Raw genomic sequence first — 576716 nt, forward strand, 5'->3', positions numbered from 1 at the left:
CCTTAGGGACAACTGGAGCCCAGGAGAAGATGAGAGATATCAAGAAAGGAGCCAGGAAGGGGAACTAGACTGGGTGTGCAAGGAGATGGACTTGGATGAGAAGCCTGAGGAGCGGAGACTGGATCTAAGTACATGACAAGAATGGGACTGAGATAAGGAGCTAGAGATGGGGAAGAAAAGGGACTGGGACTGGATGGGAGGGTACACAAAGGGTCAAGCTAAGGGGAACATGCAGAAGGGTCTGTGATCACTTAGAGTACACTGCCCTCCAGAGCCAAAGAGATTCTTGAGTTTCACCATTCCATTATGATCAAATATCTGAAACCTACTGGTAAAGTATATCATCCCCCTCTAGTGCTGATCTACATATAAGATGACAACCTGCTATTACAATAGATTTACTCTATCATCTCAAATCACAGAGGTCTGAGACAGCTAGTAGCAAATATCCCCAATCACTGGAGATGGGACACTAGATGGGGAGAGCTCTGAGTAACTACAGTGAATTCTTTCTCAGGCATCTGGCTGGTGGGTGTTGCCAACATGCTCATGGTCTACCTGATCACCATATTTGGGGTTGGAAAGGAATTTTTCTGCAGGTCAGATTGGCAGAGACCCTGGGGATGGTTCACCTTTCTCTGCAGCATAAGCCACAGATCACTAACTGGTTTCAACTACAGTAAATGATGCATTCTCTGTAATTTGAAGTATTAAAATCATAATTTGAAGACTTCAGTAACTCAGCCAGAAGTTAGGAGTCTATTACAGGAGTGGATAGATAAAACAGAGATCTTACAGGCAACCCTTCCCTACACAACCCCTACTCATCCCTAGACAGGTTAACATTCTGTGCACTGAAGGATAAAGGGGTCCTGTAGAAAAAACAGTGAGGGATGATGTGCAGGTTGTCAGACTAGATATTCACAATGGTCCATTCTTGCCTTAAAAGTGTATGAGTGTAAAGATTTCAACCCTACTGATGAACCATGTGGGTGTCATTATAAGGTTACATGATGAAATTTGTTTTTTTCAGTTTGGTTTTTAAAAACTATGTTAACAGGACAATAATGAGAAGCTGGTACTACAGCAATCTGTCATCAAGTTGCTCTGACTAATAGTCAGTTCCCGCACTGCTGCATTTCAGGGAGTGCAGGGCTTAATTGTTTTTTGCACTGAAGAGATCGCAACCTTTGAATGTGAGCTCCTCAGCTGTTGTCTGGACCTCCTTCAGTATCTTTAAAGATGGCAATTGTTCATGCCACTGTGTATGGTGTATCTAACATCAGTCAGCAACAACATAAATGTCACCAGTTGTTAATCACCAGTAATGGACTTACATTCTTCCCTGTTGTCTTGAGGGAGTTTTCCAACAAATTGAGATACCATGTCCCAGATAAGATAACTGTATTTGGCCAGGAGTGCTTGGTAATTAGCAATGTGCATTTGTTAACTTGACCACAAATAGATCTTTCTGCCAAATCTAATTTTTTGGGATCCTTTTCTTTTGAAATCATTTTCTGAGGCCCTTGTGGCCTGGATGGCTCATGCACTGTAGCTACCACCAAGGATCCAGGTATTGGGTGTGGGTAGAGAAATTCAAACCCAACTGAAACGACCTGAAACTGTCTCTCTGCCGTGTTAGAGGTAGGCACTGCTGATGCCACTATCTACCAGACACATCTTGCTGGCTCTAACACCAACTATTAGTTGGCATGGCCAATCTTCCAGGCATGGAGGACTTTAAGATACCTAGTATCTTGTGGCATTTTTTATGCACTATCTGCTGACACAGGCATTCCTGAAACATTTTGCAATCATCAGGCTGAAGTGGAGATCAGTCCAGCGAAGACAAAGAGATAGTTGCTGGTTTCAGCTATTCTTCTCACTTGATTCTCTAAAAGTTCTATATAATCCTTTTGAATAACCCTGTAAGTTTTGTTGGGGAGGGAGGTCTAACTCTCATGCCAGAATTTGAGAGGTGGGACAGGAAGTATAAGAGGCAGGGCCTCTGACTCTGTTGGAGGGGAGCCAGGGAAGGAGACAGACACCTCCCTCTCACATCACAACATCCAGAAAAATGTCTGGAGGACACAGACTATGAACTGGGGAAGTTTGGTCTCAGGCTGGAAAGTGGTCCAGTCTCTACCATCTGTTAGGGTGAGACATTCAAATCTTGCTTAGTCTGTTAACGTTAGAAACACGGTTTAAATTCTATTTTTATTTCTTGTGTAATCAGCTTTGATCTTTATGTCTGTTACTTATAATCACTTAAAATCTATCTTTCTGTAATTAATATGGTTTATGTTTTACCCTAAAACCATGTGTTTTGCTTGAAGTGCTTGGGAAAATCTCAACACAGGTTTGAAAGGCTGGTGCATGTCCATTTTCCTATGAAGAAGTGGCAAACTAAGTAATGAGCTTACACTGGCCAGACTTCTGACCAGTGCAAGACAGTACAGTTCTTGGTTGTAAGACTGGGAATCTGGGGTGGGCGAAACTGGCTGAAGCCTCCCTATTGATGGTTCATGAGTGGCTGGGAGGTAATCCATATAACTGAGTTGGGTGTGTCCCTGCCTATGGATATCTGTAAGTGCAAGACCTGTCAGAGGTTTGTAGCTTGATACCAGCACCACAGTGTTAGAGGCAGCCCAGGTTGGTGGGTTTGGAGGGCTCAGCAGTCCCACATTCCAGGTTGCACTTCAGGGACCCAGTCACAAGTGTAATCAGGTTCCAGTTACACAGCTCTGTATATGTTCCAGTGTGCCTTTTAGTTCACTATGTCTAACAAAAAAGCTTAGTGTCTAGTCTAACTGGTAAAGCCGGTCTGGGGTGCTATACCATCTAAACAATATTTAGTATTGGGTTTCTATAAACCTGAGAGATAATATTAAGACACTAGAATTTCATCCTGCAGGTGGCAGCATTGCTGAAACATCGCTACAATTAGTGTGACATTTTGTGTCACTTCTAACATAAGAATGGCCATAGTGGGCCAAAGGTCCATCCAGCCCAGTATCCTGTCTACTGACAGTGGCCAATGCCAGGTGCCCCAGAGGGAATGAACCTAACAGGTAATGATCAAGTGATCTCTCTCCTGCCATCCATCTCCACCTTCTGACAAACAGAGGCTAGGGACACCATTCCTTACCCATCCTGGCTAATAGCCATTAATAGATTTTACCTCCATGAATTCATCTAGTTCTCTTGTAAACCCTGTTATAGTCCTAGCCTTTACAACTTCCTCAGGCAAGGAGTTCCACAGGTTGACTGTGCGTTGTGTGAAGACCTTCCTTTTATTTGTTTTAATTAATTTCATTTGGTGGCCCCTAGTTCTTATATTATTATTCTGTATTGTGTGATTTTACTTACAGTTAAATTAATGATTTATTGATGTAGGATTTAATGGATTTCTTTTCTGACATGGAATAGCAATATAGAAGCAATGTTCACTCAAAAGTATTTGCATGTCTAAATACGATAGGCAAAATGTCCAGTTTAAAACTTATACTCATCTTAATAAAAATAGAGGCTGGGACGGTATTTATACAATCTGCCCTGCATAAGGAGTGGTGCATAGCTCTGTTGCCCACAGAAAGAAAGACAATTCTTTCCCATCACCCCTGGGATATTCCTCTGTTCCTCTTACTGACTAGTTCCAGATTAAGATAACCCTGCACTAGCTCAGATACAGTGGCCACTGCAATACAGAGGTTGAGCCAATGTTCTTTTCCACCACTCTGACTCACTTGCTAAAAGGTGAGTAGTAGGCACACAGAATTTGTTCACCCACACATGCCAGAAGACAAAGTCCAGGAAGGCCATGCAGGATAGTATGTCTATGGTCTTATGCCACCTTATGTCCCTGCCAAGTCCACGTAAACTAGGTTCTGATCTGGCCCCATGTATTTGGAGGATTTCAAACAAACAATGTGTTCCACATTTTTGTTCTCTGTATTGATAAATTCAAACAAGCTATCTTCATCAGCTCAATAAGCTTTCATAAAGAAAGTGGATCCTATTTTTAATACAAATTAATAATCTGAACACTTGGAAACAAGAGTTCCCTGTAGTTGCTAATATCTTTCATATGTAACTACCCTCTGTCACTAGCCAATGTTTGTTTCTAATTACATTTCAGAGGTTAAGGTACTACTGTAGTTATCCACCGGATAAGTGTGTACACAACAATACACATTCCTATTTCATTCTCGTGCATACAGCTTAATGATTACATCTCACATACAGAGACTGAGTGGACTTGATTACACTAAATCTACCCTGAAAATATTATTGCTGGCTCTGTTCAGCTGCATACTTTAACTCATCGTCTCATTTGACTTTGTGTGGGAATTTTGAACTAGAGTATGTTGACAAAATGGTACTGTAGAGGCAGAGTGATGCCTGGCCTAGGCCAGATTCACAAATACATATCAGTTGCTTTACATAGCTCCAACAATGCAAGGCCACTTTGTCACCAGAACAATGCAAAGCAGACAGAGTATACTGGTAAATCCAGACTTGAGTATTTTCAGCGTGTATGCCATGTTTTATGGTTGTGGTCTAGAGTGGCTCTACTTGGGCGTACTTAGTAAATCCCATCATATGTGATCTCTACAATCCTTTTGAAAGCATCAGGAGGAATTTGATTTTGTATCATAATGTAGTACCTGAGACAGTATCACCACCAATAGCATTGCTGCATAGCAGTTCAACAGGCAGGCTGATCAAAGTATGTTGAGTTACCTAATAAGTGAATATACTGGGGGAGATCCTCTGCTGCATACAGCTACCACTGGACACAATCCAAAAGGCCCCACAGCAGTGTGGGGATTTACAATTCCCTGGTTCACTGCCTCAGACCAGTGCAGATTGGATGAGCATGGAGGCTTGGGACAGGGTGTTCACCTTATACCAGCCTTGAAAGTGTTAATGAGGTGGAGAAGGAGCCAATTAAATTGAAAGGCTGCATCTCAGAAAGAATGGATGGAAAAGCTACCTGGAGATGGAGACCAGTTGAGAAGGAATGGGCAAGGCTGGTATAAAGACAGGAAGTTGTCAGCAGAAAGGAAGCTGTAGGGGAAGTAGTCTGCAGATATTCCACGGGAGAAGGGAATTTGGACTGGTAACCCAGAGAGTGGGAGAGCCAGAAGGTAGAGCTAAGAAATAGGAATGTGTAGGAAGGAGTCCAGAGGAAGTGCAACATGGTCTGGGAATAAGCAGGCTTCCATTGCTAGAGATTGGGTCCCTGGACTGGAAGACTGGAACCCAGAGTAGCGGGTGGGTGTGGGCTCCCCTACCAGCCACTGGAGGCATGGCACAGTCAGGGCAGTGAAGGAAGACTTCCATTTGGTATAAAGGGACTTTGATACTCTGGAAGGGGAAAACTTTAGTGACCTGGCTAGAGGGCTGATTCATGCAAGACACACCCAGTTCCAGAAAAAGAGAGAGACAACAGGGAGAGGAACAGACAGGGGTGTCGGACATGCAAATAACTAATCCCCAGAGCAACCAGGAGGAGGTGCCCTAGTGGTGAGTGGACCCCGTGACAAGGCTTCTCTAACTTGCACTATCAGAGTGTGGTCCTGTAGGATATATGCTGGATTATATGACAGCTATGTATAACCCAATTTCCAGCACAAAGGAGAGGATCAAGCTAAAAATATGTTCCACTGTCTTTCCATATCTGTAAGCAGTTGAAGCTGGTGAAACCTGGCAGAGCCATCTTTCATCTAACTTTTAGTTAAATCTAATATTTATTAAATTATGGGTACTGTAGCACTATACAGTCAATTCTAGGCTGTGGTTAACAAGAGATTTGCCTCAAATTCCTTATACCCAGTGGAAAAAAAGGTTGAATTTGAAGGTTTGAAAATTATTGAGCAAGAGGGAGCCAATGAGGCATTTCCTTGGGTTCACTGCCAGCTTCACTTTCCCTCAGTATAAATTGAGCTAGCTGTCTGGCAGATTGTGGGTTTTTAAAATTTTTTTTAAAGACTAACTGCTTCAGTCAAGTTACAATATCTGATGCTGTTAAAAAATTAGGTCAGTTCCATTCAGGGAAAAACTACTATTTTCCGTAAAAACAACATAGATCCTAAGATCTACAGAAATAATATAGATCCAATTGCCAAAGTTCAGCAGACACTGCCAAACACTGTGTTGACAGAGTTCAGTTAGTAAACCAATCCAGTGCAGTTCTAGGTTGTAAATTCACAAAATACTAGATCTGATTATTGTAAAATTGGTGAGGATTAAGTAATAATCCCTCTGAACAATTGTTCTAATTGCCTCGAAGTGGATTTGAAGATTTAGTAGAACGGTGTTCTCAAAATATCTGGCTTGCCACATAGGAGTATTATCAGTAACTGAAAAAGTAAAAGTGTCTAACATGAAGAAAGCTCAGTCATTCCGTTGTGAGAATGCAACTCTATATTGCCTCAAATGGCAAAATATGCTGCTTTCCCTTTTCGAAGTACATCTAGATAATGTAAGTGGAAATTCCTTCCTCAGCAGACAAGAGCTGTGAGATGAGAGAGAATTAGGATTGTTGGAACTAATAATGGCCCATAATAATGCCTGGCCAACAAAGAGGATAGCAACCTATTTTTGGATTGATAGTGTAGTCAGATTTAGAAGGGACCTGAACAGTAAGAATTAAACTTGATTTAGGAATAGATTTTGAATGTTTGTTCTCCCTCCAAAATCTTCTAAGTACTTCCTCTTCCACTGAAAATATTACAGACTACATCATACTATGACATCGCACATACCATAGATTTCACGGGTTATGATGTTACATGGTGGGATATCTTATTCAGTGGTCCCCAATGCAGTGCCCGTGGGCGCCATGGCTTTGCATTTATGTGCACCTGCCTAGTACCCAGCAGGGGAGAGAAGCCACTGCCCTGCACCTGACGGGGACAGAGAACTTAGGCTGTGGGCGTGGTGTTCTCTGTTCCTGGCAGGCGCGGAGCCCGACTAGTGCCCAACAGGGGAAAGAAGCTGTGACCCCATGCCTGCCGGTGAGTGAACTCCAGGGCTGCAGGCGCTGGTGTTATTGGTCCCTAGCAGGCACGGGGCTGCGGCTTAAGCTGGAGAGAAGCCGCGGCCCTGTGCTTACCGGGGACAGAGAGCTCTGGGGATGCAGGCTGCGGGCACCGGTGTTCTCTGTCCCCAGCAGGCACGAGGCCCACCTAGTGCCCAGCAGGTGAGAGAAGCCGGGCCCGCACTTGCTGGGGACAGAGTACTCCGGGACTGCAGGCAGCGGGTGCCAGAGTTCTCTGTCCTAGCGGCTTCTCTCTGGCTTATCTCTGCACTGCCCAGAACTGCCACCAAAAACACCCTCCGACTCCGTCATCCCACAGCATGTGCTGCCCCAGGCACGTGCTTGCTCCACTGGTGCCTGGAGCCAGCCCTGTATGCCCTGTATACTGTTGTTCTCTTGTGCTTTGTGATTTATTATTTTTTTAACATTTTGCCCCAAAATGAGTGGTTCAAATAAAAGACAACATACATATTATTTCAATGCAGAATGGGAAGAATCCTACTGTTTTACTGAAAATAAAGGGAAATGTGTTTGCTTATTGTGCAGGGGTGCCGTTGCAGTGCAGTGCAATGTCGAAAGCCATTTCCAAACTAATCACAGCTCTTTTGACATTGGCCATCCACTTAAATCTGAGTTGAGAAAGAAGAAAATCAATCAACTCAAATCAAACCTATCTGCCTAGCAACCTGTTTTCACTAGACAAGTGGTAAAGTGCAAAGGTGCTAGTATTGCTTCCTTTACAATTGCTCATCTGCCTGTAAAGAAGAAAAAACCCTTTCAAGATGGTGAATTGCTGAAGGAAGCATTTTTGACTGGTGCTGATTGCCTGTTTCAAGGACTTCCTTACAAGGGTGAGAGTTTGTTGGCAATACAAGACTTGCAGTTATCAGACAACACAGTTACAAGGAGGATACATGCAATTTCAAGAGACATGCAAACTCAGCTAAAGGATGACTTGGAAATAGGTGACTGGTTTTCACTGCAATTCAGTGAGTCGACAGATATATTGGATACAGCACAATTGGCAGTTATGGTGAGGATGGTATTTAGTGACTTCACAGTAAAAGAAGAGTTACTAAAAGAATTGCCTATGAAAGGGCGAACAAAGGGTGAGGACATCTATAATTTATTCAAATCATATGCAACATCAATTAGTAAGTCACTACACAAGCTGTCTGTGATCACCACTGATGGGGCACCAGCAATGATGGGCCTTGCCAACGGATTCATTGCACTTTGTAAGAAGAATGAATCCTTTCCGAACTTTGTCTTATCATTGCATTATCCACCAAGAAGCTTTGTGCATCAAAGTTCTTGCTTTTCAACATGTCATGAATGTTATTAAAATAATTAACTCTATTCGAGCGAAACCTTTGCAACACCAACTTCTTAAGGGCCTGTTGGAAGATATTAATGATAAACAATCTGATCTTATCTTGCACACAGAAGTACAATGGCTGAGCAAAAGTAAAGTTCTTGCACATTTTTTAAGTCTAATTTAAGAGATCAAAGAATTTCTGAAGTCCACAAATCAGAACTTCGAGCAACTAGAAGACTCCAGCTGGTTAACGGACTTGGCTTTCCTTGCCAAAATCACTGACAAATCAAACATTTTAAATCTTGAGCTCCAGGGAAAAGACAAACATGTGGCTCAAATGTAAAATCATTCAAAACAAAACTGATCTTGTGGATGTCACATATGAAGATGAAGTCTCTCGTACATTTCCCAAATTTGAAGAAAATGGTACGTGACAGTGATTTTAACCCATCACCATTTGTTATCCACATTCAGACACTTCTGGAACAATTTGAAAAGAGATTTCAACAGTTGGCCATCACTGAGCTTTCTTGTGAATCCTTTTACTTGCCAAATAGAGGTAACAAAAATGGCTACATCAATTGCAAGTCTCATTCAAGTCAGAACAGAAGATGTGGAACTTGAGATTTTGGACCTTCAAAATGATATTGTTCTAAAATCCTGTGCAGCAGATGAAAACTTTTGGAATCTGGTTGACCGAAAAAAGTTTCCTGCCTTAAAAAAATGTAGCATACAAAATAAAATCTTATTTCAGTTCCACTTATCTATGTGAAGTTCTGTTTTCAACAATGAACATCATAAAATCGAAATACAGATCTCGGCTTACAGATGCTGTCATAAATGGATAGTTAAGAGTTAATGGAACAGAAGTACTTCATATCTCTTTTGCCTGTAAAGGGTTAACAAGATCAGTGAGCCAGGCTATCACCTGACCAGAGGACCAATCAGGGGACAGGATACTTTCAAATCTTGATGGAGGGAAGTTTGTTTGTGTGCTGTTAGTTTTTGGTGGTTGTTCACTCTGGGGGCTCAGAGGGACCAGATGTGCAACCAGGTTTCTCTCCAATCTCCCTGATACAGGTTCTTATAGATTCAAAATAGTGAGTACTAGGTGATAAGGCGAGTTAGGCTTATGCTTGTTTTCTTTATTTGCAAATGTGTATTTGGTTGGAAGGAGTTCAAGTGTGTATTTGGCTGGAAGGAGTTCAAATTTATATTTTGCTGAAAGGATTTTAATTTGTACTTGAATACTTAGGCTGGGAGGGTATTCCCAGTGTCTATAGCTGAAAGACCCTGTACCTATTCCATTTATTTAAATTTACAAAGATAATTTTTACTGTTTTTCTCTCTTTAATTAAAAGTTTCTTGTTTGAGAGCCTGATTATTTTTTTATTCTGGTGAGACCCCAGGGGACTGGGTCTGCATTCACCAGGGAATTGGTGGGGAGAAAGGAGGGAAGGGGGAGAGAGAGGCTAATTTCTCTCGGTGTTAGGATTACTGTCTCTCTCAGGGAGAATCTGGGAGGGGAAGAGAGAAGGAGGGGGGAAGGTGCATTTTCCTCTCTGTTTTAAGATTCAAGGAGTTTGAATCACAGTGATCTTCCAGGGTAACGCAGGGAGGGGAAGCCTGGGAGAGGCAACGGTGAGGGAAAGGATTTACTTTCCTTGTGTTAAGATCCAGAGGGCCTGGGTTTAAGGGGTCCCCGGGCAAGGTTTTGGGGGGACCAGAGTGTACCAGGCACTGGAATTCCTGGTTGGTAGCAGCGCTACAGGTTCTAAGCTGGTAATTGAGCTTAGAGGAATTCATGCTGGTACCCCATCTTTTGGACGCTAAGGTTCAGAGTGGGGGATTATACCATGACAGGTGCCCATCCTGATGATTGCTTACGAATGGGAATATCATCCTACTCTCCCAACTAGGAAAAATTGGCTGAAGAAATGCAGTGCCAAAAATCACACTGACTTTATTAGAAAAACCTTGTGAATTAATGATAACTATTTTCCATTAAGTGCTGATGAGTGCATATGATTAACTTGTGTTTAACTTTTTTCATATTTGTTTATTGAAATCCAGATACAAGTAACAATACAAAGAATATTTTTAATTAACCATAACTGGGTATGTTAAAGTAAGAATAATAAATATATTTGGACCAGCAGTTCAACAATGTTTTACTTTTTTAAAATAAATACGATGAAAACTGTTTATGATGTTTATTTTATAAAAACGCCTTAATTTTTCTTACAGGTAGATAAAAAAGAGCAAATTCACATGGTAAGGTGAAAGAGTAATTGCCGAATAATTTAATTAATACCTTTTACGTGTAAAATTACCTTTTTGATCTTACGGATTCATATATTATGTAATATTAAATATGATGTTTTCATATAATTTAATGTACAAATACAAAATAAGCCTTGAAAAATTGTTGGCGCCCACCACACTCTTCTGAAAACATGAATGTGCTACTGGCCACAAAAAGGTTGGGGACCACTGTTTTATGTGCTGAATTTTCCCCACAGTCTAATTAGCATAACAAGTCATTCTTCATTGAAATCTTTGTTAAATTCGATGGTCCTTTGGTTTTGCAGTTCATACTGTCTCTTACATATTTATATAGTTCCTAGCACAACGCGGCCCCAGTCTTGACTGTTGCCTCTACATGCTACTGCAGTGTAAATAAAAACTATAATGATGATGCATGAAAAATGTATGTTATAGGAGCAACAGCCCTGTTTCCAAAAAGCAGGGAGACCAAATTAAAAACTGTCCTAGAAAATCTAAAATCTCTCAATTTTATTAATTGCTCTTGAAAAAGGCCCTGAAAAGTCTGTTCTGAGACTGAGCTAAGGCCAAATGGCTTCTGTTTGCAGCCTGTTGTATAATAGGACAAGTCTTGGGGATCTCTTAACAGTAAATTCAAGGAGGGTATGTAAAATCAGGAAGCCTGTAGCAACAGACAGCAAGAATTAGGCCTACGATTTAGGAATTCCCAGAGGGGAAATGGCAGCTTCCGCAATTCACTACATTTAGTACTGATTTTATCCAGAAGAGGTTCCTTAAGATGGCTCTAATGTGGTGCTATACCAAAGAAAGGTTGGGAAACTTTTGTTTAAATAGGAAAGTTACCAGAGAGGAAAAATGTCCTAAATATTTGATTAAAATGTTTGGGTACTGATAAAAATCACGTAGTGAGAGGTTGTGTTAAACTTTTTCCTGAAGGAATCAGAATAGATTTTCCTAACATTGGGCATAAACTAGTAAATGGGAGTAAAGTCCAAGTAAAAAGGCTTTGCTGATCAAAAAACTGACTGAAACACAGCAGAGTGGAGGAAAGAAATCCTCTCTCTCTGTACATATCTACACCCCCTACCTCAGGGTCACATTACACTGATAGTTGTTTAGTTGTATTCATACACACCTCTATATGTACAACCATAACTTGTAGTTCTAATGAAATCATTAAACGTGCTTATTAAGTTCATAAGATCATTGTGCTGTAACTTCCAAGGTGATCATCTGCCCAAGAATAACTTTAGTCTGTAAAGCTATTCACTGTCAGAGCTAAATCTATAGATATTCCAGAGAGCAGAAAGGGTACACAGAGCCTTTTCACATGTGCAGTGACTGAACCACATCTAATTGGGGAACACAGATACTACTCCCAGACATCACCACTAGCAGCTCCAGTCTCCCATTAGGTCAGGGCTCTGGCCTTTCCTTGCCCATACAGCAGACAACAAGCCCAGCCCATCGTTGAGGGGAAGCACACTCAAAATCCATTTAAAAGGAAACAAGCCTTATTCCCCCAGATTTCCCTTAAAGAATTAGGGCCCAGTCAACCGGAATTCCTCCTGAGACTCCTGCTGATGCATCACACCTCAGTTCTCTTCCCACTTCCAACCAGAGACTGTGGCTTAAAACTCACCATCTGGCTATATATTTATACAGATTGTGTTTATCCATATTTAGCTGTCTATTCAGAATCATCCATAAAGCTACAATGTTTATTTTTCTTCAACACAGATGGTGGAATGTGAAAATGAACAGGTATTTAATTGAACAGTTCACTTTTGTTTTGGTTTAATTTTTATCAGTTTTAGTTTAATGGAATCCAAAAACTTCAAAGGTTGTTATTATTCAACAGGATGAGATATTTGAGGTTTTAAATATAATAATGCCTTCTGATATCATTAATTTCAGTGTAATTTAAATTGTGATAACATAAATTGACCTATTGCCCTAAAACATTTCTTCCAAAAGCCAACATGCAATATATTGGTCTCTTTCCATTCCTCTATCACACCTCTTGCCTTTTTCAACAAACCTATGGGACACGTGTACCTGAAGGATTAACAAAAGATTCTTGTGAAACAAGTGACTAAGGTTCCTTTACAGTGAGTGAGAAAATGACTCAAGGATAAATCACATAGTACATGAACACAGGAGTTAAACACCTTTTCATCTAAGTTAGGGCCACAGGCGAAGTTTGACTTCTGAATTGGGCCAGGGGGGCAGATGGCTTTAATAAGTATAGCTCTGAATTTTCAATTTACTGATTATTAACAGTGTCACAGGGTGTGCCACTCACCACTAGTCTGGTTCCTTCTCCTGGTCATGCTGTGAATTAGCTCATCAGGTCAACATCCATTCCCATGGTCCCACCCTATCACACAGTCTCTCTCTCTCTCTCTCTCTCACATTTGTTGCTCCTCTCTCATCCCAGGAACCACAGCATCCTCTTCATGACTCAGCCCTCCAGATAGATGACTCAGCTTTTTCCCATTCTGGGCTATATCAAAGTCTTTCCTGCAGCAGTCCCAGGCAGTCTTCTCATTCATTGCCTTTGGTGCCACTCCTTCAGTTGCAGGCAGGGAAACTCAGGTCCACCCTCTACTCTGGGTTTCAGTTCAGGGACCATATACTTCTGGGCTCTCTTCTCCCAGCCCTAACTGCTCTTTCCCTGGACTGCTTCCTACTCTTCTGGTTCCCCACCTTTCTCTGGGTGTAACTGCTCCAAACTCATCTCCCAGGGAGTGACTACAGCCTACACATCACAGCAGTTGCCAAACACTCCTCCCTCTTCCCAAGGGGTGACTGCCCTTACCCAGAAGCAGTCCTGGCTGTTGCGAGTTTCCAGGATGTATAGGCCCTGCCTATTCCTGCACAGCTGAACCTGCTTATAATTAATTCCCTGCTCCCTGGGTCTTCCTCCAGGTGCAGTCTGTGGTGTTAATAGGCTACCTGGCAATACTCCTTCCAGTCCTGTGTGATGAGTATACCCCATCACAAGTGGTACTTAAATTACAATGTACTTGAAATCACAAATATAGTTTATTATTTAATTATCCTTCATTTTAATTTAATCATTGACATGCTTACCAGCTACCCCTAAACAGAACTGAGCACTTTCATATGACTATGAATCATGTCTCCCTAGTTTTAGAGATACGGAAATATTGTCTTCATATAGAAATAGATTGTTCTCTACAAATCACTTTGATTACAAAGTAATTTCCAGTGCTGTAGGAATAGTGTGAGCAGCTGGGCCAGACTCCTGATGGCTGCATCACTACTTAAGTCCGGTGAATTGTGGAATTAGCCTGGCAGGGCAGCAAACAGTCAGGAACTTAGGCCCTCAAGCAGGGGCTGAGCAAACAAACAGCTCCGAAGGACCAGGGAGATGGGGAGACTGCCACCCGCACGTTGGGTGGCAGGGGGACACCTGTCCATCCACTCCACTGCATCTGTCAAAGTTTCTTTCCGCACCTGAGCTTTAGGGTACAGATGTGGGGACTTGCATGGACACTTCTAAGCTTAATTACTAGCTTAGATCTGGTAACCTTGCCACCACCCAGAATTTTAGTGTCTGGGGCACTCTCTGTTTCCCCCAAAACTTCCCCCCTGCGTTGCCTTGAGGGACTTCACCAATTCCCTGGCGAACACAGATCCAAATCCCTTGGATCTTAAAACAAGCAGAATTTAACTATCCCCCCTCCTTTCCCCCCACCAATCCCTGGTGAGTCCAGATCCAATCCCCTTGGATCTTAAAACAAGGGAAAATTAATCAGGTTCTTAAAAAGAAAGCTTTTAATTAAAGAAAGAAAAGGTAAAATTATCTCTGTAAAATCAGGATGGAAAATGCTTTACAGGGTAATCAGATTCCTATAGACCAGAGGGGCCCCCCCTAGCCTTAGGTTCAAAGTTACAGCAAACAGCGGTAAAATCCTTCCAGCAAAAAGAAACATTTACAAGTTGAGGAAACAAAAATAAGACTAACACGCCTTGCCTGGCTAATTACTTACAAGTTTGAAACATGAGAGACTGATTCAGAAAGATTTGGAGAGCCGGGATGTATGTCTGGTCCCTCTTAGTCCCAAGAGCGAACAACAACAACACAAAGAGCACAAACAAAAGACTTCCCTCCACCGAGATTTGAAAGTATCTTGTTCCCCTATTGGTCCTCTGGTCAGGTGTCAGCCAGGTTTACTGAGCTTCTTAACCCTTTACAGGTAAAAGAGACATTAACCCTTAACTATCTGTTTATGACAGCATCCCAGGCCTGGGCCCTAGCAGCAGCAGCAGCAGCAGACCTTGAGAGTGGGGATCCTGACTGCAACACACTTACATCGGCTCTGGGTGTGCTGCAGCCAGATTAGGGTCGGCTGCCCCCGGGCTACTTCCTACCTCCCCTTCTAGAGGTACCTGCGTCATGATGGTGTCCTCAACGGAATCAAGCACCATGGGCTCCTTGGGGTATTCGGCGAGTGGTAAGCTTGGCAGCTCCTCTGGGTAGCTTGCTACTGGCAGGCTTAACAGCTTCTCCAGGGATCTGGTTGGCATCAGGCCTCAGCTGGTCTGGCCAGTCCTCGGGTCGATTGCAGACTGCAGAAGTCTGTCCACCAGGACTAGGCCACAGGCATTTGGCTTCTCTGGTGGCCGGGGCTCATAGACTCATAGACTCAAAGGTCAGAAGGGACCAATATGATCATCTAGTCTGACCTCCTGCACAAGGCAGGCCACAGAACCCTACCCGTCCACTTTTATAACAACCCCTAACCCAGGACTGAGTTATTGAAATCCTCAAAATTGGTTTGAAGACCTCAAGCTGCAGAGAATCCACCAGCAAGCGACCCATGCCCCACGCTGCAGGGGAAGGCAAAAAACCTCCAGGGCCCCTGCCAATCCGCCCTGGAGGAAAATTCCTTCCCGACCCCAAATATGGCGATCAGCTAAACCCTGAGCATGTGGGCAAGACTCACCAGCCAGCACCCAAGAAGGAATTCTCCGCAGTAACTCAGTTCCCATCCCATCCCACATCTCCCTGCAGACCATTGAGCAGACTTATCTGGTGATAATCCAAGATCGATTGCCCAAATTAAACTATCCTATCATAGCATCCCCTCCATATACTTATCAAGCTTAGTCTTAAAGCCAGATAAGTCTTTTGCCCCCACTACTTCCCTCGGAAGGCTGTTCCAGAAGTTCACTCTTCTAATGGTTAGAAACCTTCGTCTAATTTCAAGTCTAAACTTCCTAATATCCAGTTTGTACCCATTCGTCCTCGTGCCTACATTAGTACTAAACTTAAATAATTCCTCTCCCTCCCTAATGTTAACCCCCCTGATATATTTATATAGAGCAAGCATATCCCCCCGCAGTCTTCTTTTGGCCAGGCTAAACAAGCCAAGCTCTTTGAGTCTCCTTTCATAAGGAAGGTTTTCCATTCCTCGGATCATCCTAGTAGCCCATCTCTGGACCTGTTCCAGTTTGAATTCATCCTTCTTGAACATGGGACACCAAAACTGCACACAATATTCCAGATGGGGTCTCACCAGTGCCTTATATAACGGTACTAACACCTCCTTATCCTTGCTGGAAATACCTCGCCTGATGCATCCTAAAATCGCATTTGCTTTTTTAACAGCTGTATCACATTGGCGGCTCATAGTCATCCTGCCATCAACCAATACCCCAAGGTCCTTCTCCTCCTCTGTCGCTTCCAACTGATGCGTCCCCAACGTATATCTAAAATTCTTATTATTAATCCCTAAGTGCATGACTTTGCACTTTTCACTATTGTATTTCATCCTATTCCTATTACTCCAGTTTACAAGGTGGTCCAGATCTTCCTGAATAGTATCCCTGTCCTTCTCTGTGTTAGCAATACCCCCCAACTTTGTGTCATCCGCAAACTTTATTAGCACATTCCCGCTCTTTGTGCCAAGGTCAGTAATAAAAAGGTTAAATAAGATCGGTCCCAAAACCGATCCTTGAGGGACTCCACTAGTAACCTCCTTCCAGCCTGACAGTTCACCCTTCAATACGACCCGCTGGAGTCTCCCCTTTAACCAGTTCCTTATCCACCTTACAACTTTCATATTCATCCCCATCTTTTCCAATTTAACTAACAGTTCCCCATGCGGAACCGTGTCAAACGCCTTACTGAAATCGAGGTAAATTAGATCTACCGCATTTCCTTTATCTAAGTAATCCGTCACCTTCTCAAAGAAGGAGATCAGATTGGTTTGGCACGATCTACCTTTAGTAAATCCATGTTGCAATTCGTCCCAATTACCATTGACCTCTATGTCCTTAACTACTTTCTCCCTTAAAATTTTTTCCAAGACCTTACATACTACAGATGTCAAGCTAACAGGCCTATAATTACCCAGATCACTTTTATTCCCTTTCTTAAAAATAGGAACTACGTTAGCAATTCTCCAGTCGTATGGCACAACCCCTGAGTTTATCGATTGCTTAAAAATTCTCGCTAACGGGCTCGCAATTTCACGCGCCAGTTCCTTTAATATCCTCGGATGGAGATTATCCAGGCCCTCCGATTTTGTCCCATTAAACTGTTCAAGTTTGGCCTCTACCTCAGTTGCGGTAATATCCACCTCCATATCCACATTCCCGTTTATCATCCCTCCATCATCGCTAAACTCCTCACTAGTCTTATTAAAAACTGAGGCAAAGTACTGATTTAGATATTGGGCCATGCCTAGGTTATCCTTAACCTCCATTCCATCCTCAGTGTATAGCGGCCCCACTTCTTCTTTGTTTTCTTCTTATTTATGTGGCTGTAGAACCTTTTACTATTGGTTTTGATTCCCTTTGCAAGGTCCAGTTCAATGCGGCTTTTAGCCTTCCTCACTTTATCCCTACATGTTCTGAGCTCACCAAGGTAGCTTCCCTTGCTAATCCCGCCTTTCTTCCACTCCCTGTAAGCTTTCTGCTTTTTCCTAATCCCCTCTCTGAGTTGCTTGCTCATCCAGCTTGGCCTACAACTCCTACCCCTAGTGAACTCTGGGGTTGGACTTTTGTACTTCCTGTTCTGCGCTCTGACCTCTGCGGGGCGGGCGCAAGCTCCACTGGCTCTGCCCACTTCGGCGTCTGGAGGGGCTTGAGGGAGGTTGAGAACCAGGCCACCTCGCTACAGGCTCCCAAATGTTTAGGCTATTATTGAAATATTTAAATGATTGGTTGTTTTGATAAGATATTATATCTAATAATAAGAGCAGAATTTTCAACAGTACTGAGCATTAGAGATGGATGGGAAACAATTTTCCCACTCCAACTTGGACCAAAAATTTGAAATCTAAAAAAAAAAAAAAAGAAGTAAACCAAAAATCTGAAAAAACTCAAAATGCTTAATTTTGATCATTTCAAAAATCTTTGTTTAGATTTCAATCTTTTTTCTTCTTTTTATATTTTTACTATAAACTAACTTTAATCAAGAAACAAAAAATAATTTTGAACAGCAACAAAAAGACCCTAAACCTTTCAAAACAGGATATTTCAATAGTTTTTTGTATCTTTTTCTAAACAGAAAACTCATTGAAACTGACCCTTTCCTGCAAAAAACTTTGGTTTTGATGAATAGGCATTTTCCAACAACTGTTTCTTCAGGAAAAAAAACAAGCCTATCAGCTCGACCCTCCTCAGCACTGGCCTAGCTTGGCTCCTTTTCAAGTCAATGGGCAAAAGTGTTTAGCATTGGCTTTCCTCTGTTCTCATTGAAGTTTAGTGCTGAGCACTTTGAAAATCCTGCCCTAAATGTCTAAGAGCACGTTCTGTGCTCTTAGTAAAGAAACTATGACAGGACTTCTTCAGGAAAGGTTCATGGATATTTAGCACTGCCCGTGATTGAGGTTGTGAACCGCTAAACTATGTGATTGACAATAATGCAGGAGTGCAAGTGTTTGGGCATTTCTTTCTGCACACTCAATTTCCTTTCATTCCATAGCCTGGAGCTGAGCACAAGGGAATGGTGTGACTTTGTTTTGTGAATTGCAGTTTCATTATTATCTGAATAGTTTACAACAGTTGTGCTGTAGCGTTGACTACATCAATGATATATGTGTAAGGTCCTGTTTAGACTGCAGGAACTGCCATGTTTGACATCACTGTTTCAACACTAACTAAGGTCAGCAGCAGAGAAGGAGTTCCATGTTTGACACGTGGTGCCTATTGAAATCTATCAGAAAAATCCCATGGACTTCATTGATTTTAGTGGTGCAGGACTAGGGCCTTCATGTCAGTAGTGGTCAGTTTCTGTAGTATAAACAACACTCAAAGTGTGAGGTAAACCATGAAACTTTGTGGGGGAGTCAAAAACCCAATTATATTTTCCCTATGAAACGGCTGATGCAAACAGTGCCTACAAACTAAAAAGTGCTGTGAAAGTAGATGTGTGGTGGAAGTGTGTTAAGTTCTAGTTTTTCTTAGGAATCTATAATGAATGTGAAACTCAAACATGAGTGTGAAAATATCCTGAATGCTGAGAATGAGAATCAAAATCCCCAATATGAATGTGACAATGACAGTTTTAGTAAGAATGACAAAAAACAAAACTTACTACTGGCATCCTGATATCTGACATGGCCATTGAAGGATTTCACGAAGTATTCAGTGATATTTCAGCTTAAAAAACACGGGTGATAGGAGAAATTTCCTTTTACTCACATAGAAAGACTGTTTGCAATGTTGTTATAGCCATGTTAGTCCCAGGATATTAGAGAGAAAATGTAGGTGAGGTAAATATCTTTTATTGGACCATCTTCTGTTGGTGAATGAAACAAGCTTCTGAGCTTACAGAGAGCTGTTCTTCAGGTCTGAAAAGTACCTAGGAAAAGTACCTTTCCCAGACCTGAAGAAGACAAGCTCTGTGTAGCTCAAAAGCTTGTCTTCTTACCAGCAGAAGTTGATCCATTAGAAGATATTACCTCACCTGCCTTGTCTCAGTGAAAAGATTGTCATTTGTGCAAATGTAGGGGGCCTTTCTCATGAGGCAAAGGATTGGTTTGTGGCTGATGCGCTATACTGGGATGCAGTAAAGGTGGGTTCAATTAGGCCTTCCTTTCTTCTTTGGATGTTTCAGAAAGTCTCCCTCAGTTTCACATCTGAGATGGGTGTAATATGTACTTTATCTATCTTGTTTGTTTAGATTGTTAGTCCTTTGGAGCAAGAACTATGACTTGACATGGCTTTGTACAATGCCCCACAGATTGGGGCTCCAATCTCAGTGAGGCTCTAAATGCTACTGTAATACAAATATAAACAATGGGGTACAGAATAAAGTCTGAGGTGCTTCTCACACATATACCATGAAGGACCAACAAAAGCAGGAGTAAGTTGAACTAGGATGTTCAACTCTCACTCAAAAGTGATTGCTCCTTTTATGATTCATGATTGTTGTCTGCATATTGTCATGTCATGTGATGTGGTGTGCTACATGAGACCAGAAGCACTTAACAGAAAATTCAGTGTTTGAGTAGTGCCTTTTACATGCAACTTTTGCTGGAGTGTCACTCTGATGTGATTCTTTTTTTCTTTCCTCCCCAAACTCCAGCTATGCTTCATTTATACATCAGTCTTTCTTTCTTTCATTGCATGTTGGTTCCTCCCAAACTTCAGAGCACAGGCAATGCTGTATATACTGCAAGAAGAAACACAATGTTCACAGAAGTGATAAACTGCTAATGCAAAAAAAAATCACATTTTGGTATGTTACATGTACATAAATTCAGATGAAACTCTTCAGATTTCACAAGAGGCAAAACCCACCAAAACAACAACCTTAGGGGTGGGGACAATTGCACCCAGGGTGAGGGTATCCCATTATTTATACCTTTTTTCCATAATCAGACAGGCAGCGATTGGGTGGGGGGAGTCCTCATCATGTGGCCGCAATGGTCATTGTACTTACCTGATTGTTACATGCCTGGGGAAGTTTCACCTGCCTTTGGATGCCCCCTAATCCCACCCAGTTCCCAAGGAGTTTGCCCACGTGCACTCCAAGTGGCACGTGGGAATGCCCAGCTGAGGGAGGGAGCCCCTGGAGATCTGGCTGCCCTTCCCTCCCAGTGTGCACTGAGGGAACTCAGCTGCGGTGGGAGGATCCCATGTGCATTGCTACGATGGTGTATGTGACTCTGACAGGCTCTGAAGTGCTGCAATAAAAGCTCCCATGGCTGCCAACTTCCCTCCTTCCCTCCCCTTTTCTCTGCAAACCATGTCCCCCAACTCCCCTCCCCCCCCAGCAGAAAGGACACTGTGTGGCCAGCATGGGCCTCTTGTTGCCCATACCAGGACCAGTACACAGTTTTTTGGCAGGGGGAGGGGGGAATGCCCCTGTATGCCCCTGGCCAATCTCCGCCCATGTTTAGGGTTTGTCTATATGGAGACACAGTGTGGCAAACTATAGTATCAACCTATAGCACACTAACCTACTATGCATTAAGTCACCGTGTAGGACCCCTATGCCACGCAATAAAAGTTCTGTAGTGTATACTCTCGCTTGCTATGCACTAAATCTCCATATAGCCAAACAGTAACCATAACTCATCACAAATATTATACCTTAAATCAATCCCTCTACTAAGGAAAAAGTCTCTGGGGAATGCCCCTCTATACAAAATCCTGCAGAGTGAAATTCTTCCGGGGAATGTCTCTCAAGGCAAAACTCCTGCAAAGGAAAAAGATGGAGAGGTTACCCACCTTGTGCAATAACTAAAGTTCTTTGAGATGTATGTCCCTATGGGTGCTCTACTTCAGATGTGCATATGCCCATGTGCCTTTGATAGGAAATTTTAGGTAGGTGTGCTCGTTTGGCCTGTGTGTGCCCACCTCATTCTCCGCACTGTGGCTATATAGAGCTGTGCAGGCAAACTGCCCTCAGTTCCTTCTCTACCACAAAGCTTCATAACAGATAACTCCGAAGCAAAGGAAATAGAGGTCAGGTAGTGAGCTCCCATAGGGACATACTGAGAACTACAGTAAGTGCAAAGGGTGAGTAGCCTCTCTGTCTTCATAGAGTGTCCCTATGGGTGCCTCACTTCAGGTGACTACTGAGCAGTACCCTCTAAGGAGGGGAGGCTTCCGAGCTGAGTCCAAGAACAAAGAGTACAGTAGAGCCAAATAGCATCAGAAGCTGAGTCATGAATTCCTGCGTAATGCTCAGAAAATGTGTGTATGGGGATCCAAGTTGCGTCTCTACATATATCAGCAATGGGAACGTTCTTAGGAAAGACTACTGAAGTAGAACGAGATCTTGTTGAATGGTTTAGTACTTTAGAAGGAGGTGGGAGATCTTTAGACTGATTACAAAAGGTAATGCAGACAGATATCCATCTAAAGAGCCTTTGCTTGGAAATTGGAAATCCCTGAGATCTGTCCACAATAGACACAAACAACCAGGACTCAATGCCTTAGTCCTGTCCAAATAAAAGGCTAAAGCCCTCCAAACATAAAGTGTATATAAGATTGCATCCTTCTTATTCAGGTGTGGTTTAGGAAAGAAAATTGGAAAATGAATAGACTAGTTAATGTGGAAGTCAGATGATATAGATTACTAGGGTCAGAAGGGACCTTAAGAGATCATCTAGCCCAACACCTGATCAAAGCAGGACCAGTCCCCAAACTGCCCCCTTGAGAATTGAGCTCACAACTCTAGGTTTAGGAGGCCGATGCTCAAACCACTGAGCTATCCCTCCCCACATCTTTGATAAGAATCTGGGATGTATTTGTACTGTAACCTTGTTCTTGAAGAATACTGTGAATAGGGTTGCCAACCCTCCCGGTTTTGCTGGGAATCTCCTGGAATTGACTCTGTCTCCTGGAGGCTACTGATGCCAAACCAGGAGATTTTAGGTGCTAAAAGTCTGAAGGCGCAGTGGGGCTAAGGCAGGCTCCTTGTGTACCCTAGCCCCACACCACTCCCAGAAGCGAACGACACTTACTTGTGGCCCCTGAGGGAGGAGGGCCAAGGGGTCTCCACGAGCTGCCCCTGCCTCCAGTGCTGACTCCACAGCTCCCATTGGCTGGGAACTGCAGCCAATGGGAGCTGCAGGGGCAGAGTCTGCAGGCAGGGATAGTGCATGGAGACCTCCTGCCACCCTAGGGGCTGCAGGGATGTGCACTGACTCTGCAGTTCCTTGGCCATTGGGAGCTGCGGGGGTGGTGCCTGCAGGTAGGGGCAGTGCATGAAGACCCTGGATCTCTGCTTTGGAGCCGCTGCTAAAGGGATGTGCTGGTCGCTTTCAGGAGCCACCTGAGGTAAGCGCAGCTCCCACACCTCCTCCTGCACCCCAATCCCATGCCCCAGCCCTGAGTCCACACCCAAACTCCCTCCCAGACCCCATCTTGTAGGTCAAGGGCCAAGAACCAATCCTTTAGGCCACTGATGGTAGTATTGCTGCAAGTGTTACCAGTTTGAATTTCTGTATCTTCAAAAACCTGTTGAGGAGCCTTAGATCTAAAATGGGTCCCCACATACCATTCTTTTTGGAACCAGGAAAAACCTGGAGTAAAACTCCTTCCCGTAGGTAAGACATAAGAACATAAGAATACAAGAATGGACTGCTTCAGACCAAAGGTCCATCTAGCCCAGTATCCTGTCTTCCAACAGTGGCCAATGCCAGATGCACCAGAGGGAATGAGCAGAACAAGTAATGACCAAGTGATCCATCCCCTGTTGCCCATTCCCATCTCCTGGCAAACAGAGGCTAGGGACACCATCCCAGCCAATCTTGGCTAATAGCCATTGATTGATCTGTCCTCCATTAACGTATCTAGTTCTTTTTTGAATCCTGTTACAGACTTAGCCTTCACAACATCCTCTGGCAAGGAGTTCCACAGGTTGACTGTGCACGGTGTGAAAAAATACTTCTTTCTGTTTGTTTTAAACCTGTTGCCTATTAATTTCATTTGGTGACTCCTAGTTCTTGTGTTATGTAGAGTAAATAACACTTTCTTATTTACTTTCTCCATGTCAGTCATGATTTTATAGACCTCTATCATATCCCCCCTTAGTCGTCTCTTTTCCAAGCTGGAAAGTCCTAGTCTTATTAATCTCTCCATATGGCAGCTGTTCCATACACCTAATCATTTTTGTTCCCCTATTCTGAACCTTTTCCAATTCCAATATAGATGCTCCATGACTTACACAAGCGTTCTATTCCGGAACGCCTTGCATAAGTCAAATTTTGCGTAAGTCGGAACTTACAGTTGCGGGTTTGTGTAAATTGGGTTTGCATAACCCAGGGAGCATCTGTACATCTTTTTTTGAGATAGGGCAACCATATTTGTATGCAGTATTCAAGATGTGGACATACTCTGGATTTATATAGAGGCAATATGATATTTTCTGTCTTATTATCTATCCCTTTCTTAATGATTCCTAACATTCTGTTCATTTTTTTGACTGCCACTGCACATTGAGTGGATGTTTTCAGAGAACTATCCACAATGACTCCAAAATCTCTTTCTTGAGTGGTAAGAGCCAATTTTGACCCATCATTTTGTATGTATAGTTGGGATTATTCTTTCCAATGTGCATTACTTTGCATTTATCAACATTGAATTTCATCTGCCATTTTGTTGCTCAGTCAACCAGTTTTGAGATCCTTTTGTAGCTCTTCATGGTCTTCCTGGGACTCAACTATCTTCAGGAATTTTGTATCATCTGCAGATTTTGGCACCGGTTTACCCCTTTTCCAGATCATTTATGAATATATTGAATAGGACTTGGCCCAGTACAGACTCCTGGGGGACAACCCTATTTACCTCTCTCCATTTTGAAAACTGACTATTTATTCCTATCCTTTGTTTCCTATCTTTTTACCAGTTACCAATCCAGAGAGGACCTTCCCTCTTATCCCATGACAGCTTACTTTGCTTAAGAGCCTTTGGTGAGGGACCTTGTCAAAGGCTTTCAGAAAATCTAAGTACACTATATCCACTGGATTCCCTTTGTCCACATACTTGTTGACACCCTCAAAGAATTCTAGTTGATTGCATGATTTCCCTTTACAAAAACCATGTTGACTCTTCCCCAACAAATTATGTTCATCCATGTGTCTTACAGTTTTGTTCTTTACTATAATTTCAACTAGTTTGCCCAGTACTGAAGTCAGGCTTACCGGCCTGTGATTGCCGGGATCACCTCTGGAGCCTTTTAAAAAATTTGGTTGTATAGCACCTAAGTTCAGGAGAAAGTCTATTTCCTGTTGTAGAATATGCTTGTAAGAAGGGTCCTTGAAGCGGGACAGGGAAGAGGGAGGTGGGATGCAGGGAGAGAAGTAAAGGGAAAGGAGTATCCTGCTAACATGGTTTCCAAAATCCACTTGTCCTTAGCGATATGCTCCCACACTTGCCAGAAGTGAGAAGGCAACTCCTGAAGCAAAGAAGGTACATGAACTGTTGTAGCTGGTAACGAGAAAGGAGGAGGTAACTCAACTTTGACTACACAATCAAAATTGAGGTTGATGTCTGTGCAGATGGTCTCTTTTTTCTGGAACCTCTGCCTCTTTCTCTGGGGTTTATAAAGTTTCTGGAAGCTGAAGAATTGAACAGAATGAGACCTCTGTGGTATCTGGGACTTACTAATTTCTTTTTATGCACAAGTATGTAAATTCCCAGAGAATGAAGAGTTGCACTAGAACAGGGATCAGCAGCCTGGTACAGACCAATTTGTTTACCTGCCGTGTCTGCAGGTTCAGCCAATCATGGCTTCCACTGGCCACCATTTGCCTCTCCAGGCCAATGGAGGCAGCACATCTCTCAGCCTGCACCGCTTCCCTGGAGCAGCAAACCATGGCTAGTGGGAGCTGCGATCGGCCAAACCTGCGGATGCGGCAGGTAAACAAACCGGCCTGGCCCACCAAAGGGACGCAGGCCAAAGGTTGCCGATCCCTGCCCTAGAATCTTTGAATGTATGCAGAGACTCATTGGTAGTCTCTGCAAACCATTTTAACCTGTTGAAAGGTCCTCAGTTTCCCTTTGGTCTGACATGCCTCAGAAATCCAGCAAACTAAAGCCAGGAGGAGGCGTTCTCATGACTCTACTGTAGAAATAGAGCAAACAGTCATGTCAAGGACATGCAGAGAGGTCTTCAGGGATGTTTTGGCAAGAAGCTGACCCTCTGTAATAACTGCCTGAAATTGGTTCCTAGACTCTGATGTCAAGTATCAGAGGGGTAGCCGTGTTAGTCTGGATCTGTAAAAGCAGCAAAGAATCCTGTGGCACCTTATAGACTAACAGATGTTTTGGAGCATGAGCTTTCGTGGGTGAATACCCACTTCCTCAGATGCATATCTCTGATGGTAAATGCTCAATAAACTTACTGAACTTTGAGTAGTTGGTGTCATTGCATTTCACCATTAATGTCTGAAAGTTGGCAAATCTAAACTGCAGAGTCTCAGACCAAATACTTCAAGATGCTTCTGATCTTTATCGTACGGCATTGATTTAGTATGGTGCTACCTTCGACGTTCATTTGCAACCTCAACAACTAGGGAGTTTGGGAGAGGGATGAGAAAACAGAATCTTTGGATGAAACATAGTATTTCTTATCAGCCCTTTTACAGGTGGGTGGTATTGTCACTAGAGTACGCTGGACTACTTTTGCAGAATCCAGCTGAGCTTCATTAATAGGTAGCATAATTTGGGCAGAGATGCTGTTTTCAGAGTAACTAGCAGTTTATGTAGTGACTCCTTAACTTCCTCAAGTGGTACTTTTATGGAGTCTGCTATCTTTTTAACAAGGTCCTGGAACTGTTTGAAGTTGTCAGCCAGGGATGGTGGAGGAGGCATGACTGTTTCATCTAGGGATGAAGAAGACATTTTGGTTAGTAGGGTGACCTCTTTATCTACTCTTGCCTTCAGCTCCTTGCAAGTCTCTTCTTGTGGTTCAGGCCTCCTGAATGGTGCGAAGGAGGACTGCTTACCCCTATTTTGGTGATGAGTAATGCTAGAGGTCCTAAATAAATTATGGCGGTATGCTGCCCATGTATCCTAGTATGGCCACTGAGGGGGCTCATACAATATAGGTGGGAGCATCCAAGAGTGCTCATACCACCAGGATAGAGTCTGAAGGTGTCTTTCTTTAATATGTTCTATCTTCCAAGAAGTCTCCAGAAAAATACCCCTCTGATAGTGAGATGGGGAGCCCTGAATTGAAATTTGAGAAATCCCCACCATCATCTTCAATACACTTTGTAGAAGTGGAACACTGGGAGAAAAAGGTAGTGATTCCATTGGAACTGATGAATTTCTTGTAATCTAGAGATCCTCAGTACCGAGAACAGATTGGGACCGTACAAAGAGGAGTCAGGAATCTGTCATCATGAGATCTTGTAAAAATCTAAACTGCCGCAGTACTGACATAGTACCCTGAGCAGAGGTGATTGTGGCAGAGGGAGCAGACAGTACCAAAGACATTTTCAACACCGAGGAGTGATTGCGAGATGATAGTCTGGTCTTCTGCAGTACCAAAATGGTAGGTAATGAGAGCCTGGCTGATTGTACCATTACTGACTTAGAAGAGGTAGTCTTCTTCTCCTTGTTGTCTCAATCCCCAGATAGTATCAGAACCCTTAGATTCTGCAGTACCTGAGAAACTTGCAGCCTGAAAAGTACTGAATTGAGAACCAGTCAGTGCTGAAGTAGTTGTTTCAATTGGCAGCTAGGGTTTCTTTGAGGTAGATTCCCTGCCTGGGCAACACAAGCTTCATTTCCTAGAGTCTTTTTGAAAGTTTCTTGAGTTTTCATCTTAGAAGCTCTAAAGGAGTATGGCATGAAAGTGGTTGAGGTACTTGACTTGATCAGAGACCAGTGTATGGTAGGGAGCCCTGGCATGGGTCAGAAGCTGGATGGAGGGAGCTCTCCCTGATGAGAAGGTGCAATTTAATCTAGTTATTTCTGGATCTCAGTTTTAATGCCAAGCAAAAATTACACTTTAGGGGGGATGTGTGATTCCCCAAGGCAACAGATGCACCCTGAGTGCCCATTACTCACCAGGATAGCCTTCCAGCATGAAAGGCAATGTTTAAAACCCAGCAATATGGGCATACCTTCCTAGCAATCTAAAGTTCTTACAGGGAAAAAAAATGAAAGTACAATAGCCCTTACAAAAAACCCAAAAAGTATGTATTTATTGTTTTACTATTACTAACTACTATTATTACAACTAACTAAGTAAAGCTATGAGGGGAAAAACCCTACAGTTGCGGTACGCTCAACTCGAATACTGCTGAGACTCCATCTCAGGCTGAGATTGTTGAGAAGAAACTGAGAGCGATTTGCCTGTGCAGCTCTACATAGCCACAGTGCAGAGCATGAGGAAGAGAAGACCGCATGTGTAGGCCAAATGTATTGCTACCTAAAATCTTCCATCAAAGACACATTCACACCTGAAGCAGAGCACCCATAGGGTTGCTACTTGAAGAAGAATTCAGACAATTTATCTCTAGTCAAAACCCTTGCAAGAGAAAATACCCTGCAAGGAAAATACTTCTTGTAATATGCTTCTGGTGAATGCTTCTCTCAAAATTCCCATTAGCTATTTCTGTCCCTGAGCTCCCAAAAGTGAGGCTTTTATGATTGTATACAGAGTCTTAACAGCCTTAACAGATGAATTAATTATCTGTTATTACACCATGCAATTAGGCCCAACAACCTAGCTATTAGTTTTGTCTTCTGTGGATCTTACGTAGCTGTTCTGCTGCAGGCTTATGAATGGTAGATAGCCCATCTTGCGTAAGGTTAGCTTTTGGCCAATCTTTTTAAAAGTATGTTATTTGCATATTTAGGGAAATATCCTATGTGTTTTCCATCAGATCTTCTGCTTTTGGAGTTGGATTATGCTTTGAGTAACACAGTAGAACAAAGGTTTCAAGGGAGTATTTTATGTGCAAAAAATTCATGAATTATTTTGGGTATACACCTTTGTCTCTAGTAATAGGAAGTTGAAATTACATTAATATAGAGCCACAGGGATACAGTCTTGTTACTTGCAAGAACAATCATGTCTACAGCAACTGAAAGATGCTTATGTAAAACAACTGGAATTACAAGTGCACAAAAGCAAAAGGGACTTGGGTAATTCATTTCAAACTGATCTAGGATGGATATCATGTTGCTTGTTTTTCTGTCACTTTGTTGACTGTTTATCACTCCTCTAACCGCCACTGTGTGGCACACTATCAGTTCTGTCACTTGCAAGTTGCCTAGAAATTGCAAATCTTGCTTTATTTAGTTCCCTAGCAGCAAGTCAACTAACTTGTCACCAGGGAAATGGAGAATTACTTCTTAGCCTTAAAAACCTCAACACTAGTTTTCATAGATTTGTGTTGCCTTATTGTGACGGCAACACTGAAGACAGGAAGGTTTCTATTTTCTTTTAATCATCAAAACTTTTTTTGCAGGTAGGGAACAAAAAGGGACAGCAACACAGCACACTAGATCTTTGTTACCAAGGAAGAGCACCAGAGACTGAGACAGTGGGAGTATCCCATATGATTGATTTCCTGTGATAGTAGAGCTGGCCTTGATGTCACCTGGATGCCATTTCATCTTGTCTTCTGTTTTCACAGGATAGGATGTGGAGACTCTACCAGTTACCAAGCACACAAAGAAATAACTTCACTTTCTGCTCCTGTTGCAAAGCAACAGAAGAAAGGGGCTGCTGGAGAGATACCAGGAAGGCAAAGGTTTACACTCATATTCTGGGTAAAGTCCAGGTTTGGGGGTCTATTTGTTCTGTATGTTTTTGCTTATGGCAATATGTTTTTGCTCCTGCTGATTATTACTGTTTTATTTCTGCTGAGTCACACCATCAGCTTACATATGTAACCTTTCTGCTAGGTGGTGTCAGAAACAAGAAAGGCTAGGTTCAACAGCTAGGTGTTCCTCTAAACATTGCAAAACAGAACTGTCTCAAATCCCCACCCAGTAATCTGGGAAAACTAAACACCATCCAGGGTGCCTCTATGAGGCAGTACTTCCCCACTTGTAAGCAATGAGTTAGTGTATAGCAAAAGAAAACTTTTATTAAAAACAGAGAGGAATCCAGCATTAGTTTGGGAGGACACCACAGCAATGATTCAAAAACATATAAATTATAGGCAAACATCTACTCAACAGTATGTTGGGCAGTGTCCTTTGTCTGTTTCCCACCTTACAGTGTCAAAGTCTGATGGATGAATGTCCCTTGAACACCCTACTCTGCATTCCCTGTACTCAGCTTAACTGAGGTAATGAAAGAGGTGCCGGAGCTCAAGCAGTTAGGTGCTGGGGGTTCAAGTAATTATTTTACATTCATAACTGATGCAGCAAACCCAGAAGTGCTGATGTTAGGAGCTGCCAAGCCTAGAAGTGTTGGGACTCAGCCCTGGCACAGATTAAGCACAGGGTGCACCTCACTCACAGCTGATTGTCCAGGGTCAGCAAAGTCTCTAAATTCAGGGGTGCATTCATGTGAGTTCACCTCCCACCCCTGAAAAGGAGGAGCAATTGAGTAATGCCTCTGCTGTTGCTGCCACCTCTGCAACATCTACTGCTCTCTGCTGCCACTTGGTGTTGCTATCTCTACCTCTGTTATAAGTTTCAGAGTGGTAGCCGTGTTAGTCTGTATCAACAAAAAGAACAAGGAGTACCTGTGGCACCTTAGGGACTAACAAATTTATTTGGGCATAAGTTTTCATGAGCTAAAACCCACTTCATTGGATGCATGCTCTATTATAAGTCTGTTATAAGTGCTACTGCTTGCTACTACCTCTGCAATGCCATGTGCTGCCACTTAGCCCCAGTTCTCAGTGATTTCACTGGATAATGGGGAAGATCACTGCAACTGCAGACTCTGTGGTGTCTTTCACTGCACCACTGTGCTCACATCATAGCTAAAGCTCGGTCCCTAGACCTGCTCTCCAGTGATTTCAGCTCTAGTAACAAGGACTTTCAGTTGGAGTTTGGCTGGATTACAGGAATGTTGTCTGAACCATCTTTCCCAAACGTCCACACAAAAGCCTCTCCCTTCTCCTTTGAGAAGAACTTAAAAATTATTTAAGTTTCTCTAAACAAACAGTTATGGGGGAAATGAGGGTTACGGTTCCAAATCTCTTCCCTTGCTCTTGTTATTTCTTTTCAATCCTGCAACAACTATTGGGGCATCTCCTTGTTGTCAATATCCGGCAACATTTTTGCCAGAATTCTGCAACACATTGAACAAGGGCTCCTGTCTGAATCAGTATGGCTTCAGGAAAGGACACGGGACCTTAAACATGGTATTTTGCAGCTCGTCAACTTGAGGAGAAATGCCAGGAACAGAACTCCAACCTTTATATGACTTTCATTGACTTGAAAAGAGTATTTGATAGTCAGTTGGGAGGGCCTTTGGGAGATCATGGCAAAATGTGGTTGCCTGGAGAAATCCATTGCAATGGTTCGGCAATTCCATGATGGCATGCTTGCTTGCATTATGGACGACGGTGAATCCTCTTAACCATTCCCCATCATCAGTGGAGTCAAGCAGGGCTGTGTGTTGGCCCAACCCTCTTTAGAATGATGTTTTCTGTCATGCTTACAAATGCCTTTTGTGACTGTGACACCGGGATTGGCATCAGATACTGGATTGATGGCAAGCTTTTCAACCTGAAACTACAGGCAAAGACAAAAGTACAGGAAGTGACTGTGGTCTTCTGTTTGCTGATGACTGTTCCTTGAATGCCAGCTCTAAGTCTGACATGCAGAAGAGTATGGACTATTTCTCTTCAGCTTGTGACATTTTGGTTTCGTAATCCACATCAAGAAGACAGAAGTGATGTACCAGTCTGCATCAGGAAAGCCAGCTATCACAGTGAATGGCCAAACCCTCCAGGCAGTGGACAAGTTCACCTACTTTGGCAGTACACTGTCATGTGCAGTTCACATCGATGATGAAATCAGACTATATGTAAATGTGTGGGAGCACAGAGGCATTAGTCAACAAACAAAATTGAAAGTCTACAGAGCCATCATGTTGCCAACGTTCATGTATGCATGCAAAACCTGGACAGTGTACAGACAACGTGTTATGAAGCTGAATCACTTTCACATGGGCTTTCTAAGGAAACTGACGAAGATAAGATGGCAAGACAAAGTTCCAGAAACTGAGGTTCTCATATGGGCAGGTATTCCAAGCATCCATACTATGTTGAAGAAATCACAGATGAGATGGGTAGGTCATGTCACCAGTATGTCAGTTGAGCGACTGCCAAAGAAGATCTTTTATGGTGAGCTAAAATAGGGAAAGCACTCTCAGGGAGGACAGAATAAATGCTGCAAAGACTCCCTCAAGTTATCTTTGAGGTGTGTCAACACTGTTTTGGGAAAATCTCACTCATGATTGTTCTAACCTGGTGAAGTCTCATCCATACTGGCTGCAGTCTATGAGCAGAGGAGAATTACTGAGGCAGAGCAGGAGTGCCAGCAGTGTAAATCTCACAACCACAGCATGCCTGCTATTAATCAAGTAACCCACAGTGGCACGTCTTGTTCAGTGTGCCACAGACAGTTCAATGCTCAAATTGGCCTGATCAGCCACTCACGTGGTCATAGAAACCAAACCAATCAGTGATGTCATGATCATCTTCAAACTTGAAGGACAACCAACAATACCCATTGTCAAATGAACTACACTAAAAACCTCCATTTTTTAGGTTTGCATGAACTACCAGGGTTTCAGACTATGTAGACTTAATCTGCCACATCATCTTTTGTGCAGACACATGCCCTGCACCAGTATTATTGAAATATTGTATCCTTAGTTTAGAAGGGAACACATTTCAAAGATCCTGTTTTATTTATGCAAAATGTGTGTGGTAATCATACACCTGATTTGCATGCATACATTCTTGGGTGTGGTGCATTGACACAGATATGCTCTTTTGAAATTAGGGCAATAGAATATAACTAAGATATTAATTTTAGTTTTGTGTAAAACCAAATAATTTTACTGGGCCTTGCAAAGTAGAGTGTATCTGTAATCAGACTGCTTAATAAATTGTATTAGTTCCCCAAAAGGTATTCTCCTCACTGAGTCTCTTAAAAATGTTGATACTATACACTCATTCTTACATTCATATATCTAAGCATTAGCTCATATGTTTGTGAACTCTTTTCCCAAGTCAGTAAACAAGGGGGAGATAGAATGATCTGGTGGTTAAGTCCCTGATCTGGAACCCAGGAGATTTCAATTAAATTATTGGCTGTGCCGGATAATTATTTTCTGGCTTGGGCAACTCACATTGTGGCTCATCTTTTCTGTAAAAAAATGAGGACAGTACTTTACTATCTCACAGGAGGATTGTGAGGATAATTCCATAAATATTTGGGAAGCGCTCATGTGACACTCTCCCCCCTGCCCCATTACTATAGTATCTAAGTTCTTAGGTAGGAAAAAAACCACACAATCCAGACTCCAATGTCTGGCAACCAGTGGGCAGGATCAAGTGGGTGAAACTACAACATTAAAAATAAAGGGTATTGGAGGCTGGAGTATTTTAAAAGCACCAGGACAAACTCATCCTTAATTTAACTAAATTGGCTTTACATCAAGAATTACATCAAGAATGAATTTGGCCCATTATGGAATTACATCAAGGATGAATTTGGCCCATTATGATTAAAATGCATTTTTCAAATGTATTGAAGAAGAAAATAAGAAGCAGCTAATAAAGGACTAAAGCCAGTAATGGTTTTATAAATGACTGCTCAGGGAAATTAAATCAAAGAACAATAGAACAATAGAGCTGGCTGTATTTTAAAGAATCCTTATTGAGGTTGCAGGAAAAAATCATCCCAATATGTAGAAAGAATAGTAAATATGGCAGGTGACCATCTTGGCTTAACAGTGAAATCCTTGCTGATCTTAAATGCAAAAAAAGGAAGCCTACAAGAAGTGGAAGATTGAACAAATGCCCAGGGAGGAGTATAAAAATATTGCTCAGGCATGCAGGAGTGAAATCAGGAAGGCCAAATCACACTTGGAATTGCAGCTAGCAAGAGATGTTGAGTAACAAGAAGGGTTTCTCCAGGTATGTTAGCAACAAGAAGAAAGTCAAGGAAAGTGTGGGCCCCTTACTGAATGAGGGAGGCAACCTAGTGACGGAGGATGTGGAAAAAGCTAATGTACTCAATGATTTTTTGCCTCTGTCTTCACAAACAAGGTCAGCTCCCAGATTGCTGCACTGGGCAGCACAGTAGGGGGAGAAGGTGAACAGCCCTCCGTGGAGAAAGAAGTCGTTTGGGACTATTTAGAAAAACTGGACGAGCACAAGTCCACAGGGCCGGATGCACTGCATCTGAGGGTGCTAAAGGAGTTGGTGGGATGTGACTGCAGAGCCATTGGCCATTATCTTTGAAAACTCATGGTGATCAGGGGAGGTCCTAGGTTACTGGAAAAATCATGGAGCAGGTCCTCAAGGAATCAATTCTGAAGCACTTAGAAGAAAGGAAAGTGATCAGGAACAGTCAGCATGGATTCACCAAGGGCAAGTCATGCCTCACTAACCTAATTGCCTTCTATGAGGAGACAACTGGGTCTGTGGATGAGGGGAAAGCAGTGGATGTGTTATTCCTTGACTTTAGCAAAGTTTTTGATACAGTCTCCCACAGTATTCTTGCTGGCAAGTTAAAGAAGTATGGGCTGGATGAATAGACTATAAGGTGGATAGAAAGCTGGCTAGATCGTCGGGCTCAATAGGTAGTGATCAACAGCTCCATGTCTAGTTGGCAGCCGGTTTCAAGTGGAGTGCCCCAAGGGTGGGTCCTGGGGCCGGTTTTGTTTAATATCTTCATTAATGATCTGGAGGATGGCACAGACTGCACTCTCAGCAAGATTGCAGATGACACTAAACTGGGAGGAGTGGTAGATACGCTGGAGGGTAGAGATGGGATACAGAGGGACCTAGACAAATTAGAGGATTGGACCAATGATAAAGTTCAACAAAGACAAGTGCAGAGTCCTGCACTTAGGACGGAAGAATCCCATTAACTGTTACAGACTAGGGACTGAATGGCTAGGCAGCAGTTCTGCAGAAAAGGACCTAGGGGTTATAGTGGACAAGAAGTTGGATATGAGTCAAGAGCGTGCCCTTGTTGCCAAGAAGGCTAACAGCATTTTGGGCTGTATAAGTAGGGGCATTGCCAGCAGGTCTAGGGACATGATCATTCCCCTCTATTCGACATTGGTGAGGCCTCATCTGGAGTACTGTGTCCAGTTTGGGGCCCCACACTACAAGAAGGATGTAGAAAAATTGGAAAGAGTCCAGTGGAGGGCAACTAAAATGATTAGGGGGCTGGAGCACATGACTTATGAGGAGAGGCTGAGGGAACTGGGAATGTTTAGTCTGCAGAAGAGAAGAATGAGGGGGGATTTGATAGCTGCTTTCAACTACCTGAAAGGGGGTTCCAAAGAGGATGGATCTAGACTGTTCTCAGTGGTACCTGATGTCAGAACAAGGAATAATGATCTCAAGTTGCAGTGTGGGAGGTTTAGGTTGGATATTAGGAAAAACTTTTTCACTAAGAGGGTGGTGAAGCACTGGAATGGGTTCCCTAGGGAGGTGGTGGACTCTCCTTCCTTAGAGGTTTTTAAGGTCAGGCTTGACAAAGCCCTGGCTGGAATGATTTAGTTGGGAATTGGCCCTACTTTGAGCAGGGGGTTGGACTAGATGACCTTCTGAAGTCCCTTCCAACCCTGATTTTCTATGATTCTATGAAAATGGAGGACCAAATGAAATGAGAATTTACAGAGTAGAGTCAGCTAAGGCTTGCGGGAAAAGGATAAGAGATAAACAGTACAGTAAGTTATGGCTACTTAAATAGTTATAAGAAAAACTTTATAAATGCATACTGCTAATTTTTGAAGGGTGGGGAAGGTTTGACAGGATGCTTCTCTCACAGCTTTGGGGTAAGGAGAGAGACCAGTTCCTCTTTTTCACTTCAACTTTCAGCCCACTGTGCAGGGGTCAGAGAAAAGAAGAACTGAGAAGGTAAAGGAGCCCAGTAGTTGAACAGTCTCTGGTGGGGCTCAATCTCTCTTTCTCTTCCCTATTGTCAGCTATTGGGAAGGAGAGGCAATGCTCCACATTCAGCAGCAGAAAGAGAGGCTACCATTGATCTCCCTCTGCTAATATATGGCCAAATTCTGCAGGCCTTATGCAGACAAAACCTCCTTTGACTTCACTCAGGGAACGTCCTTGATAAAGAACTGCAGGATTGGGCTCCTAGAGAAAAAAAGATCTCGCTAATCAATAAGGAGAATAAGCAAATTTATGAGAATATATGAATGATAGAACAGTTATTTCTTATCATGAGAGCATGGATTGATGGATATGCCATTGGAGTAGTAGTGAATAGTTCTTTTGGGGAGTGTTCACTAGATTTGGGTGCCTCAGTTTTTGAGTTGCAAAGTTTGGCAACATTTTCAATCTTGGTGTCTAAAGTTAGGCACCAAAATTCATAATAAGGCACTTAATTAAGTGGAACAATTTTCAAAGATGCATAACACTCACAACATTATTTGAACTTTAGAAAGTGAACAGGCCTTAAATATCTTAACTTGTGCAGCCAAAAATTGAGGGACCCAAAGTAGCATGAACTTTTGAAAACGACGGCTTTAAATTTTCTCCACCTCATTTTCTCTCATATGTATGAAACTGAGCAACTGAAAACTTAAAGGTTGGGAGTTAGGGAAAAATCCAAATCCCCTTTTCTGGAGTTATCTGGTTTTGGGAATGTTCTGTATGCAACAGTCCTCATAATACTGGTAGGGGAGTAGATTGAATAGATTTAGTTTTTCATCTATAGCTCCTGTGGGACAAATCTTGATATTCTTATTCAGTTTTTATTCAGTCTTAACTCAGAGAGAGTTTGCATGAGTAGAGACTAAATAAAACTGAGCAATAATTAAAGACTTCTGACTTTGTCCCTATGAATCTATAAATGGTGGAGATGGGAATAACCAGAAACTGAACCCAAATGACAATTTGAACTTCATAAAAAGATTCAGTGAGTTTCAGACCTGGGATTTTTGTCCAGGCCCATCAGTTAATAACAGAAAAGCCTGAAGGTCTTAGAACACACGTTTGTTTATTCAGGAGTTGTTATGAATTTCCTTCTGTAAAACTTCATCCTTTTCATTAAAAGAGATGGATACACTTAAAGAATGGTTGACTCATCCAAATCAAGCACGAAGGCCAACTTAGAAGGCTGTTCAGTGAATATTTACCTCTTCTCCTTACCACTTTATTTTACAATAGAGAAGAAACAAAGATGAACTTATTCTATAATTGTGAAGTAGCCATTCCTGCTACTGTTTACTCCATCCGTGCACTTTGTTTCCTCATTTTTAATATTGGGAAGGAAATATAGGGCAGTGTTTTAAAATAATTGTTGTGTTAAAGATACATTGTTTTTAAATCTGGTACAGGGCAATGATGGTTTCTACTAGTATTTGATGGTTGCTCATTTATTATCTGATATGAAACAGTAATCACTGTCCCATTTCTTCTGGACATGCCCACACCACAACAGATCACCACATAACTGGTGCTCTTGTTAGCAGTCTCAGTAGAAAGAACCTGAGGACTGAACTGTCCGCAATAATGGTAGTCCCTCAAGGTTAGTATTGAAGAATAGAGAGGGCAGCAGGGTGGAAGTCTGCATAACCATTGATCTGCTTACCTATTCTCAGAGTGGTAGCCGTGTTAGTCTGTATCAGTAAAAAGAATGAGGAGTACTTGTGGCACCTTAGAGACTAACACATTTGAGCATAAGCTTTTGTGGACTAAAATGATGAAGTGGGTTTTGGCCCACAAAAGCTCATGCTCAAATAAATGTGTTAGTTTCTAAGGTGCTACAAGTACTCCTCATTCTTTTTACCTATTCTGTGGATCAATATGGCAGTTTTCTAGGGATCTCAGCCCAGAATATTTCAAGGACACTAAACTTGCTTTTATATTTAAAAAAAAGACAGTTTTATGGTTTTTTACCTTCCTGTTATTAAACAATTCATAATCTTGTAACTATGTGCCACTTATAAGCTTCTATAGTACTGTGCCTGAAGCTATTTAGATGCAGTAATAACACAAAATCAGAAATATACTGTAATGGCACTGTTTGTTATAAAGGAGAAAATGTAACTAAGAGACAAAAATGAAAACTAAGAAATAATTGTGGAATTCATTTTTCCATATACATTTTTCCATAATTCTAGGTGATCTATTTGATTATTAACTTACTTAAAGTCACAATTCATATAATTCTGAATTAATTAAAATGATTGCACTTAGATATTTCGGACGTTGGTAAGATTATATTTGCCCTAGGTTTTGTGTTTGTTTTTTTAATAGCCTAACTTTAGGCTCCTAAATCCATATTAGGATTCCTGGGGGGCTTACCCCCCAGTCTTGTCATGGACACTTAGGACTAGGACTAGGACTAGGGTTCCCCAGTCCAGGGTATTCTCCCCATATCGGCCACTTTCTTGACTCACCAACCACTACATTAAGTTTAAACCAAACAACTTACTAAACAGCAACTAAGAAAAATAAAGGAAAAATTGAAAATGTTAAAGGAACAAGAGGACCTGACCCAGGGGCATGGAGAACATGACAAAGCATAGTCTCTGGAATTTAAGAAAATTTTAGAGTCTGTTCCTCACATATCCCAAGTTCCCCCTTCCAGGATCTGGACACACTGCCGTGATACCATGGCTAAGACACCTGCCATGGTGGCAGCTACACTCCCTCAGGCTCTAGGTGGCAGGACCCTTTTCCCAGCATCAAATCTCCCGTTGAGCTGATGTCCTCCTTCTGAATTTGGCCTTCAAGGCCCTCTTGCCTGGTGGCATCTCCCCCTGCTGGGCCCTTGCTTCCCAAGATCCCCACCTCGCTCTTGCCAGCTGCTCACTGCTCTCAGATCCAATATTACTTGTGGCATGGCCCTGCTGCTCCTTGATGTAGCTCAGCCCTGGCTCACCTCAGCTCATGCAGCTCCAGCTCTGCTCAGTGCTGCTGCTGTTTTGGCTCCATACACAGCTCTGCTTTCTGGACTGCTTCTCTGGCCCCTCGGGTTCTGGCTGCTGTTGCTCTGCCTCCAACCCAGCTCTGGTTGCTGCTTTTTCCTCAGCTCTGCCCTACTCTAGCTCACGTGGAGGATGGGCCCTCATTGGCCAGCCTGCCTGCCCTGTCAGTCTGGCTGACTTGAACCACTGCCATCTCCCCGTTCTTCTGCTATTGGGAGAAGGCCAGCCAAAAAACCCACTGAGTTTCAATACGGGGCTAACAGCCCCCTTACATTGAGAAGAGATCTGGGCCCCAAATTTTCCTGCATGCCCAGGCTAGTCAATTTTAATCTAGTTTTATTAGAGCTTTCACTGTATTTTGGTTCAAAAATCCGATCATTCCAAATACTAACTGTTCAATATTCAGTCACAGAACCAAACAAATGCCATTTATTCTAGTTACTGAAAGACTAACTCTATAATCCTGATTTTTTTCTTTTTAAGGCCCCTTTGCCATAGCACTTAGATGGAAACTAATGTCCACTCTAGTTTTAATTGACTCAAAAGTCATGCAATTACCACCATTTCTCTTGGGAGACTGTTTTTTTTTTTTTCTGAAAAGTCCTTTGAAAAATAATCATGTAGTAGCACAGTGAGGAAATCTCATAGCACGCTCTATAAATAGCACACTGAAGAGAGGAAGACAGAAGAGGAGAAAGAACACAAAAGGGACAAGTAGTACTATTTTGAATTACATAACTTCCATTATCTTTCTTAGTCACACTGGTCTGGGTGCAAAGAGTATTTAGGTTCCTAACTTCCACTGAAATCAGTGGAAGTTGGAGTCTAAATTAGGGCTGTCGATTAATCGGAGTTAACTCATGCGATTAACTCAAAAAAAGTAATTGTGATTTAAAAAATTAATCGCAGTTAATAGCAGTTTTAATTGCACTGTTAAACAATAGAATACCAATTGAAATTTATTAACTAGTTTGGATGTTTTTCTACATTTTCAAATATATTTCTTTCAGTTGCAACACAGAAAACAAAGTGTATAGTACTCGCTTTAAATTATTTTTATTACAAATATTTGCACTTTAAATATGATAAACAAAAGAAGTAGTATTTTTCAATTCACCTCATACAAGTACCATAGTGCAATCTCTTTATTGTGAAAGTGCAACTTACAAATGTAGATTTTTTTGTTACATAACAGCACCCTTCATGCTTTGGCCACCATTCCAGAGGACATACTTCCATGCTGATGACGCTCATTAAAAAAAAATGCATTATTTAAATTTGTGACTGAACTCCTTTGGGGAGAATTGTATGTTGCCTGCTCTGTTTTTTACCCACATTCTGCCATATATTTCATGGTACAGCAGTCTCAGATGATGACCCAGCATGTTGTTCGTTTTAAGAACACTTTCACTGCAGATTTGACAAAACGCAAAGAGGGTACCAATGTGAGATGTCTAAAGATAACTACAGCACTCAACCCTAGATTTAAGAATCTGAAGTGCCTTCCAAAATCTGATTGGGATGGGGTGTGGAGCATGCTGTCAGAAGTCTTAAAAGAGCAACGCTCTGATGCAGAAGCTACAGAACCCGAACCACCAAAAGAAAAAATCAACCTTCTGCTGGTGACATCTGACTCAGATCATGAAAATGAACATGAGTTGGTCTGCACAGCTTTGGATTATTATCAAGCAGACCCATCATCAGCATGGATGCATGTCCTCTGGAATGGTGGTTGAGGCATGAAGAGACATATAAATGTTTAGCGCATCTGGCACGTAAATATCTTGCAACACCAGCTACAACAGTGGCATGCGAATGCCTGTTCTCACAATCAGGTGACACTGTAAACAAGAAACCAGTAGCATTGTCTCCTGCAAATGTAAACAAACTTGTTTGTCTGAGCGATTGACTGAACAAGAAGTAGGACTGAGTGGACTTGTAAGTTTTAAAGTTTTACATTGTTTATTTTTGAATGCATAATTCTACATTTGTAGTTTCAACTTTCACGATAAAGAGATTGCACAACAATACTTGTATTAAGTGAATTGAAAAATACTTTTATTTTTACAGGGCAAATATTTGTAATAAAAAATATAAAGTGAGCACCTTACACATTGTATTCTATGTTGTAATTGAAATCAATATATTTGAAAATGTGGAAAACATCAAAAAATATTTATATAAATAGTATTCTATTATTGTTTAACAGTGCAGTTAATCACATGATTAATCACGATTTTTTAATCACATGATTAATAGCGATTAATTTTTTTAATTGTTTGACAGCCCTAGTCTAAATATATTTGTGGATCTGGCCACTCACACTTACATTAAAAGAAGCAGTGTGACAGGGTTTTATTATATGTGAAAGAAACATACAGAAAAGCTGGAAAATATAGTGCAACCTATTTCCCAATCTGTAACAAGATTGACCAAAAAGATTGTGGCGGACTTGAGGTCCTTTTCATTTGTAAAGATTGAGGGTTTCACGAACAGATGAATTATAACCATATGCAGATAGCCAGAGCAGTCTGATGGATTCAGCACAAAGATGGGATCAGATTACTCTTGAATTCTAATCCTAGCTCTTCCACCAACTGGTTGGGTGATTCTGAGGAAGTCCTGAGAGGTAGCAGAATCAATGCCCGCATTCTCCACCAAAAATGTAACAGCAGTAATTTTGGGACTGCTCCCATGTCACTCAAAGAAAGCAAAAATGCATTAGTACCCCAGCCCTAACCCACTTTCATACTCACACATGCACAACATGAGGCTGGCCAAGCCTGGGTGTAATGTTTAAAAAAAAAGGGGGGGGAAGGGGTGAACGGGAGTTCTTGTCCTGTGCATGGTTCGTCCAGGGTCTGCTGTGATCTCTGACCTGCTCTGGCTCTTGGGAGGGTTTTTAAGTCCTGGGTTCTTTGGGGGGTGTTTTCATTTAGGGCCCTCTGTTCCTGGTGCTCTTTGTACCAGTCCAAACCGGCTCCCTGTGGCCTCCTCAGCATTCCCAAAACACATCGGCTCCAAAGACTTTGTTTTTCCCCCAGTTGGCCGTCACCATCTCATTCGCTCTCACTGTTCTTACTGCAATCTCTTCAGCCCTGCACCACTTAGTTCTCCTCTTCCCATGGCTGGGCAGCTGCAGACTTCTCCTCCAGCCCATAACCTTGGACCGGGGCCAGCATCTTATCTTCAGACAGAGCTAGCTAAAGTGTCAAGTTACCCATTCTCTGCTTTCTTCCTCCCTCCCTCTTTTGGCATCTTGCAACCTGCAAAGAAATCCTCCATTCTGCACTCACACTTTTGACCCTCCCACAAAATGCCTTGCGATGCTTGCAACCACGTTCAGGGCTGGCTTTAGGCCGATTTGCCCGATTCCCAGGAATCGGGCCCTGCACCTTAGACATTTTTTATTTTTTTAAAAACTTATCCTGAGTCCCTGGCTGCGATCTGCTCAGGGGTCTTCCGTGGTCCCGCTCCCTTGAGCGAAGCTCAGGCGGGAGTGCAGCAAGCCCCGCGGCCCCGCTCTCCCGGCTGAAGCTCCGGCTGGAGTGCTGCAAGCCCCGAGGCTCCGCTCTCCCGGCTGGAGCCCCTGCCAGAGCGCGGCAAGCCCCGAAGCTCCTCTCTCCCGGCTGGAGCTCCGGCCGGAGCGCGGCAAGCCCCGAAGCTCCGCTCTCCCGGCTGGAGCTCCGGCTGGAGCGCGGCAAGTCCCGCTCTCCCGGCTGGAGCCCCGGCCGGAGTGCGGCAAGCCCCGAGGCTCCGCTCTCCGGCTGGAGCTCCGGCCGGAGCGCTGCAAGCCCCGAGGCTCCGCTCTCCCGGCTGGAGCTCCGGCCGGAGCGCGGCAAGCCCCGCTCTCCCGGCTGGAGCCCTGGCCGGAGCACGGCAAGCCCTGAGGCTCCGCTCTCCCGGCTGGAGACCCTGCCGGAGCGCAGCAAGCCCCGAGGCTCCGCTCTCCCGGCTGGAGCCCCGGCCGGAGCGCGGCAAGCCCCGCGGCTCCGCTCTCCCGGCTGGAGCCCCGGCCGGACCGCAGCAAGCCCCGCTCTCCCGGCTGGAGCTCCGGCCGGAGCCCTACAAGCCCCGCTCTTCCGGCCGGAGCCCCCGCTGGAGCTCCAGCCAGAGCACGACAAGCCCCGAGGCCCTGCTCTCCTGGCTGGAGCCCCAGCCAGAGTGCTGCAAGCCCCGAGGCCCCGCTCTCCTGGCTGGAGCGCGGCAAGCCCCGTGGCCCTGCTCTCCTGGCTGGAGCTCTGGGCCTTTAAATAGCATCCAGAGCCCTGGGGTAGTGAGGGGCTCCGGGGGCTATTTAAAGAGCCAGGGCTCCAGCTGCCTCTGCCACCCCGGTCCTTTAAATAGTCGCCACCCCCATGCATTCCCCAGGGCTCCCGCAGCTATTTAGAAGGTCCGGGGCGGGGCCTGGGATAGCAGGGAGCTTGGGGGCTATTTAAAGGGCTGGGGCTCCAGCTGCCTCTGCTGCACCCCGTGCCCTGCCCATACCAGCCCCGCTCCCCCTGCCTGCAGCCAGCTCTGCACTCCGTGCCCACAGCCAGTCCCTGACAAACCCCCTGCCGTGTCTCCAGTCAACCCCTGCCACACACCCCTATGGCCCTGCCCAAAGCCAGCCAGCCCCACACACACTGCTGCCCGCACCAGCCCTGCACACCCTGCCTTGTCTCCAGCCAACCCCTGCTGCACCCCCCTGCCTGAAGCCAGCCAGTCTCACACTCCTCTGTCTCCAGTCCTGCCAACCCCTGCTGCATCCCCCCGCGGCCCTGCCTGAAGCCAGCCCACCCTACACACCCCTATCTCCAACCAGTCCCACACCCCTTGCCCTGCGTGCAGCCAGACCCTACCTCCATTCAGCCCCTGCCCTGCCTCCAGCCAGCCCCATGTCCACTTGTGCCCTGCAGTTCCCAGGGCAGTAACCCTGCACACCTGCTTCAATGAGGGGGGCAGGGAGCAGCTGGGACCCACACATGTGAAACGGCAGTCATTAATAACCAATCAACAGCATATATGATGCAATGTACAGAATATATAATTTTATTTATATAGTTATGGAAAGTAAATAATACATGAAAGAAATGAAAGGCTTTTTTTTTCCTGCTTTTTTTTTTAAGTCATCCCTGCCAGGGCCTCGCTGAAAATGTTTGAATTGGGTCCCACATTTCCTAAAGCCGGCCCTGACCACGTTAGCAACTTACAATGCTAAGTAAGGAAGGGGGCCACTGGGGGTGTGACTTAACTTAACCTCTTTGGGCCTGTTTCTACATCTGTAGAAGAGAGATAATAGTACTTATATTCCTCCCGAGTCTGTTGTGAGAAGTAATTAATGTTTGTACAGTGATTTAAAACAATTTAAAGTGTTCTTATTGTACTAGATAATAAATTGGACTTCTATAGCAACTTTCATCTGACAATCGTAAAGTACTGTATAAAAAGATTAATTGATTAAAAATTAACACCCTAACATACGAAGACTCAAACTAGTTAATCCTCAAGTTTGTTGATTAAAGGCATGAAAAGATGGCCATATAAATAGAAGAGGTTACTCACCTTGTTCAGTAACTGAAGTTCTCAGAGATGTGTCTCTGTGGGTGTTCCACTTTAGGTGTTAGTGCATCCCTGCACCTTTGATCAGAGAATTTCAGCAGTGCCTGTTCGGGTCACACATGTACTGTCCCCATACTCGGGAACAGGACAAGCATCCCATAAGTAATGTCGATGGTGTATGTCCAAGTGGGATTTTGGAGAATATACATGGTGCTGTTGAAAGACCAAAAGGCAAGACTTTGTATTAGTGATTATCAGTTCCCAGAGTAAATCTGAGAAACCTTCCATAAGCAGGATGTATTGTTATGTAGAAATACGCATCTTGAAGGTCGAGAGCTGAGAATCAGTCCCCTCATTCTAGTGCTGGTATTATCATTGCTAGTGTGACCATCCTGAATTGTTGGACCCTTGTGAATTTGTTGAGCTTTCCGAGATCTAAGTTAGAAGAAAAATGGAAGATGGAGCCTGAGTTAAGAGGTAATGGGAGTAGAAGCCCTTTCCCATGAGTTGTGAAGGTATTTGTTGCACTGCATTGAGATGTAGAAGGTATTTACTTCTTGCCATAGAAGGTGCTTGTGAGAAGGGTCCCTGAAGAGGGAAGTGAAGGCAGGTTGGGTAGGGGAGGATAAAGGTAAATGGGATCAAGTAGCCTGTGTGCATTATTTCCTAGGGTTCATATGTCTGTGGTGATGGAAGCCCACGCAAACTAGAAGGGGGTCAAACATTATTCAAAGTGGGAGATGGTCAATGTTGTCAGCTCTGGTGGATGGCAGAGGTCATTCAGACCCTTGCCCAAACTAAAATCTATTGTTTCCCAGAGAATGATTGAGACGCTGATGATTGCGGCGGAGGAGGCTGATCTCTCTGTGGTCTCTCTCTCTCATATTATCGCTGTTGGGCATAAGGGATGTACCTGGTGTGCTGATAGGGTTTTCACTTGGTTGAAAGCGTGTATATTCCCAATGTGTGGAAAGTCACTTGGGAGTCCTTTATGGTGTGGAGGACTTCATCTGTCTTCAAAGTGAACAGTTTCTAGTCATCAGCGGGAAGATCCTCCACCATAGATTGTATTTCTCTGGGGAAACCAGAGGAGTGGAACCAGGATGCTCGGCGCATGAGAACTGCAGTGGCCGTGGATACCACATCTAAGGATGCCTGTAGTGTGGTTCTGGCTACAAGCTGTCCTTTGGCCAAAATTGATTTAAATATGGTCCCTTTTTTCTTCCGGGATGTCATTAATAAAGTCTGCAAGTTTAGAGTAATTGACATGGCTGTATTTTGCCATTAGTACCGCATAGTTGGCAACCCTAAATTGAAAAGCTATTGATGAGTAGACCCTTTAGCCCAAAAGGTCTAGTCATTTCCTCTCCTTGTCATTTTGAGTGGCTCTAAATTGATGTCGCCTGCTGCGCTGGTTGGTGGCATCAATAACCAAAGGTTAGTGCGGGCTGAGAAAAAAGGAAGTCCATGCCTTTTGAAGGGGCATAATACTTTTTATCAGCCCTCTTGCAGGTGGGTGGTATTGTTGCCATGGTCTGCCAAATGTTTTTGGCTGGTTCCATGAGCACATCATTAATTGGAAGTGTTATCTTTGAAGTCGAAGAGGTCTGCAGGATGTCCAACAGTTTATGTTGGACTCTGGGACCTTCCTCGAGAGGAATCTCCAGTCATTCTGCCACTCATTAAAAAAGTTCCTGAAGCTGTTTAAAATCATCCGTGCTGTCAGTGATGGAGGCATTATGGCTTCGTCTAGGGAAGAGTAGGAATTATTGGTAGGTGGTGTACTGTCCTGATCCAGGGTCTCCTCCCGTTCTTCATATGTCTCCTCAAAGGACTCTGTTGGTGCAGCACCGAGGATGGTAGTAGAGATCTAATCCCTTCCCTATAGGGCCTGAGGGGCCTGCTGTATCACCTTCTATAAGGGTCTCAATAAAGTTACTGTGTGGGGAAAGGCATAGGTGGGTCCATCTATGAATGACCATATCATGGCTGAATGTCCTGTCTGTAATGACACCTCTACCGTTGCTGTCAGTCGGTCGGGGTGGTGTAATGAGAAAACACCCTTCTCCTCATTATCTTCCTCATTGCTGGAAAATGGAGGGCTCAGTGTCTGATACTGTGCACATTAGATACCTGTTGGTGACGATTCCAATAAGTCTTTATGGTGAAGGAAGTGGTCAGTGCCGCTATTTTCAGTACCACAGAAGTCAGTGCCAATGGTTTCAGCAGCAAAGTAGTCAGTGCCGATGGAGCCATTACAGTTGCAGCCATCAGTGCCAATATGGAGGTCGGAGCAGGTGGAGGTGGCATAGTCTGTGGTGAAGGTATCGCTGCTGCCTCTTTAGGCAGTTCCAGCGGTGCCACAGCAGAGGAGATCAGAGGCAAGAACAAACCTAACTCCGAACCTGTGCACTTGGGATCAGCAGAGGCCATGGTGCGGTCAGTACTGAGGAAAGAATGAGCTGGGGACCATTTCTTTTTTGTCAGATCTTTGGGAGGAGAAGTTGCTGCTTTTTTCCTCGTCACCTTCTTTGTCCAGAGGGGGTCTGCTGGCCAAGATCTGATGCTGGTCTCAGGGACTTTGCCATGAGTATGAGTTTAAAATGCAGGTGTCTGTCTCTCCTGGCTCAAGCTTTTAAGTTGCTGTAAAGAGCGCATTTTTGAGGAATGTGCGACTCACCAAGGCAGCGGACACATTGAGAGTGCCTGTCCAATACTGGAATAACCTCCTGACATGAAAGGCAGTGTTTGAAGCATGGCTTCGAACAGCAGTGGTTCACCCTAACTAATCTATGGATGAGGGAATAGAAAAAAGAAGGAAGAAAAAAAACATTTTTTAACATTAGAATAAATGGGGAAGAAAAAAAGTAAGTAATCTAACTACTAAGCTAAAGCTACTCTGACCTAGCTATTTTAAGCTCTAAATGAGCTAATTGTGACACTGCTGGGAGCTCCGTGTCAGGCGGAGGACAGTTGAGAAGGAACTGAGAGGGGTCGGGATGTGCACTCTGGATGAGGCACCAATGGCACTGCAAGATGGTTACAGCACATGTATGATCTGAACAGGCACTGCTGCTGAAATTCTCAGATCAAAGACACAGGGAGGGCACAAACACCTGAAGAGGAACACCTACAGGGACATCATTCGAAGAAGAAATTGACAATATTAAGACTGTTTAGTTTGGAGAAAAGATGAATAAGAGGGGACATGAAAGTATACAAAATTATGACAGGTATAGAGTAGGTAAACCATAATACAATATCAATGGGACCATCAATAAAATTGAAAGGCAGCAAATTTAAAATTGACAAGAGAAAAATTTTCTCTAGAATACATATTTAACCTGTGGAACTCAATACCTCAAGCATCCCCAGCCTTCTGGCCAAAACCTTTTTGGATCCTCTTTCCTTTTCTCTCTGCTTTGTGTAGGAGATGGCCATAGCAACCAAGCAGTAGTAGGACTGTAAGAAGGCATAACTTTACAACTCACATTATCTACAGCTGATGTCACTCACCCGCTGATCTCGTTACTGAGGAACTAGTAACTTGCTGTTGTCTTAGGTCCAGATCCACAAAGGTATTATAGGCACCTAAACTCTAGATTTAGACACCCAAGTTCTAGTTTTAGGTGCCACTACAATCCACAAAACCCTCACTAAGCTGCTGCTTAATTCCGTAAATACCTACATTCACTTGGTGCTTAAATTTTTGCTATAAAAGTTCCTTAAGTGCCTACGTTTCTGCCTCTGTTACATGTATGCTGCTGCCTTGCTCAAAATGCCCAGATGACTATTGCCCACCTAAGTCCCAATGCAATCCACAAACCAGGAGAAGATAGGCAGAGAAGAGCCATCTTGCTCATGGGGCTCTATCTGGCACGTGTGCTCAGACTGATGATGGTAGTACCCCAACTTACAACTTTTATTTCAGTATTTAGAGTACTCATCAGAGATGGGAAGAAAGGATTTGAATGGAGGGTCTCCTACACCACAGAAGAATGCCCTAACCACTGGGCTATGGCATATGCTGATATAGAGCTCCCTCAATCTCTCCTGTTGAAGCTGTTCCACTTTGGACAAATAGGCACTGGAACAGGGCAACTGGATCTGGCTATAGGATCTGTAGTGAAGCAGACTCACCCCTGTGGGACCTCCTCCTGGTCTTCTCTGGGAATTAGCTCAATTTCCAGCTCTGGAGCACCCTCTGCAGGCTGGTGATCTACCTGTCTTCTGGCCCCGTGTCCCTCCCTGGACCCGGTGCCCTTTTACCTGGAGTGCTACCCCCTGGCAGTAACTTTCTCTCAGGGTATCCTCCTCCCAGGGGAAGCCCCACCCACTATCCCCACCTTGCCTCAGTATCAGGCTACTGCCAGTCATCATCTAGCCCCCACACCCTGGGGCAGACTGCAGTATCACCCTACTCATCACTGGCAAGGTTGGGTTTGGACCTGCTGCCTTGGCCTACCCCTGGGCTGCCCTCTGCAACCCCCAGTACTCATTGGCCTTATGCTAGGCCACAGCCTGGGGCTTTCCAGGCTGGAGATCCCCAGCGCCTTTGCCTTTCCCCAGCCCTGCTTCACTCAGCTACCCTATCTCTAGCGCCCTACAATCAGGCCCTTCTCCCTCTACAGGCAGAGGGAAACTGGTCCTTCTGGCTTCCCCGTCCTCCTTATAAGGCCCAGTTAGTTTGGGGCATGGCCCCAGCTGCAGCCACTTCCCCTAATCAGCCAGGGTTTTACCTTGCCCAGCCCCAGCCCTCTGCAGGGCTTTTCCAACCCCTCCAGGATCAGAACAGGTGCTCACCCCGCTACAGGATCTCTCTCTCTCTCCCTCTCTCTCTCTGTGGTCCAACGACTATATACGTATTTATCCTGAGAAGTAGGAGACTCCTCTGTTCAAATCCTTTCTCCCCATCAGGCAGAGGGGGGAAATCACCACTAGGTCTTCCACTTCCAAAGTGTATGCTCTAACCACTGGGCTAAAGATTATAATGCAGCGGGTGTCAGTACCATGACCATCTCCTCTGGTTCTTACAAGAAATGGCTTAGTCACCTAAGCTACCTGACTCCAGGAAAGAGGTTCCTGGTTGTAGCTCCTAAGCAAGATGGATGACTACGTCCAGGCTGCAGGAAGGCACCTATCTCCCTAGGAAAAGAAGGGCTTGACCCTCTGATCAGCATTTCCCATTGGCTAGCTTATGCAGCTTCACATCTAGTGGATTGAGTTTTGCAGATCCCATTCAATCTCTCCCCATTCATTGCACAGGGAGCCTATAGCCCAGATCCTCAAAAGGTATTTATGCTTGTAACAGGATTGACTGATTCTGTGCATCTCCTTATTGCCAGAAGTCCCTCTGCGGCATCCACACTGTTTTGCCTCTTAAGAACCCCTTACACAGACTCCACACTCTTTTTCTGTGGTCAGAATACCCCTCCTAGGGGTCTGGATTTATTCACATAAGAAGCTCAAAATAAAACCCAAAGTCCCAAATTAAAGTCCAACAAACAAATATTTCTTTTCCTCCTCCCAGACTTTCCTGCCTGGGAACTTTCCTGTGTTGGCAAGGCATTCCCAAACTCAAGTCCTATCTGGCTGGAGTCTCACATCTAACTCCCAGAACCCTTTACTAGAGCTCACTCACTCCTAGCAGTCTCTGATCCACGAGCATTCCCCCTCCCTCCAGCTTCTCTTTATATGCAAAGCACCTGATCCCTCTAAGGTATGCCTTTTTCAGCAATCAGGGTTAGCTAGCTCCAGGCCCTCCAGCTCTTATAGGCCAAGCCACCCTGTTACAAGGTTCTGAAGTTCCACTGAAATCAATGGAGGTTAGGATCTTTGAGGAGCTGGGTCTATGTGTCTAGCCCAGGCTTTGTAGATCCCATTGTTGTTCCAGTGATTCTCTAGACATGCTTTGGTTGCCAACCCTCCAGGATTGGCCTGGAGTGTCCTGGAATCAGCATTGATCTCCCAGTGACTATTGAAGGCAATCCAGGCGATTTTAAGAGAATATTTTAAGAAAATGACATTACGTCATGTTGGGCGGGAGGGGAGGGGAATCTCATGGAATAGCTTCAGTCAGCGTTGGCAACCATCTAGGCACCTAAAAGTTTGGCATTGCAATGCCTAAGTCCCTTTGTGGCGCCTGGCCTTATTGCTTGCCTATTATGTCCATTCTGGGTTTAAATGGCCTGCTCTATATTTGATTCTTTGTGCTATTGCTTATCTACATATTGATTAATTTCTTATAGATGCAATTCTCTGCATAACTGATATGTTCCATAGCTGATACATTGTGTAATTAATTTGTTGCCTAATAGATTCACCCTCATTCTAACTCATCGTTTAACTGATTTTTCTGCATAGTCTGATACAAATTATGGCCATCTGCTTCTAAAAAGACCTCCATATGTAGCTGGGTGGAATTCATCAAACCAGTGCATTTTGTATTTTTAAAGTGCATCATAAATATTCCTTTCCGCTTATTATTTTTAGGCATTTATTGCTATCTGTTTTGTGGTGTTATATTCTATAGCACCTTGATACACATGACAGATGCACTATAAACCAATAAAGAACAATTTATGTTAAAGTGCTGCTTGACCACAACACGGCCATTTTTCTTTCTTTAAAGAAGTGAAAATTTTCTCAGAGGAAGAGTAAAACATAATAGTGTTGTCATGAAAGTGAGAAAAAAGATCAGGCGTCCTCTAATTTCTGGGAATAAGAATAATATGTATTACTTGGTTCTGTCAATCTGTCATGCAAGTTTGCTTTCTAGTGATAATTTAAAAAAATAAAGCTTTTGATAAAAGATAAGGAAGTTTCTTATTTTTTTACCCATTCGTATCTTGTTCTTTAATATAAAAGTATTCTAAAGTTTGTTGCTTGGCTTTATTATTTTTTTCTACAACCTATTGAGTATCTCATGAATTGTTGAGAGAGGTAAGGGAGGTTTATTGTACAGAAAAAAAATAGACTTTTCACAAAAACATTTGCCAAATAAGTACAAACTCTGCAACCACTAGATCTCAGTGTTATTATCTGGCACACTAACTATTCTGTAAGCTTCTCATCAGACACCTATTTTAAAACCAATGCTAAACAGTGTCATATAATAAAAACAAACTAGCCATAGTGTAACTTTAACAACTGACTAATCTTGCCATAGCATATATGTATATTACCAAGCTGAAGTTATTGAACAATTTACAGTTGAATGTATACACAGTACCACAGCTTTTGTATTTGTAGTACAGAATTTATAACTGATTCATTTATTAAGGTCAAAGGAGATGTCTCTGAATCGCCTGGTCTAGAGAACACCTGAAATGATAATAATGGCTGCAACTACAGATAGGTTTTGTATTGGATTACCTACAGTTTATTGTTACTGTGATGCTAGCAGACCAAGTGCCAGCTCAGGCCAAGGTCCCCATGCCTCAGCTGAATACAGACAAATACATAGCTGAAATCAGTCTGGCTCACCTGTATGTCTCACCTTTTAGTATTATTAAAATATGTATTAAAATTATAAGAATGTGTTTAGTATTTAGACTTTATTGAATGCTTGTGACTTGGTGCATGCATTAATCTCACGTAGAAGTATCCCATATTATAAGGAAATATTTGAACATTTGCATTGAAAGCCTTTGTAACTGTATAAATCATCAGACAGCAGGGAGACAATTAGTGTGAAATGCTGGTCTCCAACAAAAGGAAAGCCTTTTAGGTACCCCTTTAGGGTCCCTAATCCCTTTAGGGTCCCTTAAAAAGAGTGCAGGCCTACTCAGGGAGAACAAGGGTTTAAAAAGCCAGCTCCTAAGCAACCAGAGCAGCTAGTAAACTTGAGCAGGAACAGGGGGATTTTGCAAGGGAGTGTAGAGAGGGAGTGTGAGAGCCAGATACACCTAACATTTGCTAACCTCGAGCCAATATCCCTCTCCCCAATAAAAAATAAAAACAAAAAGCTGCAAGAGTAACAATAATGCAGGCAGGAGTCCAGCAGCAGAATGGGGACTATCCAGTTTATTTAATTGAATGCAACATGCATGATTACGTACCTAGTGGACAGGGCCTGGGGCATATGTGTGCAATCAGTACAAGCAACTCATGGCCCTCAGAGACAGAGTATGCATTTGTGAGGCCAGAGTAGCTGAACTGGAGGAGCTATGAGAGACAGAGAGGTACATTGATAAGACTTTCTGGGACACAGTAGAGGGGTCCCACCCTGCGTCTGGCAGCCTCTGTGCTGCTGAGGAGCATGAAAGTCTTGGGAAAGGAAAACAGCAAACTAGAGCAGAGGGAAACAATCCCACAGTTAGACCCTCCTTTCGGATGATACCATGGTATCCTCTCACACTGAGGCTACCCCTCCGGAGGAGGGGACCCCGGCTGTTAGGAAGAGACAGATAGTAGTAATGGGGATTTGATTATTAGGAATATAGACAGTTGGGTCCTTGATGAACAAGACAACTGCATGATGAATTGTCTGCCAGGTGCAAAGATTGAGGATCTCTTGAGACATCTAGACAGACTTATCTGAAGTGCTGGGAAGGAACCAGTGGTTGTGGTACATGTACGTATCAATGACACAGGAAAAAGTAAGAGAGAGGTCCGGGAGGCCAAATAGAGGTTGCTAGGTAAGTGATTAAAGTCCATTAGAGTTAATAGAACAGAAGTGCTTCATATCTCTTTGCCTGGAAAGGGTTAACAAGAACAGTGAGCCTGGCTGTCACCTGACCAGAGGACCAATCAGAGGACAGGATACTTTCAAATCTTGAGGGAGGGAAGTTTTTGTATGTGCTGTTAGTGTTTGGTTGTTGTTCACTCTGGGGGCTCAGAGGGATCAGATGTGCAACCAGGTTTCTCTCCAATCTCTCCAATACAGGCTCTTATAAGTTCAGACTAGTGAGTACTAGATAGATAAAGCGAGTTAGGCTTATGGTTGTTTTCTTTATTTGCAAATGTGTATTTGGTTGGAAGAAGTTCAAATGTGTATTTGGCTGAAAGGAATTCAAATTGGTATTTTGCTGAAAAGATTTTAATTTGTACTTGTATACTTAGGCTGGGAGGGTGTTCCCAGTGTCTATAGCTGAAAAGGACCCTGTACCTATTCCATTTTTTTTAAATTTACAAAGATAATTTTTACTGTTTTTTCTTTCTTTAATTAAAAGCTTTTCTTGTTTAAGAACCTGATTGTTTTTTTATTCTGGTGAGACCCCAGGGGACTGGGTCTGGATTCACCAAGGAATTGGTGGGGAGAAAGGTGGGAAGAGGGAGAGAGAGGCTGATTTCTCTCTGTGCCAGGATTACTTTCTCTCAGGAAGAGTCTGGGAGGGGGAAAGAGAAGGAGGGAGGAAGGTGAATTTTCCTCTCTGTTCAAGGAGTTTGAATCACAGTGATCTTCCAGGGTAACCCAGGGAGGGGAAGCCTGGGAGAGGCAACGGTGAGGGAAAGGGTTTACTTTCCTTCTGTTAAGATCCAGAGGGTCTGGGTCTTGGGGGGTCCCCGGGCAAGGTTTTGTGGGGACCAGAGTGTACCAGGCACTGGAATTCCTGGTTGGTGGCAGCGCTACAGGTTCTAAGCTGGTAATCGAGCTTAGAAGAATTCATGCTGGTACCCCATCTTTTGGATGCTAAGGTTCAGAGTGGGGAATTGTACCATGACAGTAGCATTCTCTGAAATGGCTGCAGTTCCATGTGGAGGGCCAATTAGTCAGGAAGAACTGCAGGCTTTCAATGCATGGATGAAATTATGGCATAGGGAGGAGGAATTTAGGTTTATTAGGAACTGGAGAACCTTGTGGGAAAGGAGGAGCCTATATAGGAAGGATGGATTGCACCTAAACCTAAATGGAACCAGAATGCAGGTAAATAAAATTTAAAAGGTTGTAGAGGAGTTTTTAAAGTAAGGGCTGGGGGAAAGCCAACAGGTGTGGAGAAGTATGTGGTCTGGTCAATGACATCCTTTGGGGAGGATCTTTTAATGGGGATTCTCTATATCTTAGTACAGAGGAGAGAATAGACGCCGACAAAGTACAGGTAAGAACTGAAGAGAAACAGTCAAATGAAAACGAATTACATTCTGTTACATCACATGAAGGCAACAACTAAATATTGACAAATTTTGTAAGTGTTTGTATACAAATGCAAGTGTAAATATTAAAATGGGTGAACTTGAATGCCTGGTATTAAATGAGGATATTGATATAATAGGGATCAGAAAAACTGGGTGGAATGATGATAAACAATGGGACATGGTAATACCAGGATGTGACATTGTGCTCCATACGCTTTTTGAAAATATGCTTGTAATGTGAATATAATGTAACTGGAATATGCTTTATGCAAAAGGTCTCTTGTAAGGTATCATTACGAAGCTTATAATCTACTGAGTGTGTTCATCCTATTTGTATGTATGTATCATTCTTGTATCTAAAATTAGAAATATGAAGTTAACTCTGAGGTCCTATTGTATCTAAAACTAGAAATATGGAGTCCTATTTGTGCTATGTCTCTGAGATACATAGCTTTGCCAACCTAAACCTTGGTGTAGATAGTGCTAGGGCGATGGAAAAAGTCTTCTGTTGACCTAGCTACTGCTCCTTGGGGAGGTGGATTAACTACAGCAACAAGAACTGTGTCCCACCCCTGCATCACTGTAGTATCTACACTGCAGCACTATAGCGGTGCACCTGCAGCTATGCCGCTGTAGGGTTTTAAGTGTAAACATACCCTTACATTAAGGTAGGTTGCCATAACGAGATATCCAGATAGGTACTCTTGAAATTCATCAATCCAGGCCTTAGTGTAAACGACCATCAGATGTAACTTGTGACGTTGCACTCTATATGTTTATGCAAATATGCTTATAAGTGTAAATATAACTGGAATATTCTTTGTGCTAGATATGCCATGTAACATATCTTTGCAAAGGTTATGATCTACTGAATATATTCATCCTATTTGTATGCATGTATCATTTTTATATCTACCATTATGAGCATTGGCTCTATGCCTGTATTTGAAGCGTTTGCTGTAGGAAATCCATAAGGGAGATTTGGCCAATATATTGTGAAGAGGCTATTCAAGTAATTGGGATTACTTAACTAACAATGGACTTTGGGAGACGCCAATCCACATTTGAGCTTTCCTGGGAACAGTTCAAACTAACATGTAAACAATGGTGCTGTCCTACAAAAAACTGAATCATTCATGGACATGTGACTTGCCCAGGTGGCTACAAACTCTATCTTGGTGCTCTGATTTTGCATAGAAGAAGAGGTTTCCACCCACAAGAGAGAGAATATAAAAGTCCCTGGAAGCCTCTCCATATGGTCTTCAGCTGGCTCAAGAGATGCCCTCTTCACCCCAAAGAGATGCCTGAAAGGAACTGGAACAAAGGACTGTAACTGCAAGGGTGTGAGTAATTGCTGGACCCAGACCATAAATTACAATGTTGGTCTGAAAAAGATTGTACCTGAGATGACATTTAGAGTGAAAAGTTAGTATCTGTAACTAGATCCTTAGTGTATTAAGTTACTTACATATTTTGATTTTACTTAGTGACTTACCTTGTTCTCTCTGTTACTACTTGAAACCACTTAAATCCTACTTTTTATACTTAATAAAATCACTTTTGTTTATTAATTAATCCAGAGTAAGTAATTAATACCTGGTGGAGCAAACAGCTGTGCATCTCTCTCTATCAGTGTTATAGAAGGCGGAAAATTTATGAGCTGTATAAGCTTTATACAGATTAAAACGGATTTATTGAGGGTTTAGTCTCCCAAAAAGACTGACTACCGGGTGCTGGGGAAAGTCCCTGTTAACTGAGAAGCTGGGCTAAGTGAATCTTAATTTCTGTGAACTGCAGGTGGGTGTGGCCCAACCTCTTGGTCTGTGCTGGAGCTGACTGGTGTGTCTAGCTCAGCAAGAGGGGAGCGGAGAGAAGCCTTTTCTGGCAGGGTGGGTTGTTCTCAGTGGTATCCCAGCAGATCTGGTGACAGTCCTGAGGTAGATTCTGTGACCCGACCCATCACATAATTTATGTCACATTTATCACTAAAGTAATCATAAGAATGGCCGTACTGGGTCAGACCAAAAGTCCATCTAGCCCAGTATCCTGTCTACTGACAGTGGCCTATGCTAGGTGTCCCAGAGGGAGTGAAATTAACAAGTAATGATCAAGTGATCTCTCTTCTGCCATCCATCTCCACCCTCTGACAAACAGAGGATAGGGACACCATTCCTTACCCATTCTGGCTAATAGCCATTAATGGACTTAACCTCCATGAATTTATCCAGTTCTCTTTTACACGCTATTATAGTCCTAGCCTTCACAACCTCTTCAGGCAAGGAGTTCCACAAGTTGACTGCACTGTGTGAAGAACTTCCTTTTATTTGTTTTAAACCTGCTGCCCATTAATTTCATTTGGTGAGCCCTAGTTCTTGTATTATGGGAATAAGTAAATAACTTTTCCTTATCTACTTTCTCCACATCATTCATGATTTTATATACCTCTATCATATCCCTCCTTAGTCGCCCCTTTTCCAAGCTGAAAAGTCCTAGTCTCTTTAATCTCTCCTCATATGGGACCCGTTCCAAACCCCTAATCATTTTAGTTGTCCTTTTCTGAACCTTTTCTAGTGCTAGAATATTTTTTTTGAGATGAGAAGAACACATCTGTACACAGTATTCGAGATGTGGGCATACCATCGATTTATACAAGAGCAATAATATATTCTCCTTCTTATTCTCTATCCCCTTTTTAATGATTCCTAACATTCTGTTTGCTTTTTTGACCACCTCTGCACACTGCATGGACATCTTCAGAGAACTATCCACGATGACGCCAAGATTTTTTCCTGATTCGTTGTAGCTAAATTAGCCCCCATCATATTGTATGTATAGTTGGGGTTATTTTTTCCAATGTGCATTATTTTACATTTATCCACATTAAATTTCATTTGCCATTTTGTTGCCCAATCACTTAGTTTTGTGAGATCTTTCTGAAGTTCTTCACAGTCTGCTTTGGTCTTAACTATCTTGAGCAGTTTAGTATCATCTGCAAACTTTACCACCTCACTGTTTGCCCCTTTCTCCAGATCATTTATGAATAAGTTGAATAGGATTGGTCCTAGGACTGACCCTTGGGGAACACCACTAGTTATCCCTCTCCAGTTTGAGAATTTACCTTTAATTCCTACCCTTTGTTCTCGGTCTTTTAACCAGTTCTCAATCCATGAAAGGACCTTCCTTCTTACCCTATGACAATTTAATTTACGTAAGAGCCTTTGGTGAGGGACCTTGTCAAAGGCTTTCTGGAAGTCTAAGTACACTATGTCCACCGGATCCCCCTTGTCCACATGTCTAATCCCTTCAAAGATCTCTAATAGATTAGTAAGACACAATTTCCCTTTACAGAAATCATGTTGACTTTTGCCCAACAATTTATGTTCTTCTAGGTGTTTGACAATTTTATTCTTTACTATTGTTTTGACTAATTTGCCTGGTACTGAGGTTAGACTTACTGGTCTGTAATTGCCGGGGTCACCTCTAGAGCCCTTTTTAAATATTGGCATTAGAGTAGCTATCTTCCCATCATTGGGTACATAGGCCAATTTAAAGGACAGGTTACAAACCCTAGTTAATAGGTCTGCAACTTCACATTTGAGTTCTTTCAGAACTCTTGGGTGTATGCCATCTGGCCCCGGTGACTTGTTAATGTTAAGTTCATCAATTAATTCCAATCAGATATAACCGCAAATATGCATAACAAATTCTGTTGAATAAAAAGATGTCATTTTACATAGCTAAATTTCCAGTCATAGCCAAATTTATTATTTATTTATTTGTTAAGCACTAATAATAACCTTTAGATATTATTTCTTTTGATCACCTTCCAAAGCACTTTTCAATACAACTTAGCCTTGGCTAATTAAGATCTACATGAAGTCCTACCTTCTTGGTTAAAGCTACTATGGAGGTTTTACTGAAATCACTGAGTTCACTTATGGTAATACCTCAGAAGAAACACTGAGGAGCCTTCATATTTAGTTCTCCAACTCTCACAACACTCCTGTCAAGGCTGCTCTGTCACTCCCACTGCAGAAAGTGGGGGGCCCGCAAGAATTCTAAAAATTAATACTTGCCACTCCAGACTTGTATTAAACTCCCAAGGCTACAGCTTTTCTCTGACCTTGGCTTGATAAATGCTGCCACCACTCAAATGCAGAAAATCCCCTTTGAACTCAGGAAGGAGCACTTGGGAATTCCTCCCTGTGGGGTACCCTCAAGCCCTTTCACCTCAGTCCCAGGAAGAGCTGAGAAAGAAAACAAAGGAAATTAGCTGTGACCACCAGCTAATTAAACAACTTATGCAGAAGCCTCTTAGGACACCAAAAATACAATCCTGTTCTTAAAAAAGGTAAATTATATTAAAAACAAAAAGAAAGAAAATACATCTGGAACTTAGGCTTTTGCCAGATTTAAAAAAGCAATTCCAAAAATTAAGCACCCAAAATAGCTTTCTTGGGGGTTCAGCTTAAATGTTACAAGCAAACAAAAGCATCTGGGGTTAATACAGAGGAGATCCACAAGCCAAAATAAAGAATAAACCTGATCATATTTATCTAAACATTCCCTAACCAAATGATTCCTTCAAGGTACGGAAGATAATTTTTCATACTTAGTTCAAAACCTACACAGCATTCTTGCTTATAGCATGGCTGCTCTGCCCCTGCTTCTCTGGAGAACAAGAGACAAAGGGAAAGTTTCTTTCCCATTTTCAAAAGTTCTACCTTCCCATTGGCTTTTCTGGTCGGTGCCCACTCCTTTTCTTTTACCTATGGGCTTGTTAACCCTTTACAGGTAAAGCAAGCAGAGAACAGACCAAGAGGGATTTTACAGCTAACTGGCTGGCTGAGTGTCCATCAAAGGGAGCTACTCTCCTCCGCTCTCCCTCTGTATCACAACTCCAAATGGATTTAATATTTCATTTCTCATTGCAGACAAAAATCAAGATATAAAGAAAATGAATATTATGAAATAACATCATGTCACAACCAGATGTAAGTCATACTTGAAGCTTTGTTGGACAGGATGGACACAGTCAGCACAGACGTGTGTTAAGTATAGCAATGAAGACAACAAAACGACAGTAGTTACAACAAAACTCAACAACAGGAAATGTTTATCACGCAATGATAATCTTTTTAATCAGGAAATGTTGTTAAGCTATTCAAAATATTTCCTGACTGTACATTTTTTGTGTGGACAAACTATTACCTGTTGGGATAAGAATAGCATTTTGCAAAGAATGAGATAACAGGATATTTACAGAATGGTTATTTTCTTAGTAAATTTCCCCTCCAGTTACCTGTTTCTTGAACTATGCTCTTTGTATACATTTTGAGGTCTAGTTCCTTTAATAAACAAAAGACGTTTGCAAAATTTACCATAGTATTCCTTGAAGTTTGCTGTACGAATGTTAAAATCAGAATTTTAAGGAAGTCCTGGGTTTTTCCTTTATATTAACCAATTTATTCAACCTATGCAATGATGCATGGAATTAGCCCCTGCTTCCACTGAAGTCAATAGTAAAACTCCCATTAACTTTAATGATGCAGGATCAACCCATCGCTGAAACATATATTAGTGCAAAAGTTCAAAAAGGATAGAGTCAGACTAAAGACTTAAAAATCCGTAAAAGTATCAAAATAGATATATTCAAAGAAGGGGAGAAATCAGGAAATTTTCCATTGTGACATTTTTCCCAAACTAAAATATTAAAGAATTTTATTTCTTTGAATTATAATTGTAATTTCAAAACAGTAATAGGAAAAGTTTCATTAGGTCTAAATATAATGGGTAATATTACACAGTTACAGGCTGTTCCACTACAAAAGCAGTTAATGAGACAAAGACCTTGTTAAAGACTAAAATTATGAGACATCTCTGAACCAGACAGTAGAACATATGGTTCTTGTCCATACATATTGCTTTATAAATCATACTAAATAAATCATAACCAGGTGTTCTGTTTTCATAATGTACCTCTCAAAAAATAGGATGGATGTTTCATGGATTCCAAGGCCAGAAAGTCTCATGGTGATCATCTAGTCTGACTTCCTGAATAAAATAGGCCATAGATCTTTCTCAAAATAATTCCAAGATCATATCTTTTAGAAAAACATCCAATCTAGAAAGAATACCTGTGATCTGTCAGGTTCAGTTGGTCTGTGTTAACCATTTTCCACAAGAGCCAGGGTTCCTAGGTGTATAAATTTTTTATTAGTGGTAGTGTTTGTCTTGTCTTTATTGATCGCATTTTAGAGATGTAGAAACTGAAACAAAGAAGTCAGTTGCCTGATGCTATAGAGGGAGCCAGAGTGAGATCCACAAAGGGACAAAGGCATATAAACCCCAGATATAGGCATCTAGGCCCAGATTTTTAAAGGTACAGATGCCTATCCCAAGCCTAAGTGTGAAGTGAGGAAGAATGGTGCTGTAGAACTACCCTGGCATCAGCACCAAGGATGACAAAAAAGACAGTACCGAAGGCATCGATACTGATGGCTGGTCAACATTAAACCATTTTGAATGGTACAGGTCAGCACCAAGGAGTCTGGTGGTGATGGTACCAGCTTCACCCCTGCTCACTTAGGAAAGTGAATTATGACTCTGTTCTCTTTTTTTTTTTTGGTATTGGAAACTATGATCAGCAGCAGTTGTCAGACTTGGTGCTGTGCTCCTTCCTTCCATGGGCAGTGCGGGTAATTGACTGCTCGGAGGGCATCTGAAGTCTTAGAAAATTTGGAAGAGGAATAAGAGCTCTTCATTCCCCAGGAACCCAGAGTGACATTTCTCATTGAGGGAGCACTCAGTGAGTGGGGTTTTGATAACGAAACATGAGACTCTTCTCTTGGAAAAACTTCAGAGCCAGACGCTCCTCTCCTGGATTTCTCCATTATAAATAGGATCAAATGCATCTCTCTGGATTTTTGGGTGTGTTTTGATTTGCAAACTACATATCTTGAGGTAGTGTGAGGGTCCCCTAAACAAAAAAGACATTTAACATACCCCCCCCCCTTTTAAAGGCATGGCAGTATTGCACGATGGGCAGGTATTTAAATTGCATGATTTTGATTCAGCTCTGGTATTGGGACTGACTAAATCTAACTACATAGATATATCTATTTCAAATAGGCTAAAATAAGTATAAAAGAAAAATCTACATCTGAATTCAGTGACTACCTTAACTATGTAACTATAAAGACTACAGTAGCTAAGAGGACGCTGAGGGTGTGCTCCTCGCTTCCACGGAAGGTAAGAAGGAATTGGGTGGAGGTTGGGGCCATGCTGCCCTTTATGCCATCAGAAGAGGAGTGTGAAAGCATATAGGGGGTATGTAACAACCCCAAGAGACACTGCTAGGCAAAAAAAATTGGAACTCCTATGAGTGGGGCACATGTGCAGCAAGACCAGGATGCACATGTACAGATACTTGAAGAACCAATCCTTTTGGAACCCCACTAAAAATACCCTCATTCAGTGATGATTCCCCATTAACTACTTTCTGAGATCTACTAAGTAGCCTGTTCTTAGTCTATTTTATGTGGGCTTCATTTTGTATAGTGCTATTTTTTTAATAAACAAAGAGGAAGCAGAACCTTGTGGGGAATGCCATAGTGTTTTCCTGATTAGAATGCCCACAAAATTTTATGGTTTTTATCTTGCAGCTTTACCTTGTACAAGCCATGTGAGCAGTTCTTAAAAGCAAGCAACTTTTTATACCCATACATCACTCTCTCTCAATTTCTCTAGTAGGAACCAATGTGAGTGAGCAGATTGCTTAAAGTCATTGGGTCACAGAATAAGAGGGTTAGCGAGTGAATGACTTTATAGTCTGGTGGTTACACAGGAAGTAGGAGACTCAGGGACCACGCCCCTGATCCAATTACTTTAATTATTTATACATAATTAGTGGAACTGTTTCAATAGAATAGACTGAGGGAACCTCACATCAAAACATCCCATAGCTCAGTGATTAGAGCATTTTCCTGAGAGGTGGGAAACATCCTGTTCAAATCGTTTCTTCCCACCAGGCAGATAGGAAGGAATTGAATCCCGACTCCACACATCCCAAGTGAGTGGTCTAACTAGGGTGCTAAAACTTATAGAGTGAGCATGGGAACCGGCACCACCTCCTGTGGTGGCCTGATTTTGAATTGGACCTAATCTGGTGTGCAGCCTCAGAGCATGCCTACCAAATTGGGCCCCACAGGCAGGGGTGAAAGTAATTTATAGGATTCACCAGTACTGCCGGAGTCCTGAGGGGGTGTGGCCTCATCCAGAAGAGGCATGGCCTCAAGCAGAAGAGGCGGAGCCTCTCAAGATTTAAAGGCCCTGGAGCACCAGCTGTGGCTGGGAGCCCCAGGGCCTTTAAATCAACCACGGGCTCCCAGCTGAAGAGGTGACTGGGAGCCACCCGGGGCTCAAGGGCAAATTAAAGGGCTGGGGCTCCGGCTGCCGCGGGGAACCCCGAGCTGTGCCAGGCTGGGGCCAGGATTTAAAGGGCCTGGATCTCCTGCCGCTTCGGAGAACCCTCAAGCCCTTTAAATCCTGGCCCCAGCCCAGCCGCCGGAGCTGTGGGTGGGATTTAAAGGGCTCAGGACTGCCCGCAGCTGCGGGAGCTCTGAGCCCTTTAAATCCCGGCCCCAGCCTGGCCGCCGGAGCCGTGGCAGGGATTTAAAGAGCCCTGGGCTGCCCACAGTGGCGGGGAACTCTGAGCCCTTTAAATCCCGGCCCCAGCCCGGCCGCCAGAGTTGCGGCTGGGATTCAAAGGGCTCTGGGCTGCCTGCAGGGGCGGGGAGCTCTAAGCCCTTTAAATCCCGGCCCCAACTCGGCCGCCAGAGCCGTGGCGGGGATTTAAAGGGCTCTGGGTATACATCCAGGTGGCTATAGGGCAGTAGCAGAGCCTATACCTAGGAAGAAATACTGCAGAGAGGGATCTGGAGGGTCATAGTGGATCACAACAGGGGCCTTGGCTACACTGACGCTTTACAGCACTGCAACTTTCTCACTCAGGGATGTAAAAAAACACCCCCCTGAGCGCAGCAAGTTACAGCGCTGTAAAGTGCCAGTGTAAACAGTGCCCCAGCGCTGGGAGCCATGCTCCCAGCACTGTAAGCTAATCCCCTCGGGGAGGTGGAATACCTGCAGCACTGGGAGAGCTCTCTCCCAGCGCTGGCCCCACGATCACACTCGCACTTCAAAGCGCTGCCGTGGAAGCGCTCCCGCGGCAGCACTTTGGAGTTTCAAGTGTAGTCAAGCTCTAAGTATCCGTGAACATCCAACATTTTTGTAACACTGTTGCAAAAAAAAGCAAACATCATTCTGGGATGTATTAGCAGGAGTGTTGTAAGCAAGACAAGAAATAATTCTTACTCTACTCCTTGCTGATTTGGCCTCAACTGGAGTATTGTGTCCATTTCTGGGCACCACATATCTCTAAACTGGGGACAGTCCAGAGAAGAGCAATCAAAATTATTAAAGGTCTAAAAAACATGACCTATGATGGGAGATGGGAAAAACTGGGTTTGTTTAGTCTGGAGAAGAGGCGACTGAAAGGGGACATAGCCTTTTATGTACTTAAAAACTGTTACAAGGGAGAGAGGAAGGAAGAAAAATTGTTCTTGTTAATCTTTGAGAAGCAACGTCAGCAAGGGTGGTGTAGGTTTAAATTATATATTAGGAAAAACTTCCTGTCAGGATGGTTAAACACTGGAATAAATTGCCTCGGAGGGTTGTGGAATCTCCATCATTGTAGATTTTTAAGAGTGGGTTAGACAAACACCTGTCAGGGATGGTTTAGATCAGGGTCGGAAACTTTTCAGAAGTGGTGTGCCGAGTCTTCATTTATTCACTCTGATTTAAGGTTTTGCGTGCCAGTAATACATTTTAACGTTTTTATAAGGTCTCTTTCTATAACTCTATAATATATAACTAAAAGATTATGATATGTAAAATAAATGAGGTTTTAAAAATGTTTAAGAAGCTTCATTTAAAATTTAATTTAAACATGGAGGCCCCTGGACTGGAGGCCAGGATCCAGGCGGTGTGACTGCCACTGAAAATCAGCTTGCGTGCCATAGGTTGCCTACCCCTGGTTTAGATAATATTTAATTCTGCCACGTATGAAGGGGAATGGACTAGATGACCTCTCAAGGTCCCCTCCAATGCTAGGACTCTTTGATTCTATGTCCAGAGGTTGACGCGTAGGCACTTTAGGAACTTTTACAGAAAAAATTAGTTGCTGAGTGAGTTTACGTGTCCACAGGGTTGGGCAGCAGCCGAATGGGGGGATTATGGATCACAGTGGCTCCTAAAACTGGGCTGCTGGCACCTAAATTGGGGGGGGGCTAGGTGCCTAAACACCTTGTGGATCATCTGGGGCTGGGTCCTACATCCCACCCCTAAGTAGTGTCCCTCCCATTTCTTGTTGCCAAAGCTGTTTCCTTGGCCCCCCACAGCATTTTGTTTCTTGGGGGGGATACATTGTAGTCCCCACCCACATTTGGAGCCTCTCTGACTTGGGCTTCACCCACCATTTCGACCCTGGGAGCTGGGAAAGTGTTGAGAGACGCTGACTGTACCCCAGAGCCCAGGGGATGCCCTCCCCATCCCCCATGGCACAGGGTGAGCCCTGGCAACAACCATCCCTGAGCCTGCAGCCAAGAGCTGGTACCCACCTAACAGGGCCAGACGGCTGGGGGAGCCGGGGCTCGTTCTCTCCGCCTTGCTCTCTCCCCATTGGCGCACCGGGGGCGGTTGGGCGGGCGTGCCCCGGGCAGAGGGGCAGGCTCCTTGCACGCAGGCACTGGCAGAGCTGGGCCGGTCTGCTGAGGCCGATACCCTCCCCGGCTAGTGGGGTTTAAAGGCTCTGCCGCTGCCAGCCTGTGAACAGTGGGAGGCGCCAAAACGCTCCCTCCCGCCTCCCTCGCGGGCTGAGGAAGCGCCTAAGCAGAGCGGCACCTACCCTGGTCTCACTGACGGGGGAGGAGGAGGAGCAGCGGCCTGGGTGGAAGGTAAACTATGGGGAAGGGGGGGGCGGGGTCCTGGAAGCGCCTCACGCCCCGACTTGGGCTGCGGCGAGAGAAGCCTGCGCGCGCCTTGCTCTGGAGACAGGCGCTGAGGCCGCGGCGCGGTGACCGTTAGCGTTTTGAGAGCAGCAGCGCAGAACGTTCAGTTTGACAGGAACGTTTCCCCGCCCCCTCTCGAGCCGCCCGCTGCTGCGCCAGCGCCACCCGAGGGGGTGGGGGGGAGCAACGGTCGCGACACATGGGCGTGGGTGGCTGCGCCGTTGCTGGAAGGCGGGGCGGGGGCTGCAGCTGAAGCGGTCATCTCAGCCTGTCTCGCTCGGGCCTGGCCTCGGCCTGCTACAGCAGAGAGCTTCTTAGGGAGTCCCCCCCTCTCCCCTTCAGCGAGGGGAGAGTCGCGGTGGCTGGGCCGTACGGTCAGTGAGCGGGTCTGCGGGCAGCCCTCGGGGCCGTGTTTCCGAGGTGCCGGGCCCTGCCATGGCGGGGCGCACCGCCAAAGAGGGCGTCGCGTGCAGGGCTCCTCCCTGGCTGCAGGATTTCGCTCCTCCAAACCAACCGCTTCCCAGTTCGAAGGTGCCATGTGAAGTGGAGGTCAGGAAGCCCCTGCACTGTGCTAGGGAGGGACTGGGATGCACTATGGTTACTGCGGCTCAAGCTGATTCTCTGCCTCTGCACAGGAAGGTGAGGAGCCCAATGAGGGGCTCTGGGCCGTTGCAGCACCTCACTGAATACTTCTGCCTTTCAGGGTGTGTGTGGAGGAGGCTGCTTGGCCTCTGCCCATTTGGGATATTGTAGAGTGGCAGACAGCCAGTAATGTAACAATATTGTTCCTTTGCAGCTCTAATACATGTGTTTTCTAAGGGAGACTACTGTTTATTTTTATGTGGCTGATGCTGCAACTTTTTTAGAGGTCCAGCTTGAGAAGCCAGTTCCAACTCCACTGTTTGTCAGTTTCAAAACAGCCTCTTTCTCATCACCTGTAATCCACTCTGCAATGAAACAGAACTATAATAATACTGATCTTTGGAGCAGTTATTCTGTTTTAGCTTTCGTACACCTGGTCCATTGCTAAGCACTGTGTAAACTTGCAGCACAATATAAAGGATTTTGGCGTGTTGGAGTTTAACTGTATATTGACTCTCCTGCTCTATTTCATGGCTTTTAGTTAATTTAGGCATGTTTTTCCCCTATTGGCAATGTTTTGCGTTACACAGCTGTAATGTGTGGGAGGCCTTCACAGTTGGCCCTAGTTGTGATAGTCATGTTACCCAGCCTGAACCTCACAAAGGGCTAGATTACAATGGCTTGGGCTCAGTCCACCAGAAGAGGGTGAAGCTTTCTTGACAGTCATATGGGAACACATTTTGTGACATTACTGCTATCTCAGAGTCCAGGATCAGAGATGGGGAAAACAGGAATTGCCATACTGCATCAGATCCATTGGTCCATGCAGTCCATTAGCCTCTGACACTGGCCAGTACTAGATACTTCAGAATAATATTAACAAAATCCTCAAATGGGCAATTATAGAATAATTTACACATGGGAAGTGCTTCTTGTCCCCTTGCTTAGCTTCTGGCCTGTGTCCTGAAGGATAAGAATGTCAGCTGTTTCACACAAACAAAATTCTTTTATTTCTAAAAATGTCCAATCCTTCTAAGCTCTTGGCATCAGAGGCTCCAGCTAGATTCTGACATTTCACATCTTGATAAAGAGGAGTAGAGTAAATGCCGTCCATTGAAGGGAGTAAGCACAAACACTGCTGTTGACTTCAAAGGTGTTGTTATAGTATAGCACACAGAATTTAGGTAGTACTTCAGTTACTTGTTGGTCACACAGTGAACTGTAGTAAATAAATAGTATTGTTAGCATCTCAAATGCCCTACCCAGTCCTATGGCTCTTACGCTTGCCTAGCTCCCACTGAAGTCATTGTGAGTTTTGCATGCATAAAGGCATCAGGATCAGGACCTGTGCTAATATAGATTTGTCCAATAAATATCTAGTAAGACAACTTTAATATGATTAAACAAAAAATAATTCATATTTGAGGTGATCCACCCATTGAGTCTAGATTTTGCAGGGCTCAGATGTTTGGAATTAAAGTATTGACAGATCATATGAGAACCGATATGCCCTGATACAAAGGGTTTAGTAAATGCAATCTTCAGAACATTGCAGAGACCTGAAATACTGATATTTTTACTTCTTCTGAAATACTGATATTCCTAAAAATTATTTTCTTTTGGACCACTGGCAATTTAAATGTGAAGTTTGAAGCATGGCATCTGGAGTTAAAGCAGTCATGTTCTTGAAAACAAAGGTCCTGATAGTTGAGGGAGCTGCACGTTAGCAGACATTTAGGACCATGCAGAGCCTCCCTGAATGCTTCTAAAGATTGAAAGCCTAGAGAGTACTTCTGTTTATATTAATCTGAAATAACATTAAAGCAAACGAGGATTAAATATTTCTTTTTAATTTTCAAATAGGAGCAAATATTAATATTGATTGATACTTTATAATTAATTAAATAAAAGTTTAACTAAGCTCGCCACTAAGATTAAAGGGTAAAAACAATATAGTTGTTTGCATTTTCAAGTAGTAGAACCAGAAAGATAAACATATTTAAAAAAAAAAAGAAGGAAAAAAATGAAACAGCATAAAACAGCTGCCAACTGGGGGGAAAAATTGTCAATGGGGGGGAAACCAGGCCTAAATTAATTAAAAGCCATGAAATAGAGCGAGAGAGTCAATCTACAGTTAAATTCCAACAAGTCAAATCCTTTATATTGTGCTGCAAGTTTACACAGTGCTTAGCAATAGGCAAGGTATACTAAAGCAAAAATAGAATATCTGCCCCAAAGATCAGTATTATTATAGTTCTGTTTCATTGCAGAGTGGATTACAGGTGATGAGGAAGAGGCTGTTATGAAATTGACGAACAGTGGAGTCGGAACTGTCTTCTCAAGTTAGGCCTCTAAACATTTTATAGCATCAGCCACATAAAAATAAACAGTATTTCCCTTAAGATCAGATGTATTAGAGCTGAGTACAGGAACAATATTGTTACATTATTTTCCCAAAAGGCAGATCTTACATTAATAAAAGATTTATTTTTATTCCGTGACATTTAAGAAAGATCTGAATAAATAAGGTTCCTGGACTAATCATCATAACCCTTTTTCTCACTGCTGGGGTCACTCACTAATTATCTGAAAATGGCCCTTTTGTAACCCCCAAATATTCTCTTACATGTTAAAATCATTCTTGCCTTCAACTCTCACCATCTGAAACACTGCCTTCAGAAATAATGTTTACTCTTGTAGAAAGAGGTTTTGATATTTTAATTTGAATCTTGTAACTTTTAGCAATATGAGATTTGTCTAATTGTAATTTTCCAGACCTTCAGATATTTACCTGGAATTGTCTGTGGATCTGCTTCCTCAGACAGACCCACAATTTCTATACAAGCTTTGTTACTATTTTCAATAGCCTCTGTACATTTATATTGCCTTTTTTACATTATTCATCTTCTGCTTGGTAGTGATTAATTGATTATCATTTTCTTTTAAAGCTTCATATTTATTACCAAATGTATCTTTAATTTTTGCCACAGTCAAGTAGGCGGAAATCTATTACTTAATCATATAATATCAGGGTTGGAATGGACCTCAGGAGGTCATCTAGTCCAATCCCTTGCTCAAAGCAGGACCAGTCCCCAGACCAATATTTGCCCCAGATCCCTAAATGGCCCCCTTGACGACTGAACTCACAACCCTGTGTTTAGCAGGCCAATGTTCAAACCACTGAACTATCCCTCCCCATTTGACTAGAGGTGGTTAAAGAATTCAAAAAAATTCTACACTCTGAATATAAATAACTTGCCTCATCTCAGTTTCTGCTACCCATACATGTAAGTCAAGTAATGAAAATCAGTTTAGATAAATCACCTCTCTGACTCTTACTCTTTCTTTTAAGAGTTTTTTCTCTTAAAGCAACATTATTTCTTCTGGCCTTAAATGTAGCACCACAAACTGATATTTCTTTGTAAACTGTAAAAGAAGGGAAAGGGGGGGGGGGAAAGGATTGTTCACAACATTGAGTTTTAAAATCTTATTCTTAGCTCTCTTCCTGTCCTGTTGTTTCTTGGGTTCAAAATATTAGTAGCCTCTAACATCTTCAAACCATTTCTAATATGTTTGTGATATTTCTAACATGCCTTTCAGAGCAGTATCTAAGGGTATGTCTACGCATGGAGCTAGCTAGGATTGTGGTTCTTTGCTTGCATAGACATATGTGCACTAGCTCTCATCAAGCTAGCGTGCTAAAAATAGGCTAGCTCCCTGGATATGTGACCACAGGGTCCTGGGATGCGGGGGGATTGCACTCAGGTCAGCTAACCCGTGCCACCACTCACTGCTGACTGCTCTACTGCAGCTATGCTACTATTTTTAGTGTGCTAGCATGTCTACATAAGCTGGGAATCGCACCCCTAGCTCCAAGTGTAGATGTAGCCCATATGGTAAAACAAAGATAGCACTGAGCATGCCTTAAAGGGCAATATTTTGACAGTATTCCTTGTTCCTGGTGTGCATATGTATTTTCGTCTGTTTGTTCTTTTCACTGTGTCTCTCTCTTTCTCTCCCCTTGCCCCGCTTCAGTTTCCCTAGCTACTGGTTCATCCTTGGAAAAAGTGTTTTCAGATAGGTGAGTCTTGCAATAAGTTGCTGGTTCATGGCCTATACCCACATTGACTTCTGTGGATCTGTTCACAGGAATCAGCCCACATAATCAATAGTAAGATCAGGGCCTTACATTTGAATACAGTCAGGATTGGGCTCCATCTGATCTCTGACAAGATATTCTGCAGCTGAGGTCTTGCTTCTGGAAAAAATAGATTGTGCCCCTAAACCTGTCTTATCCTGGTCCATCCTAATTTTAGCATCCCTGTAGCTTGTAGCTGTCTTGCAAGGTAAAGGATGGATATGTTGTATTTGAAGTATCTTAGATGTCCCTTTCCAGATTCATTTTAAAGACAGTTTACAGGCTACAACTAGCCAGGGGAGATTGTGAATTAGTGGCTTCTTGCCACTGATCCAGTCTGTGTCCAGGAACAGTAAGGAATTCAAAAAGTCCCCATGACTTTGTACTTTCTTGACGAATGATGTTTGGATGATCTCAGTCAAGGGTGAGATCACTGTTCCAGTAAGTTTGTCACGTTTTCCCCCTCTTTCTAGTAGCATCACTTCCATCTTGTCAAGATTCAGTTTGAGCTAGCTGCTTGCTCTTCAACCAATTGTTTATTTCTTCCAGGCTCTGAAACATCTTGGTAATGGAAATGTCATGTTAGTGGAAAAGCAAATGAAGAGCTGTGTATTGTCAGCTTATTGTTGACATTGGAATCATGGCATTTCGCTATCTCCTCAAGTGTTATCATGTTGTATGTTAAAGATGCAAGATAATATTGAAAAGGGAACCCCAAAATGAGTTGTCTAGGAAAGGAGCCCCTCATTCTCTATGATATGTTCAATAGGAATGAATGAATGAAGCCACCCGAGTACTATTCTATCTGCTCCTGACATGTCCTTTATATAAGCCAGCAGCACTTCATGATCAAAGGATGCATAGAAATCAAGAAGTATTGGAATAGAGGTTTGGCCCCTCTTTAAGGACATCAGTAGGCTATTAATTATGGCTTTTTCCTCATACTTCTCTCTCTCCCAACTCTCATCCAGTGGTTATAGGCTCTATATAAATAAACTGCAATCTTGTATGTTTTAGGAACCATCTATAGAGACACCTAGGTGTGATCAGTGGTATTCACAAACACTTCAAACAAGTGAGAGGAAAGACTAAACTGTATATCAAAAAATTCTGCTCACAAGAAACACGCATAGAGGGATAATTTATAAAAATTGCATTACAAATAGAAATTAGCTCAATGGACCTGATCAAATATATATAGTAAAATGGTGTTTTATGCTCCCAATTGGAACTACCTTGTACTTGGGTCCCCAAACTCAATCTTATCTGGTGTGTAGAAGGCCTATAAGTAACTTGTCTAAGGCCACATGGTGAGTCAAGGACAGACCCAAGATTAGAACGTAGCAATTCCCAGCCCTAAGATCAGTCCACAAGAACATGCTGGCTCTGGAATTATACATTGTAGTTGTGTTCCAGATAGGAGTGTTTATGTGAGAGACTAAAATATATAAATACATCTTTTTGTATATGTGTTTCTGTTAAAATAAAATGCTCGTGTGTTCGCTTAAGAACTGAGTCTTTAGAATAAAGTTTGCTGTTTCCTGCTCCCAGCCCCCATGTTCTACATAATTTATTGGGAAAACTGAAAGTTAAATTGTGACTAGATCTTAAACCATAGATCATTTTTCCCTGCATCTTTAGGCATTCTCTTATGTTGGTTACTTTTATCGTAACAAAAACTAGTATGCAAACAAATGTCTTCTCGATACTTGTTTTAAAGTAAGAGATCTCAATTGTTTTATGCATATTTTAAGATTTGATAGGTGAGGATCTCTGATAACATCTCAGCAACAGCTAAAATTGTATTTTTCTGCTGTAACTATGGTTCTTGAATATTCTTGATTAAAGTATTTTTTTCTTCTCTGTCTTATTTTGAGTATTTAGTATTTATTTTTCAGCAACAGTAATCTTGCTCTGGTAATCTGACTTCCTAAGAACACACAAGACATGTGGTTACACATGGATCATCAGTAGTACTTTAAAAATATACAGGTAAAATAATTTTTGACCAAAGTGATGGCTCCATGTTACACTTTTTTTTTTTTTTAGGACTCAAGTGAAACAGTTACACTGAAATATAATATTATACAAAGAACACCTTTCATACAAATATCTAGAGACCAGGGTGTATTTTTTTTCACTAAACTTTTCTAAAGGGATTCTGATAAAGGAACAACCCCCTTGTAGTTGGGGGAACCTACGGCACTCCAGGAGGGCTCTGTACAGGGGCTTGCAGAACAGCTTGCAGAATTTGTCCCCAGAGTAAAACTTCCTCACAGATATTTAGGGTAAAAAAAAAAATTTCTGCATGGTGAGGAGGAGTTTGTGTACTCCTTTTTCCTGGAAATGAGTTGAAAGGTTTTCTACCTCACTGATCTTCTCTTAAAGATGAAGAAGACGGGGGAGTGGAGAATCTCTTTCCTCCACTGAATTAGAATAATGGTAATTGAAATGGATCATCCTAACGTATGTGGACCTTCACTAATAAATAGAAATGAACTTGAAGACAAAAGCGCAATGCTTTGTTCTAAACATAATCAAATTACAATATTCCAATCCAGTTGATGAATAGCATTGATTTATAGGTTTTAGTTCAATCAGAACAAAGGCTGAGGGGATATTATTGCTCTGTATAAATACATCAGGATGGCAAACACCAGGGAGGGAGAAGAGCTGTTTAAATTACAGGGCAATGTTGACACAGGAACAAATGGGTATAAGCTGTCCATGAATAAATTTAGCATGGAAATTAGAAGAAGGTTTCTAACCATTAAAGAAGTAAGATTCTGAAACAGCCTTTCAATAGAAATAATGAGGGTAAACAACCCACGTAGTTTTAAGATTGAGTTTGTAAGATTGTGACAGGATTACCTGTGATAGCAAAGGTCTGGACTTGATGACCCAGGAGATCTCTTCCAGTCCTATGTTCTTAACCTTTCCAAAATGTAGAGTTCCATTTTCACACTTAAATTGGAAAATCCAGTCCATAATTCATGACTGTACTCTTAGGAAACCTGTCAGTAGTATAAATGTACTGTATTCTAGGGAAGCCCTAAATGTATTCTGTGGCACATATGCCAGGGTTGCTAAGGAGAGTTGGAAGATCGGAAGGCTAAATACTAATAAGGTCCAGAATTAGCAAGTTACTCTAAGCATCTGAGTAGTCCCATTGGATTCAGTGTGACTACTTGCATGCTTGAGGTTAGGCATGTTCTTAAGTTAAATGTTCACATATGTGGCATCCTTCACAAACATAATGTACTACTGTTTGTTTGTGCATTGGCAGCACACACAGTTTTAATCAGGATAGATGCCCTGTTGTGTTATGTGATGATATACAAACAGTGGAAAATTCAACAGACAAGCATAAAGTTAACTGCTTCTGTTTTACCCGATTATGAATGGAAAAAGGAGATGGGGGGAGATGAGACGAGGCTAAAGTGGAAATAATAGGCTATCCTATGAAACATAGGATGAAAGTCACATTGGGCAAATGAAGATAAGTTCTTAACATATGTTTAATTTATTATGTTTGAGATGTTAAATGCATAAAATCAAGAAATTCAAAATGATAGTTTCCAAAGTAGATGTAATTCATTCATTTTACATATACAGCATTTATATTTGCTGTTAAATGTATACCTTAAATGTAATATGCCTAAGCAATAGTTATTGTGCCATTTTAATTTTATTTGGGATTTGTTCTGGAGAGAATACAATTTTTTACCTCTCTATAATTCGATTCCATACATACTTCAAATGTATATCTTTGGCTTGAGTATTAGTTTACAGATTTTGAAATTAGAAGTATTTATGTTTAGCAGAAAGGTAGCTAGCTCTCTAGAACGTCTTTTGATGCCGCCTTTAAGGTGTAGTACTCGCCTAAAAAGTGATTATGTAAAAGTGGAACCTTATTACTCAGCAGATCTACTCCCTATTTGTTTCAGAATTCTATTGACTTTCTGTATTGGAAACAGTAAAATTGTTATTACTGTCTGACCTGCAGAATCAGCACACCTTTGAGAAAATGAAATAGATTATTTTTTGGTTTGTTCAGTAAATAATTTTTAAAACAGTTTCAATAGCATGCCCATCTGTACAACCTCACTAAGGGCAAGAGGGTTGCATATATTGTAGTTAAGGGAAAAAATTTAGGATAGAGGTGTTGTACTAGTTTATCTGAAGGCGGCATTCGATCTGTACAATCTGTTCTTATTGTTGATGCAAGAGTTGGAAAGCGCGTATCTTGACATTCGGATACCAGGTTGAGTTACAGAGCTGTTGATTTTCCTTGTAAACTGAGAAAATGTTAAGGGAATCATTGAACAATAAAATCGGAAACCCAAAAAGCCATTTTATATCCGTAAAGTCACTTTTCAGAGGAGAGCTGTAGGGATCAGTATCTGAGGGGGTTATGCTAAACAGGGCATAATATGTGCAATAAACTATCTTTTTTACATCATCATATTTTTGTTTCCTGGTCAGCTTTATTCAGCTTTAGAATAGCACATAACTATCACTTTAAGCATTTGTATTAGCCAAGTTTTAAATTCATTATTTCTATTAGAGTGCATAAAGGACCTAGAAAATTACTGTAAGCATTAAATACACTTTTTCCTTCCTATTCCGAGTCAGATACCTGAAAAACAGATTAAAATTTGACTATTTCCTTCCCGCCCTCCCCCACAAAGCACCATTGGGCTAAAAACTAGCCTGAGAATATTCAACTCAACTTATTGGAAAGTTGCCTTAAGCCAATTTCAGGCAGTTTTGAAAAACTTTTCAGTGGGAGAGCAGCAGGCCACGGTCCCTCTTTGTAATTTTAGAAACCAAATGCCAAGAAATTTGTCCTGTCCTTGATCTCCTTCTTAACACACACATTTTAATTGAACTAAACCACTTAAAATGTAGATAATTCCATAACATATAGTCACAAGGAATATGGTATCTTGATTTTAACCAAAATTATTTCTCTGCAGGCCGGTGGTACGGGATCAGGTCCATATGGAGGCTGAATCTCCTGTTTCTTATGGAGTCACTGGCAAGGTCAGAGTTGAGCATCACAACAGAATATGAGTTTATTTTGTGCACATCATCTACATTACTTGTAGATAAAGAAGTTTAGTTGGCTGCATTATAGTAGTGCTTTACTAAAGGTTATGAGAGTATCACAAGACCAAGAATTTAGATAAGCAGCATTTCTCTCACAAGTGTTAATGTTCTTATCTAATTCAAGAGAACGTTAAACAGAGAAGCAGTATATTTTCATTAAGTAGTTTTGACTTGTTCCGCTGGTCTACAGAATCACTTTAATTTATCATGTAAAAGCAGCAAAGAGTCCTCTGGCACCTTCTAGACTAACAGAAGTTTTGGAGCATGAGCTTTCGTGGGTGAATACCCACTTCGCTGGATGCATTCACTCACGAAAGCTCATGCTCCAGAACTTCTGTTAGTCTATAAGGTGCCACAGGACTCTTTGCTGCTTTTACAGATCCAGACTAACACGGCTACCCCTCTGATACTTAATTTATCATGAAGCTCCACACTAATTGATTCCGGCCTAGTGTTTTGGCAACACGCATCTGTAGGAATTTAATTATTCTACAGTGATGTGATAACTTCCCCCTCAGCCATTTTTTCATCCTAGGAGTGTAAAACTGAATAAAACACTTAATTCAAGTTTGGGAGCATAATAGTGAATTTTTTAAATTAACTATCCTAGAAAGAAAACTGGGCTAGCCAGTTTCTATATAAGTTGTTAAGATCAGATGGTTTGAAGAAGTATTGAATGATCCAAGCCTGCACTGATTGTGGAGCAGTGAATATGAAAACTATGTTCACAAAGATAAAATTTCCCTTAGTGTTTGAACTTGCTTGCAATGTTGGTCTTTAGACTCCTCAACAGCACAGTGGGTGGGCAGTCAGAGTCCTGCTAATATCATCGTCTTCAAGTAGTGTACGTATAGGCTCTCAACGTCAGCTGTGCATGTGACCCATGCGTCTTTGATTGGAGATTTTTGGTAGCAATGCTCATATGGCCTGCACATGTGCCCTACGCAACCGCATGCCCTGTATCCAGGATGTATAGAGCTGCTCGGGCAACCTCCCCATCCCCCAGTTCCTTCTCAACACTTTGGCCTGGGATGGAACATTTAGCACGCCTGCTTTTATTGTTCAAAATTTAGCTTCTGCCTTTAAGTTTAGTTAGTGCAGTTTAGTTAGTGCAGTTATTTACTTTTATACTTTTTATCTGTTTCATTTTGTGTGAGGGGCTTGTTTTATGCTTCTGATCATCTAACCTTACCCAATCATCACCATAACATCGGATGTATCTCTTTTGGACCGGAGAAGGGGTTGCATTTAGAGGGACACACTATTCAGGGCAAATGGTCTGCCCACGAAGCGCTTTTACACATCAATCTTTTGGAGCTGTGGGCAGTCAGGAATGCTTGTGTTCACTTCCTGCCATTAATCAAGGGGAAAATCTGAGAAGGTCATGACAGACAACATAGTCTGCATGTTCTCCATCACCTGTCAGGGAAGGGGGGAAGATCCTTTTCTCTTTTGTAACAAAACAATATAGCTGTGGAACAGGTGTATAGCCAATCATACCCTCATTTCAGCCACTTACTTTTCAGGTGTACAAAACACCATGGATGACAATCTCAGCAAACACTTCTTCCAAGATTACAAATAGGGGTTGGACTCTCAGATTCTTAGTCACAGATTACTGACCTCAGGGTTTCTGCGGGTTTCTTGTCACCATTACCAACAGGAAGTGCAAACAATTCTGCTTGAGCAGAGGGTTGAGCCTCCATTCACTTGAGATGCCTTCTTTGCTCCGTGAATTAAGAGTCTCTTGTATGTGTTTCCTCCAACATATTTCGTCCTCAAATTGGTAAACAAGATTAAGCAAGATAAAGCCAAGACCACATTAGTGGTTCCAATGTGGCCCAGACACGTCTGGAACCCTTACTAAATTCACTTTACTGTCTCTCCACTGTTGACTCTTCCGTCCATTTCCCACCTGCTCTCTCAGATCTCCAGTCAGACTCTCCATTCCAATCTGGGAGTTCTTCATTTCAAGGCTTGGCTGCTCAATAGTTCTCAGGAATAGACTCTTCCTGTTCTGCAGAGGTATCACAGGTGTTATTAAACAACAGGAAAATGTCTACCCAAAGTACTTACCTTCAGAATGGAAGAGAATTCAACACTGGTGTGTCCGACAACAATTTTCATGCATTAATTCTTCCCTCTCTGCTAATCTTGACTATCTGTTGGAATGATAAATTTCAGGATTATCTATGAGTTCCATCAGAGTTCACTGGTGGCTATAAAGGCCTTCTGTTCCTCTGAGGGATTCTCAGTGTATGCTTATTCAAGGGACTGAGAAACCTTTTTTCTTACGTTAGGTAGGCCAGTCCTGTGTAGGATCTAAACTTGATAATTAATTGTCTTATGAAACCCCTTCTGAGCCAATGGCCACTTGTACCCTTCTTCACCTATCCATGAAAATGAACTTTTTGGTGGCCATCTCTTCCACCCAGAAGAGTCAGGGGCTTTAATGGCAGATACAGGGAGCCCTTGACTTACGACATTTGAGTTACGATGAATGGCACTTATGATGTTTATAAATTGTCATCGTGTTTTGATTTATATGATGTTGGCTTTGACTTTACGATGCTTGATGCGACATTGTTCCTATGGGAAATTCGAGTTATGACTTTTTTGACTTACGATGCGATATTCAGGAACCAATTGTGTCATAAGTCTGAGGATTGCCAGTACTCCTTTAACACTATTCCTCAAGGACAAAGTTTGACTATGACTACATCTTAAGTTCCTTTCTACCGTGATTTCTGCATTTCACATCCACCAAGTCATCCATTTCCCAAGTTTATTTTCCCAAACCCATACCAGTTTAAGGAAGATGCTGCCTTCTACACTTTGGACATTAGGAGGGTTTTATCTGGACAGAATCAAACCATGTGGAAAGTCTCTCAAGCTATTTGTTTGGATTGTGAACAGATACAAGGGGTCCACAGTCTCCACCCAGATGCTCTGGAGGTGGCTTTCAGGATGTATCCTCATATTTAACCTCCTTCTAGGGCATTAGTTCATTCTACGAGATCTCTGTCTACATCTGTGGTGTTATTTAAACATGTTCATGTTGAGATTTGCAAGGCTACGACCTGGACTTCGATACATAGCTTTTCCAAACATTATGTGGTGGTTCATTTTTCTAGATCAGTATTGTCTTCAATATTAGACTCAGCTCTGATGGGGAGTATGGAAGGTAAGGAGATAAAAAAATTGAGAATAAGGGAGCCACAAATATCATCTCAGTCCCTTAGTGGGTCAAACTTATCTGTTAATTCCTAAGACAGATTTCTAATTAATTCATGAGTGTTAATAAATTGTGTTAAAGCATCTTTATTTTTATATTTTAAAAGGATTTTAATATAACAATATTTTATTGGGCAGTTTTGGTAATGCTTTTTTCCCCCCATTGTTTCCTATAATGTATGATTTTTAGTTTTGTAAGTAACGTTAAAGAAATGCTGTAATTTTCATTACTTTTTATATAAGGATATTTTTGAGTGTCTCTAGACTAGGGATGTTATTGAAGAGAAAACCACACTGTTATTCGTTCTGACCCATCAGTTGGGCAGATAGGAGAGAACTGAAACACAGAATCTAAATCTTTAAGAAACCAGTTTCTGTTTTCAAGAAAGCTAGGAAATTGGTGCAGATGGATATAAACCTTTGCTGTCCTTTAGAACTTCAGACTACATCACATCAGCTTGGAGAACAGTTGGTGACACTGTGAAAAGCAGTTACTTCAAGAGTCTGTGATATTTTAAAAAAAGAAACAAACAAAACTAAAAAACTGCACATCAACCAAATATTGACATTGAAGTATTACCATTCTGACCTAATTGGACAAACATTTCATTGGTTTGTGTCCATAAACAAATGTTAAACAGTACCAAACAAGGAATGTAGACCACTGAGGAAGGCATTTGGCCAATGTATTTATTTATGGATGCATTCAATATTATTTTGACTTACTGGTCAGTGAATGTCTTTAGGTGAGGTGCATTGAAAAATAAATAAGTCTTTTAATCAGTTCTTCTTTGAGTACATGCAGACCTGTACTCCAAGTAGGTGTTTGCGTGTGCCAGAGGCAGATACTTTTGCCTAGCATACCCATAGACGGCAGTGCTTGTGCCTCATGCTTGTAGCCTCTCTTCAGCTGTATAAGGTGGTGCTGGCACGAGTCCCCTCCGTTCCATCTCACTGGCTGTTGGCTGTAGTTGGAGCTCTCTGTGGATGTTGCGTCGCAGTCTTGCAATTTATCTTCTGAGCCTAGTGTCAAGGTTCCTTCTCCACTCTAAACTTTAGGGTAGAGATGTGGGGGACCTGCATGAGAAGCTCTAAGCTTAACTACCAGCTTAGATCTGGTCTTGCTGCCACCATCCAGATTTCTCAGTGTCTGGAACACCCTCTTTCCCCCCCAAACCTTCCCCTCCCTAGGTAGCCTTGAGAGACTTCCTCACCAAGTCCCTGGTGAACACCGATCCACCCTCTTGGATCTTAACACAAGGAGAATTTAACCATCCCCTCTCCTTTCCCCCACCAATTCCTGGTGAGTCCAGATCCAAACCCCTTGGATCTAAAAACAAGGAAAAAATCAATCAGGATATTAAGAAGAAGGCTTTTAATTAAAGAAAAGAAAGGTAAAAGAAAACCCTCTGGGAGAGATTAGCATACCAGCTACTCTCACAGACAACAGATTCAAAACACAGAGGATGTTCCCCTGGGCAAAAATCTTAATACACACAAGAATACCCAAATTTGATAATTCCCTTAATGGTATCAAGACAAGTTACAAAGAAACTAAACATAAACCTATTTATCCCTTTGTAAAACTTACCACTCTGATAAGAGGCTGGTTCCTTGATCTTTTTCACTCCAGCTGAAACTGAAACTGACTAAAATAAAGGAAAACTTCCCTCCTTCCTTTTGAAACATTTTGTTCCCCCATTGGTTCCTGTGGTCAGGTGTCAGCTAGGCTACGTGAACTTCTTAACCTTTTACAGGTAAAAGAGGCATTAACCCTTAACTATCTGTTTATGACAAGCCCCCCAAATCTCAGACAGTGTTGAACCACACTGGCAGTGATTTCTTCCTAAAACTTTAGAATAAACAGATTAATAAAACACATGCACCTTTGCATATACTACTAATTATGTAAAACTACAAGATCTTTTACATTTTAAGAACAATTTAACCAGTCAAATCTGGGAAACTTTCACACAGGAGAGTGCATCAGCTACTTTGTTAGAAGCTTTTGGAATGTGTTGAATTTCAAAATCAAAATCTTGGAGAGCTAAACTCCATCGAAGAAGTTTTTTGTTGTTTCCCTTGGCAGTATGAAGCCACTTTAGCGCAGCATGGTCTGTTTGTAGCTGGAAATGCCGTCCCCAATCGTATGGGCGTAGCTTTTCCAGGGCATACACAATGGCTTACCATTCTTTTTCACTGATTGACCAGTGGCTTTCCCTCTCAGACAGTTTCTTGCTGAGAAACACGACAGGATGGAATTCTTGATCCGGTCCTTCCTGCATTAAAACTGTTTCTACACCACGCTCAGATGCATCTGTGGTTACTAGGAATGGTTTGTCAAAGACTGGGACCCTTAGCACAGTGTCAGACATGAGTGTCGCTTTAAGCTGGTTAAAGGCCTTCTGACACTCATCAGTCCACTTAACTGCATTTGGCTGTGTCTTTCTGGTCAGGTCCGTCAGTGGGGCAGCGATTTGGCTGTAGTGTGGTACAAATCGCCTGTAATATCCGGCCAAGCGTAAGAAGGATTGGACCTGTTTCTTTGACTTTGCGATAGGCCACTTTTGGAGAGCATCCACTTTGGCCTGTAGAGGATTTATCGTTCCTTAATGCAGTTTTAGGATGCATCAGGCGAGGTATTTCCAGCAAAGATAAGGAGGTGTTAGTACCGTTATATAAGGCACTGGTGAGACCTCACCTGGAATACTGTGTGCAGTTCTGGTCTCCCATGTTTAAGAAGGATGAATTCAAACTGGAACAGGTTCAGAAACGGGCTACTAGGATGATCCGAGGAATGGAAAACCTATCCTATGAAAGGAGACTCAAAGAGCTTGGCTTGTTTAGTCTAGCCAAAAGAAGGCTGAGGGGGGATATGCTTGTTCTTTATAAATATGTCAGAGGGATTAATATTAGGGAGGGAGAGGAATTATTTAAGTTTAGTACCAATGTAGACACAAGAACGAATGGGTATAAACTGGACACTAGGAAGTTTAGACTTGAAATTAGACGAAGGTTTCTAACCATTAGAGGAGTGACGTTCTGGAACAGCCTTCCAAGGGGAGTAGTGGGGGCAAAAAACATATCTGGCTTTAAGACTAAGCTTGATAAGTTTATGGAAGGGATGGTATGATGGGATAGCTTAATTTTGGCAATTGATCTTTGATTACCAGCAGATAAGTATGCCCAGTAGTCGGTGATGGGATGGGATGGGATCTGAGTTACTGCAGAGAATTCTTTCCTGAGTGCTGGCTTGTGAGTCTTGCCCACATGCTCAAGGTTTAGCTGATTGCCATATTTGGGGTCGGGAAGGAATTTTCCTCCGGGGCAGATTGGCAGAGGCCCTGGAGGTTTTTCGCCTTCCTCTGCAGCATGGGGCATGGGTCACTTGCTGGTGGATTCTCTGCAGCTTGAGGTCTTCAAACCACAATTTGAAGACTTCAATAACTCGGACATAGGTTAGGGGTTTGTTATAGAAGTGGATAGGTAGGGTTCTGTGGCCTGCTTTGTGCAGGAGGTCAGACTAGATGATCACATTGGTCCCTTCTGACCCTAAAGTCTATGAGTCACCTGGTGTCCAAGGTAAGTCACTCTGTTTTGGCCTATTTGACACTTTTTAGCCTTAACAGTTAGTCCTGCCTGCCTGATGCACTCGAAGACTTTTTCCAGGTGTTCTGCCCATGAATCAGAAAAAATGGCCACATCATCGAAGTAGGCAACTGCAGATTCTCCCAATCCTGCTAGGAGACCATCTACAAGTCTTTGGAAGGTGGCGGGTGCATTTCGCAGCCCGAAAGGAAGTACATTAAATTCATATACCCCTGCATGGGTGATGAAGGCTGACCTTTCCTTTGCGGGTTCATCTAGCGGTACTTGCCAGTACCCATTGGTTAAGTCTAATGTAGAGATGAACTGGTACATCCCAATTTCTCCAGTAGCTCATCGGTGCATGGCACTGGATAGTTGTCGGTACGAGTTACAGCATTTAGCTTATGGTAGTCCAGGCAAAAGTGTATTTCCCCATCTTGTTTGGGAACTAGAACCACTGGAGATGCCCATGCACTATTAGAGGGGTGGATTATACCTGTCTGTAGCATGTTTTGGATCTCCCATTCTATAGCAGCATGGGCATGAGGAGACACTTGGTAGGGTGGGGTTCTAATTGGATGAGCATTACCTGTGTCAATGGAGTGGTATGCCCGTTCACTCCATCCTGGGGTGGCTGAGAACATTGGTGCTAAGCTAGTGCACAGCTCCTTGATCTGTTGCTGCTGCAGACATCCCAGGGTTGTGGAGAGGTTCACCTCTTCCACGCCACCGTCACTTTTTCCTTCGTAGTAGACACCGTCAGGCCACTCAGCGTCATCTCCTCCTTGGGCTGTAAACTGACAAACCTTTAAGTCTCTGGAATAAAAGGGCTTTAGAGAATTAACATGGTACACTTTAGGGTTGAGGTGGGGAATGCTATGAGATAGGTAACATCTCCTACGCGCTCCTGGACCGTGAATGGTCCTTCCCACGACGCTTCCATTTTATGGGCCTGGAGTGCCTTTAAGACTATGACTTGGTCTCTTACTTTGAAGAACCGTTCTCTGGAATGTTTATCATACCAGGCCTTTTGCTCTTTTTGAGCATCCTTTAGGTTTTCTTTAGCAAGGGCTAAAGAGTGTCGGAGGGTGCTTTGTAGGTTGCTTATAAAGTCTAGAATGTTAGTTCCTGGAGAAGGCATAAACCCCTCCCATTGCTGCTTAACCAACTGTAATCGCCCCTTAATCTCATGGCCATACACAAATTCAAATGGTGAAAACCTTAAACTGGGATGTGGTACAGACCTTTAGGCAAAAAGCAACTGCGGCAACACTAGGTCCCAATCATTGGAGTGTTCATTTACGAATATACGTATCATGGCTCCCAAAGTTCCATTAAACCTCTCCACCAGGCCATTGGTTTGATGGTGGTAAGGAGTGGCAACCAAGTGATTCACCCCATGAGCTTCCGACAGGTTTTTCATGGTCCCTGCCGGGACATTAGTTCCCAAATCAGTAAGGATGTCAGAGGGCCAACCTACCCTGGCAAAAATGTCTGCTAATGCCTGGCATACACTTTCAGCCAGAGTTTTACCTTGTCCAGCTCCAGCCCTCTGCAGGGCTTTTCCAACCCCTCCAGGGTCAGAGCGGGTGCTCACCCTGCTACAGGATCTCTCTCTCCTCTCTCTCTCTCTGTGGTCCAGTGACTATATAAGTATAACCCTTCTGCCCCTCTCAGTTGGCAGCAACAAGGGCCGGGTTCAGTATCCAGGGGTTCCGTTTCAATAACGCAATGCAAAATTGGCTCGAGCTCCCACCCAGTGACCTGGGACAATTACATACCACCTCCCTGGGCACCTCTAGGAGGCAATACTTCCCCTCTCGCAAGCACAGAATCTAAGTGTAGCAAAATCCTTTTAATAAAGGAGGGAAACAATGTGGCATCATATTGGGGAAACACCACAAACAGGATTCATAATGTAAACCATGAGCAAAAGACCCACCAAGTAAGCTTTGGCAATGTCCTTTTCCCATTAAGGTCTTAAGTCCAATCACCCCAAAGTCCAACAACCCAAAAGTCTCTATCCCTGGTCAGTACTGCCCCAGAGTTCAAAAGTTTATCTGCAGAGTTTTACCTCTCCAGCCCGGGTGGAAATGGGGGGGGGCACACAGGGTGTTAAGGGGCACCTTACGTGGGCCAGGGCCGACTACTTCGCCTCTCCATGGAGTTCTGCTTCAGCCTTCACTGTGACCGCTTCGCTCCACTCCACTCATTCTGTGCCGCTTCTCCAGCTGACCCGTGAGCCGATCCAGCCATCCCCGCAAACTGCTCCACTCCGCTCTGCTCCACATGCTGTTCCATGGGCTGCTCCAACCATGCCACAAACTGCTCCACTTTGCCAGCCGCTTAGCAATAGATCTTCAGGCTCCCCCACTAGTTAACACAGCACTCAGTAATCTCAGCTCAGTAAGTTTAGCTCTTTTAGTGATTTCAGCTCTTAGTGATTTCAGCTTGTAGTAGGGGAGACCCAGTGCTAGTGCACCATTGACCAAAGTGAATTCAGCTCAGCAACCTCTAGATGGACTCCTAATGGAATCAAATTAGCTCTGCTCTTTAACAGTGGAGAGAGGAGGATATGCAATTGGTGTTCCAGGCTCTCAAAAGGGGCCCATACCATCAGGTACACACACCAGTCCCCAACCTCTCTCAAGTCACTAGGTTTTGGCACCCATGTCTCTTGTCTACTTAATTAATAGTGAGACTCTCTGTCATAAAGCAGTTTCATAGTTCCTCATTCACATAATCAGAGTGACAACACTTTATTCCTCCTACCTCAATAACAAAGAAATTGGGGATCCCAGAGCTGTCAGAATAACCATCCCAGGCTGCCATGGGCTATGCTAGGCAGGGTCAGTGTGCTGATGCAAACACTTGAAATTCCTTTCCACACTCCCACACTCCCCATAATTCACCACCAGATGTCACGGTAGAGCTCATCCTGCCTCTGCTTACATAAGTATTTATCCTGAGAAACTGGAGAGTCCTCTGTTCAAATCCTTTTTCCTCATCAGGCAGAGGCAGGAAATCTCCACTAGGTCTTCCACTTCCAAGGTGTGTGCTCTAACCACTGGGCTAAAAATTATAATGCAGCGGATGTCAGTACCATGACGATCTCCTCTTGTTCTTACAAGAAATGGCTTAGTCACCAAAGCTACCTGACTCCAGGAAAGAGGTTCCTGGTTGTGGCTCATAAGCAAGATAGATGCCTACGTCCAGGCTGCAGGAAGGCACCTATCTCCCTAGGAAGAGAAGGGCTTAGGACATGACCCTCTGATCAGCATTTCCCATTGGCTAGCTTATGCAGTTTCACATCTAGTGGAGTGGGTTTTGCAGATCCCATTCAATCTCTCCCCATTCATTGCATAGGGAGCCTATAGCCCAGATCCTCAAAAGGTATTTATGCTTGTAACAGGATTGACTGATTCTGTGCATCTCCTTATTGCCAGAAGTCCCTCTGTGGCATCCACACTGTTTTGCCTCTTAAGAACCCCTTACACAGACTCCACACACTTTTTCTGTGGTCAGAATACCCCTCCCAGGGGTCTGGATTTATTCACATAAGAAGCTCAAAATAAAACCCAAAGTCCTAAATTAAAGTCCAACAGACAAACATTTCTTTTCCTCCTCTCAGGCTTTCCTGCCTGGGAACTTTCCTGTGTTGGCAGGGCATTCCCAAACTCAAGTCTTATCTGGCTGGAGTCTCACATCTAACTCCCAGAACCCTTTACGAGAGCCCACTCACTGCTAGCAGTCTCTGATCCATGAGCATTTCCCCTCCCTCCAGCTTCTCTTTATAAGCAAAGCACCTGATCCCTCTAAGGTATGCCTTTTTCAGCAATCAGGGTTGGCTAGCTCCAGGCCCTCCAGCTCTTATAGGCCAAGCCACCCTGTTACAAAGTTCCAAAGTTCCACTGAAATCAATGGAGGTTAGGATCTTTGAGGAGCTGGGTCTATGTGTCTAGGCCAGGCTTTGTAGATCTCATTGTTGTTCCAGTGATTTTCTAGACATGCAATGGTTGCCAACCCTCCAGGATTGGCCTGGAGTGTCCTGGAATCAGCATTGATCTCCCAGTGACTATTGAAGGCAATCCAGGAGATTTTAATAGCATATTTTAAGAAAATGACATTACGTCATGTTGAGGGGCAAAAAATCTCATGGAATAGCTTCAGTCAGCGTTGGCAACTCTCTAGGCACCTAAAAGTTTGGCACTGCAATGCCTAAGTCCCTTTGTGGCGCCTAGCCTTATTGCTTACCTATTATTTCCATTCTGGGTTTAAACGGCCTGCTCTATATTTGATTCTTTGTGCTATTGCTTATCTACATATTGATTCATTTCTTATAGATGCGATTCTCTGCGTAACTGATATGTTCCATAGCTGATACATTGTGTAATTAATTTGTTGCCTAATAGATTCACCCTCATTCTGACTCACCATTTAACTGATTTTTCTGCACAGTCTATTACTAATTAGCTGCTAATGCCAAGTCTGCTAATGCCTAGCACACAATTTTAGCCCTGGTGTTGCTTAGAGCTATTGCTTCCGGCCATCGGGTAGCAAAATCCATGAAAGTCAGTATGTACTGTTTTCCTCTGGTGGTCTTCTTTGGGAAAGGACCCAGAATATCCACAGCTACTCGCTGAAATGGGACCTCAATTATGGGGAGTGGCTGAAGAGGGGCTTTGACCTGGTCTTGGGGCTTTCCCACTCTTTGGCACACCTCACAAGACCGTACATAATTAGCAATGTCCTTGCCCATTCCCTCCCAGTGGAAGGATTTCCCCAACCGGTCTTTGGTTTTGTTCACCCCAGAATGGCCACTGGGATGATCATGGGCTAAGCTTAAGAACTTTACCCGATAATTAGTTGGAACTACAACTGTCTCTGAGGATGCCAGTCTTCCTGGTGTCCACCAGAAAGAGTGTCCTTGTATAAAAGTCCTTGTTCTACAACAAACTGGGATTGGTTAGAAGAGCTGAGAGGTGGTGGGGTGCTCCGTGCCACCACCCAAGCTTTCTGAAGGCTGTCATCTGCTTCTTGCTCAGCCTAGAACTCTTCCTTGATGCTGGAGACATCAGTTCCTCCTTAGACTGTGGACTTGGGCTTGGTCCCTCTGGAAGCGATGTAGATAATGGGGTTGTTTTCGTTAATTGTGAACCACTCTCCGCTGGTGCACTATGTGATATTTCAGGCTCTGGCTGACCCTCTTGGGTAGAGTTGTCTGCTGCTTCTGCCAGTTCAGGCCCGCTGGTGCCCTCTGGCGTTGGAGTTGTAGATGGGTTTGCAAGCGCTGGAGTCAGTGCTGGCAGTGGTTCTGGTGCTGGTTGCTTTGCCAGTTCTGGTTCTGGGACTGGATTCACTACGGCTGTAGCCTTCATGGGTAGAAGATCCGGTTCCACCACCTGTTTCTGGGTCTCTGGTAACACAGACGGGGCCCTGGGGGACGGCTCAGGAACAGGGATGGGTGTGGAAGCTTGCTTGGCCTGGCTGCGTGTGACCATTCCCACCCTCTTGGCTAGCTTCGCCTGGTTGACCAAGTCTTCCCCCAGTAGCATGGGGATGGGATAATTGTCTTAGACTGCAAAAGTCCACATTCCAGACCAGCCCTTGTACTGGACAGGCAACTCAGCTGTAGGCAAGTTTAAAGATTTTGACATGAATGGATGAATTGTCACTTGGGCCTCTGAGTTGATGAATTGGGGATCCACTAAGGATTGGTGGATAGCTGACACTTGTGCCCCAGTGTCCCTCCACGAGATAACCTTCTTTCCGCCTACTCTCAAGGTTTCCCTTCGCTCCGAGGGTATTTGAGAGGCATCTGGGCCTGGGGATCTTTGGTGTGATTGTGGTGTAATGAACTGTAATCGGTTGGGGTTCTTGGGGCAGTGGGCCTTTATATGTCCCAGTTCATTACATTTAAAACATCACCCAGCTGACTGGTCACTGGGCCGAGGTGGGTTGCCGGAGACTGGTGAGGTGGGACAATAAGGTGCCTGGGGCTTTCCTTGGGTTGTAGGTGGGGCCTTGGGTTGCCCACGGTGGTAGGGTTTGGTTTCGATTTTCCCCCTCTAATATTCGCTCCAACTGCTAGTAGTTTTTTTCTTTTCTGCCACTTCCACCCATTTGTCTCCAATCTCCCCTGCCTCGGTTACAGTTTTGGGCTTCCCATCTAGGATGTACCTTTTTGTTTCCTCAGGAACACCCTCTAGGAACTGCTCCATTTGCATTAGAAAGGACAGAGCTTCCAGAGATTCAGCACTTACTCCTGACATCCAGGCATCCCAATTCTTTCCAATGTGGTAGGCGTGTCGGGTAAATGACACAACTGGTTTCCACCTTAGGGCTCGGAACTTCCTACAGGCATGCTCCGGTGTTAGCCCCATTCTGATTCTGGCCTTGGTTTTGAAAAAGTTTATAATCGTTCATGCGTTCCTTAGGCATTTCAGCCGCCAACTCTGCTAAGCGTCCACTGAGCTGTGGCCTCAGCTCTATCATGTATTGGTCTGCAGAGATGCTGTACCCAAGGCAGGCCCTTTAGAAATTTTCTAAGAAGGCCTCAGTATCATCACCTGCCATGTAGGTGGGGAATTTTCTGGGATGGGAAGCAGTGCCTGGAGAAGGGTTATTAGGGTTGGCTGGTACATCTTGCTTAGCCCTTGCTAATTCCAGTTCATGCTTTCTCTTTCTTTTCCTCTCCTCCATCTCTTTTTGTCTTGCCTCCATCTCATTTTGGTTCTCCTCCATAGCTCTTTTGTGGGCAGCCTCAGCCCTGGCCATCTGTCTGTCATGTTCCTTTTGGCTCTCCTCAGCCTGGGGTTTGGCTAATTCTAGCTGCTGTTGTGTGGGTTTTTTTTTCTTTGCCTGACATTTTCCCCCTTAGCTATCAGGGGAGAGGGGAACAGCTTGGAATCTTTGGTTACTGTAATGTGACTCTTTAGGGGAAAAAAACAAGTAAAAGAGGTTTTTGTGACTTGCCTTGGCAATGTTAATGACCCTCCAGTGATCACAGCTGGAGCTTCCCTTCTAACAAAAAGTCCTCTGTTAGAATCTCTTATCTGTTTGCTTTCCGAGTATCTCTCCTTCACTGCTTCCCCAGCGTCTCAAAGGAGGAAAAATAATCTGGCTTTTGGTTCCTAAAAAATCCCTCACCGCTGTTCACCATGTCAAGGTTCTTTCTCCACTTTGAACGTTAGGGTACAGATGTGAGGGACCTGCATGAGAAGCTCTAAGCTTAACTACCAGCTTAGATCTGGTCTTGCTGCCACCATCCAGATTTCTCAGTGTCTGGAACACCCTCTTTCCCCCCAAAACCTTCCCCTCCCTGGGTGGCCTTGAGAGACTTCCTCACCAAGTCCCTGGTGAACACCAATCCACTCCCTTGGATCTTAACACAAGGAGAATTTAACCATCCCTGCTCTTTTCCCCCACCAATTTCTGGTGAGTCCAGATCCAATCCTCTTGGATCTAAAAACAAGGAAAAAATCAGTCAGGTATTAAGAAGAAGGCTTTTAATTAAAGAAAAGAAAGGTAAAAGAAAACCCTCTGGGAGAGATTAGCATACCAGCTACTCTCACAGACAACAGATTCAAAACACAGAGGATGTTCCCCTGGGCAAAAATCTTAATACACACAAGAATACCCAAATTTGATAATTCCCTTAATGGTACCAAGACAAGTTACAAAGAAACTAAACATAAACCTATTTATCCCTTTCTAAAACTTACTACTCTGATAAGAGGCTGGTTCCTTGATCTTTTTCACTCCAGCTGAAACTGAAACTGACTAAAATAAAGGAAAACTTCCCTCCTTCCTTTTGAAACATTTTATTCCCCCATTGGTTCCTGTGGTCAGGTGTTAGCTAGGCTAGGTGAACTTCTTAACGTTTTACAGATAAAAGAGGCATTAACCCTTAACTATCTGTTTATGACACCTAGTATTATTGAACATAGTTAATAGTCAGTAGTGTTAGAGTAAAAGTTATAGACTGTAGCATAGTGGTAATGGTAGTTCTCCTCTGGGATGCAGGCATTGCACTTTATGTGAATTAGCGATTCCCAACAGTGACCCCCACATGCGGTGCTTGCTCTGCCTTGGCAAAGGCAAGTTTAAAGAGTGCTATTCAATCTGTAGGTCATTTTAAAAAGAGGACTCAGGTGACAAAGGACCTTTGCCTGAAGCAGCACCTGCTTGAACAGGCCATGAGGCCTGACCCAGTACTGAGGACTTCCTTAGGCTGCAGATTAACCTCAGGCTTCGAAAGTGCTGCTGCTTTCCCGTTCTGGGGCACAGGCCTTTCTGAAGAAGTTCTCTGCCATGAGCACCAAAGAAGAGATCGCATATGATGGATTGTGAGTGCTGCAACTCCCAGGGTCATTCTTCTGGCATACAGGATGGCATGGGTGCCTCCGACCCTCCTTAGGTAAAGGTTAGGGAGGGCAGACACCTTGTGCTGTTGACTGTGCTTCCGGCCTCTGAGCATCCGTTGAGTCTGGTGCCAATGGGAAAAATGCTGGTAGCAACAGTGTCAGTAATGTTGGCGTAACATGCTGTGGTTGACTTCCTTTGCCTTTCAGTCCTGTCCTCACTGCTAGTCCAAGTCTTTGTGAGGTTGGTGTCTGCAATGGCCCCCCAGTCAGAGCATGCCGTTGAACTCTTCAGCCCTCTGGCACAGCACCAGGAAGCATCCCTTCCAGTACAAGACTTTATTACTGGGCCCGCCCTTGGCACCAATGCAATCGATGCTGCAGATGGTTCCATGGAGGTTGTCACCACCCTCAACGTCAAGGCATGTGGGTGCTCTGGTACAGTTGTTTGCATTGGGACTGACCTTGCCTTCGGCACCAGTGGTGCCGACTACAATGGGAGGGCCAATTTCAACCTCATTCTGGGCCATGGATGAGTCGAACTGCCTGTTGGTTCCCTCTAGAGTTGCTCCTCCTATTTCTGTGAGATCCTGGGACACCTCTGCTTCAGAGTCAGGATCCTCGTCCTCCCATTCCACATCACCGGAGGAAGTCTGAAGGCCACCAGTAGACCAATACAGCTACCAAGGATGGCATGCACCCCTGAAGCCAGGATGGAGGCCCCTGGTGTGGCACCTACTGGCCACCAATGCCTTACCTATACCAGTGGCCCCCTTGGGCTCAGTGGGAGCTCAGGACTTGCTTGTCATCCAAATCAAAAACAAGATCACCAGCTTGTGTGGTGTTGATGGTTGCAGATAAGCTGCAAGTCCAGATGCCCGCAGTTCCCCTTCCTGCAGAACTGCTGGAGTTTTCCCATCCAGAGACTTTGCCTTGTCCCCAGACAATGCAGTGTTACCTGGTTCATCCTCCCCTTCCATCGTGGAGGACTTCAAGGCCTAACAAGACCTTTTATGTCATGTGACCTTGTCCCTTGAAATTCAGGTGGAGTTTCTGCAGGAGAATACCCATAAATTTGTGGTCATTCTCCAGCCCTCTGACCCTGAGAGAGTGGCTTTCCAGTTAATGAGACGCTCCTTGAGCCTCTGAGGGCTCTTTGAGCTTTGCTGGTCTCAGCACCACCACTTGAAGTGTTATACTGTGCCTCTACAGAGATTCGAGGGGTTCTATTCCCACCTAGCCCTGAATTCCCTGATGGTCATGGTGTTGAATGACAGAGCACATCAGGGCAGATTCAAGTTCTTCCCCAAAGACTTGAAGTGCTTGGATCTTTTGGGAAAGTGAAAAGTGATTTTATTAAATACTGAAAGTAGGATTTAAGTGGTTCCGAGTACTAACAGACAGAACAAAGTAAGTCACCAAGCAAAATAAAATAAAATGCGCAAATCTATGTCTAATCAAACTGAATACAGATAATCTCGCCCTCAGAGATGCTTCAGTAAGGTTTTTCCTCAGACTGGACACCTTCCAGGCCTAGGCAAAATTCTTTCCCCTGGTACAGCTCTTGTTCCAGCTCAGGTGGTAGCTAGGGGATTCTTCATGATGGCTCCTTTTTCTTTGTTCTGTTCCACCCCTTTATATATCTTTTGCATAAGGCGGGAATCCTTTGTCCCTCTCTGGGTTCCCACCCCTCTTTCTCAATGGAAAGACACCAGGTTAAAGATGGATTCCAGTTCATGATCACATGTCATTGCAAGACTTCATTGCCCACTTGCCAGCACACACCTATACAGGAAGACTTACAGGTAAAACACAGCCATCTGCAGACAATTGTCCTGGTTAATGGGAGTCATCAAGATTCCAAACCATCATTAATGGCCCTCACTTTGCATAATTACAGTAGGCCCTCAGAGTTCTATTTCATATTTCTAGTTTCAGATACAAGAGTGGTACATTTATACAAATAGGATGATCACAATCAGTAGATTGTAAGCTTTGTAATGGTACCTTACAAGAGACCTTTTGCATGAAGCATATTCCAGTTACGTTATATTCACTCATTAGCATATTTTTATAAAACCATATAGACTGCAACATCATACCTACCCCTCAGTGCTTGTTTCCCTAGCTCAGTACCAGTGGTCCACCGTGGCAAGCTGTCCCGTGAGTGCCAGCAGCAATCTTTAATTATTTGTTTCCGTGGCAGACAATAGGGCAGGCATCTCTGAATCATTCTCTGTTTCGCAGCTCATGAAATAATGCTGGACCAGTGCATTGTGTTCATAGCACTCATCACCAGATTGGTCAGCAGCTCAGGATCCATGCTGTCAGACACACAGTTTACAATGGAAGTTGAAAAATGGTGCGAAATGAAGTAGGAAGCCCATGGAATGGTTGGATGGAAAAAACTGCATGGATAAAAATTTTCCTTATTGTCTTAAAAAACATGGACTATATCCTGTGTTTCTTGCACATCCAAAGTTCCTTTTGATTCCAGTGAGGAAATTTTTGTGGGCAATAGTCAGGCCCCATAATCAGAAAGTTTATTGTTTTTGTTTTAGGTCAGTGTAGCTTTGGAGAAACAAGTTGTACTCTGTTTTATGCAAAATTTTATGAAAACTTTGAATTCTACAATCTTTACTGATAAATAGTCACTGATAACATACAAATCAGAGGGTATTTTCTGTGGGTTTCTTTGTCACCATCATCAACAGGAAGTGCAAACAATTCTGCTTGACCAGAAGGTTGAACCTCCATTCACTTGAGATGCCTTCTTTGTTCCATTAATTAAAGGTCTTTTGTATGCGTTTCCTCCAACATATTTCATTCTCAAATTGGTAAACAAGATCAAGAAAGATAAAGCCAAGACCACATTAGTGGTTTCAACATAGCCCAGACAGGTCTGGTACCCTTGCCTGATTCACTTTGCTGTCTTTCCACTGTTGACTCTTCTGTCCATTCCTCACCTGCTCTCTCAGATCTCCGGTCAGACTCTCCATTCCAGTGTGGGAGTTCTTCATTTCAAGGCTTGGCTGCTCAATAGTTCTCAGGAATAGACTCTTCCTGTTCTGCAGAGGTATCACAGGTGTTATTAAACAACAGGAAAATGTCTACCCAAAGAACTTACCTTCAGAATGGAAGAGAATTCAACACTGGTGTGTCCGATAACAATTTTCATCCATTAATTCTTCCCTCTCTGCTAATCTTGACTGTCTGTTGGAACGATAAAAATCAGGATTCTCTGAGTTCCATCAGGAACTACGGCCAGTGGGTGCTGTAAAGGCGTTTCGTTCCTTTGTTGAGGGATTCTCAGTGTATGCTCATCCAAGGGACTGAGAAACCATTTTTCGTACGTTAGGTAGGCCAGTCCTGTATAGGATCTAACCTGGATAATTAATTGTCTTATGAAACCCTCTCTGAACCAATGGCCACTTGTTCTCTTCTTCACCTATCCATGAATATGACCTTTTTGGTGGCCATCTCTTCCCCTCTAAAGAGTCAAGGGCTTTAATGGCAGATACAGGCCATCCTCGACTTTACGACATTCGAGTTACGACGAATGGCACTTATGTTGTTTATAAATTGTCATCGTGTTTTGACTTTACAATGCTCGATGCTACATTGTTCCTATGGGAAATTCGAGTACTGAGGACTTCCTTAGGCTGCAGATTGCCCTCCGGCTTGGAAAGTACTGCTGCTTCCCGTTCTGGCACACAGGCCTTTCTGAAGAAGTGCAGGAATTGTTCTCTGCCTCGAGCACTAAAGAAGAGATTGCATATGATGGATTGTGAGTGCTCCAACTCTTGAGGTGACTCTTCTGGTGCCGTCTCTGGTGCACGGGATGGCATGGGTGCCTCCGACCCTTCCTAGGTAGACGGTATGGAGGGCAGATACCTTGAACTGTTGACTCTGGTTCTGGCCTCTGAATGTCCGTTGAGTCTGGTACCAATAGGAAGAATGCCGGTAGTGACAGTGTCAGTAACGTTGGCATAACAGGCTCCAGTGGACTTCCTCTGCCTTTCAGTCCTGACATTTGATTGCGGTTCAGACACTATTTCAGTAGGAAGTCTTGCTGGAGAGTTGTTTGTGTTTGCAGGTTTATACAACAAATTTGTTATGAGGTCATTGGCTTGTGCTGAATGGCAGGATTTTATCCTTATTCGAAAGACTTTTTTATACTTACATGTGGAAGTCTAAATGATAACTAAATTCATATAGATTATATATTTAGTGATCTGAAGCAGTGTTGAAACAGATACATCTGAAACCACAAAGGAGGATTATAATGAAGCCTTTGTTATTTCAGATGCCTGAAAATACATTTGGATATTTTTCAAGCGCACGAGTGTTCTTGGGTAGACTTTTAAAGGAGTTTTTCTTTTTTCATCAGTAGATTTGGTAACATAATGGGGATTATGAATTTTTAAAAAGTTTTTAATATCTTGTAGTATATAATCGGGGAGTTATATGATGAATAGGTTTGAAATGCTTGTTCAAAAATGAATATTTAGTAATAAATGTGGGTTTTTAAAAATGCCTATTATAAAATTCTTTCCCTTTCTACCTCCCCTTAATAAAGAACTGAATTCTATTTTAATCTCTCTGATGGACTAATTTGTATGAAGTACATTTTACTTTAAAACATTTTATTTGACTATTTTAGAATTGTTGTCTTAAGATGAAATCTATTTAAGTTCTTTCCTTTAAAAACTAATACATAAAAAAATAAGAAACGAGGTGAAATTCTCACTCTTTTTTGCCATTTACTTTAGTGGATCTAGGCTATTACTTAAGGTTTTATTGTTTGCCACAAATTGTAACTAACATCCAGATTAGACTAAACTGAAACACTAGGTCTTTACAAATATTGCAGAGATGTCATAGCTAAGAATTTGAAATTAATTCTTTTCATCAGGGTTGATTTGATTTAAATCAAATTGATTTAAATCATGATTAAAATTGATTTAAATCACTAGTCAGGAAGACTCGATTTAATCATGGATTTTTACATACAAGTGCATTTGGTTGTTATAACCTTAATACTGGTGTTGGCAACCTCTGGCATGTGGCTTGCCAGAGTAAGCACCCTGGCGGGCCTGGTCAGTTTGTTTACATGCCGCATCGGCAGGTTCGGCCAATCACGGCTCCCTCTGGCCATGGTTCACCATCCCAGGCCAATGGGGGCTGCGAGAAGCCACAGCCAGCACATCCCTCACCTACACTGCTTATGGCACTTATATGTTTATACATTGTCATCGAGTTTTGATTTTACAATATCGGTTTCGATTTTACAATGCTCGATGCGATGTTATCTCTGGAGACACAAATCCACAGTTTGAGAGCTGCAAAACTAAGCATTTCTGATGGTATCTTCTAGACCAGAGGTGGTCACACTACGTCCCGCGGGCCACATCCGGCCCGTGGGACACTCCTGCCTGGTCCCTGAGCTCCTGGCTAGGAGGCTACCCCCGGCACCTCCTCCGCTATTCTCCCTCCCCCGCAGCCTCAGCTAACTCCGCGGCTGGCACAATGCTCTGGGCGGCAGAGCTGCGAACTTCTGAGGCAGTGCAGCTGCAGAGCCCAGCCTGACTCAGTGCTGTGCAGTGGCGATGGCGTGGCTGGCTCCTGCCGGGTGGCACGGCTGTAGCACCGCCAGCTACTAATGCTCCAGGCAGCGCAGTAAGGGGGCAGGAAGCGAGGGGGTTGGATAGAGGGCAGGGGAGTTTGGGAGAGTGGTCAGGGGGCAGGGGTATAGATACGGGTCAGGGCAATCAGAGGGTGGGGAACAGGGGGGTTGAATGGGGGCAGGGGTCCTGCAGGGGCAGTCAGAAATGAGAGTAGGGGTTGAATGGGGCAGTGGGGGGCAATCAGGGGCAGGGGTTCCTGGGGCAGTCAGGGGACAGGGTGCGGAGGGGGTGGATGGGGCAGGGCTTCTGGGGGGGCAGTCAGGAATGAGAGGGGGGGTTGGATGGGCCAGCAAGGGGCAGGGGCAGGGGCAGAGGTTCCAGGGGCGGTCAGGGGACAGGGTGCAGGGGTGTGGTGGTGGTGGATGGGGCAGGCATCCCGGGGGGACAATCAGGGAATGGGGGGGTTGGATGGGGCAGGAGTCCTGGGAGGGGGCAAATAGGGGGTGGAGGCCAGGCCACGACCCCTTCCCCTAACCAGCCCTTCATACAATTTCTGAAACCCAATGTGGCCCCCAGGCCAAAATGTTTTCCCGCCCCTGTTCTAGACTGAGCACTGAGTCCCATTGGGTAGATAGAAAGATTAACCTAAATAATATGTACAGAAGCCTTGGAAAGCCCGTAAGATTGGGTCCCTAATCCATGAACTATTGGAACTCATTTACAAAACTTTTCTTAAACATTATATGAATATATTGTCTCATACTACAGAATTAGAATTTATAATCCCTATTCCATGATGAGATATCTTTGAGCTATAATGTATCTTAATTAAAACTATCTTCAGATAGGTTTTTTCCTCAAAAAGCATTTTATCAAAAAAATCCGATTTAAATAAAAAAAATCAGATTGTTGTTTTTATTTTTTTTTAAATCATTGATTTTTATCCACCCTGGTTTTCTTTAGAGATCTATTTGAGGGCTGGTTCATCCACCATCACAGGACTGGGCAGCCCAAAAGACTAATTTCTGCCCTTGTTGCAGTGGCCTGTAGGGGCCATTGCACTGGTATAGAATTGCCAGGGTGTAGGGTCATTACAGTCACTCCCTCATCCTTGCAGAATACCCCCAGAGCCTCAGCAGGTGATACAGTGTCCTATGTGTGTGAAGGGTATAAAGTTTGCTCTCTGGCTCCTGCGCTGGGCCTACTGTGCACATGTATTCCCCATGGAGAGGGGCAGGGGAAATCCTTTATGGGTCCTATGCACTAGCTGGCACAAAGGGGCCACAAGCCATGGGTGAATTGCCCTATTCAGTAGCATATACTGCATATAGTCTCACCTTTAATGGAGTTTTTCAAGCACTTATGACCCTTATTTAGACCTTCATTTAGCAAGGCACTTAAGCATGTGCTTAGCTTTCATGATGAATAGCTACATTGACTACAGTTGGCCTATTGTCATGCCTCTAGTTAGACATGTTCTTAAGTGTCTTACTGAATAGTGGCTGCTAACAAACATTGTTCTTAGTGCTGTACAGACATTGGAAAGAAAGCTAGATCCTGCAAACTCTTACAACCAGGTGTAGTCCCACTGAAGTAAGACTTAGACTCCAAAGCCCATTGAAATCAATGAATGTCTTTCCATTGACTTCAGTGGGGTTTGGATCAGAATCTAAATTTTGTGGAATAAGGGCCTAAATTAGTCATAGGTAATACAGTTCAACCATGCATAACATATTGAAAGGGAAAACTATTAATTATGTTTGTCCTAGTCCAAGAAACAGAACATTGAACTTGAGCTGCACAAGCTACGTCTCTCTTGGAAGCCAGGAAATTTAATTTCAGAAATATAAATTTTGGAAAACTAGAGACAGAACTGGTTGTCTCAGAATGTCTACACATTATTTGGTGCTTTTCTCTATTTTTTCTTTTGGTCTTCATCATGATGTGTATGGATTCTTTTTTAATCATTGTCCGTCCAAAACCTACTTTTGAAATAAGACATTGTTTTGTGCTTGGGCAAGAAAGTAATACCCTTTCTTATCTACTGTTTAATTTTTCTTTAGATTTAGCCCTTTCATTGTATAAGGTTGAACATTTTCCTTTTTTCTAAATATCTGATATCATTTTTTAATCTCAGCAGGTGATACATGCTACTTTCTTTTCAGCTCTGAAGATGTTGGATGTTGGAAAATGGCCAATTTTTGCACTCTGCTCTCAAGAAGAACTGAAGTTAATTCGTCAAGCCTGTATATTTGGCAGTGCTGGTAATGAAGTGTTGTATGCAACTGAAAATGATGAGGTAATTATCAGAAAAAGCGTATATTAGTGGAATATTATTTGATAACTATTTGATTCATTATTAATTCAGGATAGATTAGCATTGAAGCCAGAATTATGATAATAGACCCTAGAGAAGTATCATACATTAATTATTGAATAAAGAAAGTATAGGATGGATTATTTTTCATTTAAATGGTAAATGTCACAGTGTAATAAATAACTTGCTACATTAACAATAAGATTTTATAACAGGTGTTTGTGCTTGGCACCAACTGCAGTGGCTGTTTGGGAACAGGCGACATTCAGAGCACAATTGAACCACAGAGATTAGATACTTTATGTGGCAAAAAGATAGCCTGTCTGAGCTATGGAAGTGGTCCTCATGTTGTTATTACTACTGCAGGTAATGTGTGATGAGAATATGGTATTTTTAAAATGTGTGCCTTCTTCAGTCGGCCTGATAATTTGTCAGAGACCTGAGTTGTGAGAGTGAAATGGACAATCCTGCTTCTTAGACTGATATAGTATTAATGAAAATGCAAGGGTATAGATTCTGTGGAAGGATTAATAATTATTCTATAGTTCATATCTAAATAGATATCTGATGAAGTGGTACATCAAACATTTGTTTAACCTTCCTGATAGGATGCTATGGCTCCTAAAACACTTCAAAATATACTTTTCAAGGATACAAAGTGGAAATGCATATTTCAAGAATACTACTTCTATTACTAATAATTAATAATATTTTCTTAATAGTATTATTTATTAATAAATAATGACAGTGTCATCTGAGGAACTCCAAAGTACTTTTCAAAGAATGCAAAGTATCATTATTCTGCTTTTGATGAGAAAACCAAGGCACAGAGACAAATTACTTGACCAGGGCCAGAAGTGGCAGAGCTAGGAATTGAATTCAGGTCTCATCTAACTCCCATTCCTATGTCGTCTCTTCTGGACCACACTACTTCCTATCACTTTCTTTTAAAGTGATTCTCTTGCTATTGCCCTTTTAGACATTTATTGAACACTGGGAGAATAATAGCATTCTTGTGTACACAGGACTAATAGCCTAGGGGACATATAAATACTTAGATAGGAAGTGTGCATCATTGTTGAACTTGACTTTTTCATTTTCTGTCATCTTGTGATGAATCGTCATTAGATAAGTAGATGTTTTAAAGTTGATTTTTCACACTTTTATTATAGAAGGAGAAGTGTACACATGGGGCCATAATGCTTATAGTCAGCTGGGCAATGGTACAACAAATCATGGTTTAGTTCCCTGTCAAGTCTCTACTAACTTGGTAAACAAGAAAGTAATTGAAGTCGCCTGTGGCTCTCACCATTCCATGGTGTTAACATCTGATGGAGAGGTGAGAATACTTAGCATAAATCTGCATAAACCGCATTTTTCCTTTGTATTGAATTTATATAGGACGCCAGAAATAGAAAAACATACAATGCCTAGCACAATGGGACCTGGCCTGGCTGTGCTCTAGGTGCTGCTGTGATATAAATATTTAATAATAATAATTGGAAGATCTATCAATGTTCGTCCACCTACAATTGCAGGAAGTTACTTATGGGATAGCTGATCTTAATGAAAGAATAGCACTTGGTATTGCAAGGGATGTCTAAAAATATCTGTGACCTCTCCCATTATGCCCTGCTGTGAAAATTTGTTCACATCGTTAAATTTGGCTGTAAATTAAGCTCCGTGCATATGTGGAAGGATCACCACAGTTAAATATCTAAATCCATTGAGGTATAAAGTATTGTCCTGTTACACTCTGAGATATTGTTGGTGTCCAATTACTTGTCCTATTTTGTTTTCTTCCAGTAACTCTGTAGACAAAGAATCACAAGCATACCCCACAGGATACATTATCTTTGATAGTAGGGAAGGATTTCTTCTTGTGTTTTTTTTAGCTAGTCGAGCATTAGAAATCAGAGTTGAAAGGAGTGACAGATTTCTGGAAGAAAATAAAAAAGGAAACAAACATTTCTATGTCTTTCCTAGATGCACAGAAAATAATTGCTGCAGTCCTGTAATCCACATATGTTTAGAAAGTATTTTTTTTTAATATGTGCAGTTTATATAACTTGGACATTTGGTTAAAGTAATATGTTACAGTCTTATTCTGTTAATGACTCTTCTATAACAGGTGTATGCATGGGGTTATAATAATTCAGGACAGGTTGGATCTGGTTCAACAGCTAATCAGCCAATTCCTCGAAGAGTTACCAGCTGCCTACAAAATAAGATAGCTGTTAATATAGCTTGTGGACAGATGTGTTCAATGGCTGTTGTAGAAAATGGGGAGGTAAGAATGTTCTTAAAGTTAAAGTTAATTTTTCTGACTGAATTTTATTTTATTCAGCATTATTGGCTACAAATTGTTGATAGTATCTACCTTTGCAAGCACTATCACAGTTAAAACTGCTGAGAAAAGTAATATTAATCTGTAACTTCCAAAATCTGGTAATCTGTACTGTTATAAGAAAGTTTTCATCAAATTGTTGTACTTGTTCCCACTGTCCCCACCACACACATAAACATATCATCTGAGAGATACTTTACCCAAATTAGCTAAATTTACCCCTTTCAGAACAAATCTCTGCAGTAAATGGAAAAGAATTCATTTAAAATTAATTAATTACATTCTTTTAAGAATAAATATTTGAACCCAACATTAATTTTGTGCAGGAGAAGCCGCAGGGATATGGGAGTTGGAAAGTAAGCTTGCAGTGGTGTCTCCTGTCCCACTGGGCATGACTCCTCAATCCTGAAACATGGGGTCTCAGCACCACTCAGGTTTGGTCTGGCCACCTATCCATCATGACAGAGAGGTGGCTTGGCCTAATTTGAGTGAGTGACATTGCAAACTGTGTGCTAGGGTGCAATCCTTGGAGCTATTTAAAAAAACTGATAGACTTATTGCCTGGACAGGTTTATTTCCTGGAGGCATTTTTGCTGTTACCTTTCATAATTTCCCATTTCAGCTACTCAGATAATGAACATTCTGCTAGTAAGTCAGCATACACCATTCAGAAATCCATACAGAGTGATCTGATAACCATCCAGCATATTTTCTATCTTAAGAACTTGTGCGGCTGAGCTTTCATATGGCTCTTTTTTCCCCTGTTACTCCTGTTGCTTGTACTAGACCTAGTTCTCCCAGTTATACCTTCCATTCGATTACTAGAGAGTATGTATAGTGTCCCTTTGTCATTCAAGTGGTTCATTGCTTGCTCACCTGGAGGTGTTACAAGAAGCAATTCTTTGGGCCATAGGGAGAAATATATCAGGCCTGGCTCTTTCTGAAGCAACTCTCAACCATGTGCTGCTTTTCACAGCAGAAGAGTCAGGCGGGGAGATTTTTTTCAAACCTCTGTCATTGCCAGATTCTTTTCTCTGCCCCACCTCCCCATAGGTTACCTCCCCTCCCCCCCCCTTGGGGACTTCAGTAGCCTAACCTCTGCTTCTCTGGAGGAAAGGGGAGGAGCATTGTTCCCCCCACCCTATGGGAGAGACCTAATGTTCCCCACAGGCTGAGTCAAAGTGAACAGAATTCCCTCTCCCACCTTGCTCAGGGTCTATTACACTTTTACAGACCATCAGTCAATCAATGATTGCAGGAAAATGTCTCCCCTCCTTCCTGGCAACAATTACCTTTGTCATCTCCCAAGCAGGTGTCTTTACACCCTACTTGGGTATTTCCCATTCTAGGATGGATGTCATAGTTTTTGCAGTATACCAGAGCTGCCGCAGTGTCCCTATTTTTGGATGGAAATACTGCATTCACCATGCTCTGTACTTCCCCCGAGTGCCTGGTAAGGGTAGGCAGAGAGCTTATTTCCCTGATCTAGGCTTTATGACCAAGAGAATTCCACTTCAAATCAGTAGGTCTTATCAATCCTGCTGCTCAGGTATTTGTTTGCATACACTGAGAAAGTAACTTGATTCCTCTTGGATACTGATAGGGAAGATCCATCCCTGTCAGCTATCCTATTAGCATTTTGGCTAACACAATCTCTTGTGTTATTCCTCATTCTTTTTGCTGATACAGACTAACATGGCTACCATTCTAAAACAATCTCTTGCCACTTTGGGACTAAGAGAGGAGACTTGATATATTCTTTCTGCTTTGAAACCACAATATCATTCCCCCAAAAGCAAACAATATGGAATATGTTACAATATACCTGCAACCAGCATCTCAGGTCCTTCCTGGGTCTGTACAGAAATCTGCATGTAGAGTGAAGGCTTTTATACCACCCAAGTGTCACGGAGTCCCCAGGCGATGCTCTGGAACTGCTCCGCACAAAACTAGTCAGGACTTTGGGGAGCCTCCTCTCCCTTGGAGCAGACTGTCTTCAGGGCAAGAATCTCACACGGCTTCACCTTCCTGGGTCTATCATTGGACAATTCAGCATATGCCCCTCCTGGCGCTTCCCACAGTGAGTCCATCCAGGTGGGGTCCTGGGGAAGTCAGAGGGTCCTGCACACACCCCAGCTTCACAGACATGACTCTTAGCCAGCCAGTAAAACAGAGGTTTATTAGATGACAGGAACGCGGTCTAAAACAGGTACAGAGAACAAGACCCCTCAGCTGGGTCCATTCTGGGGCCCAGCGAGGCAGACAACCCCGTCTGCCCTCACTTCCTGTCCCCAGCCAGCTCCCAATTGCCACCCCGTCCAGCCCCTCCTTTCTGGCCTTTGTCTCTTTCCCGGGCCAGGAGGTCACCTGATCTCTTTGTTCACCTTTAACTATTGCCTTGCAGGGGGGAAGGGCCCCAGCCATTTGTTGCCAGGGTACAGAGTGTTGGCGATTTATGCACACTGGAGACTTAAGAAATGCATAGGGGAAACTGAGGCACCCACACATTATTCAGAGGAAGCATTAAGGACAGTCCCATTTCATCACACCAGGTCAGATATGATGAGGATTACTGATAATCTTATTCATCATATAAAAAAGTCCTACCAATCCCAAAGGATCGGACACATTACTTCCCAGGTTAATGACTGTTCCAGATTTTACCCAACTACACGCTTACAGCCAATTCTTATTAACTAAACCAAAATTTATTAAAAAAGAAAAGAGAGAGAGTGTTGGTTAGAAGATCAGTATACATACAGACATGAGTACAATTCTTGAGATTCAGATTCATAGCAGAGATGGTGAGCTTTGTAGTTGCAAAGAGTTCTTTCATAATTAGTTCATAGGTTATAGTCCAATGTTTATATTCAGGGTGATTCCAGGTTAGGACTGGAGATCTCAATCTTGGGCTTAAGCTTCCCCTGCATGAAGCGTCAAGCAGATCTGAGATAAGAAGGATCAGGACCCAGGGGTCTTTATACATTTTTCTAGCAGCTCCTTGACCATACAGTCCTGGGTGAACAATAGGCTTTTGATGTAACCTTCTGTTTCCCAAACCTCACCGGTAATTAACTACATGGATTAACATAAAGTTATTAATCTGTTAAGCAGTTTATGATAAACTTTAAAGAGACATATAGACAATGACATTATTTCACCCAAGATTCATTTAAATATTAATATTCCCTTTTGATCTCAGAATCAACAGCTATAGTGACAGATAGCCATGTAAACAGACAGTTCCTATCATTTAACAAAATATGAGTACACACATACAATTAGTATCACCTCTAATTTCTAACAATATAGGTTTGCCTTTCGAAGTTCTAGGGTATCTACCATGGAACAGCCCTAATTGCCATTCACATACTCTTCTAATGTGACTCTAAAGGTTGGCTTTGGGTCATTTAGCCTGCAAACTGCTTAACCCTTTCTGGCCATGTGTCACACTTTGTATAAGATTCGCTGCCATTATACAACAGTGGTAGCAACAATGGTTTGCATGGTCATACTTTAATCAGATAACGTCACAACTGCTTTATGCAAACCTCTCCGGCAGGGAGGGGGAGTGCTTCTCTGGAGACGTTACAACCTGAGTGGCATTGACTGATCACACCCCACTGTTCTCAGTTCCTGGAGGAGATAGATTAACCCTTCCCATGGAAATATGTACTATACCTGGCTCACAATAACACACAAACAATTGAATTTGAATACAATAGATCACAAAGGTATTAAACGTCACTCCCAGTGCTCTAGAGGGGGGGTTCCAGGAACGCTGCAGGGGCTTAGGTGGAGGAGGCGGTGTGTGGCCTTCTACCCCTGCCTGCCTTCTGGAGACTGACTCTTCCACTCTTTTAACTACTAGGAAACCATCACTGTGGACAAGTGGATCCTCAAAATAGTGTAAGAAGATTACTCAATATGTTTTGGTTCCATCCCTCCACCCAACCCTCCTCATCTCTCTCAATTCAAGGACCCCACCCCCTTATGAGAGCCTACTAAAATCAGAGGTTCACAGGCCACTGAGAAGCTACCAAAGGAAGTCAAAGGCAAGGGATTTTATTCCAGCTACTTTCTGATACTGAAGAAGGATTGGGGACTTGCAGCCCATCCTGGATTTGAGACAACTCAATTTGTTCATCAGGAACTTCAGGTTTCACATGGTGATGCTTATATCCATGTCTCCTTTCCTTTCCTTTCCTTTCCACCTAAGATTAGTTTGGAGCACTATACTTTAACAGTATGGTCGAGAAATGCTTGTTCATCAGGCATGCAATGCATGCTACTGAACTCCAGAAAGCAATCTATTCATAAGTGCTGTGACCTCCAGTGAATAAGAATTGTCTTTTGGGCATCAGATAAAAACATATCTCCATCATCAGCATTAATTCAGTCCATACTTGAATACTTGCTACACCAGAAGCTGTTCGACCTATTGGTATCCTTGCTGAAAGTCTTTCAGCCTTCCAGTGGACAGCAGACTGAATTTATCCATGACTCAGTTAAGAGATTTATGAAGGGTACAGTGAACATCTGTCCACCAGACGACAAACTCCCCCATCATCATGGGATTTTAGTCTAGTCCTTATTCAACTTTATGAGACCATCCTTTGAACCAATGAATGAGTGTTCACTGTTTCACCTGTCAATCAAGACAGTATTTGTTATAGCAACAATAGCTGCCAGAAGTATAAGCAAACTGCAAACCTTGATGGTGTCTCCGCCATTCACAGTGTTCCACAAGGACAGAGTGATCCTCCACACACATTCTAAATTTCTTCCCAGCGTAATAACTGATTTCAATCTTAAGTGAATAATTAGTCTACCAATATCCTTTCCAGACCTTGTGCATTTAAGTGAGTCAGAACTCTATATCCTAGATGCTAAAAGGTGAGAGGCATTCTCTTTAGGTAGTCTCTACAGCTCTTTATATCTTACAGAGAGAATAGTTAAGGCTAGGCTATTTCATCTCAATGCTTGCCTAATGGTTTAGACTGTATATTAAGGAGAGCCACAAAGCCTCTGTCCCTCTTCCTGTAAAGTTTAGTACACATTCCGCTAGGGCTAAGGCAGGTTCTTTGGCATGACTTAGACATATTTCTGTTATTGAAATCTGCAGAGCTGAAACAGGGAGTTCTATACACACATTTACTAAACATTGCTTTCCCTTGATTTAGCATCCAGATCTGATGCACAGATTGTTAGGGCAGTACCCAAGACACTGTTTAATTAAGACTATGTGTCCCAGCTGTGTCCTCAGTAAATGGTATTGCTTATCAAACTATCCCAAGAGTGGGAAGATATACAGAGTACTTGAAGAAGAAATGAAGGCTGCTCACCTTTAAGTGGAGTTCTTTGAGAATTGTACAGTGCATAGAACTGGACTCTACACATTCTCACTCCATGTTCCCCTTTACGTCTTCCTTGAAGTCTTAATTATATTCTTGAATCTGAGGAGGCAGTGCAGGAACTGAGCTGGCTGAAAAACCACACTCTCTTGTCCTCAGAAAGTTCAGGAACAAAAATGAGAGGAGGGGAAGGAGGGGGTGCAAGAGCCAAGTGCAAGTGCAACAGGCACGGCTATGAAGCATTCTACCCAAGATCGTAAATGCATAGAGTCCATCTTTGAGACCTCTAGTTACAAGTGAGCAACTGTCATTTTCCCCTATGGAATTTTTGTTTAGATCTCAGTAAAAGAGACTGAAAAAATCTTACGCATCCATTTATGCAGGATTTACTCTTGTTTCTAATTCACATGTTTGATCTTTTCCACTTTGCCTGGAAATATCTAAAAGGCTTTTCAAAACAGATGCTGTAGGGACAATGCTTTTTTCTTTCTCCATAATTGGTTGCCATTTAAAATAGGTTATGTTTATTAATGTGCTAAAACTCATCAAACCTGCAGTTTGGTGTATAAAACATGAATGGAACACTTTTCACTAAAGAGGTGGCAGAGTAGGAAAATATGGTTTCCCAAATGCTTTTTTGAGGTAGTCAGAATAATATCCTTAATAGTTTACTCAAACTATATCACGTGTGTTTAAGACCTGCTTCTTCCATTTCAAGATATTTTTGTTTGTTTTCTTTTGGGATCGCTTTTTAATCAAGAGATGAGCTCTATGACAAAGGAAACTAGAAGCAGAACTTACTTTGCATACCAGGGAACAGAACAGTTATTGGTAGTCCACTATGTAATAAAAATTCTAAGTATTGAACGATATGTTCCTTGAAGACTTGGACTGGGCAAACAGAATACATAGGGGTAGAATTTTAGTGCACTTTATAGTGATATTATCAACAGGAACTGTGGGTGCGACCTGCCATATAATGTGCAAAAATGTTTTTATAAATCACTAGACGACGAGAGTTTCTTTGGAGGTGTCATTGTAGAGAATTGCACATTACAGCACTATAAAATACATATTTTTTTCAAGAGAACTGGAGAAAATACATAGTAAACTAATTTAAAATCTCATCTTCCTTTTGTAGGTCTATGTCTGGGGTTACAATGGTAATGGCCAGCTTGGATTGGGCAGCAGTGGTAATCAGCCAACGCCTTGTAGAATAGCTGCTTTGCAAGGCATTCGTGTGCAGCGGGTATGTTTATTATGTCACGTCAAGCCCTTTATGAACAGAAGAAATAGCATGTGGCAAATGCAGATTCTAAAGGGAATATTCTGCACTCAATGAAGGCACGGTGTTAGTGGTTCGGTTAAAGCCCTAAACGTAATAATGAAAATATACATCTGAAAAATGAACTTTCCCCTCCACTAGACAGAAGGATGAAAATGTAGCCCAATTGAAGTTAATCGGAGTTTTGCTGTTGACTTCAGTGGAGCCAGGATTTCATCTGAGGAATTTTAGGGATCTTTATATTTAGTTCCTCTTGAAAGGTAATTGGCACTCTCATCTTTCATTGACATCTATTTTTGTTTGTCAAAGCCAAAGTTTGTTGACTACCAGGCCACACTCCAAGGCTCCTCCTAGGAAGAAGAAAATGAATTTACAAGAGATAGTGCTGGAGAAATCTGTCAGTGGAGGGTTATGAGGGATTTAGGAAAGCAGTCTTTTGAAGATTGGTTCCTAATTGTAACAATGGATGGATATTTTTTATCAATTGAAATAAATAAACAGCTTTCTATCCAATTCTCATTCACAGGTAAGATCTCTCACAAGAGATAGCTTAGCTGGGAGGGGATGCTAATGGAGAAAGAGGTCCCTAGCATAATTAAGAAAAAATATTATTTCCTACTCTCCATTATCTTTTTCTCCTTTTAAGAAAGTGTTGCTTTAATAACAAGTACTGATTTAGGTCCCAAGTATTTACAGTTAGATATAGGCCTTGATTCAACAAAGGACTTAAGTATATGTTTAACTGTAAGCACATAACTAGTCCTGTAGAAGTCAGTGGGACTACTCACATGCTTTAAACACTTAAGTCTTAAGCTCTTAGCTGGATGGAAGCCATAGCGTTTAATACTATAGTTAAATTGGACTATTTATAGTAGTTAGCACTATACTTGTAGCAAGCGCTTACAGCATCAGGCCCATCGTTTCAAACTTTAATTTATGCCATGATATGAGTTTTACTGCAAAATTTGTAAAGTTCTCCTAGTTCTCTCTCACTTCACCTGCATCTGAGGTCCGCTTGTGTTTCAATGTGCTTCTGTTATTTCTTCTTTTGTACATTTTTCATTAACTCTTACTGTGCTCTTAAAAGGTTATTGGCGTGTGAATTTTTTAAAAATATAAGCAGGTTTTCTCACATGCATTTCTCTCACCCTCTTTCTGTTCCCGATTATGGTGTGATCTGTGTTTGTTATTTTTGTAAGTTGTATTGCCTGTGTGTAGAGCCCTACCAAGTTCACGGTCATGAAAAACGCATCACGGACTGTAAAATATGGTTTTTTTTGTGCTTTTACACTATCTGATACAGATTTCACAGGGAGGCCAGCGTTTCTCAGATTGGGGGTCCTGACCGAAAAGAGAGTTGCAAGGGGGTTGCAAAGTAAATTTAGAGGGGTTGCAGTATTGCCACCCTTACTTCTGTGCTGCCTTCAAACCTGGGCAGCCGGAGAGTGGCAGCTGCTGACTGAAGGCCAGCTCTGCAGGCAGCAGCACAGAAGTAAGGGTGACAATATCATACCGTGTCATCCTTACTTCTGTGCTGCTGGTGGTGGTGGCTCTGCCTTCAAAGCTGGACTCCCAGCCAGCAGCTGGCACTCTCCAGCTGCCCAGCTCTGAAAGCAATGCCACCGCCAGCAGTAGTGCACAAGTAGCAGTACTGCAACCTCCCCTACAATAACCTTGAAAACCCCTGCCGCCCCCCCCACTCCGTTTTGGGTGAGGACCCCTACTGTTACAACACTTGTGAAGTTTCAGATTTAAATAGCTGAAATCATGAAATTTGCAATTTTTAAAATCCTATGACCATGAAATTGACCAAAATGGACCCTGAATTTGGTACAGCCCTACCCATGTGTTTATCCTCTTGGATATAGAATCAACAATATGGAAATATATTTATTTGTCTGAATTAATTTGCTGGTAAGTAAGATGAGATTTTTTTTTTTTATTCACTGTAGGTTGCCTGTGGCTATGCACATACATTAGTGCTAACAGATGAAGGTCAGCTGTATGCATGGGGAGCCAATTCATATGGTCAGTTAGGCACTGGCAATAAAAGTAACCAGTCTTACCCTGCACCAGTTACTGTTGATAAGGACAGGTAATATTTACACTATAATATTCAGGTATTAATCAAAATAATCATGGAAGTGCTGTGCAAAATCACAGTGACTTTTTTTGGTAGAAATCACTTGTAATTGCTAGCTATGGTTATTTCACAGACCTAAACCTGAAGAGATTCTAATGCTAGCTGACATTTACATCTGTAAGTTAAAATTTGACCTCACTAGAAATATGTGCATTGCCAAGATAAATAGATGTGAAAGGGAGACTACATATTCTGGGGCTGGCCATTTCCTGCCTCTCTCTCTCCTTCAGCTGCATCCTACTTCTCAGAGTATTTTATGAGTTTTAATTGTATGCTGTCATTGGTGCTATGCTGCAACTTCATTATACTGAGTCAACCAAAAACAAGGCTTATCTTTTTATAATTTACTTGCTATGTTAATAATAGTTTACCGTTAAAATTGATCAGACAAAAAATGTGGAAAGAGTCATAAGAGTGGATATTTACAATTTGCTCTTACATTAAATACTGCTTATATGTTTTTATAGTCCTAGATTAGTAAGGCGAAGGCTGGAGGGAATAAAATTATATTTCTGCCTGAAAATTTAGCTTTTACAGATTTCTCAGTCTTAGTTCCTGATAATCAGTAATAGAATAATTGCTATGGCTATCAGTGGAAATGTGTATGTGTTCCTTACTAGACTATATTAGGGTCTTGTTGAATAAACCATTTTGGTTTTTCTGCTGTTAAAGACTTTAAAAAAGTGTAGTGCTACTCTTACAGTTGTTTCTGTCTCCAACTGCTAGAAAGAAGAGGTAATTGCTATATACTTTTGTGTGGTGTTATTTCCTCTTAATGTGTTGCTTTTTTCAAACATCAGTATTTATTTTTTGCTTAAAATATTTTTGATGCAGTCTAAATATATTTAGTACCTTTTAATATATTGCCTTCATTGGTTGTTGGCCAGATCCTGTGTTCTTTATGACAATGGGAGTGTTACCTCACACTAAGGGCTGCAAGATTTTATCTTAAATATATATATACACAACTTCACCACTAATCAAACAAGTTGTACTTCAGACTGCAAAACAGTGGATTGTGTAACAATTAATGTGATGGGGTTTTGAAAACCTAAAAATCAACCTCTAGGGTTAGTGAAGCATCTTAACATAGCTAAAGTGAGAGGGGTAATGTTCTTTAATTAGTGCTTTCCTTGGGTCTAGGTCCTTCATTTAGAACATGTTCTAAAAAATGGCCTACAGAATAATTTACTACATGTGCATACATATTAGTTAGAAGTAACGCTAAGAATAGGTGTAATATTGTAATGGTTGCACTTTGATGTGATTTTAATTAAATAGTAAAATATCCTATGATAAATCTGATTTGCTGTTTTCAGGGTGAAAATTGAGAGGAGTAACTAGATGTCGTATATGTACAAATAATGAACAATGTTATTTTCAGTTGTCTTGCGTGCTATGGAAATATTTTGTCATCTATGGGGGGAGGAGAATGGATGGAGGGTGGGAATATATTCCATAAAACTTGAAATGCATGCAAACCTACAGAAGTAGATATGTGGGATTAAACTTTCTCACTGCACTTTGTCCTTATGCCCATGTTTTTGTTTGCTTGTGAATTTAGAGTTATAGAAATTGCAGCCTGCCATTCTGTTCACACTTCTGCTGCTAAAACCCAGGGTGGCCATGTGTATATGTGGGGTCAGTGCCGTGGCCAGTCTGTGATTCTTCCACACCTTACGCACTTTGCCTGCACAGATGATGTGTTTGCTTGTTTTGCTACTCCTGCTGTGACATGGCGTCTCCTATCAGTAGGTGAGCTTACCATGTTTGTTGTTGTTGTTGCATACTAATCTTTTTTTTCTTTTCTTTTTTTTAAATTTGGTGCATAAGAAAGGATAAATGCATTTGAAAAATACACTTTAGTTGTATTTTCCAGTTTAAAAATTTTAAATTAACCTACAGCCTGTGGAGCTTTTAGTTGGCTTTGCCCTGGTTTCTCATTGTCTCTCTCCCCAGGTCTATCTACTTAGAGTGCATGTAGCAGTCTCAGCCTTGGCTGATCACGGTCTCTCTCTCAGGCCTCTCTGCACAGAAAGATTTCACAGTCTTCACCTGTTCTCCTTGTGGGTTCTTTACTGTCAGCTTGTGGCTTTTGTGGGAATGTCCGTGTGCACTGACATCTCAGCAAGATTTGTGTCTACGATCACAGTTATTTCATTCACTGTCTCTAGTGCCAGTGCTGGTGCATGCACCTCCTATACATTTGTGCTATCAGACAACTTCTTCTCCTGCCCATTCTTGGAACTCCTGCATTTCTTCCTGCAGTGTGTCCACCTAATCCAAGGGCAAAATCTTTTTATATTGCCTGTAACAGGTCGAGCACTCCTGCTGGTCAGGCCGGGAATTAGCTCATTCCAGCCCCAGAGCACCTCCAGCTGGTCAGTGTCTCTCCTGCTGTCATTACTTGTCTTTCATTATCAATCTCCACCACTATATTTCAGGCCTCGTGTCCCTCCCGGCCCATGGTGCCCCTTCTAGGTACTCCCCGCAGCAGTACTCCCACACTCGGGATCCTCCCCTCCCCAGGGAACCACAAGTCCCTAATCCCACCTTGACTTAATGACCCACTGTCAGTCTTCATCTAGCCCAGGGATTGGCGACCTTTGGCATGTGGCTCTCCAGGGTAAGCACCCCGGTGGGCTGGGCCAGTTTGTTTACCTGCCGAGTCCGCAGGTTCGGCCGATCGCAGCTACCGCTGGCCTGAGATGATGAACCGCAGCTAGTGGGAGCTGCGATTGGCCAAACCTGCAGATGTGACAGGTAAACAAACCGGCCCGGCCCGCCAGGGTGCTTACCCTGGCAAGCTGTGTGCAAAAGGTTGCCAATCTCTGATCTAGCCCCTTCCCTCAGAGGCAAACTGCAGTCTGAAGTGGTCACTCATCATTGGCAGGGGGTTGGACCTGTTGCCTCTTCCTCCCTTGGCTGCCTCCCCACAGCCCTAGTACCTCCTCCGGCCTGGACAGCAAGGCCTCAGCCTGGGGATTTTCCAGGTGGGAGCTCGCCCAGCTCCTCCTGCCCTACCCCAGCACTGCACTGTCCAAGGTACCCATTTCCTCTTTCAGGCAGCCAAGTCCATCCCTCTCTAAGGCTGGAGAAAGACCTTCTGGAGAAAGATCCAGCCTGGCCCTGATTGACTGCCTCTCAGCCTTTTCTGATTGTCTCCCAGCCCTAGCCCTCTCCAAGAGCTGGCTTTTAACTCTTTCAGGGCTGGAGTGGGGTAACCGCCCTGCTACATGGCCCACCTCTCCACAATAAAATCAATTAAGCCTTTTTCATCCTTTGCCTGGTGGGGTTTCTGTGGCTCTTCCTGCAATTAGCCCCAGCAACTCTGTCTTTTTCCCCCATCTGTACAGAACCATAACGTCTTCTCAGCCAGGCCTCCAGCCCACTAGATCCCTCTTGTCTGCCCAGTACCTCTAAGTGTTGCCACTTCTTTCCTGCAGGATTTGTAACAGGTTCTGTTGCTGCTACTATCGCCTAGCTAGCTGCTGTTGCAGTTCCAGCTGTTCCTGCAAAATGAATGTCTGCTCTACAATCTCCTTAATAAAATTCTTGCCCTACATATACCCTGAGATCCTTAGGACCCCACGTTTCTTCACCCTGAGGCCCTTGCTTCCTTTTCCCCCAAGTGTTGGGCTCTCTTTCTACATGAGACTTTTTTGGCTGCTGCCTCCTGCACTTCACACTTTTGAAACTCTTCTGCCCCATGACTAAAGGAGGGATCACCAAATCCCTGCTAAATTGAGAGGAGGGTGAACCCTGTGTCCAGCTCCGGCCCTGGTTACTATACTCCAAGTTTGCTGTTTTCCACCTCTCACATCCCCCATGGTGTGGTTTCCTCTGTTTACAGGTCAAAGATCTTCCCCTCTTTATGTTCCCCAGCTCCCCACACTTCAAACACCCTACCCCTGGGACTTCACTCTTCTTGGCCTCAGGCTGTGTTTTATCAGTCTGTTTAACTACCACTGGAGTCTGTGGCATCTGAATGCAGAAGTCCTATGTAACCCAGACCACCCTGGATGTCTCATTACTCAGGACCTGCCAGTAATCCCCCTTGTCTCTGTTACTCTAGGGGCAAACTGTACGTGCATGCCCCTCTTTTCCACAGTATCTGCATCCCCTTAGTGCAGTGGTCCCCAAACTTTTGAGGTTCATGCCCCCCCTTACCCTGTCTGCACTCCCCACCTCCCAAGAGCTGGGAGCAAGGGTATGGCTCCAGGGGGTGAGGAGGACATGGACAGATGTAAAGAGGTTGAGGCTGGGGCCATAGTTGGGGGCAGGGCGAGGCCGGGAGCAGAGCTAGGGGAAGGACAAAGCTAGGTGGTGCTCCCTTCCCACCCCCCATTGGGGCTGGCCCCCCCCCAAAGGTGCGCCCCATAGTTTGTGGACCTCTGCCTTAGTGGGACCATCTGACCCTTTTCCCTTCAGCATCTGTGATGGCCAGGCTTATTTGGGCACTGCTGTGGCTGTGAGTTCTCTTGTTGCCCTTCAGTCAGGAGTTGAGTTTCAGCAGAGCTGTGCTGCTGCTGGGCTAGAACGCTTATTAATTCCTCTGTTGTCCCCTTGTTTTAGGGGTTGGTTTGAAAAGACCCCACTTCTAGTACCAAGTTGTGATGGGAGACGCTCACCTCTCGTGGTACTGCTGTCTTTTTTCTCCTGCTGCCCTCTTCGGTTGTTGACCTTGCCTAGTAGGTCTTCAGGGCTCAGCCCTCTGGCAGCCTTCTGCCCTTCAGTGCAGCCTTTCTAGGAGGACCTACCTCCACTGCTTCTTTTATGTTAGTAACTGCTACAGTTACCTCAACAACATGTCAATAGAAGAAAATACATTAAGCAAGTACTTTTTAAGCAGTTAGTTATACAGATGTGTTTTTGCAGAGTCCGCAGTCTCATGGACTCTGACACACACACACCAGAAGTCAAATATAGATAGACTTCCTGTTTTTCAGAGACACATATCCCAGCATATCAGAGAGGACACAGTCAGGCCTACTCCTCATGATCACCCCTCCCTCTTGGCTTTGCCTTAGTGATGCTAAGGCTGGTAAAAAGGCCTTACAGGTGCTACTGTTGGCAATGAGCAATATAATTGATAGTCCATCCCAGAAGTTTTCAGTGCCTTGAGCACCTGGTTGGATGCTAAAAATGCCCCTCGTTGTATCTTGAACATCCTCTAGGGTCATGTACTTCAGTATGGCAGTTCAGAACCTCCCTTTGGTTGAAGGGATTTCTTGGTGTTCTACTTTTAAACCTACAATCTCAGTGTTGTCCTTCATTTGGAAATGAGTCTGTTGATCAACCATAGCATTTTGTCCAAGGGTTTTTGGTGCAGGGTATGGAATCACCTTGGCTCAGGCAATCATATCTACTAAGTTTTTTCTCTGCTGCTTTTTTTCAATCATACTTTTTTCAGGAAAAAAACAGCTAGCCCAAGCAGAGTCTCGGGCTTTGAAGTATACTTGGAGCACTGGCTACATTTTTCATAGTGCTGAAACACTCTTAGAGTGCTTCAGCATTAGAAATGTGACAACCTTTTGTAACTATTTTCTGCTTGAGGAGCTCCAGTAATCTAGACAGTGGGTTGTCCTCCCCTTCTGCATAAACAGATAGCTCCACCAATTAGCTTCAAAAAGATTTTTGGTGCTCAAATTTCCAGTTAGTAAACTGTCTTCTCTCTCTCTCCAATGTCTTTTCTGCCTTCAAAAGGATTGGCTACAAGATGCCCTCTGGAGTTAGATGCTTGCCATGTGAAGCAGGAATGATCCAAGGGGTAGCAAATCCCGCGTACTACTATTACTACTATCTGGGCCCCTCTCTCTTTTGGGAAAAGAGCGATTCATTGAAAAATCTCCTGAGTAGGCAGTGGGGTTTACTGGAGGGTACTGCTGAGCTCCATCTGATCCTGAGGGCTGGAGATAGCGACCTGGAGGTATAATAAGAGGGACTAGGAGATAGTTCCCCCATCCAGCCCTACCCGAACTTCTTGTCAGGCTCATGAATTTAGCCTTGTCAGAAGCCAGGTCAGAAAGAAGCTTCTCTCTGTCTCTTTGGATGGACCTAGGCTGACAGGACTCTCCACATTGGCAAGCCTGCTCCCAGTGAAAAAGGTTTGTTCTTTACACGACTCTGTTTGCCTTCTCTCTCCCTCACCGCCTTCCACTGAACTAGCAGAGGGCAGCATTGCAGGAGCAGGCTGAGGATCAATCAGGAGCTCTCTCTACATATCTACTGCATTCCCTTTTCCTGGATCTTTCAGCCTAAGTGGTCCATGTGTAGGTTATACTCCATCCACATACCCTTTAGAGCTTAAAGGAATGAGGAGTGTTCCTCATACAAGGGACACATACAAGGACCCTGAGGTGTGGGAAATAAAGAATTTGTTACCCCTGCACAGTAGTATGCCAAGCCATTATTTATAGGTTGTCAAACTATTAAAAAAATAATTACAGTTATGAGATTTAAAAAAATAGCTGTGGTTAATTGCAGTTTTAATCTCACTGTTAAACAATAATGGTATGCATCCAATGAATTGGGCTTATGCTTATGCTCAAATAAATTTGTTAGTCTCTAAGGTGCCACAAGTACTCCTGCGCTTTTTGCAGATACAGACTAACACAGCTGCTACTCTGAAACCAATAATAGAATATGAGTTTAATTTTATTATAAATATTTTGGATTTTTTTTTACATTTTCAGATACATATTTCAACACAGAATACAAAGTGTACAGTGCTCACTTTATATTATTATTTTTATTACAAATATTAGCACTGCAAAAAAGAGGATAGACTTCATCAGAGCTACTGTGGACTCCCTAACTGCCAGAGCCTACCTGCCCATGAAGAGATTCCATAGTATGTCCAGCCTAATCTCTACAATACAGTGGAGCCAGCGGATAACCGCAAGGGCCTGCTTACAACTCCTGGGCCATATGTTGGCTGTTTGTCACTTCTTATGTGAAACTGCACCTCCAGTGTCTTCAGATGTGACTAAGGACTGTGTGCACCCCAAACAGAGAGTGTCTCAAAATGCATCACAGTACTTCTGGCCTCTCTCAGGTGATGGAAAGTCTGTGTGGGAACCCCATTTTCACATTACCCACTCAAATATCCGCACAATAGATACTCCCTTTTTGGGATTGGGGGCTCACCTCCAAGGGGCCACAGCCCAGGACAGATGGTCCACACAATGGTCCACAGGCCACATTCCACATCAACATCTTAGAGCTATGAGCAGTTCGATATGCTTGTCAACACTTCCTTCATGGTAATGCTGGACAAAAGGGCAACAATGTATTATATCAACCACCAGGGTGGACCAAGATCCCAGTCCTTATGTGTAGAATTGCTAAAACTCTGGAACTGATGCATTTTCCATCAGACAGAAATCTCAGCAGTCTGTCTACCAGGCCTCCAGAGTACAGCTGCAGACTCCTTGAGCAGGAATTTCTGTCAGGGCAATGAATGGGAGCTCAATGATTCTGTCTTCATGTCATCTGACATGGGGTCTCCCAGAAGCAGACCTCTTTGCTACCCTAATCAACATGAAATGTTACCTTTTCTGCTCCAAAAAACGATATGGCCTCAACTCACTGGGATATGCCCTGATAACACATTAGCCCCATATCCTGCTATGTGCTTACCTGCCTCTTCCTCTAATTCTTAAGACCTTGCTCAACTGTGACAAGAAAGTGTAAGGGTTATCCTCATAACACTTGGCCAAAACAAGTGTGCCACTCAGACCTCCTTCACCGCTCTGTGGCAGCACCTCTTTACTTTGACAGGAGATCCCTCCTGAGGGGAAACCAGGGACCTGCATCCATCCCAGTCCCTCATCTTTGAACCCAAGAGCATGGTTCGCAAGTGTGGAGTTAACCTGTTCAGATAGTGTCCAGTCAGTTCTCCTATCTAATAGGAAACCCACTACTCACAGATCTTACCTTCAAAATTGGAATCACTTCCATTCCTGGTGTTCTCTTCACTCTTCTCAGGAATCATAAGCTTTGTTTTCCAAGATCCTAGACTATCTGTTGGATTTAAAGACACAAGGTCTTTCAATGGGCTCAGTCAGACTACATTTTGCCTGTATCACAACCTTCCACTCACTCATCAAAAGTGTCTCAGTTTTTGCTTACCCTACTATGACCAGATTCCTTGAAGGCTTACACAATGTATTTCTTCCTGTATGGAACCCAGCCCTCCAGTGGGACCTTAATTTGTTTCTCAGAGTTCTGAGGAAATCCCCCTCCAAACCAATAGCTACCTGCTCTCTCCTTCACCTCTTCCTCAAGACTTCATTCCTTATAGCCATTGTTCAGCTAGGCGAATGGGAAAACTAGGTGCTCTCATTGCAAACCCACCATCTTCTACAGAGATAAGGTTTACTACATCCCCATCCTTGCTTTCTCCCTATAGTCTCCTTGGAATAACATATTAATCAGGAGATCCATCTACCAGTGTTCTATCCAAAGCCTCATACCTCCAGGGAGGAAACCAGCCTACAGACACTAGTTGTCAGGAGGGCTCTCACCTTATCTTTTGCAAAAAGGATGAAGGGACAGCCCATTTCCACGCAAAGACTGTCGAAGTGGGTCTTGGGTTTGCATCCTAATATGCTGTGAGATTGCTGGAATCCCCCTTATTGAGTGACAGCACACTCCACATCTATAGCTCTCTTAAAAGATGTTCCCATAGCTGAAATCTGCAGGACTTCAATTTGGTCCTCCGTCCATACGCTTACCAAGAATTACACTTTCTTACCTGCTTCCAGAGCTGACATGATGTGGTCCTCTGAATGGTCTTGGATCTGCCTCATCGGCACCCACCTTCACGTTAAGTTTCTGTTTGGGATTCTCCTATAATGTAGCATCCATAGGGACATATACTTGAGGGAAAGGGAGAGGTTACTTACCTATACAGTAATTTCTGTTTTTCAAGATGTTTTGTCCTTATGGGTGCTCCACCTCCTTCCCTCTTTCCTCTCTGCTGAGGAGCCTCTGGTTTCGCAATTGAGAAGGAACTGAGTGATGGCAGGTCTGCACCTCCCTATATGCCCTTGTATGGGAGCATGAAGAACTGCTCTGCCCAGGCATGGGCCCACGGACATTGATTTACAGTCTCCATTCAAGAGTACATGGGAGCATGCTCATCCCATGGTGGAGCACCCACAGGGACAAAACATCTTGAGGAAATCAAGGTACAGATAAAAAATCTCACTGTCAACCTAGCTATTGCCTGTCAAGGGGGTTGATTGACTACAGCGGCGGAAATACCCTTTCCGTCTCTGTAGCAAGCATCTACACTACAGCAATGCAGTAGCACAGCTGCAGTGCCATAGCTGTGCTGCTGTAGCATCTGTAATGTAGACAAGAACTTAGTTGTATGGAGTCTACATGATGCCCAGGAGTCAATGATTTAAGTACACTTAATGATTTCATAATACCTCCACAGTGGGTTTGACCACAGAGAGGGTGTTCTGAATAGGTCTTAATTTATTTGCTGGGAATATCAGTGCATTTGATTGCTCTTAAGCATGCAAGAAGGTAGAAACCATAAAATGAATCCTTTGCTCTGTGATTTTTGTGTTAGTAAATTATGAACAAATATTAAACTCTGACTGTATCATACTTAAGGGTACATCCTCTCAGCACTGGGATGTGGCCCTAGAGAGAATAGATATGTTACAGAAAGATGCATCTAATTCCTACTAGCAGAGCTGATCAAGCACAGATCTAGGTGTATAACCTTTGTCTTACAGCCTGTACCGTAAGGGGGCAACCTTAGGTGTTCATTAGAGCATTGCCTAAACAATGAATTTAGAGAGGCCAGATGGGTGAGGTAACATCTTTTGTTAGACCAGCCTCCGCTGGTGAGAGAGACAAGCTTTCGAACCGCACAGGGCTCTTCTTCAAGTCTGGTAAGGATACTCTGAGCATCACAGCTAAATGCAAGGTGAAACAGATTGTTTAGCATAAGTAGTTAGCGCACATTTGACATGGATCAGGGTAAGCACTTATCGACAGTGAAAATACCTTATTTTTTAATTGAGAACATTACATTTTAGTATATTTGTATGCATTACTTCCTTTTTTAAAAAGTGTAACTGTGTAGTCTTTTAGTCTGCAGAACTATAGAAGATACTTGTCTTTACACAATCACAATTCAGAGGAAAACAAACTCTCCCTAATGTGCTAGCTTTAAATTTTTATGCTCATGCCCTCTACCTTGAAGTATCAAGGCCAAGTTTAAATGTAAAATTAGTTTATACTTGAAAACTACATTATGCTGTAATATCTCATGTGCCCACATTACTATTAAATACAGATGCCGCAGTTCTTTTGAGAGAGGCCATATTTTAAGATATATGCAAAATAGGTTTTTGTGTCTATATATAAAATCTCTGACTTTTTCAGGCATGTGTATCATAGTCTTCATTCTGGAAATTACCAGAATATCTTGCTTGGCTCCTTAATTTACTCATATCAGGAAGTATAGCACACATAACACAACCATCCCTCAGCCCTGCCTTATATCTAAATAGCTATTTTCTATACTCTTGTTCTCCTGTTGCTGAGTATCTCTGACAAAAGTCCTGCAGTCACACTGACTTTCTACACTACAGATTCACTCTTTTTCCTCTTCTAGTTCTGCCACCTTCTTAGCCAAACAGCTTTCTTTCTCCTCTTATTGAGTCTTGCACTTACAATCCCAAATACTTTTTCACCACATTTGACTCCTTCTTTAAACCTCCACCCTTCTGTTTCCTGCTCACTTTCAGGAAAAAATCTTGGGGATATCTTCAAAGAAAAAAATCAGTAAGATACAGAGGAATCTCTCCACTCCACTTTTTCCACTATATCCATAATGGACTCACCTCTGTCACTGTTGCCCTGCTCCTCCAACCCCTCTTTCTGCCCAGGTGACCCCATCTCTTCTCCTCTTGTAACTTTCCCAGCTCTGCTCTCACTCCCTCTTTTGGTGTTCTCCTCAACTTCTCTTTCTCATCCAGTTCCTTTTTCTCCCAGTACAAACATACTTTGGTCTTCCCTATTTAAAAAAAACAAAAACAACCACTCTGGACTCTTCTCCTATTCATCATCACACTAATTGAACGTGCTTTCTGCAACCGCTGTCTGGAGTTTTTTAATTTCCATCTTGACCATCTATAGTCTGCCTTCCATCCTCTATACTCCACTGAAACTACTCTCACTAAAGTCTCTCATGACCTCTTTCTGGTCAAATCTCATGGATTGTGTTCTGTCTTTGGGTTTGTCTACAATTCCGGCTAAATTGGCACTGTTGCGATTGATGCAGTAGTGTTGATTTAGTGGGTCTCGTGAAGTCAAGCTAAGTCAATGGCAGTGCACTCTCCCTTCAACGTCTGTACTCCACCTCCCCAAGAGGCAGAAGGTAAGTCAGTGGGAGAGCGTCTTCCGTTGATATAGTGCAGTGTAGACACCGCTGTACGTCAACCTAAGTTACATTGACTTCAATTACGTAACTTATATAACTGAAGTAGTGTGACTTAGGTCTACTTACAGCATTAGTGTAGACCAGCCCTTTATCTTCCTTGACCTCTCTGTGGCTTTTGACACCATCGACTGCTCCCTACGTCTTGAAATGTTGTCCTCTGTTGACTTTTGTGGTTCTGTCCTCTCATAGTTCTCCTTTTACCTCTCTGATTACTCTTTCAGAGTCTCATTTGATGAGTCATTCTCCTACCCTCCCCATGCTCTATCTGTGGGTGACCCTCAAAGCTCTGTCTTTAGTCTCTTTCTCTTCTTCCCATCTTTATCTGTTCTTAACTGCAAGCATGGTTTTAACTACCATCTTTGTGTGATGACCTGCAGATCTTCAGTTCTACTGATGAACTATTTCCCTAGCCTGTCTTTCTGACATCTTTTTGGATGTTCAGTCATTCTCTTAAGTGAAACGTGTCCAAAACTGAGTTATTAATCTTTTTTCAATCTCTCTTCTATCTGCACTTTTGCCATCATTGTGGACAACACCACAGTCCTTTTCACTTGGGCATGTACCTTGAGTGTCAATTTTGGCTTAGCCCTCTCACCTAGACCCACATATTCAGATAATCTCTAAAGCTTGCTGCTTTTTCTTTCATGACATTTCATGGCTTTTCCTCTGCTCACACAACTAAACTCTTGTCCAAGCCCTCATCATTTCACATCTTGACTATTGCAGCCTCCTCTTTTGAATGATGCAAACTTGCTCCCTTCAACTCTTTTTCAAAATGCTGCTGCTAAAATAATTTTCCTGGCTCATTTCTGTGACCACATCATCCCCCTCTTTGTGTCCTTCCACTGACTCCCTCTTCACCTGTGCATCAAATACAAGGTTCTTGTCTTTATCTTTAAAATGCTTCATAACTTAACCCTACCTTTGCTTCCTCTGGCTGACCAATTCTATAGAGGTCAGCAGGTAATATTTTAATGACACACATTTATATTTGCAAATAACTCTATTGTTCTGGCTTCCACAACAAAATGCTGCAGGCATTGTTTTGATCTATAACATATCAGTTGAACATCAACCCTTCCAAGGGGATGTACTTGTTACATCAGACAACAGTGAAGGTGTGTTTTGTCCTATTCACTAAGTTGATGAGGAAATAGCAAAGCAGGCAAAGTGTGTGGTATTTTTAAATGTTGTGATAAATCTGCTTAATGCACTAAGTTATATGAATTTCAAACTCAATCTTCTAAAACCATTTGAGTTTTCCTTTACCAATAAACATCTACTTTCAGCTTGTCAGTTCTTTTAAAACATAAACATATGCAGATACTAGCTGTAAAAAGTTGAGCAATTATTTATTTTAATCTTGCAAAGAAAGTATACACTGTATTTTTTCATCTATTACTGGCATATATTCTAGGAAAAGGTGAGGAAGTGTAAAGTTTTTATTTGTATGAGTTTTAGCTGATGGTATTTGCTCACAAGTAGTAGAGACCTGAGTGAACTATGCAGGCCATCCTAAATGAGAGCCAGTAAAACTTTTAATCACACTGTCATATAATATATATGCCACATTACAGAAAAACTATTTTAGAAATGTTTTATTTTAAAAACATCATTTGGAATTTTTTATTTATTTTTCTACTTGTAAATCCAGGTGCCTTAGTTACCTTGAAGTCCAACTGTATAAATCCAGAGGTTGCCATAACATCCTTTAAAAATAACCTAGAATACTACTTCTAGATATCAAAATGTCCTAATAATATCATAATATCAAATCCTGTGTCTCAGGCCCTTCCAGAGCTAATATTAAGTCTTTAGGTCCCATTGGGGAAACTGGGTATCTCCCATTTCCAAAAATATAAAATTCCTACTTGCCTTGTAGGCTGCAAGATATCAGACTTCAAATCTGTGACATTTATGTAGAGAAAAGCTGTTACTATCCCTGGGAAGAGGAGGAAATATTTTTATGACAGGTTTGTTTGGGTTTTTTTTTAAATGGCTATTTGAGGCTGCTGAAGGGCTGAAGTATTAGAATTAGTCCATGAGAAATGGATTTGTGGACAGACAGCAGATGAGGATATCAAGGCTATATGATAGACTTGTCACAGAGGTATCACAGAGGACTGTAGTGTGTGTACACACACACACACACACGCATAGACATACAGAATTTAATATATGCAATGCTTTAAATACAATCACAGAAGCAAGCTCATTGTTCCAATAGCTGTATAGAATTGTTAATGTTTATCTGTAAGGCTGTTATATTGAGGACACTTTACCTGCACTTACGGATGTATTCACTTGTTTTGCTACTCTTGATGTGAAATGGCTTCTCTCATAATGGAAGTATTTAAAACAGTGATTTTTTTCTTTTTTAGGCAGATCCCAATATGATTTTATGTAGCTGGTACATAAAAATAATAAATAATTTGAAAAATAAACATTTTTCTGATAAAATAATATTTTAAACAAGTAAAAGTAACTGGTAATATGTACTACCGATTGTAACATTAAACTTCTAAGACTGTTGAGTGTTTTTCTGGATGGTAGGAAATATTCCTATGGTATGGTGAAACTTATCTGAGAGATACTAGGTGAACCTCTTTTTAGGTTGAGATACGTATTTGTTTGGAGTGGATAGTCATGTAGGAATTGTAGTGACATAGCCTTTACTCCCTGTTCTAGAGGTCCATAATCTAACACAGGGGTCGGCAACCTACGGCATACGTGCCAAACGTGGCACGCAAGCCGATTTTTGATGGTACGCGCTGCTCTGGGGTTCTGGCTGCTGGCCCGTTGCCAGCCGGGGTCCCAGCCATCAGCCCCCCTCAGCCCGCTACCCACCTGAGGTTCTGCTCACCGAGGCTGGCAGGAGGCTGAGCGGGACCAGCTGCTGGGACCCCAGCTGGCAAGGGGCCGGCAGCCAGAACCCTAGGCCGGCAGCAGGCTGAGTGCTACTGGCACCCCAGACTAGCAGCAGACTGAGCCACTCAGTCCCCCCAGCGGCCCTGCTCAGTCTGCCACCAGCCCGCTCAGCCCGCTGCTGGCTGAGTAAATGGAACCCCAGACCGGCAGCAGGGTTGGTGGCTGGAACCCCAGACAAGGATCCCAGGGAGGGATCACACTAAATTGATAAGATCTGCATTTTAATTTTATTTTAAATGAAGCTTGTTAAATATTTTTATAACCTTATTTACTTTAAACACAACAATAGTTTATTGATATAATATAGACAGAGCGAGACCTTCTACAAATGTTAAGGCACGGAAAACCTTAAATTACAGTGAATTTGGCACACCACTTCTGAAAGGTTGCCAACCCCTGCTCTAACATTATTGTTGTGTTACCAGTCTTGAGTGGAAGGTTGTGTTTATGAACAGAATTGGTTTCATTGATATGCTGCCTTAAAGCCAGGAATCATGAGATATGGAACGTTGTTATTTATTCATCAATAACTCTTAAATACCATTGTTATCTTAGAACCTGATGACCACCTAACAGTAGCCCAATCACTGAAGAAGGAATTTGACAACCCTGACACTGCAGACTTAAAGTTTCTAGTGGATGGAAAATATATTCATGTTCATAAAGTCCTTCTCAAAATTAGGTAAGGAATAACATCAACACTTTACTCATGCTGAGTAATACTGTTTAATGCTGTTGTTCTTTCCTGTATGATTGTGAGCAGGCCTTATGCTGAAAACCAACTGCTTTTCTAAGTATTAGCCTAATTTCCTCCTCCTGTTCCTTTAGATCCAAAAATTTCATAGCACACTGCCTAATCCTGTTGCCTTTATTCTTTAGTTGCTCTCCTCCGGTCTGGCTTCCACTCTCTTCACCACATCTAAACTGTCCTGATCAAGCTTGTTAAGACCTTTTCCTTGCTAGGAAAAAGGAGCACTTATCTGTCTTCTTTCTCTGCTGCTTTCTCCTTAGTTGATCACTTTCTCCTCTTTCCTTTCTTGGCTTCAACACTTGGGGCCCTCTGATTCTGTCTTCCTTCATCTCTTCTTTGCCACCTTCATTGGTAGCTCTGCATCCTCCCCTCTCACCCAAGAGTTCATGTTTTTCAGGTTTCTGTCCTTGGTCCCTTCTATCCTCTATATCCACCTGGCAACATCATCACCTCCAATTGTTTCAAGTGCTTCTTCTCTGGATGCTTCCCAAATGTACATTTCTACTTCCAACCTATCCCCTACTGTCCAATCTCATATCCTGTATATGTTAGTTATTTCTTTGACTAACTTGGTGGGCCTGAATTTCAGACTGACCTCCCTTTTTGTGTCCACAACTATCTGCAGGTTCCAAGCTAACTGATTGATGTGCAGATGTTGTTATTAAGTTGTGTAAATTCCATTAAATGAGTCTGCATGTTATTGTTAGAACAGATTTTCATATGATGTTATTTGTGGAAGCAAAAAGCATAGCAAATTTTCAGAATATCTCCAAAACTGGTCACACAGTAAGTTAGTGGCAAAACTGGAAATAAAATCCAGGTCTCCTGACTCCCACCCCAGTGTCCGGTTCACTTAGAATACCAAGTGTCATAAACAGTTGGTTAAAGGGTTAATGCCTCTTTTACCTGTAAAGGGTTAAAAAGTTCACCTAGCCTAGCTAACACCTGACCAGAGGAACCAATGAAGGAACAAGATATTTCAAAAGGAAGGGGAGAAGTTTTTCCTTTGTTTAGTGTTTCAGTTTCAGCCAGAGTGAAAAAGATCGAGGAACCAGCCTCTTATCAGAGTAGTAAGTTTTAGAAAGGAATAAGTAGGTTTATGTTTATTTCTTTGTAACCTGTCTTATGCAATTAGAGGTAGAATCGAATTGGGTATTTGGGTATTTTTTTTGTGTAACTAAATTTGTGCCCAGGGGCACATCCTCTGTGTTTTGAATCTGTTGTCTGTGAGAGTAGCTGGTATGCTAATCTCTCCCAGAGGGTTTTCTTTTACCTTTTTTTTCTTTAATTAAAAGACTTTTTCTTAATACTTGATTGATTTTTCCTTGTTTTTTAGATCCAAGGGGATTGGATCTGGACTCACCAGGGATTGGTGGGGGAAGGGAAGGGGGATGGTTAATTTCTCCTTGTTTTAAGATCCAAGGGGTTTGGATCTGTGTTCACCAGGGAATTGGTGAAGTCCCTCAAAACTACCCAGGGAAAAAAGTAGTGCTTGGGGGATGGTGGCAGCGATACCAGATCTAAGCTGGTAATTAAGCTTAGAAGTGTCCATGCAGGTCCCCACATCTGTACCCTAAAGTTCAGAGTGAGGAAGAAACCTTGACACCAGGGTTGGAAGGGATCTCAGGAGGTCATCTAGTCCAACCCCCTGCTCAAAGCAGGACCAGTCCCCAGACAGATTTTTGCCCCAGATCCCTAAATGGCCCCCTTAAGGATTGAGCTCACAACCCTGGGTTTAGCAGGCCAATGCTCAAACCACAGAGCTATCCCTCTCCCATGACCGTACTATTTCTCATCCCATCTCCACTCTCTTGCTAACTCTTTTTTGCTTCATCCTCTTTAATTTTACAATAATTTGCCCCTTCCTGACTAATGTACCTCCTAGGCTAAAACCTGCTTCTTGCCTTGATTGCCATCGTCGCGTCTCCATCTTCCTTTTCCTCATCTTGAATCCTTTCACTGATTTCCTGGATGTTACTGCATCAGATTGAAGCTCCTTGGCTTCACCTTAATTAATCTTGCCTCAACTTACGTCTCTGCTCTCATTTCCTAGTACTCCACTACTTCCGTACGTTGTTATCTTTTCTCCATGTGCTCCCTTCATCTCCTGCACTCTGATACACACCTTCATTCTGCCATCTTTGCTTGAAATGACTTGTTCTTCTTCGAGGAATGTTGTCCACACAGATTCCACTCTAGGTATGCATGTGGGATCAGATTCTTTTGAAAACCATGTCTGCTGGGGCTGCACCCCAGCATGCCCTTGCATCCACCAAAGCCAAGGGTATGTGCTCAGCCGCCATTCACTTCCATCTTACCACCTGTGACTGTGAGATGGAAAGCCTTCAGTGCCCATGCCTCTTGACTATTTGATGCACCTTGCTTTAGGAAGTGTTTTCATGAAAAGTAGTTGGTTAAGAGTTTAGAGTTTTGTCAAAGACAAAAGTGTTATAACCTTTCTGAATTCTTTGTAGATTTTTGTAAATAATTGCCTTTTCTTTCTCTCCTTCAGGCTCAAGATAACTGCTTGTTAATCGCCTAGAGTGGAATCTGTGTGGACAATCACTTAAATGAGAAAGAACAGTTAACCTGCAGTAACTGTGGTTCTTTTTCGAGTGCTTGTTCATGTTGATTCCAGTCAGATGTGCGCACGTCACGTGCACAGTTGCCAGAAATTTTTCCCCCAGCAGCTCCTATCAGGTCGGCTGTGGAGCCTCCTGGAGTGGCGCCTTCATGGCACTCAATATATGACCCTGCTGACCCAGCGTCTCCTCAGTTCCCTCTTACCACCTGTGACGGTTGTTGGAACCGCGAGTGGCTTTCTTACAAGTTCTACTCGCTTCCCCTAACTTTCTAGTGTAGGGTATGTTAGTAATTTATAGTTCTGGTTTTTATTAGTTAGCAGTAGTTCTGTTAGGAGTGGAGGATTTCCCTTCCACCCTGACCTTTCCCCTTGGGGACCTCGAGGCATGCCTTGATCCCTGGGGTTCAAGGCCTGCAAGTCCTGCAATAAGCCCATGCCAATGGGCGACCTCCACAATGCTTGTGTAAAGTGTCCAGGGGAGGCTCACCAAGCCATTAGGTGCAGGATTTGCAAGGTTTTTCGACCAAGGACCAGAACGGAGCAGGATTTCAGGTTGAAACAGCTCCCTATGGAGGTGGCTCTTAAACCACAGCCAACCTCAGCGCAACAAAACCCGACACAGAGCACAGAGACTCACAGCACCGCCAACCCCTGTACCTAAGACTGTGGGAACTGCCTGGCACCTGTCCCACTCTCTGGCACTGCATAAGAAGCATGCCAAGCAGGGTAGAGGCGGATCTCCTGAGAGACCCTCCCCTGCAGTCTCGGTCAATGGGGCACGTCCCAGAGAGGAACACCTGGCCCCAAGACCTGTGAAGTGGCTCTGGGGACTTCAGACATGCAAGGTGTACCATTGTGCCCGGGACAGTTGGATTCCTCAGTCCATATGGTAGAGGAGGTGGGGCCACTCTGGACACCTTCGAGGCCCCATAGGACTTCATTGCCATGACAGCACTGTGGTCTCTGAGTCTCCATGACAAGTCTGCTGCACTGCCGAGGGTGCTACTGTCCCGCGACAAGCAACAATGGTGTGCCCACCTGTAGCTCCAGGTCACCGATCCCCGGCACCAACCAAACTCGCGGCACTGGTCCCATGATTGTTGGAGGTCCCGCTCCCGGCACTGATCATCATCGTGTCTCTGATCCCGTCGATACAGACTGAGGTCTCAGCACCGCTCCCCTTCCTCACAGCACCACTCACCTGCTCAACTCCAGTTGGCAACACCTGGCCCTCTAGATCCCGGTCCCTGTCCTCAGAACGCGGGGTCTAGGTACTCACGCCAGAGCCAGCACCATTCAACACATTGACAGCCCAACACGGGTACGATGCCATGGTCACCTCAATTGCAAGGACTGGCACAATGGTCTTTTTGGACCTCCTGGGCATATCACCAGTCCCAAGGTACCTTGTCCAAGGGCTCCTGGTAGTTGGCATCCAAGCCCAAGCTGCCAATGGTCGTAGCCACTGTCCCACACCCAGAAGTGCTGAAGGGATTCCGGTTACAGCACCTTCACCAGCATAGACCCCTGCCCCTACAGTGGAACAGGGGATCATTGACCCAGAACAGCAGGTCGAGCAGGAGGTCCCCATGGACCAACAGGCCCAGGATGACCCAGTTCCCCTGCCTGAATCCTCATCCTCTTCCCCGGACGAGGCAGTAGCAGAAACTTCAGTCTCAGGATGACCATCCATAGATAGTCGCGCCCACCAGGACCTACTCTGCAAGGTGGCGCGCAACATGGGCTTGCAAGCTGAGGAGGTGGTGGAACACAAGGACCCAATAGTTGACATTTTGGCCCCACCAGGTCCATCTCGAGTGGTGCTGCAACTCATTAGGACCATTCAAAACAACACCAAAACTTATGTGGCAGACCCAGGCCTCCATCCCCCCAGTGGTCAAGGGAGTACAACGCAAATACTTCATTCCCTCCAAGGGTTACGAGTATCTATACACCCACCCACAGCCCTGCTCCTTGGTTGTGTTTGCGGTTAATGAATGTGAAAGGCAGGGACAGCAGGGACCCATGACTAAGTCCAAGGACTCTAAAAAACTTGACCTTTTTGGTAAAAAGGTGTACTCCATGGGGGGGCCTACAGCTCAGGATTGCTAATCAGTTGGCAGTCCTGAGCAGATATAATTTTAACTCATGGAACTCCATGCTCAAATTTAAGGAGCTAATACCATCAGAGTCCAGGGATGAGTTTGGGGCCATTGTGGAGGAGGGCAGGACAGTGGAAAGGACCGCTTTACAGGTCTCACTGGAAGCTGCTGACTCAGCAGTGAGTGCCTTGGCCTCTGGCATAGCCATGAGGAGACCTCATGGCTTCAAGTTTCGGGTCTGCGCCCTGAGGTCCAACAGATCCTGCAGGACCTGCCCTTTGATGGGACAGGATTATTTGCGGAGCAAACAGACTCCAGGCTACACAACCTAAAGGATTCGAGAGTAATGATGAAGTCACTGGAAATGCATACCCCAGCTATTCAGTGAAAACACTTTAAACCTCAACCTCACCCTAGGCAAGACTATTCTAGAAGACAAGGTTGGAACGGGAGGCATAAGCCGTCCCAGCCCTCACCATCACAGGGCCAGGCAAGCACCTCCTTGGCCTCCAAGTGGACATTTTCAAGGTGTGCCCGGGACTGATGTGCCAGACCGTATACCTGAACTTCAACCCTGCTTTCAGAATTGTCTATCCCACTTCTACTGTGCATGGTCCCAAATAACATCGGATCGCTGGGTTCTCTGCATGGTAGAAGTGGGATATTCTCTCCAATTCTGCTCTTTCCCTCCCTCCCATTCCACTTTCCCATCCCTCTTCAGGGACTCTTCTCATGAGCAGCTCCTTATCCAGGAAGTGCAATTACTCCTCACCATAGAAGCAGTGGAGGAAGTTCCTCAGGAGCTAAAGGGGAAGGGATTCTACTACCGCTATTTCCTAATACCCAAGGCAAAGGGGGGTCTCAGACACATTCTAGACCTGCGCAGCCTCAACAGATTCATGGTGAAGTTGAAGTTCTGCATCGTTTCCCTGAGCATGATTATTCCTTCCCTGGATCCGGAAGACTGGTATGCCGCCCTCGACATGAAAGCCGCGTACTTTCACAAAGCTATTCAGCCCGCGCCCAGACGATTTCTGCGCCAGCCACAAATACCATCAGTTCATGGTCAACAGCCCCTGAGCATTCACCAAGTGTATGTCATTCGTAGCAGCCTTCCTCTGCAGGAGGCAAGTGCAGGTATACCCTTACCTCGATGACTGGCTACTTAGGGGACACACCAGGGAGCAGGTGGAGTCTCAAGTCTGACTAGTCAGAGCGACTTTCGAGAGGCTGGGTCTCCTGCTCAGCATGAACAAGTCAACATGAACAAGTTGTCACTGACTCAAAGAATAGAATTGTGTGGTGCTGGACTCGGTGCACACAAGGGCGCTCCTGCCAGAGACCTGATTTCAGGCTATGACAGACATTATCCAAAACCTCAAGAGGTACCTGACCACTACCACAAGGGGATGCCTAAGTCTCCTTGGTCACATGGCAGCCTGCACTTATGTGGCACGGCATGCCAGACTGAGGCTCAGACCACTTCAAGCATGGCTCGTGTCTGTATACCACCTGGGGCGCAACAGCCTGGAATCAGTGGTCATGGTGCCAGAACAAGTATTTGAGCCCCTCCAATGGTGGCTCAACCCTCTCACAGCCTACAAGGGAGTCCCCTTCAACAGCCCCCAGTTCTTCTTGTCTCTAGTAACGGACATGTCAGCTCTGGGTTGGGGGGCACATCTGGGAGAGCTCCAGACACAAGGATTATGGTCGCAAGATGAGCTCTCCCTGCATATCAACATCAGAGAGCTCAGAGCAGTATGGCTAACATGCCAAACCTTCCTATCCCGGCTCCAAGGCTAGTGTGTGCCGGTAATAACAGACAACACCATGGCCGTGTTTTACATCAAGTATGGTGGAGCCTGCTCCTCCATCCTATGTCGAGAGGCCTTCAGCTATGGGAGTTCTGCATAGCCCATTCCATTCACCTGGAGGCATTCTATCTCCCAGGTGTGCAGAATGAACTAGTGGACCATCTCAGCAGATTGTTTCACAGTCAGAGTGGGCCATGCATCTGGATGTCATATATTCCATCTTCCAAAAGTGGAGATTTCCCCAGGTCAATCAGTTTGCCACCAGGAACAACGGGAGGTGCCCAATCTTCTGCTCCTTTTAGAAACACAACCCAGGTTCGATCTCAGATGTGTTCCTGCTCCCTTGGGCAGACCATCTCATGTATGCCTTTCCACCATTCCCACTCGTGCACAGAGTACTGCTGAAAATCCGCAGAGATAGAGCTGTAATAATTCTGCTGGTTCTTTCTAGACTCATGGGCTAACCCTTTGAGCCTATGGGCTCCTGCTCCCTTTCTCATCAGTCATGGGATGTCGCTTTCCTTGTGGCGATAACATTGGCGAGACAAGTGTCGGAGATTAATGCTTGACATCAGAGCCACCATATATGGTGTTCTACAAGGACAAAATCCAACTGCGACCCCATCCGGCCTTTCTGCTGAACGTGGTGTCTTCCTTCCTAAGTTAAATATTTTCCTCCTACTAATTATTGCTTGTTCATAAAATAAACATCAACTTCTTTACAGGTAAGTAATCCACAGATCCATACATTTGGCTACAAGACAATGGAACATCAGATTAGTAGCTTCATTAAGCCATATTAACTCAAGGTATAACTATTATCACACTTGGCTAAGAGGATAACATGCATTAAACACACCATTGCTGAATGCTTCCCTTTGCCTTACTTTTAAGAGATCCTTTTTATTGCTGAATTTTTGTAACTCGGTGGGATTTTTTTTTGCCTTGTTCTGTAAGTACTCCTAAAACTAAATTGTGAGATTGATGGCTACTAGCATGTGGTGGATCTGGCCAGGAACTAGAATGAGGGAGGGGGCTCAGGGTTGGGACAGGAGATTTGGGTGTGGGGCACTTACCTAAGCTACTCCCATTTGATGCTAGGGGTGCAGGTGGGAATGTGGGGGGGCGTGAAGGAGCTCTTGTTTGGTGCTCAGAGTGGGGGTTGGGATGGGGAGTGTATGGGGTGTGGGAGGGGCTGGGTATGTGAGGGGGTGCAAGAGTGAGGGCAGATGGCTGGGGGCATGTGAGGGGGTGCAGGTGTCAGGGCAGAGTGGGGGCTGGGTATGTGTGGGGGTGCTGGAGTCAGGGCTGGGGTAATGGGGTGGGGTGAAGGAGTCAAGCAGAGGTCTGGGTGTGTATGAGGAAGGTACAGGGCTCAGGGCAGAGGGCTGGGTGTGTGTGGGGCTTGGGTCATGGCTAAGGGCAGAGGGCTGGGTGACTGCCCCCCTCAGAACCCTCAAGCCCCCCCCCGCTCATTGTCCCCTGACTACCTCCTCCTGGGATCCCTGCCCTTAACTGCCCCCCAAGACCCCACCCCCTATCTAAGCCTCCCTGATCCTTGTCCCCTGACTGCCCCCCTAGGACCCTACCCCCTACCTGTCCCTTGACTGCCCTGACCCTTATCCATACCCCTGCCCCCAGCCAGACCCCTGGGACTCCCATGCCTATCCAACCACTCCCCGCCCCCTGACAGGACCCCCAGAACTCCCGACTCATCCAACCCCCCCAGCTTCTTGTCTCCTGACCACCCCTCCAGAGACCCCCCCCCACACCCTAACTGCCTCCCTCAGGACCCTCCTTACTCCCTGCCCCTCTGACCCCTATCCACCTCCCACCCCCTGACAGACCCCTGGACTCTCATGCCTCATCCAACACCTCCCTGCTCCCTTACTGCCCCCTCCAGAGACCCCCTGCCCCTAACCACCCCACCCGGGATCCCACCCCCATCCAACTCACCCTGCTCCCTGTCCCCTAACTGCCCCCACCCTTTATTTAACTCCAGACCCCTTATCATGAAGCTCCAAGCAGAGCCAGATACGCTGTCCTGTGGGAGAGCGCAACCTCGCCCCTCAGAGCGCTGTGCGCGCAGCGACAGGGCTCCAGTTGACCAGGGAGCATGTCTGCCTCCCCGCAGAGCCAAACACTGCCCCGCAGGAGCGTGCAGCCCCAGCCCCCAGAGTGCTGCGCATGCAGCGGCAGGGCTTATGGCGAGGGGCCAGTGGCTTGCTCCGCTTGGCTGGGCGCTCCAGCCCGGGAGTGCGGACCCCGCGACTTGCCGTGCCAGGAGAGTGGGGCCATTTGCCCACCCCATGCGCACGCCTATGCTTCTGCTCCCTGCCCCTGTGGGGGGAGCGGAGGGCAGAGGAGAGCAGGCTGGGCTGGGCAGGATTTTTAATGGCATGCTGAAGTCCCGGCAGGCAGCAGCGTGCCATTAAAAATTGGCTCATGTGCCATCTTTGGCAAGCGTGCCATAGGTTGCCCACCCCTGATCTGGATTTTTAAATGTAAGTATTAAGGCTGGTTATTGTAACGAAAAGATGGTCAAGGATCTGTCTAAGACTGGTTTTAATATTTTAAACATGGAGAATGAGGGGTTTAAATTTAAATTTAGAAGCAAGGGCTAGATGATGACATCAGAATAAATGTAATCTACAGTACTGATAATATGATGTAGCTAGAGGGTACAGAAGTTATGGAAAAACAGATCTTCAAAAATAAGAATTGTCTTAATCCTAAAATGTATTTGCAAAAGGAGGCAGGGAATAGAATCAGTATAATATTTAATATATAAATCACCTAAAAGAATTACAATGAGTTTAATGGACTCCTCCCTACCTCATCAAAAAAAATTTGATGTTATCATATCACTATATATTTTATTCTCCATCTTTGATTGATATAGACACATTACTTGTGTTAATTTACCAAACTTAACTATTCACTGTGTGTCTTATTTTTGTTCATTAGGTGTGAGCATTTTCGTTCCATATTAAATAACAATGATGATGATGTTATAGAAATGAGTGAATTCTCTTATCAAGTTTACCGAGCCTTCCTGGAATATCTGTACACAGACTGCATCAGTCTCCCTCCTGAGGATGCAATAGGTAATTGGCATAAATTCAAATAATGTCAAGTTACTGTTAGGAGAGAATTTAAAGTTTGTTTTAACGGGTTCTAGAAAGATGAAGTTGATCATGTTCATTGTTATTTTACTATTCTTTAAACCTTCTTTTATGCTCCATCGCATGTACATGGATGAGGTGGCCCATGCAGCAGAGAATCGTGCAGGAGAAGGAGGATGGCAAAGATGCAGTGGAAGAAAGGGACAGAATGAATGGGAGGGGAGGATGAAGTGAATAGCAAATGTACACTGTATTCAAAAAGGACCATCATTTCTCATATTTAAAACAGTTTTAAAAAGACCCTGATACCTTCCTAATATTATCTTTCCATTTGATGTAGTTGCCACAGACATTATTTGACCACAAATGGGAAGGGAGCTGGCCCAGATCATCACCGAAGAGAGGGGAGATGGTTCACTAAATAATCTCTATTAAAATGTGATGCAAACTGCAAAAAAGGTGGAGAACTTGTGTCTTAATAAGTGTGAACTCTTCAATCCGTATAAAGCCTTTTTGGAGGTTTTATGTATAAGTGGATCATGGAATCATAGAGAAACAAACGGATAAATCTGAAATACAAGTTTATATGGCTTGCATAAAGACAACCAAATATGTGTGAATTTTCTACCTACTTCTCAACAGGGCTGCTAGATTTGGCAACATTCTATAGAGAAAATAGATTGAAAAAGCTTTGCCAGCAAACTATCAAACAAAGCATTTGTGAGGAGAATGCAATTGCTCTTCTTTCAGCTGCAGTCAAATATGAAGCTGAGGTATGGAAAACTTTTATTTGTACTAGAAGTTCTTTACTGAGAGAACTGTTTTTCAGGACATGGAACTATTTATGGTAACTATTTTTTGCAATTAATGAACCATCACACATGAATATTGTAATCAACTTCTCTGGCTTCCCTAAGCATGGACATTTCCCCTTTCAGTCCCTACAAAATCAGGATGCTAATGTCATCCTCTTTCCCCGCTGACTCGATTGTGTCAGTCTCCTCTTTGAATTCTTTCACTGTCTCATCCGCTCTGACATGACATTTAAGCTTCTCATCACCACTTAGTACATAACTCTGCCAATGCCACTTATTCACCTTTGAGTTTTGCATCACCTTCTGACCATGTTCTTCCAATGTACCTTCACTGTCCATTTGTCAGCTTTTTTGCACAATCCTCTCTCTACCTTCCACATGGTCCCCTACACAGGATATGACCTCCTTGGGCTGTCTTGTAAGGCCCTTCTCTGTATGCATTTGTTCTTCTCTCAAAGATTGACTTTTCCTATGCTGCTTACAGTCAATCATGTTTACATGTAAACCAATTGCCCATTGTTCCTTTTCCCCAACCTGTGTCTTCTCATCTGTCTATTCTTGGATTGTGAGCAGGGAACGTCATTCTAGAATGTCTGGAAAGCACCAATAGTGTAATGGGCTCTACTTTAAAAAAAAAAAATTATTTGCAGTTATGCTAACATTTTATTTTGTGAAAGAAGTTTGCCTTTTCTTAATTTTACAGTACTATTTGGTCTGCAAAATATCTGTAGTTTGGTATTTACAAGAGATTTGAATATTAATTTTAGATTTAATATATCATTTCAACCTAGTCAAGGAAGGTCCCTTCATGAATACATCAAACTCCCACAGATACTAACACAAGTTAAATATGTGCATTGAGACTAAATTTGTTACGGGCCAAAACATTGCCAATTCATTGATTCCAGTATAATAGCAGTCTGTGTAATCCAGTGGTGAATTTAACCCATCTGGTTGGTAGGGAACCACATATGTGAGTAAATGGGTGTGCTGACTGAACAGCAAAAATATTCAGTAGTGCTATATCTTGGTTTATTAATTACTTGCAAAACCAGTTAAATCTGTCAGTTTGGCAGGTTTTTATAATGTACAGCTTCCCCCTTATTAAGAAATCAAGTCACACTGGGAGACCCAAAGGATGGCACTGAACTGAGAACTTTTTAAAATGTTTATTATTTCTTTTGTTTTGTTTTGCCTTTCTAAAAAAGCCTGAAGGGAGGGATTTAAATGAGAAGAATGAACATGTCTGGCAAGGCTGGATTGGTAGTCTGTTCCATGCATAGAGGGCAGTGAGGGAAAAGGGGCAAAAATGGAAGTAGAAGAAGGGAGTGTTGAAACTGTCATCATTGATGATATAAGTATGACAGGATAAAAAATGAGCTATAAATTGGGATGCATTTGTGCACAGCTTGAAGATGAGGAGACAAGAAGTGTACATTCAATATGGAGGGGTTGGAAGATGCGGGTGGAGGTAACATGGTCGGATTGACAAAAAGATAATTTTGGCTAGAGGCAGAGCAATGTGGGGAGATAGTGGCATCTCCACCAACCTCACTAAGTAATAAAAGCAGAAGATGACCAGGGCATTAATAATTGTAACATTAGGGACAGAAAAGAAAGGTCAGATTTTTAGTGTTGTGGACACTGAAGTGAAAGATACTGTGGTGTGGGGAAGCGCAGCAACATTTACTCTTAATAGGATAGGTTTTCATTTGAAGTTTGTTATGGAAACTTCAAAATAGATTGCCTCACCTTAAAAATATTCTACACCTTTAATTCTACTTGTCAACACCAGAAAAGGCTTTGATCAACCTGTTTCACTTGGAACTATTACAAGTGAAATTATGTGTCATGCAACACATAAAACTAGCCTGGACAAAGCGCCTGTGAATATATTGTAGGAAACAGGTGGTGATGGGGATGGACTGGATAACCTCATGCATGTTTTCCAGCTCTGCCTTCTATGATTCAGTTTTAATTAGCAACTGTAATATTCTTTCAGAAATTTTGTATTGTCCTTTAGCACAGCCATTGATTATAAACTGAAGGAGGTAAGCACTGTTAAAATTGCAGAAATAGTGAAAGTATAGGATAGTGTGTCAGCACCTTAGCTGCAAACGCTTTGTAAGACTACAAGGTGCAGAAATGTAAAACATGAAATTTCTCTCTAGAAATTATCAGTTCATAAAATAAGTCTATATGTAGCAGTTTGAAAAGGTACCAATGTTCAGTTTCTAATTTATTTTCACTTTATGTAATCAACACAAGTAAAAGATGTGAATATGCTGCAGTTCTCAGCCCTAATATGAAAAATAAATTGACTCAACTGACTTTACCAAAGATAAATTCATCCAGAAGTAATAGTCACAAAAAGGCACCTTCGAAAATTTTGTGGAAATGCTTGCTGAGGTATTGTCTGTTTGTAGGAGTAGTTCTATGCAATTGCTATTTTTATAGCACATTTCTAATGTACTGTGGGCTGGATTGAAGATTAATTAGCTGTTATTTATACTACAAATTAAAACTTACGATTTCCTTACTAGCAAAATTATTAAACATCGTTTCCCGACTGGCCAGTGAAGAGAATTTTTTTTCAGTATAGCACAGAAGCAACCTCCCTTAATTTTCTTTTAGACAAAGATTGTAGTACTCCTAGGATTCCTGGAATCTGGAATGAAATTTAAGATGTCATTACATTTCCCAGGCACTTTTACCCCCTACCTGTGCCACTTCTGTATTTTTGGCATTTCCTTTTTAATTGTTGTGTCCCCCACCACACACACGCTTTTTTGTGGTTCCATGCCTTTTCCCTCTGGGCATTTTTTTCATTTCATTCCCTTTTTCTTGTTAAGACCATTTTTATAGCTGTTGGTTTCCTTTTTTGGCTTTAATTGCATCTCTGCAGAGGCAGCAGGCTAGAAGCATTTAACCCATGGAAGGGACTACAAAGGGAAATGAACTAGCATCTTCTAAAGTTCCCCTCTTCCCTCCTGCCCAGTGTGCAATACTTGTATACTTCACACAGAGGGAAACTGACTAGGATTAGTACATTTCTTTTTGCAGCAAGCTTCAAAGAGCTTTCAGATTGTGAATCATGATGTCAAAATATTGCCTTGCAGCTAACTCTGTGTCTGTAATGTGCTTGCTGCAAAGGACAGGCTAATTCCTTTTCCTTCTGCAGAAGTTGTTTATACAGGAACAAGCTGCAAAAGGGACAGGTCTCAGTGCATAAAGAAAGGGAATACTGCTAGAAGGTTGATTGGGCAAGACTGATTGCATGGTCTACAGAACATATGACAGTCATCCACACTGGACCTATGCTGAGAATTTTCAGAAAATCTTACTATTGATCTAACACTTGTACTAGTAAGTCTAGAACAAGACAGTTATTTTTACCATCATGTCTAATCCAGCTGCTGCACATGTTGCAAAACACACATTCAGATGTCAACATGTATATCTACATCCTTGTGAGGTGAACGTGTCCTTAAATTAAGTTAAATATTCAGGGTAGTGGAGGCAGTTAATTTGGGGTTCCACAATGGCTAGAAAATAAATTGTATTTTTGACAAATTTTGCAGATGGCCACTTTTGAAGTTAATGTGGGTAAAGAAGGGAAGGAATCATTAGCCTTTTTCCAGGCATACACTAGGAAAATTGAAGGCTCTATTGTTATATGATGCATTTATTTATTTTTGACTGTACAAATAATTTTAAGACTAATTGCATATGGTTGCACCTTTTGCATTTTTATATTGTGTCTACCTTCAAGTTGAAATACAGAGCTGATCAAAGTATGTTCACTGTCTCCTGTTCACGTTTGTGACGTGATCCTGATTTCTGGTCATGCATAAGGATTCATCATATAGTTCATATGAATAAATTTCATCCTGTTGTTTTTGAGGTGGTCACTTAGATTACCAAACCCACTGCAGACTAGTCAGCCACAGGGTATGCTATCTGGTTGGATGACTGAAACTTTTAAACAGGAGAATAATGAATGACACATTTTCAGTATCAATCATTTCTACTAAAATTCAGAAACTTTCCAAATTCATAAACATTTTTGCAGTCTTCCACATATTCTAAAAGCAACCCCATGAACAACAGAGGAGTGAAGAGAAACAGTTACTTACTTTAATTGTGATTTTTTGAGATGTGATGCAGATGTATATTCCACTTAGGCATGTGCTCATCCTGTGCACCAGAGCTGGAGAATTTTGCCAAGCAGTACCCATAGGAGGGCAGCATTGGCACCTCATGGCCAGAGCCCTCCCCTGGCTATATGAGGCAGCACCATCCGACCCTCCTCAGTTCCTTCACACTGAACAGCCAGAGAGTAGACTCTGATGCAGAGGAGACAGAGGGTGGGTCGTGGAATAACAGCTGCATCAAATTTTGAAGAACCACAGTTACAGTAAGTAACAGCTGCTTCTTCAAATAGATGCAGCCACGTATTCCCTTTAGGTGACTCACAAGCAGTACTCCCACAGCATTGGGCTCAGAGTCTAGGTAAACAAGGACCAAAGGACCGCCTTCCCAAAGTTTGCATCTGCTCTGGATGCCACGGTAATGCCATCATGGTTTGTTAACATATGTATCAACAACCATGGATCAGTCCTGCAAATATCCAACAGCAAGATGTCACTTAAAAACACTATTGACATAGCTTGTGCTCTTCTAGAATGTTCTCACTCTCGGAGTGGGCGCGTAGCCAAAACTATTCATATGCAGTCTCGATGCAGGATGTTATCCACTTAGAAATCCTCTGGGAGGAGACTGCCTGTCCCTTCATACCGTCTGCATGTGACATAAACAGATGAGGTGAAACCAGAAGGAGTTTAATCCTATGCAGATAGAAGGCCAGAATTGTCTAACGTCCAGTGTGTGAAGACACTGTTCCTTCTCTGGCGATGAATGCAGCTTAGGAAAAAATACAAGTAAATATACCACCTCGTTTCGGTTAAATGGGGAAACCACTTTAGACACATGAATGGATGGATGCAAGACTGAGAGTGCCGATAGATGCTCCCTCAGTGAGCTAAGCAAAAGGCCCAACCACTGAAGATGCAGCAAATACTCCAAGATGACTATATTGAGAAACATTGCCACTTTGTCAAATAGGCTATCCTAGTAAAGAGTTTTCCACTACTGAGTAGGACCCTGTCAACCAACCACTGAGCATTTCTCTTCCTTATTCAACCACAGAGCAGCCACACCATGAGATGTAGAGAGCTGAGCGTGGGATGCAGTGTGACTGTGATTCTGCATGAGCAGGTCAGAATGGATAGGAAAGGATATGGGAGGCTGAATCGACAGTATGAGGAGGTCGGAAAATCAGCACTGCTTTGGCCATGCCGAGGCAATGAGGATGAGCTTGGATCCTTCTGCTTTCAGCTTGAAGATGACCTATGGAATGGTTGGAGTTGGAGGAAAAGCTCATAGAAGAGCCGACTACAGCTGAGGTGGAAGGCATTGGTCACAAAGCCTGGACTGAGGCTCCCTTGAGAGCAGAACAGCTAGCATTTCCTGTTGACCCTTGTAGCAAACAGGTCGCTCGATGGGAAGCACCACCCTGAAAATATGACTCACAGAACACTGGGCTTCAAAGACCACTTGTTGAGGGAAAACTTCCTGCTGAGATGGTCTGCAAGATGATTCTGGACCCCAGGCAAGTGATCGGCTATTGGAGTTCTACTCCTGTCAATGCAGAACTGCCACAAGCTGATTGCCTCTTGGCAGAGTACCCTGGAGTGTGCTACCCTTTGCCTGCTCACATACTACATTCCGGGTACCAAGTATGCCAGTGCCAGAAGTGGTGTGGACCCCAAAGTCTACAGCAGTACCAAAACAGCTGATGGTGCCGAGGTGGAAGATGGTGAAAGTCACTTGGTAACATCTGCAGTGCCAGCTGCAATGGTGCTGAGAAGTTTCCTGGTGCCCAGGACTCTTGCAATAAGCCCGGTACTGGCCCTGTTTCCACAGACTGTTGAAGGGGAAATTTCAGGCTGCAGTGCCAACAGCCCCAAGGGTTCAGTGGCCCATCCAGTCAATGGATCTATAAACAATGCAGTCCTCGCCAAGTCCTGGACCAAAGAAGAGGTCAGGATGGAAAGTCAGGGGAGGACGGTAACCACTTGGTACGATGCTAACATGAAAACAGTCCGTGCTGGTATCTCCGTCATCAGTACCGAACTCAATAGATACCTTGGGGCCAGAACTAGAGTTGACAATACAGGTCTCTAATGCCCCTGCTCAGTGCCAGGGAGCAGTTAGAGGAACCCACATCATCCCACGCGCCGGCACTAACTCCATGCCAATCCACGCTCTTCCTGGGGGAGGCAGGAGAGTCCACAAGACCTGGCACAGTCTCAGTTGGTCTTATGTGAACTTTTTCCTCAGCACGCTCAACAAAGAATGGCTCCTTCCTCCCTCCACCCTGTACTTCAGAGCATGAGGCAGTAGCACTCTTGGAACCAAGAGCAACAACCTCTGATCTGACAAGGCCCCCAGTGCTGAAGCAGGCCGCATGGCCTGTTTGCTTAAAACAGCACATGTTCGCAGTTCCCTGTCCACCTTAGTCCGTTTCATGAACAATTTACAGACCGAACACTGCTTCTTGACATGGGCCTCACCCAAGCACAGCAAAGACTGTATGTGGGGATCATTATTAGGAATCGCTCCCCCTACACAACAGGCAATGTGTAAACCCTGGTGAGGGCATCACAGGGAAATACTTAACTACATACAACTAACATTAAACTAATGGTATGACTAATTACGTATAACTAGAAAAAACACAAAATTAGTGGCAGAATGTGAGGTTAAGAGCACACAGAGCTCTAACTCCAGCCATTGGTAGTAAGAAGGCTCTAAGGCAGGTTGGAATGGTGCCGCCACACATAACCAGATAAGGGACTATGGCTGCAAGGTGCAAGTGGTGCCCCTGTACGGCTCCTGCTAGGCAAAAATCTCCAGTTCCAGTGGCCTTGGCACACTCACACCAAAGTGGGATACATCACTGCAGCTACTCTAAGAAGAACCCCAAGTTTACGCATGACATCATTTGCAAATATTTTCATATTTGTCTTTCTACTTTGAAATCTAAGAGTAGGAGTGCCTTCCTTCCCTTCACCAACTCTTCCCTTCCCATCCATCTTGTGTCCTAGGTCGGGCACCCCTTCACTCTACCCCTTCTCCAACATACTTTTACTGTGCTACTATTGCTTCAATCATCTTGCTGTTTTCAGTAGATTAGGGTTGATATGGGCAGCCTCCTCTTTTGATAGTTAACTGAGGTTTTCAGGAAGCATGGCCTTGAGTTGAGCTTTAGGAAGAAGGATAGCCAGATGTCAGCTCCGTAACCAATCAAAACAGTGGCAGCTGCCTTGACAAGTTTCTGGCCTTGCTATTGTAATGTTTTGTTCTAGGTATTATTTAGCATTTGTAAACATTCATGTGGATATTGTTGGGATGAAAGACAGCCAAGATGTGAATGCTCACTTAAATTTGTAATATCTTATTGAATAACTCATAACCTTATTTTGTTCCTAGGACTTAGAAGAATTTTGCTTCAGGTTTTGTATAAACCACTTGACTGTAGTTACACAAACTACAGGCTTTGCAGAAATGGACCATGACCTCTTGAAGAACTTCATTAGCAAAGCAAGCAAAGTAGGAGCATTTAAAAATTGAAGAATGCTTGCTGCAAAGGAAGATTCTTTCATCATGGGAACAGTTCCCCTTTGAAAAACTTATCAGCACTCAGAATGCCTGAAAGAAAAGAGGACAACATCCTTTAAAGTCAGTGTCACTGTCAATGGGCAGATTTAGTAAGCTTCCAAGTAATGCACAAGCTTTGTGAAGATGGGTGTTTATATCTATTGTTTATTCTATATTATAATCTGCCAACAACTTAGGTTTAAAAAAAAATCCTAATGGAATAATTGTTTTCTGTTAAAATCAAGTGGAATGGTCACTATTTTCCATTTGTAGTCCTTGTTTTTTTTTTGCATGAAATATTTTCAAAAACAGCTCTTTAACATCTTCATCTGAGTTTACTGGATAACATGAAGCTGGCTGTTGCTAAAGCTTCATTATGCACCTTTAAGGTCAATGAAAGTAAATGTACTAAAGGAAGGTTCCTTTCTGGTTAATTTATCACACCCTCTAGAGAAGTGTTGAGATAGAAGCTTGTTTTGCTAAATATAGGATAAAGGAATACATCATAAAAATCCCTCTTAAAAGAACCAGTAATACAAAGGAAAAGCCACAGAATGGATACTTTGTAAATTAGGAGCAGCAAAGGCTCAAGAGAAGACTATGCTGAATTTATTTAAATATGAAGGACTTATTTTAAAGGGCTAGTTGTTAGTTCTTGGCTCTTAAAGTCATTTTCTCAGACAAAAAACACTTTGTTCTTTTTTCCAAGGACTTTACGTCACCTTTCCAGTGGAACAGTAACTTCTAATTGGTTTTGTCACGTAATGAGTTATTTCACTGTTAGTTTTGCTGCTCAGAAATGCACCTCTTCACCTGCCATGAAAAAGAAACTCAACAAAAAGGAATTATCCGTTGACTTTTCTGCCAGTGTTTACAGATAAGACAGGTGCTCGACATGAATTTATGTGTGTGGGAGGAGGGATGGGGAAGTTATAAATCAATTCAATGATTAAATCATGAAAGTTAAAATCAGTCTTTTCAAGTGGTAACCAGGTGCCATTCAAACACTTATAGACTCATAGACTCATAGGTCAGAAGGGACCAATATGATCACCTAGTCTGACCACCTGCACAAGGCAGGCCACAGAACCCTACCCATCCACTTTTATAACAACCCCTAACCCAGGACTGAGTTATTGAAATCCTCAAAATTGGTTCGAAGACCTCAAGCTGCAGAGAATCCACCAGCAAGCGACCCATGCCCCACGCTGCAGGGGAAGGCAAAAAACCTCCAGGGCCCCTGCCAATCCGCCCTGGAGGAAAATTCCTTCCCGACCCCAAATATGGCGATCAGCTAAACCCTGAGCATGTGGGCAAGACTCACCAGCCAGCACTCAAGAAGGAATTCTCTGCAGTAACTCAGTTCCCATCCCATCCAACATCTCCCCGCAGACCATTGAGCAGACTTATCTGGTGATAATCCAAGATCAATTGCCCAAATTAAACTATCCTATCATAACATCCCCTCCATATACTTATCAAGCTTAGTCTTAAAGCCAGATAAGTCTTTTGCCCCCACTACTTCCCTCGGAAGGCTGTTCCAGAACTTCACTCCCCTAATGGTTAGAAACCTTCGTCTAATTTCAAGTCTAAACTTCCTAATATCCAGTTTGTACCCATTCGTCCTCGTGCCTACATTAGTACTAAACTTAAATAATTCCTCTCCCTCCCTAATGTTAACCCCCCTGATATATTTATATAGAGCAAGCATATCCCCCCGCAGCCTTCTTTTGGCCAGGCTAAACAAGCCAAGCTCTTTGAGTCTCCTTTCATAAGGCAGGTTTTCCATTCCTCGGATCATCCTAGTAGCCCATCTCTGGACCTGTTCCAGTTTGAATTCATCCTTCTTGAACATGGGACACCAGAACTGCACACAATATTCCAGATGAGGTCTCACCAATGCCTTATATAACGGTACTAACACCTCCTTATCCTTGCTGGAAATCTCACCTGATGTATCCTAAAATTGCATTTGCTTTTTTAACAGCCGTATCACATTGGCGGCTCATAGTCATCCTGCTATCAACCAATACCCCAAGGTCCTTCTCCTCCTCTGTCACTTCCAACTGATGCGTCCCCAACGTATATCTAAAGCAATAGGTGGAGGAGGTTTCAGTATGCTATGCTTGGAAAGACTTTTGCACTGTGACACAGGATGTGGAGATTATAAAATATTTATCAGTTTTGGTTTCTGTTATGATACAGAAGACTAATTTGCATGTAAATTACTTAATCTAATTTCTGTTAAAAGAAGAGGTGAACTGGTTTCAAAAACTGATGGTCTAGTGGTTAGGATGCCACACTAGCCTTGCTCTGTCATAGACATCCTTTGTACCCTTGGGAACGTCTACACAGCAGCTGGGAGATGTAATTCCTAGTTCTGTTTCCATACATCTGCTAGCTCTGTTCCAGTTAGCACCTAAAAACTGCAGCGTGACCATCCTGGTGTTACCCCAAAACCAGACCTACGGTACCACCAGAATAGCTTATCTATTGCCCCCTCCTGGGTTTAGCAGAGGTTCCCTTCCAGGTAGCCTCCTAACTTATTACTTTGTTTCTGCAGAGTGAAAGGGGACCCGTTCTAGAGGAATTACTCAGGTTTACTAGAAGTTTCTTTTTAGAAAAACTCCCCAGAATATCTTAGACCAGTTACCCTTGGGAGGACTCGGATACAGCCTTCCAATAGAATTGGTAGATACATAGGCAGTACTTTTCCAAAAGAAAGTATCTTTTATTACAGTAGCACACTGATGATCCCTGGCTACAATGTAATCTAAGCATAAAGCTCTGGAAATAAATCCCTTAACACAATTTCTTAATACAGATTTAAAAATATCCCAACTGCAATGTTATACAATTAGAACAGTATTAAGTGTTGCACCCTGCAAACTCATGCCCTGCAAAATTGCGCAGAGCTAGTGCATGTACAGCTACCCAAGCTGGAAATAACATCTCTCAGCTGCTGGGTACAGGTACCTTTAGCCTATGTCTCAGTTCTGCCTCTGTTAGGAGGGGATAATAGCACTTCCCTACCTTCCAGGGGGTTTGTGAGGGTAAGTCTATTAACTTGTGAGGTGCTTAGAAATGATGGTAGATAGACCAGATTCAACCCACCACTAGAAATATTCTTTAATCTGCTGTGTTACTATTGTCTAACTAGTACAGCTGGTCAAAAGTTTTTCTGATGGGACTTTTTAATGGAATGGAAAATGCCCTTTTGTAAAAACAAACACACCAGTTTCATTTAGAAATTGTTGAAAACGCATTTTGATGAGGCCAAAACATTATTTTGACACGTTTGGAACAAAATATTTCAACTTTTGGTTTTGGGACCACTGGTTCATACGAAATTTTGAAACAGTAAATGAAACATTTTCAGCTGAGATAAAACAGGTTTTCATAAAGCTCAGTTTGCAAGAAACTTCAAAATTACAATTTCCTGTGAAATGAAAATTTAAGCATCTGTATTCTACTAAATAGTCTGCATGGAATGACTAAGGAAACAAGGATGCGTTTGTAGATGAGTCTGACAGGAAAACCAATTCTGAGCAGTGTTTATCACCCTTTAGTCTCTTTGCCATGAGCATTATTTCAGGTCATGCTGTGCACACCAAAGATTGGGCTGTTTTCTTTCAGGCAGCTTTTTATTTTTGTAGTAGTGACCCTGGGGGACTAACTCTTGGAGAGAACTTCTCTGCAATGAGGTCTGTTTTGAGGATAAAATGCAGACATCTTGGTTTGTTCATTCAATGAGGATTTTATGCATTTAATTCTTGACCCGGACAATTTAATAGTATTTTTATACACTGCTATATGCACATGTAGTAAAAATATATTTATTTAGCTTTCATTCACATTACTCGTTAAATAAGTTACTTTCCTTTGCACTTAAGGGTCCAGCGTTCAGAAGTGTACTGACCTGATGCTTGGAAACCAAAATGCATGTGTGTTTATACAGGTGCGTGCTTCAACAGCAGTGTGAGGACACTGAATCCAGCCTGGGCGGTAACGGTTTTATATTTTTTTGTTTTTGATGATTGAGGATGCTGCCACCACCACTCCTCTTGACCTTGGAATGGGATCCATTGTTAGCCAGTATTAAATGTGTTTCCGGAGACTCCAGTTCAGACAGCAATGAAAAAATATTTGTAGACATTTTGGACTGTAATCCTACACAGGTGAGGTATTCATTCAAAAACTTGACTGATGGCCTAAAATATCCTTGGAGAGCTAAACAAGAGACTCCTCCAACTAATCACTGGGGAAAACAGGCAAATAAATATTTCTTGAATTAAATGGAACATAAAAGGAATAAAAATAAACTACTACAATAAAGGGGCTATCACAGTGATTGATGTTAGTAGGTTCAGCCTCATGGTGTTTTCTGGGACCCACCTTTGGAATGATGGAGCTTTATTACAAAGCTTGTTCACTGTGTAAATTGCTGTAGTATATAAATGCTTTTTATATAAACTGAAGATAATTGTTTCCTTGGGATTACTTTGTAAAATAAAACTTTTATCCATTAGCATGACAAATTTTGCTTGACCCCTAAGGATGTATAATATTTGTAGCCCTATCATAATATATCCAGCCAACTTCAGATTTTTGTAAAAACTCATATGGCTTAATAGACAACTAATAAAACGGTTATATTTAGGATCTTCGCCTTTGACCTATTTACTTTTTATTACAATCTAAAGCCTACATTGAATTGCTTCGACCATTCTTAAACAGCTGTTTATTACTTCTTTATCAGCACGTTGTGGGGATGAGGGGAGAGAAATAGGTAACCTACAGGATAAAGATTATAGTTTAAAGACCACAGTCTTTTTCTAAGGGCTCATTTACATGCGGCAAGCTGGGGTGAAAATCTACCCGTGCACTAGCCTGCTGCACACTAGGTATCGGTGCAGACCCTGCTGTTATGCACTAGAAGTTCCATAGTGCCCTTTGAACTACTCCTCTTTCAAAGCAGGGTAGGATCACTGAGTACTACAGAACTTTAGTGCCCAGCAGCAGACTAGGGAGGGGTAGATTTATAGCTCAGCTTCCAGGGGGGCAGGAGGGAGGGAAATGACTAAGTGTTTGTATAGACAAGCCTTTAAAGAAATGACTGTTAGACTCATAAGCAGCAATAAAACCAATGTCTGCACAAAAATGGGGGGAATTTGATATGAAAACAGATTTCAAGCCTTTCAAAGAAGTTAATGCAGTAGTGAAAAAGAGTGATTGCAACTAGATGAAATGCCTTCTGTGTTTTTGACATACCACTTCTACTTGGTAAAGACGGTTTGTTTGTTTTTTTCAAAACTATATAAACTAAACTTGTTACATTTTAAACTATTCAAATTGTATCGTGTGCTGGTTTCTTACAACAACACAACCTTCTACAGATTTCACACCGTTTCGTGCACTTTTATAATTGGCTTCTTTCTTGGCCTGCAAATAACTGCAGTAACTCTCACATCCTCTAGCGGGTGCACATGCTGTTTACTTAGACTTGTCTAGAGTACCAGTGTTTTGGAAATACAAAATTCTTCATGTATGCATCTACATGAAAGAGCTGAAGTTGCACTGTTGAAGAAGTTGCACTGTTGAACCTGAATACAGGTTTTTTTATATTCTGTTTCAGTAATAATTAATCAGAGAAGTTACTCTGACCTTTAAAATACATCATATCAGGAAATAAGAGGACATAAGGAAGGGACCCAGACATGGTTAAAACTGCAGGGAGAAAAGGTCTCTAGTACTATTGTTTGTCCAACTTTGGATCCTTCAGGCAGCTGGATTTCCCTTTCTGGAATAAAATTTCAAAAACACTAGATCATTTTGAAGAACTGTGTGTGAGGCAGTAATAAAAGTACTAATCTCAAATGTCAAACTTTCAAAATCCTCTAATGGCAATTGCAGCATTTACTGTAACTCACCAGAAATATCAAATGTACTGCTTGGAAATTGTATTCTGACAGTTAATATGGTCGTTTCTGTAAACTGGAGATAAGATATTTTGCTGAAAACGTTTATGTTGTTAGGTGAAGGTTTGGGTTAAAGCAGTAAGAAGAAAAGGGACAAATTTTGCTTATAGCACCCAGGTGCAATTTAAAGTCATATATACTGATTTTACAAACATTCTGGTCAGCACTGCAAAGCTAACATAGCAACAAACTTTGTATCCAGTAAAACCTCTAGGGTAGGCCTAGACTGAGTAGCTGGAGACTTGAGTTCTCTTCCCATCTCTGTCCCTGCCATTGACCAATTTTATTTCACCCCTGTGCCTCATGGTCCCCTCCTGCCCATTGTCTATTTAGATTGTAAGTTCCTCAAAGCAGCAACTGTATATGTTTTGTACAGTGTTTAATACAAGGGGGTCCTGATCTTCGCTGAGGCCTTGTGTGCTACTGTAATACAAATAATGATAATGCTGGTAGAAAATATAATTAGAAAAATCTAAAATGAACTCAGACTGAGGGCACTAATGGAAATTTTGTAGATGGGTAAGGGCCCAATTGTGTATTTAGATCTAGATCCCTGCACATGTACAGAGCTTCACTGAAATCGATGGGGCTCTGCTCACACCAGTTGTAGGATTGCAGGCTAAGCATGAAACAGAAGCATGTTATTTCCACATAATACTTTCTTATTAACTTTATAGCTAATAAAAAAGGAAGTTACAATGATCACCAATAAATCTTTTTAAAGCTGTTTTATTTATCTTGAAAGGAATGAAATCCATTAGTTGTACAATATGCAACCATACACTTTTAAATGTAGTCTTCAGTCTACCTGAACAAAAAAAGTACATTGTCACAGTAGAGAAAGGATAGCCTGTCTAAGTACTGAACTCTGCAGCGTACTACTCCTTGCAGTTCTCTAGGCAGCAAAGTTAATATCTGGGTACTATTCGAACTGCAACTGTGGAGCTTAAAGTCAGTGTATCTCATTATTTGTAGTATATTTCATCTGTAAACTCTGCAAAAAATAATAATAATAAGCAAAGAAACCTAAGATGCTAACACTTCTGTACATCCTTCAGGAAGTTGAAACTATATTCAGACTTAAAACTTAAGGTAACTGTTTTGTTTCAAAGTTCATCAAAATATTTCCAAATCAATATACTGTTGTACAGTTTTTAAAAATTGCTCTATGATTAGATTTTGACTGACAAAAACTGATCTTTAAAAAAACCAGATGACCCTACCAAAAGTGTTTTCTATTTTCAACTAAGAGATTTCTAAATAAGTTACCCACACAAGATTTTTTTTAAAAAAACATGTTTCTGTGTAATAAAACCCAGGTGCTTTTTTTCTACTGTACCTACTTTAATTTAAGCAGTTGCACAAAACTAAATCTTCATAAAAATGAATGGATAATTCTAAAGGCAGCAGTCATCAGAAAGCTCTGCTAGAGCTGCTTTTTAGACTGCTAGAAGTAAAAAAATGTTTATACCTTTATACTAGCAAAACATCCACAACTGAGTACCTAATTTAAAAATGTATTTGTTTAGCAATAATTCAAGTAGCCTTAAAAGTTGTGCCTTTTTATGGAGAGAGGGAGGACTTTGACCAAATTTTCAGATCTGGATGCTTCACATGTTAAACTTGATCTAAATATGAATTTGGGTGTACTTTGGAAGTCAGGCTATGCATTCTTAGGAGGCCAACTTGAGGCACACAGGTTTAAGTTACTAAAAGTAGGGTTCTGTTCCCATTTCTTGGCAAAATTGAGTAAGCTAAATCATTGACTTCAAGCAAATCAGTAGTTGCAGAGGTCATTGTAAGAAACTCCAGATTGATAATAGTATGATTGCATTTCATGTGCATTTTTCTTATTTTTCAGGATCCAGAAATATCAGAAAGTGCACTTTGAGTGTTTTGTAACAGATGACCAGCGGTGTAACTGTCCACTCAAACTGTGAGGGGGAAAAAGTACTAGAAGATGTTAAGAATCTGAGGTATCTGTTATTTGTTTCAGTAGTATGGCTATGTGAGTTTACTTTACACTTTGTTTGCATGTTATACTTACAATGGCCAGGCCTAATCCTGCAACAGTGATGACTGCATGTATAGTAAAGTTAATGGGCCTTAGCATGGTAATTCTGTAGTCTGAAGTCGTTGCAGTATCTGGCCCCTAATTCACAAAATATGCAAATAGTGCATAAAATTCCAACATTAAAATGAAATCTAATGAACAAAAGAATTAGTGCATTTCAAATCATTCTTTCTAACTTTATTTTTGATAGAAAAGTTCAAAATAAGTGGAATGAATTGGCATTAAATGAACAATGTTGCAATAGGAAACTGAAAAACTCTTCCAAATCCTCAAAAATATATAAATTAATAAACTCAGTGGCTTACACTGTGTACATGCTACATCATACGGCATAATATAATGAAAAACACTGAAGTAAAAAAAAAAAAGCCAAACATTTTAAACTAGCAATTGATCATAAAAAAGTAATTAACATGGTGGCTGAAAAAGAAAGACAAATGCAGAGAAGCATGCATGGCACCGCATGGTCCTGAGAAGATGTTCACTTTTCTTCAGTGGCTGATGTATCAGTTCCATCATTTAGTTTTTGCTTTTGCATTCTTGTTCGAGTAGACGCTAGAGAAAAGTTACAGTAACTTTATCACCTTTTACAGTAAATCAACTTGTGCAAAACAATTTAAGGGTGTATTTATTCATGATACAAAGAATTTAACTTTTAGCCTAACAACTTTTCTAAAAAAGTTAAACCCTAATTTGAACCACAAGTACTCAAATATTTACTTCTGAATTACTTGGATAATTCTGACTTGCCAGTTTATTTTACAGCCTTGAAAAACTGTACTTACATTGGCTCCCATTACTGTAATATTCAAACTCTTTATCTATCTCTTTCCTGAGATAAGGCAGGTCAACTGAGCCCTATATGTGGGTTAAATCCTTTTGTTGCTCAGAGATAGCTAATACCTCGATCAGAAAAGAGCTCACTATCGGAAGCCTGACTCACCAACTTCCTCTAAAAGGAATTTTTCGAAAACATCAGTAGCTAAATAACCACACAGTAATAAAAAGTAACTAGATATAATACTAGAACATCAACTCTTAAACTTTGCAACTAGTAAACTACAAACAGGACTGAACCAAATTTTAGTTCCCTACCCTAATTTAACAAAGAGATATGTAGAAGTGTTTGTTTCAGCAGACATACCTGTCTTAGAGAAGAACACAACTGTTTTTGGTGGGGATAGGAGAGGGCATAGCCACTGATTTATACACAAGATGTGACAAGCAGTAAAAAACTATACAGTTAAACCAATGCTGAGAGCAGTGTTCTCAACCTTTCCCGGTTACTTTACCCCTTTCTGGAGTCTGAAGCCCAAGTCCCACTGCCTGGGGCCGAAGCATGTAACTTAGCTTCACGGGGCCCCAGGCAATTTCCCTGCTTGCCACCTCTTAATGCTGGCCCTGCACTTGCGCCCCCCAGAAACATTGATCTAGATCAGCGGCTCTCAAACTGTGAGTTGGGACCTCAAAGTGGGTCACAATACCATTTTAATGGGGTTGCCAGGGCCCAGGGCTGAAGCCGAAGCCTGGGTGGCGGGGCTCAGGTTACAGTTCCACTACCTGGGGCGATGGGGCTTGGGCTTCGGGATCCCCACCCAGGGTGGCAGTGCTTGGGCTTTAATCCCCCTACCCAGGGTGGCAGCACTCAGGCTTTGACCACACCCTCCCCTCCTGGGGTCATGTAGTAATTTTTGTTGTCAGAAAGGGATCATGAGTGTAATGAAGTTTGAGCGCGCCTGATGTAGATGAGTAGATGTACCTCCTGGAAGACCTCTGTATAACCAGAGGTACTGGCTGAGAATGACTGGCTTAGAGGACTGACAAGATGTGGTCTCAAGAGGGAGGTTTTTTTAATTTTGGTAGGTGAAAATTTTACTTGAAAAGCTGAAGGGAACCCTGTAAAAGAAGAAAGAAATGTTGATCTGACTGCCTGTAACCACATCCAAGGGAACATAAAATGTTTATTATAGATGATCTGTGGTGTTTCAGTATTAAAACAAGGCGACGTACAAAACTATGCAAAATGCAGTCTTCTGTGCATATACAGTTAATGGAGCACATGCCTTCCATGTACTGAAATCCAAAGCAGTTCACCTGGTCTCTTTTAATTCATAGTAATTTAGTACAGGTGACTTTCCACTGGAAAATGTTTAGAAATATACCTCGTTGTAACTGCTTTAAAAGGTGGATTTTAATACAGATTTCACCGCATGGCTATATGAAACAAGCAAAGATAGAAGATGGTGAAAAGATAAAGCACATTAAGGTGTAGCCTAAAGAGTACCGCTCTACCAACAACTGCATCTGAGACCTGCCATCGAATGTCATATGTAGCCACATAACTTCTCAGCCCAGGAAGCCTTCTGATCTTGAGTGTCCTCCTTTATCTTCTGAGGTGTGAGTCCTCCGTAGGCATTTTTAATGTAGTTAAAGCCATTTGGAAATGGTGTCTTTATAGGCTTTTTTGCTGCTGAGTCTGGGATTAAAACAGGATGAGACGCAAGCATTTTATCAACTGTTCTATCCTTTTCTTGGGTATCATGAATCTTCTCTTGAAATCCAGTGTGTATAGCTGATTTTTTCTTTTCATACTTGAAGTCATATTTAAAAAAAACAGCTACTTTCTAGGATGAATTCTTCCTCTGTATTATTTTGTCCCTGTGGAATATGCAGTATAGTGGCTTGCTGGAGCATGCTATACAGCCCCAATCCTGCCAAGATAACAGGTCACTGATGGTTAAGAAGTGTGACAGACCCAGACCAGTGGGATACAGGAGTCTGGTAGAGGGCAAATATATTGGTCACTGGATGAGTAGTTTTCTGTTCCCTGAGTGACCAGAGCAGGGGCTGCACTAGAGTAATCAGGAACCTGCTAGAATCAGTTAAGGCAGATAGGCTGATTAGAACACCTGCAGCCAATCAAGGCAGGCTAATCAAGGCACCTGGGTTAAAAAGGAGCTCACTCCAGTCAGGCTGGAGGGAGTCAGTGGAGAGGAAGTGCATGTGAGGAGCTGGGAGCAAGAGGCACAAGGCGCTGAGAGTGAGCTGCTGGAGGACTAAGGAGTACAAGTGTTATCAGACACCAGGAGGAAGGTCCTGCGGTGAGAATAAAGAAGGTATTTGGAGGAGGCCATGGGGAAGTAGCCCAGGGAGTTGTAGCTGTCATGCAGCTGTTACAAGAGGCACTATAGACAGCTGCAGTCTACAGGGCTCTGGGCTGGTACCTGGAGTAGAGGGCGGGCCCGGGTTCCCCCTAAACCTCTCAACTCCTGATCAGACACAGGAGGAGTTGACCCAGGCTGTGGCGAAGATCACTGAGGTGAGCAAATCTGCCAATAAGTGCAGGACCCACCAGAGAAGAAGAGGAACTTTGTCACAGAAGGTAATACCGTTGAGTGCCTGCAGCACTAAAATAAGGGTAGGATCTTCAAACGTGTCCCACATTGGCCTAACTGTTCCTCTTGAACTTGAGGAATTGTACCATTCACTTCAATGGGAACAGAGTTAGGCCAACTCTAAGCACTTTTGAAAATCCCACTCAAATCCCGTCAGACATCTCATTTTAGGTCTAATGCTTTCAACAGGTATGTGAATATGATCTGCCAAAGAGGCCCTCTGGGAACAAAGGACTGAATACTAATGAAATCTGCACTTTAAGAACTATGCACCAGTTTCCGTGACTATGAGATGAAAGAACTAATGGGATGTGAATTGTTTTATACCTGCAACCTCTCTCTCCACCAAAAACTGAAAAAGGTTCCAAATAAAAATGTAAGCCTTAAAGGATGATTCCTTCCTGGCCAATAGGAGTGTTCTCTTTTCCTACACAGCCTGTTTTCTTTAGCTCTTCCTATTCAGAAGCATCATGGACTTTGTGTTCAGCTTCTGCAAGAACATTGAGAGAGTAGGTTATTCCTCCTTGATGACAAATACAATATAGCCTGGGATGTCAGATACGTCAGCTCTGACAACTTCTGACTCATGATCCAGTGGAGAGCAATCAACATCATACTGTCCTGTTTGATCTTCTATACCACTCTGGACAGTAGTGGAATTGGACAGAAGGTATAATAGGGAATTGGGATGAACAGTCCAAGGACAGAGATCCACTGTTGCCACTTTCTGGAGGTCCTTTCTCTGGAGAGGTTTTGCAACCTTTGCTGACACTGAATACTATTTACTAAACCAAAAGGGACGATTTGTGTAAGTAAGTACCATTTGATTGAGTAAAGAGTGAAAAATCTGGCACTACAGTGGTATGCTGGTTTTCTGCAAAGGTGAAAGGTTATCTAGGATGTTATTAGTTTGAAAACTCAGGGTGCAGACTCCATTTCTTGGGATCTCTGGTCTCCACAGATCCTGAGTCAAACTGAAGATGCTTCACTGTCTGCCCCTGTATGAACTAATGATGAGAGAATGTCTCTTCATAGACGGGGATGATGCCAAAATCAGTCTCTCTTTTTAGCTTTCCATATTTTGTGCATTTGTTGAGTGCCATGAGATTCAAAACAATTCTGATTTTTTCTAAGTCTCTTTAGGCCCAGGATAAGGATGGATTATGTTCCAGAGAATCTCTCTTTAAAGAGCATTGGTTTGGCTGGCCTTATCAAGAGGACACTGTCTGATGCTGCCTGCATTGTCAGTTTCTCAGGGTTCTTTGCTGTCCTTAGTTGTATGAAGCAAATGTAGGGATTCCTCCAACTAAAATTTTAGTAATTTTTAAAGACTTATTGATCTGAGAACTTTTGTATGCGGGGAAAAAAAAACGTTATATGCCCACTACATAGAGAGTATACCTCTTGCTCAAGAGCGTATTTTATGCAGTTCAATTTGTGAATTTCAAAGGTGGGTGTTTCAGGTCCTCATCTTCTGAAGGTTCTGTTTCCAAATGAACCTCTGGATGTTCCTTTAAACCTGTTGTAACTAAAAGCCTAAAAGGAGGGGCAACTTTAAGTGTGTGTATGCCTACTTGCTTGAAATGGTGAATGAGTAGCATACAGTTATGTGCTTGGCAGCCACATTACTAAAAAAATCCTCTGAAGGATCTCTCTCTTGGAAGCGAGCTGAGGCTACCAAGAGCATGGGTTGGTGCTTAGTTTTGCATGCACACTATCTTTCTGCTATACTGATAACTACCGTGGACCTTTATTGAGAATATGATGATCTCCATGGTAGCATGAAGAAAGATGATATCAAGATCTTGTTCAACAGTGCTTGTGCTCACAAGTCACTTGTGGAGTGGAGTTTCTTAAGTATTTTGTCAAGGTTGGCTTTGTTGAAGTGAATTGTTGAGATGGATCCTCAGGCTGCTTTCTATCTAAGTTTATAATTTCAGCATCTAGCACCCTTTTACTTTCCACCCAATTCTGGGAAGGTGAATCCCCCTCTGTTGGGATGACAGATTTCTTTGTCTCAGCTGCCTCTGCTGCCTGATTTTCTTTTAGGTATTTGTACCATCTGTTGGTAGCTTGGCTGTTAGTTGTAAAGTTTCATGATCTACCTGTTTTGATATCTGCCCTTGGAAAGCTGGCCCAATGCTGAGTTGATTAAATCTTTTATGGCTATGTTGATTGTGAATTTAGAATTTCTTTTGTTAGTGGATCAGAAACATTTGTATATCAGCAAGGATGGTTCTGGCTTGGTCTTTTAATGGGGCTGTTTCTAAACTCAGTGACAGTAGGTCTCTTTGAACCATAGTAGTATAGTCCTTACTGTGACCCTTTGAGAGATGGAATTTCCAGGGTCCCCACTTGGGTTTTTTGGCTATCTTGTATTTTCGTGGTTGCAAGGAGCTTCAGTCACAAGATCTGTATAATTCTGGGTCCAGTTCTCTTTGGACTGACCCCAGCTTTTTTTTTTTTTTTTAATTATTTTCAGAAGGGTATTAAGGGATGATTCCAACTCGTCTTCAAATATCCAGCAGAGAACTTCAGTGGGCATGTCTGAGAGAAGAGGATCAATGAGAAACTGAATATGGGCAAAATTCAGCTAGTGAAAGGAGGACTGAGTTTATCTTAGGCAAGGGAGCCTCCTCCCCCCAATTTTCCCTTGGAAGGTATTTCTGTGATTAGTGGAGTACCAATACAGTAGCTCTGTCTCTCTCTGATGTGACAGCACTGCTGGGCAGTGGGTTTTTTTATATTTTGGTGGGTCTCCTGCTGCTTCTGGTCTCTCAAGGGGCCCAGCCACTTCCTAAACTTCTGCTCTTTCTTCATTTAGCTCATTCAGTTCCCAGTCCAATTGAGAAATCTGTGAGCAGAAGAGGCATCATGGTCCTGCAGAAGAAGAGGGCCCCGGAGTGCAGATTGTCTCCATACTTTCTGCAAACATTTGCTCCAATACTCAGCTAGAAAACATGGAAGTCTGTACTGGGAAGCAAGCGGGGACAGAAGACGAATTAAAGTAGAGCTAGCTACTGCTGGTGAAATTCCAAGATAGAATTTAGCAGATGGAAAGATGTTTTGAGCTCCAGTCTCTACAATGGATCCAGACACTTGAAGGAACATAGATGGGGGTAGCTCTCAAATGAAAGGGTCTCCCTGCCTCCACTGACCAAACGAAAGGGGAGCCAGACCACGTATAGGGATCACTGGACATATCCTATGTAAACTCTAGTAAATTTTAGAGGAGTGGGGGGTAGGAGTGGCAGCTTTCCTTACACAAAAACGATGTCATGGATGGTCTTAGGCTTTTTTGTGTGTGTTGTAGGGGGCCTGGAAGGGAGGCAGTAGTTGGGAGCAGTGGTACTCTAGAATTTCCCCCAAATCTGCCTCCATACTAAAACCTTTTCCACCCTAGCATGGTAACTGCAGTTGTTTCTGAGACAGCATTGCTACTGAACCATCAGGCAGCTGGAAACACTTGTTTACCAGAGCACCTCTGGTGGATTGTATTTTGGGTTTTGTACATGTATTTTATTTTTATTTTTGTGTATTACAGCATTTATCAGCAAAACCAACAGTTCCAAAAGAAACTAGCACAGCAACACTTATTTACCAGACTACAAAAACTGCTTAAGCACTACAAACACCACTGTTTAACATTCACTGTACTGGGCAGTTTATTTCTGTAACTAACTTAGAAAGATTAGATCAGTTACCAAATCAATTTAAATGCAACTCTTTTGAGGTTAAGTGCAATTTTTATAACCGGTAAACCATGCTTACAGTTAAATAATTTAAGAGGAGAGGCTAAACATCCATTTTCATATTCAGTATAAAGCTTTCAGTTTAATACTCTTTAATAGGTCAGACTCACACAAGTTGTCACAAACAACATCTGAAGGTCTGAAAAGAAAGTTAGCACTAATTCGGCTGTAACACAGTTATGTCTTGCCCTCAAGCCTCACCAAATCCCCCAGACATCTACCATGAGAGTTCTGTTGTATGTCCAGGGCAGTATATGGTATGATTCCGCCTATCCTCTTCAAAAATGTACCATACAACTCCATATGCTAGATCCCAACTACAGACTGAGCACATACTATACATCTCTTAAGATCCCCTTTCTATCCAGAAGCAAATGATAAATTTACTACAACAAATCTTTTGCATATTACTTGGAACTGTATTAAGACCAGTATTTATTCAGAAAGCTTCAGTCTAAGAATTCCAATTTTAAGAAAAATGTGTCATGTTCATACACTTACCTATGGGAAATGTCTATCTTACATTACATCTATGTCAGTTAGCACACTTGAAATGTTGGCCCAGTATTTCTGTTTTAAACTACATTTTCAAGATCGGATGGAAACTCTGTAAAACTGAGTAACATAATAAATGTACCCAGTAATTTCTGCTGTTACTGAAATTATGTATTTGTTTACCAAGGTTTTTATTCAGAGAAGTTGGCATGCAGGGAAATGACCTTTTTTATCCAAGACTATCATTTCTACTCATTTACTACAGTAGACAATACTTACTCATTTCTGCAAGCTTCTGCTGGAATTTGGACTCCCCAGGTAGGTGTTTGCTGCGGACAGAAAACATTTCATTGAAGCAAGTAGCATGTTCTTTTTATTTTGTCTAAATAAAGCAAGTTACTAACTGTGGTTAGTTCACGTCAGCACCGTCACCACCTCTTTCTGGTTTCTTGTAAAAAATGCAAACCTAGCCCTAGTATTTTTTTCTGCATACTAAAGCTGATTCAAGAGTTATTAGCTTTCTGATATTCAATTTTATCTTCAATTTTGCTAAGTATGAGACAGTAGTTTAATGTCCAGTTCTGGTCTACCACCCAGTACTGTACTTGCTGTCAGCAAGAGAGACTCTTGCTCCTGACACTAGAGAGGTTCAGGTTCAAGAAGCACTAGGCTAAAATCTGTCACTAAAGATGTTATATTATTCCATATATTAGGTAAGAGAGGTAATATATTTTATTGGACCAATAAACTTCTGTTAGTGAGAGAGACACACTTTCATGCTTACGCAGAGCTCTACTTCAGGTCTGAGAAACAAAACAGTGGAAAATACTGAATTTTGACAACAACAGCGACAACAACACTGCATACTTACATTAGCTAAGACATAGTACCTATCTATGATAGTAGCTTGATTCCTTTGTTATTATTTTGCTAACCCTTATGTTATAGGCCTCCAGAAATAAAGTACATGTAGCTTCATGACAAGTTAAAGACTATAGCCTACCTTCCATCTGCCTCATCCTGTCCTTCTATATCAAAGCGAAGTCTCTTCAGCGGTTTAGGGGCAGTGCTTACTTCAGCACTGCGTTTCAGCTGATGATCACTGCTACCAACCATTTGGTTTATTTTCTGAAACTTCTCAGAAGTCTGGGGTTACAAGAAGATCATAAAAAACATTCCCAGTTACCTATGTACATTTTCCAGACTACTAGCCAAAAATCAATTTTTCAGTGTTCTGTATATCTGCTGTCTTTTAAGAGCTCTTTAAAACTTTCCCAAACTACTCTAATAATAACATGGAAGATTTTTTTATAAATTCAGGTTATTTCAGAGATGCTAGCAAGTGCCCCAGCAATCTTTGTGTTTACAAATTCCACAACACACTCAACTAAAGCAGTGACACTGACCAGTTCTACAAAACAGAAAACTGCACTTTCCTTCCAAATGTTTTTTTTACATATGCAAGAATTGACATTCAAAAACTTACGCTCACCCCAAATGATTCACCAATTGACACCAGGATTCTGTCAAGACAAACAAGAAGACGACCTTTAAAGATAAAGCCTTATTTATCAGTGAAAAGACACAAACACTCACAAACTTGCACAATTTGGCATGAAGACTAGTGAAGAGAACATATGCTTTCTAAGACATTGGCATATTCAACTAAAGAAATATCTCCCTTATCTCTTAGCATAAAAATATGCTAAGCATTCAATAAGGGCAAAACATTCACCACAGCCTTAACAATTTCTTCTGAAATATTTACAATTCTAGACAGAATGAGGAAGTGCTGAATCACCAAATTAGAATCACCTTGAAGTGAACGTGGAAGAGAAATTGTGGAATTGGAGAGAATTAGAGGCCCGCTTAGTCCATCCCATGCTTTTTGACAGGAACACCCACCTTTTCAGTAGGTGGATAGCCCCGACATGCCCTTCCTTTGAGCGTTACCTTTAGATGTTTGCTAACCAAAATCATAGCAGGAGTTTAACCTAAAACATACAATGATATTTGTAACTTTTTCGATGTCCATGCCCATGCAATCCTTGGCCGCTGTGCTGAGCCTGCCCTCAAGGAGGCCTGTTGTGATGGTGTTCACTAGGCACTAGACTAAGACAACAAACTTATTTTGCATAGGCCAAACAGCCAGAGTGTGGCAACGAATGATGTTCAATTGCTACCATCCTTGGCGGAATCAAAAACTACACCTCTACCCCAATATAACGCTGTCCCTGGGAGCCAAAAAATCTTACTGTGTTATAGGTGAAACCGTGTTATATCAAACTTGCTTTGATCTGCTGGCATGTGCAGCCCCACCACCCCGGAGTGCTGCTTTACCGTGTTATATCCGAATTTGTGTTATATCAGGTCGCATTATATCGGGGTAGAGGTGTAGTAGCATAAAGCTAGACTGCTGACCCATTACAAGTCCTCTGAGCCATCAGTGCACATGCTGCTTGCACTCAAGTAGTTCACATTTTACATGAATATGATATACATAGTGAAAATATAAGATCAAATAAGGCACATCTAAGAAGCGATGTTTCTATTTCATACCAAATCCATCTTCCAGTGGATGGTTACAAAGTAAAAGGCCTCATTCTAAGTAAAGGTTGCAAAATAGAGCTCAGACTTTGGACCAAAAGAAAGAGCTATAGCCATTGATATCTAACACAATCACAGTGTATAATTTCCTAACTTGCTTGAATTAAATACTTATTTGTTATTGTCACCAGTTCAGAGAATTGTTTATTACCAACCTAGATCTTGGAGTCATCTTTGTGGGTGACAACATCCCTTCAGAGAATTTGTATGGACTCTTCAAGGGTGAGATGTAGATGTTATTTCCAGCAGGGACACGTAAGGGAGAATTAGAAAACTTGTATGGACTTCGAGGAATGTGGGGGATGGGTGACAAGGTGGGAGGCTATGACAAAAGAGTAAGTAGGATATTTAATAATTACAATATAATATTTGAAGTCAGTTAACTGATTAACTTTCAGCACAACAAATATATAGGAGATCAACAACTCACCCTATTGGAGGCATACTGCAAAATGTTAGTTTTCAGTTTCTGCATAAACACTAAGTTGTAGAAGACTATAATGGAGTCGTATTGTCCTTCCCTGATCAGCACTCGTTTGAAAGTCTACAAAGGGTTAAAAATTATATATTAAAAGTAATCTTAAATTTGAATTTCAGTCCAGTTCCCACAGCATGCAGCATTTATTTAAATCAGCACTGGCCAATATTTAAGGGTGTTTGTGTCTTGTGTGCTAGCTGCCAGCACTGCCGCTCAGGGCTTTTCTACACTCAGTTTTTGCAGATTTAAGTAAATCGGTAGAAAAACTGACTTAGTTACCTTGGTGCAACCCCCTAATCAGACACAGCTATACCAATATTAATGTGTTTGTATCAGAAGAACTGCATTCACAGTCACAAGCTGTACCAATTTAACTGAATTGGCTTTTCTACCAATTTAGTTACGTCAGTGCAACATTTTAGGCTTTGTCTTTACTTGGAGCAAGAGGTGCTATTCCCAGCTCATGAACACATACACTAGCTCTGGTCAAGTCAGTATGCTAAAAATAGTAGTGCAGTCATGGTAGCACAGGCAGCGGCGAGCAGTGGCGGCACAGGATAGCCACCCAGAGTATATACGCACAGTTTGTACTCAGGATGGCTAGCCCGTCCTGCGGCTTGCCACTGCCTGTGCTACTGTGGTGACACTATTATTTTAAGCATACTATCTTGATGACAGGTAGTGTGAAAATGTGTATGTGAGCTGTGAATCACACATCTAGCTCCAAGTACCCTCAGTGCAGACTACCCCATGAAGGCAAAGGGAATTCCTTTATGTCTGATGCTGGAACCATGAAACCCAAGTATGAGAATCTTCTCTGTATGATATTGTTAAAGAACTTTTCATCTGTATTTTAAAATATAAAGACTTTTTTTAGACAATCAGGTTTTTAAAATAAATTTACAGTGAAACTCGTGCGATAGCCCACTTGGCCACAACAACTACCCAAAGGTAACCCTTAGCGTGTTACAGCCCCAATTCAGCAAAACATATGTGCTTATATCCCACTTGCTATAATTCTGACTGAAATCAATGGGACTTAAGCACATGCATAAACTATTAGAATAATCAGAACTTAATCATCTTTCCAACCTCACCAACTGGTTCTCACCTACAGCGACACCCTATTCTAAAAGACTAATTTATCTGCTCTTAACATCAGTGCTTATAAGGCCACATGATGCATACACCCAGTTCATGAACAGGAAACAGTACGCCTTGCATAGTCCTGTGCATTCTTTTAAGTTTTCCACTGAAATATCCAGCAGCTTAATATAACAAACCTTACATTTTTATTTCATCTACATCGAAGGCAATTAGTGGACAACTGCCTTGGCTATAAATGATTTTTCATAAATAAAAAAATCTTTAAACATTTATATTTTAAACTCTTTGAACCAATGAAATAATCTTTGCTATCAGGTAAGTATGATTTAATGTATTGGATCCCCTTTGGCTGTTCAAGTAAGGTTCTCAATCACATTTTAGTGAAAGAATCACCTCCCCTAAAACACCCCTTTGTTGGTTACTCAAGTAGTCATTTAGACAGGTTTAACCATACTGCTGTTTTGTTAAAGAAGACACAGACACATTTTGAGCAATATTGTTTATTTGGGGCCAAATGCTGCTCTGTTCACCTCAATGGAATTTTTTCCAGAAGTAAGAAGAGCAAGATGTGGCCACTAAACAGAACAGAGTACGTACAGAAAACAAAGATTTTAAAACTGAAAATATTGCAAAAATAGTTCACTCTTTTGAAAGAAAAAATATAACAATCACCATACTTGGATTTGTGCTATCAAATGACAGTTGATAGCATCAGCTAATTTAGGCAAACATTTGCTCTTTGAGATGCAATGTAATCTAGTGGCTAGAGCACAGGAGAAAGCTGCAGGATCCCCTGAGTTCTAATCACAGTTTCACCACTGACTGTTAATGTGGACAAGCCTCTTCACCTGTTTGTTTCAACACTTTGAAGATGTAAAGCACTGCATAAGTACTTATGATTACAGCCTAAAACTACACTAAAGCACTGTCAAGATTGAATTCAAAAGGTAGGAAATGTTAGAATTAAGTTTGCCCAAGCATCCTTATTTAGGCTCTCATGTGCATGTGTATTGTGAACACAGGACCAGATTTACAAATATACTTCGTATCTATCTAAAGTTACATATAGACACCTAATGAGATTTTCAAAAGCACTTCAACATGCTAGGCGCTAATCTTCTATTTTTTCCACGGGAGGAGTATCTTTAATAAAAATTATGGTTTGCTTCTTTGAAGAGAGTTATCAAAATAAATGTGTTTGCCACATACTTTGTGTGACCCTGGTAAGTCATTTAACCTCCGAGTGTCAGTTCCCTCACAGGTAGAATGAAGATGACACGCTGGACTTGGAGATCCTTGGAGGGACATGCGCAACACTGTAACAAAATTTTTATGGATGACTCTTCTTCAGCTATCCCTTGATGCGAGGATGATGTCTTGCAAGGGGGTTCATTGATGGGTTTTTAAGTGGCTGAAGAGCCCAATTCGTGCCCTGCAGATTTTCCCACAGAAATGACAGATGTAATCTTGAAGACAACAGTTGTTGGCTGGACAGTTGTGCCCTTTTTTCCTCTCCTTTGTCACTTCTCTGTCTCATAAGCACATCTGTTCTCCTCAAAGTGAGCAGTGGTGCCACTGTGTTCTGTTCTGTGTTGAGTCCTTCCAGTTTGTTGGGTTGATGCCACCCTTTTTTAGGTGCACTTTCAGTATGTCTTTGAAGTGCGTCTGCTGCCCTCTGCAAGCCCTTCTTCCCTAACTTAACTGAGAGAAGAGTACTTGCTTCAGGAGGTGAGTGTCAAGCCTACGTACACAGTGACCAGCCCAGCGGAGAAGACGGTTACTCACCTTTGTAACTGTTGTTCTTCGAGATGTGTTGCTCATATCCATTCCAGTTAGGTGTACGCGCCGCGCGTGCACATTCGTCGGAAAACTTTTACCCTAGCAACTCAGTGGGCCGGCAGGTCGCCCCCTAGAGTGGCGCCACCATGGCGCTCCATATATACTCCTGCCGGCCCACCCGCTCCTCAGTTCCTTCTTGCCGGCTACTCCGACAGTGGGGAAGGAGGGCGGGTGCGGAATGGATATGAGCAACACATCTCGAAGAACAACAGTTACAAAGGTGAGTAACCGTCTTTTCTTCTTCGAGTGATTGCTCATATCCATTCCAGTTAGGTGAATCCCAAGCCTTACAAAGGCGGTGGGGTCGGAGTGAAATGTGGCAGAATAAAACTGCCGAGCCAGAGGCTACAGCCTCTCTTGACTGCTGAACCAGGGCATACTGCGAAGCAAAGGTAAGGACCGAGGACCAATGGAGCTTCGCGACAGGTCTCGTGGGTAGAAACACGAGCCAGCAAGGCGGCAGATGAAGCCTGAGCCCTGGTAGAATGCACGGTGATGTGGCTTGGTGAAATATGAGCCAAATCAGAACAAGTGGGGATGTCCGCCATCACCCAAGATGAGATCCTCTGAGAGGAAAACAAGCAAGCCCTCCCTTTGGCCCGCTCCAGGGCAGAGCTGGGGCACCTTAGGAAATGATTCTGTCAGCACAAGATAATGCGAGCACTCCACAGATGTCCAAGGAGTGCAAAGGTTATGCCCATTGCGTTGAGCTGTGGGTAACATGAAAGGCCAAAACACCTTAGGGAGGAAAGCCGGGTGCGGTCAACTGCACCTTGTCTTTGTGGAACCTTCGTAAGAGCTCTGATCTCAGAGACCCGTCTGGCCAAGACTAGGTTGAGGCCCCAGGGCGGGGCTGGGCGGCGCACCCGAGGGTGCAAGCGCTCCAAGCCCTTGAGGGACCTCGAACCCATAGAGCGTGGGACACTGAACGTCCATCTAAGCCTGCTGGAAGGTAGGGACGGCTGCTGAGAGTATCCTCAGCGATGATACCGCCAGATCCTGCCGCTGAAGGCCAGAGGCAGGCCAGATAGAGGGGATCGAGACCTCAGCAGGAGCAAGATCGAGCGTACTGCAGCTGTAAAGGAAACGCTTCCACCTGGCTCGGTACGTTGACCAGGTGGAAGGCTGCCTGTCACCCCAACTCAGGTACGCAGGAGCCACCGTGAGGCGAAGAGGCTGCAGGTCCGAGTGACGAAGCCTGTCATTGCCCTGAGTGATGAGGTCTGGGCTGACAGGCCGAGCAACGTGGTATGTCAGTGCTGCCTGGACCACTCTGGAGTGATCATGATGACGCACGCTCCGCCCCTGCGGAATTTGAGCAGGACGTAACGAACCAGTGGGAACAGCGGGAAGGCATAATGCAGTTGGCCGTTCCACGGTAGCAGGAATGCGTCCAAGATCGATTCCGAGGAGAGACCTTGGAAGGAGCAGGACACCTGGCATTTCCCGCACTCGCGGTGAGCGAACAGGTCTGTGTGAGGAACCATTTCCACTTCCGGAAAGCGGGACGCCTCACATGGGGCAGAGTGATGACTCGTAAGACAGGAAAGACCTGCTGAGTCAAAGAGATAAGACGTTCCGAACGCCTGGGAGAAAGGACGTCGCCAGCTCCATCGAGCGGGCCATGCAAAAGACCCGGAAATGGATGGCCTCCTGACAAAAAAGGGGGGAGGACTATGTCCCCCCTGAATGCTTATGAAGCACCTGGCCATTGTGTTGGCTGTAAACACCGAGATACAACGGCCTCGCAGCTGCCGCTGGAACCCCTGGCACGCCAGGCGGACTACTCTGATTTTTGGGGCATTAATGAGGAATGCCAGCTCTCTAGAAGACCGAAGGCCTTAAGCTCGGAGGTGACCATGAGCACTCGAGCAGAGAGATGATGCGTCCGCCGTCAGGGGCAGTGAGGGCTGGGGCGGATGAAACCGCATCCTGTCCACACCAAGGAGGGGGTTAGCCACCACTCTAGGGAGCCTAAGGCGTTCGAGGGAACGGTGACTACCATGACCATTGGCTCCCTGTCCAAGCGGTACGCCGAGGTGGGCCAGACTTGGAGAGGACGGAGGCGGAGCTTGGCGTGTTTGGTTACAAACTTGCGGGCAACCATGGACCCAGGAGACTGAGACAAGAACGAGCTGAGGTCGTTGGGAAAGCCTTCAGACCTCAGATGATTGATGCCATCGCCTAAAACCGCAGTTGCGATAAGCAGGCTCCGGCTAGGTAGGAGACCAAGATAGCCCCTAGGAAGCCCAACCTCTGCGTGGGAACCAGAGTGGATTGCTCTATAGTAATCATCAGGCCTTGATCTGTGAATAAGACCGTGACGATGCCCACGGCTGAGTGGGTTGTGTGTCAGAGTCTCCTCGGATAAGCGAATCGTCCCAATACGGAAAAACGCATATCCGACATAGCTACGGTAGGCGGCGACTATGGCCGTAAACCGGGAGTATTCACCGCTGGCTATAAAGCGGAGGCATCTCCCGTGCGGAGGGAAGATGGCATTGCTAAAGTACGCGTCCTTCCTATCCAGGGCGGCATAGTAGCCCCCAGGAGGCAAGGATGGAATAATGGTTCCCAGGGATACCATGCAGAACTTCAACCTTATCCCCAACCGGCTGAGTCCATGCAGGACCAGGGAGGTCTGAGACCTGTGTTCGAGTGGGGAACTAGGGCATAACGGGAGTAAAACCCCTAGCCCCTTTCGTCCGCTGAAGGGGGACAGGGCTGGAGCAATTTAAAGGTGGTACCTATGCTCCATCGTGCGCAGGACCCAGCGATCTAAAAGTAACTGGGGCCATGCCAGGAGAAAGCGGGATCAGGATCCCGTCTTGCGACTGGTACACCGCCCTCCGACGAACCTTGGAAGGTCCGTCTTTGGTCCCAGTGGTAATTGCGAGGGACCTGGTAACATCTCCGGCGCGCAGGGAACAGCAGGCTCAACCACAGTGCGTACTGGGGAGCTGTCAGGCACCGGATTCGACGGCCCTCGTGGGGCCGGGATCCACGGTACCGAGGTCATCAGAGCTTCGGTAGGTGCCGGTGCCGGGAGAACCGAGTTATATAAGCCGTCTGGCTGGGGTGCCGTCAGCACTGAAGCAGCGGGAGTAATACGCTCAACCACGGCGCGTGCCGGGGAGCCGTCGGGCACCGGATTCGATAGCCCTTGTGGGACTGGAATCGACGGCGCCGATGGAAGCAGCCGGAACAGGAGCTCAACCACGGCGCGTGCCTGGGAGCCGTCAGGCACCGGATTCTACGGCCCTTGCGGGACCGGGATCGACGGTGCCGACGTCATCGGTGCCGCAGCAGGTGTCGGTGCCGGGCGATCCGACTTAAACTAGCCCTCTGGCCACGGTGCCGTTGGCACGGAAGCAGCCGGAAAATTAGCTCGACCACGGCGCGTGCCGGGGAGCCGTCAGGCACCGGATACTACGGCCCTTTTGGGACCGGGATCGACGGTGCCGACGTCATCGGTGCCGCAGCAGGTGTCGGTGCCGGGCGATCCGACGTAGACGAGCTCTCTGGCTGCGGTGCCGTTGGCACGGAAGCAGCCGGAGCAATACGCTCAACCACGGCGCGCGCCGGGGAGCCGTCAGGCACCGGATCCTACGGCCCTTGTGGGACCGGGATCGACGGTGCCGACGTCATCGGTGCCGCAGCAGGTGTCGGTGCCGGGCGATCCGACGTAGACGAGCCCTCTGGCTGCGGTGCCGCTGGCACGGAAGCAGCAGGAGCAATACGCTCAACCACGGCGCGTGCCGGGGAGCCGTCAGGCACCGGATTCCACGGCCCTTGCGGGACCGGGATCGACGGTGACGACGTCATCGGTGCCGTAGCAGGCGTCAGCGCCGGGCGATCCGACTAGACGAGCTCTCTGGCTGCGGTGCCGCTGGCACGGAAGCAGCAGGAGCAATACGCTCAACCACGGCGTGTGCCGGGGAGCCGTCAGGCACCGGATTCTACGGCCCTTATGGGACCGGGATCGACGGTGACGACGTCATCGGTGCCGTAGTAGGTGTCGGCGCCGGGCGATCCGACTAGACGAGCTCTCTGGCTGCGGTGCCGCTGGCACGGAAGCAGCAGGAGCAATAAGCTCTACCACGGCGCGAGCCGGGGAGCTGCCAGGCACCGGAGTCCCTGGTCCTGGGGGACTGGAATCGACGGAGCCGAAGTCATCGGTGCCTCTGCAGGCCGGATAACGCAACTGAGGCGAGCTCTCTGGCTGCGATGCAGGTGGCACGGAAGTAGCGGGAGCAGGGGGCTCAACCACGGCGCGTGCCGGGGAGCCGCCAGGCACCAGCAGGAATCGTAGACTCTCTCGACCTCGGAAGAAGGGAACGGTGTCGAGTCGACATCGGTGCCGGCGACGGTCGGTGCCGAAAGGCCTTGGTGGTACCGGCGGGGTCCGGTGCCGAGGAGGCGCTTCTGCCCGCCGCTTGAACATCGCTCCGCGCCCAAGGTGGAGGGGCAAGTGAAAGTCCCGCACCTTTTTGTTCTCGGCTTAAAAGCCTTGCAAATGGGGCACTTATCTGTCAAGTGTGATTCCCTGAGGCACTTCAAACAGGAGTCATGTAGGTCTCTCTTCGGCCGCGGCTTCTGGCAAGCCGGGCCCCTTTTGAAAACCCGGTGAGCCATTCATGGCTCCGGCACTGGGCTCATGGAAGGGGCTACTTCCTGAACCCCGCTAACTAAACTAACCATGTTAGCAAAGAAACACGTATAACCATACAAATATATATATAAAAGTGTTATAACTGCATAATTATATACGAGAAAACGAGTAGCTAGGGAAGTGGAGGTCAGCTAAGCCGCGCTCCACTGTTCCAACGACCGACACGGGCGGTAAGAAGGAACTGAGGAGCGGGTGGGCCGGCAGGAGTATATATGGAGCGCCATGGTGGCGCCACTCTAGGGGGCGACCTGCCGGCCCACTGAGTTGCTAGGGTAAAAGTTTTCCGACGAATGTGCACGCGCGGCGCGTACACCTAACTGGAATGGATATGAGCAATCACTCGAAGAAGAACTGGTGTTTCATGACCTGCCCTTCTACACTGCTGACATTGACTGCAGAGAGAACGCTGATGTTAGTGCATCGGTCTTCCCAGCTGATCTTGGAAATCCTCCTGAGGCAGCGCTGCTGGAACCAATTCAGCCACTTAAGATGTCATCTATAGGTTACCCAGGTCTCACACATATAGAGAAGAGTGGGGATGACAAATGCTTTGTAAACCAAGATCTTGGTGCCTGTTTAGAGATCCCTATCACTGAAAACTTGTTTGAGTAGTCTTCCAGAGGATGTACTGGCACAGCGAATTAGGTATACAATTTCTATGTCAATGCTGGCTGTTTGGGAGATGTGGCTGCCAAGGTATGGAAGATGGTTCACATTTTCCAGGGGTTCTCCGCTGATGGTGATTTGTGTAGTACGAATAGTAGTTTGTGCAGATGAGGGCTGGTAGAGTACCTTGGTTTTCCCAACGTTGAGAGAGAGAGAGAGAGGGAGATCCAGATAGGCATCTGCAAAAAGATTTAGGGTATTTTGGAGGTCGGCCTCTGTGTGTGTGAGAATGACACAGTCATCTGTATACTGAAGGTCAGTGATGCTGATTCTTGTGATCTTAGAGTTTGTTTGGAGATGTCAGAGATTAAGGAGTTGACCATCCATATGATACTCAATCCCAATTCCACCAGGAAAGCAATCACAGATGAGAATCAGGATCACAGCAAGGTAAATGGAGAGGGTTGGTGCAATGACACAGCCTTGCTTGACACCAGTGTGAATGATGAATGGTTCGGTCTCTGAACCGTTGCACAGAATGGTGGCAATCATCCCATCATGGAGTAGTCTGATGATGGAAATTAATTTCTGTGGACAGGCAAACCTACACAGCACCTTCCATAGGGCATTACAATTGGTAGAGTCAAAGGCCTCGGTTAGATAAACGAATGCCATGAACAGTTCCTGGTGTTGCTCTCTACATTTCTCCTGAATCTGTCATACCACGAAGATCATGTCAATTGTGCCTCAGGATGGCCTGAAGCCATACTGTGATTCAGGGAGGAATTCCTAAGCAAGGGGGAGAAAGTGAGTTAATAGGATCCAGACAAGGATCTTCTGTGCAACGGAGAGGAGGACAATATCTCTGTAGTTCCTGCACAAAGATCTCAGCCCAGTGAATGCCAGAAAGAAGAACTTCCATAACTGCTAGAGAACTGGCAAGACTCAACATTGACATTGCAACTCTTAGTGAGACTTTCTGGGGTGATGAGAACCAATTTAAAGAGGATGGTCGTCGCTACACCTTCTTTTGGAAAGAAAAGCCACCTGAAGAGAGACACGTTCATGGGATTGGCTTTGTCATCAAAAATAAGATCACCAGTCAGCTTTTGGAGCTTCCCATGGGGATCAACGAGCATCTCATGACTTGGCTTAAGCTCAGCAACATCAATATGCCACAGTCATCAGTGCATATGTCCCAACACTTGATGATGAGGAAGACAACAAGGAGCAGTTTTATAGTGCTCTCAATGCAATCCTCACAGCCACACCTAAGTCAGACAAACTTATCCTCCTGGAAGATTTCAATGCCCGAGTCAGACAGGACTCCCAACTCTGGAGCAGCACAATAGGCAAAGAAGGGCTGGCAAATGTAAACCCCAATGGTATTCTCCTCCCCCAGCAAATGCGTGGAACATGACCTGCTCATCGTAAATACAATCTTTAGGCAGAGTAACAAATATACCACCTGGAAACATCCTCGGTCCAAACATTGGCACTTCCTTGACTATGTTATAGTCAGAACCCAAAATTATGCCAATATCTATATCACACAAGCCATGAGAGGTACAGATGACTGTTGGACAGACCATCGATTAGTAAGATCAATCATGTACCTGCAGCTCACTCCACGACACCGCAAACACCCAAAGACTAAGCAAAAGTGGTACAACGTCAAAGCACTTCAAGACCAAGCCAGTTGTGAGATGTTCTAGCAACACCTGTCTGAGAAACTCTCTAACTTGCCTGGTAACATCATTGACATTCAAGAGCACTGGAATCAACTTAAAAATACCATTCACAGTGCATGTGCTGAAACTATAGGATATTCTACTCATCAGCACCAAGACTAGTTTGATGAAAACAATGAGAAAATCCTAGCATTAATTCAACAGAAAAGAACTCCATTTTGTAACTGGAAAATAATTCCTCTAAACAATGAAAACATGAGCCTTATCACCTGCTTGAAGCTGAAGTCCAAGCTATGTGACATCAAAAATAAGTGGTGGCAAGAGAAGACCTCTGAGATTCAGGATTTCGTAGACCAGGATGACATGAAAAGCTTCTTCCAAGCAACAAAGGCCAGGCTCCAAAGGCCCAACCCCTTTACGTTCCCAGTATGGCTTCACTCTCCTCAAGGACTATGCAGCCATTAAACAACACTGGAAGGAGCACTTTGAGAACCTACTAAACCGTGAATCCATGGTATCTGAAGACACCATAGAGCAGTGGTGGGCAACCTGTGGCCCATCAGGGTAAATTGATTGCGGCCTGCGAGACATTTTGCGGACATGGACTGTCTGCAGCATGGCCCCCCTGCGGCAACCAGTGGCCACAGTTTGCTGTTCCCAGCCAGTGGGAGCTGCAGGAAGCGGCAGGCCGCAGGGACGTTCTGGCTGCCACTTACTGCAGCTCCCATTGGCCAGGAACAGCAAACCACGGCCACTGGGAGCTGCAAAATGTCTTGTGGCCCGCAATCAGCTTACCCTGCTGGGCCATAGATTGCCCACCACTGCCATAGTCTATATTCCACAATGCTCAGCAATGGAACACCTTGCTGATCCCTCATCTTCTGAGGAAGTCTGGCGTGCCATCACCCAGAAAAAAAATCACAAGGCACCAGGCCCAGACAGCATCCCAGCTGAGGTTTTTAAAGCTGGTGGAACAATGCTCCAGGACAAACTTTGCCCACTCCTCAACAAAACCTGGACCTGCGAAGAAATTCCACCTGACTTTAAAAACGCCGTTGTTACAATATTCATGGATGACTAATACTTAAAGATTTTACATACCTCTTGATTTGTATTGGTTAGCTCCTTGTATGCTGTAACAATGATTTTAAACCTAAGATCTACATTCTTTACTTTGCATATGCCATACATGGAACACATCATGATCTATTAAAGAAACAAGAAGAAGAATCAGAAATGCAGAAATTGTTATATTTCAGATTGAGAAAGCACCTATCCCTCCTCCCCTATATTCTAACGTTTTTCTATTTACATGGGGTGCAGTCCAGCTGCATGGAGGTCAATGAGAGTTTTGGAATTGACTTCAGTGAAGTCAGGATTGGTTACTAGGAAATGAAGGTGAAGATCAGTAGCTCTAGAATTCCTATACTGAGCTAAATCAATTATCTACATGCCATTCCAACCCATACCAATCCTTGGAGGAGACAACAAAAACCAAAATGGCAAACCAATGTCCCCTTCTTTTTGCAAAAAAGTTCACTAAACAAAAATGGTAATATTTTTCAAGTTCATATTTAGACACAGTATAAAGCTGAAATGTTAGGGTAGAAAGACAAAATGTGGATTAGTTACTATTGACTGCCCTAGGCAAAATTAATGTATTCACAGTAAGCTTCAGGCTTTACAAACTACTTTTCAAAGATTTTTTAATGACATATGCTATGCCTTTGATGTTACAGCATAAATAACTTTCAGTAGTTAAAAGTAAATTGAGGCCTTCTTAAATACACCAGTTCATTGTATTAAACTAATTTCTGCTTTGAATAATCTGCCTCCTGTGGGAAATAAAAACCTCATACCAGAATTTAACAGTTGAAAAACTGAAAAGCAACGTTTTGCCAAAAAGCAAACATAAATCTCATTGATTTATAGTACCTGGTCTAAGTGCCTGTCTTTCATAAGTTCATATTCATTTTGCAATGTGTGCTGAAAAAGGGTCCAGATCAAGTGTTCTAGTTCGGGGTGGTCAAACAGAAGCCGTAAGCAGAGGGTATTTAATCGAAGATATGCCAGCCGATACACTTGAGAGAAGAGAAGAAAAATTAATCACATTAGTAATAGAGAAACTTGTACTGGCCACTGTTCAGAATGCCTGCCTTTAATTGCTGTACCAGAGGATGAGTGACTTCTCTAGCAGGTAGAGTTTCTCTTTTAGCTCAAGTAGGGATGGCTCATGCTTTTAGCAAAGGAGGTCCAGATTTAATCTCCAGTAATGAGCCATGATGTCAGAAGCATATGCCAGAAGAAGACACATGGTGGAGATGATTTCCATTTGCAAAGCACATGATCTGTCATTGTATTGCTGCTACACTGAAGGTTTCAATACACTGGCATTATTCATGACCATCACACATTAAGAACAAAACCGATTTGGTAGACAAGGTTATTTCATTGAGGGGGTTGGGATTTTCCTTGTATTTGCTTGCATATTATGTCTGATGAGATTAGTATGTGCCTGTATAGAACATGTGGTATATGCACCAATATTTCCTGTTGGTTGGTTTATAGGAATTTTCAATCCAAATTAACATTCTGGCAACTACACTTAATTAGACTAAATTTTGCAAGCATCATATTACAATAGCTCAAAGCCTAAATCAATGTGAGACTGCACAAGTCTGCCTGCTTGTAAATTAGTTTTTACCTTTAGGCTACAATATGTGTAGAGCACACTTATTAATCTACTGGTATTGTACTAAGACTTTCCTAATACTAACTTGCTCAGAGTGCTTTAATGCTTTCCCTAATGAAAGAATGACAGCTGACAGTTCGTACAGTGTGTTTATTACAGTTTCCTGATATATTTTTATGACCTCCATTAAAACAAGGGATAGATGATGATAGGTTACTTTGCAGTTTCTACATATATGTGTTCTACATATAAATGCTCTCGTTAACATGATCTACAAACCTTTTTTGTAAAATAGTGAAAGGGAGGTAGATTTCTGTGGTTTCTGAGTTTGGGGTGCCAAAACAGGCTGAGCATCTATTATAGGAGTGGGGTTTAAAGAAGCTGTGGAGCCTTTCTTCTTAGGAGATCTCACAGGAGAAAGATACCTGCATATACAGCATAAACAAAAATATTAAGATAAAAACAAAAATGACACTTCAAAATAAAAAACACGTGAACAAAGGTAAATATACAATACACATGCATACTTTTCCATTCGCCTTGCTAGAAGGGAAGAGCCTTCATTGAAACAAGTCATTCCTAAAATTGAGAACTGAAAATCAGAGGTATTGAAGCTCATCCATATTTCTCCTCTTCTCCACCTCAGGACCAGGGACTGGTGAAACTAGCATCTTTCCCAAAAGTCTAGACAATCACAGCATATAAGAGGAGGTTACTTACCTGTAATGGAAGGTTCTTCAATATGTGTAGTCCCTATCTGTATTTCACTGAGGGTTATGTGCATTCACTATGCGCCCAGAGCCAGAGCTTTTCAAAGTAGTATTGCTCGGCAGTCCATGCAGGTGCCCTTGTATTGCCTTGTGGTTTCACCTGAGGTGATAAAGGGTACAGCAGACTGACTGCATCTCCACTACATTCTTCACTGCCGACCTACAGAGCTGCAGCAGAGGGGAAGGAATGTTGTATTGGAATACAAATAGGGACCACACATCTTGAAGAACTTCCAGTTACAGGTGAGTAACCTCTTCTTCTTCGAGTGATGGTCCCTATTGTATTTCACTGAGGGTGATTGATAAGCAGTACCTAGATAGGAGGAGGGTGCGAGGAAGATGGCAAAACCATATAACAGAGGATCACTATGCCAAATGAGGCATTTGTTGCAGAATCATATACTAGACCACAGTCAGAGAAAAAGGTGTGTACGGAACTCCATGTGGCCGCCTTACATATGACCACGAGAGGCATGTCATGAAGTGCGGCTATGATTGATGCTTGCCTTCTTGTGGATCAGGTAGGGCCAACAAGAGGGGGGGGAAGCTGGTACAAATTACCGGAGCCTGGCGGTCCGGAAGGGGTCCCGGGCCCAGCTTCCTCCGCCCTGTTTAGCTGGTCCGCCCTTGCTGGGGGGGCCCGAAATTTTTTTTTTATCAGGGCCCAAACCTGCTCTCGGCGGCCCTGGGAATGGGCTTGTGTCCCATCTGGTGGACAGTGCCCTGACAATTGATAGCAACACATAATGCACTCTGAGACCCACTTGGAGATTCTCTGCGTAGAAATGACCTTTCCTTTTATTCTCACCACTATGGCGATAAATAGCCTAGAAGACTTCTGGAACGGCTTTCTCCTTTATAGGTAAAAAGACAAAGGCCTACACACGTTGAAGGAATAAAGCCACCCTTCCTCATTTGAGACATACAGTTTTGAAAAAAAAGGTAGGCAGATGTATACATTGGTTGAAGTGAAATTGGGAATCCATCTTTGGCAGAAACTTGGGATGCTGTCGCAGCGAGATCTTGTGCTTATGGAACCTGGTGAGCGGGCGGGGGGTGGGGAGGGGTGTTTGCCAGCTCCCCAACCCTCCTCACTGAGGAAATAGCAAGAAGGAAAGCAGAGAAGAGAGAGAGGGCAGGAGGACAGCAGTTTGAAGGGAGAGTTCATTAAGGACTAGGTTAGTGGTTTCCAAACTGGGGTTCGTGAACCCCTGAGGGTTCACAAAATGTTACAAGGGGTTCTCAGGAAAAAATTCCCTAATGGCGGACAGAGCTGTCCCTAGGCACTCTGAGCAGCCTGGGGCCAGCAGCCTGGAGTCCCTGGACTTCCAAGAGCTAAGCAGATCAAAACAAGCATATCTGTTACCGTGAAGAGATTTAAACTTCAAGACTCCTTATAAGAAATGGAAAAGGGAGGTGGATATTTTTTGCTGTTTTTAAAATTAAATAGGCAGCTAGTATTGTTTTTTAAATTATTATGAAGAACAAGTTTAAGCTTTGTGGTAATGTGCGTTGTTTGCCTGGACTGCTCAAGACCAGAATGCTTGTATAGGAAGAACTCTTGAGTTGGCTTCTTAAATACCTTCATGCTATTTCACATCTGATACTCCTTGATGAAACATAGGACCCTTGTCTTATAACAGGCTTATTCAAAGTGATACAAGCTATGAAAGTGAGATCCTGTAAAAGTGCCGTTTTCATAATGTAATAAAAATACTGTAATTAAATAATAATAAATAGTGTGTAATAAGCATGTCATAAAACAAATTTTACATTTCCAAGATTATCATTTATACTCAGGTAAAGGAGAAAATCCCTGGAAATATTAATTTTTAGTAGGGGTTCGCGAGACTTGACATTTTAGTAAAAGGGGTTCACAGGTTGTTAAAGTTCACAGGTCTAGATAATACTCAGTCCTGCCATGTAGGCCCTTTGCAGTCCTACAATTCTATGAAAAACTGAATGCCCTTCCACTGGAGGATGGAAAGCACTGGTGGCAACTGCATGCCTCTGATAGAGCTGAAAGCAAGTTCCCAGGTTTTCAGGTGGAGGAAATAGTCTAAGAGCACAGGGATGCCCACAGTTTCAGGAGCAAGACCTCGCTGTTGGGTCCAGGAGATAAAAAGAGCCCATTTGGCCTGACAGGATCACCTTGGGGGATCCTTTTAGCTACTGGACAGGACGTCTTGTACTGCCAATGAGCATTCTCATGCTAATGGAAGTGTCCATGCAAAAACCATGCTGTGAGGTGTAATGTCCATGGATCTTGATGCCTGAGTCTGCTGTTGTTTTGTGTCAGCAGTTCTGGAAATGTATGGAGCAGGAGTGGAGGTAGTTTTGACATGCGGAGAAGAAGAGGGAACCAGAATTGGCAAGACCATAATGAAGCAATCAGAATGGCCATCACTATCTCCCTCTGGAGTTTGCAGAGGACATGAGGTTGGAGCGGTAGGAGGGGGAAGGCATAGTTCATCCAGTCTGACTAACTGTCAACCAGAGCATTGCCCAGTGAGTGGGCACGAGTCCTCCCCTAGTAAGTGCACCGGAACTTGCAGAGAACTTTGTCCTACCAGGACAGTTTGTGAGGTCTAGAAGCACTTCCAAGTCTCCCCGGAGTCAATGGTATCCAGTCTATTAATGGGACCAGAACCTGTAAAGGCATCTGTTTCAGGACCAACAATTCATGGGATACCAGCAGAGTCGAAGCAGGAGAGATATGCGGATCCGGCATGCAGTGTGGCCTCTGACTGCTCATGTGCCTTGTAGTGCATAGCTCATGTGTGGCCAGAACTCATGGACAGTTCAGTGTCCTTGGATTTGGAGGAAAATGTACTGCCATGCTAATGCACATGTTTCCATGGTTCATGGCTAGGAACGAACGCAGGGTCCATAGCACTGGTACTGATGGGTCCAGATAGAGGCTCTGCAATAGGAGGAGTGCTCCTGGATTGCTCAGGCCAACATGCAGGGGGGTTCCCCAGCCAGGATCCATTTTAAGCCCATGACTACCTCCAAGAGCTGCTTCTTGAGGTGGAGAGCTCAGCCTTCCCATGTATGGGCAGGGAAGGAGAGGAAGATGCTGCACCTGGAGGTGATGTGGGCTGTCCCCAAACAGTACAAACAGTGTTCGTGTTCATCGCTGGTGGAGAATGAGCAAGGGCAGGAATCCCAGCATCATCTGCATAATCCAGTAACCAGACACAAGAGCAGGTGGCGGTGAGAAGGAACTGGAGACCTGGTCTGTCTGAGCTGCCTTTTATTGCCTTGGGCAAAACTACAAGGCAATAAAAAGGTGCATGCATGGACCACCAAGCAATACTACTTTGAAAAACTCTGGCTCTGGGAGCATAGTGCATGCGCATAACCCTCAGTGGAAAACAATAGAGACCATCACTCAAGGAAGAAACAAAGCTTCTCTCTGCTCTGCCACATTGTTGGCTGCAGGCATTTTTTTCCACCTCTGGCACTATTGGGTGTGGATATTACCCCACTTGCCCATGTCTGGTGGGGCCAGTGAGGAGCTGCTGCTGGCAGACCAGATCAAGGGAGTTGGGAAGAAATGCTTGTTGTGGCATTGAGTAGCAGCTGTAATCACACATGCTGGCTTATGGCATCACACACTCACTCACTCATGCCCGTCACCCCAATCGGGGTATGGGCCGCCAACAACAGATCTCCAGAGTCCTCTATCCTGGGCCATTCGTTCTAACTGGTTCCAGGTATAGCCCATTTTTTTGCTATCAGCCTGAAGGTCACATCGCCAGGTGTTTCTTGGACGGCCTCTCTTCCGCTTGCCTTGGGGGTTCCACCGCAGTGCCTGTCTGGTGATGTTAGTTGGCTGCTTGCGTAGTGTATGTCCTATCCAACCCCACCTTCTCCTTCTGATTTCTTCCTCTGCTGGGAGTTGACAGGTCCTCTCCAAGAGGTGGATGTTACTGATAGTGTCTGGCCAGCGGTTCTGGAGAATCCTTCTGAGGCAACTATTTATGAAGGTCTGGATCTTCCTGATGTTTGTTTTTGTTGTCCTCCAGGTTTCAGCTCCATACAGTAGTACTGATTTCACACTGGAGTTGAACAGTCGAATTTTTATTGCCAAAGACAGCTCTCTGGAGCTCCAGATGTTCTTGAGCTGTAAGAAGGCTGCTCTTGCCTTACCAATCCTTACTTTGATGTCTGCGTCTGGGCCACCCTGCTGGTTGATGATGCTACCTAGGTAGGTGAAGAACTGCACTTCTTCCAAGGGGCTTCCATTCAGTGTGACTGGGTCATTGCTGGTGGAGTTAATCCTAAGGATCTTGGTCTTGTTCTTGTGAATGTTGAGGCCAACCTGTGATGACGTGGCTGCCACTACATTGATCTTCTCTTGCATCTGCTGTTTACTGTGAGAAAGGAGTGCAAGGTCATCAGCATAGTCCAGGTCATCAAGCTGGGTCCACAACGTCCACTGGATTCCGTTCCTACGCTCGTAGGTGGGTGTCTTCATAATCCAATTGATGACGAGGAGAAAGAGAAGTGGTGACAACAAGCATCCTTGCCTGACTCCAGTTTGCACCTGGAAGCTGTTAGTAAGCTGCCCTCCATGGATCACTCTACAGTGTATACTGTCATATGAGTTCTTGATCAGATTGACCACCTTTGCTGGGATGCCGTAGTGCCGAAGGAGCTTCCAAAAAGTCTCTCGATCCACGCTATCGAACGCTTTCTCATAGTCAACAAAATTGATGTACAATGAGGAGTTCCACTCTATAGACTGCTTGACTATGATGCGAAGCGTTGCTATTTGGTCCATGCATGATCTGTTCTGCCGGAAACCTGCCTTTTCATCTCATAGCTGTGGATCGACAGCATCCTTCATTCTCTCTAAGAGGACTCCGTTAAAGACCTTCCCTGGCACCGACAGGAGTGTGATTCCTCTATAATTGGCACAGTTGCTAAGGTCTCCTTTCTTGGGGATTTTGATGAGATATCCCTCTTTCCAGTCTACTGGAATCACTTCTTCTTCCCATATCTTCTCAAAGAGGGGATACAACATTTCCACTGAAGCATTCAGATCTGCTTTCAGGGCCTCTGCTGGGATGTCATCAGGTCCAGCCGTCTTCCTATTCTTCATCATGGTGATGGCTTTTCTGATCTCATCTCTGGTTGGTTTATCACAAATAATTGGGAGGTCCTCGTTAACTGAGTTGATATCTGGTGGATTTGGTGGTGCTGGTCTGTTCAGGAGTTCCTCAAAGTGCTCCACCCATCTGTTCATCTGTTGTTCTATTCCTGTTATAGACTTTCCCTGCTTGTCTTTAACGGGACGTTCTGGCTTGCTGAACTTTCCAGACAGTCGCTTGGTAGTATCATACAGCTGTTTCATATTACCGCTGTATGCTGCCTGCTCCGCTTCTGCTGCCACATACTCTCTCTTGTCCTTCCTGATATTCCTCTTCACTGCTCTGTGGGCTTCAGCATACTCTTTTTGAGCTTTGGCCTTTGCTGCTCTAGTCCTGCTGTTGTTGACTGCTGCCTTCTTCTTCTTTCTGTCTTCTATCTTGATCAAGGTCTCTGCTGTGATCCACTCTTTCTGCTGGTGTTTCTTAATTCCAAGCACTTCCTGGCATACTGACCCAAGTGTCTCTCTCACTTTCTGCCATCTGTTTAGTACATTGTCTTCCTCTTCCTCACACTGATCCTGTAATACTGAAAACTTATTCTTCAGCCTCAGTCCAAAATCTTCCTTGGTCTTATGGTCCTTCAGAAGGCTGACGTTGTACTTCACTCTTCTGTCTGACACGTCTATCCAGTTCTTTTTCAGCTTCTGCTTCAATCTGGCCACCACTAAGTGATGGTCGGATGCCGCGTCTGCTCCTCTTCTAACTCTAACGTCCTGCAAGGATCTTCTAAACTTCTTGCTAATGCAGACATGATCGATCTGATTTTCTGTCGTGCCTGCTGGTGATACCCAGGTACTCTTGTGGATCTGCTTGTGAGGAAAGATGCTACCTCCTATGACCAGGTTGTTAAGTGCACACAAATCCACAAATCTCTCTCCCAGAGCATGGGTCTCCATGACTTGTTCATATCCTGTGTTGTCAGGTCCAATTTTGGCATTAAAGTCTCCCATAAGGATGATGATGTCTTTGTCTTGGAGAATCTCTAATATTTTCTGGAGTCTGTTGTAAAAATAATCTTTGTCCTCCTCTTCGCTGTCGTTAGTTGGAGCATGGCATCACAAACCTTTTTGAAAATATGGGCATACTAAGAAGTTTTGTCAATGTATTTAAGTAAAAAGGAGTATATCTATCCCTACACAGATGAAGTCATGCCATGTAACACAACAATTTGCAGGGAAATCCTGGTAAACAGAAATGACATTAGAAGTATAAGTTGATGGAGTTTGAGAAAAGATATTTTAAAATTTGGTTGAGGATAGCCTGTTTTTAGTATGAGTCCCAGCAAATGTAATGCACAATTCAGCATAACTTTAGTACCAAGTCCAACAAGGAAAAATGCACTATATAAATAAATAGTTAAAAAACATTGTGGAAGGAATTAACTCCACACAGCACTTATCTCCATGCATGCACGTTACTTACAGATCTGCTGCAGTGTGATTATGCTGGAGAGGAAAGTTAAAAGTGCAGGTGGGCTCAGGTTGATCAACTTGGCCTTCTCGTTCCTTGGATTGCTTTATAAGATCAAATAGGGACGAATCCTAAAAGAGAAAATCATAGTAACAGAACATTAGCAAAGGAAACTGACTATCTGACAAGAGTCACATCAACAATTGGGGCACTGCTCAAGTGCTCTGTGTTTCTGTTTATTTCTAGTGTTCACTCTGCACTTCCTCTGGCAATGGCTTCAGTTAGCCAGTTCAAGGACATTCTGCCTCCTCCATAACCCTCAGTTGGCATTTGAAAAGGCCATTGTGATGGACCTGTGCTCCTCCTCCTTTTTTGACTAATCCTGTTCCAGTTCAAGTGCTTCCTGGCTTACTTTAGCTGCTATGTGTTAAATACAGGAAGACTCAAGAGCATCAAGTTGCAGTTCACAGGCACTTAAGATCTCCTTTTGGATTGGAGGTTGATTACTGGAACTTTTGGCTAAGGAATCCTGCTAAGATCAAAGATAACAGAGAAGTGATGGGGAAGGGCAGTGGGAGACGGTTACAAGTGGAGTGGAGAAGATGGATGAAGCAAGGATCTCACATTGTCATCATCAATAGCAGAACCTCAGGTTCCTCGCAGCTCATCTGTGAAGTTGTTGGTAGAACTATATAGAAATGCATGAAAAACATATTCTTGCTTCACACCATAGTACTAAACTAGTCTTGAAAATACAGAATTGCTGGATTTTTTGTTTATGTCTACTTCAGCAGGGGGCTCCTGCTTAGCAATAATACTCTTTCAGTAATGTGACACCAAAACCTAGCCACCAATATTAAGTCAGGAATAATGGGGAGAAGAGAGATGTATCTATTTATGTGGTGTTAAGCTTTGTATTGGGAGTAAAAAGGCATTATTAGTCAGGTAGTAAACAGGGGCAGATATGGAATCATAGACTTTGCAATTCTAAGGAAGGGTAGAAGGGAGTACAGCAGAATAGAGACAATGGATTTCAGGAAGGCGGATTTTGGTAAGTTCAGAGAGCTGATAGGTAAGGTCCCATGGGAATTAAGACTGAGGGGAAAAACAACTGAGGAAAGTTGGCAGTTTTTCAAAGGGACACTATTAAGGGCCCAAAAGCAAGTTATTCCGATGGTTAGGAAAGATAGAAAATGTGGCAAAAGACCACCTTGGCTTACCCTTGAGATCTTGCGTGACCTACAAAATAAAAAGGCGTCATATAAAAAATGGAAACTAGGGGTATGTCTACATCTAAAATTTTGCAGCGTTGGTTGTTACAGCTGTATTAGTACAGCTGTATAGGGCCAGCGCTGCAGAGTGGCCACACTTACAGCAACCAGCGCTGCAAGTGGTGTTAGATGTGGCCATACTGCAGCGCTGTTGGGCGGCTTCAAGGGGGGTTCGGGGAATGCGAGAGCAAACCGGGGAAGGAGACCAGCTTTGCCGCGGTTTGCTCTCGCGTTCCCCGAACCCCCCTGCAAACCGCAGGGAAGGAGACCTGCTTGCACGGAGGTTCGGGGAACGTGAGAGCAAACCGGGGAAGGAGACCAGCTTTGCCGCGGTTTGCTCTCGCGTTCCCCGAACCACCCTGCAAACCGCAGGGAAGGAGACCTGCTTGTTCGGGGAACGCGAGAGCAAACCGGGGAAGGAGACCAGCTTCGCCGCGGTTTGCTCTTGCGTTCTCCGAACCACCCTGCAAACCGCAGGGAAGGAGACCTGTTTGCTCGGGGTTCGGGGAACGCGAGAGCAAACCGGGGAAGGAGACCAGCTTGATTACCAGAGGCTTCCTCAGGTATGCTGGGATACCTGCTTATTCCACGGAGGTCAAGAAAAGCGCTGGTAAGTGTCTACACTTGATTACCAGCGCTGGATCACCAGCGCTGGATCCTCTACACCCGAGACAAAACGGGAGTACGGCCAGCGCTGCAAACAGGGAGTTGCAGCGCTGGTGATGCCCTGCAGATGTGTACACCTCCTAAATTGCAGCACTGTAACCCCCTCACCAGCGCTGCAACTTTGTGATGTAGACAAGCCCTAGGTCAGATCACGAAGGATGAATATAGGCAAATAACACAGGAAGGCAGAGGCAAGATTAGAAAAGCAAAGGCACAAAATGAACTCAAACTAGCTATGGGAATAAAGGGAAACAAAAAGACTTTTTATCAATACATTAGAAGCAAGAGGAAGATTAAGGACAGGGTAGGCCCACTGCTCAATGAGGAGGGGGAAACAGTAACGGGAGACTTGGAAATGGCAGAGATGCTTAATGACTTCTTTGTTTCGGTCTTCACTGAGAAGTCTGAAGGAATGTCTAGTATAGTGAATGCTTACGGGAAGAGGGTAGGTTTAGAAGAGAAAATAAGAAAAGAGCAAGTAAAAAATCACTTAGAAAAGTTAGATGCCTGCAAGTCACCAGGGCCTGATGAAATGCATCCTAGAATACTCAAGGAGTTAATAGAAGAGGTATCTGAGCCTCTAGCTATTATCTTTGGGAAATCATGGGAGACGGGGGAGATTCCAGAAGACTGGAAGGGGGCAAATATAGTGCCCATCTATAAAAAGGGAAATAAAAACAACCCAGGAAACTGCAGACCAGTTAGTTTAACTTCTGTGCCAGGGAAGATAATGGAGCAGGTAATCAAAGAAATCATCTGCAAACACTTGGAAGGTGGTAAGGTGATAGGGAATAGCCAGCATGGATTTGTAAAGAACAAATCGTGTCAAACTAATCTGACAGCATTCTTTGATAGGATAACGAGCCTTGTGGATAAGGGAGAAGCGGTGGATGTGATATACCTAGACTTTAGTAAGGCATTTGATACGGTCTCGCATGATATTCTTATAGATAAACTAGGAAAGTACAATTTAGATGGGGCTACTATAAGGTGGGTGCATAACTGGCTGGATAACCGTACTCAGAGAGTAGTTGTTAATGGCTCCCAATCCTGCTAGAAAGGTATAACAAGTGGGGTTCCGCAGGGGTCTGTTTTGGGACCGGTTCTGTTCAATATCTTCATCAACGATTTAGATGTTGGCATAGAAAGTACGCTTATTAAGTTTGCGGACGATACCAAACTGGGAGGGATTGCAACTGCTTTGGAGGACAGGGTCAAAATTCAAAATGATCTGGACAAATTGGAGAAATGGTCTGAGGTAAACAGGATGAAGTTCAATAAAGATAAATGCCAAGTGCTCCACCCAGGAAGGAACAATCAGTTTCACACATACAAAATGGGAAGAGACTGTCTAGGAAGGAGTATGGAAGAAAGAGATCTAGGGGTCATAGTAGACCACAAGCTTAATATGAGTCAACAGTGTGATACTGTTGCAAAAAAAGCAAACATGATTCTGGGATGCATTAACAGGTGTGTTGTAAACAAGACACGAGAAGTCATTCTTCCGCTTTACTCTGCGCTGGCTAGGCCTCAACTGGAGTATTGTGTCCAGTTCTGGGCACCGCATTTCAAGAAAGATGTGGAGAAATTGGAGAGGGTCCAGAGAAGAGCAACAAGAATGATTAAAGGTCTTGAGAACATGACCTATGAAGGAAGGCTGAAGAAATTGGGTTTGTTTAGTTTGGAAAAGAGAAGACTGAGAGGGGACATGATAGCAGTTTTCAGGTATCTAAAAGGGTGTGTCATCAGGAGGAGGAAGAAAACTTGTTCACCTTAGCCTCTAGTGATAGAACAAGAAGCAACAGGCTTAAACTGCAGCAAGGGAGATTTAGGTTGGACATTAGGAAAAAGTTCCTAACTGTCAGGGTAGTTAAACACTGAAAAAGATTGCCTAGGGAAGTTGTGGAATCTCCATCTCTGGAGATATTTAAGAGTAGGTTAGATAAATGTCTATTAGGGATGGTCTAGACAGTATTTAGTTCTGCCATGAGGGCAGGGGACTGGACTCGATGACTTCTCGAGGTCCCTTCCAGTCCTAGAGTCTATGAGTCTATGGATGAGCAAAAAGTGGAAAGTCGGCATTTTCCTACCCCAATCTGAAGCAGAGAGCATCAACACTGATGGACCGAACATTTTACATATAATGAATGTGGTGTTTGTCTGCTCAAGGTCCATCAGATTCTGTGGATGAATGTGTTACTTATAAATATACATGAAAAGACTGTAAACGTATTTATAATAGCAAAATTGACAAAGGAGTCTGTAACGTGAACACAGCACTGAATTGTAAGTTCACAAGCAAATGTAAAGTAAACTGGTCATCCCAGCTGCACCAGTCTCGCATAAAGGCAAAAAACTTCAAACACTGGTATTCAGTTTTTTCCCTACAGCTCTATTATTCTGAATGGGAATTGCAGCGTTGCAAACTCTTGAGATTGTATTGTAAATCTCAGGATAGTTGGGGGATTTTCTCAAACCCTAGCATCTGGAATGAGGTGACCCCAATGGAATCTCAATTTTCATTAAACAAACAAACAAAAAATTCTAGTCCTCATCATTGTGGAGAGGAGATTGAAAACATGAATCCTGCAGGTTCAAAAACCAGAAGACAAAAAGAACCAAGCACATATTTTTCTTACAATCTCATAATTTCCAAGCCATGATTTTTGGCAGTACCGGCACTATCTAAGCCACAGCAGAGAAATGATGTACAGTTACTGGCTCACAACCGCAATTATTTCTCAGTTATACAAGTACCTGCAGACCAACCAGGTGACAGGGGCTGGTTTGCATGACTTTTCTCAGTAACTACAAGTATTTACATGAATGTATGATTTGCTTGCCTATTACACCTTCAGAACTCCCACACGTCCAAACAGACAACTGTTACCTCAGCTTCTCACTCTTCCATCTACATCATGCCTCACTTCCTCTCAACAGTCGCTCCTGCTGTCAATGCTGCTCCTGTCTCCTAAAGAAGGCTAAATCACTCATTTTTCAAGCCCCTCATCCCTTGATATGAGTAACAGCTCCATTAGCCAAGGGGGATGGGAGATTCCTGTACCCATTCAATTCAGATTTTAAATATCTATGATGAGGAAAATATTCTTCCTGATGAAAAAGAAGTAAGAAAAATGTATTAATGCAAACAGCTAGTCTGGGGGTGGAGAGGTGTGAGAGATGGAAGGAAAACAGAAAAACAGAAGACCAAATTTCAGCATAATAAGAGCGTCTAGTGCTGTGCATCCGAAGAAGTGGGCTGTAGCCCACGAAAGCTTATGCTCAAATAAATTTGTTAGTCTCTAAGAGTACGTCTACACTATGGGATTATTCTGATTTTACATAAACCAGTTTTGTAAAACAGATTGTATAAAGTCGAGTGCACGCGGCTACACAAGGCACATTAATTCGGCAGTGTGCATCCATGGTCCGAGGCTAGCGTAGATTTCCGGAGCATTGCACTGTGGGTAGCTATTCCATACCTATCCCATAGTTCCTGCAGTCTCCTCCGCCCCTTGGAATTCTGGGTCGAGATCCCAGTGGCTGATGGGGCAAAAATCATTGTCGCTGGTGGTTCTGGGTAAATGTCGTCACTCATTCCTTCCTCCGGGAAAGCAACGGCAGACAATCATTCCGCGCCCTTTTTCCCTGGATTTCCCTGGCAGATGCCATAGTATGGCAACCATGGAGCCTGTTTTGCCTTTTGTCACTGTCACCGTATGTGTACTGGATGCCGCTGACAGAGGCGGTACTGCAGTGCTACACAGCAGCATTCATTTGCCTTTGCATGATAGCAGAGATGGTTATCAGTCGTTCTATACCGTCTGCTGTGCCATTGTAAATTGGCAATGAGATGACGGTTATCTGTCGTTCTGTACTGTCTGCTGCTGTCATGGGTGCCCCTGGCTGAGGTGGGCTGGGGGTGCAAAGACAAAAATGGGAATGACTCACCGGGTCATTCCCTCCTTTATGTTGTATCTAAAAATAGAGTCAGTCCTGCCTAGAATATGGGGCAAGCGTACTAGAGAACCAGAGAGCACAGCCGCTCCGTGTCAGATCCCGCAAAAATGATGAGCTACATGCCATTCTAGGGGGTGCCCCTGCAACAACCGCACCCATTGCTTCCCTGCTCCCTCAACCCTCCTGGGCTACCGTTGCAGTGTCCCCCCATTTGTGTGATGAAACAATAAAGAATGCAATAAGAAACACTGACTTGTTAGTGAGATAAAATGAGGGGGAGGCAGCCTCCAGCTGCTATTAGTCCAGGCAGGACATTAAACGGTGCGGGGGAGAGGAGCCCAGCATCCCGCTGCTATGATAGTCCAGGCAGTACAGAATCTTTTCTTTTCACATGAAAGGGAGGGGGCTGATGGAGCTCAGCCCCCACTTGCTATGATGAAGACGGTTACCAGCCGTTCTGTACCATCTACTGGGAATGACCAGGAATCATTCCTATTTTTACCCAGGCGCCCCCGGCCAGCCTCACCTGAGGCCAGCCAGGAGCACTCACAGGCTGATGATGACTACAGATATCAGTCATATTGTACCGTCTGCCACTAGGGAGAGGAGGGGAGTGGATACTGCTCTTCACTGCCGCAGCATTGCGTCTACCAGAAGCATTCAGTAGACATAGGCTGACATTGAAAAAAGTTAAGAAACAATTTTTTTTCCCCTTTTCTTTCACGGTGGGGGGAGCTACACCCTGAACCACCCCGGACAATGTGTTTGACCCTACAGGCATTGGGAGCTCAGCCAAGAATGCAAATGCTTTTCGGAGACTGCTGGGGACTGTGGGATAGCTGGAATCCTCAGTACCCCCTCCCTCCCTCCATGAGCGTCCATTTGATTCTTTGGCTTTCCGTTACGCTTGTCACGCATAGCCTGGAGATTTTTTTCAAATGCTTTGGCATTTCGTCTTCTGTAACGGAGCTCTGATACAACAGATTTGTCTCCGCATACAGCAATCAGATCCAGTATGTCCCGTACGGTCCATGCTCAAGCTCTTTTTGGATTTGGGACTGCATCGCCACCTGTGCTGATCAGAGCTCCACGGTGGGCAAACAGGAAATGAAATTCAAAAGTTCGCGGGGCTTTTCCTGTCTACCTGGCCACTGCATCCGAGTTCGGATTGCTGTCCAAAGCGGTCACAATGGTGCACTGTGGGATACCGCCCGGAGGCCAATACCGTCGATTTGCAGCCACACTAACCCTAATCCGATATGGTAATACCGATTTTAGCGCTACTCGTCTCATAGACTCATAGACTCTAGGACTGGAAGGGACCTCGTTGGGAAGGAGTACAGAAACCGATTTAAAGAGCCCTTTATATCGATATAAAGGGCCTCGTTGTGTGAACGGGTACAGCGTTAAATCGGTTTAACACTGCTAAAATCGGTTTGAACGCGTAGTGTAGACCAGGCCTTAGGTACCACAAGTACTCCTTTTTAGTGGTTAAGCACATGAAAACAGGATTTCTGGGTTCTTTCCAAGTAGGCTGCTTCTCTACTAGTTTTCCATCCCTTTAAATGTATTTGAATTGACTTTGGTTATAGAAAGACTTAAGTTATGTATTTGCCTTTGTTTTTCTCTATTTTCAAAAAATGAAATTTTTATCAAATTATTTCTTTGGGGAACCAGATCTCTTGAATGCTAATTTTTTGAGACAAGATATGAGCCACTGAATACAGGGGTTAATAGTGCAAGCACTGAGACCTAGAGTACAATAATATTCTAAAACTAGGGACTTTTCTTGAATGTGCAAAAACTGAGGTCATTATCCACGAGTTCCAGTTGGAGTAATCAATGCTTAAAAAAAGAACTTTGTACCCAAAACTCAGTTTTATCTATTGATAAGGTTTATCTAAGTGACTTTTGTTTGTAAAGTAACTTTACTCACATTATCTGAGATGTTATATTGCTTCTCAAATCTTTTAAACAGTATTTCAGATCAGTAGCCTCTCCACCCATGAATACTCTTCACAGGAACAGTTTTAGTGCACACATTTTTTAAAATGCCCACATAAATTTATTGCTCAAGAATCTGAGTGATGTCACTGGATACATAGTACAAATTGAAATAACAAAATAATAACATTGCCTTTCTTTTGGGGATCTTAAAGTGCTAACTAAGATAGATAATACCGCCCCATTTTATTGAGGTGGAAATGGAGACATGATCTAGTACCACTAACTTGCCCAAGGAGACACAGCAATCCACGACAGAGTCAGGAATAGAGCCGAAGTTTGATTCTCAGTTGTCCTCCCCTGACTCTAACCATTAGACCATGCTGTCATGGTAATACCACTTTACTGAGTTCAGAAACTGAGTTTTAAGAAAAAAAGTTTAACATATGCACCCAGCCAAAATTCAAATAGCCTTTAAGTATCAGTAGCTTTCTGAACCAGATGTACACAACTCAGAATTGCATTCATGAGGACTGGGTTTTCATAGATTCATAGACTCTAGGACTGGAAGGGACCTCGAGAGGTCATCAAGTCCAGTCCCCTGCCCTCATGGCAGGACCAAATACTGTCTAGACCATCCCTGATAGACATTTATCTAACTTACTCTTAAATATCTCCAGAGATGGAGATTCCACAACCTCCCTAGGCAATTTATTCCAGTGTTTAACCACCCTGACAGTTAGGAACTTTTTTCTAATGTCCAACCTAAAACTCCCTTGCTGCAGTTTAAGCCCATTGCGTCTTGTTCTATCTTTAGAGGTTAAGATGAACAAGTTTTCTCCCACCTCCTTATGACACCCTTTTAGATACCTGAAAACTGCTATCATGTCCCCTCTCAGTCTTCTCTTTTCCAAACTAAACAAACCCAATTTTTTCAGCTTTCCTTCATAGAGCATGTTCTCAAGACCTTTAATCATTCTTGTTGCTCTTCTCTGGACCCTCTCCAATTTCTCCACATCTTTCTTGAAATGCGGTGCCCAGAACTGGACACAATACTCCAGCAGAGGCCTGACCAGCGCAGAGTAGAGAGGAAGAATGATTTCTTGTGTCTAGCTCACAACATACCTGTTAATGCATCCCAGAATCACATTTGCTTTTTTTGCAACAGTATCACACTGTTGACTCATATTTGGCTTGTGGTCCACTATAACCCCTCGATCCCTTTCTGCCGTACTCCGTCCTTGACAGTCTCTTCCCATTCTGTATGTGTGAAACTGATTGTTCCTTCCTAAGTGGAGCACTTTGCATTTGTCTTTATTAAATTTCATCCTGTTTACCTCAGACCATTTCTCCAATTTGTCTAGATCATTTTGAATTTTGACCCTATCCTCCAAAGCAGTTGCAATCCCTCCCAGTTTGGTATCATCTTGTTTTGGTTTCAGAGTCCACCAATTACAACAACAATGCTTAATCTTCTTTTAGGTAATTTGACAAAGAAATCAAATATTTTTGAGTCTCTGTGAGGCTCAGAGTAAGAACAAGTAAATCTGTGAGATCTTTCACCTTAAAAAAAAGTTTCCAATTCTTTAGGTACTACTTTTATCTTTGTTTTAGATTTCTTAACATTTAAATAATTTCCTAACACAGTTTCAAGGTTTGACTCCATAATGCACCTTAGTACTATGGCTGTTGCTAAACTATCTGAAATATATAATGTAACCAAACTTTTAAGCAACAAAAAATAATAATGAAATTGGTAAATTAAATCAGATATTTTAATATTAAGAAGCTATGAAATCTTTGGAAAATATTAAATAATTGGATGTGTTCCTTTCATCCAAAGCAAGAATAGATCTGAAATTAACAGCTTTAAAAAGAAGCTGCAAGAACTTGCTTCTAGCTACCATTTTGTATTCACTCTGCTAGAAGTGGAAATCCCTGAGGCAGTTGTAAGGGTTTAGAACAGTGGTGGGCAACCTGTGGCCCATCAGAGTAGTCTGCTGGCGGGCCGTGAGAGAGTCTGTTTACATCAACCATCCACAGGCACGGCCACCTGCAGCTCTCAGTGGCCGCGGTTCGCCATTCCCAAACATTGGGAACTGCGTGAAGCAGTGAAGGCCAGCTGCTGCTTGCCGGAGCTCCCGTTGGCCAGGAACGGTGAACCACAGCCACTGGGAGCTGTGTGGGCAGCCAATGTAAACAAATTGTCTTGCGGCCACCAGCAGATTACCTTGATGGGCCCCATGAGGCCCATAGGTTGCCCAGCACTGGTGGAAGCTTCATTTTCATTTGCAAAGGCGCTTCGAAAAGCCTAACACCCTTCTCGGCTCTCTGTGAGCTAAGATCAAGCGTGAGTAGTCTTTTGGCTTCCCCAAGGCCGTGATCAAGTGTCTTGATGTTTTTGGTCTTTTAGCCTCAAGACGAAAACCTTGTCTGTGTCTCTGGGACCTTGAAGTCAAAACGTTATCTGTTCTTATCAGTTTAATATCTGATGTGTCCTTTATTTGAGGACTGTATATTAAATAAAGAAAAAAATCACTAGCATTCAGAACAATGAAACAATTTAGGCCTGCTAAAACAAAATCCTGACTAACTCAATGATAACTTAATTCTCCAAACCACATATCCCATAAAAGAATTGAAGATTACGGATCATAATTTCCAACCGATTGGATAGACCTTATCATGGTTTCATTGATTTAATGTCTGCCTATCTTCAACTCTAGTTTAGTGACTCTACACACAACTGGGAGTGAATAGAGTGAATAGAAGTTGGATGCATGCAAAATATGATCCTATTTGGGCTTGCTTTCTGTATGGTTTCAGGCAAAGGAACAATAACAAAAGCAATTCTGAGGATTTCATTCAGATGTTAATACAGTCTGATTTGTTTTAATAATTTAACTCAAAATGTGCATATTGCTTATTTATTTAACAGGACAGGTTTTTTTGTACTTTATTGATGTGTTGGAATAATACTATAACTTGATTTCCTCTGTTTAACATTAACACAACATTAATTTCAAAAACAGAATACCACTATAAAGCTGTGTGGGAGCCTGTCCTGTAAAGAATTTTAATCCCTTCGGCTAGAAGCTGCCCATGGCAGATGGGTTAAAAAATAAAAACGAGAGACAAAGAAGCAGAAGATATAATAATTATGATTGCTCATCAGCTCAGACTAGATGAGAGAAGTCTTTTTCATGAGATTTTATTCCAAATACCAGTATCACATATTTGTTATGCAAAAGTGAAAAATGGCTAATTTGCGCTACATCCCCAGTTTAACTCCAGCATAGCAATACCTGCTTTTACCAGTGCTGAATTTGGCTGCCCATAACTTTTCATTAACCTCCTTACTTTTCTCAAATGTGAATACAGAGTTGCTAAACTACACTTGAAGATCGGCAGACATGTTAAACCAATGATACCACAGTAAGTGCTATCTATCTATTTGGTACGTATGTAAGCACTAAATACAATTTATTTTTCAGTTATTTTCAAGTATCCAAAACTGTACTAGACATCCCCCAATAAAATATGATCAGCGTCCCAAAAAGCTTACAGTCCAAATTCAATTTGGCACTAGAAGTAAAGGTCAAACAACAAAGGAAGGAGACAATACCTATCAGAGAATGTTGTAATACAGAAATTGTTCTTGTTTCACTTGTTTTCTTTTCTTCACATTCATGTCTTGTAGGTGAGATAACAGAGTGATTTTTAGGGTGGATATAAAGAAAGGAAGATTGATGAAGAGCTCTGGAGAAGGCATTCCAAGTATAATGGGAACTACAGAAGCAAGAGGCTCAAATTCATAGTTGCCCTATGTGATTTTTAGCAGCTAGACTGATGCAAAGGGGCAGTAGGGAGGTATAATAATCACCTCACCATTTCTTAGGAATAGCCCTAGAACTGGGGGTGGGCCAGAGGAGGGGAATGCAGTTTGGAAATGAGAGGTGGTATAGCCGGGCTGGTATGTCCCAGCAGTTCTGCACCCATAAATAGAGGCCACTGCAACACGGTGGAAGTTAGTGCTACCACCAAGCTGCCCTCGCCTACGCTGGGGACACCAGCAGCTCCTGAACAAGGGAATGTGCAAGGTGCACCTTGCATGTATCTAGCCTGAAGACATCTGAGAAACGAGACAAAAGGCTAGCAGCATTAGCACAGTGAAGGCAAACATTTGTAGGCAGCAATTGATGAGAAAAGTCATAGTTGCTACAACTAAAAAAAGGGGATCTATAAAATACTATGTGCTTTTCCTGAAATTCATGGAATAGGGAATCCAAACTCATTTCACTAGCCACCTTGCAAACCATTTTTTTGCACATTTAAAGTTTAACCACAAAGGTATGTTGTAGACCTTTAGTGCAAGGATAGTGACCTTAGTTCTAAGTGGTAAGCACTAATGGGGCTAGCTCAAAGATATTAAGCAAACCGGTGATAGCATTCTGCAAACAATTTAGATAATGATTCAGCTGCCCTGTAGCTCTCAACATGTAAGCCAACCTTCCACACGAATAATTAAAAGAAAAGCAATGGTCAGTTGTAGCTCTTTCTAGACTAGTTTGCCCTGACTAAAATCCGAGCCCCAAACATCTTTTTAAAAAACAATTTCAAGCTAACATAGTTGCATCAATTGTGTATTTAACCTGTGTTAAACCCGTTTCTAAAAGCCATTCAAGATTACTTCTGTACATGTTCTAATAAATGGCTCAGAATGTCCCCATAGCAGTTATGCAGAAGTTTTTCTGTGTAGGACTCAATACATTTTATAAGAGTCTTTAGCACAAAGAAAAATCATTCCCAGGAACTAAAGGGTTAATATTCAGTGCCTACGAGTAAATGAAACTCAGAAAAAAATAGATGTGTTCCTACTATCATCAGAGAGAAACGTTTGTACCTGAAATAATTAGATTTGTCATCTGGATCTCCACAGTATTTATATTTCAGTGTGACTGTACAGTATTTGTGCAAGTCTCATGCAGTATTACTTTCCTTTTTAAATTAAAGGCAAGAGGCTTCAGAAGAAACAACCTGATTTCCTATCAGTAATTTCTCAAAGTGAAAAATCCAGCTCAGTAAGTACACTGTGCCTTACCTAGTCTGAACCATGCCTCTTGGAAATTATAATAATGAAACAGACTTTAAAATAGATTTTAAAAAAGCAACATATAGTAACAATTATAGTTTTTAAAGAATGAACCAATTAAGTTACAGGAGAAAATAAATTCTTAAAGATTCAGTATGTCCCTTTATTTTCAAGTAGGGTGACCAGGTGTCTGGTTTTCAACTGGAACACTAAGTCAAAAAGGGGTCCTGGTGGCCATTGACTGTCCATTTGGCGGTGCCATGCAGCAAGACTGGCAGGCTCTCTGCTAGTCTCCACGCCACGCAGCTCCTGGAGCCAGCATATCCCCCCTCTGGCTCCTACACATAGGGGTAGCCAGGAGGCTCCGCATTCTGCCCCAGCCCCAAGCGCCACCCCCACAGCTCCCATTGGCTGGGAACTGCGGCCATGGTGAGCTGCGGGGGCAATGCCTGTGGATGGGGCAGCGCACATAGCTGCCTGGCTGTGCCTTCACATAGGAGCCAGAGGGGGGACATACCACTGCTTCTGGAGTTGCTTGAGGTAAGCGCCACCCAGAGCCTGTACCCCTGAAGCCCCTCCCCATGCTCCAAACCCCTTGGTCCCAGCCCAGAGCCCTCCCTATACCTTAAATCCCTCATTCCCAGCCCCATATCAGAGCCCACATCCCCAGACGTAGCTCTCACCCCCTCCCATGCCCCAACCTCCTGCCCCAGCCCTGACCCCTTTCCCACTCTCTGAGCCCCTCAGTCCCAGCCCGGAGCACTATCCTACACTCCAAACCCATCATCCCCAGCCCCACCCCAGTCTGCACCTCCAGCTAGAGCCCTCGCACACACTCCACTCCCCAACCCTGCCCCCCTGTCTGGAGTCCCCTCCCGCGCCCTGAACGCCTCATTTCTGGCCCCACCCAAGAACCCGCGTTCCTAACCCAGAGCCCATACCTTCTCCCACACCCCAACCCTCTGCCTCAGCCCAGAGCCCTCTCCCATACTCCAAACCCCTCGGTTTCACCTCCATCCTGGAGCCCACTCCTGCAACCCAATCTCCAGGCCCCACCCCAGAGTCCACATCCCCAGACAGAGCCCTCACCCCCTCCTGCACCCTAACCACCTGAGCCAGCCCAGTGAACATGCGTGAGTGAGTGAGGGTGGGCAGAGCAAGTGACAGAGGAAGGGGGGAATGGAGTGAGCAGGGGTAGGGCTTCAGAGAAGCCGTGGGGCAGGGATGGGGCATGGGTGCTCGGTTTTGTGTAAGTAGAAAATTGGCAACCCTATTTTCAAGTATATTTCTCTGCAGCCTAAGTTGGGAGATAAGTAACAAAACTTGAGCTCATTTTTTGAACCACACACATACCCAAAGAACACTGCTATTATACTAGAAAATTCTAATTTTGACTGTTTAAAAAATTGAGACTGTGTGTATCCTTCAAATTAAAAAGCACTTAGGATAGTATTTTTCTTCAGCTGTTGGCTAGATATGGCACCTCTTTCTATTTAGATTTTTGGTTAAAGCTTCCTGCTGTGTAACGTCATTTCAAGTCTCAGGTGTTTTTAATTTCTTGGAAGAGCAAGCCTACATATTTAGGGTGACCAGACAGCAAGTGTGAAAAATTGGGACGGGGGGGGGGGGGGGAGGGAGAGGGTAGTAGGAGCCTATATAAGAAAAAGACCCAAAAATTGGGACTGTCCCTATAAAATTGGGACATCTGGTCACCCTATACATATTGCATATGTAAGGAAATTGTTATTCTTGGAAACTTTGCAGTCAGCAGTTTTTAGAAAGAAGGCAGTCACAGTCTGTTTCTAAGTTCTCTGAAAAGCCTTGATTATTCTGGAAACACGCAAAACCCAAAAACACATACCCAGTACGCCTACAAAGGAACAAGGCGCCAACACGAATTTCCAGGCTGCATTGCACATATGGGAGGCAGAGGGAGGGCTCAATTCTAGAGACAGGAAAGCGATCTGATTTCCTAACATAAGCAAGGATGTCAAAAATTACACTATTTAAATACTAGCAATATCTAACTCCTCCAACACTTCCTGACTCTAGACCCCAGAATATAAATACATCCTAAAAATGCGTCATATTTTCTAAAACAAAAAAATATTAGAGTGAAGTTTGGCCTATAGGAAATACGTTGTTGGCATGGTACTATATCAAGGCTTGGAAGGAAAAATGCACAAAGCGTTTTATGCAAATCTTTATTATGGTTATTTGCTTTAAAAAGTATTTGAGTCTAAAAATTGTGTGGAAATGAGAGAAACAAGAAAAATTAAAGATACTGGCAACGTTTCCAGTGGAGTTATACATTTTATACCTCTACTTCATTCTTTCTGCAAGGCCAGGGTTCTGATTTTGACACTTTTGTGTCTGACATATTATTGAATGTGTCAAGCTTACTTATCTCCACCTAATATTCGCTTATGGCAGGCAAAAATCTGATAATCATATTCTGAGTAGCTTTCAAAGCAGAAACATCTGTGTGGCTTCTGAGCAGTTTGCTGACAGAGTTTAATAAGATGTCTACAGCTAATCAATTTTATTTTACAAGCAGTTATTCAACAATCAAGATAAAATACTCCATGAGAGCTGGAGGTGGTAATTCAGTCAGAATTAGGTTAACCAAAAAGGCATGAAAAAAATGTTTTGGCCGGTGACAATGTTAGTCTGTTTTCTCTGAAGAAGAACAAGACATTTCAAGATACAGGCAGAGAGATTCTATACACAGAACTGTGTATTCTTAAAATTACAGAGTAAAGCTCAAAGAATTGGAAAACAATAAATACACTTTATCTTGACATACTGAAATTAATTTCTTAATATTTTCTCATTTCATACCAATTTGATTTATATTAAAATATATTTTAGTTAACATTTTCTAACATCTACTAAATATATTTTTCTCCATTGTACTCCCAATTTATCATTCTCTTGGGGATGTTACTGTTGCTACTCTTTACACAATGCTGCAAAAAGCTGATCTCTCAACCTTTCTCCCAGCTACAACTTCACTCCCTCCAACTCTTGAAGGCAAACTCACTAACAACCAATCTACTCTTTTAATCTGCTGGGTCAAACACAAGCTGTAATTCTGTAACCCAACCCTAGAGTCATGCTAGAATTAGTGTTTCATCATGAATCTGCATTAACTGTTTATATCTTACAGAGATTTGAGAAATACCACAGAACAGAAGGAACATACTAATCTTCATTCTTTATATAGTATGGATTTGCCCAAGTAAGTGATGGAGTAAAAAAATATGATATATTGAAATATGAGTTAGGGCATCCTGGATTCTCAAAGAGGCTAAAGGAATCTTGTTAATTACTGAAGCATGCTGTGCAATGCTTACGTGTTACTTTTTGATGACAGAATTAAGATATTCAGCTACAAGCAAGGTCAAGAAGTCCACCCGATCATAATTTATCTATATAACCTGAATTATGATGAAGTTGTAACCTAGCAGTACACATCTTTGTTAGGGTTGCCAACTGTCTAATCGCACAAACCCAAACACCCTTGCCCTGCTCCCCACCCCAACCCTTCCCTGAGAACATGCCCCCATTCACTCCATCCCCCTCCCTCTGTTGATCACTCCCCCCCACCCTCACTCACTTTTACCAGGCTGAGGCAGAGGGTGGGGGTGCAGGCTCTGGGCTGGGGGGTGGGGCCGAGGGATATGGAATGCCAGAGCGGGCTTTGGGCTGAGCCTGAGGCAGGGAGGTGGGGTGTGGGAGGGGGTGAGCAGTGCAGGCTCCAGGAAGGAGTTTGGGTGCAGGAGGGGACTCAGGGCTGGGGTAGGGGGTTGCGATGGATGCAAGAGAAGGTGCAGTCTCCAGCCAGGCAGCACTTACCTCGGGCAGCTCCCAGAAGCAGCTGGCATGTTCAGCTCCTAGGTTCGGGACAGCCAGGCAGCTCTGCGTGCTGCCCCTGACTGCAGGCACTGCCCCCACAGTTCCCATTGGCCACGGTTCCTGGCCAATGGGAGCTTTGGAGTCAGTGCTTGGGGGGACAGCATGCAGAGACCCCTGGCCATCCCTGCACCTAAAAGCCGGACATACCAGCCACTTCCGGAAGCCATGTGGAGCCAGGGCAGGCAGGGAGCCTGCCTTAGCCCCACTGTGCCGCTGGATTTTTGGCAGCCTAAAATCTCCCAGATTGGCTTCAGTAGCGTCCGGGAGATCAGCATGATCCCAGGAGATTTCCTGCCAATTTGGGAAGGTTGGCAACCCTAATCTTTATCTGAACCTCCATACCACCGGCAACAGGCTTCATGCAATATTTCCTCCAGCAATCTTGAATATTTTTCAGAAAAAGATTTAAAACAGTGGTTCTTAAATTACATCTGCAAAGCCCTTCTTGGTAGTCCACACAAATACATCTTTTGAGAAGCAAACAATAGAGCAGTAGTACTGGAACAAGAGGTAGTTCTATGGGAGGACATTTCTCTTTAACCACAGAAGTTTGAGAACCTCCAATTGGCAGGTACCTTTAAAAATGCTATTTTTCTTTAAAGGGACAAGGTGGGTGAGCTACTAACTTCTCTTGGTGAAAAAGAGCTCTGCATAAGCCTGAAAGCTTGTCTCTCTCACCCACAGAAGTTGGTCCAATAAAGGATATTACCTCACCCACCCTGTTTCTCTAATATCCTGGGACTGACATGGCTACAACACTGCGTATAACATTTTTCTTTAAGTATCAGAGGGGTAGCGGTGTTAGTCTGGATCTGTAAAAGCAGCAAAGAATCCTGTGGCACCTTATAGACTAACAGACATTTTGGAGCATGAGCTTTCGTGGGTGAAGTGGGTATTCACCCACAAAAGCTCATGCTCCAAAACGTCTGTTAGTCTATAAGGTGCCACAGGATTCTTCGCTGATTTTTCTTTAAAACAGCAGTGAGTGTATATACCTTCTTAAGTGAGTGAATGAACTAAACTAATACACAAATATTGGTTACCTTGAAGGCACATAAAACAATTATTAAATGTTATCTTAGAAGTAATGACCTATTTAAATGGGATATTTGCTCATATAATTCTAGTTAGCTTCAACTTTCAGGAAGACATTAGAAAAAATGCCTGCAAATAATTAAGCATTGTCATTCTGAATTATCTGATAAATGAAGAGGAGAGAATAGTGATTCCAAAGCTGTGGAATGTTGCTGCACAACTATGCCATAACTGATCCTTATTGTTTATAGCTGAACTTTATCCCATTTTAGTCTCCTCTTAGCTTCTTAAAGATTTGATCCAGCTATTAGTAAATTTCGCTAGTTGCCTGAAAATTAGGATGTCTATGATGCTGAATTTAAAGGTAAAAAATGTTCAAATACAGGATGCCTGACGTTAAACTCCTAAATGAAAATAGCCTGATTTCTGGAAGTGCCAAGTACTTGTGAATCCCACTGAAGCTGCAGGGCTTACCATCTTTCGAAGTTTGGCCACTTCTATTCAGGTGCCCAAATATGGATTTTGGAGTCTGATTTTAGCTTACCCAAGTTTGTAAATTTTGGCCATAAGGAAGAGAGAAAACAGAGTTATTGTAACTGTGGTTTCTGAAGATAACACATCAGATTTCCCACTTTTGCATTTATCCTCCTGAGTAGGCTGGTCAGAATTTCCCAATGAAATACTGATTCATCAAGTCCAAAATGTTTTGCAGATATTCCTTATTATGTTACTAGCACCATCTTCTAATTATCAAAATTGCATTTTTAAAAATCTGTGCTAATATGCTTTTTGCTATTTATGTTGTTTACTTTTGGCATTTCATTCAATTTGGACAATGAAAATAGCCTAGTCAGTTTCAGTTTTGTTTCTCTCCAGTTGTCATGCACTAGTACAGGGGTCGGCAAACTCTGGCACACGGCTCGCTAGGGTAAGCACCCTGGCGGGCTAGATCAGTTTGGTTACCTGCCGCCTCCGCTGGTTCAGCCAATCGCGGCTCCCACTGGCCGCAGTTCGCTGCTCCGGGCCAATGGGGGCTGCGGGAAGCGACGGTCAGCACATCCCTCGGCCCAAGCCACTTCCTGCTGCCCCCATTGGCCTGGAGCGGCAAACTGTGGCCAGTGGGAGCCGTAATCGACCGAACCTGTGGAGGCAGCAGGTAAACAAACTGGTCCGGCCCGCCAGGGTACTTACCCTGGCGAGCTGCGTGCCAGAAGTTGCCGACCCCTGCATTTGGGTTTAAAAACTAAAGGGAAATGCTCACATCCACACAAAAATTTGTTGTAATTGGTCAGTCTGAAGACATCACAGAAATATTTCCAATGAATTTTTTTAAAATGGTTTTTACAAATCCTCCTCCTTTTTTGGCCTAAATTGAGTTGTCAGTGTCCCCATAGACACTGTCAACTTGATTTTTTATTTTAATTGACTAATTAAACAAGTGAATTTCTGGATGGAGCACCTTTTAAACAGCATTTCCTAAAAAGAGTTAATACCTTTACAGGCTTTTTTGTTCTTTGTTGTTTTTAAATGGGGATGGGGGGAAGGCACAGACCTGAATGTAAAACCACCATACTTGGGCCTCCTCCCTTCACTCCTTCCTCTGTGCAAACACGTGCCTGCTACCCCGCAAATGTTCAGCTTCAGTAATGCTGCTACTAACAATCAAATATAGCAGCACCTCGAAAAGACCATGTGAGTTTCCCTGAAAGCAATGAATAAGTGATATGAAATTGAAAAAACAGAATATATCTTTTTTTCTTCTAATCTCTTTCAGTTAGTGTAGGTTCTGGTTGTAAAAAAAATACATAATTTGCAACTGGCAATGTAATTTTCAATAGAGCTGACTGAAACTAGGAATTTATGTTCCACAGGAAATACTGATATTTCAAAATTAATTTTCATTCCAAATAGGAACAAAACCAAAAAATGTCTATGAACAAATGTAATAAAAATTGTTTGGGATCCACGGAAATGTTTCATTCTTGTCTTTTTGTATTTTATTTTATAATAAAACATTTCAAAATGAAAAGTGGTTTCAAAATAAAAAAATCAAAACATTCTGTTTGACCATATGAAAATGCTTTTCTTCAATTTTTTTCTTAACAAAATTTCATCCCACGGAAGGTTTAGATTTCGATGAAATGGCATTTTCTGATGGAAAAGCTTTCTGTCAGAAAATTTTCAACCAACTCTAGTTTTCAAGTTTACAATGTCCTTTTTAATACTGTCCTTTTTAACTAAAAGGATACTGATTAGTGTTTTTAAAAAGCCATGATTTTGATAAAATCCCATCAACACTGTGCTATATAGTACAATATATATGTTGTAATTATGATGTTTTTACATGCAATTATGTCAAACTCGGTCAGTACTGTTTACATTCCACTGAATAAGTAGGTCATGGGTGTGGGCTTTAAGACTTGCATATGTTGAAAGTGTTTATCTCACTTAGTAAAAGATCTTTAACACTGGAGTACACTCTTTTTAATCTCTCAATGTAGTGTCCCAAAACCCAGAGTATAAAATTCTCAAAATGAGTAGGGAATACTGTGTAAAGAGCTCTGTGAATGTAAGAAATATAGAGAGTATATCCCTTAGTATTTGAAATGGGCCAATACATTTTAGATAAGTTGTAAATTATATATTTCTCTTAATACTATTTTTCAGTTGTGTTCTATTTTGATATTTTCCTGCCATAAATGTGGTGTCCAATACTGATGATCAACATCCGGAGATGACATCCACATGGAGTAACAGGTAAAACTCTTGTCTCATAGAAAGTAAGTTTGGCAAAAGTAACTTCACATCTTTCCTGTATACATGAAACTTTTACCATTTGTTTCCAGGATCTAAAGATCCTATTACCAAAGTTACTACTAATTCTATATTCAAAAAGAATCTCTCAAAAACCTTAAAGTTAACAGTGAAACCTAAATAAATCTAAAATACATAGATACCCTAATACTGTGTGGAGAATATTTAAATATTTATATTTTCTTCAGATACTCCAAGAATTTTAAATAACTGGACAAGCAGCAAATGAAACCCAAGATGACCTTCAAATTTCAACATGCAATGCCACTGGCAAGTGGTAAGGAAAAACAGACCATTTCCAAATTGACTCAATTTCAGGTATATGGAATAAAAATATTCTTCACTTCTGCATATTCTAACACCTCACCATCTCAAAGCAAAATAGGCCAAAAAAGCCACAAGATACCATTCCTTTGAAATGAAGTAGCAGAGTAATGACTTTAAGTTCCAAGTGGAGTTGTGTTCTTTTTATTCTGGTTGTGTTCTTCAGTTATGCTGGTATACATCATGAGTAACCATATTGAAGTCAATGGAAATACCAGTGTAAAACTGATACAAAATCATAATTGGGGCAGAATATTAAGTTCTGTAAATCTATCATTTCTGTATTTTTCAGAACCCAGAGCACTCTTTGTGGGCTCTGAAGGAGGATGTGTATATGTACATGCTCAGTGCAGACAGCCAGGAGAAACTGGGATCCCTAGTGCGCTGTATCATTTCTAGAAAATACACTTATACCATTCATAGCAATTCAGATGAGACAATTTGTAGTTGTAAATCTGGCAGTCTGATTGGTTTTTAAGTTTAAATAGTGAAGACTTCGCCCTCTGTCCTTCAATCTCGATTTTCCATAGTCACCATAAAGCACACAAACCAACAATATGCCCTGTTCTGTTCACAGTGAAGTCAATGGATGTTTTGCCATTAACACCAATGAGAAAAATCTGAGCTAGGAGATTTCATATCAGCTACTATCTATGGGACTTCAGAACTTTCTTGATTTACAGTATATTTTATCTTCCTGATAGCACTCTTTCAGTTCCTCCAGTTGAGTTTGTCAACTCCAGGCTACAGAGATCTTGTGGAGATTTCATATCTGTCCTTAACACTTAAAAGGTCTCACTGGCAGGCCACAGCACAACACATGAAACAGGAACAGAGAACAGGGTGGATATCTAAAACTGAAGTCAATAGTAAAATTTCCATTGACTTCACTGAGGTCAAGATTTCACCTTACTGCTCATTTTCCCAGCTTCTGTCATCCAAACCTTTCCCACAGAAAAGCAGCGCTAGTGCATAATTTATCACTACTCTGCTCATTTTCATCCTCATTTATGGGTAAATTAATGAGAGCTCCATCTGCTGGAATGGGTTTCCTTCAGGATTGCACTGGCTGAAATGTATATCAGGCTGAGCTCGCAGCTCCACAAAAGCTACTAAGCACCATATGGCTGAGCTAAGGTCTTTCAAGAACAGAGGTCCTTTTGCAGAGTTGCACTGCAGAAGCTTGGTTTCAGCCCTTCTAAGATTGAGGTGTTGTACAGGCCTGACAGTCCCTGTGCTGTGCAGCCCTGAAGGTCCTGGGACAGGAATAAAATTGATGTTTCCTGTAATAATGGTTTTCACTGACAGAGATTTTCATAAGTACCTTAAAAAACAATTTTATGTAGTAGGCTGTCTTTGGTATTAGCCTGATCAGTACTACACATTCTCCCATTTCCCTGTTTTGACCCCTTTCTCCCCTACCCCGTTCCAGAAGTATGCCTGCTCTAGTCAAGAATCCAGGATTCTATGAGGGAAAAATGTGAGAGTTGGGAAAGCATCATCCTAGTCCTCCCCACTCCCCCCGCCTTCCCTTTTTTTTTTTTTTTTTTTTTTTGCCTGCTGTTAGGCAGATGATTGCCAGACACTGGAAACATAACTTCTGATTAAGCTACAGTCAGCAACAAAACCTGGATACACCAAAAAATGTGTTCCCAAAAATGTTCAGAATATGGGTAGGGGAAAAAAAAATCAGCTGCTATGCTTTTAGTGCTGTTAGGGCCGGCTCTAGGCACCAGCAAACCAAGCACATGCTTGGGGTGGCACAATTCCAGGGGTGGCATTTGGATGGGGTTTTTTTTGCGCTCTCGGAAGTTTTGGGGTTTTTTTTGCTTGGGGCAGCAAAAAACCTAGAGCCAGCCCTGAGTGCAGTATACTTTTTTCCTTTGTTTTTACTTTTATAATGACAACAATTAATTTGACTGCAGCTGTTAATCATGTAGCTGGTCACTTATCTTGTAATGTAGAATTTAACTGTTTGTTTTTTACATTTTAGAAAGTAATGTTGCATAGCCTTTTTTTTTTAATGAAAGTGAAAGTCAAGTTCTGCTTTCATTCCACTTTATACCTGTCCTCTTCCAAAGAGCAACTCTCCTCTCTAGTGCCTCTAGCCTGATGTCTGTTTCATTTAGTGAATCTGCTTCCAGACCATACAGTAATACTGTAAGTACACTAGTTTGATATAGTTTGCACTTTGGTACCAAACACAATCTTTTCATCAGTCCCTGATTCCATCAACTTCTTTGCAGCACTTATAGTTGAAGCACATCTTTTAACCTCATTCTTTTGCACCGATCCAGCTTCCTGTGTACACACAAGATTTTAATAAATGCCAAGAAGACAAAGTAGCTGTATCTTGGAAAAGGGACAATAGATGGAGAACTAAAATGCAGCAGTGATGAAGTTGTAGAACAATTTCATAATACTGTATTTTAAGAAAAACACAGTATAGGAATATGACTGCGTGCACTTCACACTATAACTGGTAAGCAGGAGTTAAAACCCTCTAATGTTAAATCAGAGGCTCCTGCAAGTGCTGTCAGGATTGCAAGAGGCTGCAAGCACTTAATTCAGTGACTGCAAGTAACCAGGTAGGAAGACCTAATAGCTCAGTAAGAACTATATGGAAGAATATCAATGATGCTAACAAGCAGCCAGCAAGTAGCTAGTCCTCACAAGAGTAGGAACAGATGCTGAAAAGAAGCTTAGGCAGAATGAAGATTTGAGAACCAGCAAGCAATTACCTTGGCACCCTTGTCCTTTTGACTATGGCTACCGGAAGCTTTCCCCAGTATATTTCAGTTTCTGCTGCAGGAAACTCTTTTGCTCCATATCCTGTATTGGAATAAACTACACTTCAAACCCAGGTACAGCAGCATCCCTGTTTTAGCCACCACCACATTTGCAAGACTATCACAAAACACTGTTTACATTGGCAAGGAAGCCATGCTAACTAGTATTAAAACCTTTGGATACTGCAAACTTATTCTTGACTCCTTATTTAAATTACTTTCCCATTCCCAACAGCAGGGCCGGCTCTAGCGTTTTTGCCGCCCCCAACCACAAAAAAAAAAAGAAAAAATAGCCGCGATCGCGATCGGCAGCAATTTGATGGCAGGTCCTTCGCTCCGAGAGGGAATGACAGCCCTACTGCCAAATTGCCGCCAAAAAGCCGGATGTGCCACCCCCCTCTATATTGGCCACCCCAGGCACCTGCTTGCTACGCTGATGCTTGGGGCCGACCCTGCCCATCAGAAACTCCGGTATTTGAAGGAATTTTCAATTATATGGTTTTAATTGTGATTGTACTTACTTTGTTGTGCACTATGCCTCAAGCACTTTGGAAAGATGGCATTTGGGAAACAGATTTTATTTCCTCTTCTCCACAGCTACCTAATCACTAAAATGAAATGCTGCCTGAGCACGGAATTAGGTGACAATCAGCTTCATATTTTCTACATTTTTTTATCGTGTTACCATAGCACCTAGGAGCATTTGTAGTTGTAAGAACACCTTTTCCTTTCCTAGTTAATTGCATTGTCTGTCCTCATCTCAGTCACCCTTCATCCAGGTCTAAACTTCCCACACCCTGATATTTAAAAGTCTACACAACTCCACCTCTACCTACAATTCATCTGATATCTTTCTAACACTATCTCTTCTACCCAAGCCCCTCTTCTGACAGCTCCTTTTTTCTATACAGTGTTTTTTTCCCTCTCACCAACTATGTTTGGAATAGCCTCCCAATTACTTAATTAAGTGTCTTCCACTTCCTTCTTAAAATTCCTAAAATGTCACCTATACACAGCATTTGTGGTCCTAATTTTTTTCTTAAATGACCAGATTTCCAGTTGATTGAGTCCCTTGTAAAAGTCTTTTGAATTAAAACTTTTTAAAAACCCACAAACACGACTCTGCTTTAATTGTTTAGGGTAAATTGTCCAAAATTAGGCATAGCAGTCCAAATACGGCATAACACAAGGGTGGGCAAACTACGGCCCATGGGCCACATCCGGCCCGCCCTCCGATTTAATCCAGCCCTCGAGCTTCCACAGGGGAGCAGGGTCAGAGGCCGCTCCGTGTACACATGCCACCGCTCCGCGTGGTTCCCAGAAGCAGCAGCATGTCCCCCCCGGCTCCTATGTGTAGGCGTAGTCAGGGGGCTTCGCGTGCTGCCCCTACCCCAAGCACTTCCCCCACGCCAATGGGACTGCAGGGGCAGCGTCTGCTGAAGGGACAGCACATAGAGCCGGCTGGCCACACCTCTGCTTAGGAGCTGAAGGAGGGACATGCTGCTGCTTCTGGGAGCTGCCTGAGGTAAGCGACACCTGGAGTCTGCACCCCTGACCCCTTCCCAGGCCCAACCTCCTGTGCCCCTGCCCTAATCCCTCTCCCACCCTCCGAAACCCTTGGCCCCAGGCCGAAGCATCCTCCTGTACCCCAAGTCCCTCATCCCCAGTCCAGCCCAGAGCCTTCACTCCCAGCCAGAGACCTCATCTCCCCTTCCCCCCGTATCCTAATCCCCTGTCCTAGCCCTGAGCCCCCTCCCACATTCCAAACCCCTCAGTCCCAGCCTGGAGCACCCACCTACACCCCAAACCCGTCATCTTGAGCTCCACCCCAGAGCCCGCACCCCTAGCCAGAGCCCTCACTCCCTCCAGCACCCCAACCCTGATTTCATGATTTTCATTGTAGGGTAGGCATTCAAGGCCTACCATACAATTTCCATACCCAGATGTGGTCTTTGGGCCAAAAAGTTTGCCAAACCCTGGCTTAACACATATTTGCCACAGTGCTAGAAGACCTTTATTTGTATATCCCTGGATCAAAAACATGAGGATCCTGTTAGCAAAAACGTTATATCACTCTATAGTTAGGCAAGAGAAAAGAGAAATCGGTTCCTCTTTCCATGAGAAGTTGAGAAATAGTGGTGGTTTTTTTATGACGATTCAAGTCATTCCAGAAAGGACAAAAGAGAAGTAGCATCAAAGTCACACAACTATAAGCACCAAACAGAGGGCTGAAACACTCTAATTTCAATCTAAACTTCCTTTTTATTTTTAAATAACTTTGCTTAAACTTCTATTGAATTTACTGGCACTAAAAGATTCCCAGCCCAAGTACTTGTGCTTCCAACGTCAATGTTTTACATTTGAAATATTTTGGGGAATATATGTATTAGAACATAGCTAGCAAGATGTGAATATAGCCCACGGGAGTAAGTATTCTATAGGAAATATTTAGAATCTTACAAGTTTTACACACAAGACTTTTAATCAAAGTTTTGAGCTATGGAACAGGATGTCAAAGGAAGTAATAGAGGCTACAATCACTCAGAAATGATCAGCGTTGCCAACTCTCACAATTTTATCACAAGGTTTGTGATTTGGTGTTTTTCTTAAAGCCCCAGCTTGAGAGAATCAAGTGCTCTCTCATTTTTGTTTAAAAAGTTTCTAGCTCTCATGGTTTCAGAAAAAAGCTTGAAAATTTTAAGGGATCAAAAACCAGAAGGCAAATACAAGGAACCTAAAATATATTATTTTTAAAGTCTCATGACTTTTAAGGCAATCATCATGATTTTTGCAGAGGGTTAAGAGAGGAACCTGACTATTTAAAATGTTAGGGGTTGGCAATGGTAATGCTGTACAATGGATGGGAATCTGGGGACTCAGCATTTCTAGGCATAATTAATGAAATACTGGCTGGTTCAACAGATCCTAATCATCCAAATTTCCTCTTCCCTACATATAAACAAAGAATAACAGATTATACTACAGAACTGTATTAAGTCAAACTTTCCATTATAAAAAACAATAAGCCCACTTTGAAATCTATGATTAGCCTGAGTTTTACATGGTCCTATGTGTAAACTAAGTTACTGTGTCCAACTTCAATACAAATTTGTCTGTAATGGGACTTGTGGCTGTCAACAGCAGTTTCTTGAACTTACTGGGATGACAATGAAGAGAGGAAAAAGACTGACATTTTTCTATTCTCAGAGTTGCAGTTAGCACTTCTGCAAACACTTTGGATATCCTTGTAAATCATACGAGAAATCTGCACTGTAGCAGCTATTATTCCTGTACTGATTAGAGATCAGAAAGTAAAGATATGCTGCCATCAAGTCTAGTGATGTGAGTGAGTCCTTCAAGCCCAGAGATGACTAAATACTGTGCTTGTGCAGACATCAGTCTCCATTCTGAACATGCATACTTGTTCAGGGCCTTTAGATTTGCATAACTCTGGTCCCATTTTATCCAAAATCATATATAGTAGTTGTGACACTGCACCTCATATTCTTCACAGTGATATTATGACATGAGTATTGCATAATTATGCATTTTGCACAAGATGGATCATGTGAGGTGTCACTGGAAAAGTTATGATTTGCTGAATATGATTATCCTATTTGTATGCATGTATCATTTTTTTATCTAAAGCTATGAATATTGACTATGTATCTGTATCTCAAATGTGCTTACTCTATGTGACACCCACAACTAGCCTTTCTGGTACAACAATGAAGAAGCTAAACAGTGCTGATAACCCGTTAGCAAAGACAACGGACCCTGGAAGAACTTAACCTTCCTATAAACATTCCAGACAGCCTGTAAGTAATGGCTGCTATGACTCAGTAAGGTTTGCAAGGGAATGTGACCAGGGCACATGACTCTGGACTCCATCTTGAGATATCACTATTTTTCCACAAAGTTTTGAAACAAATGCTAAAGTTATATAAGGCAGAGAGTGTTTCTTCACTCCCCACACAAGAGGACTCCTCGAAACACCTGAGGAACAAAGACTAAACTGGGGAAAGTGCTGGACCCAGACTAAAGGGATTTCTATCCTGTGTATTAAAACCTGGGAAACCCAAGCTGCAAAGCAAGTGCAGCTTGTACCTTAAGAATCTGCAAGTCTGCTTATACCATAACTCAGGGTGAGAGACTGCTAATTCATATCCAATCAATCGAGTATGCTAAGATTAGTTTGCATTTTTGTTTATTTGCTAGGTAATCTGCTTTGATCTGTTTGCTATTCCTTATAATCACTTAAAATCTATCTTTTGTAGTTAATAAACTTGTTTTATGTTTCAGTCTAAACCAAGTGTGCAGTTAAGTGAAGTGTCTGGGGAAAAATCTCAGCTTCGTTTAACACAGGTTTGTTGCATATTTCTCTCCACATTGAGGGAGGGGTGAACCGGGTAATACATTCATACTGGTCGGTGTTTTGACCAGGGCAGGATGGTACAGCTCAGGGTCCTAGGCTGAGGAACTGGTGGTTATTTTGTCTATGTAGCCTTTCTGTTGTTGGTTCATGCAGTGGTTGGTCAGAGAGCCTGCAAGTAACTGCAGCTGGGTGTGTCCCTAACTGTGTGACTGCCAGAGGATGTATAGTATCGGGAGGGGGTCTGCAGCTTGCCACAGCAGCATAGTGTGACAGTGAGCCTAGGGTGGTGAGCCACAGGTCTCACTGGTACCCCAGTTCCAGGTGGCACCCTGGGGGGAACCTGTCACAGTAGTAGGTACTGGAGAGTATGGCTTCACTGCCACCTGCTTTTCTATAGCTGGTGGGAATGGCAACTGAATATATGTTGGTTTTCATTATTTTACCAGCTTGCTGCACATCCTATTCTTTAAAAAGCAACAATGAGTCCTGTGGCACCTTAAATACTAACAGATGCATTGGAGCATGAGCTTTCATGGGTGAATACCCACTTTGTCAGATGCATATCCTATTCTTTGATCATTTCAAGACTCATCTGTCCTAATCTGATTTCAGTTGCCGCTCCATAAAAATTAATTTCCATCCTATTTTACAAGTTCTCTTGGACAGACTTCCTCTTGAAATAATGAATGTTTAGTTTCTACCTAGACCTAATCTTTCTATGTATTTAGTTACCTGACAATACTCTAGGATTACTAGTATAGTCTTTCCTCTGACCAAGGCTACCCTACCACACAGTCAAAACAAGTGATCCTACACTTCCGCTAAATCTTTAGATGTCATTTATGTGAAAGAACTACTTTTTCTCCAAGTTACCCTAGGACAGAAAGCTCTATAAAAGTGACAGGTCCTATAGGGTTTGTTATGAGAGAAGGGATAAAAGAATGTCTTCTCCTATTTCCTCTTTCTAACTAACTGTCTGGAATATGGCAAAGATTGCTTTTCCTTATCTGCTAAACCTTTCTAGACTGTCGAACAACTTGCCTCAGGAATATTTTGCCATAACTAGCATGTGCTTGGCTAGAGGGTCCTTCTTCCACTACTTTTCCATAAATATCTGCGTGCCACTACATTAGAGGTCAATCTGAAAACCACAGGTTACAGGTCTACTGAGGTGTCAGCAGAAAAGGATAAGGCCAATGACATCTTGTATGTGAGGGCTCCTAATTGAAGCAAACTTTGCTTTATAAAATAACTTAGCTCATTGGTCCAGGCAACAATGATATTGGAGAGCCATAGAGTCACAGAAATGTAGGGCTGAAAGGGTCCACAAAAGGTTATCTAGTCCATTCCTTTGCACTAAGGCTGGGCCAAATATACCTAGAACATCCCTGACAGGTGTCTCTCTAACTTGTTCTAAAAACCATGAATGAAAGGGATTCCACAGCCCCGCTTAGTAACCTATTGCAGTGCTTAACTAGCCTTATAGTTAGAAAGTTTTTTCTAATATCATTTAGCTGGAGATCCAATTCCTGAAAGAGAGAGTATGTCTAGGTGGAAGTTAGTACTGCTTCCTAAGACTGGCCCTTGAGTAGTCATCAAGATACAGAAAGACAAAAATTGCTTCTCATTGAAAGTAAGCAGCTACTATTCCTAGAACCTTTGTGAACATCGTTGGGGCTAAGGAGAGGCTGAAGGAAAGTACTCGGTGTAGACAGAGGTTTGGCTGCGTGTGTTCCCTCTGTATGCTATCCCAGCTCTGCACAGGTAACTGGTCCAGCAGACCGTGAGTGAAGCGCCCAATGACCACAAGATCCGTTACAATACGAAGGCACCCAGCAAAGTTTAGTGTCGACAAAGCATGGTACTAGTATCCCATAGACTCTACCAGATCACTAATACATGTATGCCCGTAACAATGGACCAGCTCAGTGAAAGGCGGGACTTTTAGTTCCTCTCTAGGCCAGACAGAGACACTCCCTCTAAGAAACCTCTTCATACCCCAATGCAAACAACTTATACATTGCCCCACTGACATAGCTAGGTGCCACCTTCTTACATAGCAAACCACCATCCATTACCTTGTACTTGTTGGTTCAGTCAAAATATCTCTATCCATCATATTGTCATCCTGACTTCATCTTTAGGAAAGGTCAATGTGTTACTGTTATCTTTGGGGAATGTGTTTGGTCTCAAGGTGTTCTGGTACCACCCTTCTGGAATGTCTTTGTGTGAGTGACTAGCACTACTTAGGAATGTATATTTCTCCAATATCAACCCTGTTCTTGCCAGATTCTGTGAGCAGGACCTGCCTCTTGCTCATAACTTAACTTTGCTTTATATGAGCAAAGCTTTGACCACTACTTCTAGTCCAGGCCTCAGGCCTCATACCAAGCCTCTGATATAAGGCCTTATGTTTCAGGTTCTCTTTCTACTACATTCTCCCAGTTTTTGTCTTTTTATGGGGAGGATGTTTACCCGTTGTCCCGGAAAAGCATAATGCATGGACTCAAGATGACCCAGTGGGCTAAACACATATGTGGTCACTTTACCATCCACACATTCATGCTCCATCTGTCTCTTAGTCTGCACATTCCCTCATACTACTGATGGAGAGATTTTATTTTCCAGTATTGTCTAGTCCCTTATGGTGAGCCTGGGAATGTTAGGTCCATGACCATGACTGATATGTGGGGTCTAGAGTTGTTCTCTGATAACTTTTTGGGTGCCCTGAGGCCTTTATACTCAGTTGGTCATCGATGAGAAGGGCTTTGGTCAGGATTATAAATGTATTATGCTTATATTTTATAGAGTAATATAGGGCTATATATATGAGGGATTACATGATCACTTCCTTGAATAGATGAATACCATATACATTCCCAATATAACTTGCGATCAATGATAATATATGAGAAATGTGAATAGTTGGTATACATATGTAGATAATATACATATATGTATATGCTTGTATATGTATATATATATATATGCTTGTACCTTAAACATTCCTCATAGGACACATTTGGTTCAACACACCTCACAAAGTATCAAAGTATACAGATATCCAGCCACCCTCATGAACGATATATGTACCAACATTTACATTTAAAACACTGATAAGCATTTGATTATTCCTTATAATGATTATTCATAACTACAGCAGTGTTGATAGCTAGTTCCGTTCCTTTCTCAACCCGGTGTTGTACTGTGGCTTTTTTGGTTTGACGTTGCATGTAGCAACACATTACCATCAGAGCAATTACTGTTATAGGTTGTATTCCCATCAATATTACACTAAGTAATGTGACTATTGGGTGCAGAGTAACAGCCTCTGGGATTGCCCACCAAAGTGTTTCCACCTCTCTTTGTGCGCATTCTACTTCTTCTATTTGTTGTTGGATAAGATGAGCTATGGATATTAAGACTTCCTCGGTTCTTGCCATCAAATCGTGTATGTCCAATTATAATTGCTCCAGTAAGGGGTTTCCAGGAGCAGTAATAATTTGAGTGGCAGTGCTGACACTGCTTGTTTGCCAAAAGGCCTGAGTTCCAGTTTGGACTGTGCCAGTGACTTTCACACAAAATCCTGTATTGTTTCTAGGGCAAGTTGTTCCATGTATAGAAAAACTGGAATATCCTAGGGCGCATACCACATCTTGTATTCATACCACCTCACTGACTAATTATTTTTGTATCAATTAGGGCCAGCCTCTTTTTGTGTTGTTGGTATCAACTGTAGCATAACATTCACACAGGCACCATTCATTATGTTTTGTACAACAAGCCTGATTAATCTCCAGGCCAGTTTCAGTTACTAGGTGGCACAATGGGATATTGAAAATGATTCTAGCCCAAAGTGAAACATGAGTATTTCGTGGGATGGGGAATGTGCAAGGGAGGATGCATATTGCTACAATAGAAATAGTCCTCCTATAGGTCAAGGACCAAAAAACAATCTCCTGCCTCTAGGGAAGGGAATATAGCTGCCAAAGTCACCATCCTGAACTTCTGAGACTCTAAAAAATTCATTCAGTTGTCTTAGACTTAAAATCAGTCTCCACCCTCCATCCTTCTTTGGCATGAGAAAATACTTTGAGTAAAACCCTTTCCACCTGTGAAGGAATGGGACCAGTCCTGTCGCTCCTAAATGAAGGAGAGAGTGTATCTCTTGACTCAGCATAGTCTCATGAGATGGGGTCCCTGAAGAGAGATGGGGAATTCGGGTGGGAGAGAGGGAGGCAGGGATGTGAAGTGGCTAGTGTAGTCCAATATTATAACTTCCATAACCCACCTGTCTGCTGTAACATACTACCAGACCTGCTGGAAATGGGAAAGGTGGTTTCCAAAAGAGGGAAGGTGTGCGAAAGGTTGCAGCTTGCAAACTAGAGGTGAGAAAGGAGTCAAGCCCTTGACTAACCCATCAAAATTGTTGTTTTGATGATGACTGGGTGTCGCTGAAGGAGGGTGAGAAGCTCTTTTCCTCTGGAATTTTTGTCTCTTTATAGTGGGTTCAATGGATCTGTGAAATCCAGAGAACTGGGCTGGGAGTGATCTCTGGGCAGTTTGAGACCTGATAAATCTTCTCTTATTCATAGAATTGTATATACCCAGAGACCACAATGTGGCCCCAGAGTCCTTCAGTGTGTGCTGGGACTCATCTGTAGTCCCCAAGAAGAGCTTCTGACCATCAAACAGGAGGTCTTCAAAAGTATTCTGAACCTCTCTAGGAACCACAACAGCTGGAGCCATAATGCTAACTGCTGTGGAGATGGATTAGCAGCCATGTCCAGGACATCTGAGGATGCTTGGAGAGGGGTTCTAGCTAATCATCAACCCTCCTTAATGATGGCCTGGAAATGCTCTCTTGCTCCTGTGAAAGATGGTCTATAAGGGTTACAAAGTTGTTGCAATTTGTGAAATCAGACTTGGCCATGATTGCCTGATGAATTTGCAATCTGAAATTGTAGGGTTGTGGATGAGTATGCCTTTCGGCCAAAAAGATCTAACCTCTTCTGGTAAGTAATGCTGTTTATGATGCTTATTTATGGCATCCATCACCAAGGAATTAAGTGCAGGGTGAGGAAACAAAAATTCTGAATTGCTGGGGAACACTTTTTACAAATTGGCAGGCTGGTGGCAGGAATTTGCCACACAGTCTTTGCTGGATCTAGGAGTGCAATCCTGATGGATGTTGCCAATGGCAGAACTTCCAGGAGCTTGTGTTCTGAGTCTTCAACTTCCTCAAGAGGTATCTGGAGGGTGTCAGCCATCCTCTTCACAAGTTCCAAGAACTGGTGGAAATTGTCATATGTAGATAGTGGTGGAGGCATGACTGCCTCATCCGGATATGAGAATGAAATAGAAGTTTGAGTGGTGACCTCTTTGTCTCCCCTAGCCTCCTGTTCCTCAAAGTTCTCCACATGTTGGGAGTTTGGTGAAGGAGACTATGTAACCCTAGTCTCCTGGTACAATGGAGCTGGAGGTCTGGCAAACTGCTTCCACTACACTGCCCAAAGATCCCAGCATGGCCATTGGGAGGGCTCATATGGGAAAAGGGTTGGTATCCAGAACTGATCCCACCATCCCTGATGTGAATAAGAATCCTTGTCAAAGTATGGGTTTCTGTAATGATGTGAAGGGGAACACCACACTGATAAGGAGGAGACTGACTGAACGTCTCCTTCATCCTCCTCAATGTCCTCCAATGGGGTGGGGGGAGAGGACAGTAGAAAAGGTTGGAGAATCCTGTGGTACCAGGAAGCAATAGTAATCCAAAGACCAGGGTCTCGGTACTGAGAGTTATTCAGTAACCATAAGCAGTAGGAATTCCCACTTTTCTAACACGGACAAGTCCCTGGAGGAGCAGAATTCCTCTGGTACTGAGCTGTCAGTACCAATGCAACAGTTGAAGTGGATGGTACTATTGATTTGAGCATGCAGGTGATAGGCCCAAAGGTGTCTGTCTGGCACTTCAATTTTGCAAGTACCAATGGAGTCAAATATGAAGGCACCAAGTCTGAAGTAGTTGGTACTTTTCTAGAGGAGCATCTGTCCTGGGTCTCCCTGTCCTTCACCAATGGTACCAGGGCCCTGCTGGAGCCAAACTTCTCTGAAGTGCTCTGGGATCTCCCAGCCCTGCCAGTACCAAAGGAAGAGTCCGTCACTTTCATGGTACCGAGTCTAGACATCAATGTACCTGACACCATAGACTTAGTGGGAGATTGGGGCCTTCTGGGAACAATCTCCTTGTGGTGGGAGACAAAGCCCATCTTCTTTGGAGCCTTTCCTGAGTACTCTGAAGTCTTCCATCTTTTAGTGGAGACCTCAGTTGAGGCTGAAGGAGCACTGGATCTGTCTAGAGATACATGTACAAGGGGCAGTCTCCTTACCTGACTTGGAAATGGCTCGAAGGGAATGCGCCATCATCAGAAGCTTCAATTCAACCAGGCGGACAATACTAGAGTGCTGTCTCAGGCCGAGACCACAGAGAAGGAACTTTGGAATTCTGTGAGGTTCTCAACAAATATGTGAACATGGGTGATCCAATTGATAGAGTGTACTTGGACTTTGATAAAGCCTTTGACTTGATAAAGATTGATAAAGCCTCACAAAAGGGTCACAAAGTAAGTAGTGATGGGATAAGAGGGAAGATCCTCTCATGGATCTCCCACGCACCTCTATATACTCTGTATGTACAGCATGAGATTGTACAGAGCGTATGGCACAGGCCAAATGGAATGGAAAATCTCTAATCAAAGGATCGAGAGGTGCATGTGCACCTGAAGTGGAACAAACACAGGGACACAACTGAAAGAAGAACCATTGATCTCTATTCTTTGAGTATGTTTTTTCAACCAGTTGTGCACTCACCTTATAGTAATTTCATAGACCACAGTTCCCTAGACAACTAGTTCCCTAGTTGCTTATGAGAATGTCATGCAGGCTTGCGTCAAAAGCCTCACTAAAATCAGGATACATCACATCTACTTCTTCTGGCCAGCCACTAGGCAAGTAACCTTGTCAAAGAAGGAAATTCGGTTGGTTACTTGTTCTTGACAAACCCACAGTACCTATTACTTATCACGCTATTAATTTCCAGGTGCTTCACTATTAACCTCTAGGTCAAGCCCGCACAATGTGCAGCCCGCAGGCAAGCAGCGGCGTGGGACTGTTGGGTTCGCCCAGGGCCGCTGCAACCGTCTGGGATTTTTCCTCCCTCCTCTCCCTTCCCCTCACACAGAGTGCAGCGCGGCTGATTGGGTGCCTGGTCCTGATTTAGCTGCTCCCATTGGCCTCCAGCAAGCAGAGTCCCTCCCCCACTCCTCTCCTCCCCTCCCCCTGCCTCAGCATTGCGTCGCAGCACTCTGCAAGGGAGGGGTTGTGTGCTCGGCAGCTTGTTTGGTTGGCTCCACGTGGAGCCAGCAGCTAGAGCGGCGTGGTGGTAAGGGGAGTCCCGGGGGGCAGTCAGGGAGCAGGAGGAGGGTTGGATGGGTCGGGAGTTCTGGGGGGACTGTCAGGGGGCAAGGGTGTGGAGACAGATTGGAGCAGTCAGGGGATAGGGAGCAGAGGAAGGGTTGGATGGGTCAGGAGTTCTGGGGGAGATGTCAGGGGGCGAGGGTATGGAGACAGATTGGAGCAGTCAGGGGATAGGGAGCAGAGGAAGGGTTGGATGGGTCAGGAGTTCTGGGGGAGATGTCAGGGGGCGAGGGTATGGAGACAGATCTGAGCAGTCAGAGGATAGGGAGCAGGGCGAGGGTTGGATGGGTCGGAAGTTCTGGGGGGGGCTGTGAGGTGGCAGAGGGAGAGTTGGATGGGTCAGGAGTTCTGAGGGGGGCTGTTAGGGGGAAGTGGGAGGGTTGGATGAGTTGGGAGTTCTGGAGGAGCTGTCAGGGGGCAGGGGTGTGGACAGGCATCAGAGCAGTCGGGGACAGGGAGCAGAGCCGGTAAGTGCCGAGAGAGGAGAGGAGCACCTGGCCTGAGCTCGAGCTGCAGCTCAGGAGAGGGGGAGGAGGAGGGCTGGGCTAAGACCCCTCTTTGTGGGGGGCAAGGCAGCTGCTGCGCTGGTTGCTCCCAGGGTGGCTTCCATAGTGATGGGCGCAGGGGGCGGGGTTGAACTGTCTGTGGGCAGCCAGGAAATCCCCGGGGGAGAGACGTGTGTGTGTGTTGCACATGCCCTGTCCCAACTGCTGCCCCCTTCCCTGGACCAAGGACCTCCCTCTCCCAGGGCTCCCTGTGGCCCCTGTGTTTGTGTGATGGACTGTCACATCCAATCCCTTCACACTGCCCCCCTCTCCCTTCCCCTCGTTAGTTCATAGCCCCAGAAAATCCCTTCAAACTGTCCCCCTTTTCCCCTCCCCTTATTTCATGGGGGGATGATGAACCAAGCAGGCGGGCGGCGCTGAGGCAGGCGAGGTGGTGTTTGGGGGGTGCTGGTGTTTTGACAGCGCGGGGGGGGGGATTGGCCCTCAGCTGTTTTCTTTGGAATAATATGGCCCTTGCCACTTTATGAGTTGTGCAGGCCTGCGCTACGTGCTTACATATTGATAGTTTAACAATTTGTTCCAGTAACTTTCGAGATATCAAAGTTACACTGACTAGTCTATAATTCTCTGGTTCCTCTTTGTTTCCCTTTTTAAAGATAGGTACTATATTTTCCCTTGTCCAGTCCCTCTGAGAAGAAGGTAGCTGATGCAAATACTTATAAAAGAGTACCCTTTGCTTTAATTTTCCTCGGTGCTATATTTGTTTTATTGTTAGATTACTGTCAGTGGGAACTATTTAGTTCCCAAAAGCTACAAAAGTGATGAATTTTGTAAAGTAATAATGGAGTTAAGTTTTTTTGCTTGTTTTGCAAACAGATCCATACAATGAATTCTGAAGTTTCTAAAACCTCAAACTGCTGATTGGGTATGCAAGTATTAATGGATTTTTCTCATTAATCTGTGATTATGTATTCCTAAAACTGAATTAATGGTGCCACTATGCCCTTGTCTGAAGATATGAGGAAACAGTCACATGCAGATTTTAACTTTTTCTTCCTATAGTTCTAAATCTATTATTTTAATCACTCTTTTCACCACTGTGCCAAACAAATCTAGAGATTCCATCTATTTTTCCGGATTCTGCATCTCTTCTTCTTTCAGAACTCCTTTGAATAAAAGATATTCTTTATAATTTTTTGCAATATTTGGATTTTTCTTCTCTCTCTTTTTCTATTTGACCATGAGTAAAAACTACTTTGTTTATGCTGAGTTCTTGCCTTTGCTATTCCCAACCTACTATTTAATTTAATATTTTTAGATGCTCTTTTGTTAGCATACCATCAATATCTTACAATCTTGCAGGTTCTGAAGGATCCTTCATGCTTCCATTTTCCTACTAACAATGACTTCTTTAACAGTTATTCACTTTAAAATGTCACTACAAGTAGATCCCTGTCATAAACAGATAGTTAAGGGTTAATAAAACAGGAGTACTTCATGTCTCTTTTGACTGTAAAGGGTTAACAAGTTCAGTGAGCCTGGCTGTCACCTGACCAGAGGACCAATCAGGGGACAGGATACTTTCAAATCTTGAGGGAGGGAAGTTTTTGTGTGTGCTGTCAGTGTTTGGTGGTTGTTCTCTCTGGGTTCTGAGAGTGACCCGATGTGTAACCAGGTTTCTCTCCAATCTCTCTGATACAGTCTCTTATATGTCCAGAATAGTAAGTACTAGGTAGATAAAGCGAGTTAGGCTTATGTTTGTTTTCTTTATTTGCAAATGTGTATATGGCTGGAAGCAGTTCAAATTTGTACTTTGCTGAAAGGATTTTTATTTGTACTTGTATACTTAGGCTGGGAGGGTATTCCCAGTGTCTATAGCTGACAGACCCTGTAACATATTCCATCTTAAATTTACAAAGATAATTTTTACTGTTTTCTCTTTCTTTAATTAAAAGCTTTTCTTGTTTAAGAACCTGATTGTTTTTTTATTCTGGTGAGACCCCAGGGGGCCTGGGTCTGGATCCACCAGAAATTGGTGGGGAGAAAGGAGGGAAGGGGGAGAGAAAGGTTAATTTTCTCTCTGTGTTAGGATTACTTTCTCTCTCAGGGAGAGTCTGGGAGGGGAAGAGAGAAGGAGGGGGAAGGTGAATTTTCCTCTCTGTTTAAGATTCAAGGAGTTTGAATCACAGTGATCTTCCAGGGTAACTCAGGGAGGGAAAGCCTGGGAGAGGCAATGGTGAGGGAAAGGGTTTACTTTCCTTGTGTTAAGATCCAGAGGGACTGGATCTTGGGGGTCCCCGGGCAAGGTTTTGGGGGGACTAGAGTGTACCAGGCACTGGAATTCCTGGTTGGTGGCAGCGCTACAAGTACTAAGTTGGTAATTGAGCTTAGAGGAATTCATGCTGGTAGTCCATCTTTTGGACGCTAAGGTTCAGAGTGGGGGTTTATACCATGACAACCACATTGTAAAATCAATTTTTCAGCAGAACTCTAAATCAGTGACAAGTGCTACTTAAAAAACGATGGCAGACTAAAACCCTGCATGGAACTGGTGGATAACCATTTTCATCATTAGTTTTTGATGTGCAGCACTGTTCTCTGTAGCTTTATTAGTTATCTCCACTTGCTCTGCAACTTCTAGCAAATCTTTCAAATTAATAAAAGAAACTATTCATCTGTAAACTCTAAAAATATCCCAAACTTTAGATATGAACATAACATAGGAACGGCCATACTGGGTCAGACCAAAAGTTCATCTAGCCCAGTATCCTGTCTTCCGACAGTGGCCAATGCCAGATGCCCCAGAGGGAATGAACAGAAGGGCAATCATCAAGTAATTCATCTCCTGTCTCCCATTCTCAGCGTCTGGCAAACAGAAGCCATCCCTGCCCATCCTGGCTAACAGCCATTGATGGACCTATCCTCCAGGAACTTATCTAGTTCTTAACACTGCCTATTGCTTTTTTAAATCAAAGAGCAACATTTTATAGTGTTGCCCTTTTGCCGAAGCCCTTTCTCTTCAATCTTTAAAGCTCTGCTGAAAGTTGTTCCACTGTGTGGTTTAGCTATGAGAAAAGCACTTTTTATCTTTGCAATTAAGCAGTTCACCCCAAGGGGTGGAGGGAGTGGGGGGGGAAACCAGAGGAAATTAGGAAATAAAGGAACATACCCAAAGCTGTCTGAAATTTATCTGAACTAGAGATCTAAAAAGTTATTCTAACATCCTGGTTTTGAAAATAGAATGTTTTGGAGGCTTTCAGGGATTGGCGATAGTTCCTGATGACTGCCAGTCACTCAGTTTGATTCCACATCTATCTCTATGAATCAAAGATCATAACTCAGTGGTGAACAATGCGCACAGCTAATTTTTCTGTACTAAATACAACACACAAATATAAACTAGTACAATTCCATGAAGATTTTTTTTGCTATTTTATATAAAAATCTATTCGTAAAACACGTTTACCTAGCAATTTATTTAACTACATACTTTGACCTTTAGAATTGTCCATTTTATTTAGCTAAATTAACTGAAATCCTTTAACAATTCCTCTCCCCTTGTCAATAATCTATGCTTCCAAATGTGCAAACTTCGAATTTTCCTTAAAAACATTTTCCTACTCACTCTGCTTTTTAATGATCATACTAATTAGCAATTATTTAGTGGGCTCCATCCAGGCATCTCAAAGCACTTTACAACAATTATTAAGGTTGCCTAATATATCTTTGTGATAACCATATAATCCCCATTTCATTCAGAGAAACTAAGGCACAGAAAGTGTACGCAGATTGTTCAAGGTTAGTATAGGAAGTTTGTGGCACAGGAATAGTTCTAGTGACTCACAGTCTCATGTCTTAACCATAACAAATGTCTTCCTCTTTTTACATATCTATATATTAAAAAGAAACATTTATATAATTTGTGTTTAACTATAGATACAATACTTCCTACTGCCATCTCATCTGTGGAAAATAACTAGACGATAAATGCTTGCAAGAAATTCCTATGCGAAGAACCTGGTGGACTATTAGTTTTTTCAAACAAGTCTACATGCAAACAGGTATATTCCAGAATCATGGTTTAATAATTATTTCTCAGCAGTAACATATTCATCTTCCTATCTCTCCTCCAATATTTGGGAAATTTCATAATACAGGAAACAGGAATGACTTCAAACATGCCAAATCATATCGCATGATGGCAATGTATTTTGATATAAAGAAAACTTCAATACAAAACCACATCATTGCTCTAACTAATCAAAGTTCTTGAGCATAGTTTCAAAGGGCTATTAAACTTTGAAATAAATTAATTTCACAATAAAACTATTTAGTAGAGTAGCCAGAATACAGCTGAAATCACTATTCATCACCAAAGACATCAACTTAACAGTAAAGATTTAAACGTCTATAAAAGCATCTCATTCTGAGTCTGTGGCAGCCATGGTTGATGACGAGCTAAGTAGCAAATACATAAAACACTACATGAAATTTTAATGACACAGTTTAAGGCACCTAGGGTACACAGATTCCCATGGCGGTGAGTCACCTATCAGCAAATTAAGTTTGTTATAACAGCATGTTGAATTCTATTGGCTTAAATAGTCTTAAAGGACAGAGAGAGTTACAGTAGTGTTGTCACTATCAGAATAAATAAGATTAAAAAAACATGTCTAGGATTCAATTTGTTTATATTTGATACTAAGGGTACATCTACACTATCCGCTATCAGCAGGTAATGATCACTTTATCGGGGATCGATTTATCGCATCTAGTGTAGGTGCAATACAATCGATCCCCGAGTGCTCTCCTGTCAACTCCGGTACTCCACCGCCGCAAGAGGTGCAAGCAGAGTCAATGGGGGAGCAGCAGCAGTCGACTCAGCACCATGCATGCGCTGTAGTAAGTAGACCTAAATACGTCAACTTAAGCAACACTATTCTCGTAACTGAAGTTGCATATCGTAGGTCGATTCCCCTCCTCAGTGTAGACCAGGGCTTTCTGGCAACTGGTTTGCTACTTACCACAACAAAGACTATTACACATATTTATGCTGTTGCTCTTATGGCCAAAACGACTTCGAAAATTTGGAAAGCTTTCAGTAATGAAAGCCCTACATTGTTTTATTTCAATAAAATGTTTAATTACCCATTCACTTTTAGGTGGACATTAGGATTTAATGACCCTATTCATTTCCTTATAGAGGGCAAGGTGCCCTCTGGGGTAGGAGGAAGCAGAAGCTGTAGCAGCTGTGGCTGGCAGGCAGTCTCCCAGCTGTGATACTGGGAGCCTGTTATAGATAGAAATTTCCCACCTGTCTCCCTGCTCCATTACTGTAGCTGGCATACATGTTCCACCCACAAGTGGCTATCAACAGGCCAGTGTACATTAAGTACAAGTGAGAGTGACAGAAGCAGTGCTGCCACTAAAGCCAGCTAAAGAGATGTGCAAATCCATTCTCTGCTAAACCATGGGATGATTCATAGTCTTTAATCTGATGTTGGTAAAAGCAGGGATGGGCTCCCCCTAATTCCTCCCCTCTGCCTCCTCCCCATCTGGAGACACCACGAGGCTTGCTGATGGAAGTTCAATCTTTGCTAGTACTGGCAGTTGCTCAAGGGCCCAAACTCAACCCTCACTCTAGCAGAGGACTAGGTTACACATGTATGCTCCAGCCTACCTTCAGTCTTGAAGCCAGGATACAGATTGAGAGAAAAATCTCTTATAACTATATCAGCCTCCCAGCAGCTGTTTCCTCCTGCCCCAGACATCAAAGTACGCCCAAGAAAAACTTGCCCTCACTAAGGAAGTGGAGGCAAGGTCATTAAAAGACAAACTCTTTCCACAAATTAACTGGTAAAGAAACATTTTTTTAAAATGGGGCTTATTTAATGGCTTTCCACATTTGAAAAGCTGTTTGGACCAACACTTTGAAACTTAATACAATAAAAAAGAGGAAAACACTGGAAGGTTGGCAAAGTGCTGAATCATGAGGACTCCAAGAATAACTGACATTCTAGTTCTGTGGTTTTCAAACTGCAGTCGCAACCCAGTACTGAGTTGCAGAATGTAAGGCACTGGGTCGCGGCAGCTATGGTCAGCACCCCCGACCGGGCCGTTAAAAGTCCCATTGGTGGTGCTGCTTGGCTAAGGCAGGCTAGTCCCTAACTGTTCTGACACTGAGCTGCTCTCCAGAAGCAGCCAGCAGAAGGTCTGGCTTCTAGGCAGAGGAGCCTAGGGGCTCCATATGCTGCCCCCTGCCCCAAGCATCGGCTTCACACTCCCATTGGCCGGGAACCATGGGAGGACGGTGTCTGCAGGCAAGAACTGTGTGGAGCCACTTGCACACTTCCGACTAGGAGCTGGACCTGCTGCTGGCTGCTTCCAGGGTGCAGCATGGTCCGCAGTGCCAGGACAGGAAGGAAGCCTGCCTTAGCACTCTCACTGCGCTGCTGGCTGGGAGCCACCTGAAGTAAGCCCGTGCCCCAACTCTGTGCCCCAATCCCCTGCCCTAGCCCTGAGCCCCCCCAACCTGAAGCCCCTTCCTGCACCCCAAACCCCCCATATCCCCAGCCCCATCCCAAAGTCTGCATCCCCAGCCCAGAGTCCTACCCCCTCCCACACCCTAACTCTCTGCTGCAGCCCTGAACCCGCCCCCCCATCCCAAACCCCTCCTCCCCAGCCCCACCCCAGAGCCTGCACCTCCTCCCACACCCCAACCCCCTGCCCCAGACCTGACTCCCCCCCAAACCCAGAGCCCCCTCCTGCACCCAAACCCATCATCCCCAGGCCCTCACAGCCCTCACCCTCACACTCCAACCCTCTGCCCCAGCCCTGAGCCCCTTCCACACCATAAACCCCTCATCCTCAGCTCCATTGGGTTGTGGGCATCAACAATTTTCTTCAACTAGGTCACCAGAAAAAAAGTTTGAAAACCACTGGTCTAGTCTGGATGCCCTAGCTGAGGAAATATAAATAACACTATGAAAATGACAAGGGCTAAAAGAAATTGTGTTAGCTATAAGGAAGAAAAATGTTCATTATTTCTCCCTTATGATCCAAGATCATGTCAGTCTGCCTGAACAGGATGGAGATATTCACATAGCAAGTCAGTGAAGTTTATATATAACTGAAAACTTGACAGCACATTTAAAATTGGGGCTTTCCAACTATTGTTTCTACAGGAAGTCACCTTCTGCAGCGTAAGATAAGGACACTGCTTCTAGTGTGGTACGAAATGCCCCATTTCAACTATGTGAATTGCCTGGGTTAAAAGTGAGGGCTTTCCAGTGACTGTGTAGATGGAAGTGGCTAAGAAATTTGTTTCAGTTCTGAAGTTCAGGGGACCCTAAAAATTGTTTATCTGCTCAGCCCAATTGTGTAAGGACTTCTTGCACTGCCAGACAGGAGAAACTTATTAGTTGTCTGTCTGCAGGGTCTACTTGAGGTCAGGCACAACCAGTAGAGCAGTGATCCCAGTGGGAAATAAAAAGTTTCATGGAGTTAAGGAAAGGAAAATTCATGCCACATTGCTGTTTATCTCCCACTTATGAAACATACAAAAAGAAACCAGAGGTCTTGTATGTCTTGCTACAGATCAGATACCCGAGCTGCTGGATGAGTCCTCTCACCATCAAAGATAGCAACATGAGTCATATGCATCAAACGCTATCCTCACTTGATACCTTATATACTGGAGTATCTCCTTCTGGAAGTCCTCCAGTTTGTCCTCTACATACAATCCTGGATAGGCCTCAAAGCCATGTAAAGAGAAGGAGCAGTGGATGAGGCCAGACAGAGACCCTCAGCGTGCCCCAACAGCAGCAGTAGCATTCATCCCAACCCACCAGAGGACAACTCATGTGGGTAGCCATCAGTACCTTTCAAGCAGGTGTGAGGACCACAGTAGGGTATGGCTAGGGTCCTGACTGCCTTAAATCAACATTTACCGTCTATTTAAGAGAAATTAGTCTAGCTATGACAGTTGAGGCAAATCTATTACACGATTTATTTTTCAAAAATGAGAAGCAAAATGCTATACCGGGGTAGGCAACTTATGGCAAGTGTGCCAAAGGTGGCACATAAGCTGATTTTCAGTGGCACTCACACTGCTCAGGTACTGGCCACTGGTCCAGGGTCTCTGCAGTGTCTTAAATTTTAAAAACCTTATTTATTTTACATACAACAATAGTTTAGTTGTATATTATAGATTTATAAAAAGAGACCTTCTAAAAACGTTAAAATGTATTACTGGCACATGGAACCTTAAATTAGAGTGAATAAATGAAGACTTGGCACACCACTTCTGAAAGGTTGTCAGCTCTGTGCTATACCGAAGTATATCACTTAAGCTAAAGTGGAAAATGCAGTACAAATGCAAACACAGTATGTCACAAAGGAATTGAACCAATGTGACACACGAGAAGAGAATTTTTTCAGCTGCTTATATACCAATGCTAGGAGTCAGGGTATCAATGCAAAGGAATTGGAAACGCTGATTGATTAAAAGAAATTTGATATAATTGGTATTACTGTAACTGGCATGATTGCCATGTTAAAATTGGTAGTTATAACTTGTTTATGAAGGATAGTGTGTGAAAAAGAGGTGGGGGAGGGTACTCTATGCTAAAGCCTCTATTACCTATTTCAGAGTTACTGATAACTCAGAACCACAGGATCCTGAATGCATATGGATCAATATGCTCGCTAACGAAGTCCAGGAGGAGATATCAGTGGAAGTCTATTACAGACCACTGAATTAAGTCAGACACAGGATGAAATATTCATTAAGCAACTGTCTCTGTGAGGAAAGAAAAGTGTTTTGGGTACTTCAGTTTGGGAGACATATGCTGGAAGTCTCATTCAGCCAGTAGTAAAACATCATTAGTTTCCAATAATTATAGATGACGATTTTCTAACACAAAAAGGTATTGAACCAAATACAAGGTAACTATTTTGAATCTCTTTGTGGATGCAAATGAATCAATCACTGGACTGGAAGTTGGTGGTGGCTGCCCAGGGACCAATGATCATGACCTGATTACATTCAATCTGAGAAAACAGTGATTCAAAAAGGCTAGTTTCCCAAAGATTAGGAAAATTATGAGAAAAAATATTGGGAGGTAAAATTTGGATTAAAAAGGTGAATGAAATTTGGGAGTTCTTTAAGAGGAATTTATTAGATGGCCAAAAAGCCAGAATCAAGACAGAGGGCAACTTTGGCAAGAAACTCATCCTGGTTTAGTAGTGAAGATAGCAATTAAACATTTTAAAAAGCAATATATAAAAAATGGAAAAAGAGGGAAATAGCAAACAATATATATTAGAAGTTATGAAGTATAGAAAATTTAAGAAAAACTTAAGACATTGGGAAAATTGGATGGACAGCGGTACTAGGGATAATACAAAGGATTTTTTTTAAAGTCTATTAGGAACAGAAGAAATTCTGTCAATGGTATATGACCATTACTAAATGGAGAGGGCAAAATTGTTAATGATGCAGAAAAGATAGAAGTTGTCAATAAATATTTCTGTTCTGTATTTGGAAAGAAACACAGATGTGCTTGTATTACATGATGATAGATTACTTTAAACCAATGCTTCTCAAAGCCAGTCTGCCGCTCATGCAAGGAAAGCCTCTGGCGGTCCAGGCCGGTTTGTTTACCTGCCGCGTCCGTGGGTTCGGGCGATTGCTGCTCCCACTGGCCATGGTTCGCTGTTCCAGGCCAATGGGGGCTGTGGGAAGGGCGGCCAGCACATCCCTCGATCCACGCCGCTTCTCACAACCCCCATTGGCCTGAAACAGCAAACCACAGCCAGTGGGAGCTGCAATCGGCCGAACCTGTGGACGCGGCAGGTAAACAAACCAGTCTGGACGCCAGGGGCTTTCCCTGCACAAGCAGCGGACCGGCTTTGAGAAGCACTACTTTAAACATCATCTTCCAGAGATAAACATTTTTAAATAGGCATGCCCAAATAACTTGTACACAAGAGACCTAAAAGAGTTGGCTGAGGAGATCTTTGGACAGCTGATGTTAATTTTTAATAGAACTTGGAATACCAGTGAAATTCCAGAAGACTGAAAGAGTGGTAATGTTGTGCCACTGTTCAAAAAGGCAAGTGAGATGACCTGGGGAACTATAGGCCTGTTAGCCAAGCAAAATAATGAAGAGCTGATACAGGATTCATTTCATAAAGGATTAAAGAATAGGAATATTATTGTCAACAAGGTTTTATAAAAAATAAATACCTGAGATCATTCTTTGATGAGATTACAAGATTTGTTGATAAATGTAACTAGATATAATATATTTTGATTTTTGTAAGACATTTGACTCAGTACCACTCAACATTCTGATTTAAAAATTAGCATATACAATACCAACTAAATACACATTAAGAACTTGCTAACTGACCAATCTAAAAAGTAGTTCTCAATCATCATCCAATGAAGGTGTTTCCAGTGGGATTGCACAGAGATCAGTTCTAGGCTTGATTTCATCAGTGATCTGGAAGTAAATATCAAATTACTGCTAAAAAATCTGAGGATGACATAAAGTCTGGCAGAATGGTAAACAGTGATGAGGACAGGGCTGTCATACAGAACAAACTGGATCACTTGGTAAACTACATCCATTCAAACAGTATGTGTTTAAATACAGCCAGATGGAAAGTTATCTAGGAACAAGGAATGCAGGCCATACTTGCAGACTGGGGGACTGTACCCTGAAAAGCAGAGACTGAAGACTATTTAGTGGTCATAGTGGACAAACAATTCAATATGAGCTTCCACTGCAATGGTATCGCCAAAAGGACTAACGCCATTCTTGGGCATATGAAGAAAGGAGTATTAAAGTAGGAGTTGAGAAATGATTTTACTTCTGTATACAGTGTGGATGAGACAGATACTGGAATACCACCTCCAGTTCTGGAGTCCACATTTAAAAAAGGAATGTTGAAAAATGGGAGAGCACGCAGAAAAAGAGTTAAAAAAATATTTGAGGTTGGAGAAAATGCCTTACGGTGAGAGATTTAAGGAGCTCAATCTGTTTAGTTTATCAGAAAGAAGATTGAGAGGTGATTGTTTACAATGCATAAGTATTTTCATGTGGGAAAAAAACACTAGGTGCTCAATGGCGCTTTAATCTAGAAGAAAAAGGCATAACAAGAACCAACAGCTGGAAGCTGAAGCTAGACAAATTCAAATTAGAAATTAGGCACACATTTTTAACAAGGGTGATTAACTGTTGGAATAAACTACCAAGGGAAGTGGTGGATTCTCGATCTTTCAGTGTCTTCAAATCAAGACTGAATCCTTTCTGGAATATATGACTTAGTCCTGTATCAAGCCTAATAGCTTGTGTTTGGCTAACTGCGTGAAATTTAAATGCCTGGGATATCAGAAGTATACAATATCAGGAGATCAGACTAGATCAGGGGTGGGCAAACTCTTTGGCCTGAATTGGGGAATATAAATTGTATGGCAGGCCATAAATGCTCACAAAATTGGGGTTGGGGTCCAGGAGGGGATGAGGGTTTTGGTTGGGAGTGCAGGCTCTGGGGATGAGGAGTTTGGGGTGCAGGAAGGTTCTCTGGGCTGGGATCGAGGGTGTTTGAAGAGTGGGAGGGGGATCAGGGCTGGGGCAAGGGGTTGGGGGTGTTGGGAGAGGCTCAGGGGTGCAGGCTCCAAGCAACGTTTACCTCAAGCATCTCCCGGAAGCAGTGGCATGTCCCTTCTCCATCTCCTACATGGCGGTACAGCCAGGTGGCTCTGCATGCTGCCCCGGCCGCAGGCACTGCCCCTGCAGCTCCCATTGGAGGGCCGGAGGAGGCCATTGGAGCATATAGGAGCTGGAACGGGGCCATGCCGTGGCTTCCAGGAGCCGCATGGTGCGCCCCCCTCAACCCAGTGCCCCAGCTGGAGCACAGGAGCAGGGCTGAGTTGTGTGGTGCGGCCCCTCCCTGACTCAGTGCAATGGCTGGAGTGCAGGAGCAGGGCCGAGCCACATGGTGCGGCCCTCGACCCACTGCCCCGGCAGGAGCACCGGAGCGGGGCAAGCTCCAGACTCTGCTCCCCAGTGGGAGCTTGTGGGCCAGCTTAAAACGGCTCATGGACTGTAGTTTGCCCACACCTGGACTAGATGCTCAAAGGGCGGGTCACTTCTGGCCTTAAAACCTACAGATTCACACTGGTCTTTTACAGAAGTAGTTATGCAATGGAACTGCATTTGTATCACAACTACGTTTTGCGAGCCAGTGTCTATGAGAAAAATGTTTCAATGGTTTTTAAGGTTTGAAAAATCACATTCAAGAGAGACTTTTGGTGGATGATGTGTGTCTCTTGGACACATTTTATAAGGATGCAATCATAAAAATAGGTGATTGCAGTGCTCAAGTACTGCTGGAACAGTCCAGAACACTGTTCCGCAACTTTTGGGGGGCGCTGGAATGGAATCATGCGGCACTTTCAGTACTTGTTTTCTGGCACTCGGAACCCTTTGTATCACTAAGAAATGCCTCAGAGAAAACACCACACTAACAGTATGTCTACACTATGGGATTATTCCGATTTTACAGAAACCAGTTTTTCGACACAGAAAGTATGAAGTCAAGTACATGCAGCCATACTAAACACATTAATTCAGCGATGTGCGTCCATGTACCGAGGCTAGTGTTGACTTCCGGAGTGTTGCACTGTGGGTAGCTATCCCATAGTTCCCGCAGTCTCCCCCGCCCATTGGAATTCTAGGTTGAGATCCCAATGCATGATGGGGCAAAACCAGGTGATTCTGGGTAAATGTTGTCAGTCAATCCTCCCTCCGTGAAAGCACGGCAATCATGGAGCCCATTCAGCCTTTTTTTAATGTCACCCTATGTCTACTGGATGTTTCTAACAGATACGGTACTACAGTGCTACACAGCAGCATCCCTTTGCCTTTTGCAAGTTAGCAAAGACGGTTACCAGCCCTACTGTACCGACTGCTGCTTTGCAAGTTGACAATGACGGTTGCCAGTCACACTGTACCGTTTGCTGCTGTCATGGGTGCTCCTGGCCGACCTCAGTGAGGTCGGCCGGGGGCACCTGGACAAAAATAGGAATGACGCCCCAGGTCATTCTCTTCTTTAAGTTTTGTCTAATGGAGAGTCAGCCCTGCCTAGAATATCAGACAAGCCTACTAAAGAACCAGAGAGGCAAACAGCCGCTCCAGGTCAGAGCCCCAGACATCTTGCAGAAATGATGAGCTGCATGCCATTCTAGGGGGTGCCCCTGCAACAACACCATCCGTTGATTCCCTCCTCCCCCCCGCCCACCGGGCTACCATGGCACTTATCCCCCCATTTGTGTGATGAAGTAATAAAGAATGCATGAAGAAGAAACAACACTGACTTTATTGCCTCTGCAAGCAGAGATCAAAGAGAGGAGAGGAGGGCAGCTTCCAGCTGCTATAATATTTCAAGCAGGAATGAATCTCCATTAGACAAAGTTTAAAGAAGAGAATGACCTGGAAGTCATTCCCATTTTTGCCCAGGTGCCCCCAGCCACCCTCACCGAGGCCAGCCAGGAGCACTCACGGGACGATGATGATGGCTGTCAATCCTACTGTACTGTCTGCCATCCACAAGGCATAGGAAAGGGATGCTGCTGTATAGCGCTGCAGCACCATGTCTGCCAGCAGCATCCAGTAGACACAGGGTGACACTGAAAAAAGGCGAGAAACATTTTTTTCCCTTTGCTTTCACACGACATATACCCTGAACCACTCGCAACAATGTTTTTGACCCTTCAGGCTTTGGGAGCCCAGCCAAGAATTCAAATGGTTTTCAGAGAGTGCGAGAACTGTGGGATAGCTACAGTCATCAGTCGCCCCTCCCTCCATGAGCGTCCATTTCATTCTTTGGCTTTCTGGTACGCTTGTCTCAGCTCCTTAAGTTTCAGCACTGTGTTGAGTCCCTGTTGTGGCCTCTGTCCATCATAGCCTTGGAGATTTTTTCAAATGTTTTGGCATTTCGTCTATTGGAATGGAGTTCTGATAGAACAGATTCATCTCCCCATACAGAGATCAGATTCAGTATCTCCCACACGGTCCATAATGGAGCTCTTTTTTGATTCCAGGACTGCATGGTCTCTGGTGCTGATCAGCACTCTATGCTGGGCAAACAGGAAATGAAATTCAAAAGTTCGCAGGGCTTTTCCTGTCTACCTGGCCAGTGCATCTGAGTTCAGATTGCTGTCCAGAGCGGTCATGATGGTGCATTGTGGGATAGCTCCCGGAGGCCAATACCGTCGAATTGCGGCCACACTAACCCTAATTCGAAATGGCAATACCAATTTCAGCGCTACTCCCCTCGTCGGGGTGGAGTACAGATATCGATATTAAGAGCCCTTTATATCAAAATAAAAGGCTTCGTTGTGTGGACAGACGCAGAGTTAATTCGGTTTAATGCTGCTAAAATCGAGATAAACTTGTAGTGTAGACCAGGCTTAAAATCTACAATTAGTGTCTGATGAGAAGCAGAAAATAAGTTAATCAAAAGGCATCCAGAATTAACAGAAGCTTGTTACTTAACTTACTCAGCATTTATTATTCTACAAATAGAATATTTTGCAGTCCATTTTTAAACACTTCTAAAATGCAAATTTAAATCATCTAAACATGAACATCAAATTGGTGCCAACAGTTGCTAATTGAATTCCAATTTGGCTATTAAACTCTACAAAGAAGCTCAGATCAACAAAACAAAATATGAGTTGAAGGAGAAAGATGTTTGGGTTTTCTAATCAAGAGCTTTCATAACCAGAAAGTACAAAAGTCCATGTAAGTAACATAACCTTTCTGGAGGTAAATATAAAGCAGATTGCAACTGTTCATTACAAGATGCACTTGGGAATGGAGAAATTTAAAACATTCCAAAATAAACAGAGACTAGAATATTTGAACACAAACTCTTTGTAGTCAGACAGTTGAACCTCTCCAAATTCAACACTGCTATCACCAATGTGTTAATTTCATACACTAACTAGGGAGCACAAGACAGGACCACAGTGTAGTCAGTGCTTTCTACAACAGGGCAATTTTTAGCACTTTTCTGTCGGTAAAGTGAAGTGCAGAGAGTTAGTGACTACGCTGATTTGGGGTCTGCTTCAAAGCCCACTGAAATAAGTGTAAGGTTTATCTTGGTCTTCAGTGGGCTTTGGATCATGTCTTTTCAGCCACAGATCTGAAACTGCTTTACAAGATGGAGAAACTGAGGCACAGAGAGGTGACATGACTTGCCCAAGGTCACCCAGCAGGTCACTGGCCAAGCCAGGAACAGAACCTAGGCCTTCCAAACCCCAGTCCAGTGCTCTATGCACTAGGCATTACTGCCTATACACTGACATCCTAGCTGAATAAAACAGGTCTAGAAATCAGGTGACCAGAGATCTGTTACTTCCTGAGTGATCTTTGACAAGTCATTTATGCAAAAACTGTCAGACTTACGTGCCTTTGTGATGCATCTAAATCCACAGTTATGCATTTACATCATTGGTGCTTAATCTCATAGATGAGTTGGTTTCCGTTAGTAAATTTATTTAGGTGCTTAAAATGTGGATCTAGAGCAGGGGTGGGCAAACTACGGCCCGTGGGCTCCCTGCCTGCCCTGACCCCACGTCGCTCCCAGCACCATATCCCTGAGGTCTCTGGGGGAGGCGGAAGAGGGCTCTGTGCACTGCCCTTGCTTGCAGGCACCCCCTCCCCTGCAGCTCCCATTGGCTAGGAACAGGGAACCGTGGCCAACAGGAGCTTCAGGGGAGGTACCCACAGGCAAGGGCAGTGTGTGGAGCCCTCTGCCTCCTGGGGCTGCAGGGACGTGGTGCCGGCCGCTTCCGGGAATGGCACAGGGTCAGGCAGAAAGCCTGCCTTAGCCCTGCTGCATGCTGCTGCCACCCTAGAGCTACTCAATATAAGCGATGCTGGGCCGGAGCCCACACCCCAACCCCCTACCTTGAGCCACCTGCTGCACCCTGTACCTATCCTGCACCCCAACTCCCAGCCCTATGCCCCTGCCGCACCCCTCCTGCACCTCAAGCCCCCTGCCCTAAGCCCCCCAACCCCCTGCCCCGAGCCCCCTGCCCCATGCCTCCTGCACCTCAACCCCCTGCCCTGAGCCCCCTCGTGCACCCTGCACCCCAACTCCTTGCCCTGAGCCCCTTCCTGCACACATCCCCTCCCTCACACCACACTCCCTCCCACACCCAACCCCCTGCCCCAGCCCTACATTCATGGCCCTGCATGCAATTTCCCACCCTGGCCCTCAGGCTAAATGGTTTGCCCGCCCCGATCTAGGGGCTTAACTTAAGACACCCAAGTTTGTAAGTTTTGGGTTACATATTTGTGCCATAGTTTTCTTTTACTAAGAAAGTGACTTAATCACAGTCCATACTAAGAAGAGGACCTAACCCCTTAGTAGAGAAGTGAGCTCAGGACTCCTAGGGCCTGAACCGTTGAAGCCAATGCAAAGATTTCCATTTACTTCAGTGGGCTGTGGATCAGTCCCCTAAGGCATAAGAAAGTGAAAACACAAATATAACTATATATAGTCGTGCTTACAGTAAGGGCTTGTCTACATCACAAAGTTGCAGCGCTGGTGAGGGGGTTACAGCGCTGCAACTTAAGTGGTGTACACATCTGCAGGGCATCACCAGCGCTGCAACTCCCTGTTTGCAGCGCTGGCCGTACTCCCGTTTTGTCTCGGGTGTAGAGGATCCAGCGCTGGTGATCCAGCACTGGTAATCAAGTGTAAACACTTACCAGCGCTTTTCTTGACCTCCGTGGAATAAGCAGGTATCCCAGCATACCTGAGGAAGCCTCTCTGGTAATCAAGCTGGTCTCCTTCCCCGGTTTGCTCTCGCGTTCCCCGAACCCCAGTGAAAGCAGGTCTCCTTCCCTGCGGTTTGCTCTCGCGTTCCCCAAACCCCTGAGCAAGCAGGTCTCCTTCCCTGCGGTTTGCAGGGGGGTTCGGGGAACGCGAGAGCAAACCGCGGGGAAGCTGGTCTCCTTCCCTGGTTTGCTCTCGCGTTCCCCGAACCCCAGTGCAAGCAGGTCTCCTTCCCTGCGGTTTGCTCTCGCGTTCCCCGAACCCCCCTTGAAGCTGCCCAACAGCGCTGCAGTGTGGCCACATCTAACACCACTTGCAGCGCTGGTTGCTGTAAGTGTGGCCACTCTGCAGCGCTGGCTCTATACAGCTGTACTAATACAGCTGTAACAACCAGCGCTGCAAAATTGTAGATGTAGACATACCCAAAGCAAGACAACTGGTTGCTTTTAGCAACAATATGAAGTAAAATCTACGCTGTGATTGAAAGTTAACAGTGCACACATAGCCACACTCTGCTGAGTTCACCTTTTCAGCTCCAATATATTTAGAAATTGAAAACTGAGTATGTTTCTTGGTTTAACAGGAGTCTCCAAGTGTGGACATTTAGCAGGTCATAAATGTGAGGAAGTAGAGCTCAACTGCTTCACTTCCATCATGAAATCAGGGTAAAACTGTTTGGAGGGAAAGAGAAATTTGCCAATAAGCCTTATCCCATGCATTTCTGACTTCTGCTTGCTAAGCTTCACATTGCAAAACCAGGCCACACCCCTGTGAATAAAGTTCTCTAATACCTACGGTCATTTACAATGGGAATAGACTATACACTATTTGCTAACCAAGCCATGGCTTAGGTGTGATTGCTTAACATTTAGCTTGAAAGAACTGCATCAGTCATACATATGCACAAGGATTTCCTCTTTTAAGACTGTGAAATACACATTTTTGGCACCAGGAAGAGACTAGCCTATCTAAACTGAGGGCCTCCTCATGCGATCCTGTAAAGGAGTTCTCTTTAAAATTTACAAAGTATTTTAATAAGCAGAAATTTATTTATTGTATTAGGCGGTGACTAGTAGGAATAATTACAGAAAGTACAAATAAGTGATTCACTTCATAAAATTATCAGAACAGGTATATTACTTATATTGCGGTACAACCGAAAATGTATTAGGTGCTTTACCAACAGAGGAAAATGATTTCCCTGCCCCACAGAATGTACAATTTAAAAAGACAAAGGCAAGTGAAAAGGAATATAACATACATGCACAGTGATCGAGGTGATAATAGGCATGTCTTATTAGTTAGAAATTTAGTGGTCTGTGATTTTGATTGTTAGGCTCACTAAATTCTCCTTCCCAATCCCACAACATATTGCTTTATTCTCCCCTTTGCTTCCCCCTTTTCCTCCCAGTAATCCCCAGATTCAATTCCACTGTCTTTCTAATCTTCCATTCACATAAATTAACAGTTCTCATAGGAAAAATAAATAAAATATGCCCCATTGACTTTCTCTGACTTCAAAAAGGGCTGCTCACATGAGGAAAGTTACACATCTGCTGAAGTGGTTAGAGAATTAAGATCAGCTAGTCTCTGTTTCTTGATGAGCATTATGTACCATCACAAGGAAGGATACTTTTTACAAAAATACATCTTTAAGAAAATTTCAGAGGTAGCCATTAAGAATTTCAAAATGTAAATAATAATTTTACTAAGAAAATGAAACGTTTAGGAGGTGGGAGTTATTCTGCCAGCCCAAAAGTCTTTCACAACTAAAATTGAAAAAAAAAAAAAAGATTTTGTACTGAATTTGTCAAATAATTAAAAAAAATTAAAAGCACTTTTGAGGACAAGGGCCTTTTTCCTGCTACATAAAGAGTTAATGGCAGACTACTCCACCATTCTGAACATTTGCATGCCTCAGAGGTATATTTCCTGCAGACCCATTATCTGATTAAAGAAAGGCAAACAAACTGAATTGAAACCATTCTGTCTTTAAGTCCAGCCTCTTCTTCCTGTGATGTCATATTACAAATTGATCGAGCTTTTTTTTCCCCCTCTCTTCAGAATACTCAAGGCATACTACACACTCAGCATCTGAGAGGGAGATCTAAATACAGCAAGAACAAACACGCTTTGGAACTGTATGTCTGAATTTCTAAGCAGCCTGCTCTTCGCCCTGTGGGGTTAGCATGCAGACAAGTTGAAAAGCTTGTTTCACAGCAAGGCGGCAGTGAAAGAGGTGGAAACTCCTACATCTTACAGAGCCCAGGAAATCTTTTCCTAAGGAACCTCAGTTACACATTCCCAGCTAAACAACTTTGGAAAGTGTGCATTTAAAGTACTTCTCTGCTTTTTGACTTGCAGTTGAACATAAAGCAGCAAGTTCTGTATCAGCTTCATTAACAACTGGGAAAACAAGAGCGTGGAATTAAATGTAAGGATGACCTCATCTGTTGCCTGTAAGCCTGTGTTTATTATCGCCCAGGACTGGATGTGTGACTATTGTGGCATTTGGAAGAAAAGAATGATCTCCGGGTGATTCCCAGAGCAGTATCTTCCTACTGCAACATTCATGTTTCAGCTTGGAAGTTTTAAAGTAAAATGGAAAACCTATGAAATCATTCATAGACCAAATTCATCTGCAAGCTACCCAGAGATTTTAAAGCAGTTACTGCAGAAGGGCTGCTAACAACGAAAGGAATTCAACATTGTAAATTTAAATTGCCATTATAATGGTAAGCGCTAATTGCTCCACTGAGGACTCCTTTAAGTATATTTTATACGGATGTACGTTTAGCATGGTGTTTGTCCTTGGTCTAATATCAAATTGCGTTGCTATATACATTTTTACATTCACATTAAAAATGCGAAATGAAACAACAACTTACATGCTTAATTTAGCAATATCTGATCTGCTTTTTGTACTTACATTACCATTCAGGATTTATTACTTTGCAATAAGAAACTGGCCATTTGGAGATATACTTTGCAAGATTTCTGTCACCATGTTTTATACAAACATGTATGGAAGCATTTTATTCTTAACTTGTATAAGCATAGATCGCTTTTTAGCCATAGTGCACCCTTTTTGGTCTAAGACTCTTAGAACCAAAAGAAATGCAAAAATTGTCTGTGTTGCAGTATGGATAACTGTACTAGCAGGAAGCATGCCAGCAAGCTTTTTTCCATCTACTGGCACTCGAAATGACACTGGACAAAACACATGTTTTGAAAACTTTCCTGATACCACATGGAAAACCTATATATCAAGGATTGTTATCTTCATTGAAATTGTGGGATTTTTTATTCCACTAATCTTAAATGTGACCTGTTCTACAATGGTTTTAAGGACTTTGAATAAACCAGTTACTTTAAGCCGGAACAAGTTAAGCAAAAAGAAGGTACTCAAAATGATTTTTGTCCATTTGGTGATATTCTGTTTCTGTTTTGTGCCATATAACGTTACCCTAATACTTTATTCTCTTATGAGAACACAAATATGGATTAATTGTTCATTAGTAACTGCTGTGAGGACTATGTATCCTATCACTTTATGCATTGCAGTTTCAAATTGTTGTTTTGACCCTATAATATACTATTTTACATCAGACACTATTCAAAACTCAATAAGGAACAGATCAGCTAGAACACGCAATTCCCGATTCTCGGAAATTCAAGTTACTGAAAATTTTATTCAACATAGCCTCCAGACTTTAAAAGCTAAAATATTTGACAATGAATCTACAATATAAATGGAGAGAAAATACTGGGACTGAAATGCACCTTTCTTCAGCTGTGAAAATGTTTTCTTGTACACTGAATAAACTTTCTTCACTTAGAAAACTGTTTACATAATGATTAAAAATGGGAAAAAGTTAAATGTCACTTCTAAACATACTTTATAGAAAAATGTAGTTCCTGCAAGAATTACAAATATTTTTATAGTTGTCGAAGTTTTCTCTCTTCTGTCTTTATGTCACAGATTCCATGGACTTATTACAGAGTCCCTCCTGTGTCTCTTTACAATTTTGAACCACACAAAAAAACCTGATATTTGGAAACTGAAGTTGATACTAACACGGCCCAAAAGTGTTTTACAATTCAACATATTATGAAGTTAGAAGAGCAAGTCTTCACATTGTTTGTGTTAACAGGTTAAAACACTTTAAATTAAAAAATTAAATTGTGAAGACATTATTTTAGGCTGCAACTATTTTGTTTACATGCTGATTTCTTAATGTCTGGATTCTTCAAAGCATTGATCAAGTTATTGCAACTCTGGTGTCAGTTCCACAGGTTCCACACCCATCATTTTTTGTAGGATTTGTTGACAAAAGTTAAGCTATTCCTTTGTAAAAACAAATTTACATACTTTTTAATCCATCTGTAAAGTTACTGAAACAAGATTTGTCAGTTATTTGATAAGAATATTGCTGACAAAACAAACTCAAAGCTGTTCCTAAGAAACTATAGCAAAGAAGACTAAAACAAAGACTAAAATCTTAAAATAAGTGTTCTGTGTGGGTTGTGTAATTTAACTTCAAAAGTGCTGCTTTGCTATTGAAAAAACATCAAGTATTTCTCACATGAACAAAGATATCCTGGGTGACATATTAAATATTCTTTTCCAAGAAGACAAGAAATGGCAGTTAGCTGTTTATTGTAAAGTACCCTCTCCTAGATGTTCTGTACGTCACATAAGCGCCATAATTTTGTTGTCCAGATTTTTAAATGTGAGTGCCTTACACATTTAGAGATAATAAAAATATTTATTTATTTGAGATGCCTGAAAACTGCTGCAATAAATCCAGGAATTTTTAAGAAGTAAGAGTTTATATGAAGCAAGATGCAACTTTGTTTAAAAGTGCCATGTGTTTCATACATTCTTCAGAAGCTGGAGTATTGTGCATATTTTGCTCAGAATTTACCTTTACTGTAAAATAATAAATATTTAGAAAGTTAAGGAAGTGTCAAGTGGTGGTTCTCCCAAAGATGATAAAGTCTGGAATAAAAATTGAACTAAAGTATATTTGTGTTCTGGATTTCTCTGTTCAGTTATAATATGTAGATATGTGACTAGCAATTCAAGCACTCTTACTTCTGGGCAATCTGAGGAAGGCCGAGTTCATGCTACAGAAAGCATGTACTACACTTGCAGTTTGATGTTCAACTATATCGTCCAATTGTGTCTATCACTATGTAAGTGTTATTCAAATTTCACTTTAGGATAGAAATGCATATTGGTTACTGTTATAGAAAATGTACATTTGTGCTACTTAAAGAGCTTACCTTATCAGAATTTGATTCTGAACGACTTTGGCAGCCTAACCATACTGCAATATTACTAACATAACATTCCCAGCCAGCGGGGAAAGGGCTGGACTGGCTGGGAATGTTAAGGGCTGGTGGAAGCCCATATTACAACGATGCGCTCAAAAGTCTCCTGGGGGAGGATAGCTCAGTGGTTTAGCCTGCTAAACCCAGTGTTGTGAGTTCAATCCTTGAGGGGGCCATTTAGAGAACTGGGGTTAAAAAAAAAAGTCTGGGGATTTGTCCTGCTTTGAGCAGGGCTTGGACTAGATGATCTCCTGAGATCCCTTCCAACCCTGATATTCTATGATTCTATCCCACAGTCATATAGAAAGGAAAACTCAAAAGTATCACAAACTGAAATACTACAAATGTGGGATAGAATTCAGTGGATAATGGCCTTGGGTAATCCTCCATGATGAGAGGAAAGCTTGAATGCATTCTCATAAGAAAAGTTTGCCATAAACATAAATGCTAAGGGTGAGTTTATAAAATGAAATGGGGGATCCAGAGAAAAATAAAAGCGAAATACAAATACTGTAACAAATACAATCAGAACTTGTATGTCACCCTTGACATTAACTCTAACTCCTAAAAAGCACCGTATAACATACAGTTTCATAGTAAATTCTTATTTACAGTAGAGTTTGACTCTGCAAAACAAAATTTTAAAACTTGTGCCTTACAATACAGGCACGGCTTACATCAAGTGCTACAAAAGATCTCAGCGGGCAACCTTGAAATATTTCTTTGGTTCATACCAGACTTTAGAAAAAGACAAAACCCAGAAAGTTATTGGAATATATCTGTTTGCAGTGTTGTAGCCGTGATGGTCCCAGGATATGACACACATAAGGTGGGTGAAACAGTAACTTTTACTCAGCCAACTTATATTCACCAACAGAAGCTGGTCCAGTAAAAGATACTGCTTTACCGACCTTGTTTTAGAAATGCATTCAACAGTTTTACATATGCTATTCAGATTAATAAAGTCACTGGCAAATCTGTGCAGTTAAAACTAGTTATACATCTTGTTTCATTGCAGCTATTCAAAGAGCTTTTTAACTTAATGATATAATAATGGCATCTATAAAATAGCATTAAAAATATAATTTAACTGAAATTTATAATCAATTATACTTATGATGAATAATCTAAATCACTTATTTCACTTTAGCTTGTAAACTCAGATTTTTTTTAGTTGTTCTAAGTTATTTTACATAACTGTTTGCCTACTAGCAGATGCACAGATAACTTTCAAAGTTAGTTCATCACTGCACAAGCACACATAAAAAGAACAAGGATAGAGGAGTAAAATTTAAAATTACTTGTTAGTGCAGTAGCTTTGTTACTTTTTTAACTGAAAGACCTTTAATTTTGTTTTTTTCTTGCTCTCCTCACAAGATGCTTAGAATGATGTTCTGAGAGTTTCATTCTTGGTGTGTGCGTATGTGCACACACTTACCAGCCTGTCATCAGCCACCATCCTTCTACCAAAAGAAAATGATGGCTGAGGTTCTCAGCTAGGCAAAGCTATTCAATTCACTGGAAGGTGAACTGTGGCACGACACCCCTACATCATAGAAGTTAAGCACAATGAACCCACTCCCAATTCCTCCCAGAATTTGGTAGGGTGAAGTGGGGTAGCTTTTTCAAAGATTACATAAATACAGAATCACTGGCCCAGAGGCCAGAACAGGCTGAGGAGATAAAATTGCACAAAGGGTACTGCCCTTTAAAACAGGCTTTCCAAGGCATCATTTAAAAAACAAAGCCAAACACTAAGGGAGTAGCTACATTGCAATCAGAAGTGTGACTGCAGCAATTGTGGACATACCCAAGCTAGCTTTGATCTAGCTAGCTCAAACAACAATAGCTGTGAAGCAATGGCAGCACTAGTTGCACAACCCTGCCTAAGACCCAAGGTCTGTGTACTCCAGGTACCACGAGCTATACAGCTCCACCCAGGACTCTTGAGTATACACAGGAGCAGCTAATAACTGAGGCTTCACTGCTATTGTTATCCAGGTTAGCTGGATCTAAGAGTACTGCAGTCACATCTCTGACTGCATGTACACATACCCTAACTGTACAGTCTCCCACATTGTACTCTCAGGATTTTCACTGCAGCATGGTCTAAGCCAGTGTTTCTCAAATGTAGCCACCAGCAGATTTTTCTGAAGCCACAACAGCCTCCTGCCCCAGGAGTCCTGGGTGGAAATGGCTGGAAAGGAACAGCAGCCCCTCCCTGCAGTAACCAGCTGTTGCTCCTAGATGCATTGCCTTGGTGTTTGCTGGTGTCACCAGCAGGGGATCGGTGCCCTGCACTGCACAGCCCCCTGTGGGCTCTGGGCAGTGCCTCTGCATACACATGGGGCTGGTGTGCACAAGACAGGAAGAAACTTGGACTCCACAGGCAGCTGGTGATTTCCCAACCCACCTTTGGGGCTTCAGCCACAGGGCTCTGGCTCTGGGCTTCAATCCCAGGACAAAGGCGCTTCAGCAGGACCAGCCTTATAGGTGAGCTGTGGTCAAGAGGCAAGGAGTGTGGTGGGCCCGGGGTGTGAGGCCATGGAAGGCAGCTCAGGGCAATGGGGGGTTGGGGGACAATAAAGCAGGGCCTGGCCGCAATAGGGGGGTGGGAAGCCCAGTGAGGCAGTGAGGAATGGGGGAGGCAGCAGGGGCCAGAGGGGATGTTTCTGTTGTGTTTAGGTCCAGTAAAGAATAAAAGACAACTGTATATTATTTTTATTATTGAGTCTGCAAAGAAACCCTACATAAATAAATTACAATTGGGACATGTATATGTGCATGTTTGTTTTTTTCTAAAAGTTAATTATTTTAGAAAAACTGGTCAGAACAGCCACCAGCAAGAATTGCTGGCCATACTCTGAGGCCACTAAAAAATTTGTTGCAAGAACCGTAGGCCTAAGCACACGACTAGGAGTTCTTGAATTCCAATCCTGACCTTGGCACCAACTCCTCACTGTGTCCCCGAGGCAAGATTCTTAGGCCAAAAGTTTTAAACCAGTGTGCAAAAAAAGTTAGCTTACTAAAATCGTACTTAGCCACCTAAATAAAGTTACCTGATTTTTAGAAGTGCTGTTCATCTGCAGCTCCCATTTGTGAGTGCTCAGCAATTTTTAAAATTTAGACACCTAAGCACAGATTTAGGCCATATCTACCCTAGCAAGCTTACAGTCATTTTAACTTCATATCAATGCCTTTACTTGATTGTCTTAAAAATTTGCACATGGGACTAAAAACAAGAAAATATTCATTTTTGTTACCTGTGCTTCACAATGGCAAGAATATCTTTAGCTCTGGCCATAATTTAAACTTTTAGAAAATATGAATATTAGATGCCAGAGTCATTTCACAAGGAAGAGACTTTTGCTTTCTAGGTATTGTAAGAATTAGAATAGTAATAAAGAAAGTATTGTGTGTGTATAGATATAGATAAAGTATATATTATTTAGATCTCAGATGAGGCGAAATCTACCGTCGGCAGAGTTATCACATCTCAAACACAGCTAGAATAAGTGCAGATTTATAGGTACATTGGCCAAAGTTTTCCAAAATAAGAGCCTAACTTGAGGCTCTTAAGTCCATATTTAGGCACCGATGAGGGGGGTTGCCAAAAGTTCCTATTTTGGAAAATGTTGCCATTGCTTTTCAAGGATCTGCATGATCACTTTTATAGTTTAATGAATGCCAAAACTCACAGCGGCCAAAATACAGCAGAAAAGAACAGAGGAAGTTGCTCAAATGCAGTCTTAACATGTAAAAGTGGTGTCCTTATGGTCAGATTTGTGAATAAAAACAATAGTTAGCTAAGACAACTTCTTCCTGGGCTAATTCAGAGTCAGATGCTTTCTTTAATGACAAAAGTAAGTTTTAAATTACTTTCCTCCTAGGAGTACCGCACAGCCAAAAAGCTAAGAGACAGTACTAGACACTATTCGGGCTCATACATCAAACATTCATTGAATGAAGAATGTTTTTGAGTGATTAATTGTGATCCAGAGATAAATCAACTTGAGTTTCAGATTCCAGGCTGAATTTGCAGGACAAGGAGTTAGAAAAACATTTTTATTTGTAAACGAATAAGCTTATACGGACCAATTAAAAGGCAATAAATATAGAAGCTCACAAGGGCATTTTAAGAGTTATTTTTCAATGCTCAAAAAGCATTTTGAAAGTTAAAGCAAGGTTTATACTCTTGGCCTGTTTTATCTCTTCCCCTCCAACCCCCTTCCCCATTCAGGTAAGAAAATATAGTGGTTCTGCAATGTAAGCAAAGCCTTTAGAATTAAAAAAATATTTTTCACTTGTGACCCAAACCTGCATATTGATTACTTAGGTGCTTTCAAAAATCCCAAAGTGATTTTGGAGAAAAACTCCAACAAAAAAGTCAATACGACATTTGAGCCTATGTTGCTTTTGAAAATCACACCATATTGTATTAACCCAATCTACCATCTTGTCATCAAAATTATTTTCTATAGTAATTTTACAGCTGAAATTTAATTTGTTCATTGAATTCCCAATGGTCAATATATCTTAAGGTCTATACACCTCAATAGATCTGAAAAATTAGACAAGTTCTAATTTTGTTAGATCTAATAATTTGTACCTTAGGGTACTAGCATTTGAGTGTTGGAATGGAAATCTAAGGACAACACTCTCCCCACATTTAAAAAGCCAAGATCAATAGAAATGTTTCTGTAGTTGATTTAGAATGAAATGGAAACTGTTTAGAAATTATTAGCACAGCTGTGCTGAGTTTGCTACCCCCAAACATTGCAGCATTGAGAATCTGAAGTAAAAATAACAAATTTGAAAGTAAATTAATTTTGCTTGAAAATCAATTAAACTTTTTTTTAATTTTGCTTTCGCAGTCTAAGGTTTGGTCAGAAGCAAGGATCAGTACAATGATTTGTTTTGAGTTTGATTTTTATCTTGACAATAACCATTTAATATTTCAAATTGTATGTATGGGGGATTTAAAATGCTTCTCAGCTGAAGACAAGATAATGCATATGTGAGTGGTATGAAGGCTGCTTCAATCTGAACCACACCTTCCCTTACCTCTTTCTCTGTAGGATCAGTAAACTTTTGTAATATGTTCGATGTAGTACATCAAACATGGATGAAACTTTGAGAACAGAGCCTTGTCTGTAAAAGGACATTTTTGGGAGAGACTGGACAGTCTTCCTTCCATTTCAGACATATGACCTTAGTCACAAATAACAAAGAATGAGGAAGTTCAGAATTCTAATCCATGCTTTGACACTGAAACCTTCTGTGGCCTCAAACTGCAAAAAATTTCACCTCTTTTTTTGAGGTTCCCCTTCTATAATGGGGATTACAGATAGAACTGGTCAAAAAAATTCCATCAGAACTGTGACTGAAAATTGAGTTTTTGCCTAAAAGAAATATTTTGCAGAAAAAAATCTGCTTTACTCAGATTAGATTTTTTTGTTGTTGTTGGAAAACTGAAAAGCCAAAACCTGCACGGTTTTTAATTTTACATAGGGGAAAACAAAAAACATTTTCTGGCTAGCTCTGATATGCATCTATGCACCTCACACAGCTGTGAGTTGGATTAGATATGTTAAGTACTTTGAACATGAAAATCTCTGTGTCATAGTGTGTCCAACTCATACAGGACTGGAAGGGGGTTAAGATGGCCAGGTGAACCAATTAACTCCATAGTCTGCACCTGGAGGAGAAGCCAGGGAGCAGGGAATTCATTGGAAGCAGGCTCAGGTGGAGAGGCCTGCAGAAAGCCCAGAAGCTGAGAGCAAAAGGGACTGCTGGGAAAGTCTACAGTCACTCCCTGGGAGAAGGGGAGGTGCATTTGGGCTCACCAATCCAGAGAGGGAGGAGGCCAGGTAGGTAGGATAGGACTCAGGGAAAAGCAGTAAGGTCTAGACAGGAACAGACCTTGACTGCTGGCTATAGGTCCATGAGCCAGAAGGTGGAGTAGAGGGCAGGCCTGGGTTACATAAGAACAGCCAGTTTGGGTCAGACCAAAGGTCCATCCAGCCCAGTATCCTGTCTACTGACAGTGGCCAATGCCAGGTGCCCCAGAGGGAGTGAAGCTAACAGGCAATGATCAAGTGATCTCTCTCCTGCCATCCACCTCCACCCTCTGACAAACAGAGGCTAGGGACACCATTCCTTACCCATCCTGGCTAATAGCCATTAATAGACTTAACCTCCATGAATTTATCTAGTTCTCTTTTAAACCCTGTTACAGTCCTAGCCTTCACAACCTCCTCAGGCAAGAAGTTCCACAAGTTGACTGTGCACTATGTGAAGAACTTCCTTTTATTTGTTTTAAACCTTCTGCCCGTTAATTTCATTTGGTGGCCCCTAGTTCTTACATTATGGGAACAAGCGATAAAGAGTCCTGTGGCATCTTATTGACTAACGGACGGATTGGAGCATAAGCTTTCGTGGGTAAATACCCACTTCATCAGATGCATGTATCTGACGAAGTGGGTATTCACCCATGAAAGCTTATGCTCCAATCCGTCTGTTAGTCTATAAGGCGCCACAGGACTCTCTGTCCCACTTTTTACAGATCCAGACTAACACAGCTACCCCTCTGATTATGGGAAAAAGTAAATAACTTTTCCTTATTCACCTTCTCCACACCACTCATGATTTTATAGACCTCTATCATATCCCCCCTTAGTCTCCTCTTTTCCAAGCTGAGAAGTCCTAGCCTCTTTAATCTCTCCTCATATGGGACCCATTCCAAACCCCTAATCATTTTAGTTGCCCTTTTCTGAACTTTTTTTAATGTCAGTATATCTTTTTTGAGATGAGGAGACCACATCCATTGGGAATACAATGCTAACTCCATTTCACATGCAGCAGTTGCTATCCTCCAATGAAAAAATGCAACATTGAGCCTACTGGTTCCATACCTTACAGTCTTTTGTTTGTTTTTGGCAGGGACTCTAACACACAGCATCTATTACTCTAGATCAGTAGTTCTCAACCTATTGGCCATTGTGGGCTGCATCCAATATTATCTGCCTGGCCCTGCGGATGTCACATGGACCGCAGCTGTGTGCTGATAGGGCTGCAGGTTGAGAACCCCTGCTCTAGATTTACACAAAAAGCGCAGCAAAGAGTAAGCAAATCCAGGCCAGTGAGTGAGTCGAGAGCTGTAACAGCAGTATGTTGCAGACCTTGTTATTCCAGTGTAGCGGGTCTTGGCAATAAAATGACAGTAATGGTGGCAGAGACCGAGTGTGGAAGCCTTTGCACTCCCACATCTGAAGATGAGGAACTGCTTTGACTATGTGGCTCAAAGCCCTTCAGAATTTCTATTTATTGTGGTCAGAAGGATTTTTTTTGGTTTTTTTTAAACTACTTTTCATTTTGCAACATTTAGAAATGCAAGATTTATTTAATAATATAACTATTACTGGTGTGGGATGACGACAAGTGGATTTTTGCATATAAAATTTTGCACTCTGACTCTCCTCCATTGAAAGGTAGGTAATGACAAAGCTACCATCTTACACAGGGGGTTTTGTTTAGAAATATTTATACTTCCATGTAAATCTAATGCAAATTGTTCAAATTTTCATTTCTTAACGTTATAAAAATAAAAGGGAATTTAAGAATTCTGTTAGCTGAAATAGTTAAAGTAGCAAACAATGGAGTTGGCTGGACACAAAAGGAAGAAATATGCTGCATCTTATTATGCTGCATCGTTTAAAATGATGATGCAGCAAATTCTCAGTGGAAGGTGTCCTAGTCCAGAACTATTTTCTAGACGGGAACCCAACTATACATTGCCCTATATTCAGGGAGGAATCTAAAGGCTCAATTTAGCCCATAATACTTTATATTTAATGTATATTATGGGTATCAATAAATGCTGGTTCTAAATATAATATCCTCCTAAAGCAGCTGAATAAATGTTTGTTCAACACAATAGGATTTTTGTCTTCCTCTAATAAGAATAATTTAAGAGTTCCTTTAAAGCTTCCATGCTACTGTACAAAGGAATTATATTATGATGAAATGAAACAAACAGTTGTCAGAGTATTGTGAGCAACCACAGTACTGAATTTTCCTTTTGCATCAGCCCATAGACATGTCTCCTGTAAGCTTTTTCCCCCCGACACACAGGCAAAGTTTCACATGCTATTAACACTGCTGATATTTACATGGGCGGGGTAGAAATCGTGGTCTCACTTTGTTTGGATCAGACATGTGAGGGAAGATACAGGAAACACCGAGTGGTGTTCGGGCTATTCAGAGTGGGGGATGGAGGAAGGGAGAAAAAAATGAATAGCTGAAATAAACACAGTGTGGTTATGATTACTTTCCATGTGTAATACATTATTAGAAACAATGTATATAAAGAGCCTACCATAATGGGGTCCTGATTCCTAACTGGGGGCCTCTGAGCACTACCACAGTATTTTAAAATAGTAAAACATTTGATATTTTTAATTTATAATTATCAGCTTAATTGGTACAAAAAGGATAAGTAATTCATATAACGGAGAACGAAAAAATATAAGCAATTTCAAAACAATTATCCAAAGGTTACCACAACATACATTGAAACAATACCACTTATACATGAAATATTATTAGTAATGCACTTAATAGGGTAAACACAGCAATGCCACAAATTTTGAAACACGTGCACTTTATGACTACGGCATTACATGTCTGGGTACTCAGGGAAAGAAAGAAAATACCATCAAGAAGGAAACCCAAATTCAAGCAACAAGTGGTAACATTTCAGCTGGACAATCAGGTACTGCATTCCCACTGAATAGAGCTTGTCAGAAATTTTCCAACTGAATGGTTTTCCATTAGGAACTGCGAATTTGCTGAAAACTAACCATTCTGTGGAAATGCCAATTTTGACTAAACCTCCAATGGAACACAGGCCAGGTTCAAAACTTGCCTGCAAGCTCACCTGCCCAACTCCTCAGCGGCCCACCAAAAGGACTGATGTAGAGTTGGGAGCCCAGGCCATCAGATTCCTGGGGCAACTCCTGCAGCCTAGAGAGCCAGCTGGCCTGTGAGTTAAGCAGCTCAGTAAGCCAGCTGGCCCATGAATATGGAAGATCTAGGGTCACTGGGCTGTCCTGAAGCCAAGGGCCCAGGAAACCCTGGCAGTTGCTGACTGAAACTGATATTATTCTTCTCAGAGACAAAGTGGGTGAGGTAATATCTTTTATTGGATCAGCTCCTGTTGACGTAAGAGCCAAGCTTTTGAGCTACACAGAGCAGGTCTATTTCACACCTTGTCTCTCTGATATCCTGCGACCAACATGGCAACAACAACAATGCAAATAATTGTCAGTTTCACTGCTGCTATTCAAGTCAGGAGCTGCTAGGGAACCTGGGGAACACACAGTTTTAGAGAACATGTTGCAGTGTTTTCAAAATGAAAAAAGTTTACAAACGTTCAATTTGCAGGAAATTCTGAAAATATTTATTTCCATTCTGAATCAGAACAGAACCAAAATTCAAAATGGTGAAATTTCCACTGGAAATTCTGACCCGCTTACACCTTGAGTGCTAGAAAAGAATGAATATGGCTGAATAAAAAGCATACTAAAAAAAGTTAATTTGGACTCCTGCCTTGCTGATTAGTGGAAATTTCTTTTTGACTTCCATAGGAAAGTAAAGCACAAAATGGCTCAGATCACAATGCAGCAATAAATAGTGTCAACTTCTGAGACAGTTATTTGGGGCTGTGGTTCAGATCTATAGATAACCTGTATCAGAGGGGTAGCCGTATTAGTCTGGATCTGTAAAAGCAGTAAAGAATCCTGTGGCACCTTATAGACTAACAGACATTTTGGAGCATGAGCTTTCATGGGTGGATGTAGTGGAAATTGCCAGGGGCAGGTATATATATGCAAGCAAGAAGCAGGCTAGAGATAACGAGGTTAGTTCTAGCAGCTGAGGTGTGAAAACCAAGGGAGGAGAAGAGGGCCTCATCCTCCCTGATTGCTGCTTTTATTAGATAACCTGTGTAACTGAGCATAATTTCACCTAGTGGAGCTGCACTAATAGAATTTGGTCCAGGTGTTATTTAACTTTCATATTTAAAGAGACAGTCACATCAAACTTAAGATATGTCTACAATGGCAAGTTTCTGTGCCATAAATTATACCACTTTTATTAAAATGCTGGATTAAACCGCTGTTGCGCATCCACACTGTGCTGCTTGTGACACTGGAGTGCATCCACATTAGCAGCTCTTGCAATGGCAAAGACAGCAGTGCATTGTGGTAGCTATCCCACTATGCAACTGGCTACAGGGTGCTTTTGGAAGGGTTTGCAATACCTCATGGGGCAGGTATAGTGTCACATGATGCAGGTTTCCCAATCCCATTGTTCCATGGGCATCCTACTACGTTGCCAGCTACTTTTTCAACTGAAAAGTGTGTGTGTGTGTGTGTGTGTGTGTGTGTGTGTGTGTGTGTGTGTGTGTGTGTGTGTGTGTGTGTGTGTGAGAGAGAAAGAGAGAGAGAGAGACACACACACACACACTGTATGTGTATGGGAGAGGAGAGAATGCGTTTTGGGGGACAGAGAGTGTGTCTGCATGCTGTCTTGGAATTTCAGGCAGCGTCATGAAGCAACCAGTTCTGAGGCGGGGAGAGGAACCGGACATCAGCCCCCGCCTCCCTCCCTGGGCTCTTTGCAAAGCAATCACACACACACACACACACACACGCTTCTGTGTTCAACAGCACAAGCATTCCACATTAATGGTTTGCTGTGTGTCCCGGAGCAGATCAGCACAGCACACAATAGCTGTTAGAAAAGGTGCTTTGAAAGGGGTGGGCTGCATGTCTCCAGGGCAACTGAGTTCAAAACAATGAGCAGAGCAGTCACTTGAGGCATTATGGTCCAGCTCCGGAGGCCAATTACACTGCAGAAAGCAATCAAGTGTTCACACTGGCAATGGAGCACTGGAACCTCTGCACAAATAGCTTTACAACTCTCATTGAGGTGGGTTTTTTTGCAGCACTGCAACTGAAGAGTTTCTGCACACAAAGTGGCTTGGCAGTGTGTACACATCTGCAGGTTGAGCGCAAACAGCTGCTTTACTATGCAGAAACTTGCCAGTGTAGACAAGCCCTTAGTCAAAATTGAGGATTTGCAAAACCAAACTTTTACAAGACTTAAGGGCAACAAATTTGTTTCCATGAAATTTAAATAAGAATTCCAGTAGCAACTTTAAAAACATTCCCCTAAAGCATCTGCAGAACATATTTCAAAATCTGTGGTAGTATATAAAAAGCTGAAACTGACCAGAAACAGACCAGAAATTAAAGTTAAGCTTTTTCATGTCCATTTTACAAGCTGCAAGAAACACAAAATAGTAAATACACAGAACACAATAAATTCTTAAAATTCTGTTTTAATGTTTGCATTGCAGATAATCTCTCTTTAAGGGGAAGAGTTAGGTTAAAAATCAGAAGCGAGTCCAGTGAGAATTGCTTCCAAGAAGTAGCGTAAAGGAAATCTGACAACACTTATTGATTAATTTTAGCATGCTAACAAACCCCTTAATTTGTCTTTTCATGACTAGCTGAAATTCTTTTACTCAGAGGCAAACGAATTCTGAACTTGTGCATACAAAAAGTAGTACAATTAGGTAAAAAACTGAACAATCATCATACATTATGAAGTGCTGCACTGTACAGTTGCTGATGGCTATTCAGTACTCATTTCTGGTTGTGTTTGTACTTGAATCAAAATTATATCATGATGGCTGCACCTTTTAACAGGGTTGGGCTGAGATGATTCATTATTACTGCAATATATGAATGTTGTGTTAATGTTAACATGACCAATTCCACTTCTGGCTTAATGCATGTCAAACTTCCTGGGGAAACAATGGGGTTTCATTTGCACTTGACAGCTTCTTTCCATAGACTGGATTTTGAAAGTTAGAAATATATTTAACAACTAAGTTCCAAAGACTAATTTCTGGAAACATGATGATTTTAACTAAGTTTGACACATAGTTATACTGTTTTAATTCAATTAATTATCTGATATCTTTCAATGAATTATCTAATAGCAGAAGTGAATGCAATCACAACATTATAATATATAATTATTTCCATTCTAACTATGTTTTCAGTTGCTAATAACCTTCCAAAACTTTCAGCTATGGGGTTCAAGTTTTCTAGGCTCAGGGCTTGTCTACATCAGAAAGTTGCAGCGCTGGTGAGGGAGTTACAGCGCTGCAACTTAGGAGGTGTACACATCTGCAGGGCACCACCAGCGCTGCAACTCCTTGTTTGCAGCGCTGGCCGTACTCCCGTTTTGTCTCGGGTGTAGAGGATCCAGCGCTGGTGATCCAGCGCTGGTAATCAAGTATAGACACTTACCAGCGCTTTTCTTGACCTCCGTGGAATAAGCAGGTATCCCAGCATACCTGAGGAAGCCTCTGGTAATCAAGCTGGTCTCCTTCCCCGGCTTGCTCTCGCGTTCCCCGAACAAGCAGGTCTCCTTCCCTGAGGTTTGCTGGGTGGTTCCGGGAACGCGAGAGCAAACCGCGGCGAAGCTGGTCTCCTTTCCCGGTTTGCTCTCTCGTTCCCCGAACCCCCGAGCAAGCAGGTCTCCTTCCCTGCGGTTTGCAGGGTGGTTCGGGGAACGCGAGAGCAAACCGCGGTGAAGCTGGTCTCCTTTCCCGGTTTGCTCTCTCGTTCCCCGAGCCCCCGAGCAAGCAGGTCTCCTTCCCTGCGGTTTGCAGGGGGGTTCGGGGAACGCGAGAGCAAACCGCGGCGAAGCTGGTCTCCTTTCCCGGTTTGCTCTCGCGTTCCCCGAACCCCCCTTGAAGCCGCCCAACAGCGCTGCAGTGTGGCCACATCTAACACCACTTGCAGCGCTGGTTGCTGTAAGTGTGGCCACTCTGCAGCGCTGGCCCTATACAGCTGTACTAATACAGCTGTAACAACCAGCGCTGCAAAATTGTAGATGTAGACATGGCCTCAGTCTGTGCCTCTTTTGGGGGGAAGGATGCCAGGGGGGAAGAGAGCATTTGGGGGTCAAACAGAGAAAAATGTGGCTGTTTTGGAGTACTAAGCAGGTGAAAAAAATCTCTTTCCATAATAAAAATATCTTGCAGACTCTTCTGTGGGACCACAATTGCTGAGGACAGAAAGCTGAAATTTGGCATGGAAATACTTGTAATTTGACAGAGCTTTTCAGTGTAGCCAGAGGCGGCTCCAGGCCCCAGCACGCCAAGCACGTGCTTGGGGCAGCAAACTGCGGGGGGCGCTCTGCCGGTTCCACGAGGGCAGCAGGTAGGCTGCCTTCGGTGGTTTGCCTGCGGAGGGTCCGCTGGTCCCACGGCTTCGGCGGACCTCCCGCAGGTGTGCCTGCGGCGGGTCCGCTGGTCCTGCGGCTTCTGCCGAAGCCACGGGACCAGCAGACCCTCCGCAGGCACACCTGCGGGAGGTCCACCGAAGCCGCGGGACCAGCGGACCCTCCGCAGGCAAGCCACTGAAGGCAGCCTGCCTGCCGTGCTTGGGGCGGCAAAATGCCTAGAGCCGTCCCTGAGTGTACCAGTAAAAATTGGTATTGATCAGCTTAGTTCTGAACCTTTGAAAACTGAGCATGTGCAGTATAACTGGTATAATATTTGTAGCAACTTATGCAGCACTGCCTTCCATTGCTCCAAAAGCGTGTGGCTAGCCTAACCGTGTAATTAAAAACGTACTAAGTGCATACAATGACAGCAGCCTTTACTCAGTGTTTCTTTTGTACGGTTAAAGTTGTACAGCTCCTGAGGTCTCCAGGAGACAGAAGCATCTAAGGTGTGTGGAACAATATATTCTGGCAGCATTTAGCCCAATAGTGCAACATCATGGAATTACTACCACCCCATCCTAATTTAAGAAAAACAATATTGAGAATGTTTCAGTTGTATACTTAGCACATAGTAAAGTCTGAAAACAATAATGTTAAGATTGCAAAAACAACTTTAAGTCTGCTCCCTCATGCATTACCATGGTCTTTAAAATTACATACTATTTCATATAGTTTTTTTACTTCAACCTTACTATAATCCAAAAATATTGATATACGCGTCTGTGCTTAAATTGGTTTCATTGACATACTGGTCAAGTATATGCTCAGTGAAGAAATTCTTTTCTCTCAGGGGTATTTTAATAATGTATTCAGCAGCAATTTACTGTGCAATTACATTTTACCCACAGTACAGCCTTCTTTTAAAGGATGCGGCAGTTAACTACTAAACTAGTTTTAAGACAGCTAAATATACATATAATGTGCCAGCAAATATTCACTATTACATTAACCTGTAGTATGCTGTGTAAAAAGAGGAATACACTTCAATTAAATGGCTTTAATGGAATATATGGTATACACACAGACTGCAATCACTATATGTTTATTAGAAGTTATGGAAAGAAGCGTCAGATTTGAAGGAGGGGAAGAGAAGACATTGCATAAGGGGTTCTAGGCATAGCTGCATGAAAGAAGTTAGAGACCTGGTAAGGGTACTCATCCCCATAAGAACAATATTCTAGTAAACCAACTCTATCTTATGGACATTTTACATTACTCTTGACTAGGGCTCCGTGTCTGTCTCAGAAATCATGGATTCCGTGAGTTTCCGCAACCACCGTGACATCTGCAGCAGCCAGTGTGGCTGACCCCAGGGCCACTCAATCAGCTGGTCCAGACGGCCACACTGGCCTCTGCTGGAGTGGCTCTACAGACAGCCGCCAAGGCAGCCCCAGGGCCAGCTGCACCAACCGCTGCTCAGACAACCCCACACGGATGGGCTGGGGACTGCCCAACCAGCTGCCAGTGTGGCTGGTTCCCAGGATTGGCTAAGCAGCAGTCCCGGGGGGGTGGCGAGAGCTGCTGTAGCTCACTGGCCTCCGGCAGCAGTCCCAGGGTGCCCCCCAAACCCTTCCTAAGGCAGCGAGCCCCCAACTAAGATTTAGTCAGGGGGTATTTACAATACAAGTCATGGACAGGTCAAGGGCCATGAATTTTTGTTTACTGACCGTGAGACCTGTCCATGACTTAAATACCCATGATTAAATCGTAGCCTTACTCATGACACTTGTCAAAATACAACAATTTTTCACATTCCTAAATAAATCAGGGTAGAGTGTCAAACTAAAAAGCAACATATTTAATTCTGTACAGTGTTTAATTACTGACTTCCTTTAGTCACAAGCTATCCACAAACTATCCACTCTGTCCCCCCAAAAAAGGTCTGTCATGTCAGATGGATTAAAAATCTGCTGAAAGTGGTTTAGATCACATGTGCATGCCACGCTCGTCTCCTGCTGTACTCAAACAGAGCACTAGCATTTACAGGAACCCTATTCTGTAGCAAATAAATCACGCAGATTTCAATAACCTATCTGATCATAAGCACTAAGTAAGCAGGCACAAAGTGCAGGTTAAGAGACAGGAAATGCTATTGTGTGCGCTTGCGCATACCTGCAGAGAATCCCAGTGCCTTCGGTTTCTTTGGCCTGGTCCACACTACACAGTTAAATCGATTTAAACAGCGTTAAATCGATTTAACTCTGTACCCGTCCACACTACAAGGCACTTTAAATTGATTTTAAGGGCTCTTAAAATAGATTTCTGTACTCCTCCCCAACGAGAGGAGTAACCCTAAAATCGATATTATATATCGATTTAGGGTTACTGTGGACGGAAATCGAAGTTATTGGTCTCATTCCTTTAATGTGTCTACCCAGAGTGCACCGCTCCAGAAATCAATGCTAGCCTAGGAACCATGGACGCACACCACCGATTTAATGTGCCCTAGTGTGGACGCATAAAATCAATTTTATAATATCGGTTTTATAAAACCGGTTTTAGTAATTTCGATTTTATGCTGTAACGTAGACGTAGCCTTTTTGTAGAATCACTCACTCAAAGTAACCCTTGCTCTAAATCACCTGGTAACCCTTGTATCCAGAAAGAAATACATTTTCAGTTATTAGGAAGTGAGAAAAAAAGAAATACATGTAATTTTCATGCCAGATCAAATATGGGTTTTATCAAACTTTCAAGCGTTTAACGGTGTGGTAAGAATGCCTCTCTGAGTGCCATACTGCCACAGCTGTGGTAAGCAGAGGCACTCAAACTAGATCCCCCTCATTACCAGAAAGGGGGCAGCAGACAGGATGCTCTTTGCCAGGGCTCTGAGACTCTGGAACTTACTCCCCTACCCTGGATCTGAAATAGCCCAAATTTGGTGATTTTCCAGGTACAATGCAAAAGATGCATTTGAAAGGGTCTCTGAAGAATGCTAAGAGTGTGCTTCCGAGGTGAAGAAGGGAACAGGGCCCAGTTTGCCAGCCAGATTCCTATAGAGCTGATTTTAATGCTGTTGAGATTTAATTTAATTTTATGTTAGGACTCCTAGAATCTTGGATAGGTGTATCTCTTAGTTTAAATCAAAATAAAAAATTAAAATTAGATCTTCATGCCATTCAATCTGAACACATTTATCAAATTGAAATCAGTCTATACATACACTTCACTGGCATTTTTGATGTAGTACGAGCAAACCTTATAAAAAGAGTATTGTGGGCCACATCAGTGATCCCATTGTCTTAATAAGGAATTAAGAAGCTACATTAATGGTTTCCAAAATTATTTCCAAACAGTCTGCATCTAGAAGGATCCTGGTCTCAACATAGGAGGGGTTTCAAGTAAGTAAAACAAGGGTATCCTTTAGCACTTTGGTAAGGATATAACACAGAGGAGGGAAAATATTCTCATCATGAATGAATCAAATGTAGAGCAGGACACCTTTTCAAAACTTAGTTCTGAAAGCAACCCTGCAAGCTTTTCACTCCTCTCTTCTGGCAGACAACCCTCTGATGTTCAAACAGGAGATGACCTACATGTCCTTCCTAAGTACAGATGACTAAATTAGATAACTGTGAAAGTGATAAACACTTTTACTAGGACTAATCATGAGACTGGTGTATAACAGGATATATATATTATCTCCCAATAAGATAGAAACAAAACTCTAATTTAAACATTTTTACACTGCATGAAAAATATGAGAGAGATCAGATACACACTTCATATTTTTCCCCTCAATAAAATTCTGCAAGATGCCTTTAATTGTGCATCTCAGGAAGTTAACTAACTTCAGACAATGAAGCTATTTAGTTATTCTGTACCCAGTTTGTCACCAAAAAATAAATTTTACCAGATTCCTCTTTGAAATTGACCCTTATGAATCAATTTTCAAAAGTAGACAATGCGATGAGTAAAAAGCCTGAACCAAAAAGAAAAGCCAGGATAAAGTAAGACTATTTACTATAAATAGCTAAAGAAAGCCAACTACTGACTAGGTTTGGCCATTCAGTGAAGTAGAATCTAAGCAGAGTTTCACTCCAAATTACCGAATATAAAAGATGATGTAAGATTTGTAAAAAACTTTTTCTATTATTTTTAAAACCTAATCTGTAATAGTTTACTTTCACTCAAGTTTCTTTCATAGTAGCAGAGTACATTGTACCGCTAATAAAGAAATTTTTGCTTTTAGCACAAAGAAATATTTCAGTGTCCTGAGATTCCATTTTCTATGAATTAAAAAAAAAAATTAACCAATATGAAGAGGGTAAGAGAAGATTGCTTTCTTGCTAGCCATTACACTGACTTCCAGAAAAGCATGGTCACACTTGTGCTCAATTATCCTTACACCAGTTTTACACTAGTGAAACTCCACCGACTTCAGTGGACGGAAAGGACCAAGGTAACAGTAATAAAACCCATGTGGTTATTGAGGTTAGCTAATGCACAGCTTAAAGGGTTATGAATGAAATAGGTAAACTTAAAGAAAAGAATGCTTATGTAAACCAACATCAGTACTCCCTAATGACCTTCTCTCTAGTTCATGGAATCTATTCCCCCATCATGTAATGCCCCCTGTGAAACTTCCATTAACATTTAGGGTAGCTACACATGCATAATGATTTAATAATGATGGTTGGCTCAAATTTTCCACCACACCAAGTTCTGAATAATCAGTACATTCTAACACTTCATACATTTTGTTTAAGAGAGTCTTTAAGATGAGAGTAAGGAAATCGAACTATTTCCTGTGTGGCTGATGTGGAATCAAAAGGCAAATCAAGTGGTTTGTTAAAATTAAGAGTAACCTAGCATTTAACATAGTGTGCTCTTTATGACAAACCACAAGTCAAATGGCTTTGTACTGCTTTTGCAAAGTATTTAAAACTTAAAAAATATTTACAGGTCTGAACTAGATCTTTCACATTATCCACCCTTTCTGAAGAGACCTTCTAGTGATGTGCATAATTTATCTATCTCATACATACACAGCAAAAACAACTAGGAGTCCTTTTGGCACCTTAGAGACTAACAAATTTATTTGAGCATAAGCTTTCGTGGGCTAAAACTCACTTCATCAGATGCACGGAGTGAAAAATATAGTAAGCAGTATATATATTATAGCCACAAGGACTCCTCGTTGTTTTGGCTGATACAGACTAACATGGCTATCACTCTGAAATCTGTATACATACACAGGACTCTTGTGTGGAGGCGCTACGCAGGTAATGAACTGCACAGGAGCGTGATATTTATCACTCATCTTTGACCTCATTACCTACCCTTGATCACAAATCAGTTTTCCCACTACTACTGAAATATTTAAACACCTCAACAACTTTGAACCCATTTCTTATTTTAAATCCATATGATACAGAAATGTTTCCTTCGCCCCACAAATTACGCTTGCTCAGAGCCCAGGACAAGCAAGATTTAGATTTAAGCTTGTGACAAGTTTTCAGTATCTAAAAATGCCATAGCTTTAAATTCTGTTGCCCTGCAAAATCAGAAATAGGAGCTTTACAGTATTAGAAAGAGGAGACTCCCAAGTTCCCAATGGAACCCACCACTCATTTCCTAGCCCTTGAAAAGCCCAACATATCAGACTTGAAATTTGGAACATGGAAAAAAAAAAAAGCTGTATTAGGTCATTTTTAAGAGGTGTTTAACATTAGTTTTTTCCTGTCTTGGAGGCCTGCACAGTTGGACTCAAAGTAACTAAAGTCTGATTCTTCAATCAATATTGTGTGGGAGGATTGCTGTGCCCCAAGAATAGGATGACCAGGTGTCCGGTTTTCGACCGGAACACCTAGTCGAAAAGGGACCCTGCTGGCTTCCGCCAGCACTGCCTACTGGGCTGTTAAAGGTCCGGTCAGCAGTGCTGCGGAGCTAAGGCAGACTAGTCCCTACCTGTCCTGGGGCACTGTGCTGATTTCTCTGGGAGTTGGATCAGGCTCAATGTGACCAGTATCAAAGTGTTAAGTCCCACATCATGTACCCCTTATTCACAATCGTGAACAGTTACATGAGTAATTCCATTGTGAACAAGAGATTTACAATCTGCCCCTTAGACTCCAGTTCACGAAGTACTTAACTTTAACCCTCTGTCTGGCCCCACTGAAGCCAGTGGGTCTACTCACATGCTTGAAGTTAGGAACTTGCTTAAGTACCTTGTTGAATCAGGACCCTAATGATTCATTTTCATGAGCAGGCAATTTTTCAGTTTGGAAGGCTTTCCTCAATTTTTTGTTTTTGGCATGTGAACAATTCTAGACAAAGCTTAACACCTTTGGCTTAATACATGTCAAGCTTCCTGGGGAAGCAATGCAGTTTCACTTGAACTTGACAGCCTGTTTCCACAGCCTGGATTTTGAATATTAGCAATATATTTAACAACTAAGTACTAAAGACCGATTTCTGGAAACATGATGATTGTAACTAAGCTTTACATACAGTTATACTATTTTTAATTGTTAAAAACATTCCTTTCAATGAATTATCTGATAGCAGGAGTGGATGCAATCACTACACTACAATTAAGATTATATATAAGTATTTCCATTATAACCTCTGTGACATCTGCAACAGCCAATGTGGCTGACCCCAGGGCCACCCAAGCAGCTGGTCTCGACAGACACACTGGCCACTGCTGGAGCGGCTCCACAGCCGGCCACTGCTCAGGCAGCCCCAGAGCCAGCTGCACCGGCCGCTGCTCAGGCAGCCCTACGCAGCTGGGCCCACGGACTGCCCAAGCAGTGACCGGTGCAGTTGGCTCCCGGGATTGGCGACTGCCCAAGCAGCAGCCAGCATGACTGGCTCCTCAGATCGGCTAAGCAGCAGTCCCGGGGGCAGCAGGAGTAGCCGCAGGTCGTCGGCCCTTGGCAGCGGTCCCAGGGGCGCGCGCGCGCGCACACACACACACACACACACCCAGAACCCCTCTTTAGGTAGCGAGCCCCAAGCTAAGATTTAGTCAGGGGGTATTTATAATACAAGTTATGGACAGGTCAAGGGCCATGAATTTTTGTTTATTGACCATGAGCCCTGTTCATGACTTCTACTAAAAATACCCATGATTAAATCGTAGCCTTACTCATGACACTTGTCAAAATACAACTTTTTTTTTTTAAATTTCTTAAATCAATCAGGATAGCAAGTGTCAAAATAAAAACACAACATATTTAAAGGAAGTTAGTAATTAAACACTATACAGAATTAGTCACAAGCTATCCTCAAACTACCCGGTTTCTCTCCCCAAAAAAGTTCTGTCATATCAGATGGATTAAAAATCTGCTGAAAGGGGTTTAGATCACATGTGCTGCCACGCCCGTCTCCTGCTGTACTCAAACAAGCAGAGAAGTAGCTATTTACAGGAACCCTATTCTGTAGGGTTCCTGTAAACGGAATCATGCAGATTTCAATAACCTGTCTGATCATAAGCACTAAGTAAGCAGGCACAAAGTGCAAGTTAAGAGACAGGAAATGCTACTGTGTGTGCTTGCGCATACCTGCAGAGAATCCCAGTGCCTTCAGTTTCTTTTTGTAGAATCACTCAAAGTAACCCTTACTCTAAATCACCTGGTAACCCTTGTATCCAGAAGGAAATGCATTTTCAGTTATTAGGAAGTGAGAAAAATAGAAATACATGTAATTTTTATGCCAGATCACATGTGGGTTTTATCAAACTTTCAAGCGTTTAACGGTGTGGTAAGAATGCCTCTCTGAGTGCCATACTGCCACAGCTGTGGTAAGCAGAGGCACTCAAACTAGATCCCCCTCATTACCAGAAAGGGGGCAACAGGCAGGATGCTCTTTGCCAGGACTCTGAGACTCTGGAACTTATTCCCCTACCCTGGGTCTGAAATAGCCCAAATTTGGTGATTTTCCAGGCACAATGCAAAAGATGCATTTGAAAGGGTCTCTGAAGAATGCTAAGTGTGTGCTTCTGAGGTGAAGCAGGGAACAGGGCCCAGCTGGCCAGCTAGGTTCCTATGGAACTGATTTCAATGCCGTTGAGATTTAATGTAATCACATTAGGGCTCCTAGATTCTTGGATAGGTGTATTTCTTAGATCAAATCTAAATACAAATTAATGCCATTCAATCTGAACACATTTATCAGATTGAAATCAATCTATACATACATCAAAAATATGTCAGTGAAGTGTAGCATGAACAAACCTTAGAAAAAAGTATCATGGGGCATATCAGTGATCCCTTTGTCTTAATAAGGAGTTAAGAAGCCATAACAATGGTTTCCAAAATTATCTTCAAACAGTCTGTGTCCCAGAAGTGGCCAGCAGGTCTGGCTGCTAGGCCAGGAACAGTGAACCACGCCCCCTGCGAGCTGTGGGGGACTGTGCAAATGTAAACAAGCTGTCTGGCAGCCCGCCAGCAGACTACCCTGCCCATTACTGGGTTAACTTGTAAACATTAGGCTTACAGGTTAACCAACCTTAACAGTTAACCCCCACCGGCCAGCCCTGGCGCCACTGGGCCCACCAGGCCCCGGCCCCCACCTCGCCCAGCCAGAGCAACCCCAGCCCCTCTCCCTTTAATCAGTTAGCCGTTTAAACAATATAATTTTAATCGTTTAAAAGGTAAACTTTTTAAACTATATTTACATCCCTATGAAGAACAGAACTGTCAAGGTATTATATATAGTTAGAATATACACTTGCTGCATACTCAATTTTAGCATATTACAACTAAATTCAGATTTGTATGTACAGCATTGTGGACTAGTGTTCTCTTTTCCAGACACTGCAATTGCACCTGGACTACTTAGTCATTTTGGGGCAAGAGACAAATTTGAGAGAGTTAAAGGAAAAAATTACACAAAATGGAAGACAATAATTTGGATTTGCTATAAAATTGATAACACGGGTTGGTATTGTATAAAATGTAAACTACTGGATCTAAAGTTTTCATTACAAAAGAAAGTGTGGTATCTCAGTACTTGCCTATCTTTGCTCCAATTGAGATTAATAGTAATCATCTCCAATGTAAACAGTTAAGCCAATGATCAGCACTTCTGAATTTTCTATCTTTACCACATAACTAATGAAATTACTACTTTTCTCAGTGTTCGGTAACCTCAGCCCCAAATAGCATCTTCAAAGGTCAGCCATTTCTTTGTTCCTCATCTCAACTGACATGTCTTTTTTTTTTTAAATATACAAGGTTCATAGATTACTCACTTTAAGGTCTGCTGTGATAACTGGGTCTACAATTTACCCTAATTGTGAGCTCAACTGTAAAAAGCGAATAAAAGTTCATAAAATGTCACAACCTACAACAACAAATGCCAATGGGAAAAGGTGCAAAGAAAAAGACTAAATTGGTACAAACAAAAGGGTTCATTAATGTAATTCAAGGACTGTGTTAAGAGTATGCCTGGTAAACAAGACAGTTTAAAACCAAAAAAAAACAAAGAACTAAAACTGGTGTTGGAAATTAGGCCTATTAATCCACAAAATAATAAGAGGATGGAATAACCTGCCCAAAACTCCCTGTTGGGTCCATAAAAGAGAGAGAGAGAGAGACAGACAGACAGACAAACTTTGATAGGAAAATATGGATGAATGGACAGAGGCCACCACTACGCCAGTTAACTAAAAGAAGGCGAGGGAACAAGCTTTATCATCAGGCTGCCGTCCCCACTGTCTCCCGGGACCCTGGACCTTCTTCATTCTAATCCTGAAAAATGTACTGACCTGACCCGACCAGAGCAAAGAAGCCAGATGACATTGCCACCTCCATCAGCTTTGGCTAAATGCCAAATATCACCTGGATGTGAGAATGTCTCCTCCACCTCCCCTTTGTATGTTCTCTTTTTTCCTCACCTTAATTATTCTCTTTCCTATCCTTCTCTTTTTTTCCTTCTGTCTAATAAGAGTCTGGCTTAGCCAGCCAAGACTGCATATTTTGCAACATGGCTGTAAACCTGCGACCAGAAAGAGGCAGCTAAAAGCAATGCCCTGAACTGCCAAATACAGGTACATGTTTGCCAGATCTCAGAGTGGCTGATAACACCATGTGCGTGCCCATGTTTTTTAGCAGCAAGGTTGCAAGTGAGTGAACATCAGAGACAGAAGCTGCATTTTCTGTCTTTGCCATTCTTCTCTCTTCCTTTTTGTGTCTGTGTTTGTCTTCTTTTAAATAACCTTGGATTTTAACAGCAGTAGTTCCAGTCCACCTCAACTATCTTTTTATCTATTCCTCAAGAGGACAGTTATTACCATCTTTGATATCTAAAAGACTGTCAAAGCAAGATAATTTTTCATTCACAAAACTCTCTCCAGCTGCAGAGAAAAAGAACAAGGGATGTAGTTAAAATGAAAGCCTTATTTAATAATAATGCTTTAACTGTTCTTTCTTTTTTTAATCTTTCATAAAAGGTTAAAAGGATTTTTAATGGTGTTAAAACCTAGTTTAATGTTGGACAGTGACTGGGTCATGTTAACACCTTTAATTCTTTGAGCCACTTTATTCCATCTAAACTAATATACCACCTCCTGCATAATACTGCTCACAGAATGTCACCAAGTGATTCCTGTATCAAAGCAGTAACTTCTAGTTGAATTAGAGCAGGGGTCGGCAACCTTTCAGAAGTGGCGTGCCGAGTCTTCATTTATTCACTCTAATTTAAGGTTTTGCATGCCAGTAATATATTTTAATGTTTTTAGGTCTCTTTCTATAAGTCTATAATATATAACTAAACTATTGTTGTATGTAAAGTAAATAAGATTTTTAAAATGTTTAAAACGCTTCATTTATAATTAAATTAAAATGCAGAGCCCCCCAGACCAGTGGCCAGGACCCGGGCAGTGAGAGTGCCGCTGAAAATCAGCTCACTACCGCCTTCGGCACGCATGCCACAGGTTGCCTACCCCTGAGCTAGAGCATATCTTCTAGAAAAACATCCAACCTTGATTTAAAGACTTCAAATGAGAATCCACAACATCCCTCTAGATAAATTGTTCCAACTGTTAATTTGCTAAAAACTTGCATCATACGCCTACTCTGAATTTATCTAGCTTCATCTTTCAGACTTTGGAAGTTCAAAAACTCAAAGGAGTTTAACGCCAGAAAGGATTGACCAGTGGATCATCTAGTTTGACCATCTGTACATCACAGGCCATTACATTTCACTCATAGCTTGTCACATGGCACTGCAGCCCAGACTGCAGGGATTTGATTGTAGATCGTTCTAATGCGTTGCGCTCTAACTGCCCCATGTAAACCCTGCTAGCACAAACTAAAAGGTATCTAGTCTGTTAAAGCATATCTTCTAGAAAAGTATCCAGTCTTGATCTGAAGACACTAGGAGGTGGAGAATCCAACATTTCCCTTGGTAGTCTGTTCCAATGGCGAATCACCATCATTTACAAATCTGCTCCTTATTTCTAATTTGAATTTATCTGACTTCAGCTTCTAGCCATTGTCATGCTTTTGTCTAATAGACTGAAGAGCCCTCTAAGTCATCGCCTTTTAAAACTTTCTCTTAAATAAATTAAGTTTCTTTAGTCTCTCACTGTAAAGCAGGTTTTCAAGACTTCAAAGCATTCGCCTCACTCTTTTCTGAATCCCTCCCAGTTTCTCAACATCCTTTTAAAGTGTTATCAGAATTTAATGCAATATTTCAGTACAGTTCTCACTGATTTCTTATACAGTGGAAATAACACCTCCCTACTTCTACTCTACACTCCTTCAGTTATACATCCAAGGATAATATTCATTGTAATGGGCAAATTCTGCAACACTGTAAAGGAAAGAGCTGCAGGTTTATGATTCATTTAAAACAAGCTACACAAAGTTGTTCATCAGACATTAACTTTCAGTGAACAGACTCCTCCATAGTCGTCCTCATCCCTTGACATATTAAGCTGACTCTTCATTACAAGCCTGAAACATGTACCAAATATCACAAGTTTATTACCATTGACCAGTTTGCTCAAGATCAGGTCAGCACAGAGCTACCAAGAAATCTAAACTGATCCAAGTGCGGGGACAAGGAAACTCAGTATTCAGCAACACTAATATCCAAGTACTGTACTAACACTCTTGCTCTGAATAGGAGCAACCAGTGTCAAGAAAGAAAAACATGAATTAATAAATGTTATGCTTTTATTTTGTGTCTGTTTCTATTGGCACCAAAATAGTATGTATAGTTTTGGAGTAGTGCATTTAAAATATTCTGAGCCAGATCCTCAGATGTTTGTAAACCAGCATATGTTCATTGAAGTCAATTAAGCTAAATTGATTTATACCAGTGAGAATTTGGCCCTCTGTTTATCATTTATGACATGTATAAATCAAGATGATTTTGGTTTTGTGATTTATTTTATTACTAATAACTCTAAATAATACAATTTTATGTATAATCTAATGGAGTTGGGTATAATTTTTTTTCTCTATACAGGCACACTAAGTGGACAAACACATTTTTACTTATTTTAAAACATTACTTACTGATTGCCATGCAAGGGATTCCATAATTCGATGTTCACAGCGTTCTAGATGTTTTATCATCTCTCTTGTCAAGCTTGGTTCTGCTTTAATAAAGCTTTCAATCACCTTGTAGAAGTCAAAGGCTTTTAAATCAAGTACATTGAGAATCCATGGAAAAGACAAATCTGTTTCAGTACTGGTGCCATCACTTTGTGAAGCATTCCCTGAAGTAAAAAAGACCATAACTAGTTATTCTATACTAAAGTGATACGATCTCCTGTCAATTTTTCCCTCTGTATTTACTGATTTACTGCTGCTTGTCAGTTTCAGATATTTAAATTTAAAGTGCATACGTAATTACTAATGTAACGAATTCTATATAGTTATTACTACTAATAAACAGCAGCAATGGTATCTTGCACTTCTAGATTCAACTTACTGCCGTATGTAGCCATGACAACCTCAACAGCACAGGCCAGAAGAGATGTGTGGAAGATATTATTGTTCAGAAGTTTGCTGGGGGGGGGGAAAAATGCAGACTTTAATTCTAGTCTTAGCACACAAATAATGGTTTTCTATTATGAGTTAGGAACATATACCTAAAATTGTGAACTGACAGGCGCTCTTCCTCCTGAAATAGATGAACAAACACAAGGTTATGAAATACTGCTCAAAAAGAAGCAAAATATTAAGAGTAATGCATCCTCATTAAACTTACCGACTTTAACATGGATTCCATTACTCTGTAGTATAGCCTTACACCAAGCTTATATCTCTAAAAATGAAGAAAGTCAAGAACATTACACAAAGTTAATGCAAGTCAAAATAAAAGATGTGTCAGATTTCAATGACAAAGCCAAAATACACTTCCATCCTTTGGAAAGAAACTGCATGTTGGGACCACTTTAAAAAAATCTGATTTGTCCCAGCGAAGTTGGCCAGTGGTGCTACGGTGGTCTCCAAGGATTACTGGGGACTGTGACTGACTGAAGTTGCCAAGATGAGATAGCAGATCTGACAGCTGGAACATATTGAGCTTCTAAGTTGGGTGAACTTGCTATGCAAGTCACTGTAGGGAAATACAAGTGGCCTCATGACTGGATGAGAAAACAGGCCACCAGCTCCATTTAAAGGTTCAGTAATCCTATTCATGAGGGCAGATTAATGGGTAACTATACAAGTACAGTTTCAACTATATTAAAATACTTTGTGGTAATTTTCCTATGCTTCATTAAAAAAATGTTATTTTAAAATATTTAAGTGTATTTATTTTTTTTCTTTCTAGACCTTCCTATGTATGCTAAATTGTTTGTCAAATAGCATCTTAGAGCCTTGCCAGAGTTACATGCCCAGTTTCCCAGGTTGAGAAAATATTACTTTATCACTCCCAATCTCCACAGTAAAAGGCTGGTAAGTACATTTTGTCTCACATTAGCTAATGTTGATAGCATTCAAATGAATAATATGAAATCAAAATATTAGTTGCCTGTGAGCCAATTTCAGCACATCCCTGTCCAACTGCTTCAGCAAATTTCTCTTTGAAGATGTTCCCAAGATTTTCCACTCTTGCCAGGATACCTTCTTTAGGGTTCACTGTACAGTTCTAAAACATATTAGACAAAAAGGATATTTTGTTTAACTAGGTATACTGAAACATGTTTTTACAAGTTAACCAAGAATATTTTTCCACTTCAGCTTTGTAGCACACCATTATATTAATTAGGTCATCAGTATGGTTACGGAAGAAGTTACTCACCTTGCCCGGTAACGGTGGTTCCTGAAGATGTGTATCCCTAGATGTGCTCCAGTGTAGGTGTGCTTGTGTCCCTGTGCTGCTGACTGGAGAACTTTGGTAGCAGTGTCTGTTAAGCCTGCGCATGAGCTCTCTCTCCTCATGCCCTACCACAAGGCTAGCCAGCGGGTGTGGGCTAACCCCCCTCAGTTCCTTCTCTCCCATAGAGAGACTGACAGAAACTCTGAAGTAGAGGAGACGAGGGTGGGTTGTGAAGCACCCATAGACACAGACATTTTGAAGAAACATTGTTACTGCAGAAGGTAACTACTACTTCAAGTAGTGTCCCTATGCGTGCTCCTCTATAGCCGACTACCAAGCAGCATACATTCCACATCTTCCCTCTGGAGGGCTGGGACGTCAAAGTTGGGTCAGTTACAGATGACAGCATTGTGGAGCTGCAGGCGGCATCCCCAGCAATCACATAATGTTCTGCAAAAGTGTGGACTGACGCTCATGTCGCTGCTCTACAGACCTCTGAGATAGGGACACTCTTGAAGGCGGCGATGGATGAGAAGTTTGACCTTGTGGAATGTATCCAAAGGGGTCATACTGCAAACATTGAAATGTATCAGACAATGTTACGAGACTGCACGGGAAGTCTTTTGACTGATATTGCCAAACCCTTGGATCATTCTGCAATGGAAGGTAAAAGTCTGGGCGACTTCCTGAAGGCCTTTGTCCTGTCCAGGTAGAAGACTAGGGCTCTTTTGACATCTAGGGTAATATAGTGTCTGTTGTCTCGGTGAGGCTTGGGATAGAAGGTTGGAAGGGAGTATCAGAGGGGTAGCCGTGTTAGTCTGGATCTGTAAAAGCAGCAAAGAATCCTGTGGCACCTTATAGACTAACAGACGTTTTGGAGCATGAGCTTTCATGGGTGAATACCCACTTCGTCAGATTGGAAGGTTGGAAGGTGAATCAATTGATTCATGTGAAACGGGGAGGTTACCTTGGGAACGAATTTTGGATTTTGTCCGAGGGTAACTTTGTCCCAAAGAATACTGAATATGGGGAATGTACATTCAGAGCCACTATTTCCCCTATTCTACCAGCCAAAGTAATCATTATCAGGAAGGCCATTTTCATGAAGAGGTAAATAAGCAAAGAGTTGGTCTGGGTTCAAAGGGAGCCCAGTCAGCCCTTTCAGTACTAGGTTTAAGTGGGAGTAGGAGGCCGAGCTTGTGGGAAGAGGTTTACAATACCCTGGAGGAAACTTTTGGTGGTCAGGTGTGACAGCACTGAGTACCCCTCCACTGGATGATGGAAGGCTGTTATTGCCACTAGGTAGACTCTAAAAGGGTTTATGGACTGCCACGATCTTTTCAGTGCCAGTGCATAGTCGAGGATGTGTGGAAGTATAAGGCTGAGGCCTTTTTCTGCGGCCATATTGTAAGGTCTGAGGCCTTTTTCTGCAGCCATATTAGGAGAGCAGCAGCCATGAGCCCAGAAGCAGAAAGTCACACCCTCACATTCCATCTAAATTACATTAAAACAATGTAATATCGGGCTGTTAAGAAGGCAATCCTGTCCTAATGATACCCATCATCACCGGATAAAGAAACAGATCTTAAGATGATTAAAGAAAACTTTGATAGCATTCTGTCTGGCAAGAAATCACTTATCAACAGTTGTGTTGTGAGATCTCTACTTATTGTTTTGTCTTTATGGTCCCCACTTCTCTACTGTTCATCTATATGGTCTTTGTCTGGTTCTTGGATTGTTTCTGTCTGTTACTTAACTAATTTTGCTAGGTGTAAATCAAGGAAGAGGGCAGGGTATAATTGGTTAAAGAATTGTTTTACAATGTGTTAGGATTGGTTAGAAAATTGTTTAGCAATATTTCAGTAAAATGATTGGCTAAGGTACAGCTAAGCAAGACTCAAGTTTCACTATATAAACTGGGTTCCAAAAGGAAGTTATTTGGAACGAACTCCAGGACACAGCCCCAAGATCAGAGCTGCAGACGTCAACACTTTGCCAATCATAATCGTGCAGAAGGTGGAATCCCTAGATGACCTGATCCTGACTGGCCATTAGAAAAAGTACATCTGACTGATTGGGAATGGTGAGCACTGTATGCTTAATGTGTGCATTCTGTTTTGGTGATTGTTAATAAATAGAGGTTAAATAAGATATTGGTCAGATTATGGTCAGGCCCCATAAACTTGCAAAGGATCAAGCCCTGAGTCCACAGGGAATGGATGTTTGCAGTGAGTCCACAGAGAAGTAGAGCCTGGAGCCCACGGAAGGGTAAAGTTAGGTGCCTTTTGCCTGGAGCCCTAGGAACTGGGAAAGATTGGGGGTGCCGAAATCAACTGGGCGACGCCTTGAGCCCTAGGAACTAGGTAGAGTTGGAACCCTGGAACCCTAGGAACTAGGTAGAGGTGGGCTGTCCAAGAGTGTACTGGCAACAAATTGAGGGTAAAGTTGGGTGCCTTAGGGTGTGTGTAACAGAGAATTTTGTGTGTGTAACAGAAGAGTCATGGAGATTTGTTGGGACATACACCAAATCCAAAATCTGGACCATGATGTACTTACCTACAAAAATATCAAGAATTTTCTGTTGTATAATACCACCTCTTGCATCACCATTGAACAGGAGCTCTCTAGGGATTGGAACCAAGAAGGAGCCATACCGTGAGGTGAAGACTTGCCAGGTTGGGATGTAGGCTGTGTCCTCTGTTCTGTGAGAGGAGATGTGGAGGAGAGAGATTGGTGGGCACATTGTGAGCTGTGACAGATAGGGATGCTATGTCTGTCTTGGTCACGCTGGGGCAATCAGAAGGACATGTACTCCAGCTCTATCTTCGGTAGGACCTTTGATATTAGTGGAAAGGAAGGGAAGGCGTAAAGGAAGGCATACTTGTCCTGGGGGGGAGAAGAGCATCACTTAAGGAGTGATGTTATATCCCCACTCTGGAGCAGCAGCATGGACATTTCTTGTTCAGGTAAGTGACAAATAAGTCTGTGGTCAGTGTCCCCCACCACCTGAATAGATTATGAAGTACTGCTGGTTCTAGCTCTCACTTGTAGTCATGAGGGAATTTGCAACAGACTGTCCTCCATCAAGTTCTGTGTACCTGGGAGTTAGGCCACTGACGACGTGGAAGATATACCAGTTCCATAGTCTCATCACTTTCCCACCAAGGAAAGGAAATCAGGCTCCCCCTTGTTGGTTTATGTAGAACATACAGGCAACGTTGTCTGTTAGAACTTTCATGTTTGACCCTTTGATCAGTGGGAAGAAATGGGTACAGGCATTCCTGACTGCCCTTAGCTCAAAGAGGTTGATGTAGAGGGAACTCTCTGTGGGAGACCATTTCCCATGTATCATAAAGGCCATTTAGATGCGCATCCCACCCCCTAAGTAATGCAACAGTGGTGAGAAGCAACAATGGAGGATTATGCGCAAAAGGGATCCCTTTGCAAATGTTGGCTGAGTCTTTCTACCAGTTTAGGGAGGTTTCTATCCTGGTGAGCAGTGACAGGGATTTGTCTAGTTTGTCCCTGTTTGGTCTGTAAATTGAGCTGAATCACATATGAAGGCACCGCATGAGAAGTCTGGTGTGTGATATTACCGTTGTGCCCACTACCATATGTCTCCAGCGTTTGTAAGCAATATCTGGCTGATATTTGTGGGCTGTTTTCGATGGTCTCTGTTAGTGAGGCCAGAGAGAAATTTGTGCTGAAGTACGAGGGCCCTGACACAGAGTCAAGGCTGGTGCCCATAAACTCCAGGCAAGGTATAGGAGTAAGGGTTGATGTGTAAACAAGCTCTGTAAACAAGTACAACACGATTTTGATGACTAGTTGAGCCTCTTGGAGAGATCAGGTTCTGCCCATCCAGGCAAAGGTAAATCATGATTCCTTGAGAGCATAAGTGGGTGGCCACTACTGAGAGAACCTTGGAAAACATTTTGAAGACAACGTGAAGGGGAGTAACCTGTCCTGGTCATGATCTTGTCCCAGATGAATCTGAGAAGTCATCTGTGAGTTGGTAAGATTGAGATGTGAAAATACATGCCCTAGAGGTCAAGGGCCAAAAACTAGTCTCCCTGTTCCAACACCAGAATGATCATTGCTAAAATGACCATCTTGAATTTCTGAGCGTTGACAAACTTTTTGAGAGCGCTGCGGTCTAATATAGGTCTCAGGAAATACCAAGGGTAGAACGCTTTGCCTCATAGATGCTGAGGTACTGGTTCTATGGCTCCTAACTGGAACCTCATGATAAGGATCCCTGAAGAGGGACATGGAACAGTGCTGCGGAGGGGGCAGCGAGTAAAATAAGGGGTGTTGTGGAGGGGGCCAGGCAAACAAACAATCTCTAGGACCCATTGGTCCAATGTTATGCACCCCAGGTACTGCACAATGCTGCTAGACGGTGGCAAAATAGGTGGATTAGCAATGGACAGATGTAGCAGTTGTAGGGTATGGTCTATTGGAACCTTAACCAACGTGACAAAATTGATATTTGGATGTGGAAGGCTAGGACAAGAAAGATTGCTGGCTGGATGTTTACATCTGGAGAATTTAGTCTTTTTCCTCTGTGGCTCTTAGTATTGTTGAGCTGGGTATTGGGAAGTGCATGACTTATGCTGGGGCTGTGGACTAAATTTTCTCTTTTGTCCCAGTGTGTAGATGCCCAGCAAATGGAGAGTGCTTGAGAATCCTTCAGAGGGTGAAGTGAGGCATAGCTCAGTGGCTTAAGCATTGGCCTGCTAAACCCAGGGTTGTGAGTTCAATCCTTGAGAGGGCTACTTAGGGATCTGGGGCAAAAATTGATCCTGCTAGTGAAGGCAGGGGGCTGGACTCGATGACCTTTCGAGATCCCTTCCAGCTCTAGGAGATTGACATATCTCCAATTATTACCTTACCTATCAGTTTTCTCCACGAAGAGCTTAGTGCCCTCAAAGGAAAGATCTTTCACGGTTACCTGCACCTCCTTCAGGAAACTCAAGAGGCATATTTCATCACCACCATCATGAAAATGGATCTGGCTGCATCAATGGTAGATTGTAGCGATGTCTTTGCTACTAGTTTCCCTTCTTGGATGATGGCCTTAAATTGTTTGTGATGAGACTTGGGCAGCTGCTCAACAAAATTGTTCAGTTTTGAGTAATTCCCATACTCATATTTCACTACAAGCACTTGGTAACTGGCAATTCAAAACTGATCCATGACAGAGGAGTATGCCTTCCTCCCAAATAGTTCCAGACGCTTCCAGTCCCTATCATAGGATGTGGACTTCATGTGGTGTTGATGGCCATGAGAACTGACAGCATCCACCACAACAGAGTTAGGTGGAGGGCTGAAGAAAAGAGACTCTGTTTCACTTGCCAGGACACAGTACTTTTTGTCTGCTCACTTGCAAGTCAGTGCGACCGATGCTGGGGTCTGCCATATGGTTCTTGCGAGACTGAGAAGGGCTTCATTGATAGGGAGGGCCACTTTGGAGGAAGAAGATGACTGCAGGATGTCCAGGAACTTATGGTGCATGTCCTTGACTTCCTTCAGAGGTATCTGGAGAGAGTCAACCACTCTCCTTGTGAAGTCCTGGAACAGGGATGGTAGGGAGGCAAGACTTCCTCCTCCCCAGACGAGGCTGATATGGTTTTTGGGGTCACCACCTCCTTGACATCATTCTCACACTCCAAGACTACTTCTGGGAGCTACAAAGACCTGGATGCCGTGGTCGAGGAAGTGTGTCTTGGGAGCTCATGGGTGGGACTAGAAGTCCGAGAGTCCTGGGGATGGCCGGCAGCCCAGGGGATGGTCATACAAGAATGGCAGCGGTGGGGCCATCTGGGGTTATGTCTGGGGCCCTGCTGGTATCAGACACTGTTAGGGGCTTGGGTGGAATACTGAGATATTCCCTCCTCCAATTCACTATTTGAGTCTGCACTGGAGAGTGCGGGGATGTGGCAAGGCAGAAGGGAAGACTCCTGTGTTGGGCAGGGACTCAGTGCAGAGGTCCCAGGGCCCAGGAGAGGAGACTCTTGTCTGCACTGGCCATTCAGGTACTGGAGGAAGCATCTGTACTGATGGGACATCACGTACCAGTGTGTCGTTGAATGTTTGCTCCTCCTCTTCTTACGTGCCGTTGACTTGGTGTCTGTGCCCAATGGGTCTGTAGGTGCGTCAACAGTACCTGCCACTATAGTCTTCCTTGGGCCGTGGGTACCGGGCTTGGTCTATCTCAGTACCGATGGTACCCAGAATATTAAGCATGCTGGGGATTGTTTGTGGCTAGCTTGCGGCACTCTGTGGGGACTTCCCTCTCATAAGTTGAAAGAGAGAGCAGGGTCAGCGGCTGATTTCTTCACCCAATGGCTCTTGGATGTTGAGGGCTCTGGGGAAGACTTACATCTGCATGGAGAGTCTTGGTGCAGGTCTGGAGATCGTCTGAGAGCTGCCTTCATAAATATGATTTTCTGCTCTAGCTCTCTGTCCTTACAAGACTGAGGTCTAAGCTGGTGACAGAGTGCACTTTTGAGGAATGTGTCCTTTCCCGAGGCAACGAATGTACTGTGAATGCACGTCTGCAACAGGGATAGCCTTGTTGCAAGGAAGGCACTTCTTGAATCCCAGAGGATCAGGCATACCCCTTGTGGGGGATGGGCCCCCAATGGAAAGGGCAGGAAGAAAAAACTATTGGGGGGGGGCATAATATCAAAAATGAAAGACGCTAGACTAACTACTACTAAAAACTAGGCTCTAGGCTACAAAGAAAGCACAAGGTAATAGTCGCTAACAGAATGCTAATAGCTCCATCTCTAGCCAGGGATGGTTGAGAAGGAACTGAGTGGGGTTAGCCCACGCACACTGACTAGCCTCGTGGAACAGCACAAAGAGAGAGAGCACATGTGCAGGCATAATGGACACTGCTATTGAAGTTCTCTGATCAGCAGTGCAGTGATGTAAGCATGCCTACAGTGGAGAACCCGTAGGGTTACTACACAAAGAATTAGTTCTGAGTCTTTAAGAGAGAGATTAGGAGGTGGTCATATTCTTATGCTCAGCAATATCCACTAGCTGTAGCCTGATTCAGCAAAAAGCATCTGTGATAGGGCATCTGCCACACACTGGCGGGACAACTGACTGCAGTGACTGCTGGGGAACTGGCTGTACTAGGAGCCGAAACTCCCCTAGAACAGGTGGGGGGGAACATGGATAGTAACACAGCTGGAGAGCCGAGCCATGAAGAGGATGCTGTGGTTCCTGATGCTGTGAGAGGGGTTTCAGGCAGATTGCCCAGAAGAAGGAGTGACAGTGTGCAGACCACGGACTGGGACATCAGCCTCTTCCCAATTCCCAGAACAACAAGGAGGAGATGCCAGTCTGAAGGTGAGTGCGCTCTGACAGCCTCTTAGCACGTACTTAATTCTAAACATTGGAACTACTCACACAAAGTTAATGCGACTACTTAAGTGCTTTAAGATAGGTACATGCTTAACAGCTTGTCCACAAGGGGAATTCAAGGTGAAATTAGTGCAAAGTAACTAGGGTATGAATTTAAAAGCACAAGAGCCATTCTGCAGTAACTCCTCATGTGGACACTTATTCCACAAAAAGCATGCCTTTGTGTGCTTTAGCTTAATCTACCTTCCTCATTTAAATTGCACAAAGGCCCTCTTACCGCAGAATAAGTGTGTCCACATGGGGAGTTAGTGAATAGTAGCTATTTACCATTAGCTATTCCTGGCTTCCCCTTCCCTCCCATGTACACGAACCCTAAATATCTTGCTGAACAGGAGACAGTTAGGTCCTGATTCATAATACAGCCTCTAGCAATACATTTGGCTTTTTCCTCCTAAACAAAGTAATCTTAGTAGAGTTGAAGGACCTTAAGATTTCCAGCAAAATATCAACCATTTGTTAAATGCTTGTAAAATTCACACAGACAAGTGCTCTTTCAAAGAACAGTACTAATGCATGTTTAAACTGTCATAAGTCCTTCACAAGCTGTGTACTAAAAATCTTATTTTTATAAAAACTTATGGTAGGTACAAGTGCTGTTGCATTCCTGTGTCCTTGTTGGTTTTACAATGCACTGAACATCAGGATATTTTAAACATAAATCTTGAACTGATCCTCCATCAAAAACTATGAAGATCAGAGTTGACATTCTTGATATTTCTAAGGTAAAAAATAAGCAGAAAAGAAATTTCTTTCACACCTTTATAAACCATAAAGAAGAAAAAGAGGGCACAATCCCCACTATTTTTAAGAAGTCCTTTCTAGGTCTCTTTTAGTAAAGGATACATGCTATTTATTTGGTTGATAATCCGGAGGATATAATTTCATAGGTACTTCCTCATAAATGCTTACTCTAGTTTAAAAAAACCCTAGTCACTTACATTAAAATATGAGAGGAGATTATCTGATGGTTTATCACTTGCTGAATTTAAAATCATCATTAACTGCTGGATAGTATTCATTGCAGCCCTGAAAAAAAATGCAAAAAGATATATGTTAAAACACTTATTTTGTATACCTTCAATATCAGGCAAGAATTTTCTAATTGTTCCCCGACTCAATTTCCTGACGGGCACACAGCAAATCTATAAACAGATTAACAAATCAACACATAATTAACTGAGTAATAAAACAAACTGGTGGAGAAATTAACTATACTTCTTGGACTTAAGTTATGAATATTCAACATCAACAAAGTGAAGTAACAACAGAACGGTAACAAGCTAACATTAGTATCTGACAAACAAGATGTGCAAATAGCACCATATTATAATTAAAACTGAGGTTCTGCAAATTAAAACATTTTTCTCTTTACTCTTATCTACAAAAGTAGATGCTGCAGCATCATCTATAGATCCAGGAACTAAAATTAATTCTGCACTGTACTGTCAGGCTTGCAGTGTCATAAGAAATTACAGAATTTTGATGCAGATATTTTGAAGGAGAACATTTGTTTCCATATTATGACCACCACCATCACTCCCCTAGGTCTGCCAATAGGCAGAAAAGTGCATTAAATACATGTCTTTTCATTTTACAGATTCAAAATCAGAAAGTGGCCATGTTAAACCTGAAACCACTCCCCCTTCCTGTTTTATTGAGAAGCTGTATGTGTCTGGAAGTCCCACTCCCACCTTCCATCGCTCTAGCTAGACCAGGTGAATTATCTTAAAATGCATAAGTTAGGATTTGTAGTATTACATAAAATGGGTCATGAAGAAGAGCTGATTAAATTACATGAAGATACTAAATATTGGGATGTACAGCTCTACTGATATTTAAGTTTCTTTTCTTATTAGGCAAAGTGAGCAGAATCCCTTGTCACTCACTATTTTGATTAAAATGTTTAAAATACTATCCGAGTTATTTACAAGTTCACACATTTTCCTCCTTTTCAGACACTTTACATAATAAAAAATTCTCCAGGAACTGTCTTGTTAGAACTGTTTCTACAGACACAAAATGTGAAAGCAATAACTCCACCATCTATTTAGGTTCTTATACTCAAGCCTACAGGTTTCTTGCCAAAAATGGATTTTGAACCAATGGACAGCATCTGTGTAGGTTTAAGTCCAATGCCGTAACTTAGAAAGCTGTCAAAAAAGGTATCTCCTGTGACTACGAGGCCTTTTTTCTTTATAGACTGATAATGTTTAAAAGGCAGTGAAAATACCTGAGTCCTGCTCCTCCCAGAAAAATGATGAAATTAAAAGCAGCCCAAGAGGCTACTTCTTGTTACACTAAATTAAAAAAAATTTCCCTTCAGGAAGCCCAGCCCTAATGCGAGAAGAAGGACTCCTCTCAGATAACGTGTAATTGCAGGGATGGTGATGGAACTGCCTTTTTTTTTTTTAATTATTAAAAAATTATCCTGTAAAATCAAGACAGGTGCTTGTTTCTGTGCGTCAATGCCTGACCATTTCACATTTCCAGATTATTGAGCTGTTACATACATCCTCCTGCCTGATAACATATGAATATACATATAGATCTGGGCACATAGCCAACATGAATTAAACCTAAGAGCACTGACATGCAAACCTTCTACATCATGCCATATTTCAGGAAAATGTCTTTATGTAGCTTGTATTTTCTATTTATGGTTTTACAGGTGATGTATTAAAAAAAACTTTTAAAGAGAACAAATGTATGATTGATTTAGCTATTTATCCTCAAGCTAATGAGCAGCTTGACAAGTGTCAGTAGTTTATATTTCCATCTCACTATGTTCCTGAGAAATGATTAGGTTCTGAAGTGAATGAATTGTAAAGTTCGTTTTCTCCCCAGTGTTTAAATGTAAACATATTAAACATACAGCATCATCAAATTGTTGCCAGTACTAACAATCACTGTGGTAGGTGTTCGGGCACTGAGTAAAAAACGATTATGCTGTAAAAAGCACATTAGAGATCTAAGATAAGCATACTCACTCAGAATGGTATAAATAGGCATCTGGGTATGTGCAACCTTCTGATGAATGACAGACTAGTGTAGTCAAATTATAATCCAATAATGTATAGATAATTTGTACAGATGTTATGCCATATATGTGCTCAGGTAAGATTAGTAACCAGAACTGAAGCTTGTTCATGACTTAAAGTATGCTAAATAAAACTAGCCATATATAAAATACCTATTAATAAAGTGGAATATTTGTTTAATAATTTACCCTTATTTATCAAAGCCTTTTTAAACCTGCCAGACAGTCTTACGGTTCTTTAATTGAAAGTCTGTAGTCTCATTGTTTATAAAACAGGGACTGAAAGAGGATTGGGTATGCCCAGCTATTACATTTATATAGGCATCAGAGTGGCTAAGAAGTTAGAGCACTAGCCCTAGGCTACAGTTCCCATCTCTGGTATTTTTTTTCCCATTATTGTTTATTGTAAAGCTATTTTTCAAAACACTACCCAAAGGGCCTGATCCAAAAGCCATTAAAGTTAATGGAAAGACTCCCCCTGACCTTAATGGGCTTTGGCTCAAACACAAACTGTCAAATAGGGAGAATCTACGGTAAGCTTAAAAGTAAACACCAAGTTTTCATAATAAACCTTATGAGCCATCAGCTAGTTGCATACAATCACCTCTGGGTCATAAGTGACCAAAAGTTTACTGCCATCTGCTGGCAGTTTGGTAGTCTATGCAAAATGAGTTGCTGGTCCCAGTCCAGTTCCTAGTGGACAGGTGCCTAGGTTTGTGTAACTGTCAGCTGGCACCCATCTGATAGTTGGAGAAGAGAGGCAAAGGACTGAACAGGCATAAAGTCTCAACTTCCCCCTTTGCTCCTAGAATGGCTCTTAGCAGGTCAGAGTACAGGCACACCAGCAAAGCTTTGTGCAAGCTTGGACTGCTACTGCTGCCTATCTTCTATCTGTTTCTGGGAATAAAAAGGTTCCACGCTTCATGGATGTGAATCTTAACCTTTCACAAGCCCTGTACTTTGTTTTAAAATGCTGTTGTAATTTGAAAAGTGATGACACCATGAAGAGTGTCTGTCAACGACTTCTTTACAAAATATGCTGAGTTTATAAATTAAGAGACAGTCTAACTCACAAAACTGCAAAACTAGACCTGGGAACTGAAAGTCAAGCTGAGTTCTTTCTGGTTAGAAAATCATAACAAGTAATAAAGATTCTTCAATTTGCTTTTAGTTGCATTTTATTCCAGATGTGCAAATCTAACCCTCCAGTTTCTCTCCCACAACTATATAGCTTCTGCAACAGTAAAGAGTAGCAAGAATTTATTTCTTGTCAGTGCTGTATCTTTACTAGCATGTGAAAATGAAACTAGTAAGTATGAAGTAGTGTATGATACTTTAAATTCTCTCCCCACAGAATACTAAAGAATCATAAATCTTTACACAGCAAGCATGGAAGAAAATGTTTAATTAAAATGCACTTCAGTGATGCAGAGAATGAGATAATGAGCAGCACATTTAAGGAACTTCATTTTCATACTTTCAGGCACACTGATCTGTTTTACACACAACTCATGCTCCCTTTATGTTTAGGGTATCAAATCTGCAATGTACTCAGAGTTGCCCAAGTGCTCTCTACTCCCATGGATTTCAAGGGAAATGGAAGTTGAAGGCACTCGGCACTTCTCAGGAGGCTGTCAGCACCTTATAGGAATGGGGCCTTTGTTTTAAAGCAGGGATCGGCAACCTTTGGCACACGGCTTGCCAGCATAAGCCCCCAGGTGGGCCGGGCCAGTTTGTTTATCTGCTGCGGAAAGTGGCCAAGGTCGAGGGATATGCTGGCTGCCACTTCCCGCCGCCCCCATTGGCCTGGAGCAGCGAACTGTGTCCAGTGGGAGCCACAATCGGCCGAACCTGCGGACACAGCAGGTAAACAAACCGGCCTGGCCTGCCAGGGGATTTACCCTGGCAAACCAAAGATTGTCAATCCTTATTTTAAAGTGATCTTAAAATCAGAATTGCTAAATTCTTCAGTTCAACAATTTTTAGAAAATTCCAATTCAAGTAAAAACAAATGGATGCAACTTTTTTTAAATGCTTCATACCTAACTGGAGTCTGTGGAAGTATAAGATTAAGCTCCTCATCTGGGTTGTTTTTCCTTGGTGTTCGTTCCAACTGCAAGCTGTAGAAGGGGAAAAAGCAAAAACTTTATGGAGTACTGATCTTTGAATATCTCAATTAAAGTCTCAATTAAAAAGAGGTTTTCTAAAATAACTTTAAGCTGCTGAAAAAAAAAATCTGTGCGCCAGATTTTCAGGAGAGCTCAGTACTGCGCAGCTCCCATTTTTCATTGTCTGTAAATTACTGATTTAAGCTAAATAGTTTAAACCTGTTTTTTAATCTATTTATGTGCAGCTGTATTAAGGGTTTTCCCTGGTTTAACTATGTCAATTTAGTCCATTTAGTTAAACCAGGGCATTCTTTAGGCACACCCACTGCTTTAGAGGATGCATATTGCAAGCTCTCACACCTTCACTGAAGGAACAGTGCTGAACTCGTAAAGACGTCCTTTCTTCAAAACATTAACCATAGAAGTTCAACAGGAGTTAACTAACAAAGTCTGAGACAGTGTAACTAAAGGTTTTGTATACACGATCATGCAGTTCAGCTTGGTGGGGTGTAAATAACAGGGCACACCCAAGTGCTGCACTATAACTCCCGGTTGTGGGCACTGTGAGCATGAACTAAAACTCATGCCTTCAGAGTCCACATGGAGGAGACAGTGCAGCACTTTGGTGTGCACTCAGTCCCGCAGGCCAAAACTGTGGGGCAATGTAGACAAGCCCTGAGAACCCATTCCTCTCTCAATTGCTCAACTTGCACTCATGACTCCAGGGACTTGTGTAGAATGGGAAAATGTTAAAATATGTTAGTGAATATGTTAACATGTTTTTAAATATCAGTTAGCACCTAGTTTAGACCGGCCAGAACAGTGATTAAAAATGTGTTACCAGACTAACAAACTTTAAAAAAAGGCTTTCAGATTAGACAGGACCTGAATTTCCAGTGTAAAAAGTGACCAGACAGAACAGTAAAAACTTTTAGGCTATCTTTATATATCATATAGAAGTAAAAATAATTAAGAAGAGAGTGTTACCATTCTATGTGATTACGCTGTAAAGTTTCATCATTATCCAGAAATAATCGTGCATCTATATCTTTATTTTTCAGGTAAAGCTCTTCATATTGTTTCGAGAGATCCTCAACCTAAAAAATGTGAAAGTTGTATTCTTATAGGATCAATTCTGACAATGTATTGAATATTGTATTCATGAACTAGGGAGAGGAAGGTTTCATTCTGTATTTTAATATAGATATTTAATTTATTTTGACACAAATTTCTCAATTCCCAAAGTCATTTCACCATACATATAATTAGGGCTCCGTGTCTGTCATGGAAGTTGCAGAAGTCACGGATTCCGTGACTTGTGCAGCGGCCAGTGTGGCTGACTCGGGGTCCGCTGCTCAAGTGGCCCCAGGAACCACAACACCGGCCACTGCTCAGGCCGCCCTGGGCAGCTGGCCCCAGGGACTGCCAGAGCAGCGGCTGGCGCAGTTGGTCCCAGGGACTGCCTGAGCAGCAGCCCTCGGGGCATATGGAGCAGCCACTGCTCCGGCAGCGGGTCCCCAGGCAGCTGGGCTTTGGCAGCTGATGTTATTGGCCCTAGCCCCCACAGCAGCCTATTACGAGATGGAAATATTCAAGTTTGGTGCTCACATTGCCTCAGAAATTTCTCCTGGAGCCCTGAAAATAGCTGAAATATCATTGAAATGGGCCAAGTCTTTTAGAGAGCAAGAGTGGTGTGGAATTTTTTAAATACATTGACTCCTGGAAAGACTTTTCTACTTATATGGAGCTTTGTGCTGTGAGAGCAGGGTCTGGCTGGATAGAGAAAGAGGCAATCACAGATTCAATTCAAATCTCCAAAGCACTTAGGTTTGGAGCTCCAAAATACACTGGTGCCTCAGAGGTCAGGAAGTTTGAAATCCATGACCCAAGAGCAAGTTTTCTGGCAGCTATTAGATCTCTCCACTGCATGAGCTCGTCTTATTTCTGTTAAAAAATCCCTAGGCAATTATATGCAGTATGTTTATGAAGTTCCAAAGACTGCAGAGGGGTTTTTTTGCATTTTTTTTAACCGAGCATGAACATAGGAGTTGGGGGAGGAGGGATTAAACTTACTGGCCAGATACTAGTCCCCACTCCTGTTTTTGCACTGCTCCTATATAGCTATAAACACAGCTTAGGCAGCTATCAGAGGATGCTCCCAGGTGGCATATAGTCAGCTCAACTGGCTCTATGCCACCTACCCCCATCATATGCTTCAGCATGCTGGAGGCAGGATGTGTGCCCAGACTGCTGCCATGCTCTACCAATCCCAAGGTAGCATAGAAGACGGACCACTCTAAGACTAAGGCTCCATAGTGTAGACAATGTCAATGACAACATAGCCTCCTAGTGTAGACAGAGCTTACATCAGTAGCTTTTCCTGTTGCTGTAGGGACACTATCTCCCTGAGTAACACAGCTATGTCCATAGAAGCATTCTTCCATCAACATAGTGGCTTGTATGCTGAGGGTTTTATCAGCATAGCTATGTCAGTCAAAGGTGTGTTTTTTGCACACCCCTGACCAATGTAGCTATAGCAATATAATTTGAGTGGAGACCAAACTTAAGCTGCACATAAGGCTGAGATACGCCCAGCCAGTCCCAAGATTGGGATGCTTAGAGCCACTTTTAAATTCTCCACTCTTAGCTGCTCCATGCAAATCTCAGCTGTAACACATCATTTATCCCCATGATTATACAATTATACGTTTTACTCTAGTCAGATTATCTTCAAAGTCCCATTATAACCCCCTCTTTTCATACAGTATGTTCATAACTTGTTCAACATGTGTCTTTTGGCAGGAAAGCGTTTTCTACCCCATAATTTTAAGGTTTTTTAAAATAGATTTCTTTTCCATTTCAGAAATCAGCCTTGCAACATAAACCAGTCAGCTGCTGCTACAGCTGTCACCTTGTTCACCTAGCACAAATCTTTACCAAAACCAGCAGCTATAAGTGTGAATTCACCTCCAACGCCAATATTTACCACAAGTATGAATGTCACATGCACACCTATAGGGGGATTTAAACATTAACGTTAAGCAGCCCAGGCAGTTTTGCTTTCTTCTGAAACAAGAATTTTAGTCTAAATATATTTATATCCAGTGCTAATGGCTATTTGTGCAAATGACACATGCTACTAGGTCCTAGACCACTGATCACAACTAAGGCTGAAAATTCTGAGAGAAATATTTGTTGCGAGTTTTGTACAGGCCTTCATTTGCCTATTGCACTGTGTATAGTCCTTTATTTTGGGATCTCTCTGAAGTTTCTCACTCTGGAAGAGAGAATCCAGTGACGATGGTATTTTTAAAGAAAGCAGAATTTATAATCTTGCAGTAATCTGAAGGTACCATCTCATATGATTCTCATCCACATAGTTTGGGAGATATGTTTTTCAGGTGGTTTCAATGTTAAAATTCTGTGAGAGAGAGGTTTTTATAGAACTAGCAATAGTTAACAACTGGATTTGTTTTGTAGGTAGGTTGCATTAATCTGTCAGTTAGGAACTATGTAGTGTGCTAACTTTGCCTGAGTGTGACTGGAAGTTCAGCCAGACCTGGAAGGCGTGAGTCTCCTATACTCAGGGACTGTTTTTCTTGTAAGTTTACTGTTGGTAAAGACTATCAAAGTAATAGTGGGCTTGAAACTCAAGACAGAAAAGGTCTGTAGCGGGTCTTATGTTTTTGCTTTGTTTATTCTTGTTAAGAACCTGAATAAAATTTAGCTCTCCAGGAAGTGTGGAGATTCTGATTTACACAACAGCTTCAATAAAAATTTTTCCAGTTACCAGCTTTTCCATGAATACAGATTGATTCACAGTAGGTTTAATTGCATAAAGGCCATTTTTAATCCAATTTAAAAAAAAAAGTTAATCCATTTTATGCTTCATAAATGCTTACTGCTTAAGGCCTCAGTCAAGCAACTGTAATACATGTAGATAGACTGCTACACCCACACTGAGCTCCAGTGAAGTGAAGAGGGCTCTCAGAGGTACAACAGTCCACTGTTTAGTCAATTGCAAGAGTACAGCCTAAATCTTGAGGATATTTATATATCCAAGAGCAGATTAACCGACCTGAATTAAATTTAAAATTGAGAAGGTGTAGTACTAATTTTAAGATTTGCTTGATTTTGCAGCCTTTATATTGCTGCAGCATTAATACAAGTAAATAACCTATTGAAATCAAGAGGGATGAAGCACGGTTTAAAATTCTACTTCATTTTGAGAAGAGTAACAAGTTCATCCCCAGGAAGTTCATTTTTTAAATTTTATTTAAACTTTAAGAAACAACTGTATATCCTATATTAAGAAAACACTTTTAAACAAAAGGTATGTTGTGAATCTTGGAAATCCCATTAAGTCACTCCTTCTTGTGAAACACACCTTAATCCATTATAGGCTTCTTCTAAAGTTGTCACTGGAACTGCAGTACAGTGAAAGGACACTTATGTGATCTTAAACATTTTAGAATGAACCACAGTATATTTAACAAATATTTTTAATTAATTACTCTAATTACCTCTGGAAGTCCATTTGAAGTTACAATACCAACAGAATTCAAGAATGGAATAAAGCTTGTGAAATATACATTTTTGACCTGGAAAAAGTAAAATGACATAACATTACCAAAGTACTAAACATACATTATTTTTACAAACAAGACAGCAAAACAAATTGACTGTGTTAAGCTTATTATAAGCTATTCTTAAATTACCTCAGATAGTACATACTTTCAAACCTTCAGTCAGAAATAAAGAACTATCCACACAGCTGAAGATTTAAGTTAAATTACTAAACTGTGTGTGAACATCTACATCCACTGCTAAAAAAATTGAAGGGTCAAACTGGGAAATAAAATAAAATAAAAGGTACTCTTTCAAGCTCCAGTCTCTTCAGTTTCTGCTCACACTAGACTGCAGATATTTATCCTCTCTCTCTCTTACATGCTTATATGCTGATTAAAAGAGCAGTTACCTTATAGTGTCTGTGGCTCTTTAAGATGTCTTCACATGTACATCCTATTCACAGTGTGTGAGCGCCCCAGCAGAGTAGCTTGGTATTTCCACTATCAGCATCCTGTAAGAGTCATGCTCACACTTCAAGTCCTTGCACTCCCTCTCCTGAGGGCATAAAATGAACAACGACCCCAAATGCCACCCAGTTTCTTCATCGCTCAGAATCCAAGACTCCAAGCTCCAGGAAAGGGAGGGGAACGACTTGGGATCCACACATGCAGACATCTTGAAGAATCAGTTACTATTAGATAAAAGTGATGTTCCTCCTTTGTACTTCACATGTGGATCCCAATGTTGGTGATCAGCTAGAAGTAACCTCAAATGGAGGTGGGAGCTCAGAGTTATTTGGGGAAGAGGGGGGAAAAGATTACAGAATCATCCTTCCAAAATGGGCACCTGTACTAGAAGCATTCACTAATAAATAATGTTTTGTAAACATCTGAGCTAAAAAGTTCAGATAACTGCTCTGCAAGTCTCCAGTATTGGTACCTGACTTAGATATGCTATTGAGGTCTCTTCTGCTCTGGTAGAATGAGTTCAAATGTTTGAAAGGGGACTTAATATTTAGACATCAAATACAATCAGATACCCATTTTGAGATGAAGTCTTTGAGATGAAGCAGCCATTCCCTGGGATTTACTACCATAAGCAATAAAAAATCTTGAAGTTTTACAAGAAGATTTAGTTCTATCCAGAGAGTAGAACAATGAATCTTTTCACAGCCAAGGTATGTAATTTAGCTTCAGCTGGAGACTAACGAAGTCTTGGAAAGAAAATTGGTAAAAGAAGAAATTGATATGACAGTCCAACAATATTTTTGGAATAAAAGATGGATGACATCTCAGTTACCCTGTCCATATGAAAATGTGTAAGGAAGGTTAATCATTAATGCCTGTAATTCATTTATCCTACGTGCTATGGTAATTGCCGCTAATAATGCCACCTTCATTGATTAAAAGTGAATTGGACAGATTGATAAGTATTCAAAAGGGAGTTCCATTAGAGGGAGGAAGCACTAGATTTAAATCTCATGTTGGAGCAATCTTTTTTTTTTCCCCTTCTATTAAAAAAGGGCCTCTCAGAAATCTGCTCATTGATGAGAGAAAACCAAAACCTTCTCTAAGCAGATGAAAAGTTGCTAGCACTGCCAAATCTACCTTAATTGAAGAATCAAACTGGAATGTTTTAAATATAACATAACACCTAAGATTTTTGGACTAGAACACTGAGAAATAATGTGACCCTTCAATAATACCCATAAGGAGATATGCTTCCATTCTGAAGCATATGTAATTCTTGCAGACTATTTCCTGCTCTGAAGTAAGCTATTCTGTACTTCTGAAGAATATTCTCTACCTAATGAAGACATCCAGAAACCACCCAAGCCATGAGATGTAGTAATGCTGGATTTGGGTGAAAACTAAGCCGTGGTTCTGCAATATTATGTTGTACTGAAACAGAAGCATGATAAACTGATGATCGGACAAAATCAGAAGTTACAAAAACCAGAACTGGCTAGGACAAGTGGGAGCTATCAGTATAAGCTCAAGCTTCCTTGCCTTATCTTTCTTAACACGCCTGCAGTTAGAGAAAATGGAGGAAAGGCATACATCAAATGGAGTGACTGGCAAATCATGAAAGCTTCCACTAAAGATCCCAGACTTTCTCCTGCTTGAGAACAAAACAGATGCTTTGAAGCAACAGGTCTATCTGGAGAAAACCTCTCACCTTTAGAAGATTTGGCAAATAATGAATAATTTAACTCCACTCACGACACAGGCACTTTTCTGCTTAGTGAGTCTAAGCCAAGCCACTGTTCTCCCCTGCAAGGTGGAGAGTTATCAAATTGATAGAATTCTGGATACACCATTCTTGCAGATCTGTGACTTCTTGACATAGATCTGATCTGGCACCTCTCTGTTTACGTAGTGGGCTGTTGGGCAATTGTTAATGAGAATTTGGATGAGAAAATTTTTGATCAGTGGTAAAAATGCCTTGCTAGCTAGACTCAAACATTTATGTGTATGTACTACTCCCCATGAGGTCAGATACTGAGTTGGCACCAGACCAATATGCACTCCCCAGTGCTTCTCGGATACACCAGAATTGTGGATGGTATTGGAACAGCACATGGTATTCCCACGTGTACATTTTCTTTTGTTGTCCCATCACTTCAAAGAGTTTAAAACTGGTCACTGAAAGTGAGGAGTCCAAATCATGTTGTGCATTTTTGGTTTGTATGTGACTTGATTCAAGCTTTAAAAGGTCAATCACAGATGGGCAAAGTAGTCAAAGCTACATGACACCATACAGTCTAGAAGTTTGAGAAATATCTTCCCTGATGCCTGAGTGTGATTGTGAAAGTAGAGGATAAACTGCCTTATGGTCTGAAATCTGTGGAAGAAATGCACTTGTTGCTATTGAATCTAGTGGAGCCCCTACAAATTCCATCAGCTAGACCTGAACCAGATTCTATTTTTTTTAATTGATTTTCAAACCTAGGGATGAAAAAAGGATCTTCTTCACTTCCAAGGTCACCTGTTCCTGAGATTTGCCTCATACCCAGATGAAGGAAAATGTGTAATCTCTGAGGGGTAACCGTGTTAGTCTGTATCCACAAAAAGGAGGAGTCTGGTGGCACCTTAAAGACTAATATATTTATTTGAGCATAAGTTTCTCAGTAAATTTGAAGATCATATACTTAACAACATGCTCTTCTCCTGGGCTGTAAAGAGACCTGTCATGAGCATCTGTTGGGGGAATAGCCTCTCCCCCACCCCCACATAATTTAGAAGCCTGAGGGTTCAACTGTTCATGTGACTAAACACCTACTAATTGACTGGGAACAAAAAAAAATATTTTTTTTATTAGAGGCAACACACACTAGTAAACACTAAAGCCACAGTAACTCAGTATTAAACTATCCTAACAAGTAACTATAAATAGGACATCAACGTTGTTCCATTTGCTAGACTTAGGGTGGTCTGAAGGAATTGAATGGCAGTTGGGGTTGTTGAGCTTGTTATACCCTAGGGAAGGAGAACACAACCCTTACTGGAATCTACTAATGAAAAAACATTGCAAGCGGCTGCACTGGGGCACACCATGAGTAGAATCCACATGTCAAATACTCGAAGAAAAACTAAGTTCGATGCTTTATTTCCCAGTTTAGTCTCCCATATCAAAAGTGAGATGTTTAAACAGAGGATGAAATATTGAGAAAGGGATAACACTACCGACCATTTAAGCAGACAGATGATCAGGTAAAAAAAAATTAAAAAATTGTTTACTACTGCCTCAACGAATAAGATCAGGTTTTAATCATACTTTTGGATATCGCCTTGCTTGATGGACATTACACCAAGATCCAATATAGTGAGTTTTTCAAAAAGCACAAATCTTACCTCATCTAAGTTACAACCATATTCTTTACAAAGGACTTCAATAACTTTTGTATCTGTGTCAGTTTGTTTTGATGTACGTGTACTCCTGCTCTGACCTCGCCTTGGAGCTCGAGTTGAGCCATTAACAGACATTGCACTCACATGAGATTCTGTAAAAGACAGTCAGCATTACCACAGGATTTAAAACACACGAACAAGTAACTAAAAAGCAAAGAATACTTCTGACCTTTACATTTAAGCCACAAAAGAGGGTGATGTGGTTTTAAGAAGAGAGTCTACATATGCTATACAGTAGAACAGGAAGCATATTTATGATTTATATGCCAAGAAAGGGGAAATGCATCATACAAAATCCACATGAACAGAAAACTAATGAGACTGTCTGTATAAGTCTTTGGACATTATGTGTTTAAAGCTACTTATGTATGGAATTTAACACTACTCAGCACTTTTCATCCACAACTTCCAAATCATTTTGCAAATGAGGAGTAAGCATTAGTTTCCTGTAACATCCAGAGTTAGGCCACAAGTGAAGACTACACTTCCTCAAAGCTCCACAAAGAAGGTAACTTATTTATAACCAGAGTTCTTCGAGGTGGACTTTGCATATTCACACTCCTGGAATGTACCCACTGAGTGTAGCAAGACAGTGGTACCTTTTAGTTGTGGTGCCTGTTAGGGAGTGGATCACCCCTCCCTGTCTCCTCCCACCGGCAACACTCATGTAGACTTAAGGGGCATTGCATGGCCACCTCAGTTCCTTCCAACTTCTAAAGTGCAATACCAAGTAAATACAGAATTAGGACTCAACAGGAGCAGAAAAGACAGGCAGGGAGAGTGAATATGCAGAATGCATCTCAGAGAACTCCAGCTACAAGTAACCAACCTTCATTTGTTCTTTCAGTGTCCTCTGCATATTTCTACTCTTGGGATAGTTTAACAAGCAGTACATCAATAAAGGCAGGAGAAAGCAGAGTCTTAACTGAATAATGATTGAAGAACTCTGTCAAAATGAACTTCAGATCTGGATCAAGATCCAGTACTTAATTTGTGCCAGGGCTTGCCAAGGCCACCCGATTAACAGTATTACTTATGTGCGAAAGAAATACCTTGAGAGCCAGATGGATCACCCTCAATTCTCCGAGGATATTCTGTGGATGTAACCACCACATTACAGAAAGCCGAATGTCGTTCAGAACTCTATTTTAAGCCACTTTTGCTGCTGCCTCATTCTGAGCCTGGTACATAGAATTACGTTATGTTGTAGAGGCCATGAGACCCAATAACTTCAGAAAATACATTTGAATGGGCGGTAGCCCCAGCATCTGTATGGAAATGGTTATTTTCAAAAACCTCTCAAGAAAAAAAAGCTTTTCTTTCACAGAGTTGAAGACTGACTGAAAAAGGGACTTCTGGTTTATAAAGACACAAGATTTTGAAATGAGAGCAAGTCACCTCAATGGCTTCTTCTAATCCTTCTTTGGACGGGCCCTTCAGTAGTCAATTGTCTAAGTAAGAGAAGATAAAACCCTTGCTTCCTCAGATGAGATGCTAGCGGAGCCAAACATATGGTAAAAACTCAGGACGCAGCAGAGAGGCCAAAAGGTAAGACGCTGTATTGAAGTGGTCTGAATCAAGGCCAAAAGGTCGATATTTGCAGTGGGATATCCTTATAGAGATATGGAAATATGCCCCTTTGAGGTCAAGAGCAGCAAACTTATCTAGAGCAGACAGAGATAAAATGATTAACAGCAAAGACAGCCTTCTGAAGTTGGTTGATTCATCTGTTTAGAGCTCTGAAGCCGTTGGGGATTAGAAATTAACAGGATTACAACCCTTTGTTTCCGAAGTTCAGAGGTACTTGTTCTATAGCACTCAGATGAGCCTGTACTCCCTTTGTTAATAGCACCTCCTGAAAAGGGAGGGGGACATGGGAGTTGCATGGAGGAAGGACTTTAACTTTGATGTATAGCCTCTCTTTACTGTATCTAAAACCCATTTGTAATACCCTATTAGTTTCCATGCACTGTAAAACTTGGACAGTCTCCAAAACCACAGATAGGATCTTCCAAGATTGGTTTGAAGCTGTTGACTAACATGTCAAACCTGTGGCCTGACATTCAGTTAGGAAGATGTGACTGAGGAATTCTTTGACCTGTCTTGTGTCTGCAAAGATATTTGCTGTTTAGAATACTGTTAAGAACAGCCATGCAGGGTGAGATCAATGGTCCATCTAGCTCAGTATCCTATCTTCCACCAGTGGCCAATGACAGATGCTTCAGAAGGAATTAACAGAACAGGGCATTTATTATGAGATCCATTCCCTGTTATCCAGTCCCAGCTTCTAGCAATCAAAGGTTTAGGGACACCCACAGCATGGTCTTGCGTCCATGACCATCTTGGCTAATAACCACTGATGGACCTATCTTCCATGAACTTACCTCATTCTTTTTTGAGCCCAATTATAGTTTTAGCCTTCACAACAGCCCCTGGCAACAAGTTCCACATGTTGACTATGTGTTGTGTGAAGCAGTACTTTCTTTTGGTTGTTTTAAACATGCTGCCTATTCATTTCAGTGGGTGACCCTTGGTTTTTGTGTTATATGAAAAAGTAAATAACATTTCCTTATTCATTTTCTCCACCCTATTAATCATTTTATAGACCTCTATTATATTCCCACTTACTCATCTCTTTTCCAAGCTGAAAAGACCCAGTCTTTTTAATTTCTCCCCATATGGAAGCTGTTCCATACCCTTAATCATTTTTGTTGCCCTTCTCTGTACCTTTTTCAATGCTAATATACCTTTTTAGAGAGGGAGCAACCAGAATGGCACACAGTATTCAAGGTGGGGGTGTACCATAGATTTATATACAGGCCTACCTAATGATATTTACACTTAATTTGCCATAGTTTATGCTCCTTTTTATTTCCCTCACTGGGATTTGAGGTCCAGTTTTAAAAAGATGTCTTTTGTCTCTAACCACCTCTTTCACTCTAGTTAGCCATGGTGGCATTTTTTTGGTCCTGGTGCTGTTTTTTTTATTAATTATTATTAGGGATATACATTTAGTTAGATACTCTATTATGGTGTTTTTAAATAGTTTTCATGTAGTCTGTAGGCATTTCGCTGTTCCTTTTAATTTCCATTTAACTAGCCTCCATTTTTGTGTAATTCACCTTTTTTAAGTTAAATACTACTGTACTGGATTTCTTTAGTATTTACATTTTGATCACTATTACCAAGAGGTTCAGCTATATTCACCTCTTGGACCAGATTCTGTGTACCACTAAGGACTAAGTCAAGAATTGCCTCTCCCCTTGAGGGTTCCAGGGCTATCTGATCCATGAAGGAGTCATTAGTGGTGTCTAAAAATTTCATCTCGGCATCCAATCCTGGCTACAAACACAGAAAACACAATAAAAAATTGAGATTACGGTTAGAATATACAAAACCAAGGATAGGAATAAATGGTCAGAAGGGGGAGAGGTAAATAATGGTGTTCCCCAGGGGTCTGTTCTGGGACCAGTCCTATTCAGTATATTCGTAAATCATCTGGAAAAAGGAGAAAACACAGTGGGGTGGCAAAATTTGCAGATGATACAAAACTACTCAAGATGGTTAAGTCCAAAGCAGACTGAGAAGAGCTACAAAAGAATCTCACAAAACTGAGTGACTAGGTAATAAAATGGGAGATGAAATTCAGTGTTGATAAATGCCAACTAATGCACATTGGAAAACATAATCCCAACTATGCATACAAAATGATGGGGTCTAAATTGGCTGTTACCACTCAAGAAAGATCTTGGGAGTCATTGTGGATAGTCTCTGAAAACATCCACTCAATGTGCAGCGGCAGTCAAAAAAAGCTAAGAGAATATTGGGAATCATTAAGAAAGGGATAGATAAGAAGACAGAAAATATCAGATTGTCTCTCTATAAATCCATGGTACACCCACAACTTGAATACTGCAGGCAAATATGGCCAACCTATCTCAAAAAAGATATTGGAATTGGAAAAGATTTAGAAAAGGGAAACAAAATTAGAGGTATGGAACAGCATCCATATGAGGAGAGATTAATACGATTGGGACTTTTCAGCTTGGAAAACAGATGACTAAGGGGGATATAACTGAGGTCTATAAAATCATGACCCGTGTGGGAAAAGTGTTATTTACTCCTTCTCATAAAACAAGAAATAGGGGTCACCAAACAAATTTAAAACAAACAAAAGGAAGTATTTCTTCACACAATGCACAGTCAACCTGCGGAACTCCTTGCCAGAGGACATTGTGAAGGCCAAGACACTAACAGGGTTCAAAAAAACTAGATAAATTCATGGAGGATAGGTCCATCAATGGCCATTAGCCAGGATGGGCAGGGATGGTGTCCCTAGCCTCTGTTTGCCAGAAGCTGGGAATGGGCACAGGGGATGGATCACTTGATGATTACCTGTTCTTGTCATAAACAGATAGCTAAGGGTTAATGTCTCTTTCACCTGTAAAGGGTTAACAAACCGTGACCTGCAACACCTGACCAGAGGACCAGTCAGGAGACAAGATACTTTCAAACCTTGGTGGAGGGAAACCTTTGTTTGTGTTTTTGGGTTTGGCGTTGTTCTCTCTGAGTCCTGGAAGAGACTAGACATGCAACCAGGTTTCTTGCCAATCTCCCTGCTACAGTCTCTTATATATTCAGAATAGTAAGTATTTAGTAAGGAAGGTGGCTTTAGTCTTTTGATTGTTTTTTCCTTTATTTGCAAAAGTGTATCTGGCTGGTAGAGTTCTAACGTGTATTTGGCTGAAAGTATTTTAAATTGTATTTCTGTTGGAGGAGGCTTTTTTCTCCAGTTTAAGCTGAAAGACCCTGTAATATTCCATCTTGAATTTACAGTGATTTTTTTAATTCTCTTTTCTTTTTATTAAAAGTTTTGTTTTTAAGACCTGTATGATTTTTTTTTTCCTTGTTGAGGCTCAAGGGCATTGAGTCTGTACTTAACAGGGAAGAAAGAGAAGGGAGGGGAGAGGGGTGGAATCCCTTTGTTTTAGGTTCACGGAGCTTGAATCTGTATTGCCTCTGGGTGAGGGAGAAGGGGAGGGGGGAAGGAACATCCCTCCCTGTTTTAAGATTCAAGGGGTTTGAATCACAGTCATCTTCCAGGGTAACCCAGGGAGGGAAGCCTAGGAAAAGCACTGGTGAAGGAAAGAGTTTACTTTCCTTGTGTTGAGATCCAGGGGGTCTGGGTCTTGGGGGTCCCCAGGGAAGGTTTTGGGGGGACCAGAGTGTATCAGGCACTAGAATTCCTGATTAGTAGTACCATCACAGTTCTGTTCATTCCCTCTGGGGCACCTGGCATTGGCCACTGATGGAAGACAGAATACTAGGCTAAATGGACCTTTGGTCTGACCCAGTATGGTCGTTCTTATGTTATTTAAACTATCCTCATGTTGACTGGGAACATTTCACTTTGCCCTGAGAATTTCACAATTGCTATCACCATCCTGGTCAGGTGGTCGGTAGCATAATCCTACTGCTATACTCTTATTAATGAAACATGGAATTTCTACCCATGGAGATTCTATAATACTGTTTGATTCATTTAAGATTTTATTTATATTCGACTAGGCTCTCTTTCACATATAGTGCCACTCCCTGACCAGTGCGACCTGCTCTGTCATTCCTACATATTCTGTACCCTGGTATTACTATGTCTCATGGATTATCAACATAGCACCAGGTTTCTGTGATGCCTATTATATCAATATCTTAATTTTATACCAGGCACTCAACTTCCCAGATATCAGTATTTTGAATTCTTGCATTTCTATACAAGTTCTTACAAAAATTTTTATATTTAAAATGGTCTGCCTTCATGTGATATAAGGTTATTTTCTCTAATTATAATAAGAGAAAGATGAAGATGGGATATTGCCTCTGATTCCTGAACACAGGTGTTTACATCCTCCTCCTATAGGAATTCTGCCTCAAAGATCTTGCTGTGGATCACATCTTTCAGTTTTCCCAGCGTCTGCTCCATTAAGTAAATCATCCCCTTCACAGTGTACGTCTTCTATTTTAAATCCGGTATTCAATGGGAGAGAAGGTAAACATAACCAAATATGTTTCTGCAGAGCTATTGCAGATGCCAATGATCTTGAGGCAGTAGCAGGAACATCTGATGATGCCTTAAGAGCGTGCTTGGCCACGTTTTGGCCCTCTTTATCAAGGTCTGATATTTTCTTTTGCTCTTCTGATAAAATGTTTAGTAAAGACAGACATTGTCTCCCATAGCAAACTGATATCTATCCATAACTGCTTAGTAGCTAGCTATGCACGTGTTTAAAGAAGAAGGAAGAAAAATTATTTTCTGCCAGAGAATCTATTTTTTCCCCTTCTTTATCCATGTGGGTGGAAAGTTGAAAAGCTGGTCCAGAATTTTGCTGTATTGCTGCTATAATGAGTTTGGCTGAGAGTACACATGAAAACAACAAAATCCATCCTGTGGTATCAGACATAATTTCTCTGCCTTTTTAGAGACTGGACGACACAAAGACGATTTGGAACAACGGATTTTGCAGTTGCCACAGCCATTCTAATACAAGCAAGGAGAATTTAGCATTGGCAGTAGACCCCAGAATATGAAAAAAATGGATGTGAGTTCTTCTCTAAACCTACTGATGACAATTTTTAAGCTGATGCCATCCTATCAACCGATTCATGAAACTGAACTGAATCCTCAGAGGGAGAAGATGCTGTTGCTACACTGAAGTCATCAGAAGATGAGCCACTCTGTATCTCTGTGACATATTGATGAAAGTCATCCTCTTCTAAGAATAGGTCCTGTTCTAATGCGGGTGGGGAGAGGAGGCATTCTGTAACTCATATCCACAGATTGTGTTGGAAGATGCTCTGGCACCAGAGAATTCAACATTCTAGATTGGTAAGGGGAAGGAGAAGAAAACATCCAAAGAGGCACAGGCCAGTCCTGCCAAGTTCTCCAAGCTGGTATCATATTCTCCTGAAGGATAGAGCAGGAATCTGGCATTACCTCATGTACAACAACTTTGCTGGGGGAAGGCTCTCTTTGGCCTGGTCCACACTACAGCGTTAAATCGATTTAACGCTGTACCTGTCCACACTACAAGGCACTTTAAATCGATTTTAAGGGCTCTTAAAATCGATTGCTGTACTCCTGCCTAATGAGAGGAGTAACCCTAAAATCGATATTACTAAATCGATTTAGGGTTAGTGTGGACGGAAATCGAAGTTATTGGCCTCCAGGAGGTATCCCACAGTGCACCAGTGGCCGCTATGGACAGGTAAATGAACTCTACTGCACTGGCCAGGTATACAGGAAAAGCCCCACGAGCTTTTGAATTGCATTTCCTGTTTGGCCAGCGTGGAGCTCTCAGCAGCACAGGTAACAATGCAGTCTCCTGAGAATAGGAAAAGAGCTCCAGTGTGGACCACACAGGAGTTATTGGATCTGATCGCTGTATGGGGAGAAGATTCTGTGCTATCAGAACTGCGTTCCAGAAGACAAAATGAAAAAACTTTTGAAAAAATTTCTAATGCCATGAGGCAGAGAGGCCACAGCAGGGACTCAGTGCAGTACAGAGTTAAAGTAAAGGAGCTCAGACAAGCCTACCAGAAAACCAAAGCAGCAAATGGCAGATCCGGATCTGGGCCAAAAACATGCTGCTTCTACGCTGAGCTGCATACAATTTTAGGGGGCTGCGCCACGACAAGCCCCCCCTGGTCCGTGGATTCCAAGGTGGAGGTAATAATCTCACCTATGGCTGAGGATTCAGCGGAGGGGGAAGATTACGAGGAGGAAGAGGACGACCTTGCTGAAAGCACACAGCACTCCATTCTCCCCAACAGCCAGGAGCTTTTCGTGACCCAGACAGAATTAAACTCCCAGCCCTCCCAAGCCACTAGCCCAGACAGTGAAGCCATGGAAGCGACCTCTGGTGAGTGTACCTTTGTAAATATAAAACATAGTTTAAAAGCAAGCGTTTTTTAATGATTGATTTGCCATGAGGGCTTGCATGCATTAGCTGGCATTAAAGTTACTTGAAAAGTCTGTTAACATGTCTGGGGATGGAGCGGAAATCCTCCAGGGACATCTCTATGAAGCACTCCTGGAGGTACCCCAAAAGCCTTTTCAGAAGGTTTCTGGGCAGGGCAGCCTTATTCCGTCCACCATGGTACGAAACTTTACCACGCCATGCCTGGAGCACGTAATCGGGTATCATTGCATGACAAAGCCTAGCTGCGTATGGTCCCGGGGATTGCTGGCATTCAAGAAGCATAATTTCTTTTTCTCTGTCTGTAATCCTCAGGAGAGTGATATCGTTCATGGTCACCTGGTAAAAATTAATGTATTTTATTAAGGGGACAGAGATGACCATTCCTACGGTGATGCTTTCCTGCGGCTTAAAAGAAATCCTTCCCTTGCAATTAGCCATGCGGGGGGAAGGGAAAAAGTTGCCCATTCCTACAGGGAGGTGTCTTTAATGGCGCTGAGCTTTTTAGCATTTGGCCAGCAGGAATTTTCCCTGCTAATAACCACATGGAGGGGGAGGGGATAAGGTTTCATTGATCTGCCATTATAGCAGACATGCGGAGTGGGGAGGAACACAATTCACAGTATTTCCTCTGCTGCTCCTTCTGAAGGCATAAGAAAAAAAGCAAAAGATGTGCTTTTTAGCAGTTGGCTGGCCAGCATGAATTTTACCTGCTAATAGCCACGCGGGGGGGTGGTGCAGGGAGAAGGGAGAGAGTGATCTGCCATTTTAGATGTAAGCCTTACCATGACCGCCTGCAAGCTAAATTGTAATCCCCGGACCTGCGTCTGTGTTGATCTGTTACACCACAGCCGCAGGCACTAAATACTAAAAGAATCCAAAGGCAACCTTGTAGTGAAGTGACATGTGCTACATACGGTGAATAGTGTAGTTCACTGTGAAAGAGTATAACCATTGTTCTGTGAAATGTATCTCTTATGATCCTTTTATCACTCTTTTCCCCCACTCATGCAGCTGCAAATTTTTCAAGCCTCCCTACTCCAGCCTGAAGGCTAGCTCAGATAAGGAGGAGGAAGAAGAGGACACGGGATGAAATGTTCACAGAAATCATGGCAGTAACCCGCAATGAAAGAGCTCATCTGGGGGAGTGGAAGGACGTGGTAGCAAACTACAGGAAAGATGCCAGTGAATGTGAGGACAGGAGGGACGCTCGAGATGAGATGTGGCGGCAGGAAGATCGGAGGTGTAGGCAGGAAGATCAGCGGTGGCGGGATGCAATGCTGCAGCTGCTGAGCAATCAAACTGACATCCTCCGAAGTCTGGTGGAAGAGCTGCGGGGTCACAGAGTGCCATTCCAGCCCATGTTTAACCTCCCTCAGTACTCACCATGTTCCATATCTTCCACACCCAGACTGTAAGAACGCGTGGGGGAAGGCTTTCTGCACCCGCCCACTCCACCCCCCGTGGACAGTCCAACCAAAAGGCTGTCATTACATTGAAATGTCCTTAATGGCCTTTTTCTTCCCTCCTATCTTCCTCCCAAACCACTCCCAGGGTACCTTTTAATTTCTCTTACTCTTCTTATAATTACATGCTTTTCAAAGCAAGTGGGAGGGTGAGTTGGTTAGAGGGAATGACTATTTCCATAAGCAAGCTGTAATGGAAGGGCGGAGGGTAGGTTGCTTGCAGCAGGAGTCAATACAGGGGGGAGGTTCAAGAAGGGGAAACAAACACAGCAGTCACACCGTACCCTGGCCCATGATGAAACTCGTTTTCAAGGCTTCTCTAATGCGCACCGCTTCCTGGTGTGATCTTCTAATTGCCCTGGTGTCTGGCTGCGCGTAATCAGCGGCCAGGTGATTTGCCTCAGCCTCCCACCACGCCATAAAGGTCTCCCCCTTACTCTCACAGAGATTGTGGAGCACACAGCAAGCAGCAATAACAAAGGGGACATTGGTTTGGCTGAGGTCTGAGCGAGTAAGTGAAGTTCTCCAGCGCCCTTTTAGACAGCCAAATGCACATTCTACCACCATTCTGCACTTGCTCAGCCTGTAGTTAAACAGCTCCTGACCACTGTCCAGGCTGCCTGTGTATGGCTTCATGAGCCATGGCATCAAGGGGTAGGCTGGGTCCCCCAGGATAACTACAGGCATTTCAACATCCCCAACTGTTATTTTCTGGTCTGGGAAGTAAGTCCCTTGCTGCAGCCGTTTAAACAGAGTAGTGCTTCTGAAGACATGAGTGTCATGAACCCTTCCTGGCCATCCCACGTGGATGTTGGTGAAACGTCCCTTGTGATCCACCAGTGCTTGCCGCACCATTGAAAAGTACCCCTTGCGGTTTATGTACTGGGTGCCCTGGTGCTCCGTTGCCAAGATAGGAATATGGGTTCCATCTATGGCCCCCCCCCCCCCAGTTAGGGAATCCCACTGCAGCAAAGCCATCCACTATGACCTGCACGTTTCCCAGAGTCACAACCTTTCGTAGCAGCAGCTTAATGATTGCTTTGGCTACTTGCAACACAGCAGCCCCCACAGTAGATTTTCCCACTCCAAATTGATTCCCGACTGACCGGTAGCTGTCTGGCGTTGCAAGCTTCCAGAGAGCTATTGCCACTCGCTTCTCCACTGTGAGTGCTGCTCTCATCCTGGTATTATGACGTTTCAGGACAGGGGAAAACAAGTCACAAAGTTCAAAGAAAGTGCTCTGACGCATGCGAAAGTTCCGCAGCCACTGCGAATCGTCCCACACCTGCAAAACTATGTGGTCCCACCAGTCTGTGCTTGTTTCCCGGGCCCAAAATCGGCGAGCAATGGGTAGAACCTCCCCCATTACCATCAGGAGCTCCAAAGCGCGGGGGCCTGCAGTTAGGGAGAAATCAGTCTCCAGGTCCTCATCACTCTCGTCGCCGCGCTGCCGTAGCTGCCTCCTCCTCTCCTGCGTTTGCAGTTCATGGTTCACCATAGACAGCACGAGAATGCGTGAGCTGTTTACAACGTCCACGGCCGCGCTACTGATCAGAGCAGGGTCCATGCTTGCTGTGCTATGGCGTTTGCTCTCAGTTCACCCAGTAAAAAAGGCGTGAAATGGCTGTCTGCTGCTTTCAGGAAGGGAGGGGGTGAGGCTGTACCCAGAACCACCCACGACAGTGATTTTTGCCCCATCAGGCACTGGGGTAGTAACCCATAATTCCAAGGGTCAGGGGAGACTGCAGGAACTATGGGATAGGTACCCACAGTGCAACGCTCCAGAAATCGATGGTAGCCTGGGACCATGGATGCACACCACCGAAGTAATGTGCCCTAGTGTGGACGCGTAAAATCGATTTTATAAAACCTGTTTTATAAAATCGATTTTAATAATTTCGATTTTATTCTGTAGTGTGGACGTGGCCTTTGACAATCATAGGACCCAGTTCAACCTCCAATTGTAGACGACATACTGAAGCCTTCGGCGCACCCTAAGAGTGGGAATATGCAGAAGATGCTCAAAGAAGAACCTGGAATTTCCATTCAAAGGACAATTTAAAATTTATTTAATTTTATTTATTTTACACAATTTGGAACAAAAAACCTGACTTGAAATTTTCCACAGAGGAAAATTAGATTTTTGTTTCATATAAGTCAAAACCATGTTTTTTCTAATAAAGGTCAAAGTAGTTTAATTTAATCTTTACTGAATTCTCTTTTATAGTTATATGTTGCATTATATCAATATATAAAGTATTATACTATAAATTAAAAATTAAAATATCAAATTTTACATTTTAAAATTGGTAGATTGGTAATTGTCAATTTGGTGATTGGTAACTGTTCAAAGTTTTTGCCCAGTTCTACTTTGGAAGTCTCATCTTAGTCCCCTTTTGTTTTATTCATATAATAATTTAGCACAATTTAAAGTCTTTCCACTGTCATCAGGACTTGAATACTACAGTGTGTTACTGATCAGAATTGAGAAGCTCTGCCAGATTTGTGAGAGAGCTTAAACTGTGCCTGTGCAAACTGTGGCTGGCACTCATCTGGAATATTAATGTAATACCTTGCATATTGTCAACTCACTATTTTTCTTAAAGATCCAGCTTCTGGAGTCAGGTGATATCAGAATCTCACCTTTCATATTAAAACAAGTTTCTAGTTCTCATAGTTGCATTACAAAACAAAAAAAACAAAAACAGAAAATGTGAACTCTTAAGATTCAAAGGTGGCATTGTTTGTTTGTTTTTTCAATCTCAACTTTTGGGGCCAGACTCAGGATTTCTGAATGTTTGCGCTTGGCAGTACTATGTATAGTGTCTATCCTACAGCAGTACACTTTACAAAAGATTAAATTAAACTCCTATCAGTTTTGGGGAGCCATATCTTAACCCCAAGGCTATTCTTTCTCCAGTAGTTATTTACATGGAAGTTAAAATTGTCCTCATTTTAGAATAAAAAGGGAGAGAAATAGTATTTTTTGACAATTAAAGTTCAAATGGAGTAGGGTCAACAACAAGACCACCAATAATCTATCCATTTGAAGCTATTCATCAATGAATAATCAGATAAATTCAGGTTATCCATATGAGTTATGGATCAAGAAGAAAAAAAAAAAAGCCAAGGACATTACTGATGATATCCTTCCCCAATCCTGTTAAAGGAAAAACCCAATTAACTCCAGCTTTTTTCTTTGTTCAATATATCATTAAAATATATTCCCCTGGTGGAAGATACCCAACATAAAAATGAAGTACTATCCAAAGTTACACAAGACTTATTTGTGACACCACTTTTAGTGTTCTTAGCACATTTCCCAAGTTTTAAATGTACAAGGAGTACATACTAAAAGTTACTGTTTAGAGAAGTTTATGATTTTCAAACAGGAATGAACATTTACTTATGTAAGAGTAAGTCAGCTAAAAGTCAAAGCAAGGAAAGAGGAGGTTACTTACTTGTAACTGGAAGGTCTTCGAGATGTGCGGTCTCTATCTGTATTCCACTGAGAGTTTATGCATGCACACATGTCCAGAGCCAAAGAATTTGAAAGCAGTAGTGTCCGTTGGTCCACACATGCACACTTGGCTCGCCTCATGGTTTTGTCACAGGTAATAAAAGGTGAGGAGGACTGACTGCATCTCCAGTTACTTCTCCACCACATATCCAACAGATCCATAGAAGAGGAGGAGGAGGGGAGTGGAGTAGAATACTGATAGGGAACACACATCTCAAAGAACCTCCAATTACAGGTAAATAACATCCTGTTCTTCTTCATGTGATGTTACTTATTGTATTCCACTGAGTGTGATTAACAAGCACTACCTAAGTCAAAGGAGGTTGCGAGGATGAAGATGGAATGGCTGAACAGAGGACAGCCACATCAAAGGAGGCATCATTAAAAAGGGGACAGAGAATAAGACTGAGAATATATTATTGCCCTTATATAAATCCATGGAATGCCCACATCTCGAATACTGTGTACAGATGTGGTCTCCTCACCTCAAAAAAGATATACTGGCACTAGAAAAGGTTCAGAAAAGGACAATTAAAATGATTAGTGGTTTGGAGAGGGTCCCATATGAGGAAAGATTAAAGAGGCTAGGACTCTTCAGCTTGGAAAAGAGGAGACTAAGGGGGGGGTATGATAGAGATATATAAAATCATGAGTGATGTGGAGAAAGTAGATAAGGAAAAAAGTTATTTACTTATTCCCATAATACAAGAACTAGGGGTCATCAAATGAAATTAATAGGCAGTTGAAAACAAATAAAAGGAAGTTCTTCTTCACACAGCGCACAGTCAAGCTGTGGAACTCTTTACCTGAGGAGGTTGTGAAGGCAGGGACCATAACAGCGTTTAAAAGGAAACTCGATAAATTCATGGTGGCTAAGTCCATAAATGGCTATTAGCCAGGATGGGTAAGGAATAGTGCCCCTAGCCTCTGTTCACCAGAGGATGGAGATGGATGGCAGGAGAGTGATCACTTGATCATTGCCTGTTAGGTTCATTCCCTCTGGGGCACCTGGCATTGGCCACTGTCGGTAGATAGATACTGGGCTAGATGGACCTTTGGTCTGACCTGGTATGGTCGTTCTTATCCACCACTGAGTCCTGCACCAAGGCGCAATGCATAGCAAAAGGTGTGGACTGAACTCCAAGTGGCTGCTCTATATATGTCCCAGAGTGGCACATCATGGAAGGAGGCTAGAGTCAAAGCCTGGGCTCGTGTGAAATGGGCCTGCATCCAAAGCAGGTCTGATAACAGAGAGTGTAATGAACCCCGAAATCCACTTGGAGATTCTCTGTGTGGAGATTGCCTGCCCTTTAACTCTTTCAGCTATTATGACAGTTGGGAGGGGGGAGGGATTTCCTGCTTGGCTTTCCACCTGCAGAAGACAAGACCAAGGACCGATGGACATCGAGGGAGTGGAGTTGCCATTCCTTTTCCGAGGAGTGAGGCTTCAGAAAGAAAGAAAGAAAGCAAATGGATTGATTAAACACAAAACTAGAAGATGACTTTTGGCCAGAATTTGGGATGCAGGTGCAGGAAGACAATCTTTATGGAAAGTCGTGAAAGGAAGGTCCGCCATCATGATCTCAAATTCACCAACCCTTCTTGCCAAAGGGCAGGCAGGGTTTCCAAAAAGGAAAGTGACTTTCATGAAAAGGAGGGACACAGAGCACAATGTCAGCAGTTCGAAGGGTGATTACATTAGGCTGAGGTCCCATTGGAGAGTGACAAGTGGGGAGATTCTCATGAGGCCTTTCCAAACCTAGCAGTCAACGGAAGTAGAAAGATGGAATTTTCTTCCACAGGGGGTGGACAGTGCTATCTGCTGCTTAGTGGATCTTGGGTCTCACTCTCAACTCTCTCAAGGTCCTCAAGGACAGGAGGTAGTCCAGAAGAAGGGAAATCCCCATCACTTATGGGGAAAGCCCCTTTTGTTGGGCCCAGAAGGCAAAGTGTTTCCACTTGGCCTGGTAACAATGTCTAGTGGACTCTTTCTTGCTGCTAGAGAGGATGTTTTGCATCTCTGATGAACATGCCAGTTCTAGAGAAGCTGTTCATACAAATACAATGCTCTGAGAAGCACTTGTGAACTGGGATGTCTGATCTTGTGCTGCGTCAGCAGATTAGGAAAATAGGAATGGAAACTGGGGGATGGGCAGTCATGCAGAGGAGGTTGGGAAGCCAGAATTGTCTGGGCCATCAAGGGGCGATCAGGATGACTGTCACTCTGTCTCATCTGATCTTGTGGTGTACTCATGGTAGGAGCGGAAGAGGTAAGGCATAGTTGATCTGGTCTGACCAGGGGAGTATGAGAGCATCACCCTGAAAAGGGAGATCAAGACATCCTCCGTCCCCGCAATAGCATGTGCTTACATTTGTTGACAACGGGGGGAGGCAAAAAGGTCTCTGGTCAGAGTCTCCCACTGGTCAAAGATGTCACATACCACAGTGTCATGGAGTTCCCACTCATGGTCGATCACAAAATGTCTGCTGAGCAAGTCTGCAATCACACTGTGTCCCCAGGAGATAGACTGCAGATAAGAGAATCTAGTGGTTGATGCACCAATTCCAGAGGTGACTGTGTCTGTACACAGTTGCCATAGTAAACACCGGCAGTGTTGTCCAACATAAGAACAAAATGGGAACAGATGAACGGGAGAAATACTTGGCATGCCTTGCTTATAGCCTTGAGCTCCAGAACGTTGATGTGCATCCTGGATTCCCACGGAGTCCATGCTCCCTGTATCATGTCATTGCCCATAGGCGCTCCTCAACCTACAAGGAATGAGATGGTGATGATCGTCTTGTCCAGGGAACAGGGGAGAAAGGGAACCCCTATGCAAACCTATCATGGTTCTGTCCACCAGTGGAGGGAAGAGAGTAGGACATGAGGTCGATGGTATGATGCATGGATGAGTAAATCTTCTGGAGCGACATCTGAAAGCAGTGAAGGTAGAGGCAATTGAGGGCTGTGATGTGCACAAAGCCATGTGGCCAAGGAGGGATAGGTAGGTCCTGGCTGGGACAGAATTGTTGACAACATGGGCTGTGAGTTCGTGCAGAGTCTGGAACCTGTCCACTGGTAGGCAGGCTCATGCTGTGACTGAGTTAACAAAGGCCCCATAAAGTCTAGGGCAGGGGTCCCCAACACAGTGCCCGTAGGCACCATGGCACCCGCAGGACATCTAAATGCACCCACGTACTGGCTGGTGAACAAGCATCTGCCAAAATGCCACCAAGAAGCAGTGTCTTCTAGAGGTATCACTGCCAAAACGCCACCAATACCTCTGGATGACGCTGCTTGTCGGAGGCATTTTGGCAGTGACGCCTATTGACGTTGCCGCTTGTCAGCGGCATTTCAGCGGATGCTCATCTGCTGCCACAGTCCTCCATGGCTCATCATCTGGTGCCCACCAGATGGAAAAGATTGAGGACCACTGGTCTAGGGGTTTAGTCCCAGGTTGATTTTTCAACACTGATGCTGACTCCAAGGGAGGAAAGGACGCTGAGCTACATGGAGGCTGAAACTTGGGTTTAGCGTCTGGATCGTGCTGCCAGGAGCCAATTGTCAAGATAAGGGAACACAAGGACCCCATAATGCCTGAGGTATGCCACCATGACTGAGAAAACCTTGGTGAAGACCCTGGGAGCAGTGGTGAGGCCTCATGCAAGGACTCTGTACTGAAAATGGTGCCAGCTGAACTTCAGGTACTGTCTATGGGCTGCATGAAAGTCTAAGTGAAAGCAGGCATCTTGCATACTGAGAGCTGTTAACTATATGCCTTTTTCTAATGATGGGATGATCGCTGCTAGCTTGATCATACAAAACTTGGACATGAGGATGAAGTGACTGAAAAGGTACAGGTACAGAACAGGTCTCCATCCACCTTTCTTTTTGGATATTAGGAAGTTGAATAGGAACCCCATCCCTTGGTATTCCAGAGAAACCCAGTATGTAGCTCCTCTTTGTAGTAAGGAATTCAGCTGTAGGGTGAGGATGTTGTCATGAGAGTGATCTCTGAGGAGGGATGGGGGAGAGGCTGTGGATGAGATAGCATGATGAATTAGATTGTTGAGCCATGTGGATGACATTTTTCACCCATTTGTCCATTGTTATTGCACTCCAAGCTGATAGAAAGAGTGCTAGATGACCCCTGAAAGGAGTGGGATGGTTATATGGCAGTAAGTGAGGCTCTCTAAAGTAGTGGTTCTCAACCAGAGGTCTGGGGCCCACTGAGGGGGCCATGAACAGGTTTCAGGGGGTCAGCCATACAGGGCCGCCATTAGACTTGCTGGGGCCCAGGGCAGAAAGCCTAAGCTGCACCGCCTGGAGCTGAAGCCCAGGGCTCCAAGCCCTGCTACCCAGGGCTGAAGCCGAAGCCTGAGCAAATTAACTTTGCAGGGCTCCCTGTGGCATGGGGCCCCTGGCAATTGCTCTGCTTGCTACTCCTTAATGCTGGACCTGGCTTTTATATGCAGAAAAACAGCTGTTGTAGCACAAGTACGCCATGGATTTTTTAGAGCATGTTAGGCAGATGGGGCTGGAGGGGACAAGAAAGCAAAAGTTTGAGAACCCCTGCTCTAGAGTTCCTCAGAAAGATCTTTTCCGTAGGAATTGCATCTAGTAGGAAGAAGGTCATGAAGGTGGACCTGGAGAACAATATCTGAGTCTTTTGACACTTCCGTGGTGATTCATACAGCCTCTGATTGAAAAACTGGAGGTTCTGTAACATTGTGTGGGTGGTGGACAGTAGAATTTATGCTTGGGAGCAGGTATAGAAATACCCAAGGTACGAAGTGTAGCCTTCTAATCTTTGAGGGCGTGCAATCATCCATTTTCTGGTTAAAAAGATGAGATTCATTGAAAGGCAGGTTTTCAGTGGTATTTTGCAATTCCCTGAGGAAACCAGAGGAACAGAGCCACAATTCCCTCCACATGACTATGCCTGAAGCCACAGAGCGCGATGAAGTATCTACCACATCCACAGCTGATTGAAGAGTTGTCCTTGCTACCAGTTTCCCTTCCTCTATTGCGTAGAAGAGGGTCCTGTCTTGCTGCGGCAATTTTGCAGCAAAGTTCTCTAGTGGGATATTGCCACAAAATCGAAGGCTCTTTGGATATTCATAGTGGTGGTAATGGATGGACAGTCCCTGCCCCCATCTTACTCTTCCGATGATGAAGACTTGGACATCTGTTCCATCAGCAGTACCACTGGAGCTGGTGGAAGCATATAGGCCATCGGAGCATGGGGTGCCTCAGCTGTGGCATGTCATGAGTGGGAGATATAGTCTCCCTAAACATAGAAGGCTCCAGACGGTGTGGAGACCTCAGCTTTCCTAGAACAAATACTTCCTGGGGGTGCTGGTACTTTTCCTGACCTCCCTGGTATTAAGGGTACTCTTTCTTCACCAGGAACCAGAGCGGTGGTTTTCCCCAGAGCCGAGGTTTTCCCCAGAGCCGACAGTTCTCGCAATCTACGGGGCGCTGATACTGACAGGATATGCAGTTTGGTATCTGATACTGGCAGATCCATCAGCTTGTGCTGTCTCTTCTTGTGTTTTAGAGCACGATCCCTCCCCATGACTGGAATTCATGGAAGGAGTTGTCCCCTCTTAGGTTTGGGGGAAAACTTACTGCCATCCTTATGTGCATGCTTCCCTACCTCTCGACTAGGCCCCAGCACAGGGTCCACAGGGGTGGTCTGTGGGGGCCAGACTCAGATTCTGTAGCTGGACACACACTCCTAGCTCCCTCTCAGGCCAATGTACCGGGGAGCTGCCCAGCCTAGGTCAGAATGAGGTCTCATGGCAACTTCCATGAGGTGCTTCCAGAAGTGGACAGCCTAGCCTTCTCAGGTAAGGCTGGGGAAAGACTGCACCTGAATGCAATGTGGTGAAAAGGAATTGGAGATGCGGCTGGTCCGTCCCACCATCACCTCAGACGAAACCATGAGATAAAGCCAAGGGCACATGCACGGACCAATGGACACTACTACTTTCAAATTCTCCAGCTACAGATGCATGGTGCACATGTGTAAATCCTCAGTGGACTACAATTGGGACCATCACTCGAAGAACAACAATGGTACCTATATAGCAACATTCTGTATACACCTTGTCATTCTGAGTTACGATTCCAACCACCGTTTACTCCATCTAGCCACCTCTCTTTCCTTCTCCTCTTCATGGCTGCATATTCTGTCCCCTATGCTCTTAGACTGGACCGTAGTTGAAAATTCTGCGGTGAGGTGATTCCATCACATTACTATACATCAAGAAAGCTCTGTAAATTCATGTCACTGTCCACCTTTCTTTCACTTATGTAATATCCCAATCAAAATTTAAATAATGCTTTCCAATCCATTTTCTCAAGTCTTTTGTATATTCGGTAGCAGTATTGCTGATATACTACCAAGCCATTACACTATTCCTGTGTGGGTGAGGAGGCAGTAAAGGGAGGGCAGGGATAGTAATAATGAAAGACTTTTAATACATTAAATATATTGCCATGTTCTGTTTCATTCAATAACCCAAAATTTAAACACAATTGTGAAGTAAGTTAAGATAGAACAGAGAATTTATTGCATTTAGTGTGGGCAGTGTTGAAGGCCCTAAGGAGACTGAAGTTGACTTCTTTATGAACTTAAAGCTTCTGAACACAAAATTAAAATCCTTACTGTATGGCTCGTTGAGCAATGAAGGTGGTGATAGTTTGATAAAATAATCAAGGACACATAACAGTAACTGGAAAGAGATCACCAGGTCATCTTCCATCTGCAATACTTTTCCTGAAAATGTAAATAAAAAGAAGGACTGAGTCAATACTTGGAGTTTAAAATAAAATTATTCCTGACAGAAAGAATATTTGGATGTTTCACCTCAAAACCACAGTTAATGGATTCTAGAAAACATAACCTAGGATGTAACCATGTCTGAAGTTTGATGTATTTAGCCATGCATGATTTGTAAGGATTTATCACTCTGGAAAGAACATACATCACTAATTCATATTTTTTTCCTTAAACTCTGAATGAAGTTCTTATTTTCCAGCACGACTTCCCCCCCCAACACACGTTTTACTCAAGAATGACACCGTAGACAACTACTTTGCCTTCATGCATCACTATTTTCTATTTATGTAATTTTTCCCCCTTTTCTGTTCTCCAATTACTACTAAAACTTGGTTTTACAAAAAATACACAATTTCTCTTCATTTATACAGTCAGTTAAAAAGCACAACAATTGTTATATTCCAAGCTCAGGTTAGTCAGGCTGTCCAAATAGTCTTTGTGATAGATGATATACTGACAAGTCATAGAAGTAGAAGAATTATCAGCACTTGAAAAATTAACAATAGATGGTGCATACGGTTTAACGGTTATCCTTACCACTAGGACTAGGTTATCACCTAGGCTCGTTTCCAGCCTCAGTTTGACTGAGTTCATCTACTTCCAGCCTCTTACAGAACTTTTTTATTGACCTTCCTATACCTGGTAGAATTTTACCCCTTCCTCGTGACTCTCAAAAAGGCAAGCATAAAACCTCCCCTAGCCTTACTTTATGACTATACTCAAGAATTTTAGGAGGAAACAAAAACTCCATTGTTTCAGCTGCTCCTAAGCAGGTTTTATTGACAGTTGTCAACACAGGAGCTTTGTATACATTAGGGCTCCCACTGGTGCAAAGGAACTAATTCTGAACCAATGAGGATTTTTTAAATAAATTCCTTAGTGTAGAAGAGGCTTTAGATGCTGATTGTACTGCTATAACAATATGGTGTTGGCCTCCTATCCTTAACTAAGGCCCAAGCCCTTCACAGAGTGAGTCTTACCACAGTGAAGAAACAATCTTACAAACTTCTCCAGGTCAATTAAAAATATAAAATAAAAAAAAATACTGGTCACTTTCAGGCAGCGACTTCCATGAAATAGGGGCATTATTTAAAAAACAAACACCCCACACATTCCACCCTTAAATCCAAGTGGCCAGAACAGCAACAGCTTCTTAAGTGGCAGGAAAGATATCACATACCATATTCAAACTTCCCAGTCCATAATACCAGCTGAGAGAACAGTTAAACAAGGTCTTGCTTCTTGTATTGGAGATATGAAACAAAAAGTTTATAAATTCACTCCATTAAAAGAAATGGAAATAATTCTACTATAAACATAATTTACCTTTCGCCAACAAAAAAGTGATCCAGGAAGTTTTCAGAACTAATGGCAAACTCAATTCAGCAGAAGTCCTATACACAGACAACAAAGTAGTAAAAATTTCACAGCAACAGTTCTACAATAATTCTGAATATAGTCTCTGGAGAATCACTTGAGTCTGTGGACTCATTAATTTAGGGCAACGCAGAAAGTTTCCCCACACACTTTAAGGTTTATTAGTTATCACAATACATTCTGAATGGAATTAAAACTACAAACAAATTTTGAAATGGAAAGGTTAATTGTTCTTATTCCATTCAAGAAATTCTAAGCATTAATGTCTGGGTGAAGGAAGAGAACGTTGATAATTTACTCAAATTATTGTAAGTAGTTTTCTCTTGCTCATGTCTTTGACAAAAAAGGTCCTATTCTCCAGTCACAGCCTTAACTCAATCTAATTTTGAGAGCAGCCAATATTTCCTCTCATCTAATACTATGTTTATGAAGCTCATCCTGCCACTGTTAGTTTCTTCCATGCTGATTCATAAACCAGCAGGTGGAGATATTCATGGTGCAAGTGGCACCATCAATACACTGACCAAGTATATCACTTCTGCAACTTTCTTCATTTCCCACTGAAACTCCCCAAGTGCCTGCTAAATCTAAACTAGTCATATGACATGTTGGTGCCATCAATAGATTGGGGGGGAGGGGTGTATACACTTTAGAAACAAGTAGTTAGAAAAGTAAAATACTAACATATGTTTTGGATCGCCTCCTAAATTTTATATATATATATATATAAAAGTCCAACTTACTGACTGCTGGCTTGTATCATGTAGATAAGTGCACAAGTCCTAGAAAAAAAATTCAGTTCCTTACTTCACATACCTTTCTCAACGCAAAACAAGTGTGTAGCATTCTTTGTTTCAGCTAAATACAGCAGAAATGCACGCCACTTCAGAAAATGTCAGTTATCGTAATTAAAGAACATTGTCAATCCATTTTACAAGTGTCACAAACAGACACAATGGGCTGGTTATAACTAGTACCTCTACAAGGAGCAGCTCTTGTTGGAATGCTTATATCAAACCTCACATAATAAAGCAATTTAAAAATGTGATCTATTGAGTAATCATATTTTCCAGAAAGCCAAGATGTACATGCACGTTATTTTCCAATGTCTTGTAAATAAGTAGTAGAGTCTGTAATACACTCTCAAACCATTGGATGAAATGTGTCATGAGACTGTTTCACAGCCTTTATTGCATCAGTGTTATCTCATGAATCTGTTGAAAGTGTCTTACCATATCAATTTCTTCTTAAAACCACAGGCTCTTGGAGCTAAGCAATTGAAAGAGACTCACAACTCTAATTTTAAAAATAAGTTGCCCGAGCCCTCATGGTTGAGGGACAGAATAGAAACCACTAAAACATGACCCAAATGTGCAACCTAAAGGCTCAGAAATCAGAAGTCAAAAACCTTAAAAAAAAAAAATTGTAAAGCCTTATGACTGCGTCAGACTCAAGTTTTTGAATGCTTGAGGTTGGCAGTACTGTTTTAAATTTTATCTTTGTAATTTGCCTCACAGTCTCTTCTTCTGTAATATCACTGTACGAACATTTTACAGAAAAAAGGTCAGAGGGGAAAAAAAGGAAAAAATGGGGAATGGGTGAGGAAAGACATCTGACAAATATACAGGGGCAAGATTTAAAAGGAAAAAGGGAATATGCAGATAAAGTGACATTTTTATACTTCATAAAAGACCTATGGTTAGGGTTGCCAACTATTTAATTGCACAAATGCAAGCACCCTTACCCTGCTCTGTCTTGCCCCTTCCCCAAGGCCACACCCCTGCCCCACCACTCCACTTACTCCAGCCCCCCTCCTTCAGTCGCTTACTCTCCCCCACCCTCACTCATTTTCATGGGACTGGGGCCGGGGTGCAGGCTCTGGGCTGGGGCTGAAGGGTTCAGATTGTTGGAGGGGGAGGCCTCCGGACTGAGCCTAGGGTAGAGCATTGAGCTACGGGGGAGGATTCAGGGTGCAGGCTCCAGGAGGGAGTTTGGGTGTGGGAGGGGGCTAGGGTGTGGGAGGGGGTTTGGGGTTGGGGGAGAAGGTTGGGGTGCAGAAGGGGCTTCGGGATGCAGGCTCCAGCCGGGGGTGTTTACCTCAGGCGGCTCCCAGAAGCGGCGGCATGTCCGACAAGCAGCTCCTAGGCTCAGCATGCAGAGATGACCAGCAGTGCCTCCTCCTAGGAGGCGTTGCCGGACACGTCACCACTTCCGGGAGTGGCGTGGAGCCAGGGCAGGTAGGGAGCCTGCCTTAACCCCGCTGCTCCATCAGACTTTTAGTGGCCTAAAATCTCCCGGATTGGCTTCAGTAGCCTCCAGGAGATCAAGCCCGATTCTTGGTGACTCCTGGCCAAACCAGGATAGTTGGCAACCCTACCTATAGTAGGTCTGAGAAAAAAATGTTTTACGACTTTCCATCTTCTATACTGACCATCAATGCAATGATAAACTGGATTAGATTTAAAGAACAAACCCATTTAGGAAAGCAAATCTATCATGTCCCTTTAGGCAATGTGGAGTATCACTAGGACATGCAGCAGCAAAACCTGCTGGAGTGTTGCTAAGCACTGAAAATAATTTGTTTACATGAAAGGAATAGTTGCCTATACTTCATTCAGCCAGCAACCAGGCTATCAGGTGTAAAGACGCTGGGTCATTATTCTAAGAGACTGTCAGGTGGAATGGGTAAGGTGACTGGGGTCTGCGTTGACCAGTAAATCTAATACCAGAATTGCCTGGCTCATGCTGGAGCTATCATGATACACCCTGCATCCTTGCTTCAAGACCCTCAAATCTCAACATTTTTCTCAGGCATTTGGGGAAAGGATGGGATGTGAACTGAATGGGATTACTTGGGTGGTGAGGTTTTCAGGGGCAGTTTATCTGTACCATGCCTAAAATAGGAGGCTGGAGGCCCCTGGTGTTACCATAGTAGCAACAGAAGCAACAACAGGATGGCCTTATAATACAGTATAATAGTTATGGTGTAAACATTGTAGTGTTTCTGTATAACCAATTTTAAGATACTGGGGAAAATGCCTAAAGTTTAGGATGGGCACTTCTAGTACATATATTTTAGAAATCAAAATAAATGTTGTCAGCTAAAAATGAATCCAACAATTCAAACAAAAAAATTGTGCATTTTACCTTTCAAATTTGTGATATAGTGCAGATAATACATCATACTTCTTATTCAGTCGTGATACATTACTATCAACTTTAGTGCTTATGGTATCCATGTTAACATCCATCTCTCTCAGCAACTGAAAACATGTGCACACCCTGTAAGGAAGAAGACAGTTCAGAGATTATGCGATCTTGTTTCTTTAAAATGAAAAAAATAACATTTACCTTATAGTTACTGGTTCTTTAAGAGATGTTGTGTACACACATTTCACTTTTGGTGTACATACTTTTCATATGCTCAAGAAGTTCTTTTTATCTAGCAGTGTCTAATGGGACCAGGATTGCACCTTTTATGCCCTCATATTTCCCTCTCCCCCAGAATATGAAGAACAGAGTGGGCCTAACCTTGCCTCAGTTTCTTTTCAAATACAGACTCTCAAGAGTAGAGACGGAGAGCAGGTGTGGAATCAGTGTAGGCAACATATCTTGAAGAACCAGTGTTACTGTAGGGCAGGGGTCAGCAACTTACAGCACACGAGCCGATTTTAAGTGGCACGCAGCTGCCTGCTGCAGTCCCAGCCCCCCGCCCACCGCTCTCCCCGTGGGGGCAGGAGGCAGAAGCTTGGTTCTGTGGCAGCCAAGCTTCACCTTCCCCACTTCTTCCCTCAGCGTAGTGCTTTCCTGCCCCGCCCCCTCTCCTTCCCTGCGCCAATCAGCTGATGGCCCTAGTAAGGGGAAGGGGAAAGAGCAGCAGTGGGCACACAGCTCGTAGAGGACACAGAGAAGTAGGGATGGGGCCCTGGGGAGGGGGGTGAACAGGGCATATCCCTTCCAGCCCCCTGTCATGAGAGGCTCACCCCTACAAGCCGAGCACCTCAGCCCTGACCCCTCACACACAGTCAGCCTTCTGCCCTGCAGCCCCATACCGCCAGCCCTCAACCCCCTGCCCGCACCCCATATATAGACTTATAGAAAGAAACCTTCTAAAAAGTTTTAAATGTATTACCAGCATGCGAAATCTTAAATTAGAGTGAATAAATGATGACTCGGCACACCACTTCTGAAATGTTGCTGACCCCTGCTATAGGGCAAGCATCTGCTCTCTGAACGATTGCTACACAGATTCAACTCTTTGTGATTAACAAACAGTTGTCTATTTACCTGCAGGTGGGTATAAGAAGTCTATCAGAAGGCAGCCCTGCCTGGAGTGCTATCCTATGGCATGTCACAGCACAACCTAGGCTTCTGCCTCCATTTCCCTTTCAGTGGTTCCCAAAAATATACAAAAGCATTCCAAGTATACATACGCTCCCTTACAGGGTTAATTTATTACAAAAGCAAACTCCATGCTATAAACCAACTCACCAACATTCCATCAAACAGTCCCAATGTGTCTCACCACAATCTGAATCTCAGTACATCTCCAGCATCCCACACCATGCCTCACTCCCAGGTATTGTTCTGGGGTCATTAACCATGTTTCACCCAAGCCTTCAGCCTTCGTTGGCCCTATGGTTTCAGCTCTCCAGCTCAGAGAGCCAGCAGGCTCTCCCTCTGATGCTCTCAGCCTTCAAGCCCTCTCCTGCCTTCTTTAGCCATGGCTCTCTGGCTCAGGAAGGCCAGCAAGCTAGCTCATCCAGTGATTTCTTGCAATTTCTCCCTCTTTCCAGGGAGGGCCAGCAGAAAGCTTTGTTCTCTGCAACTTTCCCCAACCTCCTCCAGTCTCCTGACTCCCAGAGAACCCTCACACTTGCCCTTTTCCTGCCTGAACCAAGCAGCTCTCACCTGCTCCTTTCCTGAGTGACCCCTGCTAGCTGCTCTCCCACTTACTAGGCCCAAGTACCCTCTTTTAAGCACATATAGGAGGCAGCTGATGAGTCACACATGTACTAGACACCCCCTTCCACTTAAAGGGGCCAGTCACCCTGTGACAGTCTTTTTTAACTAGTGATGCAGGACAGCCCCACGGAAATGGTATCCAAACATCTGGTCTGCGCTCGGGCTTCTTGGTTTCTGATAATAAAAGAAGTGAGTAGTAAATGTGTGGACCAAGCTCCACATTGCCTGAAATGAGTAGAACAGCATGGAAACTACCCAAACAGGCAGCCAAGGCAGCTTGAGCCTTAATGGAACGAGCACTAGTATGGCAGGGAATTTTTCCTCACTAATTGATAAGTTCTTATGCAGTCAAAAAGCCACCTGGATAACCTCTGAGCAAATGGTGGTGCCCATTGACTGTCAAATATCATTAATAGCCTAGGTGTGTTCCTGAACAATTTTAGTTTATCTAAATAAAATGACACTGTCTAGCATGCAAAGCTTTGGAAAGAAAGTCAGTTGGTGAACAGACCAGTTTATATAGAATTTTGAGACTACCTTGAGCAGAAACTTTGGGTTAGGTCTAAGGGTAACCTCATCATTCTGAAATACCATAGACAGGGGACCTGACATACAAGCCTGTATCTCTCCTACCCACCTAGCTGATGTAACATCCACTAGAAAATCTGTTTTCATTGAGAGGTGGTAAAGGGAGCAGGTTACTAAGGGCTCAAAGAAGGGACCCATCACCACTGCTAGTCCTATATTCAGATTAAAGAAGGGAGGCAGTACCCAAACCAGGAGGCAGGGGGAAAATACATGCATGAATCCCTCAGGAATTTTGTTACTGGAGGATGTGAAGACAGCATGGCTTACAGATAGTTCTGCAAAATGAACTCTTATTTTCAGTTGATGAAGAGTCCAGATTGTTTTCAAGCAAGTTGCCCAGTACTGTTGAAACTGGAGATGTCAGTGGTGAAAGCTGTTGCTGAGATATCTTGATGGAAAAAATCTCAGTTTAGTTCAGTAAGTCAATTTGATTAAAAGGTTTCCTGTTCTGGAGTAGAATGTTCTGAACCTCAGCTGTACAGCGTCTTTCAGTATACTTCATTCAGCCAGCAACCAGGCTATCAGGTGTAAAGATGCTGGGTCATTGTTCTAAGAGACTGTCAGGTGGAATGGGTAAGGTGACGGCGGTCTGTGTTGATCAGATAAATCTAATACCAGAATTGCCTGGCTCATGCTGGGGCTATCATGATACACCCTGCATCAGGACCCTCAGAGGATAAGACTAGAAGGAACCACCATCCCATCTAGTCCAGTGGCTCTCAACAATGGGTACACATACCCGTGGAGGTACACAGAGATCTTCTGGCAGGGACTCAGCTCATCTAGATCCATGTTTCTCAACCTGTGGGTCACAGCCCCCAGGGGGTCATGGGACAGGTTTAGGGTGATTGTAAGTACAGGGTTGGCATTAGGGGTGGCAAGCAGGGCAACTGCCCAGACCCCCAGACCCCAGGGAGCCCTGCAAAGCTAAGTTACATATTTCAGCCCTGCCATCTGGGGTTCAGGCTTCAGACAAGGCTCACAAGTGAAAAACAATTTCAAGTATCATACTGAAATGTAAATATTAATTATAAAATAAATCGATTTGGAATACAAATATGTGGTAAAAATGAGAAAATAAGAAATTTTTCAGTAATAGTGTGCTGTGACCCTTTGTATTTTTATGTCTGATTTTCTAAGCAAGTAGTTTAAGTGATGCGAAACTTATGGTATGCAAGACATAGACTCCTGAAAGGGGGACAGTAGTCTGGAAAAGTTGAGAACCACTAATCTAATCTGACCTCCTGTATACCACAGGCTACCAACACTACCCAGCACCTGCACACTAAACCCAACAACCAAAATTACACAATATTACAGCCCACAGGAGACTGAACTATTATCTGCCACAGGCAGAGAACAGGAGGGGCCAAGGAGCACCAGTAAGTGAGGCCTCCATAACAGCAGGGAAATTAAGTTATATATATCCAGATGATCCTGCAAGCAACCTGCATCAGCTGCAGAGGAAGGCAAAAACCTCTAAAGTCATTGCAAAAATTCCTTCCCAATCCCACATATTGTCATCAGTTAGACACTAAGCATATGAGCAAAAACCAGCCAGCCAAGTCCCTGAGACAGAGAATAAGCTCAGTACAATCTCAGAACACTGGCCCTCCTCATTCCATGTCCTATCTCTAGCTAGGGCCATCCCTGATGCTTCAAAAGGAAGGATATTCAAAAACAGAATACACAGAGGGATGGAAATCCTTTCTAAACCCCGCATGTGGCTCGCTGAAATCCTGAAGTATAAGCATTTAGGAACGGAAGACATCCCAGATACCCTAGATCAGGGATGTCATAAACAGATAGCTAAGGGTTAATGTTCTTTTACCTGTAAAGGGTTAACACAGGGAACCAAACACCTGACCAGAGGACCAATCAGGAAACAAGACTTTTTCAAATCTGGGTGGAGGGAAGTTTTGGGTGTGAGTTCTTTGTCTTAGGTCTGACCCTCTCGGCTCTGAGAGTGATTTTTCTATCTCCTGGCTTCCTAATCTTCTGTTTCCAAGTTGTAAGTACAAGGATAGTAAAACAATAGGTTTATATTGTTTTCTTTTGTATTTACATGTGTGTAGTTGCTGGAATGTGTTAAATTGTATTCTTTTTGAATAAGGCTGTTTATTCACTTTTTTTTTCTTAAGCAATTGACCCTGTATATTGTCACCTTATACAGAGAATATTTTTAATGTATTTTTCTTTCTTTTTATAAAGCTTTCTTTTTAAGACCTGTTGGAGTTTTTCTTTAGTGGGGACTCCAGGGAATTGAGTCTGCAGCTCACCAGGGAATTGGTGGGAGGAAGAAGTCAGGGGGAAAATCTCTTTGTGTTAGATTTACTAAGCCTGACTTTGCATACCCTCTGGGTGAGGGGGGAAGAGAGATTAGCTCTCTCGGTACTTGTATTTCCAGGACTTGAAACAGGGAGGGTAGAATCCCTTTGTTTAGATTCACGGAGCTTGCTTCTGTATCTCTCTCCAGGAACCCAGGGAGGGAACACCTGGGGGAAAGGAGGGGGAAGGGAAATGGTTTATTCCCCTTTGTTGTGAGACTCAAGGAATCTGAATCTTGGGGTCCCCCAGGGAAGGTTTTGGGGAGACCACAGTGAGCTAGGCACTGTATAATTCTTAGCTGGCGGCAGCAATTACCAGGTCCAAGCTGGTAACTAAGCTTGGAGGTTTTCATGCTAACACCCATATTTTGGATGCTAAGGTCCAGATCTGGGAAGAAATGTTAGGACAAGGAGTCAGCAACCTCTGGCATGCGGCCCACCAGGGAAAGCACCCTGGCAGGCCGGGCCAGTTTGTTTACCTGCCGCATCGGCATGTTTGGCCGACCATGACTCCCACTGGCCACGGTTTGCTGTCCCAGGCCAATGGGGGCGGCACAAAGTGGTGCAGGCCGAGGGATGTGCTGGCTGCAGCTTCTCATCACCCCCATTGGCCTGGGATGGCAAACCGCGGCTAGTGGGAGCCACGGTAGGACAGACCTATTGACGCAGCAGGTAAACAAACTGGCCCAGCTGCCAGGGTGCTTACCCTGGTGAGCCGTGTGCCAGAGGTTGCCAATCCCTGCCCTAGATACACCCCCATATACACACTAGTGCAATATTTGTATAAAATAGGCCTTATGTGGTATATGGAAGCTAACATGCTTGTTATTGATATAATTGTTAAATGTGTGTGTTAATGTTATATAGGAAGCTGTGGATTTTCTCCATATGATGTTACTAAAACAAAGTTTAAGATCAGAAAGTCTAGCCTGGGTAAAAAGTGATAAACAGGTCTGTCCTAGCCAAGGACTGTGGGTTTACCTCAATTTATGTATTAGCTATAAACAAAGCTATCAAGCTAAACCAGCAGGGGTTATCCTGAGTCTGATGAGAGACAGAGATGTAGAGTTAAAATGGCTCCAGCACTCCCAAGGAGATTTAATCCCCAGGAGGCCTTTCAGACTTGTAAGACAAAGACAGCCCCTTAGGAATATAATGAACACAGAGAGAGAATCCATCCTGATCCTTCACATTAATGAGACAAAGAAACCAAATAATTTAATTTCTGCGATGGCTCCTGGCCAGGAAAAAGCTAGAAAGTAGATGCAGAGTGCCCCCATCCCCACCACGGAAACCATCTTGAATAAAGACTATTGTGCTAAATAACATTTTACATGCTTAGATGCATGTTTTCACTGTTGCTTGTAACCATCTACCCTTTATCTCCTTTACTGGGTATTATTTAATCCATGCTATTTTGTTAATAAACTTATTAATTTTACCATAAACCAATTCAGTGCTGTGTTTGAAGGGAAGGGTGTATTTACCCCAGTTAAAGTTCATGACAGTTTATTAATAGATCAGCAAACTCTAACATCTGTGAATGCACAGTGGTAGGGACTGTGCACTACACAGAAACATCTCTGAGGAGCTGAAGTTCACCAACGGTCACCTGCTAGGCAAGGTCTGGTTCAGGAGAGCCTTGAGGAGTTCGCTGCTGAGGAAAACAGACTGGTATGGAAGAAAACTGACAGTTTAATCGCCAGCAAAACTTATGCTTGCTGAGTCAAAGAGAACACAGTGGCTCACAGGTCTGGGTATCCCCAGAAGCATGTTTCAAACACAAACCAGAAGCAAGGCCCAAGGCTGCTGAGCCCTGCCCTTTACAATCACAAGCAACCCTATCATACAATCACATTCATATATTTGTCCAGCTCTCTCAAAACTAATTGTTTGCCCTCACTGTCATAGGTATCTATGGAAAGGCATACATGAGTCCTAGTGTCCAGGGGATGAGGAAGGTGTTGAAAGGGAGCCTGGACTTGTGTCTTCATTGCAGCAGGTATCAGTTAGCAATGTGCTCTGGTTCAGGATGCACCACACAGATGTCTGACTTCCCGACAGAATGGGAATGATCTAGCTCCCACTTGCCTGTAAATATAGTGCACTACTGTAGCGTTGTCAGCCAGCACTTAACTTGCTGATTCCTGAAGGTGTAGCAAAGCCTTTTCATGCCACGCCAATTGTATTAACGTCTAAAGTGTTTATGTGCAAGCAGGCTTCTTAAGGAGACCACAAACCCTGAACTGCCAGTTGATCCAGATAAGCCCACTCACCCCCACACAGAGGAATCTGTTACCAAGGTTTTTGGAAGTAGAGACATGGATTAGGGAAATTCCTCTCCACATCTGAAGTTGCTCTGTCCACCCAGTTTAACAAAGAGGGCTTCTAATGGGATTATGACCAACATGTTGTCAGGAAACCCCAGTCTCAAACCCAGGCCCACTGCGTTCCTGAGAAGCAGCCTTGGCCGTCATGCCACACCAACTCAAATTATCAGTGTATTCACAGACTTCAGTGGGTCAGCTTCCAGGATTTCATGATCAGCTTCCTGACTTGCTTGTAACCAACACAAACTCCCTGCTTCCTTTCTGGCCTTGTCTGAGCAACAAGCCATTACCCATTAGCTGCTACTTGGACCCTGTTTGACCCTGTCTTGACACCCCACCTGATCCTGCCTTGCTGCCTCACGCAACCCCACCAGATACCTCAGTGTACCTTCCCCTTAGATTAGCTTTCTTGGCTATCATATCCCGTGTGTAGAATAAATATAAAAAAAAAAAAAAATCAAAGAATTAAATTTTGCTTGAGTTTGGTTAAAATAGTGTGTTATAAAGAAAAGACTTGAAAATAATGAGTTAAGGCCAGAAGGAATGCAGTAGAAAGAATTCCTGGTTTAAAAAAAAAACGAGAAGTTTCTAAAAAGAAGGCCCTGACTGATAAAGGTTATTGCAGATGGTTTTAAATAAGACAGATAATCTGTTTTAGAATGAGCCAACATGAACCTTGGCACCTCATATACTTCCTTGTTATCTCAAAAGTTAGGGCCTATGTGAACCCAGATGCAAACAAAGAACCGTTGGTCAGCAAAGAAAGGGGAAGAAATAGGGAGGAAAAGCCTTGGTAAATCTTATCTGGATTAAAACTGGAAATAAGAGTAATCTGTCTCAAATTGGTTTTTAGCTGAAGTCAGTAATTGACAATGACATCACTTGTTTGTTAAAGGATTCAAAAAGTAAACTCTTAAAGGGTTCATTGCTAATACCTTGCAGGGCCAAGTTGCAGCCAATCAATATGGGTCTAAGCATTCCTGGGTGTAGTCTATTTGCATCTATATTTATCAAATACTTATAAATGTTTTATTACTGTCATTACACAATAAATTGATTATTATTTAGGCTTTTGTGGTATGTTTAGAGCAATTGTATAAATACCATTCAGCCTTTAGTTTTAATAAAGGAATTTATGTTTAAATTAGTGTTGTGGTAATACCTTGCATAAATAATAATTCCAACATCTTGCATGAACTGACTACTGATCTGGACCACTCTAACTCACTTGATCCCTGGGCATTACATGTCTGCATGTAGCATCTGGTAGGTAGATATACTGATCTCAACCCCTTTTGCATGGATCAAAGGTGAAGTGTGGCGTGCTGTGTGATATAAGTGTATACTGCAAAGCATACAAGTATAAGACAGTTCTTAGATAGGCATGAAGTTGACTGATGAGATCTGTCACAGTCTGACACCATCACTGTGGAAGTTAGGCCCTCACTGATCTGAAGTCTCATCCTGCAGCTCTGAATTCTGTGCTCTGAGCTGGATTTAGTTTTGGTTTCTGACATTGAAACCCAGCAACGTAAGAAGTTTTAGGATTGATTGTACCAAGTTACTCACCTGTTGTGGCTGTTCTCCTTGAATTAGCCATTCAGCTTCTTGGTGATGAAAACTTTCGGATGAAGAGGTCAAAAGGAAGGCCTCTATACAGATAGCATAATGTTCATACCACGAATTTCAGGTATTTTCTGTGAGCTGGATGTAAGGAAATGTTAAAACAGGCATCTGGCAGGTCAAAAGCTACAAACCAGTCCACAGGATCTAGTAAACAGACTGTAGAAACTGAGATTGCCATTCTGAATTTGAAACGGAGGTTGAAGGTGGTGAGGTGATGAAGACAGGGGGTTGGAGACCCATTCTCTTACTTTGTGAAAAAAGTGGGAGTGGGAACAACAAGGACCCTGGGTCTGTACCCCAGTGGCACTTTCTTCACTACTCCCACCTGAAAAAAAAAAAAAAGAGTCTACCTCCCGCTTCAACAGTCTCCTGTGAAAAGGGTTCCTGAAGAAGAATATGGGCAGAGGGGAAGGTGATTGGAAGGGACTAAAACTGGATGTATAGTCCCTGTTTAAGATCGAGGGCCCACTGGTTCAGGGTAATCATACCCCAAGCTTTTTGAAAATGGGAGACAGTTGCCATGGTAGAACAAAATAAAAAAAAAAGATTCTGTGAGGTGCCAGCCAAGTTCCCAATGTTGGTGACAAATGTGCTGCCCATTCAAAGCTCCAGACTCAAGTGATGGCAGAGGGTTGTCTCCAGTGAATTATCTGCCTCTTCCTCAGTGGCTCAGAGGATCTTCGATGGCTGACCATAACACTGAGTCAAGGAACACCACTTGAAATACAGCTGTTGTGTTGTCTGCTTTCTTTTTTGGAGTTCAGAGAGAGCCCCAAGGAATGCAAAGTTGCCCTGGAATTTTTCAGAGTATGATCTGCCTCACCAGTGCCACTGCTAAAGAGGTTGTAGCTCTGAAATGTAAGGTCCTTGGTTGTTGCATAGGCCTTCCAATAGATTCCTGCAGACTGAAGCCATGACAGTCTTCTTCTGGCAATTGCGTGCACTGCCTTGTCAGATGTGTCCAGTGCAGCCTGCAAGGATATTCTAGCAGTCAATTGGACCTCAGCCAGGAGGGCTTTCAATTCTTCTTGATGCTCCTTGAATAGCTTATCCACAAAATTAGTTTGTCCCAGCTGAAGAAATCACTGACAGCAGAGCTTGGTAATTTGCAACCCACATTTGGAGGATAGCAGATAAACAGACCTTCCAGCAAAAGAGATCCGTTTGAGGATCCTCTTCGGCAGTGGATTCCAGAGGACCTTGCTGCTTTGTCCTCTACTATCTCAACCAGAGCAAGCCAGGGGAAAGATGCTGATAAAAATATTCAAATATTTTGCAAGGACTTCTTTTGTCCACTCTCAGAGGCAGAGTCAATGCAGATGTGTGTCAAATTACAGGTTCCAGCAGACTGTCATTTATCAGCATGATTAATCTCCCCGGAGTTGCAGATTGAACTATGTCCAGTAATGTGTGTTTCTTGTACAGTGTCAAGGGGAATATCTAAGATTCTGCCATGTGTTTTATAATGTCTTAGAAAACTGCAAATTCATCTGCAGAAGCTGATGTACGTGGGTTCACCACCTCCCACAAAGAAAAGATTATTAAAGCCAGGACAGGGTGCTTCTACTCTGGAGAACGTTGTTCCTCTTGACTCTCCTCTTTTTGCCCCTCCAGCAGCCATGGATGAAAGATATTCTATGGAGACTAACCTTGTTACCTCTTCAGAGAAGGAGACCTAGGACACAGAGGATGCTGGCTTCCTGGAGTAGCGCTGAATGCGCCAGGGAGCCCAATATTGCCAGGGCATATATGAGTAATGCTGTGGAAGGTGCCTTGGGGAATAGCAGATGGAGTATCTCTGTATGGTCCTGATTTTTGGAACTCCCTTCACTGACTGGTCCCTGAAATCTCTCCCTGACTCCTACTGAGCTACCCCATGGTGAGATGCAGGACAAGTAGGAGATGATTCCCTGCTGAGTTAAGAGAAAGAGAAGAAAAAGAAATGTTCCCTCTCTAGGGAAAGAGACAGTTGTATCAAGAGAAACCTGCCTGCAAACCAAGGACTGTGATACATGACACCTCTTTGGCCAGATGTGGATACTCTAAAGCAGTGTTTTTCAAACTATTTAGGGTGAGTACCCCTTTCCAAATAATATAGTCTTCTGTGTACCCTGATCTGAGATAGGGACATAATATGCCTATGATTACATTACCAAGTCTTACTAAATAAAATACATTGTCTGCCATTACAGGATTTCTCTCACATACCCCCGATGAGGCCTCACGTAACCTAGTGATATTCACACCTCAGTTTGAAAACCACTGTTCTAAAAGTAAGGGGGTTTGTATTGGCCTCCCTAAGCCTCTCTCCAGTAAAAGTGACTTTGGTACCTGAACCACAGACAGTGGATGAGTGAGGTCTCTGAAGGGAAGTAGCTCTGAACAGATTCGTATCTCACTAGGCCACTTGTTTCAGATGGCAACTTGAAAAGCAGCATTAAAAGTTAATGGCTTCCACTGATATGGAATCAATCAAAACTGTCCCTTGGGAGAAGGATCTTAAAGCAGTTCACTAGGTATTCTATGGTTTGGATGTCTTCGCCAGATTTGTAATCAGACCATCCTTAGTTTTCCATTAGTGCAGTAAATGACTGCAATACCTGTCTGATGTTCTAATGTGGTTTGCTGTGATCCATATCATATGATGCACGGTTTAGCCAGGTGACCATGTCTTGATTCTTGACCCTGCTTATTTTCTCACAGCCTTCACACTGCTGTTTGGTGACAGTCCTCAGTTTTTGTGGGTTTTGGCTGCTAACCAGACCCAGACTTAAGGTGGCAGCTCAGGGGGATATGGAGATCTTCATAACTCTGCAAGTGAGTTCATTTATTGTGCAGTCATATTCTCATATTATTGCTGGCTGAATCTCTTTGGAAGAATGTTGGCAAGATATGCACAAAGACAGGAAACCAGACTGTCCATAAAGGTTGACTTCAGAACTACTGTGACAATTCTCACAGCAGTGTTCAACTGCATATCAACAATTTTCATATGTATATTACCTGCCCATACTGACATACAATATTCAGCAGCCGAAGCCCAAGGCGGCTGTCTGCAAGGTTAGAAGTGTCTTCTCCACAAGTGGTCTGTGTCAGATATTGGCACTATGTGAGGTTACAGACTAGAATCACTTCAAGGTATCTTGCAGTACCAGGGTGCTGAACAAGGGGACTGACCTTCTGGTTGAGGTTTTGCTGAAGATCTCCATTTGAGGAGGCCTGCATCAACTTCTGCAGCAGGAGAGTTTCAGTATCGCCTCCCTCCCTGTCTGGAGGCACTTGGAGAAAACACACAACATCCTGTAATAGATTCATAGCTTCTAGGACTGGAAGGGACCTTGAGAGATCATCGAGTCCAGTCCCCTGCCCTCATGGCAGGACCAAATACTGTCTAGACCATCCCAGATAGACATTTATCTAACCTACTCTTACATATCTCCAGAGATGGAGATTCCACAGCCTCCCTAGGCAATTTGTTCCAGTGTTTAACACCACCCTGACACAGTTAAGAACTTTTTCCTAATGTCCAATCTAAACTCCCTTGCTGCAGTTTAAGCCCATTGCTTCTTGTTCTATCCTTAGAGGCTAAAGTGAACAAGTTTTCTCCCTCCTCATGACACTCTTTTAGATACCCGAAAACGGCTATCATGTCCCCTCTCAGTCTTCTCTTTTCCAAACTAAACAAACCCAATTATTTCAGCCTTCTTATATAGGTCACATTCTCAAGACCTTTACTCCTTCTTGCTGCTCTTCTCTGGACCCTCTCCATGTCCTTCCCCCATGACATATGTTCATTGGTATAGCAGGGCCACATAAGGAACAGCAATTAAACCCAAATGATTTAGCTTCTGCTATGATCCTAAGTCCCTGTGGGGAGTGGAGAGTAGAAGCTTTCTTTGTTAGCCTAGACAAGTTACTTAAAAAAAACAACACCACATAAACCAGTGGACATAAGGAACCCTAAACAAACTTAATTATATTAATTCTTATAAGTTAAGCTAAATCACACAATGAGCAAGAAAAGCAGACACTGCCAAGGGCTCTGTCCTGCACCCTTGGGCAGTAAGAAAAACTGAAGAGCAGGAGAGACCCCACTCCATCCTTTATGCCCTCCACCTGAGGGCATAAGAGCACAGGCATAGACCCAACAGACACTGCTAGCCAAAAAACAATCTCATTTTGTGCACATCATGAGTGGAATTTGTGTGGACAATTACCCAGAGAAGAATTTAAGTTTAAGTTGTTTTTTTTTGTTGCTTTATTTTTTGTTGTTTGTTTTTCAAGTATTTCTCCATGTGGTCCAAAATATTTCAACTAAAGACAATGACACAGGATGGTTACAATATTTATAAGAAAAATGTTAATATATTTCCCCTTGATTTTAGCCATATTATACACTTTGTCTATAAAAGATGACTGCAGATCTCAGGAGAGCAAAACGACAGTAAATACAATGCTCCAGAGTGCAAGAACAATCCACTAGTCTAGTAATACATACACATGCTCTACCTATGGAAAAGTGATTAGACAAAATTTATTACAAATCTAGTTCATCCACCAAAAGACGACAATCATGCAAACTCTACAATTATCTGGATGATTAAAATATTTTTTTGCTTTTATCTTAATTTCATAAGCCACAGGCCCTAAAGAAGTTAGCGGGGTGTCATGGTACAATTCCCCACTCTGAACCTTAGCGTCCAAAAGATGGGGTACCAACATGAATTCCTCTAAGCTCAATTACCAGCTTAGAACCCGTAGCACTGCCACCAACCAAGAATTCCAGTGCCTGGTACACTCTGGTCCCCCCCAAAACCTTGCCCGGGGACCCCCAAGACCCAGACCCTCTGGATCTAAACACAGGGAAAGTAAACCCTTTCCCTCACCGTTGCCTTTCCCAGCCTTCCCCTCCCTGGGTTACCCTGGAAGATCACTGTGATTCAAACTCCTTGAATCCTGAAACAGAGAGGAAAATGCACCTTCCTCCCTCCTTCTCTCTTCCCCTCCCAGATTCTCCCTGAGAGAGACAGTAATCCTAACAGAGAGAAATCAGCCTCTCTCTCCCTCTTCCCTCCTTTCTCCCCACCAACTCCCTGGTGAATCCAGACCCAGTCCCCTGGGGTCTCACCAGAATAAAAAAACAATTAGGTTCTTAAACAAGAAAAGTTTTTAATTTCTTAATTAAAGAAAGAAAAAAACAGTAAAAATTATCTTTGTAAATTTAAAAAAAAAAAAATGGAATAGGTACAGGGTTTTTTTTAGCTATAGACACTGGGAATACCCTCCCAGCCTAAGTATTCAAGTACAAATTAAAATCCTTTCAGCAAAAATACAAATTTGAACTCCTTTCAGCCAAATACACAATTAAACTCCTTTCAGCCAAATGCACATTTGCAAATAAAGAAAACAAACATAAGCCTAACTCGCTTTATCTATCTAGTACTCACTACTTTGAACTTATAAGAGCCTGTATCAGGGAGATTGGAGAGAAACCTGGTTGCACGTCTGGTCACTCTGAGCCCCCAGAGTGAACAACCACCAAATTCTAACAGCACACACAGAAACTTCCCTCCCTCAAGATTTGAAAGTATCCTGTCCCCTGATTGGTCCTCTGGTCAGGTGACAGCCAGGCTTACTGAACTTGTTAACTCTTTATAGTCAAAGATATAAAGTACTTCTGTGCTATTAACTTTTCTTATCTGTTTATGACACGGGGTTTCAAATACAATTGAAGATTTGTTGAGGAGTCATAGTACCAATGTCACAGTTCACCTATCCTCTGCTGTAAAGCAGGTAGAAAGGTGCAGAGTTTAAACTGAGGCTAGATCATTAAAAATGAGCAGTGTGTTGGGAAGCTGTTAAAAAGCTTAAATGAGATTTCAGATTTATGCATTTAAAATTTGAATTTCACTTTGTTGGTGAAAAGGGGAGAGCTAGAGATTCAGTATAGTTTATGCCTGGATCAAAATGATAAACCTTTGCATGGCTGCCTTTGTTTGGTAAGTCATATATACAAAGGCTCGAGTTGAATAAAAACAAGAATCTTGGTAATCTTACCTGCCCCCAGTTTATTGCAGGCGTTTCAATTCACACAAAACCTACCTCATACCTATACTTTTCAGAAGCTCCGTAAAAGTGAATGTCATCTCATCCAAGTCAACTGCTGCAATAAAGATACAGATCCCCCACATGTCCTTTTTCTTTTCACTGTACCCCACCTAGTGGAAGAGAGAACACAGTTTTAGCTTGCTTTTGAGTTATCACCTGAGTATTATATATAGAACACTACTCTGTTAAACAAATGCCAGCAAACACCCAAAGCTATGATTTCTAATTACTGGACAAGTCAAGAGTTCCAAATATTTACATCTTTTAGATGAAAGTGCAAAGACACTCCAATACTCATTCCTGCAGTGCAAGCTTAATTTTCCCTGTAAATGTCAAAATAGCCTTAGAATGGGAATGATGTTTCTTTCCACTGAAAAACACAGTGATGTGCTTCGGTCATGCATAAGCAATACATTTTCATGAAGGTACATTAATACTGTAAGTGCCTCAAACTTTGCAGACAAGACAGATCACACCTTTCAGCTTTTTTTTTTTAAAAAAAAGTCTTAAAGGTTGGCACAAATTCACAAAGGAAGGAAATGTATAATTAGACTTGTGTGAAAAGAGGGTTCACAATGTTGTTATGCAGCCAATTCTGCTTAGTAGTTGGATGTTTAAAACCTTAAAATTGTTTTTGGCAATGCTGATACTCAATAGTTTCTTGGGATCTGCCTACTGTCCATTGGATGTTCCCGAATATTCTTCCCATTGTACTTTTTATTAGGCCTATTGACAAATTCTCATGTCATTCCCTATGCAACATAACTCCCAGTGACAAGCAAACCTGAAGAAGCAGTGCCATCTAAATTCAATGTTTGTTAAGTGTCATTTTGTCAGTGGAGCTAGTCCTCTTGCAACCAGCATGCAACTAAAGGTTCATGTAGTGTTAAAGCCAAAAAATCCCAATATATACCTCCATTCCCAGAACCTCAAATTTAGAGTTAAACTTCCCACAGAAAACTGAGTTTAAAAGTTTTCTACATGTTGGCCAGTCTGACCTAAGCTGTTCGATGATAGCATCTGGGAAATCTGAAGGATGAGGGCTTGACATTTCAATGCGTGGCTGTTAGTCAACTCAAAAACTGACTTCAACTAGTAATTGAACATCAATTGCCAACCTAAAGGTACTTTAGCACATGATACTCTACACATATATTAAAAATTAATGTAGCACTGAAGCAGTGTTACTGAAGCTACCCTTAAGTTACTACTCAAAATGCATGTTAGTTTGAGTTAGTAATTTACTTTAATTCTTTTTAAAAGAAATTCTACATAAAAATCAACATTTCCATAAGAAATCTTAGTCCTACAAACAAGAATTTTAATCCCAAACAATTGTTATTGCATTACTTTGTCTACTTTCAAAATACAAATTTAGCAAATAAAAAACATGAAAATCATATAGCCTAGATGTCAGGAAAAAGACCTACAAGACATTTACACTGTGACAGCTTAAAGAGTCACAACTTTGAAATATAAAAATGGTAAGTTTTCTTTTCCCCTTCCAAAAGAAGTTTAACAAAGGCTATAATACAAATTGAAGATAACCGATTTTTAAAATCATGTAAGCTGAAACCAGTCATAGCCAGGTTGTGTTATGTACTTTACAGATACAGAAGAAGAGAGCTGCAAGTAACTGGAGGGGGACAGGTCTTCATTTAAGACACGACATAACAGTTGGGTGAAGCAAGAGGGAGGAACTAAGGGGAAAAGGGATAAAAGTAATAAGCATGTTTTACATACATTAGCCGGTTGTACAATTTGTAAGCACAGACTCTTGACTGGTTAATGGAGATAAATAAGCAGCTCAATAGCAGTAGTCTTCCACTCAACCCCTGACTAGCCATCATTAGCTGGCAGTGTACTGTAGACATCATGGCAAGAGATTCTTAGGAAGAAAGTTGAAGTATAGAAAGAGTTTTTATTGGGGGGAGGGGAAGGAGGCAAGTGGCCCTTGCACAAGGGGCAGCATAAAAGATGTGCAAAGATGACTGTTAATGAAGAGGTTCTTAATTTATTTCCTTTAACATATCAAATACTCATTCTCAAGGAGTTATTTCCTCTCATCCCCACTGTTTCCATGATCTGCATTTAAAAAAAAAATCAGCATGCAGTTAGCACTACTAGTACCTTCAAATCAAGATCAGTTATGCATCTAAGCAAGAGTTGAGAGTGAAGCTGACAGACTAAGGTTCCTGTTCTATAAGAGAACAAACCACCCTAGACTCTCAAAAAAACAAACAAAAAAAAAAAACAAAGCCACAACTCAACAACTTTATTGGGATTAGAACAGGAGTACTTGTGACACCTTAGAGACCAACAAATTTATTTGAGCATAAGCTTTTGTGGGCTACAGCCCACTTCATCAGATGCACAGAATGGAACATATAGTAAGAAGATATATATACACATACAGAGAACATGAAAAGGTGGAAGTTGCCATACTGGAGCAGAATGGGGTCCCTGTTTACTAAGTGGGGCTTCAGCATACAAACTCTGTTCAGCATCAGCTTCTCGTTTAGACTCTCTCAGAGCACATTACTGTAAACTCATTTTAAGGAGAGAAACTCAGAAAATTTTAATTGATATCCCTTATTTAGGTTTTATTGCTATTTAGCGAAGATGGCTCCCTATATGGAGAAAATCCTTACTAAATTAGAGTACCAGAAAGAAAGTCACATGAAGTCTAAAACAGGCTGTTTTAGAATATAAATAAATAGCACATCTTTCTCCTTGTTGGTTCTTTCCTACTGCACCTAGTAACTGGACCTATCATGAAGTGGGATCACTGTCACTGTTCTCCCCACACAGTTTTGCAGGCCATTAAGGCACTTAAATAGCAGACAAAAAGCCCTGGATACTCTGCCTCATGAGTAAGGCTAAGATTGTGTCATGGTTATTTTTTAGTAAGAGTCATGGACAGGTCATGGGCAATAAACAAAATATTCATGGAAGCCGTGATCTGTGACTTTTGCTGCTGCAGCTGCATGGTTTCCCCCACCACATGGGAGCTGTGGGGTTGCCCCTCTGCCCACAGCGGCTGGGAGCTGCAGGGTGACCACATTTCCCAGAGAGAAAATGGGACATCCCAGCCGCTCACCTGACGCGTCCCCCTTTCCCCATGCAGGGCTGTTGCCTGTTGCTGGAACCTTAAGAAGGGCCCCCTCAGGAGTCTGTCACCTGTCGCTGGAACTTTGCATGGGGGGCCCTGTTGCTGGAATCCTGCCAGAGTCACACTGGCTGTCAGCTCCAGAGTCCTGCAGCCCCTGGGGCTGAAGAAGAGAATGTCAAGGAGGTCTCTGGAAGTCACAGATTCCGTGACTTCCATGACCTCTGTGACATAAACCTAGCCTTACTCATGAGTTTTCAGAATGGTGAATCAGATAAGACAATGAGAAAGTAACTGGCAATCTGAACCTTGGTTTGGGTAATACTGAAAATTTATTTAGTCATTTAGAGTTAAGGAGAATAGTTTAAAGCAGAGTAAAACCAGGAAAAAAGTAAACCAAAAGCAGTAATTTAAGATCTCATGGCATCAAAGGAGGAAGTTGAACCAGGATGAGGAATCTCCTTGAAACTGGCCAGAACTATATCTGATCCAGTACACATGAACAAGTTCTAGTAGGTAGATGGCAAAATGCCTAAACTTAGATCAAGCTAAAATCTACTCACAAACTTTATACAATTACTTCTTTGCAGTTTGACTGCAACCAAGTTTTTATTAAAAATAAACATCTATATCAAAATGTGCATGCTTCCAGCTGTCTCAAGGCAAACCCAGATGGGAAGACAAACTAAAACTAGCAATGAAATAAAACTGGGGTACTAGCTGCCATACTTTTAAAGTAACCTCATCAACATTTAAAGGAAGATTTGGAACTTGTTTGGACCATCTTACCTAGTAATAAGCAAGTTATAGAACTGTCTAGAAGCCTAGAGAGACAATGTGGATGCGGTAATCTCTTTTATTGGTCCAACTTCTGTTGGTGAAAGAGACAAGCTTTTTGAGCTACACAACTCCAGGTCTGGGAAAGGAACTAAGAGTGTCACAGCTAAATATAAGATTGAACAGACAGTACATATTCTAAGCTAAGAAACCATTCAAGGTGAAATGGCCCATTAACACTCCTGTAGTCATAGGACAAAAAAGGGGGCTAGTGGGTTACAGATTGTGCCCATAAATCCAGTGTCTTTATTAAGACCATGATTTTTAGTGTCTAGCATAGCTATGAAGCTTTCTAGCAGAGAAAAGAAATTGGATGGAATTATTGGTGATTTGAGGAAAGGGGATAAGGAGGTGATAACATGGGAGTGGGTGGGGTTGGAAACTGTTAAGGGGTTTGGTTTGCTGGAATGCAGAAACTGGAAAGTGAATATAATATCTAAGATTCTCTATAAAATAGATTCTCTATTTTTCAGTTTTCATATTAGGCTTTATTAATGGGCTGTTTCTCACTAGTTGAAATTTGGAAGCTACTGATCAATGTTTCAAATGGATGATTAGTGCTCAGCGATTACCAGTGTTTGAATTTATGTCTAAGGCTATGTCTACAAGAGTTTACAGCGGCACAGCTAAACAGATGCAGCTGCATCAGTGCAAAATCTCTCATATAGCCACTCTGTTAACAGGAGTGAGCTCTCCCATTGACATAATTAAGCCAACCCCAAGGAGTGGCAGGAGCTATGTCAGTGAGAAGCTCTCCCGCCAACGTAGCTCTGTGCACACTACCACTTACGCCGATGAAACTTATGTCGCTTGGGGTGATGGGGTGTTTTCATACTTGAGTGACAAATTTTGCTGACATAAGTGGTAGTGTAGATATGGCCTAAGTGTGACTACCATTAAAAGGACGTAGTAGGAAAAAATTGTGGAACAGACTAAAATAATGAAGGTGAATTCTTCTGAAGAATTTTTCACTATGGTTATAGTATCAGAGAGGTAGCCGTGTTAGTCTGGATCTGTAAAAAGTAACAAAGAGTCCTGTGGCACCTTATAGACTAAGACGTATTGGAGCATAAGCTTTCATGGGTGAATACCCACTTCGTCAGATGAATGTGACAAAGTCTGAAGAGGTTATTCAAAAGTGTAAGACCAAACACGCTCTGTTTATGGTTGTCATGGGGCAAATTAATATTTAACTTTCAAGGGCACAGGATATTTTTTCTACTCTTTTTTTTTTTAATGTTTCTATTTTATAGGAAACTAGCAATACAAGGGATGTCCTAAAATGGTTCACATAATACTGAAATTCTTTGGCATTTTCTATTGCAAACAAAAATTCATTTTTCATTTGGATTCTTATTTAGAACTATTGCTACTTAAATGCTTGAATCTAATAAAATTTATTATGATTGGTTCTGTTTTACCCACAGTGAAGGCTGAATTCTGCAGCTGTGTTGGGGCGGGGGGGTGGGGGGGACGGGGAATTACTCCCTCTTATGCTCCTGGATCCTAGCTCCAGTTGAGAATGAGGCCCCTGGTGCAAACTAGAAAAAAGTCAGTTGAACTGGCTGGCAATGTCTTCCAAGGGGCCATTTTACCAGCTAGGAATCTACCTGGTATAAGCTGTGCTCAGAACACTGTCTTTTCTCTAATGCACCCTTAATGCTGGATCAGAGAGACGAGGCACTTCTGCTGCCTCTTTGATACTGCCATGCTGAGATTCCTCTTTTGAAAGGGAGTCCACAACTGGCTGTTTAATCAGACTTTATCTTGCTTGAGCAAACCAGTTGGAATAAGAGACTAGGGTTTGCCCCTGAAAATTAATGAAATTTTAGCTATGATATTCATGTATAGGCAATACAGACATTAGCAAAGGAGTAACATTGGGGAATCATCCCTTGAATATCCATGTGTGGAGGGCTGAAGTTGGTCACCTGCATAGCACCATTCCTACAGAATCTGTAGAGTTTCCTTCTGTACTCGTCAGCACCAATGGAACCCCTATCACACGGATCCCAAAGCAACCACTCCCAAAAGTGGACCAGGCAATATGATTTCATGGCCAGCCATGCTGGCAGGGAGCAGAGGATGGCTCTGCAGGGTCCTTGAGCCAGCGTAGAGGCACACAGCCTCTACATGTATATCCCTTTGCCTCTGCCAGATTCCCTGAGGTCTGAGGGGTTTGGGTTCTGAATCCCCAACTTCGTCTGTGTCACAGCAAGAACATGATAGAGGAATTCAGGGGAAAGTATGAGAGGAGAAACCTGACAGACTGTTTCTCCCTCTGGGCCAATCCAATGGGCTTTCCAATAGGAGGGCATAATCTAGCGCGTAAAAATGTCCACGCTCGACCAGACCACTGGCCCATTTAGCCAAGCATTATATTTCTGACAGTGGGCTGTACCACATGCTTCAGAGGAAGATGTAAAGTCTCCACAGTGGATAATTATGCAGTACCATGTCTATGGGTGAAATTTTGTCCTAATCTCACTGAGTTAGTGGTTGGTTTATGCCCTAGAGAATGAGGGCTTGTACTCCCTAAATGCTTTTATCCTAGCCAGTTTAATTGTAGATAGAATTATTATTCATATAAATGTCTAGTCCTTTTTTTAATCCTATTATGACCTTGGACACAGTAAAGGTACATCTACACTGCAGCTGGAGGTGTAATTGCCACTTCAGGTAGATATACACATGCTAACCTTAGTCAAGCAAGAGTGCTAAAAAATGGTGCAATTCTGGTGACACAAGTTTGCTGCCCAATACATATCTATAATCTCAGATGGTACGGTACTTGGGTGGCAAGCTTGTGCTACAGCACAGGTGTTTATATCAATTCTATTGTTTCATCCAGTATACAGACTCAGGAACAGTACTGCACTGGTTCATAATTGGAATATTTTATAACCAGAAACTTAGTTTTTAGACGTTTGTCTTCTACAAAGGCTGGATGTCATATTGAAAGACTAAATCATCTCCACTTAACAATATATAACAAGGACAAAAAACTTTTATCCTTTCCACTTGATATTTGTGGTTCTTAAGTGTAGGCAGAGGAACTGCTTAAGACTTCAATCCTGGCCCCACACACACACAAAAAAAAGGCAGTTTCGGGCTTTGCTGAGAGAGGGGTTTTTATTTTAAGCTGCTAATTGTTAACAAAAAGACAGACAGATTGATTTTTAATTATGTCAGGGTTCTAAAATTTGACATGAATAGTAAAGACACTAGTCATATAGAACAGCAGGGCCCAGGAACATCACCCTGTGTAAAGTCAACCCAGTTTCTGAACTCCCCACTACTATGAAGAGAAAGGTGCTAACATTCCTACCAGAATGTTGTCTCTGGACCTTACATAGCAGCTCCTAGAAAAGAGAAGCTACTGACATGTATGAACTTTAGAGAGCCCCTTCCTCCTCCTCCCCGCCCACCTAGACTAGAAGCAGTCTCTGCTACTCCATTCTTCTATCCAAAGAACTTTTTTGATAAATGGTTTCAATACCCGTCTCCACTCACAGAAGTCTGTGACTTTAGTTTTAAGTCTCTCAATCTATTCAAACTACATGCTATTCTTTGGAAAAATGGATTTACCAGATCTTCAGTGGCAAATAGGAAATAGCCCTGGTAATTTGAGAAAGGACACTAATTCAATACCTTGGACCAGCAGAATTTAATTCTGGCTCTCAGAGGTCTAAGATTTTTAACTCCTACTTAGAAAAGCCGGAAGACAGCAGGCACTTGGAATGAAAGTGCCGCCTCAGCCATGACTAGACACAGAACCAACATTAATGTATAATGAAATCTGAAAAGCTGTGTTTTAAAAAAAAAAAAAAAAGGAGTTTGTTTTTATTAGTACTATTCCTACTGTTTTTATATTTATGAGGACTACTCTTACTGTTTTTATCCTCTACCGATGCCCTCACATACTATGGTTGATAAAAAAGGGTCACAAGACAGAAGCCATAAAAAACTGACTATTATAATGCTTATAAGTAGTAATCGGTGGTCTGGAGAGTTGACTGTTCACATAGTGCTGGTTTAACTATCATTCACAGTAAATGTGAAATCAGATTTGTTTTTTCTAAATCAGTATATTTATCAACTATATAGAACAAAGATGAGGTTATGCAAGTTAATTTATACCGATATGTACACACAGCAACCTTTGTACTTTTTGATCTTGATATAAACCTGCATAAGAATGATGGTACTATAGCATTTTATTTTAAAATAATGTGCAATTTTTATCAATTTCCTTGTTGGATGGGCTAAGGCAACACGTTAGGCTAAGCACTGATACAGAGCTCAGTATTTGGAATCAAATATAATTGCGAGCATTAACTATACCGAGTACTCACTAGAGTTCCATCAGCAGATGACACTTTTTCATATGTCTTCCAAGCATTTGCTCTTACAGTGTCTGACACTCGTAAAGTGTCACAAAGTGCAACAAAGTCAATTTCTCCAAACTCAAGCCTAGGAGAGAGGGTGAAAAAGACTATTAGTCTGGTCTATAAGTAACAGGTTATTTTAAATGAAAATGTATCTCTGACATGGTTATAAAGTATAAAACATTAGATATCTGACACTTCACTAGATACAAAGCCCATTCTGTTGAGCATCCTGCAAAAAAGCTGGAAAAGTTACCTTGTACATACAGAAAATAATATTTAGCCATTTTAATGTACAATATTTACATAACTAAAACCTGGAAGTCACTTATAATTAGAGCCCTGTGCAGATATAGAATTTGTATCCGCATCTGACCCACAAACACAGTCCACGATATAAAGCTGATATCTGCAGATTTGCAGGGCTTTACTTATAACACCAAAAGCCCAGGAATGGGTTGAAGGAAGGTCATAGCCTAAAACTAGTAACTAACAGAGTACCAGGATTGGAATAGCCCTAACAAAAATCAGAATTAAGACTCGGGAACCAGCCTTACATTAGAACTTCTAATCTAATCCTGAAATTCTTGATACATGTACATCAGCTACCTGTACCAGAGATAGAGGCAAATCCTTTTGTAGTGTGAAAAACTGCTCTGTCTTAATTTGCTATTTAGGGAGTACTGAGAATGCTCAGTAACATCTGCTAAAGTCACTGCCCTTCCTTGGCATCAGAGTCTGCGGACTGCTTTTTGCAGGAGTTAAACAGGGGCAAAGGGGGCAAACTGGAGGAGGGGGTGGCCAGGGTGTGAGCAGGGGTCAGAAATTGACTGGGTGGGGGGTTCAAGCAGCTGGAGGCAGGGTTAGGATAAGGGCTGAAGAGCAAAATCAGGGACAGGGAGAAGGGATAATAGGAGCCAGGGGTTAAGCCCACCAATGAGGTGCTGCCAGAAGGTAACAGAGGGCAAAACCCTGGCACAGTCAGAAGGCGTAACAGTTACCCGGGTGGACTGAGACACAAGTGTTTGCAAAAATACAGGGGGGGAATGGGGGAGTCAGAAGGGCTTTTTTATTTCCTCTCCCATGGGACAATATGTCTCAGCATGGGCTTCCCAGGGCTGGGTTCTTAAAGGCACAGGCATCCCAATGCCTAGTCATTGCAGCTCCTCTGTCTGATGTAACCTACTGAGGTGCTGCAGGAGACTTGAATCAGTGAAGTATTTTACCTATACCCCCTCAAAAACTAAGATTCACTTATCAGTATATATGACCACAAAGTCTCATAGCAGTTCACAAATTTGTCTTACCGGCTGCTGGGATTCCCTAAGTTACTTTTAGCACCTCATCATTTACCTTTGCTATTGTGCAGATGCATGTAATTGTGATATTAAATTTATATTTTAACAACAAATACTCACTGAAAATATGTATAAGTACTTGCTAGTAGTTTTAGCATTAATATCTGCGTTTCTAGTACTGCACTAGCAATGACTTTTACCATGATTTCTAATTTGGAATTTTTCATTCTCACTTTTTCTTCTGTACCAGAAGATGGGAAAGGCAAGACGCAGCAAATTAGGACAAGTCTGCAAATAAGAACAGTCTTACACATCAGTAACTATTACTTGTAACAATTTGCTATCCGTGTTCCCTTAGAAGATTTGATCAGATAATAGTTCAATATCAATAACTTGCTACTGGAAGCAAATTACACTAGATAGCAGGGTTTTTTGTAATACCTTATGTATCAGTAACCGCTACTGGTAGCGAATTAAGACAGATGGCAGTTTTTCACACTATCCAGGCTGGAGCTGTCCTTGGGAAGCATGGGGGCCAAAAAGCTGGAAGTGATCAGGAACCCAGGTAGGCCCCAGCCTTACATTCTGGGTTTGCACTGCCCGACTCTTTGAGCTGTTAACAAGTCAACACTTAAGGTTACACCAGCATTAATTGCTTGACACTCGACACTACACGTGTCTCCAGTCAGAGCCAGGTCTGCAGCCGTTACGTTTCACGCCGGTGAGGTGGGTGTTTAGCTGCCCACAGCTGACACGTGCAGCACCAGCCAGGCTAAGGGAGCCTCCCACCTGGAGGACACTGTCCGTTTGGCGGACAGCGGCGCCGGCTGCGTCTACACAGCCAGGGAAACCTCTGGCACGGGAGCGCCACCTGAGCCATCACGCCCGGGACACGACAAGCTTCCGCGTCCGCCCGAGCGGAGCTGCCCGAAGCAGCGGGAGGAGGTGGCAGCGCCGCCGGAGCTAGAGCCCCGGGCAGGCAGCGGGGCGCCGAGGATGCCGGGCTGGGAAGAGGCGGCGGAGGCGGCTGGCCGAGAGAGGGGCGCTGCGACTCTCACCTGGCGGCGGCAGGCGGTGAGGTGCCCCCGGTGCCGCGGTCCGGGCTGGCTCGCTGGCCCTTGGCGGCGGCTCCCCCCTTCCGGGGGGGCTTGGGCGGCATGTCGGGCCCGCGCGCGGAGCCACCGCAACTGCCGGGTCAGAAGTTTAAACGTCCACCGAGGCGGGGAGAAGGGAAACGGACAAACCGGTTCCCCGTCGCAGCCACAACCGCTCAAACCGCGGGAAAAACGTCACGTCCGACTCGCGTCACTTCCCAGCCCTCGCTCGTTTCAGAGCAGGGAGAGCCAGAGCGTATTCAAAAGGGGGCGGCGCCTGCGTACAAGAATGAGGCTGAGAACCCGGAAGAGGAATTCAGAGTCTTGGCAACAGAAGCTCCAGCGCGAGCCATTCAGCCAATAAGCTCACCCGCTTTTCTTAGCCAATGGGGGAGCTGCTGCCGTCTCTGTGTTGTCTGGGCGTCCCAGCGGGTGGAGTGGCTGCCTGAGCTTGAGCCCTGCCGGTAACTAGGAGCTGGGCCTCGCCCTGACTGTCGCCTTAACGGCGACTCCTCCTCCTGTGTGGGCTGGGGCGCTCCTGGCTGCTGCCGCCCGGGGGAGGCGCAGCAGGCGTTGGTCCTTTTGGTCAGTTAGTTTTTCCTGCCAGTTTGGAGCATGAGAAGTGTAAATCTCATCTGCCGCGGCAGGTGATGGAGAAACGAGACAGAAAGCAGAGAGGTGGCGTGGAGAAGGGAACCAGAGTCAAACCGCTGAAGGGGTCTGGGGTCGGTTGGCAGAGGGGTAGCCGTGTTAGTCTGGATCTGTAAAAAGCAACAGAGAGTCCTGGGGCACCTTATAGACTAACAGACGTATTGGAGCATGAGCTTTCCTGGGTGGATACCCATTTTGTCAGACACGGGTTTTTTTATTGTCATGTAACACCAGTGGTTACTGGCCCCGTGGAAGAAGTGACATCTTTGTCCAAGGTTTGACACTGACAGCTCTTCAAATAGGGGAATTGTGCTCACAATACACTCCACTAAGAGGCCAAGAAGTCCTCCAGCAGACCCAAAGGAGACCAGGCTTTATATTCATGCTATTTTGGACGTAAACAACAAGCGGGAAAACAACAAATTTTAAAAAGTTTTACAGGTCTTCATTATATATTATAATTGAATTTCCCCTCCCACCCCCTGATCTTCATGAGAGCAATGTCTTATATTGACTGTAAATATAGCATCAAAGACATAAGCCTCCGTTTACCTGTGCGCGCCTGTGGCTGCTTTCACTGCTCTGGTGGCAGAGACTGAAACCTCAGAGCTAGAAGATCTGACCATTGGAGGAGTCCCTAGCAGAGAGGAATCCTCGGTTGGCATAGTGCCACCAGAATAGGAAGTGAGGCCACAAAACCTTGGTATGGCTAAGATGTTCCTGCTGTGGAGATCTTTGCCTAAAAGCTAATTGAGTAAGGGAATGTCTACAGTACGGGATTACTCCAATTTTACAGAATTTGATTTTTGGAAACAGATTGTATAAAATCAAGTGCATGCGGCCACACTAAGCACATTAATTCGGCGTTGTGCGTCCATAGTACTGAGGCTAGTGTCAACTTTCAGAGCGTTGCACTGTGGGTAGCTATCCCATAGCTATCACATAATTCCCGCCCATTGGAATTCTGGATTGAGATCTCAATGCCTGATGGGGCCAAAAACATTGTCGCGGGTGGTTCTGGGTACATGTTGTCAGTCCCCCCTCTTCCTCCTCCGTGAAAGCAACAGCAGACAACAGTTTTGCACCTTTTTTCCTGGGTTACCTGTGTAGACGCCATACCATGGCAAGCATGGAGCCCGCTCAGCTCAACACAGCAGTCATGAACATTATAAACACCTCGCGCATTATTGTGCAGTTTATGCTGAACCAGAACCTGCAAAACCAGGCAAGGAGGAGGTAGCAGCATGGCAACAAGAGTGATGAGGAAATGAACACAGAATTCTCTCAAACCATGGGTCCCGGTGCTTTGGAGATCATGGTGTTAATGAGGCAGGTTCATGCTGTGGAATGCCAATTCTGGGCCCAGGAAACAAGCACAGATTGGTGGGACCGCATAATGTTGCACGTGTGGGATGATTCCTAGTGGCTGCAACTTTTGTATGCATAGGGCCACTTTCATGGAACTTTGTGATTTGCTTTCCCCTGCCCTGAAGCGCCAGAATACCAAGATGAGAGCAGCCCTCACAGTTGAGAAGCGAGTGGTGATAGCCCTGTGGAAGCTTGCAACACCAGACAGCTACCAGTCAGTTGGGAATCAATTTGGAGTGGGCAAATCTACTGTGGGGGCTGCTGTTATGCAAGTAGCCAAAGCAGTCACTGAGCTGCTGCTACCAAAGGTAGTGACTCTGGGACATGTAGAGGTCATAGTGAATGGCTTTGCTGCAATGGGATTCCCTAAGTGTGGTGGGGCGATAGATGGAACCCATATCCCTATCTTGGCACCGGAGCACCAGGGCAGCCAGTACATAAACCGCAAGGGGTACTTTTCAATGGTTCTTCAAACACTGGTGGATCACAAGGGACGTTTCACCAATGTCAACATGGGATTGCGGGGAAGGGTTCATGACGCTCACATCTTCAGGAACATTAATCTGTTTAAATGGCTGCAGCAAGGGATTTACTTCCCAGACCAGAATATAACTGTTGGGTGTTGAAATGCCTATAGTTATCCTTGGGGACCTGGCCAACCCCTTAATGCCATTGCTCATGAAGCCATACACTGGCAGTCTGGACAGTAGTCAGGAGCTGTTCAACTATAGGCTAAGCAAGTGCACAATAGTGGTAGAATGTGCATTTGAACGTTTAAAGGGACAATGGTGCACTTTACTGACTCACTCAGACCTCAGCCAAACCAATATTCCCATTGTTATTGCTGCTTGCTGTGTGCTCCACAATCTCTGTGAGAGTAAGGGGGAGACGTTTATGGTGGGGTGGGAGGTTGAGGCAAATCACCTAGCCACTGATTACACCCAGCCAAACACCAGGATGATTAGAAGAGCACACCAGGAAGCACTGCGCATCAGAGAAGCTTTGAAAACCAGTTTCATGACTGGCCAGGCTACAGTGTGAGAGTTCTGTTTGTTTCTCCTTGATGAAAACCTGCCCCTTGATTGACTCATTCCATTTAAGCCACCCACCCTCCCCCCTTCGACCACAGCTTGCTTTCAAAGGAAATAAAGTCACTGTTTAAAAACCATGTATTCTTTATCATTTGATTATAAAAAGAGGGAGAGAACTGACAAGGTAGCCCAGGTGGGGTGTAGGAGGAGGGAAGGAAGGAAAAGGCCACTTCAAAACTTGTTGAATGACAGCCTTTTGCTTGGGCTGTCCACTGGGGTAGAGTGGCAGGGTGCACGGAGCCTCCCCCTCACATTCTTGGTCATCTGGGTGAGGAGGCTATGGAACATGGGGAGGAGGGAGTGGGCAAGGGGGAGGGCAGTTATACAGGGGCTGCAGCAGCACTCTGATCCTGTTGCCATTCCTGAAGCTCCACCAGATGCCGGAGCATGTCCATTTGATCCCGCAGTAGCTGCAGCATTGCATCCTGCCTCCTCTGATCTTCCTGCCGCCACTTCTCATCTCGAGCGTCCCTCCTGTCCTCACATTCGTTGGCCGCTTTCCTGTACTGTGATACTGTGTCCTTCCAATCATTCAAATTAGCTTTCACTGCGGGTCGACTGCATGATCTCAGAGAACATTTCATCTTGCTTGCATTTTTTTGCCACCTTATCTGAGATCACCTTCCCAATGGACGAGGGAGGCTTGAAAAATTTGCAGCTGTGGGAGGGAAAAAAGGGAGAGAAGTATTTTTAAAAAGATACATTTTAGAGAACAATGATCATACTCTTTCACGGTGAACAACACTATTCACATTACATAGCACATGTGATTTCGGTACAAGGTCGCATTTTGCATCTTAATATTTAGTGCCTGCAGCTTTGGTCTTAGAGATCACAGATGCAGGGCCGAGCAACAGAATTTGGCTTGTATGTGGCCATGGTAAGCCATTGTTTTTTGGCTTCTGCAACCTTCATAAAAGCAGCACCCTCCTTTGCCAGACCAAGCAAAGCCTGTTGAGTGCTGCGGTTTCCATGTTAACGTGCAGCAGCAGAAACCAAACTAACCCCTCCTTCCAATTATCTGAGATAATCACTTTGCCCCTCCCCCACCACATGACTGGTATCAGGGAAGATCCCTGCTAGCCAAACACGAACAGCTCAGCGCCAATCACATCACACACCCACACACTGTTTGGCTAACTGCGGGGCTGATTTCTTTTCAGCCACAGGCAAACAGCCCTGTAGGAATGGCCACCTCTGTCCTCTTAATTAAATTCCCATATTTCAACCAGGTTACCGTGAACTATATCACTCTCCTGAGGATAACACAGCGAGATAAAGAACAGATGTTGCTTGAATGCCAGCAAACACGGGACCATACGCTGCCAGGTTTTGTCATGCAATGATACCAAATTACTTGCTACTAGCATGACTTAGTAAAGTGTTCTACCACAGAGGACGGAATAAGGCTGCCCTGCTCAGAAACCTTCTGTAAAGGCTTTTGGAGTACCTCCAGGAGAGCTTCATGGAGATGTCCCTGGTGGATTTCCGCTCCATCCCCAGACACGTTAACAGACTTTTCCAGTAGCTGTATTGGCTGCGAATGTATCCCAAGTCCTCAGGGCAAATTAATCATTAAAAAACATTTGCTTTTAAACCATGTTTTATATTTACAAAGGTCCCTTCTATGGCTCCATGGTACGGATACCACCTTGGGAGGGTTGGGAGGCTACTTCAGTCAGACTGAGAAAAAGAGTCTGGCTGTTGGGGAGAATGATGTGCTGTGTGCTCTCTGCAAGCTTGTCCTCCTCCTCCTCATCTTCCCTGTCCACAAAATCCTCAGGCATGGCTGAGGTTACCCCCACCTTGGAATCCATGGTCAGGGGTGGGGTAGTGGTGGCGGTGCCCCCTAGAATTGCATGCAGCTCAGCGTAGAAGCGGCATGTCTGCGGCTCTGCACTGGACATATGCTTCTTTGGTTTTCTGGTATGCTTGTCTGAGCTCCTTAACTTTCATGCAGCACTGTAGTGAGTCCCTATTGTGTCCTCTCTCCATCATGCCCTCGGAGACTTTTTCAAATGTTTTGACATTCCGTCTTTTGGAACATAGTTCTGCTAGCATAGAATCCTCTCCCCATACAGCGATCAGATCAAGTATCTCCCGTACAGTCCACACTGAACCTCTTTTTCAATTATTGGACTGCATAGTTACCTGTGCTGATCAACTGTCCAGGCTGGGCAAACAGGAAATGAAATTCAAAAGTTTCCAGGGCTTTTCCTGTCTACCTGGCCAGTGCATCCAAGTTCAGATTGCTGTCCAGAGAGGTCACAATGGTGCACTGTGTAATAGGAGTACAGAAATCGATTTTATCGAAGTAAATGGCTTTGTTGTGTGGATGAGTGCAGGGTTAATTCAGTTTAGCGCTGCTAAATTCGACCTAAACTCGTAGTATAGACCAGGTCTAAAAGACAGCAGAAGTAGGCTCTTAGCCTCCATAGTGACTGGTTCACAGAGGGGGATGAGGATTTTGCTAGTGTGATACACAGCTGTTTGCTACACAGTGCAGAATATTGTGATGTAGAAGGCCTGTGTTCTATTCCAGGTGAGAAAAAGTGCAGTTTGCACATACTCAGAGACTTGATTATATTTGTATTAAGCATGCTCCAGAATTTTAGCTGCCAAACTTTAACAAAAGCAGCAAAGAGTCCTGTGGCGCCTTATAGATTAACAGACATATTGGAGCATCAGCTTTCGTGGGTGAATACCCACTTCGTCAGATGCATGCATCCAACAAAGGGGGTATTCACCCACGAAAGCTCATGCTCCAATATGTCTGAGTCTATAAGCTGCCACGGCACTCTTCGCTGCTTTTACAGATCCAGACTAACACAGCTACCCCTCTGATACTTGAAACTTTAACAAGCCTCTACTGCGCATCTATGAATACAATTTAAATCTGGCCAGATTTGGGTAGTGTTTCATGGGGACACCAAAGGCACTAGACACTAGAGTGCCCCAGTGCTAAATTTCAAGTCCCTGCTCCAAAGATGTATAAAGAGAGAAATCTCAAGTAGGAGTAGAGAGTTTATTTTACCTCTGTATTTGGCACTGGTGTGACCACTGCTGGAATACGGTGTCATGTTCTGGTGCCCACAGTTCAAGATGTTGATAAATTGGATTCAGATGAGCCACAAGAACAATTAAAGGATTAGAAAACATGCCTTACAAACTTTTTCTGGTGACCCAGTTGAAGAAAATTGTTGATACCCTTTAACCAACGGAGCTGGGGATGAGAGGTTGGGGTGCAGGGGTGAAGACTGGAGCTGGGAATGAGGGGTTCAAGGTGTGGGAGGGGGCTGTGGGCTAGGACAGGGAGTTGTGGTGTGGGAGAGGGTCAGGGCTCAGTGCAGGCTCTGGGGATGAGGGATTTGGGATGCAGGAGGTGGCTCTGGGTTTGGGGGAGTGCTCAGGGCTGGGGATTGTGGCACAAGCTTAACTCAGGTGTCTCCTGGTCAGTGGCACAGTGGGGGTACTAAGGCAAGCTTCCTCCCTGTCCTGGCACCATGGACAGTGCTACACCCAGAAGCAGCCAGCAGCAGGCCCAGCTCTTAGGCAGAAGTGTGCACGTGGCTCCGTGTGGCTTTTGACTGCAGGCACTGTTGTCCTTCCCTCCCTCCCTCCTCCCCCCCGGCCAGTGTTTGGGGCAGGGGCAGCGTACAGAGCCCTGTGGGCCCCCACCACCCAGGAGCTGGACCTGCTGCTGGCTGCTTCTGGGGCACAGCATGGTGTCAGAACAGGTAGGGACTAGCCTGCCGTAGCTGGGCAGCACAGGTAACGAGACTTTTAATGGCCCGGTCAGCAGTGCTGACCAGAGCTGCTGCAACCCAGTGCCTTACATTCCATGCTGGAGAATTTGAAAAAAAACTTCTGTAGAAGCACTATAGCAGTGCAGTGAGCGGTAAGGATCCATCTGCATAGACCAGCTTTCTGGCCTTTGGTCTTAGATTGTCAGCTCCTTAAGCCAGGGATGATGACTTCATGTGTCTGTATAGCTCCAAGCACAATGACCAATCAGATTTGGAGTTTCTAGCCCCCACTGTAGTTAGGCTGTGAATTAGCAGACAATCATAAAATCTCACTGGGGGTGAATCTAGGTGAAGCAGAAACAAGCTAAAGATGAATGTTTTGTTTGGCTCCTGATCCTGATCTCACTGAAGTTCTTGACAAAGCTCCCCTCATAGTGTGTGTTTGATGGTAGAGCAGTTAAGTAATGCTGTTTTACCTCTCCAGTGCACTATTCTTAATTTTAAGATTGCTAGCATATTGTTTTGATAATAATACACTGAGACGACTTTGGTTTGTGTTATAAAGCTGTTTGTTATTTCTGTATTGCTAGTGATGACACTGCATATGGTACCCTGATATCCTAGATCTTGGGATGGGGGAAGAAGGAAGTAGTAGCAGCACGTATTTCTAAGATGCAGAGCAGGATAGTTCAGATTCAGCCCTGATGCCTTGACTTTGAGAGTTACACTTGCTTACACCAGAGCTAAATTTGGCCCTTTATGCTAAAGTCTCCCACATAGCTATTCAAAATAGGTGGGATATGGACAGGTCCTAATAAAGGAATTTTCTAGAGTAAGAATAAAGCTAATCTGCAGGAGACAGAATTTCTTAGGGGCTGGGCCAAGACTGTGGAAGGAACTTCCTTAAGAACTAAGGACCATCACAAACCTCACCACTTTCCGTTCCAGGTAGAAGGTGCATTTCTTAGACTTGTCTTCTCTAACAAACACATAGCAATATCCATTATATATTAACTGTTATAGATTTATAAACATTCTAAAACAAGATACTGTACTGCACATTTTACCCCTTGGGAAAGTATGAGAACAAAAGCACATGATAGTGTCTGTAGCTTCTAACTGACTAACAGCTATGGTGATAAGAAATATAGGATAGGTTGAAAAGAATATAGGATAGGTTTTGTTTTTTTAACTCTATTATTGACACATCTGAAGTAAAGCTTAGCCATTTACTCACCATTCTCATGTGCACTGATCATCATTCAACCCAGAGAGCTGGAATAACATCACAACTAGCTCTGCAAGTAAGCAACTCACATACATGTATACTCCATCCACTGGAACAGTGGTACACATATGCACAAGCCAGTCCATTACTTTGCCACAGCCAGGTCTCTTCTCTCAGGCCTCATCTATACAGTTTTTGTACCAGTATTACTATTTTGGTTGGAGGTGGGTGTTGTTTTGTTTTTAAACACTGAAATAGTTATACTAGTAGACCCCCTTGGTATGGACAGTTATATTGGCATAAAGGTGCCATATACCAGTGTATCTTACTCCCTTGCCTGTATGGGAATAGCTATACCATTGATTCAGTAGGATGCAGTTATATTGGGTATAAGTTTTCACATGGACTGTCTGAGGAACCTGATAAGATGGCAAGACAAGGTTCCAGATACTGAGGTTCTCCTATAGGCAGGTATTCAAAGCATCCATACTTTGTTGATGAAATCACAGATGAGATGGGCAGGCCATAACACCAGAATGTCAAATGAACAACTGACAGAGACATATACTAAAATTGAAATGATACAGAGATGATGAGCGTAGTCCTTGTGCAAAGATGACACGCAAATTCGTGAAGCGTTCCATATTAAATAGTTGTGGCCAAGTGGTTAAGGTGATGGTACTAGCAATCGATTAGGGTCTCCCTGCACAGGTTTGAATCCTGCCAACTATGGAAACATTAGAGTGATCTCATTGCGGGTGGGAGAGATAGCTCAGTGGTTTAAGCATTGGCCTGTTAAACCCAGGGTTGTGAGCTCAATCCTTGAGGAGGCCATTTAAGGAACTGGGGTAAAAAACTGTCTTGGGATTGGTCCTGCTGGGAGCAGGGGGTTGGACTAGTTGACCTCCTGAGGCCCCTTCCAACCCTGATATTCTATGATCTTTTATGATGAGGAAAAGGGCTCTTAAGGAGGCCAGAAGAAATGTTTCAAGGATTCTCTCAAGTTATCCTTGAGGCGTTTCAACACTGACACAGAGTTTTGGAGAGATCTCGCTCATGATTGTTCTACCTGGCGAAGCCTCATCATTGCTGGAGCTACAGTCTCTGAGGAGAACTACTGAGGCAGAGCAGAAGCGCCAGCAATGTAAATCACGCAAAAGCAGCATGTCCGCTGTTAATCAAGTAATCCATGGCGGCATCTCTTGTTCAGTGTGCTACAGACAGTTCAAAGCTGAAATTGGCCTGATCAGCCATTCACGTGCTCACAGAAACCAAACTAACCAGCGATGTCATGGTCATCTTTGAATGTGAAGGACAAACATCACCCCCTACACTAGGGGGAATTGAACCACTTTATATACTGCTTTAACTATGTTAGTATAACTATAGACAAAACTTAAGATATCTCATGGCTTTCTTCAAAGTTGCAAAATTTGAATTATAGGTTGGAGGAAGATTTGAAGCTCTTTAAATTTACAAATCCAGTGCGATATTTAATTGCTGCCAATAAATTACCTGGTGTGAATAGTTATTGGACATCAGGAAGTTGAATGGAACATACTAGAGTGTAATGCAGGCCTCACCACAAAATAAACACTGCAGCACTTAGCCATGGTAATACTTCTGTGGTCCTAATATATTAATCTCAAAGTATGTTATGACAATGGGATTATTTTTGGTTAAAACGGAAGCTTTCAAAACATTCAGGTATGTTTCCAACTTTTAGTAAGAAAATCAAACCCACGTTAAGCCAGAGAGGGGTGGTTGGTGGACAAGAATGGTGAGTTCAGTCTCGGGACAGTTTTAAAAACTAGAGTTTTAATAAACTTAGTATTAAAAAAATACATAACCAGCCAACCAAGCACAGCTTGCACAAGCCCCATTGCTTCTCAGTCCTTTCAGAGTGAAGCAAACTCTGCTGCTGCAACCAAAGCTGACCCTTTCGATCCCCTCAGCAGATCTTCAACCCTTAGAGGCACAGGGTGCAGGTAAACCTAGACCTGATATTCGCTTAAGAGTATTACATGTACACATTACATAAGTGAAAGTGTTGCATGCTTCAGGTATATAATTAAAAGTTACAGTAAAAATGGTCGGTTTTACTCATTTTCCTGGGAATAATTTTGAAATAAATGTGTTTTGCTCAGTATAGCACAGCATTCATGCTCATCCTTAGAAAACAGCAACTGTGGTTCCTACTGTTCTGGCTATAGTTTTGCTTAGTTAAAACAAAACAAAACATATTTGATTAGAGGCATTGTGCACCGATGGGTCTATTTAAGGTGACATCAGGAATCAAAATTTATAACATATCATCCCCAAAATCTGAAGTCAAAAGAAAGCTCCAGACACTGAATAACAACCAAGAAGGGACATGTGCTGTTCAACATAATCATAAATCATCTGGAAAAGGCGTAAAGAGTGGAGTGGCAAAATTTGCAGATGACACAAAATTATGTCCAAAGCACACTGAAAGGCATTACAAAACTGGGTGACTGGACAACAAAATGGCAGATGAAATTCAATGTTGATAAATGCAAAGTAATGCACATTGGAAATCATAATCCCAACTATACATAATGGGATAACTATACATGATGGGATCTAAATTAGCTGTTACCGCTCAAGAGAGATCTTGGAGTCATTGTGGCTAGTTCTCTGAAAACATCCACTCACTGTGCAGTGGCAATCAAACAGGCTAATAATGTTAGGAACCATTAGGAAAGGGATAAATAATACAATAAATATCATAATTCTACTATATAAATCCATGATATGCCAACACCTAGAAAACTGCATGCAGTTCTAGTCACCCCATTTCAAAAAAAGAATTGGAAAAGTTACCAAGAAGGGCAACAAAAATGATTAAGGGTATGGAACAGCTTCCATATGAGAAGAGATTAAAAAGGCTGGGTCTTTTCAGCTTGGAAAAGAGATGACTAAGGGGAAATATGATAGAAGTCTATAAAATCATGAATAGGGTGGAGAAAATTAATAAGGAAAAAAGTTATTTACTCCTTCACGTAACACAAGAACTAGTGGTCACCCAATTAAATGAATAGGCAGCAGGTTTAAAACAAACAAAAGGAAGTATTTCTTCACACAATGCACAGTCAACCTGAGGAACTTGTTGCCAGGGGATGTTGTGATGGCCAAAACTATAACTAGGTTAAAAAAAATATTAGATAAATTCATGGAGGACAGATCCATCAATGACTATTCGCCAAGGTGGTCAAGGGACGCAACATCATGCTCTCGGTGTCCCTAAACCTCGGACTTCCAGATGCTGAATGATGGGATGGCTCACTCAATGATTAACAGTTCTGTTCATTTGCTCTGAAGCAACTGACATTGGCCACTGCTAGAAGACAGGATACTGGGTAAGATGGACCATAGATCTGATGCAGTATGGCCGTTCTTATGTTCTTACAAGGTTAACCATTATCTTTTGTGGAAAATGGAAACAATATGCACGTGAATCAGCACGAGACATGCTTCCAAGCACATCAACATGACTCATGAAAAAAACAGTTCCAAGAATGAACCATTAGCCGTTTCCTGGCATTTATTTAATTTTTTTTTGTAAATGCACAAAATACAACATCCTGAAAGATTTTAAGTTAAATTATCCTTACTGGGTTTTTTACTAATTTTCATGTTTGCCTTATAGCATCAAAAACAGGCAAAATTTCTTTTCAGATGTCATTATTATTTAGATTTCTTACCACATATGAACATATCCATTCTAAAAATAAACTGTCAATTAAACCAACTGTAGAATGAACAGATTACATTGTATACTTAAGGGAACCTTCCTCTGCAGCAAATATTTTTCCCTGACCCAAAGCAGTCACAATAGCAGGAACCTTGCTTGCAGAGTGTTTACAATAGCAGGAAGCTGTTCTGAATCCACATAATGTATCCTCCCACAGCATTAATAAAAGATCATTTAAGAGATAGAAAGTAAGAGAGAACTCAGTTCAGTTAAGAAACTTTATATTAATGTAAGATACAGACTCCGATAATATTACATTATTTTTAAAAATAGGCATACATCAAGCAGCTAAACATTGGCATATTTTCCCTAAGTATTCCTGCTTTCTAATATATCAATGTCCAAAAATCAATATAGTAAATAGGGTCCAGTTCCCTTGCCCATGCCACAGCTCAAAAATGGATCTCTGGAGGTTCTCCTAATGACCTTTTGTATGGGAGGTTGCATACTTTTTTAACCTTAATCCAGCCTTGAAATAGCAGCAAGGAAAACAAATAAAAGTCTTGGGCCAGAAATTTGAAACTTATATGCTTAGAGTTCATATTTGAGCACCTAAATAAAAGTGACCTGATTTTTAAGGATTATGAGAACCTACAGTTTCTATCAGTTTCTCTGGGAATTGTGAGTGCAACACTCATGGAGAAGGGAAGAGAAAATTAGGCCACTTTTACTTTAGGTGACTAATTATGAATTTAAGGACCACGTCCTCAGCTGGCATACATCAGTCTATCTCCAATGACCTTAATGGAGCTAAGCCAATTTACACCAGTTGAGGACGTGGGCTTAGGTGTCTAACTTTGGGCTCCTAAAGTTAGAAGTTTTATTCTTAGTTTTTAGAATTCAAGTTTTTCGTTTGTCTGTGATAAATATAATATATACATACATAAAAAACAGTTCTTAAAAAACAGCTTTAGAAAATGTTAACATCTTAGGTAATCTTATACTAAGATGTTTTTATATGAGGGAAAAGTCATCACAGCTTCTTTTGCAGGGAATCTTTGTATTTGTATTTTATCAAAGCTGCAAACATATCAAGGCTTAATGTGCTTTATTAAAAACTGATCATTATATAAAGCAGTTTCACACTGATGACCAACAACTTTGCTAATATATTTGCATACCTTTGCCATGGCTGACACAATCCTATCTCCACAGTTAGTATGAATGCTTTGTATTATAAAGCTATTGAATGCAATATGCAGATTTACAAATATACAATGACAGTAAATTATGGTGATAGAACAAGAGTTTATTAAAAATTAACCAACTATGATGAGTAAGCCAACCTTAGGTCTTCTCTTATTATGGTATGTGCAGTGTAAAAAACACAATTTAAATGGGTAGCACAATACTCATTTTAAATGAACAGCCAAAATGAACAGTGTGCTTCTTATTGACCTTCCATATTACAATAATGTACTGTATTTTGATTTAAGTTCACCACTCATTTAAGAAAGCTATTGGTGGAACAAATCATCTAATTCTGTCAAATTTCTGGAGAATATATGGCTTCATTCATGTGGAACAAGCATTAATTTTTCCCTAAATTAATTATAGCAAAAGAGAACCCAAGAAGACTTTTAGACAAACAGGTTTGTAAGATTTATTTTCCATTGCACATACATGGATTATATAAAAGTTAGTAACAAGTTACTGCTTGATTTCCTTACATTTTCTAAAGATAGGTACAGCAGACACTTGCCATATTAAAACATCAAGTTAGAAATCAATTTGAAAAAGGTAAATATGACAATATTTAAAAAAAACAAATTGCACATTTTAGTAAGGGGAAATTCAAATATATGTTATCTATATGCTGTAACAAACTATATAGCTTAGAATATTACAGTTAGAAATAGTTCTTTCAGTCCATGTGTACATATTTTTCTCCAGATTAATAATTCTTTTCAATTTTACTTAATTAAAACTGGCAGATATTTCAGAGACTTTATCTTCCTCGCAGTATTCAAGATTCATCACATGAAATGCACTAGTAACTAAGACATTACACAATTGCTATTCAAATATAAAAAGGGCACCACACTTGAAAATAAGAAAAAACCCTAAAACATATTTAAAATTTATGAGATGAAAAGTTTAAGATGTTCAGCAATAAAGCCCTGTCCACTACTTACGTCAAAGATTTTAAAAAATAATCACTGCACACAATACAAAGTGGGATCATACTGTAATCTTTCAGTCTTCTGTTACAGTAATATTCTCCATTACTGTTCACAAATGAGTGTTTCTATAGCAAACCTATTCTCAAAGTGTCGAATCTTTCGGCAATTGGTGGCTTCACGCTTTTGAATTCCTGTTTAGAGTTTGGAGAAAAGGGGGAGGGAGGGATGACAAATGAGATAGAGTGATGCATATTAGGAAGAATTAAAGTATTAGTCCATTTACTGTAATAAGAAGGTACCAGAGGTTCCTCTCAATTCACTTTCAAATCAGAAACAAATAGAGGAATATCAAATTTATCAACACTTTAGGGATCTATTATTTACTTGTGTCCCTTATTTATCATGGGATCAATTAAAGTGTTCATGTTTTTTAAAAAGGATTGTTTGTAATCATTTTTACAAAATAGTTAATTTTTCCCCATCTGCCACCTTCCCAAACACAGTCAGCAATCTGACTAAGTTACTCAATTAATTTAGTTCAGTGTATGCTTCTAAACTTCTCCTTCCACATTAAACAAATGCTGAACAACTATGCGTCTGACAAAGTGGGTATTCACCCACAAAAGCTTATGCTCCAATACGTCTGTTAGTCTATAAGGTGCCACAGGACTCTGTTGCTTTTTACAGATCCAGACTAACACGACTACCCCTCTTATACCTAACAATTATAATACTTCACTTCTCTAGGCTCTTGAATCTGAGATTTTCAAAGAGCTTTCCACAGACAAATAATATAAAAGTTTTACAAGATCCCTGTAAGGTAGACAAGTATTATTCCTATTTCACAGATGCAGATTAGGAGGTACAGAGCAGTTAAGTGACATGGCCAAATTTACACAAAACATGTAGGACAAATTAATCAGACCATAAGACCATCCTTTCGATACATGAAAAATTGAACCATAAAGCGTGTACATGTTTAACTATTCTGACAGTTATAATTACTGATGGTAAAAGCCACTATTATTAGCTTTGTGTTATTTATATTGCAGCTGACTGAAAATCTTCTGCCAAAATACTTTTTCCAACACAAAATGTTTTTTCAACTAAACAAACTGAGAAAATTTTCATTTACTTAAAAATCCTTTTCAACTTTGAGGGTGGGGGATTCAAGGAAAATGTAAAGAAAAATTAATGGGGAAAAAGGTCATTTTATATTGCATTCATGTTTCAAGTCCTCAAATTTTTTAAGGTCAGGCTTGACAAAGCCCTGGCTGGGATGATTTAGCTGGGAATTGGTCTGCTTTGAGCAGGGGGTTGGACTGGATGACCTCCTGAGGTCCCTTCCAGCCCTGATATTCTATGATTCAGGATTAATACCCCATCATGCTAATCTCTGTGTAAACAGGAACTTCAAAGAGCCAATGACAGCAAGACCACTCTAAATTTTAATCTGAGAGGTATTGTCTTCAACGTATCCGGCTATTTATTGACTAGAAACATTAACTTTTCCATCAAACACAAGATAACATTCTCAAGAGACTTTACCTTTCATGGTTTCTTTGCGCTGTAGTTTATAGGTTTCCTTGCCACGGCACAGACGATAAATAAAGAACCCCAACTGATCCACATTTTCAATGCGATCAGTAACAATCATCTGTTCATGAATCAGATAGGACTGAGGCAAGTATGTTCCAGCCTACATTAACAAAAAGGCAACAGTTCATTATTAGAAGTGCAATCATCATTCTTCTGCTAAGTACACACAAGATAATTCAAATCAATTTTATATACTCTCAAACAGCAGCAGTTCTATGCAAACGAGGATTTGCAGACTTTCAAAATACATAGTACATACAGAATTTTCTTTTAAACATCAGGAATGTGACTGCATTTTAGTGCAGATATTTAAGAGAGAATAAAATAATCATAAAATATCACAACATTTTCACAACAGGAAACATTGACGTATAGTGCCTTCCATTACAATAATTAAATCTATATCATTTTTTTCCACACAAGAAAAGCAAATTATCTCCAATTAAGGTTCATTACTGTGGGCCAAATCTTGCAGTCTTTACTGACCAAACACAATCACTTACTAGGGAGTCAACTGTTTCCAATACAAGCTTTGTCCAAGTAAAGACTGCAGAAACATGCATGAGGTTAGTACTACCTTGCTGACTGACGGAGGCCCCAGGGATCAGTAGTTTACTACTATCCTTCTGCATTCTGTTAACTTTAAAATAGGCGGATCCCAAACATTTTGATAGCACAGGCCACAACTTAATGGACTGTGAATGGGAGGATAGATGGTCCACAAGACAATCACATAACATCCTTGTGGCAACTTTACCAATTGTTTAAATAAAAATATATTCGAAAGTATTTTTTCCTGTATGTTTCCTTTAAGGTCAGCTATTACCAGAAAGTAAGGAAAGCCCAAATAATGTGACTATTGAGCTCTTCAGAGACCCCCAGCAAAAACTCTGCAGACAACAGTTCAGAAAGCTGGTTCAGAAAACAGAACTAGGGCCCCATTCCTCATCCATCTGGAGTCCAAAAGAGTTTTGCCATTGATTTAAAAGAGAGAGTACAATCAGGCTCTATTGCATGTTTCTGTCAGAGTAGAATATTCACAGGAACAAAAATTGGCAACTCTTTTAAAAGTTGACTTTATTAAAACGTTATCCACAAATAAATCAATCGGTCTTTCTAAAATGTGACTGAGTGGAAAGAGATTCCATTTAGCATAATTCCTATTTCTGACATTAATGAAGAGGGAGTTTTTAATCTATTTTTCACTTGTGAGTTCAAACACGTAAGTTACTTTTAAAAAAGCACCTTGGAATCCGAAGAAACAGCTGCACTGCATCCAGAAAATTACATTAGCATAGAATATAGTGTAGCTGGCTAAAGATTTTTATTTTTATTGTCGTTAAGCCACTTACGAGTTTCTATTACAAACCAGAGATTAAGGACAACAATATTTTTTCAGTCCAAGCAGCATGTTTAAACAAGCTGATTAAGAGCTGTTCTTTTTAGCACCAGGGTAGTGATTATATAATATTTACTTTGAAATGTAAAAATATTCCTGACCCCATCTGAAGAGGCAAACATAAGTGAATTGTTTTTTTTAGCTGACCTTGTAGTTCATTAAACAATGAACAGCCTTGTTATTTAAACAAATAATTTATAAGTTCAGGTGAAAAAAAAAGTTTGTTTTCCACAGAAAGAAAATAAAGATTGTTACAGTAGAGACACTGCATATTAAAAGTACACCATATCGTAAACTGCAATCTAAAATAATATAGAACATAAGAAAAACAGATTACTCTCTACTGTAGTTGAAGGAAATTCTACATTCTCACTTAAGTGTTTTAATTGCATACTACAGATGGGGAATATCATAGCTATAAATTATTCCTGCAGCATATTTGTCCATATACATAGATGTACGGAGTTTAAAGCCAAAAGGGACCACTGGATCATTTAATTAGACCTCCTGTATATCACAAGCCATTAAGTTTCATGCAGTTTTATCCCTGTACTGATCCCACCAATTTGGAGTTGGCTAAAGTAGATCTTTCAGAAAGGCATCTAGTCTTCCCTTGAAGAGATCAAAAGATGAAGTATCCCTCCCTTGGTATTTTGTTCCAATAGTCAGTCACTCTCACTGTTAAAAATGTGTGTCTTATTTTGACTTTTTCTGGCTTTAACTTCCAGCCATTGGTTCTCATTAGGTTTTCTCCATTAAGTTAAAGACCCAAGGCTTAGCAGAATTCTATTTATAATTTGAACAGACAGTATCTAAGGTTTTTTTTAAAAGTTTTTATTTTTATCTATTTAAATTTTCACAGTCGTGGGAAATTATGGGAGCGTCCAACAATAATTATTTAATGACAATAAGTGTTGATTCAAATATTTAAAGCTTTTTACCTGTTAAAACACAAAGTTGTCAACATCACATGTAAAATATACAAAGTAAATATCCTTAAAATCAGATTCTAATAAGTTTTCAAGAAGTATTTTTTTTACTTTGCCTATCTGAAAATTTTATCATTGATGGAAATATTTTTGTTGGTTTGTGTGCGTGCTGAAATCGATGTTTACTGATAAAAATCTAATCCTTCCAAGTTTAACTGTAATCAAGTCACCTCTCAGTCTTCTTTCTGATAAACTAAACATATTGAGTTCCTTACTTCTTTCAATGGAGGGCACTTTTCTCCAGCCCTTGAATAAATTTTTTTGTGAAGACTAGAACTCTATAGAGTATCCCAGTATGAGCCTCACCAATGCCATGTACAGAAATAAAATCATCTCTCTGCTTCTACTCCTCCGTTTATACATACAAGGATTGCATTAGCCCTTTTACCCCACATCTTCACACTAGGATCTTATATTGAGTTGCTTTCCAGGGATGCAGTCCCCCATTCTGTAGGTCTAGATTGCATTCCTTGTTCTAAATGTATAACTGCATTTAGCTGTATTAAAATAAACACTTTTTGTTTGAATGGGCCCAGCGTACCAAGCGGACCAGATCGCTTTGTATTACTGCCTTGCCCTCATTGTTATTTACCAGTCTGCCAATCTTTATGTCATCCGCAGATTTTATTAGAGATGACTTTATATTTATTTCCAGATCATTGATGAAAATGTTGATTAGCATCAGACCTAGTACCAATCTTTGCAGAAATCCCCTTGAAATACCCTCATTCAAAGATTTCCCATTGACAACTACTTTTTGAGATCTGTCTGTTAGCCTACTCTTACTCCATTTAACATGTGCTTTATCAATACTGTATAGTGCTATTTTTTTAATCAGACTGTCATGCAGTATTAAGTCAAATGCCTCATAAAAGTCTAAGTACACTACATCTCTGCAGTTACCTTTAATCAACCAAATATGTAATCTCAAAGAATGACACTCTCTATTCCCAAATCTGTAAATCCTTTAAACTGAACTCCTCTGAAGATTTAAGTTCTTTAATGGGGAGTTAATTTTTCAAAAGCACTTCTGACATGTGAACTCCAGTGCTTGTGAAAATAATATAAACATGTTTCTCTTTATTATATATAACAAAACCACCTGCAGTTCAACCATACCTTTATGTTGATCAGCAACTCCATGAAATTTTTTGGTGGCATAACAATTGAAGTGTTCAGAGGAATCACATAGCACTTATCCAAGCTAAGGTCGAGGTAGGCTGTCAGTCTCTGGTGAAGAAATGCATATTCTAATCAAAATCATTTAAATAATTCTAGGGTTAGCAACACTGTGTTAATATGCTCAATTACTGGCATATACTTGTTCTTCCTGTAAGTTGCAGTACTGTTAGTTATAAAGTGTGTTCTAATTTATTGAGTTTGGTGGTGGGATACAAAGAAAAAGGCAATCCCAATATCAGGTTAGCTAGAACAGAAATTTCTGCAAGTCAATAGGTACAAGGTAGTTCAGACTTTTCAGTGCATCTGAGCTGTCTGAGGTTAAGTGCGGTATTTATTTAGTCTTGTTGCTTGTATTTTAAAATTTGAGGGAGAAATCTTAAAGTACAAATCTCCCTTTCAGAGTTCAGTGAAACATGACTGGAAGAGAACACACAATAGAAAATACCTGATGCTATACATACAAATATTTTATTCTTCCAAAATACTGTGCAGTTAGAATGCTAGTTTACTGATATATTTGGGAAATACTAGCAATCTCAAAAATACAAAAGTGTCAAACTTGCAGAATCTACATTTTAAACCAGTAATTTATGGTCTCTGGATTATCCAAAGGGTAATATTTGCAATAGTTTATTAAACTATAAGGCTAACAGATTCTTGAACTAGAAGGTCTTGAGGCACCATTAACTAAAATTGTTTTTGCTAAGGAAGGGCAATATATTATGTTCAAGTGTTCAGTCTTGCAACATCCAACATTTTTTGTGAGTCATGTATTAAATACAAAGAACTAAGGGCCCCAATCCTGCAAATACTATTCAGCATAATGGATTACTACTATGACTAGTCTATCTGTCAAAGTACTTATAGCAAAAGTTTGTAGCATTGGACTTTAAGTTAACAAAGCATTAAGGCTTAAGAATAATGAAGTATAAAATGTGAGGTTCTTACAGTCACATTACATTTTATTTTCTATTGCTATTTTTTCCTCACACAGCTTCACATTTCTTATAGCCTGATCCAATGCCTAATGAAATCAATAGGAATCTTTCTATTATCTTCAGTGGACATTGGATTAGACCTTAAATGCATACTACAAAATATATTTTATCACCTATTATATATTTCTACGGCTCCTCTCACCATGGTAGCACATCTGTGTAGGATTTGCATTATGCCAACTTATCATTGCTGTGGGAAATACCTTTGTCTTTCCTATTTTTATTTTAATTATGCAACATTACTATTATACAGAATTGATAAGGGCATTGAAGGTCAGATCTCACTTTGGTATATGAGGTGCCAGCCTTTATTTCTGTCATGCCAAGTAGAGAAAGTGTGAAGTGTGATGTGAAAGAAGCTCTGCTGCAAATCTTAAATATTTACTGAACATATTTAGAAATAAATTTTTCTAATCACATGATTATTTAACCAATGTTTTTCCCAAACTTACTTATGAATGTTAGGCAAAATGAGCACTAACTATTAAATTCATATTTAGACATGTTTGAGTTCCTACAAAAAAAACACATGGCAATGATTTTACACAGTAGGAAAGTGTTCTTTTTTTCAGCCTTGCACAACGCAAAAATAGCTCAATAGTTTTTCTTCAAGCGTTGAGCAGCAGCAGCAGCAAGAGTCACATTTCAGTGAAACCAGGCGTGGACTATTTAAGCATAATGGGATAATTTTCAGAAAGCGGAAAGAAAGAAAATGGGTTTTTCCAACTAACTATGATCACTGAGAGAAAGCTATAGCATTACAGAGATGTCTTGCAAAAATTTTACTCCTACGATGTGCAACAAAGATACTTATTGACAAAAGATAGAATAAAAGTACTTCAGTAGTGCTCAGTCATGCCTTTAAAAGCAGTGGGTGGCCTGTGATGGAAGCAGAGTGTTTCCCGAGAGCTCCCAAATGCCCAGGCTGGGGTCTGGCTGCTGCCATGCATCTTAAAGTGAATACAGAAAGTACTGCCCTCCACAGCCCATCAGCCGTATCCTTGCCTTTTCACGGTCCCCTTTGGAATGGTTAGCTTCATTGAAAGCACTACTGGATGATAGTCTTTGAGCTTAGGTGAATACGACTGTGAATATGACCAGCCGCTGCACATGGAATGAAGGCTTCTTCTACCCTACATTCATCACTACTGTTGCTGATCACAATATGGCTTCATGTATTTTCAGCAATAAGATTAAAATTTTCTTCACGTTCTTGTATTATGACAAGGAAATGGATGTGTTTGGGTTTTTTCCCCCTCTCTTTTCATGAACAAGAACACTTTATAAATGGTGGCTTACAGACCAGGAGAACAGTAAGATTATCATCAAATGTGCACTCTGTACACAAGGTTTAATAATTACTTCCAGTTTCTGAATACCAAAATATTGCAGAGCTCACACTTTCACACCAGTAAAATAACTGAAATAATTAGAAACCACACAGATTAAGTTGATAAAAAAAAGCATTTTGAAATTTTTTTTGTTTTGTTTTTAAATGGTTTCAAGGATTCTCGGCAGACGTTCCTTACCCGGTGGAAATCATGAACAATATCTGCTGGATCACTGTCAGCAAATTCCGGGACAGGCACACTGATGAATTCAACATCCTCCTCCTCAAGGATCTGAATGTTTTGCTCAATTGTCTGGTAGAGAGCTGCTGGAGCACGTCCATCAGGCTCAGTTAGAGTTAAGTCATCTTCAATATATTTTATTCCACAGAAATACACACCACCTTGCTAAAAAAAATAAATAAAATAATCCCAAAACAAACATCATTTCAGCAGGTTTATAAAAAATTGTAAATGTGATCAACGGCTATGCAAGCTTCCTCAGATAGCGATGTCACTGCACCTTAAACACTACTCTACACTCACACGGCTCTTCCATTCTCAAACTTCTCCTGAGCAGACACTCCCCAGCATCAAGCCATCATTATGCCAATTTATTTAGTTCATAAGCCTACACTGGATCAATTTTAGACAGCACAGGTATTCTAGATAGCTTGAGTAAGAGATTAAGGGCCTAAAGTGAAATCCTGGCCCCTCTGAAGTCAATCGGAATTTTGCCATTGACTTCAGGGAAGCCAGGATTTCATACCTGGTTTTTAACCTGGCCTTACATTTGCACTAACAAAATACTGCAGGTGCAAATAAGACATGCATACCTCTAATTACATTATTTGTGAGCAGAATAAGGTACTTAAAAGTTTTCATGCCTAAACTTGTGCTAAAATTGTAGCATTCAATAATCAGGTCCTTAAATATTATATTTGATTATGTTTTATGTTCTAGCCTAAATCCTTTCTAATTCATTTATTCTGACTATCCAAAACATGTTCAGGAAGTCCTTTATAATCTTGAAAGTTTCCTAAATTTAAGACTTTTTAAGTTTGTTTATAAATGAATTCATTTCTGATGTTTTAAACTACAGCTGTCTTCACTCACAAGCTGTAGCCTGTCAGCTATATACATTATTTGCAGCATGACCACTCTCACCTGAGCTACGCTAATTCCACAGGAGTTAACTTGGGTGTAGATAACTCAGGGTATGTCTACACTACGGGATTATTCCGATTTTACATAAACTGGTTTTGTAAAACAGATTGTATAAAGTCGAGTGCACGCGGCCACACTAAGCACATTAATTCGGTGGTGTGCGTCCATGTACCAAGGCTAGCGTCGATTTCTGAAGCGTTGCACTGTGGGTAGCTATCCCGTAGCTATCCCACAGTCTCCCATGCCCAATGAAATTCTGGGTTGAGCTCCCAATGCATGATGGTGCAAAAACAGTATCGCGGGTGATTCTGGGTAAATGTCGTCACTCAATCCGTGAAAACAGCGGCAGACAATCATTTCACGCCCTTTTTCCCCTGGATTGCCCTGGCAGATGCCATAGCATGGCAACCATGGAGCCTGTTTTGCCTTTTGTCACTGTCACCGTATGTGTACTCAATGCTGCTGACAGAGGCGGTACTGCAGTGCTACACAGCAGCATACATTTGCCTTTGGAAGGTAGCAGAGATGGTTACCATCCCTATTGCACCATCTGCCATTGTAAATTGGCGATGAGATGATGGTTATCAATCAATCATTCTGTACCATATGCAATTGGAAATTGGTGATGACGGTTATCAATCATTTTGTACCGTCTGCTGCTGTCATGGGTGCTCCTGGCTGGCCTCGCTGAGGTCGGCCGGGGGCGCATGGACAAAAATGGGAATGACTCCCAGGGTCATTCCCTTCTTATGTTTTGTCTAAAAATAGAGTCAGTCCTGCCTAGAATATGGGGCAAGTCTACTAGAGAGCCAGAGAGCACAGCCGCTTCGGGTCAGAGTCCCAGAGATCCCACAGAAATGATGAGCTGCATGCCATTCTAGAGGGTGCCCCTGCAACAACCCCACCCGTTGCTTCCCTCCTCCCCCAACCCTCCTGGGCTACCATTGCAATGTCCCCCCATTTGTGTGATGAAGTAATAAAGAATGCAGGAATAAGAAACATTGACTTTTTAAGCGAGATAAAATGAGGGGGAGGCAGCCTCCAGCTGCTGTGATAGTCCAGGCAAGACATTAAAGGGTAGGGGGAGAGGAGCACAGCCTCATGCTGCTATGATAGTCCAGGGAGTACAAAATCTTTTCTTTAGACATGAAAGCGGGGGGGGCTCCAGCTGCTATGATGACGACGGTTACCAAGCATTTTGTACCGTCTGCCAGGAATGACAGGGAGTCATTCCCATTTTTACCCAGGCGCCCCCGGCCGACCTCACCAAGGCCAGCCAGAAGCACTCACGGGATGATGATGGTTTTCCCCCATTTTGTACCGTCTGCCATCAGGAAAGGAAGGGGAGGGGATGCTGCTGTTCAGCGCCGCAGCACCGTGACCAGCAGCATGCAGTAGACATACGGCGACATTAAAAAATGACAAGAAACTATTTTTTTCCCTTTTCTTTTGGGGGGGAGGGGGGCTAAATTGACGAGATATACCCTGAACCACCCTGGACAATGTTTTTGACCCTACAGGCATTGGGAGCTCAGCCAAGAATGCAAATGCTTTTCGGAGACTGCAGGATAGCTGGACTCCTCAGTCCCCCCTCCCTCCCTGAGTGTCCATTTGATTCTTTGGCTTTCCGTTACGCTTGTCACACAGCACCGTGCTATGGACTCTGTATCATAGCCTGGAGATTTTTTCAAATGCTTTATCATTTTGTCTTCTGTAACGAAGGTCTGATAGAACAGATGTGTCTCCCCATACAGCGATCAGATCCAGTATCTCCTGTACGTCCATGCTGGAGCTCTTTTTGGATTTGAGACTGCATGGCCACCCGTACTGATCAGAGCTCCGCGCTGGGCAAACAGGAAATGAAATTCAAAAGTTCGCGGGGCTTTTCCTGTCTACCTGGCCAGTGCATCCGAGTTCAGATTGCTTTCCAGAGCGGTTACAATGGTGCACTGTGGGATACCGCTCAGAGGCCAATACTGTCGATTTGCGGCCACGCTAACCCTAATCCGACATGGCAATACCGATTTCAGCGCTACTCCTCTCGTCGGGGAGGAGTACAGAAATCAGTTTAAAGAGCCCTTTATATCGATATAAAGGGCCTCATTGTGTGGACGGGTGCAGGGTTAAATCAGTTTAATGCTACTAAATTCAGTTTAAACGTGCAGTGTAGACCAGGCCTCAAGCTAACACTGTAGTGCAGACAAGCTCTTAGACTTGCTCCTGGTAACCATAATATAGCTTACATCACTCTGAATTTCATCTGCTGAATCAGATAAAGTCTAAATTGGTACAATTCACAGAGAAAGCCAGGATCCAGAACAGAACAGTAAGAACAGAATAGAAAGAAGATGCAAGTTAAACTAGACTCCTCCAGCTCCTCTGTGCTGTTTGATCAGTTTAGACTTCTGTAGACATTAGCAAATGGATGTAAATAGGTCCAAAAGGATCAAGTGTCTGGAAATCAGGCTGTCAGGGAATGGGATTTTCCTGGGAACCCTCCATGCACAGATTTTGCCCCTCCCACAAATAGAAAGGAAGAGTGTCAGCTGCCGCCACGGCACTGTTTCCCACCCTTGGCCAAACACAGTGTGTTCCACATGGCTGGAGTCTGTTTCGGGGGTGGGGAGGGATTGGATGTTAGGCAGACAGACACATTAGCTACCCCACCAACCCCATGAAATTCAGGGTCTGTATTATCATAATTCTCACAGAATCCCCATGAAGTCACAGGGCCGTCCCTTGTAGCAGAGCTCCAATGGAACTGCACTGCCAAGGAGTCAGAGCCAATGCAGGGTGTAAGGCCTCTGTAGAGATAGCTCTGGAGTCCTGCAGATCCCAGGTTCAGGGGCTTGCTCAATGGCCTACTTCACAGGGGGATGCGGGCAAACCGCTCTCCCCAACTGAACAATAGGGGAGAATTTTGTAGAATTTCCTGCCCCAGAAGTCTCTCTGAGTGTTTCCTGTGGGAGCAATAATCTGGCATAAGGAGTCTTATACCACCTTACACATTCCCTCTGAATCTGGTCATACGTGGAGGAGAGTAATTTATCCCAGAGTGAAACTGCCAAAGACACCACTCTTCATGAATTCCCAAATGGCCTATCAAAGGAGGAGGATTGAAAATAATTTCTGAAAAAGCTATACATCCGGCCCTTAAACCTATAGAAGGGTAAATGTAAAGAGAGAGAACCAGTAGCACTCTCTCACTAACTCTCTACTAAACGCAGTGCATACAGTCCTTTACTACACAAAATGTATGTAGCTTACCTGGAATGCAAAATATTTGTACAGATAGGCACCACCAAGTATCACACCAGCAAGCATAAAAGCCACTCCAAAGCACATACACCAACACCAAGCCCTCCTCTGTCCAACAGGCACCACAGCTTCAGGGTCCTAGAAACATATCAAAGGGAAATTGTCAACATAATATTCCAAAAGACATAAAAGATTGTGGCTGTTCCTGTCTATTTAGTGTAAACATTTCCAGCATCATTAGAAAATATTGGGTAATTTTATTTCATATTTGGAAAAAAATACTTTAAACTTATTCCATATTAAGGTTTACAGCAACACCACCGATGGTGAGGTTATGATGAGATAAAACCAGCTATAAATGCCGCAATCTCTTACTGACATCTTCTTGGGCTGACCCATCAACTGGTTACTAACGTCAAAAGCATACAAGCTGAGGAGTCATGGGGAGAGTTCAGGAATGGTGAAGTCATTTGATGCATCATTTCTCTCACAGCTGAGCTTTTCACAGGTTGTGTCCAGAAAAGTATCCATTTTTAGGTTAATTTTTGTGAAACAATAGCATGTAAGGGACCTGGATTCAGAAGAAGCATTAGGACACACTTCAGTATGGTACCATTTAAGAGATTTGAGGAATAAGAAGCTTAGGGCAAAATCTGGCCCCGTGATATATGACTGTGATAGGTGAAGAAGAGGGAAATGCATACTAGAACTCTTTTGAGCAACAGATTGCCAACTAAGGCAGTAGCCAGTTCCCTATACTACCAGCACAACAGAGCATTGTTAGGCCCCACTCTGTACATACTGCACTACATGTGAGGGATGCACAATGCTCCTCTTTGGAGCAGTAGTAAGGAGTACCATATCATGCAATTCCTCCTCAAGCCATCTGGAGCTGGTGCTTGCAGGAGGACGCCTATGTCTATATCACATGATCAACATCTGGTCATATGTGGAGGAGAGTACTTTATCCCAAAGTGAAACTGCCAAAGACATCACTCGTCATGAATTCCCAAATGATCTATCAAAGGATGAGGACTGAAAATAATTTCTGAAAAAGCTATACATTCAGCCATTTGCATTTGTGGGGAGGGATAGCTCAGTGGTTTGAGTGTTGGCCTGCTAAACCCAGGGTTGAGAGCTCAATCCTTGAGGGAGCCACTTAAGGACCTAGGGCAAAAATCAGTACTTGGTCCTGCTAGTGAAGGCAGCGGGATGGACTCAATGACCTTTCAAGGTCCCTTCCAGTTCTAGGAGATAGGTATATCTCCAATTATTTATTTTATTTTAACACCTTTCACTTCTCTCATTTCTGCATAATTCAGGTAAATGACGGCAGGATTTTGCCCTTGGTTTCTTAGGGTACATCTACACTGCCAAAAAACATCTGTAGCAGCAAGTCTCAGAACTCGGGTTTACAGGTTCGGGCTCGCACTAGGGCACTACAAATAGCTGTGTAGATGTTCCCACTCAGTCTGGAGCTTGGGCTCTGAAACATCCAGCTCCTCAGGTTTTAGAGCCCAAGCTCCAGCTGAGCAGGAACATCTACACAGCTATTTGTAGTGCCACAGCGTGACCCGAGAGACTCTGCTGGGGAGTTGGGGTTTTTTGCAGTGTAGGTGTACTCAGAGTCTAACCTCTTCCAATCCATAACGCTGACAGATAAATGTCAGAGTTTGCACCAGCAGAATGCAATTCATTATACCATTATACCATTCCTACTGGAGACAACAAGAAATCATGACAATCAGGAAGACCAAAAATAGTAGTGAAAAATAAAAGTGGAAAAACTCTAGACACCCCATTTGCTAAGAGGAAGAAAAAGTTTTGTTTCAGAGTGATGGATATATACTCTTATATTTCAACAGATACTTTTCATGGCTTTTGGGTTTGTTTTCAGAGGACCCCAGGCAATTATTACAACAAGCTGTTATAGCATTTAATAACTAAATAAAATGTTGAATTTTTAAACATCAAAGTTCTAACTGTAACCTATTCTCTATGTTACTTTAATAGTAGTGTACAAATCAGTCACTCGCAATATATAGCAAGCTTCCATACCCACTTTTCTGCAAGGTGACAGCTGTCAACAGCAGGTTAGAAGCATTAACAGGATCAAAACTTTTCAAAAATAATTCACAGCTTATGCTTCATTAATAAAAAAGCTTTTTATATTAACTTGCAGAGTGCTGCAAGAAGCAAAATAAGTGTATCTTTCTTTTGGCAGGTTTTCCATTTGTTACAGCTAGATATCTCAGTGGTTTCTGTTCCAAATACAGAACACTGTGAGCTCCTGGAAGATACATTCTCTTCACCTGAAATGTAGGTGTTATAAACATAAGCTATCATCAAACCTTCTAGACCAATGCAAATGTTTCTATGGAAAGCATAAACAAATTCTAACTGAAGCACAGTTTTTAACTGATAAAAATTCCCCTGCAGCATTTGCAAGGTGTAACCTCTGTGCTAATACAGAAGGCTCTGAAAGTGAAAATGGCTAGAAAACAGTATTAAAAATGAAACTGACTCACCACAGCATAAACAGTGAAATGTAGGTAGCAATTTTAAAAATCCTTTCAGTTTTAATTGTTACTTATCTAAGGATTTTTTCATTAGCTACATGATTTTTAAACGGACATTGTTCCTTCAAATGAAAGGCCGGGGATGAAGTTTAATACAACTGAATTATCATGGGTATTAAATTTCAGGTCAGTTTCTGATTCACTGTTGATTCTTCAGTCAAGTGTGTTCAATTATAACTCTAAGTCAGGTAAAGCAAGGATTTTTATTATTTTTATATTGTCCCTGTACTAGCAGGTAAATTTCATATTCTAAGACTTTTCAAACTATGAAGGACATCTATATACAACTTGTTTTTTTTTTAAAATGCTGCCATTGAAATTGCTGTAGATTAATGAGGAAAATAGACAGCAAATGAGGATTCAACACTCAGGAGAGAGGGATATTACATAAAAAATATAGCATATCCTTATTTTTAAATTATCTCAAAACAAACTGATACTTAAGTTTGTTTTAAAGAGAGTAGGGGGGAAATCCAAACAGCATTGAGAGAGAACAGTCACTTGTTTACAGAAAACAAAGAATATTCCAAAATAGCTATTCAATTCAATTGATATAACAATGAAAAAACTGTGGAGGAGGATTTTCCATTATGTACACCTACCCCCTAGGAATTGGACTTACACCACAAACTAATTTCTCATACACCAAAAGAACCTCCAAATAGATTCAAATTACTTTCAAACTTCTTCCAAGATAGTGTGAAGTTAAGACAGGTGTTATTAATATTCCTAACCTAAATATTTTTGCTTTGATGTATGAATGATAGATGTAAACTTAACAGTCAATACATTCCCATAATCCTTCAATGTATAATCGCTGCCATATATACTCGTTCATTAGCCCGTTTGTTTATAAGCCGACCCCTCAAGATGGTTAGGTAAAAATAGCAGAAACTGTATGACCTTTTCATAAGCCAACCCTATATTTCAGGGGTTGGCAAACTTTGGCTCTTGGCCGTCAGGGTAAGAAGCTGGCGGGTCGGAACGTTTTGTTTACTTGGAGCGTTTGCAGGCATGGTGCCCCTCAGCTCCCTGTGGCCACGGTTTGCCAATGGGAGCCAAGGGGCTCCATGCCTGCAGGTGCTCCAGGTAAACAAAACAACAGTGTATCAGATATTAAATTCAATGACTCCATAGAGTTTAAAATCATCAAATTTTGGTGTAGAGCCATTTATAAGCCGACCCTCACTCTTTGATGCATCACTTCTTTACCAAAAATATTCAGCATGTGAACGAGTATATACGGTAAGTATTATCATTTGTGAATACATGCCTAGCAATGCTGTACTGAGATATTTCACATGTATGAATTGATTTGTAGCACTAATTTGCTCACAATCTGTTGCCAATTTTAGTGCATAGTTTCAAGTACAGTTTGCTTATTATTTAGGATAGCACATGAGATTATCACATCTCAGTAGAGCTAAACCACAAGTATCAAGCAACACTGAAAAACACTCTGTTAACTTAATGAATAATATTGATCTAATTTCCCTTTTTGAAGTGAATAATTACATACATCAATTAGGTATTAAATGGAAGCACTTAATATTTATAGTTTTGGTTATGTATAATTTCATTAATCCCACAATGCTAGATTATATTACTACTAATTGCTTGCTACCCTATGACCAAGTGAAGTTCCTGGAACACAATACCGTTTATGCTAAACTAGAATGACCCAAGAGCAAACTGCATCTCCCTATTCCGGAATAGACCCCTGCACCTCAGGATCAATACACCTTGAATACGAAATGGTGTTGTTGATGCCCACCCTCTGTTAGGGTGGTTCCCGCTTTGAAAGGAAAGCATTCATTTAGAGCAGTGGTTCCCAAACTTTAACAACCTGTGAACCCCTTTCACTAAAATGCCAAGTCTCGTGAATCCCCTCCTAAAAATAAATATTTCCAGGGATTTTCTCCTTTACTTGAGTATAAATTATAAAAGCAGTAATCTTGGAAATATCATTTTTGACATGATTATTACACAGTATTTATTATTATTAATCACTGCAGTATTTTTATTACGTTATGAAAATGGCAACACTTCCAAGATCTCACTTTCAAGCTTGTATCACTTTGAATAAGTCTGTTATAAGACAAGGCTCCTATGTTTCATCAAGGAGTATCAGATTTGAAACAGCATGAAGGTATTTAAAAAGCCAACTCAAGAGTTCCTCCTACACAGGCATTCAGGTCTCGAGCAGTCCAGGCAAACAACGCATGTTATAACAAAGCCTAAACTTGTTCTTCATAATAATTTTAAAAACAATACTAGCTGCTTATTTAATTTTAAAAACAGCAAAAAATATCCACCTCCCTTTCCATTTCTTATAAGGAGTCTTGAAGTTTAAATCTCCTCATGGTTGCTCTGCTTTGATCGGCTTAGCTCTTGGAAGTCCAGGGGCTCTGGGCTGCTGGCCCTGTGCTGCCTGGGGTCCCCAGGGACAGCTCTGTCCACCATTGGGAAATTTTTTCCCCCAAGAACCCCCTGCAACACTGCTGTTATAATTTATACTCAAGTAATGGAGAAATATGGAGAGAAAGTGTTTTTGTACACATTTAAGTGTCTGTAGTGTTTGTCTACTATATATCAATTATATACAGAGCCAGCAAGTATACCATTACTGCTACTTTATTAAATTTCCAAAGAGTAATCAAAAACATTATTGGATCCAAAATAAATATCAACAGCATTCCTCAGAAAAGCCAAATGCTAAGTAAGCACCACCAGAATATATTAAACAAATGATGTGCTATTGGAAACGGGGAAAAAAACAATTATAAAAATAGTGAAATATTTATCTGTTTATAAGATTTGGTTGAAAATTTTTTTTTTATAGAGCAGTTTTCCACTGGAAAATTAAGTTTCTTTGAAATCAAAGCATTTCACAGGAACATGTCAATTTTGAAGAATTTTTCCAACAGGAAAAGTCAAAACAAATAATTTTGACACTCTAATTTCAAGACAGTAAAAAATGTTTCATAATGACACGGTAAAAGTTTCAATTTCATTTTTATTTGTTTCAACTTTTATATATTAAACTAGTAATTTTATTATACTCTACATATACATATTAATTATAATTTATAATGTTATACTTTTGACTATCAGAATGATATGATTTGATAGTTTCAAACTGAAGTTTTCTGGAACTTTTGTTTTGCAGGAAATTTCAGCTTTTCACTCTGATTCAAAACAAAAACAAAGTTTCAAATGTTAGAATTTCTCACAGAACAGCAACTGCAGATTCTAAACAGCTCTACTATTTACAGAGTACATTATATAGTTGTATAATGTTTACATTGAAGCAAAGTTCTTTAAAGCTTATTAGGAAAATATATATACACACACACACACATCAAAAAGTGTACTTAGGGATATGATAGATCGGTGATTTTCAACATTTTTTTAATTTTCAGATCCCTACAAAATTTCAAATGGAGGTGCAGACCCCTTTGGTAATCTTAAAATAGTCAGCGGACCCTCAGGGGTCTGCGGACCATAGGCTGAAACCGCTGTGATAGAACATATGTGAATGTTTGTAGAAACATGCATTTCAAAATTATTTTATGTCATCACCCGTAATGGCACATTATAGTACAATGCATGTTATTTTTCTAAGCACTGCATACTGTAAGGGCATAATTACTTATGGGAACACTATTTATATAACATAATTTTATGCAAAAAACAGTCCTCCAAATACATTTGAGAGAAAAAAAAAAAAAAACTTACCCAAGTATCAGTTTGTTAATCTGACAACAGAGAAAACACTTAGAAATAGTCTATGTAAAACAATCTTCCCTTCCATGTACTGAATTGACTTATCCTGAAATGGCATTCATGGACATCAACATCATTTTGTGGCTGGTAAGACAAAACTGCCAAGGTAGTTATTGTAGTAGTGTAGTACAAATATCTTGTTTAAAATATAATATCAGTGTACTGGAAATGAGGGAAACAGTATTTCACCATCGCAAAGTTTCATATTTACCATTCAAGTCAGGAAGAGATTTAAAACGAGAGAAACACAAAAGGAAGTCAGATATGGACCATTTCCAAGAGCTCCTCTGCTCCAATATGTTCATTTCTACTGCTTGAAGAAAGATTTGCAACCAATGTTCCCAGCTCAAGGTCGGAAAGTTCAAGAAATGAATCCCAAGTTTCCAAGCTATATCATTAACAGCAATGGTTTTTGGTAGCGTTCCAGTGAAACAAGTTTTGATTGTTTTTTTTGTTTTTGTTCTTTTTTAATTTGTAATTACTTTGTGTGTATTGTTCACTCAATTGTTGGCAACATCCTCAAAGGAGCTTCAGAGGCAACTGTGCAAAGACCATCATGATGATGTTTCTAAGCAGATATATTATTTAATCAGTAGTACAGATGACCATGCAAGAATTTACCTCAAAGGGTGGAAACTAGCCACTCATTTCCCTTTATTCCCTTTCCCAAGAATCTCAAAGTTAAAATAAATCTAAGATTCCTCATGCAGAAAAACTTTGCTAATGTAAAAGTCAACAACCTTGCCCCTCCCTCCTGCACTCATTCGAGGACAGCTGAACCGGACGGCCAAACAAGGAAGCAAGAGATTTGCACAACCTTTGGACCTGAACTGGAAGGTTAGTTATTTTCTTTTGAGGTCTGGGACAAGTTCAGTAACACCCCCATCAAAACAGTGGGAGAGGAAGAGAGAAGTCAGCCTGCTCCAATTCTCTCTCTTATGTCTCTTTAATACTGGCACCCTAAAATACACAGCAGATAAATCTATCATACTCCTGAGGCAGGCACAAACTGTCCAGTTTAGCCATCTACGTTGTCAGGGGAAGGCTGGCAGAATTGCCTATCAAAGGCTTCTCCCTCCCTTTGGAGAGAGGTCAAATGAGTCCCTACAGAAAAAACTTCTGCTGACAGGGATAGAGTTGCCAGACCTCCACCAAAAAATGATGCTACCAGGGAAAAGAAGGAAATCTCTGTGGAATAAAAAGTAGCTACGTAAACTGCCCTATATATTTAAAATGAGTAAATTAAGTTTTCCTGACACCAAAACAAGCACCATGACGTAGTATACAATGCCAATGCACCTTTATCTGTAATCTTAGAAGTACAGTGGTCTAAGATCAAAGACACGCTTATCCAAATCTAAGGTAACCAAAGACTGGCTATGACCCTCCAAGGTGTGACTTCATCAAATATGGCTTGATGTGGTGAAGTTATGAAGACCTACAGCCTTGAATAAGTCAGGTTGATGTCTGGTATTGAAGGAATTGACCAACAGACTTTAAAATTTGCTGAGGATCCAGAATCCTTTAGTGGGGACTTATTCCACTGAGCAAGCTCTGTCAAATATCAGAAGGTTTCAGGCACCTCCATAAAACTTAAATCAGAGGTTCCGAATGGAATTCCTCCAGCAACTGTAAGTATTTTGCAATTCCAAAATAATATCTTGATAGCTAACTATGCAGACACAGAGATTAGAACTTTTAACTTGTTAAAAAAATTCTTTATTTATTGATGTAACTGTTCAAACACATTATTGTAAAAGCATTACACGTGGGATCTCTTCTGTAAGAGAAGTTCAACAAAACATTAGCATAAATTTCTATTTAAAACATATCTCTCCCCTCTGCTACCTCCTGCAACTACATTTCTCATCATTCCCTTCTTCACAGGTTATTGGCTAGGTCCTCAGGTGTGCCTTGGCTGTTCTGTGCCACATTGCCAGCATACTTTGGCTGCAAACCCTGTGTAACCAGCCCAGGGAGGATTACCCACCAGGTGATCTTGCAATAAAATACAGCTGAGGTAGAGAGCTGCTCCAGTACAATGCAATGAAGATGGCATGCAGCAGAGCAAGGCAATGCAAAAGGCGTTTTATGCCACCTTTGTGTACTACCATTCCTCCTGGCTTCAGCTTCTGTCCCTTTTGGTCATACCAGAGGATCTACTTTTGTACTTGAAGACCATCTGGTTTGGTATCATCTCTCCTTGGAGTCTGGGAGTAAATGCTCACCAAACAATTACATATGCTTACCTCTGCCAATCTTCTTCCACTTTCCCCTTCCTTATTTTTTTTTTTTAAACCTGAGACCAGAATGTCTCCCAGGACTTTTTCAAATAAATAAATAAATAAATAAATAAAATTTAAAAAATTACAGCCGTGTATATTTTAGGTCTGTACTTGGGTTCTAGACCTATTGTTATCCTGCAATATAAGCTCAATATGTTACAAAATACTGGCTTAATATACATGTTCTCATAACGCCCTCATCTCCTTAGTAACTAAGCGCCTTTCAGCACTGCATTAAACAATGTGACTAACATTTGTCATGTGTGGTTTATTCTCTCTCTCATCCTCTCCCTAGAGAGAATTGTGTGTGCAGTGTAGTTTTTTGTTTTGGTATGGTTTGGGTTGGTAATGTTTTAATGTGCATGTTGCTGTGTTTCTAATAAAGATGACAAGGTTGAAGAAGTGAAAGTGGAAGGGAGATTTCTGGTGGTTCTCAGATCCTGTGAGAGTTCAATTAGAAAACAGCATTTATCTCAATTCTGACAAGTCCGCAGGTGGGTCTTGGGCAACTTCCCTCTCCCAAAACCTCAGATTACATATACTTTACTTAGAATTTCTTTTACTTCTGCTTTCAAACATGCTTGAAAAGGCCATTTCAGGAAAATTCCTTGAGGCATGCCATTGAGAATGGGGACCAGTTCTGACAACTAACAGAAGCGTGTCCAGGGCAGATTCAAAGTCCCACCATCCCTGAAGAAAGCTCATCTGCTGCTGGAATTATTGCCTGGACAGCATCCTTTCCAAGCACTTTTTTTAAAACTGTTTTTTAAGCTCTCGTCAGACAGGTTTTGGTCAGTACATCTGGTAACAAGCAGAGGAACTTATAAGTAGCTACACTGAAACTAGACAACCTTTTAATCTGTCTAGTAAATGTTTGATATTTCTGTTTCCAGACACGCAAAACAGTGATAAACAGAGCAAAATTAATTTCTAATCCTGTACCTTACTCAGCTGAAACTACTAAACTCTACAGGAATGAACTCTTGGTCCCATTCATGTCAACATGAAAACTCCCATTGACTTCAATAAGGTAGAGTTTCAGCTCAGAAGTTTTGCCTGAGAAAGACTGGCCCTTAATTTGTACCACAAATATTTTCTTAAACAGCTATAGGTTTAGAAAACTGACAAACAGTATACTTCCAACAGACTCAATTACACAATTCAGATGTGCAACGCATAAAAGATTATGAATGCATATGAAAACTGAAAGATGTTTATGATTAAGTGCATTATGCAATTTTAAAAGTCTGTCAGTTTTGGTTTTTGTGTTTTTTTAATGTGCAAAGTTTCAGCCCAGACAGACACAAACTCCACCTCCGAAATTAAGACACAGCAGAAATATAATCAGATTTCCAATAACAGATCCACTGTCATAAAAAAGGAATAAATATCTAAAGCAATTTCCCACATGTATCAATGCACTCCAACACTGTTCATCTGATTGTCATCAGGTGGATTAATGGTTCATTCTGTCTTGCTGGACCCTTTGCGTTTTTTCCATCCAACCTGTTAATATTTTGTAACTGATTAAACACACACAGGACGCTCTAACCTTGTCACTTTTGCCCTACTGCAGAAGAGACGTTTGGCTACGATCAAATACAGTTTAATATCGGATTCGTTCTCTATCCTTGAGCTAGTATATGTTGCATTTGCAGAGGGACGGACTCAATCTAATATATTTTCCCCTAGGACTAACTACGCGGTTCCTAAACAAGAAACCAGCAGCCCCTTGCTGTCCTACCCCCTAGCGAACTTCAACGACGAATCCGGACTGGCCACCACAAAAGGAGAAGAACGCAACATAAAAAAGCCAAGTTGGCCGTAATCCAAGCGCTGTCGGGCTACAAAAAACCCCAAAGTACAGGGAAACAGAGCTGTAAAGCTTGTTCTCACGTCAGCCATTTTAGAAGCCTGATCTGGCAAGGGGCTTGCTGGCCCCAGCTTTGCAGCTCCTGCTGTTCCCCTCGCCCTGCATTTGGACATGTATCGTTAGCCGGCACCTTATTTGTCTTTCCCCAGGAGGCCTCGCGTCTCCCATCAATAAATCAGAGGCGGATGTGTTTGCAAAGTGTCCAGGCTGCAAAGCTCCCGTTCAACTCCCCCCCCCCCCCCCGTTTTCATTTCCAGCTCTCAACGGGGCTTTAGCTAACCCCCCGCGGGACAAAGCCCCTCGCCCCCGGATCTGACCAATGTGATTACTGATCACTCGCCTCCCCCTCTAAGCGGGATCCCCCGCTCCCCAGCCCGTCCACACACACACACACCCGCGCGCAGCTGGAGCAGGCCGCGGCCTCCCCCGCCCCGCGGCTCACCTTGGGGTCCGGGCCCAGGATGAGCACCTGGTTGTTCTCCTCGTCCTTCTTGGCTGCCTCCTTCTGCGCCAAGGCGGAGTTAAACGACACTTTCACCATGTTGGCGGCGGCGGCGGCCCCAGCTACTGGAGGGACAGGACGGGGGGGGGAGAGGAGAGGAGGGGAGAGCGAGCCTGGGCGGCGGCGGGTTAAAGGGGTTCAAGGCTCGGGGCTGCTGCGCCTCAGGCTGGGACCAGCTCCCCTCGCGGTCCGGTCCGAGCGCTGAGGTGCGGGGCACTGCCGGAGCCTCCCGTGGGGGCGGAGAAAGGAGGCGGGGCCTGGCGGGGGGACGGGACGGGACAGGCTGGGCCCAGCCGCTGCGGTGGGCGGGGGCGCTGCCTGTGTGGGGGCGCGGCGGTGTCCTCTGCTGCCTGCCCCGGCCCCAAAGTGCGGGCACGGTCAGCGGGGTGCGCCCGCCCTGCTCCCCCAGATCTGACAGCCCTGCACGGGGCCGGGAACCCCGCTTCAGGGGAGCAAATCCCGCTTCAGGGGCCCTGGGTGGGAGTCCTGCTGCCGCCAGGCTTCTTGCTGCTTGGGCAGCCCCGTTATTGCTGTCTCTCCCCCTCACCCGATCCGATTGTTAAATCTTGTCTTTCAGGCCATGGACCTGCAGGGCGGGGCGGGGTGGGGGCCCGAGTCTGCACAAAGCCCGTTTAAAGGAGGGGGGCTACGACGGAGATGTGTTTACAAGCTGCAGCCCTAGACTCTAGGGCAGAGACTGTGCAGTTGTAGTGCCTGGGTTGGTCAAGGTCTCTAGGCACAACTGTGATACAGATAACTAATGGGTCAGTGGTTCCCAAACTGGGATGCGTGAACCCCTGGGCGTTCACAGGGGGTTCGGGGGGTGGGGGGAAATTGCTAATGGCAGACAGAGCAGTCCCTGGCTATTCCGGGGCCAGCAGTCTGGAGCCCCTGAACTTCAAAGAGCTAAGCAGACCAAAGCAAGCATATCACACTGAGGAGATTTAAACTTCAAGACTCCTTATAAGAAATGGAAAGGGAGATGAATATTTTTCGCTGTTTTTAAAATTAAAAAGGCAGCTAGTATTGTTTTTAAAATTATTATGAAGAACAAGTTTAAGCTTTGTTGTAATGTGCGTTGTTTGCCTGAACTGCTCAAGACCTGAATGCTTGTGTAGGAGGAACTCTGATCTGGCTTCTTAAATACCTTCATGCTGTTTCACATCTCATACTCCTTGAGGAGACATAGAGGTCTTGTCTTATAACAGGCTTATTCAAAGTGATACAAGCTATGAAAATGAGATCTTGGAAAAGTGTTGCTATTTTCCTACTGTAATAAAAATACTATAACATAATAATAAATCATGTGTAATCATCATTTCATTAAAAACAAATTTTACATTTCCAAGATCACTGCTTTTATAATTTATACTCTGGTAAAGGACAAAATTGCTGGAAATATTCATTTTTAGGAGAGGGTTCACAAGACTTGATGTTTTCGTGAAAGGGGTTCACAGGTTGTTAAACCACTGGTTTAGGTCCTGTAATAGAGATGGAGTCAGTTTGTGCACTGACTTACCATCCTCTCCAGCAACCCCTAAGAAGTAAATGCCCATGGGATCAGAGCTCAGAAATACATGGTACAGGCCTGTGCATTGTACTGATAGCAATCTCAAACTGTTATTTTAGTTTCCAGAATCTCAGCTCTCATGAAAAAGAATTAAGAGTAAAGGTAAGCCTCTAGGTGTCATGGATGGTAAGAAAACCTCAAAAATGTGAGTGTAAAACTGTAAACCATGTGGAAATGGGTCTGCAGAGAGCCTGCAACAATAGCTCTGAGGGATGTGAACTGCCCCATTCATCTCACTGAGGTGTGGTGATATAGCTACAGAGCTATGGTGCTGTCATGGTAGGGCCCATGAGCTTCTGGAGGATCAACCAGATGGAGCAGTGCTCTAGCACTTCAAGTGGCATATGGGGTCTCAACACCACTCATTCAAATTTGGCCCTGCTGCCCATCCATTTGGCCAAATTTCAGTTGTCCTGTGACCATGTGTGGAGGGGTTGCAGCATAACTCAAGTGTGGCCCAGTCACCTCTCCATTATGGCAGATGGGCCAAAGTTGAGTGAATGGTGCTGCAACTTGGCATGCAGGATCATGGGTCAAAACCAAAGTGGTACTGTGAACCCATGAACCAGGTTGCAATGTAACTTATCACTCACATTTGGCTTGTGCAGTGTGAGTGTGGGGTGGGCAATGGGAGCAAATGGAGTCACTCGGTGGCTGGAATCAGGAGGAGCTTCCCTAGTCCGATGACAGTGAAGGGCTGAGCCAGAGTGCGCTAGTGAATGGCCAGGAAAGTCCTGAGAGCAGCAGTTGAGGGGCTGGGGATGAATCATTGGTGAGCTATACAGTGAATGGGGAGTGTTGGAAGCTAAGGGGTTGGGGACGGTTGGAGGATGTTGGGGAGTAATGGAGTAAGTTGTGGGGAGATTAGGAGCCAAGATGTTGGGAGTGAGTGGTTGATATTGGGGCTGTGGCTGGTGGGGCTGAGGTGAGCAGGATGTATGTCAGGGCTGCTGGGATGTGTGTGGGGACTGTTCAAGAGTTGCTAGGGGGTCTATGTGAGGAGGAGAGGGGCATTTTGGGGTCTGTTTGGGATGGGGTATGTGTCGGACAGGAGCACTTTGTTGGGCAGCCCCTGATCAGAATTAATCTCTTTACTCTGTAAGGTAAGCAAAATTTTAGTTTTCGGAATCAGGAAGGAGGCCTCTATCCTATTCTTGCACCAGGGCACTCTGGGATCTTGTTACATCACTGTTAAAGTGATAACTCAGATGCTAAGTAATGATAATTTAAAATTCAACAGTGCTAACAAGTGTCATTGCTCCTGTAAGAAATGAGAGGAAAGGTTATAGATGTACGCAGGTTTCTGTGAGTAAGTTCTCATTTTGATGCCACAAGCAGGTGATATTTAGGAGATACCATCACTTTTTTTCCCCCAGCCAAGAAGTAGCCAAATCCAAGAAACTTAGCAGAACCCATGGGCATGTTCACACCCTACTAAGAAGTGCGAAATTCAAGGAACCCAGTGGAACTAAGTGGCATACGCCATTATATTTTTAATTTATCTTCATAATCTACTGTGAGCAGCATCTCATTTTGGCAACTCACATGAGTGGAGTTTACTTGGTTTGCATAGATGGTTTCTTTTTTCCAATGAAGTAAAGACCTCAAAGCAAAACTCTGCTCAAAACCACCAAGTTGTTCGTAATTTCAGGATAAAATAACCGTTCACATGCTTCACACTCATTTGGTGATGAATCTTGGGCATGTGCCGCCTGAGGCACGTTGTGCATAGGCTAAGAAGAAGACACCTAAAACCATTACTTGCCCCAGGCTTGCTCAAAACATGATCAGGGTCCATTTGAAACTCAGCCAATTTTCACTGAACGATTTGCAGATGTTTCAGAAAACCTGAGTTGAGTCTGTAATGGAACCAGATAAGTATTACCTGATTTCATTATGAAAATGTTGCTTCACTCAAGTGGCAATAGCCATAAAAATCATTACAATATTCCACATTAATACCATGAAATATTATAGTAAGGCTATTCTAAGCTACAGTGTGAAGGGCCATAACTGGAGTATGCTTCCATAAGGGAAAACTAAAACCCCAATCCTACACATTGGTGGACCACGTTCCTTCTCCTTTGGGGCTCAACGCAGGTGCAGGGGCCTGCCCAGGCAGTTCTTAATACAGAATCAGGGTCCAAAAATAAAACATTTCAAAGGTTACAGTTCTCCTCTGTGACCAAAGTTCTTTTTAGACAAAAATTCTCCTAACTCAGTGAGTGATTTTATGAGTCTCAAGGTTTAGTCTGGGTGCTCTAGATCGGTATTTCTCAACTGATGGGTCATTTTTGCAGTTAAGGAGTAGTCATGAAAAGGCACTGACAATTTCAATACAGTCAAAAGCAAAGAAAATCTTGCTCCCCTACATTTAACACCCTTCTAAGTCAAGTATTCCTTGTCAACCTCTTGAAAAAACACACACAAAAATAAATTATATAGACTTGTCATAGACATGTTTTCACTCTTACTTTTATAGTGTTGCCCTTTTTGAGCCAAGTGGTTAGCCAAATTTTGGGGTCTTGCTGGTTGTTTCCATTAGGAAAAGAAATTAATGATGGAGTCAAGTATATCTTTGATGCAATCCTGTTTATTTACAAAGAACGTACACAAAGTCCTGTTTCTCTAAACTCTAAACTCAGTAGGACTCAAAATGTAGGAAATAGTTTCTTTGTCCTGTCCCAAGCCTCTTTCTAGCCAGAGCTGTACCCAAAAGTTCTCTCTCAACTTTTCTCAGGGTTACTGGACAGTTGCATCTCTAGCTGTATCTTGGCTTCCATCTGCCATCCCTGGTGTTCTGCTGCTTCTCTCTGACACACACAGAAGATGGCTGTGATGCCCAGCAGCTTGAAAGAGGTGGTTGTGATTGCCCAACTCTCAGTACAACAATGGCAAATGGAAGGGAACTCTCAGGGAAGAGAAGTCTCAGAAGAGGGAGTAACTTGGAGGGATTTTTCTCTTTTCCCTCAAACTCTTCTTCAGTTACTATGGAAAACACCATAATCATCCCTGCCATATGGATGTCATTTTTGACTTGTCTTTAATTACTGCAAAGGTCATCTTCTAGGATCCTTGCACCAACCCTGGAAACTGCCTATTTCTTTGCAATCTTCCACTGGCTCTCCGTTTTCCATTACATCAAATACAAATGATGTAACTTCATGGCATTATATGGTATAAAGCTGTTGGCCTTGACCTCTACTCTGCCAGTGCATCCAGCCTTTATCATCCACTAGTCCAACTTCCTTATAAACATCTTCCCACTTTCTGATGTGCTGACCCTTATCCATCGGAGGATCTCCCTGTGAAAATCCACAAAGCCTCCTTCAAATGCTTGTGATGTAATGCCTACACAACACTCAGTAATGGGTAGGCAGCTGGTGTGTTGTGACCATGGCTACTAATCAGAATATCCTCACTGTTACCTTGTGCTCCCCCATCTATTCATTGTAGCCATCTGTTCTCTCTCATCTTATATTTACACTGTAAGCTCTTTGGGGCAGAGCCTGTCTTTTTTGTTGTATGTGTAACAGTAGAGGCCTCTAGGCACTGTCTTATGCATATCATTTACATAGCATTCCAGTCAGGGTGAGAGAATCCAGAGTTCTAGGCCAATTGAGAAGGCACCATGATGTCAGGAATAAAATTCCTAAGTAGCAAATTTGTTCAATTTTAAATGTCCAATTCTTTTTTAAAGCCTTTGTTCCACACTCCTCTGAGTTCTTCTGTGCTTAGGAGTATTTGGCAGAGAGACAGTGAACTGACCTTTCTAGCTTGAAGCCTTAAATCCTACTCTACCTAGCAACTATTGTTTTTTTAGGATAAACTTTGCAAAGCTGCATTCGTTACACAATAGAAAGAATTAAGAACTCTATCCTATTTAAATAGGCTCCTTAACTGCTGGCCCATGCAACCCTGCTTACATAGCAACAGAACCCTGTTTTGAGGGTTAATTCCTCTGCTAGCAGCTGCTTAGTACCCAAATTAGCACTATGTGGCTGCCCAAGGCTGCCTCCTTCCCAGATAGTGGGACTCACCCAGCTATTAGGAGATGCACTATGCCTGGTTTATGCATCACCTGAGGGCCTCATGTGGGAGTGACTAACAGATTGTCAGCCAGGCAGGGAAGAATTTTAAAGGGGCTTGGACCCAGATCCTCAAATGCAGGGCCGTCCTTAGGCATAGGCAGAATAGGCAGCTGCTTAGCGTCTCACTCTGCCTGGGGGCACCACTCTGCAGGCAGCCCAGACAGTGTAGAAGCAGGGCTGCTGGGTCCTAGAGAGAGCCGAATGCAGCACAGCCTGAGGAATGGGATTGGCTGCTGGGGTCTCTGGGAAGGGGAGGAGGTGGGGGTTGGGAAAGGAGCTCACCTGTGAGTGTGACTCTTTCCTCCCCGGCTGAGGTCAGGTGAGGCAGGCTCTGTGGCTCTGGAACCAGTATCCTTTGTTGTCTCCCATAACATCCATTCTCCTGCCCCACGGAGCACCCCCTCCTTTCTCCCTCCTCCCCAGGAGCACCCCTCTCTCTCTCCTCCCTCCCCTCCGTCAGGGCTGGGTTGGGTGAGGTGCTGGGGGATAGGTGGGGGGAGGAGGCTGGCTGCCTGCCTGCTGAGGAATGAAAGTGAAAATAACTCACTTCCTCGGCAGGCAGCCAGAATTGGAATGTCACACAGGGCTTGGCTGGGGTTAGCCAGATGTGTGAAAAATCAGGATAGGAGATTGGGGTGGGGTGAGCAGATATCCCTATTTTATAGGGACAGTCCCAATTTTGCGGTCTTTTTCTTATATAGGCTCCTTTTACCCCCCTCCCACCCCCACCCATCCCTGTCCTGATTTTACACACTTTCTGTCTGGTCACTCTAGGTGGGGGTAATTGGTGCCTATATAAGACAAAGCCCCAAATATCGGGACTGGCCCTATAAAATCAGGACATCTGGATCTATCACCCTAGCTGGGGAGCGCCTCTCCCCCGGGCTGGCAGTTGCCAGCGATCCATCTCATCCGGGGGGAGCTGCACAGGGCAGGATGAGCTGCTGTGGCTCCATGGGTGCCCCGTCCCTGAGATCAGATGCTGTGCTAACTTCACCATGGTCTGTTGGGCTGGCAGCGGTGCCCATTGGCGTGTGATTGGACCTGAGGGTTTGCTGCTGCTGTTGCCACTCTGCACCCCAAGAGGTGGATTTTGGGGTCCTGCAGTTTTCCACCTATCTCCTCCTCTACTGCAGCTGTTGGACCAGCAGGCTGGGGGGTGAGCCAAGCATGAAAGCAGTACTGTGTTGCCATTTAGATTGTCATTTAACAACTTTGTTTGCCAAAAATTCTTGCTAACAATCCTGAATCCAATTTCAATATATTTTTTTAAATCAATATCTTAGCCAAAAACAGAAAAATTAAGTTGTTGACAATTATTAGTGACAGGTTTGGTTTGAGGCAGGGAGTGGGTCAGTTTTCATCAGAGAAACAAAAAATGTTGACTGACTTTCCTATAGCCTGTTACTCCTGATAAGAGCCCTCCAACAGCTGTAATATACTCATCTCCTTACTAGTGTATAAAGCAGGGTTCGGCAACCTACGGCACACGTGTCAAAGGTGGCAGATGAGCTGATTTTTGATGGTATGCAGCAGCAGGCTGAGCGGCTCAGCCCATCACTGCTCTGGGGTTCCGGCGGCTGCCCTATTGCCAGCTGGAATACCAGCCATCGGCCCCACTCAGCACCTGCTGCTGGCCTGGGGACCCCCAAGGAATCCCAGGCTGGCAGTGGGCTGAGCAGGCCAGTTGAACCACTCAACCTGCTGTCAGCCTGGGGTTCCGTTCACTCACCCGGCAGCGGGCTGAGTGGGCTGGTGGCGGGCTGAGCGGGCTGGTGGCGGGCTGAGCAAGGCCGGTGGGGGGTTGAGTGGCTCAGTCTGCTGCCAGTCTGGGGTGCCAGCAGCACTCAGCCTACTGCTAATCCGGGGTTCCGGGTGCCGGCCCCTTGCCAGTCAGGAGCTCAGCCGCCAGCTCCACTCTGCTTCCTGCCAGCCTGGGTGAGCAGAATCCCAGGCTGGTAGTGGGCTGAGGGGGGATTGGCGGCCGGGATCCTGGCTGGCAGGAGTTGGTGGTCAGAACCCCAGACCAGCAGCGGGCTGAGCAGGGCCTGGGATTCTTGTCTAGGGTTCCAGCCACCAGCCCGCTGCCGGTTTGGGGTTTCATTTACTCAGCTGGCAGTGGCCTGAGCAGGACCAGTGGCCAAGACCTCAGATAATAACAATAGTTTATTTATATAATATAGACATAGAGAGAAACCTTCTACAAACATTAAAATGTATCACTGGCATGAGACACCTTAAATTACAGTGAACTTGGCACACCACTTCTGAAAGGTTGCCGACCCCTGGTATAGAGTGACCATATGTCGTACTAAGATTCTCCTGCTTTTTTTTTTCCCTGTGAGTCAGTATAACTTTTGCCAGCCCAGAAGTTGGGCAGCCAATGTTTTACGTTTTCACAATGTTTTCTCCAACTTTCATAAAATAAATACATAGTTAATATGAGTTTAAAAGGCCAGGGACACTTCTTTGTGAAGAATCTGTACAGCAGATCATGCCCATAGATGATCCAGAAAAGAAATTTGAGGTTGAATTTTTTAATGTTGTGATGGATAAAGCAGTATCTGCTGTTGATGAAAGGTTTAATACCTTGCAAGTACACCATGAACAGTTTGGATTTTTGTATGACATAACTAAATTCAACAAAATAGGAAAACAAGAGCAACTAATGACAAAGTGCAAGAATCTAGAGAGCTTCCTGAAGCACGGTGATAGTTTTGATTTAAATGGACTTGAACTGTACGAAGAATTGAGTACACTGTCATCAATGTTGCCACATGCAAAATCGGTGATGGACATTGTACAGTTTATTCATACCCGCAAACTTGTTGACATATATCCTAATGTGTACATTGCCACTCATATTCTACTGACAATTCCTGTAACAGTAGCATCAGGAGAACGGAGTTTCTCAAAACTAAAGCTCATTAAAAACTATCTCCGCTCTACAATGAGTCAGGAACGCTTGACTGGTCTTGCTATTCTTGCAATCGAACAAGACACGACTTTGTCTTTGTCATACGATGACATTATTACTGATTTTGCAGCCAAAAAAGCCAGAAAGATTGCTTTTAATTAAAAACAAATCTTTGTTTCAATACCTCTTCATATAAATTTCCAATAAAATTTTGATAATTAAAAAAATATATTATTTGCATCATTCTGTCATATCAGAATTTTTTCTATAGTGCTGCTTCTTTAGTGCTAGTCCATCAGCATTACAGTGTGCTTAATTAAGTTAAACTGGTTTTAATAATGTGAATGTGGCAAGTTTTCCAATACTATAAGCTTATGTTTGTGTTGCTAAGAGCAGATCAGGCACAGGGGCACCAGTTTAATAATCTCGCCTACAGCACCATAAATCCTAAGGCCGGCCCTGCTCAAATGTATTTAGGTGCCAAACTCCTATTGAGAGGTAGGTACCTATATATCTCAGGATCTGGGCCTTAGTGGCCCAATCATAAAATCTCTTGGCTTACGGCTCTGTTTTCCTCTTCTCATCCCAAGCCAAATGGTAACTCAGAGGAGAGGTTAGGGATCTGGAGAGAAGGTAAAGGAGAAACCATGTAAAAATACTAGAGATTTGAGACTATTGCCTATGATCAGGTCTGACACCGTCCCAGCCAGCTGTCCTTAACAATCAGGAGTGAGAGCTCCCTTGCCTCCGACTTTCAGGATAAAATAAAATTTTAAGATATTTGGATATTTGATTACCATTTATTTAATACTCAGGTTACAAAAAAAAAGTGCCATCTCAGATTTGATTTTTTTCTTTAATATTAAGTTTGATAGACTTTGCCTGGTTTTGTAAAAATGAGCAAAGACAGAATTCCCCAGAAACCACACATCCTGGATAGTGTAAGAACATAAGACAGCCAGACTGTGTCAGACCAAAGGTCCATCTAGCCCAGTATTCTGTCTTCTGACAGTGGCCATTCCCAGCTTCTTGCAAACAGAGGCTAGGAAAACCTTCCCTGCCCACCCTGGCTGATAGCCATTGATGGACCTATCCTCAATTAACTTATCTAGTTCTTTTTTGAACCCTGTCATAGTCTTGGTGTTCACCACATCCTCTGGCAAGGAGTTCCACAGGTTGACTGTGTTGTGTGGAAAAAATACTTCCTTTTGTTTTAAACTTCCTGCTTATTAATTTCATTTGGTGACCTTTGGTTCTTGTGTTATGAGAACGAGTAAACAACACTTCCTTATTTACTTTCTCTACACCAGTCATGATTTGATAGACCTCTATCATATCCCCCTTAGTCGTCTCTTTTCCAAGTTGAAAAGTCCCAATCTTACTAATCTTTCCTCATATGGAAAACGTTCCATACCCCTTGTCATAAACAGATAGCTAAGGGTTAATGTCTCTTTCACCTGAAACACCTGACCAGCGAACCAATCAGGAAACTGGATTTTTTCAACTTTGGGTGGAGGGAATTGTGTGTCTGAGTCTTTTGTTTCAGTCTGCCTGCTGTCTCTGAGCTTTGGAGAAGTAGCTCTGTTTTCTAATCTTCTGTTTCTAAGTGTAAGGACAAAGAGATCAGATAGTAAGTTATATGGTTTCTTTTCTTTGGTATTTGCATGAATATAAGTGCTGGAGTGCTTTGATTTGTATTCTTGTTGAATAAGGCTGTTTATTCAATATTCTTTTAAGAAATTGCCCTGTATTGTGTCATCTGTATACAGAGAGACTATTTGTATTTTTTCTTTCTTTTTATATAAAGCTTTCTTTTAAGACCTGTTGGAGTTTTTCTTTACTTCAGGAAAATTGAGTCTGTACTCACCAGGGAATTGGTGGGAGGAAGAAATCAAGGGAGATCTGTGTGTTGGATTGCTAGCCTGACTTGGCATTCCCTCTGGGGAAATAGGAAAGTACTTTTTGTTTCCAGGATTGGAAACGGAGAGGGCAAGTTACTCTGTTTGGATTCACAGAGCTTGTGTCTGTGTATCTCTCCAGGAGCATCTGGAGGGGGGGGAAGGGAAAAAGGATTATTTCCCTTTGTTGTGAGACTCAAGGGATTTGGGTCTTGGGGTCCCCAGGGAAGGTTTTTCGGGGGGACCAGAGTGCCCCAAAACACTCTAATTTTTTGGGTGGTGGCAGCAAGTACCAGGTCCAAGCTGGTAACTAAGCTTGGAGGTTTTCATGCTAACCCCCATATTTTGGACGCTAAGGTCCAAATCTGGGACTAAGGTTATAACATGAGTGGCAGCTGGTGGGAGATAGACAGAATCCAGAAGCCAGTAGGAATATTATATTTTTCTTTTCTCTGCTAAGGGCTTTTTAGCAGAGAGAAACAGTTGGTTTTAAAAGGGAACCAGAGAGAATTTTTTTTTTCTGCTCTCTCTGGCAGTGTGTGCCTTGCATGTTAAGCAAGAAGTCGTTAAGGGCTATCACCAGTCTTTTGTCATGCAATAGCCCTCCCATTAGGAGGCAAGTACCAGCACTTATATGCATGCAAATAAAGTGGTTTTTCAGGTTTACTTAACATTGAAGATTAGCTAAAGGCACTGTTGCGAGGCAGACTTCAGGAGGCAACAGAGCCTGCAGTTCAAAAGAGAAACACCGGAGGGCACCCCAACACAAGAAAACAGGAACCATGTCTACCAGGACAAAAATGGAGGCCGAAGACCAATTCAAAGAAGCTGAACACAGGCGAGAGATGGAAAAACACAAACAGGAACTAGAAATAAAACAAAAAGAGATGGAGATAAAAGAAAAGGAAGAAAACATGAAACTGGCAGCCTTCCAAAGAGAACAGGCAGCCCAAGAGGCAGCACACAAAAGAAAACTAGAAGAAGAAGAGGTGGCCTACCAAAGGAAACAAGCAGAAGATGAGGCGGCCCACCGCCGAGACATGGAAAAACAACAAAAAGAAATGGAAAAACAACAAAAAGAGAATGAAGAGAAGGAAAAACAGAGAAAACATGAACTGGAGTTGGCAAAAGCTGGGCTGCATGTGCCAGCCAACCCTAACAACCCGGCGCCAATTATTGCTCCACAGCACAGGAAATTTCCCACCTACAAGGCAGGTGATGACACCGAGGCCTTCTTGGAAAATTTTGAAAGAGCCTGTCTTGGGTACAGCATCCCCGAAGACCAGTACATGGTAGAATTAAGGCCACACCTCAGTGGACCTTTAGCAGAGGTGGCAGCTGAAATGCCTAAGCGGCAAATGAATGACTATAAACTTTTTCAAACCAAGGCCAGATACAGAATGGGGATAACCCCAGATCATGCCCGTCGGCGTTTCAGAACCCAAAAGTGGAAACCAGAGGTGTCATTTCCCAAACACGCCTACTACATTGCAAAAAACTATGAGGCCTGGCTAACAGGAAACAACATTCAAACCCTGGAAGAACTGAACCTCCTCATACAAATGGAGCAGTTCTTGGATGGTGTTCCTGAAGACATCACACGGTACATACAAGATAGAAATCCCAAAGATATCGCTGAGGCGGGGGAGATTGGAGCCAAATGGATGGAACTGGCAGAAAGCAAGAAAGCTACTGTCAAGGGGAACGATTACCACAGGGGGCACACAGATCATAAATCCTACAACCGAGGACAGCCAAAGACCCCACATACCACCCAAGTAAAGCCACAGATACCCTACCCTTCAACCTCACCAGTCTCCAGTAACTCACCTCGGCCCAGTGACCCATCGGATGGAAGATGCTTTAAGTGTAATGAACTGGGACATATCAAGGCCAACTGTCCCAAGAACACCATGCGAGTGCAATTCATTACACCACCATCACCCCAAAGATCCCCAGGCCCAGATGCCTCTCAAATATCCTTGGAGCGAAGGGAAAATTTGAGAGTGAGCGGAAAGAAGGTTACTGCGTGGAGAGACACGGGGGCACAAGTGTCAGCTATCCACCAATCCTTCGTTGACCCCAAATTCATCAACCCAAAGGCCAAAGTTACAATTTACCCCTTCATGTCACAAGCTGTAGACTTGCCTACAGCTGAACTGCCTGTCCAGTACAAAGGCTGGTCAGGAATGTGGACTTTTGCAGTCTATGACAATTATCCTATCCCCATGCTACTGGGGGAAGACTTGACCAACCAGGTGAGGCGGGCCAAGAGAGTGGGAATGGTTACCCGTAGCCAAACCAGGCAAGCTTCCAGACCCATTCCTGTTCCTGAGCTGTCCACAGAGGCCCCGTCTGTGTTACCAGAGACCCAGACAGAGGTAGTGGACCCGGATTCCATGCCTACCACTGAAACAGCCACAGCATCTCCAGTCCCAGGCCCGGAACTGGAACAGCAACCAGCACCAGCAAGTGCAACCACATGTTCAAACTCAACGCCAGAGGGCGCCAGCGAGCCAGAACTGGCAGAAGCAACAGACAGCCATACCCAAAAGGCTCAGCCAGAGCCTGAAATACCCTCAGGTGCACCAGTGGAGAGCGGTTCACCAGCAACGGAAACAACCCCATCACCTACATCGCTTCCAGAGGGACCAAGCCCAAGTCCACAGTCTGAGGAAGAACTGGTGACCCCAGCCTCAAGGCAACAGTTCCAGACTGAGCAGGAAGCGGATGACAGCCTTCAGAAAGCTTGGGCGGCGGCACGGAGCACCCCACCGCCTCTCAGCTCTTCTAATCGATCCCGGTTTGTTATAGACCAAGGACTTTTATACAAGGAAATTCTTTCTGGTGGACACCGGGAAGAATGGCAGCCACAAAAACAGTTGGTGGTTCCAACTAAGTACCGGGGGAAGCTCTTAAGCTTAGCCCATGATCATCCCAGTGGCCATGCTGGGGTGAACAGAACCAAGGACCGGTTGGGGAAGTCCTTCCACTGGGAGGGGATGGGCAAGGATGTTGCCAAGTATGTCCGGTCTTGTGAGGTATGCCAAAGAGTGGGAAAGCCTCAAGACCAGGTCAAGGCCCCTCTCCAGCCACTCCCCATAATTGAGATCCCATTTCAGCGAGTAGCTGTGGATATTCTGGGCCCTTTCCCAAAAAAGATGCCCAGAGGAAAGCAGTACGTACTGGCTTTAGTGGACTTAGCTACCCGATGGCCAGAAGCAGTAGCTCTAGGCAACACCAGGGCTAACACTGTGTGCCTGGCCCTAACAGACATCTTTGCCAGGGTAGGTTGGCCCTCTGACATCCTTACAGATTCAGGGTCTAATTTCCTGGCAGGGACCATGGAAAAACTGTGGGAAACTCATGGGGTGAATCACTTGGTTGCCACCCTGTACCACCATCAAACCAATGGCCTGGTGGAAAGGTTCAATGGAACTTTGGGGGGAGGACTTTAGGGGATGGACGATGCCAGGGCCTGTAACCTGAGCTAGGTAAGGGAGGGGAAAGGTCAACACCTTTGCCCGGGAAGGGGACAAAAAGGAAGGGAGCGGCAGGAGGGAAGCAGTTGGAGTTTGGGCTTGGGGCTGTGTGGGCAGAATTCAGGGGATCCTAGCTAGGATCCAAGCACCCTGAAAGCCCAGAAGGACTCGGTGGAGGGGTCCTGACTGTGCCTGCAAGCTCTGCTGTAACCGGTGTTCCTGTTATCCAATAAACCTTCTGTTTTACTGGCTGGCTTGGAGGTTTTCATGCTAACCCCCATATTTTGGACGCTAAGGTCCAAATCTGGGACTAAGGTTATGATACCCCTAATCATTTTTGTTGCCCTTTTCTGAACCTTTTCCAATTCCAATATAACTTTTTCGAGATGGGGTGACCATATCTGCACACAATATTCAAGATGTTGGCATACCATGGATTTATATAGATGCAATCTGATATTTTGTCTTATTATCTATCCCTTTTTTAATGATTCCCAACATTCTGTTCGCTTTTTTGACTGCTGCTGCATATTGAGTGAATGTTTTCAGAGAACTATCCACAATGACTCCAAGATCTCTTTCTTGAGTGGTAACAGCTAATTTACCAATTGTTTTACATATATAGTTGGAATTATGTTTTCCAATGTGCATTACTTTGCATTTATCAACATTGACTTTCATCTGCCATTTTGTTGCCCAGTCACCCAGTTTTGTGAGATTCTTTTGTAGCTCTTCGCAGTCTGCTTGGGACTTAACTATCTTGAGTAGTTTTGTATCTGTGATGCTCTGTACCTCAGGGAAACACCCTTCACCCCCATGTTCATCTTTATAAAATGATTCTGTAGCATCCAATACAAAGTTTGTCATGTTGGGTGTCTTCGGAAGACTAATTCACTGAGCATAGTTGTTATAGTGATGTTATAGTAATTGTTACAGTAATGTTATAGTCAGGTCATAGGTTATAATTTCATGTATATAGTTATGAGGCTGAAAATGTATTTTCATGGCTTAAAGCAAGACCATGCAAAAACTCTCCAAGAACAGAGAGGCAGTTCACATCTCGTCAGGGCATGGATGGGACAAACCCAGCCCAGCCTCACAGGAACAATGGACACCAGCTTAGGCAGCAACAAATGAATCTGTTAGACCCTCGAGGGAGGTAATGCTCACCTGACTCTGAAGGGGAGGTGAGGGGGGGACAAAGCCAAGAGGAAAAAAAGGACATGATACAGGGGAGAGACGTTTTGCCATGCTCTCTCTCTTCCGCCTACATTTACAGACACCACCACCAACAAGCAACTGAAATGCTGATCAAATGGGAGAGCCTGACTGAAAAGTAACCAGCCAGCCTGTGGTGAGAAGCATCTAAGTTTTGAAGGACTTTGAAAGTGTTTAGATCAGCTTAGAATGCTTTTATTTTGCTTTTATTTCATTTGACCAAATCTGACTTGTTATGCTTTAACTTATAATCACTTAAATTCTATCTTTACAGTTAATACATCTGTTAGTTTATTCTACCTGAAGCAGTGCATTTGGTTTGAAGTGTGTCAGAGACTCCCCTTGGGATAACAAGCCTGGTACATATCAATTTCTTTATTAAATTGATGAACGAGTAAACTTGCAGTGTCCAGCAGGCATTACTGAACACTGCAAGATGGAGGTTCATAGGGTTGTGTCCAGAATTGGAGATACTGGCTAGTGTTATTTGCTTGCAAGTAGCTGGGAGCAGCTTACATGCCAGAGGCTGTGTGTGAACAGCTCAGGAGTGGGGGTTCTCACAGCAGAGCAGGGTATGGCTGGCTCCCAAAGTCAAGGATTGGAGAATGTCCCCAACAGAACACCTCACTGTGGCATCAGCACCAACAAATGATAAAATAACAATGCTGTAGAAAAGTGACTGCCAAACACCTTCAAGGCAGGCTCGGACACTGCACCAAGGAAAAAGAAATTTAATGAAAGGAAAAACAAAGATAGTCTGTCAGGAAGCTCAAAGACTTGGAGAGAAAACAGCTGGATCAGTGCCAGTCTCAGCAACATCCCAGATACTCTAGTGGTGACTGCAAGGTGAAGGATGCAGTCTCACCTCCTGCCTGTGGGCTTGGTTCTGCATTTGTTCTAGTCAGTGATGCAACTCCCATTGACTTTAGTGGTGCAGGATGGACCTTAAATGCTCTGGAAACATACTTCACCTCATGCTAGGCCCAAAGCCAATAAGCTCTTGTTTTGTACCAGAAAGTGATCTCTGTACCATTCACCGCCACTGTGCTGAAAAAGCAGTTCCCAGTCTGCACTAAAAAAAACAGGAAAACGTGCATGCCAAGAAACACCCAGCTTTACTTAGAGGAAGTACAGGATGATGCAAATTTGTCAGATAAAATGACTAATCCCAAGGTAATGGGTGTGCCTCGCTAAGATGATTGACAAGAGACCATTGCTGTACATGCCTGGCCTGAAAACCAGCCTTTCTGTCTTACTTCAGTCTTTACATTCACTCATAACTGAGTATATGGCATTTAAACATCTAAATAATGTTGTGTCTAGTATTAAATTGGAGGCTGTTTTAAAAAAAAATCTAAAAAGGCAAAACTTAGTATATATAAACAGCAAATACAGTATAAAGATTGTAAATGTCTGGAAACAGTTATTTAATGTCTTTTAGGCCCAAATCTTGCACCGTGTTGTGTTTGGACAGTTTGCTACACCACCCTGGGGCCAGTTGCAGCACTGAGGCCTTAAAAATGACAATGATGGTCCCAATCCTGCAGTCACTTCTCAAACAAAACCATTTACTTTCAGTGGAAGTTTTGACTCAGAATTGTAGAAGTAAGTCCCATATTTAAAAAAACAAAACTGTGAAAATAAATATTGGGAACCAGAAATAAAAGAGCCATCACCAAAAATAGTTTAAAAGAAAACAAGCAAGGGAGGCAGACAGCTTAATGAGATGGTGAGAATAGAGATCAAGTCAAGTTCCTTGCTATTCTGAAAGCCAAATTAGGCATAAAATGAATAACCATTTTATAAGAAGTAAAATGGGCAGATCTGTTTTGTCATCTTGCACTTTCATCAACACCCACAGGACGACATTGCCTGGTTTTGCTCTAATGTGGCCTAAAGAGTCCCTCTGTGAAGTGAAAACATCTCTGAATAAATCACATTCTTACTTGCTAGGCTGCTGGTTTGTTTCTCCCTCTAGTTTTTCATACTTGGCAATGGAAGCTCAAAGTCTGAGAAGCAAACTGACTCAATTATGTCTGCATTGTGGTTCACTTGGTTGGTTCTTGAGGGGGAACAGTTTTACAAAATAAAATACAATATTTTGTATTATGGAGAAAGAAAAATATGAAACTTAATTAAGAGATTCCTCTGAGCCCCCATGATTGTCCCCACTTAAGTGCTGCCCTCAACATCATGCCATACTATCCTCCTTTCCAGCTGATGAAGGCTGGCTGTGACGTTCTTTAGAATCTCTCAGTGCTGCTCTTGAGTAATTGGAAGGGTTGGAGTCCATGCAAGGTGCTTCATTCCAGCTCCTGCAAGCCGAGATACTGAATCTGAACCTTGACCTGTGATGCCCTGTGTAATAGTGTTTTACACTTCCGTTTTAGTGCCAGCTCAGCCCATTACAACATATTCCAATATGATTTACCATTAATTAGTCCCTGCTTCCATTATTTGATTGATGGGATACAGCAGAAACTATTACCATCTGATGGCTCTTCAGTGACCCGTGTGAAATGAGTTAGTTCCAGTCTCATCCCTAGTAGGGAAATGCCCACATCCCCAAACTCTATTACCACCACCACCATCACAATTGACATTAATTTACCTCCCTGATGGCAAGCTCTGCAGAGAGGCCAACGATTGACTGGGCAAAGAGACAGAAGTACTCATCTTCTGGAGGTGCTCTCTCTAGGTCATGGCACGGCAAATGGGAGGGGTCAAGGTAGTTTCCAAGGCACTCAATCTAGCACCTTTCATTAACACTACAACAAAAGATATTTAAATACAGTTTAAAGGCTGCTGTTTATGAGTATCCTTACAAATCATCACTCCTTCACATATGCATTATCCCTCCAAATTCCAGAACAACAGAATCAATACACTATTTTTTGCATCTGTTCCTATCTGAAGACATTAACAACTGCATCTTTTCCTTTTACCATATTATCTATATACATCTTTTCCTGGATTTTTCTATGGTAACACACCCAACTTGTGTCTGTATTTGCTTTGTTACTGAAACATGTCTTGAACTGCAGGGTTTCAGACAGCTCTAACTGGACTACTGAGTAATTTTTCAAATATGTAGCAATATGTCGATCCTTTTTTTTATGGTGGTTACATCTCCATTGCCTTATCTATCTTTCTGTCTGACAGAGGTGTCTATGCTTGGCTCTGAATCTTAGAATCTTAGAACATAGTGTGTAATTCACCGTGGAGTTTAGGGACTATGCTCCACACCACTTAAACCCTGCAATGTTGCTGTGTGTTGTTGCATTATTATTTGTATTACCATAGTGCTTAAGGTTATGGCTACACTACACCCTAAGTCTGATTCAGGTTTGAGCCCATGCTCCTCTATCATCCACACACATATCAGTCTGACTTGGATCAGTACACGCTCAGAACCTGAATCCCATAGGCGCCGACTCTGTGGGTGCTCCGGGGCTGGAGCACCCATGGAAAAAAATGGTGGATACTGAGCACCCACCAGCAGCCCCCTATCAACGGCTCTCCAGCACCTCCTGCCCCACCCCCCCGTGGACCCTATTGATCAGCACCTCCACCTCCCTCCCAGCACCGCCCGCCTGCCTGCTGTGAAACATGGGAGGGATGGGAAGAGCAAGGGTGCAGCGTGCTCTGGGGAAGGGGCAGAACCAGGTAGGGAAGAGGTGGGGTGGGGGCAGAGCAGGAGTGGGAAGAAACAGGTCAGGGGTGGAGCACTGGGGGGAAGGGGTGGAGTGGGGGCTGGGCCTGGGCAGAGCCAGGGGGAAGGAACACCCCCTGGCAAATTAGTAACTCGGTGCCTGTGCTGAATCCTAGGATCCTGCTAGGGAGGTGGATCAGAACCGAAGTCCTGCTTTACTTGGATCTAAGCCCTATCATCTGGCAGTGTGGATGCAGCGCAAGCCGCAGACCCAAATCAGAAGTTCTCTGTAGTGCAGTATGGATGTGTTAGGAAGGCTGTGAGACCTGGGTCCAGCAATTTTAAACCTGTGTTTACAATGCAGTGTGGATGCTCCAGCACAGGCTTGGAGACACCGATTTCACAAGCCCGAGTCCCAGAGACCTGTACTTAGTGTGCAGTGTAGACATACCCTAAGAAACCTGTCATGGACCAGGCAGGGCCGGCTCTAGCCATTTCGCCGCCTGAAGCTCTCTGGTCCCTCAGCTCCTGTGGATCTCCCGCAGACTGTGGCTGTGGAGAGTCCGCTGGTCCCGCAGCTCTGGTGGACCTCCTGCAGGCGTGCCTGCGGACTCTCTACAGGAGCCGCGGGACCAGCAGACCCTCCGCAGGGATGCCGCGGGAGGTCCACCGGAGCCACCTGCCGCCCTCTGGCAACCGACAGAGTGCCCCCCGAGGCAGGCCGCCCCAAGCACGTGCTTGGCGTGCTGGGGCCTCAAGCCGGCCCTGGGACCAGGACCCCATTGTGCTAGACACTCTACAGACCTAGAACAAAAAGACATTCTGTGTCCCAAAGTGGTTACATTTAAAAGTAAAGTGAGAGACAACAGATAGATTCAGAGAAAGCAAGAAGTACAAGGAAGGAATAGCTCAGTGGTTTAAGCATTGGACTATTAAACCCAGGGTTGTAAGTTCAATCCTTGAGGGGGCCACTTAGGGATGTGGGTCAAAAATCAGTAGCTGGTCCTGCTAGTGAAGGCAGGGGGCTGGGCTTGATGACCTTTCAGAGTCCCTTCTACTTCTATGAGATAGGTAAGAAAACTGTGGGACAATATTGGTCAGCCTGATGGGCAGTGGTCTCTACACACCATAGGCCTAACTGTTGTGAAGCTTTTTATAGGCATCATGGGAAAGGAGAGCTTTAAGGAGGGTTTTGAAGGAGAATAATAAGTTAGATTTATGGATGTTTATAGGGAGCTTCTCCCAAGTGTGAGAGGCAGCATGGGAGAAAGTACAAAGGTGCTTGTTTGAAAATGTAACAAGTTGGTGATGGAGGATGGCATCATGCATAATGAATAACTTTTCCCTGACTTTCCCATACAAATAGTGATGAGGGGTGCACTGACAGCATCCATTCAGATGAATGACATTTCATTTTGTTTTTTTCCCCAAATATCTGTTGTCTGAAATTATTATAAAGTTGAGACAAATTTTTAAAAGCTTCCAAACTATGACATAATCCATTTAAAAAATGAACAGTTAGGCATAAAGCAATGAAAATGAGCAGGGGGTTGGACTAGATGACCTCCTGAGGTCCCTTCCAACCCTGAGATTCTATGATGGGAGTGGAGGCAAAGACACACATGGCCCAGACTTCCATTATCCAGGATGGGCAGGGATGGCGTCCCTAGTAAATTACAAGTCCCAGTCCCCTCAACCTATACATTGATCTCAGGTGCGTAAGCTCCAGAAGGCTTTATTGAACTGCCCCACAGTGGGCCTTCGAATCCAAGAGGAGGTCCGTCTATTACCCACAATTGCGGAAAGAGGGAAGAAGAGAAGCTGTAGTATGTAATTCAGAGGTGCGGAGCTGATTTTGGGAAGAAAAACATATGTCAATAAGTTCTCCACTCGCCATGCCAAAGCAGCCCTACATATCACAACCAGCTTCCTCTGCTGAGGACATATTATTCTATTCAAGTTGTCATACTGCACCCACCAGCATGGTATTGAGTGGCTCTGTGGTAGCTGAACCTCTGTGCAATTCCAGATGGGGGGCTGTTGCACATGACTTATGAGGAGACGCTGAGGGAACTGGGACTGTTTAGTCTGCAGAAGAGAAGAATGAGGGGGGATATGATAGCTGCTTTCAACTACCTGAAAGGGGGTTCCAAAGAGGATGGATCTAGACTGCTCTCAGTGGTACCAGATGACAGAACAAGGAGTAATGGTCTCAAGTTGCAGTGTGAGAGGTTTAGGTTGGATATTAGGAAAAAGCTTTTTCACTAGGAAGGCGGTGAAGCACTGGAATGGGTCACCTAGAGAGGTGGTGGAATCTCCTTCCTTAGAGGTTTTTAAGGTCAGGCTTGACAAAGCCCTGGCTGGGATGATTTAGTTGGGGATTGGCCCTGCTTTGAGCAGGGGGTTGGACAAGATGACTTCCTGAGGTCCCTTCCAACCCTGATATTCTATGATTCTATGATGGGAGTGGAGGCAAAGATACACATGGCTCAGATTTCTATTTTCCAGGATCAGTACCGGATTTACAGTGGCGCCACTGGTGCTACTGGTGCCGGGCCCACGGTCGAAAGGGGCCCAGACCTGCTCTTCTCCACCCCGTTCTCTCTTGTGGGGTCAGACGCTTGATGCTGCTGGCTGCTGGGGCTCCATGGAAGCCTCTGCCGGCAGCCTGGCTCCTCCCCCGCCTCTTTCCCCAGCATGCTACATTCCCTCCCCCTCCATCCCTGCCACTGATCAGCTGGATCAGCTGCTTGCCAGCAGGAGGGGGGAAGAGGTCTGAGCTGCAGCATGCCGCTCTGGGGAGGAGGAGGAGAAGAGGCAGGGGTGAGGCCTAGGGGAAGGGGCTGGAATTGGGGCATACCCCCTCCAGCCCCCTGCGTGAGCAACCCAATGACCCAAGTCCACACCCATAGACCTCTCCCCATCCTGACCGCTGCACCCCATCACACACCCCCAGCCCCCTGCACCCCCTCACATACCCCGAGCCCCCTGCCCTGACTCCTGCACCCCCCCACACATCCAGCCCCCTGTCCTGACCCCTGCACTTCCCTCACACCTCTCCAGCCCTGACCCCTGCATCCCCCACACCTCCCCAGCCCTGACTCCTGCATCCCCCCTCACGCCCCCCTAGCCCCTGCCCTGAAACCTGCACCCCCCCTCACACTCTCAGCCTCCTGTCCTGACTCCTGCACACACCCCCACATCCCCACCCCCATCCTGAGAACCAAACAGGAGCTGCCCCAGTAAGTGCTCCACACCCCAACCTCCTGCCCCAATCCTGAGCTCCCTCTCTCACCCTAGTTCCTGGCCAGACCCCACACCCGAACATTTTTTTACAATATTTGGAAAGATCATTAAGTGGTCTGTCAAGACTCTCCGTGATTTTCAAGTGGTCTGTGGAAAAATAAGTTAGACTACAAGAACAATCAAGGTACCTCATTTTATTTACATTTACTTGCTATTACTTATAGGAGGAGGATGAAGGAGAAAAGAATGAAAAATGGGGGTAGGGGGAGATAAGAGAGAATGTTCTTTTTCTTGGCTGTGTCCCAAGGAGAAGCCCCAAAACTGAAGCTGAGCACAGGGCTGGGGGACCCCACTAACTCTAAATCAACCACTGGGTGTCGCATCATCTGGGCTGGGGATACTGTCAGGGCTGGTGTAACCACTAGGCCAATTAGGCAGCTGCCTAGGGCACCAAGATTTAGGGGTGAAAAAAGCAGTGCCCCAAATTTTTTTTTTACGCTATAGTGGAGTCACATCTTACACAGGGGTTAGGTTCCAAAGCCACTGTGTAATAGGAAAATCGCGTATAGTGAAAATTACCATAAAGTACAGTATACAATAGAACAGGGATCCTCAACCTACAGTACGCATGCTAAAGGTGGCACGCAAGCCGATTTTTTTTTTAATGGCAGGTTGTGGGTCCCGACCACCACTGAACCTGCTGCCAAACTGGGGTTCTGTTCACTTTACTGTCAGCGGGCTGAGCAGGGCCGGCAGTGGGCCGGTTCCTGCCAGCTGCATCCCAGCTGCCAGGCCCACTCAGGTCCCAGCCAGCTCTGCTCAGCCTCCTGCCGGCCTGGGTGAATGGTCTTGGGTTCCGTTCACCCAGGGTTCCATCCACTGGCCTGGGGTTCTGTTCACTCAGGCCGGCAGGAGGCTGAGCGGAGCCGGCGGCTAGGACCGTGGCTGGCAGCGGGCTGAGGTCCCAGCCGCCAGCCCCGCTCAGCCCACTGCTGGTCTGGGGTTCCTGCTGCTGGTCCCTTGCCAGTTGGGGTCCTGGCCCCCGGCCCTGCTCAGCCTCCTGCTGGCCTGGGGTTCCGTTCCGTCAACAGAACCCCAGTCTGGCAGCAGGTTCAGCGGTGGCTGGGACCCGCAGCCTGCCATTAAAAAAAAAATCAGCTCGCATGCCACCTTTGGCAAGCATGCCGTAGGTTGAGGACCCCTGTTCTAGTGTATACTGTGTGTACTGCCCTTTATGATAATTTTCACTATATTTGATTTTCCTCTTACATGCTGATGTTAGAACCTAACCCCCTGTATTCATTTTTGAAAATTTATAATAAGCAATGCTCCATTTGTGTGTGTGGGTGTGTGCGTGCGCGCACGCGCGCACAAGGTGGAAGTTTCACCTAGGGTGCAAAATATCCTTGAACCGGCCCTGGATACTGTGTCAGCTGATCCCCACAGTCTCCAACCTACCTGGGCAGTACAGCAGATGTGGCCCTGCCCACTAGCTCCTCTCCACTCCCTAGCCCACACCACTTGCCCCCCTTAAGGCTTAGACCTCTTACTTTTAAAAATGATTGCTTGCCCCTCTCCCCCCCTCAGGCTTTTCCGGCAGCTCTATTGCTAGGTATCCAGTTTTAGACTGGAAACTCCAGTAGAAAATGGGACCTGAGTGTCTGGTTAGCAGTGCTGACTGGAAAATAAATGTTCGGTTATAGGAGTAACCACATTAGTCTCCGCTCCTCCCATGCCCAACGCCCACCCCAGAGGGCAGGAAAAGAACCTGTCCTGCTGCTGTGGGAGGAGGGGCAGCTCAGTGCAAAGAGAGACAAAGAGAATGGGCTAGAACCCCCTCTATGTGGGCAGGGGTAGGGGAGGGAGTGGCTGTTTACCCCCTCCCCAGCCTTGCTGCGCTTGCAGTTTACCCTGATCCCTCCCTTGCTAAAGAGACCAACCCCAGCTCCTGCCCCACTGTGCTTTTACCCTTGGCTCCTTTTACAATCATTCCCCAGGGGGCCCCACAAATATGTTTGGCGCCGAGCCCACAAAAAGTTAATCCGGCCTGTCCAGGATGGACAGGGATGGTGTCCCTAGCCTCTGTTTACCAGAAGCTGGGAATGAGCGACGGGATGGATCATTTGATGATTGCCTGCTCTGTTCGTTCCCTCTGGGGCACCTGGCATTGGCCACTGTTGGAAGACAAGATACTAGGCTAGATGGACATTTGGTCTGACCCAGTATGGCCGGTCTTATGTTCTTTACCTAAAACACAGTTTTTGACTTTGGAAAGTGAGTACTGGAGGTTCCCCTCCTAAATACTTTGGGTGGAAAACTCAGCCGATTTGGTTCCACAGTTCTTTTCCCATCTGAAAGCTCAGGCTTGTCAACTCTGAAACTGTTTTACTCTCTCCATCAGTAACTGCCAGTCACTCAGGGAGGAAACTACCTTTTCTTCGGATGTCAGGAAAGCTATGCACATTTTATTACATCCCCTGATGTAATTCCCCATTACATAAATCCCATATGTGGTAGGCCACTCCCACTTATGCAAAGGGTACACAAATAGGAGGAGATATAGGTAAACAAAAGGGGGGTGGTGATCAAGCTGCAAATGCAATTACTCAAAACATGTATGTAGCACATACTGAATCTGTGAACTTTGTTGTAATATGCTTGATTTAGCTTCTATAAATTCACTCATGTAAATTATACCACATGCAAATACTTCATTTGAAAAAACACTGAACAAGCTAAGATCTGTAGAAACAATAACAGGAAGAGAGAGATGTAGTTACAAAAAAGGGCTTTAATTAACAGAAAATAAGAGGAATTTACCAAAAAGAGCAATTAGCTGGACATCTGTATATCTAACAGCATAAATTATCATCCAAAATAATCTGCAAAGACAAGATTAATTGATATGTTTGTCTGCCTCATCTCCTATTAACACCAATTTCTTTCTCATGTATTTATGCTACAAGAGCTTCAAAAGTAATTTTATCTGTATAATTATACCTCCTTAGACACCTCTTACAATTTCACTTCTTTATAATGCCTTTGCTCCTTTAATTCAATTCAGGATAATGGCATTATGAATATAATTTTAAGTGTGGTTAGACAGTGAATACTTAATACTATATATTGTATTTTCTGCTGTAGAATGAGGAATAAACAGGAATGTGAGAAAGAATGCTCTTGTAGTTAAGCACAGAACTGGAAGTCAGAGTATCTGCATTCTGTGCCCATCTTTGCCATGGACCGCCCTTATGACTTTGGGCCTGATGCTACACCATTGATGTTAATGGAGCTTTGCCATCAGCTTCAATAGATGCAGCATCTGGCCCACAGGGCCCACCCTTGCAAAGTGCTGAGGGCCTCCTGGGAGGCGCTCATCATCTTAAAATCCCTACTGACTTCAGTGGGAACTGAGGGTGCTAATTATGACAGTCTGAGAAATTTATCTGTAGCAATTTATTAATTCCTTTTTGTTTTGTGAAATATCATTTATCATTGTAACAGTTGTGAATTAGATCATTCAATTGTCAGTAGTGTCCTGGCACGCAGTGAACAGACCCTGTCTGGAAAGGTGTGACAGGGGCCAGGAGTCATCAGCAGTGAATGGCTCTCATCAGCTTGAACAATGGTATTTCTTTCTGCAGGGCCTTTGCCTTTGACCTGATTGAGTTGAGTCCTGGCTACCTGAGAGCTCTCACTGCCTCGTGATATTTTATACCACAGGATTTGAGAGATGCTGAGGCACTTACGTTAATAGTCCCCTGGTTTAAATGTTCTCAGAAATGCCTGAGCTAAAAGTAGCTGTATGACATTCTTTTCATCTCTCAGATATTCAGATCACAGAATATTGTAGTCTCTAATGCTTTGTGTGGGAAGATGGGTTAATGAAGTTAGGAATTAATTTGGCCCATAATCTGCTGGTGCAATAATCACTGATTAGCAGAGGCTTCAGCACATGAGTTACATGTTGTAACGATGCTGGTTCTGGTGGGACCCAACTGGGATTGCCAATTTAGGACAAATTGCTTAAAGCAGGGCAGTTACAGCACCAGGCTGGGGTTCCTATGCACACCAAGGCAAACCAAACCAGCTGAACAGAGAAGACTTCGGTTTTACCCCACTGGTTAACTATAAGTCATACAAGCAATTCTCTCAGACACTCCAGTTTCCCAGTATCACCACTAGTACCACTTGTTATGGGGACTAAATGCTTATGAAAACCAATATCCCAATAAAAGAAAAAAGGTTCTCTCGATCCCAAAGGACCAAGCCCCAGAACCAGGTCAATATACAAATCAGATCTTACTCACAAATCACACTGTTGCCAATCCTTTAGAATCTAAAATCTAAAGATTTATTCAGAAAAGGAAAAAGATATAGATGAGAGCTAGAATTGGTTAAATGGAATCAATTACATACAGTAATGGCAACGTTCTTGGTTCAGGCTTGTAGCAGTGATGAAACTGCAGGCTTAAATCAAGTGTTTGGAGTACATCCACGGCTGCGATGGGTCATTCAGTCCTTTGTTCAGAGCTTCAGTTTGTAGCAAAGTCCCTTCAGGGGTAAGAAGCAGGATTGAAGACAAGATGGAGATGAGGCATTAACCTTGTATAGTCTCTTGCCATATGGTCTCTGCTTTCTTTGCCCCAAGGACATGCTATCCAACACATGGCATAGAAAAGCCTAAGGCCTTGGCTACACTCACACTTTACAGCGCTGCAACTGGGGTGTGAGAAAACACCCCCCTGACCGCTGCAAGAGACAGCGCTGTAAAGTGTCAGTGTAATCAGGGCAGCAGCGCTGGGAGCGTGGCTCCCAGCGCTGCATGAAACACCCGTAAGGGATGTTGTTTACATGCAGCGCTGGGAGAGCTCTCTCCCAGCGCTGCCGCTCTGACTACACTCACACTTCAAAGCGCTGCCACGGCAGCGCTCCCGCAGCGCTGCTGGGGCAGCGCTTTGAAATTCCAAATGTAGCCATACCCTTAGAGTTCTGTCATAGGCAGGTCCCTGCATATCTTGCTGAATCACAAGGTGTATCTGCCTTCTCTCAATGGGCCAATTGTATAGCTGATGGTCCTTAAGGGGCCATCAAGCAGGCTATGCATTGCTGACACCAAATTGTCCCGGGGTGTCACCCAGAAGCATAGCATACGTTTGAAATACAGACAGTATAGAGATAATATTCAGGGCTGGCTCCAGGCCCCAGCACGCCAAGCACGTGCTTGCGGTGGCATGCTGCGGGGGATGCGCTGCTGGTTGCCGGGAGGCCGGCAGGTGGCTCCGGTGGACCTCCCGCATGCGTGCCTGTGGATGGTCCGTGGGTCCCGCGGCTCCGGTGGACCTCCCGCAGGCATCCCTGCGGAGGGTTTGCTGGTCCCGCGGCTCAGGTGGAGCATCCGCAGGCACGCCTGCGGGAGGTCCACCAGACCCATGGGACCAGAGGACCCTCCGCAGTCACGTCGGTGGGAGATCCACCAGAGCCGCTGGACCGGCAAGCAGCAGAGCGCCCCCCGCGGTGTGCCGCCATGCTTGGGGCGGAAAATGGCTAGAGCCGGCCCTGCAATATTCATAACTTCAACCACAAAAATGATACACATCTACAGATAGCATAATCATAAGCAGCAAATTGTAACCTTCCCATAGACACCTCACATGACAAGCTTTGTATAATATTTGCGGCACATATATAACAGATTCTGTCAATAACATCACACATGTAATTTGTGATGGGACAGTTTTACAAAACTATGTCTTAGGCCTGGTCTACACTAAAAGCCAAGGTTGCCATAGCTATGACGCTCAGGGGAGTGCTATGCTTCCAGACCCTGCTCCACTCCCCAGCCTCACTCCTCCTCCTAACCCTGTTCTGCCTCCAGGCCCTGCTCCACCATCACTCCTTCTCTGCACCCAAACCAGCTCCAACCGCAACTGCAGCTCTACTTCACCTCCAGCTCTGCCTCCTGCTTGGCTCTGCCCTCATTCCCTCTCTGCTCCCAGACCAACTCCCCCTCTAGTCCCGTCTCCTCCCCCATCCCCAGTTCCACTCCCAGTTTTGCCTTCAGCCCAAGATCCCCTGCTGAGGAAGCCTTGGCTGGGCAGTAATGGAGGGGGACATGCACAGATGCTGTTACTGGTAAGGGGTGGTACAACTGAAAAAGTTTGAGTACCGCTGTTATAGCAGCATCGGTATGGTGCCATAGCTATGCCGCTGAAGCACCCATACTGTAGACATGGCCTTAGGATAGTTATGCCCTGTTTATACTACTGTTTTTTACACCAGTGAAAACCCTAGTGTAGATGAGATCTTAGCGAAAATTGTTTAGAACATACCACAATTTTAAACAGACTTATTTTACATAAAGTGGGAATGAATGCAAGTCAGTGGGCAGATAAAATCCCAGTTCAACTCCTTTTCCTCTGGCATGTTTTTATAAATACAAAGAAGATCCAAAACAAGTCAGGATGCTCGGTAACAACCACCGGAGACCTTTCCAGCTTTCAGAAAGTTAGACCTCATCTAGACCTAAAACTTAGGTTGACCTAGTTATATTACTCAGGGCTGTGAAAAATGCCATGCCCTGCGAGAGATAGTTAGCTCAACCTAACTCTCACTATAGATGTAGCTAGATGTATGGAAAAAAAATTCTATCGACCTACCTACTGTCTTTCAAGGGGATGGATTTGGGTGTTTCTGTCACTGTCTATGCTACAGTGGCGTAGCTACAGCTGAGCCTCTGTAGCGTTTATGCTATAGACATGCCCTTAGTAGGGGAAAAGAAACACCTTTCCACGTAATTAGCATCCTAGCAGCTGCTACTTTGTTTTTAAGCCCGATCACCAGATCCATCATGAGATAGATAGGAAACCTGGATTCTACTTGTAACCCATTACATGCTGAGATGAAAAGAGTACCTTTCCAGCTTGTCGTAGAGATAGGATTCTTCTTCAGCCTCCTGCAGCAGAAGGAGAGCAGTAGAGCCAACCTCAAGCATTCAAAAACTGAATCCAGGTCTCAAAAAATCATGAGATTTAAAAAAATTAATTCAGGGTTCATTTTCTTTGCCTGCTGGTATCTGGCCTTTTGAGGTGCACTTGAGTCCCACTTTCAAGCTCATTTCTGCAACCATAAGGACCGGGCCATGTCCACACTAAAGTTAAGTCAAGTCGACATCCAGCTGCTTAAGTAATTAAGTTGGTCATGCGTGTCTCTACAGCATGCTTATTGAGTTGGTGGAGTGTATACTCACTAACAGCACTTGCATCAATGCACAGAACAGTGCACTGTGGGTAGCTATCCCACAATGCAACTAGCCACAGGGTGTTTTGGGTAGGGTTAACAACGTCTTGTGGGACCAAAACACTGTTGCAAGGTGGAATGGGAACATGGCTTTATCCTCCCATGATGCAGTTTCTTCCCTCCCTCTCTCCTCTGATATGAACAGCAAACAACCCATACTTTCTTATGCCTTTTTTCAAAAGCCTGGCTTAGCCACACATATGCCATAGCCTGAGAAGCATGGATCCCTCTCAGCTGTGCATTCTTGTTGTGAGCATTACAATCATATCATGCTTTATCCTGCAGCATTTCGAGAGCCAAGACAGGAGTCGCCAAGCAGAACACTGAGATGTCATGCAAGCAGCCCTGCTACAAGTTGCAGAACAAAGCAATTCCTGTTTGCTGCTGGCAGTTGCGCAATAGCTGAACATGGTGGAACACCGTTTCTGGTCCCAGGAAACAAGTACTGACTGGTGGGATAACATTGTTATGCAGCTATGGGATGACGAGCAGTGACTGCAGAACTTTTGAATGCACAAGGCCATTTTCCAGGAACATTGTGCAGAGCTTTCCCCAGCCCTGAAGTACAGCAACAGTAAAATGAGACCTGTTCTGACAGCAGAGAAGCAGGTGGCTATCACTGTGGAAGCTTACAATGCCAGATTGCTACCAATCAGCAGGGAATCAATTCAGAATTGGAAGATCTACTGTGGCAGCTGTTGTGATCCAAGTGTGCAGGGCCATTAATTGACTTCTGCTAAGAAGGGTAGTGACTCTGAGCAATGTGCAGGACATAGTGGATAGTTTTGCCACAATGGGGTTCTCTAGCTATGGTGGGGCGATAGATAGCACACATATCCCTATCTTGGCACCAAACCACCTTGCCAAAGAGTACATAAACTAAAAAGGGTACTTCTTAATGGTGTTGCAAATGCTGGTGGATCACAGGGAACGTTTCACCAACATAACATGGTATAGTCAGGAAAGGAGTATGACACTCATATCTTTAGGAACACAGGTTTGTTCAGAAAGCTGGAGTCAGCGGCTTTCTTTCCAGACTGCAAAATAACTGTTGGTGATGTTGAAATGCCAATCATGATCCTGGGAGACCCAGCCTACCCCTTGATCCCATGGTTTATGAAGCCGTATACCAGCCACCTAGACAGCAGTTCAACAAGATGCTGAGCAAGTGCAGCATGGTGGTGGAATGTGCCTTTGGATGTTTGAAGGGTCACTGGCACAGTTTGCCTACTAAGTTAGACCTCAGTGAAAGCAATATCTCCACTGTTATCACTGCCTGCTGTGTGGACCATAATATCTGTGAGGCAAACGGAGAGAAGTTTCTGCAGGGGTGGGGTGTGGAGACAAAGAGACTGGCAGCTAATTTTGAGCAGCCAGATACCAGGCCAATAAGAGTAATCCAGTGAGGAGCTATACATATCCAGGAGGCTTTGAAAACCCATTTCAAACCCATTTCAGTAACGAGCCACAGTAATATGTGTTGCTTATCTGCCTTGTGCCTTCCCATTCCATCCCCTCCATTGCATCAGTTTTCCTGTACGCCCCCCCCATCTTCCCCCCCAAGCCCTCATGTTTGGAAAAAATAGAGAGCATTTCATTCTCAAAACTTTTACTTTTATTACACACCTATGAAGACACTTGAAGAACAGTAAAATAATTTAAACTTGGGCAAACGGTATGATAAAATTGGGAGAGGAGAAACCAAGTCAGCTTATCTGTGAAAGCACAGTAGTCTTGCCAATCAAAGCTCTTCGAATGGCTGCCTTTTGTTTTTGGTACCCTCTCCTGGGCGTTGAGTGGAAGGGATACTGAACTTTCTGCCTTGCCTTCTGGAAAGTCTGGGTGAAGAGAATTGGAAACAACGTGATGCTTGCCGCAGGCAGCTCCAGAGGGACTGTAGAGGAAGTCTAGCCTCCAGCTGCTTTTCTTGAAGGTCAACCAGATGCCTCAACATGTCTGATTGATCCTTCAAAATCTGCAGCATCTCGTCCTGCATGGCATGCTCATACTCCTGGGATGCTCTCCTGCTCTCCATGTCCATGTCCAGTTTTTCAGACAATTAAATCTTCCAGCTCTTAGCCCCGTTTCAACTGTTCTGGAGGCTTCGTTATCTCACTGAACATGTCATCACACGTCCTCTTTTTCTGCCTTCTAATCTGTAAAAGCTTCTGTGGTGTTGTGGAGAATATGCTGAAGGAAAAGCTTTCTGCTGTAAGGCATGCAAAGCACAAGGCAGCCATTGTCAGAGCATACCCTGAGTCTAATGCAAATGTTGCTATTTAGAAAAACACTCCCCTTATTACACTAAAGTGCAAGCCAGAACATAATCAGAACCCTAGCTATTCAATGAACTGGTATGCTGTTCCAGCCATGGTGAGTATGGCTGTGCAACAACTTACGGCAAAACCATGTTCGGAGCACAAGTGGGTAGGTGGACAATGCCCCCTCCTGCTAGTAACATGCACATTGCTTTGAGACTAGGGACCAGTGTTAAGACTCCCAAATTGATGTGTTTGTCCCAGGCAGCTCCAGCGTGGGGTTGGGTCCACGACAGAACACAAGAAGACCCACCCACTGTCTTCCGTTAATGCTGCTGGCAATAGTCACCTTAGACTTGCAGAATCTGGAGTCAATGGTGATCCCTGCCAACCAAACCACCGGCGTGTTAGGGAAAGCATGGTTGGGGAATCCGGAAGTCATCATGGGGTGTGGATCACATGCTCTATTGTTTGTGATATGAGTGCTTGTAATGAAAATTTCCCCCGTTTCCCCTAGGTGATGCTATGTGATACCAGTCTCCTGAGAGCAACAAAAGTGGCAAGGGAGCAGATGCTGGTGTTTGGGTACAGACCTGATCCTTATGCTGTATAAGAAATAAGGCAGCCCTTCCCAAAAGATTGCAGGGTATCTCCATGAAAGTTTCCTAGAGATCTCCATGGAGGATTCCCAGATATCCTTGTGTACATAAACAGTCTTTTCCAGGGGGCACCCTCTGTGTAGCTGGAGCACCCACTGGGAAGCAAACACACACTGCACCTCACTTTTTTCTTTTCAAATTATTCATAAGAGCACTTTGATTGGAATTGCATACTTACCTTGCCTGGCATCACACTTGGCAATCATGCTGTTCTGCAACCAGCTGGGCTCTGGGCTTAAAAACAGCTCCTGGCTCTCAATGGATCCACCTTTCACTTGGCTCCAATTCTCCTGCCCCTCCTCCTCCAGAATGTCCTCCTCGTTGTTGCCTGAGGTGGCCCTGGGAGACTCCTGGGAGATATCCACACTGTGTTTCGGGGGTAGTGGTGGGGTGTCCACCAAAAACTGCATGCAGGTCATTGCAGAAGTGGCATATCTATGGTGCAGAACCAGAGTGACTGTTTGTCTCCCTTGTCTTCTGGTACATCTGTAGAAGTTCTTTGATTTTCATGTGTCCCTGCTGCGAGTTGCTGCTGTAGCCCTTCTCCACCATTTCCCGTGCAATTTCCTCGTAGATGTCTACATTTCTTCTGCTGCATTGGAGTTATGCCTGGACAGCTTTTCTCCCCAAAGACCAATAAGGTCCACCACCTCCCATGTACTCCAGGCTGGAGCACGTTTGGGGCACAGAGTTGCCATGAGCTGGGCTAGCGAGCTCCCCTTGCTGATCCAATAGGAAATGAGAATTCTAAACTTCCTGGGGCTTTAAGAGGGGAGGAGTTGTTTCCTGTGTATCTGGCTGCTGTGCCTAAATATTTTCCTAGAAATTAAAGCTGAGATTCTCACCCAATCACTTGGCTCCAAGAGACAAAAAAAAACACCAGTAATTGCTAGACTCATGAGAAGACTGCAAAAGCTGGCAACAAAGGGAGAGGAAAGCAGCACATTTTGTTCAGCCCTAGTAACTGGTTTGTGTAGATTTATGTTCTCAATGCTATTTTTGAAAGGAAAAGGCCTAGAAATTCTGATCTGACTTGTATGGGTAATATAAGGTGTAAGTCAAAGATAAATTCTGACTTCCCTTTTCAAAAGTAAAAGCCAAGGTTCTTTCTTCCATTTTTAGTTTATTTTCCCCACAAATAAAAGATCTTTAAAGACTAGCTTGGCTCATGGATTGTTTGTTGAAACTATTAATTCAAATATTTGCTATTCATCCTGTACGCCTTAGTTATGTCCTTTTGCTTCTTTTACCCGGGTGGGTAAAACATTTACCCATTTACTAAGGGCTTGTCTACACTGGACTTTACAGCGCTGCAACTTTCTCACTCAGGGGTGTGAAAAAACACACACACACACCCCGAGTGCAGCAAGTTTCAGCACTTTAAAGCGTCCAAGTAAACAGTGTACCAGCGCTTGAAGCTGCACCCCTAGTGGAAGTGCTTTTTTAGAGCATTCCACCGCATTCCACACAAGCCATTTTTAGAGCATTCCACACAAGCCATGTTAAAGTGCGGCCGTGGCAGTGCTTTAGCATTGCCAGTGTAGACTAGCCCTAACTGGAGGAGGGTTTGGACAAGTCCCTGCCAGTCTGAAATTTCACATATTTGCATGAATGACCAATTTCATCAAAGTAATTTCCCAGGTTCTAGTCAAACAAAGCTTGTGAATGCAACTTTAACAATAAAATCATCTGACTAAGCCAGTTATGAACAAAGGACTGTTACAGTCTGCACCTCCACCAATGTGAATACCTGTGCTGGTGAAATTGAAGTAATTGACACTTAGACATAAATGCTTGCAGCCTTCTTTCTTATGATTACACACGTATTTTCTAAGAATTACAGGGGTTTCATCCCATCTCCTTGCTCAGTAATGCTGTGCAGTTATACCACATTATTATTAGCAGCTGTGCAAATATATTCTGTTTTGAAACATGCCAAGTGAATTAGCAGGCAGGGAGAATTAATACCCATCTCACAGTGGTATTGTGAAGCTTACGTCAGTAATATTTCTGAAATGCTTCAAGATGCTCAGAGAGAAGCATGAGTACAAAGTTCTATGATGAAGGACCTGTGTCATATCCTTGTAAATGCCCTCTGCTGGCCACTCACTAAGATTGCTGTGAGGGGCATTCAAGCCTATGAGCTTTTTATCCATGGGATGTGTTAAGCTTCTGGGACCTGAACAGAATCCAGACACTGCCCCAGTCTCGGTATCCCTAGGCCCACACGTAGGGCACAGACCTTGGTGCATGTTGGAAGCTGCTATACAGCTACCTAGTCCCTTTGGTTGCATCCCTGACCCCTCTGACTTTGTGATATTTAAACACACCTCTCTCCCAGAACTCTGAAAGGTGTGATGCTTCAGTTTTAACATTTAACCCCTCAGGGGCATGCAAAAGTTGTGAAGAACGAGACACTTTCCTCGGAGTCTAACACATTAATACACTTTTATTCTTAATCATGTAGAGCACAGGAGAGCGCAAATTATACAAAACCATGAATACTAAACTCATATTCTTCAGTGGTTCAGGGCATTCTCTGGGCTAGTGGCGTTCTGTTATTTTCTGTGTTGGGCCTGTCCTGTAGTAGGTGACTTCTGGCTCTGTCAATCTGTTTTGTTTTTTTTCCACTTCAGCTGGTGGGTATTGTAGTTTTAAGAATGCTTGATAGAGATCTTGTAGGTGTTTCTCTCTGTCTGAGGGATTGGAGCAAATGCGGTTGTATCTTAGAGCTTGTCTGTAGACAACGATTGTGTGGTATGTCCTGGATGGAAGCTGGAGGCATGTAGGTAAGTATAGCGGTCAGTAGGTTTGCGGTATAGGGTGGTGTTTATGTAACCATCGCTTATTAGCACAGTCGTGTCCAGGAAATGGACCGCTTGTGTGGATTGGTCCAGGCTGAGGCTGATGGTAGGATGGAAATTGTTGAAATCATGGTGGAATTCCTCAAGAGCTTCTTTTCCATAAGCCCAGATGATGATAGGCGGGATAGCTCAGTGGTTTGAGCATTGGCCTGCTAAACCCAGGGTTGCAAGTTTAATCCTTGTGGGGGCCATTTAGGGGACTGGGGTAAAAATCTGTGAGGGGATTTGTCCTGCTTTGAGCAGGGAGTTGGACTAGATGACCTCCTGAGGTCCCTTCCAACCCTGATATTCTATGAAGATGTCATCAGTGTAGCACAAGTATACTAGGGGAGTTAAGGGATGAGAGCTAAGGAAGCGTTGTTCTAAGTCAGCCATAAAGATGTTGGCATACTTTGGGGCCATGTGGGTACCCATAGCTGTGCCCTCTGCCATGGCCAAACTGGACAGTCTCTATGCAAAAGAATAAATAGACATCAGGAATCATAACATTCAAAAAACTGTAGGAGAACACTACAACCTCTCTGGTCACTCAGTAACAAACTTAAAGGTGGCAATTTTGCAACAGTAAAGCTTCAAAAACAGACTCCAACGAGAAACTGCTGAACTAGAATTAATTTACAAACTAGATACCATTAACTTGGGCTTGAATAGAGACTGGAACTGGCTGGGTCATTACACAAATAGAATCTATTTCCCCATGTTAAGTATCCTCACACCTTCTTGTCAACTGTCTGGAATGGGCCATCTTGATTATCGCTACAAAAGTATTTTTTTCTCCTGCTGATAATAGCTCAGCTTAATTAATTAGCCTCTTAGAGTTGGTATGGCAACTTCCACCTTCTCATGTTCTCTGTATGCATATATATCTTCTTACTATATTTTCCATTCTATGCATCTGATGAAGTGGGCTGTAGCCCATGAAAGCTTATGCTAAAATAAATTTGTTAGTCTCAAAGGTGCCACAAGTAATCCTGTTCTTTTTGCGGATACAGACTAACACGGCTGCTACTCTGAAACCTGTCACTTATAGAGAGGCATTCATAATACAGCAGGTTTGCGCAATCAACTTCACAATATCAATCAGAATTCATAAATTGTACAGATCTAGCCCTAATTCCTCACAGGCGGATACTATGGGACATAATTGATGCACAAAGGATAGCTCTTCTATGGCCAAAGAGGAATAAGAAACAAGCATAGCCATATAAAAAGGTACGCTAAGTACTAAAGACTAAAAGGGAGTGCTATTTAGAAAAAACAGGGAATCAGCAAGAATTAGGGCCAATAAGCCCCAAAGTCTGCTTTCGGTTACCTGCATGCTGCCCCAGTCTCATGTTTGGGAATATGGAAGAATAATCAGCTCAGTGTTACAGCCCACATTGTAGAATAGCTGTTCATATTTTAGAGATGCACAGTTAAAGCTGATAAGTGCAACCCTATTGTCAGCTTGGTATGTGAACTTCAATTTGTTTCAGTCATTGATACAAAATGGTGGTTAAATATGTCAATTAGATTACTTAGCTACTCTGCCTATTTTGTAGTAGGCTTAACTCCTTTCCTGGTTTCCTTCTTACCCCTCATATTTTTACAAAACATATTTCTTTTGATGAATTATGCTACCATTTAATTTAGCACCTTTGCACCATAACTCCGGGCCACTTCATGCCTTCACTTACACCAGTGTTGAAGTCAGAAGAATGTGGGGAAGGAGGAGAAGAGAAGTCAAAGCAGATCTTGTTAACTTTGTCTTTACAGAAGTTGGCAAGATCCTGGGCGGAGAGAGTTTACAGGTGCGAGGCAATGGGGATTATGGGTGTCAGTGAGGCAGAAGGAGGAGTGCTGCTTGACCAGGAAGATGACAGAACCAAAGGAGGAGAGAAAAAACTTGTATGGGAGGATGTCTACATGGGACTTTCTCAACAGGCATCTGATGTCCTAGGAGAAGACGAAGTCAGATGCTGGGAATGTGTCAGGAGTGCAGGGAGTGGGATGGACTTTGCACTGAGAGAGGAACAAGACTCTTTAAAATACCTTTGTTAAGAAAAATGTTTTCCAAGATACAAGTTTCATCTAAACTATTATGTGGAAGGAGAAAATTCAGAGTTTCTAGACAGTCTATAAATAGGGTTACCATACATCCGGGTTTTCCTGGACACGACCTCTTTTTTGGTCTCCTGATTTCCATCCAGGCAGATTTTTCAAATAAGAGGAGATGTCCTGGATTTTCCTTGTGGAGAAGACACTGCAGCTCAAAAAGAGCCTTCTCCATTGCTTGGTCCCTGCATCCACAGCTACCGGATCTCAGCTGGTCCGGCCCACCCCATCAGATAAGTGGAGCCTCCAACCACCTCTTAGCCAGACTGCCTGCCCTGCCTGTGGGGCCTCAGAGCTTTGCTGGGAGAGGTGACAGGGCCAAGCCTCAGCTCCCCACCCTGAGGAGGGATGCCCTGACAGATGGGCTGGTGCTGCATCCTGTACCTGCACCACTCACCCTGCCACTATGACAGGGAACATGAAATTGCCCCCCACCTTGAGTGAGGCTGCAGGTACCCCCTCCATCACCCTGCAAATACCCCCTTTAGCACCTGCCCAAATAACCCTCCCTGTATGCACATACGCCACCAGCACCCCTACCAAATACGCCTTCCCAGTACACACACATCCCTCCAACACTCCCCAAATACCACCTCCAGCAGCCCTCCCACTTTATCTCCCTCTCCTGCTTCCCCTCCCCCCAGCAGGGACCTCTATTTGGGAACTTGAAATATGGTAACCTTATCTATAAAGAACGTTGCAGTGCCTGTTGTTTTAGTTTCCTTCTGTGATAAACCTTGAAAGATACTTTTGTTTGGAACCCTGAATAAATAAGTTACTTTTAGGTTTAAAACTTGGGCCATATCTGCACTATGGATGCTACAGCTATTGAATGATCTTTTCCGTCACTGTAGGTAATCCTCCTCCCTGAGAAGTGGTAGCTAGTTTGATGGAAGCATTCTTCCATTGACCATAACTGCATCTACCCTGGGGGTTATGTTGCTATGGCACTCAGGGGTATGAATTTTTCACCCCTGATCAATGTAGCTATGTGTGACACCCTGTTCACCACTTTTATATGATTTTGATATAGTTTGTACAAAGTATGCCTTGAGAGGTATCATTTGCAAAACTCATAATCTGCTGAATACTATCCTGTTGAAATGGGAGTATCAACATTATATGTGAAGTTATGAGATTCTTCTAGATAACTTACTGAAATATTTTGTAAGTCTGGGTAAAGCCAACAAACCAGTTTTTGAGACAAAGACACACTGGTAATCCCAGACAAGTGACAAAGTCAAGTGGGCACTTACTTAAGCAGCCATTCTTCAGCAATGGGGAGATGTAAACAAGAAATTTACATTTCATCTCAGCAGGGCCTTTCTTAGGATTTATGAGGCCTTATGCAGTATTATTAAACTAGTGCCCCTATGTCCTACTGCAGCTGGGGTTCACATATGTATTTTAGATAAGGATAGTCTTTTGAAGGATTTATTTTAAAAAACTATATATCTGAAAATCCAAACATTTAAGGCTAAAGATTAATACTCAGATTGTGCATCTAAAAATCTGTGCAAGGATTTTTTAGAGATGTGATTTTATAATCTTCAGCAACACACTAATTAAATATTTTTAAAGCAAATTTTAAACTAAGGTCCAGTAGACTAACATGTCCTGAGTAAATATTACAGTAATGCACAACTGTTTCTGTTAGTAAATTCAGAAATTGATAGTATATACCTCGGGGTTGGCAAATGCCTGTCAAATGGCTTCATTACCACTTGAATGGCTCTTTAACAGTTTCAATGTTACGCTAATAGGTCTGACAGGCTGGGAAGCTTTTTCACTTTTAAGTACTAGATCCCCTCCAGAGGAAGACTCATCAGGCTGCAGCAGCCAGCTGTGATGGGAGCCTGCAGGAAGGGTCAGAACAGGGATAGGAAGAAGTGGAAGGGGGGACACTAAGACCCAGGGGTGCCCCAAATTTTCAGGTGCCCTACACAGCTGCGTATGCCTAAGGATGGCCCTGCATCCCAGATCCTGTTGGAACCTCACATACACAGGCGCCTGTTTGCCTACACCATGGCGAAGGGTAATTCTCAAAGAGAGGAGGAGGAAGATGATATAAAAATAAGGGTATGTCCATGTGTACAGTGCTGCAGCAGGGCAGCTGTACCAATACAACTCTGTTACTGCCTGTGGTGAAGACACTCTATGCCAATGGGGGAAAGCTCTCCCATCAGCTTAAAAAAAACCCCCTCCGCAAGTGGCATAAGCTCTGTCAGTGGGAGAAACTTTCCCACGAACACAGCGCTGAGCACACGAGTGCTTATGTCGGTGAATGTACGTAAAGCTGTGGTTGTCCTTGTTGTCCCTGGCACGGAGTGGCTGGGGTAAGGATATGCAGGACCAGCGCCAGGGTTTCTTGTGCCCTAGGCGCACGGCCATTTCACCGCCCCCCGCGCTGATCCTGCGGCTCCGGTGGAGCTGCTGCAGGCATTCCTGCGGAAGGTCCATTGGCCTGTGGCTCCGGTGGAGCTGCCGCAGGCATGCCTGCGGAGGGTCCGTTGGTCCATGGCTCTGGTGGAGCTGCTGCAGGCATGCCTGCAGGAGGTCCACCGGAGCCGCGGGAGCAGCCGACCGTCTGCAGGCATGACTGCGGCAGCTCCACTGGAGCCGTGGACCAATGGACCCTCCGCAGGAATGCCTGCGGCAGGTCAATCGAAGCAGCCTGCCGCCCCCCCCCAGGCAAAATGCCGCCCCCCCCAAATAATCCTGGTTCCCTAGGCGATTGCCTAGGCTGCCTAAACGGTAGCGCCGGCCCTGAGGATATGGCCTGTGATACCACATGGAATTTTGGGGAATGGGGAAGCAGTGTAGGGAGCTAGTAGCACGGAGTTCTCCAAGAACTGCAAAAGGTGGTGAATCTGGGATTTCTGGATAGAAAAGTCAACCGAGGCCTGTGACATTTAGGTTTGTTGCCTGAGAAGACCCATTACGTCCTGGTGCATCTCCTTCTTGTTTTCCTGCTGGGATTCCTGGACCTTTCTCCTGCTCACCTTTTTCTTCTCTATGCTATCTGCCATATTGGCCCTCCAGGTCCTTTATTCACAGTCTGATGCAGCATTGGCTTACATGATCTCAGTGAACATGTTCTCTATAGTTCTCTTCTTTCATATGCCAGCAATGCCCCTCTGCTATGTACATCGGCCAAACTGGACAGTCTCTACGGAAAAGGATAAATGGACACAAATCAGACATTAGGAATGGCAATATACAAAAACCTGTAGGAGAGCACTTCAACCTCCCTGGCCACACTATAGCAGACCTTAAGGTGGCCATCCTGCAGCAAAAAAACTTCAGGACCAGACTTCAAAGAGAAACTGCTGAGCTTCAGTTCATCTGCAAATTTGACACCATCAGCTCAGGATTGAACAAAGACTGTGAATGGCTTGCCAATTACAGAACCAGTTTCTCCTCTCTTGGTTTTCACACCTCAACTGCTAGAACAGGGCCTCATCCCCCCTGATTGAACTGACCTCGTTATCTCTAGCTTGCTTGCTAGCACACATATATATACCTGCCCCTGGATATTTCCATTACATGCATCTGAGGAAGTGGGTATTCACCCACGAAAGCTCATGCTCCAAAACGTCTGTTAGTCTATAAGGTGCCACAGGATTCTTTGCTGCTTTTACAGATCCAGACTAACACGGCTACCCTCTGATACTTGACAGTTCATGAGGTTTATACTCATTCTGCAGCGACCTCAATAGATTGACCATGGTTCTATGCTGTCCAAGGAGATTTTTTTACTGCACTGCCATAGCGGGGCGCTTACACAGCTAAAGACAAATTTGGACATAGACACTTGCACACCCAGGTTGATGCAAGGCAGCTTCCATCACCCTAACTCTGTGGCGTAGCCCAGGCCTGGCACAAGTCTTCATGGGCCAGCTGAGCCATGTTCTCAGGCTTTTCTGTACGACTGCCAGGGTTAGAAAGGCACTTTTTGAAAAGATGGAAGCGGAGCATCTCCTCAGCAGACCCCAGGCGCTGGGTCCTGCAAATCCAGCGGCTGGCACGAAGCCAACAGCAGGCATCTGCAATCATTTTTATCTCTCCAGTCGCTGGGTGAAAGCAGCAAAGCCCAGGGGAGCAGCCCTACAAGCAGGGCCGGCTTCAGGCCAATTCGCCCGATTCCCGGGAATCGGGCCCCGCACCTTAGGTGCCTTTTTAACTTTTTTTACTTACCCCGGCTGCGGTCTACTCTGGGGTCTTCCGTGGGCCCGCTCCCCTGACCAAAGCGCTGGCGGGAGCGCAGCTGCCCCACAGCCCCGCTCTCCCAGCTGCAGCTCCGGCCAGAGCACGGCAAGCCCCACGGCACCACTGTCCCGGCCCAAACCCCTTGCCCTGCCTGCAGCCAGACCCTACCTCCAGTCAGCCCCTGCCCTGCCACCAACCAGCCCCATGTCCACTGTAACCCTGCACACCTGCTTCCATGAGGGGGCAGGGAGCAGCTGGGACGCACACATGTGCACACCCCCAAGGAGTGGCAGGGACCCACATGTGAACCGGCAGTCATTAATAAGCAATCAACAGCATACATGATGCACTGTATATAATACATAATTTTATTATTTATATAGTTAAGGAAAGTAAATAATACATGGAAAAAATGAAAGGCCTTTTTCACACTTTTTTTTTAAGTCATCCCTGCCAGGCCCCCCCTGAAAATGTTCACATTGCCCCCCCCCCTTCCTAAAGCCGCCCCTGTCCCCAAGCCAAGGGGCCGTGGCCCTGCTCGTCAGCCAGCCCTGCCACCTCCCCTCACACTGGGCAGCTCAACGCTTCTTCCCGCCTGCTCTGCCGTCTCCCGCCCCCATCCCCGCTGTCTCGCGCTCCTGTCAGGCGGCCCCAGCGCCCTCACCCCAAGGCTGGGAGCCGGGAGGGGAGCGAGGGGCCCGGACAGCGGGGACACCGCGAAGCCCCGGGGCAGGCGCTGCAGTTCAGACCTCCGCCGCCAGGCGGCGCTGTCGCTCGCCTCTGCAGTTCGGCGCGGGGCCTGCTGCTGTCTCGCTGCTGCTGGCCGGGGCGGGTGGCTGCTCGGGCGCGGCGATGGCGGCGGGCGGGGAGCGGGGCAGCACGCGGGACAGGCTGCTGGCGGCGCTGGAGGATCTGGAGCTGCTGGCCAGGTACCCGCGCGCCCCGGGCCGGCCGGACTGGCGCCGCCGCGTGCAGGGGTTGGTGGTTCCTGTGCGGCAGGGCAGCGCCGATAGGCCCCGGTGCAGATGGAGGTGGGGGGAGCCCCAGGGATGGGGGCCCTGTCCCGAGGGCGGGGGGCACTGCCCCACAGAGCCAGCAATCCAACCAGATCAGCCAGAGGAAGGGTGCGGGTAACTGAAAGCCCTTTCCTCGGGCATGGGCTTGAAATGTTTCTTTATCTGCTTCCTGTGCCTAAAACCAACATGCAGAAGTCTCTGTCAGGTCTACCTCCAACAGGGGTTCTCAAACTTTTGTACTGGTGACCCCTTTCACATACCAAGTCTCTGAGTGCGACCCCCTCCCCTTATAAATGAAAAACACTTTTAAATATATTTAACATAAATGCTGGAGGCAAAGCAGGGTTTGGGGTGGAGGTTGCCAGCTTGTGACCTCCCATGTAATAACCTCGTGACCCCCCCCCGGGGGTCCCGATCCCGAGTTTGAGAACCCCTGACATAGAATCAAGTCAGTGTCACATGAGCATCTGTATGCAAACAAATGAAAGTATGACTCGTGGTGGTGGTGGGGAATTGTAATAAAGATATGTTATTACCCAAATTACTAGTAAGGTAGCTAGTTAAAAATGAAAATTTTAAACGTGTTGCTCATATAATACTCCAAAGTACGTTAGACACTTTACAGACATCTAAGACATTTCTTTGATTTGTAGCACTTACAATATATAGACAAGATGTAGACTAAGGACTGAGAGGAAGGGATAGAACAAACTTTTTTTTAACATCTTGTCTATTTTATTGATTCTTGTCCAAAGCCTTTTTGTTTGTTTCAGTGTTCAAAATACAACTGTCTCCTTTTCTGTTTTGCCTTCCTGTGGCTTGTCTATTCGTTGGAGTAGTGTGCGCATTAATTGGTCTATGTAGACCCTGCTGGTCTGCACTAAAGTTTCCCTAATGTACTTAATGAAGTACAATTTGAAACAAACCCTCAGCAACTCTTTCCTCCATTAACTCACCCATATACTCTTGAAATTCTTTATTTTTCTTCTATCCACATCCCTCTTCCATGCCACAGAAATTTTTCCCACTTATTGAGAGATTAATTATTAATTGAAAGTTTGCTGATGCCAAAGGGTTGCAAGTAGTGTCCTTTGATTTAGTCTCTTTCCTTCCAGAGAAGCAGGGGCTTTCTCTAGATTGCCTCCTCAAAGTAAATTGGTAACCTAATGTATTTTCCTGTTTATGTGGATGATTTAATCTTTGCATATTTCTCAGTTGCTAGGGGTATGAAAATACACGGGTCAGTTTCACTTTTGTTTTTAGTCAGTTTCTTTTTCAGATTATCATATTCTGTCACAATATCTGGGTTGAAAGTATTACAGGGAATGTCCTTGTATAAAACTATGCTTTCCATTTTGTATTTAATCACTTATTTTGGCCTCAGGTTCTATAATTGCTTGCTTTTACAAACCTAAATTTTGGGCAAAAATTTGACCTGAGATAATTGTTTCAGAATAATTTAGCAAACATCTCAAGCAAAAGATACTTTTTTATTTTTATCAAGACAGACCATTCTGAACTTGTTCACTTCCTGCAAACATTTATTTGAAGTAACAAGGCCCCCATGCTGCAATCTGTGATCTGTCTGGGCACATCCTAGCAACCATGTGAAACACATGCCATCAGCTGCACGCTTTATGGGAATAAGGGTCTGCCAACATGGATCAGATTGTAGGATCAGAGTCTACATGAAACTATTATACAGAAATTTCCAGCCTGCTTATCTTTAACTACTGCCTCATGCCCTTTATGGAAAAATTATACTAAACATTTAAAAATGGTTCCTACCAAGATCAGATAATGAGTAGGTTCTGTAAAGATGTAATTACAGCGTAAATTATTCACACTCTTAAAATGTAAACCAAATTTAAGTTGCTATTTAAAAAAAAAATACTATCCAATACAAAGAATCTGAATAAGCTAATATTTATCTGTTGGGAACTGTGGGGAAATTCAAATTCAGGTTGATGGCAAATAGTCAAAGTGGAGTTTTAAATCAGCCAATGATTGATTGATACAGTGAATGTGAAATGCTCACATGCAAGATAACTGCTTTAGTCTGATCCTTGGTTCATATGCATTGATGCAAATACTACACATTCTTGACCTTTGTTTTCCCATAGATACATATAGAAAGATTGTCAGTTCTGTGGTTAAACTCTTTGAATAAATGTTGTCACTTTCACTTAACATAAAGAAACATGCAAGATGGAGAACTGGCAACATTACATTTCCAGTCAAAATTTGTATATCTTTAAAACTGACTGTGACATACCCCTGGGATGCAATTTGGAACTGTGGGACTGCTGTGCCCCCTTAATTCTCCTCCCTGGGCTGTCTCTTAAAATGCTATGCTAGTGACAAGCAGCAAAACCCCTCCAGGTGCTGGGATCACTGAGCCAACAACATGCAGGAACACACCCAGCTAATTTGCATGAATGGTTTATAAGCCACTCATGAATTATATATAGAGAGAGACCAGTAAATCTCCCCAGCCTTGCACCCCAGTGATGTTCCATCTTACACTGCTCAAGACATGCTGATTAATTAATTTGCCTCTTCGTCAAAGAATAGTGGACATGCACCAGATTCCCCCAAGTGCTTTAGACAAAGTCACTGATAAGGATAAAATATTAAAATAAGTTTATTAACTACAGAAAGATAGATTGTAAGTGATTATAAGTGTTAGGCACAAAGGTTGATTACATAAGAAATAAAAATAGAATCACAATCTAAATTCTAACTTTAACAGACTAAGCAAGATTTGAATTAAACAGCTTTTCTCATCCCATTGGGTGGTTCCAGGCAGTTTACAGTTCTTAATACACAGCCTGAATTTGCTTTTCAGCCTGGGACCAATCTCCTTAGTTCAAAGTCTTTGTCTTCTAAATGCTCTTCCGTTGAGATGGGGGAGGAGGAAGGCCAAATAGTGATGTCATTGACCCTCATTTATACTTTCTTGCTAGGTGCTAGAACAGGGGTGAGCAAACTACAGCCCACGAGCCATGTCCGGCCCATCGGACCTTCTAATTTGGCCCTTGAGTTCCCGCCAGGGAGCAGGGTCGTGGGTTTGCTGTGCTCCAACGGGGGGTTGGGAGCTTTCCGCGTGGCTCCTGGAAGTAGCAGCATGTTTCCCCTCTGGCTCCTAAGCATAGGGGCAGCCAGGGTCAGGGAGTTCTGCACGCAGCCTCCACCCCAAACCCCACCCCCCACAACTCCCATTGGCTGGGAACCGTGGCCCATGGGAGCTGCAGGGATGGTGCCTGCGGACAGGGCAGCACACAGAGCTGCCTGGCTATGCCTCCATGTAGGAGCCAGAGGGGGGACATGCTGCTGCTTCCAGAAAGTGCCACCTGGAGCCAGCACCTCAACCCTCTGCCCCAGCTCTGATCTCCCTCCCACCCTCTGAACGTCTCGGTCTCAGCCCAGAGCACCCTCCTGCACCCCAAACACCTCATCCTCAGCCCCACCCCAGAGCCTGCACTGCCAGCTGGAGCCCTCAACCCCCCCATGCCACTGCCCTAGCCCTGATCCCCCTCCAAACCCCTCAATCCCAGCCCGGAGCACCCTCCTACACCCCAAACACCTCATCCTCAGCCCTACCCCAGAGCCTGCACCGCCAGCTGGAGCCCTTCTCCCAAACCTTGAACTCCTCATTTCTGGCTCCACACCAGAGCTCTCAACCCCCTCCCGCACCCCAACTCCCAATTTTGTGAGCCTTCATGGCCTGCCATACAATTTCTATACCCAGATGTGGCCCTCAGAAAGTTTGTCCACTCATCTGCTAGAAAGATCCTTACTGTGATGTGGGGGTTCAGTAGCCCCTGTTGTGTACATACCCTCTCTGAAGAGTGTCTGAGAGAGTGGATTCTTCTTGATGGGCCATCAACACGTCAGGTTGGCCTCATGCAAATCTGTCTTGTCAGTGTTAATTGCTCTTTTGTTTCCACTGAAAGACTATCTGTGAGCGTTTTCAGCTCATCACATACTTCAGTAAGAAGCATATAGCAATACTTCATAACTTCACATACAATGATAGAACATGCAATTCAACAGGATATTAATGTTCAGTAGATCAAGACTTTTTGAATGATACCTCACAAAGCCGTGCATTGTACAAAGCATACTATAATCATATCACAGTGGTGAATACGGGGATTCCAGGGTGCTATTTTGAGATACTGATTGTCACACTTACTCTCTTGATTTCTATTACTGTAGATGAAAGGCTGGGTTCTTTCTTCATTTGTTTCATTGCTGAAATTTTCATCCTCTGTATTTCTAATTGAGGGGTCACTTAGTTCACTGCTAACATTACCTGTGTGCAAGTTATTTACGTCTGAATTGACATCTCATAAATGTGAGCTGCAACCCCAGATCATTTCCAAAAAGAATTGTGTCTCTCTTGAAAATCTTGCTTCTCAGTGATCTGCTGAAGAACTGACTTAGGCTGTGTCTACACTGCCACTTTCAGCGCTAAAACTTTAGTCATTCAGGGCTGTGAAAAAACACCCTCCCGAGGGACAAAAGTTTTCGCACTAAAAAGTGCCAATATAGACAGTGTTTATTGCTGGGAGCCGTGCTCCCGGTGATAAAGCTAGCACTGCTTATTTGGGGTGGGTGTTTTTTTTTTATTGCCAGGAGAGCTCTCCCCCAGAAATAAAGCGTGTCTACACTGCCCCCGTGGTTGCACTGTAATGTGGGCAGTATAGACATACCCTTAGAGTAACTGACAAGGGTTTGCTAAACCCAGTCTCTGAAAGCCTAAGAAGTGTTACCAAATGGTTTTGAAATAAATGTGTATCTGAACATGAGATAGTTAACTGAAGTGCCTCCATAACTTTCAGAAGGACTGATATTATCTGTCACTATTAGTTTAAAACTAGTTGTGCTAGAAATACTGTCCCAGTCTATTATTTCTTCTCAGTTTAAGCTTGTTCATAGCTCAGTGGTTTGAGCATTGGCCTGCTAAACCCAGGGTCGTGAAAGTTCAGTCCTTGAGGGGGGCATTTAGGGATTTGGGGCAAAAATCCATCTGGGGATTGGTCCTGCTTTGAGCAAGGGGTTGGACTAGATGACTTCCTGAGGTCCCTTCCAAACCTGATATTCTATGAACAATAGTGTGGAGTCCATTTGATTTCTTCTCTTCCACCGTTGTTCTTTAAGATGACTAATTTGAAAATTTTGAAGCCTGGTTGCTGTTAGTTCATCTCTTCTCTGAAGAAAGCTGAGATATGAGCCCATGCCTTGTTTTTCCCCTGGTCCTTCCATAGGTCTGTTGTAATGACCTTTGTGACTATGGCCTTCAGATATAGCACTCTCCTGGCTCTGTAATGGTGAATAGTTTTGAATGGATCTTAATCTTTGAATAGGTACTCTCTTGCTTACTCTCCTCAGTGGGTAACTTATTATTCTATTCCTATGGAATTGTACAGATGTAATTCTTTCTTGCACTTCCCTATCTTGTGTAAAATTAAGGGTAGTGCTAGTGCAAGAATCATTGCATATGATAGTTTCTGGTCTTATTACTCCCCTTGTTTCTCTGTTCCTGAGCCTGCCACCACTTGTCAATATAGCTTTATTGCTCATATCTCTTGAGGTCCCGCTTCTGGTTTGTTTGGACACTGGACTGTCTCTGGCCTTTTTCTGTGGTCCTGCAGGATTTCTGTTAGTACCCAAACTTGATATGCCTGCATATGCTTCATGAAGAGCTTCAGATGTTGTGTATTGTGTTAATTTCAAGTCTAAATGTAAAAGGTAACATTTCATATGTGATGACAAGTATTTATCCATGCAAATAGAGAATTCGCTTAAGCTTTCCTCTAGAAGCTCAGAATCTTTAAAATCTCTCTCCCATTTTCTCTGTTCAGCAGGATTTGTTAGTGACATTTAGACTGCTCTAACTCTCCTCTGTCCTTTTTCCAGGAACACCAAGAATGTTTGTTTCTCCTTAATATGTTGTCATCATAACTGAGCTTGGTAACAAATTGGTAATAGGACTCTTCTCTGTTGAGATGCTCCTGTGCTATGATTTTGGGTACCGTGGTGTTCTTTATTTTTCCTTCAATTAACCTTTTTTTTTTTTTAGTGAATTCATATGTGCCTCTTAATGTATTTTCTGAAAGTCTTTCATCTCTCCAAGTGGCATAGTAAATCAGATTAGGACACTTCTCTGCCAGCTAGGAACAGAGGGAGTCCTTGTAGTTTGGCTTGGAGTTAAAAAACACTTACAAATAAGTGAGACATGGATCTATAACATCTCCTGCTAATATGCCATCCAACTAGTTACTCAGCGTTTGAGTCCGTCTTACCTACCTTTTATATACTGCTGTTGATCTGCTGCAGTCTGTGGGGCTGAAGTATAAAATATATTTGTTCTTTTAGCCATTCAGAGCTACTAGTTCTTTGAATGTAGAATACTTTATTTTTATAAATAAGCTGATTTCTGATTTTTTAATTCAATTCAAATAATCAAGAGAGTTAGTCTCTAGAGTCATTTTTTACTAGAAATGTAATGTTACCAGTTCTTCATCTTGCACATTTCTTTTTGTTAAGTAAAGGTGACAACATTTATTCAAGGGATTTATTCACAGAATAGATTGACAAACTTTCTACGTGTATCTGTGAGATGAGGAGTCAATTTTTTGTTCAGTTTATTAAACTTTTTATTTTGGTATGGTTTGTTTAAGAGAAACTTTATTGCCAAGTTCTTTGTTGACTTACCCTATGCAAATCCATTGGAGGTAGGATGTATGAATAGTATAGAATTTGGCCTTCTTTCAAGGTTACCTCAAAGCTTTTAAAGGTTCCATCAACACACTTGTGTAAATTCATTGAAGGAAATGGGGTTGCACAAATTTGACTGACAGAACCTGGGTTCCTTTCTTCTGACACTCAGTTTGACTCTGAATTTAGGTTGATTGTGTAAACTTGGTAGTCTTAGTTACAGACCAAGGACCTTTGGTATGAAGATAGCCATTAAACATGGATTTCACCTTAAATACAAACGTTGTTAAACCTGCTGCTGATTATTTTACCAGAAACATCCAGCTACCATCCAACTTCAGAGTTGCTGAATATGTTGGTCTTTTCTGATTTTTCTCTTTGAAAAGATGTACCGTAGGAATGAGTGCAAATTTTGAATTTGCAGATAGTATTTTGTTTATGTATAGATAGATATAGATATATACACACACATATACAGCTATTCTTTATAAAAAAAATCAAGGTAAAATTGTTCATGTGGCTGCCTGGTTAAAAGGGCTGAACTCCTGTGACTTGCACAATTTGTGCTGGGTTTCTATGAAACTTGGAACAGCAGCAGTGAAGGAAGAGAAGTTAAATGGTCATCTTTGCAGCAGTGAAGTCTGGTATTGAAATATTAGATGAGAGCCAAAATGAACTGAAAACAACAAAAAAATCCCTCCATGTGAAAGCGCTACAGATCAGTAATGGAAGAGCTGATTTGATTGGAAAGGGGTCTGTCTGGATTGGGAGACTTAGGCCTTGTCTACTCTGGCAAGTTTCTGTGCAGTAAAGCAGCTTTCTGCTCTGTAACTCCCAAGATGTGCACACTGCCAAGCCACTTAGTGCATATAAACTGTGCAGTTGCAGCACTGTTAAAAGAATAAATAAATAAATAAAACCCACCCTGATGAGAGGTGTACAGCTTTCTGTGCTGGAGCTACAGTGCCCCAGTACCAGTGTAGACCCCTGGTCGATTACAGTGCTGCAATTGGCCTCTGGGAGGTGTCTCACAATGCCTGTTCTCTCCTCTCTGGTCATCGGTTTGAACTCTACTGTCCTGCCTTCAGGTGACCCAACTATGAGTCCCACCCCTTAAATGTTTTGAGAATTTTGAAAGTCTCCTTCGTGTTTGCTTGGTGACACGTGCAGTGGTCTCAGCGCATTTTTCCAGGTGACCATTCCTGCTCCATGCACCAGGTGTTCCCCCAGTTGGAGCAATGTCAAGCTGCTGGACCTCATCAGCATTTGTGGAGAGAAGGCTGTCCAGTCCCACCTGCGCTCCAGCCATAGGAATTATGATACCTAAGGACAGATTTCACGATGCATGACAGAAAGCAGCCATGATCAGGACACACTGCAATGCAGGGTCAAAGTGAAGGATCTGCAGAATGTCTACCGCAAGGCGTGGGAGGCAGACCGCTGTTCTGGGGCTGCACCCACGATCTGCCGGTTCTACAAAGAGCTGGACACAATACTCAGTGGTGACCACACGTCCACTGCAAAGGCCACTGTGGATACTTTGGTGGCTCGTGTGCTAGCCAAGAGTGGACGGAGCCAGGAGGAGGAAATCTTGGATGAGGATGTGGACAGGGAGGGGGATCCAGAGGCAGAGGACTACTCGGAGGTAAGAGATGCATACAGCCAGGAGCTCTTCTCTACCCCGGAGGAGGCCAGACAGTCTCCGTTGTTGGAGCTTCGCAAAGTACAAACAGGAAAGGAGGCCCCTGATAAGTGGTTTTGATTTTGGGAATTGCTGAAGCGTGTTGTTGGGGGCAGGAGGGTTGCAGAATGCAGGCTTGTGTCTGTATGATGCACATACCACCACATACCTAGTCTGAGTGGCAGAACAGGGTGTTGATTGACTCCCTCACTTCACGGGAATCTGCCTCAGAAATCTCCACGACACTCTCATGGAGAAACTAGGCAATCTGCTGCTGCAAGTTCTTTGGCAGAGCTACTTTTTGTTTCTTTCCCCATTAAGGGTAACTTTCCCATGCCACAGTGCCATCATTGGGTGTGGGTGGGGGGAGACCATTGCTGCACACAGGCGAGCCACATAAGACCCAGGACAGAAACCATAGTCTTGAAGAAGACCCTCCCTTGATTCCCTGTTCACCTTCAGCAGTGAGATATCTTCCATAATGAACAAAGCCTGTGGAAAATGTGGGGACAGTAATGATTATAAGCTTCCCCCCCCCAATACAGTGCTGGTTCTCCCCAAGAGCTACCTGTCTAGTGTACAGTATGGTCCCAGAACACTGATTTCCCCTGCCCTTGTGGTTACTCACCATTTTGAGGATCTTGTGGCTCACATGTGCTTGCCTGGGGTCAGCCAGTTAGTGACATGTATGTGAATAGTGGCTGTGTTTTAAATCACTGAATCAGCGGTCTGTGTGTTGCAGACAGTACTGCTTCTGTAAAATGTTGCATTTTGGCTTCACAAATAGGACCTTGGGAGCCCAGCCTCTCTCTTTGTTATTGCCAGCTGAACAGCTGCGCAGAATTAGAAAGCAGCCATGAAGAACTAAAGAGGACTTTCTGTGTGATACCATGATGCACTGTGTGGCTGAAAAACAAGAATTGAAGGAGTGGCGGGACAGTGAGAAGAGGGACTGAAAGGAGAACGTGGCACGCCAGAATGAAGCCACGGAGTGACTCTTAAATGTTATGGAGTGCCAGGCAGACATGATCCAGGTGATACTAGCTCTTCAAACTGAGCAGCTCTGCACCCGCCCTCCCCTGCAGCCGCTGTTGCAAAATTCTCCCATGCGCCCGCCAGACACGGCCAACACACTCTTATCAATCTCCTGGCTCCAGTCTGTACCCGCTGCATTCCACTCTTGCCTCATCACAGTCCAGCCCTGTGGACTCCCAGTACCTATTGCACTCAACACTCAACCTTCTGCAGTTTAGCCCTGCTGAAGTACAGTACCTGCTGCACTGTACTTGAAAGGACAAGGTTGCATATGATACTTGAACATACACAAATCTTTAACTGTCCCGGTATCCAACCTCCTCCTGGGGACACTGCCCTCCCGCCCTGTGCCGATGTGTTTTTTTGGTTTGTCTCTCTCCTCCAGTTGTTTTTTAATAAAATAATTGCTTTGGTCTGAAAGCAACGTTTATTCCATTAACTGAAAGCAAACAGAGCCCTGCAAAGCAACAGGCAATTTTCTTAAAGCTTCACTGTGCAATCACAGTCACCTCCTAGCATTACAAGCACTGCGCTCCCGAGCATAGTAACAAATATTAGTGGCTTTCCGCTTCAGATTGCTGCCTGAAGGCATCCCAGATCCCTGTGGTCCAGTGCTGCATCCTTCTAATAGCCCTGGTCTCTGGCTGTTCAAATTCAGCCTCCAGGCGCTGAACCTCAGTGGTCCAGCCCCTGAGTGAAGCTTTCACCCTTCCCTTCACAAATATTATGGTGCATACAGCACGTGGCTATAAGCATAGGAATATTTTCATCGGCCAGGTCCTACCTTCCATATAGGCAGCATCAGTGGGTCTTTAAATGGTCAAAAGCACACTCAACAGTCATTCTGCACTTGCTCAGCCTGTTGTTGAACCACTCCTTGCTGCTGTTGAGGTTCCTCGTGTATGGCTTCTTAAGCTACGGCATTAAAGGGTAGGCAAGATCTCCCAGGATCACAATGGGCATTTTGACTTCCCCTACAGTGATCTTCTGGCCCGGGAAGAAAGTCCCTGCTTGCAGCTCCTTGAACAGGCCAGTGTTCTGAAAGATGCATGTGTCATGCATCTTTCGGGACCCGCCTCCATTAATGGCCGTGAAATGTCCACGGTGATCCACAAGCGCTTGAAGAACCATAGAGAAATACCCTTCCTGATTAATGTACTCAGTGGCTAGGTGATCTGGTGCCAGTATTGGAATATGTGTGCCATCTATCCTCCCCCTTTCCCCTGCCCGCAGTTAGGGAAGCCCATTTGTGCACAGCCATCCACAATGTCACACATGTTGCCCAGAGTCATGGTCTTTCGGAGCAGGATGTGATTAATGGCCCTGCACACTTCTGTCAACACGAATCCAACGATCGACTTACCCACTCCGAACTGGTTAGTGACCGATTTGTAGCAGTCTGGAGTAGCCAGCTTCCACAGTGCAGTCGCCATGCACTTCTCAAACGACACAGCAACTCTCATTCTCGTGTTCTTCCACCGTAGGGCTGGTGCAAGCTCATCACACAGTCCCATGAATGTGGCTTTCCTCATCCGAAAGTTCTGCAGCCGCTGCTTGTCATCCCAGGTGTGCATGATAATGTGATCCCACTAGTCAGTGCTTGTTACCTGAGCCCAAAAGCGGCATTCCACTGTGGTCAGCATGTCTGTGAATGCCACAAGCAATCTCTTGTCATAGCTACTATGTGTGGTGAGATCAGTGTTGCACTCCTCTTGCCTTTGTAGTTTAAGGAACACCTCCACTGCCACTTGTGATATGTTAGTAAGAGCGAGCAGCATATTGGTCAGCAATGCGGGATCCATTCCTGTAGATCGAAGAGGCAGAGTACACTGTACACAAACCATTGAAAGATGGCGCCAAATGCAGACAGAAGCACAGGGATTGCTGGGATGCAAAGCACTGCATCACAGGGCATTGGGACCTCCTCCGCCTTCCCACAACTCTTAATGGCAGAAGAGGAAGAGATGCTCTGTGGGATAGCTGCCCAGAGTGCACTGCTCCCAATACCAATGCAAATGACGCAAGTGTTAACACGCTATTTCGCAGGCAGCTGACAGTGTGAACACACAACAGCAGTTTCCCTTCAGCGCTCTCTGAGTGGTGATGTAACTCTGCCAGTGTAGACATACTCTTAGAGCTGAGACTCCATTACTCAATCTGGCTCAAATTGAACCCATGATGGTAGACTGGAATTAACTGCCATTTTGGCTATTTAGTGATCTGAGAAATTAGTTGATGGCAGGTCAGTTCTTATTGAATTCATACCCATGTCTTGAAAACCACCATAACAATTGGCATGTGGCTTGGCAGACTTGGAGATGCTAAGAACTGAGAATCTTATCCAGAGTCCACGGAAATCAGTGAAAAGTCTTCCATTGATTTAATTGGGCTATGGATTTGACATGGTGTTTATAAATACATTTCTTTACCTGTGTTACAATTTATGATTTTTAAGGTTGATGATGTCCCTTGGAACTCTTTCTGCTGGTGTCATACTTATGCCAAGAGGATGTCAGCCTGGCACCTTTCATAAATACAAATGTCACTTAAATAACAGAAAGTACTTTTGAAATTGTCTTATTCACATTCTTAAATTGAAAGCCCTGTGCCAAAGTTTTGAAGTCCAAATTTACATCGATCTTTCCTCATATGTTTGTAAAATCTAATTAGTTTTTTTACTCAAAAATAAAGACTTTGATATTTTTAGGTTTTTCAAGGGATTGTCTTAAATATTTAAATACTTAAGATAAAAATTAGGGCTGTCGCATGATTAATCACACTTTTAAAGAGTAATGGAATCCATTTATTTAAATATTTTTGGATGTTTTCTACATTTTCAAATATATTGATTTCAGTTACCACACAGAATACAAAGTGTACAGTGCTCACTTTATATTTGTTATTTTTGATTACAAATATTTGCACAGTAAAAAACAAAAGAAATAGTATATTTCAGTTCACCTAATACAAGTACTGTAGTACAATCTCTTTATCATGAAAGTTGAACTTACAAATGTAGAATTATGTACAAAATAATAACTGCACTAAAAAATAAAACAATGTAAAACTGGAGTCCCCTCACTCCTTCTACTTGTTCAGCCAATCGGTCAGACAAACAAGTTTGTTTACATTTGCAGGAGATAATGCTGCCCACATCTTGATTACAATGTCACCTTGTCAAGGTTTTTTCCCCACTTTGAACTTTAGCGTCCAAAAAGTGGGGACCTGCATGATCACTTTTAAGCTTAATTACTAAGTTCTGAAAGCATGCTCCAGACCTTGACCCTCTCAGACTTTGGAAGGCACTTCAGATTCTCAAACCTTGGGTCAAGTGCTGTAGCTATCTTTGGAAATCTCACATTGATACCTCATCTGCTTTTTGTCAAATCTGCAGTGAAAGTGTTCTTAAAATAAGCAACATGTACTGCAGGGCCAGCTCCAGGCACCAGCTCAGCAAGCGGGTGCTTGGGGCGGCCAAGGGGAAGGGGTGGCAAGTCGGGCTCTTCGGCGGCAAGTCCCTCGGTCCCTCTCGGAGGGAAGGACCTGCCACCGAATTGCTGCAGAAGAAAAAAGTGGCGCTGTGGAGGTGCCGCCGATCGCAATTGTAGCTTTTTTTTTTTTTTTTTTTTCACTGCTTGAGACAGCAAAAACCATGGAGCCAGCCCTGATGTACTCGGTCATCATCTGAGACTGCTGTACTATGAAATATACGGCAGAATGCAGGTAAAACAGAGCAGGAGACATACAGTTCTCCCCCAAGGAGTTCAGTCACAAATTTAATTAACGCTTTTTTTTTTAACGAGCATCATCAGCATGGAAGCATGTTCTCTGGAATGGTGGACGAAGCATGAAGGGGCATACGAATATTTAGCATATTTTGTACGTAAATACCTTGCAATGCCAGCTTCAAAAGTGTCATGCGAATGCCTGTTCTCACTTTCAGGTGACATTGTAAATAATTTCACTAATGATCTGGATGATGAGATGGATTGCACCCTCAGCAAGTTTGCAGATGACACTAAACTGGGAGGAGTGGTAGATACACTGGAGGGTAGGGATAGGATACAGAGGAATCTAGGCAAATGAGAAGATTGGGCCAAAAGAAACCTGTTGAGGTTCAACAAGGACAAGTGCAGAGTCCTGCACTTAGGATGGAAGAATCACATGCACTGCTACAAGCTGGGACCGACTGACTAAGTGACAGTCCTTCAGAAAAGGACCTGGGATTACAGTGAACGAGAAGCTGGATATGAGTCAACAGTGTGCCCTTGTTGCCAGGAAGGCTAATATTGGGCTGCATTAGTGAGCATTGCCAGCAGATCGAGGAAGGGATTATTTCCCTCTATTCGGTGCTGGTGAGGCCACATCTGGAGTATTGCATCCAGTTTTGGGCCTCCTGCTGCAGAAAGGATGTGAACAAATTGGAGAGAGTCCAGCAGGGGGCAGTGAAAATGATAAGGGGGCTGGGGCACATGACTTATGAAGAGAGGCTGAGGGAACTGGGCTTATTTAGTCTTCAGAAAAGAAGAGTGATGGTGGATTTGATAGCAGCCTTCAACAACCTTAAGGGGGACTCCAAAGAAGAGGGAGCTAGGCTGTTCTCAGTGGTGGCAGATGACAGAACAAGGAGCAATGGTCTCAAGTTGCAGTGGGGGAGGTCTAGCTTGGATATTAGGAAGAACTTTCACTGGGAGGGTGGTGAAGCACTGGAATGGGTTACCTAGGAAAGTGGTGGAATCTCCGTCCTTAGAGGTTTTTAAGTCCTGGCTTGACAAATCCCTGGCTGGGATGATTTAATTGGGGTTGGTCCTCCTGTAAGCAGGCGGTTGGACTAAGTGACCTCCTGAGGTCTTTTCCAACCCTAATCTTCTATGTGTCTGTGAAGAAACAGGCAGCATTATGTCCCGTAAATGTGAACAAACTTGTTTGTCTGAGCAATTAGCTGAGCAAGAAGTAGGAAAATCTACATTTGTAAGTTGCACTTTCACCATAAAGAGATTGCACTACAGTACTTGTATGAGATGAATTGAAAAATACTGTTTATCATTTTTATAGTGCAAATATTTGTATTAAAAATAATATAAAGTGAGCACTGTACATTTTTATTCTATGTTGTAATTCAAATCAATATATTTGAAAATGTAGAAAAACATCCACAAATATTTAGTAAATTACAATTGGTATTCTATTGTTTAACAGTGCCATTAAAAGTGTGATTAATCGTGATTAATTTTTTTAATCAAGATTAATTTTTTTTTAGTTAATTGCCTGAGTTAACTATAATTAATCGGCAGCCCTAATAAAAATACAATGTCACTAGTATACTTTTGAAACTCATTGGGGACAATCTCACCTAATTTCTAAACAGTAGTTTAGAATATTGTTTACAATGCAAATTTCATTTCAGGGAACTGATTGAAATTTTGGCAATTTCAAGAAACCAGAAACTCCCACAACCAGGAGAGGAGAGCCAGGTAAACAACTTTTCTTAAATATTTCTCTAGGTAGTTAACCTCCATATTCAGCCTTTTTCTCCCTACAAGGCCTAGCATTCAGGCTAACTGTGTGATATGAAATTTTTAGCAACACTAATATTCGAAAAGTTTAGTGGTGAGGGCCCAATCCTGCTTCCAGGGAAGTCAGTGACAGTGCCCCTTCCCTCTCCCACCCAGTGAGCCAAGGACTTTTCCGTGAGTTTGTAAATGCTAGTTGTGTTCAATAGGACTGAAATCCTATGAAATGTGAGAGCAGTGGTTTAACAGACTGTTCAGTATGTTGCGTTTCCAGGGTTTGATTCAGTCTCCTGCTGTGCTTGTAAGTACTTCAAGGGCTGAAGAGCAGCTTCTTGCTAACCCCTGTCCCAGTCCATGTACTCTCCTTAAACACTGCATGTGCCTTGAGCACTGGCGGCAAGCAGCATAAATATTCTGGATAAGGAGCTTATTAGACGGTTTGTCAAGTGCTGGTCTGTAGAGTTCTGAAGAAAATTGTAGCTAGATTATTTCCTTTTGTGATCCTTAGTCCTGATGATCTTCATTCACTCTTGGTCTGGCACTTCGTCAAAATCTCAGCCAGTTCTGTCCCTCTGCAGTTTGAGGGTGGATTTTTGTATGTGATGGACTGTCCAATTATTTGATATCTTTATGGAAATAAACCCCTGGTACATAGAGGAAGGAGACTTAATTATACCTTTCCTGGCCACTTAAAACAGGCCACCTAAGGTAGCTGACAGTATCAGAAGATTTTTCTCAAAGGGGACATTGAGATTGAAAACAGCAAAGATTAAATATGTGAATACATGCAGTACTAGTTTCAGTAATTTACATACAGTTAATCTTTCCCTTATTATCTACTGTAATTTATTCTGTCACAATAGCTTCCAGATCAAACTTTTACAAATCCAAAGGTGTATTTGTAATGGGAGATGCTATGAATCCAATTTGTGCTCTGAAAAATCAAGCTGTATTCTCTAAGGATTGTACATCCTTGCTTGTAATAAAGATTTTGTAAGCAGAGTTTATCTGAAAATTGTGTAGATGTATGAAGCAGAATAAACTCCATTGCACTGGCTCTGTGGTGCTGAACAGAAGTAAAGACTTTATCAAAAGAGTAAACAGACACAGCTAGAGGACTCACAAAGAACATATCTTGACTAAAGGGATACTTCTGTATAGTTTGTGGATTACAGCTAAGATTTAGATGGAACCAATGGCCCTGCTGCGAACTGCCCTCACTACTATGTCTTGCAAAGTAACCCTTCTGAAAACGAAGGAAGGTGGCTCTGAGTTCCAGCATATTTAGTGAGAGGGCTAGTCATTTGAGGGCATAGTAACTTCTAGTTTGGTTGTAAATCTTTTTTAGTAATGAGTTGATGGCTGTGCACTGCTGGAGTTGGTGCAAGCTTGGGCTGCTTGTGTTAAAACAGCCTATTGGTGGGCATTTAGCTTTGGACAGTCAGTGCCCATAGTATAAGGGAGCTTGGTTCCCACTCATAATCACACAACACAGTGGGTCATTCTTACCGTTCACCAGAAACTTCCTACTTTCTTTGTTGGCAACAGAAATACTTAATCCAGAGGTCTCAAACACGCAGCTCGCAAAGTTATTTTCTGCGGCCCGCGAGCTCCTCACAGCCCCCCCTCCATCCTCCAGCATTTACCTAGAGTGGCTCTGGCCCGGCGTGCATCAGGGGCAGGGCAGGCTCCCTTCCTGACTGCCCTGCCCCCGTGCCGCTCCAGGAAGAGGAAAGAACCTGGGGGAAGAGAGGTGCAGGGGCATGTGTTGATGTTGCTTCAGGTACCGCCCCCAGCAGCTCCCATTGGCTGTGGTTCCCCATTCCTGGCCAATGGGAGATGCTGGGGGCGGTGCCTGAAGCAACAGCAACACATGCCCCTGTGCCCTTGCTCCTCCACATTCCAGCTGCTTCCCAGAGCAGCACAGGGGCAGGGCGGGCAGGCAGGCAGAGAACCTGCCCTGCTCCCAGTGCACGCCGGGCCAGAGCCCGCCCCCCCCGAGTCCTGCTGCAGTCAAACCCCCTGCCCTGACCCCCCGCCGCACCCTGCACCCCGACCCCCTGCCACACCCCTCCTGCACACCAACCCACTGCCCTGAGCCCCATGCCACACCCTGACCCCCTTCCCTGAGCCCTCTGCTGCACCCCGTACCCCTCCTGCACCCCGACCCCCTGCCCTGAACCCACTGCCACACCCTGCACCTCTCCTTAACCCAAACCCACTACCCTGAGCCCCGCCGTACTCTTCCTGCACCCCGTTCCCCTGCTCCCCTGCCACACCCCTCACGCCTCCTGCACCCCACACCAGCTTCCTGCCCTGAGCCCCCTGCTCCACCCCTGCTCTACCCCGACCCCCTGCCCTGACCCCCTGCCACACCCCTCATCCCTCCTGCACCACCCACCCCAACTCCCTGCCCTGAGCTCCTGCCACACCCCTACTGCACCACCTGGGGGCAGGGAAGGGGTGGGGATTTCAGGGAAGGGATTGGAATGGGAGCAGGGAAGGGGTGGGAAGAGGCGGGGCAGGGGTGGTGCCTCATGGAAGGGGTGGGGTGGAGGTGGGGCTGAGGGCGGTGCATGTGGGAGGTGTCAGTGATGCAGCCCTCGGGCCATTGTACTAGTCCTCATGTTGCCCTCGTGGTCATTTGAGTTTGAGACCCCTGACTTAGTCAATCTAGAGTGGCACAAGGAATCAGAGGTCTAGATCTCAGCTTCTGAATCAGCAGAATTTAGAGTGCCACAGAGAGCACAGGAAGCTCTCCGTGGGAATAGACACAGTACTCATGCTGACTGAAGGAACACTGTTGTTAAGCTCTGGAAGAGATGTGGGCTTGATGTAACATAAGTCAAGGACTCCCCTAGTCCACCCAAAAGAACCATTATTTTCATTTGGCATTTCCTTGTACTTCTAAAATAAACCTTGTGGTTTTGGGCCAAAAATAAATGTATTAAATTTGCTAGCTTTGGTTTAGGAATCACTAATCTACATATGTGTGAAACCTACTAACAGTTGTGCTAGTAGTGATGAAATGAGCACATTCCAGATATGCAGAGATTTTACTGCTTAAAACACAGATTCCTCCACTTTTAAAAGTGATGCGCTTGGCACAAACTGTTTCAGACTGCACTTCTACTTAATACACCTTTTTAAATCTAAATGTCTAGAATTATCAGCTTCACTGTGACTGGAGTGTACCTGTCATGTCAGTTTGCTAGAGGTAAAATATTCTTTCTAAGGAATGTAGTACATTTAGGGTGTTCTAGTTAATAGGTGATGAGCTAGTACATTCAGGGCTGCGTTTCATATATTCAGCAATAGCATAATTAACAGTGCTGGGGCTGAAATGTTCATAACCAGTATTAAGAATTAATGATTTATTAGATGAATGAGGAAAATTGGCATCTTTCTTAGTACTCTTGTTTCCATGTTTTTGGCAGCAGTCCCATCAAGATAAGTCCATCAATTGCATGGGTTGTGGTGCCCTAATTTTGCTAAACTGAGGCCATGTCTACATCTAAAATTTTGCAGCGCTGGTTGTTACAGCTTTATTAGTACAGCTGTATAGGGCCAGCGCTGCAGAGTGGCCACACTTACAGCAACCAGCGCTGCAAGTGGTGTTAGATGTGGCCACACTGCAGCGCTGTTGGGCGGCTTCAAGGGGGGTTCCGGGAACGAGAGAGCAAGCCGGGGAAGGAGACCAGCTTCGCCGCGGTTTGCTCTCGCGTTCCCGGAGCCACCCTGCAAACCGCAGGGAAGGAGACCTGCTTGCTCGGGGTTCCGGGAACTAGAGAGCAAGCCGGGGAAGGAGACCAGCTTCGCCGCGGTTTGCTCTCGCGTTCCCGGAGCCACCCTGCAAACCGCAGGGAAGGAGACCTGCTTGCTCGGGGTTCCGGGAACTAGAGAGCAAGCCGGGGAAGGAGACCAGCTTCGCCGCGGTTTGCTCTCGCGTTCCCGGAGCCACCCTGCAAACCGCAGGGAAGGAGAACCGCTTGCTCGGCGGTTCGGGGAACGAGAGAGCAAACCGGGAAAGGAGACCAGCTTCGCCGCGGTTTGCTCTCGCGTTCCCGGAGCCACCCTGCAAACCGCAGGGAAGGAGACCTGCTTGCTCGGGGTTCCGGGAACGAGAGAGCAAGCCGGGGAAGGAGACCAGCTTCGCCGCGGTTTGCTCTCGCGTTCCCGGAGCCACCCTGCAAACCGCAGGGAAGGAGAACCGCTTGCTCGGCGGTTCGGGGAACGAGAGAGCAAACCGGGAAAGGAGACCAGCTTCGCCGCGGTTTGCTCTCGCGTTCCCGGAGCCACCCTGCAAACCGCAGGGAAGGAGAACCGCTTGCTCGGCGGTTCGGGGAACGAGAGCGCAAACCGGGAAAGGAGACCAGCTTGATTACCAGAGGCTTCCTCCTTCCACGGAGGTCAAGAAAAGCGCTGGTAAGTGTCTACATTGGATTACCAGCGCTGGATCACCAGCGCTGGATCCTCTACACCCGAGACAAAACGGGAGTACGGCCAGCGCTGCAAACAGGGAGTTGCAGCGCTGGTGATGCCCTGCAGATGTGTACACCTTCAAAGTTGCAGCGCTGTAACTCCCTCACCAGCGCTGCAACTTTCTGATGTAGACAAGCCCTGAGAGCCAAATTGGTAGCTTTTCTGGAATCCAAGAAACACACATACTTTTCAGATCTGCATGTTCAGATTTAATATTGAAACTTGTATCTTCCTTGATAGATGAATGGAAAGTTCTTGTTTGCATTCCTCAATAAAATCCTCCAGCATACCAGCTTTGGTACAAATAAATATCTTATTAGATACTTGCTAGCACATGGCATACTTGACCTACCCTCAAGTTGCAACTTGGGCTATCTGAATTGTAGGTTATCTTCCCAAGTAGAAGAGTTGGAAACTTCATTTTATTTTAAAAATGTTTTGTTTTGGAGAATACAACAAAATCAGTGTGAATACCCCAAAACTGACTTCTGCTGTCCCTCCTACTATTGGATTCCTCTTCATAGTGCAGTTGTGGATTTTGTAATTAATCAAGCTAAATAAGTTACATAAATACTTTATCTGACAGATCCTGGAGTTGCTCATTCAGAGAGATGGAGAGTTTCAGGAATTAATGAAGCTGGCACTTGATCAGGGGAAAATTCATCATGAAATGCAGCTATTAGAAAAAGTAGTCGAAAAGAGGGACAGTGATATTCAGCAGCTACAAAAACAACTGAAAGAAGCAGAGCATATACTGGTAAGTCTATAGGTGAAGTGTTTTCTTTTGAGAGTTGCTGGTTGGGAGTGGTTGTGCATAACACGCAGTTCTGGAAAAAACAAAAATTTTAGTTTAAGAAGATTAAGTATATGAATTCTTCTTGAAAGCTTGGAAATTATGCTTTCAGTAGCCAGAGTTAATTAAAGTTACCTGCTTTTTGGAAAGGCTGTAATGGTAATTTTCATTCAACCTATATTACTCTTCCTTCATAATAATTTTACACCCCACTCAGTCTGTTTTCACAGTTTGAAAGATTTGTAGTGAAAATAACAGCTATTGTAAATAATAGGTGAAGTGTGGAAAATCAAACCACTGAAGATGGGTGCTGGTTAAATGAGGAAAGAATAAAAGGAGCAGATGAATTTTGGACTTCACATTTTGGCCTAATCCCTTGAGAAAATAGGCAACCCTTTGAGCAACTTGGACTAGTGAAAGCAATAGGAGCCCTTCCTGGATATCTGTGGGCATAACAACTGATAGAGGATGGTAGTTATTTAATTTATCTGACATTCTAGAGGCATTACTGTGCTATGTGCTCGCATAGTAAGAAGAACTTTAAGACACTGTTATATTTTGAAAACATTCACTGAATAATAAGATGTTGATTCTGATCTTTATTTTAGAGGTGGTTTTTAATAAGATAAGTGGACAAATTCACAGGGCCCCTTTGAGCCTAAGGTTACAAATTAATGAAGCATTTTTTCTTTAATAACTAGGCAACAGCTGTTTATCAAGCAAAGGAAAAACTAAAATCAATAGAAAAAGCAAGAAAGGGTGAGTATCAATAGTTTGTTACAATATTCTGAGGCTTTGAAAACGATATAGCTTTAAGTAATTTATCTAGAGTTCTATGTAAGCATGTAGGTTGATTTCTTTTAATTGTATCACATAATAGTTTAAGACTTAAAATCTGTGTAAAATGTTGCATGTGTGTAAGAGTTTTCCATTCAGTTTGGAACCTTTAAATCTTAGAGGACTTTGAAAGGCTGGGGGGGGGGGGGGGGAAGAGAGAGAGAGAGAGAGAGAGAGAGAGAGAGTGTGTGTGTGTGTGTGTGTTGGAAACATTATATCATAGTTTTAAGGTATAGCTCCAAATACATTTCCCGTAGTATAAATATCTGTGCTGGTTTTGCTTTAGTAGTAATGCATATGATTAGCTTAGTTTGTCACACAAGGCACTTCCCCTAATATGCTGGTCTACAGTTTGTATCCAGTCTTTTTTTGGAGGGGGAGGGGAGAGCATGGCGTTTGTTTTTTTTTTAAATAAATGTGAACAATATTACTTACTAAAATCTGTGTCTTGCCTCAGTACTTGCATAGTACTTGCAGTAAAACTGTAGTACTTGCACAGCTAAGCTAGTCATTTTTACAAAATAGGTGGGAAGGTATTTTATAGTTATTTATAATATCTTTATAGTTATTTGTGACTTTTTCATTTAAAATGATCTCAGGGCATTTCACAAATTATACATTGCTTGAAATGTAGTCACTTATGGAGTGGAGAGTGACTGCCATCTGGAATGTGTACACTGCATGATAGTAGGAGAAAAGGAGAGAGAAGTTTATTAAGTATACTGGGGGGCAAGTCCCTACTATAACAAAAAATGCTATGGCATCTTACAACCAGCTTCTGTATGGGTACTAAAAGTCTCCTATGAAAGATCTACCTAGCTCTTAAACAGACTTTTTTAATCAGAAGATCTCAGTGTACTTTACAGAGTAGACTGCATGGAAATCAGTCTACCTCACAAGGCTGAAAAACTTAGCTGACTTTTGTGATATTTGAATCTGTAGTTTTGGAGTCAATATATTGCAAACCAGGTCCTCTGTTAAGCTGTTTGTGACAGACTGACAGTATCCTGTAATGTCCTGGACAAACTTCCTGGAATTAAGATAAACTTTATTGAATTAGGTTAAACCTTACTGAGTTAGGTTTAATACCTTTGGGATCCATTGTTTTAAAAACGCAACTGTGTGTGTTATTGTGGAATTGTATGTACCTCCTCTAGGAGGAGGAGGGGGATGATAATGCAGTTCTTCAGGCTATCAGCCCTATGAAGCCATCCCTTGGAGAGGTGCACAGATACTAGTTCAAACTGGATTCTCTGGGGACCAACAGACAAAGAAAGGGTTTTTGGATAAAGAGCCTGGTTTAAAATAGGCTTATAGCCTTCTTCCTGAGCCAGCAGATGGACCGAATCTCTGCTGTATGGAGGGCCCCAATCCTTAGGGATGGATTGAAAAGACTTAGCTGCTGAGGCCCCATAAGACAGTGTGCTTGTTCTGAGCTGAAGCCCTGATGAACTTGAAACCACAAGGAAACCCCTTGGGTTGGGTACTGAAGGACTGCTCCTATCAGAGCCCTTGTTAGGGTTGGGATGATCCGGTAAGCTTATAGCCATGTGCGTAGGTTCTTTTATGGTTGTTAATGTTTTCTCTGTAGTACTTTTAACAAGAATACAATAGGCTTGCATAGGAAGAACTCTGTGATACCTTAAAACTGTGGGCAATTACTCTGTTAGTATCTGAAAAGAAAGCCAGCAGGCCAGCTTAGGCAACCTGTCTCTCTGCTGGGAATAATACAGTAAAGGCAGGGAACTGTTCATCCTGGACATACCCTGGTCAGAAGGGAGAGAGATGAGTATCTCCACTCAAGAGGTGATCCACTCAGGAGGTGATGGCCAGAGGAGCATGAAGCCTTGAGTTGGTTGCCCTTGCTGGGCCATAGGGGGGAAATACAGGTGCAGTTGTCCTGAACTGTGACACTGTCCTCTGCAGTGCCTGCATATTGGGGATACCCCTGAGGTTCTGTTAAAATGTTACATCGTTGATCTCTGTTTGGAATATCAAAGTGTTAAATAATCTAAAACTATCAAATCAGACAATCTCTTGAGAGTATGCCAATCAGGGTGCATTTCCTTTGTTAACTTCTTTTCCTCTTTCACAGGTGCTATTTCATCTGAAGAAATAATTAAATATGCCCACAGGATTAGTGCCAGCAACGCTGTTTGTGCTCCTCTGACATGGGTACCAGGTAAATTTCATGTTTGACAAATAAACTATATGAGTTTGTTGTACTTTGATTGATGGCATGACATGGAAATGTCCTTTCATTTTAATATAGGTGCAATAATTAAACACCACCATTTAGTATTTGTGTCATGACAAATGATATTTTGCTTGGATTTTATAAAGCTTTCCAATATTAAAAAAGTTTTTTTCCCTCTTAAGATACTTATCTTATTTTTTTCCTTGTTGAATACCTTGGAGTAAAATTTTGTGGAAATTTTATACGTGGCTTTAAATAGCTACAAAACTCACAGCTCCTGGACTCCATTAATAAGTTGGTACTATATGTCCTCCATTGAATCCTTGTTTTCTGTGGGGTCCAATTCAAGGTCTTGGTCCTAATTAAAGCCATTAATGGGTCAGAACCAGGTTATATTAAGGACTGTCTCTTCATTCACATTCCTCTGACACCACTGCACTCATCAGGGATTTGGAAACTATGTGAATAGAAATTATTGGGAGCCAGGGGCAAGGAATGTTCAGTGATGGGTCCTAGCCTCCCTGCAGCAGATCCTTTCCCTGCCCTCCTGCAGCAGATCAGAATGTGTACTTAGCTAAAGAGCAAGGCGAAGAACTGAAATGAAGTCTTGTTAATAGTAGCAATGAGAACAGAGATATATCTTCTGCTACAGTGAGTTTTTTGTATACTTCTTTTTGCCAAGCTTGAATAAACGAAGATTGTAAATGGAGAATGTATTTAGGTTTAATTTCTCACAGAACAGGTGTGCTTCCCATTGCTGATATGAACAGTCAACACAGTTTTCTGTTAAAAAACATTGAAGAAAAAGACTAGCACTAAATAGCTGGTAGTTATCTTGCAGATGTTAGCTTTGTTTTAATCATATAAAAAACTATTTGTTTTTAAGGGGACCCACGCAGGCCATATCCTACAGATTTGGAGATGAGGAGTGGCCTTTTGGGTCAGATGAACAACCCATCCACTAATGGAGTTAATGGACACTTGCCAGGGGATGCACTTGCAGCAGGCAGATTGCCAGGTAATGGAACTACTCAGATGTTTATGCAATGAATAAAAGAAATGCCATAACCATAGCAATTATGAATTTAATTCACCTCCAAAGTGTCCCTCAGTGTTGGCAAGACAGAACTAAAACAGCTACAAATTCTGGCTGACGCTGCAGTGAATTAGTTCCCTGGCAGTAAGGGATTATTAACAAAGTAAGCAGTTTGAAAAGCTGACACGGTGATATAGAAGAGCAAGAGAAAATGTATTCTATTTGTCCCACTGCTAAATCAAATTGAGATAACTGGATCATTTTGGCAAACCAGTGGAAAAAATTTCACTCATGAAAGGAGAAATATGTAGGCTTTCAGCTTCCGATCCATTTCTAGTAAACTGATTATTTTAAAAGCACACATTAAAATATGGAAAACTTTCAGAGCAAATTACTACTTTCTTAGCAGATAAAACAAATATATTGTCTTGAGTCATGGAAGGGAAGTTCAGATATGTATGAAGTCAGAAGACTTTTTCCCCTTCTTTAATTCGTAGTCTATATCAATAGAATAACAAATGTGTTTAGAAGTTCCAGATCTAGAAATGGTGAACTAATATTTACCACTTAAGATAAATTCTTATTGACAAAACCAATTTAAATACTGTGGTGTTTTGGGTGTATGAATTAAGGATTAATTCCTTAATACTTGATTATTGAAATGGCCAGTAATAGTGATCTTACTTGGATTTGGTCATGATTGCTAAACTATATTCTGGTTTAAAAATACTACTAGTGAACTAAGAATACAGTGGAGTAGTTATGCTAGGTGATCGGTGATTTTTACTTTTCCAGGAGTTGACTAAAGAACAAAATGTCTATATTGAAGTTAAAAAGATCTTTTGGTTCCTGTCTGTCTAACCATTTGTAGTTATGAATAGTTTGTTTTCAAAAGTTAAGATTGTTACCGTGGGACACATCTAAAACCAATAGTATTATTGTAGCTGTTCTAAAGAAACTGTGTTTGTATAAATACTGGGCTGGAAACCAGAAATTCAATTCTGCTCCTGGCTGTGAAGTCTTGGGCAAGTCACTTGCCTGTGTTGTGAAAGGTGAAATGCAGGTGATAACATTCACTCATCTCTCAGCAGTCTTGTGAAGGTTAGTTAATGTTCGAACAGGCTGTGAAGCTATAAAGCACTGTACAAACATTATTTTGATATTTTTAAATTAGTGTGATCACAGAAGAGAAGGGTGGAATCTGTTTTCTCTATCAAAGTAATACCTCTGATGGAACAGGCCTTACAGTGTTAGAATGGCTCATTTATAAGAGACTTCAGCTGCTAACTAAACTGTTTCAGCTAACTTGTTTAAAAATTCAAGAATGAGGATTGGGAGAATAGTTTGGCACTGAAAACAAAACTTTTGAAAATGTTTTTAACAGGACATGCAGCTGTGCCTGTTTTCAGATGCATGGGCTTCTCCATTTAAAAGGTAGATATTCAGCTAATGATTATGCTACCAAAGCATTGTATTTATTTTTCAGATGTGCTTGCTCCTCAATATCCTTGGCAGTCAAGTGATATCTCAATGAACATGCTACCTCCTAATCATAGCAATGACTTTATGTTGGAGCCTCCAGGGCACAATAAAGAAAATGAAGATGATGTAGAAGTTATGTCAACAGACTCCTCAAGCAGCAGTAGTGACTCAGATTAAGTACCGAAAAGGGACAACATCCCAACCAAATAGACTTTTCTTTCCCCTGGTGAAGGCAGGTTGGACACTGTTCATCAAAAGCTGCAATACCAGCCCGATACATTGGCTTCACTGTGCAGTGAAAAGACACAGCCTGTTTAGATCTAGAATGGTGATTTTAAAATGGTGAACTCTTCGTTGCTCTAGATATTATCCACAAGATGCTCAATTAAAACAAGCAAAAATTGGTGATAACTTTCTGCTGAGGAGAGCGTTGCCAGCTTTCCAGTGATTGTTTTTTGTAAACTGTATATTTTTTTACTATGCATTAGACAAAATAAGTTTCTGGAAAAGAAGCTGTAAGGGGAATCTCCTTGGATGTTTGTTAATACTTCACTCTTTTGATAATAGCCTTTCTATTAAGGCACAAAAAATGTGTACAGCTGTGTAGATTTTAAAAGTTTGGCTGCTTTGATAGCTACTGCCAAAGCTCAAGTGTTTGATCATCTTATGTGTTACGAGAATGAAAATGTGATGTGACCATAAGCTGTTACACAAAAATATTTTTGTAATTATTGTAATATATAGTGAATTTGTTGTTACAAATAAAAAACTCAACTTTGATGTACTTTTACTTTTCAATTTGCAGAATTTAATCTTGGACTGACTAACTTCTCTGCCTACCATGTCTCCACAGTAGGAAACCCCCATGCAGTTGTTACCACAGACCAAGTAGTTTCTGCAGTTTCCATTCACCCTCACTCATGGTTTTCTAAAGTTTTGACTAAATCTGCCCTATTCTGTGTATTCCTGTTAGAATTCCCCTTTGCTCAGTCACTCCTCCCCAGTATTTAGGCATCTCAAAACATTTCAGGGCTGAAAACTGATACTCCCCAGACCCTAGTCTGAGTGACTTAGACTACTCACTATGAAATATGATGTAATTTTGACAATGATCATTTTAAGCATATTTGTAATTCACTTTCTTCTTCCCTCATTCAATTTTACAATAGGCACTAGGGAAATAGGAAGGTAAAGTAAAGCAATGGTAGAGGTGCAAAAAATAAGCCAAGAAGTACAAAATTTTCTTTCACTGGCATGAGTGTATTAAATGAAAGTCATTCTTAAAGTATTTAGGTACAATTTTAAAAAAGTTTCTTCTTCATTCTCTGTCACGAATATAACTTCATCATCTGATTCTCAGACTCAAATCACTAATTTCATGAGGAAAGCCAGCCCTGATAGAGGTTTTCACTTATTTCTCCCTCCTGAGCCTGCAGGGTGCTCTAATGTCTTGATTATTAAGTTATTTGCTGCTTGTATTCCAGAGACTGAACACCTTGCTTTTAGAATGCTCTCAGCAGCTGATGTATTGTGGGAGGGAAGTAGAAATGACTTTGAAGCCCAAACAACTCTTTGCCCAGAAAGAGGTACCTATTTCTCTATTTCAACATCCTGACTACAATTTCCCTGCCTTCAGCTGCCCAGGTTTAATTTTCTTGATACTTATGTCAGTCCCTTCTAGTTTTCCAAAACATTCTCCAGGGAAAATAGCACAGACAAGACTTTAAAGGCTTGCTTGAAGAGGTGTGAAGCTGAGAATGGGAAAAAGCCGCCGGGAGCAACCAGGACAAACATACTTGGGATATATCTTCACTGCACATTTAGACTGAGCTCTTACATGAGTTTTAGCCTACCCCACCCCCTGTTTAAAGGTGATTTCAGCCAATGATAGCTGACTCGGCTGGGAGTGTAGATTAGAGCCTCAGCTCCCCTTTAACTCAGGCTGAATCTGCCAACTTCTCAGTGAAGATACAGGCTAAATCACTCGAGTGCTGACAGTCCTCCAATGCCCTTCCTGTAATTCTCCCTGAAGGACAAACAAGTTCTCCATTTGCAATGTTGTTGTAGCTGTGTCTGTCCCAAAATATTAGACAAGGTGGGTGAAGTAGTATCTTTTATTGAACCAACTTCTCTTGGTGAGAGAGAAGCTTTTGGGCAACACAGAGCTCATCTTCAGCTCTGGGAAAATCAGGCCACGTCTACACTAGAGAATTTACAGTGGCACCACTGTACCGATTCAGCTGCACTGCTGTAAGATCTCTAGTGTAGCTGCTCTATGCTGATGGGAGAGAGCTCTCCCGTTGACATAAACCACCTCCAATAACAGGCAGTAGCTATGTCAGTGAGAGAACATCTCCCACCAACATAGTGTTGTCCACACCAGTTCTTCTGTCAGTGTAACTTACGTTGCTTGGGAGGGTGGTTTTTTCCATACTGCTGAGTGACAAGTTATACTGACAAAAGTACTAGTGTAGACATAGCCTCAGAGTCTCACAGCTAAATACAAGATCAAACAGATAGTTTAGAATAGTAGTTAGCAAGGTGAATGGTGCCTTAGCACATATTCTAACTCCTTATGCTAAACCAGTGGGTCTCAAACTTTTTTACTGGCAACCCGTTTCACACAGCAGGCCTTTGAGTGCGACCCCCCTAATAAACACACTTTTTAATATATTTAACACCATTATAAATGCTGGAGGCAAAGCGGGGTTTGGGGTGGAGGTTGACAGCTTGCAATCCCCCCCATGTAATAACCTCATGACCCCCAGTTTGAGAACCCCTGCACTAAACTGTTTAATCTTGTGTTTACCTGTGAGTACTTTCCCCAGACCTGAAGAAGAGCTCTGTAGCTTGAAATCTTGTCTCGCCCACCAACACAAGTTGGTCCAATAAAAGAGATTACCTGATCCACCTTGTCTCTCAAATTCTCCCACCCTTTGGGAAAGAATCCTGGAGCATCTCAACACAGAGAGCCAGGGAATATGTCCCCAGACACACATGAGTGAATGCAGAAACAGTGAGTGCATTTATCCAGGTACAGTTTTGCAGTGGGGAATGCTCACAGCAGAGATAGGCTAACCTGGGTGCTGATCACCTGAGCTAACTTAGCAGTGAAGACATACCCTTCGGTGGCATATAGGAGGGGGAAATGGGAGTAGAGACATAAGCCGGGGACTATTAAATAAAGGCCTTCTAGGTGAGGATAGAAGCATAAACGTGTCATATAGTGTTGCATGTACCTGGATAGTGTATCTCATTCCTTGAGCAGAAAATCCTAATAATTTATTGATGGGAACATGCCCAGAAATTACACTACCCACTACTTCCAAATCGTCTAGTAAACAATGGCTATACCAGGTCTCTGAAAATAATATTGCTGACCTTTTCAGACTTCTTTCCAGAGAGCTAACTTCACCTATGGTAGGCTGTCTGGGCCAGAATCTGAAGGTTTCAATAGAAAATGTGGATATGGGGTAAAGAACCTACGTAGGCAATCACTTATGCAGTTAACAAACGCTTCCCTTGGTCATCCAGGGACAATTACCGCATCTACTGTGTTTACTGTCTAGGTAACACAGAGTAGGGAAAATGTAGAAGAGCTGACTATTTGAGGGGCTGGTTTCTATGCGGGCTGCTAGCGTGACTAAGACCAGCTGAACTATCTTGTAAGCAGGGACTCACTGGCTCCCAGCTCAGTCTTTTAATAATGCAGTGGCATCAGAAATGGGTCAAGTTATGTATCATTTGAAAGCCACTTTCTCCCATCACTGCAGTGGTACCAAATTTGACAAACCTAGAACAGTTATGTACACATAAATTTGAGAAAATGTTTAAAAATTAACTCTTTATAATTTAACAGATGCAGGGGCAGCTCCAGGCCCCAGCACGCCAAGCGCGTGCTTGGGGTGGCATGCCGCGGGGGCGCTCTGCTGGTCGCCGGGACCACCAAAGCCATGGGACCAGCGGACCCTCCTCAGGCATGCCTGCAGGAGGTTCACCGGAGCCGCGGGACCAGAGGACCCTCCACAGGCATGACTGTGGGAGGTCCACTGGAGCCGCGGGACCGGCGAGCGGCAGAGCGTGCCCCGCAGCATGACGCCGTGCTTGGGGCGGCAAAATGTCTAGAGCCACCCCTGCACAAATGCATTGCTTACATAAAAGACAGCTTTAGTAATCCTAGGGAAGCTAGCCTTGACATGTAGAACTGAAAATATTTATTCATCAGCGTCACCATTAGTGTAGTCTCTGTTTTGGGCACCACTACTAGACATATCACACTAATCCTTGTCATAATAGCAGGCTGTAACTTTAGGTACTTTTGACGCCTGCTGTTTCTTCAGAGAACTCTTTTAAGATCTTGGCAGCACAAACTATAAACCTACCCTTGAGGAGGCTTGGGGGAAATCCGTTCTATGTGGTGGAGAACCACAGGGGCAACTGCAGTCTCCAGGGGGAGTACTTTGTTGTAATCTGTGGAGAAGCCAATGCTGTGCATAATCTGCATGAGGCATTTACTGCAGGTTTTGGAATGAACTGTTAAACAGCTACTGGTAATGGTACATTAAGTATATGCCCTACAGTTGTCACGTATGTGTTGGAAACCTGCCTTTCATTCACATACTTGTACATGAGGCTTTCTGATAAAATGGCAGCCTTGTGCACCATTTGCTTACTGTCTCACTTTCTGGTGCTAAAGTCACTGCAGCCACCAATGCACTACTTAAATCAGTAGTACAGTTATGAGGTACGTTTTTTCAGGTTAGGCATCAGCTGTGGATCCCTGAAACACTCGTACTGCTGGACAAAATGTTTTACCCTAAAAATGTAGCAGATGCAAGGTCTTTATATTGCTGTTGATGTCAGCGCTTTCTTCAGCATTGGCTAGCACCACATCTTTTGCCGTTTTTCTGCAGCTAGGATTGCTAAAAACTACATCCATATCCCATAGTAATCATGTGCTTTGAGAGCCTTTCTGCTAAGCATATGTTGTTCTTCAGTCTAATCCAAAGCACATATTTCTCTGTACTTAGCCTCTGCATCAGCCATTGCTACTGTTTTCCCACCCATTAGAGCAGGGGTAGGCAACATATGGCACATGTGCTGAAAGCAGGCATGCAAGCTGATTTTCAGTGGCACTCACACTGCCTGGGTCCTGGCTATCGGTCCAATGGGCTCTGCATTTTAATTTAATTTTAAATGAAGCTTCTTAAACATTTTAAAAGCCTTATTCACTTTACATACAACAATAGTTTAGTTATATATTATAGACTTATAGAAAGAGACCTTCTAAAAACATTAAAATGTATTACTAGCATGTGGAACCTTAAATTAGAGTGAATAAATGAAGACGCGGCACACCACTTCTGAAAGGTTGCTGACCCCTGCATTAGAGCCGCTGCAAGGCAGTTTATGAACGAACTCCAGCTGACTTGCACAGCTTGTAGGAGTAAAATCAGTATTTGTTTCCATTGCTTTTACATTTTGACACATTACATACATTCTTGCTGTAGCATTCAATGTAATACACAGTGTAGTATGCGTGGGAGTCTTGCTCACAGCTGGCACTTGTCCCAGCATCAGTTTTTTATTGATATCTCCAACCTTGCCAAATTCAGTTTATGGGTGCACTTCTTAGAGCATGTAAGGTGCCGGTCCTCTGTGGTATTCTCCAAAGATTCAGTTGCTGCTAGTCTGTATCTTCATTTCCCCGTTGATGCTTAAAAATGAAGACCAAAGTAAAAATAATATTCCTGGAGGAATTCTGCACCAAAAAATTAAAAGTTCTGCACACGATATTTTAAAATCCTTTATATTTTGTCAAAATAACAGTATAATCATGCCAGTTTCAATCATTTTGAGTAATTTATTTTAAAATACCTGTCAACAAGTATGTAAACAATACACACAACAACAAAGATTCCTCCAGGAGTAGAGAGTTAGGGTATCCCTTATGCCAACCAGTTCCAGTTGTGGGGGGTGCTTCATGGGGCCCCCAGACACCTGCACTCCCCTCAACCCCCCCAGCCTAGCTGTGAGGCATCCCCTGGCTCAGCCACGGGGCATGTCCAGAGACCAGCCACAGGACACCCCAGACACCCACACCTGTCCTCCCAGAACCCAGCTACAGGGCAGCCCCCCCAGAGCCCAGCTGCCGGACGCCTCCATCCCCCCAGCCCAGACACCTGCAACCCCAGAGCCTTTACTCCACCCAGCTTCCTTGCTGTCCTGTTGGGGAACATGGTGTGGTGCGGCCTGGCCATGCCCTTTCTCAACCTTTGCCAGAGCAGGATCTCCCCAGCCCTCTCCTGTCCCCGGGAAAATGATGAAGCCCAGCAGCCCAGAATGTGCAGAGCCCCTATCTCAGCTGGGCTGAGCACTCCACTCACTGCAAGCTGGGCTCTGCAGAGTCCAGTGGCCCCTACTAGTGGCCAGCAGTTCTGCAGCCCCAATTCTGTAGGGGAAACATGGAATTCTGTGCAAATTCTGCACTGCGTAGTGGTGCAGAAGTCCCCCGAGTAGAATAAGGATGTTGTAATAAGTTACTTGGGGAATGTAATTAATTGTCTGTAAGGTATATTGTGTACCTACAGGCTTACCATTTGGGGGTGGATTCCAGTAATTTCTAACTGAAAAATGTCTCAACCAGCACCTCATTAAAACTCTTTTGGCTTAATAAACAAAGGTGATAATACCACTCAACAGCTACTTTTTTTTTTGTCAGTTATGGCAAATCAACTTGAAGCACCCCCTTCCCTTTATAGAAATGTATAACATTAAAGAAATTAATCCAGTATCACGCTCTGATCACTAACTGATAAAGTACTGTCAGTTGAGGGCTAAATTTAACTTTGTAAGGGCAGCATGTTTGTAATGCCTTTGTTGAATATAATTAAAAACAACTTTTAAACATTCTCAAATATATATATTTACATAATTGTTCCAAGTTTGTCATGTTCGTACCACTGTGTTTGTGGAAGAAAGGGCTTCTGAATTATATCCACCTTGACCCACTTCCAATGACACTTTATTATCAAAATTTCCACCAACCAGATGACATGGAGCTGGGAGCCAGGGGGGTGCAATGATTCCCCCCTGCCATGCTGCAGAGAGTGATACTACTGAAGTTATGATTCAGTAGATTTTTACTAAACCAATAACGACTGCCTTACCTTTCTATCATTAACTTACCCACAGATTTGCAGGTGCTCCAAGACTAAGGTGGGAGATAGACACCTGTTTAGCCAGCGAAAGGTAGAATAAAACTAGGCAAAGAAGGAACTAGATCAGCATTCCTCAAATACACCAGGGGCTTTTCTTGCAGCCACAGTCTCCTGGGCTCTGATATGGGGGCAAGGGGGCGCAAAGCAGCAGCCCTTCCCTGTTGCTCCTGGAGGTGTTGGCTACTAGGGCTGCAAGCAGGCGTCAGGCCAGGGGTGGGCAAACTATTTGGCCTGAGGGCCACATTGGCGTTGCAGAACTGGATGGAGAGCTGGCTAGGGAAGGCTGTGCTTCCCAAAACAGCCTGGCCCCCAGCCACCCCCCTCAGAACCCTTGACCCAGCCAACACCTCCTGGTCCTTGTCCTGCCCCACTCCCAGTCCCCTGTCCCCACCCCCTCATAAGCCCCCTGGGATCCCACACCTATCCAAACCTTCCCTGTCCCCCTCCCCACCACAAACTTCCACCCCATCCAACTGTCCCCTGTCTCCTGACTGCCCCCCAGGGCACCCTGCCCTTTATACAACCCCCCAACCCCCTTACCACGCCGAGCAGAGCATGCAGAGCAGCATGTCTGGCTGCCGTGCTGGCCGGAGCCAGACACGCTGCCGCTCTGCTTTGCAGGAGCGCACAACTCCGCCGCCCAGAGTGTTGCTGCCCACACGGCAGTGTGACTCTGCAGGGGAAAGGGGACAGTGAGGGAGGGGCCAGGGGCTAGCCTCCCTGGCCAGGAGCTCAGGGGCCGGGCAGGATGGTCCTGCACGCCATAGTTTGCCAAGATCTGGGTCAGATCCTAACCTCTCTGGAGACAGCTGGGGCACAACGCTGGAAGAGCAGGCAGCTGGTGAGTTCCTCACCTTAGAGGGGTGATGAGTCTCAGGCTTGGGTTTCCCCCTTGGGGTGGCAAACTCTGGCTGTTGGGCTTTAGGCTCCAGCCCTGGGGTCTAGCTGCATAGCGGCAGGCCCCTGCATCTGGCCCTGAAGTTTCAGGCTCTATCTCCTGGCCATGAGGCTTTGGACATCAGGCTCCAGCTCCCCACTGTCTTCCCTGGACCCCCCACCCCAATCATCCCTGGCTCCTACTGTCTCCCCTGACCCACCCATGCAGGGCTTAACTTGTCCCCAGCTTTCCTTGGACTGAGTAAGTATGCTGTGAAAAGTGAGAGTTGTACGTTTGTTTATATCACTTTTAACAGACTTACTAGCTAGCAATAAATAAATTACAATGATTTGGACATGTATATGTGCACATTTATTTGTTTTTCCTAAAGCTAATGAAATATTTTAGGAAAAAGTGTGAAAGGAGCCACCAGAAAGCATTGGGGGCCGCACTCTCAGGCCACCAAAATTTTGTCCTGAGAGTCCCTGAACTAGATGGTCTACATCAGTGGTCCGCAACCTCTTCAGACAAAGGACCATGGCGGCGGTGGAGCATCCCCTGAAATGCTGACAAATTTCTGCAGCATTTCGGCTGTGACGCCTCTCGATGAAGTCACTTGTCACTAACAAGTGATGTCATCAAGAGATGTCGCCGCAGAAACACCGCAGAAAATCGGCAGCATTTTGGCAGATGCTCCACCGCCGGCCAAGACACAGGTGCATTTAGATGCCTCCGTGGGCACCACGTTGGGGACCCCTGGTCTACATACTCTGTATATTGTGAGAGTCTGAATGCAATAGGACAGTTTTGACACATTTTAACTGGACATGTGTTATTTTGTGCCCAACATTTTACCATGTAGCTCTCCTGCTCATTAGCAACGCAGACAAAAAATTAATCCATAATGAATTAATTCAGAGGTATAAAACATTTATTGCAACATAAAATAATTTTTAAATTAGGCCTGTCCCTTCACATTAGTGATCAGTGTCGTCCAGAAACTAAGTTAGTACTGAATAATTTAATTTAATCTCTTCCTTTATTACCCTTTAGATTGATGGACAGGAGATCCGTCACCTCTTCTGACAGCCTTGTTTTTTAACATCTAGATGAGATAATTTCAAACTGCCTACACAGTGTACATGAAGTGTTGCTGTCAGGAAGATAACCTTAAATAATTTTCTGCAAAGGAAAATAACTCATACACAAATACACTACAGTAAGGTAAGTTTCAGTGAGTCTTAAATTGCAAAACTATTTTTAGCAATAAATAATCTTACCACTTTATGAAATGAACATTTTTTCTACAAGAGGTTACATATAGTTAAGCAGCACATTAAAAAAAATATTTCCCAGTGGGATTAGTTATAATCCATTGTGCCTTAACACCTTCCAATCACATGCCATCAACTTAGTAGCAGAAGCAGTAAGAATCTTCTAAGTAAATGGAGCTGACTTTGCTTTGCATATAAAGTATGCAAGTGATTCACATACTTTAATACTGTTCATTTTAAAATTGAGTTTTACCTGAAAATGATTATCAATGCATTTGTCATTCTTCCTCTATATGCATTCTATGCAAGTGGTACAACCAATATTATCGCACTTTCCCCACCCCTCTTTCTGAATGTATTTTGTGGCTACAAAATATACTGTTAAAGACGATGCTTGAAGAGGAAAAACTGAACTAGTTCTATGAAGTTTTATCCAACAGATATTTAAAATCATAATTCTCAAAAATGCACAGTCAATGGAAAAACTCCCACTGACTTCAGTGGGATCAGGATTTGGCCCAGCCTGAATTCTTATTTACGAGTAAAATAGAATGGAAATCTTTAATTCAGTGCATATGAAATCTTTGCCTTCTGCAGTGTTACATGCTGCCAATTCATTTAAATTTTCAGTCTCAAATGGTTTGGTGATTAGGAGTTATCTGACCACTGTGTAATCACAGGGACCACAGCTTTCTGTCCAGTTTAATGGTGGCTGCACTCCTTATCTGAAGAGTGAATTAGTAATAGTCTGCCCAGTAGGAGTGATCATGAACAAGATTTAGAAGTTTTATGGTGTCAGTAGGCTATAGCATTCAAGCACTTCAAAAAATTAAAATATACAGCAACATAATTCACAACAAACACTAAGCGCGCTGTGCTGAAAAGTTCCCATGTTAGAACCATAATTAAGACTCAAAAGAAAGTCATGCCTTCTGCCACTACGCCTTGCTTATTTTATTCTCATGCTAAACGTGATAACTATTTTGAGGTCAACGTGTTTCACAACATTAACATATGCTATTTGCCTTTTTATACACACAACTTTCCTTTGTGAGAAAGATATTATGCATGGGCATCAAAGGGAGATTAGCAGGAGATAAGATTTGTTTGTGTGTTAACATTTTATAGCAGAGTGAATGCTTACTAACAAATCAGGTTTCATACCAAAAAGACTTCCCACCATGTGGGGTCCTAGAACTTTTCCCCATTCCTGTAAGCTAGGATATCTTTTCCCCACCCACTCTATTCCTGCTTTTCTCTTCAGCACTTAGCATGCTTCTGCAGCCAGTACAAGACACACTCAGTATGACACTCTCCCCCCCCCCAACAAAAAACCCTTCCATGTGGCAGCCAGTGGCATCAACTAAAATAATACAGGCTGATGTGAGGCTACAGTCAAGGTCTAGAAGTTGTTCTCACAACTATGACTGCAGAGTGGCAGCAAACAAGCCTTCTTTACTTTAAAACGAAAACCAAGAAGCTGAATGAAAGGGAAACTAAGTTTCTCCTGGGCTTTCTCCTGCAAACCCTTCCCTCAGGAATAGTTTTATATGAGTAGTTCCACAGACATCAACGGGACATATATAAAAGTTTATGGGGTAAGACACTAGAGTGCTAACAAATACATAGGATCCTGTAAAATAAGATAGCACATTTAATCTTTTTACTTTGAGAACATGTTTAACATTGAATGGCTCCAAAAGGAGTCCCATCTATTCCTGGGACACAAGGATGGTGACTGTGATAGAGACTCCAGATGTTAAAGATTGTAAAGCACTACAACAGCTTTCTGACTTTGGCATTGACAGAATGCTGGGGGAGGGCACAAGATATCCCTGTCTTTTACACACTATACAATGAATTTACTATGCCATCTAGTGGTGATTTCCTGTGTATCCCCTGAGATGATTAAAGTCTTCTGTAAAAGGACTGTAACCTTGTTCCTTTAAACAGCGTAAAGACCAGAATAGTTGATCTAGTGGAGGAAATTCTTCCCATTTAACCCATTCCCAACCTGTACAAAAGAAAGAGGAAAAAGTGTCAGAGCCTGTAAAACAACTAGAGAGGGGCAATACCGTCCCAATACATTTACAAGGACAGTACTAGAGCAGAAATTACATCTGCAACATAAATGTAACATCCTGCACTATAACAATCAGAAAAAATGGCACAAGAAATCCACAAAATTTTCTGAGATGTGTATCTAGTCCTTTATTCAAAGAAAATGATTCAGGGTGGACATAATTTACCCACTCTCCCTCCTGCAGGGCCTATGTTGGCACAGTTCTCTGTTAGGGCTTATACTTTAACACAAAGTGAGATGAGATGGGGAGCCTTGCTTTGGATATGATCTTAAATGCAGATCTCCTAAAACTAGAGCTGCGATTTGTACACAGATCTTGGGACGAAGATGGGGACTATCTCAGCAGGCAGCCTGCCCACCCAGCTGCTCCTACTTCAGCTGACAGAATCGCATTCTCCAGTGGCAGGGAAGCTACTGAGCTGGATCACAGCAGGAGACTTTATTTTCCTTTCAGCTGATGAGCTCCCTCCTGCTCAGGATCTCAGGCACCGTTTTTGGATCTATTTATGTAGGCGACTGCGCCTTGGCTCTGGTGTCTGCGGTGGAAACGGAGCAGAGGATTCACCCCTTTCATGGCTACGCGGGAAGGACCCGGTGTACGGGTCTCCCCGGGGATGCTAACGGCGCTAACGCCGGGCCAGGCTCTGAACACCTGGGCTCAGCGGTGGGTGCGCGGAGCGTTTCCCCGAACGGGGCGGGGGGGTGTGTGTGGCGCTGCCCGGCTCCCGGCCTGCCCCTCTTACTCTCGTTTTTCTCGGGCTCGCGGTTCCTGGGCTCGGGCTCGCGCTCCGTGTCCACCTCCCCCTTCATGAGGATGGTGACGTAGTGGTACCGGTCCGGGGCGCTGACCGCGTTCACCGCCGAGGCGAAGCGCACGTTCTTCAGGTGCAGCGCGGCCTCCTCCAGGGTCTCCCTCCGCGCGCACTGCGCCAGGCTCTCCCTGCGGGCGGGCGGGGGGAGGGGCGGTGAGCGCGGACTCAACACACCCTCCCTCCCCGCAGCGTCGCGCTCATTTCGCCGCTCGCCTGGCGCGCGCCCGCCCGCCGGCGCTGCGGGAGGCCGGGAAGCGCGCGCCCGCTGGCGGAAGGGCGGAGGGCGGGACGGCGCGCGGCTCCGACCCGAATTCCAGGTGTCCTCCGGGAAGCTGGTAGGTGCCGGCCCCGACGGCGCCTTTCCTCTTGCCCAGGAGGACGCAGTCGGGGTGGGCGGGGCTGGTAATCACCACCCCCACGCCGACCCCTGGACGCGCCTGCACGGGGACACCCTCCATGCTGTCGCCGGCGAGTCACGACCACGTGACCGGAGGGACACACCCCCCCCCGGCGGTTCCCCGCTCGGAGCCTATGGCGAGCCGTCAGGAAGTGACCTACAGCGAGACGCCTCCAATCCAGAAGGCCCCGATGCCGCCGTAGGAATTTGCCGGCAGTTTCGAAGCTGCGCATGCGCGGAGAACGAGTTCGGCAGTCTATTGACTGAGGTGCTCGTCGCGGCTTTGTCCTAGTGCATGCGCAGTAGTGCAGCGTGAAGCCACTGGCGAGGGCTGTGTGGGTGCGGGACAGGGTAAGGTTGCCAAGCCTCCCGGATTGGCCGGGAGTCTCCCAGTATCGGTATCACTCTCCTGGTGGCTAATCAAACCAATCCGGGAGATTGTAATAGTCCGGTAAAAGTCCTGTGGGCGGCGCAGGGGGGATAAGGCAGGCTCCCTGTGCCTCCAGGAAGTGACTGGCGTGTCCAGCTCCCAGCTGGAGGCATGGCCAGGGGGGGTCTCTGCATGCACATTCCTGCCCCAAGCACCAAGTCTGCAGCTCCCATTGGCCAGGAACCGCAGTCAGTGGGAGCTGCAGGCATAGGCACCGACTTCCACTGTTCCTGGTGGGTGTTCGGCCCCACGCCTGCACCACCTCTTCTCTGCCTCCTCCTTTGACTGTGCCGTGTCCCTGCTCCTCCCCGCTCCATCCTGGAAAGTCCTAAGTGCTGCCAAACAGGTGATGCGTGGCGGGAAGCACTGGAAGATAGGCTGAGGAGCGGGGACACAGTACGCTCAGGGGGAGGAGGAGGTGAGGTGAGTTGGTTGCCGGTGGGTGCAGAGGACCCACTAATTTCTCCCCATGGGTGCTCCACCCCTGGACACCCATGGAGTCAGCGCCTATAGCTGTGGGGGTGGTGCCTGAAAGTAGGGGCAGTGTGCAGACCCCCTGGTCATGCCTCCGTCTGGGAGCTGGACACGCTGGCCACTTCCAGGAGCCACACCTGCACCCCAAGCCCTGCCCCAGCCCAGAACCCCCCTCCCACGCCCAGAAAACCTCTTTTCTGGCCCCACCCTGGAGCCTGTACTCCCTGCTGGAGCTCTCGCCCCCTCCTGCACCCCCAACCCCCTTCTCCAACCAAGTGAAAGTGAGTGAGGGTGGGGAAGAGCAAGAGATGGAGGGAGGGGGGATGGAGTGAGTGGGGGGTGGGGTCTCAGAGAAGGAGCAGGACGGGGGCATGGCCTCGGGGACGGAGAGGGGCAAGTGTGTTTGAGTTTGTGCGATTAGGAAGTTGGCAACTGTAGGAGGTGGTGCAAGGCCTACTGTTAGTGAGGTCAGTGGGGCAGGACCCAACTAGTGCCCAGGTCAGAATCTTCCACTCAGCCACTCCCAATGCAGTCCCCTTCTGCCATTGAGCGAGTACAGGTGCCGGCCCAGTGCTCATAGGATTGCCAGGTGCCCGGTTTTCAACCGGAAAGTCAGATGTACTGACCAGACACCAAAAGTCTGGTTGCTGCGGGGTGAGGGAAGGTCCCAGGTCATTAACCCACACCAGCCCCTGCTCATCTGGGGCCACCTCCTACCTGCAGGAGGCTTCTTGTCAGCCTGCTCCTGTCCCAGCCCTGGAGCAGAGGGAGCCCAGCTGGGACGGGCAAGGGAGGTGGAGGAAATCCAATGAGAGACAGGGAGAGGAGCCAGCGATAGGGGTGTGGTCTTGGGGGGAACAGGCAGAGCAGGAGCAGGGGCCTTGAGGGAAAATGACAGGCTGGGTACTGGGGAAAGAAGAGGAGAAAGGAGCGAGGCCTCTGGGATCCAGTTACCAGCTATTAGAAAGGTGGCAGCCCTACTTGCTCAGTGACCAGATGTCTCCTGGTGCAAACTGGAGAAGGGAATGCTAGGGCGGCCCCTGCTGCAGGGCTGCCAGCCCCAAGGGGGAAACCAGGCTCCCCACGTCATGAGATTGGCTTCAAATCATGAGCTATTGTTAACACACTAAATGGTAGGGTGTGTGTGCGCGGGAGCCATTTTGAACAACACGCCACTCTGCCCCCACCAGCATGACTTCATTCACATGGTGCATGCAAGGTCAGGCTGGTGGTTGGGGCAACAGTGCACTTATGAAAATAGCATCCCCCAAGTGGCATGAGCTTGTGTGCACCATTCATAGGAAGTCATGTTGGCAGGGGCAGGCCCATGCCATTCTTGAAAGTGTTGGACTGTCTGGTACTGCAGGAACACGTCAGTGGCCACCCTAACTTGAACCCAAGTCTCCTACCTCTCAATTGACTCTTGAACTCAGATCTCCCACCTCTCAGTTGAGTGTCCTTGTTTCATGACCTCACAATCTCCTTTTGGTAGGTTGGTCCAAGCAGACAGAGTCCATGGACTGATGATACAGATGTGAGTTCAGTAACAACAGAACATGTATTTATTACTGGAAAAAGGGATAAGGCAGCTCTACTCTTGACACTGCTGACCCCAAGCGCTTTTGCTCACCCTGAGCAGGACCCAAGTGCCTCTCTGCTGTCCCCTGGCCTACCTCTCCATGTTACTTCCTGGGTCAGGGGTCCTTCTTCCCCTCTGGGAAGAACTGTCTTTAAAGGGTTGCTATCTGTCTGGATGTCTGCCACAAACAGTCATAGACCCAGTCAGCACAGTAACTTGGTTACACTTCTCCCCTTTTGAAAAAGACACATCTTTTGGGATACATATCAAACAAAATAATCAAAAGAACAAACTATGAAAACCTTACACCAAACTGGTTTCCCGATTGCTATACTTTGAAAGAATATGTCACCTGTCATAATCAAGAGTGGGGTCAATCAGTTTTCTGGTACTACAGTTGGTGCAGGTTGGGCACCATTGCCTCCACAGTTGCTGTCAATCCTAGGTGTGAGCTGCTCGATTCCAAGGTGTCTCCCATCTGGTCATATGCAGCATTGTCAACATCTGGTACACCCTGTTGAATTGTGCAATTGTGCACCCATGTAATTTTACACATAAAATGTATTGTCACATAATATTGCATAATGTCGCTTAACAGAGAAAGACCATGAAAAATGTTGGATCAATGCTCAAGGGAGCATTCATCAATTTTGTTAGAAAATGCCAAGAGAAAGGTCCCACATTGCAAATACACCAGCAAAACAGAGAGTAAAATATTTTCTTGGACAGGTGTTTGAAGATGGTGGAAAACTCTTGCAAAATGTGCAATGTTGTTCTGGACCATCAGAGGAAATTGACAATTGCAAACCATCTCACCAAAGCACAGAAGTATTTAAATGGAAAAGCTGCACTGCAGGGAGAGTCACAAAAAATGCAGTATACGCTTTCAACGTGTTTCAACACAACCACAGTAGCATATTGTGAACACTTGGCTATTGTCTGTGATTTGGTCTTAATTTGTGCCGCTGTAAATATACCATCATTTCATATGTCAGTTTCTAAACACCTGAGTCAAGAATGGTGCTGCAATTCTAAATCTTAAAGCTGTCTACATCACTGAGAGAGATAAACTTAAGTACAAAGTGAAGGATAACTATGTGTCAGTTATATTTGATTAAATGACTGATGACAAGGGCCGCACTATGTACTTAACATTACACTTGCACCACTAGTAAGAGAGAGAATGGGAAGATGTCCTCCTATCTTGCTGATATACACTTCATGCAGAAAACAAATCTGTCTCAAGCAGTTGTTCAGACTGTGCAAAATTATGAAATTGCTTAGAACAATGTGGGTGGTTTTGATGTGAATAATACCGCGTACATGAAAAAAGCTTACAAAACTGTCTGAACTGTTTCCCAATAGCATTCACATAACACGCCTTGCTCACATAATCAATCTGGTGGGGGGAAATTTTCATGAGCCATTCAAGGATGTCAATGCACTGGTAAAGTCTTTCTCACAAATGTTCTGTATGGCAAGGGGCAGGAAGATGAGGCACTTAAATGTCAGGCAAGAAGTTCCCAGTGCAACAGTGGCACCACACCCAGTGGCATCTAGGGAACAGCTGGTTGGTTGCTGTTCAGTACTGTCATAAACAGATAAGTAAGAGTTAATAGAACAGAAGTGCTTCATATCTCTTTGCCTGGAAAGGGTTAACAAGAACAGTGAGCCTGGCTGTCACCTGACCAGAGGACCAATCAGAGGACAGGATACTTTCAAATCTTGAGGGAGGGAAGTTTTTGTGCTGTGCTGTTAGTTTTGGTTGTTGTTCACTCTGGGGGCTCAGAGGGATCAGATGTCCAACCAGGTTTCTCTCCAATCTCCCTGATATCGGTTCTTATAGATTCAAAATAGTGAGTACTAGGTAGATAAAGCGAGTTAGGCTTATGTTTGTTTTCTTTATTTGCAAATGTGTATTTGGTTGGAAGGAGTTCAAACTGGTATTTTGCTGAAAAGATTCTAATTTGTACTTGTATGCTTAGACTGGGAGGGTATTCCCAGTGTCTATAGCTGAAAGACCCTGTACCTATTCCATTTTAAATTTACAAAGCTAATTTTTATTGTTTTTCTCTCTTTAATTAAAAACTTTTCTTGTTTAAGAACCTGATTGTTTTTTTATTCTGGTGAGACCCCAAGGGACTGGGTCTGGATTCACCAGGGAATTGGTGGGGAGAAAGGAGGGAAGGGGGAAAGAGAGGCTAAATTCTCTCTGTGTTAGGATTACTGTATCTCTGGGAGAAACTGGGAGGGGAAGAGAGAAGGACGGGGGAAGGTGCATTTTCCTCTCTGTTTAAAGATTCAAGGAGTTTGAATCACAGTGATCTTCCAGGGTAACCCAGGGAGGGGAAGCCTGGGAGAGGCAACGGTAGGGAAAAGGGTTTTCTTTCCTTGTGTTAAGATCCAGAGGGTCTGGGTCTTGGGGTTCCCCGGGCAAGGTTTTGGGGGGACCAAAGTGTACCAGGCACTGAAATTCCTGGTTGGTGGCAGCGCTACAGGTTCTAAGCTGGTAATTGAGCTTAGAGGAATTCATGCTGGTACCCCATCTTGTGGACGCTAAGGTTCAGAGTGGGGAATTGTACCATGAAAAGCACTTTCAAGATTATCACAGTTTTGCTGAAGATGAAGTGTGTGTGTGTGTGTGTGTGTGTGTGTGTGTGTGTGTGTGTGTGTGTATGTGTGTGTGTGTGTGTGTGTGTGTGGCAACTTGGCACCACATTCGTTGTGGGAACTTGAAAGAGCTGTCAGATGAAATGCAATGTTTAATACTGAAGATGGTGTTGCATTTTGTCAATGAAATATGCTAGCCAGTCATTGACCTAATGGCTACATTTGAAAGCAAGAAACCAGGCAGTCTCTTTGCTTTTAAGAAAATGGAAGAACTGCTGTTTGAGATTCGTACTCAGTTTTCAGAGGAAACCAGTCAAAGGTTTCTGAGGGCTGAAGATGTCAACAATGTAACAGATCAAATTAGCAAGTTGGTGCACCGGTTTTGTTCGGTTGTTGACAATTCAGTGGAAAAGCTGAAGAAGCACATCAGTAATACTGAGGGTGCACAGCCCGCCATTAATTTCCTGAAATGCACAAGGATTTTCAATCCTACAAGAGTTCCTTAATGTCTCATGTCAAGGAGTGTTACACTGGCAAACCAGCTAAACTATGTATGACCCTTAACAACTTAACTAAAGGCACTACATTTGTAATCAGACAATTCACGTGTGTGAATTTCAAAGAGATGTAGACCAGCAATCACTAACCCGTTCATGTGTAGTAATAGGAATCAAGGGAAATGCTAAATGTGTTTGACTGTGTACCTGTATCCTGTTAGATGGTTACCAATATATCCAAATTGGTTTGTAGATGCTAAGTCTCATTCATGTCTTAATTGCCTTTACATTATGTATGTGACTGTCTTCAGTTAACCTGAAGATCAAAGATGTGAGACATTGCAGAAAAATGGTACTATTACCAATATTGTCTTTAGTTTATCTATCCCTGTTATACTGGATGATCAGCAGTTCGCTTATGTAAATCAGTACAACTGGATTACCTGTGTATGCATAGGAGGAAATGTAAACTTCAAAGGATGGGTCAGTGTGTACTCAACAAAGAAACATATGCAGTCACATGCTTTGCTCAAAACATTTGACAGCTTGTTTCAGCTGTAAAAGAGAAACCTCAGGCCTGATCCTGCCGTCTCTAGTCTGCTGAACTTTAAACAGGGAAAGTTTAAGCCCTGTGACTGAGATCTTCCAAGTAGTTACTTGGAATAGCCTGGAAAATGCATGGAATTGGAAAGACTCTACATCTAAGCTGCCATTTGGATTATACCCTTTGGAATGATTCCAGAGAGACTTTTGTGCAAACCAGCAAACTCACCAACAATGCTACGAATCTAATCTAAGGACTTTGCAATCATTTGTAAAGTATATGGTCTCTTAACCACTCAATAACTATCTTATTTTCTTTTATTAACAAATCTTTAGTTAGTTACTAAGGATTGGCTGACAGCATGATATTTGGGCAAGATCTGAAATATATATTGAGTTAGGAGTAAGTGTTTGATCCTCTGGGATTGGTAGAACCTCATGTATGGTGAATTGCGTTTTCAGTAACCTCTCATCATATAAGATCAGTTTGTCTGGATGGGAACCAAAGGCTGGAATGCCTAAAAGGGGATGAGTTTGGCTTCTTGTTAACCAGTGTAGTGCTACAGAAGCTCTTTTGTTACTGGTTTGATGTATCTATTTATAGACTAAACCACCAGTTTTTGGTGTGTGCCTGACATGTTTCTTGCAGTCTGCCCTGAGTGTGGCATGCTCAGTGTGGTCCATTCTAGGCACCAGTCACAAGGAGGATTATGCTTCAAATCCTGACTTCAGTGACATTTCAGCAGAGGAGTCTGCTTTGTATACTGGGAAGGTGGCACCCAATGTGATCCAGAGCACTCTACAGTCAGGGGAAATTGACACTGCCATGTTTTGGTTATCAACAGCCGACTGTCTTCCAAATTTGAAAACATTCGCTTTCAGATACATAATTGCTGTAATAAACACAGCTGATGCTGAGTGCAGCAACTTGCTTTATAATCTTATTCTCTCTGGTTGGAGGCATTCTCTTTCAGAACACAAACTGAAGAAGCTGGTGTTCCTCTGTTTCGATCTTGGAATTTAAAGAGACTTTATGTTAACAAAAAATCCATTGGTTTAGTCTTATTGATGCTTTATTTTATTTATTTATTTTTTACTTACTGTGCTAGTATTTTGATAAGCAGTATGAGAGAAGAACCCAATATAACTGCATAATAATTTTGTTACATTGCACAGTACCTGAGATACAGCATGGACCCAAAGCATTCTTTACTTGTTTTTTGTTTTGCACTGGACTTTGAAAAGATGTGAGTATCTAATTTACTGGAGAAAGAGTCATTTTGCTGAAAATTATAAAAACTAATCTCAGTTTAACAAGTCCTTATTTAACAACTTTAGTCTGAAAAATTGCATCTCCTGGGTCACTTTTTGTTCAGGGAATGATAAAGCGCTACTACATTAGAGTCTGATAAAATGTGCTATATGAATAAAAAATATTTCTAAAGAATGTATATGCAAAGCTGCTGTGCTTTCAACAGCAATACCAAAATATCTACCTTAGAATCATAGAATATCAGGGTTGGAAGGGACCTCAGGAGGTCATCTAGTCCAACCCCCTGCTCAAAGCAGGACCAATCCCCAACTAAATCATCCCAGCCAGGGCTTTGTCAAGCCTGACCTTAAAAACCTCAGCCTCAGATCACTGATTCACCCTCCCAACCTGTTCAGAGTGTCCTATCTAGAGTTCTAATTATCCTCAGCCTCTGTAAATGGTTCAGGCATAAAAACAAGCATTTTGATCTGTGTCTTCCCATTCCGGAGGCTCTGTGCTGCATATCACTCACTTCACTGCTCTCATCTGCCATTTTCCTTCTTTTGCCTGCTACTTGCTGATCCCACTAGCTGCTGCTAATATTGTGTGACCTCTTGGTCTCCTCCTCCTGGTTAGCAAACAGGCAGGGAGAGTTCTTGCAAATTTCAATGATGACACAGGCACAAGCTCAGTAAACTGCAGAACTTGTAAGGTCACTGGAACTAGGAGTCCTGGGGGTGCAGTAGCACCCCCTGGCTTGAAGTAATAATAGTAGCTGAATGCATGGCTTCTATTATATACAGGGTTTCAGCAGCCCCACTATAAAAATTGTTCCAGTGCCCTTGAGAATATGTATTTATTATTGGAAGAGGAGATGGCAGCAGCTCCCCTCCTACTGCTGGCGTCACTGACTCCAATCCCTTTAATTATTTTGGGGTAAGTCTTTCACAGTCTCTCCTATTGAAGTTGTTCCACTTTGCATAAAATACCCATCACCACCTACTCCTCAGCTGTGTTTTGTAGGGGGACTAATTTGGTAGGCATGCCCTTAGGTGGCATCTGAGAATGCCTATGAGATCAGGCCCCACAGGCAAGATAGGCAGGGGAATGCCTATTTGGAGAATTCCAACAGAGCTTTAGGTTCTGAGCTGCTTGGCAGCATCAGGACTTAAGTAGCTTTGCACTTGCCCACAGGCATAAATTTAGGCACCTACAGGTTTAAGTGGCAGCTGAGCAGGGGTTTTGAGAGTCTAAATTTTGGACTTAGGCCATGTCTACACTTACAGTTTTGCGGCGCTGGTAGTTACAGCTGTGTTAGTACAGCTGTATAGGGCCAGCGCTGCAGAGTGGCCACACTTACAGCAACCAGCGCTGCAGTGTGGCCACATTTACAGCACTTGCAGCGCTGTTGGGAGTGGTGCATTGTGGGCAGCTATCTCACAGAGCACCTCGTCCCATTTCGGCGCTGTGGCTTGTGGGAAGGGGAAGGAAGTGTGAGTGTCTTTCCGCTTCCTGTTCCAACGCCCCGTGGTGCTTTGCTACACATTCCTAGCAGTTTGGCGGCATTGTGATTCTACAGCGCTTTTTCTGCGATTTTTGTTATAAATGGAGCCTGAGCAGCTGACAACCTTATTGATGAATGTTGCCAGCACATCACGCATGGCAGTGGAGCTATTCCTTCAGCTGCAAAGTGAGCGTGACAGTGACAGTGAGGAGTCAGACGATGATATTGAATCGCTTCACTGTGAAGACAGTAAATTGCTTGTGGCAGTAACAGACGTGCTCAGCTCCGTGGACCGGCGCGTTTGGGCTCGGGAAACCAGCACTCAGTGGTGGGATCACATCGTCCTGCAATCCTGGGATGACGAGCAGTGGCTGCAGAACTTTCGGATGAGAAAAGCCACTTTCATGGCACTGTGTGCTGAGCTCGCCCCTACCCTGCAGCGCAGGGACACGAGATTGAGAGCTGCCCTGCCAGTGGAGAAGCGGGTGGCTATTGCAATCTGGAAGCTGGCAACTCCAGACTGCTTCAGATCGGTGGCGAACCAGTTTGGAGTGGGAAAGTCTACAGTTGGAATGGTGCTGATGCAAGTTTGCACAGCCATTAATCGCACCCTGCTAAGAAGAACCGTGACTCTTGGGAACGTGCAGGACATTGTGGATGGCTTTGCAGAAATGGGGTTCCCTAACTGTGGAGGGGCAATAGATGGGACGCATATTCCTATTCTGTCACCACCCCACCTGGCATCAGAGTACGTTAATCGCAAGGGGTATTTCTCCGTGGTTCTGCAAGCGCTTGTGGATCACCGTGGGCGTTTCACTGACATTTACTCAGGATGGCCTGGAAAGGTGCACGATGCACGCATCTTTAGGAACAGTTCCCTGTTCAGGAGGCTGAGGGCCGGGACTTTTTTCCCAGACCGCAAGATCACAGTAGGGGACGTCGAAATGCCCACTGTGATCCTTGGAGACCCCACTTATCCCTTAATGCCCTGGCTCATGAAACCATATACAGGGAAGCTTGACAGAAGCAAGGACCGGTTCAACTACAGGCTGAGCCGGTGCAGAATGACTGTGGAGTGTGCTTTTTGCCGTTTGAAAGCCTGCTGGTGCTGTCTTTATGGGAAGCTAGATTTGGTGGAAAGCAGCATCACCGCTGTTATATCCGCGTGCTGTACCCTCCATAATATTTGTAAAGGGAAGGGTGAAAGATTCAGTGAGGAATGGACCTCCGAGGTTCGACGCCTAGAGGATGAGTTTGCTCAGCCAGAGAGCAGGGCTAATAGGGAGGCCCAGGAAAGGGCTTCAAGGATTAGGGATGCTTTAAGGGAGCAATTTGATGCTGAGAGCCAACAGTAATGTTTGATGCATTTGATGTGCTTTGCTTTACCTTGGTGTATAATATTTACCACTTCCAGCAATAATATAATGTAGTGAAAAAGAAAAAAAACCTTTATTCAACATACAGTACATAACAGGCAAGGGGGTTGGGATGGTGGACTGTACATTCACAGGTTTGAATATGTCCTATTTTGATCACTATTCAATGTCTGCTGCACTTCAGGATTACTATGCTGCAGAATAATGGGGGTGGAGTGAACAGGGTAAGAATTACAGTTATCAGGGCTGGTAGGTGATTGTACAGGTGTTAGGGGCAGCTGGGGATAATAAGGAACTGGCTGCTGGAGAAAGTTGTTTTGTGGAAATACTGGGGAACAAGGAAGAGGGCTTTGGGAGGGCTGTAGGTTACAACGGTACATATTTGTCTGCATGGCTACAAGAGACGCGAAAGACTCAGTTTGGCGAGCCAGGAGGCTTATCATCTGCTTTGTGGGTTTTTTGGCAGACAATTCCTTTCTCCTGCTTTCTGTTTGCCTCCATTCATGTACACTCTGTCTCCATTCATACATCTTCTCTCTCCATTCCTGTGTCTTCCTACTTTCTCTGTTGTAGTGGCTCATAACAGATTTGATCAATTCCTCTTTTGATTTTCTAGGATTCCGTCTCAAGTTCTGCAACCTACGTGAGGCCGGTGATCCGGCTGCAGTAGTCAAGGTCACTAGAAAAAAGAGAGATAGAACCATGTAATACACAGAGGCTACATTGTTTATTATCACACATTGAAGGACTTTTTAGACTTTTGGTAGCATCCTTCTCACATACCTCACATAACACAGAGAGGGCAGGGAAGCTAAGTCATGGCGCGCAACGGGGTGAGTGGTTTTGCCCCGATTTTCCCTTGGGAGTGGGAATTGACCAATGGGTCACTGGGGTTTATCAGCAATGGGTACAGGAGGTAGCTGGTGTCCTGAAGAGGGGACAGTAGTGAACAGGAAGGTGGTGAGCTGCTTGGGGGGGGGGGTTGTTCTTTGGTCCGCATTCACGCCATCCTGGTGGGGGGGGGAGGGAAGCACCGCGGTGCTGGATGCCTGCTTGGAGGAGGGGGTTGGGAACCCCGGAGCACACCGCGGTGCTGGATGCCTGCTTGGAGGGGGGCTGGGGAACACAGGAGCACACCGCGGTGCTGGATGCCTGCTTGGAGGTGGGGTGGGGAACACAGGAGCACACCGCGGTGCTGGATCCCTGCTTGGAGGGGGGGGCATAACACCGGAGCACACTGCGTGGATGCTTACGTGCTGGGAGGGGGGGTTGGGAACACCGGAGCGCACCGCGGTGCTGGATGCCTGCTTGGAGGGGGGTTGGGGAACACAGGAGCACACCGCGGTGCTGGATGCCTGCTTGGAGGGGGGTGCATAACATCGGAGCACACCGCGTGGATGCTTACGTGCTGGGAGGGGGGGTTGGGAACACCGGAGCACACCGCGTGGATGCTTATGTGCTGGGAGGGGGGGTTGGGAACACCGGAGCGCACCGCGGTGCTGGATGCCTGCTTGGAGGTGGGGTGGGGAACACAGGAGCACACCGCGTGGCTGGCTACGTGCTGGGAGGGGAGGGGTTAACAACAGAGCGCCATGGGCTGGGGAAACGCGAACCTGGCGCCCTGCACTCAAGTATCCCTAAACCCTCAACAGGGTTTCCTACTGCCAGACATATCACTGCTGCATGTTACCTGGGAAGATAGGGAGGGTCTTCTACAGGAATGTGGATACTGCCCTGGCCCCTATGCAGCTTGCCTGTGTGCAGCCATGGTCACCCCACCCCTCGCTGCATAGTGGATCGGACGAGTTAGCCTGACCAGGACAGGGACCACGGTGGCTCTCCCAATAAACTTGAGAAAGCAAATTGCAAACGCTCTTGCTGCAACTTTTCAAGAGATTACCGAGGCAGATTACAGAGACATGATAGAGCAAATCAATGGGCTATTCCACGTTTAGGCATGCATGCAGGCAGCCATAACCAAAACCCTCCTCTCCCAAAACATAAAAATCTACTTACCCTGAGCACGATCCTCAGTTTCTTCCTCACCATCAACTTCCAGCTGCTGCGACTGACTAGCCTCCTCCTGGCTTGAGAAGAGCTCCTGGCTGCATGTGTACTGGGACTCCGGGGTGTCTCCCTCCACGCCAGTAGCCTCACTGTCGCCGTCCTCTACAACCTCCCCCACATCTCCTTGCTCTGAACTCTCCATTGTGCTCCTAGGATTGGCAGTGGGGTCACACCCAAGTATGGCATCCAGCTCCTGGTAAAAACGGCAGGTCGTGGGGGCAGCTCCTGAGCGGCGATTTCCCTCACGAACTTTGCAGTAAGCACTCCTCAGCTCTTTAATTTTGACTCTGCACTGCAACGCGTCCCGTTCATGGCCCCTTCTCATCAAGGACTGCGATATCTGCCCATAGGTATCATAATTTCTCCTTCTGGAGCGCAGCTGTGCTTGCACAGCCTCCTCTCCCCAAACACTTATGAGGTCCTGCAGCTCTGCATTGGTCCATGCTGGGGCTCGTTTGGTGCATGGAGGCATGGTCGCTGAGTGATTGATTGATTAATTGCACTCCACACCTGGCTGAGCAAACAGGAAGGGGATTTTTAAAATTCCCAGGGCATTTAAAGGAGGGGTCAGGTGAGCCCAGGGCAGTGGAGTTTGCATGATTACCAGAGAGGCTTCTAAGGTATGCTGGGATACCTGCTTATGCCACGGAGGTCAATAAAAATGCTGGTGGGTGTCTACACTTGCTGACCAGCGCTGGATCACCAGCGCTGGATCCTCTACACCCGAGGCTCGACCGGGTGTACAGCCAGCGCTGCAACCAGGGAGTTGCAGCGCTGGCCGTGCTGTACAAGTGTGTACACCACCTACGTTGCAGCGCTGTAACCCCCTCACCAGCGCTGCAACTCTGTAATGTAGACAAGGCCTTAGGCTTTTTAAGTGGCAATTGTTAGGAGTCTAAGGGCATGGCTACACTTGCAGATGTAGAGTGCCGGGAGTTAGACCAGCCCTCGGAGACCACAGCAGGGAAAACGCTGCAATGTGCACACTGTCAGCTGCAAGCACAGTGGCATGGCCACATTAGCAGCTCTTGCAACGCCATAGAGAGCAGTGCATTGTGGTAGCTATCCCAGTGTGCAAGTGGCTGCAGTATGCTTTTCAGATTGGGGGTTGAGTGTGACAGGAAGTGTGTTGTGTGTATGTGGGAGGAGAGACTATGTTTTGGGGGGCAGAGAGTGTCATCATGCTGTCTTGTAAGTTCAGACAGCAGCAGACACCCCACCATCACCTCTCTCGCTCTCTCTCTCACACACACAGACCCTGTCTCTGCCTCTGCAGCAGGAACATTCCAAAGAAATGGTTTGCTTTGTCCTGGAGCAGATAAGCATGCCAGCTGTCAGAAATGGAGCTTTGAAAGGGGATATCCGCATGCCTGCAGCTGAGTTCAAAACAATAACGAGTGTGGCCACTTGACTTCAAGGGATTATGGGATGTTTCCAGAGGCCAGTCACAGTGCAGTAATGCAACACATCATCCACACTGACACCTGGGTGTTTCAGCTGGGGTGCAGCAACGTTTATGTTACTCATGGAGGTGGATTACCAAGAGCACTCTAGCTGCAGAGTCCAGGCACTCTACGTGCCTTGCCAGTATAGACACCTCAGGAGTTAAGGCACCCAGGGCAGATTTAATGCACTCTTAACTTGCAAGTGTAGCCAAGGCCTAAATTTCTTTGTGGCACTAGCCTTGGATACTTAAGGCTTGGCTACACTTGAGAGTTACAGCACTGGTGGTGGCTTTACAGAGCTGTAACTTATTCCCCGTCCACACTGGCAAGGCACATACAGCGCTGTATCTCCCTGGCTACAGCACTGGCTGTACTCCACCTCCACAAGAGGAATAAAGAGAACAATGCTGCTCTTGCAGCGCTAGGGTGCCAGTGTAAACAGTGATTAATCTTACTACCCTGTAACTGACCTCTGGAACCTTCCCATAATGCTTTTTAAGTAAAGATAACACTCTTTGTTTTGTTGTGATGCCTCTCTTTGTTTAGTTGTGAACTCAGGGTTCCCAGAGCTGCTTATCTAAAAAACAAACACAGCTACTGTTTGCTCGAGTAGAGGCAGGCAGGGGGATGAATGTCCACAGCTAGTGTTTGCTTGAGGAGAGAAGCAGCTGGGGGCGGGAGGGTCCGTTTTGGAGCAGCTGCTTATCTGGTCTGAAGGCTATTTGCATTTAGTGAATGAGTGAGGGGTGGGGGAAGGGGTTGAAACTTTTAAAATGATTGAAGGTTGTTGCTGTGTATCTTCAAGTCCTTAGAACTTGCAAAGCAGAGAGCTGACACAGTGTCAGCTCCAAAAATCCACTCTCTCTGTCTCCCCCACGCTCTCTGGCACACTCTACCCCACCCCCTTCTTTTGAAAAGCACGTTGCAGTCACTTGAACACTGGGATAGCTGCCCATAATGCACCACTGCCAACACCGTTGCAAACAGGGCCGTAGCAACAAAGAACGTGGCCCCCTCCGAACATATGTCCGGAGCCCCTTACAATGCAGAAACTGGAATGCGGTATTTATTTTATACAATATACAGGGTTCATATTATGTATACATAGGCCTACAGTGTACATGTATTCCATATTTACGCAAAGCGCTTCTTTCGAGCCTTGTTCTCCGCAAATTGGTTAATCAATGCGTCATAGTCCAGAGATCTGGCAATCTTGTTTTTGATTGAGATAACTGCAAGCGCAGAAAGCCTGTCATCTGTCATGGTTGAGCGCAGGATATTCTTGATCAGTTTCATTCTGCTGAAGCTCCTTTCAGTACCGGCAACAGTAACTGGTGTGGTCAGAAGAATTCTGATGCAAATGCAAAGATTCGGATATATCTCCTGAAGGCTATTCTTGTATATGTACGTTAAAAAATTGTTTGCCGTGACAAGTCCTCTCTCTTTCTCGATGACATAAATAAAATGATTCAATTCCATTATGAGTTCGTTAGCATCAATGTCTCCCATTTTTCTTTCAAAATTTTTGCTGTGATTCTCCAGTTCATTTTCTCTGTGACACTGCTTCAGGCTGTTAGCGTTGTACAGAAATCCAAACAACTTATACCACTCCACGAGTTGGTCAAATCGCGACGAAACAGAAGATATGGCCTGATCAGCGAGAACAAGAAAGAACTGCGATTTGAATTTTTCTTCGGCAGAAAGATGACTCGAATCATCAGCACATTCGTAATCAAACATTCTCTTCTTACGTCGCACCCTGGTTTCTGAAAACACCTGCTCAATATCCATATGTTCTGCTATTTCACATGCATTTGTGACCACAGAGTTATATCCTGTATTTCGATAGTCTTCCAAAAACTTCATTGTAGCACCGACTTCTGCCTGCAGTATGTCAATTGACACATCTGGTGACTGAATTAATTTGCTGGTTTTATTGACGTGAAATAGTATATCGTACCACGTGTACACAGTCAGAACAAAAGGCCACGTAGTAACATGGTCTAAAAGCGCACTGGCTTCTGTTGCTGTATTGCCATCTTCCTTTTCAAGCGCATATTCTCGCAAAGATGACAAAGCATTGCGCAATTCTTCAAGGTGATAACGCAATGGCTTCACAGCATTAATTCTCGACTCCCAACGAGTGTCCGATAACCCTTTAACAGATATTGGCATATGTTCTTGAAGTATATCCCAACGTGAAGGTGAAGAAGAAAAGATAACGTATATTCTGTTAATCAGACTGAAAAAGTCAAAGGCATATTTCGATGACTTTGCCGCGTCTGAGATCACAAGATTGCAAGTGTGAGCTCCACATGGTACATACAAGGCACGGTCATTTATTTCTAGCATGCGGGCTTGAACTCCTTTATTCTTTCCTCTCATATTTGCGCCGTTATCATAAGCTTGGCCGCTCATGTCAGCAATGTCTATTCCTAAGTTGTTTGCCTTTTCAAGAAACGCTTCCAATAAGCCCTTGCCAGTTGTATCATGAACATTAAGAAAACCAACAAACGCTTCACGAATATTGACACCATCTTCACCGTTGCATTCAACAAAGCATAACACCACAGACATCTGTTCTTCATGTGACACGTCGGGAGTACAGTCCAAAATAACTGAATAATATTTTGCTTTTTTAAGCTGTGCTATGTTGGTCTCTTGAATGTTACTGGCAACAAATTGAATCAGCTCTTTTGGATCTGTGGACTGAGGTACTGAACATGTGTCTCTGCCTTCTTAATCCTCTGTAAAAGTTTGCTGAGGACAGTATCATACTTTGCAAGCAATTCAAACAGTCCCAAAAAGTTGCCATTCAAAGGATCGCCGAGCTTTTCATTACTTCCTCGAAATGCCAAGTTTCTTTCGGACAAGAAAATAACGACATCAACCATGCATTTGACAACATTTCTCCAGAAATCTCTTTCTTTCAGAAAAGCCTGCAATTCGAGTTGGTCAATAGATGTACAGTTTACTATGCCTGACCGAAGGTCAAACCTTTTCACCATACAGTCTTGATGACCTTTGCCTGTTTCATGCTGCTGAAGTCTTTTTGACAGTGCTTTCCAAGTAGAGGTTCCATGACATAGCGGTATGTCGCCAGTGCCAAATACTTTACAACAAAAACAAAAAATGGCATCTTTCTGAACTGAGTACATTAACCATGAACGTCTTATTTTCTCGCCATTTGCCATGGTTTGATAGAAATGAGTACTTGTGAACCTCCGTCTTTCCTCGTTAAATGGAAATTTGTAACTTTCATTCTGCTGCGGTGGGCCACGTGCAACAATGTCACACACTTACCTGTCCGATATTATAGACGGCCAATCTCCTGGATCATCAGTCAGTGGTTCAGATTCAGATACTTCTTTCCCGGCAGCAGCTGGAATATCTGTCACAGTTTGTTTGGTAGAACAACTGGCTTCACCTTCGACCTCACTTGAAGCACTTCTGGATACTTCTGGATACGATTTGTCGCTGCTAGCGCTGTCCGTTTCATGTGCCTGTACCTGTACGTTGGATTGCAGCTCAAAATATGTTGACAGCTTTGGAATTTTCTCAAGTTCCTTCTCAGCATCTTTTGCTGCCTTTCGTTTACTAGCTCCACTCTTATACATTCTCTTAGACATCAGAAAGCAAGCTTTTGCGTTGGAAACGATAAAAAACTAAACAACTAAATTAATAACATTTATCAGCCGACCGCCATTATGAACGCAAATACACATTCTTTGAATGGGTCCAATTAAAATTCGAAACTGACCGACAGACAACTGATGTAGCCAATAGCATTATCATGTATCATAATGACTTCACGGTTTTGTCAGTAAAACAGACATGGATTGTGCAATAGCGTCAATAAATGTCACTTACCTAGTTATACCTTACATTTTTTTTGCCACTTTTAGGGGCCCCCTTCCTTGCGGGGCCCCCTCCGATCGGAGGGTACGGAGGGCAGTCGCTACACCTCTGGCTGCAGCGCTGGTAGCTGTCAGTGTGGCCACACTGCAGTGCTTTCCATACACAGCTGTACGAAGCTTTCCATACACAGCTTTAACTCCCAGCCCTGTACAGCTGCAAGTGTAGCCAAACCCTGTGGGTATGGCTACACTTGACATTTCAAAGCGCTGCCGCGGCCCGGAGCGCCAGCGCTGGGAGAGAGCTCTCCCAGCGCTGCACGTAAACCACATCCCTTATGGGTGTAGCATGAAGCGCTTGGAGCCGCGCTCCCAGTGCTGCGGCACTGATTACACTGACGCTTTACAGCGCTGTATCTTGCAGCGCTCAGGGGGGTGTTTTTTCACACCCCTGAGCGCGAAAGTTGCAGCGCTGTAAAGCGCCAGTGTAGCCATGGCCTTAGATATTTGGGTGGTCACTTTTAGGGCTTGGCTACACTGGAGAGTTGCAGCGCTGGTGGTGGGTTTACAGTGCTGCAACTTATTCACCGTCCACACTTGCAAGGCACATACAGAGCTGCATCTCCCTGGCTGCAGCGCTGGCTGTACTCCTGCTCTGCCTGGGGTATAAGGATTGCAGCGCTGGTGATGCAGCGCTGCTCTGCAAGTGTGGCCACCAAAAGCGCTGTAATTGGCCTCCGAGGTATTCAGAGGTATCCCAGAATGCCTGTTCAGTCACTCTGCTGTTTTGTTGTGAACTCCAGGCTCCCGGAGCTGCTTATCTAAAAAACAAACACAGCTCATTTGCTCGAGCGGAGGCAGGCAGGGGGATTCCTTGGAATGTTCACAGTTTGCTTGAGGAGAGAAGCAACACGGCGCGGGGGGCGGGGGAGTCTGTTTTGGAGCAGCTGCTTATCTGGTCTGAAGGCTATTTGCATTTAGTGAATAAGAGAGGGGTGAGGGAAGGGGTCGAAACTTTTAAAATGATTGAAGGTTGGTGCTGTGTATCTTCCAGTCCTTAGAACTTGCATGGCAGGGAGCTGACAGAGTGTCAGCTCCAAAAATCCACCCTCTCTGTTTCCCCCACGCTCTCTGTCACACTCCACCCCATCCCCCTCTTTTGAAAAGCACGTTGCAGCCACTTGAACGCTGGGATAGCTGCCCATAATGCACCACTCTCAACAGCGCTGCAAATGCTGCAAATGTGACCACACTGCAGCGCTGGTAGCTGTCAGTGTGGCCACACTGCAGCGCTTTCCCTACACAGCTGTACGAAGACAGCTGTAACTCCCAGCGCTGTACAGCTGTAAGTGTAGCCATACCCTTATATAACTAGGCCCAATTTAAGTCAACAGGAGCTGTGAATGCACCCAGTGTTAAAGGCCACTCGAGAAAATAATCAGGCATCCAATGACATGTTCAAGGGAATACAGTGAATTCCTGGCAGGAGGATTCCGAACTCCCAATCCACTATTCTTTAGAGTCAAAGGATGGCTGTTTGTTGGGATGGTAACAGGATAGTTTCTTATTCTTCAGGAAACCTATGATTGCAAGTGGATTCGGATTTTTCCCCACACCAAGGTATAGATCATAATGAGGAGTAATAAGAAAGTAAGAAAATATCTAGTTAGGATGATTCTGAAATGTACTTTTACACAGATTTCGTTTAACGTATTCAGTTGTTCCCTTTAAAGTAGATCATGTTGAAGTTCTTGGAAATATGCCTCAAATTTATTTTTATCTTTCATATTCTTTCTGTTTTTTAAGTCTGTCTGTAACCCTCTTGAGAATATTCCCAAAATTTGCCCTTACCTTGACCCAGTCTCTGCTAAAATCTTTATCCCTGCATTAGTCATTTCCCGTCTTTGCTGTTGCAGTACCTTTTATAGACTTCATAAATCTCTATGTTCTCGCTACAAGGATCCTGAATGCTGTCTCAGCCCTGCTTTCTTGCTCTTGGAAATATAATCTCCATCCTCTGTTCTTTTTTTACTGGCTTCTGAGCTGCTCAGAATCCAATTAACATTTTCTTTGTTTAGCAAAACTTTCTATAGGATCATTTCAGCCATGTATACATCCATCTACTCCTCTTCACTACTAATTTAGACCTGCTCTTAGGCCTTGGCTACACTTGGAGGTCTGCAGCGCTGGGAGTTACAACTGTCTTCATACAGCTGTGTAGGGAAAGCACTGCAGTGTGGCCACATTGAAAGCTACCAGCGCTGCAGCGTGACCACATTTGCAGTGGTGTTGGGAATGGTGCATTATGGGCAGCTATTCCACAGAGCACCTCACCCCATTTTGGCGCCGTGGGTTGTGGGAAGGGGATGGAAGGATGCGGGTCATTCTGCTTCCTGTCCCAATGCCCCGTGATGCATCGCTTCACATCCCAGCAGTCCCTGTTTTTCTGTGCACATTTGACGCCATTGTGACTCTCCCAACGGTTTCTGTGCAGCGCGATTTCTGTGGCAAATGGAGCCCAAACTGCTGAGGAATATGCTAACGAGTCTCGCCAGCACATCACGTTTGGCAGTTGAGCTATTCCTTGAGCTCCAAAGTGATGAGGAGTCCGATGATGATAGCGAGTCGCCTGACGCATACAACACGACATTGCTTGTGGCATTCACGGAAATGATCAGCACCGTGGAACGCCGCTTTTGGGCTCGGGAAACAAGCACTGAGTGGTGGGATCACATCATCATGGAAGTCTGGGATGACGAGCAGTGGCTGCAGAACTTTCGGATGAGAAAAGCCACTTTCATGGAACTGTGTGAAGAGCTCGTCCCCACCCTGCGGCGCAAGGACACGAGATTGAGAGCTGCCCTGTCAGTGGAGAAGTGGGTGGCTATTGCAATCTGGAAGCTGGCAACTCCAGACAGCTACCGATCGGTCGGGAACCAGTTTGGAGTGGGAAAGTCAACCATTGGGATCGTTTTGATGCAAGTTTGCAGGGACATTAATCGCATCCTGCTAAGAAGAACCATGACTCTGGGGAACGTGCAGGACATTGTGGATGGCTTTGCACAAATGGGTTTCCCTAATTGTGGAGGGGCGATAAATGGGACGCATATTCCTATTCTGGCACCACCCCACCTAGCATCCGAGTACATTAATCGGAAGGGCTATTTCTCTATGATTCTCCAGGCGCTTGTGGATCACTGTGGGCATTTCATTGACATTAACACAGGCTGGCCTGGAAAGGTGCATGATGCACCCATCTTTCGGAACACTGGCCTGTTCTGGAAGATGCAGGCAGGGACTTTTTCCCCAGACCGGAAGATCACAGTAGGGGATGTTGAAATGCCCATTGTGATCCTTGGAGACCCTGCTTACCCGTTAATGCCTTGGCTCATGAAACTGTATACAGGGAAGCTTGACAGGAGCAAGGACTGGTTCAACTACAGGCTGAGCCGGTGCCGAATGACTGTGGAATGTGCTTTTGGCTGTTTAAAAGGGCGCTGGTGATCTCTGTATGGGGGAAGCTAGACCTGGGGGAAAGCAGCATCCCTGCGGTTATATCCGCGTGCTGTACCCTCCATAATATTTGTGAAGGGAAGGGTGAAACATTCAGTCAGGCATGGACCTCCGAGGTTCAATGCCTGGAGGCTGAATTTGCACAGCCAGAGAGCAGGGCTACTAGAGAGGCCCAACACAGGGCTTCAAGGATTAGGGATGCCTTGAGGGAGGAATTTGAGGCTGAAAACCAACAGTAATGTTTGGTGCCTTGCACGGGAGTGAAGTGCAGTGGTTACAATGTTAGTAGGAATCTGTTTTTCCTGAGCTGATTTGTAGTGCCTGTTTCTTTCCTGGGCTAAGGTATCTTTGACTTTCTGCAATAATAAAGACTGTTTTCAAAGCCAAGAATTCATTTATTGAAAAGAAAATAACTTTATTGACAGACACACAACATTTTGGGAACCTGAAAGGACGGGGGGTGTGGTGGGGAACTGTACAGTCACAGGTTTGAATATGTCCTGTCTGGAGTGCTGTGCAATGACTGCTGCACTTCAGGATGCTTACACTTTATGGTGATGGGGACTGAGTGCAGAGGGTAAGGGTCGTAGTTCTCAGGGCTGGTTGCTGAACGTACAGGTGTTGGAGGCAGCTGGTGGAGGTAAGAACCTGGATGCTGGGGAAGAGGGTTTGGAGCTGACATTGGGGCACAAGGGAAAGAGCTTTGGGACCGGGGGGTTGGCGCGGTAGTGCTCTGCCTGCATGGCTGCGAGTGCCTGGATAGAGTCCACTTGGCGCGCCAGAATGCTTATCAGCTGCTTTGTGCTTTTCTTCCTGGCCGCTGCATTTCTCTGGTGGATCCTGCTTTCCCTTTCCCTCTCCCTCCAGTCCTGCAGTTTTTTATTCTCTCTGGCAGAGTGATCCATAACTGCTTGTAGCAAGTCGTCTTTGCTTTTTAGCAGCTTCTTCCGCAGGTTTTGGAGTCTTTGAGCTGTTGATAACACGGGCAGCTGAGAAATCAAGGTCGCTTGAGGAAAGGCAAAAAAGGCAACAGTTAACAGAGGCAGCATTGTTTATATCTCTGACAGTTATTCCCACACAGTGAAGGAGTTTATAGTCTTCACTTTAGCATAATTTTCCCATACCAAAGAGAGTGCACATAACCCACAGGAGCCCCGAAATGGTGAGTAAGGGGGACTGATTGCTTCAGGGCTGTGCAGGGATTTCTGTGCACTGGGGAAAGCAAACAGCTGCAGGGTGCACCTACACTGAACACTATCCCAACATTATCCACAGGAGTTAATCCTGGAAGATATCTCGCTGCTGCGGGTCACCTGGGAAGGGGGAATGATTGCTTCAGGGCTGTGTAGTGGTTTCTGTGCATTGGAGAAAGCAAACAGCTGCAGGGGGCACCTATACTGAACACTTTCCCAACATTTTCCACAGGAGTTAATCCTGGAAGATATCTCGCTGCTGTGGGTCACCTGGGAAGAGCGGGAAGGTCTTCTACAACAATGCGGATTCTGCCCTGGTCCCTATGCAGCTTGCCTGTGTGAAGCAATGGTCCCCCTACCCCTCGCGGCACAGTGGCACGGACGCGTTAGCCTTACTGGGACAAGGACCACAGTGGCTCTCCCTGTAAACTTGCGCAAGCCCATTGCCCACGCTCTGGCTGAAACTTTTGAAGAGATTACTGAGGCCGATTACCGCGATGTGATAGACCACATCAATGGGCTATTCCACATCTAGGCATGCATGCGTGCAGCCCTAACCCTCCCTCCTCTCCCGAAACATTTCCATCCTGAAAATAAAAGCCGCTTACTGGGAACCCGCTCCTCTGCTTGTCCTTCACCAAGTACCGGTTGCTGCGACTGGCTGCCTTCCTCCTGGCTTGAGAAGACCTCCTGGCTGCATGCCTCCTGGGACTCCGGGGTGTCTCCCCCCACCCCAGTACCCTCACTCTTGGTTTCCTCCCACCCCGCCTCCACCTCCCCCCCTCGCTCTGAAGTGTCCATCGTGGTCCTCGGATTGGCGGTGGGGTCACCTCCAAGTATCGCGTCCAGCTCCTTGTAGAAACGGCAGGTCGTGGGGGCAGCGCCGGAGAGGCGGTTTCCCTCGCGGGCTTTGCAGTAGGCACTCCGCAGCTCCTTCACTTTAACCCTGCACTGCACCATGTCCTGGTCATGGCCCCTTTCCAGCATGGCCCTTGATATCTGCCCATAGGTATCGTAATTCCTATGGCTGGAGCGCAGTTGTGACTGCACAGCTTCCTCCCCCCAAGCACTGATGAGGTCCAGCAACTCGCCATTGCTCCATGCTGGGGCTCGTTTGGCATGTGGAGGCATGGTCACCTGGAAAGATTCACTGATTGCACTGCACACTTGGCTGAGCAAACAGGAAGGGGATTTTTAAAATTCCTGGGGAATTTAAAGAGCGGGTCACCTGAGGCCAGGGCAGTAGAGTTCGAACTGATGAGCAGATTGGCTGAGCAGGCATTCTGGGATACCTCTGAATACCTCTGGAGGCCAATAACAGTGCTTTTGGTGGCCACACTGGTGGAGCAGCGCTGCATCACCAGTGCTGCAGTCGTTATTCCCCCGGCAGAGGTGGAGTACATGCAGCGCTGTAGTCAGGGGGATACAGCGCTGTATGTGCCTTGCAAGTGTGGACGGTGAGTAAGTTGCAGCGCTGTAAAGCCACCACCAGCGCTGCAACTCTCCAGTGTAGTCAAGGCCTCAGTCCCCTCTTTGTGATCTGTTCACTTGTGTAGCTCTCTCCATTTAAAACTTCTTCTTCCCTAACCTCAAGCTTTTGGGAGATTTTTGAAGCCCTAAGGACTGACTCTAAAACCTCTGTACTTTTGATGGTTTAGAAGCCTTGAATGTTACTGGTTCCATGGTTGCAAGCAGTACAACTGTGAAAGTGAACTGGATAAACTAGTAGAGGGTAAATATAGAGTCCAGGCAAACCACAAAAAAGACATTGCTTCAGACCTTCTGTTCTGCAGAGTAGGAATATTTATTAATATTGAACAGATATGTCCATATGAGTGTCATGCATGTCAACCAAGAGGAAAACCTCCGTTTCCTATTGCACATAGGTATATAAAACTCTTTCTCTCCTCCAAGACATTAAATCTCTCTATGAAACCTTTTTTTTCTCTTTACGAGTTACTGTCTGTAAAATGTCTTGTGATTGTGTGTGTGAAGGATACCATATGAAAATAAAAAATATTTTATTGGTTGAATCTGCTCTCTTCTGTTTTTTTGTCTAGTTATTTTATGGGTTTTGCACAGAGCTTTGTGAAAAGTAAGAACATAAAAATATAAGACTGGCCATACTGGGTCAGACCAATGGTCCATTTAGCCCAGTATCCTGTCTTCCATATAATTAAGGTTGCCTACTACTTTCTATTATAAGTCCCTGTTTTCAGTTGCTTATAACTTTAGCACACTATATCCATTTGCACAAAGCTCAGTGGTTTGAGCATTGGCCTACTAAACCCAGAGTTGAGAGTTCAGTCCTTGAAGGGGCCATTTAGGGATCTGGGGCAAAAATCTGTCTGGGGATTGGTCTGGCTTTGAGTAGAGGGTTGGACTAGATGACCTCCTGAGGTCCCTTTTAACCCTGATATTCTCACTTACTCACTCATGCCCGTCACCCCAATCGGGGTATGGGCCGCCAACCACAGATCTCCAGAGTCCTCTGTCCTGGGCCATTCGCTCTAGCTGGTTCCAGGTATAGCCCATTTTTTTGCTATCAGCCTGAAGGTCGCGTCGCCAGGTGTTTCTTGGACGGCCTCTTTTCCGCTTGCCTTGGGGGTTCCACCGCAGTGCCTGTCTGGTGATGTTAGTTGGCTGCTTATGTAGTGTATGTCCTATCCAACCCCACCTTCTCCTTCTGATTTCTTCCTCTGCTGGGAGTTGACAGGTCCTCTCCAAGAGGTGGATGTTACTGATGGTGTCTGGCCAGCGGATCTGGAGAATCCTTCTGAGGCAGCTATTAATGAAGGTCTGGATCTTCCTGATGGTTGTTTTGGTTGTCCTCCAGGTTTCAGCTCCATACAGTAGGACTGATTTCACATTGGAGTTGAACAGTCGAATTTTTATTGCCAAAGGCAGCTCTCTGGAGCTCCAGATGTTCTTGAGCTGTAAGAAGGCTGCTCTTGCCTTACCAATCCTTACTTTGATGTCTGCGTCTGTGCCACCCTGCTGGTCGATGATGCTACCTAGATAGGTGAAGGACTGCACTTCTTCCAGGGGGCTTCCATTCAGTGTGACTGGGTCATTGCTGATGGAGTTAATCCTAAGGATCTTGATCTTGTCCTTGTGAATGTTGAGGCCAACCTGTGATGACGTGGTTGCCACTATGTTGGTCTTCTCTTGCATCTGCTGTTTACTGTGCAAAAGGAGTGCAAGGTCGTCAGCAAAGTCCAGGTTATCAAGCTGGGTCCACAACGTCCACTGGATTCCGTTCCTACGCTCGTAAGTGGATGTCTTCATAATCCAATCGATGATGAGGAGAAAGAGAAGTGGTGACAACAAGCATCCTTGCCTGACTCCAGTTTGCACCTGGAAGCTGTTAGTAAGCTGCCCTCCATGGATCACTCTACAGTGTATACCGTCATATGAGTTCTTGATCAGGTTGACCATCTTTGCTGGGATGCCGTAGTGCCGAAGGAGCTTCCAGAGGGTCTCTCGATCCACGCTATCGAACGCTTTCTCATAATCAACAAAAGTTGATGTACAACGAGGAGTTCCACTCCATAGACTGCTCGACTATGATGCGAAGCGTTGCTATCTGGTCCATGTTCTGCCAGAAACCTGCCTGTTCATCTCGTAGCTGTGGATTGACGGCATCCTTCATTCTCTCTAAGAGGACTCGGTTGAAGACCTTCCCTGGCACCGACAGGAGTGTGATTCCTCTATAATTGGCACAGTTGCTAAGATCTCCTTTCTTGGGGATTTTGATGAGATATCCCTCTTTCCAGTCTACCGGAATCACTTCTTCTTCCCATATCTTCTCAAAGAGGGTGTACAGCATTTCCACTGAAGCATCCAGGTCTGCTTTCAGGGACTCTGCTGGGATGTCATCAGGTCCAGCCGCCTTCCTATTCTTCATCATGGTGATGGCTTTTCTGATCTCTGGTTGGTTTATCGCAATTAATTGGGAGGTCCTCGTTGGCTGGGTTGATATCTGGTGGATTTGGTTGTGCTGGTCTGTTCAGAAGTTCCTCAAAGTGCTCAGCCCATCTGTTCATCTGTTGTTCTATTCCTGTTATAGACTTTCCCTGCTTGTCTTTAACAGGACGTTCTGGCTTGCTGAACTTTCCAGACAGTCGCTTGGTAGTATCATACAGCTGTTTCATATTACCGCTGTATGCTGCCTGCTCCGCTTCTGCTGCCAGTTCATCCACATACTCTCTCTTGTCCTTCCTGATATTCCTCTTCACTGCTCTATGGGCTTCAGCATACTCTTTTTGAGCTTTGGCCTTTGCTGTTCTAGTCCTGCTGTTATTGACTGCTGCCTTCTTCTTCTTTCTGTCTTCTATCTTGATCAAGGTCTCTGCTGTGATCCACTCTTTCTGCTGGTGTTTCTTAATTCCAAGCACTTCCTGGCATACTGACCCAAGTGTCTCTCTCACTTTCTGCCATCTGTTTAGTACACTGTCTTCTTCTTCCTCAGACCGATCCTGTAATACTGAAAACTTATTCTTCAGCGTCAGTCCAAAATCTTCCTTGGTCTTATGGTCCTTCAGAAGGCTAACGTTGTACTTCACTCTTCTGCCTGCCGCGTCTATCCAGTTCTTTTTCAGCTTCAGCTTCACTGGCCACCACTAAGTGATGGTCGGACGCCGCATCTGCTCCTCTTCTAACTCTAACGTCCTGCAAGGATCTTCTGAACTTCTTGCTAATGCAGACATGATCGATCTGATTTTCTGTCTTGCCTGCTGGTGATACCCAGGTACTCTTGTGGATCCGCTTGTGAGGAAAGATGCTACCTCCTATGACCAGGTTGTTAAGTGCACACAGATCCACAAATCTCTCTCCATTCTCACTCATCTCTCCCAGAGCGTGAGTCCCCATGACTTGTTCGTATCCTGTGTTGTCAGGTCCAATTTTGGCATTAAAGTCTCCCATAAGGACAAAGATGTCTTTGTCTGGGAGAATCTCTAATATTTTCTGGAGTCTGTTGTAAAAATAATCTTTGTCCTCCTCTTCGCTGTCATTAGTTGGAGCGTAGCGCTGAACAACATTCATCTTAATCCTCTTCATTTTAGTTCTGAAGGATGCTGTGATGATCCTGGGACCATGTGCCTCCCAACCAATCAGTGCTCTCTGTGCCTGCTTGGACAACATGAAGCCTACTCCCTGTGTGTCGGGTGCGTCACTCTCTTCATGTCCTGAATACAGCAACAGCTCTCCTGTCAACAGTCTTCTCTGTCCCGCTTGCGTCCATCTTGTCTTGCTAATGCCTAATAGGGTCAGGTTGTTGCTCCTCATCTCTGCTGCAACCTGCGCCGTCTTTCCTGACTCGTACATGGTCCTCATGTTCCATGTGCCTATGGTAATCCTCCTGGTTGCAAGAAGAGTAATCGGCTTAGTGGCTTCCTCATGGCTTTTACCACCCAGTGTCATGCATCTTTGAGTTGAAGACCGTTCTTTTTCCAGGGTAAAAGTCTCTATTGTCTCTATTGTTGGCGTTTCTGTAGCAGGTTGGTTTTTTATGAGGTGGAGTTGCTAGCCCGATGCCCAACCCTCCTCCTTTATCCTGACTTGGGACAGGCAGATGGCCCCAAAGGACCTCTCTGGTGGAGTTCCTGATATTCTATGAGTATAATATTTTTCCATGTTTACTCTCTGCCTCAGGCTGAACTGTTTTGGAAACAATTCAGCTGTTTTCAAAAATAAAATTCAGGAAAGATAGATCATTTTGCTTTAGTGACTCCAGGGTTTGGAGTGGGAACTTTAAATTGGGCAAGGAGGTGGTGCTGGAGTCCTGAATGAAAATCCACCCAGATTTGCTGTATAAAACTCTGAAACTCACTATATGCACATGTTGGTTAGAGGTTTTGAGAAACTGTTCACTAAAATGTCTGAGCATTCCATTCCCAGCAAAGACTGCACCGTAGCACAGAGCTCTATAATACACCAGTCACAGCCTGTGCCCAGGCACAGAGCTAGAATTCCAGATTGAGGAGACAAAGTAACAGTAAAGTTGCCTCTGCTACTCCTTTGGCTTAGGGTAAGACAATGTTTAAAGGGGAAGCTGGGAAGGTGCAATTTCCCGTTCTGTTAATGGGCGTCAATATGATTCCACATTAAGGAATCTCTGTTTTTTTCAGTTTGCTTTTTTAAAAAAACTACAGAATTACATTGAAAATATAGGTTAAAAGAACATTAAATTTACAAAGTCATAACTCGGTATTTACAAAATGCCAATATTTAAGGTTGCTTATGCCCTATAGTTTGGTCTCCTTGTGCTTATGCCAGGCCTTAAAGGAGTGGGCCCTAATTTAGACAGTGAACACATCAATTATCACAACCTGGTGGGGGCTGGGATGGAATGGGATGACAAAAGGCAAGAAGGAAACATTAACTATTTGGGCTACCAGCTATCATTTTTTAGAGTTTATGCCATTTATAAATTTTTGCAATAATAAAGGAAAAAACAATGGGAAAACACATTTTGCCCCAACTCTTTCAAAAACCACAAAAGTAAAATTAAATATATCAATCTTTATTATATTGCTGTGTCCGTCGCTTGGTAGTAGCGGATAGAGGTTTTACTCATTTTCCTGTTCCATGCCTTAGTTTCCCCATCTCTAAAATGGGGATAATCAGAGTGCTGTCCTTTGTAAAGTGCTTTGAGATTCATGGATGAAAAGCAAGGAGACAGGTCATGGTAAAATTGCTGGTCCCTAGAGTAAATGGATTTTAAAAAAATTATTAAAGCTAATGTCAAAAAATTATGCAATTCATAGGTTGAGAAAAGAGTGTCTGTACATCATGGTATATAATAAAGCAGCTTTCAGTCTGAAAATTGTCCATGTTTTGGAAGTTTGGTGTGTTGACAGAGAAACCAATGCTCAGATTATGGGGGGCATCAAGAAAATATAAGGAAAAAGACTGTCCATCTTTAGCATCAAGGTGTTGCTGTTTATCTTAGCTAGTACAGACATCTGGACTCCAGCATACTGTTTGTCAAGCCCCTGTTTACAACTTAACCTTTCATCCTCCTTCCCAGTTATGTCCACTAAGAAATGAGGCAAGTTGCTTATGTCAAGCCAGGCCTATATAACTGCCCCATTTCAGTGTACTAGCTAAGATAAGCAGCAACACCTTGATGCTAGAGACTACGGACAAGAAAAACCTGGAATGTAAAGATCAGGTTCCATGTGAACAGCATCTGGACAGAGCATGCTGTACAGGGATTGGTTCCTGCAAAATAACCAATCCAATCAAAAAATGTGTGGTGTAATGCATAACAAATGCAATGTAATATGTAAATGTATTTAAAGGAAGAGGTCTGTTTAACTTTGGATATGTGGTATGCCCAATAACCACCCCCTATGCTTGAGTGTGATCAACTCACCGTAGCTTGGCTGTATGCCAAATAAGGGAACCTGAATGATGAAATCCAGAGTCAAACTGAGTGTTTTGGATCCCAGAGAACTTGATGAAGTGTACTCCCAGAACTGGACAAGGTGTTCTGGATAAGCTGAATGGAAAAGGGAATCCCAATAATGTATGAATCACTTATGCCGAAGAGTCTCCATATAGTGCAAAAGAAACTTTACAGAAGTTAGCCTAGTTATTTTACCTTTCCTTATGCCCTGACTTTAGCTTTATTACAATTTTATGTTCTATGTAATTCTCTACAATCCTAGTTTTATATTAAGAATTCAGGCAATAGTTGTTCATATCCTTTTCACACCAGAAAGCTGTGAGAATTCCTACATCACATACTTATTATAGAAAATCCTTTCCTTTAATACAGTAATTTACAAAGGGCCCAGTTATGCAAAAAGTTTGACTTTTATAACCTTCATTGACTCTCACAAACGCCAATCCTCTTCCAAGGACCAGAATAATCCATTTGTATGGATTTGTTTGAATTTCTGCCTCTGGTTACACTCTCAGGACTGCCTTGCAGCAAAATGTCCTCTGACCCCCAAAGTGGTCAAACTTGATGATTGTTCCTTGAGTATAATGATGTGCACACACAGTGGAGAGCTCCCATAGACTGACTGATAGCAGCACTGCAGCTGTACAGCGTTAAAGAGGAATGCTGTGCTGTAACTGTATGGTCAGAATGAGCTTGGGCTGGGAGACAGAACTGCTGAATTTTTGTGTGCTCACTGAAGGGGAATTTTTGAAGCGGAATGTGGGCAGTGCTTGGACTTTGAAAATATGTTTTTAGTATTCCTTTCCCAAGGTATCTGAATATCTGAGTTCAAGTGGGTGCCTGAACACTGGGATTTTCAGAATATCACTGTCATATAATGCTGCACACTTCAGCTATTGCTATTCTCTCTTGCAAATGTGAACCTCTGAGCCTGTTAAGAGGTTTATTCCATCTCATATCCAGTTGGCTGTCTATTAATGTGCAGTATTTCTGTCTTCTCTATATCTCCATTTTCTTTTATTTTTTCCATCTGTATGACTTGTGGCTTGGCTTTTTCCTCCTCCTCCTTGGTTTTAGGGCTGCCCTTTCACTCCTTCTTTTCTTTTCTCCATGTACTGCCCTCATGTGACACTGACATACTGTACCCCATCTAACATCCTGTACCTCATGTTCGCCACTTTTATATGCCTATATTTTGTACAAAGTGTACCTTGTGAGGTATCATTTGAAAACTTAATTTAATACCCATTTAATAGCCGCAAACTTTATAAGTGTACTCTCCATACCATTATCTAAATCATTCATAAAGATATTGAACTAAATCGGACCCAGAACTGATCTCTGCAGGTCTCCACCTGTTATGCCCTTCCAGCCTGACTGTGAACCACTGATTACTCTCTGTGAGTGGTTTTCCAACCAGTTATAATAACTCTATCTAGGTTGTACTTCCTTAGTTTGGTTATGAGGTCATGCGAGACAGTATCAAAAACTTTACTAAAGTCAAGATATACCATATCTACCAATTTCCTCCATCCACAAGGCTTGTTACTCTGTCGAAGAAAGCCATTAGGTTGGCTTGACACAGTTTGTTCTCGACAAATCCGTGCTGACCACTGTTACTAATCACTGTCACTAATGCTAATGGGGGCTGTGGGAAGTGGCGCGGGCCGAGGGATGTGCTGGCCACCGCTTCCCGCCACCCTCATTGGCCTGGAGCAACAAACCACGGCTAGTGGGAGCCACAATTGGCCGAACCTGCAGATGTGGCAGGTTAACAAACTGGCCTGGCTAGCCAGGCGAGCCATGTTCCAAAGGTTGCCAATCCCTGATATAAAGTAAGCACTGTACACTTTTCATTCTTTGTTATAATTGAAATCAATATATTTAAAAATGTGGAAAACATCCCAAAATATTTAAATTTTATTCTGTTATTGTTTAACAGTGCAATTAATCACATGATTAATTACTGGACAGCCCTCTTTTATTCCTTGCCTCTCCCTATAAGAGGCTACCATAACCAACAGATTCTGAGATAAGACTTCTTGAAGCTGTAAGAAACAGATGCCAGATGGGGAGTGACTTACAAGAGATTGGTGATGGGGAAGCATGGTGCATAGAGAGGGATGATGGTGGAAGGGTTGATAGATATGGAAGGAGGAGCTTTGGAAGGATTGATGGATTATGGTAGGGAAAGAGTATGGAACTGATTGGTTTTTGCAGGGATGAAGAGTGTTTTACCAAAGAAATATCATATGTATTACTGATGAGGGTATGGCTACACTTGCACTTCAAAGTGCTGCCGCGGTAGCACTGCCACGGCAGTGCTTTGAAGTTTCGAGTGTAGTCGCAGTGCCAGCGCTGGGAGAGAGCTCTCCCAGTGCTGCACGTACTCCACATCCTCTACGAGTGTAGCTTGCAGCGCTGGGAGCCACGCTTCCAGCGCTGTGGCACTGTTTACACTGAGGCTTTACAGCGCTATATCTTGCAGCGCTCGGGGGTGTGTTTTTTTCACACCCCTGAGCGCGAAAGTTGCAGCGCTGTAAAGCGCCAGTGTAGCCATGGCCTCATCAGGTGGAAAATTTTTGATGGTCCCTTGCTGAAATTTTGGCAACACATTAGTGTCACAGGAACAAGTACATCCATATAGGACCATTCTTTGAGCTTCTGAAAGTACCAGCTGCATCCTAGCATCCACTGACTTCAATAAAATGTTAATGGATAATGACAGCACATCAGGTACAGTAGATGGCCAGCTGCAAAGCAATTAAGCAACAGTCACAGTGTCCCCTAAACTAGTTCCTGTAGCAAAAGCTGCTTTAATCCACATTAGACTAGTTTTTGGCAAAAAATGCAATTCATCCTGTTATTTTACTATTGTGCATTTTCAAGTGTTAACCACATCAGATAGTTACAGCTCCAATACTGCTTTCCTTCAGTTTATATCTACCGTTTACATACATAATTTATGGAAACAAGCTGATCCATGTGCATTTTTCCTTGGTGCTCACTATGTGCAGAATGCCCTTCTCATCAAAATTTGCCAAGGCACCTCCCTTTCTTTAACATTTTCTTTAAAAGAAAAATACTTCTCCCAAGTGACTTGCACACTATTTTCAGTTCTGAATTTCCTAGTGCATTCCGTCTTTTGCATAGCTATGTCAATGGAACTACTCATAGGCATAAAGTTAAACACACAAGTGTTTGCAGGATCAAGTGCCTAGATCGTAAACCTGAATCAGAGATTTTCTTTATTTTTGTGTATCGTACAAAGTTCATGGTCGAGTAATCTGGTGGTGTTAAACAAATCATTTTAAAAAATAGAAATAAGGGACTTTCAGTATAGATCTAGCTATTGACATATGTGATATAGTGAATTAAGACTATCTAGAAATAATGGAAAAATTATGCTAGGACTAAAAATAATTATTGATGTTACAACTTGATCTGAGTGCCAGTGGAGACCTAGTGCCACATCAGGCAGTTGTATCTGTAATTAAACATAATAATAGCTGCAGCTATTTCATTTGATATCAGTCAAATGAATGAAAATATTTGCAACATGCATTAATCAGAGCAGTCTTTTAGCATATGCATAATATTTAAAAATTAAACCCACCAATTTTATGTTTTCGCTCAATATTCATAAAGCATTTCAACTACCCTACAAGAAAAATATATAAACAAAGGGATGTCTGTTATTTTCTCTAATAATATTTCAATCTAAAGCCTGCTTAAACAGATGGGCCTTACAGCTTGCACAGAGGACAAAAGAGAAAAAAAAAAGAAAAACAAGTTGGGACTGTAATTTCCTAGGAACACTGAACACATCTTGTCATTTAGACCTGGTCAACCCATTGTTTCTGTGCCAGTATAACGACACACCATCTGTTTGTTCTCTGTTTGTAGGGCATGTAGCATAATGGTGCCTAGTCCATTCCTAGAGCTCCTAGGCACTATGGTAATACAAATAATAAACAACAACAATAATATTTAGGTTAACAGGTGTGATGTTTTACCAAATTAGTTATACTGGTTCATCACCTAGTATGAATGCAGTTATACTGCTATAAAAAAGTACTGCTACTGCTTTTTCTCCTTCACTTACAGGAATAGCTATACTGTTATAAAATAACTCTTTACTTTACACTTCCAACTTATTTTCCACACTCCTGAGCAACGTAGTTATGCTGACCTAGCCCCTGGTGTAGACTGCGGGATAGTGACAGGAAGGCTTTTCCTGTTGACATAGCCACAGCCTCTTGAGGAGGTGGAGTACCTATTCTAATGGGAGAAGCTCTCCCATTGGCATGGGCAGCGGTTTCACTAAGCACTGCAGCTGCCCATGCCAATCTAAGAGTAGACAAGCCCTGTGTGTGTGTGTTGCATGCTTTAACTATTCCACTATAGTTAAAGCAGTGTAATTTTTGTATATAAACAGTCCCCAATAAAGATCCTCTCACACTTTAGGTTATCTAATAAATAATTAATCATAATAAAATAATGATAATAGGCCATGTCTACACGAGGAGCCCTTTATTAGTATAGCGATACTGGTATACTACACTGGCGAAGTGCTCCTAATGTGGATGCAGTTTATACCAGCAAAGCTGTGCTTTTACTACTGTAGGTTATTCCACCCCACCCGAGTCAAACAAGCTGTACTGGTCAAAGCAGTTTTTCAGGTATAGCTACATCTACACAAGGGACATTAGCCAGCAGAGCTATGTTGTGCAGAGAGGATGCTTCGTCTCGCCCTTGATTGATGTAGTGATGGCAGCAGAAGTCTGTCCTGTAACAGGCCAATGGTGGGGTCCAGTTCCAGAACTACAGGCCCCTTACACAAAGCCACAGGTTTCTTGCTCCAACTAGGGTGACCCGATAGCAAGTGTAAAAAATTGGGACGGGGGTGGGAGGTAATAGGAGCCTATATAAGAAAAAGCCCCCAAAATCAGGCCTGTCCCTATAAAATTGGGACATCTGGTCACCCTAGCTCCAACCCTTGTACCCCTGGGGTTGATTAACACAAGCTCCTGGGCTGATTGCTCTGGGATCAGCAGGGGAGGACAGGGGTTTGGGGCACACTCAGCAGGGGGGGCTTTAGCAGTTTCAGCCCTGGGGACTCCTGGCTGGCAGGTTACCGGTGGGGGGGGCAGCCTGACTGGGCCAGGGGCTGAGTCTGGCGCCTGAGCTCGTTCACAGCCCCTGCGGCTGGAGGCAGCGCCGAGTCACCTGACCCAGCCCCACAGCCCTCAAGGGTGCCAAGAACCACCGCTCCCTGCAGTCACTGGGGCGCTTTCCACTCGCTTCAATGAGCCTCGGGCCTGGGGCGAGGCTCCTCCCAGGACCTCGCTGCCGCCGGGCGGCCAGTCCCAGCGGCCGGGCTCCTGCGCTCGCTGCTTCTCCTCGCTAGAGGGCAGCGCTGCGCCCCGAGGCACCGCGAGAGCCCAGCGACCCCCCGCTGGGACCGCCGCGTCAGGAGAGGCGGAGCCGAGGCCTTTTCTACCCTCCCGCGCGCTATGGTAGCAGCGGCGCGTGCGTGCGCGCGGGGCGAGTGGGAAGCCGACGAGGTTCGGTCATGGCGGCGTCCATGATTTGCAGCCGAGTGTCGGCCGGGCTGAGGCACAACGGCTGCCGGGCGTCGTTCGGTGCCGCCGCCGCCAAGGTGACCCCCGCGGCGTGGGCGGGGCCTGGCTGGGGTGAGGGCTCGGCTCTGGCTCTGGCTCGGGGTCACCCGCTGTGACATTCCGGCCCCGCCAGCCCCCTGGGGAGGGGGAGCAGCGCTCGGGCGGGCCGGGGGGCTGTTAACGTGACGGGCTTCCCAGTGTCTGGTTCGGGGCGGCGGGAGCAGCTGGGCTGGGGCGGGCGGCCGAGAACGGCCCTTCGGTTACCCCGGGCCGGGAGCGCCCAAGTGCGTGTGTCGGGCTGGGCGGCGGTGGGGGAGGGGGATGTTGACGTCTGGCCTTTGGCCGTTCCCACCGCGCCGTGACTGCTGGCTTCTGTCTGCCCCTATCGTGGAGGCAGTGGAAAGCCCCCGCCGACCCCAAGCCCTGTAGTAACACGGGCCAGCTGAGGTCCGGCGGGCTGGTTGCTTCAGAGGTACCAGTGCCGTCCTCTCGCGCACCCCCCCTTCCCCGGGTGCTGGCTCATATGAACGTTTTGTTTTCAGCCTGTTCTCCTTGCTTCCGTTAGCATAACTACAGGGAATTTAATATAAACCAAAACACTGGTTAGTGAGGCAAACAGATTCGATGTGGCTGCGCTTCTCCCTGCCACAGATGGAGGAAGGCTGCAGAGTCTTTGAGGGGCACTGCTGGGCAGTTTGAGAAACAGCAGCTTCTGCAACAAACACCTTTCATTTGAACAGGAAGCAAAGTAAAGAGTGTAGAGTTTGATCAGTGTTCTTTTTGCAGTAGTGATTCTCCTGAGATGTAAATAGGCTTTGCTCTCCATTGTAAAGTTTGAATTTCCCAGTCAAACTCTTGTTTGCTTATTTTAGGGCATTTGAAATTGTGACCAGGGTCCCAGTTAGGGGCCAGCTATGTCACTCAATTAGGGTGAACTGCAAAGAATGGGGCAGACAGACCCCCAAAAGCTGGTGGATATTCCAATACTTAAATTCACCAAGCCAGCATAAAACAGCTTCTTTATTACCTTACTGGTTACTCAGAAGTCCAAACAATACAGTCAGTCCCCTTAAAGTGATCCAGCCTCAAGCCTCCATCCAGGTACCCACATCAAATATGATGAATATTTTTATAAATCTTATTTCATCATATGGAATAAAAGGTTCTACCAATCCCAAAGGATTTGGACACATTACCTCCCAGGTTAATGAATGTTTCAGATCTTACCCAAATACATGTTACAATCAATTCTTATTAACTAAACTAAAATTTATTAGAAAACAAAAGAGAGGGAGTGTGGTTGAAAGATCACTATACATACAGACATGAGTTCAATCCCTTGAGGTTCAGATTCATAGCAGAGATGGTGAGCTTTGTAATTGCAGAGAGTTCCTTTAGAATTTAGTTCATAGGTCATAGTCCAGTGTCCAAATATTATATTCAGGGTGTACCAGCATAACTGGGATCTCAGTCGTGCAACTCAAGCTTTCCCTGTTGAAACGTAAGCAGATCTGAGATAACAGAATCAGGACCCAAGAATCTTTTAAACAATTTCATGTCTTTTTTGACAAGTTGAAATTACTCAGGGAACAAAAGGTAATTAGGATGACTTTGAAGGAGGTCCATCACTGGTACTTAGCTATATGTATTAACATAAGGCCATTTGCTTGTTCCTCCACCATTTGCAGTACATTTCAAAGAGAGATGACTAGGGAGATACCCTGTGTTTACAATTCACTTACATGATAGGATGTTCTTTTGACCTCTGAATTATCCGAATACAGCATAGACATGGACTGTTGGTTACATTGTCCACCCTACTCATACATATGTAAATACACAAAACCACAAACATTATCTCCACACTGTCTTCTGTAGGTTATTTATTTTGAAGGATGTTTAACTCTTTCTAGCCATGCATCACAGAAATATAAAAAGAATTTCCTCAAATCCCAGGATATTTAAAGATCAGTGTCCAGTTGAAAATCAATGTATTTATATGTCACTCTTGCTAATAACACCGTTGCCTAAACTAAGAGAATCTTAAAAGTTAAATATTTCTTGTACTTCAGTCAGCTTGAACAGTGAAATACCTTTGATTCCAGTCTTGCAAATGTGTATATAAATTAAACCCATTGACTTCAATAGAACAAATTATGTGCAAAAAGTTAAGCAATGTGCTCTTCTACACTTTCATTTAGAAAACAAAAATGCCTTTTTCTAATATTGTTGGCAATCATTCTCTTTTGTGTTATAAACACAAATTCTTGGCTTATGCTACCTAGTAGCGTTTTCTTTAAAATCTGGAAAAACTACTGCATTGTGGCCAGTAATAGCTTTTCATAGTCTTGTTCACATTACACGGTTGTATAGTAAGATCAGAATTCTACCCTCATTTGCTCCATTCACCCTCTTATTTCTGGCTAATGTCTATCCAGAAACTCCTGGAGCACTCACTGTGTGTCAGTTTCCATGAAGAAGTGACTGTTGATAGTGAAATGTCCTGGTTTCAGTCTGGAGCATATTTTCTCTCTATATGACATAAATATTTTTGATACTGGCTTGCTTTCTATGCAGCCCTCTGATTAATTGCTGGCACTTTACATCAAGTATTGATAGAGAAAGTTAAATCTGGATTTTTCTGCTTTTATGACAGTCTGGAGCCCAAGATAGCAATGCTAAATCCTGTCAACAGTCACTTTGCTAGATTGATCAAACTCAGTATAACCCATTTGTTTAATTACTGGAACTGGTGTGTACAATGCCCCTTTTTAGCCACTGCTTATGCCTCTCAATTTATATATCTGTTACACAGAAAAGTGTTTTAAAGATAAATAGTTTAGCTTTTACCATACATTTTGTTGTCTTTATCTAATCTGTCAATGTTTACTTTTTATGTAAAATGCTAAGTGTTAAACTGAGTGCGCAGGATTTTGTTTTAAGAAAACTGTAAGTGACTCTTCCACTTTCATGTTATATTTCCTAGTGCTATGACATTATCATTGTCAATCTTATTGTACCAGAATGTACCATCTCACATAAATCCATTCTTCAAATTCTATAGTTCTTATGTGTTTAACATAGAATTTGTGGTTAAATAGAGGGCACCCTGTTTGAAAAACAATCACTTTCTTTAATTTTCTTAGGTGCTTGCTGGAGGTCCAGGACTATTCAATAGCCATGGGTTTCAGGTGCAACAGCAGCAACAAAGGAACCTGTCACTGCATGAATACCTGAGCATGGAACTGTTGCAGGAGGCTGGTATTTCTGTTCCACATGGACTAGTTGCAAAGACACCAGAAGAAGCTTACAAAATTGCAAAAGAAATAGGTATAATATTAAGGAAAACATACATAGTTTAGACATGGAATTTCTGATACAAGGTGTAACTACTTTTGTTTCTTACTTTCCTAGTAAGACACTTTAATTCTACGTATCTTCTCTTAAGGAGAGCTTCCTCCCCACGGAAAAAACTTGCTTGAATATTATTTTGTAGCTGAAATCTTGTTTTATTCATTGAAGCTTTCTAAAGCCTGAGATTCTACAATGCAACTGCGGAAAAGGTGACATCAGCCAGGTGGCTTAGAGATAGAGATGCGTTGCTGGATCAAATCATGTGCCTGAGACTCACATGGGGAGGATCTTAGTCCTTATTTATGGAAAGGGGGCTCAGTGGCACTCCTGTTTCTTGCCCCCGACTCTCTGGGAAGGCTCTTCACACAGTTTAACGTCCGTGGCTGGAATGGATTAGGGTGGGGTGGGTAACAAGGGAATATGTTTGTCCGTCATTTTCCCCTGCGCCCTTCATAATTTCTCTTGAGAGAGCTAATGTGTCATAACTTTTCTCTCCCTCCCCTCCCCCCCAATAGATCCAGGGAAAGAAATGACTGGGGGTGGCTGTTGGGGGCAAAAGCCACTGAAGGTGAAATTGGCCTTTACATGGATGGTCCAAGCCTCTCATTGATCATGAGGCATTACTAGGTTTGCATGCAACATTTTTGTGATGGGAGTAAGGGCAAAAACCTATCCTTCCAATGGGGCAATGTGTTCCTTGAGTTCTTCTCAGTTTTCCTTGCAAAAGTCCCCTTCAACTGCTTTTGTTGCAGAAGGGGCCTCTGTATGTAGTGTTGTAGTGGAGGGTGTGCTGAATTCCCCTGGTTTGAAGAGAACCAATTTATTTGAACTCCGCAGCTCAGTTACTTTTCTGTTTGCAACCTTTCTCGTAGTACAATATGGTCACTCATTATGTGAGAGTAGTCAAAAGTTAAGCTCTTTCTAGGCTACTAGGTGTCAAAAAACTATGCCAATACATTGTTCTAAAGGTAACTTTCTGTAGGCTTGCTCTTTCTGAGTTGATTTGACGTTCGTCTCACATTGACTTGCCACTTTAATCTACTCATGTCTCTTGTTAAGTGTGTGTGTGTTTGTGTGTGTGTGTGTGTGTATATATGTGTGTGTATTTCTGATTTGATTTTGATCTCCTTTCTGTATTGTTTCAGCAATGACTCTTTATACATTTGCATGAAATAAGCTCTCTGATTTGAAAGATCATGTTGTAGACTTGCATCAGTCAGGGTTTAATGCAGAAAAGGATTTGCTGATTCCATTACCATATGTAGGAGGCCTAGATATATCTTGTTGCGGCAGAGATGGTTCCTCAATCTATATTTCTGTGACAAAAATAACTGCCTGTGTCTGGACACTGATCTCTGCTGTGGTGCTTAGGTTTATTTCAGGCAATAAGATCTACAAAGAACTTGTTTTTTCAGAGCAAGTGGTGTGTTGTTAAATTGTATGAAGGTATTGAAAGGCCTCTCCCTTCCTCTTCTCTCCCCCTGGCCGCTGCCGCCGTAGGTCTGATATACTGGAAATTCAGGTCTTGTCTATCCTGTTGTTTTCCTGAGACTGGTTGGAGAACTAGTAGGAAGATGACAAATGTCAAGTAAACTCACACTGAGCCAGAGGTTAGGGGTCTATTACAGGAGTGGGTGGGTAAGATTCTCTTAACTGTAGGGCTTGTCTACATCACAAAGTTGCAGCGCTGGTGAGGGGGTTACAGCACTGCAACTTAGGAGGTGTACACATCTGCAGGGCATCACCAGCGCTGCAACTCCCTGTTTGCAGCGCTGGCCGTACTCCCGTTTTGTCTCGGGTGTACCAGCGCTGGTAATCAAGTGTAGACACTTACCAGCGCTTTTCTTGACCTCCGTGGAATAAGCAGGTATCCCAGCATACCTGAGGAAGCCTCTGGTAATCAAGCAGGTCTCCTTCCCCGGTTTGCTCTCGCGTTCCCCGAACCCCCAAGCAAGCAGGTCTCCTTCCCTGCGGTTTGCAGGGGGGTTCGGGGAACGCGAGAGCAAACCGCGGCGAAGCTGGTCTCCTTCCCCGTTTGCTCTCGCGTTCCCCGAACCCCCGAGCAAGCAGGTCTCCTTCCCTGCGGTTTGCTCTCGCGTTCCCCGAATCCCCGAGCAAGCAGGTCTCCTTCCCTGCGGTTTGCAGGGGGGTTCGGGGAACGCGAGAGCAAACCGCGGCGAAGCTGGTCTCCTTCCCCGGTTTGCTCTCGCGTTCCCCGAACCCCCCTTGAAGCCGCCCACCAGCGCTGCAAGTGGTGTTAGATGTGGCCACACTGCAGCGCTGGCCCTATACAGCTGTACTAATACAGCTGTAACAACCAGCGCTGCAAAATTGTAGATGTAGACATACCCGTAATGTGCAGGAGGTCAGACACTAGATGATTGTGGTGGTCGTTTCTGACCTTACAGTCTATGAAAAGAAACCCCCACCGTAAATACCTATTATAATTCAAAGCCTTACAAAACAGTTGGACGAGAAATTTTATTTAAAAATGCAGTGCCCCCATCTAAGGGCTGTCAGAGCTCACCTGTATGATCAGATTCCAAGTACAGATCTCTCACTTTTGCACTAAAGGGCTAATCTCTGTGCGGACCAGTTGCTACTAGCGATGTGAAACTTTGCCGGTGGTTATACAGCTGCTTGCTATATAGCAGTAGAATATTGGTGGTCAGGATTTCTTGGGCATATATCTGGCTCCGGGAGAGGTGTGTGAGATCTAGTAGTTACTTATAGCAGTGATTACAAGTACGTAGTTCTGAAACCTTTTGTCTAAAGCAGTGTAAATGAGACTTGAGTCTTTAATAGTAGACCTGGGTTTAGTTCTTCCAGAAGTGACTTTGTTCAGCCTCTCAGAGATGAGGAGAATGTTTGCATCCCTCCTCAGGTAAGGATGTGAGGCTATGCTCAATAGCAGGGAAGGGAGCTTAGAACTCCTACACCTTCCTTTTTAGCCAAAAAGCAGAATGGGGGGAGTCTGTTTTCTCATTTATAGACTATTGCTCAGCTTAGTGTTGTGGAACAGGAAGGCATCATTACCCAAAATGCAAAACGTGCTGCAAAATCTAGGATGCTTGAGGTATAATTAAACTAATACTGAATGTGTCACTTTTTACAAGGCCCAGGACTGGGCTTCTCTTACTGCTATATCAAATTGAAAATTTATGTCTAACTTGCTATCTATTATCACTCAAGAATTTCATCATTACCACTTCTCTCTCTGAGTTATCTGAATTCCTCAGATGTATTAGCACCCCCACCCCCCAGCGGAGTCACATGTTTTCTGCCCACACCTTAAATCTCAAAGTCCTAGTCTATGCTACAAATACAACTGTTGGAGAACCTGTTTACAGCCCAGTTTCTACCTGGGGTAAGGGATACGTGTTATATAACCAGATTCATTCCCATGGCTTGAGGTTTATTGTAGATAAGCCTTTTGTATTTCCCTCTGGGCTGGTGTTCACACTGCCTTTCAGTTATATAATGTTCATATTTCATTAACAAGCTGCCTATACCTCTTTTATAACACTACTGAAAATCTTAAGAAAGACTGGGCCTAACATGGATCTCTGCACTCACTAGGTTACTTTTTCCTTTTTCCTCTTCCATCAACCTGATCATTCCCTTATCACAACACTGTTTTTCTGTGTTCACCTGTCTGCTGCTGCACATAGATCTCCCACAAGATCTGACTCCAAACAGTCCAGCTGACATTGTGTTAAAGTGTTTGCTTTCCTTAAACTGACTGACAGGCTCATTGAATTCTGTGAAGGAGCTGAAGATAGGACATAATCCTTAAACCCGAAATTAGCCTCTAGGGCAGGGGTAGGCAACCAATGGCACGCGTGCTGCCTTCGGCACACGAGCTGATTTTTCAGTGGCACTCACACTGCCTGGGTCCTGGCCATCGGTCTGGGGGGGGCTCTGCATTTTAATTTAATTTTAAATGAAGCTTCTTAAACATTTTAAAAACCTTATTTACTTAACATACAACAATAGTTTAGTTATCTATTATAGACTAATAGAAAGAGACCTTCTGAAAACGTTCAAATATATTACTGGCACGTGAAACCTTAAATTAGAGTCAATAAATGAAGACTTGGCACACCACTCCTGAAAGGTTGCTGACCCCTGCTCTATGGGAATCAAGCCGACAAACATCAGCTTATGACAAGAGGGGTGGTGGTGGTGGTGGTGGTGGTAGAATTTTTGGGAATTTAGCCGCTTTAAATTGACAGTACTTGAGAAACTGTTTAGTACATTTGATAAATTTGATCGTTACAATAAGATTTTTTTTTGCAGTTCACAGAATTCAATAAGTCAATTGCTCACCTGTGTAATAAAATGGAGTGTTATGGAAGAGGAAATAGTTTAGTTAAGAGTTAAGAAAATATTTTATTTATTCCATTACCAGCAGTTTTACTATGTTGAGACCTTTTTTAAGGTTATACAGTATTTCACTTTCCCACTTACACCACGTTTGTTTGGGCAATAGTTGTCTTTTGTCAGTTGACAGGTAACCTGGTCCAATAATGTGATTAACAGCTATGTAATATAAACTTTTTTCTAGGTTCATGTACCTTGAGCATGATGCTGCGTACTCTTGTTTTGTATCCAGTGTAATTTTTCAAAGGAAGGATGAAGTCATTATTTATATTATTGTAGCACCTAAAAGCCGTAGTCAGGAATCAGGACATCATTGTGCTCAGGGCTATGCATATGGTATGTTGCAATCAGAGCAAATTTCTGAACTGCAGGTTAGGAAGAATGTATAAACACACTTTCCAAATCTTGCGGTGTGTTAGAGAAAATTTTAATTTAAAAAATCAGTTCTCATTTAAAGTAACTTTTAAGATCTCCCTGTGTATTGGGAGCTGAATTCTACTTTGGTTCATATGTGTACAAAATTAAGTTTGATTTGAAGGGCCAATTCTCTCCCCTCCCCCCCATTCGCCCCCTTAAGCCAGTGCAATTCCAGTAAAGACAATGGGGTTGCCCAGGCTTATTTTAGGGCAGAACTTGGCCTGCCGGGTCTGTTATTAGCATTGTTTCGAACAGAAAAGAACTCAGCTTGAATTCAGACAAAAAAAATCTCTTCACTTTCAAACTAACCTAACCTGATACAGAATCATTGAGGCAATATGTGAAACATCTCCATTAAAAAAACATTTCTCCAGTAATTTTATTATGTTTGTCTTTCTAGAAATTCCCTCATTCCTCCTAAATAAGCAAATAAATTAATGTTCTAAGACATAAAGACAGGGCTGGTCCCTGTCTGAGGTTTTTTCCCCATTAAAGCAGCAAAGAATCCTGTAGCACCTTATAGACTAACAGACGTTTTGGAGCATGAATACCCACTTCCTCAGATGCATGTAGTGGAAATTTCCAGGGGCAGGTGTATATATTCAGGCAAGCTAGAGGTAATGAGGTAGTTCAGTCAGGGAGGATGAGGCCCTGTTCTGGCAGTTGAGGTGTGAAAACGAAGGGAGGAGAAACTGGTTTTGTAATTGGCAAGCCATTCACAGTCTTTGTTTAATTCTGAGCTGATGGTGTCAAATTTGCAGATGAACTGAAGCTCAGCAGTTTCTCTTTGAAGTCTGGTCCTGAAGTTTTTTTGCTGCAGGATGGCCACCTTAAGGTCTGCGGTAGTGTGGCCAGGGAGGTTGAAGTGTTCTCTTACAGGTTTTTGTATATTGCCATTCCTAATATCTGATTTGTGTCCGTTTATCCTTTTCCATAGCGACTGTCCAGTTTGGCCGATGTACATAGCAGAAGGGCATTGCTGGCATATGATGGCATATATTACATTGGTGGACGTGCAGGTGAATGAACCAGTGATGGTGTGGCTGATCTGGTTAGGTCCTGTGATGGTGTCGCTGGTGTAGATATGTGGGCAGAGTTGGCATTGAGGTTTGTTGCATGGATTGGTTCCTGAGCTAGAGTTATATATGCCTGCATATATATACCTGCCCCTGGAAATTTTCACTACGTGCATGTGACCAAGTGGGTATTCACCCACGAAAGCTCATGCTCCAAAATGTCTGTTAGTCTATAAGGTGCCACAGGATTCTTTGCTGCTTTTACAGATCCAGACTAACACGGCTACCCCTCTGATACTTTTCCCCATTAATAAACTGTGGGTATTCATATATAACAGTACTGGCACCTCATAGATTTTGATGTCCTGAACAGATGCTGCATCTAAGTATAATTAACTTTCAGGCAGCCACTCTTCGTCTGTGTTCATTGTACCAATTGTCTTAACAATTTCTGATCTTAAGTCCATTGTATTTAAGTACCTTTTTTAATGTTGATAAAATCCTAGAGAGATTCTTGGACAGAAATGTTATAACTACTAATGAAAGTGTCTGTTCACTTTGAAATTTGTAAGTTGCATATGTGGCTTTTCCTGTGCTTGAGTACTTGTTTAAATGGAAAGGTATACCAGTATGAGGTAGGGTGTAAATGTAAACCACTGTAGTTGTATAGATGTGACTGTTTTATAGATATTATTCCAGTATGTGTTTTTTTTCCTATATTAACTTATGTCACTTTGGAAATGGCATAAGATGAATGGAAGGGACCCTAGAGTAAATGTGTTTTTTGTTTTGTAAGTGTGTCCACATGGGGAGTTTCACTGCTATAACTACAACGCTTTAACTATGCCTGTATAACTAGAAAAAAATTTCCCATGTAGACAAGCACTAAGAGAACTACTACTTGAGGCATAAAATTTTAGTAGTAAAAGTAGATGCTCACTTTATTTTATAATTTAGTGCCTGAAGGCCCCTATCAAGGCCTTATTCTAGGTGTTATATACACTCATAGTAAATAGGCCGAGAACTGCCCCAGAAAATTCATAATCTTAGCATCTGATGGGAGACGACAGGTGGATTCAGCAAATAAGTGGGGAATGGAATAGGACAAAGTAGTAATAAAATTAGAACTTAATATAAGCAGTGGCTGTGTCAAATGGTTTCTTGATACACCTCTACCCTGATATAACACTGTCCTCAGGAGCCAAACTATCTTACTGCATTACAGGTGAAACCGCATTATATCAAACTTTCTTTGGTTCGCCGTAGTGCGCAGCCCTGCCCCCCTGGAGCACTTCTTTACTGCGTTATATCCGAATTCATGTTATATCGGGGCCTGTTATATTGGGGTAGAGAAGTATTGCACTGATATTTCCTGTTCACTGTAATATGAGCTACAGGTTCACAATTTCCTTGGGTGGAGGTGCAATACTTTAGCATATGTACAGTTGCACTCCTTATTGTGTAGATGCTAACTGTTGTTGCTCTTTACCGGTCATGTTATCATAATCCAAGCCTTGCAGAACACTTATCACTGGGACTATGCTCCCTAAAACACCTCACCTCATTCTGGTGCCCGAACTAACAGCCAGCATCTGGCTCACTTGTGGCCCTTCTGGCTGAAATAATTTTTCCACAAACTTGAAAATCACTTGGAACGCTGAAACTAGTAGGCTTGAGTGGTGGTTCTGACATTTCTTCAAAAGTTTGGTGTTATGGAGTTTACCTGCTTTAGAGCCCAAAAATGTTATGGAACTATGGGCTTGGCTACGCTTGCAAGTTACAGCACAATAAAGGAGCTCCGGGTGCACTAGCTGCCTACCTGTCCACACTGGCAAGGCACGTAGAGCGCTCTGACTCCGCGGCTAGAGCGCTGCTGGTACTCCATCTCAGTGAGAAGAATAACATTTGCTGCACCTTGGCTACAGCGCCCTGGCGTCAGTGTGAACGAGGTGTTGTGTTACTGTACTGATTGGCCTCCGGAAACGTCCCATTATCCCCTTAAATCAAATGGCCACTCTTGTCATTGTTTTGAACTCATCTAGGAATGCGGATATGGCCTTTGAAAGCTCCATTTCTGACAGTTATCTCTGAGACAAAGCAACCGTTACTGTTGAATGCTGTGTGTAAGAGAGAGGCAGGGGAAGAGAGGTCTGCTGCTGTTTGAACTTACAAGACAGCATGCTTACATGGTCTCAGCCCCCCAAAAACCCACTCTTCTTGTTCCTCAGAAATTTGAATCTTGCTCTGCTCTGTATTCTTCTGGACAGTGTAAGCTCATAGTAAGTCTGTCATTCCAACACTGGGTAATGATTCTGCACCAGCCTTGTCATTCTAAGTAGAGGTTCCTAAACCCAATGGTTTAAATAAAACAAGTTTTTCATGTAGAGAAAAATAGATTTTCAGATTCCTAGTAATAAAGTATAAAAGTCAGAACTGGTTACAAAAGAAATGAGAAGAGAAACACAAGCTACTACCTAAATGAACTTAAGACCAATATCTCTCTCACCATGAGCTGTAACAGTTAACAGGCTGGATTTTCTTTCAACCAGGGACCCGCAGTTCAGTGTGCTTTAAGTATTTGTTGATACCCTTAGTAGAGGGATGAGAGGAGGAAAGGGGTGATGTGGAGGTCACTGTCTCTTCTTTTTATACTCTTCTCCTCTCTTTGAGGATTATCCCTCCCCCCCCTTCGGTTGTAGACAAACAGTTATCTGTGTGCATGAGATTCAGTCTCTGGGATGAACTGTAAATTTCTTGTTTATACCATCTCCATTGCTGGTGGATGGCCAGTGAAGTATGGTAGGCCAGTTAAGGGACAAGGAATGGCCCTTTAGCACCTTGCTAATGTGCCTTTATCTCTGAGGGCTTGTCTTCATGTTGACACCCAAAAGTCGACAAAACAAAAATCACCAGAGGCCATGGCTACACTGGCACTTCATAGCGCTGCAACTTTCGCGCTCAGGGATGTGAAAAAACACCCCCCTGAGCGCTGCAAGATACAGCGCTGTAAAGCCTCAGTGTAATCAGCGCTGCAAGCTACACCCGTAAGGGATGTGGTTTATGTGCAGCGCTGGGAGAGCTCTCTCCCAGCGCTGCCGCTCTGACTACGCTCACACTTCAAAGCGCTGCTGCGGCAGCGTTTTGAAATTTCAAGTGTAGCCATACCCAGAGAGTGTTCACACTTGCTCCCTGTCAGATCATGTCCACATTGGGGACACCATCAGCGACAGGGTGAGCAATGCATCATGGGTATGTATCCCACTGTGCAGTGTTGTGGGAAGGAAGAGTTGATGGCTGTGCATCTTGGGATTCTCTCCCAGTTCTCCCACAGCCCCCTCAGCTGCCGAGAGCAGCATCACAAGTAGCTCTGTGAGCTCTCTGTGCTGAGGAATGGCAAAGCAGCACAGCAGATTGTCCCCCTCCTCCTGCAGCAGCAGTCTGCTTGCTGCTGTGTTCCTAGTGCAAGGCAGATCAGGAGCATTCTAATCATTTGCTCTTTGTTTGTTCCTCAAACAAAGCAGCACACAGATACTTCCTGCAGCTTTGAAAGGAGAGGGGTGTATGCCTGCAGGGCAGCAGAGATTAAAACACTGAGCAGAGCAATCGGGGCAGGCATTGTGGGATACTGGCAGAAGCCAGTTCTGCCATCAAAACAATTAGCAGTGTCTACACTGGCTCTTTGACAGTAAAGGGAGGGGAAAAGACAAAAGTTTCTCCTGGGGTGGAAGTTTTGTGTTGCCAGAACTGTGTTTTTTCATGACAAAAGTTCCATTGCTGTTTTGTTGCCAAAAGGCAGTTTTTGGTGACAAAACTTGCCAGTGTAAACAAGCCCTGAAAAAATAAATTTTGGGTTTTACACAATCTGCAGCATATTTCAGTAACAATCACATAGCAAAATCTCATAATTTAACATGCAGTGATGTTTGCACATCTTAGATGAACAGAAAATGTTGAAGCTTATAATTATATTCTCATACTTTGGATTTCTTGCTGCTTCTTGGAAATAGTCTAACAGATTGGTTGTTTAAGTGAATTAGGATATTTCATGTTTCGTGGCAAGAGAAGGTAGAGCTAAAGTCTGCTGTATATTTCTCATTTTGTGTAGTAGCTGAGTTTCACATCACTACTGAATCCTTTGAATTGCTTTGAAAATCTCCTCTGTGGTGTGTTGAATTTTGAAATGGCTCGTTATACTTAAGGAGTGGACAGAGCGGTTGTATGTACCAATAACACGTCTCAATTTATATATGTATTATAATTGCACTGTCTACAGTTTTCTTTAAACTTTAATGGAAAAATAAACTCAGATTCCTCACTACTTATTCTCTGCTCATTTGTTGGAAATGTATTGAATCCAAGGCTGACAGCTTTCCAGAGTCTAATCCTACTCAAGTGGAGAGAGACTTAAATAAAACCCAACAACAATAACAAAAATCCAAAACTACAAAACCTGCTTTAATAAAGAATCCCCCTTTAGCCAGCATTTCAGAAGGGAAAATACTTCTGGTGCGCTCCGCAGCTGCCCCCAACACTGTTGCTTAAGTTTGAACGGTTCTTTTTCTGCTTATACCTGTAAAGTGGAACATACAAACTCCTCTGTGTCCATTTCCTGTTCTCCAAACCTGTCCCTTTCAACTTCTTAAGGGAGGACAAAAAGATTGTTTGCATGTTTCTATCTGGACTTGCTCCTCCTACTTTCTCTGGCTGGCACCAGGCTCTACTGTGGTAGGATATTGGCTTTTGTTCTAGTAAGTATGATGATGACTAGAAAAAGAGGGGTTACAATAGAATTCTAGATATTCAGGATTTGTCTGCTTATATGCAGAAATCTTTGGGTAAACGTAGTGGCTTAGAGAAATTAAGCTAATAAATATTGGTGTCAATCAAAAACAATGCTTGAAAACATCGATAGCAGGGGTGGCAAAACTGTGGCTCGTGTGGCTTTACCATTAAAGTGCAGCTCATGGAGCCCCCCACATTCCCCTCCATTCTTAACCTATCAGTCTACCGGAGGAGCTCAGGACCTCTGCCTTGCAGCAGGGTGATGGGGCAGAGGCTTCTGCCTTGTGGGATGCAGGGGTGTCTCGGGGCTTCAACCCTGCGGGGCAGGGGTGTCTTGGTGCTTCAGCCACACCTCACGCAGGTTTGGCGCTGAAGCCCCCAGCCCTGGCAGGTGCCCCCCGGCTCTTGAACTTCTGAAGATTTGTCATGTGTGGCTTGGAAGGTCAGTAAGTTTGTCCATCCCTGAACTATAGGGAGGCACCTATTGCTTTGCAGATTTAGCCCAGGACTGGAAGTCCAGAAAACTGGATTCTCTTCCCAACATTGCCACTGGGTTGCCCTGAGACATTTGACAAATTATCCTCTCTTCTGGTTACTGAGTATCTGAAGAGCTTTGATGTATAGCAGTATTTCTCTACTGTTATCAAAATAGCAAATATACATCATTGTGAAAAATTCATAGTGAAATGAGTATAACTTCTGATCTTCACAAAGCCACCCGAGTGGATTCTATCCATCATGGAAGGATGTCTGTGTGTTTCTTTTGTTTGTTTGTTTTTTTTGTCCTGCCTTTGTATGTGTTTCTATTTTTCTTTTACCCATGTTGCATATTAACTTGTTTGGTCAGTTCTCCATTAACGTGTTCCTTGTAACAGATTATATGTTGCAGTGTTTGAGTCCAGAGGTGGATTAAGAGTTTGTGGAGCCCTGGGCCAGAGCAGGTGGGGTGGGGGAGCTTCTCCCCCATCTGTTTGCAGTCCCCTGGCAGGAACACCAGGCACACAGAGTGAGGCAAGCCCCTGACCCTGCTCCCTGGCACAAATGCTGGGCAGGGTGCCCATTTTTCTGTGGGCCCCCCAATTGGCTGGGGCCCCATTAGCCCAGTAGCTAATCGGCCACTGGATAGGTCTGTTTTGTTTGCAGAGTTTACAGCAATATCATTGGCCAATGAACACTAATCTTGTTTATATCTGGTGGCTGGTTACCTTATGCTTGATGCTAAACATAAAGCTTGTACAGCTACATGAAGACAGAATAGTCTCATGGAAGAGTAACATGAATAATGGGTCCAAATATTTCTTTCATGACTTCTGTGAAAATGAGTCTAATCCAGTGATTCTCAAATTGTGGGTCGGGACCCCAAAATGAGTTGTGACCCTGTTTTAATGGGATCACCAGGGCTGATGTTAGACTTGTTGGGGCCTGCAACCGAAGCCTGACCCCCAGTACCCAGGGCTGAAGCTGAAGCCCGAGCCCCACAGCCAGGGTTTCAACCCTGGGCGGCAGGGCTCAAGCTTTGGCTTCAGCCCTGAACAGCAAGGCTCAGATTACCGGCCCCCCACCCGAGGCTGAAGCCCTTGGGCTTTGGCTCCCCCCCACCCCCCGGTGGTGGGACTCTAACAGGCACAGCCTTTGGTCCCCCTCCCCCCGAGGTCATGTAGTAATTTTTGTTGTCAGAAGGGGGTCACGGCAATGAAGTTTGAGAACCCCTGGTCTAATCTACATGACATTCAGTAGATATAACAATGGAATAGGATTGTGAAGATAATTATCTTGGATGTAAAGGTCATAGTAAGTCTACATGTACTTACATCTTAACTCACAAACTGTCTTCAAATATTTTATACCAAAGAGATTGATAGTGACAGGTAATTTAAAGAGAGCTACTTATACACCTCTACCCCGATAGAACGTGACCCGATATTACACAAATTGGGTATAACACGGTAAAGCAGTGGGGAGCCCTGGGCCCTTTAAAGCACTGCCTGAGCCCTGCTGTTTTACCACGTTATGTCCGAATTCGTGTGGAGCCCTGGGCCCTTTAAATCACCAGCCAAGCCCCGCTGCCAGAGCTTCGGTGGTGATTTAAAGGGCCTGGAGCTCTGGCCACTGTGGGGGAGCCCCAGGCCCTTTAAATCCCCTCCTGAGCCCCACTGTCAGAGCTCTGGCGGTGATTTAAAGAGCCCACTGCTCCAGCCACTGAGGGGAACCTCGGGCCCTTTAAATCCATGCCAGGGCTCTGGCAGCCAGGCTTGGGTGGTGATTTAAAGGGTTAGAGGCTCCAGCCGTTGTAGGGATCCCTAGGCCCTTTAAATTCCCGCCCAAGCCACGCTACCAGAGCTCTGGTGGTGATTTAAAGGGCCCGGGGCTCCCCGTAGCGGCTGGAGCACCAGGCCCTTTAAATCACCGCCAGGGAAGCTGGTCCAGTCCGGCACAGCGTACTGGTTCTTGCTGGTATGCTGTACTGGACCAAACCCAATATAACATGCATCTGAGGAAGTGGGTATTCACCCACGAAAGCTCATGCTCCAAAACGTCTGTTAGTCTATAAGGTGCCACAGGATTCTTTGCTGCCAATATAACACTGTCTCATCTATAAGGCGGTGAGAATTTCTTGTCTCCCAAGGACCACGTTATATGGGGATTAAAGTACTGGGGATTGGCTACTAATACTTTTTTCACTGCATAGTTAACTCAGATTATAACTAGAGTATTGCCCCTAACTTGAGTCCTGTCCACATACCGTGCACAAACTCAACTTGATAATGACTTAATTCGAGTTGGATGCCCTGTTGGATATAGGCTAAAGCTCAGGTGAGCACAACTGAACAGCTGCCATGGCTAATGTATGATAGTAGACTAGTTCAATTAGAGTGTTGCTAGTCCTCCACTGCCTTTCCAAAATTTTCCCCATCACAACCCTGTGTTCCCAGAAAGCGTAGACAGGTTCTCCCAATATTCACTGGGGGTAGAGGGGGGAAATTCATAGATGAGCTTAACTTATGGCAGCACAAAGAACCATGGAACAGGTCCCCGGAAGGCCAGGTTTATATTACAAAGTTCTGTTGGCTTAGCTGTGCTGGCGAGGGCTGTGAGGGCGGGGAAAAAACACACAACCTAGCCAACATAGCTATGCCAGCAAAAGCCCTAGTGGAGGCACTCTTGTCAACATAGCTTGTCATTTGGGAGATGGTATTACTATGCCATCAGAAAAGGTCGCTCTGTCTGTATACATTGCATCTATACTGGGGGTATCTGCAGTGTAGCTATACCAGCAAAGCATGTGTAGTGTAGATAAGGCCTTTTATGTTATCTCTGGGGGTAGGGTGGAAACTGCTTAAGGTATCTTCCTAAAGGTTACGGCTGAGTCTACACTAGGGATGCTATACTTTGTATAACATACTAGCAAAATGCTCCAAGTATGGGTGCAGCTTATACTGGCAAAGCTGTACTTGTATAGCTTTTTCTAGTGTGTCCACCCTCTGAACAAAACAAGTTAGAATTGTAAGAATGTGGATTTGCCAGTACAGTTTTGCCTAAGTAACTGCATCTATACCAGGGGTCTCAAACTCAAGTGACCAGGAGGGCCACATGAGGATTAGTACATTGGCCCGAGGGCCGCATTACTGACACCTCCTCCCCATGCACTGCCCTCAGTCCTGCCCCCACTCCACCCTTCCATGAGGCCCTGCCTCACCCCTTCCCTGCCCCCTTCCAACCCCTTCCCCGAAATCCTCACCCCAACTCCATCCCCCCCCCCGTCCCCAGAGGGTGCAGGAGAGAGGAGGGGTATGGCAGGGGGCTCAGGGCAGGGAATTGGTGGGGGGTGCAGGAGGGATGAGGGGTGCCGCAGGGGGTCAGGGAAGGGGGTTGGGGTGCAGGAGGGGGTCAGGATGTGGCAGGGGGCTCAGGGCAGGGGATGGGGGTGCAGGAGGGGTACGAGGTGCAGCAGGGGGTTCAGGGCAGAGGATCGGGTGCAGGGTGTGGCAGGTGGCTCAGGGAAGGGGTTGGGGTGTAGCAGGGGGCTCAGGGCAGTGGGTTGGGGTACAGGAGGGATGTGTGGCGGAGTCGGGGTGCAGGGTGCGGCAAGGGACTCAGGGCAGGGGGTTCGACTGCAGGAGGGGCTTGGGGGGTGGGCTCTGGCCCGGCACGCACTGGAGGCAGGGCAGGCTCCCTGCCCCCGTGCTGCTCTGGGAAGTGGCTGCAACATGGGGGAGCAAGGGCACAGGGGCATGTGTTGCTGTTGCTTCAGGCACCACCCCCAGCATCTCCCGTTGGCCAATGGGAGCTGCTGGGGGCGGTGCCTGAAGCAACGTCAATACACGCCCCTGCGCCTCTTTTCCCCCATGTTCTTTCCGCTTTCCGGAGCAGCGCGGGGGCAGGGCAGGCAGGCAGGGAGCCTGCCCTGCCTCCGGTGCGCACCTGGCTGGAGCTGCTCTAGGTAAATGCTAGGGGAGGGCGAAGGGTAGAGGGCTGTGCGCAGCTTGCGGGCCACAGAAAATAACTTGGCGGGCTGGGGCTGTGTGTTTGAGACCCCTAATCTATACTGATGTTGTCTTTTTGCAGAAGTATGTCAGTCAGGGGTCACCTCTTTTTGCACTCCTGGCCTACAGAAGTCTGTAGTGTAGACATATAATTGATTTAGGCTGAATTAAGAAGCCTGACAGCCTAAAAGTTATACTACTCATTCTCCAGTTTTTCTCAAACTGGTAGATTCATTTAGGCTCTGACTTCTGCCAAGCATTCCAGCATGTGCTTAAGTGGTCTGCTGGATTGGGGCCTTAGTTGATTGCATGAACGCTACTCATTTGGAAGCTAACTTGAGAAAGTGTCTCAGTTGTATACTAACGGGCAAGATAGTGCATAGGGTGGATGCATGCGGCTATTGATTCTTGCACACAGAAGAAAATACTGGCTAATGATGGCTTGAAAAGTTGTGTTGACATTTAATGATGTAAATAGTACTGAGATCTGAGAGAATGTTAATCAGTTAGATTATGTATACGAATGATTGAATGACTAGTTAAACCAAAAGTCAAGTCATACATTTTATAAGTACAGACTTAGAATGCTGGATTTTGGAATCTTTCTTGAGCTGGAGCTCTCCTAGATTTGTTTGCACATCAGCCTGATTTATTTTTTTGTCAAAGGAAAACACTGAGTAACGTAAGATTGTTCTGCCATCTTAATCTCAATAATCTGTGCTCTATCTTGTGGGAGGGGGGGAAAAAACTGAAAATAGCCTTGGATATGCTACTGACTAATTTAGGAGACATGATTGACAAATTCTGGCATATGTATTTTTTGTTTTGTTTTTGTTTTTTTTTTTTAATTCTAGGTTCAAAGGACCTTGTGGTAAAAGCTCAGGTTTTAGCTGGTGGTAGAGGAAAAGGAACCTTTGAAGGTGGCCTCAAAGGCGGAGTGAAAATAGTTTTTTCGTAAGTTGTATTTCTAAATTATCAGGTAAATTGAAAATATCTTCAATCCATTTATATGGCTTGGAATTTTGATTTGATTTAAAATGCCTTGTGAACTATGAAGATATAAACTAGGTAAGAACATATTTTTACTGTAGACTAATATACCGAACTTAAATTAATTCATTCTACTCTCTTTACTCCAGCATTTTCCTTGTCACATTCTGAGCTTCTCTTATTCTAGTCCAGAAGAAGCAAAAGAGATTTCCTCCAAAATGATTGGAAAGAAGTTGTTTACCAAGCAGACAGGAGAAAAGGGCAGGATATGCAATCAAGTATTTATCTGTGAGCGCAGATATCCCAGGAGAGAATACTATTTTGCAATAACTATGGAAAGGTCATTTCAAGTGAGTAACTATAGAAATAGTGCTCTTAAAATGAATTTGATATATCTGGAATTGAAAGAATATTACTGCTGTTCTTCATATGGGTCACATTTGTATTTGAAACTGATTTATAGAGTTGTACATGAACTTAACCTTCTGTTTGGTAGCATGACCTTGGATTGCATGCTTTTTAAACACTTCAGCTACCAAAGCAATTTGCTGTGGCACAGTGCAATTTAAATGAATGCTACATAACTGGATATCTATAGTACTGACACTTCTGAACTGCAGAGTTGATGATTGCAGTTGGATAGAGAAATGATCCAATTTATCTCCTTGACCACACTTAATTTTAAGTGCTGGGGATTAATTTTAAACATGCAGCCATATCTTTCTAAAGAGGTGCAGAACAAAAAGATGACCAAGATTTTAAAAAATGGGTGTCCAAAGTCGTGTCTGTGTCTGTTTAGATATGTAAGTGACCTGACTCTTAAGCTGCTGATAACTGAAGAAATTATATTAGCATGTCTCCTCCTTCTAGAGAAGTTACATACAATCCAAAAATAGTATATAAACCAGTGGTCTCCAATCTTTTTATGCACAAGATCACTTTTTGAATTTGAGATCTGCCCACTCCATTTCCCCCCTCCCTCCATCACTTGCTCTCCCCCACCCTTGCTCACTTTCTTGGGGTTGGGGTGCGGGAGGGGGAGCAGGTTCTGGGCTGGGGCCCAGGGGTTCGGAGTGTGGGAGAGGGCTCTGGGCTGAGCCTGGGGCAGGGGGACTAGGGTGCAGGAGGTGGTGAAGGGTGCAAGCTCTAGGAAGGAGTTTGGGTGCAGGCCCAGGCCCAGGACTGGGGCAGGAGTTTGGGGTCAGAGGCAGTTTAGATGCAGGAGGGGGCTCTGCACTCGGGCAGAAGGTGGGTGTGGGATGGGATGCAAGATGCAGGCTCTGACGGGGAGGCGTTTACCACTGGCGACTCCTGATCAGCATCTCAGTGGGGCTAAGGCAGGCTCCCTGCCTGCCTTGGCCCCACGCTGTTCCCGGAAGTGGCTGGCATGGCTGTGCGGCCCATCCGTGAGCCACCGCTGCTCCTGCCCTCCGACTCTGCAGCACCCATTGGCCGGGAACTGCAGCCAATGGGAGCTGTGGAGGTGGTGCTTGTGGGCGTGGTCAGCACACGGAGACCTGCTGTCCTCCTCCCCGGGCTGCAGTTCCCAGCCAGTAGGAGCTGTGGAGTCCGTGCCGGGGGGCGAGGACAGTGGCAGCTCATGGAGAGGGTGGGGGCAGTGGCAGCGCAATGGAGCCACCTTTCCCTCTCCACCCAGGGCTGCAGAGACATGCCGGCTGCCTCCAGGAGGGGAATGGGGCTAGGGCAGTCAGGGAGCCTATCTTAGACTCGCTGGAGCTGGCGATCGTGATCAACTGGCAGAGGCTCCAGGATCAACCAGTCAATCGTGATCTACTGGTTGGTGACCACTGATATAAATGTTTCCATTTTTAATACAATGGACACCTGCAAGCCCACAAGCTTAGTTCAGTAAGTTTTAACTTAATATGTTTGCACAGGTTATTGCATGTTTTGTCTTGCCTTTCTCCCTCTTCTTTACTATACAACAGATGTTTAGGCTTTTCAGATCTGAATTAAACAGGAACACTTAGAAGCATTCCTTGAAGTCATCTGTGTGATTCTGGTTGTATAGGTACCCAATTCTTAATTTTATAGAGGGAATGTGTGCAGCAGATTTTCTTTGAGTTAGTTGATTTGTCTATTAAGTACCTCACATTTCATGAAATAAAATTTGTAAGTTACCTGATATATGAACAAAATTAATAAATCATCATGACTTCACTCCAGGAAACACCTCGGGAAAGAAGAAGCCTTCTGGTCAATAGAGGGCTGAATCAAATTTACAAGCAGCATAGATACGGAATGAGCATTTAACTTAAAATTACATTAGCCCAATGAGGGTGACGTGTAATTCAGTAGTGGTGATCCATTGCAGCATTTATAAGAAGTTATTTACTCTAATGTCAAACAAAGCTTCTTATTTTTTCTTATGGATACTGATGTCTCCTGGAGATGTCAGGGGTGGGGGTGTGTGTGTGTGTTTGGGTACGGTTGCAGCTGAGTCCTGCACAAACTATGGGACTGTCCAGTTGGTGGTGGTGATGTGTACACCAGAACTACCTTCTCCCCAGGTTACTCCTTTCTGCTAGGCTTATTTCTGTTGAGAGTACAAAGTACAACTACATCATTAAAGCTCAGACCTGGAGCAGATGGCCTCTGCCACCTTCCTTGGTTGGTGCAATAATGCTAGAAAGGCTGCAGAGCGGGCGGTTCAGTAAATTCTGTAGATCACTCTCACTTACAATGTTATAAGAACTTTTTTGGAAACGATTCCTGTTCTCTGATTTAGAACTTGTGCACAAATCAGGCATAGTCAGTGAACTGGTAAAAGTCTAACTTGTATTCTCTCTACTCCTTTTCCCCCTGCTCTTCCTCTTAGGTTCAGGGGCCTCTTCTTTTTCATAGGAAACTGTCCAACATTTCAGTCTTAAACACCTAAAAATCTCTAAACTGGTTTATCATGATATCCAGAGCTGTCTGACTTCTATATAAGAGTACCAAGGGGGTGGCTAAAAATGTTTACCTCATTTATGCCACAAGGTGGCATTAAAATAACACACATACCTATATTTTATCCTCTAAAAATTTCACATTGTTCAAGCAAGGATATTTATCTCGCAAGTTTCAGCCATGATAAGTTTAACCAAAGTAGATGGCCTTTTTCATGATTGACTTTGTAAAACAGAACTATGTTGACAGGGTTGTATTGGTAATTAGTTCATTGCTTATAAATTTGGGGCCTCTTGTTTTTTTTGGACAAGAATTCTCCTAGTGATGGGTGATTATCAGCACCCAATTAATACCATACATATTTTCCTAGACTTGTCAGTTTTTTTTAAAAAATCCCCCCCCAATATGAGGATTCTGTGGTGTCTATCATGCATTCTGATAGTGTCAAGTCTTGCTTCAAAAAATAAAACCCTTGCGGGCAGAAGCAGCTGAAGGAGTGAAATGTACTTGCCATGTCTTAAGCAAAACTAATACTTCTGCGCTCTAATGATACTGAGTTGTAATTGTGCCAGAAAGTTTTCAAACGCACTTGTAGCTCTCCTTGCAGCTGCATTCGGTATGTAGTTGTCAAAATATTAAGAAATAGTTCTAGAACCTTCCTTTTGGGAGAAGGGCATCCAACATGATTTTCATTTTATTAAAAAAAAAAAAAAGAAACAAAGCTGTCCAATGCAGCAACAACCATGCTCTCTACAACTGTAATTGAAGTTACACTTGTGAAGTATGTTTTTTTTTTTGTTTTTTTTTTGTTTTTTTAAAAACCCTACTTAGGTGTTCATTGGAAATACTGACTTAATAGTCTAGCTAGTGGAAGTCTCTCATTATGCATGCAACAAGTACTGCACGTGTAGAGACAGCGAATGTTGGTTTACTCATATGAGCAAATATACCTCAACCCTGAACTTGATGATGGATCATTTCCAGAGTCATAGGATTGTTCAGTCTGCATGCCTATTGGGTTTTTGGTGCCTCTGGGATTAATTGTGAAATCTGCTTTTTTTGACACATTTTATGCACCGTGAAATGGTATTGACACCACTTAACTCATGACACTGAACAGTCAAGCACTGTGTGACAGGTTTTCAGAGGTGGTTATAGTTATCAAGGCTTATGATCCACTGTGAATAGGAATAGAGTGCAACAACTATTGCAAATGGCTGTGCAGACCTCGATTACTTTCAGAGGCTGGAGTGTGGTAAACTATGAAGAAAATGAAGGTTGTTCTCAGGTTCACTGACAGCGTAACCAGAAGAAGCGATACACAGGGTGTGATGTACCATAGTATAACTGCCTTTTTCTCCTAACTTTAAGCCAGTATGGTATGTTCTTCCCATAGTATAAATAGTGATATTAAGATAGGAAAAGCTTCCTTTTGATATAAGGGTTTAGAGTTGGAAAACTTCTTTGATTGTATATCAAGTCTTGTATAAGTATCTTGAATGAAAAGGTAGCAAAAGTAAGAGAATAAAAGACAACTTTAATGGATTGCCAAAAGCCAAGAATCTCATACTGAGAACAAGAGGTTTATTTAAAATATTTGTGGAAAGAATTAACATAGTGAATGATACAAAAGTCTTACATTGAAATTTTGTCTGTCTTTAGGGTCCTGTACTTATAGGCAGCTCTCATGGTGGTGTTAACATTGAAGATGTTGCTGCAGAGACTCCTGATGCGATAATTAAGGAACCCATTGATATTGTGGAAGGCATCAAAAAGGAACAAGCTGTCAGGGTATTAGAGTACATTTCCACACAATCGTACTTAGAGGGAGTTTTGCTTTTGTAAATATACTTAGTAAATTGTATACAGCCTTTTGGCTGATTTAAAGAAAACTGATACTTCCAAACATTATTAGTAAGTTATTACTAGATATTTTAATGTAGTGTTTAGTTTACAATAAAGAATGTAAATCTAGCTCCAGATGTGGGTAGTTTAAATTAGCCCAGTGTATAGCCTGGGAGCCTTAATTTCACTGTCCCTTGTAGGATAAATGCAATTGACTGTTTAAAAAAAAAAAAAAAAAAAAAGTCAGGAGCCACTCCTTGCAGGGTAGGTGAAGTTCTGTAGCTACAGGCTAGACTTTTATATATTTTAAACACAGCTATCAAGTAATATATAATAATACTTATATATATTTTTATATATAAGTATTATTATATATTACTTGATAGCTGTGTTTAAAATATATATAAAAGATTGTAATGCCTAATGTTATAAACTGAGTACCAGAATACTTTGTTTTTTACTTTCAGTTGGCCCAGAAAATGGGATTTCCCCCTAACCTGGTGGATGAAGCAGCAGATAATATGATCAAGATATATAATCTCTTCATGAAATATGATGCCACCATGGTAGAAATAAACCCTATGGTAGAAGATGCATCAGGAGTTGGTAAAGTACCTTCTTTACAGATTTTTTTAGATGGGTAGTTTGAATCTGCATAGAACATGTTGTCTGTTTTAGGGGTTCTGCTAAAGTTTCTCCAACTGTATACAGTAAGAGGATCTAGCACTAACATGGTACGTTGAAAAATGTAGTAAAAACTGACTGTGGCACCTAAACATCTGCAAGCATATTCAGCAGGACTGTGAAGTGATGAAAAAGATTAATCGCGATTAAACAATATTAATATCAGAGGGGTAGCCGTGTTAGTCTGGATCTGTAAAAGCAGCAAAGACTCCTGTGGCACCTTATAGACAAACAGACATTTAGGAGAATGAGCTTTCGTGGGTGCATGCATCCGACGAAGTGGGTATTACCCATGAAGGCTCATGCTCCAAAACGTCTGTTAGTCTGTAAGGTGCCACAGGATTCTTTGCTGCTTAAACAATGATAGAATACCATTTATTTAAATATTTTAGGATTTTTTCTACATTTTCAAATATATTGATTTCAGTTACAACACAATATAAAGTGTGCACTGCTCACTTCATATTTATTTTTTATTACAAGTAGCTACACTGTTAAAAAAAAAAAAGAAAAAAAGAAAAAAAAAAGTATTTTTCAGTTCACCTAATACAAGTATTGTAGTGCAGTTTCTTTATCATGGAAGTTGAACTTACAAATGTAGAACTATGTAACAAAAAAAAGCATTAAAAAACAAAACAATGTAACATTTTAGAGACTGCAAGTCCACTCAGTCCTACTTCTTGTTCAGCCAATTGCTCAGACAAACAAGTTTGTTTGTTTGCAGGAGATCCGGCCTGCTTCTTGTTTACAGTGTCTCCTGATTTGAGTTACAGTGCAGAATATAATGTATATGAAAATGTAGAAAAAAATCCAAAAATATTTAATACACTTCAATTGATATTTTATTCTTTAACAATGCGATTAAAACTCTGATTAATCGACAGCGCTAATATTCAGCACTGGATCTGGGAGCCCTCTACATAGTGTGAATTCTATGCAAATTACTGGAGGCTGGCTTCAAATTTCTCTAATGCTTTTTGGAGTTTTCTTTCATTGTAAACGTGGACTGCAGTATTCATGATAATGCCGAATATAGTTAGATGTTCAAATCAGTTTTTGAATAGTAGTTAAGGTGGGACTTAAACTAGTTTATGTGAAATATTTGTGCTATAAACATATATTCTCAGAGCATACAAAACTAGTGGACCATGCTGCTACTACTGAATGCATCCTAATGCTGCCTGCATGGTAATCCATAAAGACAGCTAAGGTTTAACATTCAGATGGAGATTGACACTGGTGGTACAACAAGCTTTGATAGTGTAGTCCTATAAGAATAAGTATTTTTTCCTGAGAGAAAAACAAGAACGAAGTTGCATTCAGTTGTGTGCAATAATAGCTTTTCCTCTTGGACAGAATCCAAGCTCTTGTAATTTTTTAACTACAAATTTATCTTATTCTCTTTGGCTTTGATGTTGAACTCTTTAGATAAGGTTTTAAGAAGTGACTGCACTTTTGTGTGCTCAGCCTGAAGCACTTTGAAAGTGCAATTTTCAGACATTAGGCCCTTTCTGAAAATTGGGTCCGTCTCTGATTTTATTTTTTTCAAGCTGGCACCCAAACTGAGCAACCCAAAATATTAGTGACTTCTGACTCTTCATCTTAAACACTGAAGGAAGTGTAATGTCTTAACCCTACTTCCTTACCAAAGATTCTGTAAGTGCTTGACAGACATTTTGCTCTTTAGGGTTAGCTGCCTACCTCTTACATTGCCAGCAGTAGATACTCTCTCGATGCCCAAACGCAGATAACTAAATCCAAAAGATTGTTTCTTGTCTGAGTTGGGTTTGTTCCTTCATTTAGATGTCCTACTCTGAAGAGACTACAGACATGAGTGTAGTTTGGGGGAACACTGGGTGTTGCCCCCCAAACTGCGAGCCTCAGGCAGGTGTAGAATTTGTGGGGCCCCCCCATGCGCTGCCGCCTTGGCCTGACTGGAGCGTGCGCACCCCCCCCCAATATATAGCTCAAACTATGCCTATGACTACAGGATACCCAAGAAATGCAGTTTTTAATCAGGTGTGGATTATTTTAAATTCTCCTCTCTGAAATAAAACTCTCTCAAAAGTCTGTGTATAAAAAGTATTGCTTCTTTAGAGGATATTTCTTTTCTTCAGTTTTGACTTGGCAGCAATTAAGAATAGCTGCCTTAAAGGCAACTGAGAGTCTTAGGGCTGGTCTACACTGGGGGGTGATCGAACTAAGATACTTTGACTTCAGCTACTGCATATCTTAGTTCGACTTACCTGGCCATCCTCCCGGCGGCGAGTCAACTACTGCGGCTCCCCCGTTGATGCTGCTTACCCCTCCTGCCAAGGCGGAGTACGGGTGTCAATTCACAGATCGATTGATCGCGTCTAGATGAGACGCGATAAATCGATCCCTGATAGATTGATTACTACCTGCTGATCCGGTGGATAGTATAGACACCCTTGGAAGACTTGTTCAGACAGCCTGTATTCAGATACAAGAAAGGTTAAATTAAAGCTATACTTCCTTCACCCAAAGTGTCTTACAGCATTTCATGCAGTTTCTTGGTGTGTAGTTAAGTTATAACGAAAACACTATCTTAATTTGGAAATGTAGTTTAAATAACAAGCAACTATAGTCCTTTCTGTAGAGTTTTATGGTTAGATTGGGTACTTGCACCTTCTCTTGTTTCTCATTTGTCTTAACTTTCCCTAGTATCTGTGATGGTGGGGTGAAAGTACAGCTACGCACTTGAAGTATCTTTCAGCCACCACAGGTTTATTTTGTTGTTGTTAGTAGGTATTTCTTTTTAAATCTGCTGGAATGTTGTAGGAATCAGCACATCTCTACTGTTCCTCCTTAAACGTTTTCAGTATTAGTCTCAGCTTGATCCTTGCTGATCAGACTTGCGCATCTAGCTTTGTGCAGGAAGTTCAGTGCACTTTTTATACAAGAGTGTTAGGATGAAGACTGTAGAATGTCACTTTTTTTTTTTTTTTTAGTGAAACTATGCTTCATAGTCTCAACTTAGACCTAGTGTAATTGGGTCCCTTTTTGTCAGCTTCCTTAGTACGTGGTTAAGTAAGATTGTCAGAGGTCGAGGAAGTAACAGATTCTGTAACTTTCAGAGACCTCCATGGCATTTTTAGCTTCCCTCCGTGCTGCGGGAGGTTGAGGAAAGGGTTCCTGGAGGTCCTAGCTGCTTTATGGGGGGAAAGAAGGAGGGCAGAGCTTCTAACTGGACAACTCCTCACCGTCCCCCACGGACTGGGGTTTGGGATCTCTTCTTCCCCCTTCGGGCCTGGGCTTCAGTTGTCCCCCCTCAGCGAGCTCCCCACCCAATAATTCTGTGGGCTTCATGAATTTTTGTTTCTTGCCCGTAACCTGTACGTGACTTTTACTAAAAATAACTGTGACAAAATCTTAACCTTTATATATGGCATTTCATCGATGCGAGGAGTCTGGGGAAGATATTAAAATCCTAAGCAATGTCCCTCCAGTATCTGTGGGAAAAACTTCCTTGGTGTTCTGCTGAGACTTTCTGCATTTCTTTTGACTTAGTTATGTGCTCGCTTTATGAAGCACATAGGTTTAATTTAAAAGCAGAAACCTAAGTGGGTGGCGCTTTTAAAGATATACAAAGGGCATGGTGGAAAGATTTAGTCTGCACAGTTTCTTAGGCCTGGTCTACCTTGGGTGGGGGATCAGTCTAAGTTAGGCAGTTCAGCTATATGAATAACATAGCTGAAATTGATGTACTTAGATCTACTTACCATGGTGTCTTCAACTGCGGTAAATAGACTGCTCCCCTGTCGACTCCGCCTGCACCTCTTGCTCCAGTGGAGTACCGGAGTTGACGGGAGAGTGCTTGGTGGTCGACTTATTGTGTCTTCTTTAGATGTGATAAATCGTCCCTTGCTGGATTGATTGCTCCGGATGTAAGTGTAGACATGCCCTTATTTAGGTGAGTTTGTGTTAACTGTTCTGGACACATTACTACTAAAAATGCAACAAATATTGTAAAAATCACTCTTCAAAAAACACATTTATATATGTAAATGTACTTGCAAGTTAGGAGGCCAGAGATCAGGTAATGCCTCTAATGTGTGGTAATCTGGTATTAGCTAGTCCTGTGATATTTACCTGAAGTATTTTTAGCAGAACTTTGAATCCTGGGGTTTTAAAAGAGCTTGCTGAGGAGTTTGTTCAACCATTAATGTTGATTTGCAGTAAGATTTGGGAAATTCCAGAAGACTGGAAGAAAACTAGTGTTGTGCTAATATTTAAAAGGGTGAACAGGATGACCTGGGTAGTTATAGGCTTGTCAGTCTAACATTGATCCTGGGCAAGATAATGGAGCAACTGATAGAGAACTGGCTGTGTTGCACTTATTGAGAACTGGTATGTCAGTCTCCAACATGGCACGTAAATATGGTTGCAACAAATCTAGCATTTGTGCTGTCAAGATTCGAGAGAGAGAAATTCATCAAGCCGTGGCATCAAGTGCTCCAGTAACTGCTAAGGTGATGAACCAGGTGCGTGATAAGACTTTAATGAAGACTGAAAAGCCATTAAACTTACAGCTGGAAGACATGAACCGTAAACGTGTGCCTACTGATGGCAACACGTTGCGAGAAAAGGCTCTTAGCTTCTCCGCACTGTTTAAACCTCCTGCTGAGGAGGGATAGCCTTCTGATTAGAAGGAATTCAAAGCCAGCCAAGATTGGCTTAACAGTTTTAGGAACCGCGTCAACCTCAAATGTGTAGACTACTGGTGAAGCTACATCTGCCAATGAAGAGGCAGCAAAAGTCTACCCCGAACAATTAAAGAAAATCATAGAAGAAAAGGGCTATCTTCCGGAACGAGTTTTTAATACTGACAAGGCTGGGTGGTTCTGGAAAAAAACGCACAACCGCACTTACGTTTTGAAATCAGAAAGACAAGCCTCTGACTTCAAAGCAGCTAAAGACCATGTGACTGTTTTGTTTTTTGGCAATGCGGCTGGGCATTTAATAAAGCCGGGCTTGCTCGATGGGGCTGCAAATTCCTGTGCCCTAAAAGGCAAGAACAAAAATCTCCTGCCTGTGTTCTGGCAATCAAATAAAAAGGCTTGGGTGATGGCAGCATTTATTTCTGGATTGGTTCCACAAGTGTTTCATTCCAGAGGTCAAGCGGTACCTCGAAGAGAAAGGACTTGACTTTAAAGTGTTTCTGATCATAAACAACACTCCTGGCCACCCTGCGGCACTCCAGTTTGCACATAACAATGTTGAAGTCATCTTTCCCCCTCCCCCCCCAATGCCGCCTCCATGCTCTTCACCAAGGCGTGATTCGCTGTTTCAAGGCCATGTACACAAGTTCTCACGGATATGTAGCGCTATGGATGCTGATCCCAATCTTAATGTGATTGAGTATTTGAATTCCTTCAACATTGCCAATTGCATCACTTATATTAAACAGGCAATGGATGCAATCAAGCCTGAAACAGTCAATGCATGTTGGCGAAACCTATGGAAAGAATGTGTGAATGGTTTTAAAGGTTTCCCGACCATTGCCAAAAAAGTGAAATGAATTGTTCTGGTGGCCAGGCAAGTAGGTGGTGATGGCTTCAATAATTCTTCATCAACATCCTTGAGGAAGAAAATTGAGAGCCATAGATAAACATTGACTGACGAAGAGCTAGAGCAGGGGTTGGCAGCCTTTCAGAAGTAGTGTGCCAAGTCTTCATTTATTCACTCTAATTTAAGGTTTCGCGTGCCAGTAATACATTTTAATGTTTTTAGAAGGTCTCTTTCTATAAGTCTATAATATATAACTAAACTATTGTATGTAAAGTAAATAAAGTTTTTAAAACGTTTAAGAAGCTTCATTTAAAATTTAAATTTAAAATGCAGAGACCCCCAGACTGGTGGCTAGGACCCAGGTAGTGAATGTGCCACTGAAAATCAGCTTGAGTGCCGCCATCGGCACGTGTGCCATAGGTTGCCTACCCCTGAGTTAGAGGAACTGATTAAAATCGTCTACAGAAGATGAAGATGACGAACAGGAAGAGCCAGCAAGTTGGAATTTTCATAAATTTGCTGACGTGTTCTAAGCAGTGAAACTCTTGAATGATTTTTAATTTTTGAATATGATTCCTCTATGGAACAAAGCCTCAAAATCACACGTCGTATTATGGACGATTTGAGACTGTATAAGAAATGTTTGAGCAGCTCAAGAGACAACAGTGACGGTTGCCGATCACTGTTTTTCCATGAAAAACAACCAGCAGCAGATGAGCCTGCGCAATCAACTTTTTGAGCTGAACCAGAGCCAACCACTTAATTTACGACTCACCCCCCGTCACCCAAGCTCTGTCACCTCCGTCTCCTGGATCAACATCAAGCCCAGACGACCCCTGTAATTAAAAATACAGTAGTGTAAAATTATATTTTGCATATATACTCTATACATTTATACATAGTACTGTACAGGGTTGTATACACAAAACCATGCAAGTATATTGTACTTCATGGGCGATTTGAGGGATTTTCAAGGGTAATTTTGACTCTACGCAATTTTCACCTGACACTCTGACTTTAGAACCTAACCCCCGTGTAAGATGTGACTCCACTGTATAAGCCATTCTTACAAGATGTGGAACTCTGTGGTGGGAATCATGGCCTCTGGAAAAGATTTGGGGCTTGTGATGAGTATTCAGTTGAACATGAGCTTCCCATGCGATGCTGTTTCCTAACAGGCTATCGTGATCCTTGCTTGCATACATAAGAGAATCTCTGAGTAGAGAGGTTATTTTACCTCTGTATTTGGCACTGGTGCGACCACTGCTGGAATACTGTGTCCAGTTATGGTGCCTACAGTTCAGGAAAGGTGTTTGATAAATTGGAGAGGGTTCAGAGATGTACCATGGGAATGATTGAAAGATTAGAAAATGTGCCTCAATCGTGAGTAGACTGAAGGAGCTCAGTCAGTTTAGCTCAGAGGTCAGCAACCTTTGGCATGGGTGCTTACCGTGGCAGGCCAGGCCGTTTTGTTTACCTGCTGCGTCCGCAGGTTCAGCAGATTGTGGCTCCGACTGGCTGCAGTTCTCAGTCCCAGGCCAATGAGGGCTGCAGGAAACAGCACAGGCCGAGGGATGTGCTGGCCGCGGCTTCCCGCAGCCCCCATTGGCCTGCAGCTGCAAGTCGCTGCAGGCCCAGCCCACAGAGATGCTTACCCTGGCGAGCCACGTACCAAAGGTTGCCAATCCCTGGTTTAGCTTAACAAAGAGAAGATTAAGGAGTGTCTTAGTTATTTATAGACTAATCAAGTGAGGAACAGAAATTTGATGATAAACTGCTCTGTAGTCTAGCAGACAGAGATGTAATATGATCCAGTGGCTGGAAGTTGAAACTAGACAATTCAGACTGGAAATGAAGAATGTAATATTAATGGTAAGGCATGATTGAAACAATTTACCAAGAGTCATGTGGATTCTCAACTACTGGCAATTTTAAAATCCAGATAGGATGTTTTCTATAATATGTGCTCTAGAAATTATTTTGGGGAAGTTCTATGGCCTGTGTTATTCAGAAGGCCAGACTAGATGATTGCAATGGTCCCTTCTGGCCTTGGAATTTATGGAATGAAGGCTGCATGAGTTAGCATGTAAGCCCAAAAAAGAATTATTTGGTGCCCTAATATACAATAAACTAAGTATTTCAGAGAAGTATTTGACCTTTTTAAAGATAAAGACATTAACAATTTTTTTGTTTTTCCCAAGTGATGTGTATGGACGCAAAGATAAACTTTGATAGCAATGCGTTCTATCGTCAGCAGAAAATCTTTGATCTGCAGGACTGGACACAGGAGGACGAGAGAGACAAGGAGGCAGCTAAAGCAGACCTCAACTACATAGGACTAGACGGAAACATAGGGTGTCTAGGTATGTATGTTCTACATAATAGATGTTTAGAATCCTTTGATTTACTTGCTGCTAATGGAGTTCTTAACTGTATCTTTTTGTTACAGTGAATGGTGCTGGTTTGGCTATGGCCACAATGGATATAATTAAACTTCACGGAGGCACTCCAGCAAATTTCCTTGATGTTGGCGGTGGCGCTACAGTACATCAAGTAACGGAAGCCTTTAAACTTATTACTTCAGATAAAAAGGTAAAACAAGGATTAGTATTTCAAAGTTCTGCACTGTTGAATAATTATTTTAAAACGTCATATGGCGATGCATAGTATGTATTGTATGTTTCTACTAGTAGACATGGATTTTAAAGGTGAGCTACAAAGAAGGGAGAACTGTGCTGTCTTTACTACTTTACGATGTGCCTGAAAAACATGTTAAGGTTTTTTTCTACATGTTTCTTTCTTGTCAGGAATATCAGTCTTCAGTCCTTCAGCAAAGAACAGGAAAGGAGAACTGAAGTAGAAAGTCTCTCAGCGCTCAGTTGAAGGGACAAACATGAGTATTTGAATCTCCCACAGAGCCTTTTCTCAAAATGTCTGTCAATTGCACAGATTTCAGACAGTTGTGATGTAATTCACAGTAGTTCTTTACTTTTTCCAAAGCAGTTAACTTGCAAAATTAGTAGCAGATATCTAACACTTGTAATGTATGTGAGAGGGGAAGAGAGGAGTAGTAAATGCTGTTCTGAAGAAAACTTTCAATTTTTTTGTATAAAGTTTTTTTTTTATATTAAAAGGAGGCTACCAAACTCCCTTCTTTGCAAGTCATTCTTTTAGTGGGAATTTAAAATAGTCCTTTTAAAAATAAAACTAGAATTTTCTAATAGAATTATCATGAGAAAAGGGAATAAATAAAGTAACACTTTCCTATGTAATTTGAAGGGAGGTTAAAGATAGAGGCAAATTAAATAGAAACAGTTATTCTCTAGGAGCTGATGAAAGTCATTTAGATGCAGTATAAACATAGAGAAGATGCATTGTTACATGTATTCAGAATAAAAAACTTACCTTTTAATTATCTTCGCAGCTTCAGCTCTGGTGTACTTTTTTTTTAAGCGCAAATACACTTAGCAGACTCAAATGAACAACACAGTAATTTGATCCCCAGTTTCAAAAATCGCATCACTAGTACTGTAAGCAAGTACAGAGGTGCTGTTATTACCCTTTTAAAAATCCTTAAATCTGTTTAACTGTCCTTGCTGAATAAACCAGTGATTTCAAACCAGGCTGTCTTATTTTACACTAGATAATGCAGAATTTCTTTAGCAATACCAAAATTATTTGTCCTTAGATCAGTGGCCCTATAGGCTAATATGGGGTTTCCTAGAATATCCTAAGCATGTCCTTTTCTAGTTTGAAAAGGAATTTGAAACTGTATGTATGTTGGTGTCATGTTAGAGACTCTCTTGTCCATCTCTGACTTGAGTACCAAACCTGCAACTAGATTCATGCGGGTGCACATGTATATTTATGCAGATCCAGTTGCAGGATTTCAGACTTAGATTTTAACGAGTATTGTCTGATTTGTGCATAAACTTTAAGATTCTGAGGTGCTATTTGGTAACATAGTGACATTGCAAGATAAAATTATTTTGATAACTTGCCTGGAAGGATACAAATGTCCCAGTACTATTTTGAAGAGCTCCAGGATCTTTGTATCTATGTTGAAATAATATATACATTTTATTTGAATGTTACTTAAAGATTAACTGAGTATAATTTTGGGCAACAGAAGGAAGAACTCTAGGGCTTCCCTAGTGACAAAGATTTACTGATGGAAAGCTGAGTTTATTTGGTACTCTGCACTAACAACGTTTCAGTTTAAGTTTGAGGCCTTCACCCACCATCATCCAGTGACAGTTTTAAAAAGGTTACTGTTCCCTCTTCCCATCCCTCTCCTTCCAAACTTCTTTCCGTGAACCCCCAATCCTGTTTTTTTCCCTCTGGAATTAAATCATTCCTTCAGTGTGTTCAATTTCAAAGCACATCACAAAGCAATATTGCCCATGAGTACTCATCAGTATCTTTTTGGAGTATTTCATCTCTTCCTGCAGAATGGAGAAGAGCTTGAAGTGAGTCACTAGTTCAGTTCTGGATTTGCATATGAAGTACCCCTTTGACTTTGTATTATCAGTCACGCTGTCAAATAGAACTTGGTATCCATGGCATCCCTGCTTGCTTGTATTCCACCTCCATTGAGAGTTAAGGCTACAGTGAAAAGGGCAGGCTGGCAGATACAATAGATGTAAGTTGTGGTTCTGTATAACAGTGGGGCATTTAGCGGATGAGGGGAGAGATTAGTACAATTAAGAACAATACCATTATTTTTTATGGAATGCTGAGTGAAGAAGAAATCAGGTGGGTAGTGACAGTTATGTGGGTTGTGGGTGATGAGAAGTGAGTGATTCCAGAGGGATGGAGGTTGGTGGGAGCTGGGAAAAAGGTAGATGTGTCCCTGGAAAATAGGTGAGGTGGACAGGAAGCAGAGGTGCAGAGGCTGATGGTAGGAAACAGATGACTAATACAGCGATACGTGCTGCAATAAAAGCCTGAGGTGGCTGTGAGTTAGTAGGGGAGGAAATGCTAAGTTAGCTGTGGAGAGAGAGAGCTGATCAGCTTTGTGTAACCAAAGGGTTGCAGCATGATAGGAGTACTGACTCCTAATTCACATAGTGACCTTGGTGCACTGTCATGTTAAGATGAAGGATTAGGATAAAACACTTCTATTTCTTTTTGAGGTTATAAATCAAGATAAAGTAGGTAATGTTACTTCTGCATAGCTCTTCAGGTGAAAGATTCTTCAGTGTTTTCCGTCAGCATTCTAGGTATGAAAGTGCATTGAGAGCCTGCTTAAAGCTATAAACTCTCTTAGGTAGTAGTAGGAATGCATGTTCACTGTGTGGTGAGCTAGGACCATCTACTTTCTTTCAGGCTGGCTTATCTGCTGCTGTGTAAATACACAGAGTGAATGCTTGGATGGCTCGCTGACAAAACAGCTTTTTGCAAGAAGCTGAGTGGCTTGTTACCACTGGGTGCTGGGATCCCAAGATTTCATGTTTGTTCAAGCACCCCACAACAGGAATTGATAGGAACCATACTGAACTATAGTAAACTTGGCTGAAGCCTGTCTCCTCTTAAACCCTAAAAACACTTTGCCTGATGAAAACTATTGAGACTACAGTCTTGATACAAGTTGGCCAGTAGCAATGGAGTGATGTCATCAACAGTATTTGGTAACCCCCTGGCATAACCTCCCCATGGAGCATGTTCTACACATGTTGACATAATGTCTGGTCAAGGACCAAGAAATCATGACATAATAGTCCCTGTGAAGGATATTTATTTGGAATCCAGTTTCAGGTATTTAATGTAAAGACCAAAATATTTTTCAGGTATTAATTTAAAGAACAAAAGAATATTCCAATTTTAGTCATTTGGCTAGTTGACTGAGAAATTATGCTTGCATGTATATCTTAAAGTGGCTTTAATGTACATTTAATTTTGTGAAGAAAGATTTTCATGTGTTAAAATAATTGTTAAATGATTGCCATTTAACTGCATATAAGGTCACAGTTACCATTTTTCCTTGTTAATTTTGTTCTCTATGATCATAGCATTTCAAGGGTTTTAAAATTTAATTTAAATGTATGCAGATTAAAATTATGGTGTTCTGTGGAATCTCTTCACAGCAGGCTGTAATACATTTTTAAAACGCATGCATGGGGATGTCCTCAGATATGCCATCAAGGTAGTTCTGGCAACAGATGGGTTTTAAACTGGGTTGTGTTTGTCACCTTAAAGGAGGTTGACAGCACAACGATAGATGACTTGACTTGGATACATTTTAAGGTGATGGGTGAACAATGGCTCTGAACTTGTAGCATCCTCAGAATAAATGACTCCCCTGAGTCATTGGGGTAGCTCAGTGAACACTTCTCTCCAGTATAAAGCAGCGTTTAAGATCTTAAAATGATTGAATGCATTTAGGAAAAAGTACAGAAAATGTCACCTGATGAATCATGTACACAGATCAGCATGCTTGCTGTGTCATTTGCCTGGGATCAGGCATCTATGAAGGGTTTGTTGTATTTGTCTCGTTCAAGCATTTGGCGAATGCCTCCAGTCTTTTCTGCAGGTAGTTTTAAAACCCCCTTAAGATCAGCACAAAGCTAGCACAAAATGCTGTGAAGAAGAGCTTCTGGTAGTAGCCTGAGTTGGGTTCAGCTACCGAATAGCAAGACTGTGCTTCCCTCTGGGCCCAGTGTTGAGACATTGTCATTCTACAAAGCCTTGGGCTTCACTGCAAGCCATGTGCCTGATATCAGTGGTACTGAGTTCCAGCTCACTGGATGACACTTTACCTCTCCAGGGGAAGTATCAGCAGAAAGTGCAGAGAGCAATTTGCTTTCCTGGCATTCTGCCGTTCTGAAGCCTGAACTCGAGGTGGAGCTACATAAAAGCCTCTACTGTCCTTTCCCTATAGATTCAGGACTGGGAGACTGATCTGAAGTGGTGTTTGAGGACATATGCAGATTGTTCCTTTTCATCTTGAAGGCCATAGTATTTCCTTTTAGTGCTTGCTGCAGACCTTGCTTTGAGAAATGTCAGAGCACTTACTGCAATCAAAGCCCTCCTTGTGCATCATGCTCTCATGTGTTCTGACTTGGCTCATTTGGTTCATGAGGTACTGGCATTCACAATGATTTCCCTGATGCCTTATGCACTGAATATCTTAGCATAACAATTGTTGAAATCTTGTGAAGCACTGTTGATGATCTTTTCCATCTCTTTGGTATTGGTTGCCTGAGGTGAGAGCAGGACAGTGATCTAGTTAATCCGTTCCCTGTCCACCCTTACCAAATTTCTGCAGATGAGCCTTGTACTGTGCCCTGAAGGTTGTATCGAACTAGGTGAGGGCCCCTAACAACTTTTCACCAGTTTGTGTGTTTGACAGCTGGTTGGAAACTTAAGTTTTAAGTAAATCTTTATTAAAAATCTTTTTTATTCACACTGAAATGTTGTGGAGACTCAGTCAGGAATAGAACCCAGGATCCTGAATCCCAGCCCACATGCTCTAACCAAAAAACTATGCTTCCTATCTGCTTGCTTTCCAGCCAAGCTCCTTGCACCCTTCTGTAGAGCCTCAACCTTCTACTTTCTTTCTGATTTTTCTCCACCTCCCTCCATAAACCTTTTTTCATGCCATGGTGTACCAACACAGAGGCATTGCCTACCTGGCAGCTACAGAAATGATCAAATCACTCCCTCAGACATGTTGTAGGTGTGTTGGTCCCACAATAGTAGAGAGACGAGGTGGATGAAGTAGTATCTGTTGTTGTACCAACTTCTATTGGAGATAGAAGCCACAGAGGGCTTTCCTTCAGATCTCGTCTGAAGAGATCTGTATGGCTTGAAAGCTTCTTCTCTCTCCCCAACAGAAGTTGGTCCAATAACAGATGTTACCTCACCCACCTTGTCATCTTCTGAGACAGGCAGTCAAGTTCTGAAAGTACTTTTAACCTCAGTCCTGTAGCCTTGGGCTCTTTGCCATCTAGGCTTATTTGAGGAGAGAAGATCATAACTTTTTCCTTTTGACGAAAATAATTTAAGACTGTCTCAATAAACTTGACTTTGTTTAAAGGGGACTAAAATGCTGAAGAACTAACTACCTTTTTAAAATGTAGTTTTTCTTTGTTCTAAGCTGAGTTTGTTTGCCTGTTTAGTTGCTTTCCCTACCACCTATATATTGTGTTAAAGCATATTTTTCTGGTGCTGAAGACATCAGTATGGTAGCTGCTGTATCTCTTATCTAGGAATGTAAAAGAATGAACATTGCAATGTGCGGAAGTATTTGAAAATGACTATTTCTTATGTTAGAGAACTTATTTTAGATAACTTATTTTAACACGCACTATACTGAGTGGGCATTTTGTCCTGTTGAACTGGTCATTTGTAGTAGCTTAATACAGACTGTATAATAGAGCTCAAGAAGAATTATTGTCATTTTCCTGTGCCCCAGCCCTTTTACTCATAATCTAACTTCTAACATTAAATGTAATCTGCAAAGACGTGGTGGTAAAGTTAATGACCTTCAGTCTAAAAAAGCATGCTCATTCTCTCTTCTAATGTAGATCCTTCAACAGAGTTCATGTTACAGGTGACAGGCCCAAGTATTAGTTTGGGGAATACTTCTAGCAGGATTGTCTTAAACTGGAAGGCCAAACTGTTGACAAATGGAACAGTTATGACATTGATTTTAATATCTGAGGTTTAATTCTTTTTTGTTTCTTTGAATACAAGTAATTGCTTTCTCCAGAAAATTGGTTGAGCGAGACTATCAGGAAAAGTCATGGTGCAGCCATTTTTACTAGAGATCAAAAGGTTTGTCTTTGGTTTGCATCTTATTTCAGTTAACATGTTACAAATCAGGAATGGTTATTAGTGCCTGCGACTCTTGGTGTCTTAAAGGGAAAATATAGAACCTTTCAAAAACAAAAATAAATCACAGAGCATCTTTGAAGTTTAAGTGGCAAACATCATTCTGGGATATATTAGCAGGAGTGTTGTAAACAAGACTCGAGAAGTAATTCTTCCACTCTATGCTGATTAGGCCTCTACTGGATTATTGTGTACAGTTCTGGGTGGTACACTTAAGAAAAGATGTGGACAAATTGGAGAAAGTCCAGAAGACAGTAACAAAAATGATTTAAAGGTCTAGAAAACATGACTTATGAGGGAAGACTGGAAAAACTGGTTTTGTTTCATCGAAAAGAAAAGACTGAGGGGACATCATAACCATTTTCAAGTACATAAAAGGTTATTACAAGGAGGAGGGAGAAAATTTGCTCTACTTAATCTCTGAGGGTAGGACAAGAAGCAATGGGCTTAAATTGCAGCAAGGGCAGTTTAGGTTGGACTTTAGGAAAATCTGCCTGGTGGTTAAGCACTGGAATAAATTGCCCAGGGAGGTTGTGGAATCTCCATCAGTGGAGATTTTTAAGAACAGGTTAGACAGACACCTGTCAGGAATGGTCTAGATAATACTTAGTCTTGCAATAATTGTTGTGCAGTACGGTAGAACGCTGTTTATCTGATCATCCATTATCTGACTCTCCATATAAACCTAACAGTGCGCACTGGTCCAGAAGTGGGCAATCTCTCATGTTGGTCACTAGATGATGCTGCAGCCTCACACTGTCCCATATTCCAGATTATCTGAATCTTTGATTATCTTTCTCCCAGTCCCCAGTTAGATCGGAAAAGCAGGATTCTGATGTACATTATTTTAGAGACGAGTAATTTTTTTCTGCTGAATTCTTCTAGAATATGAGTGAAGGATTTCTTAAACCATGTGCTTAGCATTGAATTTCTGGAGCTTGAATTTTTAGAACTGATTTTTGCCCATCTGAGTGGGCTGAATCCCTTTAATCTGATTTGATGGGCTATTTGCTGCTTGTTAAAATTCTTCATAATATTTTAGTAGGATGGTGGACTTGATGTGTGCTCTATCATTAAATGTATAACCCTACGTGCTACTTTCTGTATGTAGGTACTGGCTATTCTGGTGAATATTTTTGGAGGTATTATGCGATGTGATGTTATTGCACAAGGTATCATTATGGCAGTAAAGGATTTGGACCTAAAAATACCTATTGTTGTACGGTTACAAGGTGAGCACTCTTCAATACTGTGTAAATCTCAGTCTTTGAATTTATGTTCGTCATTAGTGTTCTTAGGTGCTGGAGTAATACTAATAGTGATCACCGTGTTTAGCAGTTCATTTAATGCGTAGCAAAATTGCTTGTATACAGAAGAATATTTTGTAAAGAGAAATATATACTAACATCTAAAATCCAGTGTTTTTCTTGATGACTCTATTAAATATTTCTTACCATATTGTGTTTTTGATAACTGTTTAGTTGACATTTTAGAACAGCAAATCTAACTTGCTACTGTAAATGCCTTCTAGTGTATACTGTACTATCTCAATTTTGAGATGTCTTAGTAGATCTATCCTGGAAAACTTGATCCTCACCAGCTCACACAGTCTCTGACTGAAGCTGGTAGGTAGTAGATCATTTCATTCAGTACTGAATTCTTTTGTTTAAAACTACTTCTCTTTCTTTAGGTACACGAGTTGATGATGCCAAGGCTTTAATAACAGCTAGTGGCCTGAAAATCCTTGCTTGTGATGACTTGGATGAAGCTGCTAAAATGGTGGGCAAGAAAGAGTCTTTTTGCATAACTCTTCATAACAGATGCTATGCTTTAATATGAAGTCTTAATAAAGTTGTATCTTCCCCCAGTCAACTTAAAACAGTAGTCTAGGATAAAATATTTGAAGCCTTGAAGATCACTGACACTATGTATCCAAAGTATTTTACAGAGCAGTAACTAAGTGGTAGGGTGGTGACTTCATAGGCAGAATCTTTTTACCCCAAACTAGGAACCTGCTCTATATTGCTAGAGAGGAATTAACCAGATTACCTATTTTTATAAAAGAGCCAAGAGATCTTTAATGTTATAGATGGGCAGGGGGACCTCAAGTGAAAATCTCATCTGAAAGGCTGCACTTCTAGTGGTGCACCCCTCCTTGGTAGTGTACTTTTAGGTCAACACTTGTAGTAGTTTAAGGCCAAGGTAAGTATTTGAACTCCTTAATAAGCAAGGGTGCTACCAGTGTGTAATCTGAATCATTTGTAATGTTAGCTCCTGGGGCTGAACTCTCCAGAACTAGCTGCGTTGCGTGGAAGACCCTACTTACCCTGATCCACAAAACTGAGTTTAAAGGCACAGTGGAAATCCTCTTAAGCTGATCAAGCCCTTGGTTGATCATTATAATGCTTCTGCAGCAGTGAATTTGGGTTTTAGACCTATATTGCATTTTTATAAGGTGCCCACCATCCAAAGCTACTGGTATCATTTTATAAACAAAGAAATAAGTTTGTCAAGGTTATCATGACCCAAATTAATTTGTTTTGTTAATCTAAAATTTATATCCTATATGCCAACAGGTAAATCACTTTAAAAGGTACTAGTAGTTTAAAAATAACACAAATTTCTCCAGAGAATATTTACTTGTGTTAAAAAAGCACCCTGAGGCCCCAGTTGGATTGAGGCCTGTTGTTCTGAGCACTATATAAATGTATATTAAAATATAAGGGTTTGACTACACTTGAAAGTTAACATGGATTAATTTTAAAGTGCAATGTGTGGGCATTCTCTTGTTCTGGAATGGGAGTGGCTTGTTCCTGTTTAGTTTAACCCCCTTTCAACATGGCTTAAACTAAACAGGAACAAGCTTCCAAGTTAACTCTTGTAGACAAGTCTTAACTCCCTGAAGAGCTTTGTTTTAAGATAATGCAGAAAGTAGGTGTAACAAACAAATGGAAGAGGTAAAAATGAGGGTGACAGTAATAAGATCACATGCTTGTGTAGATAACTTTATAAAATCAGCAAATTGTGCAAAAGTAATGAACAAACAACATCAGTAGCATCTGTTAGTAATCCATGCTGGCCACCTGGCATCTAAGCTAGACAAATGTGGACTAGAAATAAGGTGCATATTTTTAACAGTGAGGGTAATTAACAATTGGAACAACTTAAGAGTTGTGGTGAATTCTTCATCACAGGAAACTTCTTAAATCCAAAAAGAATGAGGAGTATATTGTGGCACCTTATAGACTAACAAATTTATTTGGGCATAAGCTTTCGTGGGATAAAACCCACTTTATTGGATGCATGCAGTGGAAAATACAATATGAAGATGTGTATATACACAGAGAACATGAAAAAATGGGTGTTGCCATACCAACTCTAATGAAACTAATCAATTAAGTTGGGCTATTATCAACAGGAGAAAAAAACTTGTAGTGATAATCAGGATGGCTCATTTCAAACAGTTGACAAGAAGGTGTGAGTAACAGTAGGGGAAAACTCATTTTCTAAAAGAGATGCTCTAGTTCAACCAAAGGTATTGGACTTGAAGCAGAAATTAAATTCAGGAAAGTCTGTAGCCTGTGTCATGCATACTAAATGATCACAATGGTCTCTTCTGGCCTTTAAATCTATGAATCTTATGGCAAGCTCTTTCTAACATTACTTTCTAAAATAGACTGTCTAGTTGAACTCCTAAAATGTAGTAGTGTCATTTGTTAAACTGTTAATATTTGTTTAATTATCTCCTTAACTTTATTTCCTTCCCCCCCCACAGGTTGTGAAACTTTCAGAAATAGTGACCTTAGCAAAGCAAGCTCAGGTGGATGTTAAGTTTCAGTTGCCAATCTGATCTGAGTTGTCATGGAAGTGTCTAAAGTGTTATATTCTCTGAAATACTGTGTTCTGTGGGTTTTTTCCTCTTTTTTTCCTGTGTGGAGGTTTTAATTGCTTGACAGGTGCACAAACTTTAAAGCACCTGATTCTTAATGTTAATATTAAAAATGGTCAGAGTTCATGTAAAAGTGACTGTATTGCTGATATGTAGACTTTTAGTTGCTGTCCCAACACTCTAGCTTCTGCTGCAGAATGTCACTTGCAATATTCATTCATTATTGTCAAAAACAAGGTTTTTGTTGAAAAATAGATTCTTCTGAATAAAATCTGAAGTTACTTTAATTGTATATTCATATTAGCTTCATGTAAAGATAAATATGACAGCTAGACATTCTAGCACTCATCATATGGAGGAATGTATTGAAATGGTATTTTTTATTGGAGACCTTTAATCTGCAGTATAATGAATGGATTTGAGCATACCGATCATAATGCATAAATAGTGCATTTGAACAAACCCAGCAGCTTTCTAGAAGTGCTTTGCGGATTTGACCAGCTAAGTATCGGGACAATGTAACAATCACTACAAAATATACTGTAGCACTTAAGTCTTCATGGTTTCTGGTGCTTATTAAAAAGCATCATGTAGCTTTGTATATGAACAATAATGCATATTTCCTAAAGTGTGGCAGACTTGACATACAGAGAATTAGAATGTCAATTGTAAGTTAATAAAATCTCTCCCAAGATATCAGTATTACATTTTTATTTTGTCCACTTTGATGACTAAGTCACACGGGTAAGTGAGCCCATAAAGGAATTGGTAGGGTTTAAACCAACAGATGAAGAGGTATTGTAAATAAATCTGTAAAACAGCATGTCTGTTCTGGCACTTCTTCATGAATTGCATTGCAGCTCATAAACTTATGGGAACTTGATATGTGATACAATGATGCTTTCATATCATCTAGTGTACAGTATTATACTAAAAGTGAACATATGGATCTTCCCAGTCTAGCTTCTCTGTATTGAAAGGCACTGGAAAGCATCTGTTGTGAGAAATTCAACACAAACCGACCAATGGTATATCTCGTTGTGTGCTATTTTGCTTACCCTTGCAGCATTTTTCAGTTTTAAGTGACAACTAAAGGAATATAATATAATACTTCTCTTGCCTCTGGTGCTAACACACATTAAATTAAAAAAAAATCTAATTTACTTTTCACTTTTTTGTTGTTTTAATTTGTCAAGTTGAGCATTGGCCTGCCAAACCCAGGGTTGAGAGTTCAGTCCCTCAGGGGGCCATTTAGGGAACTGGGATACAAATCTGTCTGGGGATTGGTCCTGCTTTGAGCAGGGGGTTGGACTAGATGACCTCCTGAAGTCTCTTCCAGCCCTAATATTCTATGATTCTATGTGTGTTTCCAGCCAGCCTTGCACACTCAGGTTTAGTTTGTGTGCTTTCTCTCAAAATTGCAATAACAAAGGTTTTTAAGGGCAAATTAGATCCTTGGTAATACCTGTTCAGCCACACTGCTGTCAAAGGATTTCCACAGGTAACTGGTTTGAGTTTTACATTTCTGTTGATGCATAAGAACGCATAGAATCCAGCTCACTATTAGCTTGTAGAGCTAACAGAACTAAAAAGCAATAAAAATGTCTGCCACTAAAATCATATACAACTAAATATCCAATAAAACTGTTCCATGTGTTTAAGATGTCACTTGTTTATAGTGAGTTTTTTAGAGTAAAACTTCACTTTAAAATGAAGAGATGAAAGTGGAGGGCAGAAATACTTCGATGTAGTCAAATGTTGTATGAAAATTGGGAAACCATGCAAATGCTTTGGAATACAACTCATGGATCTTATTAGTTTCAAGATGGGTGAAGTATGATCTTTAATTTTTATTTTCTGTTGGTGGGGGAGAGAGCGCTTTAGAGCTTACACACAGCTCTTCATCCTGAAAGCTTCTCTCTCTGACTAACAGAAGTTGGTCCAATAAAAGGTATTACCTCACCCATCTTGTCTCTTTAATATTCTAGGACCAACATGACTATAACACTGCATGAATCTGGTTGTCTGATAGCCAGAACTTAATCTCAGTTGTTCATGGCAATTATAAAGATTTAAACATAGTTAAAATCTGTGAGGAGAGTAATTTAAGTTGGCACTTTGTCAAAAGATAGTTATATAGCCATTAAAATATTAACAAACCCAGGTGACTTATTACACATTTTTTAGCTGGTAATCTTGATTCACAAGTAGATTGACTTCAGGTGGAGAATAAAGGCCCTTTACCATTAAAATACTGTGGAAGTCTTGAATCAGGAATATCTGCATGAAAACTTCAGTGGAGACATGGAAGTGACAAAGCTATTAGAGGAGAGCTGCATACAAATATTTGACCACACACTTGAAAAACAGAGGTGAGAGCCATGTCAGTGGTGTGTGTGTGTGTATGTATGTATGTATGTATTTTAAATAGTGATATGCCCTGAGAAGGTCAGACAGTTCTTTAAGTCACTTCAGTATTGTCAAGCTTGCAGATTTATAATCATATGTTGTAATTTACTCTTGTAAAAAATTGTGAACTTTAGATTTTTTTTGGCTGCATACTAATTACTATTCAAATAGCACCAGCTGCATGCGATGGCATGTTAAGTACATGGAGAACATAGTATTTGATTCATTTAACAAGGTACTAGGACTGCATTGTACACTTCAGTTTGGTGTATTGAGTTGTGATCCTTTAGCTTATTTTGCAGAGATTTTAAATTTTGTTGCAAGAGAAGTATTTCCTCTCTACTCCATGCTAAACACAGAATTGGTAGTTTTATATGCAGTTTGCTAGATTACATAGCCTACATGAGTCTGGGAGGCTAGGAGAGGTCAATATTGCAACAAAGAAGAGGGTAAGAAGGAGTTGTAACTTTAAATGTAAAGATAACCAAAATGATTGACTTCAAAAAAGTTCAGATGGAGTTTGTGTAGGCCCATCTATAAATATAGTACAGAGGAATATGAAACATATAAACATGATTAAATATTAGAAGCTCCTTATGTGGAAGTAAAAGAAGCTTATACTAGCATGCATAGGATGTCTTCTCATGAAATCTGCACAATGTGCTGAGTTTTGCAGCTGTCCAAATGCATCTTAAAAGCAAATGGCTTTTGTAAGAGCTGTGCAAGCATTCTATCCTAGGAACTTAGACAAATATTAATAAAATGAAAACATCTCAGTTGCGTTATGTCCCACAAAGCATCTAGCACTCACTAAAAGAACTCATATTTAAGTATACTGCTAATTTATTATTGGCAAGTAGTACTACTGGGAAGCCAATGATTTGAAAGGGATGAATTTTGTGCACTGTAGATTTTAAGTAAAATGGTCAGATGTTTTATGAAGACCAAAATATTTGGCATCTACCATACCAATTACGGGATTGTGTGAAATACATTTTACCCTCCCATTCTGACTCTGGAGTATCTATGGTGATAGAAGGCTGCTGTTGACTGCCTGCAAACAGTACAAAAATATGTCTTCATACAGGATATATCAGTTTTTTTAATAGTACCAGCCAGACCAGTGTGCTTTTATATAAGAGGAACTTGTACAAAGAGCATTACTTAAATACAGATTAAGACAGATCACTAAATCTTTGGCAAAACTGCTTTTCATGTTATGGAAATCCCTGGAACTGCTCATGGAAAGGGGGATGAAATGAGATGCTGAAGAAACTGAAAAAAGCTGGAGCAGAAGCATTTGCTAAATGTCAGACTATAAATATGCTTATTACTTTTATGTGGGGAGATACTATATAGACTTTCACTTAAGCACTGTTTGGAGAGCAGATGCTATGGTCTCTGGAGCTAGAGACTGATTAAAATTCCTCTTTCAGAAGAGTAATAGCAAGACATATGAGTGTAGTTTAGTAGATGAAAGATCAGTTGTGTATGCAGTAGGAGTTCATTTCAAAGTAATGAGTGGAGAATTTTAAGTCCCATCAGTCAATTTTTTTATTATTATTATTTATTTTTTAGTTGGGGATTGGTCCTGCTTTGAGCAGGGGGGTGGACTAGATGAGCTCCTGAGGTACCCCTCAACCCTGATATTCTATGATTCTAAAGGAAGGTATGTGTAGGACTGAGAGAGCAGAGGAAAAAAATCTACTCTGCTGCCTGATCAAAGTATGGATCAAAAGAAAAGACACTTGGTCATGTTTCTCCAAGAAGTTTTAGGGGGATGAAGTGGGTACATGACCATATGAACCAGGCCCCACTACTGAGAGGAAAATCCAGCCTCATCCACTACTCCTGCCTGAGTGGCTGACTATCATTACTATGTGCCTCAACAACTCTTCATGTTAAGAAAAAAGGGTATGAGAGCTTAAGATAGTACATCCTACATATCTGCCAACATTTGAAGATGTGTGGCAGGGTCTTGCCTCCTGATGAAAAAGGAGCAAAAGATCTGTGCCTAACCTCTCTTCCGTCTTGGTGGAGGGGAAGAGAGTAAGATGTGAGCCTCTTCCAGCTGAGGAGACCTGAATTGATTGGGCAAACGGGGGAAGTTGTAGAATCTCCATCTCTGGAGATATTTAAGAGTAGGTTAGATAAATATCTATTAGGGATGGTCTAGACAATATTTGGTCCTGCCATGAGGGCAGGGGACTGGACTCGATGACCTCTCGAGGTCCCTTCCAGTCCTGGAGTCTGAGTCTATGAGTGGGCAAGGAAATCAAATGGCCCACTTTTTCCCCCAATAAGGCAAGTTGGATGGCAGGTTGTACAAACAGCAATAAAGCAAGGAGCTGGGGGGAGGGCAGCAGGTGAGGGTATTTTTAGTATCCAGGAGTTCCAAGTAAAACTTCTTAATCAGAAATGTTAGACTCAATGTGGTGATATTACTATTTATCTTAACAGGCAAATATGGCTTGAGTCAGTTTCTGAGTTTTGATCAGTGCTGCAGGCTGATGAATAGTGTGTAGTAGCCTGACAGCTTGAAATAGATTTTATTCCAAATAAGAAAAAACAGTTTTCTACAAAACAAAATTCTGAAAAACTTGTTTCTGGTCGATTGAAATGTTTCATAGGTTTCTTTAATTTTACTTTATAAATCAGTATAATTTAAAACTACAGTCTGGTGGTGCATTTTCCCCAAAGTTAAGTGTCTCTGGAGGCGTCTATGAAAGTGAGAGAGAATAGACCTGTGTGCATATACGTCATACGTTTTTCATTAACAAATTGGTTTGAATCTTTTTTTGTCTGCTCATTTATGACCAGTGAAGATTGATTGTTTGCATTACTAGGGAATGTTGCTGCAGTGGTAAGGAGAGCACTTTCAATTTCACTGCATGCCACCATCTGGGCAACCAGACCTCGTAATCTACCGGTCCACCCTTTGACTACTTCAAATGGTCCCTGCCATTTGGCTAACAGTTTGGACTCAGATGACAGGAGTAGCAACAAGACACGATCACTGGGTTTGAAGGTTCGCAGACAGGTGCCCTGATTGTAACTCTGCTCCTGGGTCTGTTATGCTTTCATTCAGTTCTTGTGGGCAAATCCTCCAAGCCTCTTAAGGCGCTCTTGCAGTTGTAGTATATCTGGGATGGACCTGGTAACCCAGGACTCTCATTCCTTGCAGCTCTTGTGAAGAAGGTCCAGGATCTTCCTGGGTTGCCTTCCATACAACAGTTCAAATAGGGAGACCTCAAGCATCCATGGAGTTATCTCTCATGTTGCAAACAGCAAGGCAGGTAACAGTTTATCCCAATGCTGTGGATCATCCTCTATGAATTTATGGAACATCAATTTCAAGGTCCTATTAAATCTCTTGACTAAGCTGTCAGTCTGGGTATGTTAGACTGAAGTCTTCAAGGCTTGCGTGTTTAGTAGCTTGCATAGCTCCGCTATTAGTTGGGATGAAAAGTTGGCGCTCTGGTCTGTCAGAATCTCTTTTGGTATCCTAACTCGAGCAAACATTTCTTCTAAGAGTTCCTTTGCTATGGCGGGTGCCATTGTTGAATGCAAGGGGACAGCCTCAGGGTATTGGGTGGCATAGTTTACCACCACCAATATGTAGCAGAACCCAGAACTACTTTTTTTTTTTCCTAAGGGCCCGATTAAGTCCATACCTATCCTTTCAAATGGCACTCCTACCACTGGGAGGGGGATCATGGATGCTTTGGGTATTCCTTTGGGACTGGTGCGTTGACACTTTGGGCAGGAAGCACAGAAGTCACTTACTTCCTTATGGATACTGGCCCAGAAAAATTTAAGGGCCACCCAGTGTAGAGTCTTCTCTTATCCCAGGTGTCTGGACCAGGGCACCGAGTGTGCCAGCCACAGCAAGTCCTGCCAGAACTTACATGGCACTAGCAGTTGTTGGATCACTTCTGGGGTTTGTGGGTCCTTGGTCATCTGGTGTAGGTGCTCATTGTGCCCCTCAAAGCGGGGCCTTTGGGGTGGTTGTGGGTTGGAGTCCACTTCCTTCTCAGTTGGGTCAATTGCTCCCATGCACACCTCAGGATGGTCCTCCGTTTGCTCTTTCAGGAAGTCTCTATTAGTCACCAGCCATTCATGCTCCGCTTCCACTGTCCACCATTCCAATAGCTGCTGCTTTCTGCAAATTCACATGGGCAGGTAGGGGAAAAATGAGGCAGTTAGCTGACTGAATGGACATTGAACATGGGACGCCCTGATTACCTCAGTGCAGCTGTTTGTGGGGGTAACTCTTCACAAAACTACTGTTGCTGTGATATCTTTTTATCCCTTACTCCGATACTATGAAGGTGAATGTGGCATATGAACCTAGATAGACAAACAAATTAGGGTTAAGCAAATGATTAAATACAGAGAATATCATTTATTGCATTGAGCATAATGTATGATGTTTTCAGTAGTAAATCCTTCTAGTTCTATGTACGCATGGCAAACAAAATCCTACCATGGTAAAAGTGGTAAATAATAATGTCCCTGATACAGAGCAGCTTGGATCACTTGGTAAGCTGGGTGCAAGCAAACAATATGCCCTGGAATACAACTAAAAGTGAAGTGTTGCACCTTGGAATAAAGAACATAGGCCATATGTGCAGGACTGGGGATTCTCTCTTGGGAAGCTGTGACTCTGAAAGACTTGGAGGTCATAGTGGATAATCAGCTGAACATGAGCTCTCTGTCTAGTGCTGTGGCCTAAAGGACTAATATGATCCTAGGATGTATAAACAGGAGACTATCAAGTAAGAGTATAGAGTTCATGTTACCTCTTTGATTGGCCCTGATGTGAACAATTCAAGGGTGCTGATAAATTGGAGAGGGGTCAGAGAAAAGCCAGTGATAAAAGGACTGGAAAACATGCCTTATAGTGATTGAGCTCCTTGTGGCTGTTTAGCTTGGTAAAGAGAAGGTTGTGGGGAGACTTACAGTATCTATACAGGGAACAGAACTTTAATAATGGGCTCTTTAATTTAGCAGACAAAGATATAGCAAGAGCCAGTGGCAGGAAGTTGAAGCTAGAAAAATTCAGACTGGAAATAAGGGGCAAATTTTCAACAGGGAGGATAATTAGCATTGGAAGAGTTTACCAAGGGGTTGTGGTCAATTCTCAGTCATTGGAAATTTTTAAATCAAGATTGGATGTTTTTTCTAAAAGATGCTCTAGTTCAAACAGGAATTGGGAGAAGTCGTATGGGCTGTGAGGGTAGGAGGGCAGATAAGGTGACCACAATGGTCATTTCTGGCTTGAAAATATTATGCACATCAGTACATGATTAGGGCTCAATTTCCAGAAGTTCTGAGTATGCTCAGCTGCCACTGACTTCATTTAGAGGTGACTCTGTTCAGCACTTCTGAAAATTAGAAAGCTGGGTGACTGGTGCCAGGGCACATAAGTCAGTAACAGAGCCAGGACTAAGAACCCCAACTCCCAGTCTTGTGGGTTGTCCACAAGAAAATCCTTCCTTTCCTTGTATCTTTTTTTCTTCTCTTTTGATCTAGAGTAGCGGGTCTCAAACTGTGGGACATGACCACAAAGTGGGTCATGAGTTCCTTTTAATGTGGGTTGCTAGGGCCAGTGTTGGACTTGCTGGGGCCCCAGGCAGAAAGCTGAAGCCAGAGTCCCACTGTCTGGGGCTGAAGCGGAAGCCCGAGGGCTTTGGCCCCAGGCTATAGCCCCCTGTGTGGGGCTGTAGAGTAATACAGGGCACTGGGTTCATGTAGCAATTGTTGTTGTCAGAAGGGGATTGCAGGACAATGAAGTTTGAGAACTGCTGATCTAGAGCAGTGGTTCTCAACCAGTGGTCTGGGGCCCCCTGGAGGTGGGGCTGCGAGCAGGTTTCAGGGAGGCCACCAAGCAAGGCCAGCATTAAACTCACTGGGGCCCAGGGCAGAAAGCTGAAGCCCTGCCACATGGGGTTGAAGCCTGGGCCTGAACCCTGCCAGCCAAGGCTGAAGCCGAAGCCTGAGCAATGTAGCTTTGCGGAGACTCCTGTGGTGTGGGGCCCTAGGCAATGCCCTGCTTGCTACCCCGTAATGCCAGTCCTGGCTTTTATATGCAGAAAACCCTGATCTAGAGCGTTTGGATCAGGCAATACAAAATTCATCAGCATCCTACAACGTAGTGTATGTGACCTGGAGACAACTCATTCTAATTCACAGGAAAACATGGCCATACAGTGTAATACAAGGTCTAGAGAGCACTGAGCAGGGAGTGGCATCTGCAGTCATACCAGGAATTGGGTTGCCTGGGAAAAAAACACAACAGGCTTTCTGGGAGCCTTGTTTGTTTGTGACTGGCACTCTGCTCCTAGAGAGAACCAGCTTACTTTCCTCTTCTCTCTGTGTCTAGCCTTGGGTAGCTGTATGACATTTAAAATGCACAGGTAAACAGCCTGTCTGTGTCAAAGACTGACTTTCTCGGTGATCCCAGAGGTAACCCTAATAAAAATAACTCCAAAGTACAGCACTTCCATTAATTCCAAACAGTACAGTTTGCAAGGCTATTCCTGCAGCATTTAGGACCATTACCTCACACACATCCTTCTGTTCACAGTGGCAACCTCCACACTTTAGCTTCGTTCCTTATTAAGAAGCATATTGCAGTAATGTCATTTATTGGACCAACTTCTGTTGGTGAGAGACACAACCTTTCAAGCCACACAGAACTCTCTTCAGGTCCAGGAAGGGTTCTCCCAGTGTCAGCAAATACAAGGTGGAACAGTTTGATTAGCATAAGTAGTTAGCACATGTTGTAAGAGATTATTCAAGGTAGAGTGGCCCATTAACACCTTTGCAATCATAAGACCAAAAGAGGGGGGGGGGAATAGTTGGTTACAGATTTTTGTAATAAGCCATAAATTAGTGTATCTGTTCAGTCCATGATTTTTAGTGTCTAATAGTAATGAATTTAAGCTCCCAGCTCATCTTTTAGAAGTATTGTACAGGTTTCCTTTGACTCATCAGTCCCCATCCTCAGATACAGAGTGATTGCTTTGTGAGAAGTGTTCACCCACAGGTGATAGGCTGTTTTGTCTTCTATCATTTTCCTGGGTGAGTTCATTCAAGAGCATAGTGATCGTCTGGTTTCACTTACATAATTGTTGGGGCATTTAGTGCACCGGGTGGGGTACACCACACATTGTGAGAGGCATGTGTAAGACCCATGGATCTTGAAAGGTGTATTGTGGGGAGTGCTGACTATTGTAGCAGTGGAGATATGTCTGCAGGTTTTGCATCTATTGTTCTGGCAGGATCAGTGCTGCTTTGCATTCATGTGTCCTGGTCTGTGGGGAGCTTGCCTCTGATGATGAGTGTGGAGAAATTGGGGCATGGGTGTTGGGTATAATAGGTCCGCAGCCTCCCCTAGTACAGCTGCTGCCACTGGATCCCAGTTGTGGGTTTGGTGGGGGGAATTTTTGCTTTTTATTATGTCCCATGTAGGTTCCAGGGCAGCTGAGGAGATGGTATTTGCTACTCAGCTTCCTAGGTTGCTTCCTGAATTCCAGGGAGATTAGTAATGAACCCAGGAAGTTGAGTAGCACATATTGCCTTCTCAGCTGCCCTGGACCTTGCATATGGCCTATCAAAAGCTCAGATTCTTCTTCTGGAACAGGGAAGACAAAACTTTTGAATTTTCCCATGGGGTGGCTTAGGGATCTGTGGAGCGGAGGTGCATCTGCGGCAGCTCCAGCCAGCCCACAGCTCCTCTGAGTAGGTTGGGGGTGGGGGGGGAGGAGGCTCAAGGCTCTGGCTGGCCTGGCACTCCTCTGGCCATGGGAGGCGGAGGCGGGGGGCTCTGGCGGCGGAGGGGGTGGGTGGAACGGGTGGAGCTGGGGGCTAGCCTCCCTGAAGTGGGGCTCCACCTTCTGCCCATGAGTTGGGGTGTTGTTTGAAGGCTGGGGGTTCAGGAACAATTTTTTTCAGGATGGGGTCCTCACTGGGTATGAGTTGTAGTTGTTTGATGCCCCGTATGTGTTTCAGTATGGGGTGGTAGGTGATAACTAAGGGTGTGCAGTCAGAGGGGGTTTTATTTCTGTATTAGAGCAGGTTTTCTTAGGATATTTGGGTGACCGGTTCCATGACGTGATCTATTTCTATGGTGGAGTGTCTTTGTTTGGTAAAGGCGGGTTTGAGTATGTTAAGGTGTATATCCTCTTCTTTTCAGCCTGCAATTTGCTGGGACACTGGGAGTACCCTTCCCAGACCAGAGAAGAGCTCTGTGTGGCTCGAAAGCTTGTTTCTTTAACCAATAGAAGATTGTCCAATAAAAGATATTACCTCACCCACCTTCTCTCCCTAGTATCTCTGGACTAACACAGCTACAACTAAACTGCATACTGTGAACATAGTGACATCTGATGTCAGCTTTTTCTTGGAAAATCTAAAGTCCTGTTGCCATGTGTTCAAAGCTGCTGCCACTGCTTGCATAAAAGGTGTAGTAATGAGTAAAGAACAGCATGTACATTTTCTGGGAAAGGGCCCTGGTGTTTAGAAAACAGACTAAAGGATTGCACTTGAGATGAATTGTTGGGAAATACCAACATGAAACATATGACCTGGTCACCTTCTTTTTTACAAAAGGCCTGGCATTGAATTGAACTGCATGAGGACATTTTAAAAGCACCTGGTTGCAACTGTAGTTTAAAAAAACATTTGCACAAAAAATAAAAGATTTGAAAAGGCCACAAGTTGCCAGAACCCCAGAACAAAAGGATCAAAATGTCAGGGTGACAATGTGCAGTTGCAGTGTAAAACTCAGCCTCCACACTTTGCTCATGTATTTCAACAATACTTTTCAAAGACTGCAGGGAGTATATAGGGGATAAATCTGAGCTACAAGACAACCACTACCTTTCAAATCTACACAGCATGGTGGATAAATCTTCAGAGAGGAGTCAGTTGAAGTACATAACATCTTAGGAGAGCATAAGTCATATCAACCACAATTAATATATTTCAGCCTAACTAAAACTATTGGCTTGGGGGCTAAGGAAGGCAGGGGAATGGAAATTTGTGAAGCTAATTCAGATCCAATGTTTGTAAGTGTATAGCCCATCTGTGTGCACACTCATCCATATTCGACAAGTCCAGTCAGCCCAGGATCTGGAAGTTGTTAATACAAGGGTCATCACAGGTTCAGTTAGTTGGCACTGGAAACTACTCTCTTTGTGTTGCATCATCATATATCATATTATACATACTTGTGCCTAAAACTAGGGCTTGATCTAACTACTGACGCCTGGGGTAGGGATCCTATTACCTGTTTCGCACAGTTTATTAATTACAAAGTACTGTGTACACACCGATGATGCTCTATAACTTAAGTTAGTGGAGAAGAAAGCTAGAACAGCATGAATCATCATGTCTCAAATCTCTATCTGCCTCTTTCCCCTACTTAATTTGCCCTTGTTCCATGGGGATTTGTTCCTCTCCTGTGCTCACAGCCTAGTGCACAGTGAAGAAAATCCTAGCTCTCATCACACCTTTCTTTTGATCTTTTCCCCAGTAGCCTTGTCTAGGACTGAATGTCAGCTCTTTTTATTCCCATAGTGTCAGAAGTTTCCTCTTGAACATTGTAATGGGTCATTAATATTAATAAAAACGAGAGCAGCGGAGGGATTATTGAGAGCTGGAGATTGGCTGCTCATAGCTGACAAACCACATATGCAGTCATTGGAATGTGAATTTTTTTTAATGTGAGTTACTGCTGGAGGGGAATTGCCAGAACCTGTTGTGAGCACTGCTATACAACCTCCATTAAGGTTGGTTAATCTCTGAGTATCACAAAACACTTCTGAGGAGCAAATGTTTTCCCTTCAGTGTACACTAGATTGCATTAATTTCCCTGAGAGGGAAACTTTTATCCCCATATGAGATTTTCACACACATTTCAAATTACATACAGTGAATGCTTTCAGGATCATCTTCCACTTCTGAGGTACCTATTCTTTTGTCTAGGAGAGATGCAGTATACTGTATGTACCATGGATGAAGTGTGGTCTGGTGAATAGAGCTCAGGGGCAGGAGGCAGAAGACCCAGATTTTGATCCCAACTTTTACTGTATGACCTTTGGTAATTCACTTAATGTCACTGTTACAATTTCCCCATCTATGAGAGGGGGATAATCTTGCTGGCCTCACAGTTCTGATTTAAAGATTAGGTCCACACGGTAATCCCCATCCCCACATTGAGTAGCATAGGCGGCTCTAGGCATTTTGCCGCCCCAAGCATGGCAGGCAGGCTGCCTTCGGCGGCTTGCCTGCGGAAGGTCCCCGGTCCCGCGGATTCAGTGGCAGCCTGCGGCAGGTCCACTGAAGCCGTGGGACCAGCGGACCCTCCACAGGCATGCCGCCCTCATGACAACCAGCAGAGCGCCCCCCGCGGCTTGCCGCCCCAAGCACGCTCTTAGCGTGCTCGTGCCTGGAGCCGCCCCGATGAGTAGCTGCTCTGCTAGCAATATCTATGAAGTCAGTGGGACCACTCATGTCAGTAACAGCTCACCAGTGGGAGCCAGGAGTTCACAATCTCTTCCTAAATTAGCATTTAGATAATATGTTGACATCTGCAGGTGGAAGGGCTAATTATTTTATTGTATTTTTAATCTTCTAATGTACAAGTGGAAGAATCTCCTGGGGTTTATTCTTCCATCACCGTGTCTGGAATTCAAGCCAGATTCTTCTCACAACATTGGTTTAACAGCATTGTAACTGTATTGAATTCAATAGTGCTGCTTCTCACTTACACCAGTGTAAGAAAAGAATTCTTCCACCAGGAAGAATTACTTGCATAAATACCTGAAGCAGTGATGGAGAGTGGACTCTCGTAACTAGCCGTCAGAATAAAAAGAAGAACTGGATATCTTTTAATCAAAGGCTATCATTAGAAATGATCTAGTGCTATTTTTCTTCTTTTCTTTTGTTTTACACTCAGAAATTGGCATAGTGAGCCATCCAATTAACAGCATGTCTTTAATTGTATGTAATTTCAATTCCTTCTGTTACTTTTATCCCTGTTTATAGGAAATGGATGTCCCCATTTGATTGCATCCATTTCTTGAAGTAAATTTCTAAGTGATCTTTAGATTGTTATTGGGAGTCCCGCAGTGACCTTCAGGCTGACAGTGAAAGGCCTTATTTCCTAATTAGTTTATTCAAATTTTTTTTTAGCTATTTGGTTAATTTCACTTGAAGCAGGATATAGCTCTGTTTAAATGGGCTGGGCTTTGAAATCAATTGTGTTTGTAACAGAGCAGGCTGAACTCCACCTTTTGCAGCAAATAGTTCTCTTTTCTCTCTCTGCTGTCTCATGTCCAAAATGCTGACTCAGACCCAAGTTTTCTGTTGATTTTAGATGTCTGGCTCCCAGGACTGAGTGTGCTTTCTGTTAGTCTTGATGATGTGGGCTGAAAGTTTTTCAAGTTCAAATGAACATCTTGATTTCTCTGAGGGTGTAAAATTAACAAGAAGGAGCAATGAGAGACCAGCAGCTTGTTTTTTTCATAGACGCGGTCCTGCTTTTGAACATACGAACAGCCATACTGGGTCAGAGCAAAGGTCCATCTAGCCCAGTATCCTGTCTGCCGACAGTGGGCAATGCCAGGTGCCTCAGAAAGAATTAACAGAACAGGTAATCATCAAGTGATCCATCCCCAGGATCAGCACCTCATACAGGAGTGAATGTAAGCCGGTATGGTTTGGCATAGTGTACCAGTAAGAGACGCTGTCTGTACCGGCAGGGCCGCTGAGGGGTGGGGTGGGGTGGTGCAGTGCGGTGCAAAAGGGGCAGCTGCCCATGGGCCCGGTGATTTAAAAGGGTCTGGGGTTCCCAGCAGTGTCCAGAGCCTTGGGTCCTTTAATTCGCTGCCGGAGCCCTGGGTGGCACAGGCCAGGCAGCGCTGAAGGGCTGGCTGGGGGAGTCTGACCCTAGCCCCTTCTGCTTGAGGCCCCGCCCTTTCTGGGGACCCAAAGCCACCTGCACCACCTTGCCCAGGACCCCAGCCCTGCATAATGAGTGCCAGGTCAGACATTTCCTTTGCAGTCAATGGCCAGCTGATCATTAATTGCCAACCGATGCCTGAGCTGGAGGTCATCATTACGTAAACGTTCCAATAACACGTTAACTGTAAAGCTCTTCTTTTGAGTGTTAAATTTATCTTAAAGCAAGACAGGAACTGGCTTAAAACATGGGATCCCTGTACTGTTGATGTGTCACAACTGTCAGTTTTCAGCAACCTGAAGGCTTCCAAAATGAGACTCTTCTACTGAGAACCTTTTTCAAACATAATTCTTAGTTTTTGCTCAGTATGTGAGTCTTTCCCCCTGTGCACTTTCATATTGTTGTAGTGAGCAAATTCTTTCCATCTTTGTTACACTGAAGTGCAGTTGGTTTGATGGGCAGCCAATTGCTTGGCTCATAATTGCACTCCTGGGTTCAGCCCTGGATTTATACTCCAGCGACTGGATCAGGAGGAGAAAAATGAACTGCAGAGTAGATAAATTGATTCTCTGGAGCAATGGTTTTCAACCTTTTTTTTTTCTTTCCATTTGTGGACCACTAATAATTTTCAGATGGAGGTGCAACTCCCTTTGGAAATCTTAGACATAATCTGCGGACCCCCAGGCGTCCACTGACCACAGGTTGAAAACCACTGCTCTACAATGGTGTCTGCTAACCTGGGCCAGATGAGCAACTGAATGATGCTCATGCGGGATCTGTTCACCTTCCCTGAGAGGAGGAGAAGGAGGAGGAATATCAGACAGCATTCTGAATAAGGAAACCAATGAAGAAAGAAAGCTAATTAGAAACAGAGAAAAACTGGTGGTAGTGGAAAGCTACAAGAGAACTTTTTGAAGCACATAAAATACAAGTTGCTGTAAGTGAATTTTACTCTGCACAGGAAAGAGTAAATGTTAAAGCAAGCTTGATAATGCTCTGTTAAAATGTGCTCCATGTAGATTGGGAAGCACTGTTCGGTGGTGGCTTTGACCCAGATTTTTAAAGGTACTTTGGTGCCAAAAGATGCAGGCAGGCACCTAGAGATGCCCAACTTTCATTAGAAATCAGTGGGAGTTAGGCACCTAAATGCTTTTAAAAATCCCATAGGTGCCTAACTCCCAGTGATTTCAAATGGAAGTTAGGTACTTAGATGCCTAGTGGAATTTTTAAAAGCACCTATCTGCTGTAGGCACCTAAATATCCCTTAAATGCTGTCCTTCTGTTCCTTCTTGGTTCAACTTAAAAAAAAACTATCTAGTCACTAAAGAAAACTGGTAAACATTGGGGGGCCTGCTCCTGCATCCATTGAAGTCAACAGAATATATATAAGTCTCAGAGACTTCATTAGGAGCAGCATCAGGCCCTATGGTCCTTTGGGAATTTATTACTGGGAAAAAAAGCAGCACTCAACTGCATTTTTTCCTAATTTAGTGTTTAGTGGGGCTGAGCCAGTGAAAGGAGCAGCACGCAAGGTAATGAATGTAGGCTGCCCAGAACATTGTCTTTACTGACAATCCCTTTGGAAAGAATTTGTCTCACCCTTGCATTTCCAGCCCACTTAGTACCTCTGATTCTGGTGCAGGAAGAAAACAAGCAGAAAGAGCACTTCAGCGCAGAATGCATGTATGCAATGGCTGCTGTGAGAGACCCAGGGGTGTCTAAAGTCTGAAGAAGCTAGTCCTTGTGGGAACCACCCTCTGTGATCTGAGTTCAGAAGGGGGACAAGAGCCTTTGTTTTGTTGTGTGTGTGAAACAGCATGCACTGGCAATCAAGAGCCACAGAACCCGAGTTCTGCCCAGGTGGGGGAATTGTAGCCCTCTCAAGTGGAAGCCAAGGGCAGTGTGATGGTTCCCTGAAGTACAAACAGCGCTGTTTTCGGAGCTGTGTTTGCTCTGCTGTCTTTGATGGCTCGTATTTGGAAAGCTGCCATTTTGTAGATGCGAACTAAAGGAGCTGCTTGGCTGCAGGCCAGCAACCCAACTGCCTAATTGATCAATGAAAACTTTCAGGAACATGGAAAGTTTGCTAGAAAGCAAGTCTGTCTTGTAACCAGACCACCCTGTTTTTTTCCCTATGTACATTGGAATATCTGAGTAAAAGTAGGATTATGTGGAATATCTGGGTAGAATGAGGACTATGTAGAACGTATATACATTATACAGAGAGACGCACTTAAGTCTTCAAAATGTGTCCATGATGAAATGGACATAATGAAATTTTTATGGGGACTCTATCATCCTTCACCCCACTGCCTTTTAGTTTGCATTTACCCTCACCCTTTGGCTCACCTCTCCTTCTTCTAGATTCAAACTCCTTTGACTTTTAATGAAATTCTGGCCCCAGTGAAGGCAATGGCAAAATTCCTATTGACTTCATTAGGGTCATTTCACCTTTTGTCTTTTATTCACTTTGTAAGCCAGATCTGGCCCTCATGGAGCACCATAAAATAGGTAAAGAGTAATTAATTTTCTAGCTGTATTTGCCTGGGGTGCATCTCTCTGCTCAGGCAAGTTGAGGGAAAGATCTTTAGGATCAGCAGATCTTTAGGATCTGGACATAGGTATGGGAAGTAACCAAAGCCATGTGCAGGATTCATCCTTGAGATAACTCCAGGAAAGTCAGTGCATTGTTCTAAACTCTGGAAACCTCCAGGCTCACATGTGTACATCACCACTACCTGTCAGGACACTGTCTTGTTCATGATAGGCCTCTGTCATTGGATGAGAGCTTTCTTTTCTAGATTATTCTCCTATAAAAATACAAAAATCTTATCCAACAACAATTGTAATGAGGTCACTATGGAGCCAGGGCCCTGTGTTCACTCATTTCTTGGCCCTGGATTTAGGTACAGAATCCACCTCTTGCAAGAGAACTGTGCTCAAGAGTCTAACCTTTCATTAAAAAAATTCTATGAACCATATGCCATTTGATGAATTGATGTCTGCCTGAGTCTGCAACCAGCCTGAAATGAGAACTCTTAGAAAGATGTGCACTGTCCCATTCATCTCAGTGTGTGGGGTCTGCTTTGAAAAATGACAATTTAATGTCAACAGCATTAGCTGTTTCACTGCTGATCATTTTAGCAGAAACAGCCAGCTAACATACATACTCTACAATTTCAAACTTTCTCTCTCATCTTCCAAAGCATGAAAGCCCCAACTATTCACTACTTATTTGCCAAAACATCCAGCTTTCTCCTTAAGAACTTTCAGTGGACTTTTGCATTTTCTGTACCAAATTCTGCAGCACATTGAACATTAGAAATGTTGGACAGCATGAAATCAATTAAATGTAATATCAAATTAATAACACAGGTAATACTGTATTGATTATATTATTCATGTTAATGTTTAATTCAATAAAACCTTAATTTTTTAATGCACCTGATGCTGCTGAGGAATTTCCAATCTGCTTTCCTGGAGTTTCACAGAATCCAGGCTCCTTGCCACAGTATTCTTGAGGCCTTGTATATTATGGTGGTCACTGAGGTTCTGTTACTGTCTGAGTCACAATCAATAGCAAAAAAGCAATTTTAGAGAAAGAACAAAGAGTGTGATTCACTTTCCATGTTCATTCAGTCCTCAACATTCTCTGAGGAAGGAAAAATACCCAAAGTATATGATTAGGTTTCTGTTGACTTCCAAATATATCATCTTAGTAGGGTAAGGACTCAGTTCTGTAATCCTTATTCTTGAAAGTAGCTGTTACTCATGTGAGTAGTGCCATTGATTTCAGTGCAACTATGGCACCACTCCTAATCCCACTGAAATCAATTGCAAAACTTTCAAAAACTTAAAAGGTGCATGTAAAGGTTGTCAGTTAATGTTTTTCAGGAGACCAAATAAGATTGCAGAATCAGTTTACCAATTGTTTTGAGACTCTGTAATAATATTACATATAAAAAACCCCAACAATGTTAAAGGAATGGTAAGTTTACAAAAGTTAGGAAACATCAGAATTAAGGTTGCCTGTGCCCCCTTTGTGTATGTGTTATGATACAGTCTTTAATTATACGATCACCTACTATTTTTTCCACACGACCTCTGCCTTACAGTGCACAGGATGGAAAGTGCTCATTTAATGAGCAGCTATTCAACATTTTGATTTCTCCTCATTGTTCAATGTGTGACCCTAGGCGTATTTATTGTGTGCTATTCAAACCCTGCTCTGCAGATAGCATTATTGATTTCCTCATGGGCTATTCTATGGTGCTTATCGCTGGAGTAGTTGAGAGCTTCACAAATACTGATTTATGTTCATAACACTCCTATGAGGTGAGGGGATATTATTATCCCCATTGTACATACAGGGAACTGAAGCACAGAGAGATTAAGGTGAAAAGTATCCACTAATTTTGGGTGCTCAATTTGAAACTCCTGGGATCTGATTTTTTTTTTTCTATGTACTTAGCGTTATATAGCATTTTACAAGTCCAAAGCACAACTCCTCTTGACTGCAGTTGCCGCTGTGAGTGCTCAGCACTTCTGCAAATCAGGCCTAGTATCTCAGGTTGGGCACTCAGAAAATGAGGAACACCTGATTAGTGATCCCCTGGGAAAAGTTTTGTTTAAGCAATTTCCTTAGCATCACATAAGAACTTTGTGGCAGAATCAGGGATAAATCCAGTTCCTCAGGGCAGCATTGAACTGCTTTAACAATTAGCCCACCTATTCTTTTCCTGTAATCCCCTGCCCCACTCACTACACATCTTCCAACTTCCGCCTTCCCCCCCCCCAAAGAAAAAGAAAAAAGGGCCCTACAGACAATAGTCCACTTCATTACACAACTCTGCTTTATCCCCAGAGCATGGTCCACCCCAGAAAAAACAGTGTATGATGACCATGTAACTACAGACTGTCATAATGCATGCGCACAAGGGGGCCTCTCCATAGAAGTCTCAGTCTTTCTCCACTCTTCCTCCCTGAGTACCTCATCCCAGACTCTTCTTCAGGCTCCTTGCCCAGCCAGTGCCAATTTTCCCCCAACTTGGCTCCTTTCCCCAACCTATGTCTTCCATCTCCCGGTCTGGCTCTTGACCTCTCTGCATTTAAACCAGGCAGCTTCCTTCTCCTGCACACTGCCTGGGTACCAGCAGAGGGAGCATTGAAAGAACAGGAAAGAGTGTCTCCCTGCTCTCAGTTTCCATTCCTGGCACCACAGTGGTCTCTGACAGACAAGAAGAACAGTTGCAAGGAAGGTCCTGCTCAGCCCCTGCAGCCCTGGGTTGGACTGTGCTCATACACATGGAAGCTTCAGAGAATTTAGCTGCCAAACTCTAACAAGTCTCTACTGAGCATATGCAAACTAAAGTTTTTCAAAGGTTTAGAACGTAGCAAAAAGGGGGTGTTTTTTCAGGGAAACAGCAAAACGCTATCTACAGGGCAACACTCTCAGCCAACGTTAAGTCCTTGCTCTGGAGCTTCTCAGTTAAATATCTGAAAGAATATTTTTAACATGCAAAATAATGTATTTTCCCGTCATTTCATTTTTGGAAAAAGTTCCACTGTTTTTGCTAAAACTTAAAAAAAAAATAAAAAATTTTTAGCCTGAGGCAGACGCCCAGCTTGGAAAATGACAGCCCAAATGGTTAGATCTGGGTAATGTTACAAACAACTGAAAACAGGGTCTTATACTGGGAAGTGTTTGGCAACCTTAACTATGAACAAACAGATTGAGATCTGACCTTGATATTGCCTGGTGTTACTCTTTTGACTTCACTGGAGTTACTCCTGATTACACCAGTGTAAATGAGAACAGAATCTGGCTCATTTTATCTTTCCACATGAATATTTTTTTCTCCCAAATGTCCAAACAACTCCTATTTCTGGCCACTAATAATGTAGCTACTGAAACCTGTCTCATAACCATGTAGTCCTGAGATTATAGTACTGCATGCTTCTCAAGACAGGGAATTTGCTGTGAAAAGTAATATGGGCCTAGGAAACAGAATTGAGATCTGGAATCAAGGACTTCTAAGCAGCCTGTATTTGAAGGCATCTGATCTTTACCAAATGATCCTCTTCATTTTGAACTGTGATGTAGGGCCTGGATTACCATCCTGATGTGTAGGTGTGACCCTGTACCTGGGGAGAACACCCTGCACCCCCATGTTCATCCTTATAATACGATTGTGTGGTATCCAGTGCAAAGTTTGCCAAGTCTGGTGTCTTTGGAAGGCTCATGATGCACTGAGCATTGTTGTTATAGTGATGTTATAGGTTGTAATTTCATGTATATCGTTATGAGGCTGAAAATGTGTCCTCATGGCTTAAAACAAGCCCAGGCAAAACTCTCCAGGAGCAGAAGGGCAGTTCACACCTCATCAGAGCACCCAGCCTCACAAGAACAAAGGACACTGGCCTAGGCAGCAATAAAGGATCTGTTGGACTCTCGAGTGAGTCACCCCCCTTCCTTTGGTCAGTTTGGGACTAAGAAGAGGTAATGCTCACCTGACTGGGGGAGGGGGGGCAAAGCCATGAGGGAAGAACAAACATGATAAAAGGGAGAGACGTTTGCCATGCTCTCTCTCTCTCTTCCACCTCCATCTACAGACACTGCCATCAAGTGACTGTAGTGCTGATCAAAAAGGAGAGCCTGGTTGAAGGGCAACCAGCCAGCCTATGGTGAGAAGCATCTAAGTTTGTAAGGGCACTGAAAGTGTTAAGAGCAGCTTAGAATGCGTTTTGCTTTTATTTCATTTGACCAAATCTGACTTGTGCTTTGACTTATAATCATTTAAAATCTCTCTCTTGTATTAATAAACTTGTTTGTTTATTCTACCTGAAGCAGTGTGTTTGGTTTGAAGTGTGTCAGAGACTCCCCTGGGGATAACAAGCCTGGTACATATCAATTTCTTTGTTAAATTGATGAACTCATATAAGCTTGCAGCATCCAGCGGGCATAACTGGACACTGCAAGACGGAGGTTCCTAGGGTTGTGTCTGAGACCGGAGATTCTGGCTAGTGTCGTTCAGTTGCACAATCCAAGCAGCAGCTGGCCAAAAGTGCTCTCATGTAGCTGGGAGCAGCTTACATGCTAGAGGCTGTGTGTGAACAGCCCAGGAGTGGGGGTTCTCACACAGAGCAGGGTAAGGCTGGCTCCCAGAGTCGAGGATTGGAGTGATCTAGCAGATTACTGGTCCAGATAACACCAGGGGAACGTCACAGTGTGTCTGACCCTCAGTTAAGGATAATGGTATTTTGAATACCAGGATGTGGAATGTAGCCTGTTTACAGCATACATCCTCTGCTACCAATCTTGCTTACAAGTATAACTAATTTTGACAGCATGGAGCAGCAGAAAGAGGGTGAGAAATTGTACAGATTGAAAGTAAATGCTTTTCTTTTTCTGGTAATAATTACATATCCAACCAAAGGGCCTGGTTGGGGAAGGTGCTGATTGTCTCCTGCAAGAGCAAAGTGGTCTCAATTTCAAACAAACTGTTGAACATGACCTCAGTGGAAAGTGTGGGTGCTCAGCACCTGGCCAGATCAGCCCCAAGATAAGACATGGATGTTGCAATAATCATAGTATTACAGTTGGCAGCATTGTGTGACTTATGTCCCCTGGAGAGAATTTTAAGTGGAAACAGCTCATGGCCATGAATAATATAATCTCCCTTTCACATCAGTAGCCCTACTGCAGCTTTTTCAAAGGCATGGAAATCCAAGGCTGACAGTTCAGAGCAGCTCTCAGGTGTCTTTTTTTTTTTTTTTATTGCAAACAGAGAAAGTGGAGCACATGCCCCGTACCCGAGTGGGCTGGATAAATAGATGATTTTAAAGGCAAAGTTCAGACAATTATATCTGAGGATGCTGATTACTAATGAATTGTGTGAATCATAAAGGATCACAAAAAGCATTCAGGTGACTACGGCCTGGCTGTGGACAAGGGCTTTCAGAGAAAAGTACTGTGATAATAATCAGAAAGGTAGCCGTGTTAGTCTGGATCTGTAAAAGCAGCAAAGAGTCCTGAGGCACCCTATAGACAAACAGATGTATTGGAGCATGAGCTTTCGTGGGTGAATACCCACTTCGTCAGATGCAACATCCCACTTGCATCTGATGAAGTGGGTATTCACCCACGAAAACTCATGCTCCAATACATCTGTTTGTCTATAGGGTGCCACAGGGCTCTTTGCTGCTTTTGTGATAATAATAAATATCAGCAATGATTCTGAGAAGCAAGCAGGAGAGGCGTTCCAAGTTGTTGTAAGCTTTTTTTGTACTGTTTGGGCTGCTAGAATGACACTGAAAACCCAATCAGTGGGCGGTAATGGCAGTGCTTTCATTCTGGCACGTGGAACTTAAGAGTGCATTATTCATATAAAATGATGAACAAATAAGTGACCCACCTACTGACCACAAGTGAGGGTAAATTCACCATACTTACTCTAATGCATTGTTTGTATTTATCAGTAAGGGCTGATCTGATGGTTCTGCTCGCCATTGTTAAAAGGAAGCCAAGGCGTAAATCATTGGACAAGTCTCTTGCTTCTTGGGCTGGGAGTGCTGTGGCATCAATGCATTCCTTGCCGGAATGACAAGGAAGCACTGGCTCGTTTTCTTTTGCAGAGATCCCTACAGTCAATCACACTGTTTGAACTAAGGCACTGAGTGGATTCCAAGTTGTTGGTTTTAATTTAGAAAGCCTAAATGGTCTGGGCCTCAGTCAAGCTCAGTAGGAGCTTATTTCTTGAACAGTCCAACTCAAATCAAGAGGCCTACTTGAGAAGTAAGATAGTAATCTAGGTGAGTTAGGGTCGCAGTAGCAGGCCATCTGAAAACTAGTTATTTCAGAGTTTGCCACCTCCTCCTCCCCCCATACCATTTTAGTTACAATCAGCAGGGGAGCTAGAGATGTAACCTCCTGGGTTTATACTTGATGGGGTTGCCAGTTATTAGGATATGAAGAAATAAAGATAGAAAATGTCATGGTTTTTGTTATGATGCCCAAACAGAGTGAAATAAATGTTATAGGGTCCTATGGAAAAAATAGTATGTAATCCTGTAATTTAAGACTATCATAATACATATGATCAAGGGGCCAAATTTAAGGTTGCTCAGGCAACCTATTGCTCCATAATATTTACTTTTCTCTAAAACTGGGCAGCTCAGTGGTTTGGGAATACACTAGAGCAGGGGTCTCAAACTCAATTTACCTTAGAGTCAGTGCCAGTCCTTAAATCCTCCCAGTGGGCCAATGTCACTCATGCCACCCAGAACCTGCCCACCCAAAACTCCGCCTCTCACCTTCCTAAGGCTGTGGGATGGAGTTTGGGTGGGGGAGGAGGTCTGGGGTAGGGGTTTGGGGTGCAGGCTCTGGGAGGGAGTTTGGTGGCAGGAGGAGGTATGTGGGGAAGGGTGCAGGCTCTGGGAGAGGATTGTGGGTGTGGTGTTATCTGGGGCTCCAAGGCAGGGGGGGCCTCTGCGTGCTTTTGCCCCCCAGGCACCACCCCGGCAGCATCCCATTGGCCGTAGGGGGGCTTGGGGCGGAGGCAGCGCTTGGAGGCACAGCCGTGCCCCGCCCCGCCCCACCCCGCCCCTGGGCCTCAGGGAGGGGCCTGCAGCCACTGGAGCAAGCGGGCAGACACTGCTCAGCTCTGCTGTGCTGCCGCGGACCCTGAGAGGGGAGCACCTGGGGGTGGCAGGTGGGGGCCAGTGGAGAGACCCGGCCCCAAAACTGCTGGAGACCCGCGGGCCACATTGGGGAGGCTTGCGGGCTGCAGATGGCCTGCGGGCCAGGAGTTTGAGACCCCTGTACTAGGGTTTCATGCACACTTCTTTAGATAGACACAGCCCTCTTTTTCTGGGAAACATTTCTGGTTTGCATTTACATTTTAGATCAGCCTCACTCAGATGTCAAAGTATTTTATGGACAGGAGAGTTTTCAGCTCTCTAATCAAGTAACCAAGATGACTGGAGGGACATTTGAGAAAGCACATCAACACTAAATACAGGAAGCTAGACTGAAAGTATTTCTTCCAATCAATTCATAGGCTGTCTTTTCTCTCTTGTACTTCAGTCTTCTCTCTGCTTTTCTCATTTATCCCTGTGTTTCCTTTATGTCCCATGCATTTGTCCTGTGAGCATTAAGAATGATCTTGCTATGATCCCTCTTAGCCTCAGTTCATATTTAACTGAAATGGGACAGGATTGATAACACTGGTCTACAATTTTTGAGAAGTCGTCTGCTTCAGAGATAAAATGTGATATGTATTTTGATGTGCTGAATTCAAATATGACAATTAAAACACTGATTGGCTACTGTTTCTAAGATATTTAAGTTTTTACATTTTATGTCTATGTATAGTGTGTAGATAGTAGAGTTTTAATCATAAATTGTAAACCTAGGTCTTTTCATGTGTTTATGGTTGCTTTACATGAAAATATTTCACCTGTCCTGTTTATGTTACACTTTAAAAATCAGCAAAAGGGTTATATAAATAAAATTTATTATGAAACAAAAGGCAAAAAACTATTATGTACATAGTTTAGTCCTATTCAGTGTCTACTCGGTGTTTCTTGGCTTGTCTCTTGGATTCATTAAATGGAGCATCTCTTGTCACTGTCCAGCAATAGTCTGCAAGCATTGATGGGCTCCATTTGCCCTGATAGCCTGCCAGGAGATTCCACTGCTGTAGTCTGGAGCCCAACAGCTCTGCCTTACTCTTGGGTAGTTCCAAATCCCTGACAAGGTCATATAGTTCACCTTGCGTTAGGAGGTGTGGTTCAGAGGAGGAAGATGGGAGAAAATGTGGGTCCTGTGACATTGATGGTTCAGGACCAGAAGTTTCATCTTCTTCCTCTTCCTCATCTGACTCAAGTGAGAATGATTCTGGTGCATTAGGAACCGGCAGGCCTTCTCCGTGGGGTACTGGGCGTATAGCTGATGGAATGTTTGGATAATACACAGTTCACTTTTTCTTCTTTGACACACCTTTCCCAACTGGAGGCACCATGCAGAAGTAACAAATGCTGCTATGATCTGTTGGCTCTCTCCAAATCATTGGCACTGCAAAAGGCATAGATTTCCTTTTCCTGTTCAACCACTGGCAAAGATTTGTTGCACAAGTGTTGCAGCATATGTGTGGGGTCCACCTCTTGTCCTGATCTCCAGTTTTGCAGCCAAAAGAAAGGTGATAGGCTTTCTTAACCATAGTGGTTATACTGCGCTTTTGTGATGCAAAAGTCACTTCACCACAAACATAGCAGAAGTTATCTGCACTGTTCACACAAGTACCAGGCATCTCTGCTCACTTTGGCTAAACAGAAATGTGTCCCTTTGCAAAATCAAACACTGACAAATAAGAGAGCACGACACTGTATGATTTCTAGAGCTGATATAGGGCAATTTGTTCAGCAGAATGATGTAAGCTTCGTTATGATTGCATCATCCATGACTTCTAGGAATAACATGATGCAATTCATATCCTGTATGACGCAATACCAGCTTCAGATTGCATTATTCATTGTTTTGGCTCAAAAGCAAGTACTGTCCAAACCCAGTCATAGATTTATTCATAGATCCAGTCAAAGATGTATTTTAGTCATTTCTGGTTTAAACTGAGATCCCTTCCCTTTATAACTCACTTATCCTCCGCCATTCCCAAGTCAAGGGTCGTATATACTTACCCAATAGCATATCTTGAAAACTAGAGCCAATCAACAATTTTAAGCATCATTTTCGTTCTCAGTGACCCAGAATTAGTAAAGTTGGACTACATTTATTTCAGAAGCATTTTGGCTGTAGAGCAGTGTAATGTAAAGGAGACAGAGCTTTTCTGGGGGCCAATCTAAGATTGTGGAATGAACTTCCCCAGGAACCAAAGACCATCACAAATCTTCCACTCCAGTACAAGGAACATTTCTTCAACCTGCTCTCTCTAACAAGTATATAGTACCAGTGTATAGAAATATTTAACACCTTCCCCTCCTCAGAACTGAACACTCCAACTATCCTCTTCTCAGGGGGAGAATTGTGAGAGAGAGAGAGAGAGAGAGAGAGAGAATGAATCATAAGTGACAGATGTTAGATATGTTATTTAATGTACTACTGGAAAGTGCTTAGATACTGCGGAGATGAAGGCAGCATAAGACCCTGAACAGAATAGAATGTGGCCCAGGTAGCCACCATGTTGTTGCAGATTTCTTTGGTATTCTGCCCAAGGGCAGCAAAGGACAGCTGAGAAAAGCGAGTACATCCTTAAAAGGTATCTTATGTTTCTTTATATTGTGTCAACTTTACCAGTGTTTACTTGGCTTTTATGGAATGGATGTGACTTCTCATTATTTTCAAAAAGACAAACATGATGTTTTCATGTAGCTGCATACCTTTGAAAAGTCATTAAGTGTTTTGTCTGATTTTTGTAAGATTTAAGGAAGAATTTCTATAAATAACAGAAAATAATTTAATTTGTCCTCTCACTAGTGATCTCTGTCACTATTTCCTCGTTCACAATTATCTATATAGGCCCTAACACCTACAGTTTCCTTAGTTCTTTGTATTGCACAGCAGGTCACTGAGACATTTTTGTAATTGGCTTGTTGGGCTCTAAGAAAGATAGAGAGTTTGAATCCTTGTCTTTTTCCATTGTGAAACTGCTCACTGAAATGGCCACTTAGTACATGTTCCAACTTGCTCCATAACATCGTTTGACAAATGTACCAGTGATTCGGTATGGAGAGCGAGAAGGTTAGTTGGTTGAAGTGCCTTTTTAAGGAGGGAGGGAAAAAGAGATGCAGATTTTGTTTCAGAAAAACTTAAAGCTTTTGTGTTGCATAAGGGATGAGTAAAAACTGAGTCAAGGCCTCAGGTTTTGGTCCCTGTGTATTCATTGTTTTCATTCTGAAAATGTTGCTGTGAAATTTCATGTTATCTTTTACTAGTTTGCTCATTTTACAAATTGCAAGTTCTTTCTGACTGTATTTTTAGCACTATTTTAATTTTTTTTTAAATTTACATTAGTAGCATTGAAAAATACCAAGAAAAGAAAAGAAAAGATACAGCAACTTTAACAGGTTGTATTAGACCAGTGTTTCTCAAACTGGGGTTGCCGCTTGTGTAGGGAAAGCCCCTGGTGGGCCGGACTGGTTTGTTTACCTGCCCCGTCTGCAGGTCCTGGCGATGGCGGCTCCCACTGGCCGCAGTTCGCTGCTGCAGGCCAATGGGGGCTGCTGGAAGCGGTGTGGGCCGAGGGACTTACTATTAGACCCTTAAAGCGGAAAATAATCTTGTTCCTGGTTTTATCCCAATACTGGGGCATGCTGGCAGCTGTAGTCTAGGGAAGAGTTAGGAACTGTAGGCAACTGAAGCAAGTCATCCTGGGAAAGGGAGCTACCATACATAAACAGCTTCCATCTTTCTTCAGAGCAGCGAAAGACTGGGAAGGAGTAGTGCTGTGTCTACACTTGCAGAGTTTTTTCACTGACAGTTTTGTCGGTGATAGAAAAGCGCTAAATGCAAAGAACTGGTTTGTGTTCACATTGTTTTCCAGAGGTGTCAGAGCATGTTTACATATGCAGCACTTGCATTACAGATGAGAGGAGTGCACTGTGGTAGCTATCCCACTGTGCACTGCTCTGGGACACAAAGCAAATCATTATTGTGGTAGGGGTGGATATGTGTGTGCGAGAGCCGCTGGAAGCTACTAGTCCAGAGACATGGGGAGGGGGAGACCTTGACCTCAGCCCCCGCCACCCTCCCTGACTGCACAGCACACTCTGCCTGCCTCTGTTTGCATTGTGGGAGGCAGCAGGAGTATTCCACAATAATGATTTGTTTTGTCTCCAGGAGCAGTGACAGCACCGGCTGTCAGAATGGAGCTAAAGGGAAGAGGTGCATACCTGCAGGCAGGACTGCTGAGTTTCAAAGAGCGGCCGCTCCTGCTCTGCATTATGGGACAGCTCTGGAGGGTAATTATACCAGCAAAACCAATCACGAGTCTTCACTGGCACATCAGTGCAAAAGCATCAGCGCAAAAAGCAAAAAGACTCTCGTTGGGGAGGTTTTATTTTTGCACTGAAGTTCAGCAGTTTCAGCACAAAATATGGATTTCCAGTGAAGACACTAGTGTGTTTTTTGTGCAAAAACCTGACGTTAAAATTGACAAGCGTAGAGTTGCTGATAGTCGTTTTGTTGAAAAGAGCTGGATGACTGAGAAGAAGAAACCCTAAGGTCTGATCCAGTATGGCCATTCTTATGAGGAGAAAAAAATTGTTTATTTTGGGCCTTTGTGGTTTATTTGGAACTTTTGTGTTTATTTGAATGAAGAGAACATATCCTGAGAAAGGGTGGTTTAGATTGGCTGGAGAGCCAGACCTGAACAAGTCACAAGAGAGAAAAAAATCCAAGAGACTAAACTGCTCAAGATAGTTAAGATCAAAGCAGATTGTGAAGAACTTCAAAAAGATCTCACAAAACTAAGTGATTGGGCAACAAAATGGCAAATGAAATTTAATGTGGATAAATGTAAAGTAATGCACATTGGAAAAAATAACCCCAACTATACATACAATATGATGGGGGCTAATTTAGCTACAACGAGTCAGGAAAAAGATCTTGGCGTCATCATGGATAGTTCTCTGAAGATGTCCACACAGTGCGCAGAGGTGGTCAAAAAAGCAAACAGGGTGTTAGGAATCATTAAAAAGGGGATAGAGAATAAGACTGAGAATATATTATTGCCCTTATATAAATCCATGGTACGCCCACATCTTGAATACTGTGTACAGATGTGGTCTCCTCACCTCAAAAAAGATATTCTACCACTAGAAAAGGTTCAGAAAAGGGCAACTAAAATGATTAGGAGAGGATCCCATACGACGAAAGATTAAAGAGGCTAGGCCTCTTCAGCTTGGAAAATAGGAGACTAAGGGCGGATATGATAGAAGTATATAAAATCATGAATGATGTGGAAAAAATGGATAAGGAAAAGTTATTTACTTATTCCCATAATACAAGAACTAGGGACCACCAAATGAAATGAATAGGTAGCAGGTTTAAAACATATAAAAGGAAGTTCTTCTTCACACAGCGCACAGTCAACTTGTGGAACTCCTTACCTGAAGAGGTCGTGACGGCTGGGACTACACCAATGTTTAAAAGGGAACTGGATAAATTCATGGTGGCTAAGTCCATAAATGGCTATTAGCCAAGAAGGGTAAAGAATGGTGTCCCTAGCCTCTGTTTGTCAGAGGGTGGAGGTGGATGGCAGGAGAGAGATCACTTGATCATTGCCTGTTAGCTTCACTCCCTCTGGGGCACCTGGCATTGGCCACTATCAGTAGACAGATACTGGGCTAGATGGACCTTTGGTCTGACCTGATACGGCCGTTCTTATGTTCTTATGTTCTTACTGTGTTAAACTCCTCAGTTAGCTACCCTTTATCCTGGAAGAAAGCGACCGTGGGGGAAAGGAGATGAGAGGGCTTGAGGTGTGGGTATGACCCCCATTTCCGTTTCTGACCTGATGTTGGAGCTCCTGGTAGAAGACCTCAGCAGAAGTCAAGTGAGAAGCTGTCACAGCAATATGTGAGTGGTAAATAATGATAAGGCTAGGTTAGTTATATGGAGCAATCTGGATTGCTTGCTAAACAGGGCTCACTTGAACAGAATTTAAAAACAGGTAAATAAATGCAAAGTCAGACATCTACGAATGAAGAATTTAGGCCACACGTATAGGTGGGGGAATGGTATTTAGGAAAGCAGTGACTTTGAAAGGGACTGAAGAATCATAGTGGATAATGAGCTGAACTTGGGCTTCCAATTCAATGTGGATGGTTAGAGAACCAGTACGATCCTACACATTGCTACGAGAGGTACAACAGTGATTTGAGGTCTGGAAAACCTGCCTTACAGTGAGAGACTAAAGCAGCTCAATCTATTTAATTTATGCTAGAGCAGGGGTTCTGAACCTTTTTTTTTCTGAGGCCCCCCACAATATGCTATAAAAGCTCCTTGCCTCACCTGTGCCACAATAAGTGGTTTTCTGCATATAAAAGCCAGGGCCAGTGTTAGGGGACAGAAAGCAGGGCACTTGCCTGAGGCCTCATGCCACAGGGGCCCTCTGCAAAGCAACATTGCTCAGGCTCTGGCTTCAGCCTTGGGTGGTGGGGCTCTGGGCCCGGGCTTCAACTCCATGCATCAAGGTTTTGGCTTTTTACCCTGGGTCCAGTGAGTCTAACGCTGGCCCGGCTTAGTGGCCTCCCCAAACCCTGCTCGCAGCCTCCCCATGGGGCGTTGGACCCCTGGTTGAGAACTACTGTGCTAGAGAACATAAAGAGGTGACTCGATTACAGTTAATAAGAACCTGCATGGGGAGATTTCTGATAGCAGAGAGCTCATTAATTTAGTAGACAAAGGCATAATGATCCAATGGCTGGAAGCTAAAGCTAGGCAAATTCTAACTAGAAATAAGACTCCAGTTTTTTTTAGCAGTGAGGGTAATTTATCACTAGATCAACTTATCGAGGGATGTGGTGGATTCTCAGTCTCTTGACATCTTTAGATCAAGACAGGATGTTTTTCCAAAAGATACACTTCAGCTCAGCCAGATGTTCAGAGCTTGATGTAGGAAACCCTTGGTGAAATTGTGCTACCTGTGTGAAATTGTATTATGCAGAAGAACGGCCTAAATGATCATAACAGTCCCTTCTGGCCTTAAAATTCTATAAATAAATGCACAGAAATGTAATCAGAGAAACAATCTCTAATACACACACTTGATCAACTGTGACCGAGTTTCCTAAACTGGGGTGCATGAGGAGGTTGTCGGGGGCCATGCGGACCTAATAGGGTTTCACTGAAGGGCTGGGATCAGGAGAGGGGTCAGTCTGAGAGGGAAAGCGGATGGGGCTCTGTGTGGGTACTCTCCACTGCCAGCACCCATCTCTCTGCCTGTTTCGCTCCCCTACTGCAGCAGCTACCAACTGGAAGTTACTCGCCTCTGCAGGGGAGGCTGATGGGGACTCTGCCAGTGGGTAGTGGAATGCTGCACCATAGGAGTACTGCCCTCGCTGCTGGAAGCAGCCTCTTGCTGATCGCAGACCAAGGGCACAGACACCCATCTACTTCCCCTGCCAGACAGGGCCTGTGTGGGATAAGCAGACAGGACCCCACTAACGGGTCAGGAGGGGGATGTGTCCAGCAGGGGGTCCAGTACTCGTGGAGCACAGCCTTCCACTCCCCTCCTGACCATGGCCCTTCAGAATGGCCTTGTTCACTTCTCTGGCTTGGGGGAGTAAGAAGGGCACGGATCTGGATCCCGGCAGCTGAGACCATCTGACTGGTGCAGGGATAAGAAAACATTCTCAATTGCCAGATGGTGAGTGCCCTCCAACTCCTGGGCCCTGTGTGCACCAGACACCTCTTTCCCCTGCAACCAGCCCCCATGAGGGGGATGCACACAGGACATTAATCTCTGAAGGGGGTGGGGGACCTCTGATCTATGACTTGTACATCTAAAAAGAACCAACATTCTAAACGGTGGCTGAACAACCATATGCCACAGCCTGTGATAGCATAACTTGTTACTGGCTATCTCATTCGTTCCACTGAAACCTTCACTGTCCTATCACCACCGTCTTTTACAATACTTTCCACATGGGGTTGCCCCTGGAATCCACCCAGGAACAGAATTCAGTGCAGAATGAGGCAACTTACTTGTGAATCCACAAGTCTCATTATGAGCACATACTTCATGAATTACACTGGCTCCTTATTGGCTTCTGACTGGCTGAGGTTGTGACAATTTTAATAAGCAAGTGGGTGTTGACTAAAGCCAAGGAGGGGTTGCCTCCACAAATAATCTTAGGTAGAATATTTTTGCTTAGTTAACATATGGAACAAAAAAGCAAAGCTAAGGAGGAACTAATGTTAGATTTATTTATTTATTTATTTTTAAAAAGGAGATAGACAAGTCTAAAACAGAGGAAACAAACACTGAAGGCAGATGTGTGTTTCAAAGGATGAGATGCTGATGGGCTACGTGGTCTTATTTTGTCCATCTAATTTCTAACGTTTCCTAAATCTCCACGATAACTTCAAAAGAGTGAGATTAAAGCTGTAACACGCAGCAGTGGATGTTTATCACCTTTCAAAGCTGGGACTACATATACCTACAGATAGGGCCTAAATTCTGATCTCATTGGGTCAAATCATGTTCCCAGTACAGAGCTGGAACAACTGTGGTGTGCTCTGAGTAATTCCATCTAGCTCAGGGGGAAGATTCCTGCCCCTCAAACCAGTTTCTTTAGATTTTGCACTGCTTTAGTGTGTCTCTTAGTTTTTCTGCAGTAACTATCTAAGGCTACGTCCAGACTACCTGCCATATCGGTGGGTTAAAATCGATTGCTTGGGGATCGATATATCGCGTCTCATCTAGACGCGATATATCGATCCCCAAGCGCGCTTATATCGATTCCGGAACTCCATCAACCCCAACGGAGTTGCGGAATCGACAGGGGGAGCCGTGAACATCGATCCCGCGCAGTGAGGACAGATGAGTAATCCGATCTTAGATATTCAACTTCAGCTACGTTATTCACGTAGCTGAAGTTGCGTATCTAAGATCGATTTCCCCCCTTAGTGTGGACCAGCCCTAAGTGGCATAGCTACTGTGCACATGTGGCAAGAATCTGGGAAAAGTGCACAACCATTCAATGGAAAGACTTGTTTTGGCATTCCTGTGACAGCTTGACCCTTTTTCACTTAACACAGTTCCTTAGTACTTTAGCTCTGATGGTGTTATGGCAGCCCTTGGTGGTTCTAGAGCATGGTAGAAAAGGGCTTTAGACTCTGGAAACTGAATTGATAACTGTCTAAACTGTTCCTGAAAAATGCACATCTCACTGCGGTCAAATAGGAATTTGTGAGCACAAAACAGGAAATGACGTATGCAGTTGACTGTATTTGGATGCATAGTTGTCTTGCAGTCACAGTGCAGGCAGTTAGTTTTGTAAATTAAGCACTGATTATGTTGTGAAAGACTTCCTGCAGTTTTTCATGATGAGCTTCTAATGGTGCCAAGGGAGAACATTGCCATCACAGAGATGTCTCTGAACTGGAAATCACTGTGTCATTATCTAATGCTCAACAGGACCCCCCAGTTGTGTCTCACTGCCATCTGTAATGGAGAATATCAGCATCAACCTTACAAAAAACGAGGGGCTCTATCTCTTTTCAGTGCCCCAGTGTCCATCCTTGATAGGAAAATGCTTCGTTGCTGATAGTGTCTCTCTCAACTGGTGAGAACAACTTAGCTGCTGTTGTGGACAGGACAAAATTATTTTCAGCACCTTTGCAGAAAGCGTGAGACAATCTCTTGCATGCTTTCTATAACAGTGCTTGTCTCATCTACACTAGCAGCTAAATAATTCTCATCACCCTTCCTGTCCCTCCCCCCTCCCTCCGACCTCACCGCAGTTAGGAGGGAGTCAAAGGATAGCTAATAGCTATCTTCCTAGTATGGATGGACCTTTAATATTTCTATGCCACTTATTATATTGCAAACTATCCCTTCTCCTAAAACATCTGGCGTAAGGTCCTCACCCTTGCTCCAGCCCCCATAGGTCGAGTCAAAGGGATGGAAAGGTATGAAGAGCTGTTAAAAGCACTGGTTGTCACCAGGGGAAGATTTCCCCTGGTGCAGGCACTGTGGAAGATGGCCGTAAGGCTGGTGCCTTCTGAGGAACCCCCCTCATAAATCCTGTTATAGGGGGTGTACTAGGGGTGTGACAAGGCTATATCACCCAGTGCTGTGGAGATTCCAGACTGTGCTGAGGCCTATGGAGGCTGCTCTAGCTTAGGCAGGTCCCCAGGGCTGTCTGAGTTTTGCTGGGGGAGTCCTTCCAGTTTCTGCAGCAGCCCAGGATTGGGGGGGACCCTACAGTTGGCTTAAAGCTGCTTTAGCCCTCCTTCCCCTTGGTCTTAGAGTTCTGTGCTTGCCTCTTAGTGGTGCAGCACAGAATCTCACCCTGACTCTTTCTATCTATGCACTCATTTTTTCTGGCATACTTAGACAACTATTAATGCTCTAATCTCTCTTGTCTAATCTTTTGCACATATTCTAATAGCAGTAAGCCATGTCAGGCTGTAAGTTAGAAAATTATTGGTGCTGTTCTGGGTTGGCTTGAAGCTCTCTTCCCTCAGCCTTGTGCCTCACCAGGCATGTGTATAGTGGGCATCAGTGATAGCCAAGTAACGCACATACTGTTTGGCTTACTCTTTAAACACCTCTAACCATTACTTAATAGAAACTCTCCATGACAGTTGTCGTGCACCTTCTCCTCCATTTGACTGGGCACAAGGAAGAATTCTGAACTGCTTCGTGGTGCTAGCTATGCAAGTTTTATGGCCAACGTTTTCAAAAGTGACTAGTGATTTTGGGTAATTTGATCCGAGGGTGTCCAGCCTTGCATATCTTAAGGGGGTCTCTGCCTTTCAAAAAATGATGAGTACCCATCCACCCACTGAAAATTAGGCTCTGTAAGGTATGTCAAACTGGGCATTCAAAAATCAAGGCACCCAAAATCATTAGTCACTCTCAAAATTTTTGGCTTTATCTCTTTAAAAATACACCCCCTGCCATAGCTTTCAAATCTGTCCCAAGAGTGACTGAAGCAAAACTGCTGCATTTTGTGTTGTCTTTCATTTCTTGTAACTGTAGACAATAGCTGTGTTATCTTACAGTGCTAACAGGTGAAGGGAAATCCAATGGTATGGGTTTGCTGACTACAGATCATATATGGTAACAATTATTTACTGATTAGATTCTGGAGATTAATCTTTATAAGCCATAATAGGCTAACTGAAGGCCCCCTACAAAACTTACTAGGATCAGAAGCTTTATGAGGATATCTGATCATGAACAATGTCACATAAAAAGCAGTCCTGAAGTATGGTATGGTTTCTAGGTGGCCCCTCATTGTTTTCATAGTCCAAAGCCATCAGTGTAATCAGTCATCTACAAGTGTATAACTCTGTCACTTCTGCAAATAACTGTCACAAAATCCTAGGGAAACTTGTCAGCATATGAGAGTTGGGGAGCATTCCTGAGACGATTAACCTAAGATGACAGCATTCTAATCTAGTGGGCTCATTTGTACCTTCCTTATTAGTTATTTTTCATTATAGCTAACAGATTACTTTCAAAATATGATATTCTGCTTCTAAGCACAAGAGGAGCATTATCTTTTTCTCTCTTCCCCACAACCTTTCCTGAAAGTAACTTTAAAATTCAGTGCCATGAATCATCTGCAAACTAGAAGTTTCCAAAGTTTTCTCTGCATGTGGAATCAAAGAAATACAAGAGACTAGAGGTAAGACAATACTCTGTATTTCTGACATCGCTCACCTCTTAAGGAAGTTATAAAGAAAATCTGTCAAGATGCAAGTAGCACTTTTCTTATCATATCTGCCTGACAAAGTGTTGAATGATGAAAGCAGCTTGAGTTAAGAATCTCATTGGCTTTTGGCCAATCCTAGTGACATTACCTTACAAATATCAGAGGGGTAGCCATGTTAGTCTGGATCTGTAAAAGTGACAAAGAATCCTGTGGCACCTTATAGACTAACAGATGTATTGGAGCATGAGCTTTTGTGGGTGAATACGCTCTTCATTGGATATTTTGTGAATATACACCCATGAAAGCTCATGCTCCAATACATCTGTTAGTCTATAAGGTGCCACAGGACTCTTTGCTGCTTTTACCTTACAAATGATTTTCTGAGCCAAATCCAGCCATTTTGTAAGCAAGGTGTCCTTCCACTAAAGACACCTGCTTATATCAGTCCTGAATCTGGCCTTACGAGTTTATTACAGGGATATGCTTGAGTGGTGATTCAGTAGGTGGCACATCTCCCTCTGAATTTGTACTCAGCTGCTGATCCATCAGGCAGTAGGTCACTAGGATGCTGGAGGTACTATGTTTCAGATGAGATATAAAACTGAGGCCCATGCTGCTAATGGTCAATAAAACTCCCATGGCTCTTTTTGTAAGAGGAGGAGTGATAACTCAGGTGTTCTAGATAAATCCCAACTAAAGTAAGCATATTTTACCTCCCTAAGTTCCCAAGATGGACCCAGTCACATATGGTATTCTTCACAACAGCTGTGTGCTCTTAAATGGCTGTATGATGAATTCCAGTCCAGAAATGGTGGGCTAAATGAAACCTTTGTGTGTGAATGTATGTGCATAAAGATTACATAGGTGCTTTATATATGTATGTATATTCATGTATAGTTTGTATCTATTTAGATACACTTGTCTGCATGTATATAGATATACATTTTACATACTCATACAAATATTTCTTTTATATTCTGTAAGTCCATCAGAGCAATGATTTCTTTTACCTTTCTGTTTTGTACAATATCTAGATCACTGTTGGCACTACCAAAACCAAAAGAGATGAGTTACTTGGAGAGGAAAGGTGCTGTATACATGCACAATATTACTGTAAAAGGGAGAAAGGATGCAGTGTTGTTTCAGACTTCAGCTGCTTTTGTAATGAATGTCTCCTCTTCATCAGCTAGTCTAATTTCTAGATTGATGCTGAAATAAGATTGACAATAGGTCTTTCTTGCAACCTTCCCAATGAGGATCCCAAAAGAGACTGAAACTTCAGTGAGTGCTGTGCCACAGCAAAGTTTATTCCATCTTCCGCTTGACAGATTTTCATGTATAGCTTTCAAGAATGGGCATGATTGAGTGATGTAAAAGACATGAACTGGTATTTATTTTTTCCTTTTTCATAAACTCAGCTGACATTCTCAGCTCAGCAATAAACACAAAATGAAAATGCCTTTTGGAACAGAGGTCATGGTTTGCCAGGGGCAAACGAGTGATGTTCGAGCTACAAGAACAGCAGCAAAGAACCAAAAGGTGTAATTTGTCATATATAGAATATCAAGCTTATCCTGGTAGGCTTTCTCTGCTTTCATTGCAGCCAGCTTTGTTCAAGCTAATGACTTGCCATTTCTTTACATTTGTGCTTTTTTCTGAAAGCAAACCCCCCAGAAGGTATATTTATTTTCTGCATTCTGTGGCTGCATGTTCCTGGGCGTGGGAAACTGTTAAAAGTGAAATGCAAAGCTTCTCTAAAAAATTGCTCAAGGTTGCAAATCATTAACAGAAGGTGAAGACTTACAGATTAGCAACACAGTTATATTTTTAAACAGAATATATACACTTACTGCCAAGGCTGAGATCAATGATGTATTCCCTTCAGCAAGACTTCCTGACATCACAATCCACTTTATTTATGTAACCCTTCTGCTAGGTGGAGCCAGCAGCAACAAGGGCCAGGTTCAGTATCCAGGGGTTCCTTTTCAACAATACAACACAAAACCAGCTTAAGCCCACACCCAGTGACCTGGGACAATTACACACTACCCCCTGGGCACCTCTAAGAGGCAAAACTTCCCCTCTCACAAGCACAGAGTCTGAGTGTAGCAAAAACTTTTAATAAAAGGAGGGAAGTAACAGCATTAATGTGGGAAAACACTGCAACTAGGGTTCTTAAACCTAAACCATGAGCAAAAAACCCACTCCCAAGTAAGTTGGGCAGGGTCCCTTACCCCTCAAGGTCTTAAGTCCAGCAACCCCAAAGTCCCTTTAACATGCCCATCCCTTCTCTGCACCCCACTCACAGTTCCTGTCCTTGGCCAGTGCAGCCCCAGAGTTCAGAGGTTCATCCTCAGAGTTCATCTCCCACTCTGTGTGGAGGGTGTGCGTGTAAGGAGGCACCTTGCATGCTCCACTGCTTGGGCACTCGCTCGTTGCCCCAATGGCCAATTGCCGTGATTCTGCAGGGCTCTGCTCTGGCCCTCTCTGCCAGCCTCCCTGCTGGCCAGTTACCAAGCCTCTCCACCAGCCTCCCTGTTGGCCGCTTGCCAAGATGTCTTCACGGCCCCCACACTTAACACAGCTCTCAGTGATTTCAGATGTTAGTGGAGGACCCTCACTGCTGGTGCATACTGGGAAGTTTCTTGCAATAGAGACAAAGTAGATCTAATACTTAGATCTAGGTACCAGTGATTTTAGTTGTGCAGCATGTAACAAGACTCTTAATTGAATCTAAATTAGCTTTTTTATTATACCATGGAGAGAGGCAGGGTCAAATAGCATCTCAGACCCTAAAACAAACCCACACCCTCTCTCTACTCATTGGGCTTTGGAACTCATGTCCCCTGCCTAGTGAGTGCTGTTCTGTTGAGGGTTAGTCCCTCCATCAGGGTATGCCAGGTACAGTTCTGCTGCCCTCGGTTCCCACAACAAGGATAACAACCCTTTATTACTCCTGCCCCAATAACAAGGAGACTGGGGATCCAGTACCAGCCACAAGTGATCATTTGGGCAAGCAATCCCATCAAGCTGAGCACCTAGGCAGAGTGGGTGTATCCATGCAAATGAGATCAGCTTCTGAAGTCTTTTTCCACAGCTCACCACTAGATGTTATGGGAGAGTTCATTCAGACTCTGCTTACATCTATTATTATTAATAAACTATAGTAGTGAGTGCCCAGGGGCCCCAGTGAGAATCATGGGCATAGACTGGATCTAGACTGTTCTCAGTGGTACCAGATGACAAAACAAGGAGCAATGGTCTCAAGTTGCAGCGGGGGAGGTTTAGGTTGGATATTATGAAAAACTTTTTCACTAGGAGGGTGGTGAAGCCTGGAATGGGTTACCTAGGGAGATGGTGGAATCTCCTTCCTTAGAGGTTTTTAAAGTCAAGCTTGACAAAGCCCTGGCTGGGATGATTTAGTTGGGAATTGGTCCTGCTTTGAGCAGGGGGTTGGACTAGATGACCTCCTGAGGTCTCTTCCAACCCTGATATTCTATGATTCTATGTGTTTGGTTGTATGAAACACATGAAGATACAGTCCCTGCCTCAAAAATCCTTAAAACAAAGAAGACAGGCAACATACAAAGGATGTGGGAGACATACAATCAAAATATGTACAGGCCTTTATATACTTTACTCATATATATTTATAGTTATATAAATATAAGTGGCTGATTGCCTCTCCCCTAGCCATCATTAACTGGCTGATGTCTTATAAGCAACAGAGCAGAAGTGAGTTTAGAGGAGGGATTCAGAGGAAGAAAGATTAGTGGCCTTACAGATCAGATCACAGAGGACTTGCATAAGAGACATCATGGAACTGCAAACAGTGCAGGAAATGCTGTTCAAGGGGACACTATAAACCAAAAACCCCCCAAATGTCTTTCTTTACCAGGGTTGTTATTAAATCTCACCCTTTAACCCTGCTCTCTGTTCTGTTCGGTTCTGTTCTGTTCTATATAGGTTCTTATACTGCCTCATCTCCATAGTATCTGAACACCTTCCAGTAGTGCATGGAGTGATATGACAAATTATGTCATTTGTGATTTGTTCTTTTTCTCATCTTCTTCCAAGGGGGAGAATTGGAGTATTTTGTTCTGGTAAGATGATGGTGATTTTTTTCCTCACCTCTTTCTTCATCTTGAATTTCCTCAAATCCCCTTTCTCACCATTACTTCTCCCTTTCTTACTTTCTTTTCCCAGGGTCTTACGAGTTAGTCACACTGATTCAGTAACTATACTGAAATGAATGCCACTGGGTCCCTGGCAAAATAAAGTTGATGTGGCCCTTCAGAGATCTTATGAGTTTTGTTCCTACCCAGTTCTCTATTTCCATCCGCTATGTTGGTCTCTAGCAGAAACGTTGGAAGAAATGTTGGCCCTTTGTAACCATCTTTGTCCTCCAGGAAGGTGTCAGCCCTCTGTAATCTAGTCTCCTCTTACCCCATGAAGTGGCCAAAAATTCTCTTAGAACCTTAGGCAATGATACAGAAGAGACCTTAGGCCAGGGGTGGCCAACCTGTGGCTCTGGAGCCACATGCAGCTCTTCAGAAGTTAATATGCGGCTCCTTGTATGAGCACTGACTCTGGAGCTACAGGTGCCAACTTTCCAATGTGCTGGGGGGTGCTCACTGCTCAACCCCTGGCTCTGCCACAAGCCCTGTCCCCCACTCCACCCCCTCCCCTGAGCCTCCACCCCCTCCCACCTCGCTCCTCCCCCACCCCGAGCCTCCTGCACACCACGAAACAGCTGATTGGGAGGCGTGGGGAAGGAGGGGGAGGTGCTGATCGGTGGGCCTGCCGTGGGCAGGACGCACTGGGAATGGGGAGCAGGGAGCTGGAGGGGGGCTGCTGACGTATTACTGTGGCTCTTTGGCAATGTATGTTGGTAAATTCTGGCTCCTTCTCAGGCTCAGGTTGGCCACTCCTGCCGTAGGCTGTGTTCCTGGTCAGGTGAGCTTTTTGCTAAATTCAAGTTCATGGTCCTTCCAGCAGGTGGGAACTTATTAAAGAAACCTTACATTAGACTCTGAAGACACTGCAAAGAATAAAGGTAATACGGCTGGCTGGTAGTGGAAGGAAGAAGTAGGAGGATATATTTGAAAGGAACAGTAACCTCAATGAAAATAGTACTTTTGAGAGAGAATCAAATTTTATTCATAGTTAAGAGAAGTAGGAACCTAGCTGATTCAATGTCCAACTGATGAGAGCTCTGCCCTCATCTTCCAAACTTTAAACCCCCCATTAACTGCCTCAGCATAAGCCAAATCTCTTTGGCAGGTTTTTTACAGTACCAATCACCATGGTGTCTCGTGAAAAATAGTAAAAACAGAGGGGCGTAATATTCCAAACACAAAGTTTTTTTTATTGCCTCATATCAAATATAAAATAAATGAAAACTTAAATATATCTCCTACTAGCCATCTCCTACTAGCTAATAGTATAGTAGGCTCTGCTTTGATTTTACTGCTATGATTCTCTCAAGACTTTGGATTCCATTCTTTAGCTCCTAAAGGGACTCCCATGTTTATATTTCTTGGATGAAACAGTTTAAGAGAATGTCCAATTGTTGCCGGGGAATTAGGTAAAGAGCGTAACCCATTCTGCCCCCTACTTTGTCTTTGGTCCCACCAATCAGTGCCTTAAGTCACATAGATCCCAGGGGCAGTTTTGTGACTGGTTGGTGAATCTAACTACAGTATTAACCACCAATTTTGGGAGAATCTGCTCTCCTTTTTGCAGCCTGCCATGACCTTGGCATTTTCGGTGTGGGTTACCCTAGGCACCTAGGGTCACAAAGATAATTCAGCATCATCCCAGACGCAAGGCTGATTTGGAAAGGAATCTTATAACATGGCCTCCTTTTTAGAACCAACAGAAGCTAAAATGTGGAGATTTAAACATCTAATTCCTTGATCTAAAGGTACAGACAGAGTTAGTTTGTATGTACCGATTTGCACGTGTGCATAATGTACATGTGATAATAGTAGGCCCAAGAAGGGAAGCCTGGCTCTCAAAACTGGGCCTTAAACTTTGCCAGTTGTTGACAGGAAGAGAAAGAGCAACTTCCCTGCCCTGCAGGGAGCTCCCCATAAACTTGCTCCTCTGATTGTCTCCTGGCCTCTCAGTCTGAGAGAGTGGATCTTAACTGTATGCTTATGCTGTCTTTATGAATAGCTGTT

At 43.2% G+C, this 576716-nt stretch overlaps 7 protein-coding genes, 2 long non-coding RNA genes and 1 other non-coding gene across 15 annotated transcripts; 6 read left to right on the forward strand and 4 right to left on the reverse strand.

Moving 5' to 3' along the window:
• Nucleotides 1–69153: 69153 nt before the first annotated feature.
• Nucleotides 69154–143881, forward strand: RCBTB2 (RCC1 and BTB domain containing protein 2). The gene is made up of 13 exons (XM_030565066.1): nt 69154–69268; nt 75099–75165; nt 98181–98342; nt 98576–98726; nt 99533–99699; nt 100492–100650; nt 107203–107310; nt 109299–109441; nt 111054–111244; nt 124443–124569; nt 134106–134245; nt 134906–135036; nt 142633–143881. Coding segments are annotated over exons 1-13 (1689 nt in total). The 5' UTR covers nt 69154–69266; the 3' UTR covers nt 142774–143881.
• Nucleotides 143882–149491: 5610 nt separating this feature from the next.
• RB1 (RB transcriptional corepressor 1) lies at nt 149492–338641 on the reverse strand. Of its 4 annotated transcripts, none has more exons than XM_030565029.1 (27): nt 338370–338641; nt 335981–336098; nt 327674–327789; nt 312883–313017; nt 310479–310517; nt 309685–309752; nt 308185–308295; nt 288495–288643; nt 284595–284672; nt 281059–281168; nt 280006–280083; nt 275865–275952; nt 267199–267315; nt 266431–266487; nt 266312–266343; nt 266152–266228; nt 265734–265936; nt 181538–181656; nt 174466–174611; nt 173430–173575; nt 172596–172700; nt 161532–161645; nt 161257–161423; nt 159981–160017; nt 159498–159640; nt 158774–158823; nt 149492–151407 (listed from the first exon to the last, which is right to left on the reverse strand). In XM_030565029.1, exons 1-27 carry the CDS (start codon nt 338468–338470, stop codon nt 151334–151336), a joined length of 2778 nt encoding a protein of 925 aa, XP_030420889.1. In that variant the 5' UTR covers nt 338471–338641; the 3' UTR covers nt 149492–151333. The 4 variants fall into 4 exon arrangements, with proteins under 4 accessions (XP_030420889.1, XP_030420896.1, XP_030420905.1 ...); XM_030565036.1 differs by having other exon boundaries at nt 159987–160017; nt 338370–338640; XM_030565045.1 differs by lacking the exon at nt 338370–338641 and adding an exon at nt 337753–338139.
• LOC115652691 lies at nt 197044–206884 on the forward strand. Its single transcript, XR_004000711.1, has 3 exons — nt 197044–197056; nt 199167–199174; nt 206796–206884. It is a non-coding gene; the product is annotated as an uncharacterized LOC115652691 (long non-coding RNA).
• On the forward strand, nt 221660–239576 carry LPAR6 (lysophosphatidic acid receptor 6). 2 transcript variants are annotated; one of them, XM_030565071.1, is made up of 2 exons: nt 221660–221756; nt 236620–239576. In XM_030565071.1, the coding sequence occupies exon 2, from the start codon at nt 237288–237290 to the stop codon at nt 238305–238307; it is 1020 nt and encodes a 339-aa protein (XP_030420931.1). In that variant the 5' UTR covers nt 221660–221756; nt 236620–237287; the 3' UTR covers nt 238308–239576. The 2 variants fall into 2 exon arrangements, with proteins under 2 accessions (XP_030420931.1, XP_030420937.1); XM_030565077.1 differs by lacking the exon at nt 221660–221756 and adding an exon at nt 226604–226622.
• Nucleotides 338642–347027: 8386 nt separating the features above from the next.
• Nucleotides 347028–347139, forward strand: LOC115644678. The gene has a single exon (XR_003998590.1). It is a non-coding gene; the product is annotated as a U6 spliceosomal RNA (small nuclear RNA).
• Nucleotides 347140–350031: 2892 nt separating this feature from the next.
• On the reverse strand, nt 350032–375578 carry ITM2B (integral membrane protein 2B). Its single transcript, XM_030565090.1, has 6 exons — nt 375273–375578; nt 364317–364445; nt 360084–360290; nt 357494–357604; nt 353936–354086; nt 350032–352578 (listed from the first exon to the last, which is right to left on the reverse strand). The coding sequence occupies exons 1-6, from the start codon at nt 375369–375371 to the stop codon at nt 352490–352492; spliced, it is 786 nt and encodes a 261-aa protein (XP_030420950.1). The 5' UTR covers nt 375372–375578; the 3' UTR covers nt 350032–352489.
• On the reverse strand, nt 369886–375050 carry LOC115652710. The gene is made up of 2 exons (XR_004000712.1): nt 370625–375050; nt 369886–370074 (listed from the first exon to the last, which is right to left on the reverse strand). It is a non-coding gene; the product is annotated as an uncharacterized LOC115652710 (long non-coding RNA).
• A 42056-nt stretch (nt 375579–417634) lies between the features above and the next one.
• Nucleotides 417635–444371, forward strand: MED4 (mediator complex subunit 4). The gene is made up of 7 exons (XM_030565106.1): nt 417635–417718; nt 432655–432721; nt 437829–437999; nt 438737–438794; nt 440968–441054; nt 441956–442087; nt 443592–444371. The coding sequence occupies exons 1-7, from the start codon at nt 417642–417644 to the stop codon at nt 443762–443764; spliced, it is 765 nt and encodes a 254-aa protein (XP_030420966.1). The 5' UTR covers nt 417635–417641; the 3' UTR covers nt 443765–444371.
• An 8226-nt stretch (nt 444372–452597) lies between these two features.
• NUDT15 (nudix hydrolase 15) lies at nt 452598–456356 on the reverse strand. The gene is made up of 3 exons (XM_030565119.1): nt 456160–456356; nt 455785–455981; nt 452598–454972 (listed from the first exon to the last, which is right to left on the reverse strand). The coding sequence occupies exons 1-3, from the start codon at nt 456309–456311 to the stop codon at nt 454833–454835; spliced, it is 489 nt and encodes a 162-aa protein (XP_030420979.1). The 5' UTR covers nt 456312–456356; the 3' UTR covers nt 452598–454832.
• A 35111-nt stretch (nt 456357–491467) lies between these two features.
• Nucleotides 491468–535440, forward strand: SUCLA2 (succinate-CoA ligase ADP-forming beta subunit). 2 transcript variants are annotated; one of them, XM_030565130.1, is made up of 11 exons: nt 491468–491663; nt 494772–494955; nt 510916–511015; nt 511239–511401; nt 515624–515752; nt 516274–516412; nt 524224–524385; nt 524472–524614; nt 531969–532089; nt 532548–532636; nt 534633–535440. In XM_030565130.1, the coding sequence occupies exons 1-11, from the start codon at nt 491577–491579 to the stop codon at nt 534705–534707; spliced, it is 1392 nt and encodes a 463-aa protein (XP_030420990.1). In that variant the 5' UTR covers nt 491468–491576; the 3' UTR covers nt 534708–535440. The 2 variants fall into 2 exon arrangements, with proteins under 2 accessions (XP_030420990.1, XP_030420999.1); XM_030565139.1 differs by lacking the exon at nt 491468–491663 and adding an exon at nt 491888–491909.
• Nucleotides 535441–576716: the final 41276 nt, after the last annotated feature.

The sequence above is a fragment of the Gopherus evgoodei genome, chromosome 1 (assembly GCF_007399415.2).
Source record: "Gopherus evgoodei ecotype Sinaloan lineage chromosome 1, rGopEvg1_v1.p, whole genome shotgun sequence".
Lineage (NCBI taxonomy): Eukaryota > Metazoa > Chordata > Testudines > Testudinidae > Gopherus > Gopherus evgoodei.

What these genes read in the sequence shown, in the direction of transcription:
- RCBTB2 (XM_030565066.1), top strand. An exon ending in ATGCAACTGAAAATGATGAG is followed by an intron (nt 98,343 to 98,575) that starts GTAATTATCAGA and finishes ATTTTATAACAG; the next exon opens with GTGTTTGTGCTTGGCACCAA. An exon ending in ATGGCGTCTCCTATCAGTAG is followed by an intron (nt 111,245 to 124,442) that starts GTGAGCTTACCA and finishes TTGTTATCTTAG; the next exon opens with AACCTGATGACCACCTAACA.
- LPAR6 (XM_030565071.1), top strand. Translation starts at nt 237,288, where the DNA reads ATGGTAAGCGCTAATTGCTCCACTGAGGACTCCTTTAAGTATATTTTA.
- RB1 (XM_030565029.1), bottom strand. Translation starts at nt 338,470, where the DNA reads ATGCCGCCCAAGCCCCCCCGGAAGGGGGGAGCCGCCGCCAAGGGCCAG. An exon ending in CTGAAAAGTATAGGTATGAG is followed by an intron (nt 313,018 to 327,673) that starts GTAGGTTTTGTG and finishes TCTTCCTTACAG; the next exon opens with GGTGTGCACATGTTTTCAGT. An exon ending in CTTCCACAGACTCCAGTTAG is followed by an intron (nt 275,953 to 280,005) that starts GTATGAAGCATT and finishes ATTTTTTTTCAG; the next exon opens with GGCTGCAATGAATACTATCC.
- ITM2B (XM_030565090.1), bottom strand. Translation starts at nt 375,371, where the DNA reads ATGGTGAAAGTGTCGTTTAACTCCGCCTTGGCGCAGAAGGAGGCAGCC. An exon ending in TCCTGGGCCCGGACCCCAAG is followed by an intron (nt 364,446 to 375,272) that starts GTGAGCCGCGGG and finishes ATATGTTTCTAG; the next exon opens with GACCCTGAAGCTGTGGTGCC. An exon ending in AGTTGCTGATCAACATAAAG is followed by an intron (nt 354,087 to 357,493) that starts GTATGGTTGAAC and finishes TTGTTAATGTAG; the next exon opens with GCTGGAACATACTTGCCTCA.
- MED4 (XM_030565106.1), top strand. Translation starts at nt 417,642, where the DNA reads ATGGCGGCGGGCGGGGAGCGGGGCAGCACGCGGGACAGGCTGCTGGCG. An exon ending in TCCTCTGACATGGGTACCAG is followed by an intron (nt 441,055 to 441,955) that starts GTAAATTTCATG and finishes TTTGTTTTTAAG; the next exon opens with GGGACCCACGCAGGCCATAT. An exon ending in TGCAGCAGGCAGATTGCCAG is followed by an intron (nt 442,088 to 443,591) that starts GTAATGGAACTA and finishes TTTATTTTTCAG; the next exon opens with ATGTGCTTGCTCCTCAATAT.
- NUDT15 (XM_030565119.1), bottom strand. Translation starts at nt 456,311, where the DNA reads ATGGAGGGTGTCCCCGTGCAGGCGCGTCCAGGGGTCGGCGTGGGGGTG. An exon ending in GGAGGACACCTGGAATTCGG is followed by an intron (nt 455,982 to 456,159) that starts GTCGGAGCCGCG and finishes GCCCGCCCGCAG; the next exon opens with GGAGAGCCTGGCGCAGTGCG. An exon ending in CGAGCCCGAGAAAAACGAGA is followed by an intron (nt 454,973 to 455,784) that starts GTAAGAGGGGCA and finishes TCTTTTGTACAG; the next exon opens with GTTGGGAATGGGTTAAATGG.
- SUCLA2 (XM_030565130.1), top strand. Translation starts at nt 491,577, where the DNA reads ATGGCGGCGTCCATGATTTGCAGCCGAGTGTCGGCCGGGCTGAGGCAC. An exon ending in AAAAGGAACAAGCTGTCAGG is followed by an intron (nt 515,753 to 516,273) that starts GTATTAGAGTAC and finishes TTTTACTTTCAG; the next exon opens with TTGGCCCAGAAAATGGGATT. An exon ending in TATTGTTGTACGGTTACAAG is followed by an intron (nt 532,090 to 532,547) that starts GTGAGCACTCTT and finishes CTCTTTCTTTAG; the next exon opens with GTACACGAGTTGATGATGCC.